This window comes from Astyanax mexicanus, chromosome 13, assembly GCF_023375975.1.
Source record: "Astyanax mexicanus isolate ESR-SI-001 chromosome 13, AstMex3_surface, whole genome shotgun sequence".
Classification (NCBI taxonomy): Eukaryota; Metazoa; Chordata; class Actinopteri; order Characiformes; family Acestrorhamphidae; genus Astyanax; species Astyanax mexicanus.
In genome coordinates, this window is record NC_064420.1 from 23139078 (window position 1) to 23687822 (window position 548745).

A 548745-nucleotide genomic window follows, 5' to 3' on the forward strand; every position below is an offset into this window, starting at 1 on the left:
CCATAGATAGATAGATAGATAGATAGATAGATAGATAGATAGATAGATAGATAGATAGATAGATAGATAGATAGATAGATAGATAGATAGATAGATAGATAGATAGATACACAAACTGTTAGCTAATTGATTAACAAAAACTGTTCGTCCTTATGACCACAAGGCGGGCACAATGCAAGAGCCCTACAGGTTAAAACCATATACAGGCTATAGATACTACTACCCCCACTCCCCTTAAAAAAGCTGTTTTTTATTGTGAAGATATAATTAAAAATACATTAAGAGTCAATAAAATGAAGGATTATTTATATTTATAATAAAACTACAGTATAATACGTTTAATGAAAATGTGTTAATTTTGATACAGAAATAACTGTGTCTTTACCCATGTAAAAATCCAGCTAATTGATTAACAAACGCTGTTCCTCCATATGACCACAAGACGGCAGTAATACCAGAGCCGGTTTATGGAGCGCCTACCCACTTTCTAATTCACCTGTAAGCGCTTTTATGGCCCAAAGCCATTAAAGAGTTAGTGGGTATTCTCGCTATTAAATTTTCTGTGGTAATGCCCTGCTCTCTACGCGGGTAATAGATAGATAGATAGATAGATAGATAGATAGATAGATAGATAGATAGATAGATAGATAGATAGATAGATAGATAGATAGATAGATAGATAGATTTTCCTGTCACTACAAACTGCTTCACACTCTTCTCCAGCAGAGGGCGCTAAAAGATTAAAAACCATATACAGTCTATGGCAAAAATCCCCCTTTTAAAAAGTTGTTGTGTTTTATTATGCAGATATAATTAAAAATACATCAATCGTCATTAAAATGAAGGATTGTTGATATTATAAAAAATCATTATAATGAATGAAATATAATTTAATTTATTTTGATACAGAAATAACTGTGTCTTTACCCATGTAAAAAACTTGCTAGTTAATTAACAAACGCTGTTCCTCCATATGACCACAAGGCGGCAGTAATTCCAGAACCGGTTTATGGAGAGTCTACCCACTTTTTAATTCACCCGTAAGCGCCCTCTTGTGGTCAAACAAAGCCATAAAAGAGTTAGTGGGTATTCTCGCTATTAAATTTTCTGTGGTAATGCCCTGCTCTCTAAGCGGGTAATAGATAGATAGATAGATAGATAGATAGATAGATAGATAGATAGATAGATAGATAGATAGATAGATAGATAGATAGATAGATAGATAGATAGATAGATAGATAGATAGATAGATAGATAGATAGATAGATAGATAGAGTTTATTTTAATACATAAACTATTGTGTCTTTACAGATGTAAAAATCTTGCTAGTTAATTAACAAACGCTGTTCCTACCCAAACGCTGAGTCTACCCACTTTTTAATTCACCCGTAAGCGCCCTCTTGTGGTCAAACAAAGCCATAAAAGAGTTAGTGGGTATTCTCGCTATTAAATTTTCTGTGGTAATGCCCTGCACTCTAAGCGGGTAATAGATAGATAGATAGATAGATAGATAGATAGATAGATAGATAGATAGATAGATAGATAGATAGATAGATAGATAGATAGATAGATAGATAGATAGATAGATTTTCCTGTCACTACAAACTGCTTCACACTCTTCTCCAGCAGAGGGCGCTAAAAGATTAAAAACCATATACAGTCTATGGCAAAAATCCCCCTTTTAAAAAGTTGTTGTGTTTTATTATGCAGATATAATTAAAAATACATCAATCGTCATTAAAATGAAGGATTGTTGATATTATAAAAAATCATTATAATGAATGAAATATAATTTAATTTATTTTGATACAGAAATAACTGTGTCTTTACCCATGTAAAAAACTTGCTAGTTAATTAACAAACGCTGTTCCTCCATATGACCACAAGGCGGCAGTAATTCCAGAACCGGTTTATGGAGAGTCTACCCACTTTTTAATTCACCCGTAAGCGCCCTCTTGTGGTCAAACAAAGCCATAAAAGAGTTAGTGGGTATTCTCGCTATTAAATTTTCTGTGGTAATGCCCTGCTCTCTAAGCGGGTAATAGATAGATAGATAGATAGATAGATAGATAGATAGATAGATAGATAGATAGATAGATAGATAGATAGATAGATAGATAGATTTAAATGACTTTTCCTCTGTCACTACAAACTGCTTCATACTATTCTCCAGCAGAGGACGCTAAAAGATTAAAAAGTATATATAGTCTATGGCAAAAATCCCCCTTTTAAAAAGTTGATGTGTTTTATTATGCAGATATAATTAAAAATACATCAAGCGTCATTAAAATGAAGGATTGTTGATGTTATAAAAAATCATTATAATGAATGAAATTAATATAATGTAATTTATTTTGATACATAAACTATTGTGTCATTACCCATGTAAAAAACTTGCTAGTTAATTAACAAACGCTGTTCCTCTATATGACCACAAGGCGGCAGTAATTCCAGAACCGGTTTATGGAGAGTCTACCCACTTTCTAATTCACCCGTAAGCGCCCTCTTGTGGTAAAAAAAAAAAAAAGCCATAAAATAGTGGGTATTCTCGCTATTAAATTTTCTGTGGTAATGCCCTGCTTTCTACGCGGGTAATAGATAGATAGATAGATAGATAGATAGATAGATAGATAGATAGATAGATAGATAGATAGATAGATAGATAGATAGATAGATAGATAGATAGATTTAAATGACTTTTTCTCTGTCACTACAAACTGCTTCACACTCTTCTCCAGCAAAGGGCGCTAAAAGATTAAAAACCATATACAGTCTATGGCAAAAATAACCCTTTTAAAAAGTTGATGTGTTTTATTATGCAGATATAATTAAAAATACATCAAGCGTCATTAAAATGAAGGATTGTTGATATTATAAAAAATCATTATAATGAATGAAATTAATATAATTTAATTTATATTGATTTACCCATGTAAAAAACTTGCTAGTTAATTAACAAACGCTGTTCCTCTATATGACCACAAGGCGGCAGTAATACCAGAACCGGTTTATGGAGAGTCTACCCACTTTTTAATTCAACCGTAAGCGCCCTCCTGTGGCCAAACAAAGCCATAAAAGAGTCAGTGGGTATTCTCGCAATAAAATGTTCTGTGGTAATGCCCTGCACTCTAAGCGGGTAATTAGATAGATAGATAGATAGATAGATAGATAGATAGATAGATAGATAGATAGATAGATAGATAGATAGATAGATAGATAGATAGATAGATAGATAGATAGATAGATAGAGTTTATTTTAATACATAAACTATTGTGTCTTTACAGATGTAAAAATCTTGCTAGTTAATTAACAAACGCTGTTCCTACCCAAACGCTGAGTCTACCCACTTTTTAATTCACCCGTAAGCGCCCTCTTGTGGTCAAACAAAGCCATAAAAGAGTTAGTGGGTATTCTCGCTATTAAATTTTCTGTGGTAATGCCCTGCTCTCTAAGCGGGTAATAGATAGATAGATAGATAGATAGATAGATAGATAGATAGATAGATAGATAGATAGATAGATAGATAGATAGATAGATAGATAGATAGATAGATAGATAGATAGATAGATAGAGTTTATTTTAATACATAAACTATTGTGTCTTTACAGATGTAAAAATCTTGCTAGTTAATTAACAAACGCTGTTCCTACCCAAACGCTGAGTCTACCCACTTTTTAATTCACCCGTAAGCGCCCTCTTGTGGTCAAACAAAGCCATAAAAGAGTTAGTGGGTATTCTCGCTATTAAATTTTCTGTGGTAATGCCCTGCTCTCTAAGCGGGTAATAGATAGATAGATAGATAGATAGATAGATAGATAGATAGATAGATAGATAGATAGATAGATAGATAGATAGATAGATATATTTAAATGACTTTTTCTCTGTCACTATAAACTGCTTCACACTCTTCTCCAGCAGAGGGCGCTAAAAGATTAAAAACCATATACAGTCTATGGCAAAAATCCCCCTTTTAAAAAGTTGATGTGTTTTATTATGCAGATATAATTAAAAATACATCAAGCGTCATTAAAATGAAAGATTGTTGATATTATAAAAAATAATTATAATGAATGAAATTAATATAATGTAATTTATTTTGATTCCAAAACTATTATAAAAATCTTGCTTATTAATTAACAAACGCTGTTCCTCCATATGACCACAAGGCGGCAATAATTCCAGAAACGGTTTATGGAGAGCCTACCTACTTTCTATTTTACTCGTGAGCGCCCTCTTGTGGTCAAATAAAACCAGAAAAATATTAAGTCGGTATTCTCGCTATTAGACATTCTGTGGTAATTCCATGCACTTCCTATATCCCCAATTATATCAGAAAATTATAAATAAAATAATAATAATCTCATAAGCCAGTTAACACACAGAAGCAGTAATGCTATAGCATTTTAATACATAAAATATCTTTATTAAAGAAAAACTGGAATATAAAGGCCTGTTTTATTTATTTATTTAACAAAATACATGACTTAACAATAATAATAATAATAATAATAATAATAATAATAATAATAATAATAATAGTAATAATAATAATAATAATAAGATTTCTTTTAGCATTTCTGCTTGTTTTGCTGGGTGGTGTTGGTTTAAGCTAGCTGGCTGGACTGTGGTTAGGTTAGCGTAGCTTGCTTAAGCTCAGCATTAGCTTAGCGTAGCTTAGCCTAGCCTGGCTAGCTAGCGTTCTGGCTGTCAGACGGCAGTAACCGAGCGATTTTCTTTCCCTTTTTCCACAAAGACGAGTCAGCACTGAGGGCTGCGGGCGAGCGTGCCGCGGCTGAGCACTAGCCTGTGCTAAGCTAACGCTGCTGCGGGTGTCCTGTGTGTATACGCCGTTACTCGGCAACGTGTCGGCGGAGTGATACAAGTTTAGTGTGAGAAGGCTGTGATGTTATCACATATATCAGCACGGCTAGAACACTTCTCAACCAATCAGATTGTGAGGTCGGAACTAACTATTGTATAATCGGTGGTAATTCCACGCACTTCTTATTTAATCAGTTATTTTAGAAAAATACTGCTGAGCGCTAGAGGAGCCTGCGAGTTAGTCTAAAATGAATGGAGCTAATTGGATTAAACCACAAATTAAAACTGGTAACTGATCGCTTGGTGTGGGTATTCCTTGAATTTTGGAAAATTATTATGTATTTAGTGTAGTATAGTTTACTTGTTTAAAGAACAATTTGATCTGATTTTCAATATTTGTGACTCTCAGATTAGGTGAAGTTTGCATTCATGTTAAATAAAAAAGTTACATCCACTGTTTTGAACGCTGTTTACCGCTAAACAGAAGTGTTCTAGGAACAGGTACGTCACTTCCTACGCTCATGAATATTCCTCTGAAACGGTTTATATAAAATCACTATTACTATGTATTAACTGGGTGATGAGTTGATGCTGCAATCACAGCCAGAGTGAGTTCAAAAGGTGTATAACCAGATTTTAAAAACAATTTATAAACTGTGATTTTGCTGAATTGCTCCGTGTGAACATATTAATTTTGGAATCACTCGGAAGCGCCTACACACTGTTCTCAAGCAGAGGGCTGCATAATACAGTTTATTTCGATTGCAGCTATAATTTAAAACCCTAGTGCTTTTTACTTAACGATGTTTGTCCTTTTGACCACAAGGCAAATTACCACAGTAATGCCCTGCTCTCTACGATGTCCAAGAAATGACACAAGGCGCCGGGAGGAGGAAAACGCTCTATTATATCAGCACAAATTTAAATTACCTAATTATTCATTTCAAATGTCATACATACATGTTTGTACAAAATACAGAATTGTGTACATACAGGTCTGTTGTGGTTGAGGTATTTTAGTTTCTTTCTAAATGGCGCCTTCTTGAGGGCAAAATGTAGAATAGCTATTGAGTAGCATAGAAAATGCATAAAGAACCAACAATTACACAGTGTTTATAAATAGTAATGACAAACTTAATACGTCTACAGTACCAAATAATACATTTTAATATTTAAGAAAAGAATCCATGACATTTTTGAGAGACTCAGCTTTCAGCTCAGCATTCCAGCACACAAGTTTAGTTTACAACAACTCGTGCTAATGTAATGTTTTTAAGAAATACTGGACTCTGGACAACATAATTAGGTAGAATGCAGGAGAACAAACTTATTTAAAAAAAAAGTCCAGAGTTTGTTAGCAACATTAGCCTAGCATCTTAGTGAAGAAACACACATTATATAGCAAACTGACTGATCATGTTAAATAGACTTCTTACTAAACTCTTGCTTTAAGCTCAAACACTAAAGACAAATGACATGACGTCTTACTTTAGACAGATGCAGTATTATTATAATGTTAGTATTATTTCTTACACATTTAGCTGCACCTCAAGCACGAAGACTCTACTATTCTTCATCTGGTCTTTCTTCCTCCTCCTCCTGATCTGAGCTGGAGTTAAAGTCTTTCCGTTGATCAGAAATCACAGCTGATGTCACAGCAACAACTCCTCTGTTTTCCCAGTTATTAAAATCACAGTGTCTGCTGCAGTGAAGGTCATAGCTGGGGTCGTACACCTCCTCTTTAACCTTTAGAAGAGGCTCACCTATTTCTTCTCTTCCGCTTTGTCCCTCACTCCTCATCCTCTTTTTCATCACCCCTTTGGTCTTCTCTGAGGCTGCTTTCTCCTTCATGTTGACAATGTTGAAGCAGGATGAGGTTCTGTGGGTTTTTTGAATAGTATTTTTACACACTTTATTATTGTCCATCACAGAAACCTCATGATTATCTCCTGCATGGGTCGGCATTCTGCTGCCTCTGAATATGTAGTCGTTGTGACTGTTGATATGGAATTTGTTGATATTGAATTCACTGGAAGGTTGTATTGAAGTCTGTGAGGACTGTTGCGTGGTCATTTGACCATTAATGTGGTAAGCATCTATCATACTGCCTTCATCACTGTCATCACTGTGATAATAATTATCATCATCACCATTATTACCATTGTCTAGGTATTTCTGGTGATCCTGCTCATTGAACATCTCCCTTTTAATCTTTACTGGCATGCTGGACTTGCGTGGTTTCTTCTTTGGCACTGTGTGGACCATGCTAAGCAGCTTGTTTGGATTGCCTGAACGTTGAACCACAGCTGTATTATTACCCTCGCAAATGGACATATGTTTTTGTTTTAGAGTCTGATCAATCACTGATGTTCTGTTGTTGGTCTTGGCATCACCAGAGCAATTTAATATGGATGAACGTCTAGAAGATAGCATGGTGCTGTAGAATGGGGGAACTGGCTGGACTGCCTTCATGGAGGGGAACATGAGTGGTGTGTGTGATGTCTCCAGAATGGACGATGATAATGAAGGGATACAGGGAGGAGCCACATCCGGAGGAGGTTTGATTCTGCTGGGCAGAACTGCGGCACAGGGCTGGGCTGAGGGCAGCTGGTGCTGAGGTGAGTGTGTGTTGCGCAGTGCCGGAGTGTGTAGCCGTGGGTTAGGGTTGGCACTGTGTCTGTTGCGGCTGCGGAGGGAGCTGAACACCATGTTGCAGCCTTCGATGGTGCAGCGGTGTTTGATCTTCAGGTGGACGGCGTTGTAGTGAATCTTTAGGGTTCCCTTGTCATAAAATGTTTTCCCACAGGCGCTGCAGCTTACACGCCCTTTACGCACCATTAATCCAAGGCCACGGTCTCTAACGCTCGAGGAAGAGCAAGAGAAGGAACCTGGACGCTCACCTTTCACGAACACAGCCCGAGGGTCAGTGACTGTAATGCTTGGCAGTTTGTTTGAAGGTTTTCCTAGCAATGAAACACTGTTGTCAAGTTTACAGTCAAGTTGCAGACCTCGGTTTATCTTCTCATCTGCATCACTTGTGGCTGTCATGGCTGTTTTGCTTCCTCTAAGAGGTTCTATACTATCTGTTCCATGGCCCTGTCCAGTTTGCTGTAGTCTGCAGGCCACAGCAGAGACCTCCTGTAGAATTGCGGATGAAGAGATTAGCGGAGATGATGTGGATTGACTTTGGTACTGAAATGGTTGCAGGAATGCCAGGTTACCCCCTGGAAGGTTTTCAAAATGGTGCAAGCTAGGTGGTGTTTGATCTCCAGCTGTGTCTCTCTGAAGGCCTAGGTGGTGGCTACTGCTCTCAATAAACAAACGGATGTCTGAATCACTTTTAGTTGTCTTGGAGTTTGTTGCCAGACGATCTTGATGTTCCTGGACAGCCATAAGTTCCACAATGGATTTAGTCTCACCAAATCGTAAGAACTGCTGTTGGGTCACAACCTCATCCTCCGGCGTCATGATCACCCAGCGATCCAGAACCTTTCCCATGGAGTCCTACACCAAAACACACACAAGCATGGAAAGAGCAGAAAATGTGAAAATATCATGAGTCAAAAAAGTTGAATATTGTTAGAGGTGTTCCACAGGGCTCTATATGTGTGTATATGTGTGAAGCCTAGTGGTGTAATTCTTGGGGTGGCATTTTAAAATGAAAATGTATTGATTCTAAATGTTTCATTAACTTATTGCTTGATTTGTATTTAGGTGTAATAGAGTTGTTCTGTACTTATTCCTTCCCCTCATAAGGTTTTGGATCATCTCCTCGCTGGTCTGAATAGGAGTGGGAATTTCTAATGAGAATTGGCTCAGTAAGCTCTCTCAGACTTCATATTCTACAGGTTTTTGCTCCCAGCAAACACATATCCCACTACCTGGCTTGTTTCTGCCTGACAGTGTAGGAGCTGAGTATTTGGTGAGGTTGGAAAGAAAATACAAGGACATGGAGACCACAATGGAGAGCCTGAGGCCAGCATCCACAGAATAAGGGAGAGAAGGAGAACTGATCCTGGACCAGTATCTGAGGTGGACTGCGAAAACGTTGGTCCAGATTTCCTAAACACAATGATAATTAACTACTTCAATAACGTGGTTTAATAGTAATAGGACCTAATCAGTTACTTATACAATTATTTTATATCAGCAGTTCCTGATCCTGTTGTCATGAACATTTCCACTTCAATTTTTAAATATTCCATTAAATATTTAAAATAATACTGAACTTTAAGGCAAAGGCAAAGACACAAAGCTGCTAGTTAGATCACAATCCTTGTATTTAAATATTAATATTAGAGTTCTCTTTGTCTTTAATTCTGTTGATTAATTAGATTAATGAAGGAGAAGTGCTGGTGGACACACTGCTAGTCTGTTTCTTTAGAGCAGTCAAATAAGATCATCAGCTCAATCTGATTTTAGATTAAAAAAAAAAAACAATCCAATCCAATCCAAGTTTTAACAAATGGGTATTGTTAAAACTGTGTACAAACATATGATATTGATACTTAGGGTTGCCAAGGAAATCCAAATTAACTGAATTGAATCTGACCCATTTTAAACTGGTATTTTCTCATATATGCTCAAATAACCAAAAAAGCCTGCAGACGATCTAAACCTGAAACATGTGTGTATGTGTGTATGAGCTGTGAAATGCTTAGATAAAGCTTATATGCATATGTGCATTAATGCGATGTTGTGGTGTCTGTCATGCACTGCTCCTTGTGTCAAATGAACCCTGAATATGTTTATTTTAAAAACAGATGTGCACAACTGTGTTTATGTGTGTATTTGAACTTCTAAAGCACCATATGTCCAAAGGTGTACCAAATATATATGCCCCATGTGAATTATATGTGTATATTAATGTCCCATATGCACCATATGGATACAATTATTGGGACACCTGCTCATTTATTGTTCCTTACTAAATCCATTTCCACAGATCCACAGCTCAATGCTGGTCTTTCTAATATTTATAATATGTTATTTCAATAATTCTCTATGAGGAGTAAACAAGCTGTTTGTGCATTTGAACATCTCTGAATCTGATGTATAAAATAACTTTTGGACATTTTGATGTACCTGACTTATAGTTACTCTACATTATTTTTAAATTATTTTATTGTTATTGATAATTACCACCGAACAGTAATGTTAATAATTGACCCTATGGATTACGGTATGTTTAGGACACAGGTTTAGGCTTTGAGAAGTAGTTTAGACGTATATTCTTATAAATGTATATGTGTGTGTTAATACTTATGGGGAGAATCTATGTGTGTATGCATGTAAATACCTGTAGTATATACCCTCTGATGTAGTCACGCAGTGTCCAGCCGAGTGTGTGTAGGATGGTGATGACTTGTGTGTGTGTGAGAACGCTGAAGAGCCGGTCCAGCAGGATCTTCATACGCACCGGCAGAGCCTGTGTCCCGTATAGCAGCAGAGTGCTGATATCAAACACTACCGAGCACTGCACTATTTCCACCTGCCCCGAACATTGCACGGCACCTGCACTCAGCTTACTCACTGCTACACACTCACACACAGACACAGACACACACAAAGAAAATCAACATCTGTTACTGACAGAAATTTCACCTATATATGACAATCTATCAGAAGTGTTGTACAGTGAGCTGAGACCCCAGATGGTTCTCTCTCTGCCCCTCGTTCTCTTAAACACACACCTACACCTGTGTGCTACACCTTTTCCCACAGTTAAGTCTAATAGCCTGTACACTCAAAACTGACATCCAATGGCCTGTATATAATAATCATAATCAAGAATCACTCAAATATTTAAAGAATATTGTGATTTAAATGTGTTACATTATTTCGCAGCAATACTGGATACCTATTATTATTACATATACTGTAGAGACAAGTAGAAAGACCCATGGTTCATATGGAATATATTATGATAACCTATAGATACATACACAATATGTTTTCAAGGTAGTCAAAAGTGTGACGATAAAACCTGAAAGAAACAGATATAAAAACTAAAGTTTTATGTATGTTTTTAGGAATAGCAAGAAACTCCTTTCATTATTACAGGCAGCTTTTATATTGAAAAAGGTGCAGAAATGACCTCCTAATATTTCAGTAAAGGAAAAGTGAAAGCCCAAGCCTATCTACCAGAATCCCTCTGCATGTTCTAGGTCTTTTAAAAAAATGCATTAAATTAGTAATTAAATAATTTTCCCAGCACTAAGATAAGATATACATCACACATCCTACACAATGCAATTTTTATATTTAGAACTCACCATGAGCAACCCATCCATGTTTACACCGATCACATGACCTAAGGTTGACTCGTCCAGGCCGGAAACACTCACAAGTGCAGTTAGGCTGTGTACAGCCAATCACCTATGAGAGAAAAAGGAGGATAAAGAGGATGATTACTTTACAAACACACACTCCAGCACACATGGAGCTGCTTAATACTTTTAAATAGAACACTTTAATGAAAGAACCATTCCTTAAGTGATTCGGCCACATGAGTGAATGCTTCAAAAGTGTTTTAATTGTCAGCACTTGTGACGTTCCCTACTCAAACACAACAAAAAATGGTCTCAGCAGCAGCTGCAGAGCTCCCTCTTTACTGAAGCTTGATAGAGGGACATAACTTGTAATGAGTACTAATTATGAACTCACATACATACACACACACACACACACACACACACACGCAGCCTTTTAGTTTTATATTTATCATCTAACAGCACAAACCCAGCCAGTGGTCAGTCAGTCAGTCAGTGATATCTGTAAACTCTTGGTGAAGGTGTGAGTTCTCCTTACCTCGTCCACGTCCTCTCTGATCACATGCTGCGATTCACTCTTCAGCTCCGGCTGCAGGTTCAGCAGGACGACAGAATAGAACAGTGTAATTAACCATTTAAACTTCAACTGTTTTATCATTTATCCTATAACATAAAGCAGGAAAGCACAGGACAGGAGGCAGCTGCAGACACATTCCATAAGGGTTCTTATTAATCAAACATGCTCAGATATGACTATAAAATAAAATAAAGACAAGCAGTTACTTAATTAGATAGATAAATATAATTATGGATTGATTTCAACTGATTAAATACAATAATTTACTAAATTGAGTAGAGAAATATGATCATAATATATTTACTTCAACTGTTTATTTACAGGTTACAATTATTATAATTCTAAAATTCCTGAAACCCTTATACTACATTTTTGTGTTTTTTTCCAACATCAAGTTTAAAATATCCAATTAGAACATGCCTTTATAATAAAAAAAAGAAAGGATTACAAGCCTAATAAAACAAATCTGTGAAATGTATTCAAATAAAATCTGTCATTAACGGAATAACACAAATATGAACAAAAATAAATATTTTCTTTTTAGTTCTTACATAAAAGTGTAACATATGCACAACATATTTATTTTAAATATTAATATTTAATAATATCATATATCAAATTAATTATGAATTATTATACAATGATAATAGTATCAAAGAAAAAGTCAGAATCAAGTATAACCAACCTCATGGCTGAGTGAGTGAGTGGTGTGGGTCCATGTCGCCACATCCCGTCCAGGGTCCGGATCTCTGGTCCCGAACAGCATGGGTCTCTGGTTGTCTTTCGGTCCAGCTCACAGTGTACCACCCTAGTCTTAAGACCTGGTTTCAGCCTTCTGATACTCCACTGGAGATCCTGAGTCAAACCTGAGAGACCCCCATGTGATTATGAGATTCCAACTTCACTCCCTGCTCTCTTTCTAAATCTAATCATCCCGCCCACTTAACGATAGGGCCAGCGGAGGAGGGTGTGATTGGGTGAGGTTTGGTCCTCTTTTGTGGAAGGTGGAGTTTGAGTGAGGAAGAAAGTGGGGAAGAGACAGATTGGGGAGCAGAAGGATAGAAGTATAGAAAGAGAGCATGATTTGGGGGAAGAGAAAAGTGAAGAGTATGAGGGAGATTATAAAGGGGAGCAGTGTTCTGAATCTCAGATATATCAATAACATTCAGAAACACAGAGGAAGCATTGGGCCTATAAGATATTTGGGATACTAATAACACATTTATAATATTTAGAGTTTGATTATGATTGTATGTTTATTGAATGAATTTGACCCATGCCATAGAACTGTGTCTTGTTTAGAGTTGCTGGCATGAACTTTAGGATTTCACCCAATATTTGTTCCTATTTTACCCCAAATGTTGTCAATCCGACATATATTTGGTGTTTCAGATGTGCTTATTAGTTTTACCATGTTGCTAACTACATGCCTATATTGTCACACACTCTCCTCAAACCATTTGGTGTTCAGTCATGTCTCATAGATTTGCTTATGAGGTTTCCAACATTGTATGACTATCCTGAACATGGTTAGAATACTAGAATTCAGACTAAAAAAATATTTTGCTGTATTTTAGTGTCATTTCAAGTGTCACAAACCATATTAGCAAGTGTGTTCAGGGTTCAGTGGTCAGATCTAACTTGGGTTTTGGGGGCTCTTTGGTGCCTTCACCAGTGCAGCTATGTTGTTGCTAGTTTTGGGGATTTGGGACCTCTGAGGTGTTATTTTTACCCAGAATCCCAAAGGAAAAGTGTGGTATCCTTCACTCCGGCCACACACCTGTCACCCTGAGCCACTGTGCTGCGACCCTCAGGGACTCTCAAGTGAGTGAGTGTGTATGTGTATCGTGCAGCATGTCTTATCATTACACCATTGGCACGACCGACACAGTCATCAGATTTTAAAATATTACCACATAACCACGCCCCCGTCCACTGGGAGGGTACAGTGACAGCAAATGACCTAAAGCACTCCAAACACTTAGCCTGTCCAAGCACAGGCTGTCCTAAAGAAAACACAAATACACAAACACATACATACACAAAGTGTCATTATGAAATAAACACATGCAAAACTATAAGAACAAACAAAATGACCTCAGAACAAGTATATGACAAGGAAAACACACACATACTGTATGTATGTGAGCATGGGATTAAAAGCTCAATGTTCATATAAAAGCATGCTTAGAGAAAGAGAGAAATTATGACAGGAAGAGAGAGAGAGAGAGAGAGAGAGAGAGAGAGAGAAAGATTACCTGAGGGTTTCCTCAGGACGAGATGAAGGGGTCCCAGCAGTGTAACACTCAGGAGGGACAGCCCACCAGCTCTGGGCTCTGCCTACAGGACTACCTGATGGAAAACACCCCAGCGTACTTTCAAATCTGTCCATATCAGCACTTTCTAATAGGAGAGTGAGAAAGAGAGGGAGAATGGGTTTTCAGTGGGGAATGCACAAGTGATATAATCAGAAGAGCACAGTGTTTTGATTAACAATGACTAGAAAACATTTCATGTCCTATACTGGCTGTTGTTTGTCACATTCAGAAACCTAACCAGACCTGATCCCTGATATGTAGACTGTTTGAACATGTCAACAAAGGTTTACACAAAACAAAGACTGCAACACATAATTTGTGATTCTTCTATGTAAATAATAGTATTTTATTGAAGAAGGTTTGTAGTGGCAAAAATTCTCTAACTTCAGCCTGTAGCAACAGTTTCTGTTCTTCGCCACTGCCGGAATTTAGTGATTACAGACTCATAGTTATGAAAATTTACTACATAACAGAACAGGAATTAATTTCTTACTTGGGCTAACTTGTGCTTCTACTATCAGGTTATCACACCCTTCCTCCAAAAAAAAGATAATCAGAGGATAATGCTAACTATCAATACATAAAAATATCAGATAAGTTTGTGCTTCTAATAATTATTTTTGATGAAACTGCCACTCACCTAATGCTTTTAGATTGCTCTTTGTTAGTTTGTTTTGTTTGCAGCAACTGTAAATGTACAAAAAAATTAAAAAGCATTTTACCAGGGTGTTTGTATTGCTTCCAATCAAACCCCCTGAAACAGAAATCATGTCCTACTTACAAGCTCCAAAATCTAAAGGCATAGTAAATTATGTTTCTGTTGTCTGACACTGAGATTAACCAACATTACTATGGTTAATTATTATTACACATCACTGATGATTAAAAGAAGGAAAAATAATGTTTTAAACTGCATTTGGACTCTGCTAAAAATCTAGCACAAGACCAGCTGGTAATCCACAAAAAAAAACATAATCTATGCTGACTAGCTTGTTAACTAGCTCTTGACCAGTATAGGGTATATTTTTTCTGGATGACAACGTGGTCTTGAGCTGGATTTTTTAGCAGGATTTGATAAGATCACTAATATCACGTGCAGCACATCTAATTACGGGCCATTCCACCAAATGGGTGCCATTTCAGTCCCCAGAAAATTGCATGTAGAAATGTGCACACAAAATAACTTTAAAATACATTTTAATATTAAGCATATTGTCTTGTACATTGACCTAATTACAAAAGTAAGATATGTTATTTAAATAAATTAATTAAAACTACCGAACACTGAAAAAATAGCTTTTGTTACCTGCCCCCACTCTCTAACTATAAACTTTACCATGAAATATAATTATTAAAATCTTAAATCTTAATTCTTTTTGCATTGTTTTTTTTTTAAATATCACGAGTTTTGTAACCATCTTCGGCTTAGAAACTTTGTAAAGAATTAAGTAAAGCTGCCTGAGTTTGACCAGTCTATATTTTGAATAGTTAAATATGTATTATTAGATTCAGAGTTGACAAAATATTTAATTAGCAAGAGTTAAAACAAGCGAATGGCACCCATTCGGTGGAATGGCCCCTACAGTTAGCTGGACGGCTAACAACTAATTAGCTATTGGCTATTTTACACTTACATCAACTTACTTGAAAATCTGCAGAGAACTTTGTACAGTGTACAATTAATCAGCCATTTGCCTGAAAACCCAGTTACAATTTAGATACTCACATTAACAGAAAGCTCTTGTAAATGTTGTGTTCCAGTCAAGGCTGTGAATTAATTCCTAAGTGTAACCCTACCCTCTTATCAATGCAAAAAAAAAAAATCTGAGAGAAAAAAATGCTGATATTAACACAAGGAAAATTAATTGATAGAAATAAACACTGGAAATGGAAAGACACTTTAAGGAATAAAAATTAGGTGGTAATAGACTGTTTTGTTTCATTAAAACATATAGAGCTAAAATCTGTTTTCCTTTAATCATGTAAATCTGTGTTTTAAAAGGCTAATTACACTAAAATATACAGCAGATTATACAGTCAATCAAAATCTCAAAACCCCAATTTAACCATGTATTAGTACATAATCCAGTCCCTGTTTCTTTCTTTCCATTTCTCCTCCTCTGTGCAGCTGTCTTTCTATTTTAATATTCATTATTCTTTCAACATAGTTGCTTTAAATGCAGAAACATAGAAGAAGAGTCTCATTCCAAAGAACTCCAGTTCTTTGTTTTATTTCTGTAACTGGACTGCAGAGCTCCACTATTAAACATTCCCATCTTTATTTACATTTAATGACCAAAATCAATAGCAGTGCTGTGATTTCAAGTGACTTTCTCTAGATAAAGGAACAAAAACAGAAACAAAAGGAACTATTATTTTTTGGATTGAGATTAAACCACAAAGTGAAATGACAGAACACACAGACTAGACAAACACAATAAATTAAATATTTATTGGCTCATCCAAAGCCCTTTGACAGAGACAACAATACAAGATCATAAAGTGTGAATAAAGATGATTGTACAGCTGCTTCTTTCAGTGTGTTCGCTGTGCTATTAAGTTTTCTAGCTGTTAAAATATTCACATCCATATTTGATAACATTAGCTTCAAAAATCAAAGCTTGTTAGGCCATTTTAAGCCTGTAACTAACTACTGCTCCAGACCAGTACAAACCATTTATCCCAGTGGAACATAAATACATTCAACTCATTACTACTCACTACTTTAAAACAGTTTTTGTGTATTTATATTGTTTTTACTGATAGTATTAATGCTACTGATAATACACTTTGTAAAATTAACAAGACATGCATTTTGTTTAGGCAATGTTCAGATTAATACACTCTAATGATGAGACTCTTAACTGTACAAATGCACAAAAATGTATAAATGAGTAAAATACCCTAACACGCCAAAAGTTATGGGACAGAAGTATGTAAATTGATCATTAGATATTATCTTAGTGGACAACTTGGGTATACCTTTACCTGTATAATTTGTAAGTGAGGTTGAACATAGGCCAGTGTGCTTTTTACAAGGTAACTTAAATAATTGTTTGAGTTTGAATGAGACCTGATAGTCGGTGCCAGATAAATAGAACATTTCTTACGTTTTGGGAGCATTCCGCTATCCACCTTGTGGTGTATACCAGAAATACATCATATAAGATATCCACCTATGTGGACAGTGCAGTAAGTGGTAAGGATTGTGACCAGTGGTGTCTGACTAGAACTGTCTGTGCGAACAAGAAACTCTAGCAGAAATTATGAACACATTAAGTGAGAGAGGCCACAGGTCAGTGTAGAATTTTGTTTCTATGGAACATTGCAAAAGTCTTGAAACAAGATACTAGTTCCTGTTCTATGAACTTTACGATTAACCAGCCATTTGCCTGAAAACCCAGCTACTAGATATTTAGATACTCACATCAACCCTTGTGTGGTGTTCGGGTCTGTGGGACCCGTTTACATTTTTTATCAAAGGAAAAATGATACAATTAAATATTATTTCTAACTCAAACTTATTGGCTTTGGGTCATTTTCTGTGAAGAACATATATCAGAACACATTTTTGACACACACTGTACACCCCCCCTACACATTTATATTACATACAGGATGTTCGGGTCTACAGGTGTGTACTCTGTTCTCCTCCTGTCTGGGTGTGTAGTTTGTGTGTGTTTTGTTTCTGCCCCTGTTGTTCCTGTACCAGGTTGTAATTTTGTGGTAGAATTCAATGGATACCTGTCAGAAATGTAATGCTCTTTTGCCCAAAAAATGAGCCACCATGCATAGCTGCCCAGTGTGATAAGAATGTGACTAGGGTTGGCGGATGGCAGTTTCTCCAGTACAGGACATCAAGTCTTTTTTTTTGAGCTTTTTATCCCAGATTCCATCCAAAACATTATTCTGAATTGCACCTATTTATTGGGAAGGCCTGTTTTTAGAGAAAAATGGAACGAAGTTGGACCTATTCCCTAATTTTGCAGAATTTAAAACATTAAAATGCAGCGGGTCCACCAGACCCATGAACACTGTCTGAGTAACAAAAATATGAACACCATACAAGGGTTAACAGAAAGCTCTTGTAAATGTTGTGTTCCAGTCAAGGCTGTCAATAAATTCCTTACTGTAACCCTACCATCTTATAAATATATATATATATATATATATATATATATATATATATATATATATTTCTTAAAGAAAATACAAATATGCCAATATTAACACAGGGAAAAGTAATTGACGGAAAAAGACACTGTAAATAGAAAGACAGTTAAAGTTAAATGAGATGGAAATAGACTGTTTTGTCTCATTAAAACATATGGAGCTACAAATGAGTTTTAAATATGTGTTGTAATGCCAGTAAAATATACAGCAGATTATACAGACAAGCACAATCTCACAACACTCACTTAACAATGCATTAGTACATAATCCAGTCCCTATTTCTTCCTTTCCATTTCTCCTCTTCTGTGCAGCTGTATTTTATTTTAATATTTATTATTCTTTCAACATAGTTGCTGTAAAAGCAGAAACACAGAAGAAGAGTCTCATTCCAAGATACTAGTTCCTGTTCCATGTTATTGGGAAGCTTGGAGCTATTGCAATAAAACACTAAATAATGTGTCCCCTTTTGGCGTCTTTATTTGTACGTATATATGTATAACAGATTATCTCTTAATTCCAAGTAAAGTAATCACATTCACATACACCCCTAACACACAAAGACACAGCACAGAATAAGAGGAAAGTAGTCAAAGGCATCCATAACAAAGATTATCCATATCAAAGATTCCACTTGAGATCCACAGAGACTCAAGAGGAATTCCTGCTCTCTTTAATTACATTACATGTGTGTGTGTTTGTTTTTTATACACAGCTCCCTTTTTTTCTGACACAGTTTTCTGACTGCATCCTCTGAGACCCCCTTTGTTCCCTTCAAACTCATTTCATTTAATTTTCCCCCTTCTTCTTTATTAAAAAAAAAAAAAAAAACTGAATAGCACTGAGCCAGTGTACACTGGTTTACTTTTAATACGATAATCCTTGTTCATTTAGCTTAATGTATAAATCACAGCATGGCATGCCAGCACAACACATCAACTTTTTATTGAAGTAAAAGTGTACAAGTGCTGGTTTTAAAACTACTTAAAGCATAAAATTAACAGTAATGTAAGAAAGAAAAAAAATCCACTAAGGACAAAAGTTTATGCCATGCCACAGGGTCCTATATTGCAGCCCTCCCTCCCTAAAACACATTTTTCCAAAAGCCATAAAAACTATAATGTTGAAAAATATGGGATGCACTAGGCTCCCTGTTTTACCTGCATATATGCCCATTGAAAATTTATTTATTTTAGTACTATGCAAATAAATTAAATGAGCTTAGTTGGGACATTTTGCTCAAGTTCACTTGAGTTTCTGTCACAGATGTACTAGGCTAAATACAGCTGCTATGTTCTTGCTGGAGTGAGACGTGACATGGAGGGGCGGACAAAACAACAGGGGGTTGGAATGGTATATGCTTATATTATGCTTCTCATTAAATCCCAATCAAATTCACTCTATCCTCATTGAAAGATTTATCTGGATATTTCTTTTTTAACAATGACAAGATGACAATGAAAAGAAGCAGAATTAAAATAGGAATAATACGGCTAATTTTAGTAGAAAGTACACTCAATTGAGTGAAAATGTAAGGAGTAGAATTAGAAAATCTAAAACATAATTACTCAGGTAAAACATAGATAATCAAAATTTCTACTTAAGTAAGGTAACAAAGTATTTGTACTTTATTACTTGACACCTCTGAATTTAATGGACCTCATCAGGTAGTGGTTTTATGTTATTTAAGTGATATTAGTAGCATTAGTAATATATGTGCTGACAGTCAATTCTGAAACTGTTCCTAGATCAGCACGTTGTCACATATCTCCTATAGCTATGCTTTAAAGGAACCCCAGAGGTTCTCAGCGAGAAACAGGGAAAACTGTCCCAAAGGAAGACTGAGAAGGTATGGCCTGTGGCACACACACAGCGACATTCACATACACCCACAAGCTGCTGGAGTAACTGCAATGTATGAGTGTGTGTGTGTGTGTGTGCTGGGCACAAAAACACAAATGTAAATCAGGCCCCTGGCAACGGAAGAGCCCGGAACCGACACCCAGAAACAGCAGAATTAATGCTTAATGACCGAGACGCGTGTGAGTTTTTCCCTGTTAATTAAAACCTGATGGGATGGTCGTTACTAATTGATGAAGGCAATGTCTTGGAGGATGCTGTGCCTTCACGGGAACCCTTAAGTAACTGGGGACAGCATCAAAGCAGGAGTGTGTGCGTGTGTCCTCGTTAGAGCCCTCTGTCTCGCATACCCGTCAGAGGCCCGCACACGCAGCTACCTGTGAGCTGTGGCCAATAGGAGGACTCAGGTGACCCAGCCAAAAACAGAGGAGCCCGGGAGACAAGAAGAGCGAGGGAGAGAGGAGGAGACAAGCCTGCTTCTGTCCTCTTTTTCCACTCCTTCCCTTTGTTGCCACCCTCCTCTGTCCCACATTGCGTTTCTGAGCGTGTGCAGAAGTGTGTGTGTGTGGTGTTGAGGCTGTGTATGGCGGTCTCTTTGTGGATGATCCAACTTGGCACATGGTGGATGTGAAAGGGGACGTGCACATGAAAGAGTTACAGAGTTTCTACACAACTTTTGACTTTGTCGTGTTCTTGTTCTATCATTTTGTTGTCATAATTAAAACTTTCTGAAAGAAAGTTCCCACTGGGTGTTTGATACATGATTAAGGATGATTAAATGTGTGTATGTGTGTCTGAGAGGGAATGAGAGAGCAAGTGAGAAAATAGAAGAGGCTGGAACTACTTTTTTTGTGGATAAAGCATGTGCTAGTCTTGACCCTTCTGGTGTGTTCAGGCATTACTAGTGATAGATGGAGTCCTAATGAGTGGGTTGGGTAATTGGGGAGAAAATGGGAAAAATTAGAAATAAAATAAAAATAATAATAATAATAAAGAATGGGTGCATTCCAGTTATCTCTGTCTCTGAAATGTACCCAAACGTCCAAATAGATGAAATTCTGAGACACAAAGGCTTCCACAGTCATGTCTGAATCAAAGTTTAGCAATCTAGCATTCTATTTTATTGGGCTTAAACAGCAGAGGTTTTGCACTCTCTTGCTGATAAAGGTATAAAGAAATGAGGTACAAATATTTTGTTACATTACTTAAGCAGAATTTTTTTTTATCTAACTTTCTGAAGTAATTCTTTTTTAGACGACTTTTTACTTCCACTCCTTTTTTTCATATTTTCACACAATTATCTGTACTTTCTACTCCTTACATTTTAAAAATAGCCTTGTTACTCTTATTTCATTTCAGCTTGTTTTCATGCTGGCTTGTCACTGTAAAAAAAAAAAAAAACTATCCAGATGAATGTCTTCCTTCAGATAGAGTGAATGTGATTGTGGTTGTAGGAGAAGTATAAACATATACCATTAAGACACCCTATACGTTTATACACAATCCATCACACCTGCATATCATGTCACACTCCAGAAATAACTTAGCAGGCATATGTAGCCTACTATGAATATGATCTGCGGCATAGACTCAAAAGAACTCGAGCAAAATTGAGATTGAGGAGTGGGCCAAAAACCCCCTGACATCTGTGCAAACCTGTTGTCCAGCTACAAAAAACATCAGACCTTTATGCTTGCCTGAGGATCAAATACTTATTTAATATAATTAGTTATTTTATTATTATTTATTATTATTTTGTTGTGAGTGCATAATTATCGATGGCAGACTGTATAAACTACCTAGACTTTATTTTCATTTTAGATGAAAATTATTTTGTGTTTTGTATAGTCAGACTGTAAAACTATTTAGTTGCACAACGTTCTGTGTAGAAAAGGGTTTTGACCTTAATTTCACCCTAACGATTACAAATCAGTAAAACACACAATTAAAGCAATGCAAACTAGAGGAGTTATACCTAGGTTAAACCAGCCGGGAAGAAACAAAACAAAAAAAAAACACTGGTGGTTCTGCTGAGTGTATGTACAAATGTCTACAAATGTCTTGTCCAATTCACTTCCACTATAAACAATTCTTATAGTCTGAAACAATGTAAGCACACTGCAGATTTATGTTGGATTAAAGTGGGTCCAAGCTTTAGTCAGGCTCTGAATGTCAGTCCCTGAAAAACCTCACTAATGCACATGGTTAAACAGTGATCTGGCATCCATAGTTTCTCAAAACTGTGCTATGGTGCCGTATGGTACTGCAAGACTGGGCTTGGCTGAGGTCAGAGGCTGCAGCCGGATCCCAGATATGAGAGCAGGTGTCTGGGCAGGAAGACAGCAGCCCAGTCCTGGAGTTCTGGAGCTCCAGAAACATACAGCAGTCTCAACAGCATATGTTCCCACTCAGCTAATTAGGATACTACAGACAGTGTTGGAAAAGTGTGTTTATGTGGGGATGGGCACCTGTGATAATGGAGAGATAGTTAAATCATCAGTGGCGGACTTAGCAATTTGGGGGCTCAAGGCGAATTTAGCTTGGGGGCCCATCAATAAAAAAAAATTGATCAATAAAATACAAAAAATATTTAAAATGAATAAAAACTAATTAATATAAAATAAAAACTAATTTAAAACACAATCAAAAGCTATCTAATAGTGCGCAGAATAATATCAGTTTCAGTTAGTTTCAGTTTCAAATAATTGAAACAGCTCCCCAAAACCTCAACCTATCCTTTATATTTGACAATATTTGATTAACTTTACAGGTCCTCACTCATCTTAATTTATTTAACTAAACTGAGTTTTCAAATTATTTGTAGCCTCGCGCTGAATTCAGTTCCGCGCTGCGGAAGAGAGAGAGAGAGCGAGAGAGAGAGCGCGCGCAGCGCAGCGCGGTGCATTTTGCCTGATTTCTCTTGTTTAAATATCAATAAATATGTGAATTTAATATTTTTTACTACCATTATATTTTACTTCACTTGATAAGATCTTATTTATTAATTTTTTTTAAATGCAATGCCGCGCGCGCTTTCCTTGTGACTGACGCTAAACTGTTTGATCCAGCTGTTATATTATATTATGTTATATTAATACCATTTTAACGTTTTTCGTTTCTATGTTTTGAAATTCGTTAGATTATATTTTTGTCAACATTTTGGGTTCTTTTCGTTTGTTATTTTTCAAATAAAAATAATAGAATTTACATAATTTAAAGTAAGTCAATTACTTTTACTAGTTACATTTATAGTGAGGTAACTCCATTAGTAACTAGTAAATATAACTGATTTTTCAAAGTAAGCCCAACACTGGTTGACAATGCGCAAGTTTCCCAACGCACAACGAGCAGGCTTATTCTATTTGCCTGAATAACATGAAATGTTTAAAATTAATACAGACATGTAGAAAAAACGAAGACAAGCTGTAACCTAGATATAAATAATAATAGAATAATAATAATAGAATAATAATAAATAATAAAATAATATGCCAATTAGGCATATTTATAGCAGTAGGGTATTTAAATTTTATTTAAAGTCATATACCTGATTTGATATATTTCCATACAATCCCTGCTAAAGTTTTAGGTGAAGGAGACCCAAAGAAGGTCAGTGCATGTTTCTGGAAAAACAAAAAAGTGGGCGTGGGTCATAAATGACGATATGGGTGCTGACACACTAAAAAAGCTTATCAGTTTTGGAAGAGCATCTGTTTTTAGTTTAGCCTCTTCCTTCTTTTTTCTTTTTTCGCTCACATCCCACTTGTACACTTAATTTCACCTTAATTCCGTCTTTCACAAGCAGTGCGTTCGCGGTTCACTGGCATGACCACATGGCATGGATGGAATATTCCATTTTAACGCGAAAGAGAGAGGGGGTGTGGACGGAATCTGTATTTCTTTGTAATTTATTGTGTTGTCTTTGTTTCCATTTTAAACATACAAGAATCACCATTTATGAACTCACTATCTGTGAATTACTGTCCAAAGGGCCCCAATTACCAGCTGTAGGCCTATGGGAATTTGCAGCTAAGTATGGGGCCCCTACAGTGGGCTGCAGTGGGAGGGGCCCAAGGCAGTTGCCTAGCAATGCCTCTATGCAAAGACCGCCTCTGTAAATCATAGAACAGGAGTTAAAGTCAACATGAGTAAAAGAAGGTGATTTGGTTGCAGTAGATCCACGTTTCGCAAAATCTGTAACTCACCACATTATTTAAAATCTAAGGAAATACAGCAAAGCTGTCTATGTTTTGAAATGCTGGAATTGCCTTAAGATCATTTGTTGTGAAAGACAATATATTTAAACATAATGAGAAATAAATTTGACTTACTGGTCAGGCATGCACAATACACTACAACAACTCTACTTTTTACTGCCTCAGTAACCTGATTTAACTCTGAACAAAAATATCAGCCAACTGCCATCAATGCCATAAATTAACACAAATTCCTTATAAACCTCTAAAGTCTGGAATTTAAAAGGATGCACTATAAAAAGATAGATTAGACATGTGGCTGGGTCAGTTTGTAGAGTCTTACAGCCACTGAGAAAACCATGCCTTATTAAGTGGACCATCCCTAAAATGATGAATATGCAACAATTATACAGTGACAGTCGTGTTTTACTGATCAACCCTGAAAGCTTAAGTGCTGTAAAGGGGAGCAGGGTGTTTAGCATGGATATGAGCGGAGGGCATAATGACTTTAAGCATTAAGGTCAGTCAGGAAGGCAGAGAAATATGCTCACTGCCCCCAACACCCCAAGCCTGCATGACAGAAAACTGTGATGCCAAAACAGCAGATCCGCTTTTCTTATTCATTCTTGCATTAAATTCAGACTGTGATGCTTAAAAGTCCTTTAAAGTGCTTAGATTACAAATTAGGATTTCTCAGCTTAATAAACAAAAAAGCCCAGTCTGTGGCTCAAATTTGCTGTAAAATATTATGGGAATTAAAATCATTTTAGAAAATTAAAAGTACCTGTATACATGCATTTAGCAAAGTTTATTCGTAAATGAACAAGGTCAGTATAAACAATTCAACAGAATTGTCCATCTTGACCTACAGATTGCCATGACAGTTTGTACATAGTATGACAGTAAATAAAAAGTAATTAAGCTGGAAAAATATTATTTCTGTGTAGTCTGTATATTTCTTATACTTGAAAGAATAAAAGAAGTAATTGTTTGAGGGCCATAAAAGCAAAGTATTCTGATAATGACCTCTATAAGAGGAGAGCTAAAATGATTACTACTGAACAATCTTCCACCACTGGTCTAACTTGGCAAAAAAAAAAAACTAATCTATCAAACTGCAGCCTGGTAAGGCTTAGAATAACTTTAGTTATCATTTTATTCTAAAATCTGTGCAGATCTCAGAGGGCTTGTGTTTCAACCGCTGGCCTCTTTTCACCACCATCATCATCTCCTGAGGGAACAGGATCTCCCCTGAGCAATAACACACAGAGCTACATTTGCTGACACTGCTAAAGTAGCTATAAGTGTGTGTATATGCGTGTGTACATTTTCCCCTGTGTTTCTGTCATTCCCCTCCGTACAGGGGTCCCTGATGAAGTAGATGTTTGATATGTTAATAGTTTAATGTGTGAGAGTGATTGTGGGTGTGATCATTTCTTGGTTAAACTGATGTTTCAGCATGTTTGGTTCAGAGTTGGAAAGTACACCCTGAGCTATAAGCAACTGCGACCCAAAACTTCTCATAGCCATTAATGTGCATCACTCGTGTCTTACAGGACAAAAAGCCTGCAGAGATATTTTTATGCAGCTATAAGCAAAAGCCAAGGACTAGCCAAGGAGTTAGTAATAATAAATTAATAAAATAAATTAAATGCATATCACACAGTGACAACAGTGCTCTCCTAACTAGTTGTCATTACAGTTAAAACAAAAGTGATGAGGCGGGTGAATATTTCTCAATGGTTCAATAACTTTAGTGCACCTCCTTCAGGCTATAGCTGTTAATTTTCAGCAGGCAAAATATAAAAGAGAGATGCAAGATGTGCATTTAACATTTGTTATCCAGGGAAACCGACACTGAACTATGTGATCATTTAAAAAAGAATGAAATTATTTTATTGATATTAAAATTAAGGGAAAAGGTGCTACAAGCACACTCCCTGCAGTGAAGCATGGTGGTGGGGGTATCTAATATGGGGATATTTTTCCTCAGCAGGGACTAAACCTCTATATTCTCAAAACAACCTGCTTCATGCCTTCATTTGCATGAAAGATAATTCACCTTTCAACAAGATGATGACCCCAAGCATACAGTCAAACAACACAAATGTGCTTGGACAACAAAAACATCACTGTTCAACAATAGCCACGTCCAAGTCCAGACTAGAAAAGTCTGAGAAACTTGCTTGAATTGTCTATCTTGTCTTATTTTTGTAGTATACGCCATCACTGAGGGCCTAGAATCCCTAAGCATCAGTTTATATAAGCTTAATTTATTTACACTGGTAGAAAAAGAACAGTGATGAATCTTCAGTGACGGCACAATGGTAGATTGTGTTGTGATTTACCAAGTTAAATTAATTATTTGTACTAATCTATGGAATTAGTTTAACTTACAAAGATAATTTTGTCCCTTTAATGGTTTTAAGACTAGGTACTGTATAAAAGACAATCAATGAAGTTTAAAACTAATTAAGAACCCTAGGGTCTTACATTTTCAAGCATGACTTTTTCTGTGACCTTTACCACAGCTTCCTGTGAGGTTAGCAGAGGTTGGGCGTGTATTACAAGTTTAGTTTTGTCTCTGGGCAGGAAGTACATTGCTCTGTCCCTGTTAAACAGCCTGTTTATCTTTTACTTCGCTACGCCAGTCTCGGCTCACGCTTACCAGCACAGCGCCAATGTTCTCCATATGCCACCCACCATGTGGAGGAGAGTGCCAGCTCCCACGTGGTGGCACTTACCAGAATTACAGCAGCTCTCGCTAATGGGCTAACTGCACCATGGGGAAACTCGCTGCCACATGAATGTTCTCTGCCAGCCACGCTGAATGAGCAGTGACACCAACTCAAACACCACACAAACCCTTACAAATATTCCTATTAGTGCCAACTGAGCTAATGAAGCAGAAACACAAGCAAAGATAACACTACCAGCAAAGCTGTGCTAACCATTCTAATCACACTCCCATTTAATATGAAGGTTAACTTCACCAGAATATTCAGAGTCCTTCAATTAGGGTGGATTAAGGTATTTTTGGACCTTTTAAGAAACTTGTTTTTCAATTTTTTTGGTGACAATTTTTAAGTTACATCAACATGGGAATATGTGTTGATCCCTCTCACTGCCTCCATGGTAAACTGCAACATGTTGAGTTTGTTCAAATGTTGCCATATCTGTATAGAACCCTCAGAGGGGATTGCCAGTTGAATACAGAACCTTCACAGGGGGGATTCTGACAAAAGTTCTAAGGTCTGTAGAGACTAATATAAGATCATACAGGAGAGAAGTTGTTTATGGTAAAAGTAGCTGCAGTAATTGCATACTGTTCTGTCATTTACAGCATATGATGAATCATACATAATTCATTATCAGATAAAAAAAATATATAAGAGGATTACTTACTAAAATATTAAACAATTTCACTTCAGTTATGCATTTTATAAGCTCAGTCAAATAAAATATTTATAATCTTCTATTTAAACTTAAATTGAAAAACTAAATATTGTGAAATGAGTGTCGCATCACACCCCTATAGTCTATATTTAGGACTAAACCCAGTCTTATTTAACAAGCCATTGTTTGCTCATGAAAGTGCTGCTCTATATAATCTGCTAGCTCCCATCAAACATTAGCTACTTTAAAACGATAGACTGCAGTCAGCTGCTTGTTACTATGACATTTATATAATTCTATTCACTGGATTTTGTGGTTTACAGAGTCTCCAGAACTGGTCAAACTATTACATTTGTATTATGTTTTAGATGTAATTAACACATACTGTCATTATTGTGATCAATTACACTGAAGCACTTGACAAATTAATAAAAGATCCATATAAGAAACAGGAACAAATGTGTAATATTGAGCATAATTTGGTATAGCTTGGCTTTAGCACCTATATGGATCCTGTATGCTTGATTGGTGCATCACCATTTCTCACATCAGACTTTTCTCTAAATCCGGGAGGTGTACTCTGAGTAGAAGAACGAAGTGGCTATTAAAGCTGAGGGATTCAATATAATCTGGGGCTTTATTGTGTCAGTTCCCATTCACACACAGTTATAAGCTCAGCATGGTTTGAATAGCTGTCATTAACACTGCCTTAATGATGCTTAATCTGGAAGGAGTCATTTTAATCCTGTTTAAAGTTCACAGAGTTGTGTCCCCCCTCTAAAGGCTGTGATATACAACTGAAACAGTCCTTATATTCCTGCAGCCACACATCAAATTAAACCAGACTACAGATTAGAAACAGCTCTCTTTTCAGAAAGACTTTGCATTAAGAATTTACCATACTCTTATTTTCTACCCCACACAAACAAAACTGCTGAGTGGGAATAAAAGTCACAGCCAGGCCAGTCAAATCAGAGCTAAATGCCACAAAACTCTCACTACATACATTAGGAAGAAATGAGAGGACAGATAAAGTGTCCCAATTACTGTCTAAGGATGCAGAGACAGATGGAGATGACACTAATTATCTGAAAGGGAGATGGGTAGTGACACAGAGTGAAAAATGTAGAATTAGTTTGACAGTTTTAGATGCAAATGAAATGTATAATGCAGAAACCTTGGTTTCTCAGTATTTTGCCATTTGCTGAGAAACGCTACATTCATGGGTAAACAACACATATTTAAAGGGCTCAGCAATTTAAACTTTTTCTGCATAAATAATTAAGTAAAGAAACTGCTCAGGGTGCTTTTATATCTACTTTGATTTGTCCAGACCTTCTATATTTTAAATGCATAGCAGGTGAGATGCCACAAACTACAGTCTGGACCAAAGGACAAAAAGATGGTAAGCCCGAAAGAGGTTGTCTCCGTCTAAATTAAGTACAATATGATTTGGTTTGTCTGCAGTGAGAAGTCACTGTTTTTTAAATAGTTTTGATTTTATGAGAAACCAAAACTAACCAGTTCAAATGTATGCGATGTAACAAAAACATGGTTTGGAAATAACTCAAAGTATTACACTAATTGATTGTGAATACACTGCTGATGCCTGAGGCACAGTTTTACCATCGTTTTGCAAAGCTTTTGGGTCTAAACATGCTCTAAAATCATTTTCCATAGAGGGAAAGATTCTTTCTGATATTTATTACTTGTTTACCATCATCAGCAATGCACATATAACTCTGAAGACACATGCAGGATCACTGATGGATTTGGATCTTAAGCTAAATTTATATTTGCGTTGTGGTCTTGGGAAAGCCTGGTTCCATTCACCATCTGAGTCTGCATTATTTTTAAATGTAGGGAAAGTTATTAGTTGGGTTGTTTCTGCATACTAAGAACATTCACAATTTACTGTCTCTCATGATTCCGTTCTGTTTATTTTCAAAACTCACCCACAGGATTTTCTTACAGTAGTTAGAATTGCAAATATGTAGAAAACACATCTCATGTTGGCTTTACAAAACACAAAAACTGCTCTAAATATTCTAAATCATATGTGGTTCTAGGTTTCTCATTTCACAGCACCTTTGAGGCTTTTAGAGTTTTTGGAGCCTTTTTTCACAGCTTTGCTTTTTTTCAGCGGAAGCAACACAGAAGGACGCATGTTTCCAGGCACTTCTTTCAGTGTGACTCCAACATCTAAAAGCAGGGGTGTCCCAGTATCCACTTCTGCTTCAAAACGTGGAACCGCATGGTCATCAGAGTCAATCACCTGACAAAAAGATTCAGCAAAATAATTACATTATGACAGCATTTGGTGAATTGTTTACACACGTTTTTGGTTGAAAAACACTAACCTGTGGAATGAAAAGATGAACATCAGGTAACACAAAATACAAAGCAATATGAGTTATAAAACATGTTTCGCAGGTGTTCATAATGTTGTGTGTTTCTTTGTATATACAGTATTTTACAGATGCTTTAACCCGAGGTTCAGCCAATTAGATTTTAGGAAGGAACTAATAATAACTGTTAGGCTGAACAAACAGCTGTATTAAAGTATGGCCTTTCCCACCTACTGTAGGACCAAATGTTTCTAAATCCTTGTACCATTCTGTGCATTCTGTATGGATCCGTCAGACCAGTTACAGTTTTCTTTTCCATTTGGAGTGTTGCTAAATCTGGTCCACAGCGTACACAGCATTTTGTTGTTATAACCGGATGTGCTCACACTACTGCCCTGATTTCACAGAGTGAGCAAGTTAGCATGCTAACTTAAAAAACTGAGCATACTAACTAACTATTTTTCTTTCATTTTATAATGTGCAAAGCAGCACAGTGTACACTCCTGTACTGGAAATATCTTGCAGCACAAAGGTGACCAGTGTAAGAGCCAATCAATAAATCCCTGCATCATTACAGTAAGCTTTTCCACCATTCAGTTCTGTGGCCTCAATTACGGTTAGATAATTTTTCTGGGAAAACTGAGTTCAGCCTGGTTTGTAGACATACTGGTGTGCTGAAACTATGTCAGTGGGGAAAAGCCACCAGAATGGTTACCCTACTCACTCAGAACTATTCCGCCCTACAGTGGAAAAGTGGCCCATGAGTAATTTAACCCTTCAGACAGAGGGCTGATGATGTGATCAGTGCAGTAGTGTGAAATGTGGACTCACTGGTACGTAAATCTGGTTCTCTCTTAAGCAGGCATCCTGTAGCTCAGCCTTTAGTGCGGTGATGTGACTCTGATAAGAGGAAATCTCTCTCTCCAGAGATGCTACCTTGGAGCATGCCAACTGATATACTTCCGTAAAACTTTCCACAAGAGCCTAAATACATGTACAAACAAAATATTAGGGCACATACATACATATATAGCAAGAAAATCAGCACAACCTTCGTTTTCCAGTAAAAAATTGTTTTAAATTAGAGGTTTGCACTATGGCCAATTTTTTAATCAGTCCCACATACATCACAATGAATTCAATTTTATTCCAAAATAATAAAGCTTGTGAATATCAGGCCACTTATTTTTTAAGAAATTTCAGACTAATTATTTTTATTAAACACAAAGGAAAATAAAAATCTTTTTCAAATAGACTATGATTTGCTGCATAAATTGAACAATGCTAAAATATACTAGACTTTTTCTCAAATAATCAAAATTAAGCAGTATTGTGAATGACTGAGAAACTTGTTGTAGTCAATTGTACAAATATTTATCCATCTGTCAACTGACCAGCACATATTAACTTTCCAAACTCACACACTGAACTTTAATTATTCAATTTTGTCAGAGACATTTTCAGCATTTTAAACATAAATAAAAAAATCTTTGTAGAATATGCATGATTAAAAATACTCAATATTTTAAAATTTGACATTTAATTGACAAAAACGTGAATAAAATGTTTTTTAAATAACTATCGAATAAATGATTAAATGTGACTAAAATTAATGTACATTTTAGTCAAAAAATGAAGACTAAAACTAAATCAAAATCATCTGTCAAAATTAACATTGCAGACAGCATAGCAAAGTAAACAGCCCCTATAAACATACACATACATACATAAAAAGATGACTGTCTACAGACACTGCACTGTAGTACAATAATGCACAATTTATGTGTTTTTCATAAGATTGGTTGCTCCGCAAATATACAGAATCTGTTTATTCATTTCTTATTAATTATTTAGCTGTTTTCCCTTTTGACTTTACATGGTAATTGTTTTGTAATTAATATCTTTTTATATGTTAATTTGTGAATTTCTTCTATATTTTGTTCTGCTCCCACATTCACTTGTAAAATTGCCTGCTCCCTTGTATGGCATTGAAATGTGCTAGACCAAGCCACAAGACCCATGTGGGAATACAGACTGTTTGCATCTAATCTCTTCATTAGAAAAAAAAATAATGAATGAAAATGTCACTTTACTTACCTGACAGGCAGCAATCTCATGACCTCCCATGTTCAGCTCTGGTCCTGAGACATCCAAGAGCATGCTGGGCATGTGTAGGTTGAAGTCCTCTCGAGAAGTTGAGGAACGTGAAAGAATTATGCGATCTTTCAGCTGAAATTATATGTATTATTTTGATAAAACAGTTCTATAAACAACAGAGAAATACACTGTCATGTTAAAAGTCCTTATAAAGCATTGTGCAAATTGATGATGAAGTTTTACCTCTGTGAACAGCTTGGGAAAGCCCACACTTGAATAAATTGTGAGTTATGTAGCAAGGTGATGCGTATTATCAGAGTTTAGCGAAGCTTTAAAGTGGGTGTCAGGTGGATGGCACATTCTATTTCTGAAGTCCAGAAGTGTGGGAATTTAGCATTCTTTAAACCACAGTGTCATGTGTTGTAATGTGTCGCAGAATGCATTACCACCCACAATGGACAGCTCAGTGGGTGGTAATGATTGTGCCCAGTAGAGTCTGTCTAGAATTGTCCATGCAAACAGAAAAGTGACTCTGTCAGAAATTAATTTCAATGCAGGAGACCCCAAACACATTTCTAACAGGTCAGTGCAGCATTCTTTAGCTTTCACAGGGAATTGCAAACTTCAAGGGACACAATACTAGTTCCTGTTTTATTACATGTGACTTTTCAGTGTATTTAGAGTTGTTAAGTCCTTACCTCTTTCAGACTGCTCTCTACAGACTTCATGTAGCTGGATAAAGAGTCTTTACTCCTAAAAAAACAAAGAGAGAATTTTAAAGCATTAAAGCCTGAAAGTAAATTTTTTTTTATTTATTTTCAGGAACAGTGCTGTGTATTGTTTTATAGCTGCTTGTTTGTACGTATGTTACTATGTAAATCTATGTAATTTTCTATTTCTAAACCTTTTAGCTTATTTTGCCTTTCTTCCATGTTAGGTTTTGTGTTTCTTTTTGTAGTGCATTGTATATGTAGGTTAAATTCATGTGTTTCAAATAGTAAAAAAGTAATAATAAAAAAAAAAAGATTTACTTTAAACTTACTCCTGTTTTGTTAAAAAGTGACAAATGGGTTTCTGCATGACTTAAACTACTGATATCTCTTTACTACTAATACTGCAATGCTTCCCTACAGGGACTAGATAAGCTGTGTGTGCGCACATTTGCACATCTGTGTCAGCAATGGGTGCTACTTAAAGTATCTAACTGTATTAATTAGAGAGGGGGTCCACAAACATTTGTTTATGTGATTGTGTGAGTGCATGTTTATGTATGTATTTATATATTACTTTGCTGCTGTACGTAGTGCATTCTCTGCACTGGTGATGCTCTGCTGTAGCTGTTGCTTCTCAAGCTGTGATTGGCTCAGTCGCTTCCCTAACAATCGCAGAGACTGCTCCTTTCTTTTAAGGTCTGCCTTCGTTTCTGACAGGCACTGAAACAGGCCGACAGATAGAGAGACAAACATTAGTGTAAGTCAAAGGAAGTATATTTTAAATAGACTAAGTGTTGTCCATTTTCATCCTTATCTAGGTCCAAGTTATTAACGTAACCACAGGTCTAGATATAGATTGATATTACTAGATATTAATAACACTATAAAACAGTAACTAAATAAATCAGCCTACTAAACTAAATAATAATGATACTCTACATCAAGAAATCAGGGACAAAATAACCTGATCAGGACATTCCTAACTACCTTAAATTTGAATTTTTACTGAATTTTCTGATGATGGAGTACACATAGACAAAATTGACCAATGTGTATGTGCGTGTACCTGCACAGCCTGTGCCAGGGTGCGGTCTTTCTCCAGCTGGTCTCCAGTGTGCAGCTCCATGGTGAGGCCCAGTTCCTGCAGCTGTGTGGCCTGCTGGTGCAGGAGAGCCTGAGCCTGCTGTTCCCTCTGCAGAGCAGAGCTCAGCTCTGTGCACACACTCTGGAACTGATCTACAGGAACGCATGCCTAAAGAACACACACACACTTATATATACACCCATACAATATAAACACAAACAAATAACCTCTCATATATTTACAGGGTTCATACATGTTTTAACCAATGCATTTCCATAATTTTTTTTTTTTTCGAATTTTCCATGCCTTCAAGGCAAATTTTCATGACCATCCTGACCAAATGTTCATAACCATCAGTGTAGACATGGTCAATAAAACCAAAAATCAACTAAAACTATAATCAAAATTGATTATAGTAGGCCTAAAATGAATCTGATAATATTGACACACAATCTTCAATAATAATATATGTGTCAGATCCTAAGAGCTATATTGTGTAGGGCTAAATTACTGAATTATGCTGACGCATTCGTTATATCAAAATAGATTTTCTCCATCGATAAACTAAAACAAAGATTTGTAGACCAAATTTCCATGACTTTTCCAAAACCTATCCAGGCCTGGAAATTGCTATTTTCAAAATAAAATGTCAAATTCCATGATTTTTCCAGGATTTTCATGACTGTACAAACCCTATATTTAAAAGCAAACAACTTTTTTCCTGAGCTGGCTCATATACTCAAAGGAGTATATATGTAATGCAGGAAGTTCAGGGTAGAGGAGGATGTGAGAAGGCGCTTACTGTGTGTGTGTTTTCTTTACGTTTGTTGCGTTCACTTGCTGTGCTACGTTTAAGGCGGGACAGCTCGAGCCTCAGCTCCCTCCGCTCTACTTCAGCAGAGTGTAGCCTCTGGGTGAACACTAGGAAGTGTTGCTGCAAAGAGGAGACCATGCCCTACACACACACAAACACACACAATGTAGACACAGTGTAGACACAGCGTAGACAAAGTGAGACACAAAGATCCAAACACACTCATCCTGTAAATTAAAACACAGACAAAACTGACGACTCTGGAAGTTTGTTAAATAATGTTAAATGTTTAAGTATAACAATGATAGATTTATCTGATCTGATAATGTTATTCTTCTTCCTCTTAGGAGATTAAAAATTTGCAATCATGCCAGTTCAACCAGCCATGCTTCAGAAATCCACATCTGCAATCAAAACCACATACTACTGCACTAAGTAAAATATGACAAATGTGCTACTAATGGTGATGTACCATTTAACACACTATTTAGCACTGGGAGTGTTCTTTGAAGAGTGCCTGGAGCTCTGCTCATGTGCATCACCTGCTGGTCAAATTGCATTAAGAAACCTGAAATCATTATAATATGCACCAATGCGGATTTTTTTTGCGTTTATCTAAACAAATTGGCCTAAAAGGCCTAATTCCAGGTATGAGCTAGGGGTATAAAGGTCCCAGCATTGAGCTGTGGATCACTGTGTTCTCTGGAATGATGGTTCTCCAATGATTTTGGGATGTTTTGGGGGGTTTGGGATGAGGAACAGTGGTCAATCTGACTTATTATCACCTATTACCTATTGTTTTTTTTTTGCTGAAACCAATCAAATTAGGGGCGGGCAATAGAGAAAAAAAATATTATATCACTATATTTAAAGACATTTTCATAATTGATTTATCACTGGTTTATTTAAAAATACTTTCTCTTACTAAATACAGTAATTTAATTCACAATTTTGCTGCTCATTAACAGGTCATTAAAAGAGACCTATGCACATGCAGGATTTTTATATTGTACTATTACATTAAAACCAAAAGGATGAAATAAAAATAAATAAATAATGTAAGAAATGTTTATATCACATTTTGCACACACGAACCTCACTTACTCAACAAACTAAACTTGCTAGATAATAATTCATTAAGAGACAAAGGCATACACATGCTTTACCTAAATGTCTCCAATATAAACAAAACATTAAGTATGTGCTTTTACTTCAGTGCTTCATTGCTCAGCATGTCTGGCATGCGATAGCATCTATAATCTCCGTAATAAAATGTGAAGATGGTCAGTGTTCTTAAAGCACAGATATTATTCATTATACCATCACCCCTAAATCAAATCATCACAGCAATGCTTTGAAAGCCTTTTCTAGGCACCAGTTGCTCCAACAAATACAGGATACTTAAATAACTCAGATTTTAGAGAAAATTATGAATGAACAGGCATGTACATCCTTTTTTAAAATTTATTCTTTTTACTTTCCTTTTGTTGTTTCGCATCTTTATTTCATTCAATTATTTTAAATAATCAAATATTTTTAACAGCTGGAATTTAAAAAACACTACCTGCATTCCAAAGTGTATACTGCCTCCTAGGTAAGCACTACTTCATTGAAGGCTCAAACTGATGAACCATTTGTATATAGTCAAGAAACACAGCCAGTGCTCAAAGAGACTATAAAGAGGCAAATTAAATATCATTTACAGAATCCACAATTCACTGCTTACATACATGTCAATGGGAAAAAAAGATAAAAGGCACCAGGAAAACTTGGCATGGTGTGAATGGTGGGAAAGGAAGCCTTTGGTTTAATTATTATTTTTTTGTATTATTTAAAATCTTTCCCATTTTATCCACAATTTTGCACAGCCAATTACCCAACCCACTCATTAGGCCTCCCCCTATCACTAGTAATGCCCCAACACACCAGGAGGGTGGAGACTAGCACATGCTTCCTCCGATACATGCCATCGCTTCTTTTCGAGCTGCAGAAGATGCACCATTGCCGAGTAGCCAGTGGGCTTGGAGGAAAGCGCAGCGTCTCGGTTCCGATACATCAGCTCACAGACGCCCTGTGCTGCAGACATCACCTCCTCGTTAACCTTGTTAAGACTGCTTCATCTGTGCTACCAGCAGGCTACTGAGAAGGACTTTTCATAGGATAGTTCTACCATCTCACTACCATCTCAACTTTAGAAAGTAGCTACTGTATACATCTATTTTGTGTGTGTGTGCATTTACCTGGCTGGTATCATTGTTCGATAGAGCACAGTGTTTCATGCGAAGCTTCTGAAGTCCACGAGCAAGTCGCTGCACCAACGACCCCACATATCCATAATGCCCCGAGCACCCTGAGTCTGTTTCAGACAGCAGTCTGTCCAGCAGTTTACTGAAGCTGATCTGAGCTGCATTCAACACACCTGAGCTGTGCACTAACACAGAAATAAACAGATATAAACATATTAAACCACTATTTACTTTTTCTCATACTGGTGGTCTTAAAAAACAACCAAAATAAAATATTTTATGCTTGTGTGTGCGTGTGTGTTTCATCAGTCACCTGTTTTGTCCAGCTCCTGCTGAACTCCTTGCATGCAGCTGTGTATGAGCACTGCAAGCTCAGACGAGGTGAGCATCTTCACCACTCTAAAGTTCCTCTCATCCTCCTCTTCTTCACCCTGTTGAGCTTTCTCTCTGAGCATAATCTCTCTCACACACAAACTGGGGGGCTCTCTAAATCCCCCAGTGACCCTAAAGAGTGTGTGCGAGTTCCGCCGAAGCTTCTGGAGGCGCAGAGTGGCCAGCACAGCAATCACACACCGCCGAAACACCCACACGCCCCCCCTCACCTTCACCTCTGCTTTGCCTGAGGTTTGCCCAGGGTCACTGAGCGCGTGCAGAAGAGCACCCACTTCTTTCTCCAGAGACTCTCCAACACACACTCGGTCCCACAGCAGTGTTTTCTGATGGGACAATACACACACTCTGCTGAACAGTTCACACACACACCCTGCGAGCAGAGCACAGGCTGCCAGCAGGGACGCATCATCACGGCGACACACACTCAAGAGGTCCTGCAGACGGGTGACTTCCTGTTCGAGGCCAGATCGAGCGCGTTCTGAAGCGCGGACTTTCTCCTCGCTCTTCTCTATCTGCCTTTTCAAATCCTGAATACAGAAAAAAGTTAAAATTATAATAAATTAAGATGAATTCTAATAATTTGAATATCCAGAAGAGTATGAATAACACTAATATACAGAAGCAACTTCATTAATATTGAGAATAAACCTTCAAATAATCATAGTATCCAGAAACAATAATGAATACACTTGATATTCGGAAAGAACTTAAACAATTTAAGAAGTGAATAAAAATATTTGAACTTTAGCATAATTGCTATGAGTGTATGTGTCTGTACTCTTGCCTGTAGTTTGCTAATTATTTGTCTGTGGGCGAGTGTGTGTGCACGTTAGTACTCGAGTCTGCAATCTATTGGTCATGTATGTGTGTGTACTTGTAATCTTGTCTGCAATTGTGTGTGTGTGTCTTTTTTTTTTTTTTACCTGTGCTCTAGTCTGCAGTTCATTAGTAATTTGCATGTGGTGTGTGTCCAGTTCTTTCCTCTGTTTGATCCAGCTCTCCTCCCTTTGCTTCAGCTGCTCACACACATTCGCCAATGACGTTGTCTTTCCTTCACACACACTCTCCAGACCAGCGATCTAACACACACACACATGCATGCAGACAAATGCAAAAACTTTAAGGGAGTACTATGAAGTGAAATTCTCTCACACCCACACACACATAAAATTCTTATCCATAAATACTTTTATCCTTCCTCACCCTCTGATTGGCTGAGCTAAGGTCAGAGGTAAGAGTATCCACATGCTCCTGCAGAACTGCACTTAGCTCCGCCCACGAAAAACTTCCCAGCATGCTCTGTGGCGGGGCCACAAGCACACAACCAGCAATAAGCTGCTGATACAAAGAGTGCAAGAAAGCCAGCTTCTCCTATCAACAGACACAGTTTGAAATCACAAACAGAAAAAGACAAGTGTTAATGCAACATCGTACACATTACCCACACACACACAAATTAGGTCTACGTACACTTTGTTTGAGTTCATGTGTGTGTTCTGAATCATACTTGCTGTTCTTTCTCGTGCTCCTGAGTAAGATTGTGCATCTGCATGCTGGTGTGTTTATGCTGCTCCCTCTCCTCCTCCCAGCGCTTTGTCACACTGCAGAGCTCCACCTGTGCTCGTTCTGCAGCAGCTGCAACTTCTGAGACACTCAGACGCAGACGCTCAACCTCCTCACCCAGACACATACACCGTGTCTCACACTCCTACACAGAAATGAGCTTTTCTTACACATCAGCACAATTATATGAAGTTTTACGTGGAAAAATAAAATCTACAATCAGAATTTTAAGAATCTGAGCCTCAAGCTACAGCCATCAAAAATCTGAGGACCTCAAAGACATATTTGCTTGACTTAATTAATGCATTTGGCTCCTTCTCTGGTTACAAAATAAACTGGGAAAAAAGCGAAATGATGCCCCTTGGTAAAAGATTGACATGCAGTTCTTTTCTAAAGTTCCATTGAAACTTGGGCATTGAGGTAACAGAAAAAAAGCTGAAATCCTGGGGCGCCTAATGGTCCAGCGGTCTAATGCGCTGCCACTATGAGCGGAAGTTTGCAGGTTTTCCATTAGCTGCCGGTGTTCAGAGGGAGCAAAATTGGCCTTGCTCCCTCCGGGTAGGTAGATGGAGCTCTCTCCCCATCACGCTTAAAGGTGGCGCCTGGCGGCACGAGGCGTCTGTGAGCTGATGAATCAGAACCTAGCCGCTGTGCTTTCCTCCGAGCCCGCTAGCTGCTCAGGCAAAGATTCATCAGCAGCAGCTCAAAAAAAGGAGATTGACGTCACACGTGTCGTAGGTGGCGTGTGCTTGTCCGCATCCTCCAAGGGTTGCAGGTGCCACTGGTGATGGGACGCACAAAGGGGTGGGACATTTGGATAACCAAATTGGGAGAAAATGGGGAAAAATCTAAAATAAGATTATTAAAAAAAAAAAAAAAAAAATCCTGAAATTCTAATTAAATTGAATTGGCAGCTGATTTTTTTTTACCTACTTCATATTGAAATTTTAATTGCGGATTTAATTTTTTTGCTTAAAACTTTTGACACTGATCACTGCGGTGCCTCTATCACATAAATGTAGTTTATCAGATTCTATAGAACACCTTCAAACTGAATATACAAACTCCACTAATTGCATGAAAAATGTTCCTGATTTTGATAAATCCGTAAAACTATAACTGATATATCAAACAGGCTCTAAAAAAATAAAATAAATAAATAAATAAATAAAAAAACACACCAGACCCCAAAACCACCCACTCACCTGAATGTTCTTCCTTTGTTCAGTGATGATCTTTTCCTTCTCTTTGTTCTCTATGGTCAGGGTCTCCACTACTTTTAGCAAATCCTTTAACTACATAAGACAGGCAGAAAAAGAAACACACACACTTATTAGCAGAGAGTCTGGAATCTGACTGTGGATTAGGCACTTGTCGCTATTTAGCTAGGGTTTGTAGGTCTGCGAGGGTAATTTTTTTTGTAAATGTGTATTGTGTGAATATGGGTATACAGTTTTTAGGGCAGTTTAATGCATTAGTGTGTGATATTGGGACTGCAATACAGCCCAGCATGTGAGTGATTAATTGTGTGTTTGTGTGTGTTAGTCACCTCTGCATGATAGTGGTGAAGTGTTCTTTTAAGAATACCCATCAGGGCAGATGGGTTTTTCTTCTCTCCCTCACCTATTAAACACACATACAAAACATTCTTTTTTTTATAATCTTAAAATAATGCATCAGTCTGAATGCATTAAAACTCCACTATCAGCTCAGAAATGGCAATGGCAAACATAGAAATGTACACAAACTCACACACCTGTATTGTTGATTTGTGAAGCACCCAGGTAGCGGTAGTGCTGTAATAATTGCTGCATGTCTTTTATAAGGTCCTCATGTGCCTCCTCCACACATACCAGCTTGTTTTGAACCTACAGATTGTATAGAGTATAGAGTATAGGGTGTACACATTTATAGAGTGAATCACATGAAGTATTTTACATATATTTTAAATTAAAAAATAAGAAACAGTTGGGAAATTAAATGAGATCCCGCTGATAGTATAACTAGATATGAAAATGATAAACTGAAGCCCTCAGATGAGTACCAGAAAAAAAGCTGTGTGTGTGTGTGTACCAGGCTGATTGTATGCAAGTTCTCAGTATGAACTCTCTCCTGCTCCTGCAGTCTGACGAACAAATTTGCTGACTCTGCTTTTTCCTGCTCCAACTGTCCCATAAGCTCAGCTGAAGCAACCTTCTCTTTATCCAGCTGACCAATCAGATCCGCCTTAGTGCTCAGGTATTCCTTCTCCAGCCTACAAACAAAAATATATTTTAAAAAATCACTTTTAATATTATACAGGGAAAAAGGAGCTGGAAAAGAAATACAGCTGGTAAAAATGAAAATATATATGACATAGTCCTAATATATTATTATTATTATTATTATTATTATTATTATTATTATTATTATTATTATTATTATCAGCAGTAGTAGTAGTAGTAGTAGTATTACTACTATTATTATTGTTATTATTTTTCCAAAGCATGTGCACCGGATTGTAGAAGTTTTTAAAGTAAAATAACAACCTTAAAAAATATAATAGTTTTAGAGTATAACAGTTGACAGTACTTCTCAATTCTTACGTTTGTTGCTGTTGCTCTTCATTTTAGTATTATTTTTAACTATACAGGAATGATAAATGGTATTATTTGGTTGAACAAAAGCTTTGATATAGTTAAAGCTAGAAACAGCATATTAATAAAAATACATAAATAAGAAAGCTGCATTTTTAAGGTAAAGCTCTTGAGGTGCAAGCTAGTAAATACTTTCTGCAGATGTGCTAGATGCAGAACTGATCTATGACTGTAAAAACTATATTAACAAAATTATTGTGACATCTGCTGAAATTAAAGGCATCAAAAAGAGAGTTCATCCAGTTCTCTCTACAGGGAAGGTGTTCAAATAAAACTTGGATAATTGATGTGAGGATCTGATTATATTCAGCACAAATCGCCAACATTCTAGAGAACAAAATTCCACTGTTCCACAGCTTAATGCTGGGAGACTTTACACCCCTGTAGCCCATGTCTGACACTCAAAATTTTTAAAGCATTATTTTTAACAGATGTGTACAAATTGAGAAGTGAGAACTGACACACTGACAATGAGTACTGTTCAGTTACCCGGCACATCATATTGTGCCACACAGAATTTCATAATGCATTAAATGAAAACAAAGCCACTACCACACAAATTGCCATATATACAACTCTGGAAAAAAATAAGAGACTTGATTTGAAAAATGTATGAGTTTTTTTTATTTGACCAAATTGAAAACCTCTGGAATATAATCAAGATGAAGATGGATGATCACAAGCCATCAAACCAAACTAACTTGCTTGAATGTTTGCACCAGGAGTGGCATGAAGTTATCCAAAAGCAGTGTGCAAGACTGGTGGAGGAGAGCATGCCGAGATGCATGAAAACTGTGGGTTATTCCACCAAATATTGATTTCTAAACTCTTAAAACTTTATGAATATTAACTTGTTTTCTTTGCATTATTTGAGGTCTGAAGGCTCTGGATCATTTTTGTTATTTCAGCCACTTCTCATTTTCTGCAAATAAATGCTCTAAATGCCAATATTTTTATTTGGAATTTGGGAGAAATGTTGTCTGTAGTTTAAATAAACCAACTAAGTTCATTTTACTCAAACATATACCTATAAATAGCAAAATCAGAGAAACTGATTTACAGCGCTGTATATTTGATTTGTGACTTTTCACTTTTACATTAAATGCAAGAATTCCAACATTTTTGCTTACAGGAAAATCCCTTGTGGGTGATGGATGAGGAGCAGCTGATCAGTAAGCTGAAATGTTGCTTTATCTTATCTTTATATCAATATAAACCAATAATCGGTTATGACACTCATTTTATTTCTACAGGGACTAAGCAAGCTGTGTGAAAGCATTTGCACTGTGTGACTGACAGACAAGCAAATCAGCTCTCGACTTTATGGTGTGTGTATAAACATGGTTTTACTGTAAAGCATATTGTGCAGTGTGTGTATGTAAACTCATTGTTAGGACTGTGGTTTGTTTGTGTGTGGTCAGTCTTACTGCTGGAATTTGTGGTGTGCATCCTTGGCTCTGTCTCTCTCATGTGTGTATGCTTTTTCCACATCTCCAAACTTCTGTCTGAGCAGCTCCAGGTTGGACACCGCCTCAGCTTGACTACTCTTCTCCACACACAGAGCAGCTTCCAAGTCCCTGAGTCGCAGCTACACAGAAACACACACATAAACATGATAGTGGTTTATAATATACATTTATGTATAAAAAAGGGTCACTCAAAGCACAACAATATCATATTTTTTAAATACTTTTTACGGAATGTTATGAAATATTTTTTTTATATGTTGTTGATGTTTTATTTAATCTCAGTCAACACTCACAATGAAATGAGTAATGACGGCACAGTATGTTTCTAATTGATTGACACGCAATACCTGAATGATTTCAGAGTTAAACTTGGACTCCAGGTGAGAAGCCCTTTCTGACTCCACAGTCTCATCCAGAGTCTTGATTCTCTTCATGGCAGACTACACACATACACACACACACACACACATCAAGTAAGATGTAGACTGTGAGAATGAAGGTTTAATTACATATTTGCCTATTTAAAAAACATTTTTCTGCCTCACCTCTGCCTCTTTTCTCAGCATCTCCTCTCTGACTGCACTTTGCTTCAGCTCAGATTTCTTCGCTTTCAGTTCCTCTGTGTCCTTCTCCCTCTCTCTCTGCACTCTGTCCAGCTTGACCTTGAGCTCCTGTAGTGTCTCATTCTGCTCCTGTGAGACAGAGACAGCACGTATTAACACAGAACTTCAGAAATTGTTTCAGATCTAACACGAACACTTGATTTGACTGTCTAATGTAAACAATCACAACAATTACATTTGAAGAGGAATACATATGCACACACACAGTACCTGCAGCAGTTTCTCCAGTCTACTCTTCTCTGACTGCAGCAGGTCATTTTCGGCATTACTGCTGAGAAGCAACCGGTCTCTCTCGAGCAGCTCTGCCTGGTGGCTCTGCTGGTCCTCATCTCGAGCCTGTCTAGTGATCTCTAGAGCTTTCTCCAAATCATATACCCTCTGATTCAGCTCTGCACTGACAGCTATCCATAAACAAACATATAAACGCATACAAACACATCAGAAGATTCTTTCTGCTGAGATTAAGGGTATTAAATAAAAGTTCACACAGCTTTTGTTGGATTAACTGTATGTACTGTTCCGGGAAGAGTTTCTACCAGATTTTGAATCATTGACATGAGATTTTATTTTATGCAGCAAATAATAAACTTTTATTTTATTCACCACACCACCTCATCCTCAACTCATCCCAAAAATATTTGATGGTGCACCATCATTTAAGAGGACACAGGTCCACTGTGCCAGAGCTCAGTGCTGGGGGGCTATTCTGTGCCATATCTGTAATTAGACATGGTGCAAATAGGGTCACATTTATTTGCTTTAGTGAGTCCTAATCTATTGGCAATATTTTTATCGAGAGACAAGATAAGTCCACAAGCATCTGAACTTCCAGAATTTCCAGAAACAACAATTACAAAAAAAATTAACATGTCAGGGCCATGGCAACTCATTTAACACAGACATTCATTTAAAAACATATACAACATTACCATTACTAGTTTCTATAATTGTACCTTATATAAATCAGTGATGTAATTTATAAAATGTTTGGTATCAACAGTTTTTTTTTGTTTTTGATTGTTGCTTTACCTGTTCTATGTTTCATGTTCCGGCGAAGTGTGATAAATAATTTTAAGACTACGGTGATCTAATCTGACCAAATCACAGTCACAGTGTCATTCACTGTAACACACTTTCTTTCAGATTCTATCGCTTAAATACAAAATACATATAATATCACATATAATCATCACAAAAACTCACCCTTGTGCTGCTGGTTGTGTTTGAGGAGTTCAGTCAGTTTATCTTCATAGGAGGTGTTTTGTGCAGCAGCATCTCTCTTTGCTAAGGCCACCTCATACTCCAGCTCCTGCCTGTGGGCTTCTCCCCTTTCTAGCAGGGCACGTAAGCGAGCAAGCTGAGCCTCATATCCCGACACCTGCATGATCACCCAGTAAAATAACAACATCGCTACAGACAATGCACCTGATTCCTGAGTACAGTACCTATTGTACACACAAATATTATCATTTTAGATTATAAAATATAAAGTAGGTAAACAAATGATGCACAATGATATTGGAATTATATCTGTTTCAACCAATAATTGCTTTTTTTTTAGAGTCATTGGCATCACATGATATGGCCAAAATTTCAGGCTTATACTTGCTGACATAAGTATTGTATGCAGGAAAAGGACCAAGTAATGGGGGCTGCACTACTACAATTGGCCAATGTTGGCCATGCTACTTAAAAAAATTGCTGTTTTAAGTTATTTTATTAGTTTTAAAGTTACATACCGGGGTGTCAAGTCTCTGTGTAAGTTATAAACGTGTATATCGGGATTAGCATCAGCATCAGCAGATATATACGTGTAATATTGGATATCTGCGTTGGCCCAGAACTGCCAGGACTTACCTGAAATTATAATGTATTTAATGTATTTGTCTTATTTCTTAATCAAATAACTGCAATAAAACTTTGTTTTCAACTTCAAACCCTATCCTTGGCTGTTTGATCTTAATCCCCTCATTGACTAGAGTGTGTAGTGTCTAATTCAAATGACATCTACTGGGTGGCAACATCATCTGAAATCTACAGTGTATTTATCATATGTATTTATCTCATGCAACAAATGTTACATTCTACACTGCTAATTTTAATATTCATGTTTATTGACACAAACATGGCAATATGTTTTTTTTTGTTAAACAGAAACGCATGTTTTGCCATTTAGTTGTCTTTTACCTCCGTTGCATTTTCCCTGAGATCCTTGAATGCATCTTTACATAATACAAAACAAGGAAGAATTATTTTGCCACAGCCATCATAGTTGAGATGTGAAAAAACAACCATATTAACCATACTTACACACTAGTGAGCACACATGCCTGCACTAGTCAGGGAGTAGTGAGGTCTGAGGGCCTTGCTCAAGGGCCTTAGAGTGTCAGCTTATATAACAATAGTCTCTAAATATGCAGAATAATAAAGGACAAATAGATAAACTCAGAGCACACCTCCTTGTTGTATTTTGAGCCGAGATTGAGTTTGTCCTTCTCCAGCTGGTTAATCTTCCATCTCAACTCTTCCTCTCGCTCACTGCCACAGCGTTCTCCGAGGAGATGGCCTTCTCTCAGCCTTTAAAAAAAAAAAAAAGCTGTGGTTCAATTACTGCTCAGAAAGAAAACACTCAGAAGAGCCTAAAGCACATAAATATGCAGACAGCAAACAATGTAAACACAAACATCACACTGACTTGCTGTTAACAATTGATCCTGGACTAGATTCCTTGACAGGTTGAGGATGGGATGCTCTTAAAGCTGTTTTACACTGTCTGTTGTTCCTGTGTTTGGTCCGGTCACAAACAGTGCCTTCATCCCGAGCAGCTACTGGTCCAGTGGGCATGATATCATGTGAATTAATTCATCTGAAAAAACAGGAACATAATGTACTGTTATTGAGGAGGCTCACGTTTCATCAAGGGATGTTTAAACATCCACCAGCCTAAATAATTACATTAAAAATATCAAAATAATTAAATATGGAACAGGTAATGATATAAAATACACAAATCAGTGAATGTCACAGCATATCCAAGATTTCACCATTAAATGAGACTATAGTAGTATAGATAAAAACACAGTAACTTAACGTGTCTGATGTTAAACATAACCAGTTACTTAACTAGCAAGATAGCGATCTGCAGATCAGCACAGTAGTATCCAGTAGAAACACACACACACCGTGTTGCTAGAGAACTAAACATCTACACAGTCCGCTAACGTTAGCTCCGTAGGTAACAAACAAATAGAGATTTAGTTAGCGATCTGTCGTTTTATATTAATATTTTAAGCAGCATCGAACCGAACACACCAACCACATGGGGACACGTTTAGGAGACACGTTGTTATATTTGAATGATGAGGAATAAAGGCTAATAAAAGAGAAATAAATGTTCAGACTGAACAAAAGTTCGGTAGCTTACCGTTTAAATCTGACGCCGCCTGCACTTCCTAAACATTAGCGGAGCGTCACTTCCGGTTGCTGAAAAGGTGACGTCACGCCTTTTATTTGACTTAAATACCAAAATTTGATTTCTTTTTACTGGACTTTACATCACTATTAAAATTCTTTAGAATTACAAAGAATAAGAAATGTCTAAAAAATGTAAGAATTTATGATGAGCTTTCACTGGCCTGTTGTTAATATTTCTTTATCTTTAGGGTATTTTTGTTTGGGTGTTTTTTTCTTTTTCTTGTCTTCTTAGTGTTTATTTTAATGCTGTCTTCTATTGTTTTTTCTTTGTATTAACTTGAAACTTGAAAAGAATAATAAAGAAAGAAAATCTCTGGTTTTCTCAAGGAACAGCTGTTATTCAAAACTCTAAAGTTAATTACCCCTCTATGCACTCTGACTCGTCGCATGGGCAGACACCTGTTACACAGATTTACAATCAGCAATCAGAGCTTTAGCATTAAAGAGAAGGTGAGCTCAGCCAAATTTGGGCGGGTACACTTTAGCACCATCATCTGGACTTTCAGAAATGAGAATAGTTAAGAAATCTACTCTCACTATAAAACTGCGGCGGTACTGCGTATCAATACAGTATTAATGAGTACAGTAGTACAGTATTGCCTGTGGAGTGTTCTGTAGGATTGTAACAATAAAATAATATTTCAGTTATTTGGAAAATGTATTCCTTCTTTGTGTTCTATGCAGCATTTACAGTATTTTACTCTTTGTACAGTTGATTCTTTTCATGACTAGATTCATCATGCTAGGGGATATTCCATGCTGCTTGTTCAGGAAAACAGTGCTTGAGATGTGGATGAGGTGCTATGGTCAGATTGAAACAGATACAGCATAGTTTTTTTACTGTAAGTGTATACAGTAAATTATTTTGTTGTTTTGTATGTAGATCACTTTACATGAAACTGTGTGTTGGTTGGGATGTAAATTATCTCTGTGGGAAAAGAATATTGCAAACAATATTGCGAATATTGTGCATATCAGTGTTAAACCGGTTCATATAAATGTCTATGATGTCTATGTTCATATGATGGATTGTGTGTGCCATCTGAACACAAAACACCATTTTAAGAAGAGATTACATTGATTTGAAAGTAAAGTCTCATTTTGCTGGAGAATTCAGCGGGTTTGCCCATTGTGTGTGTTTTTTATTTGTTTGTAGAGTTCTGAGAGTATGAGGCATGCTTTCAGAAAATGTGTGTAAACAATCCAGAGAAACTGTAATAAATCTATACTTTTAAATATCATCATTTTTGCCATTATTATTATTATTATTATTATTATTATTATTATTATTATTATTATTATTATTATTATTATTATTATCATTATTATTATTATTATTGTTGTTGTTGTTGAAAAAAATTATTAAGTTTTCTTTTCTTTTTTGCCAATACATTAAACCAGGGGTCACAAACTTGTGGCCCGTGGGTCAATTACGGCCCTTAGAATGATATTTTGTGGCCCGCTCATTAAAATCTAATTTTAGTGTAAGTGCAAGAAAGACGCACCCTCTTCCTGTCCACTAGCACAACACATCCTCATTTTAATGGAGAGAGCCGCTGCATGCTGCAGTGCATGCTGCAGTGGATGCTGGCTGGGTTGCATTGCATTGAGCGCAGCCCCGCCCTCTGGCAAAAAAGCTCAGCAGAGCTCATGACTACATCTGTTGCTTCATTTGAATTCGAAAACATTACGGATATGCCCACACAGCGAGCAGAGAGATCTGGCATGGCAGAATACGTTTAAGAAAAGTGTAACGTACAGTGAGTCCTTGTCCTGATGTGGCCCAGCCTCACCAAGACTCTACTTTCAGCGGCCCCCAGATAAGATGAGTTTGAGGCCACTGCATTAAACAATACATATTTTTATCCACATTTTTTATCCAATTATTTTTCAGCCACATTTATTTATATTCTGATATTCCGTTACTCATTCTTTCTTTCTTCTTTACTCTGCATATTTCTGTTTGCAACTGCTTTATATTCCAGATTCGACCACAAGAGTGCAAACTGTAATACTGTCTGGTTGTTGCCAGTTCAATAAGTGACATCATTTATAAATCAACAAATTATTGCCCTGGAAAATATATTAGGGGGAAAATTGAACTAAAACTACAAAACACTACTGACATAGGCAATGAATAAATTAATAAATAAAGAATACCAGTACAAAAAATAATACATTATAAGCCATGTCTGAAAAGAAGAAAACAAAAATAGGACATATAAACTAAAGCACATAAGGGTTTTTTTTCTTTTTAGAAGAACTCTTAAACAGGAATAAGATCCAGCTGTTACCTGAAAATTAAAACTTTTTCGCTTTTTGAAAAAAAAAGAAGAAACCTTATCTCACTGTAATATATTTTAATATTTTATTACATGTTTATAAGAATCTGAAAGGACCTTGTTCTTATAAAAAAGAACCTGTTAAAAGCCTCTGCGTTTTAATGCCTTCTCTAAATAAAAATGAGGTTCCATTAACTTTTCAAGTTAATTAAGAACGTTTTTCCTTATCTTGTAAATTTAGTCCTACTTTTCTTCCATCTTTTTTTTTTTCGCTCTTAGTTTTAAAGGGCGTTGAACCCTAGTTGTAGTACTGAAAGTCCAGTCTTTATTGTTAAAGAAAGAGTTTCCTATATACAATAATATGCAGTGTGTATAGTTGGTTTGTGTAGTGTGTGTAGTGTGAGTGTGTGTGGTTGTATGTAGTGTGTGTGTGTGGGGGGAGTTTCTTTCGTTGTTTGGACAGAAGTGAAGAACTTTGGTTCTGAATTTTTTAAAAGTCAGTTTAACTGTTATTCTCCGCTTTTCCGTTAAGAACAGTGCTGTGATTGGTTAAGCGTTGCACAGGTCCCGCCCCTCACTGTCTCTTCAGCAAAACGAAAGTAAATTTCTTCTCAGAGCTTCTCGCAGCTTCGCCATTTTGTGAGGGAGAGACACGCAGCGGTTCTGTGTTTTTTATGGGCAAAAACAACAGCTTTTCTACAGATTCTTGCAGTTCTGAGAGAAATAAATTCACTCTCTGACTGTAGAAATTGGTCTTCTGCTGAGGCAGAGCCACACCACAGTGAGCGGTGAGTAAACATTACAAACATGATATTATTAATAACAGATCTGTAAAGCAGAAGTTAGATAAGAACAGCACTAATTAACTTATGAAGGACTGTTTTAAAGAAAAAACGGTTAGCGGGACAGCTGGGCGTTAGTTAGTTAAAGTGAAGTTAGTTATTCAGAAGCGAGGAAAGTAACAGAATGAAGATATTCCTCTTATAACGGTTTCGAGGAAGTATTCTATATGGGTGCGGTCACACACTCGAAAGCTATTTTTCCCCCAACCGTTTTCAGACCATGTTCTTTAGCTGTTTTCCCCAACAGTTTTCAGACCATGTTCTTTTTTGTCAGTGCAATTTAAATAACTAATCTAAACCTAAATTATACTCCCAGGCTGCGTCTGAAATTAATTCTGCTCACCCGGTAAAGCAGTACTCTCGTTCAGTACGCCAGTACACAGTATGCTCGCAACTTAGAGCACACTAACATTACATCCGCCATTTGACCTCTGACACTCTTGCACTTTTTCACCGCCAACATTTACAGAGCTTTACCCAAACTAATCTCCTCACTCTCCTCACAGTTCTTATTAATAAATACAACCCCAACCAGTCAAATTTAACATTTAAAATGAATTATGTTTTAAGTGAGTAATAAAATGAATTATATTTTACTCAAAGATGTTATATGTTAAATTATAAATATAAATATAGCTTATCCAGTTTTACAAAAATATGAATTGTGATTAATAAATCATTTTTGTTTATGCAACAAAAAATCTCTAAAACTTTCAGGGATTTTTTGAGACATGCCGAGGCTTTTTAGGCTGAGGCAATTTTTCCCCTTAATTTCTGCTTTATCGTTTCACCTCAGCAATCCCTTCCTTACCTAACTCTTTTCCAGCAAATGGTGCATCTGCAGTGTTATCACATTATCCTTATTGGTATACATTATCTTTCACTGACAGTGTTACACATAAAAGCCAACATATGTGCTTTATTAATGTATAAAATGAATATGCTACGTTTAATCAATAGAAATGGGAAGCTTTGAAAGATATTTTTCAACTAAATCTAAATACATAAAATTATTCTTTTTATCTTATTTTAAAGGACCAACAAGTAATAATACAATGATCAGGATGTATCATCAGCTATTATAGATTATGTAAATTCAACTTTATTGTCATTGCTCAGTACAGGTTCACTGCAACAAAATGCAGTTAGCATCTACCAGAAGTGCAAAATAGTAGCAATAGTGCAAGGGCAATGGGCAATAAATAGTTCTATAATATATATGTACATAATATATATACTATCTGTGTACAAAAAGTTATTAACAAAATAATGAAGTAAATAATAATGATAATGACTGATAGTAGATAGTTGATAGTCCATTGAGTGTAATATGAGTGTTAATGTTATCAGTGACATGGGGAATTCAGCAGAGTGGCGGGAATGAAGCTGGACCTGAACCGACTGGGTCTGGCCCAAATGCTCCTGTATCTCTTGTTCAGGACTGTGCAGTGCATCACAGTGTCTGTGTTTGTTTGTTATGACAAACACCGATAACTTCACCCTCGAGGTGGCCAGTACGGTACACAACAGCGAGCGATCTGTATTATATCATGGAAGCTAGCAAGCAGAGGTGGATCAGTTAAACCTTAGCTGCTACACAATCTAAAAAGCCTCGGCATGTCTCAATAAAGCTCAGTGACCAAAGAAGGCATTAACCAAAAGTAAATAAGGTGGTAAGGACTTAAAAAGAGCTTAAAAAGACTTTAAGACTGATGCAGAGCTGCTACTTTTCTCCTGAACAGGTAAGCTAACTGGCTAGCTAATTCAGTCAGGTAATTTGTCACAACCACAAGGTTAACATACTATGGACTGGTGTTTAAATTAATTTAAAACATTAAGTGTTCGAATTTATATCACTGGACTGTGTGCAGCTGGGATAACAAGATAACAAGAGGGTGCCTGAGAGAGATAGATAGGCTAACAAAGTTAGCTAAAAGGTTAGCTAAAGTGATCTGGACTATGCTGGCTAAAGCAGTCATGCTACAAACGCTAACGTGAGCTACAATAAATCACAATGGAGGAGCAGGCGTGTCACATCTATTTACTACCTCGGCAGTGATGAGTATTCCAAAAATATATGCTAGAAACTGAAAGTCAGTCTCTATATTGATCGATTTCTTACGTCCAAAACGATTAACGTTGAACATAACTCATAATGACTATTCCTAGCAACTATCTAGCTATTTAGCTGTTTATTATCTGTCTGTCGTGAAATATACAGTCAATATAATGCTAGATACAGGTTTAGGAAGAGTTTCGAATTTCTCCTCCTCCACTTTTCACTCTCGCTCGTCCTCTTCATGCTCTGCCCTCTCCTACCAGTCTAAACTGGCTTTGCTTGACAGGAATAAGGGCAGGTCATCACTGAGATCTGGATCAGGCTGCAACAAAACAAATATAGATGTATATGTTATCTGCTAAACTAAGCAGTATATAACTAGAACCTGTAAGGTAGTGACTCCAGCTCTGGGGTGTGTATTTTTGGAGCAGTGGGATTTTTCTGGTATAACAGGCTTGGCTTAGGCTAACGCAGCTAGCAGTGCATGAAACTAGGTTAGCTAACTACGGGGAAAGTTCACATTAGCCAGTTTATAATATGACTTGTCGTTGCTTGTTATGCTAGAAGTTACTGAACTCATCTTGCACTGAATTGTATCTAGATTCAGCCTCCTTATTCTTGCAACCCGAGTTAGCTTCGTGTCTGGGGAGGGGTGGGCAGGGCAGACAACTCTCTGTGGGTGTTTGAAATTGGACTGCTGTAGCTATTTCACTCACTCGCTCTCATTTCATACTGAATGTATCTTTAAAGAACATTTAAAGACTTTCCTGGCTATTTGCATATTACATTTTTACCACAACATACAAGAATGATAAGTTGTTGAAGAGGTTTTATTTCATTTTATTAGTTAGTTGTATGCTGTCTTGTCTATTTTCTTAAATTCTTAAATCCTCTTTCTTAAATTCAGTATAACAGGAAAGATTAACCGCTTCACAGATCACTGAGCAGCGTTTGTCCCGTGTTACTGAGAGCCGTTAGCTATCCAGCTGGCCACCAACATCAATAGTTTCAGGTTGAATGTTGGTCATGACGTCAGATGACAAAAAGTTTACGTCAGGAAAATGTATAATGCTGTTACTTGCCTGCAGGGCAACTAGAGTTCTTAAATTTATCAGCTCTTAATAATGAACATTCAGACCTAAAACTCACTACTTTAACCCAAACTAACCCTCATAAATTACTCATTTACAGCCCGATATCACAAACAAACAACACAGTTTTCACCAGTGTTAATTTTGTTGATGAATAATTTTCGTCATAGTTTTCATTAACAAACCTTTTTTCAAGATGAAAATGAGACGATAACTAAATGAAAACAGCATAAAATGTTGATGATGAAATTAACTGACATTTTCGTCAATTAATAAAAACGAGATGAAAATGTTTGTCAGGGAGGACATCCAATCAGAACTGATTTAGTTTTGTGAAAGGTAGGGACCAGTTAAGAACAGATCCAATCACTACTACTTTACCGTAGGTGGAGAGGCAGGACAAGCAGGGTAGTCAGCCAATCAGTACCTGTCTTTTTTGCAGTAGCGTGGTCAGACACAAAACCCGGGAGGACAGGCTCGCCTGTGATCTGTCATTACTTATGGGGCTCGACTGGAAGTTAACTCGACAGTGTCAGCAGGGAGAAAGAGAAGAGACGATATATTTCTCCTTTGACTTCGCGAAAAAAAAGACAGTGTATAAACCATGTGAGGGGACCATCTCCGGTAAAAACACAACAAATCTTTCAGCTTCTGCAGACAAGAGTCACACAGATCTCCATGCAAAGATCAGCGTTTTATGCTAATGTTATTTCATGAGCTGATGGTGTGTTTAACTCGACTTTGGATTAAAAGACACCACTGATGTTCTGTAGTTAATATTGCTGATACAGAACTCACTAATTAAGATCAGATCATCTGTTTAGTCCCACAGTGGGAAAACATGTAGCTAGTGCTGACAGCAGAAACAGGTCAGAAAGGAACTCAATAGAAAAAAAAGATGTAGCTTAGCGAACATTTAACAATAAAATATGTGAATCTATAACCCAAACGTCTGTGTAAAGTTCCTTACAGCACTTTCTCATAAGTTTCTCACTTTAACTCATGAAGTCTCTCAGTACATTCTAAGAGCATCTCTACAGAACAGTGTGTGAATGTGTATTTTTGAGCTCATTTATAGAATGTAGCAACGTGTGCTGGGTTAGTGCTGGAGATAAAACTACCCCATCTCGAATACTGCTTTTGCATACTGTACTCTTTATAAACATGTACATATAAGCTTTGTTAAAGATATGTCACACACTGATGTTTTCCCAGAGATAAGGGGGAGTACAAACACACATCCCCACCCACACACCCCAACCACCCCAGTGTTAAGTGCCAAGATGAAAACCATTGCTGGGCAAAAAGAACATAAAGACTCGTCTCAATTTTGCCCAAAAAAAACATCTTGATGATCCCCAAGACTTTCGAGAAAATATTCTGTGGACTGACAAGACATTTTGGAAGGACAATGATCTAAAACATACCAGCATGTCCACCTCTAAATGGCTGAAGTAAAACAAAGTAAAGCCATTGGAGTGGCCTAGTCCTGACCTGAATTTTACTGAGATGCAGTAGTATGATTTTAAAAAGGCAGTTCATGCTGGAAAACCCTCCAATGTGGTGGAATTACAATAATTCTAGAAGAGTGAGCTAATGACAACTCATTGCAAGTTACCAAAAATGCTTGATTGCAGTTGTTCCTGCTAAGGGTGGCACAACTTTTTTTTTTCTTTTTTTTAATACCCTGAGTATTCCAGTAACCCAGGGCGCTATCTGCTAGCAGTTTGTCCCATGTAGCTTGTTAGCACGGTAAACACGCAGACTACAGTATATGGATATTCCTGATCTGATCACGTGATCAAAAATGGGGTCTAAGCACATAAATTTCGAAGGATCCGAGTCGGGTGGAAAAGATCCGGATCAATGATGTATCAAGCGTGTGTAGCGTTATGTTGTTTTTCCACAATTCACTATCAGGGTTTGTATGTCATGAAAAACCTGGAGACTTTATGGAATTTGAAAAAAAGCAATTTCCAGGCTTGGATAAGTTTTGGAAAAATAAAAATACCCAGAAAGTTTTGGAAAAGTCATGGAAATTTGCTCTAAAATAGTTAATGTTTCTTTACTTTATTGACTAAGAAAAGTTATTGTGATTTAAAAAACAAAAAACAATTTAATGTTTGGGCAAATCAGTCACTTCACTTTGCATTAGCAGGCTGCCTGCAAATTCTTAAAAATGCTCATACTGAGAAATGGGCCAAAGACCTGTTATATGATGTCAATTTTTATCCTACCATAAGATGAAATTCTAACATAAGTAAAGTAAGTTACTCTTACTTTAGATTTCTTAATTTAGATCTTATACATGTTTGGTGTCTGTGCCACCTCAAATGATGTACTGCAGAATTACAGGTCCCCTTTTTTTGGTATTATATTTATAATGTTCTTGAAATGGAAAGCATTTCTGTGGATACATACATCCTTTTATTGTTTTTTTTTGTTAGTTGTATGCAGTTGTTATAATAATTAAATAATTGTTTTTAAATAATTTAGAAAATAATATTTTAAAAGGGTCCAAAAATTACTTTTAGTATGTTTGGTGGGTTTTAGGTTACTCTCATTTATAGTTAAATCTACAATTAGTGTCACGCCTACCACAGACTCTGTAGTTCCTTTCTCTGACTCTACCGTTCCCGTCTATGGACAATACCCGGTCCGGAACTACAACTCCCAGCATGCACCTGACAACACTCGTTTAGTTTTTAGTGATGGGCGGATGAAGGCTCACTGAAGCTTTTGAAGCTCCTTCCTTATTGTGCCGAAAAAGATTCGAGGCATTGAAGCCTCAGAAAGAGTGACATCTGGTGGCTGAAATAAATTCTTACAGCCTGCACTTTACCACGAAGCAAATGAATCCTGTGAGATTTACTGCTCACTCAATATCTCTTCTGATCTGCTGCTCTCTTATTATTAAAGTGATGCAATAAATACTTGGTTGTTGTCATTATTAAAATCACAATTAATACAATGTTTTTTTAAAATATGATTAGAAGAAATATTATGCCAGTAAATGACCCTGGTATTTAAACGATTGTGAGGTGAAATGTGAACACAGCGTGAATGCTTTGAACTTTACACATAGATTTGTATATATTATGTTCCATAAAAAGACAAGGAAAAACATTTGAATGTAGATTTAAATTTCTAAAACAACTGCAGATGTATATTAGGCAATTTGTTTTTTCACAAAAAAATCATAAAGGTGACATGATTCACAAATGTTTGATAAAACTGTTGCCAATTTTTACATTGAATTCATGTCAAAATAAAGGAAAAAATTAACAATTATTAAATATGAAAATACCAATAAAGTCCCAAGATTGTCACTGGAGGAATGCGGTGCTGAGGTGCTCTCATCTCAGCATTGAGAAGTTGTTATTATTAAATGCCAACTCCTGGGAACAGAGCTGACATCGCTCCTTTAAAATATGAATAAATTCATTAGAATAACACACTATACAGTTAATGTTAATTAACATAAGATTTTTTAATATATTTAGCGTGTAATCTATTTCTCGCTATTTTCATAAAATGTTCCCAAGCAAAGAAACGCTTGGTTGAGGTAGAGGTGGTGGAAAATTCCATATTGTTTGCAAGATCAATAATGATAGTGTACAACACAGACGGGCCGTCAAGAGCTTTACTGCTTTATTAAGTAGTCAGTGAGGAATGGGATAGCGCCAAACCTTTGAACCAGTCCCGCCCATTTTCGGTGGTTCATTGACGCGTTCGAAGATTCAAATGCCATAGTCACGTGATAGTAGCGACATCAATACAAGCTCCGGTACACTGAGTCGAATCAGCACGTGTCGGAAAAGTGACACAAGCTTTGAAGCCTCGGTGTCAAACCGTCCATCCCTATTAGTTTTTACCGCGAGCGTCTGACTCCCGTCTGTGGCGTTACAATTAACACCCAGATTTTGTGTTAAAAAATTTAAATATATCTGCTGTGATGTAAATGACCAGTTTTTTGATCAGAGTGTATTGATTTCATTGTGCTGGTCTTTTTCAGAAATGCAGTATGTTTGGGTGATATTACTGTTCCTCCCCTGCGCTCTTTCACGTAAGTAAACTGCACTAATCTACAAACACTCCCTAAACACCCACAGAGAAACACATATCAGTCAAAATCCATCAGAAACAAAATGAAATATAAAGTCTTTTTTTCACTTATACTGTACAGAATGTAGCATCAGTTTATGATAAATACTGTCTGTTCTGGTAAATGAAGAGTTATGAAATATACAAAACTGAGAAAAAAGTTCCATATGATGGATGCATATGAAATATGTATCATAATTTTGTTTATCTAATAAGTATATGTTACCTGAACCATTAGATAATTATATATATAAAAAATAAATGTAATAAAAATCTAATGAAAGGTTTTAAGGTTTACTTTAAACTTTGCTTTACCTTACCTGAAAAAAAATGTGTTGCCAGCAGGGAGTCCATTATCAGTCAAATAAAAAAAAAAACACATAAATAAATATAATTTGTATAAAGGACTCTATGATTATACAGTGCCTTTCCACATTTTTTTCATTTTACAACCACAAATTTAATGTAATTTATTGGGATTTCATGTGATCGACACAAAGTAGCAATTAGGTAAAAATAATATGTTCCATCTGTAAAGTGTGGTGTGAATTTGTATTCAGTCCCCCTGAATCAGTGCTTTGTAGGACCACCTTTTGCTGCAATTACAGCTGCAGGTCTTTTTTGGGCTTGTCTCTATATATATAATAGGTCATGCTCAGCCAGGTTGGAGGAGTTTTCATGTCTTGCTACAGATGTTTAATGGGATTTAGGTCAGGACTTTGACTGGGCCGTTTTAACAAATGAATATTCTTTGATGAAAGAATATTCTTTGACAGTGGTTTTCAACCTGTGGGCCGCAGCACCCTAAACGGCTGCAGAAGTATTGTAAGGGGGCATGGGCCAAAATTATTATTTTTTTCTGTTTTGCAAAGTAAAAATTATTTTAAATATATAAATAGTTCAGCAAATGTAATTTAAGATGCAAAGTTAATTAATTAACTTTTGTAAAATAAACATGTTAAGGTCAAGCTACAGTTGATTGGTTTGGCATACAGTCACAGGCAGATATAGCTAGTAGATTAACATGCTAAATAAGTTATTAATGAGAGTCTGAATGAATGCATTTTACTCATCATGCATAAATGGAAACAAAAAACCCCGAAGCTTCAAGTGAAGCAGCCACTGTATATCTAACCAAAAGAACAGAGAAAATACAGCAGTGAGTACAGAGCACTAGGCTTCATATGTAGAGTTTAGATTGAACTCTGACCAGCTCTGTCCCTGCTGAAGAAAGCATCCCCACATCATGATGCTACCACCACCATGTTTCACAATGGGGATATTGTGTTTGGGGTGATGAACAGTGTTACTTTTTTTGCCATAATTAAACTTTTTAAGTTTGGTCTCATCTGACCACAGAACCTTCTTCCACACTATCAGGTTAGGTAGGCGGCCATGTCTTGGTAGGTTTTGATTTGTGTCATACTTTAGATGATGCCGTTCATAGCTTGAGATATTTTTTATACCCCAACCCTGCTTTGTACTTATCCACAACTTTATCCCTGCCCTGTCTGGTGTGACCAGGCAATTGGACACATTAGATTTCATTTGGGGGTAACAGAGAACAGAGGGGTGAATGCAAAAGCATTTCACTCTTTATATTTATTAAATATTTAGAAAACTCATTTTCTTTTCACTTCACAATAACTTGCTACTTTATGTTGATCCATCACATAAAATCCCAATAAAATATGTGTAAGTTTTTGTGGGTGTCACATAAAAAATGTGAAAAGATCATGGGGTATTAATGCTTTTCCAAGGTGCACTGTATAGTGTCATTGTTAGTCAAAGACCTTGTATTTCCAGGTATTTATATCGCAGATGTGTAAAAAAATAAAAATGGACAATACAAGTTTTTAAGCATATATTACAATATCAACATAATTAATCATATTGTAATAAATGCACACATTTCTGTTTAATAAGCTCACTGTGTATAGTCCCTTTACAAAGGGGTTTTTGTGTGTCTGTAAGAGAAGAGTTTGTGTTTGAGGGGTGTGTGTTAGAGTAGATTGTCTGTGTGTGTGTGTGTGTGTGTGAATGAGTATGTTGTAGATTGTCTGTTGTGTGTGTGTGTGTGTGTGTTAGTAGATTTTCTGTGGGGTGTGTGTGAGTAGATTGTCTGTAGTGTGTGTGTGTATGAGTAGATTATCTGTGGTGTGTGTGTGAGTAGATTGTCTATTGTGTGTGTGTTAGTAGATTTTCAGTGGGGTGTGTGTGAGTAGATTGTCTGGTGTGTGTGTGAGTAGATTGTCTGTGTGTTTGTGTGTGTGTATGTGAGTATGTTGTCTGGGTGTGTGTTAGTAGATTCTCTGGTGTGTGTGTGTGTGTGTGTGTGTGTGTGTGTGAGTAGATTGTCTGTGTGTTTGTGTGTGTGTATGTGAGTATGTTGTCTGGGTGTGTGTTAGTAGATTCTTTGTGGTGTGTGTGTGTGTGTGTGTGTGAGTAGATTGTCTGTGGTGTGTGAGTAGATTGTCTGTTGTGTGTGTGTGTGTGTGTGTGTGTGTGTGTGTGTGTGTGTGTGTGTGAGTAGATTGTCTGTGGTGTGTGTGTGAGTAGATTGTCTGTGTGTGTGTATGTGAGTATGTTGTCTGGGTGTGTGTTAGTAGATTCTCTGTGGTGTGCGTGTGTGAGTAGATTGTCTGTGGTGTGTGAGTAGATTGTCTGTTGTGTGTGTTAGTAGAGTTTCTTTGGTGTTTTGTTCTGTAAGTGTGTCACTGTGAATCCAAATGTTACTTCAGATTTGATATTGTGTTTTTGAAGCTGGGTAGCACCTTGTCACCAGCACAGAGTGACCAACCAACACTGATACTATTATCTTTAGCAATTACAAACTCAGAATAGTGTCTGTATCAGTATTTTTGTAGCAAATATGCAGTAATGTTCTGTGATTAGTGACCATTAAAAATGCACTGTTGTGTTTAGGGTATAAGACAAGCTTTTAAATTGGGGACAGCATAGCATGGGCTGCGTGTTTGTGTGTGTGTGTGTGTGTGTGTAACAGAAGAAGGAAGCCTCGCTGTGTGTGTGTTTGTGTAACGAGCAGAAAAAGTGGGGCTTGGTGTGTGAGTGTGTATGTGTGAGGTGAAGAGAGAGGGGAGCTCGCTGTGTTTGTGAGGTGTAGAGAGAGGGGGGTTCGCTGTGTGTGTGTGTATGTTTGGTAGAGGGAGAGGTGGCGTTTGCTGTTTGAGTGTGTGTGTATGTGACGTGGAGAGAATGGGGGGCTCGCTGTGTAGGTGTGTGTGTGTGTGTGTGTCTGTATGTGAGGTGGAGAGAGGGGGGCTCGCTATCTATTATCTAATTAAATTTTTTGTAACCCTACATCTAGTGCTGGACGATATGGCCAAAATTTACATCACGATATATTCCTTAAATTTCGGTCGATACGATATAATTTCGATATCGATATAAATACTTTGAAGGCCTCAGAAAACTGCTAAGAAGCCCCGCAATCCCTGCAGCACTGCAAATTTAAATTATTATATAACTGTGTATTTGCACTTTTTGTATGGCTGGCATCAGATACCCTCATTATATGCACATCTATCTATCTATCTATCTATCTATCTATCTATCTATCTATCTATCTATCTATCTATCTATCTATCTATCTAATGGAAATCTGTACCTACTACTGTCTGAAAATTTTATTTAAGTCTTTGAAACCTCCTTTCACAAAAACTTTACTGCTTTAGAAATAAAAGTAGTCAAAATAAATCAATGCTCAATATTATTTGCATATAGCAAAATAATAACATGACATCCCTGTCAAACATAAGCCTATATAACTATTACCAATAAAAATATAAATTACAACAGAGGCAGAACTTATTATTCTTTGTGAACAAATTTAACAGATTAAAACAAAAGTGTTTCAACTAGGATATAGAATACAAGAAGCCTTTATATACATAAAAGCAACAAGATTTTCCCGTCAAATAAACAAACCTACAGGCTTTATCAACTATGAATAACTTAGTTACAACATAAGCTATAAAAGTGCTTCAGTCAGTATAAGAAAAATATTGTATGTAGTGGAGTTGCTTGAAGTGGTGGAACAGATTAGATGTATTAACATTACCGCTGCTGGTCGGCTCCACTCTCCGGCACAATTTGCAACAAAGCGGCAAGGGAGCGGACCCGCGGCCGAGCGAGCGGACCCGCGGCCGGCCTCGAGGACCCGCGGCCGAGCGAGCGGACCCGCGGCCGGCCTCGAGGATCCGCGGCTGACCGAATCGAGTCTACCTTAGCCTTGGATCTGCTCGTCCCGGCTCCGTTTGGCTCCAGCGCGAGACATTTTTGCTGCGTAGCGAAGCGGACCCGAGCCTAGCCATTTTTATCTAGCCTTGCCTAGCCTAGCCTGTTTGGCTACGTGCCTGTGTGGTTACGTCATCACGCACTGACGTAGCCCAGCTACGGGGGCTGAATGTGTTGAGCTCTGCGGCGAGCTAACGCCAGTAAAAAACGCCTGTCCGTGATTCTGTAAATAATACATATCGATATACCACAAAACTGATATCACCGTTATTGAAACATTTCTTATCGCGATAAATACCGATATCGAAGTATTGTCCAGGCATCCTACATCCAACTCTAACCCTAACTTTGATAACATTTTAGCATTGGGTGTAGGTTTAGATTTAAAGTTTAGGTTAATGTTAGGGTTAAGTGTAGGGTTAGATTTTAGGGTTGATTAATGGTTAAGGTTAGGGTCAGGTGTAGGGTTAGATTTTAGGGTTGATTAATGGTTAAGGTTAGGGTTAAGTGTAGGGTTAGATTTTAGGGTTGATTAATGGTTAAGGTTAAGTGTAGGGTTAGATTTTAGGGTTGATTAATGGTTAAGGTTAGGGTCAGGTGTAGGGTTAGATTTTAGGGTTGATTAATGGATTAGGTTAGGGTTAAGTGTAGGGTTAGATTTTAGGGTTGATTAATGGTTAAGGTTAAGTGTAGGGTTAGATTTTAGGGTTGATTAATGGTTAAGGTTAGGGTCAGGTGTAGGGTTAGATTTTAGGGTTGATTAATGGTTAAGGTTAAGTGTAGGGTTAGATTTTAGGGTTGATAAATGGTTAAGGTTAGGGTCAGGTGTAGGGTTAGATTTTAGGGTTGATCAATGGTTAAGGTTAAGTGTAGGGTTAGATTTTAGGGTTGATTAATGGTTAAGGTTAGGGTCAGGTGTAGGGTAAGATTTTAGGGTTGATTAATGGTTAAGGTTAGGGTCAGGTGTAGGGTTAGATTTTAGGGTTGATTAATGGTTAGGGGTAGGTGTAGGGTTAGATTTTAGGGCTAAATTAGGGTTAAGGTTAGGGTTATGTGTAGGATTAGATTTTAGGGTTGGATAATTGTTAAGGTTAAGTGTAGGGTTAGATTTTAGGGTTGGTTTAGGGTTTGGTGTAGGGTTAGATTTTAGGGTTGATTGTTGGTTAAGGTTAGGGTTAGATTTTAGGGTTGAATAATGGTTAAGGTTATGGTTAGGTGTAGGGTTAGATTTTGGGGTTGATTAATGGTTAAGGGTAGGGGTAGGTTTAGGGTTAGATTTTAGGGTTGAATAATGGTTAAGGTTAGGGTTAGGTGTAGGGTTAGATTTTAGGGTTGATTAATAGATAAGTTAGGGTTAGGTGTAGAGTTAGATTTTACGGTTGATTTATAATGCTACATGTAATGCTTGTGTTTCATTCTATTCATTTTGTCATTGAGGATTTACTTGTTAACTCTTCCAGTTAACAAAAACATTTCATAACTGTCTATATTATACATGTTGCTAAGCACAGTAATTGTATTTGCCAATCATTAAAAAAAAAAAAAAAATTATATTATTATTAAGATTTTACTGAGGCCGGTTTGAAATGATCTTTTGAAAACCTGAGCGATTAACAACGAATGAAAACAGAATGCCCTGAAATCAGCTCGCACACACCCGACCTCTCTCTTCCTCTGTCACGTGACCCCGCGCGATCGCGCTCAAGGCACACTATGCGCTGCAGCAGCAGTTCAGTTCAGCGAGCCTTCAGCACAGCACGGACGGCAACAGATCTCCCCCGTGTCTCACCAGCCAGGTAACATACACATCAAGTAAAATCCCAAAAGCCCAACGTGAAAGCCTTTTGTTGTGCAGTAAAATGTCTCATACAGCACCAAACTGTATGGACCAATCACAGAGCCGGTTCAGGTATTAAGTCCCGTCTCTTAGTAGAAACAGCCAATCAGCTTGCTGGTTTTGCGGTGCGCGGAGGAGAGGCAGTGTGCTGGTGGGGGAAGCCCCTCCCTCGCTGTGAGATTTAGCAGCGGGATCGATTCGGGACACGCAGCAGCTTCAGCTGATTTTAAAATAGTTCTGGATGTACGGTGATTTTTCTAAAAGAAAGGTAACGGTAGGCTAACCACGTCAACTGTGATGATATGTTTCTGATAGCTGGTTAAAAATACACGTCTCTGAATCAGCACACAGATTAAACCCACTGTGATTAATAAACTGCAGCTGTGTTAGTGAGTTAGCTTAATTTTGGAATTAGCTAGATTGGGAGTCAAGGTTAAAAAAAAACTATATATGTAATGTTCAGCTTGCCCTGTACCTGATCAGCTAATCACTATTTCATTTTCAAACTGTGTTTATTAATTTAGGATTACAGGACAATTCATTTAGCTAACTAGTTATCTAGAAGCTGGATGTAGTGGATAGCCAGAATTTAGTACAGTACTTTATGTTTGTAGTTTAAAGCAGTTTCTTTACCCTGATCACTGCGCTAAAATTGTGTTTTTCACCTGATCCAGCTGATCAGCTTATAAAAGTCATTTACTGAGTTTACCTGTTAAAATCCTTTAGCCCCCTATGGAGCCTAAATTAATCATGTATATCCAGCAGTGTATTAAACACATCATACCACCACTTACTTTATTACGTGCATTTAAAGCAGAGGAAGCTCTGATATGCAGAACAGTGTTAATATGCAGTAGAATATGTAAGAACTGGGTTGAGAAACACTGCTGTAACGGGACTTCTGTTCATTTGTAGTTCACAGTAAGACCACATATCCTGATGTTTATAAAAATTTCTATGAAATGTAAAGTTACATTCTTTTACATAAAAGGACACCATCTTAAGAAGAGCTCTCAGTAGAAAAAAAATAAAAGCGCAGGACCCAAAGTTTGAGTGGAGAAAATGTAAACATACAACAGAATTGACATGCCAATACATAATAATAATATTAAAAAAAGAATAATAAATAAATAAATAATAATAATAACCAAATCTGTTATATTATTTTAAATATTAGGCGATAACTGATCAGTTTTGTCATATGTATATAATTCAAACATTGCATGCATAATTTTTTCTAACAACAGTAACTGTAACGTGAAGTAACATGTTTAGGTTGTAAAATCACCTTTACTTGGATGTAACTAATTATAAACAAAATACAGAAAAATAGATTATTTGTGATTAAAAGTAATTTCCACACATGTTGTTCTAGGAAACTATAGGGTGGGCTTGGGTTCATATTGGCAAATGTGTTCCTGTCATGGCTGGACAGGACTCAGACACGCGCTGATGCAGATAAAACGTGACTTTATTAAACAAAGTAGCAGACAAAGGGATAGTCAGACAGAAATGTATCAACAGGGGCAAACAACAGCAGAAGGGATACAACATACCAGAGTAGAAACAGTCCAGAGGTCAAACACAGGCAGGCAATATCAAAGGGCAGGCAAAAATCAGAGTCGGTGAACAAAGCAAGGTCAAAAAACAAGAGATACAAAAATAGGCAAAAGAAACGCGTCGTATGAGGAAAAATACCATCAATACTCGGCGGAGCACAGGTGCAAAATGAGCCCCTTTTATAGGCCATGAGGCCTAGTATTCTGGGGACCGACTTCCTGGTAGAAGCATGTGATGTGTCATGTGATCATGAGTCAGTGTAGTTTCAGTGTGAGGTGCATCCTGGGCAATGGAGTCCGGAGGCTGCAGATTGCAGGTAGAGCTGATTGTGGGAGAGACAGAAGCGCCTACAGCGCCAGGTGTGACAGTTCCCCCCCCCGAGGAGACCGGAGCGGGACGGGAGCGAGGACGTCCACGGCGACGCCCACCCGATGGACAGGGAGTACCAGCGGGAGCAGCAGAGGTGCCGGGCAGGCGTGGGCTGAGGGAACGAGAACCCCTGCACACTGGAGCAGAGCCAGACAAAGATCGCCGGGGACGACCTCGGGGCCTGGGAGCTGGCTTACCAGGATGGCGAGCGTGAAAGTTTGCCAGGAGAACCGGGTCCAGCACATCCTTGGCAGCCACCCAGCTACGTTCCTCAGGGCCGAAGCCCTCCCAATCGATAAGATACTGCAGCACCCCACCACGCCTGCGAGAGTCCAGCACCTCACGGATCGCGTAGGTCGTAGAATCCTCCCCCTCCACTGCCGTGGGTGGTACATCAGCCGGAGCCCCCTCCGCGAGCGGTCCAGGAACCAGTGGCTTGAGGAGAGAAACATGAAAGGCATTATTAACCTTATATTGAGCAGGAAGCTCCAACTTGTAGGTCACTTCATTAACCTGCGACAACACCCAAAAGGGACCAATAAACCTGGGTAGGAGCTTCCTGCAGCTCCCCTCAAACCTGAAGTCCCTGGTGGACAGCCACACCCGGTCCCCTAGTTGATAACGAGGGGTGTCTCCCCGGCGTCTGTCAGCCTGCTCCTTGTATCGGTTTAGTGCCGCTGAAACCTGCTGGTGGGTCTCTTCCCACACCTGCTCACTGCGAGTCATCCACTCATCTACAGCCGGGACGTCTGTGGACACCGCTGTCCACGGAGCCAGAGGGGGTTGGAAGCCCAGGATGCACTGAAAAGGAGTGAGACCAGATGTGGTGTTAGTAAGAGAATTCTGGGCAATTTCTGCCCAGATGAGATATTGGGACCAGTCTGAAGGATGAGCATGACAATATAATCTTAGAAATTTGCCAAGTTCCTGGTTTACACGCTCACACTGTCCATTGGAAGTCGGATGGAAGCCAGAGGTTAAGCTCACATTAACACCGAGGTGCTCGAAAAAAGCCCTCCATACTCTGGATGTGAACTGGGGACCTCTATCAGATAGGATGTCTACAGGTATACCATAGTGTCTGAATACGTGGGAGTAAATAGCCTGTGCTGTCTGAAAAGCAGTAGGTAGAGAGATTAACGGTATAAACTTAACACCTCTAGAAAATCTATCAACAACAGTGAGGATAGTGGTGAAACCGTCTGAAGGAGGCAAATCAGTGACAAAATCTACCGCAATATGTGACCACGGACGTTCAGGTACTGGTAAGGGCATGAGTTTGCCCGCAGGCAGAGACTTAGGTGTTTTACACTGAGCGCATACTGAACAGGAAGAAACTACAGAGTGAATATCAGCCCTCATACTTTCCCACCAATAGCGTGCAGATAGGAGCTGCAAGGTGCGAGTTTCACCAGGATGCCCTGACGACAAGGCGGAATGTGCCCACATGATTAGTTGGTCTCTGAAACGTAACGGGACATATGTTTTATCAGAGGGGCAATCCGCTGGAGGTGGATGACCTGAATTGACTTCAGCTATCTGGTCATCCAACTCCCAGCGGATTACAGCCACAGTGACAGACGGTGGAAGGATGCGTTTAGACCCATCATTACCAGCGATGTTCTCGGAGGTACTAAAAACACGAGACAAAGCATCAGCTTTAGTGTTGCGATCACCTGGTCTGAAAGAAATTGAAAAATCAAATCGTGAGAAGAAAAGTGACCAGCGAGCCTGACGGGAATTTAGTCTTTTAGCTGTCTTGAGATACTCAAGATTCTTGTGATCGGTGTACACGATAAATGGATGAACTGCCCCCTCCAACCAGTGACGCCACTCCTCAAGTGCCATCTTAACGGCCAACAGCTCCCTATCCCCAATGCCATAGTTACACTCAGCAGAAGATAGTTTGCGTGAAAAGAAAGCTATGGGAAACAACTTGGGAGGAGAACCACTGCGCTGTGACAGCACAGCCCCTACACCTGATTCAGATGCGTCTACTTCAACTACAAAGGGCAGTTCAGGGTTAGGATGTTTCAGGATGGGAGCGGAGCTAAAGGCAGTCTTTAGAGAGTCGAAAGCTTGTTGGGCAGATGGGGACCACGTGAGGGTTTTAGCAGCGTGCTTAGTCAATGCAGTTAACGGGGATGCTATGGTACTGAAGTTGCGGATGAATCGCCTGTAAAAATTCGCAAAGCCCAAAAACCGTTGGAGGTCTTTAATAGTTTGTGGTACAGGCCAACTTGTGACTGCACTAACTTTTTCGTCATTCATGGTGACGCCCGTGGAACTGATAATGTAGCCGAGAAATGCAATTCTCTGTTTATGGAACTCGCATTTCTCAGCTTTAGCAAACAATCGGTGTTCTAAAAGACGTTGGAGGACCAAGCGAACATGTTGGATGTGAGTAGGCATGTCAGGTGAGTATATTAGGATATCGTCTATAAAAATAATTACAAACTTGTCTAGCATGTCCCGAAAAATATCGTTCATGAATGATTGGAACACTGCTGGGGCGTTAGCGAGGCCATAGCTCATTACCAAATACTCGTAGTGCCCTCTAGTAGTAGAGAATGCTGTTTTCCACTCATCCCCCTCCCTTATGCGGATTAGGTTGTAAGCACTACGCAGATCAAGTTTTGAGAAATAGGACGCGCCCCGAAGTTGCTCAAGAGCAACCGGAATGAGAGGGAGCGGGTAGGCAAACTTTTTGGTAATGTCGTTCAACCCCCGGTAATCTATACATGGTCTCAACCCACCGTCTTTCTTTTTAACAAAAAAGAACCCAGAACCTACTGGTGACTTAGATGGCCTAATGAAACCCTGAGCGAGCGCTTCACTTACATACTCCTCCATAGCTTTCTCTTCGTCACGAGTAAGTGGGTACACTCTGGCTTTAGGTAGTGTGGCACCCTCTACTAGATCTATAGCACAGTCAGAAGGACGGTGCGGAGGCAGCTTAGTGGCATTAGTTTTACTAAATACCTCAGAGAAATCAGAGTATTCTACAGGGATGTTAGCACAAGGGACAGAATCAGGACTCTCCACAGAGGTGGAGTGTATGGCCAATTGATCTAGGGCGAGACAGTTATTGAAGCAATGGGAGGACCAGGCTACAATCTCTCCCTGACTCCAGGAGATGACAGGATCGTGTGATTTCAACCAGGGAAGTCCAAGGATGAGAGGATGCTCAGTGCGGGGTAGCACAAACAGGGGCAGTTCTTCAGAATGGAGTGCGCTGGCCTGGAGTGTGAGAGGTAGTGTCTGATGACAGATGGGCTTGGATCTGATGGAGTGTCCGTCAACAGCGTGGATAGAGATGGGGCGTTGGAGAGCTCGGATTGGAATGTTGTGTTCTTTAACCAGGTCAGCGCTGATGAAGTTCCCCTCAGAGCCAGAGTCTATTAGGGCTAGAGCAGAAAAGACAACAGATTGGCAAGTAATACTGACTGATAAAGAGAAGCTTTTAGGAGTTAACGCTAGGGAATGATTATGTAGTGGTTACAAGGGATACCGAACTATTTACCTGATATCAATATTAATTTTAATATTAATATTAAAGGTTAATAGGGCGCCAGTAGCGGCTAGCTACAAAATTTATATTTAACCTCAGGGTGAGTTCTTGTCGGTTTCAGAAAGTCTTTGAACCACGGGAGGAACACACTTAAGTCAAGAATTGGCTAAATCAGTAATGTTTATTTAGAATAAAAGTAATACATGGATATATGCAGAATTAGATAATGGGCATAATTCAAACAACAATTTGAGAGTGAAATTCAAGCACGCTGATGATAACAGTCTTACAACCAAACCTTCTCATCGCATATATGAATAACTCAAAACACTTTAGACCCAAACAACAGAAATGTATAAGTAGATAAAAATAAACAAATCAATACCCAGTTTAATATACCAAAGGGGAAGTAATTATGATAACCCACTAGGAGATAAACCTAAATATGAATAACTAAACCCACTATAAGAATATTAGGAGATTAAACAAGATTATAAGTGATTATATACTGCTATAAACGAACTAACTACTAAAGAAGCAAAACGCTCTAAATCCAAGCTAATTGAGTTAAACTAGATTACATTAGAACTATGGAGCTGACAGAGATCCCACCATCTCTCAACCGGGAATAACTATAACTGAAAACTTAGCAAGACTCAACCTAACCAGACCAACAGAACGCCACCAGAGAATTAGAGATTTAACCAGCGCCTCACTTTGCGTTGACCGGCCTCGGGCAACCGGTGTCGTCTCTGCCGCGAAGGGAACCGTTGGTGTCGACCGCCAGGAAGGGTAGCTCGATCCAAGTGGCCGAAGCGGGTTCTTCAGGTGGACTTCACGGTGCAAGCAGGGCTTCGGTTCCAACGGCAAGCGGGAGCGATCGCTCTGGACAGCTGATTGATTCAGGATTCTCTTCGCGTCTGGGTCTGGTGCGGCGAGCGATGTATAACGCTAAAGATGAGCGGTGAACTATAGGCAGCTCCGTAGCGCTAAGGTGGTTTCAATAGCTGGAAGCACCTAATTCTCTAATTCTGTTGATAATCGCTGGACTTGTGTTGGTCAGCGCGGATGCGCTGCAAGCGCAGCTCAAGCTAGATCTATGACTCAAAAACTTAAGAATCACTAAGCTGAATCTAAGAGAAAGTAAAACAAAAGAGAGAGTACAAAATTCTAACTAAAACTCTAAGTTAAAATTACTTCTAAGAAAAAAATTGAACTTAACTAAACCTAAAAAGCGCACGAACTCCGAACTGCGAACCACGAACTACGAAACACGAACTACTAACCGAATGAACTAACATCCCCCTTTATTGGAAAACACGTTCCCTTCGTGACGTATTGGCCCTAACTTGTGATAGGTTTCCTAACTGCAAGTATAATCTCTAAAAACCCAATCAGCTCCAGGTAGGTGGAGTCTTGCCTGGACGACTCCCCCTTTTTTTCTTTTATTAACTTAAACCTTAACATTCTTAAATGATCAGATTAAACAATTGCTTATTTAAAATATACTTTGACATAGAAAACCCCCAATTTCCCCACATTCACCCACTGTTGCATAGCATTTTAGTGATATGAATAAACATCTCAGAACTGAAATCCTAACCAGACAATTAGATAATCATAGTTGATTTTGAGGTGTAAGAATGGAAAGAAATATAACACATGACCAGGGAATACACTAACTTCCACGCATCGGACTCTTAGAAAGGAAAGAAAGAAACTCGTTATGAACTTTAAACTTATTAATTCAAGATTTGGTTATTAACCTGATTAAAGTATTGTGGAAACATGCCCTGATAGCTTTTAAGTAATTATTTTAACCAGACTGCTAGTTTGTTGCCATCCGTATTCTTTTTGTAGTTAATGTTCATTCACGTCTTAAGAACACATTTTGTTTTTAATGTTTTAACATTTTTCAGCCTTAAATTTCCTTTTTGAAAAGGCAGACTCTCTTGTGTATTTGAAGAGATAAGAACTCTGGCCGTCGTAATTCACACCTCTCCCCCACTAAGGAATGCGGGTCTCATTGCTCTGGTTAACATAATTTCAGACCTCTTTAAATCAGAAATTCACTATACCTTTATACTTTCATACTTTGTTCTTTACTAAACAGGAGAATGTATCTATATAACCAAAGCAAAGGTTAAAATTACGCTGACTAGTTGCAATAGTTCAACCAATGACAAACAAGACATAATTCTTCAGCCTGGAACCTGTAGAAGAAAATGAAGGTAAACCTCAAAATTGTTCTCTTGATTAGAAAGTGTTTCATCACATTGCTTGATACCCTGCTTCTCACAATATTAGAATTAACCAACAGTTATTTAAGTTATTGTAAAAACATATACATATGTAATTTTTCGATCATAGCCTCGTGCTCCAAGAAAAGTTCCTTTCTTCTCCTGCGGGTGGCAGTATTGTCTTGTTAAATGGTCCACGGGTCCTGGGCCAGTAAAAGGGTCATGCTGTGTGCGTGAGTGTGTAAATTAGATGTGACTGTTTAAGAGGTGTGCTCCGAAGATAGCGGATCAGCAGGTGACATGTTAATCCCCAAAGTTTATGGGTCTTTGTTCAGATGCTTTTAGCGAGACAGATGTTTTCAGCAAATGGTCGTAAAAGTCGTTAAAGTGTTATCATTCAAGGTTGGGGGGAATCACCCTCTGCTCTCCAGTGGAATTTCTTAAGTGGATCTAAGAGTGTGATTTCACAATGAGACATCAGGCTATCTGCTACATATCCCCCCCATCGGGTGATAATCAGCAGAGATCCAGGTTATCAGTCGATGAGATGACGTAGATAGCTGTGGACAAAAAGGTTACTGGGTATCTCAACTCTTACTGGTGGCATTTGCTGGTCAGTACACAACAGGCTGCATTAGCGTTATCCAAACCAGAGCTAAACCACTTCCCTTACTGCAGCTACCTGCATAGGTTCATCAGTTGCGTCCTCCTGAGTTTCCACTGACACTTCTTGACCCCCCCTTCTACGTCTCACAAATCTAACCACCTTACCCGACCATGAATCCATTTGTCTCTGTAGCTTCACGGTCTTCCTACGATAAAAACACGTTATACCAAAGGTTGCTACATACCCCAGACATACCAGCACAGCTAACAAGGTATCGGGCAATGACCAGGAGTATCTTACAGGTTGGACTGTCCATGTGGGACGTGCCTCGATCTCTTTTAAGACATTATTGATGGGGGTCAAATCGATAGACTGGGGACCCTCATACTGTATCCGACCAAGGGTGTCAGGGCTGAGTTCTAAGGAGTGGGTAGTAAAGAAATCAGACACCTCAATTTCACTCTCATATTGATCAGGTACTAAGTGGTACAGGGACCATTCCCCAACATGCAGAGTAGCCCCAGGTGGTACGTCTACCCAAAATGTTTGTTCCGGAAGGGGAATACGTTCATCGATATCATGCTGGTCATAGGACAACACCGCTTCCCGTGCCGCAGTATTTACCAACCACCGGCTCCCTACGATTTCAACCTGAGTCTCGACCTGTTGGTACCTATGAGTGACAGTGGCAGGACACTGGTCCTTAGTGAGCATGGGCTTAAGGCCACAAAGATTGCCGGCACCCTCTCGAGTGAACGGTTTACTGGGACAGAGATAGTGTATATCCTTGGACCGGGTACACATGCGCAAATTTGGGGCCAGATAAAGTCCAGGATTGATGTCTTGGTAAGCTACCAAGGTCGGAGTCTGAATTTTGATGTGTGCTTCTTTTTGCCAAAACCCAACATTTACCACTTCTTTTAAGCGATAAATGTTTTCCGCAGCTATTATAGGTAAGTTGACCAGAAAAGCTACTTCTCTATTTTCTGGATTGACATAAAGAGGTACTGCACTTCCGAGTGTATAGGCTAAATGTGCTTGGAGATCAGTAACTTCCTCTCGGGTAGCCCGACTGAGGATTTCCTGTACCAGGGTTAAAGGCACCAGATAAGCTGGTATCTTGCCCATAGCTAGACTGTCTACTGAGGATCCCACTTCCTGTAGCATGTCATTCAAAAGCATGTTAATCACTTGGATGTGAGCCATATCTGTCTGGATTGCCCGGGTCAGGGAGGTGATCGTTTGCAGAGTTTTGTTTAAAGCTACCGTGTGGGTATTGAGGACCACAATGGTACCCTGTAAAGTTTGTCCAATTGCTTGTAGCTGTCTCTGTTGGGTGTCTATTTGGTCCTTGATGTGTGGTAGTTCTGCCTGTAGTTCCCCTACATTACGGCGGACCGTGGCTAGGCCCACGGCATTAACAGCGGATGTGCCGACGCCAAGGAGTGAGCCTACAGCGGCGGCAGCAGTTAATAAACCTGCAAGAAACCGTTTGGATCTCTTTTGAGCCCCATTCAGTTCAGACTGTGTGACCGCAAATTTTTGCAGCTGTTGTAGCATGTGGGTGGTGTCTCGTTCGGCATGGCTTACTGCCTCTCGTACCCACCAATGCCCAGCCCACCCCACTTGGCGGGACCAATCAGGGAAGTTCTTTTTACATACTTCCTCCGGGTTCAGTCGTACAAACACCCTTTGGGTATGTAACCGGCAGTTTGTGATTAGTAGTCCCGAATTATCCCTAAGAACTACTCCTGAGGTAGGTCCGGGGGAGATCACATCAGGGGCCGCGACGATCGTCCCCAGCACGAGCGTCAGGAGCAGGAGAGTCCTCATCTTCCTAACGAGACAAATATACATGATTAACCTGGGTGTACTAGTGTGAACCACCAATGAAGTAGAATCTAACAGATAAGTGGCTAACAATCAGTGATATCCTATTCCCAGGCACAAAATGATGGTTCTGTTGGCTGGCTCGATCGGCAGATGTGTAATGGTACTTGGGTTGAAATTGCAAACAACAGACTACTGTATATGGATCAAAGATCAATGTATTCCTAAATTTTAAAAATGAAGTTATTAGTTTAGTTGCCAGTTGTACAGCTAGGAGTTGCTAAACACCTAGGGGTCTAGCAGGGGTTTTGTCCACCTGATTAGACTCTAATCAAGGCATTGGCGGCCCCGACTTGTCCCATAGGGCTTTGGTGTGGCTTAATTTGGTTGCGGTGTACCCACTTGCGGGTTGGCTCCTTAGAACCTTGGCTGATCTGGATCTGGTACACCACCGGGGACAATTTGTCCGTGATTGTGTGGGGTCCAGTCCAGCGAGGCATGAGTTTGCGAGCCAGCCTACCCGTATTCGATTGGGGTTTCTCGACAGGTTGAGCGAAAATGTAGTACCACACCTTATCTCCCACCTGAAGCTCGTCATAGGACGCCTTCTGATCATAGTAGGCCTTCCGACCCTGGGCACTTCGTGCCATGTGCTGTTGGGCAAAAGCAAAAGTGGATTTTAGGTGTTTCTGCAAATCGTCTATGTACTGCTGTGTTGTGTAGGCAACTGAGGTATCTGTTCCACCTGGCTGATATAACAGATGTAGCGGAAGTGTCATCTGTCTGCCTGTCATCACCTCGAATGGAGAGACGCCGGTGGAATCGTGAGGAGTTGCCCTAATGGCCATGAGTACCAACGGCAATTTCACATCCCAGTCGCGGTGATGCGTGGCCACAAATTTCTTGAGGATGCTGACCACTGTGCGGTTAGCCCGTTCGACCTGACCAGAGGACTGGGGGTGGTAGCTCACGTGCAACTTGGCTTTTACACCGAGGACGTGCCACATTTGTTGCATGACTTCTGCCGTGAAATGAGTACCTCGATCTGAGTCAACCCTACAAGGAAGACCAAACCGGGTGAAGATATGATTAACCAGGAGGCACGCTGTGGTTATAGCGGTGTCATTGGCGGCTGGAAGACACTCCACCCACTTGGTGAATGCACATGTGACTGTGAGGAAATATTTGTTCCCTCGAGCAGACTTTGTGAGCGGGCCCACCCAATCCATTTGCAGATCCGACCACGGGAAGGTTAACCCCTTTCTCTGTAAGGGAGCCCTGTGCAGAGGATTCGCCGGCTGGAACTGGCAGCACACCAAGCATCCTTTAATGTAACTAGCTACATGCTCCCGCATTCGTGGCCAAAAGGCCACCTGTTTGAGTGTCCTATAAGTTTCCTTGATCCCTTTGTGACCTGCTGATGGAGAGTCATGGGCGTGCCCCAACATTACCCCCCTGTGGCACGGAGGCACCACGAACGCAGGAGAAGTGTGGGTCTCAGTGACATGAACAAGCAAGCCCTTGACCACCTTCAAGAATGCACGGTTGTCCAAGAGTTGTTTAAGCGGAATTGATGCCTCCAGCATTTGGCTGGTTATGGGATTGTTGGTGGGATCAAGCAAGAAAGCCTTAATAGATTTGATGTCGGGGTCTGCGTCTTGTAGCGTGATCAAATCAGCATCTGTGATTTCTGGATCAATGGAGACCGCAGCGCAGGGTGGGATTTCTGTTGTTGAGGTTTGTTTAGCTTGTGCTCTAGTCACGGCTAAAACAGTGGGGTTGGGTTGGGTTGGGTATTTCAACGGGTCAAAGACCCATGAAACTCCTTCCAAGGCACCTCTTTTGGCCAGTGAATCAGCTTGGTCATTGTATGTCTTGTCTGTTCCTGGGACACGTGAGTGTCCCCTCACCTTTTTCCAGTAGACAAGCATGTCGTGTCGAACTACCAGGTAGTCCGCGGCTGTGAACAGCTCTGTGTGTTTGACTGCTTTCCTGCCAGATGTGAGAAAACCTTTGGTTTTCCAGATTGGCAAGTGACATGTGAAACTTAGACGTGCGTAGTTGGAATCTGTACAGATTAACAGGGTTTTTACCCCCTGGTCGATAGCAAGTTGAATTGTGATGAGTATGGCAGCGATTTCGGCATACTGAGAAGTTTGTGATCCTAGTTTGAACTGTTGTGGTTCGCAAGGGTTGTCATCAAGCCAGACGATTCCTGCACCGGCTTTGAGGCCTTCTTGGTCATGTCGGAAAGAGCATCCATCTACGTAGACCGTGGGAATGTTTTCACACTCCTTGGGGTCAAAGTAACGATGGTTTGTGGGTTTTTGGGAGGCGAGATTGGGAATGGGCGTTGATGTGGCCGGTATGTCAGTTTCACATCGCTGACATGCCGCCAGATCAGTGCCTAGAGGTAATCTCGAGTTTTGCGCATAGCGCACCTCAACCTCAAAACTTTGTAGTGCCATTAGCCAGGAGGCGACTCGTGCGTTGGTGACCACACCTTCTCGAATGCGCTGGCTGTTGAGAAAGACCACTGGCTGGTGGTTCGTTTCTACAATGATCTTTTGTCCCCCAAGGTAGTTGGAGAAGTGTTTCACTGCCCAGACCGTGGCCAGAAGTGCTTTCTCACAGTCAGAGTATTTGAGTTCCGGAGCCATCAAAGCTTTGCTTGCATAAGCCACCACTCTCTTGTCTCGATCGTGTACCTGGTATAGACCAGCACTCACACAGTGCTCTGAAAACCCAACTTGAAGGTAGAATTCTCTGCTGTGGTCCGGATAGGTTAAACAGGGTGCCGATGCCAGTTTGTCTTTGAGGGTTTGCATGGCTTGTGCCTGGGCCTCACCCCAAATGAAAGGTACATCCTGCTTTAACAGCTGGTACAGTGGCTTGGCCAGTTCCGCAAAGTTTTCAATGAACTGGCGGGAGTAGTTGCATACCCCCAAGAAGCTGCGAAGGGCGTGGATGGTTTTTGGTTCCGCGATATCCACGATGCCTTGGGCACGACATGGTTGCGGGAGAACACCATCTGGACCAACCAAAAGGCCCACATATTTGACCTTAGTTTTGCACCACTGACATTTGGCTAGGGATATTTTCGCACCTGCTTTTGTGAGCTGATCTAGCACATGATCAATCTCTTCCAAGTGAGCATCGAGAGAATTGTTCCGGATAAGAACATCGTCAACATAAATCAAGGTTCCTCGTTCTCTTGCATCAGGACAAGCTTTGTTGAGAAAGATGTTGAATTCAGCTGGTGAATTGGAATATCCGAATGGGCAGCGGGTGAATGTAAATTGACGGCCGGCGAATGTGAATGCCAGTTTGTGTTGGTCTTCCACATGGACCGGAATGGTCCAGAACCCCGATGCCACATCTAAGGTTGAAAAATATTTGGCATCTCTGACCCTAGGGAGTTCTTGCTCCAATTGGGTCATGGGCCATCTAGAAAGAGGGACCTGGTCATTTAGGCGGCGATAGTCAATAGTCAGACGCCATTTGCCATTGGGCTTCAACACCGGCCAAAGTGGCGCAGAGTAGGTGCTGTTGCATGGTCGGATTATTCCTTTGTCTAAGAGATCATCTATGATCTCTTGCACCGGCCCGTATGATGCAAGTGGAATCTTGTATTGGCGAACGTAAGCAGGAGCAGCGTCGGGATGCGTCGGAATACGAATCATATGGATGTGGGTCAATCCACAATCCATAGAATCTTGAGAGAAAGACGCACGATACTTAGTCAGCACTGTTCTGAGCTTTACACGCTCTTCGTCTGATTGCAAGGCATCCGCATCTAACAGCATTTGCTGTAGTTGCTTCTCAAACTCTGTTTGAGTTGAAGGAAAACTGTCGGCCTCCTCCTTCTGCTTCACCAGGACTGTGTTAGTGTCAGGTGATGGGACAGAATCGAGACTAAGGACAGTGACTGTATCCAAGACCATCTGGTCCCTGTGGGTCAGATCAATGCGGTACAACGCATCTTCATTGGTCTCCAAGACAGGAAAAATAGCAATTGCCCCAGACGGTCGGGTGTATAATGTCTTGGACTCTTGCTTTGGGAGCAGCTGCTGAGGAATCGGACCGATGACTGGAAGCCGCAGTTCAAAGTCATGAAATTTGGTGCTAACCAGCCAACCCAGTTCTGTGAGTTGGGGAATCACTATGTCCTGAGTTGTACAATTTTGAACGAACAAGTACACTGACCTAGCACGTAACTCCACAAGAGGTGTGGCTTCCACGGTCAGACCAAGATCAAAGAATCGATGTGAGGGTTGGAACAGTGCATGGGGGTGACATAGTTGTTGTCCAGGTAGGATGGTCAGGTAGAGGCCGATATTTTTGGTATTTGCCGGTAGGGTGATGGCTTGGTTGTTTGCCACCTGACAAACTTCAGGTATGGTCTGACCCGAGTGCAGATACTCTGGTTCAGGGTAAGAGCCATCTGCCTGAGTGTCTGTGAGGGACCAAAGGATGTTATTGATGGTGTCTACCTGAACATCCAACCTGACCAACACGTCACCGCCCACATAGATGGAATGAGGTAAGTCTGGGACCACAAGAAAAAGCTGGGTGAACTCTTTCTTGTTCCACCGGACGGTCAAAGAACAAGTGCCGACTGCCAGCAAGGTGGGTTGAGGAACGGGCCCAAGCGGAAAAGCTCCCTGGGATTGAATGAAATGAAAGCTAGCATGGGTTGCCGATAATGAGTTTACTAAGTCTTGGCTGACTGCGGATTTGTCCGACCACAGGGCGATGACCACGTCATCCACCTGGAAGTCGTCCAATGTGACCCCCTTCTCCACTCTGGGACAATATTCCCCAGGATTTTCAGATGGGACCATGGTACACAAGAAGGTGTCACGTTGTTCCAAGACTGAGCTTGGAGGCCAAGAAGGATTTGTAAACTGTGAAACGGCCGTAGGCTCTTCCTCAATCTCCATAGGAACCACGGGGTCGATCAGTCCCTTGCATGGTTGGAAATGTCCACAAAGACGGTAGCACTGGATCTCCTCCTCACGAGAGGGAAGAACAGGAAGGGGTTGCCGAACCTGCGCCCAGATCTTAAGACCTTGAAAGTCGATAAGGGGCTCGAACCGATTAAGAAGATCTTTCCCTGCGAGGAATGGGATGGACTCCAAGGGAGACACATGAATTGGATGAACAACAGTCACGGGCCCAATCGTAAGTTGAATTAGGGCCATCGAATGTATGGTGATGCCCGTGTGTGAGTAGGGCTGGATATTGAGAGAACAGTTACTCAGCTGTATCTCCCTATTCCGTCGCCGAGCGGATGCCCGCACTCGGTTAAAAAGGGACATGGACATCAGTGTGATGTCTGATGCCGTGTCAAGAAGAGCATCTTGCACAAATTCATCCTCCAAAGTAGTAGCAAGATAGAATTTTCTGGCCACCCCCCTTTCGCTCAGATGGCCCAAGAACTGTCGGAAAGGAAGCTCCCCCCGAATTAGAAATGGGTCTTCTTCCTTGAGAGAGTGGTCAGTGTCTAGTTCCACAACTAGGACTGCACTAGGTGCAGTGTCTTGGGCATGCTCCCAAGTAGCTCGTTTGGGGTCTTTTTCATGGGGAGCAGTACTCGACTGCTCCTGGATGTTGCGCCCTTGGTTGAGGTTACCCCTTTTCTCCTTGCGCATTTGGTTAACCCATTGCAGGATTAACTCAAGATCCCCTGCCTCCAGGCCGTTAAGGGTTTTGTCAAGTGATGATTTAGGGCTTTTTGCAGTCTGGTTTGGTCCAGAGTGCCTGTTATTCCCATGATGGTGTGGCCTGCCACCACGTTGATGGTGGGAGGTTCGACCTCGATGGGGTCTGCCCTGGCCGCGATTCACCTTATAAGTAGGTGAGCGGCGTCGCTGTGGATCGACCTGCTGACTTTGGGCTGGTTCTTGTCTATAGGGTCTGGACCCGTGAGTCTTATCTGTTCCCTGGAAGCTGTGCTTCCCCTCTAGTTCCATACAAGGGTTACTGGCTACTGCAAGGACCTCGGAATCGGTTTTTTTACCCAAACTTTGCTGAACTTTTGCAAAGCCTCTAAGAGCTAGATCTCTTAGCTGCCGACTAGTCAGGGTGCGGGGACAAGCCGAGACACCTAAATGGTGGCTGGTTGAAGGATGGAGGTTCTGGACAAACAGGACCTTGAAATTTTCGTCCTCCTCCATCTCTGGTTCATTCTTGAAGCCAAAGTAAGCGCGCCTGAGGCGATAGTAGTACTGTTCGGGACCCTCCTGCCTGTTCTGCCTCACCGTGAATGCAGCGGAGAGGCCTAACTGGGTTGAGAAGCTAGAGAATTCTGCCTCCAATGCTTGGCAGAGAGCCCTATAGTTCCCCCTTACGTGTGGTGGTTGGCGTTCAATGAAACTGCTAACGTCGCGGCTGGATGTTATTTTAATGAGATAGATTCTGTCGTCTATGGTGGCCAGAGGGAAGCGCCGTAGATAGTAATCAATGTCATTTAGATAAAGGTGGATATCATTAGGGCAGCCAGGCTTAGGTTCAAACCGGCTGATATTGCGGGCAACTTTATCCAAATCTCTATCTGAGGGTGTTATGGGCCTGGCCATATCTGCATTTGTTTGGGGTCGTCGGGTGTGTTCAGATTCGTCCCAGCCAAACAGGGTCCGGTTCACCTTTTTGGGGCCAGCCGGTTCCGGTTTGACTCTGATGGGTGATCGAGGAGCTTCAGCTTCTCCCTGGTAACCCATGGAAGTTACGGGCGTAGGAGTATGTACCTCCGTCTTAAAGAGATGTGGGGTCGCTGGTCTACCCTTTGTTGGGCTTACCTTTGACCCCCGGGAATATGTCTCATCCCGTTCTAATTTGAACTCTGCCAACTGCGTTTCTGCATCCCTTTTTTCTATACGAGCTAATCTTAAAGCACTCATAGCCTGTGTTAGTTCAGCCTCGAGTTCGGTCTGCTGCTCCTGGGCTTCCTCCAGCTTACCTCGTGACTGGATGGCAAGCTTTGTGGCTGTTGCGGCCTCTTCCTGCAGTGACTTTACTTTATGTTCAAGGGCTTCTTGTTGGGATTTTATCTCTGAACCAGTATTATGCCATTGCGCCAATTCGTCCCTGAGTTTTTGGTTAGTTTGCTGGAGAGCTGTACAGTGGTTAGTAGCATGTTGCTCTCTCTCTTGTGAGAGTTGGAGTTGTCTCCAGAGTATGAGGGACATTTTGTATACGGTGTCTATTTGTTCTTTTATTTTAAGGGATTTAGTTAGGTGGTCGTCCACACAGCTAGTCATCAAACTCTGAAGGTGGGCATCATCTGCCTGTTGCACGCCTTCAGCATAGTCTGGAATGCGGCAGCTTACTAAATCAAGAAGAGTGGCTTCTACTTGGTCCACCGACTCAGCCTCGCTGAGGAGCGGGGACCCTGCCTCTCTTGGAGAACTCATTTTGACTTGACGAGGGTCAAGCGATGCGAGCTGTATTGGAAGCCAGTCCCGGATGGGTGACTTAGCACTGCTGCTGAGATTGGAGAGATTGATGCTAGGGTAACAAACCTTGATGCGTAGTCCCTAGTGAATCTAATAAGCCCAAAAGTGTAGTTTTTTTTTTTTTTTTTTTTTTTTTTTTTTTTCCAATGGATAGTTATTATTTTAATTTTATTTGGGTGACCTTGGATAGGTATAAGTTTTAATAGTTTGCATGAAAATTGTCAAATACCTATTAGTAATTAATTAATTTATTAACTAGATGGTAACTGACAAGGTTTGAATGACTGTGGATGAATTAAAGATAGCACTGCTGTCACCAAACACCACAGTCAACTCCTGTCAAAAACCAGCATAGAGCGGATGTATGTATGTCTATGAGGCTTTGATTTATTTAGAAATTCAACAAAGTGACTCAGACAGAGTCTAAGCTACCTTCAGTATTAGCGAGCAGATTTTTTTTTTTATTTTTTATTTTTTTTATTTTTTTTATTTTTTTTTTTTTTTTTTTTATTTAATTAATTTATTTATTTATTTATTTATTTTTATTTTTTTTTTTATGGCCAAATAGGATAAGGATTATATGCCTGTATTTAGAATAACAAGAAGAAGTGGATAAAATGCTTGACAAAACAAAATAATGAATGGCTAATATGGATTACCTAAGTAACAGGTATTTATAGCAACAAATGATTATAACCTGAATGTTTAAAATACTGGATATTATGGTTATCTCAAATGATTATATTTAATGTAAGCAATGTGAGTAGAACAGCTGACAAGCAAGTTAGCTTTGAGGGTTGACACTATGTTTGAAGTAGGGTGGCTACATAGAACAAAATATTGAATTATTACAATTGAGTTATCTAACTGTATCTATTTGAAGTGAATTCTAATTTGAATATATACTTACTAGTAATTAAGAATGGAAATGGCACTTACTAGTATTAATAATAACTAGGACGATACAACATTTAAAATATAACAGTAACCAAGCAAAGAAAGCAGGGGAAGAGGGTATCTCGATTAAGGTATGCCAAAACTCATATGAAGCCAACACCAACCACACGTAAACACAGTTTACTACAAGAATTTCCCAAAATAGCGTATAAATGAACTGCAACCCCCTTTAACCTGAGTATTCACCCAAACGACCAGAAGAGGGCAGTGTAGATATAGCTTTACCCCTAGAGGCACGAAAAGGTAAGACAGCCTTGAGGCAAGATGTAGCTGATACAGTTGACCACGAGATGGCGACTAGAGGCCACTGGTGGGGAAGGCTCCGCCTACCGGTGACACAACTGAGTCCCGCCCCCTTGAGTGGGAGGACAAACCTCAGCTCCTGAGAGCTCAGTTGCTTTCAAGCTTTGTGGGGAACACAACGGTCTTGCTGACCTTAACACAGAGACACAGAGAGGAACACAGCACGCAGGAATTTACTTCACACAGTCTGAGTCAAGCGGGGCTTCCGCTGAGGGCGTGATCCTCGCCCGTCGCGTTTTCGCGACTGTAAACCTCTCTACCACCTAAAAGGATAGCGTTACGCCGCGGTTTGCAAAGCCGCGGGGCACACGAGAGGGTCCCAGTACGACCGGGGTGCGGAAATCCGCGCACACGGGCCGTTTAAACTGGGAAGCGGGTTTACTGCACTGGAAATCCGCAGCTACAGCAACCTCGCTGAGGCCTTTACAAATAGCGCTGATATAATTCACGTGATAATAGTTGTCGGCTGAGCCTGTTTAGATACCCCGGGTAAATGTAAAGCACCAATAACAGTGATAATGAAAGCAGACGCACAGCGGCGTCTACAATACACACACGCGCTCACACTGATCAGCTCTTTGGCGAGTAATATGAGGCGTTTCACAAGTGATTACCAATGCTCTTTAAAACACATACACATAAAGGAGTTGGATATATATAGATGTATATAGATGTGCGCGCACACAGACAGAGAAGTGACCCGGTTAGCTTTCGCCAGCCCGCTGGCGTTTTACTAACGCGGAACGTAAGGTTATAGATATTTAATAAACACAACACACCAATACGTTTCTTAACTCCGTGCTTTTCTCCCGTAGATCAGAGATGTGACGTTGGCCCCGCGTCGGCCGCGCCAAATATGTAGTGGTTACAAGGGATACCGAACTATTTACCTGATATCAATATTAATTTTAATATTAATATTAAAGGTTAATAGGGCGCCAGTAGCGGCTAGCTACAAAATTTATATTTAACCTCAGGGTGAGTTCTTGTCGGTTTCAGAAAGTCTTTGAACCACGGGAGGAACACACTTAAGTCAAGAATTGGCTAAATCAGTAATGTTTATTTAGAATAAAAGTAATACATGGATATATGCAGAATTAGATAATGGGCATAATTCAAACAACAATTTGAGAGTGAAATTCAAGCACGCTGATGATAACAGTCTTACAACCAAACCTTCTCATCGCATATATGAATAACTCAAAACACTTTAGACCCAAACAACAGAAATGTATAAGTAGATAAAAATAAACAAATCAATACCCAGTTTAATATACCAAAGGGGAAGTAATTATGATAACCCACTAGGAGATAAACCTAAATATGAATAACTAAACCCACTATAAGAATATTAGGAGATTAAACAAGATTATAAGTGATTATATACTGCTATAAACGAACTAACTACTAAAGAAGCAAAACGCTCTAAATCCAAGCTAATTGAGTTAAACTAGATTACATTAGAACTATGGAGCTGACAGAGATCCCACCATCTCTCAACCGGGAATAACTATAACTGAAAACTTAGCAAGACTCAACCTAACCAGACCAACAGAACGCCACCAGAGAATTAGAGATTTAACCAGCGCCTCACTTTGCGTTGACCGGCCTCGGGCAACCGGTGTCGTCTCTGCCGCGAAGGGAACCGTTGGTGTCGACCGCCAGGAAGGGTAGCTCGATCCAAGTGGCCGAAGCGGGTTCTTCAGGTGGACTTCACGGTGCAAGCAGGGCTTCGGTTCCAACGGCAAGCGGGAGCGATCGCTCTGGACAGCTGATTGATTCAGGATTCTCTTCGCGTCTGGGTCTGGTGCGGCGAGCGATGTATAACGCTAAAGATGAGCGGTGAACTATAGGCAGCTCCGTAGCGCTAAGGTGGTTTCAATAGCTGGAAGCACCTAATTCTCTAATTCTGTTGATAATCGCTGGACTTGTGTTGGTCAGCGCGGATGCGCTGCAAGCGCAGCTCAAGCTAGATCTATGACTCAAAAACTTAAGAATCACTAAGCTGAATCTAAGAGAAAGTAAAACAAAAGAGAGAGTACAAAATTCTAACTAAAACTCTAAGTTAAAATTACTTCTAAGAAAAAAATTGAACTTAACTAAACCTAAAAAGCGCACGAACTCCGAACTGCGAACCACGAACTACGAAACACGAACTACTAACCGAATGAACTAACATCCCCCTTTATTGGAAAACACGTTCCCTTCGTGACGTATTGGCCCTAACTTGTGATAGGTTTCCTAACTGCAAGTATAATCTCTAAAAACCCAATCAGCTCCAGGTAGGTGGAGTCTTGCCTGGACGACTCCCCCTTTTTTTCTTTTATTAACTTAAACCTTAACATTCTTAAATGATCAGATTAAACAATTGCTTATTTAAAATATACTTTGACATAGAAAACCCCCAATTTCCCCACATTCACCCACTGTTGCATAGCATTTTAGTGATATGAATAAACATCTCAGAACTGAAATCCTAACCAGACAATTAGATAATCATAGTTGATTTTGAGGTGTAAGAATGGAAAGAAATATAACACATGACCAGGGAATACACTAACTTCCACGCATCGGACTCTTAGAAAGGAAAGAAAGAAACTCGTTATGAACTTTAAACTTATTAATTCAAGATTTGGTTATTAACCTGATTAAAGTATTGTGGAAACATGCCCTGATAGCTTTTAAGTAATTATTTTAACCAGACTGCTAGTTTGTTGCCATCCGTATTCTTTTTGTAGTTAATGTTCATTCACGTCTTAAGAACACATTTTGTTTTTAATGTTTTAACATTTTTCAGCCTTAAATTTCCTTTTTGAAAAGGCAGACTCTCTTGTGTATTTGAAGAGATAAGAACTCTGGCCGTCGTAATTCACACCTCTCCCCCACTAAGGAATGCGGGTCTCATTGCTCTGATTAACATAATTTCAGACCTCTTTAAATCAGAAATTCACTATACCTTTATACTTTCATACTTTGTTCTTTACTAAACAGGAGAATGTATCTATATAACCAAAGCAAAGGTTAAAATTACGCTGACTAGTTGCAATAGTTCAACCAATGACAAACAAGACATAATTCTTCAGCCTGGAACCTGTAGAAGAAAATGAAGGTAAACCTCAAAATTGTTCTCTTGATTAGAAAGTGTTTCATCACATTGCTTGATACCCTGCTTCTCACAATATTAGAATTAACCAACAGTTATTTAAGTTATTGTAAAAACATATACATATGTAATTTTTCGATCATAGCCTCGTGCTCCAAGAAAAGTTCCTTTCTTCTCCTGCGGGTGGCAGTATTGTCTTGTTAAATGGTCCACGGGTCCTGGGCCAGTAAAAGGGTCATGCTGTGTGCGTGAGTGTGTAAATTAGATGTGACTGTTTAAGAGGTGTGCTCCGAAGATAGCGGATCAGCAGGTGACATGTTAATCCCCAAAGTTTATGGGTCTTTGTTCAGATGCTTTTAGCGAGACAGATGTTTTCAGCAAATGGTCGTAAAAGTCGTTAAAGTGTTATCATTCAAGGTTGGGGGGAATCACCCTCTGCTCTCCAGTGGAATTTCTTAAGTGGATCTAAGAGTGTGATTTCACAATGAGACATCAGGCTATCTGCTACAATTACGTACCACATTAGCGCGTGGAAGAGTATCCACGCGCTTTCCCCGGGTTGACGCCTTGTAAGAAGATGGACGGAGACCACACTCAGCTTTAACATGACCGGAGCCACCACAGTACAGGCATAAGTGGAGTTGGATCCGACGCTGACGCTCCGCCGTAGTAAGCCTGGTTCTCTGGACTTGCATGGGTTCTGGATCTGGGAGGACCGGAACACTAGGAGTATGAAGACTTGGAGTAGCAGGGCCAGTGGTGCGAGCTGGGGCAGGACAGGGAGCTCCTTGCAGACGACGAGACAACAGCTGGTCTATCCGGATGGCCAGGGAGATGAGCTGGTCTAGAGAGAGTGATTCATCTCTGCAGGAAAGTTCTTTTTGAACAATAGGGTTTAGTCCATTAAAAAAAACACACTGTAAAGCAGGGTTGTTCCAGCCACTACCAGCCGCCAGAGTACGAAACTCTAATGCATAGGCGGCTACCGACCTGTTGCCCTGTGTGGTGGTTAGTAGCTGTTCACCACTAGCATGTCCATATAACGAGTGATCAAAAACTCCACGAAAAGTTGCCAAAAAATCACTATAACTAATGTTAGCTATAGAGTCCCAAACAGCGGTGGCCCACTCCAGGGCTTTCCCAGACAATCGAGAGATCACAAAAGCAATACGGGCTTTATCAGTGGTTTCAGCGGAGTTGCTAAAAAACACAGAACACTGTAACAGAAACCCACTACATTTGTCTGGGTCGCCATCAAACAATTCAGGCTTACAGACAGGAAAAGTGTTAGTGGGTAGAGTTGGGGTATGAGTGGCAGTTACTACTGGGTTAGGAACTACTGGGATTAGCCCACGTAAGCTATCAAGAACCTGGGTTAGCTGCTGTTGTTGGCTACTTTGTTGGCGAGCTAGCTCGCTTATAGCCTGGGTCACATCAGCGAGCGTTTGTTGATGCTGACCAAGTAGCCGGCCCTGGTTAGCTAAACCAGACTTAAGTAGCTCTGCGTCAGCTATCTGATCAGTTGTTGCGGCCGAGTATTCTGTCATGGCTGGACAGGACTCAGACACGCGCTGATGCAGATAAAACGTGACTTTATTAAACAAAGTAGCAGACAAAGGGATAGTCAGACAGAAATGTATCAACAGGGGCAAACAACAGCAGAAGGGATACAACATACCAGAGTAGAAACAGTCCAGAGGTCAAACACAGGCAGGCAATATCAAAGGGCAGGCAAAAATCAGAGTCGGTGAACAAAGCAAGGTCAAAAAACAAGAGATACAAAAATAGGCAAAAGAAACGCGTCGTATGAGGAAAAATACCATCAATACTCGGCGGAGCACAGGTGCAAAATGAGCCCCTTTTATAGGCCATGAGGCCTAGTATTCTGGGGACCGACTTCCTGGTAGAAGCATGTGATGTGTCATGTGATCATGAGTCAGTGTAGTTTCAGTGTGAGGTGCATCCTGGGCAATGGAGTCCGGAGGCTGCAGATTGCAGGTAGAGCTGATTGTGGGAGAGACAGAAGCGCCTACAGCGCCAGGTGTGACAGTTCCCCCCAATATCAAGCCTGCTCCTACGCCCTTGACGACCACATCTGGACACCTGGACACATCTGATTTGCTTGGGGGGGCAGTAAAATTAAAAGTGCACTAAAAAGTACCCTTTTTCCCCCCTGAGCAAAAATATCGATTCAACACTGCCAATATGAGAAGAAGCATGATATTGACATATGTACAGCTACACAACTTCGCTTGTCTTTACGAGACTTTGTGGCAGCACAGAGAGATAACTTTGAGGTGTTTGAAGGGGCAGCTTTAAATGTCACCACTGCTGTCTCCCAAGAGTACAGGCATGACCTCCAGCGTACAAAGAAGCGCAAAATTATGTCTGATGATGTGCAGAGCCAGGTGTAGCATTTAACGGAAAGGACAAATTTCGGATTGAAACTTTCAATGTTGTCATTGACAAACTTGTGTCCTGTCTCAACCACCGCTTGAATGCATAAACACACTTAACTGAGCTATTTGATGTTCTTTTCATGCCTGACAATATGTCCAACAGTGAGCTCACTTTAAAGGCTAACTCACTCGCTGCAGCGTATCCTTCAGATCTGAACATGAGCCTGGCGGATAAATTGATACAATACAAATCATTCATAACAGAAAAAAAACATCCTAGTAAAATGCTCAAAACCATGATAAATTTGAATTTACAGTCAACCTTTCCAAATGTCTACATAGCACTTAGACTTTGTTTTGACTGTGCCTATCACAAATTGTGAAGGGGAGCATTCATTCTCCAAACTGGCTCGTATTAAGAATGAACTCAGGATTAGGATGCTTAATTTTGATGAATTAGTGGATGACTTTGCAAGAAAGAAGAGTAGAAAGAAACATATTTAAAATAGACTCTTGACTTAGGGTTAGTTAGTGACTGGTTGTTTAATGTATTACTTTATTTATGTTTTTTGGGGAGGGGAGGTGCGCATGGGGGCGGGGGGGCCCTGTGCAACTCTTTGCCCAGGGGCCCAGACTATCCTTAATCCGTCTTTGATTCCACAGTAACAGCCTGATTACAGAATCCACAGACTTTGCAGCTTTGCTTAAACCATGAGCATCAATTGCAAGAATTCATTGTTTGCATTTTTTGCAGCATTAATGTCAAGAACTCCATCGCTAATCTGGATTTTAAGGATTTATTCGTGGGGTTGATTGGTCAATTCCAATATGCCCAGTTAGACTACACGCCACAGACAATATAATATAATATAATATAATCACTCACTCTCTCACTCACTCATCGTCAACCGCTTTATCCTTTAATGGTCGCGGGGGGTGGCTGGAGTCTATCCCAGCTGGCATCGGGTGGAAGGCAGTATACACCCTGGACTATACACCCTGGACAGTCCATCCCAGGGCAGACAGGCACAGACAGACACACAGACACATTCACTCACACACTCACCCCTGGGGGCAATTTTTAACCGACATCCAATTAGCCTAAACGTGCCGTGTTTGGACTGTGGGAGGAAACTGGAGCACCCGGAGGAAACCCACGCAGAATAGTATAATATAATATAATATAATGTAAAATAATAATATAAATTTTTATGTAATAATATAATTGATTATAATTAATAGTAATATAATATAATTGAATATAATATAATTGCTTCAACCACGGAAATAATCATTTTTCTTCCTCAAAATTGGCGGTCCCTGGTGTTTAAGGTGCTGAACTGCAAGCCGAATGCCCTTCAAGTAGTTCTTTCTGATTAACGACTGGGTCAGGCTACTCGTTAATCTGCGAGCGAGTTTACGTGGTACTTTAGTTACGCACGGGTTTGGGAAACACTCTTTAATTAACGATCAATCTTAAGTACGAGTTAGCGAAGTTCTTAGCGTTACGAAGCTTTCGGGAAACCCACCCCAGATTAGTTGAGTTAAATTAGTCTGGAACCAAAGGCCATCACTTGTCTTTTTTGTTCCTCTCACTTGAGAGTTTGGTAGACACTGAAATAGAAATGGGAAAGCCACAGTATCTTGTGGAAGACACAGAAAAGTGCTTACAAAATGTGTTGTTATTTTAATCACTGTTAAATCTGCTCTCCCTCTCTCTCTCTGCCTATTTGCACTTCTGGCTTCTGCGTAAGTGGCACTAACTGCAGTTTTCTTCACTGAACAGTAGTGCTGCGCAGTATACCTGTTCATACCAGAGACTGTAAAAAAGATGGACGCCGTGTCGCTGTTCCATTCATTTAATAAAAATGAATTCCACCATGTTGGCGATCCTAAAACACGAGTCTGAGCAGTAGAGACCAGAGGAGGGAGAGAGACTGTGGAGAGACAGATTACGGTATTATGAAGGGGAATTTAGAACAGTATGCATTTTTCAAGTAACTGTAGCCCTTTTAAATATATTAATATTGTAGCTTAAAGGATAATAATAATGCACACTGAATTAAATATGTTTGTTAACTGGAGAAAGAAGGGATTTGTGGCATTTTAATACTGTAACTTGTAGATTAGTAGATTGTAAATTGATATTAAACTTGTATCTGACTTGTGCATTAGAGCTTTTGAAAAATATCTCTTTTAAATACTTAAACATTGAGTATTTTAGGTCCATTTATAGTGTTTATGGAAATAAAATATTTAGCTATTTTTTAAAGGAAGCTGTGTATCTTTTTTTAAAGTCTATTGTTTACATTCTTCAGCTGTTTTTACTGATAATGAAGTCTGATTTCTTCATATATTGTGTAATCAAAGCCTTAACGTAAATAATTATATAAGCCTTAGTAATCCAAGCCCTGGTGTTTTATATTATATGTACTACTAACAGTACAGTAACTCACAAACCTATATAAAAGCCCAGTCATGCAAAATAAATATGATGAAATAAAAATATAGTGAAACGGCCAGAATCTTGAAAAATACTGTGATATACAATTTTGGTCATACCGCCCAGCACTACAGAAAAGGGACCCCCAGACCTAAATCTTCTGGATCTTTTCCCAGCTCAATTCTTTTCTTATTTTAAAGAAGCATATTTAACAGTGTTTCCTAATTTTAACCAAACATTCAAAGACCCTTGTTAGAAAGACTTCACAATTTATTGTTCAATCTGTCAGTTTACCCCCTGACCCCCTTGACTTGCTGGTAGAGTCAGCTCTTGGGCTACTTACCCCCCTTCTAAGCTATTTACCCCCCTTTGCTGGACTATCAGGTCAACGAGCCTTGGAGAGGAGTAAATCTCATTTTTTAGATATAATTTTCTTCTTATGAAACATTAGAAGTGTAAGATTACTTATTTCAAAAATAGTGACCTTAGTCAGTTTCTGTAAATTCTATAAACTTAATTTCACTTCTCTATTATCACTGTGTTCCTCTGCTATATGATATATTTAACTAATAATCATGAAAATTGTCAGGGGTGCCCAAACATTTTCCTACCACTGTACAAATTGAATTACACTGAACAAGTATGCGCAGATATGAATTAGCAGTCTGTGCTGGGTCAACCCCTCAGTGCTTGATGCAGTCCTCCAGGTGGACGTTGTTCTGGTTGAGAGTATGCTGTGCGCAATTGGCTGCCTCTTCTCACCAGTGTGTTTTGAGTGTGTGTGGAATGTAATTGTAAGTGTTCTTAAGTGCCTTAAGTGGCAGAAATGCGCTATCTAAGTGTATTTGCAAGTAAGTACGTAAATTTGACAAAATTCTGACGACAAATGACACTGATATTTTGTTGTTTTTACAATGTTGTGTAACCAAATTCCAACATCTTCTAAACATCATATTCTGATGTCAAAGTGACATGAAATACAAACGTTAAGCTGTGAGTTATTTGAACCAAAACCCTGGTATATGTCTGAATCTTAAAGTCAGCTTGACATGATATTCTAACATCATTTGATATTTTAGCCATAGCGTTAAGCAACCAAAATCTAGTTACCTAAATATCACATCCTTACATCAAATTGAGGTAAAATACCAACATTTAGTTGTGAGTTATGTTAACCAAAACCCAACATCTGGTAAATTGGTGTGGTGGTCTGGAAATAAGATTCTAGCATAAATTTCTAGCATGTTGCTATCTTTGGCAACAGAAAACACAGGTGAGCCACTGACTGGTTTAAACCCTGACTACACTCAGTTTTCAGAAGACCATTCCTATCTTGGCTATGTAGGCAAGCTGTGCATGCTCAGCGTGCATACATCTCCACTAGGACCTTTAGAGTGGATTCATTACAGGTCTTTGTTGGACCCTGGCGCCACCCCAGTTTTTTGTTTGTACCTTTTGTACCATTCGTACCACTCACTGCTGCGGATAGTCATAATGAAACGCAGAAGGATAAAACTGCCCTTGCCTACTTACCTCATCTCCTCAGCTGGAACCCCATGGATCTTGCGTTAACCTGCTCCTTCCTGGAGCCGAACTAAGAAATACTTAAAGTTTGGTGTCCCAGAGCCCTAGCCATAAGGACCACAAACAACCGGGACATGTACAGAGACCCTGGATTGGCTCCACCAACTGTAGCAGGGGGCCACCTGCAGCAGCAGGCAAAACTGATCCTCAAACTAGCTCTCCATATTTTCCTTCTAATTCAGCAGGTCTCGCGTTGGGTGTTGTAGGTTAACTAAATTAAGTAAAGATAAGCTAAGTAAACAAAACTGTAATTCCTAAAACAAATTTTCTTTTAAAGGGTACTTATAAAGTTGTTTCATTCTGGTTTCCCCACACAGTACAGAAAAATAAACAGGATATTTGTGCAATTAGTGTAGGACATCTGCCATTCATGAAGTAGACAGGCGTCACCCAACTGATACACTATGACATGTGGTCTACAACATAATGTGAAGGAAATTTTGGTTACATACCTGTTCTCCAGGTTAAATGTCTGGATGACAGAGGTGACAGTAAAGTGTCTCAAGCTGGGCTGAATCCTCTGTCCAGCCTCTCTCATCCTCTGTCCCACGGTTACAGTTTTTTCCAATTGCTAAAAAAATATTGTAAACTAGGCTGGTTTCATCAAAAAAACATAACACAGTTCATAGAAGCCCAAACTCAAACACATGCTGCAGTAAATTTGTTTTCACCAAACAAGTCAGTGTAACATATGCACAGTAGATACAATTACAGTCTAAATTTTCGGATTACAGAGGTGACAGTGAAACAGCTGAAGTTGAGCTGCACTCTGCCCAGACTCTCGCATTGTCAGCTCATAGATGATCACACAATCACTTCAGGTTGCTTTCAATTAATTTGAAAGTTGTCTTCTTTGGCCATGAACTCTTTTACCAGCTCTACCCCTCCCACTCACTCTTCCTCCCCCTCTTATTCTTCCCATCTTCCTCTCTCACACTTTTCCTCCCCCTCTCACTGTTCTTCCACCTCTCCCTCTTCCTCCTTCTCTCATTTTCAACCTCTTCCTTTCTCTTATTCTTTATCCATCTCTCACTCTACCTCCCTCTTTTGGTCTCACCCTCTTCCTCTCTCCTATTCTTCCTCCCCCTCTCATTCTGACATTTTTCCTCTCTCTCACTCTTCCTCCACCTCTCACTATTTCTCCCCCTCTCATTCCCACCTTCTCCCTCTTTCTCACTCTTACTCCTCCTCTCATTTCCACACTCTTCCTCTGTCTCACTCGTCTTCCCCCTCTCACTCTTCCTCTCCTTCTCACTCTTCCAATTCCTCTCACTCTTCCTCTATCTCTCACTCTTCTTTTCACTCTTCCTCTCCTTCTCACTCTTCCAATTCCTCTCACTCTTCCTCTATCTCTCACTCTTCTTCTAACTCTTCCTATCCTTCTCACTCTTCCTTTATCTCTCACACTTCTTCTCACTCTTCCTATCCTTCTCACTCTTTCAATTCCTCTCACTCTTCCTCTATCTCTCACTCTTCTTCTCACTCTTCCTCTTCTTCTCACTCTTCCAATTCCTCTCACTCTTCCTTTATCTCTCACTCTTCTTCTCACTCTTCCTATCCTTCTCACTCTTCCAATTCCTCTCACTCTTCCTTTATCTCTCACACTTCTTCTCACTCTTCCTATCCTTCTCACTCTTTCAATTCCTCTCACTCTTCCTCTATCTCTCACTCTTCTTCTCACTCTTCCTATCCTTCTCACTCTTCCAATTCCTCTCACTCTTCCTCTATCTCTCACTCTTCTTCTAACTCTTCCTATCCTTCTCACTCTTCCTTTATCTCTCACACTTCTTCTCACTCTTCCTATCCTTCTCACTCTTTCAATTCCTCTCACTCTTCCTCTATCTCTCACTCTTCTTCTCACTCTTCCTCTTCTTCTCACTCTTCCAATTCCTCTCACTCTTCCTCTATCTCTCACTCTTCTTCTCACTCTTCCTATCCTTCTCACTCTTCCAATTCCTCTCACTCTTCCTTTATCTCTCACACTTCTTCTCACTCTTCCTATCCTTCTCACTCTTCCAATTCCTCTCACTCTTCCTTTATCTCTCACTCTTCCTCTCACTCTCCCTCTTTCACTTCCTCTCACTCTTCCTCCATCTCTAACTTTTTCCCCTCTTTCACTCTTCCTCACCCTCTCACTCTTACTTCGCTTCTTCCTCTCTTTACAGTTTTTCCCAAATGTTTAAACGCATTTCTAGAAACTTGGCTCAGTTTCTCAAAACTCTAAACACAAACTGAAAATTATTAACTTCCTTGTTGAAACTTCACAAATCTCTAGCAAAACTGATTCCTTCCACTAAAACAACACACACAGATGTTTATACGCTTTTCTCTGGCAGAGCATCAAATAAACACTGACAAGATAAATTCAAAGCACTATTATCAGAAGGATTTGGTTAAGTTTTTGACTTCATGGAGCCAAATTTAACTCCATGGGAATATGTTGGCTTTCTGCTCTTTATATATATTTGGTGCAGTGTAGGACCCCCACATATAGCATTACAGTACTACGTGTTTTTGTTACTGTATGTAGTATATAACTGTAATTTTCACCTATGTAGGTACAATGTGAAACATGATGAGGAAAATCAATTCTCATACAAAGAGGTGACAAAAATGTATATCATTTATGTATTTAAAGTTCAGTGATTCTTAGGTGACCAAGGTGTACTAAATAATACAATTTGTGTTTAGCATTTTGCAAAGTAGTGATTTAGAATGATATTTGAGTGAGAACATGTAGAATTGTTTAGCAGTTTGGAGTCACAATGTTGACACATGCGCTTCATGTTTTTGGATTGTGTGCATAGTTCCACATTTTGTGTGTATACAATGTGAAAAAATGTAAATATGTAATTGTTTACAGTATTTTACTATTTGTACAGTTATTTGTTTTCATGAGTTCATGATTTGCCATGCTAGGGGGTAGGGTGTGCCATATCATATCATATGCGATAATATCGCCAACATTTTTGAATATCGTGAACAATATTATACCCTGAAATATTGTACCATAACACTCACCCCTAATTATCACATCAGGGTACAAATTTTTGCTGTTTTAAGCTACAGAAAAATTCACACTGTTCTCATTTCCCATTAAATATACTAGTATATAATTTATTTTACTTTAATCCTGGATATATGGAGATATTTGGAGTGCATTATTAGTATCATGACATTTGGGATCATTGACGTCTGTTACAAATCTGCTTAAATTCTTGTATTTTTTTATATCTCAGTTAGGGGTGTGCTGTATCATATCGTATACAATAATAAAATGTAAGTTTTGTTTTGTTGCAGAATTTGTACTTTTTTGTCATATCGCCAAGAATACCTTTATCGCAATAATACCATGAAATATCGTGATATTATTTTAGGGCCAACCCTACTAGGGGATATTCCCTGCTGCTTGCTCAGGAAAACAGTGCTTGTGATGTGGATGAGATGCTGTGGTCAGATCGAAACAGATACAGCATAGTTTTTTTTTACTGTAACTGTATACAGTAAATTCTTCTGTTGTTTTATATGCAGAACACTTTACATACAACTGTGTGTTGATTGGGATGTACACTGTTTGTAGTGTTTTCGTGGGAATATAAAAACAATTATAAAATATTTTACAACACACTTATGAATGTACTGTCTGTAGTAAGTGTAACACTGAACATAAAAAGTCATTAACTATGGTGAATGGAGAAGAAGTGTTTTACATGAGCTCATCAGTGTTCAACTGGTTCTTATACTGTAAATGTTTATTAATATGATGCAATGTGTGTCATCTGAAAACAAAACATTTTGAGAAGAAATAACATTGATTTGAATGTAAAGAATTAATGAGTTTTGCCTATTGTGGGTGTGTTTTTTTATTTGTGCATGCAGTTCTGAGAGTATGAGGCATGCTGCAGAAAAACTATAAGCTCTATAAAAAACACAGGTGAACCTTTATTTTACAATGATGTTACAGTTTTTCCACATTGTTTACACAAAAAATGTGGAACTATGCACACAAATCCAAAAACATGAAGCTCATGTGTCAACATTGTGACTCTAAACTGCTAAACTCTAAACACAATTTTATATGTTCTCACTCAAATATCACTATAAATCACAGCTTTGCAAATCGCTAAACACAAATTTCATCATTTAGAACACCTTGTTCACCTGAGAATCACTGACCCTCAAATACAAAACTCTAATTACCAAGTAGTCTCACACAAGTTGCAGCTGTGTAAACTTCATTAGAAGAATGTTTCAATCATTTGTCAGAATATAAAAGACGCCTCAAGTGACTGATACAGCTCTCGTATGTTGTCATCTGGGATAATGTAAGTTTCCACTGGGCAGCTCTGGTCAATGATTGGTTCTCTAAATCCACAGTTTGTTGAGCTGCACCTTCCACCATATTCCCCATCTCTCAATCCAATAGAGGAATTCTTTTCTGCATGGAGGTGGAAAGCGTGTGGCTCTACTTCATGTAATGGGGGAGGGAGAATATTGCAGCTGATGTAGATGAGGGTCAGGGGAGATGAGATCAGAGATCAGGGGTCTGATGAACAGTGATCTGTTTCTTTTCATTTTGCAATAAATATATTATTGTGTCCTCTTTGTATGTGAATTTTCCTTATTATGTTTCTCTTTGTGAAAATAGGTGAAAATTACAGTTTTGCAACATATTACATACAGTAAATTTAGCTTACATTTGTGTAGTACTGTAGTCCAAATAAATATAAAGAACAGAAAGCCAACATATTTCCATGGACTTGTATGCATTTGAATTTGTACAGCGGCCTCATGAAGTCAAAAACATAACCAAACACTTCTGATAACAGTGCTTTAAATTTATCTTGTCAGTGTTTATTTGATGCTCTGTAAGAGATGAGCATTAAATAGCTGTGTGTGTTGTTTTGGTGGAAGGAATCAGTTTTGCTGGAGGTTTGTAGAGTTTCAACAAAGCAGTTAATAATTTTCAGTTTGTGTTTAGAGTTTTGAGAAACTGAGCCGAGTTTTTAGAAATGCGTTTAAACATTTGGGAAAAACTGTAACTATTTTATAGTTAGTATGAGTACATTTCCTAAATACTTTACAGTTTTTCCACATTGTATACACAAACAAAAGTGGAACTATGCACACAAATCCAAAAACATGAAGCTCATGTGTCAACATTGTGACTCCAGACTGCTAAACTCTAAACACAATTTTATATGTTCTCACTAAAATATAATTCTAAATCACAGCTTTGCAAATCACTAAACACAAATTTCATCATTTAGTACAGCTTGGTCACTTTTGAATTTGTACAGCGGCCTCATGAAGTCAAAAACATAACCAAACTCTTCTGATAATGGTGCTCTGAATTTATCTTGTCAGTGTTTATTTGATGCTCTGCAAGAGTTTAGTATATAAATAGCTGTGTGTGTTGTTTTGGTGGAAGGAATCAGTTTTGCTGGAGATTTATAGAGTTTCAACAAAGGAGTTAATAATTTTCTGTTTGTGTTTAGAGTTTTGAGAAACTGAGCCAAGTTTTTTTAGAAATGCATTTAACATTTGGGAAAAACTGTAAATATATTTTATTTTTACAGTCCTGCAGAACAGTCCACAGGCAATAATGTACTACTGTACGCATTGTTTAAACAGTGCTGTTTTGAGTTTTGGAGACTTCAGAAGAGGTTATATCATCTGCATGTCAGTTTACAGTTTTTCCCAAATGTTTAAACGCATTTCTATTAAACTTGGCTCAATTTCTCAAAACTCTACAAATCTCCAGCAAAACTGATTCCTTCCACCTAAACAACACACACAGCTATTTTATGCTCATCTCTTACAGAGCATCAAATAAACACTGACAAGATCAATTCAAAGCACTGTTATCAGAAGTATTTGGTTGTGTTTTTGACTTCATGAGGCCGCTGTACAAATTAAAGTGCATACAAGTCCATGGAAATATGTTGTCTTTCTGTTGTTTTTATTTATTTGGTGTGGTGTAGGACCCCCCCATTTACAGTACGACACAAATATAAGCTATATGTACTGTATGCAATATGTTGCAAAACTGTAATTTTCACCTATTTTCACAATGAGAAACATGATAAGGAAAATTCACATATAAAGAGGAAACAAAAATATATTTATTGCAAAATGCAAAAAAACAGATCACTGTTCATCAGACCCCTGATCTCGGTCAGGCAAGAAGACCTCATCTACATCAGCTGCAATATTCTCCCTCGCCAAGCTGTGTGGGAAAATGCCTTGCATGGCAAATCCATCTTTGGCAATCATCTGCGTGGATGTCATCACATGCCTCCCCCATTACATGAAATAGCACCACACACTCGTGGGGTCTGAGTTTGTACACTTTCCACCTCCATGCAGAAAAGAATTCCTCTATTGGATTGAGAGATGGGGAATATGGTGGAAGGTGCAGCACAACAAACTGTGGATTTAGAGAACCAATCACTGACCAGAGCTGCCCAGTGGAAACTTACATTATCCCAGATGACAACATACGAGAGCTGTATCAGTCACTTGAGGCGTCTTTTATACTCTGACAAATGATTGAAACATTCTTCTAATGAAGTTTACACAGCTGCAACTTGTGTGAGACTACTTGGTAATTTGGGTGAATCCCATTTCTCCCCTTGGCCCTACCCCTTACCCCTACCCCTTCTTTTCGAGTGTAATCCTTCCCCTTGGAACGGAGTTACAAGGGGAAGGGGTAAAATCCTACCCCTAGGAATTGGGACAACCCTTCAAGCACCCGGTGAAAGGTGAATCTTATTGAAAATAGCCTCCATAATATACTAGAAATTGTATATCACACTGGTTCCCAACACTGGTCCTGGAGCAGGTAATGTGTTACAAAAACAATATAATGTGCAAGAATATGGGTCCTCAGTGACAGAGGAATCACTGATATATCACAATGACGTTTGTCAATGAACAATAAATACATAAATAAATAGCACTGATTTATGACCAGGCTACTAGCGGTGGTGTGTAGGTGACCCTGCTGGGCTGATGTGATGATAGCAGTGGAGCGCTAAAGTTCAGTAGCCTAGCTGCTGGTTAACTAGTTAACTTTAGGGCATTGTATGTGTACAGAAAGGGGGCAGGAGGTGCAGAAATTAATTAATATTGTCCATTCCTTAATTCCTCTGTGATGGGGAGCTGCAATTTGCTCTGATTATTTTTTATTTGATTTATTTTTTCCGTTCCGCCTTAAATGCGGTAGCGCCTGCCGTCTGTTGCACCATTTAAGGTGGAACGGGAAAGTTAGCTAGCTAGCTAGCTACCGAAACGAACTTTTTATGCTTGTTACGAAGAATTCAGCCATAAAACATCAAAACTACACAATAAACTAAGGTAATACAGTGCTAATCGTAATTTTTAACATGGAAAATACTTTCTTTGATCGCTTGTTCCGCCATCTTGCCAGTCATTCTCATACCCCTCGGTACGAAGTGTGGGTCTGGAAAATCTCCGTTTGAAGGGCTAACTAGCCCTACCCCTTACCCCTACCACTTCATCCTAACAGGAATCGGGACACCCCTACCCCTTGACGTGCACGCGCAAAACAGAGGGGTAGGGGTAAGGGGTAGGGCCAAGGGGAGAAATGGGATTCACCCTTAGAGTTTTGTATTTGAGGGTCAGTGATTCTCAGGTGAACAAGGTGTTCTAAATGATGAAATTTGTGTTTAGCGATTTGCAAAGCTGTGATTTATAGTGATATTTGAGTGAGAACATATAAAATTGTGTTTAGAGTTTAGCAGTTTAGAGTCACAATGTTGACACATGAGCTTCATGTTTTTGGATTTGTGTGCATAGTTCCACATTTTTTGTGTAAACATTTGGGAAAAACTGTAAATCATTGTGCTATGCATGTCATTTTAATGTGTTAGCAATTATTATAAAACTGTGATGACATGGTCAACTAAGGATGCTCGGATTTTATTTAAAAGTTGCCGTCTTCGTTGTCAGCCAACATATTTCCATGGACTTGTATGCATTTGAATTTGTACAGCAGCCTCATGAAGTCAAAAACATAACCAAACACTTCTGATAATAGTGTTTTAAATTTATCTTGTCAGTGACTGTGTTTTGTCCTTATAAAGTATCAGTGCAGTGTGTTGTCTAGGTGGAGTTCAAGAACCTTACATCTAGTACAGATTATATGTGGTACTATTTGTGTGTGTGTGTAGTTTATATGTGGTGTGTGTGTAGTTTATATGTGGTGTGTGTAGATTATATGTGGTGTGTGTAGATTATATGTGGTGTGTGTGTGGATTATATGTGGTCTGTGTGTAGATTATATGTGGTGTGTGTGTAGATTATATGTGGTGTGTGTGTAGATTATATGTGGTGTGTGTGTGGATTATATGTGGTGTGTGTAGATTATATATGGTGTGTATTGTGTAGATTATATGTAGTGTGTGTGTAGATTATATGTGGTGTGTGTGTAGATTAGATTATATGTGGTGTGTGTGTGTGTAGATTATATATGGTGTGTATTGTGTAGATTATATGTAGTGTGTGTGTAGATTATATGTGGTGTGTGTGTAGATTATATGTGGTGTGTGTGTAGATTATATGTAGTGTGTGTGTGTAGATTATATGTGGTGTGTGTGTGTAGATTATATATGGTGTGTATTGTGTAGATTATATGTGTTGAGTGTGTAGATTATATGTGGTGTGTGTGTAGATTATATGTAGATTATATGTGGTGTGTGTGTAGATTATATGTGGTGTGTGTGTGGATTATATGTTGTCTGTGTGTAGATTATATGTGGTGTGTGTGTGTGCAGATTATATGTGGTGTGTGTGTGTGTAGATTATATATGGTGTGTATTGTGTAGATTATATGTAGTGTGTGTGTAGATTATATGTGGTGTGTGTGTAGATTATATATGGTGTGTATTGTGTAGATTATATGTGTTGAGTGTGTAGATTATATGTAGTGTGTGTGTAGATTATATGTGGTGTGTGTAGATTATATGTAGTGTGTGTAGATTATATGTGGTGTGTGTGTAGATTATATGTGGTGTGTGAGCAAATTATATGTAGTGTGTGTGTGTAGATTATATGTGGTGTGTGTGTGTAGATTATATATGGTGTGTATTGTGTAGATTATATGTGTTGAGTGTGTAGATTATATGTAGTGTGTGTGTAGATTATATGTGGTGTGTGTGGATTATATGTGGTGTGTGTGTGTAGATTATATGTAGTGTGTGTAGATTATATGTGGTGTGTGTGTAGATAATATGTGGTGTGTGTGTAGATTATATGTGGTGTGTGTGTAGATTATATGTGGTGTGTGTGTGTGTGTGTAGATTATATATGGTGTGTATTGTGTAGATTATATGTAGTGTGTGTGTAGATTATATGTGATGTGTGTGTAGATTATATTTGGTGTGTGTGTAGATTATATGTGTTGTGTGTGTAGATTATATGTAGTGTGTGTAGATTATATGTGGGGTGTGTAGATTATATGTGGTGTGTATATGTAGATTATATGTGGTGTGTGTGTAGATTATGTGGTGTGTTTGAGTAGATTATATGTGGTGTGTGTAGATTACATGTGGTGTGTGTGTGTAGATTATGTGGTGGGTGTGAGTAGATTATATGTGGTGTGTGTGTAGATTATATGTGGTGTGTGAGTAGATTATATGTGGTGTGTGTGTAGATTATATGTGGTGTGTGTGTGTAGATTATATGTGGTGAGTGTGTAGATTATATGTAGTGTGTGTGATTAGATTATATGTGGTGTGTGTGAGGAGATTATATGTGGTATGTGTGTGTAGATTATATGTAGTGTGTGTAAATTATATGTAGTGTGTGTAAATTATATCTGGTGTGTGTAGATTATATGTGGTGTGTGTGTAGATTATATATGGTGTGTATTAGGGGTGTCACGATTCTCTAAATCCTCGATTCGATTTCATTTTCGATTTGAGGGTCACGATTCGATTCGATTCTCGATTTTCTTGTTTTTTTTTCTTGTTATTATTTTATGCCTCATAAAATTTAAATAATATATTTATTATTATTATTATTATTATAAATATTATAAATATTATTATTATTATTTATTAAGATATATATGGTAATGCCATCTAGTGACTTTTTTTGGTAGCAACAGTGTGCACTATTAAAACAAGCAGTTTATCAGAGCTGTGTGTGGATGGAGCTGCAGTTCTTCATCCAACCACTAGCAGCAGCAGCACAAGCCCCACTCTCTTCACTCAGTCACTACTTCAGTACAGCCCAGCCACGGGCTACAGAGCTCAGCCAGTCCGTTTTTACTGTTTCTGTAAACAAATAAAGGTTTTAACCCCACTAACCGGATAATACAGCTCACTACAGTTCATCTTTCAGCCCAAGCAGCTAACAGCAGCAGGTTAGAACAGCCGACACGGAGGCACTGCTCGGATTACATTATAAACAGGTCAGTTAGCGCGCTGCTAACCTCAGGATGTTTATAACTACGGAGTTTAGTGGACACACCACGGCCGCCAGGTAAGTCTTTTAAAGGCTACTGAAGACTATTAAAGGCTATTAGAGGTTATTGAAAGCATTATTGGGGGCAGAAATCAGTACAGGCTGGTTAGATAAGTGATGTGGTGAAACTGTGACTAGCGCTGTCACAGTGATGTTTATTAACGTCATTAAAACAGATTTTGTCAGGTATTGTCTTATAAATATTTACACATAACTTATATCTCTCATGAAAAGCTTTTATTTTAGTCAGAAACACGCTTGTGTTTACTTTATCTGAGAGAAAGATGTTTTTTTAATTCAATGGAAAGCAACAGGTGTAGTCAATTATAAGTTTAAGATTTTTAATCCACCTCACTGTGATCTATAGTCAGTGTTCTCAAGTCACACTGACACACGCATTTCAGCGAGTTCACACGCTCTCACCTGCGCGCACCCACCCCTCCGTTAGATACAGATACAAAACCTGCGCGCCCAACCCCCGCCCCCCCTCCCCCGTTGGACAGATAAAAAACAGTGATCACACTCCCGCCGACTGCGCTCATGCAGTGGCTCTCTCTATTTAAATGAATAGGATGCGCTGTGTTGGTGCCGCGCCATTTGCGTAGCGCGCTGCGGGAGGGATCGTCGATCCTCTTTTTGACTTCGATACTCAGACCGTGACCTCATTTCGATTCGATTTCGATAAAATATCGAGATCGTGACACCCCTAGTGTGTATTGTGTAGATTATATGTGTTGAGTGTGTAGATTATATGTAGTGTGTGTGTAGATTATATGTGGTGTGTGTGTAGATTATATGTGGTGTGTGTGTAGATTATATGTGGTGTGTGTGTGGATTATATGTGGTGTGTGTGTAGATTATATGTGGTGTGTGTGTAGATTATATGTGGTGTGTGTGTAGATTATATGAGTTGTGTTTGTGTAGATTATATGTGGTGTGTGTGTGTAGATTATATGTGGTGAGTGTGTAGATTATATGTGGTGTGTGTGAGTAAATTATATGTGTTATGTGTGTTTATATTATATGTGGTGTGTGTGTAGATTATATGTGGTGTGTGGATTATAGGTGGTGCGTGTAGATTATATGTTGTGTGTGTGAGGAGATTATATATGGTATGTGTGTGTAGATTATATGTAGTGTGTGTGTAGATTATATGTGTTGTGTGTGTAGATTATATGTGGTGTGTGTGTGTGTAGATTATATGTGGTGTGTGTAGATTATATGTGGTGTGTGTGTGTTTATTATATGTGGTGTGTGTAGATTATATATGGTGTGTTTGTGTGTAGATTATATGTGGTGTGTGGATTATAGGTGGTGCGTGTAGATTATATGTTGTGTGTGTGAGGAGATTATATATGGTATGTGTGTGTAGATTATATGTAGCGTGTGTGTAGATTATATGTGGTGTGTGTAGATTATATGTGGTGTGTGTAGATTATATGTGGTATGTGTGTGTAGATTATATGTAGTGTGTGTAAATTATATGTAGTGTGTGTAGATTATATATGGTGTGTATTGTGTAGATTATATGTGTTGAGTGTGTAGATTATATGTAGTGTGTGTGTAGATTATATGTGGTGTGTGTGTAGATTATATGTGGTGTGTGTGGATTATATGTGGTGTGTGTGTAGATATGTGATGTGTGTGTAGATTATATGTGGTGTGTGTGTAGATTATTTGTGGTGTGTGTAGATTATATGTAGTGTGTGTGTAGATTATATGTGGTGTGTGTGTAGATTATATGTGGTGTGTGTGGATTATATGTGGTGTGTGTGTAGATATATGTGATGTGTGTGTAGATTATATGTGGTGTGTGTGTAGATTATTTGTGGTGTGTGTAGATTATATGTGGTGAGTGTGTAGATTATATGTAGTGTGTGTGTGTAGATTATATGTAGTGTGTGTGTGTAGATTATATGTGGTGTGTGTGGATTATATATGGTGTTTCAGGAGATTATATGTGGTATGTGTGTGTAGGTTATATGTGGAATGTGTGTAGATTATATGTAGTGTGTGTGAGTAGATTATCTGTGGTGTGTGTGAGGAGATTATATGTGGTGTGTGTGTGTAGATTATATATGGTGTGTGTGTGAGTAGATGATGTGGTTTGTGTGAGGAGATTATATGTAGTGTGTGTGAGTAGATTATCTGTGGTGTGTGTGAGGAGATTATATGTAGTGTGTGTGAGTAGATTATCTGTGGTGTGTGTGTGTAGATTATATGTGGTGTGTGTGTAGATTATATGTGGTGAGTGTGTAGATTATATGTAGTGAGTGTGAGTAGATTATCTGTGGTGTGTGTGAGGAGATTATATGTGGTATGTGTGTGTAGATTACATGTGGTATGTGTGTGTAGATTATATGTAGTGTGTGTAGATTATATGTGGTGTGTCTGAGTAGATTATCTGTGGTGTGTGTGAGGAGATTATATGTGGTGTGTGTGTGTAGATTATATGTGGTGTGTGCAGGGGCGTAGCAGCAAATTCTGGGCCCTGTACACCCTCTATGTTAATGGGCCCCTATCCATGCCAGTAAACAAAGGAAAGTGAGCGAAAAAAAAAATCAGGATTTTCATGGGCCCCTCTCCCTACTCGGGCCCTGGGTAGTCAGGTCCACTTTTCCCCCCACTACCACGCCCATGGGTGTGTGTGTGAGTAGATGATGTGGTTTTTGTGAGGAGATTATATGTGGTATGTGTGTAGATTATATGTAGTGTGTGTGTAGATTATATGTGGTGAGTGTGTAGATTATATGTAGTGAGTGTGAGTAGATTATATGTGGTATGTGTGTGTAGATTATATGTGGTATGTGTGTGTAGATTATATGTAGTGTGTGTGTAGATTATCTGTGGTGTGTGTGAGGAGATTATATGTGGTATGTGTGTGTAGATTATATGTAGTGTGTGTGTAGATTATATGTGGTATGTGTGTGTAGATTATATGTAGTGTGTGTGTAGATTATATGTGGTGTGTGTGTGTAGATTATCTGTGGTGTGTGTGAGGAGATTATATGTGGTATGTGTGTGTAGATTATATGTAGTGTGTGTAGATTATATGTGGTGTGTGTGAGTAGATTATCTGTGGTGTGTGTGAGGAGATTATATGTGGTGTGTGTGTGTAGATTATATGTGGTGTGTGTGAGTAGATGATGTGTTTTTTGTGAGGAGATTATATGTGGTATGTGTGTAGATTATATGTAGTGTGTGTGTAGATTATATGTGGTGAGTGTGTAGATTATATGTAGTGAGTGTGAGTAGATTATCTGTGGTGTGTGTGAGGAGATTATATGTGGTATGTGTGTGTAGATTACATGTGGTATGTGTGTGTAGATTATATGTAGTGTGTGTGTAGATTATCTGTGGTGTGTGTGAGGAGATTATATGTGGTATGTGTGTGTAGATTATATGTAGTGTGTGTGTAGATTATATGTGGTGTGTGTGTGTGTGTGTATTATTACATTACATTACATTACATTTGGCAGACACTTTTGTCCAAAGCGACTTACAATAGTCAAGTACAATGTAAAATAAGTTTAAAGGTAAAACATCTTTGGATAGGGCCTAAAGGAGGTCAAAGGGGAATAATAGGATAGGGGAGTGAAGGAGGGAAAAAGGAAATGAGGTTAGAAGTAGTTAGTGTGTTAGAGGTGTTAAGAGAGTAAGTGCTCTTTGAAGAGCTCTGTCTTCAGGAGTTTATTAAAGATAGCGAGAGATTCTCCTGATCTGGTAGTGGAAGGTAGTTTGTTCCACCATTGGGGAACTCTGTATGAGAACAGTCTGGATTGCTTTGTGTGAGTGTTTGGCAAAGCGAGGCGACGTTCATTGGAGGAGCGCAGCGGCCGGGAGGTAGCGTAAGTCTTCAGGAGCGAGTGCAGGTAGGAAGGAGCCTGTTCTGTCATCACCTTGTAGGCGATTGTAAGAGCTTTGAATTTGATGCGAGCATCAACTGGTAGCCAATGGAGCTCAATGAGCAGCGGGGTGACATGTGCCCGTTTTGGCTGGTTGAAGACCAGACGTGCTGCTGCGTTCTGGATCATCTGGAGTGGTTTTACTACACAGGCCGGGAGGCCAGTTAGCAGGGCATTGCAGTAGTCGAGGCGTGAGATGACGACTGCTTGCACCAGGAGTTGGGTGGCCTGTTGCGTCAAGAACGGTCTAATTTTTCGGATGTTATAGAGCGCAAAGCGGCAGGACCGAGCAACTGAGGCCACATGGTGCGTGAAGGAGAGTTGGTCATCAACCAGAACACCCAGGTTCCTAGCAACCTTTGTTGGTGAGAGAGAGAGAGAGTCGATGTTTATAGAGAGGTTGTGTTGAAAAGATGGTTTTGCTGGTATAACCAGAAGTTCAGTCTTTGAGAGATTTAATTGAAGGTGATGCGTGTGTGTGATGTGTGTGTGTGTAGATTATATGTGGTGTGTGTAGATTATATGTGGTGTGTGTGTAGATTATATGTGGTGTGTGTGGATTATATGTGGTGTGTGTGTAGATTGTATGTGGTGTGTGTGTAGATTATATGTGGTGGGTGTGTGTAGATTATATGTGGTGGGTGTGTGTAGATTATATGAGGTGTGTGTGTGTAGATTATATGTGGTGTGTGTGTGTAGATTATATGTGGTGAGTGTGTAGATTATATGTGGTGTGTGTGTGTAGATTATATGAGGTGTGTGTGTGTAGATTATATGTGGTGTGTGTGTGTAGATTATATGTGGTGAGTGTGTAGATTATATGTGGTGTGTGTGGATTATAGGTGGTGCGTGTAGATTATATGTTGTGTGTGAGGAGATTATATATGGTATGTGTGTGTAGATTATATGTAGTGTGTGTGTAGATTATATGTGGTGTGTGTAGATTATATGTGGTGTGTGTGTGTGTGTGTGTGTGTGTAGATTATATGTGGTGTGTGTAGATTATATGTGGTGTGTGTGAGTTTATTATATGTGGTGTGTGTGTAGATTATATATGGTGTGTGTGTAGATTATATGTGGTGTGTGTGTGTGTGTGTGTGTAGATTATATGTGGTGTGTGTGTGTGTGTGTGCGTGGATTATATGTGGTGTGTGTAGATTATATATGGTGTGTGTGTGTGGATTATATGTGGTATGTGTTTGTGTGTGTGTAGATTATATGTGGTGTGTGTGGATTATATGTGGTGTGTGTAGATTATATATGGTGTGTGTGTGTGGATTATATGTGGTGTGTGTGTAGATTATTGGTGGTGTGTGTGTGTGGATTATATGTGGTATGTGTGTGTGTGGATTATATGTGGTGTGTGTGTGTGGATTATATGTGTTGTGTGTGTAGATTATATGTGGTGAGTGTGTAGATTATATGTGGTGTGTGTGTGTGTGTGTATGTAGATTATATGTGGTCTGTGTGTGTGTGTGTTTGTGTAGATTATATGTGGTGTGTATGTTGTGTGTGTAGATTATATGTGGTGTTTGTGTGTGTGTGTGTATGTAGATTATATGTGGTGTGTGTGTGTGTGTGTTTGTGTAGATTATATGTGGTGAGTGTGTGTGTAGATTACATGTGGTGTGTGTGTGTGTGTTTGTGTAGATTATATGTGGTGTGTGTGTGTGTGTGTATGTAGATTATATGTGGTGTGTGTGTGTGTGTGTTTGTGTAGATTATATGTGGTGAGTGTGTGTGTAGATTATATGTGGTATGTGTGTGTGTGTGTTTGTGTAGATTATATGTGGTGTGTATGTTGTGTGTGTAGATTATATGTGGTGTTTGTGTGTGTGTGTGTATGTAGATTATATGTGGTGTGTGTGTGTGTGTGTTTGTGTAGATTATATGTGGTGAGTGTGTGTGTAGATTACATGTGGTGTGTGTGTGTGTGTTTGTGTAGATTATATGTGGTGTGTGTGTGTGTGTATGTAGATTATATGTGGTGTGTGTGTGTGTGTTTGTGTAGATTATATGTGGTGAGTGTGTGTGTAGATTATATGTGGTGTGTGTGTGTGTGTGTGTTTGTGTATGTAGATTATATGTGGTGTGTGTGTGTGTGTAGATGTGGTGAGTGTGTGTGTAGATTATATGTGGTGTGTGTGTGTGTGTGTTTGTGTAGATTATATGTGGTGTGTGTGTGTATGTAGATTATATGTGGTGTGTATGTGTGTGTTTGTGTAGATTATATGTGGTGAGTGTGTGTGTAGATTACATGTGGTGTGTGTGTGTGTTTGTGTAGATTATATGTGGTGTGTGTGTGTGTGTATGTAGATTATATGTGGTGTGTGTGTGTGTGTTTGTGTAGATTATATGTGGTGAGTGTGTGTGTGTTTGTGTAGATTATATGTGGTGAGTGTGTGTGTAGATTATATGTGGTGTGTGTGTGTGTATGTAGATTATATGTGGTGTGTGTGTGTGTGTGTTTGTGTAGATTATATGTGGTGAGTGTGTGTGTAGATTATATGTGGTGTGTGTGTGTGTTTGTGTAGATTATATGTGGTGTGTGTGTATGTAGATTATATGTGGTGTGTGTGTGTGTGTTTGTGTAGATTATATGTGGTGAGTGTGTGTGTAGATTACATGTGGTGTGTGTGTGTGTTTGTGTAGATTATATGTGGTGTGTGTGTGTGTATGTAGATTATATGTGGTGTGTGTGTGTGTGTTTGTGTAGATTATATGTGGTGAGTGTGTGTGTGTGTAGATTATATGTGGTGAGTGTGTGTGTAGATTATATGTGGTGTGTGTGTGTGTGTATGTAGATTATATGTGGTGTGTGTGTGTGTTTGTGTAGATTATATGTGGTGAGTGTGTGTGTAGATTATATGTGGTGTGTGTGTGTGTGTGTTTGTGTAGATTATATGTGGTGTGTGTGTATGTAGATTATATGTGGTGTGTGTGTGTGTGTGTTTGTGTAGATTATATGTGGTGAGTGTGTGTGTAGATTACATGTGGTGTGTGTGTGTGTTTGTGTAGATTATATGTGGTGTGTGTGTGTATGTAGATTATATGTGGTGTGTGTGTGTGTGTGTGTGTGTTTGTGTAGATTATATGTGGTGAGTGTGTGTGTAGATTACATGTGGTGTGTGTGTGTTTGTGTAGATTATATGTGGTGTGTGTGTGTTTTAATTAAAGGTTCTGTTGGTTTTGTTTACAGAGTTTACAGGGAAGTTTGAGGTGGTGGGTCCAGAAGCTCCTGTTTTCAGTGTTTCTGGTTCTGATGTCGTTCTGTCGTGTTCTGTACGAGAGCTACATAGTCAAAACATCATGGTGAACACTGTGGATATGAACGTTACTTGGTCCAGATCAGACCTGAGAGATTCACTGGTTCATCTCTACGGGAATCATAAAAATCTAAACACAGATCAGAATCCTTCTTACAGAGGAAGAACCGCTGTGTTTAAAGAGCAGCTGAAGAATGGAAACGCCTCACTGAAACTCTCCAACATTCGGGTTTCTGATGAAGGAGAATACACATGCAGAGTTGACTCTAAGATCTGGGAGGATTCTAAAACTTTTAAACTCTCAGTTGAAGGTAAACATTTCAGTTGAGATGTGTTTCAGGTCGTGTTCACACATATCTGAAAGTCTTTCTCTGTGTTTCAGCTTCCTGATTACACAAATACGAAGTTATAAGTCACTGAAAATGTGGGGAGAGCATGATTCTCATGTGAACGTGCAAAACACAGCTTTTAAAAACACACTGAATGTTACATGTGCAAGCTTTGAGATGTAATGCAATAATTGTTTTCAGCACAAATAGAAAACACTGAATTTTCTAGCATAATTCCACTTTTCTGTGTAATCAGCAGTGTCTAGTCGATGCAGACACTCTGGTGTTTTAAACAGTAACATAGCAAAAGTCTATATATCTACGTGTGAGATTGAGGTGTCCAGATTAGTTGTTTAAACACAGCAAGAAAAACTATTCAGAAATATACAGATATGTGTGAACAAGGCTTGAAGTACTAATTACAGTTTTAATAAATATTTATATAAAAGTAATTAATACCACACTCTTGGATGTTTTGATTATTTTCTTCACAGCTGTGGGAAGTGAACCAGTGATCACTATGGAGAAATATGAATCAGGAAAGTTCAGTTTACTGTGTGAATCTAAAGGCTGGCGTCCTGAACCTGAGCTTCAGTGGAGGAACAGTAAAGGAGTTAATCTGACTGCAGAAACAGAAACTCAGGCAGTCGCTGATCTCTTTAATGTGAAAAGCAGAATCACAGTAGAGAAAATTGACTCATACTACTGCTCAGTGACACAGAGAGTTCATGTGAAGGAGGGATGGATCGATGCTCAATCCCTGTTTGGTGAGTTACTCCACACTTCTACACACTCATTGATATAGTGTAAGTAGATGTATAAGCACATTTTGATAAATGACAAATGTTTGTTTTTGTATCTTTGTGAATTTGTTTGAAAGTTTATTATTTTTATACAATCTAGTAGTGTAGTTTTACCACAACCAAACTGTATAATTTCTAATATATAATACAATATTTGATATCATATCTTATATCATATATATACACATCCTGATGTAGAATCACACATGTGCATCTCCATTGCTCCTTGACCTCCTGTCAAAGAACTGGTCACACACACACACACACACACACACTCACACACACACACACACACACACACACAATCAAAATAGCCTCACAAATACTACATTTACAGAAAAGTTCTGGGCATTACTGCAGATGAAGACGACAGTGGCTACTTGTAGGTGACATATAATTAAATTCAACCTCAAACATGAAACTAACTTTACTCCAGAACTGCACTCCCTATGTTATTTGCACTCTGTGGGCTGCAGAGCTTTTGTGGGTTTTGTGGGGCGTTTGTGGTTTATGTGGAAATTGAAGTGTTAAAGAAGAGTTTGCGATAGTTTGGCTTATTTTAAATCATAAATGATGTGAATAAGAGAAAGCTAGAACATGACATTTAATTTATTTTATTAATAAAGCAATAATGCTGCACACACTTGCTTAAAAAAAAGTTGTGAACTTTGTTTTTCATCTTTGCATGACATTCTAAGCACATCCGTGGAATGTTGATGTTTGAACCATATTTATAGCTGAGTAACTTTTGCCATGAGTCAACAATGTTGACAAGACTTTGGAAGGCCTCATTTTCCACTGTATTAGAAGGAACCATATGATTTACCAGGTAAAGAGTTATTGCTTCTGTTACTTCTCTCCATCGTTTACTCGTTTTTTCATATGGAGTGCCTCTCTCAAATGCTCGTGTTAGCTTTATTTGTTTTGGTCCAGTTGTAGTGTTAGCTTCTGCTAGCTGTGGTTTAGCTTATCTTTTGGTTACGTACTTAACTTTTAGCGTATTGTTTGAGACCATCGCCTCAACTGGTTATACAGCTTTGTTGTGTTGCCGTCCAACACTTCTGTGCAAATCCTTTAAATCACCAATGTTTGTAGGGATGCCACATTTCAGAAATAAAAATAAGGGACACCCACCAGAGATCCAATTCTGTGAAATCAAAACCTAATTATATAATTATAAATTTGATATATATTTAAGTAAAATAAATAATTAACATTTTTTGTATTTTATTTTATATTTTTATTAATCGGTATATATTTATATACAAAAATATAAACATTTTGACACAAAATACACAGAAGGCTCTAGAAACAGTTTTAATCTAAAAAATGTATATATAATAAATAATAAAAAATTACAAATGTATTAATTTATTCATTATCTGTTAATACTTTAGTATAATTTGTTTTTTAAATGGCCATATTGGTTAAACACAGGATGCAAAATTTAGTTGCCAAATAAAGGATGATTCAGTAATATACGGGACGTGTGGCAACTGTACTTGTTTCTGTTGCTTGGGAAGCTTGGGAAAATACAAACCAGGTCAACATTACTGATGTCGACATTTGTTTTGGGACCAACTCTTCCCCTGTGCGATTGTAAAAAAGGGGAGGGGAAGTAAAGAATGGTGTGTTATGATTGGTTTATGTGCATGCCACAGTGTGACCAAAGATGCCGTTTTTGAAGATAAAGCTTTCACACTTCAAACACACTCAGACAGGGCCATTCTACTCAGTGTCTTAGGTTTTTGCATTTGGAATTCCAATGATTTATTAAACATATTCAATAAAATAAATGGATGCTAATTAATCAAAAAATAAAATTATATGTATATATATATATATATATATATATATATATATATATATATATATATATATATATATATATATATATATATATATACATATATTCCACTGGGTATCCATCTAGGCCAGGGTATTTGCTGATTTGCATATAACTCGTATCTTAATATATATCCTCTAAAGTTTTTTAGCTAATATGAGTCTCTCAAGATATTAAAGTTTATCTTTAGATTTAGTTGTGTACAGAAAGCTATATTATTATTTAAATGTAATATTTGTTTTTACAGGATTATTTAATTGTTATTTCACCAATTTTAGTATTTTCGTTCGGTAGAGCAGTGTGTGGGGAAGAACAACTGGATTTCAGCTCTTACTCATAAATATATTAATGACATGCAAACTTCTCGCCCCTGATTGGCTAACAGCATTGTGATGGGATCTGCAGTGGGTGGTTGCAAGCCAAGCTGGGCGAAGCCTTGAATCCTAATTTACGGGTTGACGTCAGTCCGGGGCTTTTCCTGATTCACTTGATTTAGTTTGTTTTTGTTTTTTAGTTGGCTAATGCAGGCAGTGTAGGTAGAAGAACAATTTCACATGCAGCAGCTCATACAACTTAAACTGACCTATTGTACTTTAAAAAGAGCAAGTACTAAATTGTTTCTAGAGAAATGACACTTTTAAATAGTAACTCAGTTGCTTGGTCAAACATCAGGATATCAAAATGTGCTGGTGTAATCAAATGATGTTTATGAATATTTTCAGAATGGGACACTGTATAATCTTTGTCTAATTTAGCAATGCTGTTTATTAAATCAATAAATCAATATGTTTGTCAAGTTTATTTTAAATTTTAAAATGAAATGATAACTCCTCTAATAAACATTTTTAAAGTTACGTAAACAACTTAGATGCAGAGATCTCAGGGGGAGAATGGGTGCTATAATGATACTATGGGACATGACCAGCATCTTCTCCTGTGAAACAAAGGGTCATAATTATAGAAGCTAAAGAACAGTGTTATATGCACTGGAGGTTACAGAGTAAATTATTCTATTGTCAACAAGATAATAGTCTGTGTGTGTAAAGGTATGGTGTACTTGAGAATACAAAGAAGCAGGCTCTGGCTTTAGACCAAAAAGTCTATGTCCTTTATAAATGTTCTAAGCACATTGGCAGATGTAGACAGAACAGTAGTTCTACTGAATTCTTGATTCAGCACAGGCTCAAATCACAAATGTAGGTCTTCACCCAACACAAGAGAATGTAAAGACAGATCTTGACTACTGATAAAAAACTCAGCAGTATTCCAGTAGTAATATTTTAATGTAGAGTCTATCAACTAACAAGAGCTACAGATTAAGCAAATACACAAGCAAAGGTTGTAGGTCCTAAACATGAAATTCACAAAGTACAAAGAATATAGATGGGTGCAGTTAAATAAGCATTTGCTCTGTAGTTGCATTCCTGTTTAACACTCTAGATGACTAATTTTTGGGACAACTTGACATTTGACGTTTTTACAGAAGAAATAAGTTTTCCTATTTAATATGTATTTATAGTATTGTATTTATTTATTTTCCTATTATTTTAACCCAAAGAAATATTAACAACTTAATTTAGGTCAATCTCATATTTTTCTGCCTTAAGTAACAGGTAACTAGCTATATTAATAGCCAGAGTGGATCTGAGCATTCCCACTAGTTCTGTCAGGGACTATCAGGGATCACTGTTGTGATAAATGAAAATTAGGGAAAATTTCAGCTGTTTTCGTTCACAGAAAGAGTAAACTCCAGCCCAGGAGCTGTGCAAAAAAGCATCAACTGTACAGTCAGTACAGTTAATAAGTTTTACTGGTCTCTAGGGACGCAACGGTTACAGTGTGCCCACGGTTCGGTTCGTATCGCGGTTCTTGGGCCACGATATCGGCTGGTTTTGATACATCAATATTAGAGCTTAGATTCTCTGCCTGAACATATGGCATATGTTTTTAATGCTATTTTTTTTTATATAAAGCTCTGACATGATAATCACAATTTATGTGTTTCTCAGATTGATCTCTCTGATGTGATGTGTAAAAACTAATAAAACTTAGCAAACTCACTCTAAAACCAATTAAAACTAACTGAATTGGACGTCAAAAAGGTGTAAACAAAATAAAATGAAACTATAATGAAACATTCAAAATTATTATAACCTGAAGTAACAAATCACACTGTTTAAAAAAATCACTAGTTGTTATAGTCAGGCAGCGCTGTGTTTAGCTGTTCTTACACATTTTTATTAAATAATAGGTCTGCACTCCATCAGTGTTGTAGTGTTCATTAACATCATTCTAAACAGATTTCGCTCATTTAAACAGCCCAAAAACAGCCAGTTTATGATGGTGTGGAGAAGGAGGAACACTCACTGCAACCATAAACCTGCAACCCTGGCCATTCAGTACCAGAGCGTTCATTCTGCACTTCTCTTCGTTCTCTCTCTCGTCCCCCTTACCTTATATATATAACTAATCTGTAGTTCAGTTGTTGGTTTGAACAGATAACAATGATGCATAACATTTATAACTGATCATAGATATAAAAGCATCTACAGCTGAAATTTCCTGATTTCTTTACGTTCATTGTTCACATCATGTAGAATGTATTTCTATTTTTTGCAATAATTTGTAAAATATTCTAACTTAAAATATACAAAACAGTTACACAAAAAATGAAATACTGTGTGAAAACATCAGGGGGTATCGTATTATAATTATTGTACACTGCTCAAAAACAAAATTACTGGAACACTTATTAATCACATGTGAACAAGACCCTGATATACTTGGGGCCCTATTTTAGTGATCAATAGGCGAGCCGTAAACCGTGCACCATGCAGCTTGATTTAGGGTGTCTGTGTGTCTTTGCTATAGTAAAGACGCAAAAAATACAAACGCAATTGTTTTTGCTGTGTTAACAAGACAGGTTCAAGGCATGAAAATAGACTGCTGATGATGTGTAAAATAGCAATAAGCTTGTGTCCTGTGCAGGGTGTAAGATAGGACCCTGCCATGAGAAGTAGGTCCTAATGTATTAAATAGCACAAATGCCAAAAAAAAGGATTTGGTAAGGAAGTATATGGCTCACAAACTAGACATACACTCAGCGGCTATCTTTATTAACACTACCATGAAGAAGTGAGACCAAGGAGAGGTAGTGTACAATGCGAAACAGAATAAACCCACTCTTCATCATGATTTCACCATGATAACCCACACCCGCTCTGATTTCAATGTATCAATGCAATTATTTAATTACTTTAATAAACCCTTTCAATATAGTCTGCTTGTGTTTCAGTTTATTCCACCGTTAATTACCTCTGTTCAGTAAAAAAAAACATGTTCTCAGAGCAGGGATTATCCATTTTATAAACAAATAAAAAATGGTGATGATGGTAACCCTCACAGCCCTACTTGTTGAGTGTTTTTGTATTTATGTTTGCTTAATGCATGCATTAGCATAAGCAATGTGTATCTGTTAATCTTGTCTTTATAAAGCCATTTTGGTTTTAGCAGATCAGGTGTTTTGATTGAAAGAATAAGTATAAGGTCATTTTGTTATTTTTTTGATTATATACATAATAAATGTAATATTATTAATATTGACAGCTATAGATGCATTTTTTTCTACCAGATTATCCATTAATCAGAAATTGATTAATCAGAAATTGAACAAATTGATTAAAGAAATATTCAGTTTAAACTGTTTTTCAGTCAGTCCATAAGCAGTTTAAACTGTTTTAACTTATTCTAGAACTGATAAGCAGTATCAGTATTGGTGAGGAAAAACACGCTTTAGGTCTTGTAGAAATCCGTGACTGGAAGCAGAATTGTAACTGAATGTTTTGATTGTGTTTCAGAGCATGTACCCAGTGAAGCTGGGAAAATTGTTGGAATTACCATTGGTGTACTTTTACTTGTGGGTGTCCTGCCTGGAGTCGTTTTTTACATCTGTAACGGTAAGCTATCTCTCTCTGTTAGTGGATGCCTGCAACACATTTTACAACATCTCTCTTTTCCTTGAATAGATTTACATGTCTTAAAATGCACACTGCTGAGATCACTTCTTGTGTACAACTCTGTCACATGATCTGTTTCTGTAAAATTTCCACACCTGAATATCTGTTCCTTTATTTCATTAGGACCTTTTTATTCTCCTGGAGTAATATAGTAAAATACACATTTAGTAAACCACGGTGAAAGGGTAACAGTTCAGATGGGAGTCAGATGCTTGTGATACTTAATACAAAGGTCAAAAACAGAGAGTGCAGTCTTAATACAGCGGAGGGTCAAAACCAAATAGAGACATGCAAAATATCAGAACCAAATTACGAGCCAAAATAGTGTCGAACAATAGAGTACCAAAAAAAAGATAAACACAGACCAAACAGAGCAAAGAGAAAAAAATTGGTCATACAGAGGAATAAAAACAGAATGAGAATGCTCAGTATGTCAGTGGTAAAATGGGAAAAGCAGATGTTATGGCCTGGAAAAACAGACCAGTAACAGAAGCTAAGACGAGACTCGCTCACTCATTTCATGTCCAGACCAAAAAAGTACTGACCACAGAAATTAATTTTGAATCAATTTTGAATTCAAAGTAGCATTTTCTTCAGGTATAAGAAGCCTAACATAAAAAGCAACCCAAACTAACTAAATTTTTAAAACTAAACTAACAATAATAAACAGAACAAAATACATAAATCTTCCCTCCCTCCCTAACTAACAAAACACAGGAGAAAATAAGTCATTTAATGATTCATAATGTCAGATGCATGTTGGAAAGTGAAGTGAAGTTTGCCCATAACGGGAAGGGTAAAGTCAGAGTTTTGGACTTCATATTAAGTATCAGGTTTGACAAAAAAAAGCCCATGTAGGCTGACGGACTACACATGATGACCCTCAACATCTCCAGGTGCCCCACTAACTGGACTTCTTGGGGCAGCCCCTTGGACGGCTGCCACAATAAGCTCTGGACAAACTGGGAGATCAGCTCAAAGGATAACCCCTAGGATGTGGAGCTGACTTATTAGGATGATGTTGATGAATGTCAACGACCAAGCCAAGATCCAGCAAGTGTGAAGCAGGAATAAAACTCCTCTGGTTAGATCCTCTGGCTCATACCCTCCCAGATCCCAGTCGATCAAGTTCTGAAGAACATTCCACACCGAGTCCAGCGAACAGCATAATCAGACGTCCTATCAAAACTCACCAGATGTGAAGGGGTCAAATCAAGTTTAGCCTTGACTGACTTTATTGACTGGGCAAATCCAATCGATTGTAAGAGCTCACCCAGAAAGGGAATTGAACCCAGGTCTTCTGGTTCACAGCACAGCCTCCTAACTGGGTGAGCAACCTAGAAAATGTTGGTCAAAAAAATTAAGGGAATACTAAAATAACACATCATAGATTACAATGAATAAAATATTCCAGTATTTATTACATAGTGGAATGCGTTGAGAAAAAAAATTATATTAACATTAATAACATGTAATTCATGTAAATCAATTTTATAATCCCATGGATGTCTGGATTTGGAATCATCCTCAAAATTAAAGTGGAAAATCAAATGACAGACTGATCCAACTTCAGTGGAAATTCCTCAAGACAAGTTAAAATGAGGCTCAGTAGTGTGTATGACCTCCCTACAACTCCTGGGCATGCTCCTGATGAGGAGGTGCATGTTCTCCTGAGGAATCTCCTCCCAGACCTGGATTAAAGCATCAGTAACTCCTGGACAGTCTGTGGTGCAGTGTGGTGTTGGAGGATGGAGCGAGACATGCTGTTCCAGCTGAATTAGATTCAGGCCTTGCACTGCTCCTCCTGTTCCTTCTTGCACAAAGGAGTAGGTAGCGGTCCTGCTGCTGGGTTGTTGCCCTCCTACGGCCTCCTCCATAAGAAAAGCCCACAAAGAACAAAGGATGCCAGGGAGAAGCTGGCTTTATCAGGAGAAAGGGAAAAAGGACAAACAAAAATTTGTTCCTCCAACAAAGAAAAATACTGAAAAACTGAACAGGGAAAACACAGACACAGCCTTCCTTCCACATTTAAATGAGGCTTTTTAATCTTATAGTTTTTTTTGAGAGAGAGAGTAAAAAGGTTCATAGTTACTTTTAATTATCTCTCTTGCTGCAGATGGTGTCACTGTGCAAAAGCACACCTCAGGCACCTCTGTTTGTGGCATGCTTGCAGAAATGGCTTCTTTCGCATCACTCTCCCATACAGCTTCTCCTTGTGCAAAGTGCGCTGTATTGTTGACCGATGCACAGTGACACCATCTGCAGCAAGATGGAGTGACACCATCTGCAGCTCTTTGGAGGTGGTCTGTGAATTGTCCTTGACTGTTCTCACCATTCTTCTTCTCTGCCTTTCTGATATTTTTCTTGTCCTGCCACTTCTGAGCTTAACAAGAACTGTCCCTGTGGTCTTCCATTTCCTTACTATGTTCCTCACAGTGGAAACTGACAGGTTAAATCTCTGAGACAACTTTTTGTATCCTTCCCCTGAACAACTATGTTGAACAATCTTTGTTTTTAGATCATTTGAGAGTTGTTTTGATGAGCCCATGATGCCACTCTTCAGAGGAGATTCAAATAGCAGAACAACTTGCAATTGGCCACCTTAAATACCTTTTCTCATGATTGGATACACCTGGCTATGAAGTTCAAAGCCCAATGAGGTTACCAAACCAATTTTGTGCTTCAGTAAGTCAGTAAAAAGTAGTTAGGAGTATTCAAATCAATAAAATGATAAGGGTGCCCATACTTTTGCACCGGTCAAATTTTGGTTTAATGCATATTGCACATTTTCTGTACAATAAACCTCATTTCAATCCTGAAATATTACTGTGTCCATCAGTTAGATATATCAAACTGAAATGGCTGTTGCAAACACCCAAATATGTAGTACTAAAAATGATTAAGATTAATAGGAGTGCAAAAACTTTTTTATATGACTGTAGTTGTTTAAAAAAACATGTTGATATAATTGCTGTAATAACTAATTATTTACATTTCATTTATTCTTTCAGACCATTAAATATTTAAAAATTTAGTTTTTACTCATTATTCACAGTTAAATACGATCACTGTACGATCACTCATCTTTTACTCTGGACATTAGTTGGCAGTAAATAATTATGAAGAAGTTACAAAAAGAATATGAACAGCTGTTAAAACAATAAGAAAGTTTTTTTTAAGGTAATCCACTGCTGACCAGCCCCTGCCCCTCTGCCCTGGTCTGCCCTGACTTGTGTTTGTTGTGTTTGTGAACTTGACAGCAAAAAAAGTTTCCATCACTCTGTTTTTGCGTTTGGCTTTAGCAACTTTTCATCCATAAAAATTATTTGAATTTTCAAATTTGTTATGTTTTTTTTAAGGTTTTTATGCACATTTTCACAGTTTAAAAAAACCTGATTGTTACTCACTTGTTCTAATGATGTGTTTTTTTTAGGACTTAAATTCCTTTTTTGTACACAAAATATGCAATGTCCAATTCATACATCACACACACACCCACACATTAAGAATATAACAAGTAAGTATAATGGAGTAAACTAGCGAATGCCTGTGTATAAACACTGGTTTCCATGCTCATATTTTTATTGTTACATTTCTGTTTACAGAAAGAAGGAAAAGACAGGAAGAAATCAGGAAAGGTAAACAGAACTTGTTTTTTTCTTACATTTTCTTAACTGTTTTCTAAATTAGCCAGATCATTATTAGTTTGCTGAAATTGTTGTGGTTAATATCAGCATAATGAAATCTTGTAACACACCAGTTAGTACTGGAGCTCTCTTTATTTAAATGATGCACACAGTGATATACACAATCCATCAGACACTCCTCCTGTGGTGTCATTCTCTTTATCAGATTACTTGTGGTGCTCATGAAAACCAAATTTTAACAATTAATTTTCCCACAACCAAATCGGGGCTTCATATTAATGACTTTTTCACACTTTTAAATAATAAAGTAAATATATTCTAATCAAATCTACCTCTTTCTTCTCTGCTGACTCCAGGCTGAACTCTTTATGTCCAGTAAACCTCTCACATAAAAACAAATACTACAGTTTAGAGGTGATAAATCTGTTGAGCACAACAAAATGCACACTGCTTAGTTTTAAATCTTAGCATGGTGCCATATTATAGTTCAATGTTTGTTATTTATAATTTATTAAATCAATTCAAATTTATTTATACTGTGTCCTAAATGAATGGGAGTGAATGGAGCTAATGACTGAACAGGTTTTATGCAGTAGAGACACAAAACATTCTGTTACAGTGAGCTCAGTTTGATGAGCTGATGCTCATACTGTCAGAGCATGTTTAATATTTTTTTAAAATGGAGTTTAAAAGCTTTAAAAATATGTGTGTAGTGCTGAAACATGTGGTAATGATTTTTTGTTGGTGAAATACGAATTATTTTCAGTATAAAACTGTTCAAAGATTTATAAACTCTCCATCAGGCTTCAGTGTGCACGGTTGATGGCTTGCCCTTAGAGCGCTAAAATACAGCCCAGAGTGTTTTATTTTAAAACCTTTTGTAACAAAACCATATAGGCTGTTTTGTTTTTGCTGGTGTTTTTCTTTGCATTTCAGCAGTTTGTGCTGGTCTGTTGGCCTTGTGTTTTTCAGTATAAAAATAATAAACGTTTATAAACTCTCCATTTGAAATATAACTTGTAACTGCAAAAATATACGTTTCTTTTTTTTTTTATATGTTTCCTGTCCATCAAGGGTGTGGTAGTAGGGGGAAAAGTGGACCTGACTACCCAGGGCCCGAGTAGGGAGAGGGGCCCATGAGAATCCAGATTTTTTTTTTTGTGATTTTTTTATTTCGAATGAATTCGGCCCTCCAATTTAATAATATTATAATTAATATTTTTATTTATTTATTTATTTATTAATATTTCAAATATATTGATAATATCAGCTGAGGGAATGAACTTTAGTCATAGTCCTCTCAACATATTGGACATTCTGGGGGCCCCCTCCTGGAGGCATCATGATGTTCAAAATGCAGAAATCAGGTTATCAAAAGAAGAAAGAAAGGAAGGAAAAAGAAAGAAGGCAGAATAAAGAGAAGCAGCTGTTGACTGCTTTCTTTCCCAAAGTTGATCCGAGTTTGCTCGTTATTCAACGTCCAATTAAAGTTAGCGTAGCCCACTCCAGACAGCTGCTGCTGATGTTTGAATGCTCACGTGAAGTCGTCAGCTCAGCTAGTTGGCAAACAGGCTGTTTTGGCTGTAAGTATAAAGACCATTATGAGCCGCTAATGTTAGTTATCGACATTAACCAGTTTCAAACAGTGGCACAGCAGCAGCAGCCAGTCCTGACGGCTCTTCTGAAGATGAGCCTGAGGTTAGAGATGAGCAAAGACAAGGTGAGATCGTTGTTCAGGTATTTAAGGGTGAGCTCCCCCCTCCGATTCCCCTTACATTGGTATGTTGGTGAGAGAGAGAGCTCTATTGATAAGATGACATAGGCCTTTGATGTAAAAAGTAGAAACCAGTCACACCTTATTTTTTTCACATTGAAACAATATTTTTCTGTTCATTTGTGCTGTTCCTTCTCATTACAAAAGTAATGTAGCTTATTTGATTCGATTCTGAGTGTACAGTTGTCTCCTGTTCTCTTGTTCAAGAGTAAATGTTTTTAAATCAAAATTTGCATGAGTGTCATGGATCAGAACGTTAGTACACAAACTAGATGTAGCCAAATGTTTTAGGTATTTGAGCACAAGTAGGCCAAATCCATTAATGCATGTGGTGAATAAAAGAAACACTCATCAATATAACCTTTTTTATTTTAAATAAATGCCCCTATTTTTCCTTTTTTTTTTGCTCACGGTCCTCGTGTACTGGCATGGCTAGGGGCCTACTGACATAGAGATTGTATACAGGGCCCAGACTTTGCTGCTACGCCCCTGCTGTCCATCAAAAACTAAGCTGAGACAAATTGTTAGGGGCATGTCAGCATGAATTATCTCTATTTTATTCTTTATTTATGTTCTTTTTTTGAGGGTTGTTCATATCCACTACCAGATCAGGAGAATCTCTCACTATCTTTAAGAAACTCCTGAAGACAGAGCTCTTCAAAGAGCACTTACTCTCTTAATACCTCTAACACACTAACTACTTCTAACCTCATTTCCTTCTTCCCCTCCTTCACTCCTCTATACCATTATTTCCCTTTGACCTCCTTTTATCCCTATCCAAAGATGTTTTACCTTTAAACTTATTTTACATTGTACTTGACTATTGTAAGTCGCTTTGGACAAAAGCGTCTGCCAAATGTAATGTAATGTAATATCTTTGCTGTTAAAACCAGTTTTGGTTAAGAAGAGTGTCGTTATGAAATAAATAAATTTGGGAGGAGGAGAACCTCCCCTTTCTAATCCAACATCATATAAATAACCTGCACTCCACGTATATATCATGAGAAGTTTTCACAACCCTCCTCCACCCTTCTCCTCTGCCCTGTTATCTGTTCCTCCTGAAACATTAGAGAAGAGGACCACCTTCTTATGACAAGCAAATACTTTTTGAACTTCAGCCCAAAGTTCTCAGAGTTCTCTCCAATCTCATCTTCTCTTCCCAAATAGCCAATTATTTTATCTTTTATCTTTATTTTATACTAAGTATTACAGTATCCCTTGTTCAATATTTTATTCAGTGTGTTTTTGTGGTTTATAGTTAATAAACAAACAATACAATTTCATAAATGTATGTTTTTTACATGTGGTGAAAGTAAATATTTTTATTTTAACAGATAAATCATGTTTTTTAACACTACTGAACATTATTTTTCACTTTAACAGTCCTTTTCTGCTTTTTGAATAAAAAAGCTATTATTAAAACAGACTTTGCTAACCTCAGTATATAAAAAAATACAGAAAATAAACCAGATCTTAAAATGTAAAACAGCTCAAATTTTTCAGTGACAAATTTTAGCTACATGGCTGTAAAGAATACATTGACTTGAAAAATATTGTGGCTTTGTTTTTTGCTCTTTTGTTACATGGATATTTTTCCTATAAAAAACTTAATCAGACAAAAGTAAGAGTAAATATAAAATTTAAATTATTATTTTATGTATTACAGGAAAAACAATCCAAACCAATCTAGCCCTGTGTGAACGTGTTTGCCCCCTAAAACTAATAACTTGGTTGTGCCACGCTTGGCGTGAACAACTGCATTGAAGCTTTACCGTTAAATGATAATGAATCTTTCACATCTCTGTTGAGGAATATTGGCCCACTCTTCTTTGCAAAATTGTTTTACTTCAGCCACATTGGAGGGTTTCTGAACATGAACAGCCTTTTAAGATCACCCACAGCATCTCAATCAGACTTGGACTAAGAGGTGGACTTGTTTGTGTGCTTTGGGTCATTGTCCTTCTGCGGAACCCAAGTACACCTGAGCTTGAGGTCACAAACAGATGGCAGGTCATTCTCCTACAGGATTGCCTGGTAAACTGCAGAATTCCTGATTCCACTTATTATAACAAGTTGTCCAGGCCCTGAAGCAGCAAAGCAGCCCCAGGCCATCACACTACCACCACCATGTTTTACATTCAGTATGATGCTCTTTTTCTGAAATTATGTGTTAATATTACACCAGATGTAATGGGACACACACCTTCAAGACCTGAAAATCAAGATTTTTTTGGCAAATGTGAGAAAGGCTGTTGTGTCAGCAGTGTTTTTTGCCTTGGAACTCTCCCATGGAGACCATTTTTCACCAGTCTCTTTCCTATTATTGAATCATTAACACTGACCTTAACTGAGGCGAGTGAGACCGGCAGTCCTTTAAGTGGTGTTCTGGGTTCTTTTGTGACCTCCTGGATGAGTTGTCCATGCCCTTTTGGAATTCTTTTTTACTTTTTATCTTTGTCTTAAGGATTACTAATATGTAATCCAGAGTAACAAAGGTTACACATCTAATTCTCTTTTCTTGTCATTTTTCTCCCTCTCTTCCTCAACCATGTACCTCTTCTTACTTTCTGCTACCTTTCCTAGGATGGTTAAATCTGACATGCTTGCAAATTTTACAATACCTTGATAATAATATTAATTGTGATGGTCACTATAATTGTGATTTAAAAAAATCTCTATTTAGTTTATAATGTTTGTTTTCTTCATAACAGTTATTTTGTATGTTCTCCATGTAACAATTATTAATAAAGCCAACAGGATGTATAAATGTAGAAAACATTATATTTATTTTGAATAGGTTCATCTGTGTCTGTTCCATAAATAACTGGATTATCATTCTGTTGTGTTTGTAGTCAAATCATTACTGAACTCAGACGGAGACGATCGTCTCAAACACCAGGACCTCTCTCCACGTCAGTGGAATTATGTGGAGTTTACTTTACTGAAGTCTGAAGAGGATCTGAAAGAGTTTAATCTGAGGAAGTTTGACCCGTCAGATAGAGGAGTTCAGAAGCTGAAGAAAGTGATCGCATCATCCAAAAAAGCTCTGTGAGTATTTTATTTTCAGAATATGCTGCAGTGTGTGTGTTTGTGTGTGTGTGTGTGTGTGTGTGTGCGTGTGTGTGTGTGTGTGTGTGTGTGTGTGTGTGTGTGTGTGTGTGTGTGTGTGTGTGTCTGTGTGTGTGTGTGTGTGTGTTTGTGTGTGTGTGTTAAAGGCAATCAGCACTACTATGTACATCATGGCTGGACTGTTCAAGTCTGCACTCCTCCCACCTCCCAACCCATCGCAACAGCATGGAAACAGTCATCATTTTTCTTTATTATATTTTTGTACATTATGAGAATATCAAATCAAATCATGAACCCAGTTTTGTAAATTGAATAATATATTTTGCACTTGGGCTCCCCTACATTTGGGGAGTTTAATTCACTTTTATGCCCCAATCAAAAATACAAATAGTGGGCTTGCTGGAGATGAACTGCACCCTGCTGGTCAGTATGAGTAGCCGCAACTCATGGGATTTTCACACATATTGATAATTCCACCATGATGTCCGCTAGTCATCTGCAATATCCTCCACATCAGGACATTGTATACCAGGCATATATATGCAATTTTCATTCTGATTGTGCTCAACAGACCTATCAGAGTTCTCGATGTGCGAAATTAACTCACAACCTCTGTCTTTTGCTGCCTTCAAATCGTATTTACAAGATGAGAGCACATGAACGCCACAACAAGCTCGGATTTACCAGTGGAAAACTCTGATTTTCAGATAAACCTCAAGTTTTCCAGTTGGGGGCCTGCCAGTAACAAGAGGTCAATAAATGGATGCAGTCAGTTCGTATTGTAAACTGCTTACATTTCTGTTATTGCTACAACACTTCAACACATCACTCACTTAATGCGTGTTTTATTAGCTTCATTCTTGTGGAGTAAGGTAAAATAAACCTCCTGTTTTTTATGATAACAGACCAAAAGTATAAACAAAAGGTTTTTCCTAATGGCGTCAATTTCCACCCGACCAAAATACACTCAAACAACATCAAAACAGAAAGCGTTTTGGTTTCTGGTCCCCTATTAATTTAAATTACCTTTATCCTCGGAGGCGATATAGGTGAAAGGTTTAAAGTCGCTTCTTGTGGATCTGTTAACATGACTGTGCAGTCCCACTAAATCAGCTCTGGCACATAACTGCTATAGGTATGGACAGTCTGTGCAAGTTTTTATAGTGGATATTTAAATGTAAATAAAAAAATAAATGTAAGAAATGAAAAAAGCAATCATGTTTATATTATTGATGTCAAAATACTAGTTTATATTTGTATGTTTAAGAGGAAATAAAGTCAACGTAGGGCGCTGGAATAAAGAATGCATGATAAATTGAATAGAGAACTTTTTTTTTTACTTTATTGTAAACATATCAGCTTGGTTGTAAGCAAAGGCGTAGGAGTGGGTTTGACATGGGGGGGGACACATGGGGGGATTACAGTTAATTACAAAAAAACAAAATATTTTTTTCTGTACTTCTGTTTATTATTAGTTAAATCCAACCAAAGGTGACTTTATAACCTAAATGTTACTCCACATTATATTTTCTGAGAAAAAACTGAATTATATACGTATGACGAAAACTGATCAGTTATCACCTAATATCTAAAATAATATAACAGATTTGGTTATTTATATTATTATTACTGGCATGTCAATACTGTTTACTTTTTAAAAACTCAGTAGCGTTGAGTCCTGTGTGTTTTTTTTACTGAAATCATTTCTTATCATGGTGTCCTTTTATTAAAAGAATATAACTTTACGTTTCATAGAGATTTTTGGCAGCTGTTAATATAAAAGTTAGGTAACCCAAACCTTTCTAGTCTGTTAGCAGAACAAGACATTAACCAGAAGTCGTTTTTATTGCAGGATATTGTTATTGTTGTGATTCATTGCTCTCATCACTGACCTCGCATGTAAAGCGGGTGTTGTGCCGAATTCAGCACCCCCACCAGGGAAAGCACCCCCCGGAGATAATTGCTTTAGCTAACTTTACTTAGAAATGTGTTCACGAGACGAGGTGCTTTTCATTGTGGGGGTGCAGATTTTCAAAATAAAAGTTTACTTTAAAAACTATTTCTACTTTTTCTGCAGTCAGATTTTTTTGGGGGACAAATCCACCTATTTCTGATATTGGGTGGGACATGTCCAGTGTTAATTTCGTTGATGAAAAATTTTCATCATAGTTTTCGTCAACAAAGCTTTTGTTCAAGACGAAAACGAGACGATAACTAAATATAAACAGCATAAAAAGATAAAAACGAGACGAAATTAACTGACATTTTGACTAATAAAAACGAGACGAAAATGTTTGGCAGGGATGAAATCCAATTAGAACTGATTTAGTTTTGTAAAAAGTAGGGACCAGTTAGGAAGAGATCCAATCACTACTACTTTAGCGAAGGTGGAGAGGCGGGACAAGCGGAGTAGTCAACCAATCAGTACCCATCTCCCCTGCAGCAGCGCTCAGATTCAAAACTGGGAGGAGAGACTCGCCTGTGATCTATTGTTACTTATGGGGCTCGACTCGGAGTTAACTCGACAGTGTCGGCAGCAGAGAGAAATAGGAGAGATTAAGTATTTCCTTTTTGACGTCGCGAAAAACAAGATAACGTAGAGCTAGTGCAGACAGCAGGAACAGGTCAGAAAGAAACTCAATAGAAAAAAAATAAAACAACAAAATAAGTGAATCTATGAACCCAAAAGTTCCTTACAGCACTTTCTCATAAGTTTCTCACTTTAACTCATGAAGTCTCTCAGTACATCCTGAGAGCATCTCTACAGGTCTGTGTGTGTGTGTGTGTGTGTGTGTGTGTGTGTGTGTGTGTGTGTGTGTGTGTGTGTGTTTTACCTCATTTACAGAATGTTACAGATGTTTTATGACCTGATTTCTAGAATAGAAAATATTTATAGTCACGTACCTACAATAATAATATACATGAAATCATATATAAATATATTTCACATTCAAACATTAATAATATTACACAACGGGTTAATAAATTAATTGACTGAAATTTTAGTTGACTATATTCTTATGATAATTCTTATAATAAATAGACTAAAACTAAAACATTTCAGATGACTAAATTATGACTAAAACTAAATACTATTTTCGTCACAAGACTATGACTAAGACTAAATCAAAATTTGTTGTTAAAATTAACCCATCTGTCATGTCTTAGCCCTGTCTCATGTCTCTGTGTGTCTTCCCCACGTGACCTGTGCCTCTCTGTGTCTCCTGTCAGTAGATTTCCACCATGTGTTTCTCATTTGTAGCTCCGCCCCTTCCCCAGGTGTTTCCAATTCTAGTGTGTTTTATGTTACTATAAATAGCCCTCCTCTGCCACCTTGTCCTCCGTCGGTCTTTGCACCTTCCTCTGTTGTTTTGTCACTCCTAGTTATTCTTGTTTCATTCCTCGCTTCCTAGCTCCTTGCTCTGTGTTTTTCTTTGAGTTTTTTTGTTAGCTCCGTGTTCCCTAGCTCCCTGTTTATAGCCTTAGTCATTTGTTTCTCGTTTATTTCTTGTTTTCACGTTTATAGTTTATTTCCTTGTTTATTTTCTAGTTTATTTCCCTTGTATATATATTCCCTGTTTGTTTATTATTATCATCGCTTGTTTGTTATTGGTTATTTGTGTTTCTTTGTTTTGTGTTTCTCATTCCTTGTTTCCTTGTTTATTTGTTATTTATTTAATAAATTATTTATTTCGCCCTTACCTGCACTTGCGTCCGCCTCCTCGTCTCCCTGCCTGGGTCATCCCTGACACCATCCCCCCCAGTTCCTACATCACTGGTTGTTAGGATTTCTAAACTTAATATGCTGAGTATAAAAGGGCGTTGTTGTTCATTTCTATGATCTGGTACCAATGCACACCAGGCCCGGAGTGGGCCCATTTTTCTGCCCGGGAGTTTCATGCCCATATCCGGGCCACTTTTTCCATGGAGGAGGAATAAAAAATAAAAAAGGGACATCAGCTAGCTCTTACAATGCCTTTTTATTGTGTGTAAATTCAAGTATATCTTGGTAAGTTAACAGAACACCCTTCACTTAAACATGTTTAATTCAAATTTAAATCAGATAAAGATTTAAAAGGTAAAACATGTGATAAAGATGAAAACGTATTTACATTTGTACAGGATCAATAAGTTGAAATTAAAATAATTTAAAAATAAAATTGCATTTTTTTCCCAACAGAGAGGGAAATGCTCTATTGTTAGGTTTAGGCTAAACTCTTAAGTAGCTTCACTACACGTGTACCCTACAGCATCAAAAGCCTCCTAAGCAGTGCACTGGTTTCTGCAGCTTTATTAATAATTGTGTCATTGTCTATAATATAGACATATAGACCGATAATTTCTTTATCTGTGTACATTAATATGAAGGCCTCCAAGAGTTCCTGAGACAGTGAGCTTCCTAGCCTATTTTTCACACATTTTAATGGAGAGAAGCTACTCGCATGCAACCTGAGTGCTTGAAATGGTCAACAGAAATGTATATGCCAGCCCAATTACACAGTAAGCATCTGAGTTTGCTGCTCTGACGCTACAAAAACATTCCATTAATGAGTTTGGCTATTAATATATTATACACGTCTAAAATATGTTTATTATTTTCAGCTTGAAACTGGACATTGGTGATTAATGGTGTGTATTAGGTTCTACAAAATAAACTATGCAAATGTTGCAAGTCAAGATTATTTTCATTTTATTTCTGTTTACCGGCTGCAGATGGAGTCTGTCCTCTGGAAAACAAGTTTGTTAATTTTGCACATTTGGCAGATTCTTCCTTTTCTTCTTTCTTTTTTTTAATCTGATCTTTTTTCGGCTCCACCTTGCCTCTTTTTACCCTCCATCCCAGCCGAGTGACGCTTTGTGCTATTCTGTTGCTATATTTAATTTTATCGCTTCAGAAAAGAACACTCGTGGGCGCAGCCAACTAAGACATTTGGGAGGGGAGAATTCCCTCAGATGGTTAAACCCATCTAATCTACTGCAAAGTAAGGGCTGTACTGTCAGATGAATAGAGAATGCAGACGTAGTTGAATGGAGAATGCAAGAATAAGATTAGATAAGGGACAGATAAGTGTTAAAATAATTCTTCCCGTCTAACTGGCCCAAACTCGAGATTGACATGAGCCGGCCCATCGGGAATCCTCCCAAATCTCCCGATTAGCCACTCTGGGCCTGATGCGCACCAATAAACCACGTGAGCACGTTCTCTCCTCTGATTGTTCAGCTGGAGCGGTAGCAAAATATTTCTTGTATGTGTAACATTCTTTGAGGAATAAAATGATTCTGATTCTGAAGTAAATGTATTGAGAAGTTTCTGTGCAGTGTGAAGCTGTAATACAGTATGAAGCTTTCAAACAGTGTTTTCAATGGGACATGCAGTGCAGGTGTCCGTGTCGTAAACAGAGTTGCGCAGCTGGGAGCAGTGAACGCTGCACATACTGCGCTCAGTGTGTAAACAGCATAAAGCAGGAGAGAGCATTTTTTCATAGCAGTATATTATCTGGCTAAAATATCAGATTAAACTATGCCTTATCAGCAGTTTAGCTCAATTAAAATGAAGTATATTTGATGGCTGGGTTGGATTGAGATCAGATCACGTTCTCACCACAAGCGAACTGCTCCTAAAAAAAATCACTTGTCTAACAGAAACACCAAGCACATGGTTTTGGCCACCAGATGCTGCAGATGTGCCTTAAGTAATAAAGGTTAATGTAATTAATCTAGTTTGATAGAGATGGGACGTGTAAACCATTGTAAATGTTTATACAGAAAGACTGATTCATATTCTTAGCTTCCTAACATTATCACTACCCTTCATTACTGAGTACATACTGCGCTCACATAAGATCAAATGTGATTTATTATTTTAACAGATAAAAGGGGGTGAATAAGCAGGTAGCAAACATGGAAAATATATTCTTCACAGCAGCAACTCTGTGTGTGTGTGTGTGTGTGTGTGTGTGTGTGTGTGTGTGTGTGAGAAAGAGGGAGGGTTAGCCATAAGATTTCATTTATATTTCTTGCCAACCACACGAATGTGGTGACAGTGTGTTTAAACTACTAAATCAAACCACAAATATTCCACTAGTCTCTGTATAATTAGTAAATTATGAGAGGATGGTTTAGAAAGAACTTTCAAAAACTTTTCCATGTAACCCCAGACCTCTAAATGACCCAAAAGGCTTAAACTCTACTGAAGTCTGTGTATCTGCAGTGTGTTAACTCTGTTTCTGAATGATCTGTCTTAGCATATACAAGCGGAAAGTGTCTATAATTGAATGATGTCAATAAAAGGAGATGGACCATTTAGAATTAAGACATATTTAGTTTGACATTGCAGATTTTTCTGTAGTGTTTTCAAAATAAATGTCCTTACACCAATTACTGATGGATTAAATTTTGATGGATGCTCAGGATCCACATACTCATTGCACTCCTCAGAATAGTGTTACAGCAGAACAAATATTTGTTTATAATAATTATAAATGTCTGAATAGTCAATTTCCATTCCGCCAGCGAATTGGCCACTAGAGAACCTGTGGAAAGAGGTAAAATCGACTTTGAGTGAAATGAAATGTAAAGACAGCACAATGTGTCCCTAAAGGAAGGAAACATTAATGTAAAATGAAATGTTTGGCAGATTCAGTTTTAGACTAAAGGAAATATGACAAGTTTCCCCTTTTAACCCTAAAAAATTTAATCTCTTCCAAACCATTTACATTCGATTGATCCAGACACATGGTGGAGACAGATGCATGCGGGGGTTGTAGTCCTGAGGTGGAGATTGTCCATTGACAGAAAAGACTTGGGGTCCTATTTTAGTGATCAATAGGGCACTAGGTAATTGCGCTTTGCGCCTTAGGATTTAGGGGCGTGTCCTGTGTCTTTGGTATCGTGAGGGCGGAAAAATACGCCTTGTGCAGCTCCAACAGCGCAAAGGGCGTGTTCTAATTCTCTTCATTAATGGGTGTGTTTTGGGCGTAACGTGAAATAAACCAAACAGTGTGTCTGTAGTCATTACCTTCAAGATGCAGGTGCACTCTGATTTCTGTGCCTTCCTATCTTAAGAGCGCATAGGAAACACGAGACTGCGCCGTCATGCTGTGAAGATACACCAGCAGCTCATATAAGAAAATGATAATGTTATTTTATTCTCTATTGTGTTTTTTGTAAATGTAAAACTGGGTTTCCAACACTGAATATTAATCAAGCAATCAACCATTATTCACACTAAAGGGAGACCCTTATTTACAATGCCGTTGAGCATTTACAGTTTAAAAGGGATTACAAATATAAAAAAACAAAAAAATATATACATTTAAAAATAAAAAATAGGACATTTTAAAATAAATACAATTAATAATTATATAATTTATAAATAACATAAAATATAAACTCTTAAAAAAAACTAATTTATTAATTAAGTGTGCAGAATAATAAAAGTTTTAGTTTCAGTTAGTTCAAATCATTGAAGCTCATCAAAACCTCAACCCATCCTTTATATTTGACAATATTTGAATAACTTACAGGTCCTTACTCATCTTTATTTAACTAAACTGAGTTTTATATTATTTATAGCCGGGGGGGCGATAGAGAGCGGCGCCATGTGAGGACGCGTTTTTGCTGGGCTCCCCACTGGAACTGTCATTTTACATTTAATGTAGCTACTTAAGCTTTCAAGCTTTTTAAAATACTTGCACATAAAGTGAAGTGCTTGTGCCAAGTCGGATATTTTGAGTGAAGCAAGCGTGGGACACACGGAAAAGCCTGGAAAATTATCGGGATAAAGGAGAGACGGGAAGAAGGCAAGAGCACGACTGAGTTTGTTTCACTATGCTTGAAGGAAACACTCGGTCTGGAGCGGCTCCCTTTGCTTGACCGTGCACACCGGACTCTGCGCGAGAGGCCAGCCGACGACGGCCCACCGAGAGCCTTCGTCATCAGATGCCATCAATTTCCATGAGAGAGAAGAAATTCTAAGGAAAGCTGGCCAGATGAAACAGTTGACTACCAGAGAAGGTGATAGAATCCGCATTCATCCGGACTATACCCAATCAGTCGCTAAACTGAGGGCAGGCTTCGGTGAGGTGAGGAACATGCTACGAGGCTGTGAGGGAGTACGGTATGGGCTGTGGTACCCTGCAGAGCTGAGGATAACGCTGGGGAATGGCGAGTGTTCACGTTTCAAGGATCCGAAACTGGCTAAGGACTTCATTCAGAATAACCTGAAACTCAAACCTTGACTAGGCGTGCGCGTCATTAGGGTCTAACTTACATCTGAATCACAGCGATATGTTGGATTAGTGCCACGTAGATTTACACCCGTGACAGCGTTTAAACTGGAGTCAATGTTTCAGGTACCTGACTTCTGTACAATTTTAGTTTTGTTTTTCAGGTTTCATTCAATAAGGGTGGATTTACCAAAGATGACTACTCCTCCATTATTAAGATGGGCGAATCCAGGAGTGGCACTAAATATAATCCATGTTATCACGCAAAGAATGTCCGAGTCACCGACCGGAAAGAGCAGTTTCTGGACTGTACAATCATATAGACCTAGTCAAATGTGATATACAAGTTGAGTTTAGCTGCGTTATCTTCACCCTGTTATTTACATAGTTCCAGTGTGGCTCAGTTTCACAGGGTAAGCTTTGAAGGTTACGAGTATGTGTTGGGGGGGATACGCAGCCTCTTATTTGGGGTGAGGCCAGCGGGGTGGGTTTTTGAATTGTGTGTGTGTGTATATCTGTGTTTTTTTTTTTTTTTTTGGTGTGTTCTTTTCGCAACCCGACAGAGATCTGTCAACGTCCAATATATACTACAGTTATGGTATTAACGAATTGGAACGTTAAAGGACTTAATCACCCAGTTAAAAGGAACAAGGTGTTCTCACAATTAGCAAAACTGCAAACTGACATAGCATTTCTGACCGAAACTCACTTGCTCAATAAAGACCACAGTAGACTCAAGAGAGTGGGCTTTCTCCAAATTTTTCATTCTGGACTAAACGCTAAATTTCGGGGCACAGCCATCCTTATTCGTAGAGAGATACAGTTTGTGCAATCTAAGGCCATCTCTGATAAAGATGGTCGTTATATTATTGTTCAAGGACGTCTTCTTAATTTGCCAGTGGTACTTGCGTGTGTTTATGGTCCTAATTGGGATAATTCCATTTTTTTTAGCACCCTTTTTTCTTTGTTTCCTGATTTGAATACTCATCAACTGATTTTAGGGGGGGACCTGAACTGTGTTTTAGACCCTATTTTGGATCGCTCTAGTAGCTCAACCCGGTCACCAAGTAAGTCAGTCGAGATCATAAATACCTTTCTTCAGGCGTATGGAGTGGTAGATGCATGGAGATATAGAAATCCAAAATCTAGACAATATTCTTTCTTCTCTGCTGCACACCAGTCATACTCTAGAATAGACTATTTTTTGCTAGACAGAAGGCTCCTCCCTCTTCTGAGGGCTAGCACTTACGAGGGCATCACAATTTCTGATCATAGCCCAATAACCATGACCCTTACTTCTCAGAATATTGAATTTCCACACCACACCTGGCGACTCAATCCACACCTTCTATCTGAAAAGGACTTTGTTAACTTCATTTCAGCTCAGATCGATTTCTTCCTAGAAATGAATCAGTCACCTGAAACTAGTTTTGGCAACCTCTGGGAAGCAATGAAAGCGTATATACGTGGGCAGATTATATCTTATAATGCCAACGCAAACAAATTACGGCAGGCCCGTCTTAAAGAACTGACAGCTTTGATTAATGATGTAGATAGCAGAAACTCAGTAGCCCCCTCTGCTGACTTGCATAGGGAAAGAGTGGCATTATTAACAGAGTTTGACATTCTTTCCACTGGTGAAGCTGAAGATCTATATCTCAGATCTCGTCAAGAATTTTATGAGTGTGGGGAGCGGGCTGGTAAATTGCTTTGCCACCAGTTAAGGCAGTCTGCACAGTCGGGTCTTATATCAGAGATTGGCGCACCAGAAGGGATAATTACGGACCAGTTGGGCATTAATAATCAATTTAAGAAATTCTACAAAGACCTGTACACCTCTGAAAATAGCGATGAGGTACAGTTGGCTGCATTTTTTGATAATCTTGAAATTCCAACCATAGAATCACAAGATAAAGAACATCTCGATCACAACATATCAATTGAGGACATCGATCAGGCCATTAAAAAGATGAAGACCGGGAAAGCCCCTGGACCGGACGGCTTCCCAATTGAGTTTTTTAAAAAATTCTCAACTAAATTAGCCCCTCTGTTACAAGAGGTATATACGGAAGCACTAGAGCGAAAATCTTTGCCACCTACAATGACTCAGGCCACAATCTCAGTCATTCTTAAAAAAGGAAAAGACCCTTTAAAATGTGAGTCATATCGACCGGTGAGCCTGCTCTGTTGCGATTATAAGATCCTAACCAAAGTTTTAGCTAACAGATTGGAATCAGTAATACATACAGTGATACACCCAGACCAGACCGGTTTTATTTTAGGGCGGCAACTCTTTAGTAATTTGCGTAGACTGTTTAATGTATTATACCCATCAAAACCTATACCTACAGCATAGGTTCTCCTATCTTTGGATGCACACAAAGCTTTTGATCGGATAGAGTATAAATACCTCTTTACAACTTTGGAAAGGTTTGGATTTGGCCCTAGTTTTTGTTCCTGGATAAAAATATTATATTCTACACCCCAGGCCTCGGTCCGCACAAATAATTATATTTCTCAATACTCCAAGAAGATGGAGGCCTAGCACTTCCAAATTTTATACAATACTACTGGGCAGCTAACATTCATAAAATAATATATTGGGTCTCCGATATCTCTGATAGTGATAGACCAGTTTGGGTGGAGATGGAACAATGGTCTGCGTATCCGGTGTCCTTATCATCTTTAGTTTGTGCTCCACTGCCTCTTATTAAAAAGCACCAAACAAATAATCCTCTGGTGTGTAGTCTCCTTAAAATCTGGTCCCAATTTAGATCCACTTTTAGACTCCGACAAACTTTGCCATCTCTTCCAATCACAGCCAATGTACTCTTTCCCCCCTCACTTATAGATTCATCATTTAAGCTCTGGGCCAACAAGGGCTTGACACAGATAAAGGATCTATTTAAAGATGGTGTGTTTAAGTCCTTTGAACAGTTAGCTGGAGAGCACAACATCCCTAGATCACATTTCTTTCGATATTTGCAGATTCGCGATTTTGTTCGAAAGAAATTTCCCTCTTTCCCATTACTTACACATAAAAGTGTGATAGTTGAATGGTTAGAACGGGATGCAAGTCAAAAGGGAGTGGTGAGTAGACTGTATTATGACATTCAGATGATTGCATCCCCAACACTTGACCACATCAGGGCAGCTTGGAACAAGGATTTTGGTTATGAGCTCTCAGAGGAATTTTGCCAATCGGCTGTGATGAGTATACATTCAACCTCTATATGCATAAGGCACGGATTGCTTCAATTTAAAACATTTCATAGGCTCCACCTCTGTAGGAGCAAACTTGCGAAAATATACCCGGATGTAAATCCAAGCTGTCCTTGATGCAATCAGGCCCCAGCTAACTTGTTTCATATGTTTTGGAAATGCCCAAAGTTGCTAAAATTTTGGTTTTCTATCTTTGAGACATTTTCATATATCTGCAATAGAGAAGTTGACTCTTGCCCAGAAATTGCTATCTTTGGTGTGGCCCCGGATGAGGTGACAGGGTCTTCTGCTCAAGCAGATGCAATAGCATTTACATCTCTACTGGCCAGACGCCTCATTCTATTAAATTGGAAATCAGCATGCCCTCCCACACACGGTCAGTGGGTAAGGGACACAATGTCCTTCTTAAAACTGGAGAAACTTAAATATTCGACCAGAGGATCTGTTCAGAGATTTTATAAGGTGTGGCAGCCATTTTTGAATTATTTCCATCTAGAATTTCCTGCCAAAAGCATGTGAGTACACCTAGATATGATATGGAATTACAATTTAATTATTTGGTTGTGTTACAATAATAGCAATAATGAAAATAACATTAAGTATGACCTTACTGTAAGGGTTGTGTTTTTTTTTTGTTTTGTTTACACTGTTTGTTTTCTGTGAGTATGTCTTGATGAATGTTTAATGTTTGCATTTAATATAAAAAGCCAATAAAAAATATTTGAATAATAATATATTATTTATAGCCTCACTCTGAATTCAGCTCTGTACTGTGAAAGAGAGAGAGAGAGAGAGGTGCATTTTGTCTGATTTCTCTTGATTAAATAACAGTAAATATGGTGGTTATAGTGAGTTTTTTTAAGAAAACAGATATAATTTTAGTATTAGAATAATATACTTAACACTTTCATAAATTTGCCCTGTTGATAAGAAACGAATGCTAAAATTTATACTTTATATTTCTGTGTATTTCAAATGTTTTAAGTTTTATATAATTGATGTTCAGCACCAGATGCCAGGGTGACAATGTGCTTTATTTTTTATATATATAGAAATTCAGTTAAATAATAGCGAAGTGAAATAAACTAAATTTATAATCAGTCAAAGTGCTTTATTTCTAAAACTCCAGCATTTACTCCAGCTACATTTATTAAGTCAGTGTACTGAACATAAATATAAATCCTCATAACTGTCAGAAATAAATATAACTAATAATAATTCATAGTTACTCTGCAGATTTTTAAGTATATTTATTTTTTATAGTTGATTGCTGAAGGCTCTGGGTGAGGTGTTTTTTGCTACAGGTAAAGGTGGTAAAGAAGTGATGGTGTGTGGTATAATGGGGTGAATGGGGAGCGTAGTGCTCATTGTGATCGTGATTCAGTTCTGGGTGCGAGACTGAATGTTGTCTTTTTTTGCCGCCAAAATAGAAACACGCCAGAAATTTACCTGAACACACGTCATTTTCTGACCACCACGCCCATCAGCGTTAATATATTTCAAAAGTCCAACGTGTGAAAATAGACTGATGACGGGGTGTACAATGGCAAAGAGCCATGCTACACACCTTGCACACACCTGGGACCCTACACAATTGCTTGGTTTGCCTGTCCTGTTGCAACAGACCTGTGTAGTGTAAATATACAGTAGTGTGCAAAGGTTTTAGGCACCAAAGCAAATTACACTAATCTATTTATCTCAGCAATAAGAGTGTTTTTACTAGGGCTGGCCCGAATAGCGTTTTTTGAGCTCCGGATATTCGGCACTGATTCGAAGCGAATATTCGAATATTCGTTTTTAAAAAAAGAGGTAAAAAAAAAAAAAAAAAGCAAATCACGGCCCCTTTAATCCACTGAAAAATGTTCAATTTGCTCTGACCGACGAGACATATTCACCCCGGATTTTTGGTGTTTTTATCCCGGATTTTTGTGTTTTCACCCCATATTTTTTCTGTGTTTTTAGCCCAGATTTCTTTGTGTTTTCATCCCGGAATTTCTGCTGCCCCACACCGAGGCTGCTGCTGCACGGTTTCTCCGCTGCGCAAGCCAGCCCAGTAAATTGCTGTTTGTGTTTTCACACTTAGGCTATTTGCTTAAAAAAACAAACCAAAAAAACGTTTGTTCAGGAAGTATTTTATATTCTTAAACATTGGTAATTATATTAGAGGACAGTCATTGTAAACTGTACTTGGTCTATTTCGGTTAAAGGATTGTGCAGGGCATATTACTGATTTTGTATTTTTGCACTTGGGCTATAAGCTCAATATTAAATATTTCGTTTGTTTAGAAATTATTTTATATTTTAAACCATGTTAAATTATATTAGAGTAGAGGAAAGTCATTGTTAATGACGTTATTGTACTTGGTCTATTTCGGTTTAAGGATTGTGCAGGGCATAGCCGTATTACTGATTTTGTATTTTTGCACTTGGGCTATAAGCTCAATATTAAATATTTCGTTTGCTTAGAAATTATTTTATATTTTTAAACCATTTTAAATTATATTAGATAAGAGGAAATTCGTTCAGACATCATTTTTGTAGGCCAGGCTTTTGTAACCGATTTAGCCCCTACTGTTGCCACATTACCCCTTACGTTTTATTATATAAATCAGTTTCGAAGAGCCTGCATTTTTTTTATCATGTATAATAGAGGTCTGCGCGAGACTGATTTTTAAACCCACTCTTCCACGCTCCCGCGTTTCTGTCTCGTTACCGCGCCGCAAAAAAATAGCTTCTTTTAATCCCGCGCCCGCCCGCCACATACACATTTCTGCCGCTCCCGCCCCACGTTCCTAATATAAATTAAATAAACTTCATTTAATGCTTCAAATTTACTTATATATTTATTAAAACAGCAGCGCTGAATAGTGTGGTCCCGTTCCTTACCCCAGTCCAAACACCATCGGTGTGTGCGTGTGTCGGTCCATCCTGCGCGTTGAGAGTTTTCTTTAGGTTTTTTTTTTTTTTACAATTATTACAGTTTTCTTAACTATTTATTAATTTGCTCCTGCATCGTCTGGATTAAACTCCCGCTCCAGCCAATAACAGTTCAGTTCTGTCCCGCGCGCAAGATATTCTGACGGGACCCGCGAGAACAGAAGTGGTTAGAGTGAGGTGGAACTCTGGAAAGGAGAAAAAAAACGAATATCCGAATACCAAAATTAAAAACCGAATACCTACTCAACGAACGAATATCCGAATACCCGAATATTCGGGTCCAGCCCTAGTTTTTACCTGAAAAAAGCACACATATGATTTGAACAGATCTAAATAAACATATATACAGTAATATATAACAAAGAATTCTAATTTTTAACTAAGTATGTAATATCCTGTGAGCTGAGCTGAAGAACAAAGTGTAGAGATTCCAGATTTCTCCTGGATGCTCCTCAGCCAGCATGTGTATATGTCCAGTTCCATCAGCAGCTCACCTGATTTACCAAATTTACCTCTTTATCAAACCAGCTTTTTAAATGATGAGAACTAGAAATAACTATTAAACTCAGACATGGAGGAGAGATTAGGAGCTGTTTTAAGGAAAACAGGGCAGTAAAAGCTCTGCTTTTTGTCAAATGGATGTTTGTATTTATTGTAATGCTAGTGTTTTAATAAGCTAATTCAAGGAGTCAAGGAGATTTTATTGTCATTCGCATCACATGTGGTACATGAGGTGGAACGAAATTGTGATCTCACGATCCAGTTTACACCCAAGAGCTGTTGTTAAAATAGATAAATATAGATAAAATAGATATGAAATAAAGAACTCAATAAAATGAGAATAGAACAAAATAGATAAAGATAAATACACACAAAAAAAAAAAAATACACAACTTCTGGAATGAAGCTGTTTCTGAGTCTGGTTTAGGTGGAGTTTAAGGGTCTTACAGCTTCTGGAATGAAGCTGTTTCTGAGTCTGGTTTAGGTGGAGTTTAAGGGTCTTACAGCTTCTGGAATGAAGTAAAAGCTCTGCTTTTTGTCAAATGGATGTTTGTATTTATTGTAATGCTAGTGTTTTAATTAGCTAATTCAAGGAGTCAAGGAGATTTTATTGTCATTCGCATCACATGTGGTACATGAGGTGGAACGAAATTGTGATCTCACGATCCAGTTTACACCCAAGAGCTGTTGTTAAAATAGATAAATATAGATAAAATAGATATGAAATAAAGAACTCAATAAAATGAGTATAGAACAAAATAGATAAAGATGAATACACAAAAAATAAATAGGGAGAGTAGGCAGGTAGCAGCATCATGAAGTCCAGAGTGCAAGTTTTGCTATAGCAGCTTGATAATGTGAATTAATAGCAGTACAAGATAAAGTGTCTCAGTGCGGTGTAAAGTGACAGTGTTTATAAACTTACAGAGTCTTACAACTTCTGGAATGAAGCTTTTTCTGAGTCTGGTTTAGGTGGAGTTTAAGAGTCTTACAACTTCTGGAATGAAGCTGTTTCTGAGTCTGGTTTAGGTGGAGTTTAAGGGTCTTACAGCTTCTGGAATGAAGCTGTTTCTGAGTCTGGTTTGGTGGAGTTTAAGAGTCTTACAGCTTCTAGAATGAAGCTGTTTCTGAGTCTGGTTTAGGTGGCATTTAAGAGTCTTACAGCTTCTGGAATGAAGCTGTTTCTGAGTCTGGTTTAGGTGCAGTTTAAGAGTCTTACAGCTTCTAGAATGAAGCTGTTTCTGAGTCTGGTTTAGGTGGAGTTTAAGAGTCTTACAACTTCTGGAATGAAGCTGTTTCTGAGTCTGGTTTAGGTGGAGTTTAAGAGTCTTACAGCTTCTGGAATGAAGCTGTTTCTGAGTCTGGTTTAGGTGGCATTTAAGAGTCTTACAGCTTCTGGAATGAAGCTGTTTCTGAGTCTGGTTTAGGTGGCGTTTAAGAGTCTTACAGTTTCTGGAATAAAGCTGTTTCTGAGTCTGGTTTGGTGGAGTTTAAGAGTCTTACAGTTTCTGGAATAAAGCGTTTTTTCATTCTGGTTGTTTTGCACTTGATGCTCCACAGCCTCCTGCCTGAGGGGAGTGGGACCAAAAAGTGCATGTGCTGGTTAGGAGGGATCCTTCATGATGCAGGTGGCCCTTTTCCTGCATCTGGAGGTGTAGATATCCGTGGTGCTGGGGAGGCAAACTCCAGCAATCCACTGTGCAGCCTTCACCACCCTCTGCAGAGCTTTCCACACGTTGATGCTGGATGCTAAAAGTATTGGCACCCCTGCAATTCGGTCAGATAATGCTCCATTTCTCCCAGAAGATGATTGCAATTACAAATGCTTTGATATTAAAATGTCATTGTCTTCAATGGAAAACCACAAAAAGAATTGTCAAAAAGCCAAATTGGATATAATTCCACACCAAACATAAAAAAGGGGGTGGACAAAAGTATTGGCACCCTTTGAAAAATCTCTGTGTAATTAACAGCACCTGTTACTTACCTGTAGCACATAACAGGTGGTGGCCATAACTAAATCACACTTGCAGCCAGTTAAAATGGATTAAAGTTGACTCAACCTCTGTCCTGTGTACTTGTGTGTACCACACTGAGCATGGAGAAAAGAAAGAAGATCAAAGAACTGTCTGAGGACTTGAGAAGCAAAATTGTGAGGAAGCATGGACAATCTCAAGACTACAAGTCCATCTCCAAAGACCTGAATGTTCCTGTGTCTACCGTGCGCAGAGTCATCAAGAAGTTTAAAGCCCATGGCACTGTGGCTAACCTCCCTAGATGTGGACGGAAAAGAAAAATTGATGAGAGATTTCAATGAAAGATGTGCGGATGGTGGATTAAGAACCTCGACTAACATCCAAACAAGTTCAAGCTGCCCTGCAGTCCGAGGGCACAACAGTGTCAGCCCGTACTATCCGTCAGCGTCTGAATGAAAAGGGACTCCCCACTTCTGACCAAGAGACATAAAAAGCCTCACCTGAGAAAGCCAAAAACGTTTTGGAAGAATATTCTCTGGTCAGATGAGACAAAAGTAGAGCTTTTTGTGCAAAGGCATCAACATAGAGTTTACAAGAAAAAACGAGGCCTTCAAAGAAAAGAACACGGTCCCTACAGTCAAACATGGCGGAGGTTCCCTGATGTTTTGGGGTTGCTTTGCTGCCTCTGGCACTGGACTGATTGACCGTGTGCATGGCATTATAAAGTCTGAAGACTACCAACAAATTTTGCAGCATAATGTAGGGCCCAGTGTGAGAAAGCTGGGTCTCCCTCAGAGGTCATGGGTCTTCCAGCAGGACAATGACCCAAAACACATTTCAAAAAGCACTAGAAAATGGTTTGAGAGAAAGCACTGGAGACTTCTAATATGGCCAGCAATGAGTCCAGACCTGAATCCCATAGAGATCTCAAACTGGTAGTTTGGAGAAGGCACCCTTCAAATCTCAGGTACCTGGAGCAGTTTGCCAAAGCCTAAAATTCCAGCAGAGCACTGTAAGAAACTCATTGATGGTTACCGGAAGCCGTTGTTCACAGTTATTTTGTCTAAATGTTGTGCTACCAAGTATTAGGCTGAGGGTGCCAATACTTTTGTCCGGCCCATTTTTGGAGTTTTGTGTAAACGAGAACTTTTGTGTTTTTTCATTGCAAGCAAAATAATGAAGATATTAATACCAAAGCATTTGTGATTGCAATCATTTTCTGTTAGAAATTGAGTATTATCTGACAGATTTACAGGGGTGCTGAAACTGGAGGCTACCTAGCTGCCTATCTTTACCATACTTCAAGTTCTCTCTAGATACAGAGCAAGCTAAACCTGTGTTCATGATTTACTTTGTGAGAGAAAAAAATGTAGGTGTAAGAGAGAGAGAGAGAGAGAGAGAGAGACTTTTACAATTATGTTATTAGTGAAGAACTATGTACAAAAACATTTCACAAAAGAGGGACAAAACCCACTCACCCCCCCCCCCCAAAAGGAAACGTTAAAAGTTAATCGGAAGAGGATTTAAAAAGAAATACTCATATACATATCAGACGCTCCCCTTCTTCAACACAACACAGAGCCTCATTTGCACACCACAAATTTTCAAGTGTGCTAAAATCATTGATTGTACTAAAGTGTGCAAAGTCCACTTTAATGTGTGCACTTTAATGTCTGGGTCAGTGAGCCCATGTTCTCTCATTTTGTTTCTTCTGGTAAGCCATATTGCCAGTTTAGCCTGGCTGAACACAAAGTTTACCAGACACCATTTAATACGCTGTGAAAAAGAGTATCTTGGCCCCAGTATAACCAAACCAAAAGTAAAGGTCACTCCAAATCTTAAACAAAGTCTGTGTAAAAGTGTGTTAAGGCGTGAACAGTCTGTAAAAAGGTGCTGAACAGTCTCTGGCTGAGAGCAGAAAGGACAGCCTACTTTCACCCCCTGGACAAAGTGGGCAATGTGCTTGTTTGTGGCGACGGCCCCGTGAATAATACGCCACTGTAAGTCCCCAGTCCTCTTAGGGATTGGCATACCTCCACTTTCCTGACACCCCTCATCAGTAGCAGTAACAAACAACAAGGGAAACGATGGAGTAGCATTTTCATTTGGTATATTCAGGAACTCTTGGACACCCTGGGGTAGAGCTGTCTTCACTTCACCCAGTATCAGTCCTAAAAGTCTCTGCATTGTAATCCCTGTTCATTGGGCTATAAGCTGCACAGGTTTCCAGTCAGCCCCGTCTGACACACGTAAGTGTCCCAGTATCTATGGTTACGGAATGCAGAGAACGAACAGGTATCAGTTTGTTATAAAAGATAGGCTCTTCCCATATCCATGGTGAAGGCTCAAGCCCCCCTTCACGGGTGTGCTGTAACAAGCACCATGCTTTTAGCATAGACACATAGAAAACGTCCAAGCCAAAAAAAAAAAAAAAAATTGGTTCTTTGACTTTCAGGAGGAAAATATTTATTTATTTATTTATTTATACATTTTATTTAAAGGCGCCTTTCAGGACTCTCAAGGTCACCGTACATAATACAATGAAAACAAAGCAGAAAACATATACAAACATCATTAAAACAACAGTAAAAATAGGGAAGCAATTTAAAAATATCATAAAATGAGGGAGCAGACTAAAGATTGTATGCTATCCTAAACAGGTGCGTTTTGAGGCGTGATTTGAAAATGTGGAGAGAGTCAATATTACGGATGTCTGATGGGAGAGAGTTCCAAAGACGGGGGGCAGACCGGCTGAAAGCTCTTAACCCCATGGTGGTCAATCGGGCTGGGAAAACAGTGAGACTAACAGATGAGGAAGATCTGAGAGTGCGACTAGGTCTGTTTATGTGAAGGAGGTCGGTGAGATATGGAGGGGCGAGATGATGGATAGCCTTAAATGTGAGAAGTATAAGTTTATAGTCAATACGGGATTTAACTGGGAGCCAGTGGAGCTGCTGTAAAACGGGACTGATGTGGTGAAAGGATGGGGTTCTAGAGATGACACGGGCAGCAGCATTCTGCACCAGCTTATGAAGGGACTTGAGGGGGAGACCAAACAGAAGAGAATTACAATAGTCCAGGCGGGAAGTGACCAGAGAGTGAACCAAAATGGAAGTATTGTCCGAAGTGAGAGAGGAACGGAGGCGGTTTATATGACGAAGATAAAAGTATGCCGACCGAGTGATGTTATTTATATGGGTTTGAAAAGACAAAGTACTATCAAGGACGACACCAAGACTTTTTACCTGGGGGGAGGGAGAAACCAAAACATTATCAATGGGGATGGAAAAACTATTTGCTTTTGCAAGAACAGATTTAGAACCAATGAGGAGAACCTCTGATTTATCACTGTTCAGTTTGAGAAAATTAGAGGAGAACCAAGACTTGACTTCCTGTAGGCAATCACAAAGGGAAGGGGGAGGAAAGTTGGAAGTGGGTTTGCTAGAAATGTACAGCTGGGTGTCGTCCGCATAACAGTGAAACTGAATATTATATTTGTGAAAGATGTGACCCAAAGGAAGAAGGTAAATGATGAAAAGAATAGGACCCAGGACGGAACCTTGGGGAACACCAGAAGTGAGGGGCGATGGCTTAGACGTGAAAGTTTTTAGTTGGATAAACTGAGTGCGTTCAGAGAGATATGAGCTAAACCAGGCCATAGGTGTACAGGAAAAACCAATGGCTGATAGTCTTTGAAGGAGGACAGAATGAGAAATGGTGTCGAATGCTGCACTTAGATCAAGGAGGATGAGTATGGATAAGAGACCTGAGTCAGCTGCAGTCAAAAGGTCGTTAATTATTTTGAGGAGAGCCGTTTCTGTACTATGATGGGGACGGAAACCAGATTGAAACTGCTCATAGAGGTAGTTATTTGAGAGGTGGGAGTGAACCTGGGTAGCAACTGTCTTCTCTAGGATTTTGGAAAGAAAAGGCAGATTAGAGATGGGACAAAGGTTGTTAAAATTGTTAGGATCAAGACCAGGTTTCTTTAAGGTAGGGGTTACTGCAGCAGACTTTAATGACAAAGGGACAGATCCAGAGGTGAGGGAAGAGTGAATAATGGCAGTTATCATAGGCAAAATAGAAGAAAGACAAGCTTTAACCAGAGTTGTTGGGAGAGGGTCAAGTTGAGAAGTGGAAGGTTTAGATTTATGAATAAAGTTTGATATATCGGAGGCAGTGGGAAGGAGAAAAGTAGTAAATGGACGAATAAGATGGGACGATGCTGGAGATGATAAGGTAGAGGAAGTAACAGGAAGCAGTTGCTGATGAATCATATCTATTTTAGTGTTGAAAAATGACATTAATAAGTTGCAGTGGTCAACAGAGTAGAAATGTGAAGGTAAAGAATCTGGTGGGCGAAGAGTGGTGGTGACCAGAGAGAACAGGGCCCGTGTGTTTCCATCACCAGCTCTAATTAATTGGGAATAATACTGGGATTTGGCTTTTTGAAGATTATCTTTATAGAGAAGAAGATGATTATGATATAAATCTTTGTGTATTGTGAGGCCAGTTTTCCTGAAGAGACGCTCCAGCTGGCGTCCTGAAGCTTTGAGCTGACGTAAGTGAGATGTGAACCAAGGGGCTGAATAATTGAAATACACAGTCCGAGTTTTTAATGGAGCCAGCGAGTCCAGGAGAGAATGAAGCCCAGTATTATAATGATAAACCAAATCGTCAGTAGTGGCTGAAGGGCAAATGTTAGGAAGATTGTCAATACCTGATACAAAAGAAGTTATGTCCAAATTTTTTATATTACGATATGTGATGTCACGTGATACTCTACTTTTAGACAGAGTAATATTGATACTGAATGAGATTAACAAATGATCAGAAACAGGAAGACTTGTGGCTGTACAGTTGTGAGGAGTTACACCTGAACAGCAAACTAAATCCAGGGTATGTCCTTTAGAATGTGTTGGGAAATTGATATGTTGATGTAATCCAAAACTGTCCAAGCAAGATGAGAAATCCTTAGTAGTGGAGTGATGCATATTGTCCATATGTATGTTAAAATCACTGAGCAGAATAATATTAGGAAAACGTGAACAGAGGAATGTCAGAAATGCTGTGAAGTCATTTATAAAATCCGAATTGGGCTTAGGAGCACGGTAAATAGTAGCTATAACAGTGGGTTTTGGGCCATGTAACTGTATGGCTACTACTTCAAACGTATGGTAAACAGGCAAAGTAAGAGTGGAGGCTTTTAGCTGTTCGCGGTATAGTATCGCGAGACCTCCTCCACGACCAGTAACACGCGGCTGACAGATGTAAACAAACCCGGCCGGTGTTAGCTCGTTCAGCTGGGAGAAGTCGCCAGGTTGTTGCCAAGTCTCTGTGAGACAAAGAAAATCAAACTTACGGTCGAGGAGGATGTGCCGGAGGAGGAGGCTTTTACCCGTGAGAGACCGAGTATTGAAAAGCCCGACATTAACTTGGCTATAGTCCGTAGATGCAATGGAGTTAGCCGACCTAGCTATCCTAGCTAGGACGGCATGATCTGCTTTCCTACCAGAGTTTCTCCGAGGTCGGCGAGTTTTAGACCAGATGGTGTTTATAGCTGTCACGTCGTCAAAGTGGAAATTCCGTCGGGACCCGCGGTGGATGTATCTGCGTTGAAAGGGCCGCACAATGTCTGGGAGAGTGTGGAGTACCGGTGGCATATGGGGCAGATGGAACCGCAGCTTAAGAAGTTCAGCAGCCGAATACTGGTGTAGGGTTGCCGCTGATCGAAACACTATAGACATTACAGCCCAGACAAGGACAACTCTTACAACCAGGTCATTATTCCACATGATGAAGGTGGCAGCAGGCAGCGTCAGGGAGCAGAGCGGTTCACGTTCAGGTAATCCCGTCAAAACACACAGTTTACTTGTTCTGGTAGAAGACTAGTTGGGAGACCAGGCATTACCACTAGCCAGATCTCTAAAAACACCAAACTCATAGAGAAACATAAGATAAAAATAAAAATAAAAACAGTCCAGAGAGCAGCGGCAGCTACACGCGCCAGCGTTCACTCAACCGGAAGCATGATGAAAATATGTCGATCGAGGCCCATATTACTAACTTTATGAAGTAGTATGTGTGCCGTGTCCCTCCAGGGCAGCTCTTTGTGGTAGAGCAGCTTTGTACAGCCTTAAGCCTGAAAGCAACCACTCTGCTCTCTAAGTCAATCAGGCCTTCAGCCAATGCTGGCCTGACCAAAAAAAGTCTTTCAAAGGGTTCAAAACAGCCAGTCTATGCCACAAAGTGGAGGCCACAAGATTGTTTATTACGAGCACTCTTCCCCTATATGACATTAGTGGCGAGAAATTTCCATCGTGTCAGTCTCTTCGAAACAGAAGATAAAACTTCAGACCAGTTGTTCCGGATAGCGTCTGTCGAGCCCAGATGTATTCCCAGTACTTTAAGACCAGACCTGCTCCACTGTAGACCCCCAGGCAGCTGTGGTGGTGCGCTGTCCACCCAAGGCCCACAGAGCAAGGCTCCGCTCTTACGCCAGTTCACTTTGGCAGACGATGCTGCACTGTACATGTGCAGACACTCTTCCAGCTTCTGTATATCCATTCCATCTCGCACAAACACAGACACATCGTCTGCATAAGCTGAGACAGAGATACTTGATGAACCATTAATTCGATAATACTTTAAAAAGATAGTTATGATCGACTCTATCAAAGGCTTTTTACTGATCTAAAGAAATGAGGCCAAGATCAAAAGGAATACTGTTCGACAATTCTAACACATCCCTTATTAAAAACAAATTATCAGTTATAGAGCGACCAGGAATACAATAAGCTTGATCAAGATGTACAGTAGTGTTTAATGTATTCTTCAGCCTATTTGCCAAAGTTTTAGTAAGGATTTTGTAGTCAGTGCACCAAAGTTGTTGTAAGTCGCTTTGGACAAAAGCGTCTGCCAAATGTAATGTAATGTAATGTAATGTAAAAGTGCCAGTGGGTGCCAGTTTTCTAGTGTGCACAAATCCCCTTTCTTAGGCAATAGAGTCAAAACTGCCCTCCTACAACTATTCCATTCCATTAACATTAAAAATAAATTATGACCATTTCATTCCAAAAAGACTTATAAAATTCTACTGGCAGTCCGTCAATACCAGGGGCACGGCCTAGTGCCATCTGGAAGGCAGCAGTTTTAAACTCCTCTACAGCTAGAGGGAGCTCTAGTGAATTCTTGTCTTCTAAATTCAGTTTAGGTAAGTCACTCAATAGTGTGTCCATACAAACATCTTCACATGCCTGAGCTTTATATAAATCAGTATAAAACTCGACAGTTATTTCTCGTATTTCCTTTATATCAAAGGACAAACGACCGTCAGACATATACAGAGCATGTATTTGTTTTCTTTCTTTGCATTGCTTTTCAAGATTAAAAAAGAAAGAACTAGGGGTATCCATCTCTTTGAACATTTGGAATCTAGCCCTTACAAGAGCACCTTTTGCTCTGTCCAGCAGAAAGGCACCCATATCAGCTGCTCTAGCTCTGCCTGTAAAGCCTCATTTACGTTACCCACAATTTGTTGTTGTAACTGAGCAAAATTTAGTTCCAGAGCTATCAGCACCCATTTATTTTCAGAGGTTATGTACGATGTATATTGTTGGCAAAACAGCCTGATTTGTGTTTTCCCCACTTACCGCCACTGCCTCAAAGAATTAAAATCTGTTTTCCTTTCTGACCACCTTATCCTAAAAGCTTTAAATCCAGAGCAAAAGGCTGCATCTTGCAACAGCTTCACATTAAAATTCCAATACGCTGTTTTCCTGCAGGTGACTGGAAAAGCCAGATCAACAATAATTACTCTATGATTATGTATGTGAAATACATATTTTGTCATATATGTCACATATATGCCTTGTCCATAGATTATGTATGGTTATGTATGTGAGATACATATTTTGTCACATATGTCACATATATGTCTGACCCATAAATTATGTATAGTTATGTACGTGAAATACATATTTTGTCCTATATGTCACATATATGTCTGACCCATAAAGGATGTATGGTTATGTATGTAAAATACTTATTTTACCATTTATGTCATATAAATGTCTGACCCATAAATGATGCATGGTCATTTATGTGAAATACATATTTTATCCTATATGTCATTCATATATCTGGACCATAAATTAGTGTATGATTATGTATGTGAAATACGTCACAAGAAACGCGTAGTTATGTGTAACCCATTTTCTCCCCATATATGTGCTGCTTCTTTATATACATTTGTCTATTTATATTACAAATGTTAATTGCAATTCCAAATTTCTTATTTAAACACTTTATTTAAAAGAGAAAAATACTGTACTGAGCTTTATGCAGATATTAAACCACAGCACTGTTTAAACTAATCCTCTACTGGATCACATACTTAAACAATCACAATTTTGGTATTAATGGAGGTAAGTTTTTCAGGGTTTTTTGTTGTTGACTGAAAACAAGGAACAAACATAATGAATTTACAGTTTCTATTAGAGGTGGAAATGCTTTTCAGTCAGGAGAAAAACAGACAAAAAAGGAAAGAAGCTCTTTCTCAGTGATTTTACAAATGGTGGAGCGGTGGAGGACAAGCAGGTTTTTTGTCACAGAACTTGAAACAATAATATATTTTTTTAAATCCACCGATGGTCAATTTTTTCTCTTTGATGCCTGCAGCTCAGTCAGTTTTTGATTTAATGCAGTCCCCAGTTGGCCCCTGGTTGTGCCAGAGAATTTGTGGATCACAGCATCTGTAATGTAAGAAATACTGCATTTTAGTTTTTATAAATACATTTAACCCATAGTGACATGCTACAATACAACATCACCACTCCAAAAATGACTTAAATTTAGTACTAGTCCACACTTTACACAGTTTACCCAGTGCTTTGAATTATCATACACACAGAAATGGCTATTTATGTCACTGAATTATTTATTATTATTTACATCAGCTTATGATTATTCAGGAAGAAAATGGTGAGAGGAGAGAGAACTCATAACTTTAGATTAGAGTTCAGATAGCCTTCTTCTTGTTGTAGGTAGCAAATCTTGTTGTAGGGTTGCAAAGATTCATCATGACACATAAGTGAAGTGCAAGGTATTTATGGAATGTTGAATTGGAAGGAGGAGGAGCTTCAGTCATGTTCCTTCTCCCAAAGCTTAGTTGTTTCATAAAGATAAAAAAAACACCATTTTACCCTAGCCCATTTTTTGATAAGCTGGTAGTTGATGTCTCTGTAATGTCTACACATGTATTTTGTGTAAGACTGAGAGGAGCAAATAGTCACCATAGTCTACAACTAGCCTGTGAAAAAGTAGATTCACATTAATTTACAGCAAATTAATTACTTTTTTTTATCAATTACAGCCCTAGTCATGATAAATAATCTAGTGCAGTGCCTCTTTGACCTCACCAGAGCCTCACTTTTTAGATTTTCCACCTAAATAAAAAAGAGAAGTTCAGAACAAAATCAAAATGAATGAATTTTCATCCTATGCAATTAAACCTCCATGCACTTCCCTTTTGGAACACAAGTCTGGAGATAACTGTGTCAAGATTTGTTCTGACCAAAAGAGATGGTCTTAGATCTACTGAACCGTGGTCAGGTTCATTTGCAGTGTGAAAACACTTTCTAGTCAGACTATAGGAAATTAAGGCAGGCCATCATCAGCCTTTAAACAATAGAAGAAGAAAAAGAAGTGCTGTTGTGCTGAAATCTGACTCCGCTTAGCATTCAGGCGCGTCACGCAGCAGTATGAATAAAACACACCCAATTACATACATTGAAGATTACTCTTCTAAGCAGCCCCTGTGCCATGGTTGTGGGGCTTTTTGAGTGACTTGCTGACCACCACACGGTGGGACATGCACCCCTGAGCCTGGGTGAATTTTAAGCTATAGTGGAAAGCAAAGATGCAGTGAGTCAGGGGTTAGATGGTTATCATACTCGCAGTTTCCTGTGTGGTGGATGGCGATGCCTGTAGCAGTTCTCCAGCCTTTTTATAGTGGTGATTGTTATGTTTCTCATTTGAATCAGGAAACACTATTGATCAAAATATTCTTCCTCAGCCTTTGTCAGGGCTTCATTTTCTGTCTTTAGATGCTGTAACATGACTGAAGCAGATCAGTCAGGTAAAGGTACAGCAGCCAGGGGTGTTGCAGAAGTTTAGGCAGGTGAAGGTGGAGAAGTGGAGGGTGTGGCACAAGGTGAGGCAGGTGGTGATGTTTATAGATAATGATTTGGGATGTTTGAAGTATTAATACATTGTAATTTATGTAAAGCCAGATCTCATTTTGATTAAATTTAAGGGCAACAGTTAGAAGCCTAACACCTGGAAATGCACGTATACAGTTATATTTTATTAACTTAACATCAAAACACTGTGGGAATGACAAAGTTGTAAACGACTGACTTTGCAAAAAAAAAAAAGCAGAAATATTCTGTTATTTGCGTACATGCTCGTTACAACAAACCCTAAAAAACAGCAGTCTGCCTTAGCTAATCTAGCTAGGTTAGCTACATTAATGTTACCTGAGATTTTGTGGGCCGAAGCCTCAGATAAGGGCCATCCGCCTCTGGTTTTCTTCAGGCCAGTCCTCCACTCGATTATGAATATGCTTCGGTCATCCAGTCCCTCCATAAAATCCTTCACGTTAAAGTTTCTAATGTGGGAAGTTGGAACAATGCTGCAGCTCCTCTTTCTCATCTTTCCATCAGAGTAAACATGTTGAATGTTGACCAGCAGCAGGTTAGATCCAGCAGCAGCGTGTCTCTGACTATGATGCTTCAATCGTGCACGCGTTTCATTAGGTTTAGAATATTATTGGCGCACACTCCACGCTCAAACAAATAAATAAATATAACTTCTCTTCGATATTTAAAGCATTTTTTCATGTTTTCATGTTTTCATAATTGACACATATATTATATGCTGTCTGTCACCACACTGGATTTGAATTTGAATCAAAGTGTTTAGGAATTGCAATTACCTTTTTACAAAGCCAACATTGCCGTGAAGGGAAGAAGAAAGTATGGAGAAGGCTTGGTACGGCTCAACACAAAGTCACATCATATCCTCTGTAAAACATGATAGCACAGACATGCATGGCTTCCAATGGCACTGTGGCACTGGTGTTTCTTGATGATGAGACAGGAGGTGTACTGGGATTTACATTTTGCTCAGAATCAACCAAATGCAGCAAGGTTGATTGGTCTGTGCTTCACAGTACAGATCGCCAATGCCCAAAACACACTGCGAATAAAACCCAGGAGTTTTTTTTACGCAAATAAGTGGAATATTCTGAAGTGGCCTAGATCAACCAGATAAAGCAGAATTTTACTTGCTTGAGACAAAACTAAATGCAGAAAGACATCAGAGCCCAAATCTTGAAAATCCAAATATGTTTAAGCTGCATAACTGTATATAATGTGTACAAATGTATCGATCCCAAAAGCCATTAATATGTGTTGATATTACAGACATTCATGTTTGAAATGAATAAGAAAAAAAAAAAACATTTTAAATGTATGTTGTTTAAATTAACTTGCATATAAAAAATTAAATATATATGTCTAACATATGGATGCAACATATAATAGCATATTAAAATGAATTATATATATATATATATAATACATGTAAATATACAAAATTTATATGAGTATTTCATATATGTTCTAAACTTATATCTACATAGATCCAGAGGATAGATGTATGTGAGAATAATATATCACCTATATGAATCATATATGGAAACACCATTATTGATATAGGGACATATATGTCATATATTACATTTCCGTATGGGGCTCTCCGGAACACACCTGACACCATGACGGAGAGACAGCGTCTCCACGCCGGCCCCAGAGGCCATGACGGCGCACTCTCCTCCACCGGCCACAAACAGTTCAAAACCAACTACACTGCTCTCAAACTAATAAAGAAAAGAATACAGAAAGTAAAAAGAAACGAACATTTGAAAAGTTTGAAAATTGGGCAAGACCCTTGAAAACTCTGCACGCCGACGTGGGATATACGTGCGTGCGGAGAGAGAGAGAGATTCTGATGTGTTTTTCTCTTTTCCAGGCTGGAAGACTGTAATCTCTCAGACTACAGCTGTGCAGATCTGGCCAAAGTTCTGAAATCAGAGAATTCACTGGAAGAGCTGAACCTGAGTGATAATAAACTACGAGATTCAGGAGTGGAGAAACTCTGTGACGGGCTGAAGGATACAAAATGTAAACTGAAGATACTGAGGTAAGATTATCATTTTATCAGTCAGTGTTGATCCCCCCCATCCCCCGATCATCATTATTCTCACAGTACATATACACTACCGTTCAGAAGTTTGGGGTCACATTGAAACGTCCTTATTTTTGAAGGAAAAGCACTGTACTTTTCAATGAAGATAACTTTAAACTAGTCCTAACTTTAAACAAATACACTCTGTACATTGCTAATGTGGTAAATGACTATTCTAGCTGCAAATGTCTGGTTTTGGTGCAATATCTACATAAGTGTACAGAGGCCCATTTCCAGCAACTAAAACTCCAGTGTTCTAATGGTACAATGTGTTTGCTCATTGGCTCAGAAGGCTAATTGATGATTAGAAAACCCTTGTGCAATCATGTTCACACACCTGAAAACAGTCTAGCTCATTACAGAAGCTACAAAACTGACCTTCCTTTGAGCAGATTGAGTTTCTGGAGCATCACATTTGTGGGGTCAATTAAACGCTCAAAATGGCTATTCCATGCGAGAAATTGCTAAGAAATTGAAGATTTCCTACAACGGTGTGTACTACTCCCTTCAGAGGACAGTACAAACAGGCTCTAACCAGAGTAGAAAAAGAAGTGGGAGGCCGCGTTGCACAACTAAGCAAGAAGATAAGTACATTAGAGTCTCTAGTTTGAGAAACAGACGCCTCACAGGTCCCCAACTGGCATCTTCATTAAATAGTACCCGCAAAACACCAGTGTCAACATCTACAGTGAAGAGGCGGCTGCGGGATTTTGGGCTTCAGGGCAGAGTGGCAAAGAAAAAGCCATATCTGAGACTGGCTAATAAAAGAAAAAGATTAAGATGGGCAAAAGAACACAGACATTGGACAGAGGAAGACTGGAAAAAAGTGTTGTGGACGGATGAATCCAAGTTTGAGGTGTTTGGATCACAAAGAAGAACGTTTGTGAGACGAAGAACAAATGAAAAGATGCTGGAAGAATGCCTGACGCCATCTGTTAAGCATGGTGGAGGTAATGTGATGGTCTGGGGTTGCTTTGGTGCTGGTAAGGTGGGAGATTTGTACAGGGTAAAAGGGATTCTGAATAAGGAAGGCTATCACTCCATTTTGCAACGCCATGCCATACCCAGTGGACAGCGCCTGATCTGAGCCAATTTCGTCCTACAACAGGACAATGACCCTAAACACACCTCCAAATTGCGCAAGAACTATTTACAGCAGAAGCAGGCAGCTGGTATTCTATTGGTAATGGAGTGGCCAGCGCAGTCACCAGATCTGAACCCCATTGAGCTGTTGTGGGAGCAGCTTGACCGTATGGTACGCCAGAAGTGCCCATCCAACCAATCCAACTTGTGGGAGCTGCTTCTAGAAGCGTGGGGTGCAATTTCTCCAGCTTACCTCAACAAATTAACAGCTAGAATGCCAAAGGTGTGCAATGCTGTAATTGCTGCAAATGGAGGATTCTTTGATGAAAGCAAAGTTTGATGTAAAAACAATGTTATTTCAAATACAAATCATTATTTCTAACCTTGTCAATGTCTTGACTCTATTTTCTATTCATTTCACAACGTATGGTGGTGAATAAGTGTGACTTTTCATGGAAAACACAAAATTGTTTGAGTGACCCCAAACTTTTGAACGGTAGTGTAATTATATATAGTATATCGTTTTATCTTAGTTTTGTCTTAGTTTTGTTTGCTGTCTAGTCTTGTTTGTTACTTTATTTGTTTTCTATATGGATAATAATAAAACTACCTATCACTTGCATTGTGCCTTGAATTTGGATCTTTACAAACATCTTCAAAAATAATCTTTGCTTTTCAAAGAGCAAACAAATTACCACAGTATAATTTCCTCGTAACATCACGATAAATGTAATGGTGTGTTTCATAAATCTGTCCCTAATATCAATGAAAACTCCTTTTAAAATGTATTTGTAGGGCTGCTGTTTATAAATAAATAGGACATAAAATCTAAATAATAAGTAGATTACATTAATTATAATTTAGAATATTATAATTCATAAATATGATTTAGGGAAATTAAGACTATTCGTAAGGGCCTATTATTCCTTTGTACGATTAGTCTTTCTAGTCTTAACTATTTCCAGAACTCACCTGATGATTATTCATTTTTTTTATATTTGTTAAATCATTTGAATTAAATATTTTTTTTGCTGGTGGAATTTCACACTCAGTTACCAGTAATGAATGATCTTTCTTCAGTAACTCCAGTTTACAGTTTTTACAGCTTATGTCATGAAGATATAACATTAAAGGATCTGTTTTTTTAGGACACTGCCTCTCCTCTTTTTATCTTTTTCTCTCTTTATACGATATGTCATTTGTCATAATAGCAAGTGAAAGTCTCTCCCTAATGTTTTTTATTTTGCTATTTACTCCCAGTGTCTACCAGCCATGTACTTTAATTTAGCTCTGTCTCGGCTCTGTACAAAACAATCATGCTAAAACGAGATCCTGAAAAAAACAAAACCCTTAATGTTATATCTTCATGACATGAGCTGTAAAAACTGTAAACTGGAGTTACTGAAGAAAGATCATTCATTACTGGTGGATGCTGATCACACAAACACAGTGCACAGACACACACATCCCCCATACACACATCACATTTTAAATTTTACTCGCAGGTAAAAAAAAAAGACCTTGTTCAAATAGAAAGGTTTTTCTCTTACCACAACCATGACACTCAAAGATCTTATTTTTGTAATATTTGCCATTTCTTGTCACCCTTAAAAGCTCCAGTATACTTGACTCCATAAACTTTGTACTACTGATTTTTAGATGTGCAGTAAATTATTATGTGTAACGCTGATCACCCAGCCTTTAACAGATTCATCAGATTTAGCAGTTAGTGGCAGGGTGTGTTATCCTGCTAAACGAGAACACAGCCATTGAGAATGGCATTTCCATCTTCCCTTCTTTCACTCCTCTATCCCATTATCTCCCTTTGACCTCCTTTAGGCCCTGTCTAAAGATGTTTTTACCTTTAACTTCTATTACTTGTGTACTTCACTATTGTAAGTCGCTTTGGACAAAAGCATCTGCCAAATGTAATGTAATGTAATGTAATGTAATGTAATGTAAAATAACTGTAGAAGCCTTGCTGTTTCAGAAATACTCTGAACCAGTAGTCTGAACAGTGTTTCTTTTTTTTATTCTTTTTTTTATGAGACAATCATATCTAAGCATATATACATCATCCAAATTTAGTCTCTTAGAACATTTTTTATACATTTTTAGAAACAATTATACTGTCAATTAAAATAAGAAAACAACATCAAAAAGAGAGAAAAGAGAAGAAGAAAAAACAAACTAAAAAACAAAACAAAAAGGGGGGGGGGGGTCACATGTCTGACAATTTTACAATAGAATTGGAGCCGAGCGTGGGAAAACAAATATATAAACAACCATTTTTTATTCACTGGGTATTTCCATGAAATGTGGTCGTAAGGGTTTTACATAAGTTACCCATTTTGACCATGTCTTAACAAATCTTTTAATTTGTAAACGGAGTGAAAAGGTGATTTTTTTTCCATAATATATTTATATATATCATTCACTAGATCAATCCAATTGTCTATTAGAGGAGGTTTAGCAGTACACCAACACCTTGTTATATTTTTTTACATGCAGATATCAAAACCCCAAACAAATATTTATCTGGACTTTCCCACATCCAGTTCCCCAGATACAAAACCTCAAATTGAAAAGGTATTTATATGCAGAATATTTCCTTCAATGCTTTATGAACCTCTAGCCAATAATCCTGTTTTACTGCACATTCCCAGAAAATATGCCAATGATTAGCCATCTGATTCCCACATAGTCTCCAGCACACTGCTGCATTTCCACTGCTGTGGAGTAATAAAAAAACGAACCATCAAAATCCATCCAAATTCATATTCATATATTCATATGTAGGAATTAGTGTATCTCCACTGAGAATCACATACTTTGTTCCAGTCCCTTTCTGAAATAACAAAGTTGCCCTCTTTCTCCCATTTATTTTTAATATATTGTGGGATTTTTCCATTATAAAACCCTTGTACAATCTAGAGTTCATGCCTTTACTTAGTTTAGATGAATATGTTTCAACCACTATTGGTAGTATTGGCTCATTTATATCTAAAGTTTTCAGATTTTTTTTTATCAAAATAATGGCGTATCTTGAGATATCTGAAAAAATCTTGTTTTTCTAATCCATATTTTTCTACCAAAGTCTGGAAATCATGCAATTGGCCCTTTCCTGTTAACGAATAATATGTTATTATCCCCTTAGTTAACCATTTTTAAATCTATTATCCATCTTAATAGACTTGAAATCTGGATCATACGCACACCATCTAAATATTCTCCATTTTTCACTTAATTTGTATTCCTCCTTAACTGTACTCCAAATTTTAATGCAGATTTTATCCAGGGCTTTTGAATTCTATCCTCAAATCTTCTCCAATCATTTTCTGCTAATATTGCTTGCACTGGGGCGTCTTTAATTATTGATAATTCAATATTTTCCATCTTTCAAATCTGGGTTACACAAACAAATAAAAAAAAAAAAAATTGAGCTGTATACAAATAGTCTGTAAGATTGGGGAGAGCCATTCCCCCTTTCTCCTTCAAAAGTTGTAATGTTTTACATCTGATCCTGGGTCTCTTCCCCTGCCATATGAATCTGGATAACATTTTATTCCATTCTGAAAATTGTTTTGAAGTCATTTTGAGCCTGGAACATAAAGAGAAATCTTGGAAGAATGTTCATTTTTACAGAATCTACTCTATGATTAAGATTTAGAAAAGAGATGGAATTCCATCTCTGTATATCTGCTTTCATTTTCATTAGAAGGGGTTCATAATTAATCTCTGCCAATGTGGAAATGTCTCTTGGTATATTTACGCTGAGATATTTTAGTGAATTCTGGTTCCATTTCAGTTTGAATCTATCTAGAATGTTCTTTTGGGGTGTGTAATTAAAAACCAGTATTTGTTTTTTGTACATTTAGTTTGTATCCAGCACATCTCCCAAAGCTATCCATTAAGTCCATTAATTCAGGGAATTCATTTGACGGTTCTTCCAAGTACATCAAAACATCATCTGCATATAGTGCGATCTTGTGTTGCTCCCCTTGTATACACACACTTTTAATCTTTTCAGTTTGACGTATCCATTGAGCGAAAGGTTCTATATATAGAGCAAAAAGTAGAGGTGAAATTAAACATCCCTGTCTTGTACCATGTTGTAATATGATTGTATCTGAGAGATAACCATTTATCTTTATTCTTGCTTTTGGATTATCATATAAAGTCTGAATTCCCTTAATAAATTGTTCATGAAATCCAAATCTTTTTAGAACTCTGTATAAAAAAGACCAATTTACAGAGTCGAAGGCCTTTTCAGCATCCAAACTGACCAAGCAGGCTTCTATTTTACATTGTTGAATATGGTTCACTATATGCAGCATGCGTTTAATATTATCATGGGTTTGTCTTTGTGGAATAAACCCTGTTTGATCATTATGTATAAGCTGTGGAATAATTTTTTTCTACTCTTCTGGCTAGGATTGCTGTATATAGCTTATAGTCCATGTTAAGAACCAAAATCTGTCTATAGGATGCACAATCTGTTTATCCTTTCCTTCCTTGGGAATGACAGAAATTATAGCCTCCCTCCCTGAAGGGGGTATGCTACCCTCCAACAGTGCTGTGTTACATGCTTGAATGAGAATCTGTGTTAATTCAGTTCTTAAAGTCCTATACCATTCTGAAGAAAAGCCATCCGGGCCCGGGGACTTATTTGGCCTTTGGCCTCGAAATGGCCTTCTGCAGTTCTTCTTCTGTTATTTCCACCGTCAATTCCATATTTTGTTCTTCCGTCAGGGTAGGTAAACGGAGCGATCCCAAAAAATGATCAATTTGTAAATCGTTCTGGACGAGTGGCTGCGAGTACAACTGTAGTAATTTTAAAAGCCTTTTGTTTTCTATCCCTATCATATAATAACGTTTTAGAGTTTGTATCCCTAATTTTGTAGATCATGTTGTCTGATTGTTGTTTTTGTAATCGTCTTGCCAATAATTTTGTAGCCTTAGACTCTGACTAAAAAAACCCTGATGTTCTTGTTTTGTGAAAAGCATTTTTTCCATTTCTTTTGTATATATTACATTTATTTCATTCCTAATCATCTTTATTTTGTAGATTAAATTTGGGTTTTGTTTTTTGTAGTTCTATTAATTTGGATAATTAATAAAATTGGTGCATGATCTCACAAGTCAATTGTATCTATATCATTATGACATATTCTATGTCAGTCCCTTTTAAATATAAAGAAGTGACTTGGGTGATGTAAAGTACACCCTTCTTTATCCGGTGCGTCTTCGCATATCCTACGTAGATACACATCGGATCTTCATTTCTGTTGACGAGGCGAAGAAGTTTGTTGTCTCTATTTCTAAGTAATTCTAGTATTGGAATCCAAAGTGAGTTTAGTATTTTCTTTACTACTTTCCTCAAGACAGCGCTAGAGGCTATACATCTGATTAGAGGTGTGTAGAATCACCTGTATCAAACTCCTCTGTTTGCTGGATTGAACTCTTTCTTTGAAGATGGGACTTCCTATGGTTTGAGTGTGGTTCACCTTTTTTCTCTTGTTACCCACAGGAGTAACAAGACATAATTGCTCTGATTAGGGTGGGAACTACTGTGGAACCTTATTTATAATTATTTTTTATTGTTTCCCTTTAACATTGCAGCAATATATTCTTGTATTTGCCATTATGGTTTATTTGCTCATACGTTGTTAGTTTATCAGAGATTGACCTGATGTCATGTTGACGGAGCGCTAGATGTTATCTGTGTCGTTGTTTGCTTATTTGTAATTTCAGGTTATATGTTCCTTTTAGTATTTGTGCATGCGTATCCACGTATACTTGAGATGGTTGATGATCCCCAATTCAGTGCAGAACATGATCTTTGAGTTCAATTTAGAAAAGGGGATAAATTGTTCATGTGATTTCACACGCTCTTGTTTTCATTTGTTTATGTGTGCTTGCTCCTGGGGGCTCCTCGGCTGATCATGTGGTGCTTCTGGGAGCGTTTTCTGTGTGTTTGGGCTGTTGAAGGTTCTTGGGTGGGTACTCTGTGCGTGGGTGTGTTTCAGTCTATCTTTGTGTTGTTTTTTTTATTATTACTCCCCCTTTCTGTTACAGGCACTGTTTTTATTTTTTCATGTTGTCCTAATAATCTAAATGATCTTAATCAGAATGGCTTCATTAAGAGACGACACCTTTTTTTAATATTCGTACACTTTTGAATACTATTTATAGTGGTCATTCAACCTTTACTGCAGAGGTTGTTATTTTATTAGACGCTGAAAAGGTTTTTGACTGAGTTGAGTGGCATTACCTCTTTTCTGTTTTACAAAAATTTGGATTTGGAGACAACTTTATATCCTGGATAAGATTGTTATACTCCTTCCCCAGGCCAGTGTTCACACCAATAACACATACTCTGATTACTGTTCTTTGTTAGTGGGACAAGACAAGGCTGTTCTTTATCTCTTTTATTGTTTGTCCTTTCCATAGAGCCTTTTTTCATTGCAATTAAATCCATTAAAACATTTCAGGGTATGTTTCGTTCTGGTATCAAATTGAAGCTGTCCTTATATGCAGATGACTTATTATTATATGTGACTGATTTTATCTGTAGTCTTCCTTCAGTTTTGTCATTTTTGAATTCGATGGTGGGCTTGCTTTTCCCAATTTTTTATATTATTATTGGTCAGCTCATATTCATAAGATGCTTTACTGGCTCCACTCTCCTGAACTACTGTGGTGTAAATTGGAGAATCTCTCTTGTTCTCCAGCCTCTAAATTTACATTAGGTTACATAAATCCTCCTACATTTACATTAGGTTCTACAAAGATGCCAATTTTAAATAATTTATTTCTTCCCGGTCTAAACAATACAGATTTAAATTATGGCATGAGAAAGGCATTAGGTCCTTTGCTGACCTTTATGAGGAAGTTTCCTTCTGTAGTTTCACCCAATTATCTGAAACCTTTAGCTTACCTTCCTCACATTTGTTTTGTTATTTCCAAATCAGGCACTGTACATCTTCAAATGTTACCCATATCCCACTGAATCAGACTTGGGGAGATTTAGATCCCTTTCAGAGGTCAGAGGTTCAGAGGCTGAACTGAGTTTCCATTTATCTGAGAAATGTTGGGACAGGGCAGTTAAGGGGGTGTGATTTGTTGCACCTTGTGCCAGATTACAGTTAATTCAGTTTAAAGTACTCTATTTAATTCATCGTTCTAGGTCTCAATTATCTAAATTCTATCCTGGATCAGTTACTGACGAATGTGAGAGGCGCTCCACTTCTCCATGTGATCTAACACATATGTTTGTTTTTTGTCCCAGTATTCATACATTTTGGTCAGATTGCTCTGAGATAATGTCTGAAGTTATTGGTGCCAGTGTCACTATCTGTCCACTCATAGCAATATTTGGTCTTTCCTCAGGGTAGCCTACAATTTCACTGGCTCAGTCGGAGGTTCTAGTAGAGGGGGGAGGGGGGGGGGGTTGAGGTTGTTTCTTTTCAGTGATTATTAATTTCTTATTTGCATTGTGTCTTATGGCAAAGCATGTATACATTTTCTTTTTGTCTTTCTTCTGTAAGAAACTCCTCAGCAAAAATATATATTAAAAAAAGGAAAAGAGAACTTTTTATTCTCATTTCTTTCTTTCAGCATATGCGAGTAGGTGTGAAATATATATAATATATTAATATATAAATGCATTTTATATATATATATATATATATATATATATATATATATATATATATATATATATATATATATATATATACACATCACCATCACCATTATTGCCAATGAAATCTCTATGCACTGTTTTTTTATTTTGCTATAAACTCTCAGTTACTGCCAGTCAGTGTGTTTCAGTTTGGCTCTGCCTCAAAGCCAAAACAGCGAAACTACAAACACGCTCCTGTTACTACCTGGTCTAAATCAGACGCACAACAAAATAATAAATAATAGTTTGCATAGTGTTTTTTTGCTTATTTAAAAAAAGTGAACTGGATAGAGAACCCAAGCAAAATGTCAGCAGCTCCGCTCTAAATCAAGTTGTGTGCAGTTACGGATCGCCTTTAGATTGCTAAAGATTCCAAAGTCTGGAGAGGAAAACTGGGGAAGGTGAAGCTGGCTCCTCTTTTATAGTGGGAGGGTGGAGATAAATCATAGACCTGGATTACAGAGAGGAACAGGCAGAATCTAAAGAACACAAACACAGAACAATACATGCTCAAAGATACAATACCCCATACTTATAAAAACCTGAAATTTAGCAACACTGCAGCTTTACAATGCATTACAGCAGCAGAGATCCACTGTTTATTTGCCAGTTGTTTGTCAGTTTTCATTTAAATCCTTATAATATAAATGCCATACAGACAGTAGCAGTATGGCAGGAATTCTGTATCTTTGTTTGTAAGTTTTAACACTAAAAAAGAGTTCTTTACATACTAGAACTAAACTTCCTTTTTTATAATATAATATATGTTTTTATTAGATGTTATATAAAGTTACAGTAATAACACATAACAAAAACTACATTCACATAAATTTTCCCATAAACAACGTTTTCTACAAACATTTTAAATAAAGAAATGACATGTAAACCATACAAATGTGAATGAAAAAGAATACCAAAAATAAATAAATAATAAGAATAAAAGTAAAAGTAACAATGAGCTTGGTAGGCACACAATTTGATCAACTAGTTACTAGCTACAATTAAAGATAAAGGTCCCTTAAGAATTAGTCAGTTTATGGACAAGTGGATCATTCTTCTTTACAAAACATCTCCAGTTCAGTCAGGTTTGATGGTTTCTGATCATGAACAGCTCACTTTAAATCACACCACAGATTATCAGTAATATTCAGGTCTGGGGACTGAGATGATCATTCCAGAGCATTGTATTTGTTCCTCTGCATGAATGCTTTAGTAGATTATGAGCAGTGTTTATGTTTAGGGTCGTTGTCTTGTTGAAGTATCCAACTTCAATTTTCTCACTGATTCTTGAACTTTGCTCAAGAACATGCTGATACTGACTGGAATCCATACGACCCTCAACTTTACCAAGATTCCCAGTACCTGCACTGGTCCCACTGCCCCAGAGCATGATAAACCATCACCAAATTTTACTGTGGGCAGCAAGTGTTTGTCTTGGAATGCTGTGTTCATTTTCCACCATGCATACCTCCCTCCAAATAACTCAATTTTAGTTTCATCAGTCCACAGCACCTTATCCCAAAATGAAGCTGACTTGTCTAAATGTGCTTTAGCATATGTAAGAAAAAGGATGTCTCTTCGTACTTGATGAAAAATGGTCAGTCTTTATTACAGGAAGCAGTTGTGAGATACATGGATGTAACTCGGTTTCAGCGGAGCTGGACTGAACAACCAGCAGCTCAAGAACACACCATATATACATTTGAAAATACCCCTTTCTATCTAAGCTCCTCCTGTTAAGGATGTGGTACCAAATGTGTATTACTGAGAGGAGAGCAGCTGACTCTTGATTAAATTATGAAACCTTCATGTCTAGGCCAGATCCCTCTGATTGTGATGGTTGTTGATTACACATCTTCACAGAAGAACTTTTGAAGCCCTTCTTGGTTTACCTTATTTGTATGCTAATGAAAGTAACGAATTACATTTACTCACGTTACTGTAATTGAGTAGATTTTATGAGTAATTTGTCATTTTTAAAGTAGTTTTTAAAATAGGTAATTTTACTTTTACTCAAGTTCATTTTGACACAAGTAATTTACTTCGCTACAGTGGAAAATTCCCCGTTACTGAGTAAAAAAATATCTGGGAAAAAAAAGCAATTGTCTGAATAAAAAAAATAAATTGGCATGGATGCACCGGCGCACAGATGCTCGCATGTGGAATAACGAGACAGTGATGTCCTCATAAAAAATTATCTACATTTATAACCTAAAGCATATTAATACTGTACTGTTATAGTTAAATAGTACAGTGTTTAGATTTTGTGAGGCGTCTCTACACACAGCCTCGCCTATATTGTGTGAAAGCGTGCATTGGTCCGCGGAGGTCTTCAGTTTTTTTTTGTTAGTTTTTTAGTTATTGTGATCAAAGGAACGTAAATACAATCAGTTCCAGTCATGAATAAAGGAAATAAAGCTTTTACTGTCTCTGCGTTATCAAATATACTGTAAAGCATTACATGCTTGTCAACCTAGAGTTTTGTTTACTGACTTAAAAAATGAGGAAAGAAAATAACATAAAAAATGTATATAATGGAATTTGGGACAGTTGTATAAATGGCTCACATGAGACCTTCTTTAAATCTGTAAACACTATATTAAATTAAAATGGCTGGCCTAAAATAAAAATAATACAAATGTTTTAAGATGTTTATTTGAGTGGGGAATTTATATTGTAATTTTTATAAATCCGATAATTTATTCCAATATTTTAAATGTGTTTTAGATGTGACCAAATGTAATTGTAAGAAATAGGACAAATTATATCATCATATTACATTAAAAAACTATTATCCTTTTTATAGAATTAATTTGTGAGCCTAATATAAATTAATGGGAGAGTAAAAACAGGTGTTGTTGAAAGTAATTTCTTTAAAACCAGTTATAAAGAAAATATAAGGTAACTGCTGAGCACTGTGTGCTCTCCCGGCTGGACGCGTTTTGCAGCGGGGGAGCCCAAGGCTAGGCTGTGCCGGTAGCCACGCCTCCACGGCAAAATCTGGACACTGTGTAATTTAACTGTAACACTGGAGCACTAGAGCAAGTTAAAAATGTAAATAACTGATAATAATCCCAGCAGCCCTGTAACAGATCATCTTAACAGAGCTTCTTAAACTGGCCACCCAGTTAGCCTTGTTTTCCTATTTAATATTATAAATATAATCTCGAAGTCGGCTATTTTTTTTTTACAGTGTTTTGGCGTACCTTCAGTGTCACTTTCACAGTGTTGTCTCCTGGCAAACTCTCATTTGAGATTGTGCTGCTCTTCATCAGGAAGGGTGCTGAGATCAGAGAAGTATCATTTCGCCAGATTTGAACTTGGTTATCTTTGCAGATTTTACGATTAAGCTGTGTTTAACATGTTCTCCTAATAATGATCATTATGGATAAACGTGTTAAGTCCTTCGAGTTATTTAGTTCTACAATACCTGTCTTTCTTTCGTTATATAACTGAACTAGCATTGTCTAACAAGAGTCTTTGTTTGGCTTTATATCTTGCTGTGTTCTGAGTGAAATATGAATATAAAGCGTTATTTACACACAAAAAATAACGGACCGCGCGAGAGAAACCTCTAGCACCCACATGTTTACCAGATGCTCGCGCACGCAAAGGAGAGTCAGATTCTAACGGGGAGTCAAAATTCGGCACACCTGTTATTTAAATTATGATTTAATTACATTTACTTAAATTATATCTTGCGCTTTTCATCCAAACTGTCCACTCAGCTCAAAGCGCCACTTTAAATGCGCGATTTATGCTGATATACAGCTGCTCCAAATACTTTGTGAAAAGCACGTGAAAAGTATTTATAAAAAAACATTTATATACAGTAGTTCTGAAATGAAGACATATCGCGTGAACAGCCCCGGAGATCGGCTCGTTCCACAGCGCTGACACAGGGCAAACAGCCCCGGAGATCGGCTCGTTCCACAGTGCTGACGCCGGGCAAACAGCCCCGGAGATCGGCTCGTTCCACAGCGCTGATCCCAGGGGCCCCAAGCAATTGCGTGGTTTGTGTGGTGGTAAAATCCGCCCCTGTCCACCAGCACCAACCCCCCCTTGTCACCTCAAATACTCCGCCAGCACCAATCACCCCCTGCCCCGTACTATACGTACTATTTAACAAGTTTCAACTACTTTAGAAACTTACACCCGTTTCTGTTACTTTAGGAACATACTATACAACAAGTTTTAACTCCTGGCATTCTTTCAATGAGCTTCAAGAAGTGGTCACCTGAAATGGTTTTCCAACAGTCTTGAAGGAGTTCCCAGAGGTGTTTAGCACTTGTTGGCCCCTTTGCCTTCACTCTGTGGTCCAGCTCACCCCAAACCTTTTCGATTGGGTTCAGGTCCGGTGACTGTGGGGGCCAGGCTATCTGCTGTTCTTGGTCTTCCTTTCCTGGTTCAGTCCTCATGTGTGCCAGTTTCGTTGTAGCGCTTAATGGTTTTTGTGACTGCTCTTGGGGACACATTTAAAGTTTTTGCAATTTCCCGTACTGACTGACCTTCATTTCTTAAAGTAATGATGGTCATTCGTTTTCTTTAGTTAGCTGATTGGTTCTTGCCATAATATGAATTTTAACAGCTGTCCAATAAGATTTTTGCTGTGTAGTAACCTGACTTCTGCACAACACAACTGATGGTCCCAACCCCATTGATAAAGCAAGAAATTCCACTAATTAACCCTGATAAGCCACACCTGTAAACCATTTCAGATGACTACCTCTTGAAGCTCATTAACAGAAAACAAGAGTGTGCAAAGCAGTAATCAGAGCAAAGGGTAGTTTGAAGAAACTAGAATATAAAACATGTTTTTTAAATATATTTATAATTCATAAGACATAATTCCTTCTTCAGCAGAACAGACCAGTTCTCAAGACTGTGGTTTTCTGCACCCTGAGGGAGAAATGACCCTGGGCTCCAGATAACAGATAGAACTGACGCGCATACCTCGGCACACACACACACTGTTACTCAGACTGTCTCAGGCAGACTGAGAGATGGAAAACAGTTTAGTCACTGAGAACACGTTATCATTGTATGGAACAAAAAGACATGAATAATAACCGTCATTAATAGCCGTCATTGATTATGAATAATTTCAATAAACACATTCCATCACAGGTTCTAGAAATTTTTTAGTGTTTTATAAAACGTGGGTTCCCAAACCGTCTTAAAATATTTACCGCTGGTCCATTTAACACAAACAAAAATCGACGGTGTCAATAGTAAAAATATTGTGCTTTTTATCCAGGAAGAAAACAGTTTATTATTTATACACTAGTTTTGACTGGACTAATATGGCGGTGGCGATGCGTTTCACTTTAGCAGGCCAAAAAAACAATGCGGCCTTGAGTTGAACGAATTTGAATTTGACTGGATGTCGAAATAACTAAAACAAAATTTGTTTACACAATATATCAGTTCAGAAAAGAATGACATTTCTGAATAGCATATACATAATTACATCAAGTAAATCCAAAAATAGTAGTATTTATTGATTTTTTAAATGATGGATTATTGCAGGGGTGGGCAATTAATTTTCCCAAGGGGCCACATAAGAAATTGGAACAGTTTTAGAGGACCAAACTAACATACTTAACTTGGTTCTGCCGAATATATACAGTCATATGAAAAAGTTTGGGCACCCCTATTAATCTTAATAATTTTTAGTTCTAAATATTTGGGTGTTTGCAACAGCCATTTCAGTTTGATATATCTAATAGGTTTATTGTACTAACAGAAAATGTGCAATATGCATTAAACCAAAATTTGACCGGTGCAAAAGTATGGGCACCCTAATCATTTTTTTGATTTGAATACTCCTAACTACTTTTTACTGACTTACTGAAGCACAAAATTGGTTTGGTAACCTCATTGAGCTTTGAACTTCAGGAACATAGTAAGGAAACTTAGTCTGTTAACAGATTTTTCCAGTGGTTGATGTTGATATTATGTTTGGTTTTCCAGTTCATGAGGATAACTTTCTTGGCGATGGTTAGCGACACCAGGAGGATTTTATTGTTTTCGGTAGTTGTGTTAGTAGTTGATGTGTCTCCTAATAGGCAGAGTGATGGTGATGGGTGGATATGGATGGTTAGAGCATGGGATAGGAGCGTGATGACTTCTTTCCAGAATTGGTTGACGGGTGTGCAGAGCCATAAAGCATGAATGTAATTATCACTTGTGTTTTGAGTGCAGTTTGTACAGATAGTTGTGAATCCCATTTTGAACATTTTGTGAGTGGTATAGTGGACTCTATGGGTGGTCTTATACTGAATGAGTTGTAAGTTTGTGCTTCTAATCATGTGGTGATTATTATTGCATACTTGAACCCAGAAGTCGGCATCAGGAGTTAGTAACAAGTCTTCTTCCCATTGTTTGATGGGCAGGGTAATTGTGAGGTTTAATTGAGATAATATTTTATATATTTTAGATAATGTTTTTTTAGTAGTATTAATGTTTATAAACTCAGAGATTGGAGGAGGTAGGTCTAATGTACTTTGATTGATTTTTGAATTTATAAGTGATCGTATCTGGTGGTACTGTAAGAATTGAGTTCTCCCGATGTCGTATTTCTGGGTTAGTTGTGGGAGTGACATTAAGGTGTTATTGTGATAGATGTGCTTGAGGTGTGTTATGCCTTTCTCAATCCAAGGTGAGTAGTTTAATGTTTTTTTTTTATTGATGATGAAGTCTGGGTTGTTCCATATGGGGGAATGTGTGGTTGGTGCGATTACAGAATCTTGTGAAATCTTGTGAAATTTCCACCAAGCTGTCAGAGTTGCTGCCACTGTTAGACTGTTAGAAAAATGTCAGTTTATAACTTCCATGCAGATAAACTTACATAAAACATCCCCCAAAAAACACAATGAAAATAGCAGGACTACACTGCTGAAATAAATAAAGGGAACACTTAAACAACACAATGTAACTCCATGTTAACCACACTTCTGTGAAATCAGCCTGTCCAGTTAGGAAGCAACACTGATTGTGAATCAATTTCACCTGCTGTTGTGCAAACGGAACAGACAACAGGTAGAAATGAGAGGCAATTAGCATAACAACCCCTACAAAGGAGTGGTCCCGCAGGTGGTGCCTACTGACCCTTTCTCTGTTCTCATCCTTCTGCGTGATGTTTTGGTCACTTTTGGATTTTGTCAGTTCTCTCACCATAAAGGTAGCATGAGGCAGTGTCTACAACCCACAGAAGTGGCTCAGGTAGTGCAGCTCATCCAGGAGAGCACATCAATGTGAGTTGTGGCAAGAAGGTTTGCTGTGTCTGTCAGCACAGTGTCCAAAGCATGGAGCAGATACCAGGAAATAGGCCAGTACACCAGAAGACATGGAGGGGGGTGTAGGAGGGCAGTGTATATCCAAAGCAGCATTGAAAGCTGCACCAAACCCCACAAGAAAAAAAAAAACCTATCAAACAAAAACCTATACTCGTCACAACGAAAGGTCACAACGAAATGTGCTTGTGTGGTGTCTTCTCTTGAATGATGGTTCTTGAAGAAATGAGACTTAACACACTGTCTTCTATTTTATCAATCAGGTTACGTTTTATTATAACAGAGTTTCAGAAATGACAGTGGAGAGAGACCAAGTTTTCCCGATCCTGAAGGTGTCTCAAAATCTCTCTGCCTCCTCTTTGTTCCAGCAGAGTATTTATACGTTCAGATCAACGCGTATCACATTTCTTTACCATAAACGGACATGTATGTTTTCCAGGCGTGAGTCCAACAATATACAGTAAAACAGATGTGATGGTGTTTTTTCTGCTCTTGGCCCACATTCCACCATCTCTCAGAGGACCCTCACTCCAGACAGACAGACTCCTTATACAATTTCATATGAATACATTTTTACCATTTTAATACACCACACTTGCAATTAAACTAAATAAACCGGCCTTGATCCTTTTGAAAGTTGCACACCTCAGAGCCAGACTGGAGCTCATATCAGTAAAGAACACAATCTTTTTGCCCTGATACATGGTGCTCGGGTGCTCTCTTGACCAACAGAAGCGCTCCTTCTCCTGATATCAGTGAACAATCACAGCCCAAGGTCGCTCTCCTTGCGCCGGCTTGGTGATCAATGTTTGGTGCACTCTTTCCAGCTTCTGTGGTTAAGGGAAGATCTCCTCTCCCATAATCTCTACAAGTAGCTGAGAGATGAAGGTAGATGGTGACTGACCTTTGGACCCTTCTGGAAGTGGACAGCCCTACTGAAAAAAACAGCTCATACCAGCTTAAGCTGTGTTTTGGAACATGGTAGCTGGTTTCTAGCTGGTAACTGGTGTTTAGCTGGTCAGAACATCAAAAACAAGCTTGTAGTTGGTCTGTACCTGGTAACTGGTGTTTAGCTGGTCAGAACATCAAAAACCAGCTTGCAGCTGGTCTGTACCTGGTAACTGGTGTAAAGTTAATCAGAACATCAAAAACAAGCTTGTAGTTGGTCTGTACCTGGTAACTGGTGTAAAGTTGATCAGAACATCAAAAACAAGCTTGTAGTTGGTCTGTACCTGGTAACTGGTGTTTAGCTGGTCAGAACATCAAAAACCAGCTTGCAGCTGGTCTGTACCTGGTAACTGGTGTAAAGTTGATCAGAACATCAAAAACAAGCTTGTAGCTGGTCTGTACCTGGTAACTGGTGTATAGCTGGTCAGAACATCAAAAACCAGCTTGTAGCTGGTCTGTACCTGATAACTGGTGTATAGCTGGTCAGAACATCAAAAACCAGCTTGTAGCTGGTCTGTACCTGGTAACTGGTGTGTAGCTGGTCAGAACATCAAAAACCAGCTTGTAGCTGGTCTGTACCTGGTAACTGGTGTAAAGTTGATCAGAACATCAAAAACCAGCTTGTAGCTGGTCTGTACCTGGTAACTGGTGTAAAGTTGGTCAGAACATCAAAAACCAGCTTGTAGCTGGTCTGTACCTGGTAACTGGTGTATAGCTGGTCAGAACATCTAAAACCAGCTTGTAGCTGGTCTGTACCTGATAACTGGTTCATAGCTGGTCAGAATATCAAGAACAAGCTTGTAGCTGGTCTGTACCTGTTTTAGATGTTCTGACCAGCTAATAACCAGTTACCAGCTAGAAACCAGTTACCAGGTTCCAAAACACAGCTTAAGCTGGTTAAACTGGTCAACCAGCTTGACGAGCTTTAGCTGGTATGAGTTGGTTTTTCCAGTAGGGTAATGACAAGAAGGGTGGGATCTGTTATAAAAACTGGATGAATTACATCAATTATTTCTGATAAGCTAATCTCCTCACACTATAGCTAACCACTACTCAGTCAGAACACCTAAAACCAGCTTGTAGCTGGTTTGCACCTGGTAACTGGTTTCTAACTGGTAACTGGTGAATAGCTGGTCAGAACATCTAATTTAATATAATGTTAAGAATAAAGAAATGGTAAAATTGCTCCTTTATCCTTTTTCCTGTAGCAAGTACCTCTTCTATTTCTTCAGAGGTGTCTATGAACATAACACTTAGTTAAAGAGTTTAAAAGTGTGTACAGTAACATTTACAACACAAATCTAAAACTAAATAATTAATAATCAACTACAATTCATAGTAGTTACTGAATTAAAAGTGGGACTGGACCAGAGTTAAGAATTAATATACTATATATATATATATATATATATATATATATATATATATATATATATATATAGTTTTAATATAATTTAATGTAATTTGTTTTACAAATATACAGTACACTGGTATGTACTACATAAATAGTGGAAAATCCACCTGCATGAAAGCTACCTTTTCCATCAGAAAGTAAAAAGCACATTAAAATAATTACAACCATCATCATCGTCTCTTTTAGCATGAAATGTTTACTTTATTGTAATCACGACTGAAACAAGACATTTCTTCTGTGTCTACAACTGATAAAACTGCGTGTTTACAGAGTAGCACTGTTAGCCCTCACCACCAAACAAGCACAGCATGAACTAATAGTAAAACCAAAACACAGTATCAGTAAAATCAGCTTTTACAAGCCCCAGACTAAAATGTATATTTCAGTTTGGGGCAATTTACTGTTATCTAAGCCTACAAACAGCCATATTTTACACTTAACATGAAATATTTACACATTTAACCTGATCGCTAATGCTAATCGCAAATGCTAATCGCTGCTAGCTTCCGCCTGCTAGCCTACAGCTTTAGCAGTTAAAACAAACACTTTAATTCAACTTATACATCACATATTTACACTTTGGTTGTTTTAATAACCTTTTAACTCTCTTATTAACATTTTAAGCTTCTTACAAAATATAAATACCCACTGATTTACCTGTAATCTGTCTTTTCCGGTGTTACACCATTTTCTGTGACCGTCGGATTCTGTGACCACAGAGAGCGCTATTGCACAGTTTCTGTTCACGGGCACGAGCGCGCTACGTAGACTGCGTAAGCTACACGGACTCGCTTTATTTTCTCCTTCTGCTGCTGTCGGTCCGCCCGACGATGAGAAACGGTGTTTACAGTTTATTTTGTCTATAAATAAAATAAACGATCTTAAACATGAACGTTTCATTATTAATTCTCTACATTTTCACCTTGTATGAAGAAGGCAGGGAGGGAGTAAAAGATTAGATAAAACCTGAGTAACACTGAGTAACTGAGTAACAGAAAACTGAGTAACACTAAGAAAATGTTTACTTTTATCCCATTACTTTTATGTTGGTAGTATTGCAAAACAGAAGAAAATGGATTGATTATCTCATACTTTACACCTGTGCTATCATGCTAAACATACATTAGATAATGTGTATCATATTTAAACTGATATATAATTAATTCAAATGGTAGTTATAATGGCCTTTGGGATGTTAAAAGATAATTACATTTATAAAAGGTTTAGGTTATTTTCATTGTTTTCTGATATTTTGGAGACAAAATGGGCTGAAACATGATGCAACTGTAAATATGTGCCTTTGCCAGGTCCTATCTTAAGCATGAGTTATAAAGTTGTTGTTTTTTTTTTTGTGAAAGTGATGCAATCACTGGGCTTTACTCATACTGACAGCTGGCATCAGAATATGTGACCCTATTCCACCTACATTTAAAACAGTGTAAAACTAACCAAATCTTCTCAGATTACTCACCATCCCTTCACCTTTTCAGCTACACACAACACTTATTACTGGACTTTACCATAATGCTTTATATTAAGGGTCACAGATTCTGACAGCTGGTATCAGAATATGTGACCCTATTCCATCTCCATTTAAAATAGTATAAAACTAACCAAATCTTCTCAGATTACTCACTGTTCCTTCACTTTTTTCAGCTACACACAGCATTTATTACTGGACTTGACCATAATGCTTTAGAATAGGGGTCACATATTCTGATACCAGCTGTCATAATCCGTGACCCCTATTCTAAAGCATTATGGTAAAGTCCAGTAATACATATTTTGTGTAGCTGAAAAGGTAAAGGAATGGTGAGTAATCTGAGAAGATTTGGTTGGTTTTACACTATTTTAAATGGAGATGGAATAGAGTCACATATTCTGATACCAGCTGTCAGAATCTGTGACCCCTGTTCCAAAGCATTATGGTCAAGTCCAGTAATAAATGCTGTGTGTAGCTGAAAAAAGTGAAGGACTAGTGAGTAATATGAGAAGATTTGGTTAGTTTTATAGCTACACACAGCATTTATTACTGGACTTGACCATAATGCTTTGGAACAGGGGTCACAGATTCTGACAGCTGGTATCAGAATATGTGACTCTATTCCATCTCCATTTAAAATAGTGTAAAACCAACCAAATCTTCTCAGATTACTCACCATTCCTTTACCTTTTCAGCTACACAAAATATGTATTACTGGACTTTACCATAATGCTTTAGAATAGGGGTCACGGATTATGACAGCTGGTATCAGAATATGTGACCCCTATTCTAAAGCATTATGGTCAAGTCCAGTAATAAATGCTGTGTGTAGCTGAAAAAAGTGAAGGAACAGTGAGTAATCTGAGAAGATTTGGTTAGTTTTATACTATTTTAAATGGAGATGGAATAGGGTCACATATTCTGATACCAGCTGTCAGAATCTGTGACCCTTAATATAAAGCATTATGGTAAAGTCCAGTAATAAGTGTTGTGTGTAGCTGAAAAGGTGAAGGGATGGTGAGTAATCTGAGAAGATTTGGTTAGTTTTACACTGTTTTAAATGTAGGTGGAATAGGGTCACATATTCTGATGCCAGCTGTCAGTATGAGTAAAACCCAGTGATTGCATCACTTTCACAAAAAAAACAACAACTTTATAACTCATGCTTAAGATAGGACCTGGCAAAGGCACATATTTACAGTTGCATCATGTTTCAGCCCATTTTGTCTCCAAAATATCAGAAAACAATGAAAATAACCTAAACCTTTTATAAATGTAATTATCTTTGAACATCCCAACGGCCATTATAACTACCATTTGAATTAATTATATATCAGTTTAAATATGATACACATTATCTATTGTATGTTTAGCATGATAGCACAGGTGTAAAGTATGAGATAATCAATCCATTTTCTTCTGTTTTGCAATACTACCAACATAAAAGTAATGGGATAAAAGTAAACATTTTCTTAGTGTTACTCAGTTTTCTGTTACTCAGTTACTCAGTGTTACTCAGGTTTTATCTAATCTTTTACTCGCCCCCTGCCTTCTTCATACAAGGTGAAAATGTAGAGAATTAATAATGAAACGTTCATGTTTAAGATCGTTTATTTTATTTATAGACAAAATAAACTGTAAACACCGTTTCTCATCGTCGGGCGGACCGACAGCAGCAGAAGGAGAAAATAAAGCGAGTCCGCGTAACTTACGCAGTCTACGTAGCGCGCTCGTGCCCGTGAACAGAAACTGTGCAATAGCGCTCTCTGTGGTCACAGAATCCGACGGTCACAGAAAATGGTGTAACACCGGTACTATCTGAACTCACTGGAGTTCACTGGAGCTTTTAAACGAATCTTTTTTAGTGAACGGATTCTAATGATTCAGTTCATCTAAAAGTGCTGTGCCCATCACTACTAGTAAGCACAGTGACAGGAGATAGCCAAAAGTGTTATTATTTTAATAATAAGTATTTATGTAAATAGTACTTTTAGTGATAATAACTGTTCCTTAAAAAACCCTAACATATACAGCTCCCGAAACAAACGTTTTTTTTCAGATTTTACTATTCATAGCTAAATGTATACATGTTTGAATAAAATGAACATTTTTATTTTATTCTATAAACTACTGACAACATTTATCCCTAGTTCCAAATAAAAATATTGTCATTTAAATAATTTATTTACAGAACAATGTAGTTAAATAAATGCATGAAAACTATGCAACTAATAATAAATATCATATAAATATCAGGTTTATTCCACCAAATATTGAATTCTTAACTTGTTGAGTTAAAACTTTAGTGTTGTTGTTTCTAAATAAATATGAACTTTCTGATTCTTCTGATCTGAAAGCTCTACATGTTTTTTTTTGGTATTTTGGTAATTTCTCATTTTTTTAAAATAAATGCTGTTCATGACAATATTTTTATTTGGAATTTGGGAGAAATGTTATCAGTATCAGTTATCAGTTTATAGAATAAAATAGCAATGTTCATTTTACTCAAACATATTCAAACATATAGCTATAAATAGTAAAATAAGAAAAACTGATCATTTTGACGTAGCCTTTTTTTCCAGAGCTGTGTATATATTAGGGTTAGTAATAATAACTGTTCCTTAAAAAACCCTAATAAATATGTATATAAGGGTTTGAAGGAACAGTTATTATTACTTATAGTATTAAAATAAATCATTATTTTTATGTGTGACATTAAACATCTTCCAGCCACTGACCAACTGCTCTAACTGATCAACCAGCTGACCTAACTGGTCTTCCAGCCTCGACCAGCTGCTCTAACTGGTCTACCATCTAAACTAGCTGGTCTTCCAGCCTTGACCAGCTGCTCTAACTGGTCTACCATCTAACCTAGCTGGTCTTCCACCCACTGACCAGCTGACCTAACTGGTCTACCCACTGATCTAACTGGTCTTCCAGCCTCGACCAGTTGCTCTAACTGGTCTACCCACTGATCTAGCTGGTCTTCCAGCCTCGACCAGCTGCTCTAACTGGTCTACCATCTAACCTAGCTGGTCTTCCAGCCTCGACCAGCTCCTCTAACTGGTCAACCAGCTGACCTAACTGGTCATCCAGTTGACCTAGCAGGTCTTCCAGCCACTGACCAGCTGACCTAACTGGTCTACCATCTAACCTAGCTGGTCTTCCACCCACTGACCAGCTGACCTAACTGGTCTACCCACTGATCTAACTGGTCTTCCAGCCTTGACCAGCTGCTCTAACTGGTGTACCATCTAACATAGCTGGTCTTCCAGCCTCGACCAGCTGCTCTAACTGGTCTACCATCTAACCTAGCTGGTGTTCCACCCACTGACCAGCTGACCTAACTGGTCTACCAGCTCTAACCAGCTTGTCCAAGATGGTCAACCAGCTAAACCAGCTACATACCAGCTTGACCATCTTAGAATCCAAGCTGGTATGAGCTGGTTTTTCCAGCAGGGAGATCTGGTGCTGTACAACAAGGTGCCTGGCAACAAATTCCATGGTCAACAATAGAAAAAAACAGCAGCACTTGTTGACTGGAGAATTTCCGATTTATTAGAGATACACGCGTTTCGGCCTTTATCAGAGTTAATAATAATAGAATAATAACCTGACACATGATTACAAAACAACCAATGAGAACACTGCAAGCACTGAAGTTCACAGCCAATGAGAGGCTGATTTCACAGGGGAACCACTTCCACCTAAAACTTCTTAAAAGTCCTTCTGAAATTCACAAACACTGTTAGTCATCAATTTTATTAAGAAAAGACTTTTGAGCAAGAACTCACACAGAGGACAAAACACAGCCAAACTGACAATACAGACACATTTCCCCAAAGAATCTCTTTTATCATAAAACCCTCTTTTATTCCTTTAGGACATACACTTTTAAGATTAAAAATCCAAAAGGCTTCCCTCTTTTTTGCTTTGTATTACACCCTCTTTGTGTATTTTATATTTGTTCAATACCCAAAAATGAAAAAGAAAAAATAGAAAGGCCCTTTCCTTTAAAATGTCTTGCCATATGGTTAGATAAACAATTGAGCAATTGTTCTTTAATTCTGTCTTTTAATAGATGTGTATCCCACATATACTTTTCCAAATTGAATTATATAGATTACATTCTTAGTTTTACATGTAATAAAATATTTTATAATAACCAAACCTGTGTGTATTGGAAGATGAAAATGTTTAACTTTCTTAGCATACTGACAATTTATACAATAGCCACACTTAAAGAGTCCAACTGGATTTGTTATTTATATCTATATATCTATCTATCTATCTATATATATATATATATATATATATATATATATATATATATATATATAATGTTTTATCTCCTTATCTGCTGAAAAGATGTTTAAAAAGGTAACACACCTGCCCCCTGTACATAAAGCTTGTGTGTCTGATTTGATTAAACATGTGCTCAACACCCCTAAACCTCTGATTATAGAATCCCCCTTCTCATTAAAATGATAATGTTATGAATTATTCCAAACCCACATCACTAAAGCCAGAGCGGTAGATGCTCTGCTCTGTCACAGGTTTGATGAAGCTGCTCAAATCTCTTGGCTTTTTACAGCTTTAGTTGATTTTACAATAGTGATAGACCAGTTAGTGACCTTTTATGTTGAATTTGTTTAGAGAGTTAATTTAATACTTTATGTAAATGTACTCTGTCCTGTTCTCATGCTGTTGCTACAGACAAAGGAATTGAGTGTCCTTTATCCTAAATATCTAAAATAATATAAACAACATGATATTCACACTTTTGACTTTACACAACACAAGAGAGAGAGAGAGAGAGAGAGAGAGAGAGTGTGTTCCTGATGTGTTTTTCTCTTTTCCAGGTTGGAAGACTGTAATGTCACAGAGGAAAGCTGTGCAGTTCTGGCTGACGTTCTCACATCAGAGAACTCTAAACTGATAGAGCTGAACCTGAGTCTGAATAAACTACAAGATTCAGGAGTGTATTCTCTCTGTTGGAGGCTGAATAGTGATAACTGTAAACTGGAGAAACTGAGGTAAGATTATCATTTATCGGTTGATGACGATCACGCACGCACACACAAACACAAACACACGCATACACATACACTTTTAATAACTTACGCTGTTCTTTGGTGATTTAAAATACATTTAATATTAATAAAATAATAATATTAATGGCACAATCTTTATTAACAATTCAGTCATTTTAATTTATTTTCATGTCGGTGCTCCGATCTCTTGCATGTGGTTAAAGTGATTTCAAGTGCATGCTCAGTTGAATCTATATCAATATTACCTCAGAAAACAATAGTATAAATAGAACAAATCTCAGAATCTATTGATTTGTATTTAGATAAGCACTTAGAACTAAAGTTCGGAAAGCAGATCGCAGTTCTCGAAAGTGGCGCAGTTCTCGCGAGCGTTGGTCACGGCCGCCTAGGAAAACTTAAAGAGTCTGGATTGAGCTCAGAGGAGCTCCGGCACAGACACGAGAGCACCGCTGTTCCTCCTATTACACCTCAATGGAGCCCTGCAGTGAGTTTCAAGCTGTAATTTTACTTCTTTAAAAAGATTAAAAAAATCAAGGAAATCCTACCTAGTGGTGCTTTAAGGGAGAAAATCTATCCAAACCAACCTGGCCCATTGTGTGAAAGTAATTCTGTGGGATAAAGAGACAAAAGTGGAACTTTTTGGAAGGTGTGCATCCTGTTAAATCTTGGGTAAAACTAACACAAATTCAGCAGAAGAACATTATACGTGTCAGACATGATGATGGTGGTAGTATGATGGTCTGCTTTACTGCTTCAGGACCTGTACAATTTTCTGTATTGTTCAATGTTCAAGATCAGGTGTACTTGGATTCTGCAGCAGGACAATGATCCAAACACCAGCAAGTCCACCTCAGAATAACTTGAAATACAAAATAAAGGCTTTGGAGTGGCTTAGTGAAAATCTGAGTGAGATGCTGTGGCTGATCTGAAACAGGCTGTTCATGCTCAAAAACCCTCCATTATGGCTGAATTTAAACAATTCTGCAAAGAAGAGTGGACCAAAATTCCTCCACAGAGATTGTAAGGGCCAGACAGGAACCAGACTTGTGCGGATACAATAAAATAGCTTTATTGAAAATTAGCAGGCAAACAGGAGTAGTCAACGAAACCAGGGTCAATACCAGTAGGACACAGCGTAGAGAAACCATACCATAAACGGGAGACAGTGCAGAGTTCATACACAGGCAGGCAGTATCACAGGGCAAGCAATAATCCAAAATAGTATACATAGTCCAGGTCATGCACGGAAATCCAACACAAGGGAACAGGCAGAAATCGTAGTCGGTAGAAAAGAAAAACAGGATCATACACGGAAATAGACAAGGGCTAGAGAAACGCTTTGTATTGCAGGATAAACCAAACAGATACTCGGCGAGGTGTGAGCGTGAGCATGGTCCTTTTATACTGAGGGAAATAAGAATTTGGGACTTCCTGGTGGTGTCATGTGATGTGTCATGTGATTGGGAGTGAGCGTGGTGTCATGGTGTGGTGCGTTCTGGGTATTGTAGTTAGAGGCTTGGAAAGACAATTGGGTCATGTGATTGGGTGTGGGAGACATAGGAACGCTTTCAGCACTAGACACGACAGTAACCCCCCACCCCCCACCCCCACCCCCAACGGAGCCGGAGCGGAGACGGAACAGGGCCAACCCCGGCGACGACCACCCGGTGGACAGGGAGCACAGGCGGGAGGAACAGGTGGTGTAGCGGAGGTGCCAGACAGACGGGGCCCCCCGGAGCGAGGAACCCGGCGAGTTGGAGCAGAGGCGGTCGGAGGGTGCTTGGGATGTCCACGGGGCCTAGGAGCAGGCTTACCAGGAAAACATGCATGACACTCCGCGAGCAAGGCAGGGTCTAGCACATCCTTGGCAGCCAGCCAACAACGCTCCTCCGGACCATACCCCTCCCAATCGATGAGGTATTGGAGTACACCCCCACATCTGCGTGAGTCCAGCACCTCCCGGAGAGCATATGTAGACAAACCCTCCCCCTTCACAGCCGCGGGTGGAACGTCAGCCAGTGCAGTGTCAGCAAGCGGACCCGGGACCATAGGCTTGAGGAGAGACACATGGAAAGAGTTATTAATACGGTACTGAGGGGGTAACTCCACCTTATACGTGACGTCATTAACTTGAGACAAAATTTTAAGAGGACCAATAAACTTAGGCAGAAGTTTCCTGCAACTACCCTCAAACCTAAAGTCCCGGGTCGATAGCCACACCAATCTCCAGGTTGGTAGTTGGGGCTGTCCCCACGGTGTCTGTCAGCACGCTCCTTGTACACTTGCAGTACCTCAGAGACCTTACGATGCGTGTCCTCCCACACCTGCTCACTGTGCTTCATCCATTCATCCACAGCCGGAACGTCAGTGGACACCACTGTCCATGGAGCTAGAGGAGGCTGAAAACCCAGAACACACTGAAAGGGAGTGAGACCAGAAGTAGCGCTAACCAATGAGTTTTGTGCTATTTCAGCCCAAATAAGGTACTGAGACCAGTCAGTAGGATGTTTGAAGCAGTATGTACGGAGGGATTTCCCGAGTTCCTGATTCACCTTCTTACACTGACCATTACAAGTAGGGTGAAAACCAGAAGTGAGACTGACGTGTACACCCAGATGTTCAAAAAATGCTTTCCAAACTCAGGAAGTGAATTGAGGACCACGATCAGACAAAATATCCTCAGGAATACCAAAATGTCTAAACACGTGTATATATAGCCTGAGCAGTTTGGAAAGCAGTAGGCAGAGCTGGAAACGGAATAAACTTAACCCCTCTAGAGAAACGATCTACAACAGTGAGGACAGTAGTATAACCTTCAGATACAGGCAGATCAGTCACAAAATCGACATCAATATGCGACCATGGATGCTCAGGTACTGGGATAGGGAGTAGCTTACCGGCTGGAAGGGTTTTGGGCGTTTTACATCGTGCACAGACGGAGCAGGAGGTAACGAAAGAATGAACATCAGCACGCAAAGAATCCCACCAGTAGCAGGCAGAGAGAAGCTGTAAAGTGCGTGTGACACCGGGATGGCCGGAGGTTAGAGCAGAATGAGCCCAGGTGATCAGCCTGTCTCGAAACTGGACGGGCACGAACGTTTTACCCTGAGGCCAATCCTCAGAATTGGGTTGACTAACGTTATATTGACGAATTTGTTTGTCTAACTCCCATTGAATAGCTGCGATCTGAACTGAGGGAGAAAGAATGTGTTCAGCCTCCTGAGACTGGGATGTGCTGTCCACAGTGTACAGTAAACCCTGGACATCGCATTAGTATTACGATGACCAGGACGAAACGAAATCGAGAAGTTAAAGCGCGAGAAAAAGAGAGACCAACGAGCTTGTTGAGAATTGAGTCGTTTAGTAGTAAGGAGGTATTCCAAATTCTTGTGATCAGTATACACAGATCAGAGCAGTAAGGGGAGCAGCGATAACACTGAAATTACAGATAAACCGCCTATAGAAATTCGCGAAACCGAGGAGCCGCTGAAGTTCCTTAATAGTCTGGGGAACTGGCCAGCTAGTAAAGGCAGATACCTTATCGTCGTCCGTAAGGACGCCATGGGAACTGATAACGTAGCCGAGAAATGTGACTCTCTGAGTGTGGAACTCACATTTCTCAGCTTTGGCAAAGAGATTGTGTTTACGCAGGCATTGGAGAACCTGGCAGACTTGCTGAACATGCATGGGCAGATCGGGGCAGTAAATCAAAATGTCGTCTATAAAATTGACTACAGAGTGGCCAATTAAATCGCGGAATATATCGTTCATGAACGACTGAAAAACAGCAGGGGCGTTAGCTAGACCGTAACTTATTACGAGATACTCTTAGTGGCCATTGCTCTAGGGCAGCCAGAATAAGTGGAAGCGGGTAAGCAATTTTTTTGGTTATGTTGTTTAAACCACGATAGTCGATGCTGGGTCTCAAACCCCCATCCCTCTTCTTTACAAAGAAGAAACCGGACCCTACAGGGGATTTGGATGGGCGAATGAAACCCTGCGCGAGAGCCTCGCTAACATACTCTTCCATAACCTTCTCTTCGTCACGGGTGAGTGGGTAAACACGAGCTTTATGCAAAATAGCACCCTCCACTAAATCTATAGTGCAGGAGCGAAGCGGAGGTAACTGGGCATTGTTATATTTGCTATAAACATCAGCAAAATCAGAGTACTCAGAGGGAATAACAGGGGAATCTACCTTGTTAGGGCTCTCAACAGTAATGGATTGCAGAGCGATAGAATCTAGAGATAAACAGTTCTCATAACAGAAGGATGACCAGGCAGTGATGTCTCTCAGGCTCCACGAGATGATGGGGACATTTGTCTTAAGCCACGGTGCTCCCAAAACCAGTGGATGTTCAGTGCGTGGGAGCACGAAGGGATAGAGTTCTTCCACATGAAGCGCGCTGGTCTGAAGAGTGAGGGGATGAGTCTGCTGGGTCACAGGTTTGGAACGCACAGTCTTCCCATCAATGGCGTAGATGGAGATGGGTTGAGGGAGTTCTTGCGTGGGAATCGCGTGCTCCTCCACCAGGTCCGTGCTGATAAAGTTCCCCTCCGACCCAGAATCTACAAGTGCTGAGACACAGAACACATCTGTTGGAGTGGTGATAATAACAGGCAACGTGAAACATTTAACTCTATGCTCAGTAACAAGTGTACGTACCACGTTACCTGTCCCAGAGCTGGCGCTTTAGTAGAGTTGGGTCGGAGTTCACAGCCAGCTTTAAGATGACCTGGATCACCAGAGTAGAGGCAGAGGTGAAGGCGAATTCGGCGTTGCCTTTCAGCAGGAGACAGTCTGGCCCTTTTGATGTCCGTGGGTTCAGAGACGGGTGAAGAAGTATTTTCCGGCACTGGATTACCGGACTGGAGTGGATCAGAAGAAACCACAGCAGTATGGCTAACAGCTTTGGGTCTAAGGGACAGGATGTGATCCAGACGGATAGACAAGGAGATAAGCTGATCCAGGGTGAGTGAGTCGTCCTTGCATGCCAGCTCCTTTTAAATCTCAGAGTGCAGACCGTGCGCGAAAAACATTAATTAGAGCAGGGTTATTCCAACCACTGCTAGCTGCTAGCGTTCTAAATTCCAACGCATAAGTTGCTACAGAACTTTTACCTTGCTTGAGGTTCAGTAATAGCTCACCACTTGATTGCCCACATCGTGTATGATCAAAAACACTGCGGAAAATTGACAAAAAGGAGTCGTAGCTAGACTCGGAGATGTTTTCCCAAATGGCAGTGGCCCATTCCAAAGCCCTTACGGAGAATCGAGAGACAATGAACCCGATCTCCGCCCGATCAGATGCAAGTGGAGAGTTACTGAAAAACACAGAGCATTGGAGTAGGAATCCATTGCATTTTTCAGGATCACCTTTGTAGAATTCGAGTTTGCATACAGAGAAATGGGATCCTGCAGACACGTTTAAGGTGGTAACAGGATTAACCACCAGGCTGGGAGCTTGGGTAGATAAACCCTGGAGATGACCAATGATTTCAGCCAGCTGCTGTTGTTGGTTAGCTTGCTGGTGTGCTAGCTCGTCAGCGGCCTGGGTCACATCAGTGAATGTTTGCTGGTGCTGACCGAGAAGCCGACCCTGGTTAGCCAAACCAGACTTAATGGACTCCGTATCCACAGTCTCTGTCATTTTGGCCGAGTATCTTGTCAGGGCCAGACAGGAACCAGACTTGTGCGGATACAATAAAATAGCTTTATTGAAAATTAGCCAACGAAACCAGGGTCAATACCAGTAGGACACAGCGTAGAGAAACCATACCATAAACGGGAGACAGTCCAGAGTTCATACACAGGCAGGCAGTATCACAGGGCAGGCAATAATCCAAAATAGTATACACAGTCCAGGTCATGCACGGAAATCCAACACAAGGGAACAGGCAGAAATCGTAGTCGGTAGAAAAGAAAAACAGGATCATACACGGAAATAGACAAGGGCTAGAGAAACGCTTTGTATTGCAGGATAAACCAAACAGATACTCGGCGAGGTGTGAGCGTGAGCGTGGTCCTTTTATACTGAGGGAAATCAGTACTCGGGACTTCCTGGTGGTGTCATGTGATGTGTCATGTGATTGGGAGTGAGCGTGGTGTCATGGTGTGGTGCGTTCTGGGTATTGTATTTAGAGGCTTGGAAATCGCAGATAGAGCACGGTGTGGGAGACACAGGAGCGCTTTCAGCACCAGACATGACAGAGAATATATACAGAGAATATAGAATAGAATAGAATAGATTCTTGCTCTTAATAAATTAAATTATCATTTAAAACATGTTTTATATTTACTCAGGTAATATTTGTCTGATATAAAAATGTTTGTTAAGCTGAAAAAAGTATAATAAAAAAAAGCAAAAAAGAAATCTGTAGGGGGCAAATACTTTTTTACAGCACTGTATTTTACTGAATTTCACTTTATTTTCTGTTCATCCAAACAGCCCTGTGATTGCCCACAAACTAGGTTTTCATTATCTCAGGTTTATTACAAAATGATCTGTATGATATTTGCTGTTTCACATTTTTTATATTTAGGACATAATCTTCTAGTTGTATAAATATAGTTTGTTGTTTAAAACAAAGAAGTTACAAAACAGTTACAATTTTAGCAAGGAAAAAGAAATAGCATGTTAAAAGTTAAAGATATAAAATACAAAAGGAATTTTAGTGCTTTACATAAATTAAATAATAAGTGGCACAAAGAACATCACAAGGTCATCAGTGTTGGGAAGGTTACTTTTAAAATGTAATCCCTTACAGATTACTGATTACATCACTCAAAATGTAATTTGTAACGTAATCAGTTACATTACTTCAAGTGAGTAACGTAATCTGATTACTTTGGATTACTTTAAATATTGTCATTTTTTAAGCCTGAATGAATGTAGCAACCACATATCGCATATTATTATTTTCTTTTTCTTTCCAGTTAACAAATAGATAAACAAATAAAACAGCCTTTTCAATCACTCTATAAAAGTACTTATGAAACCATTTCATCAAACAATTTTATGAAACACTTCTACAAATTGATGATAAAACCATTAAAAACCAAACAATGTAGCAACAACTGTAAGCTATCTACTTGCAGGTTTGCCACCAGTGTTCATTTTGACAACAAATTTTGATTTAGTCTTAGTCATAGTGACGAAAATAGTATTTAGTTTTAGTCACAATTTAGTCATCTGAAATGTTTTTAGTTTTAGTCGACTTAATGTCATAAGAATATAGTCGACTAAAATTACAGTAAATTTAGTCGACTAAAATGTAAAGGTTGTAAATGTAAATGCTTTTTTCATCAGTTTCCTTGAATTATTAACTATACACTTATACGAAATGAAACGTTTAATAACCACTTGAGTAATATTGTTAATGTTTGAAAGTGAAATATATTTATATATGATTTAATGTATATTATTATTATTATTGTAGGTGTGTGACTATACATATGTTACAATTAAAATTTTGCTCTAGAAATCAGGTCATAAAACATCTGAATAGTTAAATTAAAGTTTAAACAGAGCTGTAGATGCAAAAACAACTTTTAAAGGATCTAGTTTTATCTCCAGCACATCTACTGGAGCTACAGTCTATAAATGAGATCAGAAACACACATTCACACACTGTCCTGTAGAGATGCTCTCAGGATGTACTGAGAGACTTCATGAGTTAAAGTGAGAAACTTATGAGAAAGTGCTGTAAGGAATTTACACAGACTTTTAGGTTCATAGATTCACTTATTTTATTGTTTTATTTTGGTTATATTATTGAGTTCCTTTCTGACCTGTTCCTGCTTTAACACTAGCTATATCTTTCCCAGTGTGAGACTAAACAGATGATCTGATCTTAATGAGTTAGGGTTCTGTATCAGTTCTGTGTTTTAGTGCACTGCTGAGTTAAACACATCAGCTCATGAAATAACATCAGCATTAAAACGCGGATCTCTGCATGGAGATCTGTGTGACTCTGCTCTGCAGAAGCTGAAAGATTAGTGGTGTTTTTACCGGAGATGGAGTCGCTCCACGCGGTTTACACGTTATCTTGTTTTTCGCGACGTCAAAGGAGAAATATATCGCCTCTCCCCTCTCTCTCTCTTCCTGCTGAACACTGTCGAGTTAACTTCCAGTCGAGCTCCGTAACGACAGTTTAATTCCCGGGTTTGTAATTGAGCGTGTTGGATCAGTGTTGGATTGGAAGAGCAAAAATAGGAACGTACCGCAATGTAACCCTTTTATTTTAGCAGAGTAACTGTAATCTGATTACCACTTACTGAAGCAGTAACTGTAACGGATTACAGTTACTCATAATTTGTAATCTGATTACGTAACGCCGTTACATGTAATCCGTTACTTCCCAACACTGAAGGTCATTATAATATACATTATTTGTAGAAGAGAGAGAGGTGTCCCAGGTGTGTTTATCCAGAACAGAGGAGATACTAATGTTCACGTTAGTTCAACTATTTAATCTCCACTGTATCTTAAGAAACAAAATGGAATGTTATAGCCATTTTGCATTTTTTTTTATTCTTTAATTTGTGGCAAAGTTACGGACATTTAATATTTTGTTTTGAACTTAAGAAATTAATTAATATTTTTGTAATGAATTATGGTTTTTGTAATGTTACATTTTTTTTGTGCAATGATACACCTGTGATCTCATCATAAGGGTAAAGGGTATATGACGTGGGGTGGTTTGGTGGAGGTGGTTGGAAACGGGAGCTTGGTGAAACACACTTTTTGATCACGCTTTTACTCATTAATTTCATTAAATGCAGTTGTATAGGGTCATGGACTAAATCAGTTAACTTTTCATGCATCACTGTGGCTGTGGATAAAAAATAAATAATTTCAAATGCAACGGAATCGAAGTGTGCGTTAATCAAGCCAGGCCTCAGCGCTTTTACGTCGGAGAAGAAATGGACAGAACATAAAGTCAAAAAGTGTGCTAGGAACCGGAGAAAAATGGAAAAAGGATCCTTACGTTTGGAAAGCCCAGCCGCTGTGGCGAGTCGTGAGTAACCCGGTGTTTGAATAAGCCTGGGTCGCTGCGCTAAGGAACACTTTATGTACTGAAAAGATTAATTAAAGAAATCGGAATAATGCAGGAACAAGTAGAAGTGAAAGAGGCGGTCCTTTAGAACAACTGTTTAAATTAATTTTATCACATAGAGGAAAGCTGGGTGTCTTACGCGAAAGCGCAATGAAATAAATGCATTAATAGAAGCTGGAGACATGGAGGATAAAGTGCGACAGCAGCTTATGGCTTTTCATGATTATATGGCCGAGTTTACAGAGTTACATGGACTTCCAGTCTTTATTGTCTGATGAAGAAAAGGAGCATGATCATAATGACTGGTATGAACCAAAATTGGCACATTATAAGGAGTTTTGTGATGGTGTTGAATTTTGGCTGCAAGCTAATGAGGCGGAGTACAAGCAGCCGCTAATACTGTAACTCCACAAGACAGCGTTTCCCAAGCCGCCAAAAAGGCTGTCAGTAACGCCTCTAGCCGGGCCAGCGGAGCGTCCAGCGCTCTGTCCGAAGAGCGAGTGCAACGCGCTGTACTGGATGCGCAATCTGAATTAATGGATAAGCAAATTGATTTAGACATGGAAGAAGCACTGATAAAAGCAAAGAAAGAAAAAACTTAAATTGCAGACTAAAATAGCCGAAGCTGAAGCTAAAAGTAAAAATAAAAGTTCTTTAAGAATCCCAAAATGAAGACGCAGAGATTAGTTAGCATGTTGGTAAAGCAACATGCATTTTCTCAGTTACCTCAAAGAGAGATTCCTGTTTTTTATGGCGACCCAATTCAGTTTAGCTCTTTTATTAAAGCTTTTTAGCAAACTATTGAAGCCAAAACAGATAATATGCAATAAAGGCTGTAGTACCTAGAACAATACACTTCAGGAGAACCAAGGAATCTTGTGCATAGTTGCTTTCATATGTCACCAGGTAAAGGAAACAAGGAAAAGCTAAAGAACAACTTGAATGGCATTATGAAAATAAAATCAAAATCACGTCTGCTTTTATGAACAAGGCAGTGAAGTGACCTGCTATTAGGGCAGAGGATGCAGGAAACACATGTCTTGCCGTGTGTGTAAACAAAGTCACTGAACTATGCTCAAAAGGCTGCTTCCATTTAAATAAGTGGAACAGTAATGACTGTGCTATGCTATCTGTCATTCCTGAAACGGACAGAGCCTCCAATGATTTAACTTAGACAGAGAATGCATAATGGAGACTTGATTTGTATGAGGCTTTTCTTGATCCTGGGAGCTCCTGGTAAGAAAACAAAAATCCTTCTAAAAAAATGGGCCAGCTGTAGAATTTCAACATTAGACTGTGGCCTGATGTATTTACATAGAATTTGATTCCAGTTACACGTGACAACATTCCAAAAGAGACCGATAGAAAAACATGGCCTTACCTTCAGAATGTTGATTTAACTCCAATTGATGTCAGCATTGGACTGCTTATAGGTGTCAATGCACCAAAAGCTTTGGAACCTTGGCAGATAATAAACAGTGAGGGTGGTGGACCTTACACTCTTCTTGGCTGGGTTATCAATGGCCCACGTGGCTTCGGAGTAGCTGGAAAAGACAGTTCTTCTGTTCAAGTCAACAGAATATCCACTGTAAATTTGGAGAACTTGTTGATAGAACATTACAATCATGAATTTAGGGAAGAGCATCATGGAGAAAAGTATGAATTATCACAAGAAGATCAACAGTTTGTGACGATAGCATCAGAGTCAGCTGACTTTCAAAATGGTCACTACTACTTGAAACTTACTTTTCATAACCCCAATGTGACGATGCCCAACAACAAGCAAATAGCTCAACAAAGAGCTCAGCATCTGTTGAAAAAGTTCGCAAAGAATCCAGCATTCTATGATGAATATAAAACCTTTATGAACGACATCATGACAAAATAGTATGCTGAAGCCGTTCCCAAGATTTCTTTGGTGGTCAAATGGAGACCTAAGGAACTTGTAGAGCACAGAATGATTGTGCATGTTTTTGGGGCAGTATACTCACCGAGCTGTGCAACTTTTACTTTGCTTAAAACAGCAGATGATCATCAAAAAGAATATTCAGAAGAAGTCACAAACACCATTCGACAAAATTATAATATTATGTTGATGATTGCTTGAAAGCTGTTAACAGTACTGAGCAGGCTGTGTTTTTGTATCAATCACTGAACTATGCTCAAAAGGCAGTTTCCATTTAAATAAGTGGTGTCGTTCGTTATTTGACGACTCTTAGGCCTCCCATAAAAGGGAAGCCTGGGCTAGCTAAAATGAGCTCTTTAAAAATTATCTAGTCATGCATCTATGTAAAAGTTCTAAGTTCAAAAGAAAGAAGATAAAAACAGACGAGTGCCTCAGGTTTAAAGAAAGGAGAAGTTCGAGCCGTTCTGCAGTTCTAAGTTGATCTTTTATTTTTCTTGAAGTCAGTCAGGAAGCTTCGATCTTCTGATGAAACAAAGAATTACACACATTTTTATACAGTATTTGGGTGAACAAAGGTGGGGGCTTTAGGCTCCACCTTTTAGTGTTATATAACTATACATCGGTTGAACATAATCGTTACCAAACATGGTCAGTTTAGGGAGGATACTTCCAGCCACATCTTTTGGCATCATGCCTTGTTCCCATGATTTGGAGCTAATCGTGGACAAATCAATATGGTATGTTTTTTTTTAAAAACCCTGTCCTTCATCTGCTCAGCTTTCTCGTGGGAGAGAAGACTGAGCCTTGGCTTGTTAAGACATCTGGCCTGATTAATGAAGTTAGAGATATCGTCCCCAGCAGTTGTAAAGAGTTTCTTGGGTACTTTCCAGACTGGCCAGTCATTATCACATATCATAACTCATCTCCCCCTCATTTTCTCAGGACCTGACTGGTACAGCTGGGCCTTGTTTGAGAAAGAGCAGACAGAGTTTAAGCAGAACTCTGTGAACTTGTTCATGTATGGCCGAATGTACTAATATAGTAGTATTCCACATATTGATCTCCAATATTCTAATTTAGGGCCCCACAGTGGATCAGTTATGACCGTGCTATGCTGTCATTCCTGAAAAGTACAGAGCCTCCACTGATTTACCTTACACAGAGAATGGATAATAGAGACTTGATTTGTATGAGGCAATATATCTCTTCAAATGAGAACCCAGCTGATGCAGCTTCACGTGGCCTATCAGCCAAAGCTTTACTTCGGTGTAAAACCTGGATCAATGGACCAGAGTTTCAACATAAACCCTCTCATTGGCCAAGAACAATCGAAGTGGACATTGTCCAATAGAATGACCCTGATATCAAGCAGATAAGGCTGTTAATACTGTGGCTGTTCAGCCAGTGGAAGCTAGCAAGCTACTTTCACATTTTACAAAATGGACAAACCTAAAATGAGCGGTGGCATGTTTAAAGACACACTAAAGTATAGATGTGATGAAAGAAAAATAATAAATAATGTGCATTCTAAAATCAATCTTAAAATCAACAAAAAAGGGCTGACTAACCAACTTTCACTGGAGGATCTTGACAAAGCTGAGAAATCCATTGTTTTACTGGTGCAAAGACAACACTTTTCCGAAGAAATCTCAGATTTTGTTGGAAACAGGTTACATACATTAGCAATCTGTTTTGGAAAAGGTGGGCTTAAGAATATCTTCCTTTAATGCAGCTTTTTAAAAAAATGGCACAAAAATGGCCCGCTGAAGTTTCTCATTAGGGGATCTAGTCCTCCTAATACAGTGCTGGCCAAAAGTATTGGCACCCCTGCAATTCTGTCAGATAATGCTCCATTTCTCCCAGAAAATGATTGCAATTACAAATGCTTTAATATTAAAATGTTCATTTAATTTGTCTTCAATGGAAAACCACAAAAAATAATTGTCAAAAAGCCAAGTTGGATATAATTCCACACCAAACATAAAAAGGGGGTGGACAAAAGTATTGGCACCCTTTGAAAAATCATGTGATGTTTCACTAATTTGTGTAATTAACAGCACCTGTTACTTACCTGTGGCACATAACAGGTGGTGGCAATAACTAAATCACACTTGCAGCCAGTTAAAATGGATTAAAGTTGACTCAACCTCTGTGCTGTGTCCTTGTGTGTACCACACTGAGCATGGAGAAAAAAAAGAAGACCAAAGAACTGTCTGAGGAGTTGAGAAGCAAAATTGTGAGGAAGCATGGACAATCTCAAGACTACAAGTCCACCTCCAAAGACCTGAATGTTCCTGTGTCTACCGTGCGCAGAGTCATCAAGAAGTTTAAAGCCCATGGTACTGTGGATAACCTCCCTAGACGTGGACGGAAAAGAAAAATTGACGAGAGATTTCAATGAAAGATGTGCGGATGGTGGATAAAGAACCTCGACTAACATCCAAAAAAGTTCAAGCTGCCCTGCAGTCCGAGGGTACAACAGTGTCAACCCGTACTAACCGTCGGCGTCTGAATGAAAAGGGACTCCATGGTAGGATACCCAGGAAAACCCCACTTCTGACCCAGAGACATAAAAAAGCCAGGCTGGAATTTGCCAAAACTTACCTGAGAAAGCCAAAAACGTTTTGGAAGAATGTTCTCTGGTCAGATGAGACAAAAGTAGAGCTTTTTGGGAAAAGGCATCAACATAGAGTTTACAGGGAAAAAACGAGGCCTTCAAAGAAAAGAACACAGTCCCTACAGTCAAACATGGCGGAGGTTCCCTGATGTTTTGGGGTTGCTTTGCTGCCTCTGGCACTGGACTGCTTGACCGTGTGCATGGCATTATAAAGTCTGAAGACTACCAACAAATTTTGCAGCATAATGTAGGGCCCAGTGTGAGAAAGCTGGAGACTTCTAAAGTGGCCAGCAATGAGTCCAGACCTGAATCCCATAGAACACCTGTGGAGAGATCTCAAAATGGCAGTTTGGAGAAGGCACCCTTCAAATCTCAGGGACCTGGAGCAGTTTGTAAGAAACTCATTGATGGTTACCGGAAGCGGTTATTTTATCTAAAGATTGTGCTACCAAGTATTAGGCTGAGGGTGCCAATACTTTTGTCCGGCCCATTTTTGGAGTTTTGTGTCAAAGGATAATTGATTTTACTTTTTTTTATTCTCTTTTGTGTTTTTTCATTGCAAGCAAAATAAGTGAAGATACCAAAGCATTTGTGATTGCAATCATTTTCTGGAAGAAATTGAGTATTATCTGACAGAATTGCAGGGGTGCCAATACTTTTGGCCAGCACTGTAGATGACTCAGCCCCTAGAAATTCATGGTGTATAGGATGGATTGTGGAAACTATAAACGATGATAAAGGGTTTGTGCGGAACAGTATGTGTTAAGACACAAACCAATGAACTGGAAATGTCTTTTCTCAACATTTGACATTTGATGGGACAATGATGGTGTATATATGTTTGTAATTGATATTTGATTGTGTATATTGGTAACTGTTGGTAATTTTTGTTGTACAAATGTTGAATTAATAGCTATGTTCCAGATCTGATCCACACACTGTAAATTGAGTAGAATGAATAGATATGATCCAGATCTGATCCACACACTGTAAAGAGATTAGAATTAATATATATGATCCAGATCTGATCCACACACTTTAAAGTGAGTAGAATTAATAGATATGATTGAGATCTGATCCACACACTGTAAAGACAGTAGAATGAATGACCATGAAGAATGGTATCTGCTCCACTCTTTCCCAGAGCATTACAGTCAAACACCTTTCTTAGCTGTTTTCCTGATGCATCAGTGAATCCTGGGTAGTCTGAACAGTCTGTTTCAGGTGTTTATACTGATCATTTCTACACATCCAACATGCTGACGAGAACCCAATGATTAGTTACTGTCTAACAGATCCCAGATTTTCACATGCAGCACTACATCATCATCCTTCATCGGGAGTGCTCAGCAGCTAAACATCCGATTTATTTATGCAAATGGTGTTTTTTGTTTTTATGTTTTGGAAACATTAGTGTTTTTAATAATCATCAGTTTGTCAGTAGTTCCTAAATGAACTTTAGTTAACTGTAAAGCTGCAGAATAATTTTACTATGCACACCTGATTTAATGCTTATTTAGAGCTACAGAGAAAACTAAACCTGTGTTCAAGTTTAACAAAACAAAACTACAGACAGTTTGTCAGAAATGGGGGTGTAGCATAATGCCTCTTTTAAAGAGACAACACAAACCACCGCTGCTATCACAATAAGTCATGTTTAATCATATCACTTACTGTCAAGAGCTCCTCCACTGTCTTCTCTCCCCTTGTCATATTGCTCACCTCCATATCATTAATTTTTTATGTATTTGATTGTAATGTTCACTGTAAAGGAAGAACTTGTTTTGTTTCAGTCTGAAATAATGACTCAGATATCCAGCATTATTTTAGGAAAAAAATGACTTTTTATTCCTATCCTTCAATCTCTTTATTCCTGTATATGAGAGTAGATGTGAAATGTGTCTTTATATATACATTTTCATTGCCATGCAGGTATTTTACAGTCACATCTAAAATGAAAAAGCTAATTGTGAAAAGAAAAATAAAAGCTTCACTTTGGCCTTTCCTTTTCTTGATGAACTGCATAGTAAATGTCAAAACTAAAATCAAAATGCAATGGTTAAGTTTTTATTCACTAGTCCTTGGGCTGCATGTCTGACAATAAAAACACTTCATGGGACACGGAAGCCCGCACTCAATGAGAAGCAAGAGTTTTGCTGCTTAAATCTCTTTATTTTAAGGCGGACATGTTTCACCAGTGCAAGTCTGGGCAAATGTCTCTTTTTTCTTGTACTTTTATAAATCCATGCCCATCACTGTGGCGTGTGGCGTTCATAGTTGTTTGAGTATCAGTAAGTGTTTCTGGGTTTGGTGGGCCCGCTGTTCTTCTTAGAAAATTGGTCATTATTCTATACAGTTAAGTGTATATATTTTTGTTTGATACAACATGAAACAGACCCACAGACCCAAACAAAAAAAAAGTTAAAAGGAAAGTTCTCATGATTTTCCCATAATGCCACAACAGGTCAGAACACAGGTTTAAAGTAAAAGGAAATATGCTCTGCAGGAAAATTGGGATAAGATTCATCCTATGGAAAACTTTCACATTTTGTTTCAAGGACATTAATTGAAGTACATTTACGAAAGGTCCAGTTAAAAATATCTGACCAGACTTTATCTTCAAACGTCAATCCTAGATCCTTCTCCCAAGTTAATTTTAGAGTATCATAGTAAGAGTCCATGTTGAATAGAGTCGTTTAAAGATTCAAGATTCTACTTTCTGAGCTGTTCAAAGTAATCTGTTTCTCCAATTCATTAAGTTGAAATCTAAACTTGCCACTTTTTTGGCAGAACTGGATAAAGTGTTTGATTTGAAAGAACTATAGAGCTCAGTGTTAGGGAGTCCGAACAGTGTTTTGATTTGTTCAAATGAGTTTAAAACTACTGCTGGGAATAATATAGAAAAATCCTCTATGCCCCTTAATTTCCAATTATTAAGCCTGATGTCCCAAACTGAGATGATAGATCTGGATTCAGGGTGCTGAGCATAACGAGATATAATTATGGATTTTAATATATTTTCTAACATCTCTCTAAGTAAGCAATGTGTTGTACACCACAAAGTTATCCGACAGAGATGGTATTTTATTAAAATTATAATTAAAAGGTCGGGAAGCTAGGGATCTTGGACGACAAATGGACGTTTCTATACTGACCCATAATGAATCCAGTCTGTAAGCAAACCAACTACACATCTGTTTGACCTGAGCTGCCCAAAAATATAGACTTAATTTTGTCAGGAAAACACCCCCTAAATGTTTAGGTTTTAGAAGTACAGATAATTTCTATCTGGGAATTTTATTATTCCAAATAAATCTACTTATTAGATTGTTTACCTTTTTGAAAAAAGTGGGGTTTAAATGGCAAGGCAGGTTTTGAAACAAATAAAGCAATCTAGGTAAAACGTTCATCTTGATTATGTTTATTCTGCCTAAAAATGTAAAGGTAAATATGAACAGTCCATTAGATTTTTCTTTATGGTTTCCAAAATAGGAGAGTAATTAGATCTATACAAATGGTTCAGGCCAGGAGTAATTGTTATGCCAAGATATTGAAATCCAGAATGTGTCAGCTGAAATGGCATATTTAGATTAATATGATCTGGGACATTCAGCTGAATTGCCGTAGATTTGCCCAAATTAATTTTATAACCAGATAACTTTGTAGATAATATAGTTATAGGTCAACTTAATAATTTCAGGAACAAATGTTTCTAGACTCTTAAATATAGAAGTAAATCATCAGCAAATAATGAGATTCTGTGATCTATTTCTCCTACTGAAACTCCTGAGATAACAGAACTAGATCTAATGTATTCAGAAATATTCTATGTATATAATATATTCTATAACTAGGGCAAAAAGCAAAGGTGAGAAAGAATAGCCCTGTCAGCAAACTTTTCTAATGGGAAAACTATCAGATAAAATATTGTTTGTGTTAACAGAGGCCGTAAAGTCTGAACACAACAATTTAACTATATTAATACAATTATTCCCTAACCCAATTTTCAGATCAGTGCAAAAAGAAAGTTCCACCCAACCATGTCAAATGCTTTCTCAGGATCGAGGGAAACAATTAAAACAGGGTCTTTTCTTTTGGTAAAAACATGTATTATATTAAGAACATGGTGAACATCATCAGATCCATGTCTAGATTTAATGAATCCCGTTTGATCTGATTTAATGATGTATGGAATTAACTTTTCCAGTCGGCGAGACTAATCGGTGGATAGTAAGCACATTTTAACAGTAGTGTATATGGGCCATTTTCCAAGAGCCAGGAATTAAATTTTCTTGAAAAATATTACTAACCATGGGCATAAAGATTGGGCATAAATCTGGCCAAAACTTTTTGTAAAATTTGATTGGATAGTCGTCAGGGCCAGGTGCTTTTCCCGAGGGCATGGCACTGATAGCATCCCAGATCTCTTCTGGTGTAAAGGGGGTATTTAAAAAGGTCTGATCTTCTTCTGAAACTCCAGGAAGTGATATGATATCTAAGTAATTTGAAATATCCGAATACGAGCTGCATTCAACTTAGTAATATGATGAGTGTATTGAAGGTTAAGTTTTAATCTAGCATTAACAAGACTGAGGGGTTTTTGATTAAGTTAAACTTAACGTGACATCTAAATATACTGGACTGTGGTCAGATAATAAGATAGGGCCAATTTGACAATCCTTCACCAAACTTCAAAAGTTTAAAGTGAGAAAATGTATCAATTTAATGGAAAAAATATGTTTTTTCAAAAGTTCATGATAGATAGATAGATAGATAGATAGATAGATAGACAGACAGACAGACAGACAGACAGACAGATAGATAGATAGATACTTTATTTATTTAAATAAAATTATGCCTAAATTAAGGAAATTTAGGCATCCAGCAGCAACAACACAATACAATAAGAAACATGCTCAGACAAATCAAAACACAGAAGAAGAGAAAATATATAAGGCTATAAAAAAAATACTAACTATACAATGTAAGGATCTATCTGTAAACAGAGCAGTGCAGTAGATGTTGCTAATGGTCATAAATAATTAAATAATTAACAGAGTAAAGTGCAATGACATCGATTACGAAAGTGACTGATGTGACATATAAATATAATATAATATAAATATACATACCTTAGAAGACAGTTCTAAAAAGAGAATGTGAAAATGTGAATACTCAATCATGAGTAAAGTGTACTTGAATGTAAGTGAGGTTGGGGAAGTGTTTGAATAATGTCCATGTGGTGTGACTGGATAAAACTCAGTCGTCAGCAGCATCCCGTCCCCGATGGGAGGAGTTAAAGAGTCTGATGGCTCTCGGAATGAAGGATCTTCTGAGTCTGTCTGTTGTGCAGCTCTGTGACAGCAGTCTGCCGCTGAACACACTCCTCTGCTTCATTATGGTGGTGTGAAGTGGGTGACGATCATTGTTCATGATAGAAAGCAGTTTATCCAAAGTCCTTCTCTCAGCTATTGTAACGAGAGAGTCCAGCTCCATTCCAACCACTGCCCCGGCCCTCCTGACCAGCTTGTCCAACCGTGATGCATCTCTCCTCTTCATGTTGCCTCCCCAGCACACCACAGTGTAGAAGAGAATGCTGGCCACAATTGATTGGTAGAACATCTGCAGAAGCTTCTTACAGATGTTAAAGGACCGCAGTCTCCTCAGGAAATAGAGCCGGCTCTGTCCATTCCTGTACAGGGTGTCTGTATTTGTTGACCAATCCAGTTTGTTGTCCAGCTGCTGACCAACAAATCCCAAAAAAGTTGGGACAAGGCCATTTTCACCACTGTGTGGCATCCCCCCTTCTTCTTACAACACTCAACAGACGTCTGTCACAGCTTAGCCCATGTCTGTCTTGCCCCACCCTGTCATCAGTTATTTGTAACCCCGCCCCCTCTTGATTGATCCTCAGGTGTTTCCAGTTTCCTGTTCCATCCTCGTGTATAGAAGCCCCTTTGTTTCAAGTCTTTCTTGTCTAGTCTTTTGTTGGTTTGTTTGCTGTCCGTAGTCTTGTCAGGTTTGTTTCTTGTCTCATGCTGCTTGTTAGGTTCCTGTTTTCTAGTTTAAGTCTTCTGTAGTTTTGTATTCAGTGTAACTTTGGTTTAACATTGTTTGTTTGTTGGTTTATTAGTTTGTTTTAGTTTGTTTATTTTAATAAATATAAATATTCTGCACTTACGTCCATCCCTCCCTCCTATGTAACAACGTCTGGAGACAGAGGAGAGCAGTTTCTCAAGTTTAGAAATAGGAATGCTCTCCCATTCATGTCTAATACAGGCCTTCCTCTTTATGATGCTCCAAATGTTCTCTATAGGTCCTCTATAGATCTGGACTGCAGGCTGGCCGTTTCAGTACCCGGATCCTTCTCCTACGTAGCCATGATGTTGTGATTGCTGCAGAATGTGGTCTGGCATTATCTTGTTGAAAAATGCAGGGTCTTCTCTGAAAGAGATGACGTCTAGATGGGAGCATGTGTTGTTCTAGAACCTGAATATAGTTCTCTGCATTAATGGTGCCTTTCCAGACATGCAAGCTGCCCAAGCCACAAGCAACCCCATACCATCAGTGATGCAGCTTCTGAACGGAGCGTTGATAACAACTTGGGTTATTCTTATCCTCTCTGGTCCGGATGACATGGCGTCCCAGTGTTCCATAAAGAACTTCAAATCATGACTCATCTGACAACAGAACAGTCTTCATTTTGCCACACTCCATTTTAAATGACCCCTGGCCAGCGCAAACATCTGAGCTTGTGGAGCTTGCTTAGAAATGGCTTCCTCTTTGCACTGTAGAGTTTCAGCTGGAAACGGCAGATGGCATGGTGGATTGTGTTCACTGACAGTGCTTTCCTGAGCCCATTCTGTTATTTCCTTGACAGTGGCATTCCTGTTTGAGGTGCAGTGACGTTTAAGATCACGAGCATCCAGTAGAGTTTTACGGCCTTGACCCTTACGCACAGCGATTGTTCCAGATTCTCTGAATCTTTTGATGATGTTATGCACGGTTGATGATGATAACTTAAAAGCCTTTGCTATTTTACGCTGGGTAACACCATTCTGGTATTGCTGCATCTTTCTGCACAACAATGGTGGAATTGGTGACCCTCTTACCATCTTGGCTTCTGAGAGACACTGACACTCTGAGAAGCACTTTTTATACCCAATCATGTCGTCAGTTGATCTAATTAGTGTTTATTGTTTTTTTGGGATTTGTTGACACTGTGAAATTTTTGTTCAGCTTATTTTTCCTTTAAAATGTTACATTTAGTCAGATTAAACTTTTGATCTGTCATCTATATTCTATTACGAATAAAATATTGACATTTGCCATCCCAAAGAGTCTAACAGCGGTGAGAATGTTCAGCTGTAGCGCAGAAAACAGGCCAAAGAGTCTAACAGCGGCAAGAGTGTTCTGCTGTAGCGTAGAAAATGGGCCAAAGAGTCTAAAAGCGCCGAGAGTGTTCAGTTGTAGCGCAGAAAACGGGCCAAAGAGTGTAACAACGGTGATAATGTTCAGCTGTAGCACAGAAAACGGGCCAGAGTCTAAAATCGGCGAGAGTGTTCAGCTGTAGCACAGAAAACGGGCCAAAGAATCTAAAAGTGGCGAGAGAGTTCAGTTGTAGCACAGACAACGGGCCAAAGAGTCTTAACAGTGGCGAGAGTGTTCAGCAGTAGTGAGGAAAACAGGCCAAAGAGTCCAACAGCGGCAAGTGTTCAGCTGTAGTGAGGAAAACAGGCCAGAGAGTCTAAAAGCGGCGAGAATGTTCAGCTGTAGCGCAGAAAACGTGCCAAAGAGTCTAACAGCGGCGAGAATGTTCAGCTGTAGCGCAGAAAACGGGCCAAAGAGTCTAACAGCGGTGAGAATGTTCAGCTGTAGCGCAGAAAACGGGCCAAAGAGTCTAATAGCGACGAAAATGTTCAGCTGTAGCACAGAAAACAGGCCAAAGAGTCTAACAGCGGCGAGAATGTTCAGCTGTAGCGCAGAAAACGGGCCAAAGAGTCTAACAGCGGCGAGAATGTTCAGCTGTAGCGCAGAAAACGGGCCAAAGAGTCTAACAGCGGCGAGAATGTTCAGCTGTAGCACAGAAAACGGGCAAGCTAAAATAAATAAATGAATGAATTTAGACTAGACTAGTAAAAAATTCGGGGTCGTGCAACCCCTAATATGTATCTATGTCTATGATTATAGAGAGGAGCAGGGAGGATCTAAAGGACCCAAAGGGCCCAAAGACACAATACCTCATACCCATGAAAACCTGAAATTCAGCAACACTGCAGCATTGTAATGCATTACAGCAGCAGAGATCCACTGACTGTTTCTAGATTTTTCAGTTTTCATTTAAATCTTCATGATATAAATGCATGCAGACAGTAGCAGTATAGCAGGATTTAGCTTGTCTATTCTTGTTGTATCTCTGATTCAGGAATTCTATATCTTTGTTTGTGAGTTTCAACACTAAAGAGTTCTTTATAAACTAGAACTAGACTTCCTGTTAAAATGCAAAGTATGTGAGAGAGAGAGAGAGAGAGATTTTCAGTTTAATTTATTTGCATGTCTTTGCTCCCTATTGCAGAACTCTTGCATGTGTCTTGAAGTGATCTATAAACCCATTGTTGACTATTTACTCTGGAGATGCTTTATCTAGCCTTGACATTAAAATATTTTTATATTGGGCGCCCAGTGTCTGCTCTTAATAATAAAAAGTTAGTTTAACTGTAAAATGGTGTAATAGTATTATGCTAGTATATTATTAGTGTGGTACATTGTCTTAAAGCTCCTTTGGGAGTCCAGAAGCAGGAAAAAGCATTTTTTTTATAATTCCCCTTTAAAATGACAATATTTATATTCAGATTAGCGCTCTCAGCCCTTACAGCACACTCTGCTGCTCTGCTCATTATGGTTGTAATCTAGCACTGTTTAAGGGAAATCATAATAACTATAAAAATATTGCTTATTATGACATTTGAAAAATTGTATGTAAAATGTAAATGGATTCTGAACTGTTTAGGTGAGAATCTTGACTTTTTTTCTACTAGGCAGGGATTTGTAACTGTTTTCTAGTCTTCTAGTGTTTTTTCTTAATTCATTTGTTTTCTATATGGCTAATATTAAAACCACCTGGCACTTGCATCCTGCCTCCAACTCTGGATCCTTACAAAAACCTTCAAAAATAAGCAGTGGTCTAGGCCTGTCACAATAACAAACTTTTCAAGACGATATATTTTCCCAGAAATTATTTTGATAAACGATAATATTGTCATTTTAAAGGGGCACTATAGAAAAAGCTTTTTCTGCTTCTGGGATCCCAAAGGAGCTTTAAGACAGTGTGCCACACTAATAAAATACTAGCATAATACTATTACACCATTTTACAGTTAAACTAACGTTTTATTATTAAGAACAGACACTGGGCTTCTAATATAAAAATATTTAATGTCCAAAATAACTAAAACAATAAAATACAACCACCCTGGGACTCTGTGGGTTCTGAGAAAACAGTACTAAATATTAAACAGGCCTTTAAACAAAAAATAAAGTAACAACAACTGGATTAAAGTAACATTTCCTTTAATTCATTTTCTCTCAAACTCTGGACACAAAGGCACTTGCACATTCCTTTTACTGATCATATATGTATATATTTGCTGTAAAACACACATTAGCTCAAAAATACAAGTGTCCATATAATCGAAGACACAGATAGCTCAGCAGGCCAGAGCTCTTGCTATAAATGTATTTTTTAATGTAACTATCAGAAACATTCCGAGCAAGAAACACCATGTGTACTGTGAGGGGTTTGAGGCAGGGTCTCTCTGGGGGAACAATTTTTATATTCAGTTTTCAGCTGGATGAATTGAGCTGGATGGTTGTGATTTAAATAAGATCTCAGGTTAGTAGTATTAGCAGCTTTTGTTTCCACTGTTGTGAAACCTGTAAACATTCCGGCTCATTCGCGCTGATGGTTCTCCTCGCTCATTTGGCTTAAAGCCAAAATACTCCCACACCGGAACCGTGAAATGCGGTTTTAACAAAGCCCATCCCGGACTGGAATTACTCAAACTCCAAACTTTCTCTAAAGCTGTTTAGTTTTGAGAAAGTCCAATTAGCCTCAAACACGTTCTCTATCTATAACATCACACACACACAAACACACACACACACACACTCTCCGCTGTGTGCGCATGTCACACTTTACAGATTTTTATTTGATTGAAATTTTGAAACTTCACAATCATGTGCTACTTTGTGTTGGTCTATCACTTATAATCTCAACCAAATATATTTAAGTTTGTGGTTGCTAAGTGACAAAATGTGGAAAAGTTCAAGGGGTGTGAATACTTTTGCAAGCCACTGTAGATGCTTGAGCAACCTTATCACTGAGCGCACTCTCTCTCCATGTTAAGATGTTCTTAATGCTAAGGTGTTATTGGTGACATAACATGGAGACAGAGTGCCCAGTCTGAAGCTTTCTGAACCATCTAAGAATTGTTTCAGTGTTAAGAACCTTTTGGGGAAACCCAGCACTGCTCCCTTGCATTTTGTCTCCACTGCTATAATGCCGTCGTAGGTAGCATATACTGTGCACCACTGTGAAAGTGTAGAACTCTTTCATGGTTGCAGGAATTGATCCATTTCAGTCATTGTTTTGTAAAACGTACAGTGAATGTGCAGCTATTGTGTTGTTGAGGGTGATGTTTTAGTAATTTTGGGGAGAAGTGGTGCATTTCCTGAAAAAGTGCAAGAGTGTCGATGTTTATTTAAAATTGACTATAGGGTTTCGCTGCAGCAACATATTTTTCCACTATACAAATGAATGGGTAATTAAGGGACAGGTTGGGTCTGTTTCAGTTATTGATTTTTTTGTATATGAATTAAGTAAAATCTAAAACGTTAAACAGTCTGGTCTACGTGTTTCTGTCTGAAGTAGAATGAAACAAACCACATGGATTTTGTTGAATGTCCGGTTCAAGTCCCATTCTATTTTTTTCTATATTGAATAAAAACTTCAATACAGGAGACAGCCTATTTTCTAAATCTGATGAATATAGAACCTGATTGGGTGGTCGGTCGGCGAATATAACGAACATTGCTTGGAATTCTCTTCATATTCAGTCAACAAAAATGGGAAAACAATTCTATCTCGGATTTTGCACTTTTAGTGTTAGAATGAAAAACGTGAAATCAGACCCATTTAAAAGCAATCCTGCTAACTAAAAGTTCTGCAAATAACTGAAGAATTTTTGTTGGTTGTAATTGAATATTGTATGGGTAAAATAGGTTTATTTTCGTATTTGTGTCAGATAACGTTTGCTAGGATGGCTTTGGAATCTTACTAAAGTAATTTTACACATGACGAATGGAAACCGCGGTAACGCCATCTGCACACATGCTCGTTCTCGCTATCTACACCGAATAAATCCCACAGAGGACCTGCAGGAGCAGTGGCTCGCGCTTCTTGTACAGAGACTGAAAATGGAAACTAGATTTACAGTTAAATAAACATAATTTAACCAGGTCTAATCAACTAATATACACCAGAAAGACATCTCCCTGTAGAAAAGTGTACAATTTTGGAAATGTTTGGAGTCCTATGAAATAAGCAAATCAAAGGGTTATCATATAACACCACTAAATTCTTAAAGATCTCATTCTCATGTATTCAAGATATGTTTCAAGTGATATTACTGTATAATTTTGGAGTAATAGGATAACAAACTTTGGAGTCCTATAAAACCAGCAAATTGGTTTCATAGCCAATAACACTGGTTAAATACCCAAACTGTTATCCAAAAACACCATGTACCCAAACCCATAAAACAACTTTAAGAACAACAATTATTTATATTAATATATATAGCCTTCTTCTAAAAAGTGCTTTATATTATTATAATCACAATGTTAAGCTGAAAGTAACACATCTACTCACACAGGTGGTTTATTGTGTCAATAAAAAATGACCATCTCTGCCGTTCAGGAGAACTGAAATAAGGACCTTCAAAGAGTCACAAACGCAATGTATGCTGTAGATTTTATTTTTGTTAGCACTGGATGTAGTTTATGTGATTTGATGAGTTTTTCTAAAAATGAGCAAAAATTAAAAAAGATCAAATGTTTCTGTACATTTCTTTTTTTTTTTTGATACCTTTATTTATACGATTTTCACATTACAAAGTTTTCCACAATATTAACATCAAAATGAAACTGCAATTCAATCAGAAATAAAAAATAAAACAAAAACAAAACACAACAAAAAATATATATCCATATCCTAATCGTAACATTAGAGGGCACATTACAAGTTCACTTGCATACAGCAGTCCAACAGGGTGGTGAAAAAAGAGAAGAAAAAAGTATGAGACTAAAATAAGCTACAGTTTTCAACCTAGTGTGTATTATCTAGGTATTCCAAAAAGGGGTTCCATATTCCAATGTATGTTCCAATAATCATCCCATATGTAACAGCAGTTTGTATACAGCAATCAAAACAATCAAAAGCCATTGAGAAACCAAACAGAGCCATTTCAGAGTCAGGAGAAATTCTTACATTATACACCTCTGAGTAACAATCAAATATATCACCCAGTAATTGTCCAGCTTAGAACACATCCAAAATAGATGAGCATCTGTCACATAATGGTGATTGGGAAGGAAAAATATGATGAAGCTTTGTTTTAGAGTAGTGAAGTCTATGTATAACTTTGGATTGTAGCAGCTGATGTCTAGCATTTATTGAGCAAGAGTTTACTCTTGTAAGACTTTCCTTCCAAACATCGCTTTCTATCTTAATAAACAATTCTTTCTCCCATGCAACCCTCAGGTGATCTGTGGTAAAATTTAAAAGATTTGAAAAAACACAGACAAGGTCTGAGACTAATTTTCTTGCTTTTGTGTTTCCTAATAAAATCTGTGACACCAGATTCTCAGATGGGAGAGACTGAAAGAGTGGTATATTCTGACGGATGTATTTTCTTATCTGTAAGAACCTGAAAAAATCAGAGTTGGGGATAGAGAATTTTGTTTGTAATTGTTGAAATGAGGCCAGATTACCATCAATGTATAAATCTTTCAGCATTACGATACCTTTTTTTGCCCAACTACCAAATGTGCCATCAGATAAAGAAGGAGGGAAGGCATGATTATACCATACTGGAGCATATATAAGAGTATCAGGAAGACTACAAGCTTTCCTAATCTGGTGCCAGATTTTTTGAGAATTGAATAATATGAAATGATTTTTCCTTGAAATTGAGGAGGTCCTAGGTGAGGCAAAAAGAAGGGCAGGGAGGCAGGAGTCTTCTACCAGATCCCTTTCAACAGCTAACCATGAGGGCGCATTTGAGGAGGTCCTGTCCTTGTAACCATACTGCCAGTAAGTCAAGGCCCTGACATTAGCTGCCCAATAATAATGCAAAAAGCAGGGTAACCCTAAACCACCCAATGCCCTAGGTTTTTGTAGGTGTGCTTTGGAAATTCTGTGAGCTTTAAACCCCCAAACGAAGGGCATAATGATCGAATCTAACAATTTAAAAAAGGATTTGGAGATAAAGACAGGGATGTTTTGAAACAAGTATAAAAATCTAGGAAGAGATACCATTTTAATCGCATTCACACGCCCAATAAGCGAAAGAGGTAGTACCCTCCACTTCTCTACATCATGTTTAAGCTGATTTGTTTTTTCAACAAAATTATATTTGAACAATGCATTGGGGTTCTTTGTGACTTCAATACCAAGATATTTTATTTTAACTGTGGAAATTTTAAATGGGAGAGAATTTACAAACCCAGAATTTATATTAGAGAGCGCCATGAATTCACTCTTTTGCCAATTTATGGTATAACCAGATATAGCACTGAAAGAGTTAATGAGGTTGAGCAAGGATGGAACAGACTGATAAAAACAAAATTATATCGTCCGCATACAGTGATATTTTATGTGCCTCACCACCTTTCTCTTATGCCAGTCGCTAATGGTTCAATGGCTATAGCAAATAGAAGCGGTGAAAGGGGACAGCCTTGACGTGTCCCTCTGTACAGGGGAAATTGTGAAGATTGCTCCTGATTAGTAAGACTCGAAGCAGTAGGGCAAGCGTACAACATCTGTATCCATGAAATGAAATTTTGTCCAAATCCAAACTTTTTAAGAGTAGCAATAATATAACCCCACTCAACTTGATCGAATGCCTTTTCCGCATCTAGACTGAGAACAGCCTGCGTGGAGGTGCTATGGAATTTATGATATATGATATCCATAAGTCGTCTCACGTTAAAAAAGGAAAACCTATTTGGTATAAAGCCAGTCTGGTCGGGGTGGATGATAGAAGTAATATGCTTCTTTAATCTATTTGCTAACATTTTACTGAAAATTTTAAAATCAGAATTCAGCAGTGAGATTGGCCTGTATGAAGAAAGCTCTGTTTTATCTCTCCCAGGTTTTAACAGAAGTGAAATATGAGCTCCATATAGTGACTGTGGGAGCACTCCAGTTTTTGTAGCGTGAGTAAACATTCTCAACAAAAGTGGGGTAATCTGTTTGGCAAATTTCTTATAAAATTCAATTCCAAAACCATCTGGGCCTGGGGCTTTTGCACTAGCAAAGGATTTAATTGATTCAAGTACTTCTTCAGAGGTCAGTTCAGAGTCCAAGTCTTCTTGTGCTATTTCATCTAATTTAGGTAACTCAGTGTTTTTGACCCAAGCGTCAATATCTCCTTTTGCTTTTGATTGGTGTAGTTTTTCATAGTATTTTCTAAAACAATCATTTACTTCTCTTGGGTCTGTAACTAACTTTCCCGAAGGCGAGTTTATATGGTGAATGGCTCTGCTTTCATGCAAACCTCTCAGCTGTCTAGCTAACAGCCTCTGAGGTTTATCTCCAAATTCGAAGTATTTTTGCCTAACTTTTAGGATCTGATCACACGCATATCTTGAAGTAATTGTATTATATTCGTATTTCAAATTAAGTATTTTTTGTAGAGTTTGAGTACTCTCTGTTTCTCTATATGAGATGTCCAATTTTGATATTTCAGATTCAATTTCTTGCAGCCGGCATTGTTGCTGCTTCTTTAAAGATGCCTCATATGAAATAATATGGCCTCGTAGAACTACCTTAAATGATTCCCACAGAGTAGAGTCTGAGACATCAGACGTATCATTGACTCCAGAAATTCAGATATTTTGTTAGATATGAACTGGCAAAATGTGCCATCTGAAAGAAGGCTTTGGTGTAATCGCCAAGTGTATCTTCGTTTTGGAATTTCAAAATCTATTGTTAATGAGACTGGGGAGTGATCTGAAATTAAAATATTGTTATATTTGCTGTTAGTAACATATGGTAATAACTTTGCATCCAACAGGAAAAAATCAATACGGGAATAAGTTTTGTGCACCTGTGAAAAAAAGGAATAATCTCTGTCCGATGGATGCTGAATTCTCCAAATATCCACAAGGTTGTTAGAAGTAATCAAGTTATGTAAGACAACTGAAGAGTTAACTGAAGAGATAAATTACACATTTTTGTTGAGGATCTATCCAAATGTTTATCTAAAATAGTATTTAAGTCCCCACCAACAATTAAATGCGTGTCAGTGAGGTCAGGTAAAGAATCAAAAACTTTACGAAAAAAGGCTGCATCATCAAAATTAGGTCCATAGATATTTAACAGGGTTACATGGGTTTTACAAATGCGTCCAGTTACTACTATGTATCGTCCGTTAGGATCTGATATAGTGGAAATGTGTTCAAATTGCAAGCTTTTTTTAATTATAATAGCAACTCCACATGCTTTACTTGAAAACGTAGACTGGAAAATCTGACCCGCCCAGCTGCTACGCAGCCTGTTACATTCAGATGGCCTGATATGAGTCTCTTGTAAATACGCGATGTCTGCAGAAAGGGCTTTCAGGTGAGAAAACACCTTAGCACGTTTAATTGAATGGCCCAAGCCGCGTACGTTCCAACTCACAAAATTAACCCCGTAACTGCCGGATTGTGGTAGCCTAGTTGTTTTTGCCAGTTATAATGGAGAGGAAGAATTTGAAAACGACGGATATCATACGTAGTGCCCGAATACTACAAACAATAAACAAAAAATGAACACTTGAAAACATAAACAACAAACCCTCCCCACCCCTCCCATAAAGCCACTTTCCCAAACAAAGTGGGCAAAGATATTCCCACATAAACACTGGGGATACTGCGTCCAAGACATTGACTAAACTTAGTCTCACCAGTCCCATCTGCAGTAATTTAAGTCAACCCCTCCATATTAAAGTATAGAATGTCACAAACTAAATAAACAGCGGTATGAAGTGTCCGGGGATAAGAGGACAATCAACAAAGAATTCCCTACCCGCGTTGGTCCATCTTTTTTATCATGTCACTGTGGCAGTTCAGGGATCTACCTCAGTGTTTTTTGGTAACAAACTACTCAGGAACACTTCAGCCTCCTGTGGGTTGGTGCACAACTTTGTAGCGTTGTTGCAGGTAACACGTAGACGCGCAGGGTACAAAAAACCGCACACCGCACCGGCCTCCTCCGAACTCCGTCAAACAGCTGGCGCTGCCTCACCACCTCCGTCGGCAGATCTGGGAAGAAAAGGATCCTTTTCCCTTCGAATGTCAGAGGATGCTTTTGCCGTGCGAGCTGCAGGATCTTCTCTTTAATGGGATAGTGATGGATCCTAGCAATCAGCAGCCGCGGACGGCCCGAATTCACTGCTGCCTGCCCGCCCAGCCGGTGCGCGCGGTCGATTTGCAGGGGCTTATCAAAGTTCTCAACCCCCAGCAGATTGGAGATGAATCCGGAAAGGAACTCCGCTGGTTGACCCTTTTCAATATTTTCAGGTAAGCCTAAGATTTTGATATTTTGATATCGAACGCCCTTCCAGATCAACTACCTTGCTGCGGAGCTCCTTGTTCTCAGCGTCCATTCTCTGCAGGCTCTGCTCCAGCTTGACTAGACTGCTTTCGTGGTCAGATTTGGCCAACTCCACTTCAGCAATCCGACTGCCATGGTCACTGAGAGTAGCCTGTGTAGCTTGTAAAGTAGACTCCAAGCTGTTGAAGCGGTCATTCATCTTGCCACTCATTTCGTGGATGGCCGAGAGAATGTCTGATATTCCTGGATTAGCCGCTGATGTTAAAGAGGTAGCCTCGCCATCTTTAGTCCCCTGCACGTCCTCGCATGCTCCATCAGTCTCGTTACCTGGTTTCTCCAACTTTTTCGGCAACTTTGGCTTGGTCATTTTGTGAACAAGTGCCTTAAAAATAACAACTGAAGTGTATAACTGCAAACCGCACGTAAAAACTCGATTTTTAACCAAGAATTTTAACCGCTGGAGGGGAGCTCACGGAAAAGACGTCTACTCCATAGAGTGCTCACTTCCGCCCCCCCCCCCCCCCCCCGTGTCTGTACATTTCTAAAGCAAAATTGGTGGCACCTGTCATTTTCTAAGTGGAAGGATGCAAAAAGACGTTCATACTCAATGATGAGTGCGTCAGAATTCTTTTAGATGAAGAATGACCTGAAGAACTATGTAACTGTCGAATGTTTTCGGGAAACTTACATAAAATGTTTTATCTTGCCAATACAACATGAATCTTATTTTTCTATATTCTCTAATACAATTTACACAGCCTTAAAAGCAGATTTTCCTTAATTGGTGTATATTTGAATTACAGAGCCCCAAACTGATGTTACGAGGTACTCATCACATACTTTCCTATATTCAAAATTACCTAAAATGTTTTCTCTTTCCAATAAAATTAAATTCTTCATTTTTTAGAATGTCTCATACTATTTAAACAGCCGTAAAGGCAGATTTTCCTTATTGGTGTATAATTGAATTACAGTGCCCCAAACTGATAGCATATGTTTAAATAATGTCTAATATTATTTACACAGCCTTAAACAGCAGATTTTCATAAGTATTGTGAATTAAACTGTATGGAGTGTGTGCTAACAAAAATACTGTAGAGCTAGGGTTCATATTCATGTTCAACTATTATTTCCAAGACTTCCAGCATTTTTATTAAACACTCAAACAATACCTCAGATCAAACACCTTTATGCGATACATCTGCGTAAATAAATCTCTTCAGTGTTTTTTATTATTTGTTCGGAGGGTGAAGAACCACCTTTATGTAACTGTATGAATAAACAAACCAGACTGAATTAAACCTGTTTCAGCTCGTTCGGTGCCTCGTGCAGAGAGGGCTCTAGTAAAGAAGGTAGACCCACCGCGGCCGGTTCTTCACGGGTATGCGATTGTATACCAGCAAACCCCGGATTAAAATTACGGCGGTGTTTTGTTGCGGACTGTAATGCCAAGTGAACTCTAGTACAGAACTGATCAGAATTATCAGCCTCCAGAGGAAGTGGAAGAGCTGCTGCTGAACCAAGTGAGGGATTTAGACGCTCCAGGTTTATTAATAATAACCACAGTTACATTAGGAGCATCTAATCAAACGCGTAGATAGTTACAGTTGCTCATTGTCCCAGTGATTTATTTGGTAGTCATGAAATCACTGGAAGGGGTTGATTTTACATGTTTTTTTAACTGGTATCACTGAACTATTGTTGAATTCCGCGTTTTACCCGTCCCAATTGTGGATAGGCCGAGTAAACAGTGTGTTTACCCAGAATTGTTGTTGGAACTTAACATTTGTTAGTTGTCTGTTTTTAGTACGTTCGCTCTGAGTTTTGTTTTCTTTTGACACATTATAATTTGAGCCATTATTTATTTTTTCTCTTATATTTCCGGCGGAAATCCGCTGAATTCCCTGTTTTACCTGGACCCTTTTTTAACAAAGCCTATCCAGGACAGGAATCACTCTAAGACTTCAAATTTCTCTAAAGCTGTTTAGTTTTGAGGAAGTCCAATTAGTCTAGATTTGCTAGCTATAACTTCACACACACACACTCTCCGCTGTGTGTGTGCGTGTGTATGTAGCGGCACCATCACTGCTCACTCTACCTGCTGCATAAACTCTGTGTGCTTCATTTCCTAACCAATAGATGTGGCTGTCTGACAGATCGGCCGAGAGCAGGTGAGAGAGCAGTCCAGGGGGACTCAGGGGATCATGTAAACAAATCCGTGCAGCTGTTAGCAATGTCGACAAAAATGATTGCGATTAAAAAAATGATCGTACGTTAAGTCAATAACAGTTATCGCGACAGGCCTACTGCGGTCTAATCTGAAGGAAGCTGCATAGATAATCATTGCCTTCAAAGACAGCTCTCTCATTCAGCAGCAATTTAACCGATAAGGAATCTTATGTGGCAGCGCATTCGGGACACGCTCTGCAGTCAGCATGCATCATCACGTCTAGCGTGTTGTACTCATGGGCTCTGTTTACAAACTCAAGTTAACCACTTACCTCAGAATGAATCTCAAAACAGCAGCAGCTATTTCTCTTTCCTTTGCACTTCAGCAGCAATTTACTTACCCAAATATCTGTAACGCCACAGACGGGAGTCAGACGCTCGCGGTAAAAACAAAACGAGGCTTTATTATAAAGCAGGTAAGCAGATAGCGTAGTCAGATAACAGGCGTGGGTCAAAGCCAGAAAAACAACCAACCAAAACATCAGAGCCGAATCACATACCGAAAACGAAACCATAAACCAGAAGCAGAGTTCAAATAACCAGAAAATCACAATACAAACAGAACAAAAGGATAAGGCAAAAACACCTGAACACAGTCTAGAATTCCGGTGACGTAGACCACACGAATGAGCCGCGGTTGGCTGAGTCCGAACACGTGGTGTTGTCAGGTGCATGCTGGGAGGTGTAGTTCCGGACCGGGGATTGTCCATAGACGGGAACGGCAGAGTCAGAAAAAGGAACTACAGAGTCTGTGGTAGGCGTCACAGTACCCCCCCCAAAGAGTCCGGGCAGGCCGAGGAGCGAGGCTGCCCGTGACGACTCGCAACCAACTCCCCGGTGACGTCTCCGGGTGACCTACTGATGCCACATCGTTGCTGGACAGAACTGGATTTCCTTGGGCGACATCTCGGACGGCTACCAGGACGGGCACCTGATGAGCTCAAAGATCTGTATGCAGGGTGGCCCCTGGGACGAGCGCTGGATGAACTGGGAGATCTGAGTCGTGGCCGACCTCTAGGACGAGGAGCAGGTTTCTCGGGGTGACGCTGATGGAAGTCAGCAATCAAGCCAGGATCTGCTACATACGATGCAGGGATCCAGCTCCTCTCCTCTGGACCATACCCCTCCCAGTCGACCAGATACTGCAGAGTGCCCCCACGCCGCCGCGAGTCCAGCAACTGCCGAACAGCATAAACAGTCGACCCATCAACAGTCACCAGAGGTGGAGGAGTCTCCCCAGGCGTAGCCTCATCCAATGGACCTGAAATAACGGGTTTGAGCAAAGAAACATGGAATGAGTTTGACAAACGTGAATGAGCGGGTAAATCTAAACGATAAGTAACTTCATTAATCTGTTTAAAAATTTTATAAGGACCAATATACTTGGCGAAAAGTTTTTTACTTCCCTCTGAAGGACGAAGATCACGGGTTGACAACCAGACTCTATCTCCAGCTTGATAGGAGGGGGTCTCTCCTCGATGGCGGTCCGCTTTGGCTTTTTGTCGACGAAGAGCAGCATCAATACGCTGATGAGTAAGTTCCCACACCTCCTCGCTTCTCCTCATCCAATCATCGACGGCAGGTATGTCAGAAGTGGCACCAGACCAAGGCATTATGGGGGGTTGATATCCTAATATGCACTGGAAAGGGGTCAGACCTGTGGTAGAGCTAGTGAGGGAGTTTTGAGCCATTTCCGCCCAGGGAAGAAAACGAAACCAGTCTCTTGGATTCTCAAAACAATACAGCCTAGCTCCTGGTTCATCCTTTCACATTGACCATTAGTTTCTGGGTGATAACCAGAGGACAGACTTTCAGAGACACCTAAAAGTTCGAAAAAGGCTGACCAGACCTGAGAGGTAAATTGAGGGCCCCTATCAGATACAATATTCTCAGGAATACCAAAAATGCAAAATACACAGTTAAACAGGACCTCAGCTGTCTGAAACGCTGTGGGAAGTGATGGAAAGGGAATAAATCTAACTCCACGGGAGAATCTATCAATGACTGTAAGAATGGTAGTGTAAGACTGAGACAGGGGAAGATCTGTGACAAAATCTACAGCCAAATGAGACCAGGGATGACTGGGAACAGGTAAGGGGACTAGTTTGCCAGCGGGCAGAGTATGTGTTTAGTTTATAATTTAAATCTGAACCTAAATAAAACCTCTTTGTAGTCGTGCACAAGCCGGCAAAAGCGCTGAGTTATCCGAAATTTGGGCACGCAGGTACAGGCGTGAAGTGCGTGCTACGATGGATTCACGTGTCCGTGTAAAGGTCCTGGCCGGACTGGATGTGAAAGACGCCATTCATTTACATGCGTTCATTTTCAAATTCTGACGTGCCTGTTTTTCATATGTTAAAACCAGACTCGGTGTGAAAGCCTTAAAATAGAAATCTCTATTGTGAGGATCATGTCAGAAATAAATCCCCGCTTTCTGCAGTATCTGGTTATATACCAACTTGGCAGTAAAACGGACGTTTACAACAGTTGTTGATCAGACACTGACCCAGGCTCAGTTTATCAGATATTAAATAATTTAAACATAAATAATTGTACTGAATATTTTAAATACAGGATCTTTACTTTTTAGAGGACATGTAATGTGTGTAACATGTGTTTGTATGTGTGTGTATATACATATATATATATATATATATATATATATTTTTTTTTTTTATATATATACACTCTTAATGCCCTTAAGAGTAGTGCAAAAACCTGGTTTTCTTCACCTAATGGTGTACACCTTATTTTTTTTTTTAAGGAGACATTATCTATATAATTGTTCCAGGTTTCTTCAATAAAAAGTTAATTGAACAAAAAACCTTTGTTGAAATTTCTTTAGGGTCAGTTTAATAATTTATGTAACAAACTGTGATACCGTGATAACCGTGATACCGCGTTATTTTCTGAGACGGTTATCATACCGTGAAAATCTCATACCGTTGCAACCCTACTTGGGGGTTTTGCACTGAGAACAGAGAGAACATGAGGACACAAATTTGTGTACATCACTAGACATGCTCTCCCACCAGTATCTATTAAGCAAAAGTTGCTGAGTACGGGTCTCACCAGAATGCCCAGAAGTAATAGATGAATGGGCCCACGTAATCAAACGATCTCGAAAGTTAACAGGTACATATAACTTATCTGAAGGGCACTGAGAAGGTATTTCAATATCCTGTAAAGCCCTCTCGATCTCATCATCGACCTCCCATCTGATACTGGACACGACCACACCGGGTTGCAGGATGGTCTCAGAGGAAGTGTCTTGAGGTGCCTCATCAGTATACATACGAGACATGGCATCAGCTTTACCATTACGAGAACCAGGCCGATAAGTGATAGAAAAATCAAAACGAGAGAAAAACAGGGACCAACGGGCTTGACGAGGGTTTAACCTCTTGGCTGAATTCAAATATTCTAAATTCTTGTGGTCAGTTAACACCATAAACGGATGATTAGCCCCCTCTAACCAATGTCTCCACTCCTCAAATGCAAGTTTAATGGCCAGTAGTTCTCTATCACCAATGCCATAATTTCGTTCAGTGGGTGTGAGTTTGTGGGAGAAAAAAGCTACAGGATGAAGTTTCTGAGGATCCCCTAATCTTTGTGATAAGATTGCACCTACACCGGTTTCTGAAGCATCAACTTCTACTACAAAGGGCTGACTAGGATCAGGGTGTTTAAGGATAGGAGCTGAAGTGAATGAATCCTTAAGAGTCTGAAAAGCCTGCTCAGCCTGACTAGACCATGTCAAAGTTTTGGTAGCTCCTTTCAAAAGAGCCGTGAGGGGAGCAGCAATACTGCTGAAATTTCCAATAAACCTCCGATAAAAGTTGGCAAACCCTAAAAAATTTTGAAGATCTTTAACTGATCTGGGTCGGGGCCAACTGACAACAGCCTCCACCTTGTGGTCATCCATGGTGATACCCGTGGGGCTAATGATGTAACCGAGGAACGTGGTGGAAGGGAGATGGAACTCGCATTTTTCACCTTTGACGTATAACTGGTGCTCAAGCAGTCTAGTGAGTACCTGACAGACCTGATGAACGTGATTTTCGAATGAATCTGAATAGATCAAGATATCGTCTATGTATACAATGACAAACTGGCCAATCATATCACGAAAAACATCATTGACAAAAGCCTGGAAGACGGAAGGGGCATTACGTAAACCAAAAGGCATAACAAGGTACTCATAGTGCCCCCTAGTGGTAACAAAAGCAGTCTTCCATTCATCACCTTCTTTAATTCGAACTAGATTATAGGCACTTCTAAGATCAAGTTTAGTAAAAATGGTGGCTCCACTTAACTGTTCTAAAGCTACTGGGATAAGAGGTAGAGGATAGGGATATGGTTTAGTAATCTGATTTAAACCTCTATAATCTATACAGGGACGTAATCCTCCATCTTTTTTTTGAACAAAAAAGAACCCAGAAGCTGCTGGAGATTTGGACGGTCGGATGAAACCCTGAGCTAGGAACTCCTCTATGTATTCTTCCATAACTTTCTCCTCAGCCTGAGTAAGGGGATAAACTCTGGACTTTGGTAGAGTAGCTCCATCAAGGAGCTCAATAGCGCAATCATATTCTCTATGAGGAGGCAATTTGGTGGCATTTACTTTGTTAAATACTTCTTGGAGATCCTGATATTCAGGAGGGATCTGTAACTTAGCATTAATAGCAGGGTTCTCAACAGAAGTGGCACCAACAGACAAAACAGGGGTAGTTAAACAGTTCTCCAAACAGAAGGGGGACCAAGACCAAGCAGCTCTTGGTCTGACCACGAGATCAGAGGGTCATGCTGTTTTAACCAGGGCAGACCTAAAATTATGGGAAATTCTGAAGTGTCAAGGATGAGAAAACTAATAAATTCCACATGTAGAAAACTGGTAGCTAACTTAACTGGCTCAGTCTTGTGTGTAATAGTTCCAGTACCTACAGGACCCCCATCCAGTGCAGAAACTTTCAGTGATGCTTCCAACGGAGTTGTAGCAATCTTCAGCTGGTCCACGATGGTCTTGTTTATGAAGTTTCCCTCTGCACCGGAGTCAATCAGGGCTGAGAAAACAGAAACAGATGGACGGCAGGGGAGAGTAACAGGTAACAAGAAAGACTGTGAAACTAACCCCTGAGTGGGAAGACTCACCACTTTAGCGCGTGGAGTAGGATCCACACGCTTTCCAGGGGTCAGCGCCTGACGTCTATGCGGACGGGACTGACAATCACGTAAAACGTGACCAGCCCCGCCACAGTACATACATAGACCACCATGTAAACGAATTTCCTCAGGAGACAAACGAGATGAGTCACACTGCATGGGTTCCGGGATCCTGTCTTCATCATGGTGGTGCAGAGGTGTTTGAAGGGGATGAGGAAGAGTGGAAGTAGTGGAAGGTCTATGAGTAACTGGACCAGCGTTTTGAAAAAATTTACGGGGTCTACGTTCACGCAATAACTGATCTAACCTAATAGCTAACTTGATCAAATCATCCAGAGAAAGATTATCATCTTTGCAAGCTAGCTCTGTTAGTACATCAGCATTTAGACCATTACGAAACATCACCACCAGGGCTGGCTCATTCCACCCACTACTAGCAGCCAGTGTCTGAAACTCCAAAGCAAACTCAGCCACAGACCGATTACCCTGCTTAATTTTAGCCAGTAATTCTCCACTAGATTTTCCCTCGTGAGGGTGGTCAAAAACAGTACTGATCTGATCAATGAACTGTTCATAAGTGCATAATTGTAAGTTAGACCATACTGCTGTAGCCCAATCTAGTGCTTTACCAGTCATACGGGAAACTACGAACGCAATACGTGAGCTGTCGGGGCTAGGAGGAGAATTACTAAAATAGATAGAACACTGCAACAGAAATCCCTTGCACAAATTAGGGGAGCCATCAAACTTATCAGGTTTACTCACAGAAAAAACGTGACTAGTAGGCTCCTGAGCGGGGCTGGGAGCAGACTGAACAGCAGCAGAAGCACCCAAAGTTTGTAACTGAGTAGATAATTGCTTCATACCTTCAATAACCTGGGCCAGCTGGTCCTGCTGATCTCCCTGACGCTGAGCCATAGCAGTAACAGACTGAGAAAATCCTCCAAAAAGCTGCTGGTGTTGTTGTAGCATCTTATTCTGATCACTAACCGCGTTTTTAAGAGCCTCGAAGTCCGCCGTCTGCATAAAGGCGAGGTATTCTGTAACGCCACAGACGGGAGTCAGACGCTCGCGGTAAAAACAAAACGAGGCTTTATTATAAAGCACGTAAGCAGATAGCGTAGTCGGATAACAGGCGTGGGTCAAAGCCAGAAAAACAACCAACCAAAACATCAGAGCCGAATCACAAACCGAAAACGAAACCATAAACCAGAAGCAGAGTTCAAATAACCAGAAAATCACAATACAAACAGAACAAAAGGATAAGGCAAAAGCGTAGTCGAAAAGAACAAGTAAGGGTCATACACGGGTAATACAGACAGGAAAATAACGCTCAGTATATCGCTGGTGAACAGGGAAAATACCTCTCGAAAAACGAGACAAACAGACAGGTATTTATACCTAAACTAAATTACTAACACCTGAACACAGTCTAGAATTCCGGTGACGTAGACCGCACGAATGAGCCGCGGTTGGCTGAGTCCGAACACGTGGTGTTGTCAGGTGCATGCTGGGAGGTGTAGTTCCGGACCGGGGATTGTCCATAGACGGGAACGGCAGAAAAAGGAACTACAGAGTCTGTGGTAGGCGTCACAATATCAACTTAAATATGATTTACTTTAATTTATACACTTTGTTATTTCATACTCTATATGGTCAGTTTCATTTATTTATTTATTTCTGATTAGATGCTTTGTAGAAATGTATGAGTAATGTAACCATAAAATAATAAATAGTTTATGTAAGTCAACAAAGATAAATGATCAAACTAAGCTACATTTCACACAATAGTACATTCATACAGTCAGCTAATCTATTTTTATATTTTAGTTGTATAAAACCAAAACATAACATGCTTCATATATTTCTTATTTATTTTCAAATGAAATGTACCCATTCCCACTGGTTCAGATGTTAATTCCAAACTATTGGCTTATTCACACACTGCTATGAACATGCCACTCATTTATTAGACTGACCACTCTTCACACTCTACACTAAAATAAACTTGTCTGTGTGTGGCTTCTATGAACAGAAATCAGCAGGACATAAACAATCATTAAATAAGTGAAATACACAAATATGTGAAAATAATATTGTGCACATTACACTAATGTAGTACTGAAATAAAATAAAGCCTGATTATGCTATGCATGCCATAAATACAGTGACAAGAAAAAAACGGTAAAGTTCTACTACAACCCTCCAATAACGTAAATGATAACGTAAATATATCTGACATCTATTTTAATAAAATGATGACAATAAAACACAGACAAGGTAACGTTCTATTACTAGACTTTCCATTTTACAGACTGTCTATTTAGCAGCACACAAAGCAATATGTGGTAATGTAGCAAATGTGTTGCGTAGGTAACAGTTACCACCTATCCTAAATTAAAAGAGCCTTTCTCTTCAAGTAACTAAAGCATTATTATTAATGCTAAACTGAGCAAACATTGTGTACTGAACTGAACATGCAACCAAAATTAAAACTCCAAGCCAATGCATAGTCACACCCAATAATTGTAAAGCAAACACCACCAGTGCTCTATGAAGTACTAAACAGAAGCAATCGCAAACGTATAAATGTCTCATGGACGCACAATAAAATTAATTACATGGTGTGCATTCCTTAACACACAACAGGAGCTGTGCAGCCGGGAACAGTGAGTTATAACGACAGTGAATGCTGCCTCTGTATGATCACTGTTTGGCCATTGAATCAATCAGAAACCAGGGCTGCTTTCCTCTCTGTTTATTCTGAAACAGATTTTAGGACACATACATCTTTAAATCTTGCAATGAAAGGCTGCAGGCATAACACACTGAGGTTGTAAAAAATCTAATGAGAATAAATTAGTTTAGTTATTTTTCTGCTATCAAGAGCGTGAATTATATAACACGGCTCTGATACGTGAAGTACGTGTCTGGACAATAACCCCTTAAAAGTTAGCATTTCTTATCAAATCTATACACTGATATTTTTATAAGGTTATAGAACAATGTTTTGAAGTTTTTTAAACTATATAGATTAAAATTAGTGCTGGACAATATGGCAAAATTTATATTGCGATAAATTCCTTAATTTTGGTTGATACCATATAATTTTGATTTCAATATAAATACTTTGAAGGCCTCAGAAAAACTGCTAAGAATCCTTGCAATGGAAATCTGTACACTACTGTCTGAAATGTTAAGTCTTTGTAGCCTCCTCTCACAAAATCTAACTTTAAATTACAACAGAGGCAGAGCTTCTTATTCTTTTGTACACAGATTTAACAGATCAAAACAAAAGTGCTTCAACCAGGATAAAGAATAAAAAAAACTTCATATACATAAAAGGAACATGACATCCCTGTCAAATAAAAACCTATAGGCTCTATCAACTATAAATAACTTAGTTCCAGCATAAGCTACAAAAGTGCTTCAGCCAGAATAAGGAAAATATTGTGTGTAGTGGAATTGTTTGAAGTGGTGGAATAGATTAGATGTAATTAGAAAAATGCTAGCTTTAAGCTAATGCTTAACTGACGTCACAGCACAGCAGCAGGGAATGGCAGAGGACTTGATTCTGTGCAACACCAGCAAACTCCGGCCAGATCATGTTTGGGATTCTTCTTCTTTTTTTTTTTTTTTACAGAGGATCATTAAAGTAAAGAGGTGAAAACTCTATCAGTATGGTGATGTTGAGCAGTGTAGACTGTGTTAGAGATTTAAAATGCAGATAGTAACAGAAAGTGAGCTTTAGCTGCTCAGTGGTTCTCAGTTCAGAAGCCGTGCTTCCCTGTGGGTGGAATATTTATTTACGGTCATTGGTTCATACTAATTACAGCACAGCTGATCCAAATAATCAACTAACAACTAACTAATCAACCAACTAACTGCCCTTGATGAGGAGAGCTGTGTGATGCAGCAGGAAAACTAGCAGGACAGTGTTACTCCAGAACCACTAACTACCATAGAGCTAACTAACTGAAGAACCAGAGAATCTAAAACACTTAATGGCTTAATGTGTTTTTTCCCACTGAAACATATTATACGGACAAATCTTAACATGGCTTAATGTACTAAAGCAACGAGCCAGAAACACCAAACTTCTCTAATTTATTTCACTGCATAATAAACTTAATCAGAACCTTAATAAGATAAACAAACCCCTGCACTGTTACCCATATTACTGACCCGCTGTAAAATCCAGAGAGTCTGGGGAGTTAGTATAATTAGTATAATACAGATAGAGTAGCGTGTAGAACAGACAAGCACGCCTCTATCACTCGTCTAAGCTACACTGGTAAAACATTCTACAGCGTTTAAAGCTGGTTCTGGGGTAACTCTGTGCTGCTGGGTTAGAGCTTCCTTGCTGGGATGCTCTCCGCTCTCCTCAGAGAAGAGGGCAGTTAGTTCATTAGTTGGATAACCTGGGTTTAATACGCTGTATAGTTACGGCCGGAGTTTGCTGGTGTTGCGCCGAAAAGAGTCCCCTGCTGATTCCAGCTGCGCTGATACGTCAGTTCACTCCACTGTAGCATTAGCTTAAAGCTAGCATTTTTCTCATTACAGCTCTTAAACGATCTCATAATTCATAATCCAGTGATGTTCAGGAGTAAAATGACGGAATTGACGGCAGTAAAAATGAAAGGCTGTAAAAACTAAATATCAATATAATCACAAAAATGATATCACTGTTATTGATACGGTTTTATAATACCTATATCAAATTATTGTCCAGGCCTAATTGAAATTATTATATATATTAAAGGTACATTCTGTAGGAAATGAGAGCAAGTGTGTGAAATAGCTACAGCAGTCCAATTTCAAAACATCACAGAGAGTTGTCTGCCCTGCCCACCCCTCCCCAGATGCGAAGCTAGCTGGGGTTGCCAAATTCAGCAGACTGAATCTACACAAAGTTTAGACTAGTAGGAAAGGCAGAGAACTTAGAGTATGATCGAGAGGGGAGAGGAAAAATACAGCAATTCTGAACTCTTCTATCACCCATATTTAGCTTTATATTGACTGTATGTTACACAAGGGAGCTATTGGCCGGGCTGTGCGCTGCGTGAGATACAGCTCTGCGCTAACCTTGCTAAGCTATCTAGCTCACTCAGGTACCCTCTGACTTTTTATCCCAGCTGCACACAGATCACTGATATGAATGCTCTTCACCACCTTTCAGACTGCCAACATTTACTTTTGTTATATTCCTTATTTGGTCACTCTCTGCTTGTCTCCCAGTTACACAACCTCCTTAGTTTATTATTCCATATTTAGTTCTGGGAAGTTCATACTATCTCCCTGTTTTTATAAGAGACAGCCACACTTCCCTGGTGAGCTTGTGTTCACTTCCTCCTCTTCCTCTCTGTCGCGCTCGGCACAATTTCTTTTCGCACCCGCTTTTGTTTTCCCGCCCGTTTTCGGTACTTGCAGCCGCATCCCAATCTGAGGCAGCGGTAGAGCATTGTGCCGTTACCGCAACGGCTTGGGCTTGATCCCACTTGGGGCTTATTTTATTATTATTTTTTCCTCTTTTTCCTGGGTTTACCTGCTTTGAGATCTACTGTTCTGCAATTGGGTTCAACAATCCTCTGGGCTGTAGAGCTGCTTCTCTGTAGCACTCCAACCCATCATAGTACGACTGCCTGACATTGCTAGCACACCAGCGGGTTTAGCTCAGCGCACAGGCTGGTACTCGAAAATCCGTCTAGTGCATTAAGCTTAACTGGTAAACAATAACTTCACCCGGTCAGGTCTTACTGTCAATTAAGTAAGCCATAGACTGTATAATAAGTAGGGACAGGACGTCCCCATTCACTCTCATTACGGCTTTTTGAACCCAAAATATGTCAGAAATGGAAGCTGCCATCTTGCGTGCGCTTGAGCAGTAGAGGCAAATTGGAGCCAGAACTGGCATGGCAGAGGTTGGAGGCAGGGCCATGTGACTGCCCAAACCCCGCCACCCCCCTCGTGAAATTATCGTGCAATATTTTTTAGAGAACGTTTCCCTGAGGCTCTGTTACAACAGTTAACTGCTGAACAAGGCATTGCTTTACTTAAGAAATGTCATTTTTAACAGTAAAATCCGAATGTCAGAAAGATCTGACTGTGAGCTCCGCAACTGTCAATTAACTTTATTTATAACAGAATAACTGTACAGAACGACACTGGGGGTTATTAACACAGGAGGGGGGCTTGCAGAATGTACAGAACCCAACTTCCAAAAAAAATCCTCGATGTGTAATTTTAGATTAAAGATTCCACCATCTCTCATTCAGCTGACCAACAGTCCAGAACCAGCTGACCAATGGAGATTCACTCCATGAGAATAGCAAAAACAAAAAAACAAATGAAGGTTTTGGAGTAGCCTAGTCAAAGTCTGATTGAGGTGCTGTGACATGATCTTAAATAGGATGTCTATGCTCGGAAACCCTCAAATTTGGCTGAATTAAAACAATTCTGCCAAGAAGAGTGGACCACAATTCCTCCACACAAATGTGAAAGACTCTTTACAAAGATTAATTCAATGAAATGAAATTATCGTTTAATTATAATTTAATTATATTTAATCTGGTTATATTTATCTGATATTAATATATGTTTGTTAATCTGAAATCTGAAAAATTTTAGTATGATAAAACAGCAAAAACAAAAGAAATCTGTAGGGTGAAAGATTTTTCAAAGCACTGAATTTTACGTGATGTTAATCCTGATAACACATGACCTCAAGTGTTCTATTGCTTTTATACAACACTTTTTTTACAAAATGAATAAAGAAAATATATCAAAGAACTTTAAGAAATTCAGTTTGAATATGCTTTAATATGGGCTGTGCCTTCCGCCAAAAAGTAGTTCCACAACAACTGTAACAGAACTGAAACTTAACTACAAAACGGTGTATGGTTCATTCAGACTAACACCACGAAATTAGCTTGAAATCAAAAGTGGGAATTAGCAAAGATGGTATTGTTAGGACCATGAAATAACGCTGAAACTCTCCTCTCCTGCTTTGTGGAGTCGTCTTCAGGTGAAAGCTGCGCATTTTTTGAGCATTTCTGTTTGTTTTGCTGGGTGGTGTTGGTTTTAGCTAGCCGGCTGTACTGTGGTTAGGTTAGCGTAGCTTGCTTTAGCTCAGCATTAACTTAGCCTAGCCTGGCTGGTTAGCGTTCTGGCTGTCAAACGGCATTAGCCGATTTTCTTTCCATTTTTTCCACAAAAGACGAGCCAGCGCTGCGGGAGAGTGTACCGTGGTTGAGCGCTAGCCTGTGCTAAGCTAACGCTGCTGCTGGTGCCATTGATGATTCAAAGCTGTCCTGTGTGTATACGCCGTTACTCGGCAACGCGTCGGCGGAGTGATACAAGTTTAGTGTGAGAAGCCCATGATGTTATCACAAATAACAGCACGGCTAGAACACTTCTCAACCAGATTGTGAGGTTGGAACTAACTGTTGTATAATGTAAAATGATAAACATTTGTATCTTGAAGTTTTATTGTAAGTTTTTAAAACAATAAAGCAACAGTTACAGTTTTAGAAAGAAAATTAACTCGTGTGTTAAAACAGTTAAATATATAAAATACAAAAGGAATTTTACTGCTTAACATTAATAAAATGACAAGTAACACAAACACCATCACAAGATCATTATAATGTAAATTATCTTGTCAAAGAGAGATAACAGACATTTTAGAATGATATAAAACTAACCAGCAAGCACCGAAGTGCCACCCACTGCACAGTCCCAGGCCTTTTCTAATGTACTCCTGGTACACGCATGACTCTGTAATTCAAGTTCATCTGGCTCACACTATTAGGCTTCATTTAAACTCAGATACATCATCATCAATGAACTCACAAGATAACACCTCACTTCTTATAGAGGTGTGGATGTCCTCTAGGTATCCCCTGAAGACGCATGATCATCATCAATTTATATACTGCTGTTTTTTTTTGGCATGTCGCAGCGGGTATCACAATGTTAATGTCCAGTTTATCTAGGCCAAATTCTTCATTTTGTTCTGGCCCGGTTCTAGGTAAGGTCTTGGCCCAGATATAGATCACATACTGGCAAACGACTACAACTAATGAATGTGATCCAGATCTGACCCACACACTGTAAAGAGTGTAGAATGAAGAGCTATGTTCCAGATCTGATCCACACACTGTAAAGAGAGTAGAATGAATAGATATGATCCAGATCTGATCCACACACTGTAAAGAGATTAGAATGAATATATATGATCCAGATCTGATCCACACACTGTAAAGAGAGTAGAATTAATATATATGATCCAGATCTGATCCACACACTGAAAAGAGAGTAGAATGAATAGATATGATCCAGATCTGATCCACACACTGTAAAGAGAGTAGAATTAATAGATATGATCCAGATCTGATCCACACACTGTAAAGAGAGTAGAATTAATAGATATGATCCAGATCTGACCCACACACTGTAAAGAGAGTAGAATGAATAGATATGATCCAGATCTGATCCACACACTGTAAAGAGAGTAGAATGAATAGATATGATCCAGATCCAACCCACACACTGTAAAGAGAGAAGAATGAATAGATATGATCCAGATCTGATCCACACACTGTAAAGACAGTAGAATGAATAGATATGATCCAGATCTGACCCCACACACTGTAAAGAGAGAAGAATGAATAGATATGATCCAGATCTGATCCACACACTGTAAAGAGAGTAGAATGAATAGATATGATCCAGATCTGATCCACACACTGTAAAGAGAGTAGAATAAATATATATGATCCAGATCTGATCCACACACTGGAAAGAGATTAGAATTAATATATATGATCCAGATCTGACCCACACACTGTAAAGAGATTAGAATGAATAGCTATGATCCATATCTGATCCACACACTGTAAAGAGAGAAGAATGAATAGATATGATCCAGATCTGATCCACACACTGTAAAGTGAGTAGAATTAATAGATATGATCCAGATCTGATCCACACACTGTAAAGAGTGTAGAATTAATAGATACGATCCAGATCTGACCCCACACACTGTAAAGAGAGTAGAATTAATAGATATGATCCAGATCTGACCCCACACACTATAAAGAGAGTAGAATTAATAGATATGATCCAGATCTGATCCACACACTGTAAAGAGAGTAGAATGAATAAATATGATAATTTAGCGCCAGAAATACTCAACAAACAGTAAAAAATTAAGACACACAATAACATAACTACTAACAAAAGACATGTTTAGCTACCCTCCTAAGAGGGCGATAGTTCATATGTTCCCAAAATATAAGCATTTTAGATCGCTAAAATATAGCTAACAGTCAATATAAATCAATTGGATTTCCCATAGCGATTAGCATTTTAGCTAGTAAGCTTAGGACTGATTATATATATTGCTGTATCTGTAATGACTTGGTACAGTTATGTTTTCTTTGTGTTGGTTAACTTAGCAAATGGCATCAGCTTATAGTTTTCTGGTCCTGCCATTAATTCAAATTACCTTCATCCTCAGAGATGGCGAGATGGGTGAAAGGTTAACTGCTTTAAAGTCACTTCGTGTGAATCTGTTAACATGACTGCTTTAGGCATGAACAGTCTGTGCTGTGTAAGTGACCAGCATGTGCAAAACAGCACTGCTTCACAATAAGTTTTACTTTTATTCTTGCTAGAATCACAAGAGCAATGAATGAGTTTAGGCTGACAGCAGAGCTTATCAGCATGAAGGCGTTTGAGCTCACTGCAAAAGTGCACATTATTCAGACAGGTTTTTTTTATTCTTTTGACACTGCAGCCACAATCTGTAGCCACATTTTCCAATTCATTAGAAACACTAAGTGGCTGGGGCTGGGGCAAGTCTTCTACGTAATGTTATTAGAACAGAAACATCAGTCCAAATATTTATGAGCTCTGTTTTCTACTTTTTTCTTACCACTGAAATCTTCATCTCACTACTGCTGTCGTGTGTTTTACTGTCTACTTACAGTCTTTTCATTGTATTTATTTTATGTTTCTATTTCCTAGTTCACTTACTGCTGAGAGTTACGCCATTAAATAAAATGATCACTGCCCACTATACAGTTTCTCACAAAAGTGAATACACACTGAGGATATGACTTTGATAAAATGTAAAGTAGTCAGTGTACAGGTTGTATAATAATGGTGTCTCTTACTTACAGTCAGATATGGTGGTGGTAGCATCATGGTCTGGGGTTGTATGAACGCCTTTGTCACTGTGGAGCTGAGTTTTAACATGGACTGTGACTTTCTAAAGCAGAGCACGATCCCCTCCCTCCTGGACTACATATCAGTTTTCCAACATAATTACAACCAAATACACCACCATGACAACTTACTTGCAGAGGAAGCTAAAAGTAAAGGTCTCGGACTTGTGAAGCATATCTCCAGACCTAAACCCTATTGAGAATCTGTGAGGAAGAGTGGGATTCAAGAGGCAACCTGTGAAGATCTAGTGAACTCCATACCCAAGAGAGTTAAAGCTGTGCTGGAAAATAATTGTGGCCACACAATATATTTACGCTTTGGGCACAATTTGTCCATTTTCACTCAGGGGTGAACTCACTTTGGTTGTTTTTGTAAACTGTTACACAATCTGTTCACTGATAACTTTACAGTGTATCAATGTGTTATATCTTCAGTGCTGTTCTATGAAAAGATATAAAATATTAGCAAAAATGTGAAACTTACACTGCCCTGTCCACAAAACTCTTTCACTTCCATCAGCACACAATTCTCTCACATTGTAAATACCTCATACAACAAGCACACATGAGCCTTTCTTATTAAATTTAGGCAGTAGACTACTAATTACATGATGAAAAGTGTTTACCAGAGAGAGTGTGATTGTAATAAATAAAATTGCATAGTTTTGAATGAAAAAAAAAAAAAGTGGTGTCAATCGATTAAAAAAAAAAGATATATTATGTACGGATGAAGTTGGGGTCAAACATATATTCTCCATATATATATATATATATATATATATATATATATATATATACATACATACATACACACTCACATTTTTATAAATAATTTATATGAACACATATATGATCTAGAATATTTAGGATGTTTATTTAATTATATTGTTTTAAATTTGAACAGAGTTTTTCCTTTGTGATCTTTGCTTAAGTACCAGTCGAATTAAAAGTCTCATCACTGTAGTAATGGGTTCATCCTACCGGTTTATTTTACTGGTAGAAGCTTTAAAGGAAGAAATAAACGCTATAACAGCTCTCAGCTCACACGTGTTTTATTAAACATGGTAAAACTTAATTTGCAGACTAAACAAATGTGTTAACATTTCTGGAATTTGTTATTTTTTGGGTTATTTATGAATTTTAGAGAACTACACTTCAGTGTAGTGTGTCCTTGATGACACACTTCAATACCCAAACACACCCTAACCACCCCTCCCTCACCACCCTGGGTGTTGCCCATATTTATTAGCATTATTCTGATGTATCTTCATTTCTGTTCCAGGGTGAAACAGTGTTATCTCAAGGAGGAAAGCTGTTTCTCAGCTCAGAGAACTTTAAGAACACACTGTACCCTGGTGTTAAATACCTCATTTCAAAGTAGATACTTGGGCCCCAAAAATGGAATCATTGTTTTACGCAATGTGGTAATTTATATAACCTCTTAATGAAAATATATATTTAGGTCATATTTCAATTAAACTGAAAATTGCCTATTTTTCCCCAAAAAACTTCATATCTTCAAATCCATAATGATATCAATTTATTTAACTACCTTACACAGCCAATATTTTATTGAGCTACCTATAATGCTTTGAGTTCTATTATTGATTTACCAAAGAGCGCCAGAACGTCTCCAAGTGTCCCAAAACGTAATCAAATGGCACAAAATCCTCCTATTGTCCAAAAACCTCTCCACAAAGCCCCAAACCTCTCTAAATAACCCAAAAGACTAAAATCCACATGTGTCATATTACTTTCTGACTTACTGCAGATTTGACTATACCCTCTGATTGACAGCCTCTAACCAATAAGAGCATGGGTAGTGTCGCTGCGTAAATGGGAGGTTCTCTGGTTGTGCACAAAAAACATAAGTCTGCATATCAGCAGTGTTTTAACTCTGTCTCAGAATGATCTATCTTAACACAGAATGACTCACATGAAAGCAGAAAGTGAAAAAAATGGATCACTGCCAAACCATTTCCATTTTACATCAGTGTTTTTTTTCTGGGTGAGAGAGACACCCCGTGTTCATTCAAGAATAACATTTTTATAAAGTTATATTATCACAGCATTATTTTCTCACTCTATATTGCAGTTCAAGTAGAAAACAGATCATACAGTCATGTAACAGTCATTACAGAAAATACTATAGTTTATACAAATGTGCATAAATATAAAACCACAAACTAAAAAATCTACATTCTCTTTTCCCTCAAACACATGTACTCTGTAAATTCATCCAGCAGAAATGACATTGTTACTGTTCTGTGATTGACTCTGTGATGTAATTTGTATATTATATATCAGTGTTTTATGATCTCAGTTGTTTATTCTTCCTCTGAAGAGTCTGTTCTCAGCAACACAATTATATATATTTGTTATTTTTAGACAGAAGTGATTAAATGAATGCTTAAATGTATCACTTGAAAAAAAGTTATGCTAAAATTATAATATATACACAGGTGACCCAGAACAGTCCATGTCAAATATAATTGGTCCTCCTAGTGCTGCAAAACAGCTGCAGACCACCAAGACATGGACTCTTTAGGCCCTCTACAGGTGCTTGATTGGGTTCAAATCTGGTGAACTGTAACACCTGGAACACTAATTTGTGTTCCTCAAACCAACAGGATGTAGCACGGTGTGTTATCCTGCTTAAAGAGCGCACTGCAATCAGAGAATACCATTACCATGATGAATGGTACCTGCTGCACCCTTTCCCAGAGCATTACACTGTATCATATTTTTAATAGCTGTTTTCCTCATGTATCAGTGAGTCCTGGGTGTTCTTGTCTGCAGTGTGATTTGTCTCAGTTTAAATATCTGTATAAACCTTGCTGTTTCAGAAATACTCTGATCCAGTAGTCTGAACAGTGTTTCAGATCTTTATACTGATCATTTCTCCACATCCAACATGCTGACGAGAACCAAATGATTAGTTACTGTCTAACAGAGATTCCCAGATCAGCACCACATCACTTCAGAAGGCCAGCATAATCTTAGGAAAATATGACTTTCTTCCTGTATATGATAGTATATGTGAAATAGTCTGCATTATACAGTGGTATAAAAAGTTTGGGCACCACTGATAATTTTCATGATTTTCATTTATAAAGGATGAAAATTAGGCAGCTGCATGAATTTGGAATCATGCTCAGAAAAATTACATCAATATTTAGTAAATCCTCCTTTTGCAGAAATAACAGCCTCTAAACCCTTCCTATAGCTTCCAATGAGTCAGGCTTCTGGTTGAACAAATCATCTCCAGTTAAGTCCGGTTAGATGATTTCCGAGCATGGACAGCCCGTTTTGAATTTTACTGTGGGTAGCAAGTGTTTGTCCTGGAATGCTGTGTTCTTTTTCCGCCATGTGTACCACCCTCTGAAAAATTAAAATTTAGATACATAAGTCCACAGCACCTTATTCCTAAAATGAAGCTGGCTTGTCCAAATGTGCTTTAGCATACCTCAAGCAACTCTGTTTGTGGCGTGTGCGCAGAAAAGGCTTCTTTTTCATTACTCTCCCATATAGCCTCTCCTTGTGCAAAGTGCGCTGAATAATTGAACGATGCACAAGGTACTGGAAACATTCCTCAGAGAGTCTGGTCCATATTGACATGATAGCATCACGCAGTTGCTGCAGATTTGTCAGCTGCACAACCATGATGCGAATCTCCCGTTCCACCACATCCCAAAGGTGCTGGATTGGATTGAGATCATGTGACCGGAGGCCATTCGAGTACAGAGAGCTCATTGTCTTGTTCAAGAAACCAGTCTGAGATGATTTGCGCTTTATGACATGGCGTATTATCCTGCTGGAAGTAGCCATCAGAAGATGGGTAGGTACACTGTGGTCATAAATATCACTGGATATTTTCTCTTTTTCTGATCATTCTCTGTAAACGCTAGAGATGGTTGTGCGTGAAAATCCCAGTAGATCAGCAGTTTCTGAAATACTCAGCCCGTCTGGCACCAACAACCACGCCACGTTCAAACTCATTTAAATCACCTTTCTTCCCCATTCTGATGCTCGCTTTGAACTGCAGCAGATCACCTTGGCCATGTGTACATGCTCCCATGTGATTGACTGATTCGAAATTTGCGTAAATGAGCAGTTGGAAATGTGTACCTTATAAAGTGTCTGGTGATTGTATATATATTTTTTTCAGCGTTATAGTCAAGAAAATCTCTATTTACTGTTTTATTTTGCTATAAACTCTGTCACTGCTAGTCAGTGTGTGTAAGGGCTGGTGCCCGATCGAGGCAACTTCCGGGGCATCGGAGGGCGCGCCAGGCCAGCGCCGAGGGTTGATTTGGCTAATTACCAACACCTGCTTTGAACACTTTAAAAGCAACGCCAACCAGCCACTCGGAGCTGGATCTTTGACACTCATGGGAGCGAATCTATGCCGATTTTTCTCTGAGCTCTGGCTCTCTTTTTCCTCCCTGCTCTGTCTACGGCAAGTGCCGTTTCCTGCCTGTTGTTTGGAGCGAGTTCGGGACAGCGTGGCTGTAGTTATGCTCCCTTTTGAGTTTCGCCTTATCCCTTTCTCTCTCGAGTCTGTGGGAGTTAGACACAAACACCCCCAGTTACCTCCTCATAAGGGGTGAGCCGCGCTTCCCGGAAAGTCTTGGTTAACCCTTTTAAATTAGTCTTTTATAAAATAAATGAACAATATCATCTTTGTGAGAGAAAATAATTTAGGTGTGGAAAAGAGTAAAAGCATGGGTGAGAGGCCCAGTGTTATTAATGTGTTTTTCTCTTTTTCAGGCTGGAAGACTGTGGTCTCACAGAGAACAGCTGTGCATTTCTGGCCGGCTTTCTCAAACCAGTGAACTGTAAACTGACAGAGCTGCACCTGAGTAAGAATAAACTACAAGATTCAGGAGTGAAGAATCTCTGTGACGGACTGAAGGATAAAAAGTCTAAACTGCAGATACTGAGGTAAGATTATCACTTTATCAGTCACACTTTATCAGTGTGCTAATCACACACACTGTGAAGGACAAAAAATTACAAGTTAAAAAAAAATTGCACATATAAATAAATACATATGTAATAATAAATGTAATAATAAATGCATGCATAAATAATTGTATATATAATTTTTTTATTTATATATTTATTAATTGATGTACATAGTATTTATATATTTCTGCATTTATTTATTTCTTTATGTATTTATTTCAACATTTCTAGATTTTTTTTCCACATTTCTTTTTGTATTTAAGTATTTATTTCCACATTTCTTCACTTATTTATTTCTGTATTTCTGCATTTGTATTTTAATAAGGTAGGTGGGCCTATCCTTGCACTAAAGCAGGATTTGCAGCGCTGTGTGTAGCTGTTCTTAATAAACATTTTTTTTAATAATAGTTCTATGCTTCTTCGGTGTTGCATCATAATTATCATCATTCTGAACATATTTTGTTCATTCAAACAGACTAAAAATGTTTTTAAAAAGCTCAGTTTTAACGCTTGACTTACAAACAAAAATGTCTGGTCAAAACTGGCTCATAATGACATTTTATGGGGAGGGTAGGGTCGGGCTTGGGCAGAACATGCACGGGCTCAGACCGGGTCGAGCTGAGTTTTTTCCTCAATCTATGCTGTACCTCATACTAACGCATGCTCTCCCACACGGGAGGCTTCTCGCAGCAGGGAGGCCGAAGGCTAGGCTACCGGGACCCCACCCCGGCTAAATCTGGACACTGTATTATCTAACTAACAACAGAGCATTAATAATCAGCAGGTTATGAATGTAGATAACTGATGGTGATCACAGCAGCCCTGTAACCGATCATGAGTGGAAAATGCTCCTTTCCCTTTCTCCGTGCTCCACATTTAAGCTGCAGCCCAAGCAGATAGAACTACATTTCCCACAAAATAGTCTGATTTCACTCTCTTAATATTACAATTTTAATCTCATAATATTAGGACTTTATTCTCGTAATATTATGACTTTATTCTCAAACTGTTTTTAATTTATTTTGAAAGTGGTCCAAAACAGTTCACTTCAAGAATAAAATCATATTACGAGATTAAAGACCGAATATTACAAGTTTAAGGTCATAATATTACGAGGTGAAAGTCGTAACAGTATGAGCCCTGTAATTAATTTATTAATGAATTAGTAGCCCTGTAACAGTAATATCTCAATATAATGTGCTGGTGGAGAACAAGCTGGTGGAGAACAAGAAAAAAAATAATGTGTTGAATTTATTTCCTTTAATTAGATTCATTCTAATAATTTCTGGAATGATGCAATGAAGGACTTTGGCCAAAAATCTAATTCTGTATTATTGATAAATATCTTTGATCCCAGCTGGCCACCAACGTCAATAGACGTTAATTTCAGGTTGAATGTTGGTCAGCTCAACCCCACTCATCCGGTAAATCCCAACCTTCCCAAACACGGATTGGAGAGTTGTTAAACTTAAGGACCGCAGAGTTGCTTTCTCTTGTTCTGCTCCTTAAGCAGAACTTTTTCTCTTCACCTCGCCTCGCTGGGAGGTAAACAGCGCCCCAGAACTACACCAGCAGTGCACCCTGATGACGTCACTCGACGCAACGCCGCAGAAGCTCCCGCACTACTGCCACCTGCTGTCGCTTCAATGCAAGCTCATCCAAACCCTGCACTTGAACCGAATCGCTACTCAACTGCCACAACTTCTCATTCTCTCTTACCCATTCCAAATGTGTTTTCTCGCGTCTCACCCTCCCCAATCGTCCCACTCCAACCCTCAATCGTCCAATCGCTCCAAACTTATTCAGCCTCTCCCTAGCTCTTCCCTTACACATCCTCCTCAAACACCTCTCATTCTCCCTTACCCATTGCAAATGTGTTTTCTCACCTCTCTCCCTCCCATACCCTCCCCAATCGTCCCACTCTAACCCCTCAATTTTCCAACCCCCCCTTCCCTCAACCATCCAACCTCCCTTTTCCCCAATCGTCCAATCCCCAATCGTCCTCTTTCCCTCAATATTTTACCTTCCTTATGCTGTTCCTCAAACCGTCCCTTCCAACCAACCAATCTCCGTTCCCTGCTCCAAATTTATTCAGCCTCTCCCTACCTCTTCCGTTACACGTCCTCCTGAAACCACAATGCTCACCCCACCTCAAACCGGAGCAATCAGCTCTCCATTTACTTTAAATACAGCACCTCCAGCAGACACTCCAGCCAATGCACACATGTTCAACCCCCTCTGGTCTCCTCTTCTCTACAAAACCACATTCTCCACGGTGCAGACATGGATCTCTCCTCGCTTCTTCTGCCTACTAGTTCATTCACTCCTTGCACCATCGAAACTGATGGAAACTCATAAACCTCCCCACAACTGAATTCGCTTTCACCTTTTCAATCTTTAGTAATGTCATCCGTTCTGTTTTTCCTTCAATTTGCCATGAACTAGATGATTACTTATCCTTAATCTTGCCTCCACCACCTTTCCCACTCCTTTTCCAATTGCACACATAAATCTACCATACGCCTGTCCTCCTCCAGCACCCACCACAGCTCCGGCTGACCCATTGTCTTCTAGAAGGATGGTTGGTCTTCAACAAATTCACCAGTCTTGGTTGTTTCTCCTCCAGCTACAAATGGCTTCACGTTTGCTCCCACCATGGCCTAGCACATGCTCGTTCTCTCTGCCCCACACGACCCCCTAAGTTGGCAGCAGCTGCCTGCTACAATTCCTCTCTACCCCTATCAACATCCCTGCTCTCGCCGCTTACCTTCCTCACACCCCAACACCGCCTTTGTTTGACGCCTCCTAGATGGTTTATCCCCGGTCTCGTAACCTCACCAAGCTCTTCCCTCACTTGCCACAACCTCCTTTCTGCACTGGCCGGGCCTGACATGGTAACCCTTGGAGAATGAAATCTTAAGCAGTTTCATGATCGGTCCCTTCTCGTCACCCCCCTTGTTCTGTGTTTCCAGTTAATCCCATAGGCACAGCCACATTCATACTTGCGCAAAACAAAATGTAATCAATTTTTCAGCTCCCCATGAGTCTTCTGAACCATCCATCAACAGCCTTATCCCCTGTCCACATTTAAAACCAGGCTAAAGACTCATTTTTATTCCTTGGCTTTTAACCAAATATAAGACTTTGTTCTTGTTTTATTTATTTTATTTATTTTTTATTTATTTTATTTCTGTTTTTATTATTTTATTTTGTTTAACTTTTACTTTACTTAGCTCATAGATTTATCTAAAACTATTTTTATTTATACCTATATTTTAATTTAATTTTTTTATCCTATAATTTGCTATGTACAGCACTTTGTTGCAGCTGTTGTTGTTTTTAAAGTTCTCCATAAATAAACTACTCCTTTCGCATTGGTGCAGCATCCTTTGCCTCCAGACAAGGAATCCCCGAGCACACGATCAAGCTCCTCGGCCGGTGGTCTTCCCAGGCATACCAATGTACATACCAATTGTACATTCATTCCCAACCAGATGATTTGAGACAGGCTCATTCCAAACTCGCTTCCATAAGCTCCAAATTTTGAGGATATAACTGCACGCTTCTTCAGCAAGCAGTTCAGAACTCCAGCCTTCAGCGCATGTGCTGTTTTTTCTCCGTCTCCCCTGCTGCAAGAAGCCTCCCATGAGGAAAGACCACATGCTACTTTTTTGCTGCATTTTAGTTTGTTTTTTGCGACCAAAGTGATGAAGTATGGCTGCCTTTGTGTTACTGCAGGAAGCATATAAGGTGGAATGGAAATTTGTAGAAGACGCTAGGTGTTACGCCCTCGCTATGTTTTCCTGTGTTTTCCCCGTTTCCTAGTGTGTTTCTCTTGTACTTTTCCATTAAGTGTGTGTAATTTGTAGCTCCGCCCCTTCCCCAGGTGTTTCTAATTATAGTGTGTTTTATGTTACTATATATAGCCCTCCTCTGCCACCTTGTCCTCCGTCGGTCTTTGCACCTTCCTCTGTCGTTTGTCTTGCCACGTTTCTAGTAGTTATCGCCACGTTCCACAGTTCTTTGTTTAGTAGTTATTCTCTGTTTATTTCTCTGGTTTGTTTTCTTGTTTATTTCTTGTTTATATTTACGTTTACTTTCCTAGTTACGTTTTTTCCTTGTTTTGTACATATTCACGTATTTATCCCTGTATATATCCCTAGCCCTGTTTTGTTATTATCTGTTTCACGTTTTTCCTAGTTTGTTTGTTTATGTACATATTTATATTCGTTATTCCCCTGTTTGTTTATTTGTTTATTTATTATTCATTAAAGTCTTATGTCTTACCCGCTTAAACGTCCGCCTCCCTTCTGCTCACGCGTTACACTAGGGAAAAATCTAAATCAAGTTCGTCTCCTGGTCCGTTTTTTTTACTTCCCTTTTTTGTTTGGATCATCAAATAAAAAACAGAGAATACAAGCGGTTATTTGTTTTTTGGTATTATATTCAAACACTATTGTTTTCCGATTTTGATTCTGAATTGTGTCAAATGAAATAAATAAATATACGAAGAAATGTGGAAATAAATAAATAAATGTAGAAATGTTGAAATAGATAAACAAATAAATAAATTCAGACATAAATCTACACAATTCTATATGCATGTATTTATTTATTTATTTATTTATTTATATGTGCATTTACATATTTCAGGGCCTTGTTCCTGCAAGTTTTATATTCATATTGAATGCATGTTCAGTTAAATCTAAATTAAATTAAATCCTAATTAATATGAACTCAGGAAACAATAATGCAAATAGAACAAATTATAGAATCTATTGTTTTGTATTGAGATTAGCACTCTCAGCTTTTACAGCACACTCTGCTGCTCTGCTCATTATGGTTGGTGTCTAACACTGTTTAAGGGAATCTATAAAAAATATTACTAATGGCATTTGAAAAATGTAAATGGATTCTGACCTGTTTAGGTGAGAATCTTGACTTTTTTTCTTTTATACATGAATTTTTCTAGTCTTCTAGTGTTTTTAATTAGTTTTCTATGTGGCCATTAATAAAACCACCTTGCACTGCATCTTGTCTCCAACTCTGGACTCAAAAATACTCTTTGCTTTTGAGTCAGCAAACAAGTTACTATAGTATAATTTCCTAGTCATTATAACTGTGATGGTGCGTTTCATTAATCTGGCACTAATGTAAGGAAAATCTCTCCTTTTAAATAAATGTATATGTAGAGCTGCTGATCTACTGTTTTAAACAGACTGGTGATAGTGAGATATAGTTTATAAAACTCAAAAATAGTGAAATGGAAAAATGATATGAATGATTTTTGGTTGTGGTTAATTACATAAAATCCGGTTTTGTGAAGATTGTTTCAGAACAGATTTACATTTCTATCCAGGTACAGTGCTGTGAAAAGTATTTGTTCCCTTACAGTTGTAAAGGAGAGTATGTTGTTGTTCCCTACTTCCCTAGGCGGTTCACCCAAAAAGGCAATCACTATTGCTGTCTAGTCAGAGACAGGGATAGATGCACAACAATGCCAGTAAAAACAGGTGTTTATTGAAGTACCCAAACAGTCTTCAAATGTGGTTCCGGAACAACATACACATAAAACAATGAAATATAATAAATGGTTATCAGTATACTTAACAACAAAGCTAAAATAACAGCATTTAGCATCAAGAACAGAACAACTTGTTGCATGACAACAGTACCTGAAATTGGCATATCTTAGCATTAGCTTAGCCTTAGCTGCTAACTGTTGCTAAGGCTACATAAGTAAAGAAAGAGCCACCATTTTGAAATGTAGTCCATTATGATTGGAATTGTAGTTCTTCTGCAACTGATTATAATGCGCATTAAGAGACACTAGTAAGGATGCCTGCATTGAAGTGAGCAAGGGTGTCGCCATGTTTCCTTTTTAAGTCAGCAGGTCTTGCCAATGGGGGGCGCCAAAGTAAACAAAACGAATAAAAAAAACATTTTCTTTAAAAGTCAAACAAGCGCTGGATGTTAATCTGCACAGATTTCTCTGCTGAAAACTGTTTATTTTGGTGAGTAAAGCGCTTCAGATTATTTACAGTAAGCTTAGAATTCCAGTATTTTGTGCAAGGGTGAGGGCTAGCCCCGGTTAGCAGCATAGCCAGCCCAGATTAGCAGTCCTAGCAACTGCCTAGAAACACCTTAGCAATTACTTCTAAAATCATAGCAACTGCCTAGCAACACCATATAAACCACTTGGGATATGTTGGCAACTACCTAGCAACACCTTAGCAACAACCACATATATGATAGCAACCACCAAGCAACCACTTATCAAAACCTTAGCAACCACCTGGAACACCTTAGTAACTGCCTAGCAGCCTTAGAAACCACTTCAGAAATGATAGCATCTGCTTAACAACCAGTTTGTCACAGCTTAGCAACCACCTTGAACACATTAACAACCTCATGGAAATGCTAATCACTTTAGATATTATGGTAAATGCCTAGTAACCAATTACCATATTTTTCAGACTATAAGACTATAAAATCCTTTAATTTTCTCAAAAATAGACAGTGCATCTTATAATGTGGTGAGACCTGTGTATGGATTTCGGTTTAGCTTACCTCGATTTTATATGCTACACGGTGCTCTGTTGTGCCGAATATCCTGATTACTGCCACTCGGCCGTGGTCGCAGAACTCAGAGATAGCCCACCGTAGCTCAGTGAGCCAGAACGAGCTAAACATTCTCTTCCGCCCGCTCTGGGGTAATACCCAAACATTGCTGGAAATTGAGCATAAACTGTGTTAAAGTGAAGTACTGGGCATTTATTGTAGCCTGATGGTCATGACACGAAAAAAAGAATATCCGTGCTAAAACAACAAAAGTGAGCGAGAGAAAGAACTTAAGGAGTTTTCTCAGCATTACACAGACATGTATAAAGTACTAGAGATCCAGACTTAAGTAAAAGAACAAGTAGTCTCAATAAAGTCACTTGAGTAGAAGTTGAAGTTTTCTTTAAGCATCATACTTTTATTAAAGTATTCAAATGTTTGTACTTAAGTGTTGCAAGTAGTTTATTCTAAAATTTCAACTCAAGTACTAAAAGTAAAAGTAGACGTATTGTGTTGTGTAGTTTATACACAAATAAGTCAAAGGTTTAAATATCATATTGTTTAAATTATTTCAGATGCTTAGGCTAAACAATGCTCACAATTTCTTTGTCTGTAGCAACAGCACAAGAACAGGAAAGTGTACATTTATATAAAGTCTTAAATTACCCTCTCTAAACAAATTTACCAAAAGACAAGCTAAACAGCAAGCCGCTAGAATATTTTAACAAATTCAGCATTAAAGGTCACTAGCTGGTCTATCACTATTGTCGAAGGCCAAGAGATTTGATCACCTTCATCAAACCCGGTGACAGAGCAGAGCATCAACCGCTCTGGCTTTAGTGATAATGTGGATTTGTAATCATTCCTAACATTTTTATAATTTTAAGGAAGGGGGGAACTATTACAGTACAGGAGGCAAGTGTGCTACTTTCTAAACATCTTTTCAGTATTTTTATTTTCAGTATTTTATAATACTTCTATAAAAAATACATACTAAAGCTTCGTTATCTGATCTAATTTAAACAGTGGTGTGCAGTGAGGCCCTTCTAACCCTTCAGAGAGGGGTGACAATAAATGCATATAAATAATCACATCATTTTTAATTAGGTAATATATATCATAGCTATTGTAAGTGTAAGAATTTATTTTATAAATTAACTAAAAAAAACAAACAGCAAATTTAAACCAATCAAAGCTTTATAAAATGGCTTCTGCCCCCGCCCTTGTGTCTGCGTGTCCCTTCTCCTGATTTTGAGAAGGGTATAGTAATAAATCTATTAGCAAAGCTGAACCAATCAGATTTATGATTTTCACTACGGGGGGCGGGGCCACGGCTGTCTAACCCCTTCTCAGCACTTTGCTGAAGGTGTTACGCGTTGCTGAGTCATAAACAGCGCTCATGCTGGATTAATTCAATAGTTAGCTAACTATCATGGAATTGCGGCTGCAAATCAGACAGATATTGTGTCATATTATATTAAAAAGCCTTTTTAAAGGCTGTCTTTCAGTGTGAAACTAATTCACAATAAAAGGCTGCCTGACTGGTGAGTTTTTGTGTGTACCTATTGTTTTGGCTGCTCTGGCTGTAGACATACAAATGAGTAATCTTTGTTGAACGGTTGTACTTGTAGGCAAATTAAGCATTTATTGTTGGGTCTATTGTACACTTTTGTAGTTTGTATCTGTATTTGTGGGCTGATGATGTGTATTAAGTTAATGTAAGTCAAGACAGAGAATATGGAGTTATTGTAATATTTATCTGTGTGTCGGTCGTCGGCTGTGGGGTGGGGGGTATGGGGGGGTGATTACAGAAGGGGTACTCACTATATTTACTGCACGCCACTGACTTTAAATAGATAAAAATGGAAAGCTACTAAAAACTCAGTATGGCTTTTCAGGGCATCTACTCACACTGAACAATGAAGTACCATTTATTTATTTTTTACTTTTTACCTTATTTTTTACTTGAATTTGAATATGGCCCTTTATTTTGAATACCAATGCAATATCCACAACTGACTGACTGGCCAGACACTCGTGAGCACACACACACACATGCGAGCACACACGAGCACACACACACACACACACACATATGTACAAACACACTCACACACATGCAGACACTAGCACTCTGTTAGAAATTCGGCCTTCAGGAGTCAGATTCAGGAGTCAGATTCAGGAGTCAGATTCAGGAGTCAGATTCAGGAGTCAGGGGATAGCTTGAGAGATGACTTGAGTTTATTCTTGTGCAGACAGAAAATTTACACGGGCACAGCTAAAGGTAGAGATATACTTGCTGTTAACAGCGCGTTCGCATACGCATCATGGCTGCTTAACGTATCCTGTGCATTATCCACCTCTACTCTTACTGTCCCTAGATCTCAGTTCTAGGATGAAAGCAGAAACTAACAAAACTTGATGAGACATTCTCATCTAAATGTATTGTTTCATGTTTCCTCACCATGACCAGAAATAACAAGATATTTGCTCTAATCAAGTCAAGTCAAGAGTCAAGAGGCTTTTATTGTCATTACAATAAGTACAGGTACACAGTGTAGTGAAATTACATTCCTCCGGAACCATGGTGCAACATAGAACAATAAGCAATCGACAACATAAAGTGCAGGAGTGACAGTGCAACATAACTATAACACCAAATAACAATAAATATGATAAATACAAAAGACGAGACAATTTAAAAGACAGGACAGTGCAGTACCAAAACGGTATAATAAAGTGTAAAGTGTATCACAGCAGTTACTGAGGTAGATAGTTTAGTTTTGAGAGTGGCAGCAAATATTGCTGATAGGAATAAAGACATTTCAGTCTCTGTGTGCTGAGTGTGTGTGTGTGGGTGAAGTTCAGTCTTTGTGTGTGTAAGCAGGGGGGGGGGGGAATTCAGTTCTGTTTGTGTGAGTGTGTTGGGGGGGGGAGATCAGCTCTGTCTCTGTGTGTTGAGGAGTCTGACTGCCTGGTGGATGAAGCTGTTGCAGAGTCTAGTAGTGGCGGCTCGGATGCTCCTGTATTTTCTGCCGGCATCAGAGCGAAGAGTCTGTGTGAGGGATGGGTGGGGTCATCCACAATGCTGGTGGCTTTGCGGATGCAGCGTGTGGTGTAGATCTCGGTGATGGATGGAAGAGAGACTCCAATGATCTTCTCAGCCGTCCTCACTATCCGCTGTAGGGTCTTGCGGTCTGAGGTGTTGCAGTTTCCAAACCAGACGGTAATGCAGGTGCTCAGGATGCTTTCTACAGTCCCTCTGTAGAACATGGTGAGGATGGGAGGTGGGAGATGTGCTTTCCTCAGTCTCCATAGGAAATAGAGGCGCTGCTGGGCTTTTTTTGTTATGGAGCTGGTGTTGAGGGACCAGGTGAGGTTCTCTGCAATGTGAACACAGAGGAATTAGGTGGTTTCACAATTTCCACAGCAGAGCCGTTGATGTTCAGCGGGTGGTGGACACCTGGAGCTCTCCTGAAGTCAACAACCATCTCTTTGGTTTTATCCACATTCAGAGATAGGTTGTTGGTTCTGCACCAGTCCGTCAGCCACTGCACCTCCTCTCTGTATGCTGACTCGTCGTTCTTGCTGATAAGGCCAACTACAGTTGTGTCATCAGCGAACTTGATGATGTGGTTTGAGCTGTACTTTGCAGTACAGTCATGAGTCAGCAGAGTGAACAGCAGTGGGCTGAGCACACAGCCCTGGGGGCGCAGGTGCTCAGTATGGTGGTGCTGGAGGTGTTGTTTCCAATCCTGACTGATTGTGGTCTCTCAGTCAATAAGTCCAAGACCCAGTTACAGAGGGAGGAGTTCAGACCCAGCAAGCTCAGTTTTCCAATCAGATGCTGAGGGATGATGGTGTTGAATGCTGAACTGACTGTCTTTGTTGATCAGGTGGGTGAGAGCCAGGTGGAGCGCAGTAGAGATGGCATCGTCTGTTGATCTGTTTGGACGATACGCAAACTGCAGTGGGTCCAGTGAGGAGGGGAGCTGGTTTTTGATGTGCTTCATGACCAGTTTCTCAAAGCACTTCATGATGATGGGAGTAAGTGCAATGGGATAGTAGTCATTGAGGCAGGACACTTGAGACTTCTTCGGCACAGGGACGATGGTGGTCGCCTTGAAGCACGTCGGCACGACCGCAGTGCTCAGAGAAATGTTGAAAATGTCCGTGAGAACATCTGCACATCCTCTGAGCACTCTGCCAGGTATGCTGTCTGGTCCTGGGGCTTTCCGTCGGTTGACTCTGAGTAGAGTTCTCCGCACATCAGCTGACGACAGGCACAGTACCTGGTCGTTTGGAGGAGATGTGGTTTTCCTTGCTGTCGTGGAGTTCTGTGCTTCGAACCTTGTGTAGAAGGAGTTCAGTGCATCTGGAAGGGAGGCATCACCGTTACAAGCAGGTGGAGGTGACTTGTAGTTGGTGATGGTCTGCCACATGCGCCGAGTGTCAGCAGTGTCCTGGAAGTGGGCGTGGATTTCCTTTGCGTAGGTGCGCTTTGCCTCTCTGATCCCCTGGGAGAGCTTGGCTCTAGCTGTTCTGAGGTCAGCCTTGTCCCCCGACTTAAAGGCCTTGTCTCATGGTTCTCAGCAGCACACGCACCTCTGCAGTCATCCACGGCTTCTGGTTGGGGCAGGTTGTGATGGTTTTGGAGACAGTAACATCCTCAATGCACTTGCTGATGTAGCCAGTCACTGAATCTGTGTACTCCTCCAGGTTGATGGAGTCATAAGAAGTAGCAGCTTCTCTAAACATGTCCCAGTCAGTGTGCTCAAAACAGTCCTGAAGAGCAGAGATGGCTCCTGGAGGCCAGGTTGTTACTTGCTTCTTCTCTGATTTGGCACGTCTGATGAGCTGTCTGTATGCTGGAATGAGCATTACAGAGATATGGTCCGAGTAGCCATAGTGGGGGCGGGGCTCTGCTCTGTACACACCGGGAAGGTTGGTGTAAACACAATCCAGCACGTTAGCTCCACGCATTGGAAAATCCACATGCTGGTGAAAGCTGGGCAGCAGAGCCTTCAGATTACTGTGATTGAAATCACCAGCAACAATAAACAGTCCGTCGGGGTGTGAGTTCTGGAGTTTGGAGATAACAGTGTGCAGTTCTTGCAGAGCGTAAGCATTAGCACCGTTAGCATTAGCATTAGCACTGGGTGCTACATACACTGCTATTATGTACACGTTGCTAAGCTCTCTGGGCAGGTAGAATGGCCTGGCTCTGACTACAGCAAACTCCACCAGCGGTGAGCAGTAGCTGGAGATCAGCGCAGCGTTGTTACACCATGCTGTGTTGATGTAAACACACACTCCACCTCCACGGATCTTGCCGGAGAGGCCGGCGTCGCGATCGGCGCAGAAGCATAGCATGCCACTCACCTCAGTGGCGGAGTCTAGCGTGGAGCAGAGGCTCCAGCTGATGACGCGTTCCTCCATAGCCACGCCCCTCTCCTCTCCCCACGCCCCCACGTCAAAAAGGGGTCAAAATAGACTCACAAACAAAACGGAGGAACGCAAAGGAGGGAAAGTATTGCAAAGAGAAAAAAGGAACGCAAAGTGCAAAACGCAAAGAAAAAGTGTTTTTGCAAAAGATTAATTCTAAAAAAAATATTACAATTGAAAAAAGGTAACTTATGTTCTCTTCTTTGTTTGCAAAATTAGATTTTTTTTGCAATTCGTGGACATTTTTTTCGTGACAGTTTTATTTTCTCGTCAGCATTAAAGACCCCAATTTGACTCCATAGAGTCCGGGATGGAGTCCGTTAACCACGTCTCCGTGAAAACAAACACACAGCAGTTCCTGAACTCGCGCTGGGTTGTCCGCTGGAGTCGGAGATAGTCTATTTTGTTCTGCAGGGAGCAGACGTTAGAGAGCAGGAGGGATGGCACCGCTGGCCGGGTGGAGTTAGCCATTAGCTTAGCGCGGACTCCGGCTCTCTTACCGCGCTTCCGGCTTCTCGCGCACCGCTTGCAGGGAGCTCTCTTCCAGCTAGCAGGCTCAGGAAACGCCACGGATCTTAGCAGACCTAGCGCATGTAGCTCTGCTCGTAGACCATCTGTAATTCCAGTTTTGGGTTGATTTTGCGGGTCTAGGAGAGTCTGTCGGTCATAAATGTGGGTGCCAGTTGTTCTCATAGTGAACTCTTGCATGGTTGCGAATTCAGACCGCATTATTTACAACAAAAAAACAAACAAAAAAGCACCGTGTTTTGCTTCCGGAGTGGCCGCCGTGACTGCTCGCAGTGTTTTATTCAGAGATAAAACAGTTACTAATGCTAATCTTCTAACAGTAACAAACAAACATCTCTCAGTTCAGTGAGAATAACGGTTACTAATTCTTCATTTTTAGCAGTAACAAACAAACATCTCTCAGTTCAGAGAGAATAACGGTTACTAATGCTAAGCTTCTAGCAGTAACAAACAAACATCTTTCATTTCAGAGATAAAACAGTTACTAATGCTAAACTTCTAGCAGTGACAAACAAAACATCTCTCAGTTCAGAGAGAATGTATATTATCATTGGCGGTTCCTGAACCCATAAAAAGGACTGGCGATGCTCCTGGTAACGAGTAACGATGTAGCACGTTAAAAATGTAGTAAAAGTATTAAAGTCAGGGAAAATATGTAGTGAAGTAAAAGTGGAAGTAGGAGAAAATACTAATTCCCCATTAAAACACAGATACAGCTTTTTATTGCTTAAGTACAGTAGTGAAGTAGTTCTACTTCCTTACTATACATCTCTGGCATTGCTGGGTGCTTTTCATGGCAGGGTGCTGCTTTTGGCACAACCCCTCTCTTACGAGTCAGCGTACCTTAGAACATATCTTGGGTATTCCATTTTGGTGCCTATATGTAAGTAAAGTTAAAGCCAATAAGCGTGTTCCCGAGAGTGGTGCAGGTGAGGAATTTGGCACAACAGGATACAGTAGTCGTGAGCCTCGCAGAATAATACTTACTGAGCTTCAACATTATATTGAAATCTGTGTATAATGATCACATAATAAGTTACTGTGAATGAGTTATTGCTCAGAGTTTTAGTGAATGAGTTGAATTAAGTTTGATTTATCTGACTTTTGATTCAGTTTATGGTTTTATGTGGTACACGGCTGCTGTGGTTCTATCCGCTGGTATGTGTAACGCCACAGACGCGAGTCAGACGCTCGTGGTAAAAACAAAACGAGGCTTTATTACAAGGCACATAAACAGAGAGCGATGTCGAATAACAGGCGTGGGTCAAAATCAGAGAAAAAACAAACCAATTAATCGGAGCCAAATCACAAACCGAAAACGCCAGAAGCAGTGTTCAATAAACCAGGAAATCACAAACATAAACAGAGCAAAAAGATTAGGCAGAAACGTAGCCGAAAAGAACAAAACAAGGGTCATACACAGATAATACAGACAGAAGAATAACGCTCGGTATATCGCTGGTGAAACAGGGAAAATACCTCGCGAAAAACAAGACAAACAGACAGGTATTTATATCCTAACTACATTACTAACACCTGAACACAATCTAGAGTTCCGGTGACGTAGAACGCCCCAGTGAGTCTGAACACGTTGTGTTGTCAGGAGCATTCTGGGAGTTGGGAGTCTGTAGTTCCGGACTGGGGATTGTCCATAGATGGGAACGGCAGAGTTAGAGATGGGAACTACAGAGTCTGTGGTAGGCGTGACAGTATGTCTTTGTGAAGCTGCATATTCTGGCTGTAAAGCTGCTGCTTTGAAATTAGTTACCACTTTAATGGCTGTTAATTTTTTTTGTAACATTATTTTATTGTTTATCTTCTGTTATGTCCATTTTTTTTATATTTTGAAATTTGTTAGATTATATTTTTGTAACTATTTTAGGTTTAGATTAGTTGGTTATTTTCCAACTTCATGATAATATTTCTGTTATTATAAAATGTTGTTATTATTTATTCATTAATTTAAAGATCAGGCTATATTTGTCTTGGCTCTCCTTCATATTTGCTTTACTCCTGGTGTTTATTCTTTTAGGTTTGGATTGTTTAAGTGTTTTTGTTTGTTATTGGTTTGTTTATTTAATATATATTTTTTAGGTTTGGCTCGGCTTGGTTTAGCAGAACGAAATGTTGAAGAAACTTGTGCTCTGTTGTGCACTAAAATTCCGCTAAAAAGAGAAGACACATACACAGTAAATTCGCCAGTGTTAAATCAACACTGTTATAACACCCCCTGCAAGGTGTGTTGCGATGCTAATAGCTATCTTACAGCAAGTCAACAGTCTATTGTCATGCCTTGCCTAAGCATTAGACTTTAGGAATATATCTACACTGATGGGTGTGATGGTCTGGAAGTAAGGTGTGTTCAGGTAAATTTCTGGCTTGTTGCTAATTTGACAGCAGAAAACACAGGTGCTCCACTGACTGTGGGGAGTCCATTTCTATATGTGCGTCCAGCACATGCACTTCCCTGCTTGTTAAACACACACAGATACAATTTATAAAGTAAATAGAATTAATATATGATCCAGATCTGATCCACACACTGTAAAGAGAGTAGAATGAATAGATATGATCCAGATCTGATCCACACTCTGTAAAGAGAGTAGAATTAATAGATATGATCCATATCTGATCCACACACTGTAAAGAGAGTAGAATGAATAGATATGATCCAGATCTGACCCACACACTGTAAAGAGAGTAGAATTAATAGATATGATCCAGATCTGACCCACACACTGTAAAGAGAGTAGAATGAATAACTGGAATGGAATGAATGGATGACCATATAAAAAAAGCTGAAAAAATCAGGTAATGCTTAACAGGTAACGTCCTAACAAAAAAGTAATGCTGCTGGGAACCTAGTCTTTAATCCATCCATTACTGGAACATGTGAGCACCTGATTTAAACACACAAACACTAACATCAGGTAAATTACACCCATAAAATGTGGTACTCTCTATCACTAACATTGAATGAAAATCACCTGAATGCATGCCTCTTGAAAATAAACGTAGATAGGAGGAGGAAATTATCCATAACATTAATTACATCAGTGCACGCCCTGAGTCTACTAAGTCCCATGTTACTCAGACAGCAGCAACACAATGAAAATCACATGAAAAATTGTGGGTGAAAATCACCCGCGTTAGTGTTCTAGGGTTAAAATGCTGATCTCTACATGGAGATCTGTGTGACTTTTCTGCAGAAGCCTGAAAGATTTGTCACCCCTCGTGGTTTACATGTCTTGTTTTTTGCAATGGCAAAGAAGAAATATATGATCTCTCCTGTTTCTCCCTGCTGAACACTGGAGTTAACTTCCAGTCGAGCCCCGTAAGTAACCACAGATCACAGGCGAATACGGTCTTCCAGGGTTCTGTGTAAATATGTATCTGACCGTGCTACTGGAAAAGAGACTGATTGGATGACTACCTTGCTTGTCCCGCCTCTCCACCTACGCTAAAGTAGTAGTGATTGGAACTCTTCTTAACTGGTCGCTTCCTTTCACAAAACTAAATCAGTTCAGATTGGATGTCCTCCCTGCCCAACATTTTTGTCTTATTTTTATTTTTTGATGAAAATTTGAGTTCATTTCGTCATCCTTTTTATTTTATGCTGTTTTTATTTAGGTAGTGTCTCGTTTTCATCTTGAAAAAAAGGTTTGCTGACAAAAATTATTTGTCAAAAACATTAAGACTGCATCACAGATGGTAGATAGCTTGCTAAAAAGGTGTCGAATGCTTTGGGTTAGAACCAGAACCTTGAAAAAGGGTGGGAAGCTTTTGATGACTGAATTACTTTTAAATGCCATAAAACCACTGATTGGGTGCAGGTTACCCAATCTAGACACAGAAAGGGAGAGTCTGCAGCAGACTTCTGTGAGAGGTTTGAAAGAGTATTCCTGTGTCTTTCAGGTATCAGCCAATAAATGCTGATAACAGCAACAATACAACTAATGGTCCCCATTTTAGACAGCTGGTTGAGTCACTACAAACTGATCTTAGACAAGCTCTGGTGACTGCTGTTCCAAACAGGAGAAAAACTAAATGGGTTGATCTTAAGAATGAACTGGACCGTTTGGATGTGGATCTTGAACCAAACCATGTTCCTGCTTCCATACACATCCTCACAGACAATGAAACTTGGGTTCCAATCAAACATTCTGTAATGAGAAAAAACAGTGCCACTACTGCCAAAGAATTGGTCACTTTTCTTGAGTTTGTCATAAAAAGCAGGCAAACAGATGCAAGATTGATGCCAGTTCTAGAGACAGCACAATGGGAAATTCTTTTGGCAGCTGGGATTTCACAGGATCAGTTATCTCTGCTAATCAAGACCTTGCAGGGAGACACAGGGCAGTTGTCTTTGATATTTTGTGCTCTACATGGAACTACAGGCATAGCAACAGTTTTTCCTGCTTTGGTTTAAACACATTTGTCCTGCTACTGTTTTTAAGAACTGGGTTTTTAAGATTTCAGATGACAAAACAGAATATTAAATTTGTTATGAGCACAAGTTGAACCATATGTTTAGTAGCATGTTAATAACACCAACATTGGGGGGCGCTAGTGAGCAGGATATGGAGTGAGATGCATGTTTTGGTGCTCCTGCAGAACTTCGAATTTTAATGGCTTTACCAACATTAAAACTGACCTAATATCCAGTTAAACCAACACTAAGGCGTCCAAGACCTGATTTAGGGTGAAAAATTCACATGAATGGTGGCAAAACTTCGGAAATACAGCTACACTCCGTCGAGGCCTACACCTCCTGCGACGCGCAGCACTCAAGGTAGTTCAAGCCCAGCCTCGCCCTCACAGACTGAAACTGAAGCCACAGGTATGATGGCCGAAGCCATCAAGTTTGATATCCTGTCCTCTTTGAGAGAAGATATCTCTAAGATAATAAAAGAAGAACTAAAGCGAGCATTTGCTGAGGATTTTAACTCTCTGAAAAGTGAGCTACAAGCTGTGAGATTGGAAAGCAGCAGCAGCGCGGCCGCAATCCATTCTGAAGTGGATTGCATGAAGATGGACTTTACGGATATGGCGGGAGGACTATCCACATGGTCGGACGAGGTAACCTGCCTTCAGAGTCAAGTTGAAAAACTCAAAGAAAAGAATGAAGATTTGGAGGGCAGGATGAGAAGGGGCAATATTGGGATAGTCGTCGTGGATGAACAACCGGAGTCAAGCTCTCCCGCGGCCGTCTCCAAACTTCTTAAAGAAGCGCTGCGGATGGACCGAGACGTAAAAGTGGACCGGTCACATCGCAGTTTAACCCAGTGGAAACCAGGGGACCGACCGCGGGTTATCATCGAAAAACTACACTATGATGGAGACGCTGCAGAGATCCTGAGGAGAGCGAGGAACTAGGCCCACTCAGTTAAAACGGGAAATGTTTAGCGATATACCCCGACTACACTGCCACCGTCGCCAAAGCCAGGGCTTCATTCACCAGCGTGAGGAAGATGTTGCGGGGAAAGCAGGGGATCCTCTACGGTCTCCACTTTCCCGCCAGACTCCGCATTACATACAGAAATGAGGAAAAGGAATTCCTGGATGCTACAGAAGCCTTGGAATATGTGCAGAAGAACATCATCCCTGAGACGGAAAAGTAACATTTTAATATTTTTGCCGGTTTCGGTAAGAGTAAACATACATGCACAGAAACTCTGACATATAATAATTCCACCTGGAAGGCAGTTGTATTCCAGCTGTCGGCATGACTTTTAAATCTTGTGCACGTACGTTTATATTTATGGACGCTATTTCAACTGTGGGTAAGCTTAATACTATGCGCCATCCATTCATTTTATCGTACTTATATTATTTTCCCAACCTTATAATTGGACGCATAAAGCCTTATACATTAATAACTGGATATATTTTCTGAGCAGTGTTTAATGCTATATGCCATTGTGTCTATTTGTTTAAAAATGCGAAGGTTCTGTGGAGACCTGAATAGTGCTGAATCTTTGTATCTTAGCACACACCAATACAGTCAAATAATATCTAGATTGTATTCTTTGCCGCGTGTTACTTTTGTGGCCTGGGACTAGGTCCCAACCTCTTGTTCAGTGTGACCGTGAGCTCAGGCTTACACTGTTTTCTTGTTATAGTTTTGCTGATCCTAATGTTCCCCCAGGATCCTGCGTTAATAATAAGGACAATAAGGTTAACATATAATTCCTTTATCCAAGTACTTAAGTTGAAGCCAAGAGTATACAGTATATTCATGTTGAGCAGATTTTGTATTTTATCATCCCATGCATAAGTTCAGCTACAAAAACATACTAACAGTTATATATTCCCATCAAATACAGACTGTAAACTATAGTTAATGGAGTCAATTAAAATTATAACCTATAATGTTAAAGGTCTTCATAGTCCTATAAAAAGGAAGAAAATTCAGTTAAAACAAGCAAACTGCCAAATAGCATTTTTACAGGAAACTCACCTATCTGATAGTGAACATGATAAGCTTAAAATAATCCTGGGCAGACAAAGTATATTATTCATCACATAAGTCTGGGAGAAAAGGGGTGTATCTATTCTAATTCATAGGCAAGTTATTTTTACACTATCATCATTACATAAAGATACAGAGGGGCGATATATTTTGATAAATGGATGGATTGATGGCACTGAAATATCTCTTATGAATGTATATGCACCAAATGAGGATGACCCTGAATTTATTAAGGTAACTTTCAGTAATAGGATAAAGTATAGCTCTGGGCTTTTAATGATGGGAGGGGATCTAAACTGTGTTATGTCACAGCATATGGATAAACAACCTAAATCGGAAGGTCATCTTCAAAAACGAGTAAAATGCTTAGACGTCAATCTCTTGAATTAGGTCTTGTGGATGTGTGGAGAAGTAAATATCCACGAAATAGAGACTTTACATACTACTCTTGTAGACATTCATCCTATTCCAGAATTGATTATTTCTTCACCCCAAAAGTAGAATTGCATAGAGTAGTGGACATAGAAATATTACCTATTACTATTTCTGATCGTTCACCCATGGCACTTAAGTGGGAACTAGGCCAAAGACCAACCTCTAAACAGTGGAGACTTAATGCTTCTCTGCTCAATGATAAGGAGTTTACCACTTTCATTACTGCAGAGCTTAATTTGTACCTAAATACTAATAACACACCAGGAACATCACCTCTTATACTGTGGGACTGTGCTAAGGTATACATAAGGGGCCGTATTATTTCATATACTTCTGCAAAGAAACGAAATATGAGTGCCAAGCAGCAGGTCTTAGAAGAAAAAATAAGGGAATTGGAGAAACATCATAAACGAAATGCTTATCCTGATCTCATTAAAACTCTTAAAGATGCACGCAGAGAACTTAATAGTTTATTATCAGAGAGGATTGAGGGAAATTTAAGATTTACTAATCAGCGATACTATGAATATGGTAACAGAGCAAGTAAATTATTGGCATTTACATTGAAAAAACAGCAATCATCTAATATAGTACAAAAAATAAAATCTAGTAACTCTGAATTCCACACAAAGCCGGATAAGATTGCAGATTGCTTTGCAGAGTTTTATGAATCTCTTTACAAAAATTTGGAAACTTGCTCTGATGATATGCAAATCGAAACATTTTTAAAAGACATAGAACTGACAGAATTAACAGACTCAATGTCTGAGGAATTGGATGAACCAACAGAGTAATGGGAAATCAAGGAACAATTTCTACTCTAAAAAATAACAAAAGCCCTGGGCCTGATGGATTTATTAATGAGTTTTATAAAACTTTTAAAGATATCTTGTCCCCCTTATTATTAAAGGCATATCATTGTCATGGCGAGCACAGAATTGCAGACACGTGCAGATACTGATAAAACAATATGTTTATTATAAATAGAGAAAAATGGGTAATCACCAATAACCCGAGAAATGAAGACAAAACCATACCATAAACGAGAGACAGTCCAGAGTTCATACACGAGAGATCCAATGTCAGAGGTAATCCAAGAGGCAGTAGTGAAAACACAGTCCAGGTAATACACAAGCAATCCAGTATCAGAGGCAAAGGCAATAATCGGCGTTGAGAAAACAAAGGCAAGGTCATACACGAGATAAACTGAGACAAGAGAAATAGAAACGCTTTGTAATGAGGAGAACCTACAATACGCGGCCTGGGGGTGTGTGTGGAGTGCTCTTTTATAGTGCCAGTAATCAGAATTCAGGACTTCCTGGAGGAAGCAGGTGAGGTGTCATGTGATCAGGTGAGTGCGTGATGTCAGCGGGTGGTGCATTCTGGGTAGTGTAGTTGTTGACTTGAGAACCTCCGTTAGAGCTGGGTGTGGAAGGGACAGAGGAGCTAACAGCACCAGACGTGACAATCATCAGTCGCTAGAGTTAAGACAATGGCCCCTTCCTGGAAGGAAGCAACAATAGTGGTAATACATAAAGAGGGCAAAGATCCTACTGAATGCCAGTCCTATAGGCCAATATCGTTATTAAATGCAGATTTGCGCATCTTGACAGGAATTTTGGCAAGACGGGTCAGTAAAATAATTCCCAAAATTATCCACCCAGATCAGACTGGTTTTATTACTGGAAGATACTATGGAGATAATATTAGACGACTACTCAATATAATGTCCCATCAAAAAAATCTAGGAGAAGAAGCAATAATTTTATCATTAGATGCCCAAAAGGCTTTTGATAGAGTATCGTGGCAATATCTATTCCAAACTTAAAGCGTTTTAATTTCGGCACTAACTTTACAAATTGGATACAAACACTCTACTGGGATCCACAGGCTGCTGTCAAAGTTAACGGATACAGGTCAGATAAATTTACACTGGAGCGTGGATGCAGACAAGGCTGTCCTCTCTCGCCCCTTCTGTTTGCTATAAGTATTGAGCCACTGGCACAGCTTGTCAGGGATAGCAATAATATTAAGGGAATAACAATAAATAAAGAAGAGCATAAATTATCTCTATATGCGGATGACGTACTACTTTATTTGACAGAACTAACTACAACAATACCAAATTTAAAAAGTCTTATTCTTCAGTATGGATATTATTCAGGATACAAAATTAATGTGGAAAAAAACAGAAGCAATGGACATTAGTCGTAGAATACCACAAAGTGTAAAACTCCAAAGTGGATTTAAATGGCCTAAAGAGGGTATTAAGTATTTAGGTATATATATCCCTATGTCCACTCAAAATTTATATGATGCCAATTATAAGAAAATAACCCGGAGAATTAAAAATGACCTGAATCGATGGTCTACACTTCCTCTCTCTTTGCTAGGTCATATTGGTCGTATGCTCTTAAAGAAGTGTTCCAACAGGATATCCCACAAGATCCTACAGTGGCATTACTGGGAGTTATTCCCGATGGTGTGGTCGGGAGGTCCAAAAAATATTTACTTGGAATATTATTTACAGTAGCTTTGAAATGCATTACAATTAAATGGATGAACCCAGACCCCCCAACATTCAATCTATGGAGACAAAAGCTATGGGAGGTCAATCAGATGGAACAAATAACATATACACTAAGGCTTCAAAAACGGATCTTTACCAAGCGGTGGGGCCCTGTTGAGCATCTAATTATACAATAAGAAATTTTACTATGTGTATTAGCGGTACCATTGATGTTCTTTGCAGTCCATTTGTACATTTCTTTATGAATGCTCAGTGTGTATGTGGCTGTGAACTATTCAGGAGTGGATTTTTATTTATTTATTTATTTATTTTTTTTTTTTTTCTTTTTATTGCTTTTATCTTGTACTTTTTATATACTGCCTAAAATTGATGTGAATAATGCAAAATACTGGAAAAATGAATGTATAGAATTGTATTTGTATTACATTATATTGTACTATGTAAAAAAAATAATAAGTTCAAAAAAAAAAATAATAACACCAACATTGATAAGGAAGTTTTTTGCGTGTTTTTGTTTTTTTATACTAGCAAGGGACATGAGGTCAGTCCTGATTACGTTATGTTGTGCTGGTTTGTGCTGGTTAATTTGGGATAATGTGCTAAACACAGTTTTGCAGACTTATGCCAATGTAGGTCTTAGTCAGACTTATTCAGTCACATGGACACAGAGAGAAAGAGAGAGAGAGAGAGAGAGAGAGAGAGAGAGAGAGAGAGAGAGAGAGAGAGAGAGAAAGAGAAAGAGAGAGAGAGAGAAAGAGAGAGAGAGAGAAAGAGAGAGAGAGAGAGGACTAACTAGTCTCTGCACAAAGTACACCCAAGTCAACTCTGGAGCTGTCTCCTGACTCCTGAACTCTGAAGGCTGAATTTCTAACAAATTGGTGCTGTGACCTGGATTTCTAATAACTTGGTTCTGTCACTCAGATTTCTAACACCAGAATCACAAGAGCAATGGATCATTTTCGGTTGACAGCTGGGCTTATTACTGTGAAGGCAGTGATTTTATAATATTTGGTGTTTTTGTTTAAATATATTTTTTTACATTTGAACGCAGAGAGTCCTTTGTGAACTATGGTTAAGTATTAGTTGAATTAAATAACATTTTAATTCAACTAATTATTTGGGGGGGGGGATTAATTGAGGGGGAGATGCAAGGAGGAGGGGTTAGATAGAGGTTTAGCAATGAGATTTAATCAATAATTCAAAATGGTTAAAAAGTAAACTACTTTCTGATTGCTCTGATAAAACAAATGAGTTTACTCATTTACAGCACTATTGTTCATAACATTTCCAGAATTTGTTATTTTTTGGGTTCTTGATGACACACTTCAATACCCAAACACACCCTAACCACCCCTCCCTCACCACCCTGGGTGTTTCCCATATTTATTAGCATTATTCTGATGTATCTTCATTTCTGTTCCAGGGTGAAACAGTGTTATCTCAAGGAGGAAACTGTTTCTCAGCTCAGAGAACTTTAAGAACACACTGTACACTGGTGTTTAATGACTCATCTGAAAGCAGATACTTGGGCCCCAAAATGGAATCATTGTTTTACACAATGTGATAATTTATATAACCTCTTAATGATAAAATATATTTAGGTCATTTTTCAATTAAACTGAAAATTGCCTTTTTTCCCCAACAAATCTTCAAATCTTCAAATCCATAATGATATAAATTTATTTCTGCTCAGAGAGATGCACTAACTACCATACACAGCCAATATTTTATTGAGCTACCTATAATGCTTTGAGTTCTATTATTGATTTACCAAAGAGCGCCAGAACGTCTCCAAGTGTCCCAAAACGTAATCAAATGGCACAAAATCCTCCTATTGTCCAAAAACCTCTCCACAAAGCCCCAAACCTCTCTAAATAACCCAAAAGACTAAAATCCACATGTGTCAGATTACTTTCTGACTTACTGCAGATTTGACTATACCCTCTGATTGACAGCCTCTAGCCAATAAGAGCATGGGTAGTGTCGCTGCGTAAATGGGAGATTCTCTGGTTGTGCACAAAAAAACATAAGTCTGCATATCAGCAGTGTTTTAACTCTGTCTCAGAATGATCTATCTTAACACAGAATGACTCACATGAAAGCAGAAAGTGAGTACAATTGAACAATGTGGATGTCAATAAAAATAGATGGGCCGTTTTAGAATTCATACATATTTTGTTTGAAATTGCAGATTCTTCTCTTGTATTTTCAGTAAAACGTGAAAAGTCTTCACAATCTTTGCCTAATTCCTAAAAAAACAAAGCGTGCTATTAAAAAAAACTCTGATTTCTAAATGAGAAACTGTATATATATATTTTTTTTTTATTTCATAAGACTGATTAAATTTTGATGGGGATGTTCAGGATATACATACTCAATGCAATACAGAACGGTGTTACAGCAAAAAAAAAAACTTATTTCTTCACAACAATTAAAAATGTTTGAATTGTCGATTTGGCCACTAGGGGGCCTGCAGAAAGCGTTTAAATCACCTGTGAGTAAAATGAAACGTAAAGACAGCACAATGTTTCAGAAGAAAGGAAACATTTATGCAAAATGAAACGTTTTGCAGATTTGTATCCAGTTTTAGACTCAATGAAATGTGGCAAGTTACCCCCTTCAGCCACAAAAAAACTGGATCACTGCCAAACCATTTCCATTTTACATCAGTGTTTTTTTTCTGGGTGAGAAAGGTATTCATTCAAGAACACCATTATATATTGTGTTGTACTATCACAACAACATTATTTTATCTTTCTCTTTTACAGTTCAAGTTGAAAACAATTATTTTACCCAGTCAATAATACAGTCATATAACTCATTTTAGAAAATACTATAATAAATGAGTTTATACAAATGTGCAGAAACATAAAAACACAAACTAAACAATCTACATTCTCTTTACCCTCAAACAGATGTACTCTGTACATTCCTCACTGTTCTGTCATTGACTATTTAATATAGTTAATATATTTTGCAGTTATATTATCTAAATTGTTTATTTTTAGCTGTAAAGCTGCAGTACAATCATAATAATGTAAATTTTACTATGCACACATGCATTACTGTTTTATTTTGCTATAAACTCTCAGTTACTGCCAGTCATGTGTATCAGTTTGATACATATGAGTATCTGAAGTGTTTTTTCTCTTTTCCAGACTGGAAAAATGTGATCTCACAGAGGGAAGCTGTGCAGGTCTGGCCTCAGTTCTGACATCAGAGAATTCACTGATAGAGCTGAACCTGAGTAAGAATCGGCTACGAGATGGAGTGGAGAGTCTCTGTGACGGACTGAAGGATAACAACTGTAAACTACAGATACTGAGGTAAGATTATTATTTTATCAGTCACACACACACACACACAACACACACACACACACACACACACAGAACAGATTTCCATTTCTATCCAGGTACAGTGCTGTGAAAAAGTATTTGTCCCCTTACAGGTTAATTTAGTTTTTGCTTTTGGGTCATACTTTCAGGTCTATTGCACTATGGGACTAATCCCATCTGACATTTACATTTTTATTCTTCTTATTATTATTTAAATCATTAATATAGTATGCCTTTAATGGGAACAATTTTTATGGACACACTGCACATGTGTATCTAGCCTTTTCTCACAGTCTCTCTCTTCTTTATTGCATAATATCATATTCTGGTATGAGTAATTTTTTTCCTTTGTTTTTTGTTATTATTCTATTTGTGTGTACTTGTGTGTATCTGTAAAAAGTTCCTGGAACAGTCTAACTCCCCCAGGGAGAGTAATAAATGATTTTTTTGCCTACACTATTCTGATGTATCTTCATTTCTGTTCCAGGGTGAAACAGTGTTATCTTAAGGAGGAAAGCTGTTTCTCAGCTCAGAGAACTTTAAGAACACACTGTACCCTGGTGTTTAATGACTCATTTGAAAGCAGATACTTGGGCCCCAAAATGGAATCATTGTTTTACACAATGTGATAATTTATATAACCTCTTAATGAAAATATATTTAGGTCATTTTTCAATTAAACTGAAAATTGCCTTTTTCCCCAACAAATCTTCAAATCTTCAAATCCATAATGATATCAATTTATTTCTGCTCAGAGAGATGCACTAACTACCATACACAGCCAATATTTTATTGAGCTACCTATAATGCTTTGAGTTCTATTATTGATTTACCAAAGAGCGCCAGAACGTCTCCAAGTGTCCCAAAACATAATCAAATGGCACAAAATCCTCCTATTGTCCAAAAACCTCTCCACAAAGCCCCAAACCTCTCTAAATAACCCAAAAGACTAAAATCCACATGTGTCAGATTACTTTCTGACTTACTGCAGATTTGACTATACCCTCTGATTGACAGTCTCTAGCCATAAGGAGCATGGGTAGTGTCGCTGCGTAAATGGGAGGTTCTCTGGTTGTGCACAAAAAAACATAAGTCTGCATATCAGCAGTGTTTTAACTCTGTCTCAGAATGATCTATCTTAACACAGAATGACTCACATGAAAGCAGAAAGTGAGTACAATTGAACAATGTGGATGTCAATAAAAATAGATGGGTGTTTTAGAATTCATACATATTTTGTTTGAAATTGCAGATTCTTCTCTTGTATTTTCAGTAAAACGTGAAAAGTCTTCACAATCTTTGCCTAATTCCTAAAAAACAAAGCGTGCTATTAAAAAAAACTCTGATTTCTAAATGAGAAACTGTATATATATATATTTTTTTATTTCATAAGACTGATTAAATTTTGATGGGGATGTTCAGGATATACATACTCAATGCAATACAGAACGGTGTTACAGCAAAAAAAAAAACTTATTTCTTCACAACAATTAAAAATGTTTGAATTGTCGATTTGGCCACTAGGGGGCCTGCAGAAAGCGTTTAAATCACCTGTGAGTAAAATGAAACGTAAAGACAGCACAATGTGTTTCAGAAGAAAGGAAACATTTATGCAAAATGAAACGTTTTGCAGATTTGTATCCAGTTTTAGACTCAATGAAATGTGGCAAGTTACCCCCTTCAGCCACAAAAAACTGGATCACTGCCAAACCATTTCCATTTTACATCAGTGTTTTTTTCTGGGTGAGAAAGGTATTCATTCAAGAACACCATTATATATTGTGTTGTACTATCATAACAACATTATTTTATCTTTCTCTTTTACAGTTCAAGTAGAAAACAATTATTTTACCCAGTCAATAATACAGTCATATAACTCATTTTAGAAAATACTATAATAAATGAGTTTATACAAATGTGCAGAAACATAAAAACACAAACTAAACAATCTACATTCTCTTTACCCTCAAACAGATGTACTCTGTACATTCCTCACTGTTCTGTCATTGACTATTTAATATAGTTAATATATTTTGCAGTTATATTATCTAAATTGTTTATTTTTAGCTGTAAAGCTGCTGTACAATCATAATAATGTAAATTTTACTATGCACACATGCATTACTGTTTTATTTTGCTATAAACTCTCAGTTACTGCCAGTCATGTGTATCAGTTTGATACATATCAGTATCTGAAGTGTTTTTTCTCTTTTCCAGACTGGAAGAATGTGGTCTCAATGAGGGAAGCTGTGCAGGTCTGGCCTCAGTTCTGACATCAGAGAATTCACTGATAGAGCTGAACCTGAGTAAGAATTGGCTACGAGATTTAGGAGTGGAGAGACTCTGTGAAGGACTGAAGCATAACAACTGTAAACTACAGATACTGAGGTAAGATTATTATTTTATCAGTCACACACACACACACAACACACACACAACACACAGAACAGATTTCCATTTCTATCCAGGTACAGTGCTGTGAAAAAGTATTTGTCCCCTTACAGGTTAATTTAGTTTTTGCTTTTGGGTCATACTTTCAGGTCTATTGCACTATGGGACTAATCCCATCTGACATTTACATTTTTATTCTTCTTCTTATTATTTTAATCATTAATATAGTATGCCTTTAATGGGAACAATTTTTATGGACACACTGCACATGTGTATCTAGCCTTTTCTCACAGTCTCTCTCTTCTTTATTGCATAATATCATATTCTGGTATGAGTAATTTTTTTCCTTTGTTTTTTGTTATTATTCTATTTGTGTGTACTTGTGTGTATCTGTAAAAAGTTCCTGGAACAGTCTAACTCCCCCAGGGAGAGTAATAAATGATTTTTTATATGTAAGTTTGTTTTAATATATATATATATATATATATATTATCCGCATTTTCTTAAGGGCCACATTCAGCCAACAACATAAGTGCATTAGTCACATAATATTTTCTAATTAGACAGATAGTACAATAGCTATTTGTTTGCTATTTTATCGGATGTCTTTAATTAGGTAAATGAACTGCAGCTGCATTATTTTACTCACCAATCAATGAGAGAAGTGACAGCGGAGGGTTGAAACAAGAGACCTGAAGTTGGGGTGCGAAGACACCGCTCCAGGTGTGCACTGGAAGGGCTGTTTCTGTCCTGACTTTTGAAAATGTTCATTGAAGAAAATGATGACTCAGATATAGGTGGAGGGAAATATTGTGAAAACGTGCAATTGCAATTTGTCTTTATAAATAAATAAATGCAGAAAACCAGAAACAACCCGAAATAAAGCTTCATGCATGGACATATGGAATTCCTGATATAATTTTAAGTGTACTTTTTTATTTATGTATTATATTTATTTATTTATTCATTTATATGTGCATTTATTTACACTTATTTTTGTCCCCCATACTTTTGAAGGGACAACACAACCACCCCTGCTATCACAATAAGAGTCATGTATAATCACAGCACTTACTGTTAAGCATAGGCGTAGGAACCGGGGGGGATGGGTGGGACATGTCCCACCCAATATTAGAAACAGGTGGATTTGTCCCCCCCAAAAATGATATCAGTTCGCTCAGGTCAGCTGTACTATTAATGAGGAGACAGACCGGACCAATCACGGAGCCGGTTCAGGTATTAAGTCACGCCTCTCAGTAGAAACAGCCAATCAGCTTGCTGGTTTTGCGGCGCGCGGAGCAGAGGCAGTTTGCTGTTGGGGAAGCCCCGCCCCCTCGCTGTGAGATTTAGCAGCGGGATCGGGAAGCAGCAGCTTCAGCTGATTTTAAAACAGAGATGAATATACGGAGATTTTTCTAAAAGAAAGGTAACGATAGGCTAACCACTTCAACTGTGATGATATGTTTCTGATAGCTGGTTAAAAACCCACGTCTCTGAATCAGCACACACATCAAACTCACTGTGATTAATAAACTGCAGCTGTTAGTGAGTTAGCTTATCTTTGGAATTAGCTAGATTGGGAGTCAGGGTTAAAGGAAAAAAATAAAATATATATGTAATGTTTCCCTGTACCTGATCAGCTAATCACTTTAATTTTCAAACTGTTTATTCATTTAGGATTACAGGACTTACTGTGAGCTATAATGAACGAAAATTGATTTAACTAACTAGTTATCTAGAAGCTGGATGTAGATGATCGCCAGAATTTCGTACAGTACTTTAAGTTGGTAGTTTAAAGCAGTTACTTAACCCCGATCACTGCCCTAAACTAGTGTTTTCCACCTGATCAGCTAATAAACAGTCATTTACTGAGTTTACCTGTTAAAATCCTTTAGCCCCCTATGGAGCCTAAATTAATCATGTATATCCACCAGAGGAAGCTGTAGAATATGCAGAACAGTTTTAATATGCAGTAGAATATATAAGAACTGGGTTGAGAAACACTGCTGTAACGTGACTTCTGTTCATTTGTATTTCACAGTAAGACCACATATCCTGACGTTTATAAAAGTCTCTATGAAACGTAAAGTTACATTCTTTTACATAAAAGGACACCATCTTAAGAAGAGCTCTCAGTAGAAAAAAATAAAAGTGCAGGAGAAAATGTAAATATACAACAGAATTGACATGCCAATACATAATAATAATAATAATAATAATAATAATAATAATAATAATAATAATAATAATAATAATCTGTTATATTATTTTAAATATTAGGTGATAACTCAGACATTGCTTGCATAATTTTTCTAACAACAGTAACTGTAATGTGGAGTAACATGTTTAGGTTGTAAAATCACCTTATAATAATAATTTACTTTTAATTAAAAGTAATTTCCACAAATGTTGTTCTAGGAAACTATTGGGTGGGCTTGGGTTCATATTGGCAAACGTGTCCCCCCCCAATATCAAGCCCGCTCCTACGCCCTTGCTGTTAAGAGTTCCTCCATCTCTAAAATCTCTATTTACTGTTTTATTTTGCTATAAACTCTCAGTTACTGCCAGTCAGTGTGTATCAGTTTAGCTCTGCCTCAAAGCCACAATGTTCCCACAGCCAAACTAAAACAAGGTCCTGTTATGACTAGGTCTAGGTCAGACCACAACACAACATATAAAAATAATTAAAAATAATAATTAAAAATTAAAATAAAGTGTATACTTAAAAAAGGAACACAAGCAGACAGACATCTAAAGGACACATGACACAAACACACAAAAATACATGCCCAACACACAATACCTCTTACCCATGAAAATCTGAAATTCAGCAGCACTAGACGTCCTTTTAATTAAAATGCAAATGTGCCTGACTTTTTATTAAATAAATGAACAATATTATTTTTGTGAGAGAAAATAATTCAGGTGTGTAAAAGAGAAAATGTATGAGAGAGAGAGAGTAAGAGAGTAAGAGAGAGAGAGAGAGAGAGAGAGAGTAAGAGAGAGAGAGAGAGAGAGAGAGAGACTTTTGACACCCTTTATTTTACTGTTATAAACCTACATTACGCACAAAAAAAAAAAAAAAAAAAAAACATACATATATATTATATCTATTTTTTCTCTCTTTTTTTCCCTTCTTTCCTTTTTTTTTAAAAAGTAAAGACTAAATCATCGTCATAAACAGAGCATAATATATCCCCTCGGGCCCACACATGACAAAATTCCTCAATTCTATGAGTCATCTTAAAAAAAACAAAATCAATTTTTAATCTAATCTTTATCAGAGTTTTAAGCATGTCTCCACACCCACACCCCTTCAATTTGTTCTTCCTAGACAGCCACACAGCCAGCATGGCCTGACCCAGTATAAAATTCAATAAAACAAGTATTCTTCTCTGTGAAACTTTATATCTCGGCCCAAACAAATACATTGGCTCATTAAAATCTACACCATATGCGCCAAACCAATCTCTGAGCAATATGAACATAGCAGCCAACCTTGTGCATCGTAAAAAAAGATGCTCAAGTGTTTCTTCTCTGCCACAGAACATACACAAACTGCTAACAGTGGGGTCGATGTGTGCTACGTGTCTGTTTGTGGCCACGGCCCCATGTACTATCCACCACTGTAGATCAGCCGTTCGCTTCTCTATAGGGGGTTTGCACAGGGACCTCCAGCAGCCTCGTGGGGAAGAACCCGGGTCCAAAACCCCCGACCATCTAGTCTCCTTCAACCCAGTCAGGGACCGTTGATGTTGTACCTTGACACACGTCTCGTACAGAGCCTTCTTTGAGGCTGCCACCAAAGACGACAGCTGTGGTCTCTGAAAGGTCAGAATAGATCCTTCCACCTCCTGAAAATCCACTGCCGCTGCAGAGATGGATACCGATAGAGGAGGTGACACATCTTCAACAGCGTTTCGACCCAACTCCTCCCTGAAGCGTGAGGGGAGAGCAGCGATCACCTCACCCAGAAGCCTCTCCATCAGACGGTTTGACTGGACACCAGTCTCTGCACACGGGTCATCTGCAGTTTTCCAGATTCCACCAGATCTCAGTCCATCAACAGTGGTAATCCCTGCTTGTTGGAGGCGCTGTCGTAAATATCTGGAGTCTAAAATCCGTGATTTTATGAGAGGGTTATAAAACAATGGCTCGTCCTTAATGGTAGTAAAAGGTTCATCCACTCTGTCAATGTTCAGCATTGTTAACCACGCTCTTAAAACAGACTGATAAAAAGGAGATGTTGCTAACAAATTCATTTCGTTTACACGTAGAATAAAAAGATGCTTATCATAAGCCATGCTCTCCACGCGCTGCAATAAAGCACAGGCAGTGCCAGCCCAAGCCAGTCCATTTCCATATAAAAGTCTTTGCACAGTCTGTAAGCGAAAAGTTTTAATTCGGCTCGACAGATCGATCAGGCCCTGCCCCCCCTCCTGCAGCGGCAGGTAGAGTACAGCAGCCGGGATCCAGTGCTGGATGACCAGAAGAAATTCACAATCCTCCTCTGTATGTCCTTAATGAGGGCATCAGGAGGTTCTAGAACTGTCACTCGGTGCCACAGCATAGAAGCTATAAGGTTATTGGCCACCAGTACCCTCCCCCTATAGGACAGCTGTGGCAGGACCCAGGTCCACTTAGACAACTTAGCACACACCTTTTCCACAATACCATCCCAGTTCTTCTGCAGAAAATGTGACGTCCCCATAAAAACTCCTAGATACTTCAGGCCTTCTCTGCCCCAATGCAGATTACCTGGTAATATAGGGGGTGCAGCCCTCTGCCACTGCCCTGCTAAAAAAGTCTCACATTTATCCCAGTTTACTTTCGCTGAGGAGGCACTTGCATAAATATCTAAAGCTCTAAGAAGAGCTTGAACATCAGCCTGATGCTTCAGGAAGACAGTAACATCATCTGCATATGCAGATAAAACCACTCGTTCCTCCAAACCTCTAAAATTAAATCCCTGCATATCTGCTCTTAGTCTACTCAACAAAGGTTCAATGGCCAAACTATATAACTGGCCACTAAGTGGACACCCTTGTCTAATCCCTCTTCTCATCATTAAGGGTTCACTAAGACCACCCCCAACCTTTAAAATGAAAGAGGCCTCAGAGTACAGCACATTCAACCATGATAAAAAAACATTTTGCACACCAAAAGCTTCAAGAGTTTTAAACAAATACAAGTGGTCAACTCTATCAAAAGCTTTCTCCTGATCAATGGTTAAAAGACCTATCTCACATACATCCATATTACTCAAGTCAATGACATCTCTGACTAAAAACAGATTGTCCATTATAGTGCGACTGGGTATGCAGTATGACTGATTTGGGTGTATTATAGTGTGCAAGCAAAGTTTCAGTCTATTTGCAAGACATTTTGCTAAAATCTTGTAGTCCGTGCATAAAAGCGACACTGGCCTCCAGTTCTTTAGAAGTCCCAGATCCCCTTTCTTAGGCAGCAGTGAGAGTACAGCCCGTGAAGAAGACACCGGTAACCTGCCTTCAATAAAAACAGCTCTAAAAACCTCAAGCAGGTCTTCTCCAAAAAAATCCCAAAAAGATTTAAAAAATTCAGCAGGAATGCCGTCAATCCCAGGAGCACGTCCAGAAGTTAATTCCTGTACAGCAGTGGCCAGTTCCTGCAGCTGTAGATCTGCCTCCAGAAGATCAGCCTGCTCCCCAGTGATCTTGGGCAGATCACGCAAGAGTTCCTCTCTGCATGAAGAATTACAGTCAGCAGCTCCATACAAATCCATAAAAAAGTCTGTAGCAATTTTCCTCATTTCAGTCGGAAGAGAAGTCACACGTCCATCTGGAGACTGGAGATACAGCATTTTGTTCTGACGTTGAACCTTTTTTGTTAAATTAAAAAAGAAGGCACTTGGAGAATCCATTTCATTAACACTAGAAAACCGATGTCTAGCCAGTGCCTTCTTTGCTTGTTTATGTAAAAAAGAACTCAAAACCTTCTTTCTGCCATCCAACCTCCTTCTCATATCAGCAGTATTGGCACCAACTATCTCACTCTCCAGCAGACTGATTTCTGTCTCTAAAGCACATAAAGTGTCATTTACAATACCACTTGTGTGGGCAGTATACTGCTGACAAAAAATCCTAATCTGAGTTTTTCCCACCTCCCACCAGGATACCAAACTCTCAAACTCTTCTTTCCGCAGCCTCCATTCCTCCCAAATTGTTTTAAAATGTTTAATAAAACCTTCATCCTGAAGTAGTCTAACATTAAAACGCCAATAAGAACTTTCTTTCTGTGTATCTGACATCATAAAATCCAAAACAATCAGATAATGATCTGAGAAACCTGAGGGAAACATGCCTGTATCAATAAACCTATTTCTGTGAGCCATTGAAATATAGAACCTGTCCAGCCTCGCTGCACTGATACAGTTATCCGATGCCTTAAACCACGTATACTGTGTCACTTTCTGATTTTTTTCTCTCCAGACATCTACCAGAGCACACTGATTTAGCACCTCTCCCAACATCACAGCAGACTGTGGGTGTGGCTCCTCCCCTGTCCTATCTATTGTAAAGTCCAGAGTGCAGTTCCAGTCTCCTCCCATTACCACTACTGGACTGCCAGTGACCTGCCGCAAAGCATCTTTTAACCTGGAGAGCAAACGCACTCTCTCACCACCACTATTTGGAGCATAAACATTAACAAAAAGGAACTCTGTTAGTCTAATTTCTACCTGAATAATTAAGATTCTACCCTGCTCTAATTCTGTGACCTTTGGATTATCTAAAAACAATCTACTATTAAAAAGCACTCCCACCCCTGCCGAAATATTTGACCCGTGACTAAAATAAAAATCTCCTTTCCACCACATCTTCCACTCTGCCTCATTATCATGATCACTATGCGTTTCTTGCAAAAAAAGGATGTCTATATTCTTTTGTGTAATGCATTCAGAAATCATAGCCCTTTTCATCTTGTCCCTGCCACCATTAATGTTTAAAGAGCCTATCCTAAGCCTCTCCATGGAAAGAGAAATTAGAAGGAATAAGCAGACAAGGACAGCAACAGAAAAAGAAATAAACACCCTGTGCACTGTGATCATTGTTTTTCTTTTTTGAGACGCTCCTTTTGTCTTAGTTTAGTCAGATGATTCTTTAGACGAAATCTCTTTTTTCTGTCTAATTCCACAAAACTGGCTACTGAACGCAAGTGCACTACAGATGCTATAAATTTTTCAACATCTGGAAAAAAATCTACAACATTAACCGATTTACCAAACGTAGTATCCAGGAAATCATTAATTTCCTTCAGAGTATACAACGGACTGTCTCCCCCAAACTGAGAGACACCAATGTCAGATATATCTGAGAAACTATCATCATCCTGTGACCCACGCAGCTCCATTTCCTCATCCAGCTCCATAGAACTTTCTGCTACCTCCGTGTTTATCCCAGCCCCACTGTGAGCCAAACCACTACTCCCAGCACTCTCCGCCTGTGCCTGTACCATTACTGCTGCACCAGGCTGCGGGTCCGACACCTGACCTGCATCACTCAGCCTTACCTGCTCAGCACTTAGCCCCTCCCCCTGATCACTACTGTCCCTCCCCTGCACCCCGCTGATCCCTACAGCAGCACCACCAACCTGAGCACTGGCAACCTGATCAACACCACTACCCCCAGGAAACTGAACAGATCCGTCCCCGTCACTACTCTCTCGCTCACCATCCACCTGCTTACTCTGACCTACACCACCACCACCCTGCTCACACTCACCACCACACTCTCGCACAATATTTACAGCTGCAACACCACGCTCCTGCTCACTCTCACCTGCACCAACACGCTCCTGCTCACTCTCACCTGCACCACCACGCTCCTGCTCAGTGTTTACAGCTGCACCGTTATCTACAGGCTCACCTGTGAGCAGCGCTGACTGTACACTGTAGCTCCCCTCAGCCTGACCCCCTGTCCCAGCTCCACTCGGCCCAGCTATCTGACTATCCCTCCCTCTGTGCGGACAGACAGACTGCTTGTGGCCAATATCCCCGCAATCAAAGCACCTCTGACTTCCAGTACTAGCGTACAGCATGTAGGATTTTCCTTCATATAAAACTCTGAAGGAAACATCTAACGTCGGCTCGTTCAAGAACATTAGAACTGCGCGCCTGAACGAGAGGACGTGCTTGAGCGCGGGGTTCTTACAGTTCAGTGGAAGCATTCTCACATCACTCACTATCCTCCCAAAGCGGGAGAGTTCCCGCTCTATATCCGCGTCGGGAATAAACGGGGGGGTGTTAGAGATGGTAACTCTTGTTGTAGTTGCACCCAGCGGAGTAACGGAATAAAGTTCTCCACTTACCCGTATTCCGTGCTCAATCAGCTGGTATGCGAGATCCCTCTCTGTCAAGAAAACAACCACGGCCTTATTCATCCGGGACGCAGATACAATGTTCTCGCATCGCACGCGCTCTCCTACTGCCAACAGGACCTGCTCCACTGAAACCTCGGATCTCACCTCGCAGCGCACCTCGTGGCGAAGCGAGAGAGAGCGGCCTCCCCCATTCAGGTGAGCCGCCATCCCCACGCTCCGCCACGAGGCCCAAAAGAAAACCGAAAAAAGTTAGTAAACAATTATAGTAAAGAAAAAAGAACGGCGCTACTTATGATATTGTAGCAAGGTACGGTTGTGATACAATAAAGCCCCGAAAATTAATCCAGAAGAACAATGTAGAAGTAAAGAAACATCCGCTCTCAGCTCCTCACACCCGCTCACCCGGCATTCTCACCCCCACTCCCAGCATGCAACAGAGAGAGAGAGAGAGAGAGAGAGAGAAATAGAGAGAGAGAGAGAGAGAGAGAGAGAGAGAGAGAGACCTTTAAAAATGCATTTATTAAAATAAATTAAACATTAAACAGCTCTTTTTCAAACCACAAAAAAGAAAAAAACACAGAACATGAGAAAAACTATACGTTTAACATTAGAAACTCATCCTCAGAAATAAAACACAACACCTCCCCCTTTCCCCAAACCTCAGAAAACTCCATCAGTCTGTGAGTCAATTTAAAAAAAACAAACTCGACACGGATCCTGGTCCGTACCAGCGCTTTAACCAACAGGACAGGATCTAATGTCCCTCTACCACCAATTTTGTTTTTTCTTGTGAGCCAGACAGCAAGCTTGGCCTGACCCACCAAAAAATTCACGAGACAGAGCGTGCCTCTCCGAGCAGCCACATATTTAGGACCAAAAATATAGAGGCTTTCAGTCCAACCCACCCCGAGCCCCCTACACCATTCTTCTACTAGTGCAAACAGACCTGCCAATCTTTCACACTGCAGGAAGAGGTGACCCAGCGTTTCGTCTCTGCCACAAAACGGGCACCCCCTACCTACACTCGGATCAATATGTGCCACATATCTGTTCGTGGCCACGGCCCCATGCACAATCCTCCACTGAAGGTCTGCCGTTCGCTTCTCTATGGGAGGCTTGTACAGGGACCTCCAGCACCCTCGTGGAGAAGAGCCTGGTGCCAACAACCCAGACCACTTGGACTCCGGTAGACCAAAGAGAGCATTTCCAAAGGCCATCTTTACGCTTGCTCCATATAAGGCTTTCCTAGAGGCATCTGCCAGAGTCGTCATCTCAGGAACCGCATATGACAGTAGCCATCCCCTCTCATCCAGGGTGTCCCCCGCAGCCATCCCTACAGACAGAGAGGGGAAAGGCAGGAGATCCACCCCATCGCCACGCTCCAGGGCCTCTCTAAACTGAGCAGGCATCGCTGACATCACTTCCTCGAGAAACCTCTGCACCAGACGATCAGACTGAAATCTCATCTCAGCCTTCAGAACACTCACAGTCTTCCAAGTTCCCGTGACCCTTAGGCCCCCAAGAGTGGTTATGTTTGCTCGTACCAAACAGCGCCGAATACTCCTTGATACAAGACTCCGGGTTTGGATCAGGGGGTTATAAAACAATGGCTCATCTTCCACACAGGTACAGGGTTCCGTTGCTCTTTCAATCACCAGCACAGAAGACCACGCCTTCAGGACAGACTGGTAGAAAGGAGTGGTCGCAGAAAAGTCCATGTCCTTGAGTTGCAAGACAAAAAGATGCTTGCCATAGCCCAAGTTCTCCACACGCTGTAGAAGTACACAGGCTGTAGCAGCCCACGCCATTCCTTCCTGGTACAGTAATCTCTGCACACTCTGTAACCGAAACGTCCGTATGCGACAGTTCAAGTCAATCAAACCCTGACCCCCTTCATGTAATGGCAGATAGAGAACCGGGGCACGTGTCCAGTGTTGTCCAGACCAAAAAAAGTCCACAAGTCTCTTCTGGATCTCCTGGACTAGGGAGGCAGGTGGTTCCAACACAATAAACCGGTGCCACAACATGGAAGCAATCAGGTTGTTGGCCACCAAAACCCTCCCCCTATAGGACAGCCGCGGCAGGACCCAGGTCCATTTAGATAACCTGGCACACACTTTTTCCACTAGCCCCTCCCAGTTTTTGTTTTGAAATTCTAGAGGACCCAAGTATACTCCTAAATACTTTAGCCCGGTGGTCCCCCACTGCAAACCTGCTGGCAACACTGGGAAACCTCTGTCCTGCCACTGCCCTGTAATGAAACTCTCACACTTAGCCCAGTTAACCCTGGCTGAGGAAGCTCTTCCATATAGAGATAAGCTTTGTGTGAGATGTTGCACATCCTCTTCCCCTCTAATAACAACAGAAATATCATCCGCATAGGCCGAGAGCACAACGTTCTGTTGCAGCCCCTGCACCGACAGTCCTTTAAGCTTAGCTCTGAGTCTACACAACAAAGGCTCAGCAGCCAAGCTATACAAAAGACCAGAAATTGGGCAGCCTTGACGAATCCCTCGTGACATTGTAATAGGACGACTGAGTCCTCCTCCAACCTTAAGCAGCACTGTGGCATCAGTGTACAAGAGTTTCATCCAGGCCATAAAAACATCCCCTACACCAAATGCCTCAAGTGTATCAAACAGGTAGGAGTGGTCTACCCTATCAAAGGCTTTTTCTTGATCTATGGACAATAAACCAAGATCACAAGAGGTAGTAGTACACAGATCAAGAACATCCCGAACAAGAAACAAATTATCCATAATTGTGCGACCAGGCACACAATATGTCTGGTCATGATGGACTATTGAACCTATGTGTTCCTTCAGTCTGTTAGCCAGTGATTTAGACAAGATTTTATAGTCTGTACAAAGCAGTGCTACAGGTCTCCAGTTCTTCAAGAGTCCCAAATCACCTTTTTTAGGCAGCAGAGACAGTACTGCCCTAGTACAGCTGACTGGTAAAATCCCAGTGTCCAAAGATGACTTAAAAACAGCATACAAGTCAGTCCCAATTAAAGACCAGAAGGTTTTATAAAACTCAGCTGGAAGGCCGTCTATGCCTGGTGCTCGCCCATTCGAGAGCTGTTGGACAGCTGCTGTGAGCTCCTGCAGTTCAATTTCAGAGTCCAACTTTTCAGAACGAGCAGCCTCCAGCTTTGGTAAATCCTGCAAGAAGTCCTTCCTGCAGGTTAGGTCACATGGGTCAGTGCTGTAAAGATCCGTGTAGAAATTTGCAGCCATTCTTCTCATGGCAGCAGGTGCAGTGATGAGAGACCCGTCAGAATCACGAAGATACAGCATCTGGTTCTGATGCCTAACATTACGCTCCAGATTGAAAAAGAAGCTAGTAGGAGCATCCATGTCCTTAATGCTGGACATTCGAGCTCTAATCAGCGCCCCCTTGGCTTTCTCTTGGAGCAATGAGCTCAAAGTTTTCTTCTTTCTCACCCAAACATTCCTTCTACTCATATCACCACATCCAGTGATATCAGCCTCCAGTACCTCAATCTCCCTCTCAAGCCCCTGAACTGTGCTATTATAAGTGGCTGCTGAATGCGCAGAATACTGCTGAGAGAAAATCTTAATTTGTGTTTTGCCCACCTCCCACCATGAAACTAAACTATTAAAATCCCCTTTATACGACCTCCACCCTTCCCAGAAAACCACAAAGTTTTTAAGAAAAAACTCATCCTGGAGTAACTTCAAATTAAAACGCCAGTAACAACTGTATTTCCTAGTCCTGGATAACATTAAATCCATCATGATCAGATGGTGATCAGAGAAGCCAGAAGGGGTAATGTGAACATTAAAAACCATATTATTATTCATATCTAAGCAGTAGAACCTATCCAGCCTAGCTGCACTTATCCGCTCCTCAGTAATCTTTACCCAGGTGTACTGCTTTACTCCCTCATTCCTGTTTCTCCACACATCCACCAGCCCACACTCCCTGATTAACCCCTTCAACACTAAAGCAGACTGTGGATAAGGCTCCTCTCCAGTTCTGTCCAAGGTGAAATCAACAGTGCAATTCCAATCACCCCCCATAACTACAATTGAGTTAGTACCATGCTGTTGAAGAGCTCTCTTTAGCCTGTGAAACAGTTTTACTCTGTCACTTCCATTAGTAGACGCATACACATTTACAAAAATAAAAGTAAAATCTTCTATATCCGCCTTTACCATTAAAATCCTCCCAGGTTCTACCTCAATACAATGAACATTAGACAAGTTTAGACTTTTTACAAAACATATGGCAAGGCCAGCACTAAGATTTGAACCAAAACTATTATACAAGCTACCCTGCCACCACATTCTCCACTCTGTCTCATCATCCTTATCACTATGTGTTTCCTGTAAAAACACTACATCCAAACACTTATGCCCAATTATTTCAGCAACAAGAGCTCTCTTATTTGCATCTCTGCCCCCATTAATGTTTAAAGATCCCACCCTAAGCCTATTCATGCGGAAAAACAGAGAGAGAGAGAGCAGAAAAAACAAGAGAAAAGATACACAAAAAAAAGAAAGAAACACCCTTTGTGACCGATCCATCCACACTAACTTTTCACAGAAGCCTTACCCTTTCGTATACTTGTCACAAATTTTTTCAACCTATATCTCTTTTTCTTACTCAGTACATCATAGCTCACCGCCACTTGGATGTGTGCTACAGATGCCAAGAATTTGTCTAAATCTGGGAAATAATCACGGACCTCCACATGCTTTCCAAAAGTCACATCCAGAAATGTATTAATGTCTTGCACCGAGTACAGATCATCATCAGCTTGAAAAGCTACATCAGAAACATCTGAAAACATATCAACACTGAGGTCACCTGACATATCTGCCAGCTCCTCACCTGACACCAAACTACCCTCAGTCCCCCCAGAGCTAGCCATGACCTGAGAATCACCCTGCTCCACCATCTCCGCCCCATCACTCATAGACAGCAATTCAGCCACACCACACAGTGCACCACTGTCCTCACCTGGATTACCTAAACTCACCTCACCACCAAACCCCGCCTCAACCAATCCAGCACCAGCAACCTCACCTTCTCCATCTATAACATTCTCAACTTCATCTACACCCAGTACACCACCATCACCCTCCTCCAGTCTAGCTTTCTTACCTACAGTCTCCCCCTCACCTGTACCAACCTCTACATCGCTCTCCCCCTCCTCCACCTCCTCCTGCCTAGCTCTCTTTCCCACAATCTCACCCTTACCTGTATCGACTGTACCAGCTTCCCCTTCCTCCTGCCCAACTCCTCCACCTACCACCTCACTGATACCAGACTCATCCCTGTTCATTTCTCCGTCAGGTGCACCTGTCTGTGCACTACCTAAACCGCTGCCACTAGGCCCCGCCTCTCCGCCGCCACTAGGCCCCGCCTCCTCGCTGCTACAGGACCCCGCCTCCTCGCTGCTACAGGACCCCGCCTCCCTGCCAGCAGCGCTCCGGTCTGGGACCGTCCCCGCTGCACCCTGACTCCCCCCCCTGCTCCCCCCTCTCGGCCCCGCTGCCCCAGCGCTGTGTGGACACGCCAGTCTCTTGTGACCAATGTCTCCACACTCGAAACATCCCATGTTTCCAGTGCTCGCAAAAAGCATGAAAGACTTCCCCTCATGAATAACTCTGAACGAAACATCCAGAGTAGGACCCCGGACTTTTGCAGTTTAACGGGATAGGTGAAATACTACTTACAATTTTTCCAAAGCGCGCGAGTTCCCGCTGGATCAGCTCGTCGGGGATGACCGGCGGCACGTTAGAGATAATAACTCTGTGATGCGCAGTGAAGAGCGGAGTAACAGTATAAAACTGATCACTTACCGTGATTCCCCGTTCAACCAGCCCGTGAACCAGCGCTCTGTCCTTCACAAACACCACCACCGCCCGGTACATCCGCGATGCAGACGCTATATTCTCACAGCTCACCTGCTCACCTACAGCGAGCAGCACGCTCTCCACAGACACCTCGGGCCCCACCTCACACCTCACGCCGTGGCGGAGCGTCAGGTGCTGGGCGTCCCCAAACGGGGCAGACGCCATCCCCGCGCCCCGCCACCGGGCCTAGTCGGTCTACTCAGAAAAGAAACAATATCCGTAAGAAAGAAGAAAAAACGCTAAAAAAACAAAAACTACTTTCACTTTCACTATACACTAAAAAATACCCATGGATGGAACGGAAAAAAAGAAAAAAAAAGGAAAAGAAACGGAAAAGAAACGACCCAAACTTTCCCCCAGTCCCGCTCCCACAGCACCCTCTACCCACAATCCCCCAGAGAGAGAGAGAGAGAGAGAGAGAGAGAGAGAGAGAGAGAGAGAGAGAGAGAGAGACTTCAACACACCTTTAATTAAACACTGTCCATATAAAAAACAATGTTTAAAACTGAAAACAGAAAATAATTAAAAATAATTAAAAATAAACCAGAACAAAATAGAGAAAAACAAAATACAAAAAAGAAAACCAAATCAGGGTCAATCAGTTCACAGAGAAATCAGCTCACACATTTAGCACAAACCCTCCAAACTCCTCAGGTTCACAAAGCAAACCCCCAGCCCCCCACACAGCAAAGAACAAGTCCACATTATCAATGAGACTGTGATAGGCAAACTCAATACGAAGCCTCTTCATAATCAGCCCCCTAACCATCAAGACCGGGTCAGTACCCCCACGCCCTTTAATTTTGTTCTTTCTAGTACACCATATGGCCAGTTTGGCAACACCATATAAAAAATTCAAAATCACCATTCTGTCTTTTTTTGCCACAGAGTACTTAGGGCCAAAAATAAAAAGACTCTCATTAAAAGAGCCCAAAAATTTCAACCCCCAATCCTTGATTAAAACCAGAAGGGGACCCAGCCGCACACACTGGAGAAACACATGGAAAACTGTCTCTGAAGTCCCACAAAAAGGACAACCATCACCAAGTGAGGGACCAATCCGTGCCGCATGTCTGTTTGTAGCTATAATACCATGCACAATCCTCCACTGGAGGTCACCCACCCTCTTCTCAGTGGGTCTTTTGTACAGGGACCGCCAGCTACCTTTAGGGGAAGAGTCAGTCTCAACAACCTCTGTCCACTTAGTCTCTCGCAGATCTCTCAGACTATGAAAGTTCAGTGCTTTAACACAGCCAACATACAATGCCCCCTTCTTCAGCGTGCTAAAAAGGCCTAGAGGCAGGGTGCCCAGCGACAAAAGCATCCCCCGACCCTCCTGCCAGCCCTCCCAGCCCAGGTCCATCACCAGCTCAGGGAACACACACTCTTCATTCTGGCACTGGTCAACAGGAGTGACATCCAAGTAGGTCTGTAAAGGGGCAGACAGGTCAGACTTCAGCTTGTTCAGTACCTGTGAAGCCAGGCGTACTGACCTAGGACCGACCATCTCTGCCAACTGTTCCTCTGATACCCAGTCCACACTCCTCCGTAAGTGGCAGACCTTAGAGATCCCTTGTTCCAGCAGCCCAATCCTCACAGCCCCTGAAACCTGGTTGAGCGATGAAAAAAACGAGTTAAGAAACAGCGGCTCCTCAAAAATCCATCCAGATGGAGCAGCATCACTCTCCCTGGAAAAAGAGAAAAGCTGCCATGCCTCCACAGCCGCTAAATAGAAAGGAGTCAGGCCACCCAAATCCACTGTTCCCAAACGAATAGAGAACAGGTGTCTGTCCAACCCCAATCTACCCGCCGCCCTCAGGAGAGCACAAGCAACATCCATCCAGCTGTGGGGATAATGATACAGCAGCTTTTGTACAGCCTGCAGCCGCAGTGCAGCAACTCTGGATCGAATATCAATTAACCCCTGTCCACCCTCCTGCACAGGGAGGTACAGGACTGCAGCTCTCAGCCAGTGTTGTCCACTCCAGAAGAAGTTCACCAGTGCCTTCTGAACAGCATCAATCAGATACCTTGGCGGATTAAGCACAGTGAATTTATGCCATAAAGCAGAAGCAATGAGGTTGTTGGCGACAAGAACTCGACCCCTATATGATAACTGGGGAAGCAACCAAGACCATTTAGACAACCTGGCACGAACCTTTTCAACTACACCTTCCCAGTTCCTGGCCTTAGCATCATCATTTCCCAACCACACCCCTAAAAACTTCAGCCCGGTCCGACTCCACTTAATACCACCTGGAAGTGCTGGTAAAGAGTACTCTCTACTAACAGAACCACACCAAAGTGCTTCTGTTTTATCCCAATTTAGCTTTGCAGAAGAGGCTGAACCATAAACCTGCAATGCTGTTTCTAGGGACACCACATCTTGCTCATGTCGTATTACTGCAGTAATGTCATCGGCATAGGCAGAAACCTTAATTAAACACTTCTCAATCTGTAAACCAGACAGTCTCTTCCTAAGCAGACAGAGAAGAGGTTCTACTACAAGTGAATACAATTGTCCAGACAGGGGGCAACCTTGCCTTATCCCCCTGCCAACAGGAACAGGAACACTCAGACCACCCCTTACCTTGAGTAAACACACAGCACCCGAATATAACAGCTTAACCCAAGCAAAAAAAACATCTCCAAAACCGAAAGCTCTCATGGTAGAAAAAAGATAATCATGATCTACACGATCAAAAGCTTTCTCCTGGTCAAGGGATAAAAAACCAAACTCCGATTTACACACTTTTGCATAGTCAACCATATCACGAAGTAAAAACAAATTATCATAAATAGATCTTTTCGGTACACAGTAAGTCTGATCTTCATGTATTACCCTTTGCAGGACCCCTTTTAACCTGTTTGCTATACAGCGTGATAAAATCTTATAATCAGAACATAGAAGTGATACAGGCCTCCAATTTTTTAAAAAACAGAGATCCCCCTTCTTTGGTAAAAGAGATAAAACAGCCCTCTGACAGCTCATTGGAAGTACACCAGCTTCAAAACTAGCCAGCAAAACTTCAAACAAGTCCTTCCCAATAATTCCCCAAAAAGTCTTATAAAAGTCAATTGGTAAACCATCAACACCAGGAGCTCGCCCAGAAGAGAGCTGGTAAACAGCCTTAGTAACCTCCTCAAAAGATAAAGCAGTGTCCAGTTCCTGTTGCTGCTGTCCATCCAGGTGAGGTAGATCCTCATGAAGAGTCTCAATGCACTGCTGATCCGGAGGGCGGGCCGTAAACAACTCAGCATAAAAACCCACAGCCAGCCTCTTCACCTCTACCAAGTCTGTCGTAACTGTCCCATCCTCCTTACGAACAGAGACCAGTGTCTTGTGCTGGGAAGTAGACTTTTCAAGATTAAAAAAGAATGCAGTAGGGGCATCCATATCCTGCACAGGCACAAACCTGGACTGAACCAAAGCTCCCTTCGCCTTTTTATGTAAAATGTCACTCAGTTCCTGCAGCTTCACAGTAAGTTCTGCCCGTAAATCCACCACATTTTGTTGTATCATTACATTGTGGATTCTGGTAATGTCCTGCTCCAGCACACCAACTGCACGTCTAAGATTGAAGGTAGAGAAAGCAGTAAACTCCTGGCAAAAGACCCGTATCTGGGCCTTTCCCACTTCCCACCATTGCATAAGACTGTCAAACATATACTTTTTTCCAACCCACTCTGCCCAAAAATGTTTAAAATTTTCACAAAAAAATTTATTTTGCAAAAGTGTCCTGTTAAAATACCACATACAGCTTGTAGGGGACTGAAAAACAAAAGAAAACTCCACAGTACATAAGTGGTGATCAGAAAAAGAAGTGGGCTGAATCATAGACCGGCCTACCATGTTCCTTACACTATTTGAAACATATAATCTGTCTAAGCGTGCCGCAGCTACTCTCTGATCCGTAACTTTAATCCAAGAATACTGTCTGGTCGTGGGATGTTTCTCCCTCCATATATCTATTAAATCAAAAGTTGATATGATGTTTGCCAGAGTACGAGCAGACTGAGGATGAGGCTCCTCACCGTTCCTGTCATGTACAAAATCCAAAGTACAGTTCCAATCCCCACCCAACACAACAGTGTCTTCCGAGGAGAGTGACTGTAACAACTGACACAGTCTATCAAACAGCTCACTTCTATCTGGTCCCCTATTTGGTGCATACACATTAATAAAAACAAAAACATGATCATAAACCATCGCTTTCAGCATAAGCAAACGCCCAGCCACAACTTCATCAACAGAAAGAACAGACACTATAGAGGACTGGGAGAAAAAAAAACCTACCCCAGCACTAACATTTGAACCATGACTAAGATAAAAATCCCCTTTCCACCATAACCCCCAATCAGACACAGAGTTCTCATCACTATGTGTTTCTTGTAGAAAGCACACATTAAGTTTCTTAAGATTAAAAAATTCAGAAAACACAGCCTGTTTACCCCGGTCTCTAAAACCGTTCACATTTAAAGAGCCTACTCTAAAAACTCCCATACAAATAGAAGTAAAAAATAGAGAGAGAAAGTAAAACCAGAAACAGAGAAAGAGAACAGGAGAAGACTTTTCCCCACGTGATCTGTGCTTAAACATTATGACGAGCTGGAACAAGCCGTGAACCAGTCAGAACGTTTTGTTTTTTTGCTTTTCTTATAGCAGTAACATGTTTCTTTAGCCGGTAACGATTCCTTCTCGGGAGAATGTCCAGACCCACACTCTTCTGCACCATCAACACTGAACACACAAACTTGTCCAGATCAGGAAAATAATCACTCACCTCCACAGTTTTTCCTTTAGTCTCATCCAGGAAAGAGTTTATCTGTTCCACAGAGTACAGCTGCTCATAACTGGACTGACTAGCTCCAAAATCAGTGACCTCAGACATACTGTCCTCCTCCATGTCCTCCTCCAGGGACACAACCGAACCAGACAGAGACTCACTCCGAGCACCCAGCTCACCACTCTCCTGAGCACCCAGCTCACCACTCTCCTGAGCACCCTGCTCACCACTCTCCTGAGCACCCTGCTCACCACTCTCCTGAGCACCCTGCTCACCACTCTCTTGAGCACCCTGCTCACCACTCTCCTGAGCACCCAGCGCACCACTCTCCTGAGCACCCAGCGCACCACTCTCCTGAGCACCCACCTCGCCGCTCACCTGAGCACCCACCTCACCACTCACCTGAGCGCACACCTCACCACTCACCTGAACACACACCTCACCATTCACCTGAGCACCAACCTCACTACTAGCCTGAGCACTCACCTCAGTACTCACGGGAGCACCCGCCTCACCACAATCAGCCTCATTAATACCCTGGCTAACCTGCTGCTGATCAACCCCACTATCTGAAACACCTCTTCCCAAACGCTCACTTACCTTAACTCCACGACCGACCTCCGAAACTAGAGCTGTGGATGAACCCTCCCCTGGATCCTCTGGAGCGGCGTCCGCAGCGTCCCGTTCAGGGGCGCTACCGGGTCCGGCTGCAGTAGAATCCCGCCTCTGCTCATTAACCGGGCACTCGAAACGTTTATGCCCGACAGTCCCACACTGAAAACACCGCAGACTGTCCGTGCTGGCGTAAACCAGGTATGAGCCTGCACCATCAGAAACGCGGAAAGAGGCCACGAGCGTCTTATCCGCGCTATTAAGGAACATAAGCACCTGGCGCCTGAAAGACAGGACGTGTTTCAGTCCTGACTTCTTGCAGCCCAGCGGTATGTGGCTGATCTCGCCCGCAAACTTGCCAAAGCGACTCAGCTCCTTTACTATGGGTTCATTGGGCAGGTACGGAGGAACATTTGAAATAGTAACCTTCGTGGCGGGAGTGGACAGAGGAGATACCGACACATAGCTCTCCTTCACCCAAATCCCGCTCTCAACCAGCCCGTTAACCAGTTGTTTATCGGTCAGAAACACCACCACGGCTTTGTTCATGCGCGACGCGGAGTGAATCTGTTCGCAGCCTATTTTTTCACCCACCGCGATCAGTACATCCTCCACTACAGCTTCAACAGGTGGAACACACCTGAAACCATGCGAACGGGAGAGAGCCGGCGTCCCCACCACGCGGCGAGACGCCATCTCTCACCCGCCGCCAATATCCCGTTATATGTAGTGAACAGTGAAACCAGTGAAACTTTAGAGATAAGTTAAATCCTGATAAACAGGGGGAAAATAAAGAAAAACAAACAAAATAAATAAATAAACAAAGAAAAGCACACGCTCACCTCCAACACTCAGCCACCCTCACCCACATTCACTCCGCCCACTCCCAGCATGCAGAGAGAGAGAGAGAGAGAGAGAGAGAGAGAGACTTTTTTTTACTTTTAACGTTCTTTATTAGAACCAAGTCAAACCAAGTCAATATGACAAGTTAGACAATCCTAAAAGTGGACTGAAACAGATTTTTTACAATAAAATAAATTAAAACATGAAATAAAAAGAACAGCTTACTCTAATTCTGGGGCAAAAAAAAGTTCACCCTCCTCAACCAGGCAAACTGCCTCCCCAAAGCACCATATTAACATAAAAGCATCCAGGTCGTTCATGCCTTTATAATAGTTAAAGTCAATTTTTATTCTAGCCTTAACCATCCTCAGGAAGATTGGCACAGCATCACAGTCTATATTTTGCTCAATTTTGTTCTTCCTGCTCATATAAATAGCCATCTTTGCTTTTCCAAGGATAAAATTGATCAGTTGGCACTTGTACCTTTGGCTCCTGGCATATTTAAAACCAAGTATAAAACTCCGGGGTGTAAAATTCACATTAAAATTAATAAGAACAGTCTGTAAAAGCACAAAAAGAGGCTGGAGTCTAAAACAGTGTTCCTGTTCAGCACTCTCACACAGCCTCTGTACAACATCTTACCACTGACAGTCCCCAAGTCCATGTCAGCCTCCCCCACCCCCTCCAACAGCACGCCTGTACTGTCTTGCAGGTTTGGGATGATGGAACACTTAGGGAACGGATCACCCGGCTCAGGCTCAACAACTCCCGCAGCATGATCTTTCAGGAGAGTCAGCTCTTCAGCTGAAAGCGCTGATCTCCAGCTCTGCAGGAGTTGGAGCATCACCCGCAGTGACCACATCCCCAGTAGCTCCGCCAGGCGTTCAGCACCTGTAAAATCAGACCCAATAAGACCAACAAGCTGACCGAGTCTCATGACTCCAGCGCCCTGGCCAAGGTATGAAAGCGTTGGCCAAAAATATCCAAGCGAGCACCACAGATTAATGGTTCTTCTTATAACCAAAAAAGGGACATACTGCTCTGTCTATACACCGTAGAAAGACTCCAAATTTTAAAAAGGCCTCTATAAAACGCTGGTAAATCAGAAAGATCCAATTTCTTAAAATCCAATAAAAACAATGTTTTATCCAGTCCTAAACGACAAACAGTTTGCAAAATTTACTCACAACTTTTATCCAAACTGTGTTACTGAAACCAGTGAGGAATCTCTGAATAAAATTATCGACCTGCCAGGTACACTGTACGTCTGGTCAATATGAATGACCTGCCCCATCACCTCCCTCAGTCGAGCAGCTAATGCTTTTGAGAGCAGTTTGCAGTCAATGCACAGTAAGGACACAGGACGCCAGTTCTTCAACATGGTGAGGTCGCCAGTCTTAGGCAGCAGAGTGAGGACGGCTCTTCGGCAGCTCAACGGAAGCCTCCCCTCCGTCAAGCTGCTCTTCAGCACATCCAACACATCCTGACCCAGAACTGGCCAGAAAGCCTTATAAAACTCCATTGGTAGACCATCGATGCCTGGAGCTCTGCCATTCTCCATTCCCATGAGAGCTGCATGCAGTTCCTCCAGGGACAGCTCCCTGTCCAGCTGTCCTGCAGACTGCTGTGTCACTTGAGGCAGGTGGCAAAGAAACCTCTCCACCACCTCCGGTGCATCTGCTTGCTCACTTTTAAACAGCTTTGAAAAAAAGCTGACTGTTTGCTCACGAATATCAGCAGGCTCTGAGAGAAGATCCCCTGATTCTGTTCGCACAGCATGCATTAACCTTTTCTGTCCTAAACCGTTCTGCTCTAAACCAAAGAAAAACTTAGACGGGGCGTCCATTTCAGCCACACTTTTAAAGCGTGAGCGGACCAGCACCCCCTGTACTGTAGCCCCCAGCAGGTCAGTTAAAATGGCTTTTTTCTTTTTGAGAGCTCTAATAATAAGATCTAGCGATGTCTCGAGTGACATTTAGAGTGTACTGTTGGCAAAATACCTTTATCTGAATCTTAGCAAAGTCCCACCACTGCTGTAAAGAGCTAAAATCAGATTTTTGCATCCTAAAAAAATTCCAAAAGTATAAAAAGGATTCTCTAAAATGAGTGTCATCTAAAAGCGTGGCGTTAAAATGCCAATAAGCACTCCTGGGTTTCACACTGCTGTTCTTAACGGTGCACTGAACCATAAAATGATCAGTAAAACCAACAGGATTTATACAACACGGAGTAAAAACATTCAACTGGTGCTTAAAACCATAAAAATGATCCAGTCTAGCCAGTGAGAGCATGTTATCTTTAACGTGGGTCCATATATACTGCTTAAGTCCTTTGTGATGGAATCTCCAGATAACACACAGTTCATGAGTCTCTATAATCTCGCACCAGTGCTTGCGAGAAGCAACATGCGGTTCTGCATGATTCCTGTCCATATCACTTGCAGTACAATTAAAAACTCATTCGAGTCACATTGCTGAAGCACCTGACTTGAAACATCTAAAAAACCCATCCTCTCCACCCCCACAGTCGGTGCATAAACACAAATGAGATTAAAAACATCATTCTCAAAACATGCCCTCACTTTTAAAAGCCTCTCACTCACTACTTCTTCCACATCATAGGAGCAGGGAGCGAACGACTTTGAGAATAAGATAGTGACTGCAGCACTAAGAGAACTTTTAGAACTCAGCACAGCAACGCCGCCCCACTCTTTTATCCAGTCTGCCGTATTACTGGCGTCATTGTGCATTTCTTGGAGAAAACTTACGTCAAGTCTTTTTTGCTTAATTAATTCAAATAGCTTAGCTCTTTTCTCAGTCTCTCACTCCGTTTACATTTAGCATGGCAATCTTAAAGCCATTCATAAAATGATAGTTAAAAGAAGACCAGTAAGTAAACAAAGCTAAAACAATAAAAAATAAATTAACCCACGGCATTAAAATCCTCATTGTTCAGCTCTTTTTTCAGGTCGGTCAGCATTTTTCTCAGTCTATACAATTCTTTTACAGTAAAACATTTTTCCCTCTTGAAATACTGTACGTCATGAATAAACTGTCGTTTATCGGCAAAGTGATCAGTGACCACGACATTCCACTGGCCTTTAGTACGCTTTAGAAATGATTTAATATCATCAGCTGAGTACACTGGAGGGGAAAATCCTCCTGAGAACTTACTGACCAACCTGAATCAGACTGAGCATCATCATTATCAATCACATCAGAGTCAGCGACCGGTTCATCTTTTTTTTACCTGTTTACTGACCTTACTCTGAGTTTTGATTTTTCTTTTTACTGGCGCTTTAAAGACGGGGTCAGCAAGCATATCAGACCCGTGCTCCAGCTCCACAACACACCCCACCACCCCAGGGTTATCGCACTGTACCTCAGTCTCATGTCCATCATCCCCGGGGGTACCTGAAACCGGTCATTCTGCTCCTCCGTGCCAGCTACCTCAGCCAGCGCCGAACTGTCCATGTCCTCCACAGCAACGGGATCCTCCCGGTCCGTCACCCCCTCAGCACCGGCATCCTCCCGGCCCGACTCCTCCGCAGTTGGCCGAGCCTCTACAGGCTCAACCTCCAATGCCTCAGTGTCCTCCGTGGCTAAATCCTTTCCCGGAGCAGGTGCCCCGGTCACCGCCGCACCCACCACAGCCGCAGGGGAGCTGCTTGCAGCGGTCAGATCGCGCCGGCTCCCGGTTCCCCCGCTCCGCCGCTCGCAGTGGCCTCGGGCCTTCTCTCGGGGCAGCACTTCAGTGTCCGATGAAACAAAGATAGCGTAGTCGAACCCATCCACTTTCAGTTTCATCACCAAGTTCAGTTCCTCAGCTCCATCTTTTAGTACCATATGTACTATCCTGCGGAACGACACCAGGTGTTTCATTCGGTGAGAACGACACCCGAGATGAATCTTTTTCACGCCCGAGACCACTTTCCCGAACCTCCCGAGCTCTTTAGCCAGCAGATCATCCTTTATGAAGGGGGGGGGGGGGGGGGCGTTGGAGAGGATGACCCGCTTAGATGGGGTGCTGAGTGGATATACGGGGGTGAACTGACCCTGCAGCAGTTCAGCCGCTTTCTCCACAGTTTTTATGAACATGACAATGCTACTGTTCATCCGCGAGGCAGACACAAGAAACTCGTCCCCGATCACGTCTCCTGCGGCGAGACAGCAGTCCTCCACACTGGCTCTGGCGATCACTTTCACTCCATGGCGGCGAGAAAGTGATTCGAAAAGTCTGCTGTTGTGTGGGTCTGCCATGACTCCAGCAGATCCGCACCCCCACAGAACCGCACTCACACTCGAGCTAAAGGTGTTTTTCAGCCGTGTTAAAACAGACTTAAATAAACAAAAAATAAACGAGAAAATAAAGTTTTGGCAAGACGCCAAAAAACGCTCTCACACGCGTTCCCTTGCTCACGCTCATGCATGCGCAGAGAAAGAGAGAGAGAGAGAGAGAGAGAGAGAGTGAGAGTAAGAGAGAGAGAGAGAGAGAGAGAGAGAGAGAGAGAGAGAGAGAGATCCTGATGTGTTTTTCTCATTTCCAGGTTGGAAGAATGTGCTCTCACAGAGGGAAGCTGTAAACATCTGGCCACAGTTCTCCAATCAGTGAACTCTAAACTGATAGAGCTGAACCTGAGTAAGAATTGGCCACAATATTCAGGAGTGAATAAACTCTGTGACGGACTGAAGGATGAAAAATGTAAACTGGAGAAACTGAGGTAAGATTATCACTTTATCAGTCAACACCGATCTCACGCACACACACACACACACACACACACAACACACACACACAGCACACACACACACACACACACACACACACACACATACACACAAAAACACACACACACACATACAAAACATACATATACAAAACACACACACACAAAACACACACACAGCACACACACACACACACACGCACACACACACACACACACACACACACATACACACACACATACACACAAAAACACACACACACACACACACACACATACAAAACATACACACACAAAACACACACACACATACAAAACACACACACACACATACGCACACACACACATACACACACACAGCACACACACACACATACAAAGCACACATTTTAATTACCTTTCCTGTATAAAAATATCTCTTGCTCACTGTTTGTTTTTTCTTGGTTGATTTAAAATACATTTGATTTATTAAATTTATTTTCATTCCAGTGCCTCCCTATTGCAGATAGTATGAAAAGATTACCTCAGGAAACAATAATACAAATATTAGAATCTATTGATTTGTATTGAGATTAGCACTCTCAGTTCTTACAGCACACTCTGCTGCTCTGCTCATTATAGTTGTAATCAAACACTGTTTAAGGGAATGTAAATGGATTCTGAACTGTTTATGAGAGAATCTTTTAACTGCTTTCTTGTGTTTTTTTTATATTTTTTTTCTATTTGGCTACTTATAAAACCACCTTGCACTTTTATCCTGCCTCCAACTCTGGATCCTTACAAAAACCTTCAAAAATAACTTTTGTTTTTGAATCAGCAAACAAGTTACAATGTATAAATCTGGGTGACATCTAGTGATGTTAGAATGTCATGTCAAGCTGACATTAAGATTCAGATGTGTATCAGACGTTTGGTTTTGTTTACCATACCTTACAATGAAATGTTGGTATTTTACGTTAAGTTGACCTAAGGATATGATGTTTGGGTGACGTTGGATTTTGGTTACTTAATATTATGATCCAAAACAACTAAATATCAACGTCTAATGATGTCAGAACGTCACGTCAACTGGCGTTAAAATTCCGATGTTTACCAGACGTTGGGTTTTGGTTATCATACCTTTCAACAAATGTTGGTATTTTACGTCTATTTGACGTAAGGGATGAGATGTTTGGGTGACGTTGGATTTTGTTTACTTAACATTACGACACAAAAACAACCAAATATCAGTGTCATATGTCGTCCGTATTCTACGTCAATTTGATGTTAGTATTAGACGTTATCTTGAAGCTGAATTTTTGTCACCTGACATCATGACCAACCAGAAATTCATGTCTATTGACGTTGGTGGCCAGCTGGGCTAGCTTGTAGAATGACCTGTACTAAACAGTTTAATATTTTTTTATTTAGTATTTAATCTTCTAGCTGTATAAATGTAGTTTGTTGTAAATGTTTGTATGTTGAAGTTTCAATGTGAACTTTTAAAACAACAAAGCAACAGTTAAAATTTTTGACAGAAAAATAAATAGTAAGCGTGTTAAAACAGTTAAAGATGTAAACTACAAAAAAAGTTTACATAAATAAAATGACGAGTGACACAAAAACCTTCACAAGATCATTATAATGTATATTTTGTTGAAGTGGGATAGCGGAGATCTAAATTTTAGAATGAACAGAATCAGCGTCACAGGTGTAAGGGGAGTTTCTAGCTAATGGGGATTAAGCTCTGTCGTCGTATATCTGTCTCTCGACTCATGCAGTTAGAGGAGGGCCGCGCCGAACGCCTAGTACTTATTTCATATGAAAAACTTATATTATGTTTTATATAACTTATGTATTATATTCAATTTTGACACAAATTCAGAGTTTGGTTTTAAAAATGTAAATTCTTGTGCATTCATTTTCAATCAGTGAAATGTAATGTAATAGTGGTTTTGCATTTTATTTTGTTGTGTATTGGGCATGTCAGTGAGAAAAAGCAATGCATCTTGTGGATTACATTTACATTTTTCCATGGTAGTGTTTTCTTTTCAATTTGGCACTAATTCCTCTCCATAAAGATGCTTGTAATGACATGTTTCCTTTGAATTAGTTAACTTAGCGAACAGCTTCAAAACAGAAGACTTTTTGGCTTCCAGTCCCCCCATTCATTTAAATTACCTTCATCCTGAAAGGCAAAATAGGTGAAAGGTGAACTGCTTAAATTCCTGTGGATCTGTTATCATGATTGTGTATCATCACACTCCCTCCAAATCAGCTCTGTCACATAACTGCTTTAGGTATAGTCAGTCTGCGCTATGTAAGTGATGAGCATGTGCAGAACAGAACTGCTTCACTTTAAGTTTTACTTTTATTCTTACCAGAATCAGGCTTGCCAGTTTAGACTGACAGCAGGGCTTATCAGTGTGAAGGCACTGCAAAAAAGTGCACATTATTCAGACAGGTTTTATTTTATTTTTCTTTAACAATGCAGCCACGATCTGTAGTCGCATTCTGGCATTCTTTAGAAACAATGATCCGCTTGGACCATAGCATTGTAGTTAATGTTGTTAGAACAGAAAAATCAGTCATCAATATTTATGAGCTCTGTTATCTCCTTTTACACCACAAGTCTTTATTTGTTTGTATAGCCTGCATTTATTTATGTTTCTAAATTTGAGGGAAATATTTTGTCTCAGAAGAAATACCTAGTTCACTTATTGCTGAGAGTTAAGCCAATAAATAAAATGATCACTGTCCACTATACAGTATCTCACAAAATAAGTATACCCCTCAAATTTTGTAAATACAGTGGGGCAAAACAAGTATTTAGTCAGTTCTCATTCTTAGTATCAAATCAAATCAAATTGATTTGTATAGCGCTTTTTACAACAGTTGTTGGCACAAAGCAGCTTTACAGAAACATGATTACAGGACAAAGAATCAGGCAAAACATTAAACATAGAAAATACAGAATACAGAACCCCCAGTGAGCGCGGAGGCAAGGAAAAACTCCCTCAGAGCTGCAGGAGGAGGAAGAAACCTTGGGAGGACCAAGACTCACATTTGAGGGGGGACCATCCTACCACTGGTCAAACGGCTTTTAAATTAAAATTTAATAAAGTCTTTTATACATCCACATAGGTTTTATATATTCAGGAGTATAATAGCGCCACTAATGGCTTGGATGTAATCTGTAGTGGAGAGTGAGATGGATGATGAGCAGCTGATCTGTGGTGGTGGTGGATGGAGAAGAGCTGACTTCAGAAACTTCCATCAGTCTGGCCGGACAGGAGACACAAGAGCCTGAGGGTCCAACATCCATCGGTATCGGGTCAGACAGGTGGGCAGTCAGTAACTCGGAGGAAGGCAGAGAGATGGAATTAGTTTTGACTGGATTTATGTAAAACAGGGAATATAAAATATTATAGTGTGGCTAATGACTCCGGCAGATCTAAATAAAACAGCCTAAATAAAGGCAGAGAGCCAGAAGGTAACATAGACATGGAGGCTCCCTGAAACACCGGCATTCACCCACTCCACCGTCCACAAACCGTGCGCAGTGGGAGAACAGCAGCACCAGCATCTCAGTTTTTCCACAATTCCCTCTGTCCATGAACCCCTGGCTCTGCAGCCTTATCTAAAGGAAAAAACATTAATTACCAAAAGCTAAACTAAACAAGTAAGTTTTCAGTCTAGACTTAAAGATTGAGACTGTGTCTGAGTCCCGAACAAATTGGGGGAGATTATTCCAGAGTTGAGGTGCTTTATAAGAGTAAGCTCTTCCTCCTGCAGAGCTCCTCTGAATTTTAGGAACTACTAAGAAACCAGCACCCTGAGATCTAAGTTATCACGGTGGTTCATAATAGGAGATGAGGTCTCGCAAATACTCAGGAGCGAGCCCGTGTAGGGCTTTATACGTTAACAGGAGAATTTTATAGTCTATGCGGAATTTGACTGGAAGCCAGTGCAGTGCTGACAGGACCTGGACTAATATGGTCAAATTTTCTAGTTTTAGTAAGGACCCTGGCTGCAGCATTTTGAACTAGCTGAAGTTTATTTAAGTTACGGCAGGAACATCCAGACAGTAGCGCATTACAATAATCTAGCCTTAATAATAATGACAGCATTGACTAATTTTTCTGCGTCATGCAGTGATAGGGCATTTCTAAGTTTGGCAATATTACGGAGTTGTAGAAAAGCTGTTCTAGTAACATTAGATATGTGTTTATCGAATGCTAGATCTGAATCTATAATAACTCCAAGGTTTTTAGCTGCTGAACCAGGTGTGACTGAGAAGTCGGCCAGATTTAGCATTAAGTTTATTTCTAGCAGCTTTGGGGCCTAATAGGAGAACTTCTGTTTTATTACTATTTAATAGGAGGAAGTTGTGCGACATCCACAATTTCACATCTTTTACACAATCCTCAATTTTCTTTAATCTCACTCTGTCGTCAGGTTTGGCTGATATGAAGAGCTGCGTGTCATCCGCATAACAATGAAAATTTACGTCATGTTTTCTAATAACTTTGCCCAGTGGGAGCATATATAATGTAAATAATAACGGTCCTAATATAGAGCCTTGTGGAATTCCATATCTTACCTTGGTATAACTGGAAGACATATCATTTATCCTCACAAACTGGTAGCAATCGGTTAAGTATGATTTAAACCACGGCTCTGGATTGTCAGCAGCTTCTAACACTACTCTGCCGACTAGCTAAAAGACTATGAGCTATGCTGCATGAAAGTAAGGCAGCACCATCCCTACCTAAAAGACCAGGCTTGCCCTCGAACTTTAGCCAGTTATCTATAAAGCCCATATGATTTTCTGCACACCACTTGGACATCCAGCAGTTCAGCGAAGAAAGCCTGCTGTAAGCTTCATCACCACACCTCATTGGGATGGGACCAGAGCAGATTACTTCCTCGGACAGCGTCTGGGCCTGTTTAATCACCTTTTTAACATTAGCCTTAGTTAATTCAGACTGCCGCAGACGAATATCATTGGCCCCTACATGAATTACTACCCTTGAATATCTCCTATTCCCTAACAGCCTGAAGTTGCCACGAATGTCCGGTGCTCTGGCTGCCGGTAAACAAGTAACTGTTGCCGGTTGTTGTAAGAAAAAAAAAACACATTGTAGGATTTTTAAAGAATTCATTTAGTAAATTATGGTGGAAATAAGTATTTGGTCAATAACAAAGGTTTAACTCAATACTTTACAAAATAACATTCTTGGTAGTGACCAATGTCAAACATTACCTTTAAGCAGTGGCGTGCAGTGAATATAAGGGGTGCACCTTCTGCAAACACCCCATACCCAACCAACCGGCACGCAGCACCACCCCCCCGGGGCCGCCCATCAAGCGACATCGATAAACATTACAATAACTACATATTCTTTGTCTTGACTGAGTTATATGAACTTAATACACAGAAACAGCCCACAAATACAGCTACAAACCACAAAAATATACAATATACCCAGCAATCAATGCTAAATGTTCCTACAAGTACAACCCATAGACTGTATATAAAGATGGACGCAGTGTCGCCGTTCCCATTCATTCAATGAAAATGAAGCCAAAATCTTCCGCCATTTTGGCGATTCTGAGACCAGAGTCTGCGCAGTAGAGACCAGAGGAGGGAGAAAGGCTGTGGAGAGCTCCTACTCATTTAAATAACTCCGCCCCTGAGGGCTGCCTCGCGGTCACAGACTGCAGAGCGGGGCGGAGCGGAGCTGACGGTCTGTTATTGGTCCCGCCCATAACCAGCCCTTTTACCATAACCACACCTTTTTTGAATAGAGCTGAATAACGTTTTAAAAAACGAACTCTGTGAGAATATAAAAATTTGACAATATAAGCAGAGGTTATACTAGCTGCTGCATTTAAATAATGGAGGTAGAATTACATTATATTAGAAAAAAACGTGATTAAAAGTTGTCTGTTTTGCCATTGAAACCTATGGGGACGGGTGGAGTTACACAGCTTTCTGCAGCCGAACAGCAGGGGGCGCCCGACCTGTGGTGGCTTCACTTTTGAGAGACGATGCTCTGTCCAGCTATATACAGTCTATGGTACAACCATTCAACAAAGTATGCCAGAGCAGCCAAAACATTAAGTACACACAAAAAATCACCAGTCAGGCAGCTGAGAAGGGGTTAGACAGCCATGGCCCCGCCCCTGGAGTGAAAATCATGCTTTGAATTAGTTGCTGTTTTTTATTTATATTTAAATTTATAACTTACACTTACAATAACTATAATATATATTTCTCATTAAAATGTAATTATTTAAATGGACTTATTGTCACCCCTTCTCTGAAGCGTTAGAAGGAACTCACTGCACACCACTGCCATTAAGTCTTCACCAGGTTTGCACACACTGTAGCTGGTATTTTGGCCCATTCCTCTATGCAGATCTCCTCTAGAGTCGTGATGTTTTGGGGCTGTTGCTGGGGAACACAGATTTCAACTCCCTCCATACATTTTCTATGGGCTTAAAGTCTGGAGACTCCAGGACCTTGGAATGCTTTTAAATGAGCCACTCCTTTGCTGCCCGAGTGGAGTGTTTAGGATCATTGTCATGCTTGTCATCCATTTGGTCTCTAACTTCAGCCTGGGCTGGACATGTATTTCCTGACTTTCTTTCTCTTTTTGTGTCTCATAGTTGAAGTGTATCTATGATGAAAATTACAGACTTCTTTCATCTTTCTAAGAAAGAGAACTAGCGCAATCAGTGGTGGACTAAATACTTTTTTGACCCAATTTTATTATATCTTTTCTAAAAATATGAGACTTTGATACAGTGTAAAGTAGTCAGTGTACAGCTTGTATAATAATGGTGTCCAGCATGTGTGCCAGGAACTGGTCTGCATAGCAGTTTTTCAACATAATAACAACCCCAAACACAGTTTCAAGATGACATTTTCACTTTGGGGTGTACCCTACAAGCTGTACACTGACTCATTTACATTTTCCCTGGGGATAGGGATGTGACCACCATGACCCGGCAGTCAGTAAGCACACAGAGACACAAAACTAGTTTAATTCAGAAATGAATTAGAAAATAAATCCATGGGGTGCAGGTTTATCAGCTGTATGTACCTGTATGTAATTTGTACCTGTATTTCAGACAAAACATTAATAATTATCTTTAATTTGTTTAATACACTTAAACTGTAAATTTCTGTTGACCAATATGATGACCCCTTGCTTTTTTCTAGACTCCTGACTTCAAAATACATGACTAAACATGCTCAAACAGAGTTTTTTGGAATCTACTAATGAAATATGCATTTCTTGTAGAAACACCACATCATAGTTATTACTCCGAAAGATATAAAAAAAATTCCTTTTCTTAATCGAATTCCCCAAACCATTAACATTCCAACCGGAGAGACGCAGAGAACTAAAATCAGACGACGTATGTTAAGTATTTACAACCTGTAACCAGACTCAAAATATCAGTTAAACAAATAACAGTGATTAACTTAAGGGTGGACTTAAGTGCAGATATATTTTCAAATATATTTAATAAACAAGATAAATAAAAACAAAACAGAAAACAAACACGGGTATCGCAAAAGCAAACACAAAACTGGGACATAAACAAAGACAAGAACAAAACTATGCTTAACAAAAACAAGAAACTGAAAAACAAGAAAAACACAAAGAATACAAAATGAACAAACACAGCACACTTACTAAACAAAACAACAGACCTGGGGGCTGTTCCACCAAGCGAGCTAACTCAGTAAGTCAGGCTTTTTAAGACAATTCTGGCTCATTTTGCTCAAATTTCGGTTCCACGAAAGAGGCTAGACCTAAGGCTCCATCAGTTACTACAGCAACATATACGTTTGTACAAACCTGCTCTGTCCCAGGACGTCATAGCCTTGCGGGTGGGAAACAAAATCAAGGAACAAGGTTCCGCCACGGTTTTATCCCATAAATTGCAGTGGATGCAGCAGATCATATAATATTTGTATATATTTAATTAAGTATTGCACTGTATTGGAAATGTGTCTGCACATTGCAATTTATTGGTTTAATCTTAAATAATTCGGGCCAGTGTAAAATGAAATTGTCACGTCCTGGTCTTGTCTCATGTCTCTGTGTGTGTCCCACGTGACCTGTGCCCCTGTGTTCTGTTTCAGTACTTTTCCACCTGTGTTAATTGTAGCTCCGCCCCCTAGCCCCAGGTGTTTCCGCTTCCCTTGTGTGCTATAAAGCCTTCCTTTGTCTCTTGTCCTTCGTCGGTCTTTGCACTTACCCCTGTTGTTCGTCTCTCTCTGTGTTCCATAGTTATCTCTGTATTTCATAGCTTTAGCCCTTGTCCTTTGTTTATCTTCTTGTTTATTTCTAGTTCCCTGTTTAGTTCCATTGTTTTCTCCCTTGCCCTGCTCAGTTTAGTTTTCCTAGTCTTGTTTAGCTTCTTGTTTATTTCCTTGTATATATTTATCCCTGCCCAGTTTAGTTTTGTATTTATTCAGTCCCTCGTTTGTTTCTTTGTTTATTTACTCCCTGTTTGTTTATCATTAGTACTTCTTGTTTTGTTTAATTTATGTTCTCTAGTTTCACTGGTTTGTTTTGGTTTTTGGTTATTCGTTTATCTTTGTTACTTGTTATTTATTTATTAAATTATTATTTATTTCACCCTACCTGCACTTGCGTCCGTCTCCTCGTCTCCCTGCCTGGGTCATCCGTGACAGAAATCCTGTATTTAATTGCAGTTATTTTCCACAAATATATATTTGCATAAACTCTATATATCAAAACACATTTATTAGTATTAATGTTGGCCTGGTACTTTAGATGAAGTTACTTTTAAGTATATTTGTAATCCAATAATTTATGTTCCGATTAATTCAAGTGTTTATACAAATTGTATCAATTCACATATGTGATCATATTTGTTTAATATAAATCATATAGATATTGGTTAACTTAATGATGCAAAAAGTGAATGGATATAGAAAACTACCTTACCAGCAGTGTTGGGAAGTAACGGATTACATGTAACGGCGTTACGTAATCAGATTACAAATTATGAGTAACTGTAATCCGTTACAGTTACTGCTTCAGTAAGTGGTAATCAGATTACGGTTACGCTGCTAAAATTAAAGGATTACATTGCGGTACTTTCCTATTTTTGCTCTTCCAATCCAACACTGACAAAACGCAAATAACCTTTTGCGGTGAATCGCTCTGATATGACAGGGAACTGTCTGCCCCTCCTCCCGTCTCGCTGCACACACACACACAGGGAGGAGGGGCAGACAGCGGCTCCGCACACACAACGAGAGGAAATTAACTGACATTTTGGTCAACGAATAAAAACGAGACGAAAATGTTTGGCAGGGACGAAATCCAATCAGACTGAATTAATTCTGTGAAAGGTAGTGACCAGTTAGGAAGAGATCCAATCACTGCTACTTTAGCGAAGGTGGAGAGGCGGGACAAGCGGGGTACTCATCCAATCAGTACCCGCCTCTCCTGCAGTAGCGCCGCGCGCTCAGTTACAAACCCGGGAATTAACCTGTCGTTACGGAGCTCGCCTGGAAGTTAACTCGACAGTGTTCAGCAGGGAGAGAGAGAGAGAGGGGAGAGGCGATATATTTCTCCTTTGACGTCGCGAAAAACAAGATAACGTGTAAACCGCGTGGAGCGACTCCATCTCCGGTAAAAACACCACAAATCTTTCAGCTTCTGCAGACCAGAGTCACACAGATCTCCATGCAGAGATCCGCGTTTTAATGCTGATGTTATTTCATGAGCTGATGGGGTGTTTAACTCGGCAGTGCACTAAAACACAGAACTGATACAGAACCCCAACTCATTAAGATCAGATCATCTGTTTAGTCTCACAGTGGGAAAGATATAGCTAGTGTTAAAGCAGGAACAGGTCAGAAAGGAAATCAACAATATAACCAAAATAAAACAATAAAATAAGTGAATCTATGAACCCAAAAGTCTGTGTAAATTCCTTACAGCACTTTCTCATAAGTTTCTCACTTTAACTCATGAAGTCTCTCAGTACATCCTGAGAGCATCTCTACAGCACAGTGTGTGAAGGTGTGTTTTTGATCTCATTTATAGACTGTAGCTCCAGTAGGTGTGCTGGGTTACTGCTGGAGATAAAACTAGATCATTTAAAAGTTGTTTTTGCATCTACAACGCTGTTCAAACTATAATTTAACTATTCAGATGTTTAATGACCTGATTTCTAGAGCAAAATTTTAAATGTAAAATATGTATAGTCACACACCTACAATAATAACTAGATTGCAGTTCCTACAGAAACTGCGAGTGTGATTGCAGTGCTGGCTGGTATCTGCTATGGTGTTGCTAAGGTGTTGCTAAGTGGTTGCTAGGTGGTTGCTAAGGTGTTGCTAGGTGGTTGCTAAGCTGTTGCAATGGTATCCGGGGTGGTTGCTAAGGTGTTGCTAGGTGGTTGCTAGGCGGTTGCTAAGGTGTTGCTATGGTTTCCGGGGTGGTTGCTAAGGTGTTGCTAGGTGGTTGCTAAGGTGTTGCTATGGTATATAGAATGGTTGGTAAGGTGTTGCTAGGCGGTTGCTAAGGTGTTGCTATGGTATCCGGGGTGGTTGCTAAGGTGTTGGTAGGTGGTTGCTAGGTGGTGGCTAAGGTGTTGCTAGGCGGTTGCTAAGGTGTTGCTATGGTATCCGGGGTGGTTGCTAAGGTGTTGCTAGGTGGTTGCTAAGGTGTTGCTAGGTGGTTGCTAAGGTGTTGCTATGGTATCTGGGGTGGTTGCTAAGGTGTTGCTAGGTGGTTGCTAAGGTGTTGCTAGGCGGTTGCTAAGGTGTTGCTATGGTATCCGGAGTGGTTGCTAAGGTGTTGCTAGGTGGTTGCTAAGGTGTTGCTAGGCGGTTGCTAAGGTGTTGCTATGGTATCCGGGGTGGTTGCTAAGGTGTTGCTAGGTGGTTTCTAGGTGGTTGCTAAGGTGTTGCTAGGCGGTTGCTAAGGTGTTGCTATGGTATCCGGGGTGGTTGCTAAGGTGTTGCTAGGTGGTTGCTAGGGTGTTGCTAGGCGGTTGCTAAGGTGTTGCTATGGTATCCGGGGTGGTTGCTAAGGTGTTGCTAAGTGGTTGCTAGGTGGTTGCTAAGGTGTTGCTAGGCGGTTGCTAAGGTGTTGCTATGGTATCCGGGGTGGTTGCTAAGGTGTTGCTAGGTGGTTGCTAGGTGGTGGCTAAGGTGTTGCTAGGCGGTTGCTAAGGTGTTGCTATGGTATCCGGGGTGGTTGCTAAGGTGTTGCTAGGTGGTTGCTAGGTGGTTGCTAAGGTGTTGCTAGGCGGTTGCTAAGGTGTTGCTATGGTATCCGAGGTGGTTGCTAAGGTGTTGCTAGGTGGTTGCTAAGGTGTTGCTAGGCGGTTGCTAAGGTGTTGCTATGGTATCCGGAGTGGTTGCTAAGGTGTTGCTAGGTGGTTGCTAAGGTGTTGCTAGGCGGTTGCTAAGGTGTTGCTATGGTATCCGGGGTGGTTGCTAAGGTGTTGCTATGGTATCCGGGGTGGTTGCTAAGGTGTTGCTAGGTGGTTGCTAGGTGGTTGCTAAGGTGTTGCTAGGCGGTTGCTAAGGTGTTGCTATGGTATCCGGGGTGGTTGCTAAGGTGTTGCTAGGTGGTTGCTACGGTGTTGCTAGGCGGTTGCTAAGGTGTTGCTATGGTATCCGTGGTGGTTGCTAAGGTGTTGCTAAGTGGTTGCTAGGTGGTTGCTAAGGTGTTGCTAGGCGGTTGCTAAGGTGTTGCTATGGTATCCGGGGTGGTTGCTAAGGTGTTGCTAGGTGGTTGCTAGGTGATGTATATGCATAAATTAGATTAAATGGTGTTTGCACGTTGCTACGCAACGTGCAAATACATCAATCAGCTATGCACGCTAGGTTGCTCTGGCCGTTCGGGGGTGTCCAAACTTTTGACCCGTGGCTCCATTACACACAGTACTGGGGGGCCGGGGTGTCCAAACTTTTGACCCATGGCTGCTAGGGTGTTGCTAGGCGGTTGCTAAGGTGTTGCTATGGTATCCGGGGTGGTTGCTAAGGTGATGCTAGGTGGTTGCTAGGGTGTTGCTAGGCGGTTGCTAAGGTGTTGCTATGGTATCCGGGGTGGTTGCTAAGGTGTTGCTAGGTGGTTGCTAAGGTGTTGCTAGGCGGTTGCTAAGGTGTTGCTATGGTATCCGGGGTGGTTGCTAAGGTGTTGCTAGGTGGTTGCTAGGCGGTTGCTAAGGTGTTGCTATGGTATCCGGGGTGGTTGCTAAGGTGTTGCTAAGTGGTTGCTAAGGTGTTGCTAGGCGGTTGCTAAGGTGTTGCTATGGTATCCGGGGAGGTTGCTAAGGTGTTGCTAGGTGGTTGCTATGTGGTTGCTAAGGTGTTGCTAGGCGGTTGCTAAGGTGTTGCTATGGTATCTGTGGTGGTTGCTATGGTGTTTCTAGGTGGTTGCTAGGTGATTTATATGCATAAATTAGATTAGGTGTCCAAACTTTTGACCTAATGCTGTTTTATCCCATAGCTGCTCCATTACACACAGTACTGGAGTTCTAGCTACCTGTCCTTCGATCTAGCTGCCGTCCTCCGATGGGCCCCATTCATTCCAATGGGGCCACTTTGTACGACAATCGTACGAAATCCGTACGTCGTAACTTTTCTTAACGCATATTTTCGGAAAGAGCTCAATAAGTTCTACAGGTCCTCAATTGGTTTCATCTTCGTATTTCAAAAATTGCGACGTCCACGGGCGTGCAAAGTTCTGCCCATTCATTTTCAATGGGCAAAAAAACGCGTACTTACGAAGTTTTTACGAAAAACGTAAGTCCGATCGGAAAGCTGTATACAAGCCCACCATTCCCGATATGGACGCACGTTTTCTCTTTTGAACGAAGTCGATATTTCGAAAACTGCGGCACTAGTTAACCGGACAAAAAACAGGTGGAATAATAATAATAACTAGATTGCAGTTCCTACAGAAACTGCGAGTGTGATTGCAGTGCTGGCTGGTATCTGCTATGGTGTTGCTAAGGTGTTGCTATGGTATCCGGGGTGGTTGCTAAGGTGTTGCTAGGTGGTTGCTAAGGTGTTGCTAGGCGGTTGCTAAGGTGTTGCTATGGTATCCGGGGTGGTTGCTAAGGTGTTGCTAGGTGGTTGCTAGGTGGTTGCTAGGGTGTTGCTAGGCGGTTGCTAAGGTGTTGCTATGGTATCCGGGGTGGTTGCTAAGGTGTTGCTAGGTGGTTGCTAAGGTGTTGCTAGGCGGTTGCTAAGGTGTTGCTATGGTATCCGGGGTGGTTGCTAAGGTGTTGCTAGGTGGTTGCTAGGTGGTTGCTAGGGTGTTGCTAGGCGGTTGCTAAGGTGTTGCTATGGTATCCGGGTGGTTGCTAAGGTGTTGCTAGGTGGTTGCTAGGTGGTTGCTAGGGTGTTGCTAGGCGGTTGCTAAGGTGTTGCTATGGTATCCAGGGTGGTTGCTATGGTGTTGCTAAGTGGTTGGTAGGTCACTCCTAAGCAGTTGCTAGGTGGTTGCTAAGGTGTTGCTATGGTATCCGGGGTGGTTGCTAAGGTGTTGCTAGGCGGTTGCTAAGGTGTTGCTATGGTATCCGGGGTGGTTGCTAAGGTGTTGCTAGGTGGTTGCTAGGTGGTTGCTAGGGTGTTGCTAGGCGGTTGCTAAGGTGTTGCTATGGTATCCGGGGTGGTTGCTAAGGTGTTGCTAGGTGGTTGCAAGGTGGTTGCTAAGGTGTTGCTAGGCGGTTGCTAAGGTGTTGCTATGGTATCCGGGGTGGTTGCTAAGGTGTTGCTAGGTGGTTGCTAGGTGGTTGCTAAGGTGTTGCTAGGCGGTTGCTAAGGTGTTGCTATGGTATCCGGGGTGGTTGCTAAGGTGTTGCTAGGTGGTTGCTAAGGTGTTGCTAGGCGGTTGCTAAGGTGTTGCTATGGTATCCGGGGTGGTTGCTAAGGTGTTGCTAGGTGGTTGCTAGGGTGTTGCTAGGCGGTTGCTAAGGTGTTGCTATGGTATCCGGGGTGGTTGCTAAGGTGTTGCTAAGTGGTTGCTAGGTGGTTGCTAAGGTGTTGCTAGGCGGTTGCTAAGGTGTTGCTATGGTATCCGGGGTGGTTGCTAAGGTGTTGCTAGGTGGTTGCTAGGTGATGTATATGCATAAATTAGATTAAATGGTGTTTGCACGTTGCTACGCAACGTGCAAATACATCAATCAGCTATGCACGCTAGGTTGCTCTGGCCGTTCGGGGGTGTCCAAACTTTTGACCCATGGCTCCATTACACACAGTGCTGGGGCTCTGGGGTGTCCAAACTTTTGACCCGTGGCTCCATTACACACAGTACTGGGGGGCCGGGGTGTCCAAACTTTTGACCTAATGCTGTTTTATCCCATAGCTGCTCCATACACTCACAGTGCTGGAGTTCTAGCTACCTGTCCTTCGATCTAGCTGCCGTCCTCCGATTGGCCCCATTCATTCCAATGGGGCCACTTCGTACGACAATCGTACGAAATCCGTACGTCGTAACTTTTCGTAACGCATATTTTCGGAAAGAGCTCAATAAGTTCTACAGGTCCTCAATTGGTTTCATCTTAGTATTTAAAAAATTGCGACGTCCACGGGCGTGCAAAGTTCTGCCCATTCATTTTCAATGGGCAAAAAAACGCGTACTTACGAAGTTTTTACGAAAAACTTAAGTCCGATCGGAAAGCTGTATACAAGCCCACCATTCCCGATATGGACGAACGTTTTCTCTTTTGAACGAAGTCGATATTTCGAAAACTGCGGCACTAGTTAACCGGACAAAAAACAGGTGGAATAATAAGAAGAAGAAGAAGAAGAAGAATAAGACTTAAGAAGAACAATACTGTGATTGCATTACTGCAATCACACTAATAAGAATAAGACTTAAGAAGAACAATACTGTGATTGCATTACTGCAATCACACTAATAATAATAAGAAGAAGAAGAATAAGACTTAAGAAGAACAATACTGTGATTGCATTACTGCAATCACACTAATAATAATAATAAGAAGAAGAAGAAGAAGAATAAGACTTAAGAAGAACAATACTGTGATTGCATTACTGCAATCACACTAATAATAATAATAATAATAAGAAGAAGAAGAAGAAGAATAAGACTTAAGAAGAACAATACTGTGATTGCATTACTGCAATCACACTAATAATAATAAGAAGAATAAGACTTAAGAAGAACAATACTGTGATTGCATTACTGCAATCACACTAATAATAATAATAATAAGAAGAATAAGACTTAAGAAGAACAATACTGTGATTGCATTACTGCAATCACACTAATAATAATAATAAGAAGAAGAAGAAGAATAAGACTTAAGAAGAACAATACTGTGATTGCATTACTGCAATCACACTAACTAGATTGCAGTTCCTGCAGAAACTGCGAGTGTGATTGCAGTGCTGGCTGGTATCTGCTAAGGTGTTGCTAAGGTGTTGCTATGGTATCCGGGGTGGTTGCTAAGATGTTGCTAGGTGGTTGCTAAGGTGTTGCTAGGCGGTTGCTAAGGTGTTGCTATGGTATCTGGGGTGGTTGCTAAGGTGTTGCTAGGTGGTTACTAGGTGGTTGCTAAGGTGTTGCTAGGCGGTTGCTAAGGTGTTGCTATGGTATTTGGGGTGATTGCTAAAGTGTTGCTACGTGGTTGCTAGGTGGTTGCTAGGTGGTTGCTAAGGTGTTGCTAGGCGGTTGCTAAGGTGTTGCTATGGTATCCGGGGTGGTTGCTAAGGTGTTGCTAGGTGGTTGCTAGGTGGTTGCTAGGGTGTTGCTAGGCGGTTGCTAAGGTGTTGCTATGGTATCTTGGGTGGTTGCTAAGGTGTTGCTAGGTGGTTGCTAGGTGGTTGCTAGGGTGTTGCTAGGCGGTTGCTAAGGTGTTGCTATGGTATCTTGGGTGGTTGCTAAGGTGTTGCTAGGTGGTTGCTAGGTGGTTGCTAGGGTGTTGCTAGGCGGTTGCTAAGGTGTTGCTATGGTATCCGGGGTGGTTGCTAAGGTGTTGCTAGGTGGTTGCTAGGTGGTTGCTAGGGTGTTGCTAGGTGGTTGCTAGGTGGTTGCTAGGGTGTTGCTAGGCGGTTGCTAAGGTGTTGCTATGGTATCCGGGGTGGTTGCTAAGGTGTTGCTAGGTGGTTGCTAGGTGGTTGCTAAGGTGTTGCTAGGCGGTTGCTAAGGTGTTGCTAGGCGGTTGCTAAGGTGTTGCTATGGTATCCGGGGTGGTTGCTAAGGTGTTGCTAGGTGGTTGCTAGGTGGTTGCTAGGGTGTTGCTAGGCGGTTGCTAAGGTGTTGCTATGGTATCCGGGGAGGTTGCTAAGCTGTTGCTAGGTGGTTGCTAGGGTGTTGCTAGGCGGTTGCTAGGGTGTTGCTATGGTATCCGGGGTGGTTGCTAAGGTGTTGCTAGGTGGTTGCTAGGTGGTTGCTAAGGTGTTGCTAGGCGGTTGCTAAGGTGTTGCTATGGTATCCGGGGTGGTTGCTAAGGTGTTGCTAGGTGGTTGCTAGGTGGTTGCTAAGGTGTTGCTAGGCGGTTGCTAAGGTGTTGCTATGGTATCCGGGGTGGTTGCTAAGGTGTTGCTAGGTGTTTGCTAGGTGGTTGCTAAGGTGTTGCTAGGCGGTTGCTAAGGTGTTGCCATGGTATCCGGGGTGGTTGCTAAGGTGTTGCTAGGTGGTTGCTAGGTGGTTGCTAAGGTGTTGCTAGGTGGTTGCTAGGTGGTTGCTAAGGTGTTGCTAGGTGGTTGCTAGGTGGTTGCTAAGGTGTTGCTAGGTGGGTGCTAGGTGATGTATATGCATAAATTAGATTAAATGGTGTTTGCAAATACATCAATCAGCTATGCACGCTAGGTTGCTCTGGCCGTTCGGGGGTGTCCAAACTTTTGACCCGTGGCTCCATTACACACAGTACTGGGGGGCCGGGGTGTCCAAATTTTGACCCATGGCTCCATTACACACAGTGCTGGGGCTCTGGGGTGTCCAAACTTTTGACCCGTGGCTCCATTACACACAGTACTGTGGGGCCGGGGTGTCCAAACTTTTGACCTAATGCTGTTTTATCCCATAGCTGCTCCATTACACACAGTACTGGAGTTCTAGCTACCTGTCCTTCGATCTAGCTGCCGTCCTCCGATTGGCCCCATTCATTCCAATGGGGCCACTTCGTACGACAATCGTACGAAATCCGTACGTCGTAACTTTTCGTAACGCATATTTTCGGAAAGAGCTCAATAAGTTCTACAGGTCCTCAATTGGTTTCATCTTCGTATTTCAAAAATTGCGACGTCCACGGGCGTGCAAAGTTCTGCCCATTCATTTTCAATGGGCAAAAAAACGCGTACTTACGAAGTTTTTACGAAAAACGTAAGTCCGATCGGAAAGCTGTATACAAGCCCACCATTCCCGATATGGACGCACGTTTTCTCTTTTGAACGAAGTCGATATTTCGAAAACTGCGGCACTAGTTAACCGGACAAAAAACAGGTGGAATAATAATAAGAAACAGACTTAAGAAGATCAATACTGTGATTGCATTACTGCAATCACACTAATAATAGATTGCAGTTCCTGCAGAAACTGCGAGTGTGATTGCAGTGCTGGCTGGTATCTGCTAAGGTGTTGCTAGGTGGTTGCTAAGGTGTTGCTAGGTTGTTGCTAAGGTGTTGCTATGGTATCCGGGGTGGTTGCTAAGATGTTGCTAGGTGGTTGCTAGGTGGTTGCTAAGGTATTGCTAGGCGGTTGCTAAGGTGTTGCTATGGTATCCGGGATGGTTGCTAAGGTGTTGCTAGGTGGTTGCTAGGGTGTTGCTAGGCAGTTGCTAAGGTGTTGCTATGGTATCCGGGGTGGTTGCTAAGGTGTTGCTAGGTGGTTGCTAGGTGGTTGCTAGGCGGTTGCTAAGGTGTTGCTATGGTATCCGGGGTGGTTGCTACGGTGTTGCTAAGTGGTTGCTAGGTGGTTGCTAAGGTGTTGCTAGGCGGTTGCTAAGGTCTTGCTATGGTATCCAGGGTGGTTGCTAAGGTGTTGCTAGGTGGTTGCTAGGGTGTTGCTAGGCGGTTGCTAAGGTGTTGCTATGGTATCCGGGGTGGTTGCTAAGGTGTTGCTAAGTGGTTGCTAGGTGGTTGCTAAGGTGTTGCTAGGCGGTTGCTAAGGTGTTGCTATGGTATCCGGGGTGGTTGCTAAGGTGTTGCTAGGTGGTTGCTAGGTGGTTGCTAAGGTGTTGCTAGGCGGTTGCTAAGGTGTTGCTATGGTATCCGGGGTGGTTGCTAAGGTGTTGCTAGGTGGTTGCTAGGTGGTTGCTAGAGTGTTGCTAGGCGGTTGCTAAGGTGTTGCTACGGTATCCGGGGTGGTTGCTAAGGTGTTGCTAGGTGGTTGCTAGGTGGTTGCTAGGGTGTTGCTAGGCGGTTGCTAAGGTGTTGCTATGGTATCCAGGGTGGTTGCTAAGGTGTTGCTAGGTGGTTGCTAGGTTGTTGCTAGGGTGTTGCTAGGCGGTTGCTAAGGTGTTGCTATGGTATCCGGGGTGGTTGCTAAGGTGTTGCTAGGTGGTTGCTAGGTGGTTGCTAAGGTGTTGCTAGGCGGTTGCTAAGGTGTTGCTATGGTATCCGGGGTGGTTGCTAAGGTGTTGCTAGGTGGTTGCTAGGTGGTTGCTAGGTGGTTGCTAGGCGGTTGCTAAGGTGTTGCTATGGTATCCGGGGTGGTTGCTAAGGTGTTGCTAAGTGGTTGCTATGCGGTTGCTAAGGTGTTGCTAGGCGGTTGCTAAGGTGTTGCTATGGTATCCGGGGAGGTTGCTAAGGTGTTGCTAGGTGGTTGCTAGGTGGTTGCTAAGGTGTTGCTAGGCGGTTGCTAAGGTGTTGCTATGGTATCTGTGGTGGTTGCTATGGTGTTTCTAGGTGGTTGCTAGGTGATTTATATGCATAAATTAGATTAAATGGTGTTTGCACGTTGCTACACAACGTGCAAATACATCAATTAGCTATGCACGCTAGGTTGCTCTGGCCGTTCGGGGGTGTCCAAACTTTTGACCCGTGGCTCCATTACACACAGTACTGGGGGGCCGGGGTGTCCAAACTTTTGACCCATGGCTCCATTACACACAGTACTGGGGGGCCGGGGTGTCCAAACTTTTGACCTAATGCTGTTTTATCCCATAGCTGCTCCATACACTCACAGTACTGGAGTTCTAGCTACCTGTCCTTCGATCTAGCTGCCGTCCTCCGATTGGCCCCATTCATTCCAATGGGGCCACTTCGTACGACAATCGTACGAAATCCGTACGACGTAACTTTTCGTAACGCATATTTTCGGAAAGAGCTCAATAAGTTCTACAGGTCCTCAATTGGTTTCATCTTCGTATCTCAAAAATTGCGACGTCCACGGGCGTGCAAAGTTCTGCCCATTCATTTTCAATGCGCGAAAAAACGCGTACTTACGAAGTTTTTACGAAAAACGTAATTCCGATCGGAAAGCTGTATACAAGCCCACCATTCCCGATAAGGACGCACGTTTTCTCTTTTGAACGAAGTCGATATTTCGAAAACTGCGGCACTAGTTAACCGGACAAAAAACAGGTGGAATAATAAGAAGAAGAAGAAGAAGAACTAGATTGCAGTTCCTGCAGAAACTGCGAGTGTGATTGCAGTGCTGGCTGGTATCTGCTAAGGTGTTGCTAGGTGGTTGCTAAGGTGTTGCTAGGTGGTTGCTAAGGTGTTGCTGTGGTATCCGGGGTGGTTGCTAAGATGTTGCTAGGTGGTTGCTAAGGTATTGCTAGGCGGTTGCTAAGGTGTTGCTATGGTATCCAGGATGGTTGCTAAGGTGTTGCTAGGTGGTTGCTAGGGTGTTGCTAGGCGGTTGCTAAGGTGTTGCTATGGTATCCGGGGTGGTTGCTAAGGTGTTGCTAGGTGGTTGCTAGGGTGTTGCTAGGCGGTTGCTAAGGTGTTGCTATGGTATCCGGGGTGGTTGCTAAGGTGTTGCTAGGTGGTTGCTAGGGTGTTGCTAGGCGGTTGCTAAGGTGTTGCTATGGTGTCCGGGGTGGTTGCTAAGGTGTTGCTATGGTATCCGGGGTGGTTGCTAAGGTGTTGCTAGGTGGTTGCTAAGGTGTTGCTAGGCGGTTGCTAAGGTGTTGCTATGGTATCTGGGGTGGTTGCTAAGGTGTTGCTAGGTGGTTGCTAGGTGGTTGCTAGGGTGTTGCTAGGCGGTTGCTAAGGTGTTGCTATGGTATCCGGGGTGGTTGCTAAGGTGTTGCTAGGTGGTTGCTAGGTGGTTGCTAGGGTGTTGCTAGGCGGTTACTAAGGTGTTGCTATGGTATCCGGGGTGGTTGCTAAGGTGTTGCTAGGTGGTTGCTAGGTGGTTGCTAGGGTGTTGCTAGGCGGTTGCTAGGTGGTTGCTAAGGTGTTGCTATGGTATCCGGGGTGGTTGCTAAGGTGTTGCTAGGTGGTTGCTAGGTGGTTGCTAGGGTGTTGCTAGGCGGTTGCTAAGGTGTTGCTATGGTATCCGGGGTGGTTGCTAAGGTGTTGCTAAGTGGTTGGTAGGTGGTTGCTAAGGTGTTGCTAGGCGGTTGCTAAGGTGTTGCTATGGTATCCGGGGTGGTTGCTAAGGTGTTGCTAGGTGGTTGCTAGGGTGTTGCTAGGCGGTTGCTAAGGTGTTGCTATGGTATCCGGGGTGGTTGCTAAGGTGTTGCTATGGTATCCGGGGTGGTTGCTAAGGTGTTGCTAGGTGGTTGCTAAGGTGTTGCTAGGCGGTTGCTAAGGTGTTGCTATGGTATCTGGGGTGGTTGCTAAGGTGTTGCTAGGTGGTTGCTAGGGTGTTGCTAGGCGGTTGCTAAGGTGTTGCTATGGTATCCGGGGTGGTTGCTAAGGTGTTGCTAGGTGGTTGCTAGGTGGTTGCTAGGGTGTTGCTAGGCGGTTACTAAGGTGTTGCTATGGTATCCGGGGTGGTTTCTAAGGTGTTGCTAGGGTGTTGCTAGGCGGTTGCTAGGTGGTTGCTAAGGTGTTGCTATGGTATCCGGGGTGGTTGCTAAGGTGTTGCTAGGTGGTTGCTAGGGTGTTGCTAGGCGGTTGCTAAGGTGTTGCTATGGTATCCGGGGTGGTTGCTAAGGTGTTGCTAGGTGGTTGCTAGGTGGTTGCTAGGGTGTTGCTAGGCGGTTGCTAAGGTGTTGCTATGGTATCTGGGGTGGTTACTAAGGTGTTGCTAGGTGGTTGCTAGGTGGTTGCTAGGGTGTTGCTAGGCGGTTGCTAAGGTGTTGCTATGGTATCTGGGGTGGTTGCTAAGGTGTTGCTAGGTGGTTGCTAGGGTGTTGCTAGGCGGTTGCTAAGGTGTTGCTATGGTATCCGGGGTGGTTGCTAAGGTGTTGCTAGGTGGTTGCTAGGTGGTTGCTAGGGTGTTGCTAGGCGGTTGCTAAGGTGTTGCTATGGTATCCGGGGTGGTTGCTAAGGTGTTGCTAGGTGGTTGCTAGGTGGTTGCTAGGGTGTTGCTAGGCGGTTGCTAAGGTGTTGCTATGGTATCTGGGGTGGTTGCTAAGGTGTTGCTAGATGGTTGCTAGGTGGTTGCTATGGTGTTGCTAGGCGGTTGCTAAGGTGTTGCTATGGTATCCGGGGTGGTTGCTAAGGTGTTGCTAGGTGGTTGCTAGGTGGTTGCTAGGGTGTTGCTAGGCGGTTGCTAAGGTGTTGCTATGGTATCCGGGGTGGTTGCTAAGGTGTTGCTAGGTGGTTGCTAGGTGGTTGCTAGGGTGTTGCTAGGCGGTTGCTAAGGTGTTGCTATGGTATCTGGGGTGGTTACTAAGGTGTTGCTAGGTGGTTGCTAGGTGGTTGCTAGGGTGTTGCTAGGCGGTTGCTAAGGTGTTGCTATGGTATCTGGGGTGGTTGCTAAGGTGTTGCTAGGTGGTTGCTAGGGTGTTGCTAGGCGGTTGCTAAGGTGTTGCTATGGTATCCGGGGTGGTTGCTAAGGTGTTGCTAGGTGGTTGCTAGGTGGTTGCTAGGGTGTTGCTAGGCGGTTGCTAAGGTGTTGCTATGGTATCCGGGGTGGTTGCTAAGGTGTTGCTAGGTGGTTGCTAGGTGGTTGCTAGGGTGTTGCTAGGCGGTTGCTAAGGTGTTGCTATGGTATCTGGGGTGGTTGCTAAGGTGTTGCTAGATGGTTGCTAGGTGGTTGCTATGGTGTTGCTAGGCGGTTGCTAAGGTGTTGCTATGGTATCCAGGGTGGTTGCTATGGTGTTTCTAGGTGGTTGCTAGGTGATGTATATGCATAAATTTGATTAAATGGTGTTTGCACGTTGCTACGCAACGTGCAAATACATCAATCAGCTATGCACGCTAGGTTGCTCTGGCCGTTCGGGGGTGTCCAAACTTTTGACCCGTGGCTCCATTACACACAGTACTGGGGGGCCGGGGTGTCCAAACTTTTGACCCGTGGCTCCATTACACACAGTACTGGGGGGCCGGGGTGTCCAAACTTTTGACCTAATGCTGTTTTATCCCATAGCTGCTCCATACACTCACAGTACTGGAGTTCTAGCTGTCCTTCGATCTAGCTGCCGTCCTCCGATTGGCCCCATTCATTCCAATGGGGCCACTTCGTACGACATTCGTACGAAATCCGTACGTCGTAACTTTTCGTAACGCATATTTTCGGAAAGAGCTCAATAAGTTCTACAGGTCCTCAATTGGTTTCATCTTAGTATTTCAAAAATTGCGACGTCCACGGACGTGCAAAGTTCTGCCCATTCATTTTCTATGGGCAAAAAAACGCGTACTTACGAAGTTTTTACGAAAAACGTAAGTCCGATCGGAAAGCTGTATACAAGCCCACCATTCCCGATATGGACGCACGTTTTCTCTTTTGAACGAAGTCGATATTTCGAAAACTGCGGCACTAGTTAACCGGACAAAAAACAGGTGGAATAATAATAAGAAGAAGAAGAAGAAGAAGAAGAAGAAGAATAAGACTTAAGAAGATCAGTACTGTGATTGCATTACTGCAATCACACTAATAAGACTTAAGAAGATCAGTACTGTGATTGCATTACTGCAATCACACTAATAATAATAAGAAGAAGAAGAAGAACTAGATTGCAGTTCCTACAGAAACTGCGAGTGTGATTGCAGTGCTGGCTGGTATCTGCTATGGTGTTGCTAGGTGGTTGCTAAGGTGTTGCTAGGTGGTTGCTAAGGTGTTGCTATTGTATCCGGGGTGGTTGCTAAGGTGTTGCTAGGTGGTTGCTAGGTAGTTGCTAGGCGGTTGCTAAGGTGTTGCTATGGTATCCGGGGTGGTTGCTAAGGTGTTGCTAGGTGGTTGCTAGGTGGTTGCTAAGGTGTTGCTAGGCGGTTGCTAAGGTGTTCCTAGGCGGTTGCTAAGGTGTTGCTATGGTATTTCGGGTGGTTGCTAAGGTGTTGCTAGGTGGTTGCTAAGTGGTTGCTAAGGTGTTGCTAGGCGGTTGCTAAGGTGTTGCTATGGTATCCGGGGTGGTTGCTAAGGTGTTGCTAGGTGGTTGCTAGGTGGTTGCTAGGGTGTTGCTAGGCGGTTGCTAAGGTGTTGCTAGGTGGTTGCTAGGCGGTTGCTAAGGTGTTGCTATGGTATCCGGGGTGGTTGCTAAGGTGTTGCTAGGTGGTTGCTAGGTGGTTGCTAAGGTGTTGCTAGGCGGTTGCTAAGGTGTTGCTATGGTATTTGGGGTGGTTGCTAAGGTGTTGCTAGGTGGTTGCTAGGTGGTTGCTAAGGTGTTGCTAGGCGGTTGCTAAGGTGTTGCTATGGTATCCGGGGTGGTTGCTAAGGTGTTGCTAGGTGGTTGCTAGGTGGTTGCTAGGGTGTTGCTAGGTGGTTGCTAAGGTGTTGCTATGGTATCCGGGGTGGTTGCTAAGGTGTTGCTAGGTGGTTGCTAGGGTGTTGCTAGGCGGTTGCTAAGGTGTTGCTATGGTATCTGGGGTGGTTGCTAAGGTGTTGCTAGGTGGTTGCTAGGTGGTTGCTAGGGTGTTGCTAGGCGGTTGCTAAGGTGTTGCTATGGTATCCGGGGTGGTTGCTAAGGTGTTGCTAGGTGGTTGCTAGGTGGTTGCTAAGGTGTTGCTAGGTGGTTGCTAAGGTGTTGCTAGGCGGTTGCTAAGGTGTTGCTATGGTATCCGGGGTGGTTGCTAAGGTGTTGCTAGGTGGTTGCTAGGTGGTTGCTAAGGTGTTGCTAGGCGGTTGCTAAGGTGTTGCTATGGTATCCGGGGTGGTTGCTAAGGTGTTGCTAGGTGGTTGCTAGGTGGTTGCTAGGGTGTTGCTAGGTGGTTGCTAAGGTGTTGCTATGGTATCCGGGGTGGTTGCTAAGGTGTTGCTAGGTGGTTGCTAAGGTGTTGCTAGGCGGTTGCTAAGGTGTTGCTATGGTATCCGGGGTGGTTGCTAAGGTGTTGCTAGGTGGTTGCTAGGTGGTTGCTAGGCGGTTGCTAAGGTGTTGCTATGGTATCCGGGGTGGTTGCTAAGGTGTTGCTAAGTGGTTGCTAGGTGGTTGCTAAGGTGTTGCTAGGCGGTTGCTAAGGTGTTGCTATGGTATCCAGGGTGGTTGCTAAGGTGTTGCTAGGTGGTTGCTAGGGTGTTGCTAGGCGGTTGCTAAGGTGTTGCTATGGTATCCGGGGTGGTTGCTAAGGTGTTGCTAGGTGGTTGCTAGGGTGTTGCTAGGCGGTTGCTAAGGTGTTCCTATGGTATCCGGGGTGGTTGCTAAGGTGTTGCTAGGTGGTTACTAGGTGGTTGCTAAGGTGTTGCTAGGCGGTTGCTAAGGTGTTGCTAGGCGGTTGCTAAGGTGTTGCTATGGTATTTGGGGTGGTTGCTAAGGTGTTGCTAGGTGGTTGCTAGGGTGTTGCTAGGCCGTTGCTAAGGTGTTGCTATGGTATCCGGGGTGGTTGCTAAGGTGTTGCTAGGTGGTTGCTAGGGTGTTGCTAGGCGGTTGCTAAGGTGTTGCTATGGTATCCGGGGTGGTTGCTAAGGTGTTGCTAGGTGGTTGCTAGGTGGTTGCTAAGGTGTTGCTAGGCGGTTGCTAAGGTGTTGCTATGGTATCCGGGGTGGTTGCTAAGGTGTTGCTAGGTGTTTGCTAGGTGGTTGCTAAGGTGTTGCTAGGCGGTTGCTAAGGTGTTGCTATGGTATCCGGGGTGGTTGCTAAGGTGTTGCTAGGTGGTTGCTAGGTGGTTGCTAAGGTGTTGCTAGGTGGTTGCTAGGTGATGTATATGCATAAATTAGATTAAATGGTGTTTGCACGTTGCTACGCAACGTGCAAATACATCAATCAGCTATGCACGCTAGGTTGCTTTGGCCGTTCGGGGGTGTCCAAACTTTTGACCCGTGGCTCCATTACACACAGTACTGGGGGGCCGGGGTGTCCAAACTTTTGACCTAATGCTGTTTTATCCCATAGCTGCTCCATACACTCACAGTACTGGAGTTCTAGCTACCTGTCCTTCGATCTAGCTGCCGTCCTCCGATGGCCCCATTCATTCCTATGGGGCCACTTCGTACGACATTCGTACGAAATCCGTACGTCGTAACTTTTCGTAACGCATATTTTCGGAAAGAGCTCAATAAGTTCTACAGGTCCTCAATTGGTTTCATCTTCGTATCTCGAAAATTGCGACGTCCACGGGCGTGCAAAGTTCTGCCCATTCATTTTCAATGGGCAAAAAAACGCGTACTTACGAAGTTTTTACGAAAAACGTAAGTCCGATCGGAAAGCTGTATACAAGCCCACCATTCCCGATAAGGACGCACGTTTTCTCTTTTGAACGAAGTCGATATTTCGAAAACTGCGGCACTAGTTAACCGGACAAAAAACAGGTGGAATAATAAGAAGAAGAAGAAGAAGAAGAAGAAGAAGAAGAAGAACTAGATTGCAGTTCCTACAGAAACTGCGAGTGTGATTGCAGAGCTGACCGGGGTACCCAAACTTTTGACCAGTTGCTCCATTACACACAGTACTGGGGCTCTGGGGTGTCCAAACTTTTGACCCGTGGGTCCATTACACACAGTACTGGGGCTCTGGGGTGTCCAAACTTTTGACCCGTGGCTCCATTACACACAGTACTGGGGCTCTGGGGTGTCCAAACTTTTGACCGATAGCTCCATTACACACAGTACTGGGGGGCCGAGGTGTCCAAACTTTTGACCCGTGGCTCCATTACACACAGTACTGGGGGGCCGGGGTGTCCAAACTTTTGACCTATTGCTGTTTTATCCCATAGCTGCTCCATTACACACAGTACTGGAGTTCTAGCTACCTGTCCTTCGATCTAGCTGCCGTCCTCCGATTGGCCCCATTCATTCCAATGGGGCCACTTCGTACGACATTCGTACGAAATCCGTACGTCGTAACTTTTCGTAACGCATATTTTCGGAAAGAGCTCAATAAGTTCTACAGGTCCTCAATTGGTTTCATATTTGTATTTCAAAAATTGCGACGTCCACGGGCGTGCAAAGTTCTGCCCATTCATTTTCAATGGGCAAAAAAACGCGTACTTACGAAGTTTTTACGAAAAACGTAAGTCCGATCGGAAAGCTGTATACAAGCCCACCATTCCCGATATGGACGCACATTTTCTCTTTTGAACGAAGTCGATATTTCGAAAACTGCGGCACTAGTTAACCGGACAAAAAACAGGTGGAATAATAATAATAATAATAATAATAAGAATAAGACTTAAGAAGATCAATACTGTGATTGCATTACTGCAATCACACTAATAAGACTTAAGAAGATCAGTACTGTGATTGCATTACTGCAATCACACTAATAAGACTTAAGAAGATCAGTACTGTGATTGCATTACTGCAATCACACTAATAATAATAAGAATAAGACTTAAGAAGAACAATACTGTGATTGCATTACTGCAATCACACTAATAAGAACTAGATTGCAGTTCCTACAGAAACTGCGAGTGTGATTGCAGTGCTGGCTGGTATCTGCTGTGGTGTTGCTAAGGTGTTGCTAAGTGGTTGCTAAGGTGTGGCTATGGTATCCGGGGTGGTTGCTAAGGTGTTGCTAAGTGGTTGCTAGGTGGTTGCTAAGGTGTTGCTAGGCGGTTGCTAAGGTGTTGCTATGGTATCTGGGGTGGTTGCTAAGGTGTTGCTAGGTGGTTGCTAAGGTGTTGCTAGGCGGTTGCTAAGGTGTTGCTATGGTATCCGGGGTGGTTGCTAAGGTGTTGCTAGCTGGTTGCTAGGTGGTTGCTAAGGTGTTGCTAGGCGGTTGCTAAGGTGTTGCTATGGTATCCGGGGTGGTTGCTAAGGTGTTGCTAGGTGGTTGCTAGGTGGTTGCTAAGTTGTTGCTAGGCGGTTGCTAAGGTGTTGCTATGGTATCCGGGGTGGTTGCTAAGGTGTTGCTAGGTGGTTGCTAGGGTGTTGCTAGGCGGTTGCTAAGGTGTTGCTATGGTATCCGGGGTGGTTGCTAAGGTGTTGCTAGGTGGTTGCTAGGTGGTTGCTAGGGTGTTGCTAGGCGGTTGCTAAGGTGTTGCTATGGTATCCGGGGTGGTTGCTAAGGTGTTGCTAGGTGGTTGCTAGGTGGTTGCTAGGGTGTTGCTAGGCGGTTGCTAAGGTGTTGCTATGGTATCCAGGGTGGTTGCTAAGGTGTTGCTAGGTGGTTGCTAGGGTGTTGCTAGGCGGTTGCTAAGGTGTTGCTATGGTATCCGGGGTGGTTGCTAAGGTGTTGCTAGGTGGTTGCTAGGTGGTTGCTAGGGTGTTGCTAGGCGGTTGCTAAGGTGTTGCTATGGTATCCGGGGTGGTTGCTAAGGTGTTGCTAGGTGGTTGCTAGGTGGTTGCTAGGGTGTTGCTAGGCGGTTGCTAAGGTGTTGCTATGGTATCCGGGGTGGTTGCTAAGGTGTTGCTAGGTGGTTGCTAGGTGGTTGCTAGGGTGTTGCTAGGCGGTTGCTAAGGTGTTGCTATGGTATCCGGGGTGGTTGCTAAGGTGTTGCTAGGTGGTTGCTAGGGTGTTGCTAGGCGGTTGCTAAGGTGTTGCTATGGTATCTGGGGTGGTTGCTAAGGTGTTGCTAGGTGGTTGCTAGGGTGTTGCTAGGCGGTTGCTAAGGTGTTGCTATGGTATCTGGGGTGGTTGCTAAGGTGTTGCTAGGTGGTTGCTAGGTGGTTGCTAGGGTGTTGCTAGGCGGTTGCTAAGGTGTTGCTATGGTATCCGGGGTGGTTGCTAAGGTGTTGCTAGGTGGTTGCTAGGTGGTTGCTAGGGTGTTGCTAGGCGGTTGCTAAGGTGTTGCTATGGTATCTGGGGTGGTTGCTAAGGTGTTGCTAGATGGTTGCTAGGTGGTTGCTATGGTGTTGCTAGGCGGTTGCTAAGGTGTTGCTATGGTATCCAGGGTGGTTGCTATGGTGTTTCTAGGTGGTTGCTAGGTGATGTATATGCATAAATTTGATTAAATGGTGTTTGCACGTTGCTACGCAACGTGCAAATACATCAATCAGCTATGCACGCTAGGTTGCTCTGGCCGTTCGGGGGTGTCCAAACTTTTGACCCGTGGCTCCATTACACACAGTACTGGGGGGCCGGGGTGTCCAAACTTTTGACCCGTGGCTCCATTACACACAGTATTGGGGGGCCGGGGTGTCCAAACTTTTGACCTAATGCTGTTTTATCCCATAGCTGCTCCATACACTCACAGTACTGGAGTTCTAGCTACCTGTCCTTCGATCTAGCTGCCGTCCTCCGATTGGCCCCATTCATTCCAATGGGGCCACTTCGTACGACATTCGTACGAAATCCGTACGTCGTAACTTTTCGTAACGCATATTTTCGGAAAGAGCTCAATAAGTTCTACAGGTCCTCAATTGGTTTCATATTCGTATTTCAAAAATTGCGACGTCCACGGGCGTGCAAAGTTCTGCCCATTCATTTTCAATGGTCAAAAAAACGCGTACTTACGAAGTTTTTACGAAAAACGTAAGTCCGATCGGAAAGCTGTATACAAGCCCACCATTCCCGATATGGACGCACGTTTTCTCTTTTGAACGAAGTCGATATTTCGAAAACTGCGGCACTAGTTAACCGGACAAAAAACAGGTGGAATAATAATAATAACTAGATTGCAGTTCCTACAGAAACTGCGAGTGTGATTGCAGTGCTGGCTGGTATCTGCTATGGTGTTGCTAAGGTGTTGCTAAGTGGTTGCTAAGGTGTGGCTATGGTATCCGGGGTGGTTGCTAAGGTGTTGCTAAGTGGTTGCTAGGTGGTTGCTAAGGTGTTGCTAGGCGGTTGCTTAGGTGTTGCTATGGTATCTGGGGTGGTTGCTAAGGTGTTGCTAGGTGGTTGCTAAGGTGTTGCTAGGCGGTTGCTAAGGTGTTGCTATGGTATCCAGGGTGGTTGCTAAGGTGTTGCTAGGTGGTTGCTAGGTGGTTGCTAAGGTGTTGCTAGGCGGTTGCTAAGGTGTTGCTATGGTATCCGGGGTGGTTGCTAAGGTGTTGCTAGGTGGTTGCTAGGTGGTTGCTAAGGTGTTGCTAGGCGGTTGCTAAGGTGTTGCTATGGTATCCGGGGTGGTTGCTAAGGTGTTGCTAGGTGGTTGCTAGGGTGTTGCTATGGTATCCGGGGTGGTTGCTAAGGTGTTGCTAGGTGGTTGCTAGGTGGTTGCTAGGGTGTTGCTAGGCGGTTGCTAAGGTGTTGCTATGGTATCCGGGGTGGTTGCTAAGGTGTTGCTAGGTGGTTGCTAAGGTGTTGCTAGGTGGTTGCTAAGGTGTTGCTATGGTATCCGGGGTGGTTGCTAAGGTGTTGCTAGGTGGTTGCTAAGGTGTTGCTAGGCGGTTGCTAAGGTGTTGCTATGGTATCCGGGGTGGTTGCTAAGGTGTTGCTAGGTGGTTGCTAGGGTGTTGCTAGGCGGTTGCTAAGGTGTTGCTATGGTATCCGGGGTGGTTGCTAAGGTGTTGCTAGGTGGTTGCTAGGGTGTTGCTAGGCGGTTGCTAAGGTGTTGCTATGGTATCCGGGGTGGTTGCTAAGGTGTTGCTAGGTGGTTGCTAGGTGGTTGCTAGGGTGTTGCTAGGCGGTTGCTAAGGTGTTGCTATGGTATCCGGGGTGGTTGCTAAGGTGTTGCTAGGTGGTTGCTAGGGTGTTGCTAGGCGGTTGCTAAGGTGTTGCTATGGTATCCGGGGTGGTTGCTAAGGTGTTGCTAGGTGGTTGCTAGGTGGTTGCTAGGGTGTTGCTAGGCGGTTGCTAAGGTGTTGCTATGGTATCCGGGGTGGTTGCTAAGGTGTTGCTAGGTGGTTGCTAGGTGGTTGCTAGGGTGTTGCTAGGCGGTTGCTAAGGTGTTGCTATGGTATCCGGGGTGTTTGCTAAGGTGTTGCTAGGTGGTTGCTAGGTGGTTGCTAGGGTGTTGCTAGGCGGTTGCTAAGGTGTTGCTATGGTATCCGGGGTGGTTGCTAAGGTGTTGCTAGGTGGTTGCTAGGTGGTTGCTAGGGTGTTGCTAGGGGGTTGCTAAGGTGTTGCTATGGTATCTGGGGTGGTTGCTAAGGTGTTGCTAGATGGTTGCTATGGTGTTGCTAGGCGGTTGCTAAGGTGTTGCTATGGTATCCGGGGTGGTTGCTATGGTGTTTCTAGGTGGTTGCTAGGTGATTTATATGCATAAATTTGATTAAATGGTGTTTGCACGTTGCTACGCAACGTGCAAATACATCAATCAGCTATGCACGCTAGGTTGCTCTGGCCGTTCGGGGGTGTCCAAACTTTTGACCCGTGGCTCCATTACACACAGTACTGGGGGGCCGGGGTGTCCAAACTTTTGACCCGTGGCTCCATTACACACAGTACTGGGGGGCCGGGGTGTCCAAACTTTTGACCTAACGCTGATTTATCCCATAGCTGCTCCATTACACACAGTACTGGAGTTCTAGCTACCTGTCCTTCGATCTAGCTGCCGTCCTCCGATTGGCCCCATTCATTCCAATGGGGCCACTTCGTACGACATTCGTACGAAATCCGTACGTCGTAACTTTTCGTAACGCATATTTTCGGAAAGAGCTCAATAAGTTCTACAGGTCCTCAATTGGTTTCATCTTAGTATTTCAAAAATTGCGACGTCCACGGGCGTGCAAAGTTCTGCCCATTCATTTTCAATGGGCAAAAAAACGCGTACTTACGAAGTTTTTACGAAAAACGTAAGTCCGATCGGAAAGCTGTATACAAGCCCACCATTCCCGATATGGACGCACGTTTTCTCTTTTGAACGAAGTCGATATTTCGAAAACTGCGGCACTAGTTAACCGGACAAAAAACAGGTGGAATAATAATAATAATAATAATAATAATAATAATAATAACTAGATTGCAGTTCCTGCAGAAACTGCGAGTGTGATTGCAGTGCTGGCTGGTATCTGCTAAGGTGTTGCTAAGGTGTTGCTATGGTATCCGGGGTGGTTGCTAAGATGTTGCTAGGTGGTTGCTAAGCTGTTGCTAGGCGGTTGCTAAGGTGTTGCTATGGTATCTGGGGTGGTTGCTAAGGTGTTGCTAGGTGGTTACTAGGTGGTTGCGAAGGTGTTGCTAGGTGGTTGCTAAGGTGTTGCTAGGCGGTTGCTAAGGTGTTGCTATGGTATTTGGGGTGGTTGCTAAGGTGTTGCTAGGTGGTTGCTAGGTGGTTGCTAAGGTGTTGCTAGGCGGTTGCTAAGGTGTTGCTATGGTATCCGGGGTGGTTGCTAAGGTGTTGCTAGGTGGTTGCTAGGTGGTTGCTAGGGTGTTGCTAGGCGGTTGCTAAGGTGTTGCTATGGTATCCGGGGTGGTTGCTAAGGTGTTGCTAGGTGGTTGCTAGGTGGTTGCTAGGGTGTTGCTAGGCGGTTGCTAAGGTGTTGCTATGGTATCCGGGGTGGTTGCTAAGGTGTTGCTAGTTGGTTGCTAGGTGGTTGCTAAGGTGTTGCTAGGCGGTTGCTAAGGTGTTGCTATGGTATCCGGGTGGTTGCTAAGGTGTTGCTAGGTGGTTGCTAGGTGGTTGCTAAGGTGTTGCTAGGCGGTTGCTAAGGTGTTGCTATGGTATCCGGGGTGGTTGCTAGGGTGTTGCTAGGTGGTTGCTAGGTGGTTGCTAAGGTGTTGCTAGGCGGTTGCTAAGGTGTTGCTATGGTATCCGGGGTGGTTGCTAAGGTGTTGCTAGGTGGTTGCTAGGTGGTTGCTAGGGTGTTGCTAGGCGGTTGCTAAGGTGTTGCTATGGTATCCGGGGTGGTTGCTAAGGTGTTGCTAGGTGGTTGCTAGGTGGTTGCTAGGGTGTTGCTAGGTGGTTGCTAAGGTGTTGCTATGGTATCCGGGGTGGTTGCTAAGGTGTTGCTAGGTGGTTGCTAGGTGGTTGCTAAGGTGTTGCTAGGCGGTTGCTAAGGTGTTGCTATGGTATCCGGGGTGGTTGCTAAGGTGTTGCTAGGTGGTTGCTAGGTGGTTGCTAAGGTGTTGCTAGGCGGTTGCTAAGGTGTTGCTATGGTATCCAGGGTGGTTGCTAAGGTGTTGCTAGGTGTTTGCTAGGTGGTTGCTAAGGTGTTGCTAGGCGGTTGCTAAGGTGTTGCTATGGTATCCTGGGTGGTTGCTAAGGTGTTGCTAGGTGGTTGCTAAGGTGTTGCTAGGTGGTTGCTAGGTGATGTATATGCATAAATTAGATTAAATGGTGTTTGCACGTTGCTACGCAACGTGCAAATACATCAATCAGCTATGCACGCTAGGTTGCTTTGGCCGTTCGGGGGTGTCCAAACTTTTGACCCGTGGCTCCATTACACACAGTACTGGGGGGGCCGGGGTGTCCAAACTTTTGACCCGTGGCTCCATTACACACAGTACTGGGGGGCCGGGGTGTCCAAACTTTTGACCTAATGCTGTTTTATCCCATAGCTGCTCCATACACTCACAGTACTGGAGTTCTAGCTACCTGTCCTTCGATCTAGCAGCCGTCCTCCGATTGGCCCCATTCATTCCAATGGGGCCACTTCGTACGACAATCGTACGAAATCCGTACGTCGTAACTTTTCGTAACGCATATTTTCGGAAAGAGCTCAATAAGTTCTACAGGTCCTCAATTGGTTTCATCTTCGTATTTCAAAAGTTGCGACGTCCACGGGCGTGCAAAGTTCTGGCCATTCATTTTCAATGGGCAAAAAAACGCGTACTTACGAAGTTTTTACGAAAAACGTAAGTCCGATCGGAAAGCTGTATACAAGCCCACCATTCCCGATAAGGACGCACGTTTTCTCTTTTGGACGAAGTCGATATTTCGAAAACTGCGGCACTAGTTAACCGGACAAAAAACAGGTGGAATAATAATAATAATAATAAGAAGAAGAAGAAGAAGAATAAGACTTAAGAAGAACAATACTGTGATTGCATTACTGCAATCACACTAACTAGATTGCAGTTCCTACAGAAACTGCGAGTGTGATTGCAGTGCTGGCTGGTATCTGCTATGGTGTTGCTAAGGTGTTGCTAAGTGGTTGCTAAGGTGTGGCTATGGTATCCGGGGTGGTTGCTAAGGTGTTGCTAAGTGGTTGCTAGGTGGTTGCTAAGGTGTTGCTAGGCGGTTGCTAAGGTGTTGCTATGGTATCTGGGGTGGTTGCTAAGGTGTTGCTAGGTGGTTGCTAAGGTGTTGCTAGGCGGTTGCTAAGGTGTTGCTATGGTATCCAGGGTGGTTGCTAAAGTGTTGCTAGGTGGTTGCTAGGTGGTTGCTAAGGTGTTGCTAGGCGGTTGCTAAGGTGTTGCTATGGTATCCGGGGTGGTTGCTAAGGTGTTGCTAGGTGGTTGCTAGGTGGTTGCTAAGGTGTTGCTAGGCGGTTGCTAAGGTGTTGCTATGGTATCCGGGGTGGTTGCTAAGGTGTTGCTAGGTGGTTGCTAGGGTGTTGCTATGGTATCCGGGGTGGTTGCTAAGGTGTTGCTAGGTGGTTGCTAGGTGGTTGCTAGGGTGTTGCTAGGCGGTTGCTAAGGTGTTGCTATGGTATCCGGGGTGGTTGCTAAGGTGTTGCTAGGTGGTTGCTAAGGTGTTGCTAGGCGGTTGCTAAGGTGTTGCTATGGTATCCGGGGTGGTTGCTAAGGTGTTGCTAGGTGGTTGCTAAGGTGTTGCTAGGCGGTTGCTAAGGTGTTGCTATGGTATCCGGGGTGGTTGCTAAGGTGTTGCTAGGTGGTTGCTAGGGTGTTGCTAGGCGGTTGCTAAGGTGTTGCTATGGTATCCGGGGTGGTTGCTAAGGTGTTGCTAGGTGGTTGCTAGGGTGTTGCTAGGCGGTTGCTAAGGTGTTGCTATGGTATCCGGGGTGGTTGCTAAGGTGTTGCTAGGTGGTTGCTAGGTGGTTGCTAGGGTGTTGCTAGGCGGTTGCTAAGGTGTTGCTATGGTATCCGTGGTGGTTGCTAAGGTGTTGCTAAGTGGTTGCTAGGTGGTTGCTAAGGTGTTGCTAGGCGGTTGCTAAGGTGTTGCTATGGTATCCGGGGTGGTTGCTAAGGTGTTGCTAGGTGGTTGCTAGGTGGTTGCTAGAGTGTTGCTAGGCGGTTGCTAAGGTGTTGCTATGGTATCCAGGGTGGTTGCTAAGGTGTTGCTAGGTGGTTGCTAGGTGGTTGCTAGGGTGTTGCTAGGCGGTTGCTAAGGTGTTGCTACGGTATCCGGGGTGGTTGCTAAGGTGTTGCTAGGTGGTTGCTAGGTGGTTGCTAGGGTGTTGCTAGGCGGTTGCTAAGGTGTTGCTATGGTATCCAGGGTGGTTGCTAAGGTGTTGCTAGGTGGTTGCTAGGTTGTTGCTAGGGTGTTGCTAGGCGGTTGCTAAGGTGTTGCTATGGTATCCGGGGTGGTTGCTAAGGTGTTGCTAGGTGGTTGCTAGGTGGTTGCTAAGGTGTTGCTAGGCGGTTGCTAAGGTGTTGCTATGGTATCCGGGGTGGTTGCTAAGGTGTTGCTAGGTGGTTGCTAGGTGGTTGCTAGGTGGTTGCTAGGCGGTTGCTAAGGTGTTGCTATGGTATCCGGGGTGGTTGCTAAGGTGTTGCTAAGTGGTTGCTATGCGGTTGCTAAGGTGTTGCTAGGCGGTTGCTAAGGTGTTGCTATGGTATCCGGGGAGGTTGCTAAGGTGTTGCTAGGTGGTTGCTAGGTGGTTGCTAAGGTGTTGCTAGGCGGTTGCTAAGGTGTTGCTATGGTATCTGTGGTGGTTGCTATGGTGTTTCTAGGTGGTTGCTAGGTGATTTATATGCATAAATTAGATTAAATGGTGTTTGCACGTTGCTACGCAACGTGCAAATACATCAATTAGCTATGCACGCTAGGTTGCTCTGGCCGTTCGGGGGTGTCCAAACTTTTGACCCGTGGCTCCATTACACACAGTACTGGGGGGCCGGGGTGTCCAAACTTTTGACCCATGGCTCCATTACACACAGTACTGGGGGGCCGGGGTGTCCAAACTTTTGACCTAATGCTGTTTTATCCCATAGCTGCTCCATACACTCACAGTACTGGAGTTCTAGCTACCTGTCCTTCGATCTAGCTGCCGTCCTCCGATTGGCCCCATTCATTCCAATGGGGCCACTTCGTACGACATTCGTACGAAATCCGTACGTCGTAACTTTTCGTAACGCATATTTTCGGAAAGAGCTCAATAAGTTCTACAGGTCCTCAATTGGTTTCATCTTCGTATTTCAAAAATTGCGACGTCCACGGGCGTGCAAAGTTCTGCCCATTCATTGTCAATGGGCAAAAAAACGCGTACTTACGAAGTTTTTACGAAAAACGTAAGTCCGATCGGAAAGCTGTATACAAGCCCACCATTCCCGATATAGACGCACGTTTTCTCTTTTGAACGAAGTCGATATTTCGAAAACTGCGGCACTAGTTAACCGGACAAAAAACAGGTGGAATAATAATAATAACTAGATTGCAGTTCCTACAGAAACTGCGAGTGTGATTGCAGTGCTGGCTGGTATCTGCTATGGTGTTGCTAAGGTGTTGCTATGGTATCCGGGGTGGTTGCTAAGGTGTTGCTAGGTGGTTGCTAGGGTGTTGCTATGGTATCCGGGGTGGTTGCTAAGGTGTTGCTAGGTGGTTGCTAGGAGGTTGCTAGGCGGTTGCTAAGGTGTTGCTATGGTATCCGGGGTGGTTCCTAAGGTGTTGCTAAGTGGTTGGTAGGTGGTTGCTAAGGTGTTGCTAGGCGGTTGCTAAGGTGTTGCTATGGTATCCGGGGTGGTTGCTAAGGTGTTGCTAGGTGGTTGCTAGGTGGTTGCTAGGGTGTTGCTAGGCGGTTGCTAAGGTGTTGCTATGGTATCCGGGGTGGTTGCTAAGGTGTTGCTAGGTGGTTGCTAGGTGGTTGCTAAGGTGTTGCTATCCGGTTGCTAAGGTGTTGCTATGGTATCCGGGGTGGTTGCTAAGGTGTTGCTAGGTGGTTGCTAGGGTGTTGCTAGGCGGTTGCAAAGGTTTTGCTATGGTATCCGGGGTGGTTGCTAAGGTTTTGCTAGGTGGTTGCTAGGTGGTTGCTAGGGTGTTGCTAGGCGGTTGCTAAGGTGTTGCTATGGTATCCGGGGTGGTTGCTATAGTGTTGCTAGGTGGTTGCTAGGTGGTTGCTAGGGTGTTGCTAGGCGGTTGCTAAGGTGTTGCTATGGTATCCGGGGTGGTTGCTAAGGTGTTGCTAGGTGGTTGCTAGGTGGTTGCTAGGGTGTTGCTAGGCGGTTGCTAAGGTGTTGCTATGATATCCGGGGTGGTTGCTAAGGTGTTGCTAGGTGGTTGCTAGGGTGTTGCTAGGCGGTTGCTAAGGTGTTGCTATGGTATCCAGGGTGGTTGCTAAGGTGTTGCTAGGTGGTTGCTAGGTGGTTGCTAGGGTGTTGCTAGGCGGTTGCTAAGGTGTTGCTATGGTATCTGGGTGGTTGCTAAGGTGTTGCTAGGTGGTTGCTAGGTGGTTGCTAAGGTGTTGCTATCCGGTTGCTATGGTATCCGGGGTGGTTGCTATGGTGTTGCTAGGTGGTTGCTAGGGTGTTGCTAGGCGGTTGCTAAGGTGTTGCTATGGTATCCAGGGTGGTTGCTAAGGTGTTGCTAGGTGGTTGCTAGGGTGTTGCTAGGCGGTTGCTAAGGTGTTGCTATGGTATCCGGGGTGGTTGCTAAGGTGTTGCTAGGTGGTTGCTAGGTGGTTGCTAGGGTGTTGCTAGGCGGTTGCTAAGGTGTTGCTATGGTATCCGGGGTAGTTGCTAAGCTGTTGCTAGGTGGTTGCTAGGTGGTTGCTAGGGTGTTGCTAGGCGGTTGCTAAGGTGTTGCTATGGTATCCGGGGTGGTTGCTAAGGTGTTGCTAGGTGGTTGCTAGGTGGTTGCTAAGGTGTTGCTAGCCGGTTGCTAAGGTGTTGCTATGGTATCCGGGGTGGTTGCTAAGGTGTTGCTAGGTGGTTGCTAGGGTGTTGCTAGGCGGTTGCTAAGGTGTTGCTACGGTATCCGGGGTGGTTGCTAAGGTGTTGCTAGGTGGTTGCTAGGTGGTTGCTAGGTGGTTGCTAGGCGGTTGCTAAGGTGTTGCTATGGTATCCGGGGTGGTTGCTAAGGTGTTGCTAAGTGGTTGCTATGCGGTTGCTAAGGTGTTGCTAGGCGGTTGCTAAGGTGTTGCTATGGTATCCGGGGAGGTTGCTAAGGTGTTGCTAGGTGGTTGCTAGGTGGTTGCTAAGGTGTTGCTAGGCGGTTGCTAAGGTGTTGCTATGGTATCTGTGGTGGTTGCTATGGTGTTTCTAGGTGGTTGCTAGGTGATGTATATGCATAAATTTGATTAAATGGTGTTTGCACGTTGCTACGCAACGTGCAAATACATCAATCAGCTATGCACGCTAGGTTGCTCTGGCCGTTCGGGGGTGTCCAAACTTTTGACCCGTGGCTCCATTACACACAGTACTGGGGGGCCGGGGTGTCCAAACTTTTGACCCGTGGCTCCATTACACACAGTACTGGGGGGCCGGGGTGTCCAAACTTTTGACCTAACGCTGATTTATCCCATAGCTGCTCCATACACTCACAGTACTGGAGTTCTAGCTACCTGTCCTTCGATCTAGCTGCCGTCCTCCGATTGGCCCCATTCATTCCAATGGGGCCACTTCGTACGACAATCGTACGAAATCCGTACGTCGTAACTTTTCGTAACGCATATTTTCGGAAAGAGCTCAATAAGTTCTACAGGTCCTCAATTGGTTTCATCTTCGTATTTCAAAAATTGCGACGTCCACGGGCGTGCAAAGTTCTGCCCATTCATTTTCAATGGGCAAAAAAACGCGTACTTACGAAGTTTTTACGAAAAACGTAAGTCCGATCGGAAAGCTGTATACAAGCCCACCATTCCCGATATGGACGCACATTTTCTCTTTTGAACGAAGTCGATATTTCGAAAACTGCGGCACTAGTTAACCGGACAAAAAACAGGTGGAATAATAATAATAACTAGATTGCAGTTCCTGCAGAAACTGCGAGTGTGATTGCAGTGCTGGCTGGTATCTGCTAAGGTGTTGCTAGGTGGTTGCTAAGGTATTGCTAGGCGGTTGCTAAGGTGTTGCTATGGTATCTGGGGTGGTTGCTAAGGTGTTGCTAGGTGGTTGCTAGGCGGTTGCTAAGGTGTTGCTATGGTATCCGGGGTGGTTGCTAAGGTGTTGCTAGGTGGTTGCTAGGCGGTTGCTAAGGTGTTGCTATGGTATCCGGGGTGGTTGCTAAGGTGTTGCTAAGTGGTTGCTAGGTGGTTGCTAAGGTGTTGCTAGGCGGTTGCTAAGGTGTTGCTATGGTATCCAGGGTGGTTGCTAAGGTGTTGCTAGGTGGTTGCTAGGGTGTTGCTAGGCGGTTGCTAAGGTGTTGCTATGGTATCCGGGGTGGTTGCTAAGGTGTTGCTAGGTGGTTGCTAGGTGGTTGCTAGGGTGTTGCTAGGCGGTTGCTAAGGTGTTGCTATGGTATCCGGGGTGATTGCTAAGGTGTTGCTAAGTGGTTGCTAGGTGGTTGCTAAGGTGTTGCTAGGCGGTTGCTAAGGTGTTGCTATGGTATCCGGGGTGGTTGCTAAGGTGTTGCTAGGTGGTTGCTAGGTGGTTGCTAGAGTGTTGCTAGGCGGTTGCTAAGGTGTTGCTATGGTATCCGGGGTGGTTGCTAAGGTGTTGCTAGGTGGTTGCTAGGTGGTTGCTAGGGTGTTGCTAGGCGGTTGCTAAGGTGTTGCTATGGTATCCGGTGTGGTTGCTAAGGTGTTGCTAGGTGGTTGCTAGGTGGTTGCTAGGGTGTTGCTAGGCGGTTGCTAAGGTGTTGCTATGGTATCCGGGGTGGTTGCTAAGGTGTTGCTAGGTGGTTGCTAGGTTGTTGCTAGGGTGTTGCTAGGCAGTTGCTAAGGTGTTGCTATGGTATCCGGTGTGGTTGCTAAGGTGTTGCTAGGTGGTTGCTAGGTGGTTGCTAAGGTGTTGCTAGGCGGTTGCTAAGGTGTTGCTATGGTATCTGGGGTGGCTGCTAAGGTGTTGCTAGGTGGTTGCTAGGTGGTTGCTAGGGTGTTGTTAGGCGGTTGCTAAGGTGTTGCTATGGTATCCGGGGTGGTTGCTAAGGTGTTGCTAGGTGGTTGCTAGGGTGTTGCTAGGCGGTTGCTAAGGTGTTGCTATGGTATCCGGGGTGGTTGCTAAGGTGTTGCTAGGTGGTTGCTAGGTGGTTGCTAGGGTGTTGCTAGGCGGTTGCTAAGGTGTTGCTATGGTATCCAGGGTGGTTGCTATGGTGTTGCTAAGTGGTTGGTAGGTCACTCCTAAGCAGTTGCTAGGCGGTTGCTAAGGTGTTGCTATGGTATCCAGGGTGGTTGCTAAGGTGTTGCTAGGTGGTTGCTAGGCAGTTGCTAAGGTGTTGCTATGGTATCCGGGGTGGTTGCTAAGGTGTTGCTAGGTGGTTGCTATGTGGTTGCTAGGGTGTTGCTAGGCGGTTGCTAAGGTGTTGCTATGGTATCCGGGGTGGTTGCTAAGGTGTTGCTAAGTGGTTGCTAGGTGGTTGCTAGGTGTTGCTAGGCGGTTGCTAAGGTGTTGCTATGGTATCCGGGGTGGTTGCTAAGGTGTTGCTAGGTGGTTGCTAAGGTGTTGCTAGGCGGTTGCTAAGGTGTTGCTATGGTATCTGTGGTGGTTGCTAAGGTGTTGCTAGGTGGTTGCTAGGCGGTTGCTAAGGTGTTGCTATGGTATCCGGGGTGGTTGCTAAGGTGTTGCTAGGTGGTTGCTAGGTGGTTGCTAGGGTGTTGCTAGGCGGTTGCTAAGGTGTTGCTATGGTATCCGGGGTGGTTGCTAAGGTGTTGCTAGGTGGTTGCTAGGTGGTGGCTAGGCGGTTGCTAAGGTGTTGCTATGGTATCCGGGGTGGTTGCTAAGGTGTTGCTAGGTGGTTGCTAGGTGGTTGCTAGGGTGTTGCTAGGCGGTTGCTAAGGTGTTGCTATGGTATCCGTGGTGGTTGCTAAGGTGTTGCTAGGTGGTTGCTAGGTCGTTGCTAGGGTGTTGCTAGGCGGTTGCTAAGGTGTTGCTATGGTATCTTTGGTGGTTGCTAAGGTGTTGCTAGGTGGTTGCTAGGGTGTTGCTAAGCGGTTGCTAAGGTGTTGCTATGGTATCCGGGGTGGTTGCTAAGGTGTTGCTAGGTGGTTGCTAGGTGGTTGCTAGGGTGTTGCTAGGCGGTTGCTAAGGTGTTGCTATGGTATCCGGGGTGGTTGCTAAGGTGTTGCTAGGGTGTTGCTAGGTGGTTGCTAGGGTGTTGCTAGGCGGTTGCTAAGGTGTTGCTATGGTATCCGGGGTGGTTGCTAAGGTGTTGCTAGGTGGTTGCTAGGGTGTTGCTAGGCGGTTGCTAAGGTGTTGCTATGGTATCCGGGGTGGTTGCTAAGGCGTTGCTAGGTGGTTGCTAGGTGGTTGCTAGGGTGTTGCTAGGCGGTTGCTAAGGTGTTGCTATGGTATCCGGGGTGGTTGCTAAGGTGTTGCTAGGTGGTTGCTAGGTGGTTGCTAGGGTGTTGCTAGGCGGTTGCTAAGGTGTTGCTATGGTATCTGGGGTGGTTGCTAAGGTGTTGCTAGATGGTTGCTAGGTGGTTGCTATGGTGTTGCTAGGCGGTTGCTAAGGTGTTGCTATGGTATCCAGGGTGGTTGCTATGGTGTTTCTAGGTGGTTGCTAGGTGATGTATATGCATAAATTTGATTAAATGGTGTTTGCACGTTGCTACGCAACGTGCAAATACATCAATCAGCTATGCACGCTAGGTTGCTCTGGCCGTTCGGGGGTGTCCAAACTTTTGACCCGTGGCTCCATTACACACAGTACTGGGGGGCCGGGGTGTCCAAACTTTTGACCCGTGGCTCCATTACACACAGTACTGGGGGGCCGGGGTGTCCAAACTTTTGACCTAATGCTGTTTTATCCCATAGCTGCTCCATACACTCACAGTACTGGAGTTCTAGCTACCTGTCCTTCGATCTAGCTGCCGTCCTCCGATTGGCCCCATTCATTCCAATGGGGCCACTTCGTACGACATTCGTACGAAATCCGTACGTCGTAACTTTTCGTAACGCATATTTTCGGAAAGAGCTCAATAAGTTCTACAGGTCCTCAATTGGTTTCATCTTAGTATTTCAAAAATTGCGACGTCCACGGACGTGCAAAGTTCTGCCCATTCATTTTCTATGGGCAAAAAAACGCGTACTTACGAAGTTTTTACGAAAAACGTAAGTCCGATCGGAAAGCTGTATACAAGCCCACCATTCCCGATATGGACGCACGTTTTCTCTTTTGAACGAAGTCGATATTTCGAAAACTGCGGCACTAGTTAACCGGACAAAAAACAGGTGGAATAATAATAATAACTAGATTGCAGTTCCTGCAGAAACTGCGAGTGTGATTGCAGTGCTGGCTGGTATCTGCTAAGGTGTTGCTAGGTGGTTGCTAAGGTGTTGCTAGGTGGTTGCTAAGGTGTTGCTGTGGTATCCGGGGTGGTTGCTAAGATGTTGCTAGGTGGTTGCTAAGGTATTGCTAGGCGGTTGCTAAGGTGTTGCTATGGTATCCAGGATGGTTGCTAAGGTGTTGCTAGGTGGTTGCTAGGGTGTTGCTAGGCGGTTGCTAAGGTGTTGCTATGGTATCCGGGGTGGTTGCTAAGGTGTTGCTAGGTGGTTGCTAGGGTGTTGCTAGGCGGTTGCTAAGGTGTTGCTATGGTATCCGGGGTGGTTGCTAAGGTGTTGCTAGGTGGTTGCTAGGGTGTTGCTAGGCGGTTGCTAAGGTGTTGCTATGGTGTCCGGGGTGGTTGCTAAGGTGTTGCTATGGTATCCGGGGTGGTTGCTAAGGTGTTGCTAGGTGGTTGCTAAGGTGTTGCTAGGCGGTTGCTAAGGTGTTGCTATGGTATCTGGGGTGGTTGCTAAGGTGTTGCTAGGTGGTTGCTAGGTGGTTGCTAGGGTGTTGCTAGGCGGTTGCTAAGGTGTTGCTATGGTATCCGGGGTGGTTGCTAAGGTGTTGCTAGGTGGTTGCTAGGTGGTTGCTAGGGTGTTGCTAGGCGGTTACTAAGGTGTTGCTATGGTATCCGGGGTGGTTGCTAAGGTGTTGCTAGGTGGTTGCTAGGTGGTTGCTAGGGTGTTGCTAGGCGGTTGCTAGGTGGTTGCTAAGGTGTTGCTATGGTATCCGGGGTGGTTGCTAAGGTGTTGCTAGGTGGTTGCTAGGTGGTTGCTAGGGTGTTGCTAGGCGGTTGCTAAGGTGTTGCTATGGTATCCGGGGTGGTTGCTAAGGTGTTGCTAAGTGGTTGGTAGGTGGTTGCTAAGGTGTTGCTAGGCGGTTGCTAAGGTGTTGCTATGGTATCCGGGGTGGTTGCTAAGGTGTTGCTAGGTGGTTGCTAGGGTGTTGCTAGGCGGTTGCTAAGGTGTTGCTATGGTATCCGGGGTGGTTGCTAAGGTGTTGCTATGGTATCCGGGGTGGTTGCTAAGGTGTTGCTAGGTGGTTGCTAAGGTGTTGCTAGGCGGTTGCTAAGGTGTTGCTATGGTATCTGGGGTGGTTGCTAAGGTGTTGCTAGGTGGTTGCTAGGGTGTTGCTAGGCGGTTGCTAAGGTGTTGCTATGGTATCCGGGGTGGTTGCTAAGGTGTTGCTAGGTGGTTGCTAGGTGGTTGCTAGGGTGTTGCTAGGCGGTTACTAAGGTGTTGCTATGGTATCCGGGGTGGTTTCTAAGGTGTTGCTAGGGTGTTGCTAGGCGGTTGCTAGGTGGTTGCTAAGGTGTTGCTATGGTATCCGGGGTGGTTGCTAAGGTGTTGCTAGGTGGTTGCTAGGGTGTTGCTAGGCGGTTGCTAAGGTGTTGCTATGGTATCCGGGGTGGTTGCTAAGGTGTTGCTAGGTGGTTGCTAGGTGGTTGCTAGGGTGTTGCTAGGCGGTTGCTAAGGTGTTGCTATGGTATCTGGGGTGGTTACTAAGGTGTTGCTAGGTGGTTGCTAGGTGGTTGCTAGGGTGTTGCTAGGCGGTTGCTAAGGTGTTGCTATGGTATCTGGGGTGGTTGCTAAGGTGTTGCTAGGTGGTTGCTAGGGTGTTGCTAGGCGGTTGCTAAGGTGTTGCTATGGTATCCGGGGTGGTTGCTAAGGTGTTGCTAGGTGGTTGCTAGGTGGTTGCTAGGGTGTTGCTAGGCGGTTGCTAAGGTGTTGCTATGGTATCCGGGGTGGTTGCTAAGGTGTTGCTAGGTGGTTGCTAGGTGGTTGCTAGGGTGTTGCTAGGCGGTTGCTAAGGTGTTGCTATGGTATCTGGGGTGGTTGCTAAGGTGTTGCTAGATGGTTGCTAGGTGGTTGCTATGGTGTTGCTAGGCGGTTGCTAAGGTGTTGCTATGGTATCCGGGGTGGTTGCTAAGGTGTTGCTAGGTGGTTGCTAGGTGGTTGCTAGGGTGTTGCTAGGCGGTTGCTAAGGTGTTGCTATGGTATCCGGGGTGGTTGCTAAGGTGTTGCTAGGTGGTTGCTAGGTGGTTGCTAGGGTGTTGCTAGGCGGTTGCTAAGGTGTTGCTATGGTATCTGGGGTGGTTACTAAGGTGTTGCTAGGTGGTTGCTAGGTGGTTGCTAGGGTGTTGCTAGGCGGTTGCTAAGGTGTTGCTATGGTATCTGGGGTGGTTGCTAAGGTGTTGCTAGGTGGTTGCTAGGGTGTTGCTAGGCGGTTGCTAAGGTGTTGCTATGGTATCCGGGGTGGTTGCTAAGGTGTTGCTAGGTGGTTGCTAGGTGGTTGCTAGGGTGTTGCTAGGCGGTTGCTAAGGTGTTGCTATGGTATCCGGGGTGGTTGCTAAGGTGTTGCTAGGTGGTTGCTAGGTGGTTGCTAGGGTGTTGCTAGGCGGTTGCTAAGGTGTTGCTATGGTATCTGGGGTGGTTGCTAAGGTGTTGCTAGATGGTTGCTAGGTGGTTGCTATGGTGTTGCTAGGCGGTTGCTAAGGTGTTGCTATGGTATCCAGGGTGGTTGCTATGGTGTTTCTAGGTGGTTGCTAGGTGATGTATATGCATAAATTTGATTAAATGGTGTTTGCACGTTGCTACGCAACGTGCAAATACATCAATCAGCTATGCACGCTAGGTTGCTCTGGCCGTTCGGGGGTGTCCAAACTTTTGACCCGTGGCTCCATTACACACAGTACTGGGGGGCCGGGGTGTCCAAACTTTTGACCCGTGGCTCCATTACACACAGTACTGGGGGGCCGGGGTGTCCAAACTTTTGACCTAATGCTGTTTTATCCCATAGCTGCTCCATACACTCACAGTACTGGAGTTCTAGCTGTCCTTCGATCTAGCTGCCGTCCTCCGATTGGCCCCATTCATTCCAATGGGGCCACTTCGTACGACATTCGTACGAAATCCGTACGTCGTAACTTTTCGTAACGCATATTTTCGGAAAGAGCTCAATAAGTTCTACAGGTCCTCAATTGGTTTCATCTTAGTATTTCAAAAATTGCGACGTCCACGGACGTGCAAAGTTCTGCCCATTCATTTTCTATGGGCAAAAAAACGCGTACTTACGAAGTTTTTACGAAAAACGTAAGTCCGATCGGAAAGCTGTATACAAGCCCACCATTCCCGATATGGACGCACGTTTTCTCTTTTGAACGAAGTCGATATTTCGAAAACTGCGGCACTAGTTAACCGGACAAAAAACAGGTGGAATAATAATAAGAAGAAGAAGAAGAAGAAGAAGAAGAAGAATAAGACTTAAGAAGATCAGTACTGTGATTGCATTACTGCAATCACACTAATAAGAATAAGACTTAAGAAGAACAATACTGTGATTGCATTACTGCAATCACACTAATAATAATAATAAGAAGAAGAAGAAGAATAAGACTTAAGAAGAACAATACTGTGATTGCATTACTGCAATCACACTAATAATAATAACTAGATTGCAGTTCCTGCAGAAACTGCGAGTGTGATTGCAGTGCTGGCTGGTATCTGCTAAGGTGTTGCTAGGTGGTTGCTAAGGTGTTGCTAGGCGGTTGCTAAGGTGTTGCTATGGTATCCGGGGTGGTTGCTAAGGTGTTGCTAGGTGGTTGCTAGGTGGTTGCTAGGGTGTTGCTAGGCGGTTGCTAAGGTGTTGCTATGGTATCCGGGGTGGTTGCTAAGGTGTTGCTAGGTGGTTGCTAGGGTGTTGCTAGGCGGTTGCTAAGGTGTTGCTATGGTATCCGGGGTGGTTGCTAAGGTGTTGCTAGGTGGTTGCTAGGTGGTTGCTAGGGTGTTGCTAGGCGGTTGCTAAGGTGTTGCTAAGGTATCCGGGGTGGTTGCTAAGGTGTTGCTAGGTGGTTGCTAGGGTGTTGCTAGGCGGTTACTAAGGTGTTGCTATGGTATCCGGGGTGGTTGCTAAGGTGTTGCTAGGTGGTTGCTAAGGTGTTGCTAGGCGGTTGCTAAGGTGTTGCTATGGTATCCGGGGTGGTTGCTAAGGTGTTGGTAGGTGGTTGCTAGGTGGTTGCTAGGGTGTTGCTAGGCGGTTGCTAAGGTGTTGCTATGGTATCCAGGGTGGTTGCTAAGGTGTTGCTAGGTGGTTGCTAGGTGGTTGCTAGGGTGTTGCTAGGCGGTTGCTAAGGTGTTGCTATGGTATCCGGGGTGGTTGCTAAGGTGTTGCTAAGTGGTTGCTATGGTGTTGCTAGGCGGTTGCTAAGGTGTTGCTATGGTATCCGGGGTGGTTGCTAAGGTGTTGCTAGATGGTTGCTAGGTGGTTGCTATGGTGTTGCTAGGCGGTTGCTAAGGTGTTGCTATGGTATCCAGGGTGGTTGCTTTGGTGTTGCTAAGTGGTTGGTAGGTCACTACTAAGCAGTTGCTAGGTGGTTGCTAAGGTGTTGCTATGGTATCCTGGGTGGTTGCTATGGTGTTTCTAGGTGGTTGCTAGGTGATGTATATGCATAAATTTGATTAAATGGTGTTTGCACGTTGCTACGCAACGTGCAAATACATCAATCAGCTATGCACGCTAGGTTGCTCTGGCCGTTCGGGGGTGTCCAAACTTTTGACCCGTGGCTCTATTACACACAGTACTGGGGGGCCGGGGTGTCCAAACTTTTGACCCGTGGCTCCATTACACACAGTACTGGGGGGCCGGGGTGTCCAAACTTTTGACCTAATGCTGTTTTATCCCATAGCTGCTCCATTACACACAGTACTGGAGTTCTAGCTACCTGTCCTTCGATCTAGCTGCCGTCCTCCGATTGGCCCCATTCATTCCAATGGGGCCACTTCGTACGACAATCGTACGAAATCCGTACGACGTAACTTTTCGTAACGCATATTTTCGGAAAGAGCTCAATAAGTTCTACAGGTCCTCAATTGGTTTCATCTTCGTATTTCAAAAATTGCGACGTCCACGGGCGTGCAAAGTTTTGCCCATTCATTTTCAATGGTCAAAAAAACGCGTACTTACGAAGTTTTTACGAAAAACGTAAGTCCGATCGGAAAGCTGTATACAAGCCCACCATTCCCGATATGGACGCACGTTTTCTCTTTTGAACGAAGTCGATATTTCGAAAACTGCGGCACTAGTTAACCGGACAAAAAACAGGTGGAATAATAATAATAAGAATAAGACTTAAGAAGAACAGTACTGTGATTGCATACTGCAATCACACTAATAAGACTTAAGAAGAACAATACTGTGATTGCATTACTGCAATCACACTAATAATAAGAAGAAGAAGAATAAGACTTAAGAAGAACAATACTTTGATTGCATTACTGCAATCACACTAATAAGAAGAATAAGACTTAAGAAGAACAATACTGTGATTGCATTACTGCAATCACACTAATAAGAAGAATAAGACTTAAGAAGAACAATACTGTGATTGCATTACTGCAATCACACTAATAATAATAATAATAAGAAACAGACTTAAGAAGATCAATAGTGTGATCTGCAATCACACTAATAAGAAGAAGAAGAAGAAGAAGAATAAGACTTAAGAAGAACAATACTGTGATTGCATTACTGCAATCACACTAATAATAAGAAGAAGAAGAATAAGACTTAAGAAGAACAATACTGTGATTGCATTACTGCAATCACACTAATAATAATAATAAGAATAAGACTTAAGAAGAACAATACTGTGATTGCATTACTGCAATCACACTAATAAGAATAAGACTTAAGAAGAACAATACTGTGATTGCATTACTGCAATCACACTAATAATAATAATAATAAGAAGAAGAATAAGACTTAAGAAGAACAATACTGTGATTGCATTACTGCAATCACACTAATAAGACTTAAGAAGATCAGTACTGTGATTGCATTACTGCAATCACACTAATAATAAGAAGAAGAATAAGACTTAAGAAGAACAATACTGTGATTGCATTACTGCAATCACACTAATAATAATAATAAGAAACAGACTTAAGAAGATCAATACTGTGATTGCATACTGCAATCACACTAATAATAATAATAATAATAATAATATACATTAAATCATATATAAATATATTTCACTTTCAAACATTAACAATATTACTCAAGTGGTTATTAAACGTTTCATGTCGTATACATGTAGAGTTAATAATTCAAGGGAACTGATGAAAAATCATTTACATTTACACCCTTTACATTTTAGTCGACTAAATTTACTGTAATTTTATATTACAGACTATATTCTTATGACATTAAGTCGACTAAACCTAAAAACATTTCAGATGACTAAATTGTGACTAAAACTAAATACTATTTTCGTCACAAGACTATGACTAAGACTAAATCAAAATTTGTTGTCAAAATTAACACTGGTGGCAAACCTGCAAGTAGATAGCTTACAGTTGTTGTTACATTGTTTGGTGTTAAATGGTTTTATCATCAATTTATAGAAGTGTTTCATGAAATTGTTTGATGAAATGGTTTCATAAGTATTTTTATAGGGTGATTGAAAAGGCTGTTTTATTTGTTTATCTATTTGTTAACTGGGAAGAAAAATAAAAGGATAATATGCAATATGTGGTTGCTACATTCATTCAGGCTTAAAAAAATGTAAAAATTTAAAGTAATCCAAAGTAATCAGATTACGTTACTCACTTGAAGTAATGTAACTGATTACGTTACAAATTACATTTTGAGTGATGTAATCAGTAATCTGTAAGGGATTACATTTTAAAAGTAACCTTCCCAACACTGCTTACCAGTATTTGCATACAGGTGATATAAATTGGCTGAAATTGTTGGCTATAAAAAGAGCAGCCAACATTGAAGGCTGTAGGCCAGGGGTGTCCAAACTATGGACCGAAGGGCCATTTGCGGCCCGTTTTTCTTTTTTGGAGTGGCCCGAGAGGTATTTAAACTCAAGTAAAATGATGTGTAAATGATCGTAATCAAGAAAATAAATGTACTATTATAAATAGTATATGTCATTATTTGTTTTATTACAGAATCTCTGGTCCACAACAAGAAAAGTTTGGACACTCCTGCTGTAGGCAGTGATTGATAATGGCGCTCATATGAAGACAATCCAGTAGATGAGGGAGCGTAGGTAGTGCACAGAGCTTTCAGGCTACCAGCTCCAAGGTCATTCCGGGACAGAACAGATCCACTGTGAAATATAAATTCATCAGATACAATAAAGATTCTAATAAATTCTATAATAATAAAATGTAAAATCTGAGAAACAACTGAACCTATCCTGTACATAAGGATCTGTTGCATAGAGACAGACAGGATCAGATGATGTTCCTCCCTCAATTCCTGCAATGATGGGACGTCTGAGGTTTTGGTCTAAAGCTAGGTCTTCTGCAGGAGTGAGGGCTGCTAGAGGAGGCCCACCACCAGTAGCAGCTATAGCTCTTTTCCTTCTGGATGCTACAATATTTCATGCAGTTAATTTATATCATAATACACACTAAAATATGTAATTTAACATTTCCCTGCACATTAGACTAACCAATTGGAATTGCACTTACCATTCTGGTATATGTTTATATTTAACCTTGACCTGCTGCCATGTTCTTTTTACTCCCCCCATGTTGCTTCTAAATCAGGATATAATTATGAATTTTCTTAATTTACTACATTTTGAATTGCCAATAAAATTGATTAATTTCTGCCAGGCAGCTTTCTCTGGCTTTATTAATACAAGAAGTGTTCACTTTCCTATAATATGTAATATGTATATAATTATGTTTTTATATACGTATTAGGAACTCCTGCTCAGCAGGAGAGAGAAAAAAGCAGCACATTCCTTCACCTCTTTAAACATTTTTCTCAGCTTTTCAGGGCTCGATTACTGAGGCTGTGTTAATACCGTGTGCACGTGCGTGAGCCTTGATTACAAAAGTCTGGCTTGAATTAGTGGGAACAGGTTAAGTTTGGATTGCGTTAGTGGAACGGAACTAACTGGAAGTAAATTGTGTGGCTAACTCAAGCGAGGCTTACTCAAATAAGCGCCGCTTTTTTAAACTCTCGGTCCTTCTCAACCAACTCGAGGTATTCCACCCCTTTCTCAAACCTCCTCGAACCATGTAAATAGATCTGAAAGCTTTGATTCTACCAGGGTAGTGGTGCAGCGTATTTCTTCCAGATCTTCCAGGTCACTAGAAATCTTGGTTAAGGCTGCAAAAATGTTTCCAATATCTTGCCCCATGTCGTGCAATTGTGGCGCCCCTAGCAGTTCAGATGTGTCCCTCCCATCTTGGTCTCTTAGATCTTAGATCTTTCGACATCTTTAGGCTTTTGCAGATATTATTCACCAAACCAAGTACAAAACTTAAAGTATAAAATAAAAGGATAAATAAGAGCAGTGGAGTGTGGAGCTCACTTCTCAGTGAAATTCACCCTTATTGCGTTACGTGACACCCCAATAGCCAATAATAATAAATAATAATAAATAAATATTAAAATGACGTGTATAGTAAAAAAAATGGACACAAACTGACAGGAACTGAAGGACACAAACACAGACAAATACATGCTCAATGACACAATACCCCAAACCCATGAAAACCTGAAATCCAGCAGCACTGCAGCTTTACAATGCATTACATCCACTGACTGTTTATAGATTTTCAGTTTTCATTTAAATCTTCATTTTATAAAGGTCATGCAGACAGTAGCAGTATAGCAGGATTTAGCTTGTTTAGTCTTGTTGTATCTCTGATTCAGAAATTCTGTATCTTTGTTTGTAAGAAAGAGAGAGAGAGAGAGAGAGAGAGAGAGAGAGACAAAGAGAGAGAGACAGACAGAGTTCCTGATGTGTTTTTCTCTTTTCCAGGTTGGAAGAATGTGATCTCACAGGAAGAAGCTGTAAAGATCTGGCTGAAGTTCTCAAATCAGGGAACTCTAAACTGAAAGAGCTGCACCTGAGTATAAATCCAAATGTGGAAGATTCAGGAGTGGAGAAACTCTGTGTCGGGCTGAAGAATGAACACTGTAAACTGGAGATACTGAGGTAAGATTATTACTTTATCAGTTGATGCCAGTCTTACACACACACACACACACACACACACACACCAACATTTTTTATTAGCTTTTCCTGTATAAAAAATAACTCTTGCTCTCCGTCTTTTCTATGTTTATTTGAAGTACATTTAATTTATTAATGGAACAACCTTTATTAACAATTCATTTAATTAATTTTTATTTATTTCCATGTTGATGCTCCCTATTGCATGTGATCTCTTGCATGTGTCTTGAAGTGATTTATAGAGTATTTTCTCTGGTAATGCGTTATATATACGTATATATATATATATATATATATATATATATATATATATATATATATATATATATATATATATATATATATATATATATATATATATTATGGCAAGCCAAACAGGAAATATATAATAAAAGCTGATATATATATAATGAAAGCCTATATATATATAATGAAAGCCGATATATATAATGAAAGCGATATATATATAATGAAAGCCGATATATATATAATGAAAGCCGATATATATATAATGAAAACCGATATATATATAATGAAAGCGATATATATATATAATGAAAGCCGATATATATATATAAAATGAAAGCTGATATATATATATAATGAAAGCTGATATATATATATAATGAAAGCGATATATATATATAATGAAAGCCGATATATATATAATGAAAGCCGATATATATAATGAAAGCGATATATATATAATGAAAGCCGATATATATATAATGAAAGCGATATATATATAATGAAAGCCGATATATATATAATGAAAGCCGATATATATATAAAATGAAAGCCGATATATATATAAAATGAAAGCGATATATATATATATAATGAAAGCCGATATATATATAAAATGAAAGCTGATATATATATAATAAAAGCGATATATATATATAATGAAAGCCGATATATATATAATGAAAGCCGATATATATATAATGAAAGCTGATATATATATAATAAAAGCGATATATATATAATGAACTCTGATATATATATATATATAATGAAAGCTGATATATATATAATAAAAGTGATATATATATAATGAACTCTGATATATATATATATATATATAATGAACTCTGATATATATATATATATATAATGAAAGTGATATATATATATAATGAAAGTGATATATATATATAATGAAAGCGATATATATATAATAAAAGCGATATATATATATATATATAATGAACTCTGATATATATATATAATGAAAGTGATATATATATAATGAAAGCGATATATATATAATGAACTCTGATATATATATAATAAAAGCTGATATATATATAATGAAAGCTGATATATATATAATGAACGCTGATATATATATATAATAAAAGCGATATATATATAATGAACTCTGATATATATATATATATATATATATATAATGAAAGTGATATATATATAATGAAAGTGATATATATATAATGAAAGCGATATATATATAATGATCTCTGATATATATATATATATATATATATATATATATATATATATATATAAAATGAAAGCTGATATATATATAATAAAAGCTGATATATATATAATGAAAGCTGTTAAGACCCTTTAAGAGGTAAACGGGTGGTCCGCACAGTCAGCCTGAGAGACTGAAGGTGGCGTTGTGGTTCAGCCGGCCGCAGCTCCTCGCGCAGGGGATGCCGACCACCGGCAGGCAGCGCGGCGCATTCTCTCCACGGAGGTGCGGCGCGACCGGCCTCGGACTGGCTTTAAAGTGTCAGGGGGCGAAGGTGGCAAAAAAGCTCCGGCCCGCGAGCTGCTTTCCCCGAGCCGGGGACGGTCTCCCAGCGTTCATTATTTATATATCAGCTTTCATTATATATATATCAGCTTTCATTATATCACTTTATATATATATATATATATATATATATCAGCTTTCATCATATATATATCAGAGTTTATTATATATATATCAGAGTTCATTATATATATATATATATATATATATATATATATATATATATATATATATATATATCAGCTTTCATTATATATATATCAAAGTTCATTATATATATATCAGCTTTCATTATATATATATATATATATATATATATATATATATATATCAGAGTTCATTATATATATATCAGTGTTATCCTTACTTCCTTTTCCTGATGATTTAATTTCCTGTTCCTATTTTTCCCCCCAAGCTAGCTGCTGTTGTTAAAAAAACTTATGGAGTGTTATTTGTAACAATATCATATAAATAAATGAATAAAGAAATAATTGCTTAAAATGTTAAATAAATATTTAAAATGAGATTTAATTAATTAAAAAATAATTAATAATTAGTTTCCCAAATCCCTATATTTCCCTATAAGGGAAATGCCTGCCGGTGGTCGGCATCCCCTACGCGAGGAGCTGCGGCCGGCTGAACCACAACGCCACCTTCAGTCTCTCAGGCTGACTGTGCGGACCACCCGTTTACCTCTTAAAGGGTCTTAACAGCTTTCATTATATATCAGCTTTTATTATATATATATATATATATATATATATATATATATATATATATATATATATATATATATATCAGCTTTCATTATATATATATATATATATATATATATATATATATATATATATATATATATATATCAGAGTTCATTATATATATATCGCTTTCATTATATATATATATATATCACTTTCATTATATATATATCACTTTCATTATATATATATCTATATCAGAGTTCATTATATATATCGCTTTTATTATATATATATCACTTTCATTATATATATATATCAGCTTTCATTATATATATCAGCTTTCATTATATATATATATATCAGAGTTCATTATATATATCGGCTTTCATTATATATATATCAGAGTTCATTATATATATCGGCTTTCATTATATATATATCGGCTTTTATTATATATATATCGGCTTTCATTATATATATATCGCTTTCATTATATATATATATCGCTTTCATTATATATATATCGACTTTCATTATATATATATATCAGCTTTTATTATATGTTTCCTGATTGGCTTGCCATAATATATATACATATATATATATATATATATATATATATATATATATATATATACATAGCCTTCTTAATTTCTTACATATTTCAAGGCCGTGTTCCTTTAAGTTTTTAATCATATTGAATTTATGCTCAGTTGGATCTTAATAAATATTACCACAGAAACGATAATATAAATAGAACAAATTCTTATAATCTATTGTCTTTTTTTTGTTTGCTCATAACGTTGCTTATTATGACTGTTTAGGTAAGAATCTTGTTTTTTTTCTACTAAACATGAATTATTAGTATTAGTATATTAGATTTTTTCTTGATTTGATGCACTGTCAAGTTTCAATACATGTGATCTCAGTAACAGCCAGTCCTAATCAACAAGGTAATGAGCTTGTGCACCTAAATTACAGGCAACTCTCAGAATTACAGAATCTCAGAAAGGCACTGAAGCTGAAAAAAGCTAAAGTAAAATTCTGAAATGGGCAAATCTACTTTAAATTGCATTAATGGTTCAATAGATATGATGAGTGGGATGGTGCTCTATCCAAACATCTATAAATATGCTTTTAAATAGGTACTTTAATCAGATGTATGTTTACATGCAACAAGACTGAACTGAGTGACCAAATATGTTTGTAAAGTAAAAAAATTATTCTAGTAAGCATTCTTCTTTCACTTCTCATCATAAGATCTACAATTTATATGAAGGGCAGAACTGTCACACCTTAGCTTACGGTACTTTTTTTTTACTTTCCTGATGTGTTTTTCTCTTTTCCAGGTTGGAATACTGTGATCTCACAGGAAGAAGCTGTAAAGATCTGGCTGAAGTTCTCCAATCAGGGAACTCTAAACTGAAAGAGCTGCACCTGAGTATAAATCCAATTGTGGAAGATTCAGGAGTGGAGAAACTCTGTGTCGGGCTGAAGAATGAACACTGTAAACTGGAGATACTGAGGTAAGATTATTACTTTATCAGTTGATGCCAGTCTTACACACACACACACACACACTCACACACACACACACACACACACCAACATTTTTTATTAGCTTTTCCTGTATAAAAAATAACTCTTGCTCTCCGTCTTTTCTATGTTTATTTGAAGTACATTTAATTTATTAATGGAACAACCTTTATTAACAATTCATTTAATTAATTTTTATTTATTTCCATGTTGATGCTCCCTATTGCATGTGATCTCTTGCATGTGTCTTGAAGTGATTTATAGAGTATTTTCTCTGGTAATGCGTTAGCTAGCCATATATATATATATATATATATGTATATATATAGCCTTCTTAATTTCTTACATATTTCAAGGCCATGTTCCTTAAAGTTTTTAATCATATTGAATTTATGCTCAGTTGGATCTTAATAAATATTACCACAGAAACGATAATATAAATAGAACAAATTCTTAGAATCTATTGTCCCTTCTTCTTTCACTTCTCATCATAAGATCTACAATTTATATGAAGGGCAGAACTGTCACACCTTAGCTTCCTTTTTTTTACTTTCTTTGTCCTTCCTGATCTTGTCTTACCTTTCTGCCTACCTTATTATGTCTTTTCCTGCCTGTTTCCTTCCCCCATGTGCCCTTTAAGCACATGACCCTGTATCGTTGTTGTCTTTGTCCTATCCTCGCCCTGTCATCAGTGTTCTCAAATATCTGACACTCCACCCCCTCGTTATCTGACCCAGGTGTTCCTTGTTTCCTCAGCTCTACATAGACCCCATGTTCTCTATTGTGCTTTGATTGATCCACTGTTGTTCTTTGTTTAATCTGTTGTTGTTTGTTCTCTGAATCTGAATTTTTATTAGTATATAGTGTTGTCTATCTTGTCTTAGTTCTGTTTATTTTCAAGTCTTTCAAGTTTTTTTTTACTTTATTTGTTTTCTATATGGCTTCTCTTGCATCCTGCGTCCAAATTATACTATAGTATAATTTTAAATGTGGTGATGTTGGTGTGGTGTTTCCTGAATCTGGCTCTAATATCAAGAAAACTGTCAAAAATGATTTGCCTGCTTACAGGTTTCTTTTGTTTTTGCTGAAGATTTTGAAGTGGCAAGTCTGATGGAGATGCTGTGGCATTATCTTAAACAGGTCATTACTGCTCGAAAACCCTTCAATGTTGCTAAATAACTACAATTCTGCAAATAAGAGTTACACAAAACTTCTCCAGAAATGTGAAAGAATAATTGCCAGTTATCAGAATAGCTTGATTGCATTTGTTGTTTCCAAGGGTGGCACAATATTTTTTGCACTATATGGCGCACCGTATTATAAAGCGCATTATCAATGAACGCCTTTTTCTGGTCTATTTTCATATATAAGGCACACTGGATTAAAAGATGCATTAAGAAACGCTTATAAGGAGGCCTACATCAAAAGATCAAGGGTGTCGCCTTGTTTCCTTTCTAATTAAGCATGTCTCAGTGCTGGGGGGGCGCCTACCAAAACACAACTACTAAAAAAATAAAATTCTTTCAAAGTCAAATGAGCACCGTTGGGTGCTGGATTTTAATTAAACAGATTTCTCTCCTATAGAGTGCATAGCCAGCCCCGGTTAGCAAGCTCTTAACCAGGTCAGGTTAGCAGCATATCAAGCCGCGCTTAGCATCATACCCAGCTCCAATTAGCATCATAGCCAGCGGCGATTAGCATCATAGCCTGCCGCGCTTAGCATCATACCCAGCCACGATTAGCATCATAGCCAGACACGACTAGCATCATAGCCAGCCGCAGTTAGCAGCATAGCCAGCTTCGATTAGCAGCATAGCCAGGCACAGTTAGCAGGGCTACTCAGCTTTGTTTAGCCTCATAGCCAGTGCAGTTAGCATGGCTACTTAGCTGCGGTTAGCAGCATTGCCAGCACAGTTAGCAGCATAACCATCCACGATTAGCATCATAGCCAGCCATGGCTAGCAGCGTAGCTAGCCCCAGGTAGCAGCATAGCCAGCTGTGATTAGCATCATAGCCAGCCGTGGGTAGCAGCTTAGCCCGCGCAGTTAGCAGGGCTACTCAGATTTATATTGCAATATAGTCCATAATTTCGATCAATATGATATAATTTTGATATTGATATAAATACTCTGAAGGCCTCCCTGACAAACATAAACCCAGGCATTATCAATATAAAATAGTTTACTTTTAATTACAACAGAGGCACATCTTCTTATTCTTTTGTAAACAAATTTAACAGGTTAAAACAAAAGTGCCTTAACCAGGAAAACGCATATAAAAAACCCTTATTTATAAAAGGAAGGAAATATCCTCGTCAAATAAACAAACCTATAGGCTTTATCAACTAGAAATAACTTATAGCTTAAGTGACAACATAAGCTAATGTGACTGGGACCATCAGAGGGCAGAACACACAGAGGCCAGGAAACCAAATTGGGCAAACCACAGTACTTTTATTTTCAAAATTATAAACAAAAACAATTCAGTTAGGCCTGAAAATTCAATGAAAATTCACTGAGCCTGAAAATTGGTGCAAAAAATATGACAACAAAAAAACAACATAAAGAATATGCCAGGGCACGCCTTTTACTTGGCTCTCCATTGAAGGCATGCAGGTCCAATCCTCTTAGCTTTGGAGGCAGTGGTGAGCAGAGGGGAGGAGGTGTGAGTGGAGAAGCACAGAGGGAGCAGCTCCAGCCAGAGGGACGTTTCTTATGGCTCCGAGTCCGTTGCTGAACCTATGTGGAAATATGACGAGAGAAAGCCGTCAGTAGGTGCTGTCTCCTTGAGAACTCTCCCCCGAATGCGACTCCTCTGGCCTCCTCTCACGACGAGGACATTGAGGGGGTAGCAGACTGCACAACTGACTATCTGAACTTTTGCATGGACATTGTGGTTCCTGTAATAACTGTTCACTGCTTTGCCAACAACAAGCCCTGGATTACAAGTGATGTAAAGGACCTCTTAAACAAAAAGAAGAGGGCCTTTAAAGACAAGAAACAGGAGGAGTTGAAGAATATTCAGCGTGAACTCAAGTCCTGCTTAAAGGAGGCTAAGGAGACCTACAGGAAGAAGGTTGAGCAGAAGTTACAAGTTAACAACATGAAGAAAGTCTGGTACAAGGACAATCACGGGGTGCAAGCCAAAGAGTGATAGTGCAACAGCTGGTGGTGTGGAGAGAGCGAACGAACTCAATCCCTTCTATAACCGCTGCAACCTCAGCCTCTGCCCCACTGGACATCTCCCTACCTCTTCTGAGTGCTGCTCAGGTCTCCCTTCCACAGACTGTCAGCACTGTCAGCGCCTTTGAACTTGGGTTAACTCTGTCGAACATCTTCAACATGAGCCTGCAGTTGGGGAGGGATCCTACGCTGTAGAAAACTTCATGCCTGGTCCCTGTTCCCAAGAAACCTCACCCCAGTGAGCTCAATGACTTCAGGCCAGTAGCTTTGACCTCCCACATTATGAAGACCATGGAACGACTGCTTCTCCCACTCCTCAGACCCCAGGTAAAGCATGCACTGGACCTTCTTCAGTTTGCATATCAGAAGAAGATTGGTGTTGAGGATGCCATCATCTACCTCCTCCACCGAACCTATTCTTATCTGGACAAGGGGAGTAGTGCTGTGAGAATCATGTTTTTTTTTATTTCTCCAGTGTTTTTAACATCATCCAGCCTCCACTTCTCAGAGACAAGCTGGTGAAGATGAATGTGGATCCTCACCTGGTGTCCTGGATCACTGACTACCTCACCTGCAGACCACAGTACGTGAGGCTCACTGACGGTACATCGGAGACTGTAGTCAGTAGCACTGGAGCACCACAGGGGACTGTGCTCTCCCCCTTCTTCTATACTCTCTACACATCTGACTTCCAGTACAACTCTGAGATGTGCCATCTGCAGAAATTCTCGGATGACACTGCCATCGTTGGGTGTGTCAAGGGTGGTCAGGAGGAGGAGTACAGGAGAAAGGTGGATGACTTTGTTGCTTGGTGCCGACTGAACCAACTGCAGTTGAACATATCCAAGACCAAGGAGATGGTGGTGGACTTCCGTAGGTCTGGACCACCCTTGTAGCCAGTCTCCATCGAGGGGGTTGATGTGGAGACAGTGAAGACCTACAAGTACCTTGGTCTGCAGCTGGACGACAAACTGGACTGGTCAACAAATACAGACACCCTGTACAGGAAGGAACAGAGCCGGCTCTATTTCCTGAGGAGACTGCGGTCCTTTAACATCTGTAAGAAGCTTCTGCAGATGTTCTACCAATCAAACGTGGCCAGCATTCTCTTCTACACTGTGGTGTGCTGGGGAGGCAACATGAAGAGGAGAGATCCATCACGGTTGGACAAGCTGGTCAGGAGGGCCGGGGCAGTGGTTGGAATGGAGCTGGACTCTCTGGTTACAATAGCTGAGAGAAGGACTTTGGATAAACTGCTTTCTATCATGAACAATGATAGTCACCCACTTCACACCACCGTCATGAAGCAGAGGAGTGTGTTCAGTGGCAGACTGCTGTCACAGAGCTGCACAACAGACAGACTCAGAAAATCCTTCATTCCGAGAGCCATCAGACTCTTTAACTCCTCCCATCGGGGACGGGATGCTGCTGCTGACTGAGTTTAACCCAGTCACACCATATGGACATTATTCAACCACTTAATTATTTACACTAACACTTCCCCAACCTCACTTACATTCAAGTACACTTTACTCATGATTGCATATTCACATTTTCACATTCTCCTTTTAGAACTATATTTGTTACAGATGCATATTTATATTATATTTCTATGTCACATCAGTCACTTTCATAATCAATGTCATTGCACATTGTACTTTGCTCTGTTAATTATTTAATTATTTAATGACCGTTAGCAACATCTACTGCACCGCTCCGTTTACCTTGTGTAGTAAGTTTTTTATAGCCTTATATATTTTCTATTCTTCTTTGTTTTAATTTATGTTTGAATATGTTTCTTATTGTATTGTGTTGTTGCTGCTGGATGCCTAAATTTCCTTCAGGATAAATAAAGTATCTATCTATCCATCTATCAATCTTTTTATGCTTCCCGCCCTGCATTGCAGCTGGTCTCGTTATTGCACACCAGCCGAGTCTAGTTCCAGTCTCCGCCTTCCGCCTCCATGTGCTGTTTGGTTTGTTTGACTTCAGCACAGGGGTTAACAGGGGGCTGTTCCACGAAGCAAGCTTAAAAAAGCAGTGCTTATTTGAGTAAGCCTCGCTTGAGTTAGCCAAACAAGTCACTTCCAGCTCAACCTGTTCCCACTAATTCAAGCCAGGCTTTTGTAATCAAGGCTTGTGCACGTGCACACGGTATTTACACAGCCTCAGTAATCGAGCCCTGAAAAGCCGAGAAAAATGTTGAAAGAGTTGAAGAAATGCACTGTTTTTTTCTCTCCTGCTGAACAGGAGTTATTTATACGTCTGTTTGATGAATATAAACACATAATTATAAGGAAAGGAAACATTTCTTGTGTTATTAAAATTAATTATGAAAATTGCAGACCGATTAAATGCTTAAGCAAATTGAATCCATTCATTGGCATTCCAAAATGTTATAGTAAATTAAGAAATTTGATATTCATATCCTGATTTAGAAGCAACATGGGGGATTAAAATGAACATGGCAGCAGGTCAAGGTTAAATATTAAAATATACCAGAATGGTAAATGCAATTAGAATAGGTTAGTCTAAAGTGCAGGAAAATGTTAAATTACATATTTTAGTATGTATTATGATATTAATTAACTGCATGAAATATTTTAGAAACCAGAAAGAAAACAGCTGTTGCTGATACTGGTAGGCAAATATTGGTAGGGTAGTTGTCTATATCCATTCACTTTTTGAATCATTAAATTAACCTAACATTTATATTATTTACATTGAACTAATATGATCACATATGTGAATTGAAATAATTATGGGATTACAGATATACTTCAAAGTAACTTCATCTAAAGTACCCGGGCATCATTAATACTAATAAATGTGTTTTTGTGATATAGAGTTTATGCAAATAAATCTTTGTGGACAATAACTGCGATTAAATACTGGATTTCATTTTACACTGGCCTGAATTTGTTAAGATTGACCCAATAAATTGCAATGTGCAGACACATTTCCAATACAGTACAATACTTAATTAAATGTATAAAAATATTATATGATCTGCTGCATCCACTGCTATTTATTGGATAAAACCGTGGCAGAACCTTGTTCCTTGATTTTGTTTCTCACCCGCAAGGCTATGGCGTCACACGGCTCATCCAATAGAAGAGCTGCAGCTAAGCTAAGCGTCAACTCTAGCCTGGGACAGAGCAGGTTTGGACAAACGTATATGTATATAGTAACTGGACAAGGCTTAAGTCTAGTCTCTTTTGTGAAACCAAAATTTGAGCAAAATGAGCCAGACTCGTCTTAAAAAGCCTGACTTACTGAGTTAGCTCGCTTTGTGGAACAGCCCCCAGGTTGGACTGCTGTCGTGGCTCAGCTTTGTTTTGTTGTTGAGGAGGTATGCCTTCCCGGTCACACTAACAAAAGTGCTTCAGCCACAATAAAGAACATAAAAAGTGTTCAGTGCAAAATACAGAAAAAAAGTCTGCAACAATTAAAACACATTTTGCTGCAGGAACATATTTGAGGTTTGATGATGCCCTTTGGCAATCCTAGAATTTTCTGGCAAGAAATACAAGGTGGTGTACATTATCTGGCTTCAGAGCTGCTCTTTTAAATGTGATAATGTTTCCACATGTACTAAATACTCTCTCTGAGGCAGAGCTTGTGGACTAAATGCACATGTTCCGTTTTACCAGTTGGCTTACTCTGGGGAAGTTTATTTGAGAGACTATTTCACAAATCCAGAGGATTTGTGACATTTTCAGCATCTGGAGACAAAAGATGGTTGCCAAACCCCCTCTCAACTGCCTGCTGTGAACTCAGGCCCTCTGTGTCGGTAGTGGTGGACCTGGGGTTGCCACCTTTTAGAATTAAAAATAAGAGACGCCCACCACCTCTCCCCTGGGCCGTGTTCACCCCAGGCCTAACACCCAACACAGCAGTGGTATATTTTAATTTGTGCTGTTTTTTTTTTGAAGGGGTAAACAAAAAGGCAATTAATCATGCTTGAAATGCTTTATTATCAATGAACACTTTCACTGTGTCTGTACAAACATTTTTAATCTGAGAAATAAATGTGTCTGCAGCAGCACACAGAGAAGCAGGGCGGAGGGATTTAGTGTTGATCTGTGTGTGGATTGGACATTTCTGGAAATACGGGACAAATCACTTCCCTTATTGGTTCAATACGGGACGCAACATTTCGTTGCCAAATAAGGGATGATTCTGTATACAGCTTCATTTTCTTGGGTGGTGGCCCTGCTGCAGAAGCTTCTCCCACAGCTTCTCTGGACTTGTTTTTCCTTAGAATAACATCTTTCTCTCTCAGCATCTGCAACACAGCTTTCTCTTTCATTTGTTCTCTCTTCTCCTCCCGATTGTACTGAAGCTTGAATCTTGGGGTAAAAAAGTAAAATAACTGAAAATATGTTTTATATTCTTGTTTCTTCAAAATAGCCACCCTTTGCTCTGATTACTGCTTTGCACACTCTTGGCATTCTCTTAATGAGTTTCAGTGTTGGGCACGTTACTTTGAAACAGTAATTAGTTATAGTTACTAGTTACTTCTCCAAAAAAGTAACTGAGTTACTAACGGAGTTACTCCACTATAAAAGTAACTAGTTACCAGTAAAAGTAACTATTGTGTTACTCACCCCCGTAACCCCCACCCCCCGGCCCCCACCTTCTCAGTGCGTGTTTCATAAGACAGATGAATAGAGTGCACGACAGCAAAGGACCTCAGTGAGTTTGAAAAAGTGTCAGTATTTCCATCTGGAAAAGGCTGTTTTGCCATTGGAGTCCTCCTCACTCTCCATCTCTCACTATGCACTGTAAACACCCGTCACTATGCATGCGCTCTAAACACCCACCCACCTATTTTCTCTGATTGGCTGAAGATGTAATCTTACTATACCTACTATACCAATCATTGCTTAGGCGGTTATCTCATCCTCCCCTCCCTTGTGACACACACACACTTTAACCTTTGTCTGTCTGCGCGAAGTTGAGCGGCTAAAGTAACGTGCAGTAACGGGGTGTCGGAAATGGTAACGGCGTTATAGTAAGAGTCAGAGTAATTAGTTAATTACTCGTTACTGAAAAAAGTAACAGCGTTAGTAACACCTTTTATTTCAACGCCTTTATTCCCATCACTGATGAGCTTCAAGATGTAGTCACCTGAAACGGTCTTGAAGGAGTTCCCAGAGGTGTTTAGCACTTGTTGGCCCCTTTGCCTTCACTCTGTGGTCCAGCTCACCCCAAACCATCTGGATTGGGTTCAGGTCCGGTGACTGTGGAGGCCAGGTCATTTTTTATTAAGTACATTAAACTCCACATGTGTTCATTCATAGTTTTGATGCCTTCAGTGAGAATCTACAATCTAAATAGTCATGAAAATAAAGAAAACACATTGAATGAGAAGGTGTGTCCAAACTTCTGGCCTGTACTGTATATAAAAATAGCTACAAAAATATACAAGCACTACTGTCATAGGCTAAGTTTGTATGTGTATGGATGGTTGGGCTGTAAGTTTACTATTGATATCTGTTACTGCAGTTATTTTAGCAACAAAAATATACAATATACAAAATAACTTGGCATAGGTCTAGCACTCATATGTAGATTAACTGTTCAGCCGATGCCCGAAGCATTGTAGTCTTGTCCATCTGTTCAACTCAGCTTTGATGACATTGGTCCTGCTGTCTGTGGTAATACAGACCTAGTGGTCCTCGCTGAGTGTCCAGGATGCGAGTGCTTCCGCTGATCCCTCTGCAATTGGTTTGCCCATGTGGTCCTCTGGAAAGTATGTTGTCAGGAGGATTAAACTGACAAGCTTCGATTCTCTGTCTGTAAAGTGTCAGGGTCATGTAAGATTCGGAGGTTCTGCTTGACCACTGGTCAGTTGTGGTTGCAAAATAAGATGCTGACTTTAGCTGCTCCTCCACCCTTTCCCTAACTTCACCATAAAGCTGTGTATAGCTGTGCGTGTAAAATACTTCTGGCCAGGGAGCTCATATTGGGGGTCGGCGACTAACATCTTTTTCCTAAAGCCTTCGTTTTCCACTGTACTAAATGGCATCATGTCCTTATACAAGAAGTGTGTTACAGCTTTAGTGATGTCTGTGTGATGCTTTGACTGTTTGTCATACAGCATTAATGCAGCCACTGCTGACTGCTGTATGGTCTCTCTTTGGTTGATGCAGATGCTGGCAGTGCTGTTTCAGGGACGTTTTTGGTGCCTAATTTTTTGACCCTGAATACTTTATGTAGTGAAATTGCTTGAGGTGGTGGAACAGATTATATGTATTACCGCTGCTAGTCCGCACCACTCTCCGGCACAATTTGCAGCAAACTGAAGTCTAAAGTTTGACAGACATTTGAAAGCCAAACCACTTCCACACCACTGAATTAGTCCTCTCTCTCGTATCAACTGTGTCTTTATCACTTGTGGAACCTGACATTTTGCATTCAAAATGTCCCGCCCTGGAGTGGAGCTGTGCAGAGACAAGACAAACCAAGCTTAGCCTAGCCTGTCTGGCTACGTGCCTGTGTGATTATGTCATCACGCACTGACGTAGCCCGTCTATGGAGGCTGATTATGCTCAGCTCTGTGAACTGGCGGCAGTAAAAACTGATTCTGTAAATAATTCATATTGAAATACCACAAAAATTATATCACCACTATTGAAACATTTTTAATTGCGATAAATACAGATATCGGTTAGCAGCATAGCCAGCCACAATTTTTAAGATACGAAGACCAACTTATATGGCTTAAGCAACACCTTAGCAACCACCTAGCAACACCTTACCAACTACCAAGCAAATGCTTAGCAACACCGTATCAACCACCACGGACACCACAGTAATACCTTAACCACCTAGTAACACTTTAGCAACCACTTAGAAACTACCTAGCAACCAACATGGATACCATAGCAACACCTTAGCAACCACTTAGCAACTGCCTAGAAACACCTTCGTAACCTTTTCTGAAATCATAGCAACTGCCTAGCAACACCTTAGCAACCAGTTGGAATATGTTAGCAACTGCCTAGCAATACCTTAGCAACCACCATTATATTATAGCAACAACCAAGCAACCACCTGGAACACCTTAGCAACCACCTTGAACATCTTAGCAAACACCTGGAACATCTTAGCAACTAATTAGCTACGCCTTAGCAACCACTTGGAATACATTTGCAACTGCCTAGCAACACCTTAGCAACCTCCTGGAATACCTTAGAGAATGCCTTGCAACACATTTGCAACCACCACAGATAGGATAGAAACCCCTTAACAAAACATTAGCAACCACTTTAGATATGATGGAAACTGCTTAGTAATAAATTAGCAACACCTTAGCGTCCACTTGACATTTACTTAGCAAATGCTTATCCACACCTTAGCAACCACTTGGAATATGGTAGCAACAATCTAGCAAAACATTAGCAATCACCATAGATGTGATAACAACCACCTTAACAACATGTCAACCATCTGAAACATCTTACCAACTGCCTAGCAAAACCTTTTCAAACACCTTAGCAACTACTTTGAATACTTAGCAACTGCCTAGGTATTCCTTAGCAACCACCTGTAATACCTTAGCAACATTATCTGGCTTCAGAGCTGCTCTTTTAAATGTGATAATGTTTCCACATGTACTAAATACTCTCTCTGAGGCAGAGCTTGTGGACTAAATGCAGGGTGCAGGGGTGTCCAAACTACTGCCCACGGGCCATTTGGGGCCCGTTTCCTTTTTAGGAGCGGCCCGTGAGGTATTTTAGAAATAGAATGAAAGTTGGCCCGCTGTTAAGCAGGTTTTTATAATGTGAGATTCAAAGTTTGAACGCTAGGTGTCAGAAACTGGCCAAAGAGTCTAAAAGCGGAGAGATTAAAGTTGTAGCCCAGGCCAAACAGTCTGAAAGGGGACAGAGTGCGCAGTTGTAGCACAGAAAAACGGGCCACAGAGTCTAAAAGCCGAGAGAGTGCGCAGTTATATCGCAGGAAAACGGGCCAAAGAGAAGCAGAGAGGGTGCACTGAAAGTAATCAGGAAAATGTATTATTTAAAGTGATATATTTCATTATTTGTTTCATTACAGAGTCTGTGGCCCCTGACTTTAAATATATTTCTCCTTCTGGCCCCCAACAAAAAAAAGGTTTGGACACCCCTGGCCTAGTGTAAGAAAAAAGGACGTCTCTTCGAACTTGATGAAAAATATAGATACATGGATGTAACTCGGGTTTGGCGGAGCTGAACTGAACCACCAGCAGCTCAAGAACACACCATATATACATTTGAAAATACCCCTTTCTATCTAAGCTCCTCCTGTTAAGGATGTGGTACCAAATGTGTATTACTGAGAGGAGAGCAGCTGACTCTTGATTAAATTATGAAACCTTCATGTCTATGCCAGATCCCTCTGATTGTGATGGTTGTTGATTACACATCTTCACAGAAGAAGTGTTAAAGCCCTTCTTGGTTTGCCTTATTTGTTTGCTAATTATGCCAAATGGTTTTCCCTCCACACATTTGAGGAAAGTTTTCTCCACATGTCTGGAGAGAGACACCCTGGTTTGTAAGTTACTTATGATAATCATGCCATTGAGTGAAGGGAGGTAAGCCAGTCACCTAATTCTTACAGTCCCCCCTTTGATGCTTTTGGAGCTGAAGCATCACATTACACATACACTTGCTTTGAGTGGTCGACACCTTTCTGCCTCAGGTTGCCCCTCACTGGCCCTGAGAAGTCTTACCCGTCTTTGAACAAGTGCCTCCAAACCTACCGGTACTCACTCATTTAACTGGCAAAGTCATCATAACAATTAAAAAAAAGTTAATTCCCAAATATATAAATAAACACACACACACACACTCTCACACACACACACACACACACACTAACACACAAACACTCACACACACACATACACTCACACTCTCTCTCACACACACACACACACTCACACACACTCACACACACAAACACACTCACACACACACACACTCACACTCTCTCTCACACACACTCACACACACACACTCACACACACACACACACTCACACACAAACACACTCACACACACATACACTCACACTCTCTCTCACACACACACACACTCACACACTCTCTCACACACACACACACTCACACACACTCACACACACAAACACACTCACACACACACACACTCACACTCTCTCTCACACACACTCACACACACAAACACTCACACTCTCTCTCACACTCACACACACAAACACACACACACACAAACACACTCACACACACACACACTCACACTCTCTCTCACACACACACACACTCACACACAAACACACACACACACACACTCTCACACACACACACTCTCACACACACACTCACACACACACACTCACACACACACACACACACATACACACACACACACACACACACACACACTCACACACACACACACACTCACACACACTCTCACACACACACACTCTCACACACACACACACTCACACACACCCACACACACAGCAAAGTCTCCAAGTCTGTGCATTCTGTAATCAGGCTGTTAGTGTGCCATACACACACTTATACCCAATTCCCACCAGAGAGGGCTTTACTGCACAACACAATATATTTCCCTGCTATTGGGAAAATCCCTGGTACTGAAGATGCAGTGCACGGGACGCCTGCGGTGTCTTTAATCACACCTACATGTATTGTAAAGGGGACTCTGCAGTGAATGTGCAGGTAATATTTAATAATCAGGGACTTTTAACCAATCATTATGGTCGTTCATCTGGGGAAATTCTGGGGTTTGTCAACTTGCAAATAGATTACCAGTCAAAATTTTGGACACGTCTCATTCAATGTTTTTCTTTACTTTTCCATTTAATTTATTTTCTACATTGTAGATTAATATTAAAACATGAATACTATTAATTGACGCATATAGGGTTGGGCGGTATTGAAGTTTTTCTAAGTTAGGTATCCAATTACTCCAAAATGATACAGTAATCACTTCAAACATATATCTGGGATACATGAAATAAGATCTCTAAGAATTTATAGCTGTGATATGATAACCATTTGATTTGCTTATTTAATAGCTCTCCAAACATCTCCAAAACGTTACACTGTTCTACAGATAAGAAGTGGTCTTTCTGGTGTATATTTGTGGATTAGATCTCGTTAAATCATATTTATTTAGGTGTAAAACTAGTTTCTTTTCCATTTTAAGTCTCTGCACGAGAAGCACGAGTCTCTGCTACTCCGGGTGCGCTGTGCACGCGGCTACCGTAAAACACGGTTTAGACGCGCACTGGAGTTTTCGGTGTAGATAGCGCGACCGAGCGTTTTCCAAATGCAGATGGTGTGACCGTGGTTGACTTTAACCTAACGTTAGGAAAACGTTTCTTTGTACTGAATATCTAAGTATTTTTCTCTCCATAACTGGACTACGATCACGTAAAGTATATGCTTAGTCCACCTTATTTCGGTTTGGATCCAGGCCGGAGTTCGAGTACCCCTGCGCTAGCATAACGCTAATTCAGGTCACTTTTACATGTATTTGCCTAGCGCTCAAGAACTTGGTCTGAACATGGTCGTTTAGTGAATGAGATTTATAAAGATTATTTAATAAAGATCACTTAGTAATATATAATCTGATCCATTTCATCAAGGCGAGCAGCTGCCTCTCTAAGCAGATCCGATACCGACCTTCACCCCGACATTTCAGCTCCTAGACTCTTCTAACTTCCTCACATCAGCTCCTCTTTCTCTGGGCTTGATTGCCGAGCCGGTATGTGAAAAACACGCCCCTTCATTATAATATAAGCACAAGGAAATACAGAAATAAATAAATCAGGAAATAAATGAATACAGAAATAAATAGTCATGTAAATAAATATTCAAATAAATCAAAAGAAAAATTAAATAATGTTAATAAAGAAATCCATAAATAACAATTTATTAAGACATTTCTGTTTAAGTATATATATATTTTTTTACATTGCTTAAATTTTGTACCGTTTTTATCCACCATATTTCTTTTATTGAGTGATTTACTAGTTTTTATTTATTTTTCTTATATAAAGTCAGCCAGCTCACTTTATCACACACAACAGCTGAAAATACCTGTTACTTTTCCCCACCTTTTGAGCATTTGATCTGCCCTGCTGTTTAACTCTTTAGTTTTTCTTCATAAGGAAGACTATCAAATGACTTCGCCAAAATCTGGTCCATAACATTTAAACTGTCTGCAGCTTGCTACATGGCTGGGACTGGCTTGAGGCTAGTGTGAAGTGTGTCCGTCTATGTGTGTTTTGTGACGGTGGAGGGGCTCAGCAGCACCCACTGGACAGAAACTGCGATACAAGTCAGAAAAAGAGGTAGAAGTCAGAAAGAGTGATAGAAGTCAGAAAGAGTGATAGAAGTCAGAAAGAGAGATAGAAGTCAGAAAGAGAGATAGAAGTCAGAAAGAGTGAAAAAAAAAACACCACAAATAGAAGCTGGATTTGTCGCTAGTCATTTTTATTAAAGAGGATTTGGAAAGTCTCCGGTTTAACTCAGAACAGAATGAAAGTTAAATGCTCCCAGCACGGACGTTTACACCAAAAGATCACTGATTTGCTCATTTCGCTCTCAATCAAAAAAGGATTCAGCTTCAGACAGATCATCCAATCATCATGCAGAAGCTGAGTGTCCGGGCCAGCTGAGCGTCCGATGGGCGGGACAAAGCCCAGCGTTTATCCAATGACTCTCGTCTCGTTTCACTGCACGGTATTATATTAGTGTATATTAGTTTATATTTGTACCTGTGTTCACTATTTTGATATTTTAGAATTCGTTAGATTATATTTCTTTCAGCATTTTGAACTTAGTTTAGTTGGTTATTGTCCGATTTCATATCTATTTTTCTGGTTTTATTAAATGCTCTTATTAGCTTCTAGCTTGTTGCTGCAGTCTTTGTTATTTAGCATACAGAACTTCTTACTGGTCTTTTCAATGAATGTTGATTTATTCATTTAATAGCTGTATCTAACTATTTTAAGCCAGACAGACACTGTGTGATTTTTTACGGAGAGGTCAGCAGCATGTTTGATGGGTTTGTCCTTTAGGAAAACGCAGGTGATTTATCTGCTGACACTGTTGTCTGACTGGCAGGCTGAGAGACCGCACGTCATGCAGCCCATAAGCAGTAGAAGAAGCACCAAATCCCCGCGAGCCGCGCACCCATTAATCCACCTGCGGAGCTTTAAACGCGCAGATGCCCTCGCGTTCAGGCTCGAGTTCAGGCAGACAGTCTAAACTCTAGTATGCAGAACTATATTATTATTGTTATTAATTTCCCATTCTTTTAAATAGCAGGATACTTTGATTTCTCTGCCCGGACCCGACACGGCCCGAGGAAAGGCTCCAGAAAATAGTCTGTGATGTTATCATCTGTTTTTTAATACTATTTTTATTTTATATAAAGCTATGGCCTGATAATCACCATATAGCTAAGTAACAAAGTATTATTGTTAACGGAAGCGAATGAAATAACGAAAACTGAAAGTGAAAGTTCTCCTTAACTGAAATTAATAAAAACAATAATTAAAAGAAAAAAATAAAATGAACTGAAATTACAGATTGAATACCCTCATTTTCGTGTTTGTTAATTTATTTATAAGCGCTGTTTCCACTACAGCAGTGGTCCGCAGAATTACTTATATTTACAGCGCTCGAGCTAGCCACAAAATAACGACAGAAAACCCTGAGGAAACTGCAGAATTCTGTATGGGATTAGAATATGAGCGCGAGAGAGATAAAAAAAAACAGGAGATGAGGAATATTTGAGAAGCAGCTGTAACTTTACCTGTGAGTAACTCATACACCAGAACCCCCCACGCTGCAGGATAAACTGATAAATCTGATCATTTCAGTGGTTGGTTGGTTGTTGGGGTTTTATTGCCACTCCAGCACAAATTGGGTTATTTGTGGTGATAATTTTGGTGAAAATTAGTGAAACCTGTAGAGTTTATTGAGTTTTTGCTGTATGATCACCTCAGTGAGAAGCCCCACCCCATAACCAATCAGTGAGCACCAACTGCTTACCCCTCTCACTGCTCTTTCATTGTGGATGTGCAGAATGTTTTAAATGTCCCGTTTTTCAAAGTACAGGTTTGGCACATCAGGTGGTTAATATACCGTCACCATTTTACAATACCGTCACCATATTTAAATACCGTGGTAGACCGAAATATTGTCAGACCGCGCAACCCTAGACGCATATGGAATTATCTAGTAAACAAAAAAGTGCATGGCCTACACAATTCCCTGACCTAAACCCAACAGAGATGGTGATTTGGGATGAGCTGGAGCAGAACTAGCTCGTTCTTTACTCACGTCATTCTTTAGTTCGTTCCTTATTCGCTAGGCCTGATCGTTTTGGGGAAACCCACCGCTGCTCATTATAGTTGTAATCTAACACTGTTTAAGGGAATCCACAATAACTATAGAAATATTACTTATTATGACATTTGAAAAAGGTAAATGGATTCTGAACTTTTAAGGTAAGAATCTTTTTTTTCTACTAGACAGGAATTATTAACTGTTTTCTAGTTTTCTAGTGTCAATTTGCTTTATTGATCTTAAGATCAGGCTTACTTGGGATCTGCAGCAGGACAATGATCTGAATCACAGCGGCTAGTCCACCTTAGAATAGCTGAAAAATAAATAAATAAATGAAGGTTTTGAAGTAGTTTAGTGAAAATCTAATTGAGGGTTGCTGTGGTTTGATCTTAAACAGGACATTCATGCTCAAAAACCCTCCAATGTGTCTGAATTACAGTGTTTTACAGACGCTAACATGCTTTTGTCTAATCTGTATTCACATTTTTAAATCTGATGAGGACTACACTGTTCATATAATTCATGTTGCTATCACACAATATGCATTTAATAATCGTGTTTCAAACGTGTTTACATTTTATTAACAAACAAGATTATCCACTATCACAATTCTGCATCTTTTTATTTTATTTACAATGTCTTGAATACAGCATGCCTCATGTTCCAAACTTAAAATAGTACCAGAAAAGATGTAGTTAAAAAAGGAAAAGGGAGAGGAGGAGTTGGGTAGGGATAAGAGAGAGAGAAAAAAGTATTTGTGGAACAAAAGTATTTACATTCATTACTCTGTAGGGAGAAGTACAGATACTAGGGTTATAAATACTTCTGTAGAAGTTAAAGGATCAACTCAAGCTTTTTACTCAAGAAAAAAGTCAAAGTACTGATTTCAAAACTACTTAAAATATAATAGTAAAAGTTGCTCAAGTTCTCTATCAAGGGTTTTATATGTATATTCTTTTATCCTTTAATGAGCTGTTACGACTGAAAATAACTTTCCCCTTAGGATGCAGCATCCCAGTGTACAGTAGAGCTAACCTCTCCTTTATCATTGATTTAGAAAAACTGTTTACTTTCATCCTTCATCTGTTTAATGATAATAAGGTTATTTAAAATTCTATATTCAGTCACCAAACTAAAGTTCTGGAAAGTGTATTCAGTTGTAGTTTAAGATGTAGAGCTGGTATATCTGGTGGTCTGAAACATTTGGATCTTTTATACTGCAGTCGTCTTTTACATGCATAAAGAAGTAATTCAATTTTAAATAGGCTTAATGAGGAACTGAGTAATATAGTCCCTGATCTCTCCATATGTCCAATAGACCCAAATCTACTGAGATGTTGTTCATTAATCTTATCTTCCTGGATTGGATCCTCTTAGTAACAGTAGTGTCCAGTCTATGGTGGAGGACTAAGTTAAAGTCACCTCTGCAAATTAATGTTCTTTGGCTCTCGGAAGCAAGCAAATCAAAGAATTGAAAAAAAGGCATTATTACTATTAGGAGGAACATAAACATTGAACAACTTTATTGGCATTTGTTCAAACATTGTATCAATTTACAAATACAAATCATTTTTTTCTCTAGTTAATTTCTAAACATAATTACAACCCCGCTTCTGTTCTTCATGCGTTTAAACGAAGAATTATGTGTTTATTTATAGCCAAACCTTTTCCATTTTTTATGTTTGATTGGGGATAAATGTGATTCCTGCAGGAAAATTATTTGTACTTTATCCCTTTTTAACCTGTTCAACACCCTGTCTCTTTTTATAGAATTATTATTAATTAATTACTTTTAGATCATAAGACATATCCACTTCCAGTAACAGTGCAAATTCTACCCTGGCAGCTTCACCAACATAAAAAATATAAAATACATTTCCTGAACAAAGAGAAATGAACACTGACCTCCAGCTTCAGGGTATCCTAACGCCCGTTTGGACCCAAATGTAAATAAATTCTGAAGTGTTTAGATTAAAATCTTGACACTTTTTTTCTACTAGACAGGAATTATTAACTGTTTTCTAGTCTTCTAGTGTCAATTTGCTTTATTGACCTTAACATCAGGCCTACTTCAGTTTTGTAGCAGGACAATGATCCAAATCACACCGGCAAGTCCACCACGTTTTGGAGTGTCTTAGTGAAAGTCTGATTGAAATGCTGTGGCTGATCTTAAACAGGACATTTATGCTCAAAAACCCTCCAATGTGTCTGAATTACAGTATTTGCAGTTGATTACATGCTTTTTACAATCTGTATTCACATTTACAAATCTCTAAGTACGCTTAACACAACCGCTGTCTGATGTGGACTACACTGTTCATACAGTTCATGTTACTATCATACAATATGCATTTAATGGGCCTGTTTTAAACATGCTTACTGTCACAGCTTAGCCCATGTCTGTCTTGTTTCTCCCTCATTTGGTCTCTTGTGCTCCTCTCCTCTGTTTACCTGTCATGTGTTTCCCAGTCATGTGCTTACTGTTGTGTTTTGGTCCTGTCTCCGCCCTAGCCCCACCCTGTCATCAGTTATTTGTAACCACGCCCCCTCTTGATTGATCCTCAGGTGTTTCCAGTTTCCTGTTCCCTCCTCGTGTATATAAGCCCCTTTGTTTTAAGTCTTCTTTGTCTAGTCTTTTGTTGGTTTGTTTGCCGTTCGTAGTCTTGTCAGGTTTGTTTTGTCTCATGCTGCTTGCTGTTAGGTTCCTGTTTTCTAGTTAAGTCTTTTTGAGTTTTGTATTCTTTGTCTAGTTTTTATAGTTTAGTTATCCTTGTATTGTTTATTTTTGTTTTACGTTTCCCTACACGTGTTTTCTTTCAGTTTGTTTTCAGTAATACTTTTGTTTATCATGTTTGTTTGTTAGTTTATTAGTTTGTTTATTTTATTAAATATATATTTCTGCACTTACGTCCAACCCTGGAAAGGAATAGTTGTGCCAGAATAAGGGAGAGAGAGGAGTAAGAATTGGTGGTGGTGTTCAAAGAAGAGTAAGGATTATTTTTGTGTTTGTGTATTTAATTTTTGTACATTATTTTAAATGATATGTTACACACATTTGACACTCAAGTAACATTTTTAATAAAAAGTTATACAAAAAGTTTCTGTAATGTCTCTAGCTTTTATTATTTTAACAGTGGTAGAGAGGTAGTTGTGTTGCTGTATTTAGAGTTTAGAAAAAGTACCTCAAGTACTGGTAAATGCTTCTTAGCAGTTGTAAAACATTCTGTAAAGAAGAGTGGACCAAAATTCCTCCACAGAGATGTAAAAGACTCAGTGCCAGTTATCGTTAAAGCTTGATTGCAGTTGTTGCTGCCAAGAGTGGAACAACTTACTAACAACAAGTTATTAGATTTAGGGGGCAAACACTTTTTTTTCACACAGAGCCAGATCGGATTGAATAGATTTGTCTCTTAATAAATGAACTTTTTTATATTTACTCAGGTTATATTCTAATATGAAAATGTATTTATTAATCTTAAAAATGGAAGTATGGTGCAAAAGCAAAAACAAAAGAAATCTGTAGGGGCAAATATTTTTCTCAGCACTGTAACTAGAATTTCGCTTCATTTGCTGATCTGTTCTGGTTCTATGTGATCTAATTCACCCTGTGATTACAGACAAACTAGGTTTTCCATGATCTCAGTTTTACTGTGTGTTAATGTAAGTTTTTCTCTGCAGGCTGGCTGGATGCAGTATTAAGAATGAAGGCTTTGCTGATCTGGCTTCAGCTCTAAAAGAAAACCCCTCATCACCTTTAAAAGAGCTGGATCTGAGCGGTAATGAAATAAAAGAGTCAGAACTGAAGCTGTTACCTGAGCTAAGGACTAAATTTCCTAAACTGAAAGTAAAGTAAGTTGCTGAATTTCTGTTTCTTTACTGAAAATAAAACTATAAATTATATTTAAATTGTATTATTTGCTTTTCACACCACATGACTGAACACACACTGAAAAGCTCTGTGTCATTCAGACAAATTACATTTACTAATATGGTAAAGAATTTTGTTTTTAATGATTTATGAAAATAAGTTTTCTGGAACATTAAAACGTTGATGTGAGCCAATGAACCATGATATGAGACAGTCAGACACTGATGGAAATGATCAATTGATTTAAATGGTAATCAGATTTTTTTAAATTATGTTTTCAAAAAAAATCACAATGATTTTGTGGCACTTATTGTTCTCCAACATTATGGAAGCCAACAAAAGAAGAACTAATGAACATGCAAATTCAGAGTAAAATTGTAAAAATGTCTCATTTATTGTAATTTTCTAAACCTAAAACTGGAGGGATTTCTTTTCTTTTTATTTATTCTCCTGTCATTTACGGTTAATTAGTTAATCAGTTTTGCATAATCTGAATCTTACTGAGTATATTTTACATGGAAAAGAAGAGAAGATTAATTACACACACACACACACACACACACACTAACAGACAAATACACACACAATGTAATTCATTGACACATGGTGGATTCTTCTTGGTCAAAATGGAAACACCTGCAGTGGCATGTTCATCAATCCCCACATGTTAAAAGATGAACCAACATTGATGGGGACTGAATGGCATCAGGGTTAGTCAGCAATAATGACCCCCTACTCAAGTCTTTCCACTAATGTTTCTATTTGTCATATTAATCACCTGATATGATGGAGTGTAGATACTGTATTGAAGACAGTTTGCTGAAGACACGTCAGCAAAACACATGGATTACTGGAACCATGTCCTATGGTCTGATGAGACCAAGATTAATTTGTTTGGTTCAGATGGTCTCCAGCATGTGTGTCAGCAATCAGGTGAGGAGTACAAAGACAAGTGTGTCACGCCTACAGTCATGCATGGTGGTGGGAATGCCATGGTCTGTGGTAGTGTAGATGAATTACAACAATTCTGTAAAGAAGAGTGGAACAACATTCATCTACAGAGATGAGAAAGACTCATTATCAGTATCAGTAAAGTCTGATTGCAGTTGTTGCCGCCAAGAGTGGTACGACCAAGTTATTAGGTTTAGGGGCAAACACTTTTTCACACAGGCCTAGAGTGGTTTGAATTGGTTTGATTTTTCTCTTAATAAACAAAATTGTTTAAAATGTACTCAAGTGATATTAAAATGTATTTATTAATCTTAAAAATGTAATTATGATACAAAAACAAAAGTAATCTGTAGGGGACAAATATATTTTCACAGCACTGTAACTGGAATTTCGCTTCATTTGCTGATCTGTTCTGGTTCTATGTGACCCAATTCACCCTGTGATTACAGACAAACTAGGTTTTCTATGATCTCAGTTTTACTGTTTGTTAATGTAAGTTTTTCTCTGCAGGCTGGACAAATGCAGGATTAAAGTTGAAAGCTTCACTGCTCCGGCTTCAGAAAACCCCTCATCACCTTTAAAAGAGCAGGATCCGAGTGGTAATGAACTAGAAGAGTCAGAACAGAAGCTGTTACCCGATGATGATACATTAGTCTAATCTGAAAGTGAAGTAAGTTGCTGAATTTCTGTTTGTTTACAGAAAATAAAACTATGGTTTATATTTAAACTGTACTATTTGCTTTTCACACCACATGACTGAACACACACTGAAAAGCTCTGTGTCATTTCAGACAAATAACATTTACTAATATGGTAAAGAATTTAGTTTTTAATGATTTATAAAAAATTGTTTTCTGGAACATTGAAATGTTGATGTGAGCCAGTGAACCGTGATATGAGACAGTCAGACACTAATGGAAATGATTTTAAAAATGAATGTTCACAAAAAGAATCACAAGAACTCTGTGGCACTTATTGTTCTCCGCCATTAAAGAAGCCAACAAAAGAAGAGCTCATTAACATGCAAATTCAGAGTAAAACTGGACAAATGTCTCATTTATTTTAATTTTCTAAACTTTAAACTGGAGGGATTTCTTCTAAATGTATTTATTAGCCTGTAATTTACAGTTAATTACTGATTTTCATAAGAATCAGTATAATATGGTGTTTTACAGTTCAGTAGAGTTAAGAGTGAATTTACTGTGTTAATAACAGGAGACTGTGATTAATGTGAGCTTAACAATGTCTTTTTTTCTGTTTTGCAGAATCTGAATCTCAATGAGGATATTTTACATGGAAAAGAAGAGAAGATGAATATGAAGCGTACACACACACACACACACACACACTCACACACACACTCACACACACACACTCACACACACACACACACACACACACACTCACGCACACACACACTCACACACACACACACACACACACACACACACACACACACACACACACAATGTGATTCTTGTATTGTGTTCTTGGTCAAAAGTTAAACACCTGGAGTGACATGGTTTGTAAACCAACCCCACATGTTTGAAGATGAACCAACATTGATGGGGACTGAATGGCATCAGGGTTAGTCAGCAATAATGACCCCCTACTGAAGTCATTCTGCTAATGTTTCTATTTGTTATATTAATCACCTGATATGATGAAGTGTAGATACTGTAGATATGTTCAAACTGTTCGGTTCCAGTTGTATCTGTCTTGGATAAGATTAGGATTAGGCAGGAAGTGAAGAGTCAGTTGTAAGATAGCTAGCTAACTGTGATGGCTAGAGAAGTGGGACAGAACATCTTCAAAACATCAGGCCGGTCTTGTGAGGTGTTTCCAGTGTCGCAGTGGTGTGAACAGCAGTTCAGTATTAATCCGCTTTAGTTTAGAGAAGTGTGTTTAAGTTCAGGTGAGCTTTATCAGGTGTCATTTTTAACTTCACCACTAGAGAGTGAGGAGCAGTGAGAGGTTAGGGGCTCTATCTTACACCCTGTGCAAGGCGTGTCGTGCTCATTGCTATCTTACACCTTGTCAACAGTCTATTTTCATGCCTGCCACCTGCGTTGTTTAAATAGTGAAGCTGTTTATTAATATATCTACACTAAAGGGCATGATCTGGAAGTGAGGTGTGTTTATGTAAATTTCTTGCGTACTACTATCTTGACAATGGAAAACACAGATGTGCCACAAGATTAAATAACATGATTGTCTATGGTTTGTATATCTTTAGTTAATTCATTAATTTTCTATTTCTAATCCTGCAGTAGAAAAACAGAGAACAACCCTTTTTTTTTATTTTTTCTTGTTTTTTTTTTTTTTTTTTTTTTGTTTATTATTGTGGCTAATTAGGGCCTGAGCTGCAGATTTTAGCACAAACTGAAAGTTTTAATACAGGGGTATTTATTCTGCTGGTAGATATAGCGTAGACCTGTAAAGTTAGGATAAGTATTGAACAATTTTGTGATTTAATTAAAACTCTGGTGCTGAGATGTTTATGCGCATTGGGATCCTGTGTGTTCAGAGAGGGAATTCTGAGGTTAATGTGAGGAAGTTTTTCACAGATTATGGCTTGAGGAAAAAAAAGTACAATGTATAGAAATTTGGAGCTTCCTGTGGCAAATGCAGCATGCCAGCCAAAATCAACCAGCTTAAAGGATATTATATATCAAGTCTTATATTTTCAGTAGTAAATGATAAAATGATCAGGATGTATCATCAGATTAGGGAAACATGCTGAGTTAAAGCACTGGCAGCTCTTGTCAGCAGCGCTTCAGACAGTATGTGCCTATTTGGACTGTTCAGTGCATCACGTATCTGTGTTTGTTTTGGCCCCTGACTCCACCTGCTACTCATTCCCCAACTAACTCCACCCCTGAGGTTGCCAGTACACAACAGCCAGCAAGTGGTGCTGCAGCATGGAAGCTCTAGCAAGCAGGGCTGGTTCAGTTAAACCTCAGCTGCTACACAGCCTAAAAAGCCTCAGCATATCTCAAAAAAGCTCAGTGACCAAAAAAGGAATAAAACAAGAGTCAATATTGGCAGGGAGTTTCACATTTTCTTGCTCGCAGGGCAGACAACTCTCTGTAGTGTTTTGAAATTGGACTGCTGTAGCTATTTTACACGCTCATGCTCATTTCCTACTGAATGCTCCTTTAATAAAAAATGTGTTTCTGTTATGTTTATATAATGTTTACAGTTTAACATGATTTAGCTCTTCATTTTTTGCTCTTCCTTTCATTAATCTCAAAATACCCCCTCTGGACACTCAGGTTCCCAATGCGCATAAAGATCTCAGCATATGTTTCCCTGTTCTTCACCATAGATTTAATTCAATCACAAAATGCTACAATACACTCATTCTAGTTCTACTGTTTATGCTATCTACCAGCAATATAACTACCCTTGTTTCAGACTAAGACTTTTGCCAATAAGTTTCACTTCAATTTATTTTTGTTCATATTATGTTTTTGTATTTTGATGTTTTAAGTTTAATTACAGTCTAGTAAACTGCTTGCTTTCCTTGAACCAAAATATTTAAATATATTTAAAATAGGAAAAGGAGTTGTTCTTCTTTTTCTATGGAAGGATTAAGAATGGAAACCCAGTTACTGAAAGGTATACAGACCCTAAATGCACACAAAATATAGGTCACTGTTATATTACTTAAATTACCTTAAATAACCTTTACAGCATGAACCAGCAGGTCAGTTTCCTCTGATGAGAAGCGAGGACAAATCGTTGAGCTACGCCGTTAAGATAGCAATCCGCTATATTAGTCGGAGCACACCTGGCTCTTAAAAGGAATGGCAAGAAAACACACGGATTGGTTTATTTCACATTACACCCAAAACACACCCATGATAAATTAAGATAATTAGTACATGCGTTTTGCATGTTTCGAGTTGCGCAAGGCATACTTTTTCTGTAGTTACGATAGCAAAGACACACTGACACGACTTAAATTAAGCTGCATAGGGCACCGTCGATTGGTCAGCTATAGATGGCTAAAAAAGGGCCTTATATAGCTGTGGGAATTCCTCACTGCAGTGAAAGAACACCGTCTTATTCTTCATGTTTGTTTTCTATATATATAAAGGTAAAACTAACAGGAAGCTGTGCAGCAGTAGTGTTTTAATGTAAATAACCTCTGTGTGTTCTACTTTGTGTTGTTTTTTGTTGACATTGACTGATGTCATTGTGTTACATATGCATTTAATCATGTTACATATTCAATACATATAGTATGTAAAATATCATTTAGGGGTTTAATGTCAGGCAGAAAATGTAGAAATTCTGGCCTGTTAAGGGGTTTAATGCCGTATTCTCTGGTTTACTCTGCCTTTCAGTGATCATTTTCAGTAAATCATAAATAATGAAAAGTGAATCGGTTCTTTTCTTGAACTTCTTGATTCTTAATTCCAAATGGGAGCATGCACGGGGGCGGGGCTGATGTCATCACTGATATTTTTTTATATATATTTTTATAGAGATTCTCTCCTGTCAGACAGCTTACTGCTCACAAAGCATAAATTCCATAAATCTATTATGTTTTTATTTGAAATTAAGAATAACTAACACGTTGTTAATCTTTTCAGTTTTTTTTCTTTTATTATTAATAAAAAATACCATGTTTCTTCTTGTATTATTCCATTAATACTTTCCTAATGTTTGAGGTTTTTGCTGTGATATTATTTCAGCATTGAGATATTTAGGCATGTATTGTATTAAAAGTCATAACTTTTTTTTGTATTGTGACAACACTTTGTTACAGTTTGTTACTATATGCACAGTGTGAACTTAAGAAATAAAACTTATCTAAAAAAAGGAAACAGATTGGTAGTTCATTATTAAGTGAAATGTCTTATTTTTTCTTGTGTATTTATAATTGTTCTTAATCCAGGCAGAAATATATTTTATCCGATTAATCAAAGAATGTTTTAGTTGAATACTCAATAAGTAAAATGGTTGATAGCTGCAGCCCAAATATCAACACAGACCGACCAATTGCAGCACAGATAGCCTCTTTCACTCCAGTTTAAACAGTTGTTTGTATATATTGTATACAGTCTATGCTTCACACAGACGCATCGCTCTCGACTCGTCTCAACATCAGTTTCTAATAAAATAATAAAATACAGGTAACCCAACCACAAGTACTGCGTTCATTAATGAACCTATCTGTCAGAGGTTTAGGAGTTCTTAAAGCTTTTTCTGTTCCATCTTATTTAACTTCTGTTTCATTTTATTTTATCTTATTCTAATAATCTGGGATTATCAGATAGATAAGCGATAATGATCAAAAGTAAAGCAAAAAAGTGTGAAATATTATATAATCAGTAGATTATATGTGACAGTTCACTATTCTGAATTTGAAAAATAAAAAATTCTACTAATTTACCACAGTAAAGTGTGATTGTACACTCTAAAAAGTAAAACAGTGTTATACTTAATTTTTTTGGTGAAACATTTTTACACTTAAAAATATTGAGTAGATTTTAAATCTGTGAAATCAGTTACATAAATCTTCCGAGTTGAGTAAAGGTGAGCAAAAAAATTGAGTAGATACGAGTAATCATATTTAGCTCTACAAAATAAAAATATTGAGTAAATAAAACAAAATTTTTAAGCCAGCAGAATTTTAAAAATTGAGTAGATACGAGTAATCACATTTAGCTCTACAAAATAAAAATGTTGAGTAAATAAAACAAAATTTGTAAGCCAGCAGAATTTAAAAAATTGAGTAGATACGAGTAATCACATTTAGCTCTACAAAATAAAAATATTGAGTAAATAAAACAAAAATTCTAAGCCAACAGAATTAAGAAATTTGAGTAGATATAATTGAAATGTCAGGTAAAGAGGACTACATAAAACTATACTATATGCACTAATTGTTTTTAAATTTATGCTACTCATACTGAACTTATCAGTTATCAAATTTTACTCATTTTTTTTAACTGTATTTACCTATTCCTTAAGGAGGACTTTACTTGACATAAAATTATCTAATGAAATCAAATGTAAATAAAGCAACTGTAGACATATTAATATTTTAAAGATTTATTCCAAAAGTGGAACACGAAATTCAACCTCTCAAATATGAAATACACCAACAAAAACAGGTCCTTCATTCTATTTAAGACTCAATACAACAGCAAAAAATGAACAGAGGCTGCCTAGGATTAAGGAAAACCGGAAATTCGATCAGACAATAATACAATTTATTGCATTTAAGGTGAAACAGGCCAAGTTATGGCATCAATGTTTTCTACAGTCACTGGGTGAAACACACCTAAACTCCATGGAACCACAGGTTGTTCCAGCACCTTATGCATTTAGACTAATAAATCTTCAAATAAATGAATATTCCAATAACATAACTAACAAGGGAAGTGACATGAAAGCGAATACCCTCTTCATTATCTTAAAGTACAATTCCGGTGTAAAATTGACTTAGGCTGTAGTAAAAAGCATGATAAGGGTACTAACCTTTGCTGACTAGCCAACCTACGTTCTCCCGCAGCTTTCCAAAATACAGAATATTTTCCACTTTTCAGAATTGGCTATATGGGGTTATATGGGGCATACGTAAGCTTTTATACATCCATTTGTTGGATTTTTACATGTAAAATCACCAAAAAAAAAAAAAAAAAAAATTGAGCTCTTATCTTAAAATATGAAATTGCTAATTGAGGACAAATGCTACATTTCACATTTTGTATTAGTCTCTTGTCAAATCACAGGCTGTGATTCAAAAACTCAAAATGGCATAGAAGATTGGTTTTAAACAAGCAATCAATTCCAGTACAAATAGTATTTTACCACTGGAAATATCCACCTGCATTTAAAGAGAACAGTGGACTCTTCCCTCAGATATACATTGACAATGGAAAATTCCAACAGCAAGATCTCTCTGATCAGTACTTTGAAACTACACATGCAGGTAGTTTTTGAGTCTTTGAACCTTAGTGGAAAGGTTTCCAGAATCCAGCTCCAGCAGTACTTTTTGGAAAAACTCAAAACTGTATTTGAGATTCTTGGGGTATCTCAGATCCAAGGCATAGGTCAGTCCCAACAAATAGCAACAGGCTCTGCTAAGATCCTCGAGACCGCTGAGGACAGTGGTGCCCTCAATCACAATCCCTACATCAGGAGATTCTTCACTTGACTCTTCTTGATTCCGCAGCAGGTAAATCTTCATCACTTCCTCTGCCAGCTCTTCTTGAACATTGACAGGAGCATCAGCAGGGTCCTGCAGACATTGAAAAGACAGTCTTTCGGAGCTCACCCTTAGACAAGACAGGCACCCATCAAACACTCAGATATTTAAAGTCTAAATGTATGCCATAAAAAGGTACATTGCATATCAGTAAACAGATTATCTGTGTACCTTTATCAATACATTATAGACGTTATATGAAATAGAAAAATAAAATGGATGCATTCAAAAAGGCATAAGAAAAAATGTAGGTACTACATTTTATTTCCCCCGGTAAAGTTAAGATTAAGTTAATAGTTTTGGGTTTCAGATATTTAGATTTGTGCTGAATGCAGGCTTGCTTTAAAATACATTGCCAGTACATTTTAGTACTATAATCTTTATTATAATAATCTTAATGAATTTCACTGTTAAAACATGGAACAATATATAATCTCAGATGTCTTAGAATGTCCCTCAGCCAATCACACTGTGTGTAACTGGTATAACCCACATTATAGCACTCCCTCACATATTATTTTTTAAATTAAGTAAGTTTTGAGTTTCTACAGAACCTATTTGAGCAGCTAAACAGCATTACACACACGGAGCCCTATTTTGGCCATTTACTGCGAGCCGTCCATCACACTGCTTGATTTAGGGTGTATCAGTGTGTTGTTAGTATTATGAGAGCGGAAAAAATATGCCTTGTGCGGCTCGAAACACATAAAAGATTTTAACTAATTATCTTAATTAATCATGCTCTGTTTATTGTTGATGTATAAGTTGGGTTTGCTCACTGCTGCACATTCTTCTGCACTTAATCAGGAAGTGGTGTATGCATGCATGGTGCAAATCAATTTTTATATGCACGGAGATGTGTACGTGGACAACTATGAAACGGTAATTACGTACATAGTTTGTAGTGTGGACATGAGTAAACTCTTAACTGTACCAACCTGAAAGTCCTTTATCAAAGCACCAGCATCTTCTCCCAGATGGTCTATGAGGCATCGGATGACTACTTCACGTCTTCGCTGAATGGGGATTCCACTCTGAAAAAAGTTTTCAGCATCAAAATACTTTATTACTCAATACATTTAAGCATACAGTTTTTGTTTATTAAAACATATTTACTTTACTCAACATAATTTACTTGCACATGGACATTTGCAGGAAACCAAACACAAAAAGTACATTTGGCACTGAATCAATGTAAATGGATGAATATAAACTAATGTGGTGGTGGGGTGTGTTAATGTGAGATTAAATGACAGGAAATTAATAAAAAGCAGGATGAGAAGTCAGAAGGGATAGAAAATAGCCATTTAGGGAACCAATGAAATCATAAGTTTACATATGCCACATTTATTCTTATTTTCACAACTCTGATATACAGTCCTAGTACACATTTTCTCTCTTAGATCATTTAGCCTCATCATTAAATTTTAGGATTGTAAAATGGCAGAATAATATATTATTTATTTCAGCCTTTATATTCTTAAATTACATCCTACGTGATATTTATTTGGTATATATAATTGGATAATTATGTGGATATTGAAGTAAAATCTCAAAAAAAGGTATTGAAAGGAGGATTTGAACCAGCACAGACCACAGTCTCTTCTTTTGTTTTTAGAGAGGGCTCAGCAGGTGTTATAGATTAAAAGCTTCAGTTTCAAGGCATGCAAGTTAATTATTCAGCCTATGTAATTCAGCCTTTATTTTGAGTTTTACACTTTGACTTACATCTGAACCTCTTTCCTAACTTTATACAAATGATAGTCGTAAGAAAAAATAGGACACCCCATTTAAACAAATTACCATTCACCTTCACAAAGGAGAACTCCCATGTGAAATGGACATCAGATGTAGTGAAGTAATTACGAGGACTAACCTTTTTTGAATTACCAACCAACGTTTGCAGACAGCATTCCAGAATTCAGAACTTTTTTCAAGTTTTTCCAAAAAGGCTTTAGAATGGACGGTATAAGGACATATTTTTGCCCCTGCAGAGAAATTACTTTTGCCACCGCTAACAAGCTCAAAATAGCTCCATACTTCATTAGTAGAATTCAGAGAGCCTTGGCATCTAAAATGAGGCATTAAGTAATTTGAAAGTGCACAAGAGGTTTATTAAAATAGACTGTTTACGTCTAGTAGCACTAAGCTAGTTCTCCAGGTACCGCCATCTTAAAGTTAAAAGTCACGGCAAGTCGCCAGTCGAGCACGAATGGTAAAACATTCTGAACTACGTTTATTTGTTATTGGAACTTTTCCATCTCATATCGCCAGTAACCAGATATTTTCAGCAACAGCTGGAATTCATGCATTTCCACTGAATTAATTTTGAAAATGGTTCCCCTATCCTACCTATTCATTCATGCTCGTGACTCGACTTGCTGTGAATTAACTTTAAGATGGCGGCGTCTGAAGAATTAGCTCAGTGCTACGCGATGTAATACACTTCTTGTGCACTTTCAAAGTTTAGTACACGAAATCATGTTTCACTACACCCAATGTCCATTTTACATCGGAGTTCTCCTTTAACTAGTGAAAGCAGGATGCAACAAACAAAAATGTCTTACAATCATTTGTTTAAATGTAAAAGTAATTCAAATCAAATGCATAAGCAGACAAAAATACTACAAATGACAGTTTTAATTATTTTAAAAATACATTTTAGTTACACTACCCAAAACTTTATTGTTAAAACAGTCAAATTCCTGTATGTATAAATACTGTATGTTAAAAGGACAAAGCTTCTCTTGGGCTGTCCTTATTTTTTTATATGCATTACATATGAATATCTGTAATAATTACTGATGATTAACTTACACAAAGGGAAGAAATGGCAATGATGAAATTATGTTTAAGGCAGTTAATGAATCAACAGAATAGGTGGGGGTCAAATTATAATACCTGAAGAAGAGTACTCATTTGAGCTCGATGTCTTTCTCCTGCAGCACCCTTCTTCGCTTGGAACAGGGTAGGGCTGGCCCGAATAGCGTTTTTTGAGCTCCGGATATTCGGCACTGATTCGAAGCGAATATTCGAATATTCGTTTTTAAAAAAAGAGGTAAAAAAAAATAATAAAAAAAAGCAAATCACTGCCCCTTTAATCCACTGAAAAATGTTCAAATTGCTCTGACCGACGAGACATATTCACCCCGGATTTTTGGTGTTTTTATCCCGGATTTTTGTGTTTTCACCCCATATTTTTTTCTGTGTTTTTAGCCCAGATTTCTTTGTGTTTTCATCCCGGAATTTCTGCTGCCCCACACCGGCTTATCCGCTGCGTAAGCAGGCTAGGAGGCTGCTGCACGGTTTCTCCGCTGCGCAAGCCAGCCCAGTAAATTGCTGTTTGTGTTTTCACACTTAGGCTATTTGCTTAAAAAAACAAACAAAAAAAACGTTTGTTCAGGAAGTATTTTATATTCTTAAACATTGTTAATTATATTAGAGGACAGTCATTGTAAACTGTACTTGGTCTATTTCGGTTAAAGGATTGTGCAGGGCATATTACTGATTTTGTATTTTTGCACTTGGGCTATAAGCTCAATATTAAATATTTCGTTTGTTTAGAAATTATTTTATATTTTTAAACCATGTTAAATTATATTAGAGTAGAGGAAAGTCATTGTTAATGACGTTATTGTACTTGGTCTATTTCGGTTTAAGCATTGTGCAGGGCATAGCCGTATTACTGATTTTGTATTTTTGCACTTGGGCTATAAGCTCAATATTAAATATTTCGTTTGCTTAGAAATTATTTTATATTTTTAAACCATTTTAAATTATATTAGATAAGAGGAAATTCGTTCAGACATCATTTTTGTAGGCCAGGCTTTTGTAACCGATTTAGCCCCTACTGTTGCCACATTACCCCTTACGTTTTATTATAAGTTTCGAAGAGCCTGCATTTTTTTTTATCATGTATAATAGAGGTCTGCGCGAGACTGATTTTTAAACCCACTCTTCCACGCTCCCGCGTTTCTGTCTCGTTACCGCTCCGCAAAAAAATTGCTTCTTTTAATCCCGCGCCCGCCCGCCACATACACATTTCTGCCGCTCCCGCCCCACGTTCCTAATATAAATTAAATAAACTACATTTAATGCTTCAAATTTACTTATATATTTATTAAAACAGCAGCGCTGAATAGTGCGGTCCCGTTCCTTACCCCAGTCCAAACACCATCGGTGTGTGCGTGTGTGTGTCGGTCCATCCTGCGCGTTGAGAGTTTTCTTTAGGTTTTTTTAATTTTAATTTTTTTACAATTATTACAGTTTTCTTATTAATTTGCTCCCGCATCGTCTGGATTAAACTCCTGCTCCAGCCAATAACAGTTCAGTTCTGTCCCGCGCGCAAGATATTCTGACGGGACCCGCGAGAACAGAAGTGGTTAGAGTGAGGTGGAACTCTGGAAAGGAGAAAAAAAACGAATATCCGAATACCAAAATTAAAAACCGAATACCTACTCAACGAACGAATATCCGAATACCCGAATATTCGGGTCCAGCCCTAGAACAGGGACAGCAATTTAGGAGAATAGCGATCCAACATTGAAAAGAACTTTGGCTCGAGAGTCAGTGTGGTGATTCTCTGAAACTCTGCACTGACCTGAGAAAGACATAAAAAGAAAAAACAAAACAAAAAACTTGTAACAAAATCTATTTAATTCAATGAAGTAAAACCTTTAGTCCATATAACTTTGGGTAGGAAGTCAAACTATTACACATGCAAGTTTTAGCTCTATGTTTGTAATGAATACATTTTTTCTATTTACTTACTTGCGAGACATTAAACAAGGCAGGCCATCTGTTCTTGAGGTCTTTGATGCTCATCTGTAGGGTAACGACATCATGTCTTCTATGTGCGAATGTTCTACACATCAAGTCCTTGATGGCTGTGCTGTCTTTCTTCTTTGATTCGGCAATTAATTGACATCGGTCCAGCTCTTGCTGTTCCTTGTTGTCTCCTACTGGATAGTGTGGAAGAAACAGCACCTCTCCTTTCCTTGCTTTCTTTATATTTTTTGCAGGAGACTGATCATCAGGGTGCTTGTTCTTAAGTGAGTTGCAGGTAACCTCAGGGAATCCAAAACTTCTGAGCTTTGATCTGTAATTTCCCATCTTGTACTTGAGACTATACATCCATCCTATCCATCCATTACGACTGGCTGGTTCTGTCAGACATGGGTGCTTTTTTACTAAAGCCTCTGCTACCTGACCAATCTGAAGGCCTGTGGGGTAGGCTGTGTAGCTGTACATATAGTCTGCTAATTTTTCCATTATTTCAGACTTTACCCGAGTATGGTTCAGCAAAGCACCATTTCGGAGAAATTCTTCATTGGCGTTCCTCAGAATTGCCTCGGTTGCCCCAGAGAAAAGAGGAATGAAGATTTCATCTGGCCATAATGTTCTATGGGTGCTTTCACAAGGGTATAGCAGAATAGTGTCTTGTGTAGACACTGATGTATTATCCATCTGGCATTCTCCCCTTGCATCAGTAACAGAGTTTGTAATGTTATTTAGATCACTAACATCACTCTGGTTTTCAGTCAAACCAGTGAGTGCAAGCACTACTGATGGAATTACCACAACTTTAATTGTCCCCTTGTGTTTAATCTGGCTAGTAGAATGGAGAGTGAAGTAATCACCAAAGTCCTCATCCAAGTAATGCAGGACAAAATCCTCAATGAGTCCAAATGTCCCTTTCACAGTTTCATGTAATTGCTCAACAGTACTTGGTATTCCAGATGACAGTATAAGCTTCTCACTTCTGTGTTCTATAATAACTTTCAAAACAACTGAATTCATCTGCATGAGAGAGAATAGGGAGAAAAAAAAAGAGATAAACCAAAAACCTTGAATTACGCAAGTGCTGAGTAATTTTACCTAGCACTGACAAACAATGTGACGTTTCAATGTCACCATGCGCTTGCATCCCACAAAATATGCTGTCAAGGGATAGGTGTCAGCAAGCTCACTATGCTGTAACAGGGTCACTTTCCCAGTGTTGTCCAACATGAATGCCCTAAAATGTTCATCATACCAGCTATTAAGTAATTTCACAATGAAACAGAGATTGCTGCCAACAAGAGTAAGTATACATTTTTAACAATTACACATTTAATAATTCAGAAACACAATAATAAATTGACAACATTTACCTCCTCTGTTTTACCCTTGTTCAGCTTCTCTCCTTAATGGTACTGGTGCTGTAAAACAAATGTAGGACATATTAAACATGATTGACAAGTGGGGGATGAAATGAAATTTTTTAGGCACCAAGTGTTTTATTGAAAATATGACAGGTTGGGCAAGTATGGCTCTCTCTTCTTAAAATATTTAAAATTCCCTATTAAACTTTGACAAAACAATTCTGCATTACATGTGATATTAGCATTTTTAGAAAGATCATCACCAAGCTCAATTTAAGTTTCTCAGTAAATTACACACAGCAGAGATAGTTGAGAGTTAACTTAATACTTTATAAAAAAAAAAAAAAAACATTAGAGGTCACTGTTTTAATACTAAAGTTTAAAACAATACTGTGAACTAGTGTTGTAGTCCAGACCGCTATACCAAGACAGGGACATGTCAAGTCCGAGTGAAGACAGAGAAAAGTAAAGACTGATAATTTCTGCCTGAAATTACATATTCAAATTTTAAGGCTTTTCAGACTAATATTAAATAATTCAGAATCAATTTTATGAATTAATAATACTTAGAAGCCTTTACAAAAGGAATTGAAAATACTTTAAAATTATTCAATTATTTAAATTATTCAATTGAATATAAAATGCTCAAAATATATTAAAATCCAGGAACAATTTTAGGTGCTTTTCAGATTTTATTTTCAGATCCATAAAATGAAATATTTATATGGATGAAGTGTTTTTGCAGCTCTATATTTTGCTATAAAGTGTTCAGATTCAGTAACCCCGGGCGCTTAGAGATCTATAAAAAATGCTGCGGTAAAACAGTGTAACGCACACTTTAGTAACTTGGTTGCATAATCCAGTCAGACGGTTTGAATGATCTATAACGACCGTATTGGATCAAACACGGACGTTGGAAAAACGCAAATATGTAAATTAATCATATTTCTAATAAAAAGGCATATTTTGCCCTAAATGTGCATTTTCTTATAGGAAATTCAGCTAAATAGGCAAGATAACTGAAAATAAGAGATTCTAAGCTTTAACATTGCATATTGGATGTCAATACTGAGCTTATACTTATTCATAAACACAGTTAGATATTAATTATGACATTGTTTTGGCCCACGGGCGGGCCAGGGCATCTTAAGAGGTTAATTTTTACCTTCCAGTTAGCTAACTCACAGCAAATATTAGTTATATAACCGCTAACGCCAAGTTCTCTCCCCAGTAACATTAGTATGCTAGCTTGCTAACCGCTAACGCTAAGTTCTCTCCCAGGCAACTTTAGTATGCTAGCTTGATAACCTTTAGAGTTCTCTCCCCAGTAACATTAGTATGCTAGCCTGCTGACAGCTAACGTTAGTTCTCTCAACAGTAACACTAGTATGCTAGCTTGCTAATCGCTAAAGTTAGTTCTCTACCCAGTAACATTAATATGCTAGCTAGCTAACCGCTAACGTTAGCTAGGTTGGTTATCCTAGCCCCTCTCCTTCTCCTCTACCTCCATCTCCTCCTTCGGCTCTCTTAAACTTGAACCCCACGCTCGCCCGCGCTCAGTAACCTACCTCTAGAGATCTTAAACCTTGTGAATCCACAAATACAGGGTCACAATTAACTGTAAAGCCAAAAATATTAGTTGCTAGGCTAGGTGTCGCTAGTTACGAATGTAACTGTGGTTCTATGAATGCTGGATGACCGCCAGAGGGCGGCTGAGCCTAGTGGATATTCCCTTGGGCACAGCAATGGACCGAGCAATTATACCAAAAAAAGCATGTGACCCACCCCTACAAGGGGCCGTCACACCCACCTATCTTCCTCGGAACAACTTCTCGCGCAACCCGCGGACTGACCGAGTGACGACAGACTCTGGCGGTCATCCAGCATTCATAGAACCACAGTTACATTCGTAACTAGCGTTCTATTTCATGCCTCCTGACCGCCAGAGGGCGGCTTAGCCTAGTGGATGACGCATACCAACTTTGTCACGAGGGCAGCACATCCAATGGCAGATTCTTGGCTGAGAGCACGGATGAGGCCAGATCCATTTGCGCAGCCACATTCAGCCGGTAGAACCTCGAAAAAGTGACGACCAGGTCGCGGCTGAGCACACCTCTGACAGGGGAACACCCCGAAGTACCGCCCAGGATGTGGAAACTGCACGAGTGGAGTGGCATGTCACAGATGCAGGTAATGTGATACCAGCTGCATCATACGCCATCCTGATGACTCTTACCACCCAGTGTGAGAGACCCTGTTTAGAGAGCGGCCCACCCACTGTGCGGCCACCAAAACACACAAAAAGTTGATCAGTGGAACGAAGAGGTTCCGTCACTGAAACATATTGCCTGAGTGCACGAACAGGGCACAGAACTGAAGGCTGATCCACAAGCTCGCCCTGAAACGCAGACAGAGCAATAGACTGGTTAACAAAAGATGATTCCAGAACCTTTGGCAGAAACACAGGATTAGGCCACAATGTGACACCGGAACAATCAGGCCACCAACGTAAACAAGCAGCACTAACTGAAAGTGCATGCAGCTCACTGACACGTCTTGCTGAGGCAACAGCTAAGAGAAAGGCAGTTTTGAGTGAAATCCATTTAACACCCGCTTGTGATAGAGGTTCAAAGGGAGCACACTTTAAGAGGCTTAAAACACAAAGTAAATCCCACTGAGGGCAGCGCGGGGTCCTGACAGGCCTGAGGCGCCTAGCACCCTTAAGAAAGCCACAGATCAGTTTGTGAGAACCTAAGGATGATCCATTAATGTCCACATGACGGGCCGATATGGCAGCGACATAAACTTTCAATGTGGAAGGTGCCCTACCCGCATCAAACAGATGCTGGAGGAAATCCAGCACTACAGGAATATCACAGTGCACAGGAGAAACCCTGAACTTAGTGCACCAATCAGAAAACAGCTTCCAACGGTTACCATATAAGAGACGGGTAGACTGAGCTCTGGCATTCTCCACAGTGTATTTCACAGAGGCAGAACAAGCCATTAAAACATCAGGGGGCCCAGAGGCCACACCCAGAGCTGGAGGCGTTCCGGACACGGGTGCCACAGTCGCCCCCCCATCTGTGAGAGAAGGTCCCTCCTCACAGGAAGTGGCCAGGGCTCGCTGCTGAGTAGGCAGTGAAGCAGAGGAAACCAGGGTCTGGCAGGCCACTGTGGAGCTACCAGCAGGACACTGTGTCTGCACTGTTGAATTCGGAGCAGGACGCTCAAAAGAAGCGGAATTGGGGGAAAGGCATATAAAAGGCAGCGTGGCCATTCGTGTGCCAACGCGTCTGTCCCCATCGCTCTCTCTTTGTCCATGCGAGAGAACCATCGCGGGCAGTGTGTGGTGGTCGCACTCGCAAAAAGATCGACCGCAGCCATGGCATAACGATCCCATATTTGACGCACCACATCCGGGTGTAAGCACCACTCGCCCGGGTCCAACCTCTGCCTTGAGAGAAAATCCGCAGTCAGATTGAGGGTCCCAGCAAGATGAATCGCCCGCAGCGATGCCAGCCTGTGATTTGCCCAGGTGAGGATGCTGCGTGCCAGACGCAGAGCAGGCAGGGAACGAGTACAACCTTGGTGGTTTATGTTGTAAACAACTGTCATATTGTCTGAACGAACAAGAACATGACGACCCTGGAGTTGTGGCAGAAAATGCTGGAGTGCCAAATAAACCGCTCTCAGCTCGAGGAGGTTTATGTGGTCCTGGGCTCGGTGAAAACTCCAAGAACCCTGCACAGCGCTGCGTTGCCATACAGCACCCCAACCCGTGAGAGATGCGTCGGTGGTGATTATCTCCCGACGTGATGCCACGACCCCCAGCGGTACCCCCGCCATGAGAAAAGAGCGGCGCCTCCACGGGGCGAGAGCCTCCTCGCACCCCTGATCGATCAGCACCAGCCTGTGTTTGTGACGGATCGGATTGAGCCCCAAATGATTCATCCAGATCTGAAACGGTCGCAGTTCCAGCAAACCGAGCGGCAAAATGCACACAGCCGCTGTGAACATTCCCAGCAGACGTAACAGGTGACTGTAGCGGACGCAGCGGCCCACGTGAACTCTGGAGAGTAATCCCAGAATACTCACCACACGCTGTGTCGTCAGAGATGCTTTCATTGCTCGCGAGTCTAAGTTCATGCCTATGAACTGAACCGACTGACTCGGGCAGAGGGAGCTTTTCTCCAGGTTGATGGAAAGCCCCAGCCCTGCTACGTGAGATCGCAACACTTTGAGATCTGCCATCGCTCGCTCCCGCGAGAGTGAACAGATCAGCCAGTCGTCCAGGTACGGCAAGATCTTCATTCCAGCGCGAGTCAGCGGAGATAACGCCGCCGCCATGCATCTGGTAAAGACCCTCGGAGCTAGCGAAAGCCCGAACGGAAGAACCCGGTACTGATAAGTTCGGTTCTGAAAGGCAAAGCGGAGAAAACGCCTGTGTACAGCTGCTATGGGAATGTGGAAATATGCGTCCTTTAAATCCAGAGTGGTGAACCACTCGTTTGGCTGAATCACCTGGAGCACATCCACGGGACGAATCATTTTGAAAGTGAATCGTTTGAGGTGTCGGTTCAGCCCCCTCAAATCCAGAATCGGGCGGAAGCCGCCGTCTTTTTTCGGCACTAGAAAATATTTGGAGCAGTGTCCCTGAAAAAACACGGGACATTTCACCTCCTCTATGGCACGTTTTGCAATAAGAGCACATATTTCCTCCTGAAGAGTGTTTACATGAACTGAACTTTTTACACGTGTCTGAATCAAACGTGCGACTCGCGGGGGTCGACTCCTGAACTGGAGCCGATACCCGTAACTCAGGGTCGAAAGAACCCAGCGATCCGTGGAAGCTACGGACCACGCAGCCAGCTGAGAGTCCGTGAAAACACCCACTGGCTGCCCCTGCTTGTCAGCGCGAAGCGCGCGGTCCTTTCGTTCCAGGGGGGGGGCGCCGAGGGGGAGCTGGAGGGCGGCGAAAGTGTCCAGAGATCCGAGGGGAAGATCGCCTATACTAGTTGGCATACGCCTGATCTGATCAGAGCGAGCCTGTGGAAGAACTGAACGCGGGCGTGTAAACACACGCTCAGAGCGGTGTGATTTCGGCTGCTGCTGTCGCGTCTCGGTCATACGAGCTCGGCGCTCCAAAGCCTCTGTGGCCGCCGGTCCGAATAACTGGCCGGGCATTAACGGGAGATCCCGGAGCGCGGTTCTGCACGCATCAGACAACGGCGCTTGAGAAAGCCACAAATGACGGCGTAATCTCACAAGGCTAGCCATAAGACTGCCTAACTCCTGTGTCAGGAATCCCATTCCATGTAGAACAGTCTGCAGAGCACCTCTAAAGGCAGAAGGCATATCTACCAGCTGAGGTGAAGACTCCATTTCCAAAAGGAGATGAGAAATAGTATTATCCAGCCGGCCAATGCGCGCTGCGTGATTGTATGCTTTAGCGATACCTTCATCAGTGCGTCTGCATGCCTTGCTTGGGCATCGGACATCAGAACGCAGCGCTTCGTCAGGAGAAACAACCAGGGAGGCGACCGAAGGCTCCACTGGAGGGATACGATCCAGTCCGTACTGAGCCGCGTCGGACATGTTCCAAAACGACCGAGCCAGGGAAGAAGGTCGAGATCGCGAAGCTGTAGCCAAAAAGGCTGACTGGAGCTCTCCCACAAATGCGCTGCAAGGAGGAATGAGAGCGGGGCTATCCGCCGCGGTTAGCTTAAAGTAAGCACTGGAGCTGGGATTAGGCTGTGCTGGAGCGGAGCCAAGCCGAGCCAGAGTAGCGCGAACCATAGTTGGGAGGGGAGAAGTGTCCTCCAACGCACTTCCATCATCCACAACCGAGCCGGAGCCGAGAGGAGAGCCCGCTGCAGAGAGGGGCGATCGTGGGAGGGAAACAGCCCGTACAGTGTAGTCAGCAGCATTGCCTGAAGTAAAGAGGCTATCCGTGGCTGCAGTGGAGAGTAAATCATCATCATCCTCCACGGGCTCGGAGTCGGCGGTCTCAGCGCCGAGCTGGAGGGCAGCGGGCAGCTGGTGACTCTGAAGCTGAGTAACAAGAGCTTCCAAGCGGTCCAGGCGTGAACGTAGAGCACCTGCCTTCCTTTTTGGTGCTGGCTCGTTCGCAGGTCGCGAAGAAGAGCGCTTAGTTCCTGCTTTCACCATCGAGGAACCCGCGGAGGAGAGCATGGCGTCGTCGTTAATAAGGACGGACGCAAGCCGGTGTTGGCGTGAGGCGAAGGGAATTGTCGCACAATGCACGCAAGGGTCAGACAGAGCTTCACGGAGGTGAGAGACCCCGAGGCAGGAGGGGCACAGGGTGTGCGGGTCGTCTGGCTGCAGCGGCGCGAAGCACGCTCGACAGGCAATAGGCTCCATAGCAGGCGGTGCACACAGAGGATCCACGGCGGACGGGAGTAATACGCACGCGGTTATTGGACCAGCGATGCAGTAGGCCGTGGCGAGCGAGTGCAGGTAAGGTGCACTAACACTCAGCGAACCCGGGCAAGCGGGGTCACCGCAATACTCACCGCCCGGGCCACGCTAGTTCTCAGGAGTGAAAACGAGTAAATCCGAAATCCAGTAGAATCCAGTAAATCCAATAACGAAACAGCTCGTGAGGGCAGAAATTCTGCAGCTCCGTGAGCTGTGAACGGTCCAAGCGCGAGAGGAAAAAGAGGAAGATAGGTGGGTGTGACGGCCCCTTGTAGGGGTGGGTCACATGCTTTTTTTGGTATAATTGCTCGGTCCATTGCTGTGCCCAAGGGAATATCCACTAGGCTAAGCCGCCCTCTGGCGGTCAGGAGGCATGAAATAGAACTACTTACCAATATCTGCAAGTAGAGTTTAAGGTGGCATTCTCCAGTACTGCGGGATAGAGGTGTGCGGATCGATCCAAATATCGATAATATCGATACCAACGCTGGTATTGGTATTGAGCAATACTCGTGTAAAAATATCGATATTCAAGCTTTTTTCACTGCCGCACGCACTGACTGCTTCGCACGAGATTCACCACAGTCTACTCTCTGGTCTCTTGTTGTTGCACATGCGTCACATGGCTCAGCAAAGCCAGCCAAACCGCCATGCAGGTAGGCTCAGCCTGGCCCCGCCCACTCAGCGCTCTCCTCGAGTCGACACGCCTCTACCTCAGGAGAAAAACTTGCATTTGAATTGCACTGAAAGGAAGACAATTCCTTATTTTTTATTGTTTTTCCAAATGACAATTCTATTAAAAAAAAAGAAACAAAGAACTAGAAAAGATGTCTAGTGAGGGGAGAATTTTTATTTTATTTTTTTATATATTTTTATTTTATATTTAAACTTTGTTTTGTTACTGTTCCATTGTTTCTAAACAAAAAATGTTGATTGTGATACTAAAGTATTTTGTTATCACTTACAATGTTTGGTGAAATTATATCCTAGGTTTTTGGATCATTTGGATCTATAAAGCTTAAATATTAAAAAGTATTGGTATCAGTATCGATATCGGCAATACTGGCCCTGCGTTTACTTGGTATCGGATCGATACCAAAATTCCCGGTATCGCCCACCTCTACTGCGGGACTCCTCAGCAGATTTCCCAGAAGGCTGCGGTCTCTTCGCGCACTTTTTGTTAATGGCGTAATTAACTTAACTAACTCAATTTCTTCAGTTGGTTTAGAAGAAAATGAAATATTGATTCGAAGTAAATAATAAATGTTGTAACTGAAACTGACCAGTTAAACTTCTCCCATCTTAAATATTATATTTGGAATTTACCAAAAATATTAAGCTTATTTTAAAAATTAAGTTAGTTAGTCAACTACTAATTAATTTTCTTAAAGAAAACTTAAATAGAAGATGTAAATTCAGGACAAATGTATCTGTTGGTTATTTAGGTATTTTTTTTTATATCTCCAACTCAAACAATTCATTAAATGATTTTCAGATATTTTTTTAATGCAGTATAGCTGTTTATTATTGTTATATTTACAAAGCCACTGAAATATTTTTTAGAGTGTAGTACCTACTGCTGGAAACTACATTAATTAATAAAAAAATCATAATGTTTTTGATGAAACACATTTATTCATAATAATATTACTAATAAAAATAACACTGCTATTATAATTAAGCAATAATACACAAGAGGGATTGCTTTAGATTGATGTTGTGGAGTAATACATGGAGAGCTTCGGTTACAGTGCATTACCAGCTGATAACGGCCCTCATAAAACGCCTCTCAGCCAATCACATTGCAGGGTTAGTACTAACTGTGGTATACGTAGTAGTAGTAGTAACAATGCCTACATTATTGCTAATACTATTATTTTTATTAAGTAATACAAAAAATGATAATTTTAATTCAAGTTCACGTAGTTTTATTGTCAATACTGTATATGTACAGTAGAGCTGTCCCTCAGTCCCCTCGCCCCGAGACTCCTCAGTCTCCTCCGTGATGGCAGCAGGCTGAAGAAGCTGTGTAGTGGGTGGGAGGGATCTCCTGCCAGACGGAGGGCTTTCTGTGTGAGGCGGGAGCTGTACAAGTCCTGAAGGGAGGGGAGAGAGGTGCCAACGATGATCTCAGCTGCTCTCACGATGCGCTGGAGGGTCCTGCGGCAGGATGCTGTGCAGCCCCCATACCACGTGGTGAAACAGCTGGTCAGGATGCTCTCGATGGCCCCTCTGTAGAAGGTGGTCATGATGGGGGTGGGGGGGCTCCAGCTCTTCTCAGCTTGCGGAGAAAGTAGAGACGCTGATTTGCCTTCCTGGCCAGCGATGCTGAGTTGGTGCTCCAGGAGAAATCCTCTGTGACATGAACACCCAGAGGGGCTGCTCACCCTCTCCACAGCAGTTCCGTTGATGGACAGAGGAGTGTGCTGTGTGTGAGTTCTCCTGAAGTCCACAAAAATCTCCTTAGTCTTCTATGAGTTCAGAGACTGATTGTTTTGTTATTGTTGTTGCTATTAGGAGTTATCGATATTAACAGAAACACCCTGTGACGATGCTCGCCGAAATCCCATACAGGGAGTAAGTGTAACTTAGTAGTGGATGGAGGTGCCACACTGACGCAAAAAGTCCATTTGAACAGTGAGATTTAATACACACAGTGAAAAAGTGCAAACAAAAAGAAAATAAAAGATTAAAAGAATACTAAAGAATACTAAAAGCAGTAATAGGTCTTAGAATTCACTTAGTAGCTCTGACTCTATACATGCACCATCTCCACACAAACAGGTCTGTCCTATAGAGCCCCCCTTGGTCACCAACACTCCCCCAACACTTCTTGTGGGCCTAGCCCCACCCCCTTAACACGGGTCAAACCATTTGCTCCAGAGTTGTGCTGACCCACTTTAATATAGTTTAAAATCAGCAGAATCAAAGGCCTTGTGGCAAAACAGGTTGACATAAACATAGTTTATACAATTAACACATTTCTCTCTACAAGACTGGGGGGGGGGGGGGTAATTATTGATTAACTGATTTGCATATAGTGAGTGTCTGCATACCAAAGAACACGGACACATTATCCACGCTTACAGCACAGTTGAACCTATGAGGTGTAAATGATCGGATAGGAAATGTTTATAAAATAATTAAGCAGGACTGTTTCATTACTTTAAAGTAACACATTTCAGCGGTTAATGAAAAAACATAAGGGTTAGTGTTAAGTGCCTCTTTAATACTTTATTTAAAGCAGCAGTCTGTATTATTTTCTTTCTGAACTGAAAGCAGAAGCATTTCTAAGTGGAGAACGGATAAAATATTGCCTTTAATGGTACCAGTCTGTTGGAACGACCGTTTCTGCTAAGCCCAATATATTCATTCTAAAAACTGGGGTCGGGTCACTTTTCACGGGAGTTCATCTGCTACGTTACGCGTCTTCACGCACTTACGTCACACGTACAGCCTCTAAAAGAGGATCCGGCTCAGTTTTACTGCGAGCACACTCTCAGCCTTTATCAACTGTTTGGCTCATTTTCCGCAGTACAACTGTACACTCTTGCAGCTTATGAACTCTTTGACCTGTTTTCTGCTCTACACATGCACACTGTCGCTGCTTTTATACTCTTTGGCCCATTTTCCGTGCTACAAGTGCTCGCTCTCGCCTCGTTAGATCTCTCTCTCACACACACACACACACACACACACACACACACACACACACACACACACACACACACACAGACCTGTCCTTTCCTGCCCTGCTCCTCATCCCTGATATTTATATACTCATCAAATTAAGTTCGAATTCAGAAATCCTCACAACCAAGCTGAGACATACAGTCCAATTTATCATGCCTTCTTTATTCCAGCACCCTATGCAGATTTTATCTTCCCTCAAACATACAAGTATATACCATTATTTTAACTGACAATTTTTTTATCAATTAGAAATGCCTGAAATAACAAAAAAATGCAGAGCTTTTAGACCTCAAATAATGCAAAGAATTATAACTTATATTCCAGAGGTTTTCAATTTGATAAATTCAAAGAAACTCTGTAATTTGTAAGTGCTCTCTCTTTGTCTGTCTATCTATATGTGTCTGTGTGTGTGTGTGTGTGTATATATATGTATATGTATGTACATATTAATGCAAAATGTTTTAATTTGTACACTTAATAATATGCTAAACCATATGTCTGTCTTTGTTAAAGTTCATAATACAACGTATTTCAGCATGAAAGCACATATTTGTAATGTGTGACAGTGTCCTGTATCATTACTACATCTCTGCTGTTTGTAACAAACAAAACCGTGTGTAAATCAGGTATAAATTGGTAGAGTTATGATTATTATAGGTGTATTTTACACCTTGCTCAGGGTAAATTAATGCGCTGGGGGCGCAGGGTTGCCTCCTCTAATATAAGCGGCCACGCTGACACACCAGCTCCAACTTTGAACTTTAGTCACAGTCTTCTCAACATATTGGACATTCTGGGATGACAAGTGTAACGTCAGTGAGTCCAGATTGAATGACCTGGGGCCTGGAGACATCATGCTGCCCAAAAAGAAATCAGGTTATCAAAAGAAGAAAGAAGGGAAGGAAAAAGAAAGAAGGCAGAAAAGGTGAACCGAGTTTGCTTGTTATGCAAAGTCCAATTAAAGTTAACGTAGTCCACTCCAGACAGCTGCTGCTGATGTTTGTATGCTCATGTGAAGTAAATATAAAGACAGTTATGGGTCAGCTAACATTAGTGGTCAACATTAACCAGTTTCAGAAACAAACAGTGGCGCTGGTGCAGCAGATGGAGCAGCAGGAACAGCAGTGGCCAATCCTGGCGGCTGTTATGAAGATGAGCCCGAGTTTGGAGATGAACAAAAATACAAGTATTTAAGGGCAAGTTCCCCCTCCAACCCCCCCTTATGTTGGTATGTTGGTTCGAGAGAGAGAGAGAGACGGGCAGACACAAGAAGTCCTGGCTGCCCAAAGAGCAGAGTGTGTGCCCACACTGCCCACTGAACAGACCAGAGACAGAGCTGCACCAATGTCCCAAATATACCCAGATTAGATCCCAATTCTACACCAAATTCACCCAAAAATTTCCTGCATTTATAAACATCCCTGATCCAGATAAACTCCCCTCCCCTACAGCGAGTGCTGCACACTGGCAGCGCAGTACGTCCACGAATGCCACAGCCTGAGGGACAGTGAGTGACCACAGATACACAGCTGTTTTACTGTTTATTAATTCAAATCTTTAATACAATTTGTGTCCAAATTCACCTGTACAGTTATCTTATGTTCTATTTTGTTAGGAAAATGTTGATCACAGCTTTGGCAACACAAATGTGAATATTTGCCATGCTAATAAAGCAAATTTGAATTTGAGAGAAAGAGAGAGAGATGATCTTTGCTCTCTTTTTAACTGTCACAATGACACAAGGCTTTGGAGGTTGTTTTTACTTTTTCAGGAATCAGGAAGGTCAGAGTGTTTTCATCAACAGTGAGAGCTGTGAGGAGAACGTGACCCTGAGTGGCAGAGAAGCTTCACTGCTGTTCTGCGACCAGTGCATATGAACTAGGAGACAACAAGCTCTCTGAGTGAAGTGCTGGAAACCTCTCCTCAGATAGCCAGCGCATGCCTGTTCTACACGCCGTAAAGTCACACACAGGCCAGAAGATCTTTCCATCCACTCTTTTCCTCTGTTTCATCTTCTCACAGACTTTAGGACACTTAAGGACTGTCTGCTGTGTTCATGAAGGACACAGTGCTGAACAACATCATGATAAGAACTTGTTGCTCAGACAGGCTGGAGCGGATCACGTCATTGGAACTGGACAACATGCTGTTAACTAGACTCTGCTGACGTAATCATAGTGATAAGTTCTGTCCAATCACATGTCATTTGCATAAATGTATAACTGCTTGGATGAAGTCTGAGGGGTGCTCTCTGGCCCTCGACTGGCTTTAGTTTCTCTCTCTCTTTCTTTCTCTCTCTCTCTCTCTCTCTCTCTCTCTGGGTTGTGAATGTGTTGATCTATCGAGATTTTATTACACTATGTGTTGACTTGTTGATGTACTTTCACTCTTTTCTAATATACATCTATTAATATTTGTTCCTTTTATATATATATATATATGTGTAATGCTGAAACTATTTTTCAAGTAAACTTTAATATATTTTAAATTCTAAGCTCTGACTCATTGGTCACCATTTCATCTTCTGAGATTTCTCACATCCGAGTTTTATCTAAGTCATGCTGTGGTAAATTACCCTACAGCTTTTGGTGTTTCCGCCCGTTTGTGATAAAAAAATGCTGCTTTGGGGCTGTAATTTATGGACCTTCTATACTGTCATGACCAACTGCTGTGTAAGGTAGGTTACATTTAATTAAGTAATATCAAAAGGGCTGGCACTGGGGGTTAAGGTGACTTGCGAGACGATGCCCTGGTCCTGGAACAGTACCGGACCAGGGGGGGGGGGCTTTTTGGCCTGTTTGCCTTCAGCATTACAGAAGAACTGTTGATCTGAGCAAGAGAGTCTGTGTGTGTCCTGTCTGTATGGAGGCTGTGTGTGTATGGGTTTAATTCTGGAACTGAGGTACATTGCAATCATTATTAAATCAGTTTTGGACCCGACACCATCTCTTCTGTCCGGAAACCTTTGGGAGGTGGTGAGTTGCCTCAGTAATTTCTATAAAATGTTTGAAAAATTATATACATCTTAATATTTTATCATCCTACATATCCTAAAGGTGGTGATGGAATTTTAATTTTTGGCTAGATTTATTTATGTAATGATGGCTAAACTTCTTTACACAATTTTGAAACACATATTTTGAGAAATTCAGCTCAGTTTTGCCAACTTTAGGACCACATCACTAGATTTCTTTTAGACCAATCTAGTGAATTATTTAAAATATACACATGTATTAAAAGAAATGAAAATAAGTTGGCAGCACGGATTCTGGTTTCAGACGTGCCTAAGTTGATAGGCAGAAATAGCACAAAATGGTTCAAAAGGTTAACTCTGTTAATGGTTTAACCCCTTAACATGTCTTGTTCCATATATGGGCTACAGGGTTTTGTACCACCTACATGTTACTTGGAGAAACTGGCTGTTTTCTCTCTACTTCACGAAATAATTCCAGATCAGTAACAGTAATCAACCCAAATTTTGCATGTTTGAAAATAGACGTAAAAACTAAAGCTTTGGAGGACATTAACTGTTTGATTTTTATTCAGGAAAATATTTTAAAATGAAGTTCAAGAAAGAGCCATTTTTATGATTTTATTCATTATATTTTGACATTATCAGATTTACTTAAACATTTTTTAAAATATTTTCTATTACAATTGCAATTATGCTTTTCAGTAATGTTCCTCATAAAACATGAAAGCTTATGTAATTCTTATATAGAAATCCTCAAGATTTAGTGGTGTAATGTCAAAAATCCTGGCCTGTTATGGAGTTAAACAGGTAAACAATAACAGAGTTGACCATAAATGAAACCTTGCTTTACCTTGAGATGTTGTGATGAACCTGCAGTTCTAGAATGGAACATGTATGTGTGTGTGTGTGTGTTTATGTAGTGCTGTTCAAAAGTTTGAAATCTTTAGCATATAAACGCTATATATATATATATATATATATTAAAATATCAGCAGCTGAAGGCAGAATATTGAGCCATGCTGGCAATGTAACATGCTTCATTATGCTGTAGAATTCTGAGGATGGCAGTTTAGTGAATATATGAGACTGCTTCATGTTTGAGTAGTAGTGATGAGTTATGTACAAATGTCCACATTGTGAAAGTCATCCCTGATTGAAACAGGTAAATAGATGAGGATTCCAGGCTTTTGAGACAGTGTGTGTGTGTGTGTGTGTGGGTTTCTGTGTGTTGGATGAAGCAGTGAGAGAGATAGACAAAACATCTCTTCTCTACTATCTTCTATCACATTTGGTGTGTGTGTGTGTGTGTGCGTGTGTGTGTAAGTGTGTATGTTTCATGTTTCAACATTTGTCTAACTCTGATATTCTATAAGCGAATCTAATGATGAATATAATGTGTGTGTAGCTGTGTCAGAATCGCTCCCTATTCCAGAAATAGTGCACTATATAGTGTGTAAACCATTTTTGCAGTACTGTTTAAAACCCCAGCAGTACATTACATTCCCTATATAGTTCACTATGAAACAACCTAATGCATCACAACATTTACAAATTCCAAAATATACTATAATGCAATGCAGTGCTGTTGTATCAGATGTCCTCAGAGCAGGACAAACATTTTTGTTTATTTTTTGGTTGTTCCATAATCAGTTCAGTAAATAGAAAATGCTACATAGTGAAAGAGTTAATGAGTGAGCCATTCTGAACACAGCTTCTGTCTTCATGTGGTTTAGGCCTTTTCTATTCTTATTCTTTTCTTATTGAGACTGATTTAAGCTCAGTCTCAGCTGAATGAGATTTAAAGAATACACATATCTAATTTCTCTAGTGGTTCTTGTGTATCTCAGTCTAAGCTGATCTTTTGATTCTCTTAATGAGGATAGTAGATTTTAGAAACCAGTAAGGAAAGATCTTACTTACTTTGGAAAGCTTTAATTTGACAAACGTAGTATTGGATCTATTACGAGCTGCAGTGAATTGGGTCTCTCTTTCTGACTTTTAAACAAGGAGACATCAGATGTCTTTTTAAAAAAAAAATAATGGAGCTTTTTGTTTTGCTTTCCATATGTTTTCTATTTCTCGCAATGAAGAACTTGCTTGCATATTCTTGGCTATATTTTGAGTCCCCATCAGAGCACAACAATATAATGTTAATGTTTATACAGTTTAGGAATATCAAGCATCGTTTGGCTGGAAATAATTTTTGTTTTAGTTATTTCATGAGGCTAAATAATTTTTAAACAAATTATAAAATTCCTTTCAGGATTTCTTTTTTATTATTATTTTTTCTTTTAAGGTTTTTTTTTTTTTGGGGGGGGGGGGGGGGATTTTATCTTTTTGATTTAATGTTGCTCAGTGCTGTTTTTCTGGGTGTTTGAGAAGGCGGGGGTGGTGCTCATCACAGGAGTTTTGACCCTCAGAGACAGGGTCCTCTGCAACAGTACTGTGAACATCATCTGAACCAGAGCACTTCATGAGGAGAGTCTCAGATGAGAGACTGTGTTTGGTCCAGCTGTCGGTCGACGGCTGGACCTGTGGATCCACCCCTCAGCCTGAGCCAGCAACAGAGACGTGAGACCAGATTTTTTATTTTTATTTTTATTCCTGTTTACTTTTTTTTTTTATTAAAAGGAGTGATTTTATTTAATTTTTGATGATTATGCCTCATGTAGAAAATGTTTGGTTCAACTTTAAATCTGGTGGTGACTCAAATTATGACTGTTTTACCTTTCTTTTTAAGAAAAAAGGGAGGTTTTAGCTATTTTTTTGTTTCTCTTTTAAATAGTGTTTCTCATCAAAAACTTTGATGAATTAAAAATAATATCTAGTTCAGGAAAAAAAAAATCTTTAATTTCATTGTAAACAGTAGCCAAACATGGTTGCTGGGCAGATTAATACATTAGAGGCCTATCACATATTGGCCCTCAATTTTTACTGAAAGGTTCTTTTAGGTTTAAATTACGTAATTTATGTTGTCTAATGACTATGATTTGTATAAAACATTTTCAACAACAATCATCTCCGCTAAGGCTTATGTAAGGGAAGTTGTTTACTGGCTTTTGACAAAATTAATACATATAAGCTTAAAGATGTAGCTGTAACTAGCTAAAGTAACCAAGCATGCTGGCAACCATTTAAAATCTTATTAATACATCAATGTAGACCAGGGGTTCTCAACTGGTCTCAGCCCGGGACCCACATTTTCTCATGGTCATTAAGTCGCGACCCACTTTTGTATAATGCAAACCAACAAATTTATTTTTGAAAAGTGAACTTCAAAAATATGTAAACATACATATGCATTCAAAGTGAATTTAAAAGTAATAAAAACGTGCGGTACCATGCAAACTGTATGTATACAAGTAACTACAATAAAATTAAACATCAAAACTGCATAAAATAAATAAGGCCACAAAATTAGATATATCACTTCTCTGCATTCATCATCCTTTAGTAAAAAAATAGAAGGACCATGCCAACTGCATGTGTAAAAGTTACTGCAAAAAAATAAATATCAAAACTGCATAAAATAAATAAATCTACAAAACCAGATGTTTTCACCCAACCTGTCTGTGAAAATCAGTGAGACAATTGGGCATGTACTTTACTTTTGATCAGAGTTTCAAAGTCTGGGGTGACAGTAGACAGAGTTACTCTCAGATCATGCTCAGTGTTCAACCTGTTTCTCTGCTTTGATTTTAGCTGGACCAAGGTGGAAAAGCCACTTTCACAAAGGTAGGTTGTGCTGAATGGTAGGATCGTTTTGATTGCAAGAGAGGCGAGAGATGAATACTCAGCCATCACATCGCTGCACCAGAATTGGGAAAGACTTACGTCGCCGAATCTCTTTTTCAGTGTCTGGTCACATGACAGCTCCACCAGCTGATGTTCTTCGTTGCTTGGTAACATGACGCTTTCCATGTTGACGCTGAAAGGGTCGCGTATCCAGGCATTACTATTATCTCCGTGCCTCTCAGGGAAGTAGTCGTCTAACCGAGCTTGAAGTTTACTGAGATGCTCCTTGATCGTTTTTTTCAGGTAATTTTTGGCCGTGGTGTCCAGCTGCTGTACTTCCTGGCGAACGTTTGGAAACATGTCCAGTCTGTCTTTGGATAAATGATTTACCCACAGTGTGATTTTTTTCTTGAACGCAACAACTTTGTCTGACTGTTCAAAAATGTTGTGTCCTTTTCCCTGCATAGACACGTTTAACGCGTTGAGGTGCTCAAAAATATCAGCAAGATATGCAACAAGTGCGAGCCAGGTGTTATTGTCAAACAGTTCAGCATATACGGAGTTGTTCTCTGAGAGGAAGGTGGCGATTTCTGTTTTTAGTTCGTAAAAGCGTGACAAGACCTTACCCCTCGACAGCCAGCGCACTTCGGAGTGATACAACACCTGCATGTGCTCAGAGCCCAAATCTTTGCATAGATTTGAAAAGCAGCGGCTGCTCTTAGCACTCCGTTTTATGTGGTTCACCACTTTGATGACATCTTGCAAAGCTTCATTAAGATCAGGAACCATATTCTTAGCCGCCAGTGCCTCTCGGTGCAAAAAGCAGTGGTTCCAAGTCGCATTAGGTGCCCTCGTCAGAATTTGTTTCACCACACCTGAGTGTTTCCCGGTCATGGAGGCAGCGCCGTCAGTTGTGATTCCAACGCAGTATTCCCAGCTTAAACCCACTGAGCTCAAGTACAAGTCCACGGAGTTGAAAATGTCCTCTGCTTTGGTAGTGGTGGGGAGTTCTCTGCTGCAGAGAAATTGCTCCTGCAAATCACCATCCCACACGTCTCACATAAACCAGTAAAATAGCATGGTTATCTATGTCCGTGGATTCATCCATCTGTAATGCGAAGTATGGGCTTGTCTGGTCGCGAGCTGTAGTCTGCTGTTTTATGTTATCAGACATGTCTTTAATACGCCGCGCTATAGTATCGTTGGACAGGGGTATTGGGTTTAAGTTTGTCTGCCGCTGCACCATCCAGCACCTCTCTTACCATGTCCATTGCAGCAGGTAAAATCAGCTCTTCGGCTATTGTGTGGGGTTTCTTTGCCTTCGCAATACGGAAAGCTACGTGGTAAGACGCCCGGAGCGCTTGCTCTTGTTTGGAGCACGATGCTGTCAGACACTTCTTTGATGCCTTTAGCTCATGAAGTCGTCTTTGAAAAAACTCCACCGGCTTGTCCTTATATGCGGGATGTTTCGTTTGTAGATGTCTCATTAGTTTGGAGGGTTTCATGCTCGCATGTGCCAGCACTTCATTGCAAATGACACACTGGGGTTTCTGACCCTGTTTGTCCTCAATGAACGAAAACCCACATTTCAGATACTCCGGGCTGTATTTGCGTTTCGCCATCTTCTCACCGAACGTCATCACAAACTAACGCGTGTCTCTCTGTCTCATTTCAAGATTTTCAAGATAAAAGACCGTTAAAAAATCAGACGAGCATAATCTTTTTTTTTTTTTTTGCAAAGCTGTCCGCGACCCACCCAGAACGTGTCCGCGACCCACTTTTGGGTCGAGAGAAACGCTGATGTAGACTATCAACTACAAAAAGAGCTTTGTTTGCTCCAAAATATGGTAAGATAGAAATCTTTCTTATATGTGCATTAATATTAATGCTAAATTAATTCAATATATATAATAATAACTAGCTTGCTAAACCACCAGCTAACTTTGTCAGTCTTGCAACTATGCCAAACAAGTGAAACTTAATTATGTTTTTATTTTTGCAATTAATTTACAGATAGCACAGTTCGCAAAAATATATATTGGAACTGAACATGAAAAATAAATATTAGGCCAATAACTTCTAACTTCTAATTACTCCCGGGGCTTCTTAGGCGTTATGTAGACCATCATGGAATCTTGGATGATTTGGTCTAGAAGGGGGGAGTGAAGGGTGTGATTGGAGATAACCACACCTTCACACTCTTATTCTTAAATGTTTTATACATGTATATATACAGTTATTATTTTTACTGTTCACTTTATAATTCACTTAATAACCTTATGATCTTTGCGCTCTTTTTAACTGTCACAATGGCACAAGGCTTTGGAGGTTGTTTTTACTTTTTCAGGAATCAGGAAGGTCAGAGTGTTTTTATCAACAGTGAGAGCTGTGAGCAGAACGTGACCCTGAGTGGCAGAGAAGCTTCACTGCTGTTCTGCTGTTCTGGGACCAGTGCATATGAACTAAGAGACAACAAGCTCTCTGAGTGAAGTGCTGGGAACCTCTCCTCAGATAGCCAGCGCTTGCCTGTTCTACACGCCGTAAAGTCACACACAGGCCAGAAGATCTTTCCATCCACTCTTTTCCTCCATTTGATCTTCTCACAGACTTTAGGACACTTAAGGACTGTCTGCTGTGTTCATGAAAGACACAGTGCTGAACAACATCATGATAAGAACTTGTTGCTCAGACAGGCTGGAGCGGATCACGTCATTAAAACTGGACAACATGCTGTTAACTGGACTCTGCTGACGGTATCATAGTGATAAGTTCTGTCCAATCAGATCATTTGCATAAATGTATAACTGCTTGGATGAAGTCTGAGGGGTTCTCTCTGGCCCTCGACTGGCTTTAGTTTCTCTCTCTCTGGGTTGTGAATGTGTTGATCTATCGAGATTTTATTACACTCTGTTGACTCGTTGATGTACTTTTACTCTTTTCTAATATATATCTATTAATTTTTGTTCCTTTTATATATCTGTAACGCTGAAACTATTTTTCAAGTAAACTTTAGTATATTTTAAATTCTAAGCTCTGACTCACTGGTCATCATTTCATGTTCTGGGATTTCTCACATCCGAGTTTTTAAGTCATGCTGTGGTAAATTACCCTACAAAATCAATACAACAAGGGTGCCCAAATGTATCCACCTGCACTTTCTGTAAAAAATAAACCTAATTTCACTTCTCAAATATCACAGTGTTCCTCTGCTATATGATATATTTAACTGAAGTTGCTGATCCAAACAACCAATGATTTATAAAGAAAAATCATGAAAAATATCAGGGGTGCCCAAAAGTTTTCATACCACTGTATTTGATTTTTTATTTCATTCGTTATTTCAAATATTACTTGATCATTCAGATTGCCTGTGATGGATGCGACAAGTGCTTCCATCATTCCTGTGCAGGAAACCCACCTGAAGAAGAGGAGTTCCTTTGCCCATTATGGAAACATTAAATTGCATAAATATTGACCTCCTATAAAGTGACTGAGCTAATTCAGGCCCAGGTAGTTGGTCCCAGTAATCTCAATAAATTAAATGGAGTTCAGCGATGAGAGCTTTCAGACAGGTGTCTTTATACTGCACTCAGCTGATCCCCATTTCACTAACTGAGAGACTAGTAACACCAACTACCTGAAATTGGATAATTAATAAATTTATACAATTGACTTTTTATATATTTATACACTGACATTTTGTGTATTTGACTGTTTAAGCCAAATGTGATCGACATTGTACTTTTATTTTATGTAAATAAATGTGTAAACCCTTCAACAAACCTTGTTCAATTGTTTTTTTCATTGTTTCTGTTTTAAACTACAAAGTTCTATGTTTAGACCACATGATTATTTCTATCTTTGTCATTATCAATCACAGCACATAAAAACAGATGGAAACTGTCCTGCAAAGAATGAGTATATCAGGTCAATAAATGTGTTTCCTTTTTGTATTTTGATTACTTTGCTTTAGAAATGTAATACATATTGCAAACAATTAGTCTTTGGCTACTCAAGGATTTTGACATGCTCTAAAATAAGCTTTTTTTACTTGTTAATGAAAGTAGAACCTGTTGCCATGCAGTAGATCTTGATAATTGTGTTACATCCCCTACAGCTGTGACATTCAGGGGTAAAACTCTGTTTTCTTGACCTAAGATAAGTAGTCTAGATAACTAAAATAACTAGACGTAAGCACAAGTCTTTTTTAGGAAACATGTTTATTCTATAAAGTGTAGGTTTCTAGACATTTACAAAAACATCACGGGAAATTAGCTAGTGGAATAAAATCATAAAATAAAACATTCTCCATACAAAAACATTCTACATGTTGGATCTCAAACAAAAATACTGTGTAGAAAGAGGATCACACCTTAAAGTAGCCATAGAGTGGCTTACATACATGTATGTGTATATATATATATATATATATATATATATATATATATATATATATATATTAGGGTTGTCACGATACCAGAATTTGACTTCGATACCGATACCAACTGTAGTATCGCGATTCTCGATACCAAAACGATACTTGGAAGAAAAAAAAACAATAAAAATATCTGAACATAAAATGTTTATTTTTGACTGAACTGGATTGAACACTGAACAATCTGTGCAAACGTTTTTATTCTAAAATGAAACATTTGAACAAAAAACTATTTTGTTATTATAACCTTAACTATAACATAATTATCTAAACACTTCCTAAAAACTAAAACCTCTTCTTTTCTGAAACTACACTGTGGGAAGTTTCTTTGCCTGTTTAAGGTTCTTAGCCAGGAAAACAAGTGTGTCCACATGGTCTTCTGTCAACCTTGTTCTCCTTGGACTGCAGATTAACCACACGTGCGTTATCACGTGCAGCCTCGAAAATTACGCTTTTAATAAGGAGATAAAGTGGATATTATTTTTTTTTCTGCCTCAGTTTATTTCATGCGCTGTTTGTATATAATTGGGGATTGCAGGAGACTGGATTGATGGATTCTCTTAAGTCTGGTTTTGAAGGTAAGAGCGTGGGGGAGCCGCTGGTGGGGGTTGAGGGGGTGGAGGGAGTGACCCGAGGTAACCCTGCAGCGAAAAACAAGCAGCTTTTAACTCTGAACACGCGCTGTGACGCGCTCTTTCAGCTCTTATTCAGGAACCGTACATCCTACAGTAAAACGGAACGAATCCGGAGAGACAGACGGTTCGAATGGTGTATAACATGTCCGCATTCGATCAAATATGGACGTACGAGAAACGGAAATATGAAAATTATGATTTCATATTTTCAGAAGCAAGGCATATTTCGCCCTAAATGTTTATTTTCTGAAAGGAGATCCAGCTAAATAGGCTAGATAACTGAAAAGCAGAGAGTCTAAGCTTTAAAATGGCATATTGGGTGTCTATATTGAACCTATAACTATTCATAAACACAGCCAGATATTAAATATTATAAATTTCGGGCTAGTAAATCTTAGTAACGCTACAGACAGAGTGTATCTTGACTAACTCCACTAACCTGTCGACTTCTCAGCTCTTTGTAGAGATCAGGGTGCTTGTCTGCTAAATGCTTAGCCAGGTTGCTGGTGTTCCCTCCTCTGCACTGGATAGACTTATAACACCGTTTATAAACTGGGTTTGTGGTGTTGGTCGGATTCCCTTCTTCATCAGCGATGTAAGCAAAATTTGCCCACACTTCACTCCTCGCGCCCGTTTTGTCCACAAGTCGCGGACGAGAGACATCTGTTATTTTAGACGTCGCCATTCTACACTCGCCGCTGCTCTCTCTCGCTGCTGCTCTGCTGGCTTGCGCGTGCGTGTGTCGCTCAAGCGAGTCAAATGAATCGATTCACACGTGAATCGATTCATTTGTTCAGAACACTAAGTTTATCTGAATCCTGCCACACCGACTGCTGCGGTGTGAATCAGTTTTCTTATGAACTGAATCAAATCGCGCCTACTAATTTGACTCATTTGAAGCTAGTGACTGGGCTATATACAGTATCGAAAGCATCGAACGCTAAAGAACCGAATCGTTTGTGATGACGTAGTATCGAAAAAGAATCGAACCTTCGGTACACCGTGCAACTCATTAACACATTTTAAACAGCACATTTCCCCTAGTTTTGGTAATGGGCAGTCCTTCGCACAGTCACAACCTAAAAAACAAGACACAACAGAATGTATATTAGACAAAGTAAAGCAAAAAAATAAATCACCATGAATGATAATAATGTAACATTAAATGTTGGTAATCAACATGTATTTGGATGCCAAACACATCTAAACTGATTAAACTGCACTGACATGAATTAACAGCCACACTGTCCAGGAAAGGTAATTATTTATATACACATATAAATATAACAGCTAGCCAACTAGTGGGTAAAATGGGGAATCTGGCAATAGCATGGTGTACTAACCTTGAACTAGTATAAAACAGAACTAAACTTCATCAGTAAATAATAAACCACTGAGATAACAGGACGCTCTACATATCCATGAAATAGCTCTTTTACCCATTGTTTATTTTTCATCCAGTCACCCAGTCTCAATGCCAGCTACCTAACCTCACATAAGATAAGCTAAGATAACAATCTTCCCTTTCCTGACCTAAACTAAGCTAAACTAGACTCAGATAACGTAACCTCACCTTGCCTCACAGCACTTCACCTAAACAAACCCAAACTAAGCTAAACTAGGCTTAACTAGGCTAAGCTAGGCTAAACTTACCTTACGTAATTTCATGCTCTGAGCCACTTCCATTCATGAACAAGCAACCATTTCAACAATAAACACTAGTTTTAAGAGTTTTTACAAACAAAAGGAAGAGTAAATAAGTCATAGGTTGCCTACGACTGTAGGAGCTGTGTTCTCCCATCAGCTGCCACGGAGCTTCTCCACAGGTAAAAAAAAAAAAAAAAGACGCTGCTCCAACAGGTTTCAGAGCTGTGTTGTGATTGGCCAGCTGTGAGCTCGAATAGATCTGCGCTTGATTGGTCAGTGTGTGTGCCCCGGATGTTTCCCTGAATTTTTACAACCTGAATTGTTTCGACCTGAATTATTTTTTGCTACATTATTTTTTTTTTACTTAAATGTTTTGTACCTGAATTATTTTTTTTATCTGAAATGTGTGTTTTCTATCATTTTAAAACTGTTCTAAACTAAAATTTCAATACCTGAATTTTAAATATTTTAATATTTGAAGGTAAATTTTTCAAGAACACCAGATTACACACCCTTTTTTTTTCAAGAATCATGTTTTTTTGTTTCAGGTTCTGGTGACACTGATTTAACTCCATAAGCCCTCAGCAAGCTGCTGAACATCATGGACAGTGTTCACCACCCTCTGCACAGCACCATCACCAGGCAGAGGAGCTCATTCAGTTGCAGACTGCTGTCCCAGTCCTGCTCCACAGACAGACTGCGAAAGTCTTTTGTCCCTCAGGCCATAAGACTGTTCAACTCCTCTCAGCACAGCAAACTGAAAACTCTGTGACTCTTTTTCACTCCGGCAATTCTGGCCACACCAATGACACACCCTCATCTATGGACACACTCTCAGTCTTGCTGATGCCTATAACACTATTTTTATAGTTCTACCCTATTTTGCACTAGTAGTTCACTCACTAGTTCATTCATCTACTGTTTACGTATCTTTTGCACTGCTGAATTTAAATTATTATATAACTGTGTATTTGCACTTTCTGTATGGCTGACATCAGTTATCCTCACTTTATGCACATCAACTGGTGTTCATTGTCTATTGTTCAACTGCACTACCTAGAGCTGGGCGATATGGCCCAAAAAAAATCTTCGATTTAAAAAAAAAAAATGTGATTTCCGATTTAAATCGATTTTTTCCCCCCTACTAAAATCTCCTAAAAGTCGCTAGAAGTCGATAAATGACGTCATCGCCTAATTTACATAATAGATGTTTTTGGAGCTGTAAACGATTAACATTGTGAGAGAGAAAAAAGTGAGTAAAAAAACACTCTAAATATGTTAGAAATTATACAAATAAACTTCAACAAATGAACAACTTCTGTTGCTTTTTAAATAGGCAGTCACTTTTTAAAATAACTTTACTTTTACGTAAATTACATAAATAAGTCGGGGGGGGGGGTTGTGCGGGAGAGAGAGGGGGGGGGCTATACGGCACTTTTATACTTTACTTTTTGTTTTTTTTTATTGTATTTATATGTATATTTTATCATTTTGTAACTTTGTGTACATGCCTGCTGCTGGATGTGTAGAATTTCCCCATCGGGGATCAATAAAGTATCTATCTATCTATCTATCTATCTATCTATCTATCTATCTATCTATCTATCTATCTATCTATCGGTTTATTACAGCCAGGGACATAGGTATTGTTACAGGCTGTGGTCTAGGAGACACAAATACAGATAAATCTGTGAATAACAATACAGGTACTAATGCACTGAAATAAAGAAACTATATTAACTACAAACTGAAAATTCTACAGGAGTATCTAAAGTAAATCTATGGCACTACAGTTCTCTGGTGGTACTTAGGCGCCATCTAGTGGTCATCCTCAGTAACTGACGCAGTAAGAGTATCCAAAATGAAGTGACTGTTTCTAGTTTCACTCAAGCCACATATTCAATGAAACACAGTAAAATTAATAACACAGCAAAAAGCATATAAATGTCTTCAAACTATCAGGATACAAAGAACTAACAAAGCTAATTACCAAATACAACTGGGTAGAGGTGAAGCTAAACATGAGTTTAGCTGAAACAAGCCTGCTTGCTTATACAACATAATACATAACTCTAAACACACACTACAGGAATAAATTGGCTTGACTCATCTCAATAATGCAAAGCAGCTGAACAGAGTTGAACAGTCAGAGCAAAACTGAGGTAGCTGGCCATGAGGCAGCAAAATCTACACTGCTTCCTACAGGAAATGTGACTAGCTTCAGCCAATGGCATTAGGTTTCCACAGATATTCACATTAAACAGAACAAATAATATACTAATAAATTATTAAACTCTACAGTCAGTTCTGGGCCTTTTGAACATTTTAGCCTTGATCCCCTTGAAAGCTGCACGTCTCTGAGCCAGACTGGAGCTCATATCAGGAAAAAACAATCTTCTTGCCCTGATACATGGTGCTTGGGTGCTCTCTTGCCCAGCAGAGAGTGCGCTCCTTCTCCTGATATCAGGGAAACCGGACAATCACAGCCCGAGGTCACTCTCCTTGCGCCGGCTTGGGGACCAATGCTCGGTGCGCTCTGTCCAGCTCCGGTGGTTGTGGGAAGATCTCCTCTCCCATAATCTCAACAAGTAGCTGAGAGATGAAAGTAGATGGTGACTGACCTTCGGATCCTTCAAGCAAGCCGACAATTCTCAGGTTCTGACGTCTGGAGCGGTTCTCGAGGTCATCTACATTGAAAGTCAGTGTGACATTATCCCTCAGGAGCTCCGTTGGCTTCGACTCCATTCTTGCTAGCTCGTCACTGTGTTCCGAGAGTGTGCTCTCTATAACAGAGAATTTCTGACTGTGAGATTCCACTGCAGCCTTAACAATCTCCAATGACACTTGAATAGTGCTTAGAGAGTTTTCCAACGACCTCTCCATTGAAGCGGCGAGGTCCGTAGTCAGGCTGCTGCGGTAGAGATAGAGATAGATAGATAGATATTATTGATCCCCGAGGGGAAATTCTAGACATCCAGCAGCAGGTATGTATAATACACAAAGTTACAAAAAGATAAAATATGACCATACATATAAATACAATAAAATAAAAAATAAAATGAAATGTATAAAAGTACAGTCTTTATTGTGTGTGTAATGAAGAATGGAGGTAGTGCAGTTGAACAATAGACAGTGAACACCAGTTGATGTGCATAAAGTGAGGATAACTGATGTCAGCCAAACAGAAAATGCAAACACAGTTTTATAATAATTTAAATTTAGCAGTGCAAAAGATACGTAAACAGTAGATGAATGAACTAGTGAATGAACTACTAGTGCAAAATAGGGTAGAACTATAAAAATAGTGTTATAGGCATCAGCAAGACTGGCGCGTTGCCATCGTACACCCCGTCAACAGTCTGTTTTTACGCCATGCGCACACGTCCTTAAAATAGCAATGAACTTCTGGAATATATTAACGCTGATGGGCGTGGTGGACTGGAAATTACGTGTGTTCAGGAAATTTTCTGGCATGTTTCTATCTTGGCGGCGGAAAAACGCGTTGCACGATTGATCCTGTGAAAGGACGTCGAAATTATATTAAATATATTAATTCATTAATGAAAATCTGGTTCAGCGCTCAAAAAAGACCGCATGTGCGCGTATAGCGGATTTGGCAGCGTGCGCAGCGCGGGATTACCCCTGTTTTCTTAAAAAAAAGTCTTTTAATAAACAAGGTCGTATCAAGTGTACTAATTCATGGTATAAACTCACTATATTTACGTATAATTAATCAAAAGAAATCAGGCAAAATGTGCTGCACCTCTCTCTTTTTTTCTCTCTCTCTCTCTCTCTCTCTCCCAGCGCGGAGAAACTAATTGAAACTGAAACTTTCATTATTCTGCGCACTATCAGAAAGCCTGTGATTGTTTTAAATTAGTTTTTAATACTTTATACTTTATATTATTTATTGTTTAATTCATTTTAATGATTTTAATTATTTTATTTAATTATTTAATTATATATAAAAAAAACATTAAACATTTATATATTTTTCCCATGTTCTTTGTTTACTCATATAAATTTTAAAATTTTGTATCATTCTTATAATTTTACTTTATAGTCACTACTATTATTTTTTCTTTATAAGATATTCATTCTTTATTTTTTATGTATACATTTTTATGATATTTTAAAAATCTTCATGCTGAAAAATGTCCTATTTTTTCTTTTTTACGTATATATTTTAATTGTCTATAGTAAATGTCCGTTTTTTTTCTAATTTTTAAAAAATATAAACAATAAACAGAATAAAGAATAAAATAACATTACACTTCCCTTATTTCAGCTGCTTCCCTTATTTGAACAGCATGAAGCACAGTCAGTTTATGCGCTCTTAAAAGAGGAATGAACAGAAGAAGGGGATGGATACAGACACTTGGGCTGTATTCGGAATGGCATACTACTATACTGCGTACTGCATACTGCACTAGTATGTACTGCATACTACACACTGCCCAGTATGTAGTATTCGGTACTGTAACACTTTTGATTGTAGTACCCTACGCGGTCCTGCTGTGACACACCAGTCAGTGCTCTGTAGTGCTCTGAATTCCTCAGAGTGAGTTGTAAACAGAAACAACATGAAAAATGTCCTACCTTTTCATTATTAAGACTAATGAGATTTGCATACTGTCCAGAACAGCAATTGCTGCTTTTATTTTAGAGTTTAATGTAAGTGCAGTTAACCCAATTCTAACAACCATTTAGCAGCAGCCCCCACAACCCAAGTATGTTCCAGTTAAATATGTTTTCCTATTTATTTTAGTAGATTACTATTTTCATCTATGTAAATACCAACAAGAAGAAAACATTTAAACAAACTCTCATTCATATTTACACAATCTCAACAATAAAAGAAATGAGACATGTTGCACAAGTGAAACAATTTTATTAATTTGTATTCAAATCATTCCCTTATTTAAAAGAAAAATATGTATTAAAACTGAGGGAATTATTTATTAAATCAACAGAACGATTGATTAAGAAGGGAATTATTTATTAAATTAACAGGACGATTTATTGGAATTATTTATTAAAGTAACAAAATAATTTATTAAAACTGAGGGAATTATTTATTAAAGTAACAAAATAATTTATTAAAACTGAGCGAATTATTTATTAAAAGAACAGAACAATCTATTGGAATTATTTATTAAATAAAGAGAACGATTTATTAAAACTAAGGGAATTATTTATTAAATAAATAAGAACGATTTATTAAAACTGAGGGAATTATTTACTAAAATAACAAAATAATGTATTAAAACTGAGGGAATTATTTATTAAAATAACAGAATAATTTATTAAAACTGAGGGAATTATTTACTACATCAAGGCAGCACACAGCGGAGGGTCCCGGCCGCGGAGAACGCTCGGCCGAGGCAGCGGAGGGACACGGCCGCGGCAGCGGCGGGTCTCGACAGCGGTGAGCCAATACTTTCCAAAATAATTCCCTTAATTTAAAAATATATATATTTCTATAATTCTCTCGCACTCGCCTCCATCTTGTTTTTTTCTGAAGCGAGCTGGAGAAGCCAGTTGCAATGCATGTTGGGATGCAGTACACCGCGAAGATAGCTCTCCATGCACACTGCGGAATCGGAGCGGAGTAGTACACCATCCGGGTACCTGTAGTGCACTACAGATCCTCAGTTTGGTCGCATACTGCGTACTGCATACTAGCTTTAGGCAGATTTAGTACGCGAGTAGTATGTAGTATGCCATTCCGAATACAGCCACTGATTGGTTTATTTCACGTTATGCCCAAAACACACCCATGAATAATTAAGGGAATTAAAACACGCCCTTTGCGCCATTGGAGCTGCGCAAGCTATATTTTTCACGCCCTTACAATAGCAAAGACACAGGACACGCCCCTAAATCCAGCTGGCAAAGCGCAATTAACTAGTGCGCTGTAGATCGTTAAATTAGGGCCCTGAGAGTGTGTCCATAGATGGGGGTGTGTCCATGGTGTGACCAGAGTTGCTGGAATGAAAAAGTGTCACAGAGTTTTCAGTTCCGCCAGTGGTGTTAAGGCTCCAGCTCTAATCTCAGCACAGAACCAGCTTTCCTCACCAGCCTGTCCTGTCCAGCCTGTCCAGGTCCAGCCTGTGGTATTTCTCCAGCTCAGCGACCAGGGTTGCAATAGTAATGGAAGTGTTAGCGTCCGCCATGCTAATCGAGGTTGTTTTAGCTGTCGCTGCTGCTGTGGACGTCGGAGGTAGAAAGTTTCTCCCTTTCCCTGCAGGGTTTGCCATAACATTTGTACCAAATTGTAGTCAGAGTTTAGAAGAAACGATGACGGTCAAATAAAAATTGGCCAGACACGGTAAAACAGCATAAATAAAATATTAAAATTAAAATAAATAAAACGGAGCAGATCCTCAAACAAACTTCCCCCTACATTGCCTAAACTATAATAATAATAATAATAATAATAATAATAATATGAAACTAATAATAAAAAAGTTTAATAAACTAATATAAGTTAATATTATTATTATTATTAGTAGTAGCAGTATTAGTAGTATTAATGTAATTCAATATACTTTTAAAATACTTATTTCCAAATATACTTTTATACGTTTTTTGCAAAGTGTGTTAAGATTACTGTTGCAGTAGTTCACTTAAAGTACAATGTATCATGTAACTTTTTTGAAGGTAAATTAAATTGCTACTACTTATTTAAAAAACTTAAAGTAAATTTGTAACACGCAAAACATTGTAGTACAGTATATTAAAATATATTTTTTATATCCAACAAAATATACTAGAAGTGTGTTACTTACAAAAGACAGGAACAAGAAGCATATTTGTACTCTAATGTAAATAGATCACATATATTTTACATCAATTCTTAATACATTCCTAATATACTCAGTGTATAACAGGGATACATTTGTAAAACTCATTAAATTCTTTTTTTCTGTAAGCATATTTAAAGTATGGGGTTTGTTTAAATGTTACTTATTTATATTTTAAATAGTTCAATTTTAGTACATTTAAGTACACTTTAACTTTTAAGTAAGACTTTTCTACTATTTTTATACAATTAAATTATAATAAATAGAAAAAAAAGTTGTTCCATTTTAGCACTTTTTAAATAAACTAATTAATAATAAGACTACAAGTACACTTTAGTGCACTATAGCATAATAATGCTTAGTATATTTTAATCTCCTGCTGCTACGGGATTTGGAAGGACAGGCCACTCCAGAAACCTACACGGAGCTATGCAAAGCGACTGATTTTTCTTTACACATGCTAGGGTGCACAGTGCAGGATGCAGGCAGAATAATGGGGTTCTCCGTCTTCACACAACGACACACTAACTCAGATGAATGAGAGGGAGAAGAACCTGCTGCTTAATGCGCCTGTCACTGTATCCGGTTGCGCAACGAGTCTAGGTGTCCCTTTGGAGGGAGTATTTGTATGTGTCAGCAAGTCAGAGTGTTTCACTCCACTCTGGACACAGGTGCTAAAAAGAAACGCAGAAGGACAGAATTCTGCAAACGTTGTGCATACACAAAACATAGTAATGTCACAGAGCCCTTTGCCAGTGAAAAGTTGGAAAGGTTTTTATTATTATTCAGTAGTGCTGCCTGAAGAAAGCAGTTTAGCACAGTAAGAACTCTCGTTCTTCAATTCGTTGTAGGACAACCCTTCCGTTTTTGCCTCTTTTATAAAAGGTACGCATCCACTGGCACTTTTCTTCAACTCATGTTGCTGTGCAGGATCTCTCGGCACGTGTGGGCGTGTCCGTGATGTTTTTTCATTCTAAAGACCCAACAGAAGAAGCCAATTATAAGTATAGTATTTGTACATTTTAATCAACCATACTGTAATCTGGTGTTCTATAAATACATATTCCGCCATCTTCAGCTTCTCTTCACTGGTTAAAAGGCGCCTGTTCTCTGTGTGTGACGCTTGCCTATGTGTAGCCTGATTGGCGGCATGCAGCGCGGCCGCCGGATTCATTTGAAGTTGCAGCTGTCTGTGGGGCGTGGCTATGTTAATTAGATGTTCAGGTCAGAGGGCTCACCATAATGTAGTTTCATAGCAGTTTTATCCACCTGGCTGGGTTTCACGCTGTAATTGTAAGTAAGGTTTGCTCTACAAGCACTTGTTAAGGCTGTAAGTGAGTAATAAACCTGTTGAATAAGAACTGCTGAAAATATTGCAGTCTATCATTGCTTTTTCTTGATGATTGCCAAGCTGAGTGTGGACTAATGAACTCATGTTTTTTTCTGTAACAGATTTCTTTACATATATGCAGTTCAGATGATCAGAATTTCACACCTGTTTGGTGTGTATGATGGATATGACATATTATGACAAACAACATCAGTAATGCTAGTAGAAATATTAATTATAATAGTCATAATAAATACCTTATTATTATACTACTGATTTTTATCATTTAAGACCCATTTTATGCCACTGAGAGAATGATAATATAATAGTGCAATTCCACTATTTTAAGTGCAGTGAACATTTAATTATTAAGACCTTATGTCACTGGTATTGGAAATGGTTTACAATTATAAGTAAATTACTAAACATAACTTAAATAAAAACAGAGCTGACAAAGATTTGAACAGAGTTGACATACAGTCTTGTTCACAATAATGGGCTTTCCTTGTAAAGTAAACACACTGGGTAATATTTATGTCAGCAAAAATGATTTATGGCTGTATTTTTGAGTTGAGTTGTAAGTTAAGCCTCACAATATTGATGATTGTAATAGTGTGGTGTATTAAAATGGTAAAACTGTATTCATATGAAAATGTGTAAGGAGTCTGTCTGTCTGTACGAGGGGGTCATTGAGTTTGCCTGGAGTGAAGGGGCTCGTTGGGATCTGGGCTAAGAGCCGAGAACACCCCACATCTGTTTCTACTTAAAATTTCTGGAATTTTGCCTGAAACATATATATATGTCCTTTTATGGTAAAGAGATGTGATGCTGTGGTCTGAGGTATAAAAGCCCTTGAACACAAAGGGAAAGCAGAGAGCTACGGATCAGATTTGGGAAAAGAGCTCTCTCCCTGCAAAACCGGTTTGCTTGTTAATGATGCTGTTATCTTTTGTACTAATTATTCTTTTTTCTGTAATAAATTTTCTTATATACAAAGAACAGTATCAGCGAAGACTTATTTCATGCATCTACATGGCATCACAGCTCAAGATACCACAGAATGGCACCCCAGATGGGACTCTCGTTGTGGCCTGTGATTTCATACTGCTTCAGTGCTTCCACCACTGCTACAGCCGGCAAAGGAAGGTGAGCATTTTTCACATGTGCTCTGGTGGAAGTGGTGAAGTGTGTGTGTGGCTGTTTGGGTCGCAGAGAAAAACCTGCTCCATGTGTGTCTGTCATGCTGTGTAGATGTATGGGATGATGCTTTGTTCTAAATTGGGGTAAAAAAGTATTTTAACTAGAAGGGGTATAACTGCAGTAAGGAAAATGAGAAAGAGTTAAAGAAAAAAAAATGAAGAATAAACAGAAGTGAAATAAAATAGTTATCTGTAGGAAGTTTAGGGGATGAAGCTTGATAAATGGTCAGTTACTGCATGCTAACTTCTTATACTGGGCCCGGTTTTGAAAGTTGTAAGACATGAGTATTTTTGGGATTTGTTAAGCGGACATGGGCTTTCTCTGTAACTAGAGTTAAGGTAACAAGGGATAAATGTAAAGGGATAAATGACCCTGGCCAGGGAGCCAGGGGAGAGTAAAGGGATAAATAAAGCAACTACTGCTGTGGGTATCGTACGGCGTGAGTAGTGTGACATTACTTTAAGATGCGTCCGATTGCGGCTGAGCGTGCGCTATCCATGTGACAGAGTTGGCTGAGAAACAGAGAAAAACTCTAGAGTGTATCAAAGGAATTGGAAAAGCATGCTAGGAAAAAAGAAGAGAGGGAAAAATGTCGACTAAAATGAAGGAGTTAATTCTGAAAAGTCCGGAATGCGCAAAATACATGGAAGTGTGTGTGGTTTGTGTATGGTATGTTTTTGTCTTTGTCTTTGTTTTTTATTTTATTTTTTCTGTCCTGTGAGAAGCAATGATGCTGGTTGTCATTGTAGAAACTTAGAACTAGAAAATCATGAGGTAATTTAAGTAAACCACTAAATGAGCCACAGACAAGATGCAAAGACGGATGATACAGTACTTGAATACTGGTAAATGAGCTTTGCATTTTTGTTCTAGATAGATGAAGCATTAAACTATATACATATATGCATATATATATATATATGCATAGATAGATAACGGTGGACAATAGAGTGGTGTTTTTAGGGCATCCACAATATGGTATTGAGAAGTTAATTATATCTGTGAATGTTGAGAAAAGCATGTGCGATGTGTGATTTTTTGTCTGTGAGTCTGTGTTCGCTGCTGAGCTCTGCAGGGAAAAAATGTGTGTGCGGAGATTTTGGCTGAGCGCCTGGATTGTGAGCTGTGTGAGCTTTTTGTGTGTGTGCGCTCTGTTTAAAACTTACTGTTAAACTGCTGGAATTTGTTAGACTCACTGACGAATTCTGGAATTTCACTGTAACTATTGTTAGAATAGGTCTATATGATTATTGTTAAAGAATTTGATTTGATATTTGCTGAAGGTAGATTATAATTTATTAATAGGAGAGGAAAATTAGGTTATGGAGATAGTGTGAGATGGAGAGTTTTTGTAACATAGAATGTTAAGTGCTTTATATCTGTGTCAACACAGACTAATAGTTAAACTGTATTGAGGAGGTGTAGATGGAGAATTTTAGGTAGAGGACCTGTGGGTTGTCCAGGTATGAGTGGGGAGGACGTATGACGTCACAGTTGGCTTTGGGTCCTGAAGGAGTGCAAGGCTTTCTCTTTCTCTCTGATAAAGTGGTCAGAGAGCATTAGTTTTAGTCTAATAAAATGTGTGTTGGTAAAATCATTTGCATGAGGGGATTATAGTGACATGTAGAAGAAAAAAGATAGATATGTATATATTTTATGTTTCCTAAAAAGAAATAAACTAACTTACCAAGTTTAGTAAGAATAAAATAAATATTAATGTATAAATAATGCATGTTCCTGCCACAAAACTAGGAAAACTAAAAAGTAGTATGATAAAAGAATGAGTACTTTAAATGTGCCGTTTTTTCTCTCTCTCTGTCTGTGTGCGTGTGTAGTTATGTGTTATATGTTGTATGTTGTATGTTTTGTGTCTAATGGCCGATAATAAATAATTAATAGATAGGGTAATTAAATGAGTATATGAAGTAATACAAATAAGTGGTACTCTTGAAATGAGGAGAAAAAGCTTATGAGTTTATGAATAAGTGTTTAGAAAGCATTATATATGGATTGGACAATTATTATATTAGTATTATTAGGAGTTATTATCTATGAACCAGTAGGCAAGAGCCAACTGATCAGAACAGAGGCACGTAAACCTGAAAGTTGGTCATAATAGCTGAATTTGGGAATTATAACAGTGGATTTTAGTGGTGCGTTCTTCCTCCTGCTAGCCCCTCCTTTCTCGCTTTTTCTTTTTCTCTCTTTCTCTATGGGTCTTTTGAGGGACCTCTTTCTCTCTATATATCTATGTGCTAGGGATGTCTTTCAAAGAAACAAATAACAAATAGTAAAAAATGTGGAGTAAATACGTATTGTTAGAAAACTATGTTTGTATAAGTACATTGTAAGGGTTCCAGATGTCTCAATGTTCAGAATCAAGAGAATGTGCGGCCGCCAAACAATTGAACATGAGAGATTCTGAAAATATTCAGTCACTCTACTGACATGTGAGATCTCTGGAATTATAGTAGTGAAGAAACAAATACAATTGAGGAAAGAATTCTCAGTAAAATAAAGGAGGAAGATAAAGAGCCAAAATCATAAAAAGAGAAAAAAAAAAAAAATTGGATTAGGAGGAATAATGTCAGGAAAAGAAGGAAAATATAAAGTCAGGAAACATAAGCTGTAACATATGTAAGATTGATCGAAACAAACTAAAATGAAGCTAAGATTCAGCAATAACAAAAAAAGAGAGCTATGTGTGATAAGAGGATCATGGGTATTATAAACAAAAGAGGAGAATATTAACAGTCTGTCAGAAGGTGTTTAAAAAACTAACTGAAAAAAAAAAAATAAATAAATAAATAAATAAAAGTTTAAAAGGATTGGATGAAAACAGAGAGCTGTTTCTGTAGGGGAATTTGAGTTCGCTAACTGAAAGATTAAAGGGTGGTGAAGATCTCTGGGGGGTATATAGCATGAGTATCCGTCTAGTAAATTGAACACAGATGTTCTTAGTATGTAATGTTCTCATACTGAGTGAGCTGGCTATTGTTTACATAGTTGGGGTAACATATACTGGCTGCAAGCCAACAGCAGTTTGCTGGAGCTTGTTTCTTAAACATAAGACCAAAAGAGAAGAACAAGAAGGAAAAAGATAATAGTTAAGGGGAAAAGTCATTTAATGCATGATGAGTTATTCTTTGTCACAATTTTTAAAGTATAGTAAAGCTTATCAACTTAGATTTACTGTTAGTTGTTTTGTTGATTTTACTCTTTTTAGACTTTAGTTTAATGTAAGGTGCATGCACTCATTATGTATTCAGTTATATTTTACCTTAAGTGAAGCAGATTTGATACTCTCATAGAAAAGAGAATGCTATAGTGTTTGTAAACAGCAGGAAATAAAAGAAGTATTGGGAAAAAAACTGTGTAAAAAATTATAACTTAATATTTGGACATGTGGGAAAAAATATAATTACTTGGTTGCATCACAATTGCAAATAACGGTGAAGCATGTTTTGTTTTAAGTGTGTTTTTGCAGGACATGGGACAAAGTTACTCAGAAGTATCTGAAACACCTGCAACTCAAGCACTATGTTGACCCTGATCCAATAGTGGCTGTCCTGTTCCAGCTTTTGAAAACACCAGACAACATGGTTTGCTTCTGATGTTCCACAAAGAATAAGTCTTCAACTGGATAAACACAAACAACCGCACCAGTAAAGTTCTACTTGCCAAGTGAACTGAGCTCAATTATTTTTGTGTAATTTTGTGATGTTTAAATTAGGACGATATAGACTAGCTTTCTTCTGCACTCACATGTATTTCTTACTCAGTTTGTGAATAAATACTAGGGTAGTATAGTCAGCATGACCATTCTCACTAGAGTAATAACAGTAAATTGGAAGCAATTTTGCTATGCACTGTGGGGGACAATGCCTTAGAGAACATTGGTGCAATCAGAGGACATGGGTGACTCAACTTCAGATTCTGAGGGAATCCGGCTTCTGAGGGAAGCTGTCCGTACTGAGTCCATGTGTAAATTTGGGTGTGATACATGTGAAACTGTCTCCGATACCATTACTCTGTGGTCTGAGAGGGAACTCCTGGGTCCTGGGGAAAGGTGAGACCTTTGACACCTGTTATACTGGCCTGCATCATTTGAGTCAAGGAAAAGGTCTGCTGGCTCTCTGAGGTATTGACACCTGTCTATAATTTGGATTGAATGTAGATGGTTTAGATAAGCTCTGTCTGATTGGTACTGCTGACTAACCTTTTAAACTAAAGTTTGAGTTCATTTTTGTCTGTGGGATTATGGGGCCATTCGTTCTCTTAGCACTGACATGAGGTGATTAGATTATGTTAGCTACAGCACTAACGTGGAGCATTAATAAGGTTCATCAGGCTACTATATTAACTACGACTTTGAAATAAGCTAAGATAAGGTTAAATATGACTTGCTTAAAGGAGTGTTCACATACTCTAGTGCAACTTGCGTGGAACTTTCATGGTGCAACACGATCTGTTTTTGGGGTTTACGAGGACTTTACATGGATGTAGACCTACTGTGAAAGCATAATACTTTCGATGTTTTGTTTGTTTTTGCACAAGATACTGTTTGGTGTTTTCTGTTTTTCCATTCAGACTACTATTGGGACAGACCACTGCGAGGGTGGTTAAGTGTTCAAGGACCCAATGGGGCTGATGGGATGTCATTGCTCAACCAAGGACAATAAATGCAACAACACAATTTATGAGGACTGTGACCCAGGACACTGTGAGACCATGCCCATACTCAGCTCATCATCGTTCATATGAAGACTCATTGCTGCTAAGGAGTTGCAGTGTGACACATCATAATGCTTTGCATGAAGTTTTATTAAGTTGGATTCTGTTATTGTGCTTTGCAATGTGGTTAATGTCTGTTGTTAGTGATAATCTGTATAGGCTGCAGTTTCTTTGACTTAGTCTGTACTTACGTCACATTTGAATCATTTGGCGAATGTTGTGTGCCGCTCTTGAGTATGTCTCTTGGGACCCCAGTTGTTTTGTTCTTTTTCTCGCATTAGGGCCAGTGATGTTAGGCAGGGAGAGGTGTACTGGATGGTCCGATGGGTTGACTAGCCTGAAGGTACACATTTTGTTTGTTTCATGAGGTTTCATCTGTATGTTACTCACACATAGCTCGTCCACAAGTAATGGTATTTTGACAAACCCATTCCTTATCCTTTGATTGGGCTGGAGTACTGTTTTGGTGGTCGCCTAGGGCAGAGGGATCGTGAGTGAGTTTTATCCTACCTTGAGTGATTGAAGGAATTTTCAGAAGTGTTAGCTGCCTGGTAGGTTTTCGCTCTCACACTCCACAAATTTGGTGTTGCAACCAACGCCGCTAGAAGGAATGGTAGGTTGTTTTCTATGCTCCATGGCATATGTTCTTTCTCTTTGGTCCGAGCCTCTTAGGAGTCTCGTCAGGGGGGAATATGTGGTGTATTAAAATGGTAAAACTGTATTCATATGAAAATGTGTAAGGAGTCTGTCTGTCTGTACGAGGGGGTCATTGAGTTTGCCTGGAGTGAAGGGGCTCGTTGGGATCTGGGCTAAGAGCCGAGAACACCCCACATCTGTTTCTACTTAAAATTTCTGGAATTTTGCCTGAAACATATATATATGTCCTTTTATGGTAAAGAGATGTGATGCTGTGGTCTGAGGTATAAAAGCCCTTGAACACAAAGGGAAAGCAGAGAGCTACGGATCAGATTTGGGAAAAGAGCTCTCTCCCTGCAAAACCGGTTTGCTTGTTAATGATGCTGTTATCTTTTGTACTAATTATTCTTTTTTCTGTAATAAATTTTCTTATATACAAAGAACAGTATCAGCGAAGACTTATTTCATGCATCTACATGGCATCACAGCTCAAGATACCACAATAGCAATAACATTATTTATAACAATAATACTCCATACTATGCTAAGAATAATATTGACAATATCACCACTACTACTACTACTACTAATAATAATAATAGAAGAACTACTCAGAACTACTTTTCAAAGGACAGCTCTACAAAAGACCCGTGCAGTCCTGTATCAACTTCGGAAAGTGGCTACTGAATGCATCTATTTTATGTGTATGTTTGTGTGTTTATGTGTGTGTGTGCATTTACCTGGCTGGTGCCATGGTTCAGTAGAGCACAGTGTTTCATGCGAAGCTTCTGAAGTCCACGACCAAGTCGCTGCACCAACGACCCCACATATCCATAATGCCCCGGGCACCCTGAGTCTGTTTCAGACAGCAGTCTGTCCAGCAGTTTACTGAAGCTGATCTGAGCTGCATTCAACACACATGAGCTGTGCACTAACACAGAAATAAACAGATATAAACATATTAAACCACTATTTACTGTTTCTCATACTTATTCTTAAAAAAAAAATCAATAAAATATTTTATGCTTGTGTGTGTGTTTCATCAGTCACCTGTTTTGTGCAGCTCCTGCTGAACTGCATGCAGCTGTGTATGAGCACTGCAAGCTCAGACGAAGTGAGCATCTTAATCAGTCTGATGTTCCCCTCATCCTCCTCTTCCTCTCGCAGATGTGTACCCTCTCTGAGCATAACCTCTCTCACACACAAACTGGGGGGCTCTCTACACCCCCCAGTGACCCTGAAGAGTGTGTGTGAGTTCCACCGAAGCTTCTGGAGGCGCAGAGTGGCCAGCACAGCAATCACACACCGCCGAAACACCCACACACCTCCCCTTACCTTCTGAGTGTGCGTGCAGAAGAGCTTTTGGGGGAATTTACCATAGCATGATTTGGATAAAACTGGGTTGTGAGAACTCCTAGTGCTACTGAATGATTCAGCTCAGGTTCAATCTCAGAACAAGGAAAATGACCATTGAGTAAGTTTAGAATTAAAAATATATAAAAGTTTACTGAAAAAATAGAGAGAGAGAGAGAGAAAGAGAGAAAGAGACAGACAGGTGAGGGAGTGAGGACCCTTGGGTGTCTCCTCCCCAAACCCGACACAGACTTCGTCCAAGCAGTTATATTTAGTATGCAAATTATATGTAAATAAGATCCAATACATTGGATAAAAGCCATTAATATGACTATGTGTCCAGTGTCCAGTTAACAATTTGTTGTTCAGCTCAGATGACGTGTTCAGCTCCATCCTCTTATCATGATGTTGTTAAGCTCGGTGTCCTTCCTGAACACAGCAAACAGTCCTTGTGTATCACATAAGGATCAAACAGTCCTTCATACAGTCCTTTAGGGTCCTAAAGTCTCTGAGAAGATGGAACAGAAGATAAGATTAGGAAAGGTCTTCTGGCCTGTGTACGACACTGTGTAGAACAGGCTGTCTGAGGAGAGGTTCCTTGTCTATGTGTTTACCTGTAATCTAGTCTACAGTTCATTGGTTATTTTCTGTGTGTGTTTATGTGTTTACCAGGGGCGTCATCTGGTGAACGAGCTCCGAACGTAATGTTAGTAAAGCTCTTTTCTGTAACGTTTAGTTCATCAGCTTGTTTTAACAAACATAGTTTCTCTAGCAATGCTGCTCCCTCCCTGCTCTTCTCTACGTGCACAGTAGCGTTTACAGGCCCCGTCCCAAATCACACCCTGCTGTCTCTAGTGTTGCCAACTCCTCAGTAAGGAAAGTAGCTATTGGCTGTCCTAAAAGTCGCTAGAAGTCGCTAAATGACGTAATCGCCTAATTTGCATAATATATGTTTTTGAAGCTGTAAAGGGGAGATAAAAAAGTGAGTAAAAATATGTTAGCATTTTTTTGCATTTTTTTGCCGTGTTGTTAAATGAGCAGCAGTTAGCCGGAACTGTTCTATTTCTTTTTTTTTTTTTAGTTTTTATTTATTTATTAAGTTTTCTTTATTTTCAAACCTATTTTAGACAAATTGTTTAATGATGAGCTGGCTATCTAGATGTTAAGTTTTTTACAGAGAGGCAGACACTGTGGACGAGGTGTGGTTTTCATGTCACACTGAAGACACAGTTATATTTATATCCTGCTCTGTAAATACAGGGCGGGGTCAGTCAGCGGCGGCTTTAGGCATGCGCAGTTTATTTGCAGTGTGTTCTGCTAAGTTGGCAACACTGGCTGTCTCCTCAAACTGTAATCTCTGGTGACATCAACAACATGCAGCGCTATAGGGTGGGAGCCTACAGGCCCCGTCCCAAATCACACCCTGCTGTCTCCTCAAACGGTACTCTCTGGTAACATCAGCAACATGCAGCGCTATAGGGTGAGAGCCTACAGGCCCCGTCCCAAATCACACCCTGCTGTCTCCTCAAACTGTAATCTCTGGTAACATCAGCAACATGCAGCGCTATAGGGTGAGAGCCTACAGGCCCCGTCCCAAATAACACCCTGCTGTCTCCTCAAACTCTACTCTCTGGTGACATCAGCAATATGCAGCGCTATAGGGTGAGAGCCTACAGGGCGCGAGGGTTGAAACAGGCACAGTTTTTGAGACACTTTTACTCCACCTAAAGCCCCTCCGCCCGTGCACTGCATGCTGCCCCCTGCCGGGTAACCTGGGCCTGTGTGATGTTCAGAGGAGATCAGAGACCTCTAATACCTCAGATCAGAGGTCCTTTTACTAATTTGTTTAAGTGAGCAAAAGTAAAAGGTAACTAGAATTTTGCTATTAGAAATTAGGAATTAATTATATTGTTAAATAAAATGCTGAGGAAACTCTATGCCGTGAAAGTTAATGATGTTTTTTTTAATCATTTTAGAGTTTGTTATTTTCATTTTCTGTCACATGCAGTTTTTTTCCACTTGTTTTTAAATTATTTTTAATAAGACAGCAACAATCAACCATGCTGAATTACAGCATACTTTTAAATCCATCCAATATAAAAACTACATATTATGCAGGATGCGTAAAAATATATGTAAAAGAAAATCTTATAATTGGCTGGGCTGAGCCCCGGAGCTTTAGATACCCAGGCAATGCCCCTGGTGTTTACATGTACTCTTGTCTAAAGTTCATTGGTTATTTGTTTGTGTGTTTACCTGTACTACTGATGGGTCTGACGACACTAAAATCTAGGCACATGCGCCAAGCAAACAATATTAAACCTGTCTGTGCGCGTATATCTTTAATAAAAAACATTTCCTGTATCATTTGGTTGTGAGCGCACCAAATTGTATTTATAAGGGAGAAACATTTGTGGGTTTGGTTGGATGGAGATAATTTGTGTTCTTTGCTTTGCATTGGTTTTTGGCTTGTCACTAAATACCATGGATCAATCAAGTAAGAGGAAGTTTTCTCTCATGTGGAATTATTTTGATCTCATCACTGAGAATAAGGCAAATTATCATTCCCTTCTCTTTTTCACTATAAATCTTTTTTTTCTTTCTGGTTATTTCAAATTCTTTCTAAAAGATATTTTAATTAGTTTACATTGTATAAATTTTGTTTCTATTGTAGGTGAAATACAGGATTTGCTCCCAGGTGCTGTCTTACTGTAACCGGAGTACTTTCTAAAAGCTGAGGCATTATTGTGCCCAGCATGACATGGAAGACACGATTAACACTTCCGTGATCAACCCTGGTGTTTTCAGAAAGCAGACAATCGATGAGGCTGTAGTGAAATATGATCATTACAGACTGTCAGCCCCTTAGCTTTGTGGAGGATGAGGGGTTTCGAGAGATGCTCCAACTGCTTGAGCCCTCATGTGTTCTGACAAGCAGAAAGGTATGTGAATCAATCTGACCAATGGGTATTATACATGTTAACAAAATATATGCATGTTATATGCTTTCATCCATTAATCTACTCCACTTGCATATATTTTAGGTTATCATGACCATAATTAGAAGCAGGTAAAAAAAGAAAAAAATGCTGGAAAAAAACTGTCTGAACTAAAAAAAAAAAAAAAAACGGTCCACGGATAAAACAGCCTGGTTACTCATATTTCATTCCGGCAACATATAAATCGCGCCATCCGGAAAGCTTGTGGTTGGATAACAAGTATAAACATATACCATTGGTTTGTATTTGATGAGTGACCTGCACGTCACAAAAACTGTTTTCGGATGCGATGCAGCTTAGCAGCACGAGATTTCAGAAATTCACCATCTAATTTGAAAAGGCATATTGAGGTAAACTGAAAGTTTCCTACTGTTATATGTTGATAAGATATTGTAGTAACCTAGTGATGCACTAATAGTGAATTTGTAATGTTTGCCATGGCTTGGTACATGCCAAAACATGCCGAGGTTTGCTTGCCAGTTGTAGGCTATAAATTCAGGGTTGTAAGTTTTATGAGTTTAGGTGTAGAGGGGGGTAATCTAGGTTCAAAAAGTAAAAATCCATCCCAGGATTTCGCACCCTGGCCCTATGGAGAGGAATTAGTGCCAAATTGAAAAGCAAACACTAGGGTGGAAAAATGTAAAAACAATCAACAGAATGCATTGCTTTTCCTCACTAACATGCAGAATAAGTGCCAAAATGAAATGCTAAACTACTACTACATTACATTTCATTGCACTTGATCTCTTTATTGAAAAACTATAAACACTTATTTGTATTTTCAAAACCAAATGCTGAATTAGTGCCAGAATTTATAAAATACACCTTGAAATGTAATCAAGGCACAGCTGTATTGCTTTTCACCATAAGGTACTTTAAACATGAACTCCTTCTTTAAAGGGGACATGAAACACTTCAAGTATTTAGTTTAATTCACAAGATGTATTTTCACTCTAACAAATCTGATAAGTTTAACAGTTGTCAGTGAAGCGGAATTAAAATAATGAGCAATCTAAATGTCATTTTTTAAGTAAGGGCAGCGCCATCTTGTCCCAGCGCTGAAAGTGACGTCACGAGGTTGGTTCCAGAACGCCTCACTACTACAATCTATGAGTCTACCGTAAATTAATTCCTCAATAGATAATAAAATCCAAACCAAAACTCGATGCAGAGCAGGGGGGCACTTTTGTATTGCCCCTGTGTGTAGTAATACTGGGAGTAGTGAAATTTAATATGGTGAGGAATATTTGCTTTCACTTTCATACCTCACCTCGGTCAGCTATTCTTCAGCGGGGGCTCGCAGCGCTGACGCGTGAGAATCCTCCGGTTAGCTGCAATGCTAGGGGTTAGTGGCGAGCACTCTCTAGACCAGGACTATATGAAGGAGAGGGGTTTAAGTCAGGAGCATTAGCGCTGGATAAATAAGCTGCAGTCCGAGGCTTCAGTAAGGGTTCGATCCTCAAACGGCAACTGGCAACAGGAAGTGACACCCACTGGCACCTGCCATTCAACTGTGGCAACAGGAAGTGACACCTACTGGCACCTGCCTTTGAGGAGTGGCACTGGCCACGAACGCTACTGGCCAGCGGCGCTCGCTAGCGGCATCTGCCATTCAGAAACGGATACATGCCGCTTAGCAAAGACACTTGCCACAGCTCCTGTGGCTTTGCACACAGCCATACGCGATCGGGCATATTAATTTGAGGACTTTCAGGAATGTTTCGTTCACAGCTTAGTTGGTAGTTGGATTTATTATTTTTTAACGAGCAGATTATGCGTTTGTTTTGGACTTCCATGGACAGCTAATGGGCTATTTTGGACGTGTTTGTGGTAACTTGATTTAATAGAGCTATTGTGGTAAAGGTAATTTAAATGCTTATTAAAAACAGGAGAAAGTCGGGCTTGTGTCCATGTTTTATTTATTTTTTGGTTCGCGGGCAAAGATCCATTTTTTTATATGCACGTATTATGTAACAATACTACTGTCTCCCTCATAGGCACCTGCCTTTCAGTACAGGCCACAGCAAGCTCCCGTGGCACATGCCATTAGATCTATAGGCACCTGCCTTTCAGTAGAGGCCACAGGGAGCTACCGTGGCACATGCCATTAGATCCATAGGCACCTGCCTTTCAGTAGAGGCCACAGCGAGCTCCCGTGGCACATGCCATTAGATCTATAGGCACCTGCCTTTCAGTAGAGGCTACAGCAAACTCCCGTGGCACATGCCATTAGATCTATAGGCACCTGCCTTTCAGTAGAGGCTATAGCGAGCTCCCGTGGCACATGCCATTAGATCTATAGGCACCTGCCTTTCAATAGAGGCTATTGCGAGCTCTCGTGGCACATGCCATTAGATCTATAGGCACCTGCCTTTCAGTAGAGGCCACAGCGAGCTCCCGTGGCACATGCCATTAGATCTATAGGCACCTGCCTTTCAGTAGAGGCTACAGCAAACTCCCGTGGCACATGCCATTAGATCTATAGGCACCTGCCTTTCAGTAGAGGCTATAGCGAGCTCCCGTGGCACATGCCATTAGATCTATAGGCACCTGCCTTTCAATAGAGGCTATTGCGAGCTCTCGTGGCACATGCCATTAGATCTATAGGCACCTGCCTTTCAGTAGAGGCCACAGCGATACGCATCATATCAGTAAATATTATAGTACTTTAAAGCACTTTACTATCTGACCACGGTCACGTAATCTGCACTTAAAAAAGCTCATCTACATCGATAAATGGTATGCGCGTCTAATGCGTGTTTTACAGTAGCCGAGTGCACAGCGCACTCTAAAGAGCGGAGGCTCGCGCTTCTCGTGCAGAGACTGAAAATTGAATCTAAATAAACATAGTTTAACCAGGTCTAATCAACAAATATACACCAGAAAGACTGCTGCCTGTCTGTACAACAGTGTAACGCTTTGGAAATGTTTGGAGTGCTATTAACAAAGCAAATCAAATGATTATTATATTACTGCACTTAATTCTTAAAGATCTCATTCTCATGTATGCCAGATATGTGTTTGAAGTGATGATACTACTGTATGATTTTGGAGCAATTGGATATCAAAAATGTGGAATTTTGGAGTGCTATAAAACCAAAAAATATAATTGTTATCAAATCAGACAATGTAATTCTTGAAGAAGAAATTCCATACTATTATTGTCATGCATATCAAGTAATATTACTGCATCATTTTGGAGTAATTGGACACCAAACCTAAAAAATATATAAAAAAAAAAAAAAGATTTCGGAGTGTTATAAAACCAAACAACCTAATTGTTATCAATCAGACCATGAAAACCTTGAAGAACCGTCCCATACTATTACACATACTAGTACATAAATGATTTGCGCTAAGTGCTTGAAAGTACTTAAATATTTATAAATATGATGCATATACAAATTGCCTTACTGAAAGGCAGGTGCCTAAGAATCTAATGGCATGTGCCGCAGGAGCTCACTGTGGCCTCTACCTAAAGGCAGGTGCCTAAGGATCTAATGGCATGTGCCACGAGAGCTCGCTATAGCCTCTACTGAAAGGCAGGTGTCTATGGATCTAATGACATGTGCCACGGGAGCTCGCTATAGCCTCTACTGAAAGGCAGGTGCCTATAGATCTAATGGCATGTGCCACAGGAGCTCGCTGTGGCCTGTACTGAAAGGCAGGTGCCTATGAGGGAGACAGTAGTATTGTTACATAATACGTGCACATAAAAAAATGGATCTTTGCCCGCGAACCAAAAAATAAATAAAACATGGACACAAGCCCGACTTTCTCCTGTTTTTAATAAGCATTTAAATTACCTTTACCACAATAGCTCTATTAAATCAAGTTACCACAAACACGTCCAAAATAGCCCATTAGCTGTCCATGGAAGTCCAAAACAAACGCGTAATCTGCTCATTAAAAAATAATAAATCCAACTACCAACTAAGCTGTGAACGAAACATTCCTGAAAATCCTCAAATGAATATGCCCGATCGCGTATGGCTGTGTGCAAAGCCACAGGAGCTGTGGCAAGTGTCTTTGCTAAGCGGCATGTATCCGTTTCTGAATGGCAGATGCCGCTAGCGAGCACCGCTGGCCAGTAGCGTTCGTGGCCAGTGCCACTCCTGAAAGGCAGGTGCCAGTAGGTGTCACTTCCTGTTGCCAGTTGCCGTTTGAGGATCAAACCCCCTCTCCTTTTTTCCTCCGTTTTTTATTTTTCCTCTGATCAGCTGGAATGTACAGACCGTCCGACTGAGGGTACCGTTACTATGAGAGCAGCAGCTGTGAGCCGCACGGAACGAGAACAACGCGCTCACCCAGCAGAGCAGCGAGGGGTACCGTTACCGAAAGTCTAGATAAACTGACAATTTAAAGAGAACATAGCTAGCGTTAGCTACTTTTCTAGCTATCTTACCATAGCTAGCCAACGCTAGCTAACTAACTAACGCTAACTAGATGAAGCTACCCAGTAAGCTTTCTAACTTCTAAACTGAACGGTTTATCAACCAAACAGCGCCTGGGTGTTTCAATATTCACTTAAATCATGTACGTTTCATTCAGTCTTAATGAACTCTGGACTTTACATGTTAAATAGCTAAATGTATATAAACTAGCTGGTTAACTGAATGGCAGTAGGTTACCTGCTGTGGACGGGCTGCAGGGTTCCGCACGGCTCCACGTAGAGAGAGAATAAACACTCCCAGAACGTCTCTCTCTCAGAAAAGCATCTGAAAAGTTCTGCTCAGGTTTATACAGGAAAGATCTCTGAGTAAATGCGTCATGTTAGCCTAGTTTAGCTTCGTCTTCATCCATAATCTCCACAAACAATAAGCTCTTTTCCTCTAGCTAAATGCCTGGGATCTTAAACCAACCAACCTCGTGACGTCACCAGCGCTGCACGGGCAACATGGCGGCGCCCTAGCCCAAACGTAACAAACATGAATATATTATAATTTAGTGTGTAAACATTTTATATAAAAAATTCACCCCCAAATAAATTCCATTATATTTAATCCCTTAGAAAACTTGTACAAACTGAAATGTTTCATGTCCCCTTTAAATGTAATACTTACGAGATTGCTTTTAAACACGGATGTGAGGAAAATGTGCCAGAATGAAAAGCAATAGCTCCAGTGCACTGCTTTAATGTCACCCAATCTCTGAACAGAAAAACATGCCCAGCGATTGCATTCTCTCTAACCACAGCGCTGTAATCGTGCCAAAATAAAATCCAATCACTGTCCAATCAGAACGCTCTCCTGAATTTGGGGCGGGGCTGAGACGCCAGGCTATAAGGTATGGGGAGCACTTCTTTCCCCTCCCATGCATTGAGTCAGACTAACTTATGTATGTGCGCTATAGGAGTGTATGTTAAGTGTTTGCAGCTGTGAGATGTTTCAAACATAAAAGGTGGGACTTCAGGAATTCAAGTAGGAACAGATCAGGGAAACAACTCTCTCACAAGCCAACCCGGGTGCTTGTTATGATGCTGTTTTTTTGTACTAATTATTCTTTTTTCTGTAATAAATTTTCTTATATACAAAGAACAGTGTCAGCAAAGACTTATTTCATGCATCTACATGACATCACAGCTCAAGATACTACAGCATATTAAAAAAAGGATGTATAAATTAATTATTTGTATATACTGATATGTACATATGTACATACATGTACATATATGTACATATACCCCCATATATATAAATACATACATACATACATACATACAGAGAGAGACCACCTGAAACTGTGTATTTCTTTGATTTTACCAAATTGAAAACCTCTAGAGTGGATGACCACAAGCCATCAAACCAAGCTGAAGTGCTTGAATTTTGTGCACAAGGAGTGGCATAAAGTTATCCAAAAGCAGTGTTTAAGACTGGTGGAGGAGGTCGTTATATTACCCGATAAAAGTCGAATACCAGATTAAAGTCATACTATTACCAGGTTAAAGTCGTTATAAAATGAAAGTCTTAATATTAACAGATTAAAGTCTTTATGTAAGCAGATTAAACTCGTCATATCTGGCTATATTAGGGTTACATAATAATAATAATATAATAATAATAATAATAATAATAATAAGAAGAAGAAGAAGAAGAAGAATGCATATATTTATTTAATTATATATATATATATATATATATATATATATATATATATATATATATATATACACAAAGTGCCTTGCAAAAGTATTCACCCCCTTGGATTATTTCCATATTTTACTACATTACAACCTGTATGTATTTTTTTTATCTAAATTGAATGTGATGCATCTGCACAAAATAGTCTACGTTTTAGAAGTGAAATGAGAAACAAAATATATGTATATAAAGAAAATATGAAAATAAAAAACTGAAAGTGCATATGTATTCACCCCCTTTGTTATGAAGCCCCAAAAAAGTTCTGGTGCAACCAATTACCTTCAGAAGTCACATGCTTAGTGAAATGAAGGCCACCTGTGTGCAGTCTAAGTGTCACATGATCTGTCAGTATATACACACCTTTTCTGAAAGGCCCCAGAGGCTGCAACACCATTAAGCTAACCAAACAACACCATGAAGACCAAGGAGCTCTCCAAGCAAGTCAGGGATAAAGTTGTAGAAAGTATAAGTAAAAAATATCCAAATCTCTGATGATCCCCCAGAGCACCATCAAATCCATCATCATCAAATGGAAAGAACATGGTACCACAACAAACCTGCCAAGAGAGGGCCGCCCACCAAAACTCTCAGCCCGGTCAAGGAGGGCATTAATCAGAGAGGCAGCACAGAGACCAAAGGTAACCCTGAAGGAGCTGCAGAGTTCCCAAGCAGAGACTGGAGTATCTGTTCATATGACCACAATAAGCTGTACACTCCATAGAGTTGGGCTTTATGGAAGAGTGGCCAGAAAAAAAACTTTACTTACAGGCAAAAATAGGAAGGCTCGTTTCGAGTTTGCAAAAAGGCATGTGGGAGACTCCCAAACTGTATGGAGGAAGGTACTGTGGTCAGATGAGACCAAAATTGAACGCTATGTCTGGCGCAAACCCAACACATCTCATCACCCCAAGAACACCATCCCCACAGTGAAACATGTTGGTGGAAGCATCATGCTGTGGGGATGTTTTTCAGCAGCAGGGACTGGAAAACTGGTCCGAGTCGAGGGGAAGATGAATAGTGCTAAATACAGGGATATTCTTGAGCAAAACCTGTTTACGTCTGTCAGTGATTTGAGACTAGGGCGGAGATTTACCTTCCAACAGGACAATGACCCAAAGCATACTGCTAAAGCAACACTTGAGTGGTTCTCGAATGGCCTAGTCAAAGCCCAGACCTTAATCCAATTGAGAATCTGTGGTCAGACTTGAAGATTGCTGTTCACCAACGGAAACCATCTAACTTGAAGGAGCTGGAGCAGTTTTGCCATGACGAATGGGCAAAAATTCCAGTGGCAAGATGTGACAAGCTCATAGAGACTTATCCAAAGCAACTTGCAGCTGTAATTGCTGCAAAAGGTGGCTCTACAAAGTACTGACTTACGGGGGTGAATAGTTATGCACACTGATGTTTTCAGTTATTTTGTCCTATTTGTTGTTTGCTTCACAATAAAAAAAAAAAAGTTAAATGTTGAAAGTTGTATGCATGGTCTGTAAATTAAATTATGAAGACCCTCAAATATTCCCTTTGAATTCCAGGTTGTGAGGTAACAAAATGTGAATGTGGATTCCTGAATCAATCCCTTCATCCAGTTTACAGGCCTAAATCCACATCCACTACAACATTCTTGATCTGGCTGCAATCAATGCTTATATCTTGATTAATGTATTCAGGACTGACAACAATTTAAAGAAATGTCATTTTAAAACGAACTTCATAAGTATAACAGACCCACGATTGGCACTCAAGGAAAGCTGCAAAGAGAAAATGAGGCAGTTTTTAAGTTAATATCAGATTCAAGAAACGAAAAAAGATATTACTGATAAATATCAAAGCGGAGGATAATGGACCGACAGACGCACACGCATATACACACACCGATGGGAATATGTCAGCATCTCCTATTCACCTAACGGCATGTGGTTGTACTGGAGTTTGGATTATCTGCCCGATGCCCGACCTGAACTCGGGCAGAGATGTCCCACCATGTACCATATTTTTCTTAAATAATAGGTCTATGCTTCTTTAGGCTTGCAATGTTAAATAGTATAATTCTGAACAGATTTTGCTCATTCAAACTCCCTGAAAATGTGTTTTAAAAGTTCAATTTTAACGCACTACTAAAAAATTAATGTTCAAATAGGACAGGTTATGGGTCTGGTCGTGCTTGGGCAGAACGCGCGCAGGCTCGGCCAGGTCGGGCTGGATTTTTTAGGGCAGCTAATTCAGCGCTACATTACTCTTTTAATAAATACATAAGTAAATTCCAAGCACTAAATTTAATTAATTCAATTCCTATAGGATTGCGGTTGGGAGCGGCAGAAATGTGTATGTGGCAGACAGCCAGATTTTTTAAAGAATGACCCAAAAACGCCATCATAGAGAAAAGAGGCTTGTAAAATAAGAATAATTTATATTACAAACATAACACACGTGCAAGTGTCAGTTTTTTTTATTATATTACATTTTTTGTTTGATTTTGTTCTTATTTTTATTATGTTTATTTTAATCTATATTATATTTTAATTCTTGATGTCTATACTTATTCTATTTAATATTTATTTATTACTTTTAAAAAAATATTTGAAAATAAAAATATTTACTTTTTAGTTGGTTTTATTTGCTATATTTTACTTATTGTTTTATTTTTTTATTTAAGTTTATTTTGAAGCATTGTGCTGCATTTTTATGTATGAATGGTGTTATAAAAATAATGTTATTATTATTATTGTAACTGTCAGAGTGACATGTTAATTATAGGATATTTATGTTTATTTATCATTATAAATTCATTGTTGTTTTATTTCATATGGTTGTTAAAAAGGGCTAAAAGTCTATATGAGAAGGTCTAAAAATGAGGGTAAAATGTGTTTATAAATATGCGTCTCTAAAATAATATTTGGTTAAAAAGAGGACTTTTAGTTTAGAGCTGCTTTACTGTAGAGCTTAATGAGTCACGTGACGCGAGTTAACGCGGGTAACTGGAGGTCAGAACTGACTTGGCGGCAGAGAGAGAAGACAGGGGCTGCGTCCAGAAACCCCAAAAGTGTCTCCTTTTTCCTACCGATCCTCCTCCTCTCCTCCGTGACCCGGAAACTGATTTCGTGACGCCATCTTGTCACCTGTCCGAATACCGTAGACGAAAGAAGCCGCTTAAAATCCACCTGTAGTAGGCTTCCAACGGAGGTTACATCAGTGTATCCTACTCCGGAAGACCTTTAAGGATTTTCCAATGACATCACTGCATCCACGCCCACAGAGCACGCGAAAATGGGGAAGGCAACGCCCAAATATACGTCATAAACATATTAATTAACTAGGTTCCTTATCTAATTAAACAGCCAGTAAAGCAGTAATATAATTTATAGTTTAGATAAACTGTATGCTCAGTAAAACTATATTTATGACCCTATGTGTATCATGTTATACATATAAAAACATATATTATTTATAATATATATATATAATTTTAATAAATTCATTTATTTACTTATTTATTTTAACTTAGGGACTGATGAGGAAACTGAATCCCTCATAAGGCTGAGGTCAGACAGGGCTGCCAGAGTCACTTGCCAGAGATGCGGCTGGGAGTAAACAGGATTTTATTGGAATATCTGAATTTTTAGCTGTGTGTGATAGTAATGTTCTGAAACGTGCTGAAAGTGAGCGTTGTGATTGGCTCAGTTCATTGGTAGTCAACATCCTATCTAAAAGGGATCAGCTGTAAAAAAAAAAGAAAAAAAAAAAGGATCAGCTGTTCCATTTCCCCAATTACAGCTCCTTCCCTCCATTCCTCCACCTTCTTCCGGGGTAGGAGAGGAGGAGTAGGAAAGGAGGAGTAGGAGAGGAGGAGTAGCAAAAGTTTCTGGACGCAGCCAACGTCCGAATGCGCAGTAAGTTCCCGGATGACGGGAGACATTTTTAAGTATACAAGCCCAGCACACTTCACCCGCTAATAGAGGAGTTCCGGGTCAATGGCGCGTTGAACGGACGCGTTGCTCAGAGCTCCTCCATGAGTCCTGATATTTAGAAAACAAAACTAACTCCACTAAATATATAACCGCTTATTTTTTGGTTTGAAGAATGAACCAAGGAAAGGACGCACAAGAAATGAAGAAAAGACTATCTAAACCAGAGCCGAGCCGTCATTCAGCAGAGGCCGAACACAGCTACACTATGCCAATGGAGGTGGCTAACGCCAGTAGCAAACGAGACAGAAGAGCTACCACGCCAGTAAGTACTCCTGAAAAAGAACAAACGGAAAGAAAGTAAAAGGCATCAGTGGCGGGGATGTTCCTGAAGAAACACTCGGATCCATACTTGGTGCATTAGAGGCGCTTGGAACACGGGTTGATAATCGTCTGGATGACATTAGCAGCATGCTACAGCAGCACAGTGCCATGCTAGCCACAATCGCCAAAACGGTACAGATCAACTCTGAAAATATTGAAGAGTGCAAGAACAAAGTTAAAACCTTGGAAACGCAAGTAGAACTTATTAAGGCCGACCGCTTATTAAGTCAAGAAAGATACAAACGAAGATGGTGCCTGTGCATTAAAGGCAAAAAAGAAAAAGTCAGAGAAAACAGAGCTGAAGTTGTGGAATTGTTAAGCAGAATCTTACCGAATCAGGCTGATAAAATGGAAGATGCCATTGATGTTGTTCACAGAGTGGGGAGACCAGCAGAAGTCGTCACAGGCAAGTTATAATCCTCTTTGCCAAAAGGAATATGAGAGATAAAGTGTGGAAACAAACAACAAAGTCATCACAGATCTGCAAAGAGGAAGGAATTCAGTTTGCAGAGGACCTGACCAAGGAAGACTGGCAAGCTAGACAGGCACTGTGGCCAAGGATTGAGAAGGCAAGGAAGGAAGGCAAAGCTGCCGGATTCAGAGGACCGTTCGCCTACATCGAAGGAAAGCGTATTACAGGATGAAGAGTTAGCGGTGTTATAGGGTTGTTTGATAATTAATAGAGGAGAAACTTTAATCATTGGACTGTTAAGGGGACTCCTCAAAGTTCTTCTACTCTACCTCCCAGAACCTACGCTTCATTTTTTTTGTTCTACTGTTACTGTTTTATATGTTCTCAAATTTGAATTTAAAGACTGACTTTCTTTTTTCTTCTTTAAATGTGAGAGGGCTCAAAGACTCTATCAAACGTAAAGCAATTTTTCTGTTTTGCAAAGGTCAAAAGGCCAAATGTTTTTTTCTTCAAGAGACACATTCAGAACCAGCAGATGTGAAATGTTGGACTCAACAATGGGGTGACAAGATCATTTTCAGCCATGGTACCAACCGCTCTGCAGGTGTAGCAATCTGTCTTAATAGATGTCCAGGTAAAGTTATAACTCAGGAAACTGATAAAGATGGACACTGGGCAGCATGTGTATTAGATATTGAAAACAATTTAATCAGTATTGTCAATATTTACGGATATAATGATAATCAAAAAAACAAACACCTACTACATAAGGTTACAACTGTTATAGAGAAACTACAGCAGAATTATTCCACTGAACATTTTGTGATCTGAGGTGACTTTAATTTAACACCAGATGAATGGATGGACAGATACCCATCAAAATGCTCACAGGTGTCTTTGAATCCGTTAATGGGAGACTTTATGAATGCAAATAAACTTACTGATGTTTGGAGATATCTTAATGTTAACAGCAGACAGTATACTTGGTTTAAACCAAATGGGCAGTCAAGGTCAAGAATAGATTATTGGTTAGTTACAGATTCCATTCTCAGACACGTCACTGAAGCCAATATTTTATGTAGCCCTTTAAGTGATTACTGTGCTATAACTCTCCAAATATTAAATAATTACCCGAGAAACAGAGTCAAAGGTTACTGGAAATTCAACTCCAATCTACTTAAAAATGCTGAATACTGCAAAAACATTAAGGTAATAATTGAAGATATTAAAAAGGATGAAAGTTTAGTTACAGCTAATAATAAATGGGAATTGTTTAAATTCAATGTAAGGAAATTCTCTATCTCTTACAGCAACAAAAAATTACAAAAAGAGAGACAATTGGAAGAAACCAAGCTAATTACAGAATTAGTTTAATATTATCATAAATCAGATTGGAACGAGGAAGACAAAACTAATATTAACTCTTTACATTCTAGACTGGACGAATATTACCAAGTCAAAGCTCGTGGTGCATACATACGCTCAAGAGCCAAATGGTTGGAAGAAGGAGAAAAAATACTTCATACTTCTTTAGATAAGAAAAACAAAGACAGGAAAAAAATAAAATTAATAGCCTGATAATTGGTGGTGCAGAATGTACTGACATAAAACAAATATCTGAAGAAGTTAAGGAATTTTACTGCACTCTGTTTACCTCCTCATACTCAAAACAAGACAAAAAAATTCACAATAATATCCCTAAAATTAATGACATGTTCAGAAACAGGTGTGAAGAAGATTTCCGTATTGAGGAATTTGACTGTGTTATTAAAAAGATAGCATCAGATAGAGCCCCTGGCTCAGACGGTATAACTGCCAATTTTTATAAATTCTTTTGGGAAGACATAAGACTGCTGTTTTTTGAGGCAGTTATGGAAAGTGTCCAGCAAAAAGAACTTATGACAACAATGAAACAGGGTGTCATCACATTAATTCCTAAACCAGGAAAAGATAAAAGACACCTAAAAAATTTAAGACCAATCACACTCCTCAATACGGATTATAAAATTATTATAAAATTACAAAAGTCATAGCAGCTCGATTAAAAATAGGGTTGTCAAATATAATCAGCTCCACTCAATCTGGTTTTCTAAAGGGTAGGTCAATTCATAATAATATTCGCCTGGTTCTAGAATTATTTGAGTATGCCCATTTTATTGAAGAGCAGGGCTTTATGCTATTTCTGGATTTCCAGAAAGCCTTTGACACAGTGGAACACACAATTATTTTGGAGACATTTAAACATTTTGGCTTTGGGGAGAAGTTTTTAAATGTAATCAAAATGTTGCATAAAGACATCAATAGCTGTGTATCATTAGGAGAAGGAACATGCCCACAATTTACTATAAATAGAGGGATTAGGCAAGGATTTAGTGTATCACCTCTCCTGTTTATCACTGTTACAGAGCTCTTAGCCATCCTTATAAGAACCTCCAGTATTCAGGGTTTGCAAATCATGAATCAAAATATTATCATAAGTCAGTTTGCAGACAATACCACTATGTTTTTAAAAAATAAAGACCAGATTCCATTAGCTATCCATACAGTAGAGGTATTTTCCAAAGCCTCAGGCCTAAATCTAAATTTAGAGAAATGTGAATTGATGTGTCTCCATGATTGCTCCCAAACTATGATATATAATATAAAGGTCAAATTGGAGGTTAAATACCTGGGAATATGGATAACAAAAAAATGAAGGTAGTAGTGTCAAATTAAATATTGAAAATAACTTAAACAAATGCAAATTGATTTTAAACAATTGGTTACAGAGAGATTTAACTATTTTTGGTAGAACCTTACTCAACAAAATGGAGACTTTATCAAGATTTATTTACCCTGCATATTCTTTATCCATACCCCCCAAAATTATCAAGGAAATCAATAAAGTTAACTTAAACTTCATCTGGAGAAACAAACATCACTATATCAAAAAAGGAAGTGTAGTTAAAGGTTATGAAGATGGAGGTATAAAAGTAATAGCTTTTGAAATAATGAATGGTGTATTAAAACTTAAATGGCTACAATCATTTTTGAAAAGTAGTCATGAAATTTGGTTTGCTGTCCCCTTTTTATTGTTTAGCAAATTTGGTAGTATTGAATTCCTATTAAGATGTGACTTTGATATTTGTAAGTTACCTGTGAAATTATCTGATTTTCACCAACAGGTATTACTAAATTGGAAACTGGCATATAAACACAATTTTAGTCCTCATAATGTCCCTTTCTGGAATAACAGGGTTGTTCTTCACAGAAGGAAGTCTATGTTCATGGAAAATTGGATGGAGAAAAATATTTTGTCTGTAAGTCACTTGTTGGACGATAATGGTAACATGTATAAATATGATGTTTTTATAAGGAAATATAATGTTAATTGCACAAAAAGTGACCATGACAAGATACTAAAAAGGATACCAAAGGAATTTGTTCAGCTCGTGAAAAACTATAATGAAACCAAAATAACAGCTAAACTACACGATATCAAGATTAATGGTTTGGATTTATTGCATCAAAAATGTAACAACAGCTTCTTAAGACAATACTTAACAAAACAAATGCATCCGGGTATAATAATAAGAAAATTCATGGAAAATTATGAAAAGAAAGACCATGGTAAATTACTAACAAAATTTCTAAAATTTGCTCTCCCACCAAAATTGAAAGAAATTCATTTTAAAACTCTACATGATATTTATCCATCAAACGAGTTTATAAAACAGAGATTTAAAATTGATTGCAATAATTGTTATATATGTAATGAACCCGAAACAACAGAACACCTGTTCTTTCTTTGTCAACCTATAAAAACGTTATGGTAATCGCTGCACAGCCTCCTGAAAATTAAGGCCATGAACATAGACCCCTTATCCTCTCATTTTATTTTATATGGATACATTTCTAAGAACAGAAAAATTGAATATCTTGTAAATAATATGATTATATTGGTAAAATACTATATACATAAATGTAAATATGGAAAGTCTAAACCTTTATGGTCAATATTTATAAAGGAATTAGAGCTTTTGAGGCACTCCTTGAAGAAAATCGATAGGCCCCATGCAAGGAAGCTTTACTATCACCTCTCTCTGTTAGATTAGCTCTCTCTCTCCTTATTTGTTTATTTTATTTATTTATTTATTATTATTATTATTATTATTATTATTATTATTATTATTATTATTTATTTATATATATATATTATTGAACATACATGGAACTGTTTTGGTTTAATTCCTAGTTGTTTAACATGCCAATATTAATGTGACATATTGATGTGTGATGTTTGGGGAGGTAAGATTGAAAGATATATTTTTGTACGTGTTGATGTTAGTTTTGAATATTGTCGTTTGTTAATAAATAAAAAAAAAAACACAATTTCCCACAATCCACCTGGAGCCGCGCTGAGCTGAGAGACCCGGCAGTGAGTGGTGGAGCCATGGGCGTGGTAGTGGGGGGAAAAGTGGACCTGGCTACCCAGGGCCCGAGTAAGAAGAGGGGCCCATGAAAATCCTGACGTTTTTAATTTGAATGAACTGGACTCTCCAATAATAATAAAAAATATATATATTATTTATTAATTAACATTTAAAATATATTGATAACATCAACTGAGGAAATGAACTTTAGTCACAGTCCTCTCAACAAATTGGACATTCTGGGGGTTTAGTGGTTTAGTCTGCCCTGCAGCGACTGGCTGCAAGTGTTACGTCAGTCAGCCCAGACTGAAAGACTGGCCAAAAAGACAAAAAAGCATAAACCAGATTATCAAAAAGAAGAAAAAAGACAGAATGAGGGAAGGCGAACTTGCTTGTTATGCAAAACCAATTAAATTGAACGTAGTCCACTCCAGACAGCTGCTGCTGGTGTTTGTATGCTCACGTGAGAGAGAGAGAGAACGAGCTGCTGACTGGTAGAATTGCTGCTTAAATGTGAGTGGTTAAGGTGTTAAAGTAAGTTAGCATTTGGTGCAGTGCATGTGCTATAGCCAATTGTTTAATAACACAGCAGAGCTGAAAGTGTTGAGACTTAATAACGTTAAATAATCCACCTAGTAATATTTCTGCTGCATATATTAACATGTAAATAGCCCACCAATATCACTGTAGCTCTCTAGTGCACACTAGTAATATAATAAGCAAAAAAGCAATTCATGATTTTTGTCTGGTAAAAAGAATTAGCCTTGCAGTGCTGTGCTTAAAAGCTACTGTCTGCAATAGTGCTGGGCGATGTGGGAAAAATCATACATGACGAAATGGATTTTTTTATAACACGATAAGGATATATATCATGATATACCACATTTGAGTATGTTTTCAGTTATTCTTCGAAAAATACGGCAAAATAATATCATTGCTTACTTACTTATTATATTTACTTATAAATAAATTAACAAACATGAAAATGAGGATTATGATTTTTGCCGTACATTTTTGCCAGGGAAAGAGAGAAAGAGAGATGTAGGTGGTGAGAACATATGCTTGTAGATGTGTTTGAGAATAAGTTAGTGAGGAGGCTGGGGAGAGAGAAAAGGAGGGAAATGCAGAGGAGTTGTTGTCAGAAGACTTTGCAAACAAAAAGACCTGTCAGTGGGCATTTACTGGGATGTAAATTACATCTTTACAGATTTATTTCTTTTTTCTGCAAGTTGAAGAACAATTTGACAGTGCACATGTTTTACTATCGCAGGTTAAGATGTCCTAGGCCTTTGATGTAAAAAAGCAGAAACCAATCACAACTTATTTTTTTCACGTTGAAACAATTTTTTTTTATGTTGATTTCTACTGTACCTTTTCATTACAAAAGTAATGTAGCTTATTTGATTTGAGTTGTACCTTTCTCGTGTTTAAGAGTAAATGTTTTTTAAATCAAAATTTGCATGTGTCATGAATCAAAACGTTAGTACATAAACCAGATGTACACTAATGCTTTAGGTATTTGAGCACAAGTAGGCCAAATGCATCAATACAGGTGGTGAATGAAAGAACCGTTAATCAAGAGACCCCCCTTTTTTTTTTGCTCATGTTACTGTGCACGTACTGGAATCGATACGGCCCCACTGACATAGAGAGTGTAGAGGGCCCAGACTTTGCTGCTACGCCCCTGGGTGGAGCGGCAGGAGAGGAGTGGAGAGAGAGAGAGAGGTTTATGAGGTGAGGAGATTCAGATCTAAACTGTTTTGGTTGTTTGTGATATCAGGCTGTAAATGAGAGATTTATGAGGGTTAGTTTAAGTTAAAGTAGCGAGTTATAGGGGTGTGGGTTTATTAATAATGCTGTTGCAGACAGAATCACAATAATTTCGTATCTGAACTGCTTTACTGAGCAGCGTTAGCCCTGTGCAACTGAGATCAGTTAGCTTAGATAAGAGTTATCAAACTTATCACAACTCTTTAATAATCTTCTGTTCTGCAGCACCAGCGTTTACTGACGCACTACAGCCCTGTATGCTGCTGCAGTGCTGAGGAGCTGGGGCAGGTTTAATTTAATACCGATCAATCTGTATAAACTCATCTGAGGAAAAAGGCTGCTGATAGAGGCTTTTCAACAGACAGACAGACTGGTTGCCAAAAATCACATTAATAAATTATAACCAAAATCTGACCATTTTATTTAGTTTTATTAAATAGCTAGCTAACCAGCCAGGATGGTTAGACTTTTATGTTGTTCAGAATTTATATTATATTTGTTTAATGCCCAAGCTAAACTGTTTTAATCTGTGTGTGTTTCAGATTCAACTATCCTTCCTACTGGAGAGGATGAAGATGAAGAGAGGGAGAAAAATGAACAATAACGAATAAAAAAAATAAATAAAACTACTTAAAAGACTTGACATTCTTGTGTTTTGTGGGAAATGTATTTGTGTAAATATACAAGTGAGGGAAAAATTATATTTAATAAAATAACTAAAATATATATATTTTTAAATTTACATTTTATAGCCAAATCTCATCCCCAGTTTCCCCAAAACTGACTGGTTCTAGCCTATTTTATTTACATCAGTAATGCATGTTGTATGTTGGCCTTTATGTTTAATGCAGTCAGTAAAAGATAATGTATAACAATAAGGATCATGTGTTTAAATATTTATGCTATAAGGGAATTTTGAGGTGAAATGGAAAGGCAGGAATTAACTAACATTTTGGTATTTATCTTTGAAACTTTTTGATAATTGTTTTGTTGCATAAGCAAGTATTATTAATATACTTCATGAATATTAAACAGTCCGTTCATATTTATTATTAAATATTTCATATTTGAGGAAATATTAATTTTAAGTTTTATTTACAGTCAGTGTTTATTAAATAGGAAAGTTTGGGGGTTTATTTATTAATAAGAGATGATTAATGAGGGGATTTTAATTAAATTAATTAGGGTAAAGCTCTGTAAACTGTGCCGCTGGTAGAGAGGGGTGAGAGGTGAAAGGGCGTCAGAGGTAAGATGGTGGATGTAGTGCGTGCGTACTTTACAGAAGTTAAATTGATGAGCAGCAAAGATTAGGGTCTCAGTTTAGAATTTACTGGTTTCGAAGACAACAGGTTCGGGAAATGTGCAAAGATTAAGTCCCCAGATTAGAATTTACGGGTTTCTGAAACAACAGGTTCGAGAAATGCTAAATCATGCCATAGCAACGAATTTAGGTCATTTCGAATATTAAAGTAGGGTCAGATGAACACGAGGTCAGAAAGATTTGGGTAGTCAATACATTTAGTTTTTGCATGCATGTACAATCTTTCTCCAGAACTTCTGTAATAAATGTATAAGCTCACTGTTCATCCTGATTCTCTGTGTCTGCATTTCTTTGAATCAATGAAGAACACGCAGGACAGCAGAAGAGATTGTCCACAATGTTTATCTGTTTAATATTGCTTATTAATGTGTTTAATATGCTTTTTGTAATTAAGCTTGTGTTCTGAGTTGTACACAGTATTGTTATGCTAGCTAGCATATGCTGAACGGTTGCTTTGTTTTGTGTAGTTTTCATGGTTTCCGATGAACGACCTGAGAGAGTAAGAGAGAAAAGGAGAAATAAACCATCAAAAGACTCGTGGCCATTATTCCATTAGACCGGTGTAGCTACAATTATAATAATAATAATAATAATAATAATAATAATAATAATAATAATAATAATAATAATAATAATTATTATTATTATTATTATTATTATTTTCTCATTTTCTCACTGTGGAGTGAATCATTGACAGTATATATTAACTGGACCAAGCCATCCCTCTGATTTCAACGGAGCCAGGTGAGGCCAATCGTGTCACTTCCTGATGGGCTTCTCGTGGGGCGTTAACTGGGAAAGTGAGAGATTGCGCGGGCGCCAGCATGACGCGAATCTTCCACGTGCCGTGCAAACAACCGTACTGTTAATAGGAGCTGCTATTCAGTCTACAGTGAGAAAAGCTCAATTCCGTCCCAGAATGGGGCTTTTATTGAAAACAGAGCAGATAAAAACTAGAATTACTGATCCAATATTAGTCCACGGATTTACTGAAGAATATTCATAGTTTGTCTATATAACAAGCATTTAGAAACTCAGTAATAAGAATAATAAATGTGTAATATAAATTATGGTTATATCTATACATTATAATTCTTATAGTTTATCTTACTTCTATTTACTACTATCTTACTATCTACAATGTATTATAACTGATAGTAGTAGTATTATATTTGCATAATAAGAGGTAACTTTGACCCTGCTCTAATTCAATCAATTCTGTACTTTTAAATTAAGAGGAGCAACTTCTCCAAACATTACAATGGCATGTAATGGCAGAAAATCCGTTCTTTGTAAAAAAGAACACGGGTCGTGTTAATCGAAAACGGCTTGGAAATACATTTATTATTGGTTCAAAGACACCCCGAACTGAATGGAATTGAATGGATAGCTTTGCTCAAATGCTCCCAAGTTTTGGAAGGGAAAAGCTGGGGGCCTAGAGTGAATAGTTCAGTGCAGCTCCTATTAACAGTACGGTTGTTTGCACGGCACGCGGAAGATTCACGTCATGCTGGCGCCTGCGCAATCTTTCACTTTCCCAGTTAACGCCCCACGAGAAGCCGATCAGGAAGTGACACGATTGGCCTCACCTGGCTCCGTTGAAATCAGTGGGATGGCTTGGTCCAGTTAATATATACTGTCAATGGGTTAGAGGGAATGCAATCTGTGCATTGTGATCAGAGCTTAGATTCTCTGCAGAACCCGACCTGACCCGAGGACCGACCCGAAATCGGTCGGGTCGGGCCGAGATTTCCCACCTCATTCGTCGGGTCGGATCGGGCTGGGCTCCAGAAAATAGTCAGAGATTTTGGCATCTGTTTTCTAAACTGAAAGTGAAAAAACATTTGTGTTTACTGAATCTAATAAAAACGGTAATTAAAAGGAAAAACATAACTAACTGGAACTGTATTGTGTGTTTATAAAACTAACTAAAATGAACTGAAATTACTGATAGAATACCCTCATTTTCGTGTTTAATTCATTTATAAGCGCTGTTGTACAGCGGAGTTGAACAACGGGCGGTGTTGTGCCGATTCTGTTTGCGAAGCGGAGTCGGATTCAGCAGAGTGTCGGATACGGCACAGCAGCGGCAGCGCCTGGCACCTCATAGTCCATGGCGTTTGTTCTTGTGTAAAGCGCTCACGCTAGCTGCAAAATACGACAGAAAACACTGAGAAACTGCAGAATTATGTATGGGATTACAATATGAGTGCGAGGGAGATAAAAGAGAAACAGGAGATACAGTGTGTGAGACCCTTTACCTGTGAGTAGCTCATACCAGAAATCTCTCTTTCTCTCTCTCTCTCTCTCTCTCTCTCTCTCTCTCATTTATTAGATCGATCTCTCTGATGAGATGTGTGAAAACTAATAAAAACTAGCAAGCCCACCCTAAAACAATTTAAAACTTACCGAACAGAAAAAATAAAAACAAAATAAAATTAAACTATTATAAAAATGAAAAATGTTATAATCACGTAGCTCTGGGCGCACGTGAATGCCTCCGCGTTTGACTTGCAGCATTGTGTGTAGCCAGCTGTTCTAAAAAAAACTTTTTAATTAAATAATAGTTCTATGCTTCTATGTTACAGTGTTAATTAACATAATTCTGATTATATTTCGCTCATTCAATCAGCCCGAAAACAGCCAGTTAATGGGGCGGATCGGGTCAAGCTCAGGCTCATAATGACAGTTTATGGTTCGGGTTGGGTCGGGCTCAGGCAGAACGTGCACGGGCTCGGGCTGGGTCGGGTCGGATTTTTTGGGCCCGATCTAAGCTCTAATTGTGATTGCTTTACACATTCGCAGCGCCACACAGTGGAATACAATGCAGTTGAGGTGATTGCATTTTGAGTGCAATTCTGACACGAATTCAGCGTTTCTTTCTTTAAATACAAATCCACACACACTGTTTTTCTGTTCAGAGATTGGGTGACATTAAATCAGTGCACTGGAGCTAAAACTTTTCATTCTGGCACATTTTCCTCACATCCGTGTTTAAAAGCAATCTCGTGAGTATTACATTTAAAGGAGGAGTTCATGTTTAAAGCACCTTATGGTGAATAGCAATACAGCTGTGCCTTGATTACATTTCAAGGTGTATTTTATAAATTCTGGCACTAATTCAGCTATTTCATTTTGGTTTTGAAAATGCAAATAAGTGTTTATTGTTTTTCAATAAAGAGATCAAGTGCAATGAAATGTAATGTAGTAGTAGTTTTGCATTTCATTTTGGCACTTATTCTGCTTGTTAGTGAGGAAAAACAATGCATTCTGTTGATTGTTTTTACATTTTTCCACCCTAGTGTTTGCTTTTCAATTTGGCACTAATTCCTCTCCATATGGCCCACCATGGGCCATGCCAGAAAAATGTCATAATTAATATCTGGCTGTGTTTATGAATAATTATAGGCTCAATACACACAATATGCCATATATTGAAGCTTAGAATCTCTGTTTTTCAGTTGTCTAGCCTATTTAGCTGTATTTCCTTTTAGAAAATAAACATTTACGGCGAAATATGCCTATTTATTAAAATATTACTTATAATTTGCATATTTGCTTTTTAGGTATGTCCTTATTTGATCCAATGCAATCCAATTTTATACACCATTTCCACTGTCTAACTCTCAGGGTTACGGAACAGCAAACTATTTCACTGTACAGTTCCTGAAGAGTGCGTTAGACTGTTTTATACAGTTTTACAGCAACTTGTATAATTAATCCCCCTGGGTTACTTACTAGTGGTCAACGTACACACACCCAGCCCCCTCCAGCGCTTACCTCTACCTGCTGCTTTAAAATCACTCCAAATAAGTAAATCCATCAGTCCATTCTACAGTAATCATCATTTTTGTCAAAGTAGTGTTTATTATATTGAATTTAATGCCTTATTTAAAGGTTTGGCTGGGTTTACAGCTTACTAATGCACATGCGCAGAATCAACAGAGTTTTCTCTGAAGAAAGACATGTGAATCTCTGTCGGCCAATCAGGTGCCGCGTTAGGCGGAGACAGAGCTGGGGAGGGGTCTGTAACCCGACACTATCACTGAGCAGATATATAGAATACAGAAACGCATTCTTTACTGCAAAATAAGTTATACAATTAGTAGTTTTTGTTCTTATAAAGTTTCCAGTCCTTTGGAGGAAGAAAGGAATATCCCAGGAGCAGATCACTATAATATCTAACCAGTGAAAGAGAGCAGTTTATATTTTTACATGGTGAATGTAAACACCTTGTAGCTAAATAAAGAACTGTAAAACACTTATATTAACACACATATAAATATTTCATCTTAACAATAAAAATGAGAAAATCTTAAAAGCACTGAAAATCTTGTTTTTACCATATTTTGAATATTACATGTTCAATTGTATATTTTTAAGTGGCAGAAATTAGGCTTGGAGCTTAAGAAGTTATAAATAAGGTTTGTTGACTATTTTTATGTTTTGTTTACTGAATAACTCTGTAAATTAATATGCCATAGATTTGATAGCTTTAATATTAATCTGCAACAAATATAGAAAAAAAAATAAGAATTGAATGTGTCCAAACTTTTGACTGGTACTTTATATGATTGCTATATGCAATATTTGTAAGTTCATTGTGCAAAGCTACAGTCTACAGCTGGTTGGTAAAGCATGTAGTAAGGACAGGTATGATGCTGTCTGTCTGTAAAATATTTTAGTAACATCCCTCTGAATCTCTGAAGACATTTTTTTAGCACTATTTCAGTTCTTATAGTCATCTAATCATCGGGGGTGGTGCACTAAAAGCCCCTGTAGTGCGGCCTAGGCTTCTGTTTATATGGTCATTTTCCCCTTTCATTACTTTTACTTTTATACTTTAAGTCGTTTAAGTTGATACTTCAACTTCTACAAAAGTATTTTTAAACCCCAGTATCTATACTTCTACTTGAGTAATGAATGTGAATACTTTTGACACCCTTGCTACTAAATTATTAGTACAGCTATATGACAGCTGTCAGCGCGATGTTAACAGGTGATTGAGGCAAATATAACCTAAATACCTTAGCTAATGATCATGGATTACATAATCCCCTTTTAGACATTAAACAACGCTGAACTAAACTGGAGACATATCAAAGCTGCGCTACGTTACGTGCTTAAGCTATGTCCACAAATTTAGTTTCTGACCTTTCTGAAAGTCTTGGTGGTGAGAGAAATGCCTCACGATGTTCCCTGTGTTTGTTATGCTGATTTTATCACACACAGCTTGCGCTGAGTTTTGTTCTCCATGGCAGCGCAGCTGAACTTTTTCCAGTAATGTTTATTACAGTTAGCGGGAGAGACGCTGTGTAAATCAGTGTTGCCTGGGGTCTGTGAGTGCGGCTCTGGGGAACCGATGTTCTGTCGAGTTATGCTACCCATCGATATGTGCTGCTCTCACTGAGGCGTCTCAGGGATTATGTCACACGCAGCGCCGTGCTCAGTGCCCTAGTGCCTGTAAATTTAATGGTCCAATGAAGGTAATTTAAAATCCAGGACATTTCCTCACTTTAAAAAAAAAAAACCCTGGACGCCCGGGACAGGACTTGAAATACGGACATGTCCCGGGAAATACGGACGTTTGGTCACCCTATTTTAATGATAATACCTTATGTTTTTATTGGGAACATTAAACAATATGCTTGAATGGTAAAAAACATGTAAATAGCAGCATAGCAAAGGCAAGTTAAAAAAAAATAATAATGAACTGTAAAAATATTAAAATACGATTTATAGTCATCTATACATAATTTATTGTACTTCTTTACATCAATAATTAAAATTAACTAGTAACTTTTACTCAAAGTACATTTTAAATTGAGTACTTTTTACTTTTACTCGAGTAGATTTTTAGATGGGTACTTTTACGTTTACTTGAGTAGAATCTTAGCAAAGTAAAGGTACAAATTTTCTGTACTTTTTCCACTTCTGCTGGTCACAGATGCGGCTGCAAACATGATTGCATGTGTCAGAAAGCTCCAAATCAGGCACATGATTTGCATTGTGCATTCTTTAAATTTAACAGTTTGAAAATCGTGTGACCAAATTAAAACAGTCACAGATATCCGAAATTAAACAAAGCAGATCGTAAAAGAACCAGTACTACTGGCAAAGAGAAGCTGCACAAGTCCAGATGGGAGGACCAGTTAAGAAATGAATGAATGAAGTGTCATCTAGATGGAACAGCACGTATTAAATGCTGGAACGCAGAGTCAGTGTTGGTATCCCTGGCCTCTTTAAAAAGCAATATACCTCAGCTAACTGCAGATGATTACAAAATCATAGAGGAGACACTTCTGTGTTAGGAGTGTGACGAGATCTCGTGACACAATAATTCTCGTCAAGCTTAAACCTGTCTCGCGGGGGAAAAAAAGTTTAGCGTGGATTTTTTTAAAAGGGGTCTGGCAACACAGTAGCGATAGCAGCGAGTATGGTGGCTGAGCAGTGAGAGCAGCTCTCAGCAGAAAAGGGAAAATTCGTGCATTTGCATAGAAGATGCTTCTGCTACATTTTGGCTTTCCAGTGGAAACAATAAAGGGTAACAGAGATTTAGGAGAAAAAAAACACAAACCCTAGTCTTAATATGACTGGTTATGGTTTGCATTTATTATTTGCACTGTATAAATTTCTTATTCTTATTTCTATTTCTTATAGAATCAATGTGTGAGAGAAACCAGTCTGTTAAGTTTGCGTTATATGATTTTGTTAAATAAAACTCTAGTTTTTTAAGCCATTTTTCATTTTTGACATATTCTTTAAAATTTAATTTTTTAATCTCGTCTCGTCTCGTTCTCATGCACCCTGTATCGTGTCTCATCTCGTCTCGTGATATTAGTGTCTCGTCACACCCCTATTCTGTGTGCTTGCTCAAGCCACAGTGGAGCTGTCTAAGAAAAAAAAAAGAGTGTCTGGATCAAAAGTAATGCTAATGCTTTAAATGTTGCATCACTTACTGCAACGTAATGCATTAAATGTAACCAGGGAAATCGAAAATAACCTTGTGGAAAACCTTGAAAGAAGAAACATTGTGCCACCTGGAGTTATTAAGTGTAACAACAATACCAACATCGCTGGACCCCTGGTTTATGACTATGGCATTCTTAAGTGCGTCAAAAGCCATGATGCAGCGAAAAGACTACAATCAGAGTGCGGCAGAAATGATTTGTACACAGCAAATTTCTGGAGTTCAAGAATCTGGAGTTAAACAAAAATGTATTAAGTGTTAAATTAAGTGAGTTTATGCTCCAACTTAGACTGCAAGTTAAGGGGACTCTTTGGTGGTGTAGTATTTCAGAGTTTATTCCAAGGTGTTGAGGGGTGTGACTGAATTATCTATTGGGCGTGTCCCCCAATCCTAGCGTACCATCAGTGTGAAGTCTTGCCCACCAGGGCTCCTTCCATGGAGGGATTCATGATCATTTATATGATGGTTGTTTGTCTATCTGACATGTTGTTGTCTATAAGAGCAAGTTATCATCTTCTGCACTGTTAAGTGTGATAAAGTGCTGGTAATGCACCAGTCCAGTCTCCCGTTTTGGCCGGGAAACTACCGTATTTTAATCATCTTTCCCGCTGTCCTCCCATGTTAGTATTTTCCCGTAAATTCCCGTATAATATTAAAATTTAAAAAGCTTTATTAGGCAACAGACCACTGACCGCTGTGTGTCTCTCAACCAATCGTAGTGCTGGCGCAAGGAGAAGGTCCCGCCTTTCAGGAGAAACAGCCAATCAATCGGAGTGCAAAGGAGGATCAGTGTTTAATTTTAAATCCATTAAATAAAGCAAATATATATCATTTAAAAGAGTGCATTCCTGCCAAAAAAAAAGTGAAGATTTCATTTCAAATATCTAAAAAATGATTTTATTTGGGCTGTATTATAAGAATTACATATGTAGGAATTTTCCACAACATTTCAGTGTTAACAAATGTAGATCTATCAGATTCTAAACATCTAATTGTAGTTTGTAAGTGGTTCACAGGTGGTTATTTTAAATTTCTTGTAAACCTGACTTAAATTGTAAGGGATACTGAACCTCGGTTGGGGTAGTGGGACGGCTCGAAGTGGGCAACAGAAAATTCCCTTATTTTTAAGTCCAAAAGCTGACAGGTATGGCTTACACGTATTTGAGTATAAAATTGTTATTGTAATCAGTAATTTCATATAATTGTAATTTCAATAATGTCATTTTTACTCTTTAATGTTCCAGGGTTTTAAAATATTACAATGTATTTTAATAATATTAGTTTAATAACACAAATTTGCATTAATTGTTAACACTGTGAAGGAGTTTATGGTAAAATTACCTCCAGCTGAGAGAAGTATTTTACTCTAAATGTGATAAATATTTTAACTCCCACAACAGTTCAGATTTAACTCTTGAACAGAGTTAAAAGGCCAACTCCCAGAAAAGAGTTACTTTTTATTTGTCATAGAGTGTATTCGATGGTCATGTATATACATTTACTCTCAGGGAGTTTTTTTCCAAAAAACAGAATTTGTTGTGTACCTTCAACTTAACCATCTGCTCCCAGTTCAGAAATGCAATGATTGTTAATTGTGTTTATTTGTATCTTAATGTTCTTGAAAATGTGATTACTAACACAGATTTGTTTTTTTTTTCTTCAGATGATAACCTGTGGCAGCAGCTGTACATGAAAGTCAAGGAGAGCAAGGCCAATTTAAATGTCACCACCGATGCCATTATGGAGGTACAAAGATACATCTCTGAGGCAAACACACCAAGATCACAGGATCCACTACAATACTGGAAAAAGCAAAGACTAAATTACACTACCTACCCTAACTTGCTATGAAATATATCTATGCAGGCCTTCATCATCAGTGCCCTGTGAAAGAGTGTTCTCAAAAGCAGGAGAAATGGTGTGTAAACTGTACAATTGCCTCGGCCCAAAGATGTGAAAGCAGCTGATGTTTCTAAATAAAAAACGTGTTCATGAACCTTGTTCACTCTGTTTCCAGTCTTTATTGAAGTTGCCTGCAATGACTTTTTAAATCCAGTAGATGTCGCCTTTAAGTGATACACCAAAAACAGTTTCAACACAGTGTCGATACAGTGTGGAAAATGTGCCAAACACCCAACGAGGCCTCATCTGCCCATCATTAGTTCAGACTAAACCTAAATTCAGTAGCTTACCGGGAATACTGGGAATACTTAAACAGGATTAAGATCCAGCTGTTACTTGAAAAATTAAAAACATTACTTTTTTGCTTTTTGGAAAAGAAAAATAAGAATAAGAAGCTTCATCTCACTGTAATTTTTTATTTATATATTTTTAGTACGTTTATAAGAACTATGAACTATAAAAATGTGGTTCCATTAAACTTTTTTACATTTTAATAATGTGTTTCCTTATCTAGTAAATTTAGTCCTGCTTTTCTGGGAATAGACAACAACAATGCAATACAGTTTTTTACAGTCACTAACATGCTTTTGTCCAATCTGTAGTCACATTTTCAAAGCTCTAAATACGCTTAACACAACATCTGTCTGTTGTGGATTACACTGTTCATACAATTCATGTTGCTGTCACACAAAATACATTAAATTAACATGTTTTAAACATGCTTACAATTTATTAACAAACAAGATTCCCCACTCACACAATTCTGCTACTTTCTTATCTTATTTACAATTGCATAAATACAGCATGCCAAAATGAAATACCTCACATTCAAAACCTTAAATACAGTATATAACTACTGCTTCTGTCAGGGAGCCAGGCAGGAAGACAAGGAGATGGACGTAAATGCAGGTAAGGGTATTTATTAAATAAATAAACAAAGAAACAAACAAGGGGTAATGATAACATAAACAAACAGGAAGTCTTAACAAAAGAAACAAAGAACTTAAACAAGACAGAATAAACTAAAATGGGCAAGGAAAAATAAACAAGAAATAAACAGAGATAACAAGGAGCAAGAAAAACTAGAGCTATAAACAAGATAAATGTGGAACGACAAAACAACATGGGAAGGTGCAAAGATTGCTGAGCGCAAACTGACACAGGATGTCTAAATTTGCAAACAGGAAACACACACTAAACACGAACAGCGGGGTTAGGGCAGAGCTACAAATAGGACAGACGTGACGGAAAATTACTCGGAAAGAAGCACAGAGGAGCACGGGTCACGTGGGGAACATACACAGAAACATGAGAACAGACAGCAAACAGGGCAAAGGCGTGACAGCTTCTGCAACAATAGCAGATGTAAAGATATTATAACTAATACACGATTTTGAATTTAGACACATTACACTTAACCAGGTGCTGTCAGAAACACATATAAACAGAGGTGTCAGAATGGTGCATGTTTATACTTCTCATCCAATCACAATCAGATTCACTCTATCTGGATGAAAAGATTTATCTGGATAGAGGTTTTATTGGAAGATAAGAAGCTGGAATGAAAACAAGCTGAAATGAATTAGGTGTAACAAGGCTATTTTTAAAATGTAAGGAGTAGAAAGTTCAGATAATTGTGTGAAAATGCAAAAAAATAATTATTCCTGTAAAGTATAGATAACCAACATTTTTACACTTAAGTAACATATCAAAGTATTTGTTCTTCGTTATTTGACGCCTCTAGAAATAAATGGTTGTTCCAGGATCAGAGAGAGGGAGAGGAGTAAGAATGTGTGGTGGTGTTCAAATAAAAGTAAGGATTATTTTTGTTTTTGTGTATTTTACAGTTTTTTACAGTCACTAACATGCTTTTGTCCAATCTGTAGTGACATTTTCAAAACTCTAAATATGCTTAATACAACATCTGTCTGTTGTGGATTGTACTGTTCAAACAATTCATGTTACATGTCACAGAAAACACATTAAATTAACATGTTTTAAACATGCTTACAATTTATTAACAAACAAGATTCCCCACTCACACCATTTTGCTCCTTTCTTATCTTATTTACAATTGCATAAATACAGCATGCCAAAATGAAATACCTCATGTTCCAGACCTTAAACACAGTATATAACTACTGCTTCTGCAACAATAGCAGATGTAAAGATATTATAACTAATATGATAAGAGGCTATCTTATCATAGAGGCTACGATAAGGAACCACTGCTGGTTCTGGATCTTAGCTTTAGACTTAACCAGGTGCTGTCAGTGACATGGACACATAAAAAAAAGATCTGTGTGGACTGAGGCCAGTGTAGCACATGGAGAGAAAATATGTTCGGATGGGGGTAAAGTAACAGTTAATCCAGGAAAAAGTTTTGGTTAAACCAGGACAGGGGGGAGGAAGAGTTGGGTCAGGATAAAGGAGAGAAACAAAAGTGTGAAAAGTATCTCTATTCATTACTCTGTAGGTAGAAGTATAGATACTAGTGTTTAAAATACTTCTGTAGACGTTAAAGTATTAAATTAAAGGCACACTAGGTAGGATTTCCTTGATTACTGAACTTTTTAAAGAAGTGAAATTACAGCTTCAAACTCACTGCAGCGCTGCACTGAAGTGTAATAGGAGGAATAGTGGTGCTCTCGTGTCTGTGCCTGAGCTCCTCTGAGCTTAAACCAGACTCTGTAAGTTTTCCTAGGCGGCCGCGACCAACGCTCTCTCTTTCTCTTTCGAGAACTGCGACCTGCTTTCTGACCTGTTTGTAGTTCTAACAGTTCTACAAGGACTACAAAAACCCGCTATTTAGAGTTGGTTAATTCTTTACAGAAGCTAACTGGTAGTGATGGGCACATCAGCTCTTTTAGATGAACTGAATCATTAGAATCAGTTCACTTAAAAAATTCGTTCAAAAGATTCGTTCATTTAAACAAATCTTTTGTGCTGTTCATCTGTGCTGTACCAGAGAAGCATCAGTGAGATCAGATAGGACCAGATAAAGACAGATTATAAGTAAATCAGTGGGTATTTCTGTTTTGTAAGGAGCTTAAAATGTTAATAAGAGAATTAAAAGGTTATTAGAAAAATCCGGAGTGTAAATATGTGATGTATAAGTTGAGTTAAAGTGTTTGTTTTCACTGCTAAAGCTGTAGGCTAGCAGGTGGAAGCTAGCAGAGATTAGCATTTGCGATTAGCATTAGCGAGCGGGTTAAATGTGTAAATATATCATGTTAAGTGTGAAATATGGCTGTTTGTAAGCTTAGCTTGCAGTAAATTGCCCCAAACTGAGATATACATTTTAGTCTGAGGCTTGTAAAATCTGATTTTACTGATACTGTGTTTTAGTTTTAATATTATTTCATGCTGTGCTTGTTTGGTGGTGAGGGCTAACAGCTACTCTGTAAACACGCTGTTTTATCAGTTGTAGACACAGAAGAAATGTCTTGTTTCAGTAGTGATTACAATAAAGTAAACATTTCATGGTAATTGAGACGAATTGAAGATGGTTGTAATTATTTTCATGTGCTTTTTACTTTCTGATGGAAAAAGTAGTTTACATTGTCGTGGAAATCGACGAATGACAGTCAAAGACCCGGGATGCCAAAAGAGAAGTTTTTTATTTTAAAGTTGCAAAAGGAAAAATACAGCAAGCAAGCAATAGCAGATGAGGTAGTCAGAAAAATCGGAGAGCCCCAAGTCTGTCTCGATCGGCATTTTTATACAATCCCCGTTCATGCATGAGGTAATCTTCCCCGTGACTTGTTTTGGAACAAAAGATTGGGACACAGAGGAGGAAGGATGCTGAACAGATGTTCTCTTGAAAAGAGGAACCGAAAACGCACGTATAAGCAAAAGTCAAGAATAATTCATAAATCAGAAAACTCCATTTGCTATGACCCGCTTGTCTCCAGGCAGACCCCTGAACGAATGGCCTTATCACAGAAGCAGAGAATACAAGTTCACATAACACTCAATGATAAAATACAAGAATATAGTGTACTACATGAAGTAAATGTTGATTTTCCCTCACAACATGCAGGTGGATTTTCCACTATTAATGTAGTACATTTTAGTAGTAATGACAGTGTACTAAAATTGTAAATGTACTGGTTTCAAGACTGAATAAATAAAAAAAAGTATAAAAGTAAAAGTAATGGCAGGAAAAAGCTTAGTGTGAAGGTGTGATAGTATAAACCAATAGGGTGTTGGGGTGGTAAATGTTTATACTTCTCTACATCCAATCACAGTCAGATTCACTCTAACTGGATGGAGAGATTTATCTGGATAGGGGTTTTATTAAACGTTGAGAAGTCGGAATGAAAACAAGCTGAAATGAAATAGGTGTAACAACTATTTTTAATATGTAAGGCGTAGAAAGATCAGAAAATTGTGGGAAAATGTTAAAATAATTATTCCTGTAAAATATAGATATCCTACATTTATAATTAAGTAAAGTAACAAAGTATTTGTTCTTTGTTATTTGACACCTCTGGAAAGAAACAGTATAAGAGAGAGGGAGAGGAGGAAGAATACAGTGCCTTGCGAAAGTATTCACCCCCCTTTACATTTTTCACATTTTGTTACCTCACAACCTGGAATTCAAAGGGAATATTTGAGGGTCTGCATTATTTAATTTACAGACCATGCATACAACTTTCAACATTTAACTTTTTTTTATTGTGAAGCAAACAACCAGTGTTGGGAAGTAACGGATTACATGTAACGGCGTTACGTAATCAGATTACAAATTATAAGTAACTGTAATCCGTTACAGTTACTGCTTCAGTAAGTGGTAATCAGATTACAGTTACTCTGCTAAAATAAATGGATTACATTGCGGTACTTTCCTATTTTTGGTCTTCCAATTCAACACTGACAAAACGCAATCACATTCACATAAATCACGACATCAGAATATTCTGTGATTCACAACCTTCGATCAGAATGTTTTCACTGCAGAAGCGCCCTCTAGCGGGCCCGTCGGCGGGCCCATTCTGACTATGTAAAGTAGAATGCTTAAAAGCGTCAAATATTCTAAAAACACCGACAAACTAACCGACTCATATTCTTTAGTACTACTTTAACTACCTGCATGCAAAATTACAGCCATCTACATGAAACCAGTCGCCAGAAATCTCCAACTGAAAATAGCCTGTTTTTTCACATTGTTTACATGGGGAACACGCCTCCCCAACAAAATAGCCTTATAAAATAATATTAGTATGTAAAATAACATCAGATTACACTATAGAAAATTCACTTACTATCACAGCATCCACAGTACAGCACTGACCCGCAGATATAATATCCATAAAGTCCTTTATTCGCCTGCTTAAGTTACTTCTCCTTACAAACATGCGTTTATTTTCAGCGCAGCCGCAACGTAATATTCTCAGGCTCCTAGCGACCACGCAATGTAATAGTTGTACGTGAATACAAAGCTAAGGATGTCCTCTTCTAGATTCTGTGGTTTTCATTGGTCCACAAACCACTGAGTGATCGTCTTTTGAACCAATAACGTGAGCGCTGGATCAATCCAATCCAATCAAATTCTCCAGGGTCACAAAAGTGATTGACACCTATTTCAACCAATAGTCCACCCTTAGATGAAAACACTGGTACGTACTTTGCCCTGATTGGTCTCCTAATGGCTGGGGGCGGGGCATGCCTAAGCGCTGTCATCAAAATCCCTCTGCTGAACAAAGGTGCTCCCACAGCGCGGATACGTGTGATTTTGTGTCATTTCATCAAAAAAATGTTAATATTACTCTGAAGTAGACTTACATTCATTTATTTTATCACAAACAAACAAAAAATATTACAAACTCTGGTTGTATAGAGACAGATTTACTTGTGTATCTTTGTATTAGATTAAAGGCACTCTGGAGAGGTTTTGAACACTTTGGAGACGCCTGGTGGACACCTAATATAATGCAGTGTAACTCTTCAATGCTTTGTTCTATAAATTACAAATTTTGTAATTTGTTTGTCAATATCCTACTGAATCAGGAAATGTAGAGAATGATTCACTATTTATCACCAACATCCATACACACATTGTAAACTTTAAATATAACTGGCGCTTTTTTTTTTTTACATTTTCTTCTGCATTTGATGTTTTCAAATGGAACCTAAATAATGGAAATGAAAGTGTTGAAGTGAATTATTGTTTACTGTTTATGATTACACTGCATTTGACATTTAATAATAAAACATTAAAATTATATTTTGTTTGCATTTGTGAGTTCTTACAAAAAGGAACAGATTGTAATCACATTAAATCGTATTGAACCGAATCGAATTGTATCGTGACATAATATGAGGTATCAAACATTTTCGTATAGCTGACTAAAATAATCGTATCGTAACGTATCGTAATGAATCTTGTGATTTACACCCCTAGATAATCCTGGCAAAAAATCCACCTGCAGAAAGTGGCAAACCTGCAAAGAGATATCTTACAGTTGTTGTTACATTGTTTGTTTTTAATGATTTTATCATCAATTTACAGAAGTGTTTCATAAAATTGTTTGATGAAATGGTTTCATAAGTATTTTTATAGGGTGATTGAAAAGGCTGTTTTATTTTAACAATATTAACATATTAACAATAATATGCAATATGTGGTTGCTACATTAATTCAGGCTTAAAAAAAACAACAATATTGTAAGTAATCCAAAGTAATCAGATTACGTTACTCACTTGAAGTAATGTAACTGATTACGTTACAAATTACATTTTGAGTGATGTAATCAGTAATCTGTAAGGGATTACATTTTAAAAGTAACCTTCCCAACACTGCAAACAACAAATAGGACAAAATAACTGAAAACATCAGTGTGCATAACTATTCACCCCCGTAAGTCAGTACTTTGTAGAGCCACCTTTTGCAGCAATTACAGCTGCAAGTTGCTTTGGATAAGTCTCTATGAGCTTGTCACATCTTGCCACTGGAATTTTTGCCCATTCCTCATGGCAAAACTGCTCCAGCTCCTTTTCCGTTGGTGAACAGCAATCTTCAAGTCTGACCATAGATTCTCAATTGGATTAAGGTCTGGGCTTTGACTATGCCATTCCAATATGTTTACACGTTTCCTCTTGAACCGCTCAGGTGTTGCTTTAGCAGTATGCTTTGGGTCATTGTCCTGTTGGAAGGTAAATCTCCGCCCTAGTCTCAAATCACTGACAGACGTAAACCGGTTTTGCTCAAGAATATCCATGTATTTAGCACCATCCATCTTCCCCTCTACTCTGACCAGTTTTCCAGTCCCTGCTGCTGAAAAACATCCCCACAGCATGATGCTTCCACCACCATGTTTCACTGTGGGGATGGTGTTCTTGGGGTGATGAGATGTGTTTGGTTTGCGCCAGACATAGCGTTTCCCTTGGTGGCCAAAAAGTTCAATTTTGGTCTCATCTGACCACAGTACCTTCCTCCATACAGTTTGGGAGTCTCCCACATGCCTTTTTGCAAACTCGAAACGAGCCTTCCTATTTTTGCCTGTAAGTAAAGGTTTTTTTCTGGCCACTCTTCCATAAAGCCCAACTCTATGGAGTGTACGGCTTATTGTGGTCATATGAACAGATACTCCAGTCTCTGCTTGGGAACTGCAGTTCCTTCAGGGTTACCTTTGGTCTCTGTGCTGCCTCTCTGATTAATGCCCTCCTTGACCGGGCTGAGAGTTTTGGTGGGCGGCCCTCTCTTGGCAGGTTTGTTGTGGTACCATGTTCTTTCCATTTGATGATGATGGATTTGATGGTGCTCCGGGGGATCATCAGAGATTTGGATATTTTTTTATAACCCAACCCTGACTTATACTTCTCTACAACTTTATCCCTGACTTGCTTGGAGAGCTCCTTGGTCTTCATGGTGTTGTTTGGTTAGCTTAATGGTGTTGCAGCCTCTGGGGCCTTTCAGAAAAGGTGTGTATATACTGACAGATCATGTGACACTTAGATTGCACACAGGTGGCCTTCATTTCATTTCAAGTCACAAAGCATGTGACTTCTGAAGGTAATTGGTTGCACCAGAACTTTTTTGGGGCTTCATAACAAAGGGGGTGAATACATATGCACATGCCAATTTTCAGTTTTTTATTTTCATATTTTCTTTATATACATATATATTTTTTCTCATTTCACTTCTAAAACGTAGACTATTTTGTGCAGATGCATCACATTCAATTCAGATAAAAAAAATACATACAGGTTGTAATGTAGTAAAATAGGGAAATAATCCAAGGGGGTGAATAGTTTTGCAAGGCACTGTATGTGGTAGTGTTCAAATAAAAGTAAGGATTATTTTTGTATTTGTGTATTTTAATTTTGCACATATGGAACTAAAGCTAATGATGTTTATAATAATATTTTTGTGCTGTGATTGGCTAAGCGCTGTACAGGCCCCGCCCCTCACTGTTTCATCAGCAAAACGAAAGTTCTTCTCAGAGCTTCTCGCAGCTTCACCATTTTGTGAGGGAGAGACACGTAGCGGTTTTGTGGTTTTTATGGGCAAAAACACCAGCAGATAAAACAACAGCTTTTCTACAGATTCTTGCAGTTCTGAGAGAAATAGATTCACTCTCTGACTGTAGAAACTGGTCTTCTGCTGAGGCAGAGCCACACCACAGTGAGCGGTGAGTAAACATTACAAACATGATATTATTAATAACGGATCTGTAAAGCAGAAGTTAGATAAGAACAGCACTAATTAACTTATGAAGGACTGTTTTAAAGAAAAACGGTTAGCGGGACAGCTGGACGTTACTTAGTTAAAGTGAAGTTAGTTATTTAGAAGCGAGGAAAGTAACAGAATGAAGATATTCCTCATATAACGGTTTCGGGGAAATTCTATAAGGGTGCGGTCACACCCTGAAAAGCTATTTTCCCCCCAATCGTTTTCAGACCATGTTCTTTAGCTGTTTTTCCCCACCAGGTTTCAGACCATGTTCTTTTTTGCCAATGCTATTTAGATAACTGCCTAAATTATACTCCCAGGCTGCGTCTGAAATGAATTCTGCTCACCCGGTAAAGCAGTACTCTCTTTCAATAAGTCAGTTTACAGAATTCACGCAACTTTAACACGGACGGTTGACATATTTGGCTGAAAAAACGTTTTTTAAAAAATCTTAAAATTAAGTCACTGGGTTATATTCTACCAACTCTTATCTTTCCAAATATGGAATATGTAGAATTTTCTTGAAATTTACATTTACACTAAATTAAAATAAAATTTACACTAGTTTATGGTCTTAGTGACTAAAATTGTCACGTGGTGTGACATGAATGTTATTGTGTATTAAATGAAAAAATAGTATAATGTTATAATGTAAGTCAATTTATCCTGATTCTTTGATTTCATGACTGTATAAAAGTATAACATTGTTCACGTGCAAACATACCTTTTGCATTATTGTTTATTGAATTATTGTATTGCATTATTGTATTATTATCTACACATAGGAAGATGTTTAATCAATTCATTTCCATATACTTTAAATTATTTTGAGAATACCTTTTTATAAAAGTACCAAAATTCTTGCAATCTTTGCTGGCACTATTCCCCATATGTCACAATGAAGGGTTGATGGTAAATAACCCAAATTATTATTATTTTTTAAGAACATGTGAATTCTTCTCAACAAAGTGAAGAATTTTTATAAGACATTAACTAATCCACTTACTGCATTCATTAGATGTTACACTTTGTATTTTAATTTGTCGAATGTTAGCTACAGGAATTCTAATATTCTTTAGTAAATAATTGAACTTTTTTATATTTAATATTTAAATGTCTTCAATCAATTGCCCATTTTAAAGGAGTATGGTGTCACACCATATGATATTTAAATGTCATATTTTTAGGACAAAATGTTTTAGTTAATGGTGGCTTCAAAATATTATGCCCAAACTTTTAGCCAACCAGACTCACAAGTAGATATCTGGGTTGTTAATCTATGATTGATTAAACAGAAAACACATTAATTCACTTTGTGAAATGTGATTGGGACAATCACGCCATACAAGCCTTTTCTGGTTTGACTGAAAAATTTAAAACAATTAAATTTGAATCCCATGAATGCTCTGTAAATTCCTATAAAACAGCACTTTCTGAACAATATCATCACAGTTTTAGACATATTCTTCTATAATTTACATATATTTATTGATCCCCAAGGGGAAATTCTAGATATCCAGCTGCAGGTAGGCATAGTGCACAAAGTTACAAAAGGATAAGGTATAACGATACATATAAAATACAATAAAATAAAAAATAAAGTATACAATTATACTGTCTTTAGTGTGTGTGTGATGGAGAATGGAGGTAGTGCAGTCAATAGACAGTGAACTCCAGTTGATGTGAATGAACTGAGGATAACTGATGTCAGCCTTGCAGAAAGTGCAAATACACAGTTATATAATAATTAAAATTTAACAGTGCAAACTTGTACATATGTAAACAATAGATAGTGAATGAACTACTAGTGTAAAATAGGGTAGAACTATAAAAATAATGTAATAGGCATCAGCAAGACTGAGAGTGTGTCCATTGATGGGGTGTGTCTTCAGTTTGCTGTGCTGAGAGGAGTTGAACAGTCTTATGGCCTGAGGGACAAAAGACTTTTGGAGTCTGTCTGTGGAGCAGGACTGGGACAGCAGTCAGCCACTGAATGAGCTCCTCTGAATGATATTGTGTGGACAATGCCCCCACGTCCCATGCGTCGGAGGGCCAGCAGTTCTTCACGGGAATAAACACGATATACCTCGCTGCCCCACATATTTACGATAAAAATATTCTTAGGATATAAATAGTCTGTTGAATTCGACACTCTATTATGAAAATATACCTATTAGACTGTGTATTGCCTAAATAACTTCAAATATTACTGTACAGTTTTTTTTCCAACTCTCTGAACTTGGCATTTGAAAAGATTAAAGGAGAATAAATTACCTGTTCTGCATATTTCCAGTTGCCCTAACTCCAGATTATCAAATAGTCTGTTGAATTTGACACGACATTACGACAATATACCCATTAGACTGTGAACAGCCTAAATGAAATTGTAATATTTTTGTTACGAATCAACAACAAGTGGGACACAATTGTAAAGTGGAATGAAATTTACTGGATGTTTTAAACTTTTTTTTTAAATAAATAACTGAAAAGAGGGGCAATATTATTCGGCCCATAGTATCAGACCACTGTAAATCTATGAAGACCCGGCCCTCCCTCTAAACTTTCAGCTCAAACAAGAAGAAGACTGATCAGAAATGCAGCCAAGAGGTCCATGATCACTCTGAATGAACTGCAGAGATCTACAGCTGAGGTGGGAGACTCTTTCTGTAGGACAACAATCATACGTACGCTGCACAAATCTGGCCTTAATGGAAGAGTGGCAAGAAGAAAGCCATATGTCAAAGATATCTATAAAAAGTCTGTAAATGAATCGCGTGTGCCCGCAGCCACCGCTGACTGACCCCGCCCCGTATTTACAGAGCAGAAGTATAAATATAACTGTGTCTTCAGTGTGACACGAAAAGAAATCCCTTAATTTAATTCTCACAGTCTCAGTCACTCACCTCATTCACCACATAGCCTGTCACTCACCTCCTCCACAGTGTCTGCCTCTTTATAAAAAAGCTAAATATCTATTGAACTATTGAACAATTTGTCTATGATAAGTTTAAAAATAAAGAAAACTTAAGAAAACGTAAAAAAATTAAAATAAAATAAAACAAACAAACTAAAAAAAAACTAAAAAAAAAAAAAAACGTAGAATAACAGTTCTGGCTAACTGCTGCTCTTATAATAACATTTAAGAACACGCCAAAAAAACAATTTATTATTGTAAAAAAAAGTGACGTCCTATTTAAAAAACAACAGAAGTTGTTCATTTGTAACATTTTTAACATATTTATGGTGTTTTTTACTCACTTTTTTCTCTCCCACAACCCTAATCCTTTACAGCTTCAAAAACATGTATTATGCAAATTAGGTGATGACGTCATTTAGCGACTTCTAGCGACTTTTAGGACAGCCAATAGCTACTTTCCTTACTGAGGAGTTGGCAACACTGGACACACCAAACATGTGTTAAAAAGGTGCTCGGTCAGATGAAACCAAAATGGAACTTTTTGGCCAAAATGCAAAATGTTATGTTTGGCGTAAAAGCGACACAGCTCATAACCCTGAACACACCATCTCCACTGTCAAACATGGTGGTGGCAGCATCATGGTTTGGGCCTGCTTTTCTTCAGCAGGGACAGGGAAGATGGTTAAAATTTATGGGAAGGTGGGTGGAGCCAAATACAGGACCATTCTGGAAGAAAACCTGTTGGAGTCTGCAAAAGAACTGAGACTGGTATGGAGACTGTACAGTAATATTTTTAGCTCTTTAGGTTATTTACAGTCTAAAAGTTCTATTTTCATAATGTGGTGTCGAATTCAAAAGACTATTTGATAATCTGGAGTTAGAACATCTGGAAATACCCAGAACAGGCAATGTATTCTCAGTGCATATGTCCTAAATACCAAACTCGTTTTGCTCGGCTCAACCCTGCTCTCTACTGGCGAATCATTGGTATTTCGACTTTTTAAGGTGGACTGGATAAGATAAATCCGAATAAGAAGCTTCAGCCTCGTACTTGTTTGCCTCTTCATAAACATGGAAATACATAAAAAAAGACAGATTATAGATAATGATTTGGGATGTGTAAAGTATTAATATATTAAAATTTATGTAAAACTAAGCCAGATCCCACTTTGATTAACTTTAAGGGCAACAGCCTAACACCTGGAAATGCACATATAAACAGTTATATTTAGGGTTTACAATAAACCCTAAAAAACATCAATCTTTAAAGTCTGCATAAAGCCGTGTTAGGCGCGTAAATTGGTAGGAAAAGGCACTGGCTTCGTTGAGTATCTATTTCTAGCTGAGAACCTGACTAAACCTAACTAGCTAACCTAGCCAGTGTTATACATCACCTATATGAATTATACATGGAAACACCATTATTGATATAGGGACATATATGTCAAATATTACCTTTCCATATAGGAGGGGTCTCAAACTCGCGTCCGCCTCTCAGGAGAAACAGCCAATCAGCTCCCTGGTTTTTCGGAGAGCGGAGGAGAGTGGGGGGGAAACATCAAACAGATCAAACCCACTGTGAGCTTAATAAAATACAGTTTGTGATAGTCATTTTGACTTTTAGCCTAGGATTGCAGGATTGCTGTCAGCTATAACAACGGAACATTCTTTTAGCTAGCCTAACTAGATAGCCAGAACCTGGATGTAGTGGATAGCCAGAATTTAGTACAATACTTTATGTAGGTAGTTTAAAGCAGTTTCTTAATCCTGGTCTATGCCCTAAAAATGTGTGTTTTTCACCGGATCCATCTGATTAGCTAATAAACAATCATTTATTGAATTAACCTGTTAAAATCTCTTAGCCCCTTAGATTTAATAATGGAATACATCTGGTCCTTTAGTAAAAGCTCATGATACTAACAGACTAGGAGGGTTTAGGTTATCTAAAGTTTATATTAACTTCTGCCAAAAAGTCTCTATGAAACATAAGGTTACATTCTTTTCCGTAAAAGACCAACAATCATAAGAAGTACTTTAAGTCGAATTTTTTTTTTAACAACAGTAAATGTAAAGTGGAGTAACATGTTTTGGTTGTAAAGTCACCTTTACTTGGATGTAACTAATAATAAACAGAAGTACAGAAAAAATTGTTTATTTGTGATTAAAAGTAATTCCACAAATGTTGTTCTAAGAAACTATAAGGTGGGGTTTGATTTGTATTAGCAGATGTGCCCCCCCCCCCCCCCAATATCAAACCCGCTCCTACGCCCTTGATCAGGTGTTCTGTCGAGCTGTGCTACCCTGTCAAACCGTGCTACTCTTAAGTGTATATTGAAAGGAAAAAATACAAAAGAAGCACAATAGTAGAGCATGTTTCCAGTAAGAATCTCATGTACTTACTATATTTGGAAAGCCTAAATCACTGTTTCAGGGTAAAGTTATGGTAGTAAAAGTTTATTATACTCTATTTATTTAGATATGTTATCATTATTATTATTATTATTAGGGGGGCCTTGACGCTTTCAAGTTGTAAACAGGTGAGCCGTAAGGTAGTAAAGGTGCTTACACACTGAACGCGGTATGCCGCGCGGCATTCCGCTGTGCTGCCGCTCTGCTCTACGCTGGTCAGTTGCGGGTGCGTTGCGCTGCTGCTGACGCCAAGCGTCTCCTGCTGATAATAGGCGGAGTTTTCTAAAACCTATCACCTCTGCGAGCGGTGTTTTGTAGTTTTGAGTCTCTACAGCCTCTGTGGATCTGTATCTGTTTCTCAGCCTCAGAACAAAGCTCTGATTCTTCTCTTCCTCCTGTTATCTCTATATGAGTGTAGGGAAGTGATGTACAGCTGAGGGGATTCACTAATCGCTATTATTAGTCTCTCGCGCACGTTTATTGTTGTTTGGACTACAGTTTCTCTCTAGTCGCGTGAGTTCACGTCATGCGTTTTCTGCCGAGGTACCGCTTGCCGCGAGGTCAAAGTTGAACCATGTTGAACTTTGCCCGCGGTAAGCGGTAGCGCGGTGGAGGCGTGGTTATGGGCGGGGAAACGCGCCGCTTTCCGCTCTGCTCCGCGGCAGCGACGCACCGCTCTACCGCTCTAGACACTATTGAATCCTATGGGGGTCAGCGTACCGCGCCGCACCTACCGCGTGCAGTGTGTAAGCACCTTAAGGACGCTGAGCGTCCACATAGTTCAATAGCGAAGTAAAGAGTGCGGCGAAACGAGACGAGTCATTGGATAAATGCTGGGCTTTGTCCCGCCCATCGGACGCTCAGCGTCTCTGGGGGTCTATGAGGCAGTGTGCTGGCCTCGGCTGGCCCGGACCAGAGACTGTAAAAAAAGATGAAAATTCAATGAAAATGAAGCCAAAATCTTCCGCCATGTTGGCGATCCTGACACCCGAGTCTGTGCAGTAGAGACCAGAGGAGGGAGAAAGACTGTGGAGAGACAGCCTACTCATTTAAATAACCCCGCCCCTGAGGGCTGCCTCGCGGTCACAAACTGCAGAGCGGGGCGGAGCGGAGCTGACGGTCTGTTATTGTTCCCGCCCATAACCAGCCCTTTTACAATAACCACACCTTTTTTGAATAGAGCTGAATAAAGTTTTAAAAAACCGAATTCTGTAGGGATATAAAAATTTGACAATATAAGCAGAGGTTACACTAGCTGTTGCATTTAAATAAAGGATGTAGAATTACAGTATATTAGAAAAAATGTGATTGAAAGTTGTCTGTTTTGCCATTGAAACCTATGGGGATGGGTGGAGTTACACAGCTTTCTGCAGCTGAAGAGCAGGGGGCGCCCGACCTGTGTTGGCTTCACTTTTGAGAGACCATGCTCTGTCCAGCTATATACAGTCTATGGCTCGGACGCTCAGCTTCTGTATGATAATGGGAAGATCTGTCTGTCCCTTGATTGACAGCGAATTGAGCGAATCAGCGATATTTTGGTGTAAACATCCGCGCTGGGAGTATTTAACTTTCATTCTGTTCTGAGTTGAACTAGAGACTTTCCTAATCCTCTTAGCGGCATTTTCTTTAGTAAAAACGATTAGCGACAAATCCAGCTTTAATTTCTGGAGTTTTCTTGCTTGAGTTTGGAGACTGACTTCTATCACTCTTTCTGACCTCGATCACTCTTTCTGACTTCTATCTCTCTTTCTGACCTCTATCACTCTTTCTGACTTCTATCTCTCTTTCTGACTTCTATCGCCAGTTCCTAGCTAGGTAGCAAGCTGCACATAATGGCAGTTTTATTGTTGTGGACCGGATTTTGGCAATACCATTTGATAGTCTTCCTTACGAAGAAAAACAGAGTTATACGGCAGGGCAGATCAACCCCTTGGTTTAATTTGGTGCAAAAGGTGGGGAAAAGTAACAGGTATTTTCAGCTGTTCTGGTATGATAAAGTGAGCTGGTGTACTGGAAGTGCTGTAACAAATAAAATGTACTGTTGGCCACACCTCTTGATGATACTGTCTCAGGGAGGGTAGAATTTACGTAGAAATAAACCGACACATTTTAAGATGTAGGCCGAAATTGAGCTTCCCCTCCTTGAAAGATCAGCATCCGCCACTGATGTTGATTTATTATAAATAAAAAAAGTATATATTCTTTAATAATTTCAGTTTCCTGCACCTCCCTTAGACATCCCCATGACGTCCAAAAAAGTCAGACCTTCAAATGTTTAACTGCATATTGACATCCAAGTGGTCAAGGTTAGACATTTGAAATAGCAGACCTATAGTTTACACGTTGTTACACGTGTTGAAGTGCAGAATTGGTCCTGGACTGACTGATTCAATATACATGATCATAAGTCCATAAGACGTCTAATGTTTAATGGGTTAAAATGTTCATACTGAGAAATGGGCCACACACCTGTAATATGATGTTAATTTTGTACATGCTGTAAGTTAACATTCTAACATGAGTAAAATAAGTAACTCTTACTTTAATTTTATCTTCTAATACATGTTTGGTGTCTGTGCCACATCAAATGAGGTGCTGAAGAATTACAGGTTTTTGTTATTATATTTATAATGTTCTTGAAATGGAAAGCATTTCTTCGGATACATACATCCTTTTATTGTTTTTTTTTATTAATTGTATGGAATTGTTATAATAATTATTTTAAATATTTTGGGTCAAAAAAATCACTTTTTAGTCTGAAATGTTTGGTGGGTTTTAGGTTACTCTCATATACACCTAAATCTACAATTAACACCCAGATTTTGTGTGAAAATATTAAAATATGTCAGCTGTGATGTAAATGCTGTTTTGTGATCAGTTATGCTGAGTGTATTGATTTCATTGTGCTGGTCTCTTTCAGAAATGCAGTATGTTTGGGTGATATTACTGTTCCTCCCCAGCGCTCTTTCACGTAAGTAAACTGCACTAATCTACAAACACTCCCTAAACACCCACAGAGAAACACATATCAGTCAAAATCCCTTCAATAATAAAATGAAATATAAAGTCTTTACTTCACTTTTACTGTTCAGAATGTATGTTTAGGGTCAGTTTATAATAAAGATATCTGTTCTGGTAAGTGAAGAGTTATTACATACACAGTGTGTAGTCTGAAACTGAGAAAAAAAAAGAGTGTCAGATTATGGAAGCATATTAAACAATTAATGTATCATTTTTTGTTTTTAGTCTAATAAGTATATCTTACCTAAATCGTGAGATAATTATATTTAAACAAAATGAAAATTAATAAAAATGAAATGAAAGGTTTTAAGGTTCACTTTAAACTAAAATAAATATTATTTAATAAAAATATTCACATTACCTTTCCTAAAAACAAATGTTTACTTTAAATTAATGAAGTGTTGTCAGCAGGGAGTCCATTATCAATCAAATAAAAAGAAACATATAAATAAATATAATTTTTTAAAAGGAATCTATGATTATACAGTGCCTTTCCACATTTGTTCATGTTACACCCACAAATGTAATGTAATTTATTGAGATTTTATGTAATAAAGTACCAATTAGGTAAAAATAATATGTTACATAGTTTTTAAAAAAAATAGTTCGAATAAAATTCTGTGGTGTGAATTGAAGCGTTTTTTTTTATAACCTGTGGGCCGGGGTCCCCCCCCAGGCGGCTGCAGAAGTACTGCAAGGGGCCATTTTTTAAATGATTATTATTTTGCAATGTATTTTTTATATAAATAGTTCAGTAGATGTTATTTAGTGATGAATATTTGCAAAATAAACATGTTTAGTTCGAGCTATAGTTGATTGGTTTGGCATACAGTCACAGGCAGATATAGCTAGTAGATTAACATGTTAACTCTGTTATTAATGAGAGTCTGAATGAAGCGGTATGCATTTTACTCATCATGGATAAATGAAAACTAAAGACCCTGAAGCTTCAAGTGAAGCAGCCACTGTATATCTAACCAAAAGAACAGAGAAAATACAGCAGTGAGTACAGAGCACTAGGCTTCATATGTAGAGTTTACATTGTCTGCCCGATCCCGACCCGAATTCCCACTGCTTTCAAGCAAATGTTCTACAAATTTTTGCTAATATTAAAGCTGCTCCACACGGCGTGGCGTTCATAGCTTGAGATATTTTTTATAACCTAACCCTGCTTTATACTTATCTACAACTTTATCCCCTACCATTTCTGATGTGACCAGGCAATTGGACACACTGGATTTTATTTTGGGGTAACAGAGAATAGGGGGTTGAATAAAAAAGCATTCCACTCTTAATATTTATTAAATATTTAGAAAAACAACTTATTTGCCATCACATAAAATCTCAATAAAATACAAATAAGATTTTGAGGTGTCACATAAAAAAATGCAGAAAAGATCATGGGGTATTAATATTTTTCCAAGATACACTGTTTAATTTCATTGTAAGGCAAAGACCTTGTATTAAGTTCACATGATAATTAATGTCCGTGTAAAATTATTTTATTTCAGGTAATGTTCAATCATTTCTATTGGCCTATTTATCAAAAATTCAGACAGAGTGTAAAAAGCAACTGCCAGGTTAAACATGTCACACAGTGATGTTATGTAATAACAAAAGATTGGGAGAAGGACCACGCCCGAACTGTACATTCTAACTCCACCCCATATCAATCAACCGTCCTATAAATACCTGCCCTAACTAACTACCTCTCGTGACGAAAGTTTGTACAGTCGAATCTACGGCACCCACCTGCTCGCATCTCGCTTGCTCTCCGACCGTGGACCTCTAACTCACTGCCTCCGACAAGGACCTCTTCCCTCCTGGCCAGCCTGTCTCTGCTCCTGCTCCCCCTCGTCGGGCTCATCGTCTGAAGTCAGTTATCTCCTTTCCGGCTACTCCTGGGGCTTCATGTACTAAGACTTGCGTGGACTTCCTACTAAAATGTTCCGTACGCTCAGACCTGAAAAGTTCCGTACGCACAAAAAAATCTGGATTTATCAAAATCAAATTCCAAGTACTTTCTCTTTGTACATCCCAATTAACTTGAAATCAAGCGCAAGTGCACGAAAACATCACACCTGCCACGACTCACGTTCAACACGTTGAACAATTATTTCTGTAAGCCAATAAAATTGTCTGATTAATTGAGTATATTTTACCCAATAATGCTTACTATAATGTGTGCGTAAAGGATATCTTATTAGTTGTCATTTCAATGCATCGCCTCTAAGTGTCGCCAAATCACAAAAAACAATATATACGCACAAAAAAAAGGCATACGCCCGAAAAGAAACTGCCGCAGGGGAACGCACTTTCTCACGTTCAAGTCAAATTTAGTACATCTGACCGTGAGCGTGAAATATGGCGTACGCTATGTTTTTGTGCGTATGCACCTTTAGTACATGAGGCCCCTGGTTCTACTCCAGCTTACTCATTCTTCCTCCCCGGTCGGTCTTCCCACCAGCGCACCCCCGGATCATCGCGCTCCCGCCGCTCTTCTTCCTTCACAATCAGATGTTCAGTAGGCTGACTAATAGCAGGAATTGGGTAAAGTGGAGCAGGTTTCAATGCCTGACTGGGCTTACCAGTTAACTGGCAAGTGTGGCACGTCTTAATGTATGAAGATGCATCCCTTTTTAACTTTGGCCAAAATGAATGCTGAAGTATCCTTTTGTAGGTCTTTTTAACTCCCAAATGTCCTGACACATCATGCGCAGTTTGCAACACCAGACAACATACCTTTTGGGAACTACAATTTGCAGAATGGAGTCACCCACAAAATGAACGCCATGAGGAACCCATTTCCTCAGCAACAGTTCAACCTCCAGGAAGAAACCTGAAGATACATCCTCAATAACATCAGCAAGTACAACCTTGTCAAACAACTCACTAAGAGAAGGATCAGCCAACTGCTCCCTTACCAGCTCATCATGGGAAACACAGAGGGAAGAGGGAATTTCAACTGTTTTACCCTGACTGTTTGGTGTTGAAGTTACAACCAAAGATGGAGAACCATTTCCCCAGACACGTTCACCAGCAAGATTGTTTCCTAGAATCAAATGCACCCCCTCTACTGGCAAACAAGAACATACACCCAATTCTACCTCTCCATGGACAAGATCAGATGGCCGAACAACTCTATGTAGAGGAACAGTCAGAACATTCAATCCAATTCCTCTAATTAAAACACCACTGCCTGTATATGAATCAGAAGAAAAATGCAACACAGACTCTAATATAAAATATTCTGATGCCCCAGTATCCCAAAAAAATGAATGGGAACTTCTTTTGAAGAGCCAACTAAGTGGACAGAACCCTCTGTAACAAATGGAACATACATGGGATCGCAAGTCTTTCCATCTACAGGTTTAAAAACAGGAGGGACAGTTGCAACCAAGCTGACAGGTTTTACAGGAGCTGGAGCACTTCTAAAATGTGTTTTAGAGGAAGAAGAGCCCTCTGTTTTTGCCTTCAAAACAGGACATTCCTTTTTCCAATAACCACTGGCACGACAGTAATGGCACATATTTTCAAGATTTCTAACCTTAGGTGAATGACTCACTTGCTCCCCTACAGCATAAACCCCAGAATTAGAAGAAGGATACCAAGAAGAGTCCCTCTTAAAAGACTCTCTACGAAACCGACGACCAAATGAAGCATTATTAATCAAGACAAATTCATCTACCAAAACAGCAGCCTCTTGACTTTGTGTTCAGTCACGTGTGTATCAGAAACAAAATATTTATATTGTTCCAGCACAATTAAATCCTTTAGATCTTCTAAAGACTTAACTTCTGATGCTGTACACCACAGATTAAAATGCATTAAAATATCCCTTGCAAATTCTACATGTTTGTTTCTCCCCTTTTCTCCACAACCTAAACTTTTGCCTGTAAGACTCTGGAACCAACTCATAGGCCTGTAAAACAGCAGAGATGCATCTTCTACACTGAGAGCAGTATAAGCCTCCTGAGCCTTACCAGTAAACACACACTGCAACAATAGAGTATATTCTCCATCCTCCCAGGCCTTGGCATCAGACACACGTTTAAATAGTGAGAAAAAACGATCAACATCTCTTTCATCAAATCTTCAGGAGTAGCTGAAGATACTTCACTACATCAAAACTGGTTTGATGGTTCACTACATCAAAACATTACCAACTGCAAATCCAGTCCCTGAAAGTCTCCCTGCTTTAACTAAATCCAAACAATAATGTTCAATCTGCTTTTCCACCTCTAGCTGTGTATGAATCAGGTGCAAGTGCAATTCCCACTAACTAATAAACAAAACTACCTAAACTCAACCTAGTCTTCGTACAACTTCCAAGACTCAAGTCTCTTTAAGCACCCAAACACCAATAGTGTTGAAGTCCCCTGGCCAAGGCCACAAAACTCAACCACCATGGCGGTGCCCTCCACACAGAAGTACAAAAATAAAAAATAAAACAAAATCCCTCAAAATCCACCCCCAAAGAAAAATGGTATGCCCAAACACAGATACCCTACTAAACCTACCAAAAGGGAACTGCAACACAAACCCACCCCACCCTGCAGAGCTGTACTCCAAACTGTACAGACCAAACAAATCCAAAAGACTCAGCATGCAATCCAGCAGAGCAAAGTAGGCCTAGCCCAACAATCCTACATGAACTCAAACCTAATCAAACAAAACCATATACAACCAAAACAAAAAACACTGTATGTCCCCATTTAATAAAAAAAAAAAAGAGAAAAAATAGGTAGGACGAGCCCTACATTTGTCACGACTGGCTCTAAACAGTAACAAATAAATGGAGGACACACAGTTTTTAAATGGCAAAATATAAATTTAATGAAGAAATTAGAAAAAAAAGGTGGCCAAAGCACATCTAAGGATCAATAATAACAACTAAAGCATAATGCCAAACAGAACTAAATCAAGCAGTCCCAGAAACTGAGCTGCCTGCAGCAAACAACAGAACAAAAGAAAGGCCCCCACAGCACACCTACACAGGTGCATATTTTGAGTAGGTCTGTAGACCCACCACCTAACACCCAATCAGGGGACAGGCACGTCACAGTAGATTATATGTGGTGAGTGTGTGTGGATTATATGTGGTGTGTGTGTGTGTAGATTATATGTGGTGTGTGTGTATAGATTATATGTTGTGTGTGTGTGTGTGTGTGTGTCTGTGTGTGAGTGTAGATTATATATGTTGTGTGTGTGTGTAGATTATATGGGTGTGTGTGTAGATTATATGTGGTGTGTGTGTAGATTACATGTGATGTGTGTGTAGATTACATGTGATGTGTGTGTGTGTAGATTACATGTGATGTGTGTGTGTAGATATGTGGTGTGTGTGTGTAGATTACATGTGATGTGTGTGTGTAGATTATATGTGGTGTGTGTGTGTGTAGATTATTTGAGGTGTGTGCAGAGGTGGAGTACTGAAAAATTGTAATTGCATAAAAGTACCTTTACTTTGCTAAAATTCCACTCAAGTAAAAGTAAAAGTACCCATCTAAAAATCTACTCGATTAAAAGTTAAAAAGTACTCAATTTAAAATGTACTTTGAGTAAAAGTAACATAGTTACTGTTAATTCTTTGATATAAAAAAGTATAACAAATCATAAATTAAATCATTTTAAATTAACTATTTTTCCACATAATAACTTGGATCTTTCAGGCAGTATTTGTTCAGACCACCCCATAAAACATTTTCAAGAAGAAGTGGCACAGGTTTCTATGATCCATTTTTTTAAAAGGTATTTTAAAAAGGTATGGTCATAGGTAAGTAGGTCGGTAGGTAGGTAGGTACTTTATTTATTCCGAAGGAAATTTAGGCATCCAGCAGCAACAACACAATACAATAAGAAACATACTCAGACAAATCAAAACACGGAAAAATACAAAATATATAAGGCTATAAAAACCTAACTATACAAGGTTAGGATCTATCTGTAAACACAGCAGTGCAGTAGATGTTGCTAATGGTCATTAAATAATTAAGTAATTAACAGAGTAAAGTGCAATGTGCAATGACATTGATTACAAAAGTGACTGATGTGACATAGAAATATAATATAAATATGCATACTTTAGAAGACAGTTCTAAAAAGAGAATGTGAATACACAGTCATGAGTAAAGTGTACTTGAATGTAAGTGAGGTTGGGGAAGTGTTTGAACATTATTAAGCGGTTGAATAATGTCCATGTGGTGTGACTGAGTTAAACTCAGTCAGCAGCAGCATCCCGTCCCCGATGGGAGGAGTTAAAGATGGCTCTCGGAATAAAAGATTTTCTGAGTCTGTCTGTTGTGCAGCTTTGTGACAGCAGTCTGCCACTGAACACACTCCTCTGCTTCATGATGGTGGTGTGAAGTGGGTGACTATCATTGTTCATGATAGAAAGCTGTTTATCCAAAGTCCTTCTCTCAGCTATTGCAACCAGAGAGTCCAGCTCCATTCCAACCACTGCCCTGGCCCTCCTGACCAGCTTGTCCAGCCGTGATGCGTCTCTCCTCTTCATGTTGCCTCCCCAGCACACCACAGCGTAGAAGAGAATGCAGGCCACGATTGACTGGTAGAATCTGCAGAAGCTTGCAGAAAATAGAGCCGGCTCTGTCCCTTCCTGTACAGGGTGTCTGTATTTGTTGACCAGTCCAGTTTGTCGTCCAGCTGCAGACCAAGGTACTTGTAGGTCTTCACTGTCTCCACATCAACCCCCCCGATGGAGACTGGCTGCAAGGGTAGTCCAGACCTACGGAAGTCCACCACCATCTCCTTGGTTTTGGATATATTCAACTGCAATTGGTTCAGTCGGCACCAAGCCACAAAGTCATCCACCTTTCTCCTGTATTCCTCCTCCTGACCACCCTTGACACACCCAACGATGGCATCCGGTGTCATCCGAGAATTTCTGCAGATGGCACATCTCAGAGTTGTACTGGAAGTCAGATGTGTAGAGAGTATAGAAGAAGGGGGAGAGCACAGTCTCCTGTGGTGCTCCAGTGCTACTGACCACAGTCTCCGATGTACCGTCAGTGAGCCTCACATACTGTGGCCTGCAGGTGAGATAGTCTGTGATCCAGGACACCAGGTGAGGATCCACATTCATCTTCACCAGCTTGTCTCTGAGAAGTGGAGGCTGGATGATGTTAAAAGCACTTGAGAAATAAAAAAACATGATTCTCACAGCACTACTCCCCTTGTCCAGATGAGAATAGGTTCAGTGGAGGAGGTAGATGATGGCATCCTCAACACCAATCTTCTCCCGATATGCAAACTGAAGAGGGTCCAGTGCAAGCTGTACTTGGGGTCTGAGAAGGGGGAGAAGTAGTCGTTCCATGGTCTTCATAATGTGCGAGGTCAAAGCTACTGGCCTGAAGTTGTTGAGCTCACTGGGGCGAGGTTTCTTGTGAACAGGGCCCAGGCATGAAGTTTTCCACAGCATTGGAACCCTCCCCAACTGCAGGCTCATGTTGAAGACATTTGACAAGGGTAACCCAAGTTCAAAGCAGCGAACAGTTCTTACAGGAACCACAATGTCCATGCAAAAGTTCAGATAGTCGGTTGTGCAGTCTGATACCCCCTCAATGTCCTCACCAGGAGGGTCCTGCAGCACACTCCAGTCTGTGGATGCAAAGCAGTCCCTTAGGGTCTCCTCAGCCTCCTGAGACCACTTCCTGAAGGAGTGTGTTGTGGTTGGTTGCCTCATCACAGAGGGTTTGTACTGAGGCTTCAGAAAAAACAGGTTGTTGTCAGATTTTCCAAGTGGGGGCAGTGGGATGGCGGTATACGCATCACTGATGTTAGCATACAGAAGGTCCATTGTCCTGTTTTTTCTGGTGGGACAGTCCACATACTGGGTAAAAGAAGTCAGCGTGGAGTCCAGCGTGACGTGGTTGAAGTCGCCAGACAGAGCAACAAAAGCATCCGGGTGTTGTGTCTACAGCCTAGCGATGGTCGCGTGTATGACGTCACATGCAGCCTCCGTGTCTGCTCAGGGGGGCACGTACACACAAACAACAATGGCATTTGAGAACTCCTGTGGGATGTAAAATGGTCTTAAACTCACCGTGAGCAGTTCAACATCCCGGCAGCAGATAGTCTCTTTAACAGTCACATGCCCAGGATTACACCATCTGTTGTTAATGAGGATAGCGAGCCCACCTCCCTTAGCTTTGCCGCTCTCTTTCTCTGTCCGCTCTCACCGTGACGAATCCGGGGATGTTTACATTAGCGTCGGGAATGTTAGTGGTTAGCCAAGTCTCTGAAGATACTGCACTCCCGGCAGATCCTCTGGTTCCTCACTAATGCTGCAAGCTTGTCCGTCTTGTTAACCAGCGAGTTCACGTTCCCCATCACCACTGCCGGAATACAGGGCTTGTATCTCCAGCGGTTCTCCCGTTGTTTAGCCTTTAGCTTAGCTCCGGCTTTACAGCCCCTGGAGCGTCGCATAAGCTCAGCCGGAATGGGGTGCCGTGCGCCGGCACAGCTCTTTGTTCTCAGCGCGAGAAGTTCTTCCCTCGAGTAAACAAAGTTTCTGCAGCCCATGTGCAGAATTTGGCGATCCGTATCCATGGGAAACAAAAATAACACACACTACAGCGTATTAAGAGATTAAAAAAGAAAGTAAACAGTGAAAAAAGTTCCCTTGTGGTGAAATGCTACACGGAGCTGCTGGAAGGCTGCCGCTCTGGTCATCGCCAGAAACAGTGTTGACAGAATCACCGGTTCTGTCAACAAAACCTTTTTTATAAACTCTTAAGCTCCAAGCCTAATATTACCAATTTCCACCTGAAAATACATTCCCAAATTTTAAACCTGTTTACACTAATATTAAATTATTCATAGAATTTTAATTGTATCAATTAATATTACAAAATTAACTGAAAACACTTAAAAATGTACAATTGAAAATGTAATATTTAAAATATGGTAAAAACAAGAAAAAATACAGGTGCTTTTCAGATTTTCAAATTTTTGATTTTAAAATGAAAAATTCATACGTGTGTTTATATAAGTGTTTTACAGTTCTTTATTTAGCTAAAAGGTGTTTACATTCACCATGTAAAATTATAAACTGATCTCTTTTACTGGTTAGATATTATATTGATCTGCTCCTGCGACATTCCTTTCTTTCTCCAAATGACTGGAAACTTTACAAGAACAAAAACTTATTTTGCAGTAAAGAATGCGTTTCTGTATTCTATATGTCTGCTCAGCCGCGTTTCATATCGTATTCTTTACACTATGCGTGATGTAACTGGTGCAAAAAAACGCCCGTTGTTCGCATGGTAATGATCTCCTCCTACTGATTTTCACAGTCAATGAATTTAAAGTGCTGTCAGCCAACCACTGGCCAGCACAAAAAGTTCAGAATAGCCCAGCACCTATCTCCCTCAGCACCGATCTGCTCCTCTGCGAGCAAAGCGCAACAGTAGCCTGCCGTGGGCATACGAGATTCTGATATCTGTCAGCATTGGTAGCAAGCTCATTTGTGCCCTGCAGATACAGCTAGCAAATCAGCACATTCAGGCAGGAAAGTGTACCAAGATGTTGATAAAATGTTCTTTGTGACATCAAATCCTTTCAGCTCCCCCAGACACATTCGTTGTTGTTCTTTCTTACAAACTCCATGATATTCCATGACCACAGACTGTATGCACTAATTGGATAGAGTGTAGGAATGGAGAAAGCTGGAAGGCTTTAGGCAGGATTTTAAGGTTCGGAAAAAGTTGAATTCCGTTTCGTTTCTTGAGAAAACGAAAAACAAATGTGGAGTGAGTGAAATTGTCCACATTGGCTTTTACAGTGCAATACCGCCAAAAAAGAACTGTAGGATTAAACTGAATGGCTATCCATCCCTTGACTCACTGTGCCATCTAGTGGGCGAAACATGCAACGTAGATGCAGCCTACTCGATGATACATTTATGGGCAAGGCAAGTTTCTTTGTATAACGCATTTTATTTACGCATTTTATACACAGATGTAATTCAATGTGCTTCACAAAAAATAAAATAAATTATAATTCAAACATCAAGCAAAACAGTGGAAAGATGGGGTACAGTGTTAAATTAATTGAAAGAGGTAAGAAAATTATAGGTTGACATTAAAATAATTGTCCTTTGGGCTTTGTGGCTGTTCATCCTTCAAGAGATTTTCAGTCAAATTTGATCTCATTTTTAAAAGCAGCAAATGAGGGTTTCCTTCTCCCCCATTTACATTTATGTACGTGGTATTTCCACAAAACAATAAGAAGATTAAACATAAAGACAAATAGTTCACATAAATCATCCATTTCAAAGAACAACTCAACATTGGCATAAAAAGAGAAAATATTGCGCCACAGGGAATTCAAACCGGCAAGCACATTATTTTGCCAGGAGTCAACAGTTCTTACCACTGGTCCATCGGTCCTACATACAAGACATGCAGAATGTATTGATAGTCAAAGCAATTTTTTCTCAGGCAGGATTTCAAGGATGAAACGGAAATGTTGATGTCCGCTTTGTTTTCTTTTTCAAGAAAATCTAAAGCAAAGTTCAGGGAGTGAGCGAGGTTTTATTCGTGCTCAAGCTGACAGATATCAGAATCTTGTAGGCCCACGGCAGGCTACTGTTTTTTTTCCCTCTGATTTAAAATGCTTCCCAGATGTGATCACTACCTTGTTTAAACGAAGGCAGTGAAAGCCCACCGCAGTTTGGGCACATATAATTATATTTGTTCCTGTAGTAGAGAAGGCATCACTATAGTGTATGATGTGGTTGTAGCGAGTCAGACGCTATCCAGCACGTACTCTGCATGGTTTATAGATAAGAAGGTGGGAGAAGTTGTGAGCAGACACTGTAACTGCATGGCAGGTTAGCAGTGTGAAAAACGAAAGCAGGCGTGTTTACTATGGAGGACCAAAAATGACATATAAATAAATAAATGTTTAAATAAATAAAGGAATAAATAAATAAATGTTGACATAAATAAACGCACATATAAATGAATAAATATAAAAATAAGAAATTTATTTATTAATTAATTTATTTACCTATACAATTATTTGTGCACATATATATATATATATATATATATATATACATATATATATTTATACATTTATATGTGCATTTATATATTTATTAATTTCAACATTAATTTATTTATTCATTTATTCGTTTACATATTTATACATTTATATGTGTATTTATTTATACTTATGTAATTTTTGGTCCTCCATAGTTTACTTGTTTAAAGAACAATTTGACCTAATTTTCAATGTTTGTGACTCTCAGATTAGGTAAAGTTTGCATTCATGTTAAATTAAAAAGTTAAGTCCACTGTTTTGAACGCTGTTTACCGCTAAACGGAAGTGTTCTAGGAACAGCAACGTCACTTCCTACGCTCATGAATATTCCTCTGAAACGGTCTATACGACGCGTGCTGTAAGGTCCACTTTTGACAAGTATCCTTATCGAACGCGTCGCAAAACAGTAGCACGTGTGGTCTAGGCTTATCCTACGCGCGAGGACAACGCGTGGATGTGACTAGTTTGGCTTGCCACAAACTCAATTCCTAATGCCACTTGCTCTGCATTCTCATTGGTTGAAAAAAACTGCAATGAAATCCCCCGCCATCCTACCCCCTGTAATTTCTACTGTAACTTGATTTTTAAATAATTTTAAGCAAGGATATTATAGTATTATTTCTGAGCAACATATTTCAGCTATTAATGTAAAATGTGTCGTAGTTTATATATGTGCAGTCTAAGATCTCCTAAAAATCAAGTCAAGTCAAGAGGCTTTTATTGTCATTACATCTGAGTACAGGTACACAGTGTGATGAAATTACATTCCTCCGGAACCATGGTGCAACATAGAACAACAAGCAATCGACAACATAAAGTGCAGGAGTGATGACAGTGCAACATAAAATTATAAAATTATAACACTAAATAACAATAAATACAATAAATACAAAAGATGAGACAATTTAAAGACAGGACAGTGCAGTACCGATACGGTATAATAAATTGTATAGTGGGGATAAGGTGCAGAGATGTGTGACATACTGTAACATATAGAACATATATAATCACAGCAGTTACTGAGGTAGAGTTTATAGTTTTTAAGAGTGCAGCAAATAAGTCATTTCAGCCTCTGTGTGCTGACTGGGTGTGTGTGTGTGGGTGAAGTTCAGTTCTTTGTGAGTGTAAAGGGGGGGGGGTGTACAGTTTAGTTTTGTGCGAGTGTGTTGGCTGAGTGGTGGGTGGGGTGGGGGTTCAGTTCTGTCTCTGTGCGTTGAGAAGTCTGACTGCCTGGTGGATGAAGCTGTTGCAGAGTCTAGTAGTGGAGGCTCGGATGCTCCTGTATCTTCTGCCGGACGGCATCAGAGCGAAGAGTCCGTGTGAGGGATGGGTGGGGTCGTCCACAATGCTGGTGGCTTTGCGGATGCAGCGTGTGGTGTAGTTCTCAGTGATGGAGGGAAGAGAGACTCCAATGATTTTCTCAGCTGTCCGCACTATCCGCTGTAGGGTCTTGCGGTCTGAGGTGTTGCAATTCCCAAACCAGACGGTAATGCAGGTGCTCAGGATGCTTTCTACAGTCCCTCTGTAGAACATGGTGAGGATGGGGGTGGGAGATGTGCTTTCCTCAGTCTCCGCAGGAAGTAGAGGCGCTGCTGGGCTTTCTTGGTTATGGAGCTGGTGTTGAGGGACCAGGTGAGGTTCTCTGCAATGTGAACACCGAGGAACTTGGTGTTATCCACAATTTCCACAGCAGAGAGTTTGATGTTCAGCGGGTGGTGGACACCTGGAGCTCTCCTGAAGTCAACAACCATCTCCTTGGTTTTATCCACGTTAAGAGATAGGTTGTTGTTTCTGCACCAGTCCGTCAGCCACTGCACCTCCTCTCTGTATGCTGACTCGTCGTTCTTGCTGATGAGGCCAACTACAGTTGTGTCATCAGCGAACTTGATGATATGGTTTGAGCTGTACTTTGCAGTACAGTCATGAGTCAGCAGAGTGAACAGCAGTGGGCTGAGCACACAGCCCTGGGGGGCGCCGGTGCTCAGTATGGTGGTGCTGGAGGTGTTGTTTCCAATCCTGACCGATTGTGGTCTCTCAGTCAGGAAGTCTAAAACCCAGTTGCAGAGGGAGGAGTTCAGGCCCAGCAAGCTCAGTTTTCTGATCAGATGCTGAGGGATGATTGTGTTGAATGCTGAACTGAAGTCGATGAACAGCATTCGAACATAGCAGTCTTTGTTGTCCAGGTGGGTGAGAGCCAGGTGGAGCGCAGTAGAGATGGCATCGTCTGTTGATCTGTTTAGACGATACGCAAACTGCAGAGGGTCCAGTGAGGAGGGGAGCTGGTTTTTGATGTGCCTCATGACCAGCTTCTCAAAGCACTTCATGATGATGGGAGTAAGTGCAATGGGACGGTAGTCATTAAGGCAGGACACTTGAGACTTCTTCGGCACAGGGACGATGGTGGTCGTCTTGAAGCACGTCGGCACGATTGCAGTACTCAGAGAGATGTTGAAAATGTCCGTGAGAACATCTGTGAGTTGTTCTGCACATCCTCTGAGCACTCTGCCAGGTATGCTGTCTGGTCCTGGGGCTTTCCGTGGGTTGACTCTGAGTAGAGTTTTCCGCACATCAGCTGACGACAGGCACAGTACCTGGTCGTTTGGAGGAGGTGTAGTCTTCCTTGCTGTCGTGTAGTTCTGTGCTTCGAACCTTGCGTAGAAGGAGTTCAGTGCATCTGGAAGGGAGGCATCACTGTTACAAGCAGGGGAGGGTGACTTGTAGTTGGTGATGGTCTGGATGCCCTCCCACATGCGCCGAGTGTCAGTAATGTCCTGGAAGTGGGCGTGGATTTTCTTTGCGTAGGTGCGCTTTGCCTCTCTGATCCCCCGGGAGAGCTTGGCTCTAGTTGTTCGGAGGCCAGCCCTGTCCCCTGACTTAAAGGCCTTGTCTCGGGATCTCAGCAGCACACGCACCTCTGCAGTCATCCACGGCTTCTGGTTGGGGCGGGATGTGATGGTTTTGGAGACAGTAACATCCTCAATGCACTTGCTGATGTAGCCAGTCACTGAGTCTGTGTACTCCTCCAGGTTGATGGAGTCATCAGAAGTAGCAGCTTCTCTGAACATGTCCCAGTCAGTGTGCTCAAAACAGTCCTGAAGAGCAGAGATGGCTCCTGGAGGCCAGGTTGTAACTTGCTTCTTCTCTGATTTGGCACGTCTGATGAGCTGTCTGTATGCTGGGATGAGCATGACAGTGATATGATCAGAGTAGCCGTAGTGGGGGCGGGGCTCTGCTCTGTACGAACCGGGAATGTTAGTATACACACAATCGAGCAGGTTAGCTCCACGGGTTGGAAAATCCACATGTTGGTGAAAGCTGGGCAGCAGAGCCTTCAGATTACTGTGATTGAAATCACCAGCAACAATAAACAGTCCGTCGGGGTGTGAGTTCTGGAGTTTGGAGATAACAGTGTACAGTTCTTGCAGAGCGTTAGCATTAGCACCATTAGCATTAGCACTGGGTGCTACATACACTGCTATTATGTAGACGCTGCTAAGCTCTCTGGGCAGGTAGAATGGCCTGGCTCTGACTACAGCAAACTCCACCAGCGGCGAGCAGTAGCTGGAGATCAGCGCAGCGTTGTTACACCATGCTGTGTTGATGTAAACACACACCCCACCTCCACGTACTTTGCCCGAGAGGCCGGCGTCGCGGTCCGCGCGGTAGCATAGCATGCCGCTCACCTCAATCGCGGAGTCCGGGATGGAGTCCGTTAACCACGTCTCCGTGAAAACGAACACACAGCAGTCTCTGAACTCGCGCTGGGATGTCCACTGGAGCCGGAGATAGTCAATCTTGTTCGGCAGGGAGCAAACGTTGGAGAGAAGGAGAGATGGAACCGCTGGCCGGCTGGAGTTAGCCATTAGCTTAACGCGGACTCCGGCTCTCTTACCGCGCTTTCGGCTCCTCGCGCAACGCTTGCGGAGAGACCTCTTCCGGCTAGCAGACTCAGGAAACGCCACGGATCTTAGCAGGCCTAGCGCGCGTAGCTCCGCTCGTAGACCGTCTGTAAGTACAGATTTTTGTTGATTTTGCAGGTCTAGCAGGGTCTGTCGGTCGTAAGTTGTTCCCATAGCGAACTTTTGCATGATTGAGAGTTCAGATCGGATTATTTACACAGAAAAACAAACAAAAGCACCGTGTTTTGCTTCCGGAGTGGCCGCTGCGACTGCTCGCGCCGCCGACAGGAAGGTAGTCCTAATAATAATACAAACTACTATTAATAAGCTTGCTAAAAATTATTGAAAAATCAACGTTTACTTAATAAATTCCAAATGAAATAATAAATAAAATGTTTTCTGTATATATATATATATATATATATATATATATATATATATATATATATATATATATATATATATTTTTTTTTTTTTTTTTTTTTAATGTTATTATATATCATGGTATTCCGAAATTCATCTGTTATCTAGCTCTGAGCTGATAATGTAATAGTAAAAACTATTTTAAACCAATGAGAATGCAGAGCAAGTGGCATTACGAATTTAATTGGTCAAATCCTGTTGCCACGTCTGATTGGATGGAGACTTTTGGCAGCTTTGTTGCAGTGAAAAGCTCCGCGCTCGAGTAGGGACTGCTCCGCGAGCACACAGCGGGAAGTTGAGCGTGCACGCACGCTCTTGAAACATTAAGAACAGCCAGATAGCACACAAACATGATATATCAGAGAGCGCACGCAGATTCGTATAAGAGGAGATTTAATTTGAGAGAGAGCATGATAAATTTGTGTGAGCACACCTATATTTTACACGTGAGAAAATAAAATCTGTGAGTGTTGCATGAAATAGGCTCTTGCATTCAAAAACTTTGCTCTCGACTTTTGGTAGTAAAATGATGCCGTGCATTACTATCGCACATGCGCACATCCCAATTTCGATGCTTAAACGATATACTGTGCAGCCCTAAGTGTGTGTGTAGATCATATGTGGTGTGTGTGTAGATTATATCTGGTGTGTGTGTAGATTATATGTGGTGTGTGTGTAGATCATATGTTGTGTGTGTAGATCATATGTGGTGTGTGTGTGTAGATTATGTCTGGTGTGTGTGTAGATTATATGTGGTGTGTGTGTGGATTATGTGTGGTGTGTGTAGATTATATGTGGTGTGTGTGTAGATTATATGTGGTGTGTGTGTAGATCATATGTGGTGTGTGTGTAGATTATATGTGGTGTGTGTGTAGATCATATGTGGTGTGTGTGTAGATTATATCTGGTGTGTGTGTAGATTATATGTGGTGTGTGTGTAGATCATATGTTGTGCGTGTAGATCATATGTGGTGTGTGTGTGTAGATTATGTCTGGTGTGTGTGTAGATTATATGTGGTGTGTGTGGATTATGTGTGGTGTGTGTAGATTATATGTGGTGTGTGTGTAGATCATATGTGGTGTGTGTGTAGATTATATGTGGTGTGTGTGTAGATTATATGTGGTGTGTGTGTAGATTATATGTGGTGTGTGTAGATCATATGTGGTGTGTGTGTAGATTATATGTGGTGTGTGTAGATTATATGTGGTGTGTGTGGATTATGTCTGGTGTGTGTGTAGATTATATCTGGTGTGTGTGTAGATTATATGTGGTGTGTGTGTAGATTATATGTGGTGTGTGTGTAGATTATATGTGGTGTGTGTGTAGATTATATGTGGTGTGTGTAGATCATATATGTGGTGTGTGTGTGGACTATATGTGGTGTGTGTGTAGATTATTTGTGGTGTGTGTGTAGATTATATGTGGTGTGTGTGTAGATTATATGTGGTGTGCGTGTAGATTATATGTGGTGTGTGTGTAGATTATATGTGGTGTGTGTGTAGATTATATGTGGTGTGTGTAGATCATATATGTGGTGTGTGTGTAGATTATTTGTGGTGTGTGTGTAGATCATATGTGGTGTGTATGTAGATATATGTGGTGTGTGTGTAGATCATATATGTGGTGTGTATGTAGATTATATGTGGTGTGTGTAGATCATATATGTGGTGTGTGTGTAGAATATATTTTGTGTGTGTGTGTGTGGATTATATGTGGTGTGTGTAGAATATATGTGGTGTGTGTGTTTGTGTGTGTAGATTATATGTGGTGTGTGTGTGTTTGTGTGTGTAGATTATATGTGGTGTGTGTGTGTTTGTGTGTGTAGATAATATGTGGTGTGTGTGTGTGTTTGTGTGTGTAGATTATATGTGGTGTGTGTAGATTATATGTGGTGTGTGTAGATTATATGTGGTGTGTGTGGATTATGTGTGGTGTGTGTAGATTATATGTGGTGTGTGTGTAGATTATATGTGGTGTGTGTGTAGATTATATGTGGTGTGTGTGTAGATTATATGTGGAGTGTGTGTAGATTATATGTGGTGTGTGTGGATTATGTGTGGTGTGTGTAGATTATATGTGGTGTGTGTGTAGATCATATGTGGTGTGTGTGTGTAGATTATATGTGGAGTGTGTGTAGATTATATGTGGTGTGTGTGTAGATTATATGTGGTGTGTGTGTAGATTATATGTGGTGTGTGTAGATCATATATGTGGTGTGTGTGTGGACTATATGTGGTGTGTGTGTAGATTATTTGTGGTGTGTGTGTAGATTATATGTGGTGTGTGTGTAGATCATATGTGGTGTGTGTGTAGATCATATGTGGTGTGTGTGTAGATTATATGTGGTGTGTGTAGATCATATGTGGTGTGTGTGTAGATTATATGTGGTGTGTGTAGATCATATATGTGGTGTGTGTGTGGACTATATGTGGTGTGTGTAGATTATATGTGGTGTGTGTGTAGATCATATATGTGGTGTGTGTGTGGACTATATGTGGTGTGTGTGTAGATTATTTGTGGTGTGTGTGTAGATTATATGTGGTGTGTGTGTAGATTATATGTGGTGTGTGTAGATCATATATGTGGTGTGTGTGTAGAATATATTTTGTGTGTGTGTGTAGATTATATGTGGTGTGTGTGTGTGTGTGTTTGTGTGTGTAGATTATATGTGGTGTGTGTAGATTATATGTGGTGTGTATGTGTGTGTAGATTATGTGGTGTGTGTGTAGATTATATGTGGTGAGTGTGTGTGTGTGTGTGTGTGTGTGTATAGACTGTGTGTGTGTGTGTAGATTATATGTGGTGTGTATGTGTGTGTAGATTATGTGGTGTGTGTGTAGATTATATGTGGTGAGTGTGTGTGTGTGTGTGTGTGTTTTAATTAAAGGTTCTGTTGGTTTTGTTTACAGAGTCTGATGGCAGGTTCAGGGTGGTGGTTCCAGAAGCTCCTGTTTCCAGTGTTTCTGGTTCTGATGTTGTTCTGTCGTGTTCTGTACGAGAGTTTGATCGTCAGAACATCATGAAGAACGCTGTGGATCTGACCGTTACTTGGTCCAGACCAGACCTGAAAGATTCACTGGTTCATCTCTATGAGAATCATAAAAATCTAAACACAGATCAGAATCCTTCTTACAGAGGAAGAACCGCTGTGTTTAAAGAGGAGCTGAAGAATGGAGACGTCTCACTGAAACTCTCCAACGTTCGGATTACTGATGAAGGAGAATACACATGCAGAGTTGACTCTAAGTTCTGGGAGGATTCTAAAACTATTAAACTCTCAGTTGAAGGTAAACGTTTCAGTTAAAATGTTTTTCAGGTCGTGTTCACACATATCTGAATATCAGTCTTTCTCTGTGTTTCAGCTTCCTGATTACACAAACATGATGTTATATTTCACTGAAAAAGAGTGGAGAGCATGATTCTCATGTGAACGTGCAAAAAGAGCTTTTTCAAAACGTTTGTCTGTGTGTGGGATTGAGGTCTCAAGATCAGCTGTTTAAACCATAGACTGTATATAGCTGGACAGAGCATCGTCTCTTAAAAGTGAAGCCACCACAGGTCGGGCGCCCCCTGCTGTTCAGCTGCAGAAAGCTGTGTAACTCCTCCCATTCCCATAGGTTTCAATGGCAAAACAGACAACATTCAATCACGTTTTTTTCTAATATACTGTAATTCTACCTCCATTATTTAAATGCAGCAGCTAGTGTAACCTCTGCTTATATTGTCACATTTTTATTTCCCCACAGAATTCGTTTTTTTAAACTTTATTCAGCTCTATTCAAAAAAGATGTGGTTATTGTAAAAGGGCTGCTTATGGGCGGGACCAATAACAGACCGTCAGCTCCGCTCCGCTCTGCAGTCTGTGACCATGAGGCAGCCCTCAGGGGCGGGGTTATTTAAATGAGTAGGCTTCTCTCCACAGTCTTTCTCCCTCCTCTGGTCTCTACTGCGCAGAATCAGGTGGCAGGATCGCCAACATGGCGGAAGATTTTGGCTTCATTTTCATTGAATGAATGGGAACGGAGACACAGCGTCCATCTTTTTTTACAGTCTCTGGTTTAAACACATAGCCAGAAAATCTTTGATGTAAAGAAACTAAATATTTGTACTTTTTTAGTTCTGTTTTTTGGGTTGTATGATTTTATTTGATAAATTTGAAATTAAACTGTAAGAATTGTAATCTTGTGGATAAAGGAAATTTATTTGAAATCTGGCAAAATCCTACATTTACAGAAATATACAGATATGTGTGAACAAGGCTTGAAGTAATGATATAATTTGTACATTTCTATAAAAATATATATTTTTTATATTTTAATAAATATTTATATAAATGTAATACCACACTGTTGAATGTTTTGATGATTTTCTCCACAGCTGTGGGAAGTGAACCAGTGATCACTATGGAGAAATATGAATCAGGAAAGTTCAGTTTACTGTGTGAATCTAAAGGCTGGTATCCTGAACCTGAGCTTCAGTGGAAAAACAGTAAAGGAGTTAATGTGACTGCAGAAACAGAAACTCAGGCAGTCGCTGATCTCTTTAATGTGAAAAGCAGAATCACAGTAGAGGAAATCGACTCATACTACTGCTCAGTGACACAGAGAGTTCATGAGAAGGAGGAACGGATTGATGCTCAATCCCTGCACGGTGAGTTACTCCACACTCCTACACACTCATTCAAATAGTGTAAGTAAATGTACATTTTGACTAATTACAAATGTTAGTTTTTGTCTGTTTGTAAATGTATTAGAAAGTTCATTATTTTTATACAATCTATTAGTGTAGTGTTACCATAACAATCACAGAAGTGATGCTGTAATTTGAGTTACAGTAACTGCATAATATCTAATATAATATAACAATATATGCCATTACATACTGCATATATATGGAATTTGTTTGTTATTATTCTGTGTATATTTGCGGAGGAATGGTATTGTGGTATGTTTCATCTGGATATACAGCTCTGGAAACAAATTAAGAGTTTGTTTCCAGATTTTGTTTCTCTGATTTTGTTATTTATAGGTATATGTTTGAGTAAACTGAACATTGTTGTTTAATTATATACATTACAGAAACCATTTCTCACAAATTCCAAATAAAAATATTGTCCTTAAGAGCATTTATTTGCAGAAAATGAGAAATGGCTGAAATAAAAAGATCCAGACCTATCTGGATGCATCTTGGCATGATTTCCTCCACCAGTCTTACACACTGCTTTTGGACAGGGCTGGACTGGGACAAAAAAACGGCCCGGCATTTTTGGTTTAGACGGGCCACTCATAATTAGTGGAGCACAACCGACTTGTAATTTATGTATGTGGGGTTACATAGAAGCATAATGTACCATCAACATACTAAATATAAGAAGTTTATTGTCTATTGTTAACTCCACCATTTTTGTCTGCTCTGTGTAGCTGAATTGTTTTTTTTTATCCTTTTCATTGAAATCATCTCTATTATGTATTTTTCTGAATTTCTCTGATATACCAGCTCAATTCTTATTTTTCAGGTTAAATATACTTCCTCTATTAAACAGCTATAACATGTATTTGTATCAGGCGACAAACAGAATTTTAGTTCAGTGACCAGGGTTAAGAAACTGCTCTAAACTACCAACATTACCCAATTCTAGCTATCCTCTACATCCGGCTTCTAGCAAACTAGTTAGCTAAATGATTTTTCATTCATTATAGCTTACAAGTTCTGCAATCCTAAATTAATAAACACAACTTTCAGAAAAAGGAAAACAATGTGAGCACAATTTACAGTTTTTTTAATCCGCTGTTTATCCATATTAGTTGTATTTCCATAAATCCATATTATCCACAAATTGCAGATAGAATAGAACCAATCCAGGCGCTGTCCCTGTGTCAGGCTTTACGGTCACGTAAATTACAGTCACTGGTTTATAACGTTACTGATTACAACACTCCCTGATCCAACTAATAAACTAACAACTAGCTTATCAACAAACTCTGCTCTCACTGAGGCGAGCTGAGTGTTACAGCAGGAGAAATAGCATTACAGTTACTCCAGACCCACATAGCTAACCCAGCTAACTGAAGAACCACATAGCTAACCCAGCTAACTGAAGAACCACATAGCTAACCCAGCTAACTGAAGAACCACAGAGCTAACCCAGCTAACTGAAGAACCACAGAGCTAACCCAGCTAACTGAAGAACTACATAGCTAACCCAGCTTACTGAAGAACCACAGAGCTAACCCAGCTTACTGAATAACCACAGAGCTAACCCAGCTAACTGAAGCACTACAGAGCTAACCCAGCTAACTGAAAAACCACAGAACTAACCCAGCAAACTGAAGAACCACAGAGCTAACCCAGCTAACTGAAGCACTACAGAGCTAACCCAGCTAACTGAAGAACCACATAGCTAACCCAGCTAACTGAAGAACCACAGAGCTAACCCAGCTAACTGAAGAACCACAGAGCTAACCCAGCTAACTGAAGAACCACAAAGCTAACCCAGCTAACTGAAGAACCACATAGCTAACCCAGTATCTGAAGAACCACAGAGCTAACCCAGCAAACTGAAGAACCACAGAGCTAACCCAGCTAACTGAAGAACCACATAGCTAACCCAGCAAACTGAAGAACCACAGAGCTAACCCAGCTAACTGAATAACCACAGAGCTAACCCAGTATTTGAAGAACCACAGAGCTAACCCAGCTAACTGAAGATCCACAGAGCTAACCCAGCTAACTGAAGAACCCATAGACTGTATATTGCTGGACAGAGCATCGTCTCTCAAAAGTGAAGCCACCACAGGTCAGGCGCCCCCTGCTGTTCGGTTTCAGAAAGCCGTGTAACCCCACCCATTCCCATAGGTTTCAATGGCAAAACAGACAACTTTCAGTCACGTTTTTTCAGTGATGTCAGTAACGCGTTACTCTAATCTGACCCTTTTTTCAGTAACGAGTAATCTAACGCGTTACTATTTCCAATCCAGTAATCAGATTAAAGTTACTTATTTGAGTCACTGTGCGTTACTCCCTCTCTCTCTCCACCTCATCTCCTCCACACACACACACCCTTACCCATTCCCCCTCCGCTCTTCCCCAATCACACGCGTCTCGCTTTCTCCCCTGTCTCTCTCTCTCTCGCGCTCGGCGTGTCTTTAGTTTCCGCCCGTTTTCGTTTTTCGCCAGTTCTCGGCTCCCTATCTCTTTATAAAGGCGTTTTTTTGCAGCCGCGTCCCAATTCACTAGCCAGGGCAGCGGTCTGCCACAAATTTGATTGGCAGAGGAGAGCATTTAAAGATTTTACACCACACGTGATTGGAAGTTCACTGTGGCGCAGAGCGCACATACCGTAAAGACAAGAAAAGTTCCGCTGTTTTAAATGAACACTGTCAGAATTAAATCCTTCTCAGTAGTTGGGTCCGGTATGGGTCTGTATTGGACAACGTCTGGGTCCGGACCCGGACCGCAGTCTGCAAATATGTGATCCCTGGTCTAGACCATATACACAGTTCTGTTTTATAAAACCACTCCTTGCTGCCCTGCAGACCACTCCTTGCTGCCCTGCAAGTTAAATGTTCAGTTTTATAGTGTTAAATATGTCAGGTCAAGAAAGACTTTCTTTATTTTATATATTTTTTATAAAAACAAGTATTTATGTTTAGTAAAATCAAGAAAGACCATATTTAATTTTTTATTAAAAAATATTTATGTGAAGTTATTTTTTATTTTTTATTTTTTTTATGAAATAGTTCAACTTAATAGAGATAAATTGTTGCTGATAAAAATGCATTTTCAATAAAGGGAGTATTGGCAAAACTGGTTATAATGTTTATGTTAAGGCGGCGGGAGGTGGTGTCTGCAGATGCTGAAAGTAACTAATAAAGTAACTTGTAAAGTAACTTAGTTACTTTTAAAATCAAGTAATCCATAAAGTAACTAAGTTACTTTTTAAAGGAGTAATCAGTAATCAGTAATCGGATTACTTTTTCAAAGTAACTATACCATCACTGCGTTTTTTTTTCTAATATACTGTAATTCTACCTGCTTTATTTAAATCAGAGACTGTAACAAAAGATTGACGCAGTGTCTCCGTTCCCATTCATTCAATGAAAATGAAGCCAAAATCTTCCGCCATGTTGGCGATCCTGACACCCGATTCTGCGCAGTAGAGACCAGAAGAGGGAGAAAAACGGTGGATAGCAGCCTACTCATTTAAATAACCCCGCCCCTGAGGGCTGCCTCGCGGTCACAGACTGCAGAGCAGGGCGGAGCGGAGCTGACGGTCTGTTATTGGTCCCGCCCATAAGCAGCCCTTTTACAATAACCACACCTTTTTTGAATAGAGCTGAGTAACCTTCTTAAAAACTAGTTCTGTGGGGATATAAAAATGTGACGATATAGGCAGAGGTTACACTAGCTGCTGCATTTAAATAATGGAGGTAAAATTACAGTATATTGGAAAAAACGTGATTGAAAGTTGTCTGTTTTGCCATTGAAACCTATGGGAATGGGTGGAGTTACACCGCTTTCTGAAACCGAACAGCAGGGGGCACCCAACCTGTGATGGCTTCACTTTTGAGAGACGACGCTCTGTCCAGCTATATACAGTCTATGATTTAAATGCTACAGCTAGTGTAACCTCTGCTTATATTGTCAAATGTTTATATCCCCACAGAATTCGTTTTTTAAAACAAAATTCAGCTCTATTCAAAAAAGGTGTGGTTATGGTAAAAGGGCTGCTTATGGGCATGACCAATAACAGACCGTCAGCTCCGCCCTGGTCTGCAGCCTGTGACCACGAGGCAGCCCTCAGGGGCGGGGTTATTTAAATGAGTAGGCTGATATCCACAGTCTTTCTCTCTCCTCTGGTCTCTACTGCGCAGAATCAGGTGTCAGGATCACCAACATGGCGGAAGATTTTGACGCGTATATTACGGCGTGAACTCCCAGAACGGTGTATTTTACGCCGTTCTTTTCGATAAAAGGTGTCTCGTTCAGACTTATTTTTGGGCCTTTTGGCGTTTCATATCGTATTCTTTACACTACGCGTGATGTAACTGGCGCAAAAAAACGCCCGTTGTTCGTATGGTAATGATCTCCTCCTACTGATTTTCACAGTCAATGAATTTAAAGTGCTGTCATCCAACCACTGGCCAGCACAAAAAGTTCAGAATAGCCCAGCACCTATCTCCCTCAGCACCGATCTGCTCCTCTGCGAGCAAAGCGCAACAGTAGCCTGCCGTGGGCATACGAGATTCTGATATCTGTCAGCATAGGTAGCAAGCTCATTTGTGCCCTGCAGATACAGCTAGCAAATCAGCAAATTCAGGCAGGAAAGTGTACCAAGATGTTGATAAAATGTTCTTTGTGACATCAAATCCTTTCAGCTCCCCCAGACACATTCGTTGTTGTTCTTTCTTACAAACTCCATGATGTTCCATGACCACAGACTGTATGCACTAATTGGATAGAGTGTAGGAATGGAGAAAGCTGGAAGGCTTTAGGCAGGATTTTAAGGTTGGGAAAACAAATGTGGAGTGAGTGAAATTGTCCACATTGGCTTTTACAGTGCAATACAGCCAAAAAAGAACTGTAGGATTAAACTGAATGGTTAACCATCCCTTGACTCACTGTGCCATCTAGTGGGCGAAACATGCAACGTAGATGCAGCCTACTCGATGATACATTTATGGGCAAGGCAAGTTTCTTTGTATAACGCATTTTATACACAGATGTAATTCAATTATAATTCAAACATCAAGCAAAACAGTGGAAAGATGGGGTACAGTGTTAAATTAATTGAAAGAGGTAAGAAACGACGCGTGCTGTACTAACACAACGCATCGTGTAAAACAATAGACCGTTTCAATGAGCAAAACAATAACAAAGCTACTGCGCATGTCTGTTCCTTCGACGCTTCCGGTGGCGCTATTTTCAACTATACAGCTGTTAAAATGAGAGCGCATATTTCGCAAATCTCCCGAAAACAGAGCAAACATATGGTCAGAAATTAGTAAAAAGTGATCAAACCTCTTTTCCTGATCCTTTTGAAAAGGATTTAAGAGGGAAGTTTTTTTTCCTCTGATTTAAAATGCTTCCCAGATGTGATCACTACCTTGTTTAAACGAAGGCAGTGAAAGCCCACCGCAGTTTGGGCGCATATAATTATATTTGTTCCTTGTGATAAAGCGCGTTCCTATCCAGCAAGGACAGAACGAAACTTTATGGGTAGTGTAGGGCGAGCGCTCAGAAGCAGGGCCAGTAACCATGGCAACAAGGGGGTACAGTTTATCAGACACCGTTTATTTACACACCAACACTAATATTTACAAATTTACAGGCGTACGTACTTGACGAGAAAAGAAAACGAAAAAGTAAACAAACACAAAATAATCTCTTCACGCAGAGAATAAGGTCTATCTCCTATACAGTCGTATAGAGCTATCTTTTCATGGCCGATATCCCAAACTATCTGCCCCCCTTACTCATAGATCCAGTACACCTTTTATACCATTAACCCCTCCCATGAACATACCATTTTTCACACAGGTAGAACCGGGTAATGATACACCAAGTACATGGTACTATGATATAATAAGAATAACAATATTAGTAATAATAATAATAATAGTAGCAAACTCTAATCAGTTTGTAAGTGCTGAAATCTGTACGAATTTCAATGTACATATAAAATACACATTCACATTTCTTCCCTTTCTTTTACAGGTACACACTCCCCCTCTCTTCTGCAAGGATGGACTCACCCAGGTATGTAAAAGGCTTTGAGTTACGTGTAGTACCCTTTTGTCTCAACAGGCTGAGCATGAGTGTACACAGGTAAGTATATAGTCTTTATGGTGATGAAGAGGGGTATAGCCTACTTCATCACATTCCTTTAGTAGAGAAGGCATCACTATGGTGTATGGTGAGGTTGGAGCAAGTCAAACGCTATCCAACACGTACTCTGCATGATTTATAGATAAGAAGGAGGGAGAAGTTGTGAGCGGACACTGTAACTGCATTTAAATGAATAAATATAAAAATAAGAAATGTATTTATTAATTAATTTATTTACCTATACAATTATTTGTGCACGTGTATATATATATATATATATATATATATATATATATATATATATATATATATATAAATATTTATTTATACATTTATATGTGCATTTATATATTTATTAATTTCAACATTAATTTATTTATTCATTTATTTGTTTACATATTTATACATTTATATGTGTATTTATTTATACGTATGTAATTTCTGGTCCTCCATAGTTTACTTGTTTAAAGAACAATTTGACCTAATTTTCAATGTTTGTGACTCTCAGAGTAGGTAAAGTTTGCATTCATGTTAAATTAAAAAGTTAAGTCCACTGTTTTGAACGCTGTTTACCGCTAAACGGAAGTGTTCTAGGAACAGCAACGTCACTTCCTACGCTCATGAATATTCCTCTGGGTAGAGATGATCAGGGAGGAGACGGGCGGTGGCAGCACTGAGCTGTGACTGAAGTGAGGATGGACGGAAGTGGCAGTGAGCCAGACTCGTTTGGTTGTAGGAGCGGGAATAGGGCCGGTGAGGGAGGAGAATGGCAGGTTGTGCGGTCTAAGAAGAGCAGACGTTTGTCTGAGGATAGAGATTCTAGCGGCAGTGGAGTGCGTGGAGAAACTGTGAAGCGTCGTAAGGAGGAATACCTCATTTTGATCCAGTTTGAATCTGAATCTGCTGGCGTGCTGAATCCGGTCAGGTTGACATCTGAAATCAAATCAGCTCTAGGGGATGTGGCCGGAGCTAAGGTGTTGAGAGGAGGTAAGCTTCTGATAACATGTAAGGATGAGCGTCAACTGGATAAAGCACTTAAAATGAAGTTTCTAGGGGGTAAGAAAGTGATACCGAGATTGTTTAAGGATAAGCAGAGGCTGCGAGGGGTTGTCACAGGGGTGTCATTGGATGTATCTATGGATCAGCTCAAACATAATCTGTCCGGAGGTACTGTGATTGAGGCCGTCAGGCTTAAAGGCTTCAGGAATGGAGTTAAAGGAGATAGCCTTTCTGTGATGATTCTGTTTGATGGTGACATTTTACCGGATAGGGTTTACCTGGGATATATTAGCTTTCCAGTACAGGCTTACATCCCTCCACCTATTAGATGTTTTAACTGCCAGAGGTATGGACATGTAGCTGCAGCGTGTAGAGGAAAGAAGCGGTGTGGTGTATGTGGGGGAGATCATGAGTACGGGCACTGTGCAGAGGGGTTAAACCCAAATGTTGCAATTGTGGGGGAGATCATAAGGCTGCATATGGCGGATGTGAAGTGCGGAAAAGAGCTGCTAAAGTCCAGGAAGTTCGAGTTACGCAGGGGCTAACCTATGCTGCAGCTCTAAAGGAGGTTCATACGGTTGCTCCTCCTGAAGGCAGTGCTGTAAGATCAGCGCGCACAGTTACTGATGTTCCTTGAACCGCCCTGAGCCACCAAACGCACTGTCCTATCACTCGAGATACTCTGGTAGTTGATAAGATAAAGTTTGTTATGTTTATGGCCGATGTGACCAACTGTACTGCCCAGACTAATAGTAGGACCGAAAGAATTAAAATCATTGTTAGATCTGCAGAAAAGTTTCTGGATATTAAAAGTTTGACTTGGGAAGTGATTAGCTCGAGTCTTGCTGGGAGGGTTCAACCTTCGCAGTCTAGTGATGGCCCGTAATGGGAATTTTAATATTACAGTGGAATGCAAGGAGTTTGATTGCTAATGGACAAGATTTTAAGAAATTTGTGATTAGTAGAAAACGTGTACCTGATATTGTGTGTGTGCAAGAGACCTGGCTTAAACCCCATTTAAGTTTTACTTTGTCAGGTTATGTAGTCGTTGAAAGGGATAGGGATAAGGGTAATGGTGGAGGTGTAGCTACTTTTATTAGGGAAGGAATTGGGTTTAAAGTTAAGCAAGGCAGTGTCTGTAGCCCTATTTTATTTAACATTATGATCAATGATATCTTTTCTGGGGTTAGTCCTGACATAGCCAGTGTTGGGAGTAACGGCGTTACTAACGCCGTTACTTTTTTCAGTAACGAGTAATCTAACTAATTACTCTGACTGTAACTATAACGCCATTACCATTTCCGACACCACGTTACTGCACGTTACTTTAGCCACTCTATGAACTTTTTTTTGTTGTAACTTTGGTTTGCCCTGGTTAACCCCTCCTCTTTCCGGTGAACTTGAGCTTCTGGCCGCTGTGCATTGGCGTGGTGAAGTTAGGCACAATTGTGACGATTTGCTGCTCTAATCAATTCAGTGATTGCCGTGGACAGGCCAAGTTCCGATTTAAGGAAGTTAAGCTCTTTTTAGCTGCTCCGGTTTTTGTGGTGCTGCTGCTTTCTCTTTTAGAGCTTAGATTCTCTGCCCGAACCCGACCTGACCCAAAGACCGTCCCAAAATCGGGCTCCTATTTTTATTTTATATAAAGCTCTGGTGTGATAATCACAATGTTGCTAAGTAACCAATTATTATTGTTCACTAAAGCGAACGAAATAGCGAAAACTGAAAGTGAAAAAACATTTGTGTTAACTGAAACTAATAAAAACGGTAATTAAAAGGAAAAAACATAACTATCTCGAACTGTATTTTGTGTTTATAAAACTAACTAAAACGAACTAAAATTACTGAATTTTCGTGTTTAATTTATTTATAAGAGCTGTTGTACAGCGGGCGGTGTTGCCGAGCGCGCAACACCTCGTGGTCCGCGGCGTTAGTTCTTGTGTAAAGCGCTCACGCTAGCCGCAAAATACGACAGAAAACATGGGATTACAATATGAGTGCAAGGCAGATGAAAGAGAAACAGGAGATTCAGTATGTGAGAACATTTACCTGTGAGTAGCTCATTCCAGAACAAGCAAATATTTCTCTCTCTCTCTCTCACGTTTATTAGATTGATCTCTCTGATGAGATGTGTGAAAACTAATAAAAACTAGCAAGCCCACCCTAAAAACAAATTAAAACTTACTGAATCAAACTATAATAAAATGAATGTGTAGCTGTTCTTAAAAATCATTTTAATTAAATAATAGTTTTATGCTATGTTTCAGTGTTAATTAACATAATTCTGATTATATTTCACTCATTCAATCAGCCCGAAAACAGAAAGTTTATGGTTTGGGTTGGCTCGGGCTCATAATGACAGTTCATGGTTCGGGCTTGGGCAGAACGTGCACAGGCTCCGGCTGGGTCGGGTCGGATTTTTGGGCCGATCTAAGCTCTATTCTCTTTTGGTGAAACTGTTATATTAATACCATTTTAACGGTCATTAGATTGTTGTTTTTGTCCAATTTTTTGTTTTGTTTATATACATATTTCCTTTGAGTGTGGCTTGGTTTGTTTAACTCCATCCCCAGACGCGTTTTTCCGTTTTTTCCGTTTTTTTCAGTATTACATGTTTTAGTAATTTTCTTTGGTTCTGTGAAGAATTTCGTTTTTATTTTTTGTAATTCGTTAGACTATATTTTTGTCAACATTTTGGGTTTATTATCGTTTGGTATTTTTCTAATAATAATAGTAAATAATTAATTTCCTTTTTTTTGACAAAAGTAACGTGATAGTTACTTTTACTGGTAACTAGTTACTTTTATAGTGGAGTAACTCCGTTAGTAACTCAGTTACTTTTTTGGAGAAGTAACGAGTAACTATAACTAATTACTTTTTCAAAGTAACGTGCCCAACACTGGACATAGCAAAATCTTTGTATGCAGATGATGAGGCTCTGTGGAAGAGAGGGAGGAATCTATCTTTTGTTAAGCGAAAGATGCAGGAGGCAATTGTTGGGGTTGAACACTGGGCAAATGAATGGGGATTCAAGTTATCTGTGGCTAAATCCCAGGTCATCTATTTTTCTAAGAGATCAAAAACAAATGAACTTGGGCTTAAATTGTATGGTCAGACTCTTGAACAGGTGAAGGTAGTCAAGTTTCTTGGTTTGTGGATGGACTCGAAATTGACCTGGAAGCATCACATTATGAAGATCATAGACAAATGCAAAAAAGGATTAAATGTCCTTAAATGCTTGGCGGGAAGTGACTGGGGGGCTGACCGTTCCTCTCTCCTGTGCATTTATGATGCTCTAATTAGATCGTTTTTTGACTATGGCTGCATGGCCTATAGATCAGCTGCTGAGTCAAACCTAAAATTACTTGATGTAATTCAAGCACAAGCACTGAGATTGTGTTGTGGTGCAGTTAGATCCTCCCCAGTGGCTTCTCTACAGGTTGAAACAGGAGAAATGCCTTTGCATTTAAGAAGACTTGCATTGTCTACAGTATATTGGTCCAACCTGAAGGGGCACATAGAGAGCCATCCAGCTGTGTCTGTTCTACATGATTGCAGCGCTCCTCTTCATGGTCCCTCAAGGAGTTTTGGGTGTCTGAGCAACTCAGAAGCAGGCGAAATGGGATTGCAGGCTCGTGCTTTCAGCAGTACTGTTCCTATATCAGTGGTACCACCTTGGATGTTCCCATTGCCTAGTGTTGATTTTTCCCTCCTTAATAAAAAATGGAGTGATGCAGGAAGTACAGCTGTTATGGTAGAACAACATCTGGCACTTAATTATTATGGTACTCTGCAGGTGTATACTGATGGGTCAAAGGATCCTACTGTGGGTTCCACATCAGCAGCGGTCTTTGTGCCAGAATTTCATGTGGTTGTTAGTAGGCGACTGTCTGATAACCTATCTGTATTTTCCTCCGAGCTTGTCGCCATTCTTTTAGGATTGCAGTGGGCTGAGGATGTTTGCCCAATGAGGATGGTGATTTGTTCAGATTCTTTGTCTGCTTTACAAAGCATCCAGTCTGGCAAATCTAAATGTAGACAAGACCTAATGTTAGAAATATCTCAGCCATTATTTCGTTTACACATGCAGACTATTTTAGTTCAGTTTTTATGGGTTCCAGCACATGTAGGGGTGGACGGTAATGAGACTGCTGACAAAGCTGCTAAACAATGCCTGAAGCAAAATAGATGTGACCTCGATATCCCACATGTTAGAACATTATGGCAGACTAATTGGGAACATGAACCGAAGGGGAGGCATTTGTTTGCAATACAACCGAGAGTTGGTTTTGGAGGGAGTGGAGGGTACTGTCGGAGGCAGGAAATTGTACTAACAAGGCTCCGAGTAGGTCACAGTATGCTGAATGCCTCTTTGCAAATAATACAGAAACACTCCACAGGGCTTTGTCGCCACTGTCCGCAGAGGGAAACCGTGGACCATGTTCTTTTTGTTGCAATAAATATGCTGTACAAAGGAAAATTTTGTTTTCTTCTCTTAAAGACAAGGGTCACAAAGAATTTTCTTTGACAGGATTGCTTTCTTATGGGGCAGGGATGGGTTCGGTTCATAAACTGGTTTTTCAATATTTGAAAGCTATAGATATATTTTGCTTTATTTAGTTTTTTTTTTTGTTTCCTCTCTCGTTTACTTTCTTTTATTTTTATGTACTTATTTATGAATTTCCTTTCACCTACATTTTGTTTATTATTGGCCATGTCACTTCCCGAAATCACACTTCACACTCCTGCTCAGTAGGTGGCGGTAATGCACCTTCAGTTGGTCTGCCATCCGCCATAAACCTGAAAGAAGAAGAAGAAGAATATTCCTCTGAAACGGTCTATACGACGCGTGCTGTAAGGTCCGCTTTTGACAAGTATCCTTATCGAACGCGTCGCAAAACAGTAGCACGTGTGGTCTAGGCTTATCCTACGCGCGAGGACAACGCGTGGATGTGACTAGTTTGGCTTGCCACAAACTCAATTCCTAATGCCACTTGCTCTGCATTCTCATTGGTTGAAAAAAACTGAAATGAAATCCCCCGCCATCCCACCCCCTGTAATTTCTACTGTAACTTGATTTTTAAATAATTTTAAGCAAGGATATTATAGTATTATTTCTGAGCAACATATTTCAGCTATTAATGTAAAATGTGTCGTAGTTTATATTTAAGACATATATGTGCAGTCTAAGATCTCCTAAAAATAATAATAATAATACAAAATACTATTAATATGCTTGCTACAAATTATTGAAAAAACAACGTTTACTTAATAAATTCCAAATGAAATAATAAATAAAATGTTTTCTTGTATTGTTTTTACTATTACATTATGAGCTCAGAGCTAGATAACAGATGAATTTCGGAATACCATAATATATAATAATAATAATAATAATAACAATAATATATATATATATATATATATATATATATATATATATATATATATATATATTTTTTTTTTTTTTTTTTTATGTTATTATATATTATGGTATTCCGAAATTCATCTGTTATCTAGCTCTGAGCTCATAATGTAATAGTAAAAACAATTTTAAACCAATGAGAATGCAGAGCAAGTGGCATTACGAATTTAATTGGTCAAATCCTGTTGCCACGTCTGATTGGATGGAGAGTTGGCAGCTTTGTTGCAGTGAAAAGCTCCGCGCTCGAGTAGGGACTGCTCCGCGAGCACACAGCGGGAAGTTGAGCGTGCACGCACGCTCTTGAAACATTAAGAACAGCCAGATAGCACACAAACATGATATATCAGAGAGCGCACGCAGATTCGTATAAGAGGAGATTTAATTTGAGAGAGAGCATGATAAATTTGTGTGAGCACACCTATATTTTACACGTGAGAAACTAAAAAATTCGTGAGAGCACACCTATATTTTACACGTGAGAAAATAAAATGTGATGAGTGTTGCATGAAATAGGCTCTTGCATTCAAAAACTTTGCTCTCGACTTTTGGTAGTAAAATGATGGTGTGCAACAACGTGTTTGTTTTTATTGCCACGTGACATCGCAGGGTCCGCGAAATGACTATCGCACACACATGCGCACATCCCAATTTCGATGCTTAAACGATATACTGTGCAGCCCTAAGTGTGTGTGTAGATCATATGTGGTGTGTGTGTGTAGATTATATCTGGTGTGTGTGTAGATTATATGTGGTGTGTGTGTAGATTATATGTGGTGTGTGTGTAGATTATATCTGGTGTGTGTAGATTATATGTGGTGTATTTGTAGATTATATGTGGTGTGTAGATTATATGTGGTGTGTGTGTAGATTATATCTGGTGTGTGTAGATTATATGTGGTGTGTGTGTGTAGATCATATGTGGTGTGTGTGTGTAGATTATATGTGGTGTGTGTGTAGATTATATGTGGTGTGTGTGTAGATTATATGTGGTGTGTGTGTAGATTATATGTGGTGTGTGTAGATCATATGTGGTGTGTGTGTTTAGATTATATGTGGTGTGTGTAGATCATATGTGGTGTGTGTGTGTAGATCATATGTGGTGTGTGTGTGTAGATTATATGTGGTGTGTGTGTGTAGATCATATATGTGGTGTGTGTGTGGATTATATGTGGTGTGTGTGTAGATCATATGTGGTGTGTGTGTTTAGATTATATGTGGTGTGTGTGTAGATTATATCTGGTGTGTGTAGATCATATGTGGTGTGTGTGTGTAGATTATATGTGGTGTGTGTGTAGATTATATGTGGTGTGTGTGTAGATTATATGTGGTGTGTGTGTAGATTATATGTGGTGTGTGTGTAGATTATATGTGGTGTGTGTGTAGATCATATATGTGGTGTGTGTGTGTAGATTATATGTGGTGTGTGTGTAGATTATATGTGGTGTGTGTGTAGATCATATATGTGGTGTGTGTGTGTAGATTATATGTGGTGTGTGTGTAGATTATATGTGGTGTGTGTAGATCATATGTGGTGTGTGTGTAGATTATATCTGGTGTATGTGTAGATTATGTGGTGTGTGTGTAGATTATATGTGGTGTGTGTGTGTAGATCATATATGTGGTGTGTGTGTGGATTATATGTAGTGTGTATGTAGATTATATGTGGTGTGTGTGTGTGTGTAGATTATATGTTGTGTGTATGTGTGTGTAGATTATGTGGTGTGTATGTAGATTATATGTGGTGTGTGTGTGTGTAAAATATATGTGGTGTGTGTGTGTGTTTGTGTGTGTAGATTATATGTGGTGAGTGTGTGTGTGTAGATTATATGTGGTGAGTGTGTGTGTGTGTAGAATATATGTGGTGTGTGTGTAGATCACATGTGTCAAACACAAGGCCCGCGGGCCAAATGTGGCCCGCCACGTCCTTTTATGTGGCCCGCGAGAGCTTGTAAGATCTTAGTGTCTATAATAAATACGTCAAAAGCGTTCTTTGATCAAAAACTACATTTCCCACAATGCTTGTCGATTGTATATTTGTAACTCTCAAATATATTGAGAGTTATTTAACATTAAGGAGTAATTACATTCATTTTATATTACATTTGATTACATTTTATTACATTTATAAGTTACATCTGGCCCTCAGAGGACAGCCAATATGCCAATGTGGCCCTCGGCCAAAATGAGTGTGACACCCCTGGTGTAGATTATATGTGGTGTGTGTGTGTAAATTATATGTGGTGTGTGTAGATTATATGTGTTGTGTGTAGATTATATGTGGTGAGTGTGTGTGTGTAGATTATATGTGGTGAGTGTGTGTGTGTAGATTATATGTGGTGTGTATGTGTGTGTAGATTATGTGGTGTGTGTGTAGATTATATGTGGTGAGTGTGTGTGTGTGTGTGTGTGTGTATAGACTATGTGTGTGTGTGTGTGTGTGTGTGTTTTAATTAAAGGTTCTGTTGGTTTTGTTTACAGAGTATACAGGGAAGTTTGAGGTGGTGGGTCCAGAAGCTCCTGTTTTCAGTGTTTCTGGTTCTGATGTTGTTCTGCCGTGTTCTGTACGAGAGTTGGGTAATCCAAACATCATGGTGAACGCTGTGAATATGAACGTTACTTGGTCCAGATCAGACCTGAATGATTCACTGGTTCATCTCTACGGGAATCATAAAGATCTAAACACAGATCAGAATCCTTTTTACAGAGGAAGAACCGCTGTGTTTAAAGAGGAGCTGAAGAATGGAGACGTCTCACTGAAACTCTCCAACGTTCGGATTACTGATGAAGGAGAATACACATGCAGAGTTGACTCTAAGTTCTGGGAGGATTCTAAAACTACTAAACTCTCAGTTGAAGGTAAACGTTTCAGTTAATATGTTTTTCAGGTCGTGTTCACACATATCTGAATATCAGTCTTTCTCTGTGTTTCAGCTTCCTGATTACACAAACATGATGTTATATTTCACTGAAAAAGAGTGGAGAGCATGATTCTCATGTGAACGTGCAAAAAGAGCTTTTTCAAAACATTTGTCTGTGTGTGGAATTGAGGTCTCAAGATCAGCTGTTTAAACCATAGACTGTATATAGCTGGACAGAGCATCGTCTCTTAAAAGTGAAGCCACCACAGGTCGGGCGCCCCCTGCTGTTCAGCTGCAGAAAGCTATGTAACTCCACCCATAGGTTTCAATGGCAAAACAGACAACTCTCAATCGTTTTTTTCTAATATACTGTAATTCTACCTCCATTATTTAAATGCAGCAGCTAGTGTAACCTCTGCTTATATTGTCAATTTTTTATTTCCCCACAGAATTCGGTTTTTAAAACTTTATTCAGCTCTATTCAAAAAAGGTGTGGTTATGGTAAAAGGGCTGGTTATGGGCGGGACCAATAACAGACCGTCAGCTCCGCTCCGCCCCGCTCTGCAGTCTGTGACCATGAGGCAGCCCTCAGGGGCGGGGTTATTTAAATGAGTAGGCTGCTCTCCACAGTCTTTCTCCCTCCTCTGGTCTCTACTGCACAGAATCAGGTGGCAGGATCGCCAACATGGCGGAAGATTTTGGCTTCATTTTCATTGAATGAATGGGAACGGAGACACAGCGTTCATCTTTTTTTACAGTCTCTGGTTTAAACACATAGCCAGAAAATCTTTGATGTAAAGAAACTAAATATTTGTACTTTTTTAGTTCTGTTTTTGGGTTGTATGATTTTATTTGATAAATTTGAAATTAAACTGTAAGAATTGTAATCTTGTGGATAAAGGAAATTTATTTGAAATCTGGCAAAATCCTACATTTACAGAAATATACAGATGGGTGATTCTCACGAAATCAGACTAATGAGGTGGCATTAAGGAGTGTGATGAACAGGTAAATGCTATCAATTTGGGAAACACTGGTTTATAAACATCTCATCATAGGCTGTATTGGAAGTGATTAAAAGAAGACATTGTGATATTTTAAATTATGTATTTTTTATAATTTAGTGTGAAATTCTCAGTACCGCAACGCGTCCATTGCTGAATCTCGGCTCTTCAATTATAAGATTTTAATATTTAAAATAAATAAATTATAAAAAAACTTCAATGTATCTTATAAAGTAAATTGTTACAGTCAATAAAAATGTATTACTTGGAATTCGTTGGTAAAAGAAAAGAAAATATTTAGAAAAATAACTTTGGTCAGAACCAATGTTCTCAGCCTCCGCAACAATTTTCAAGCACCATTTAAGACCACAAGGAACAGAAAAAAACAGCCATTTAGAGAGGGGGGGACACCTTTTACTATGACACCCAAGATGGCTACCAGGTAAGCACCTAATTTTATACCTCTCCAGATAAATGTTAAAAACTTGGTTGTCAGCGAGCATACACAACTTTTTGTTTCTCATTACCGAAACAGCTAGTTTTTAATGTTTAAAAAAATGAAAATTTTATTGTGTTTTGGGAATTTTTAAGGTTTTTAAAGTCTAAATACAAAAAGCTAGCAAAAGTTTAGCCAGGCATCATGGTGTCCCCACAGAGATCAAAGAAGGTTAAGGTCCCTCATACTCCGCAACAGCCTTCTCATACACCGCAACAATTTAAGGCCTGTTGCGGTAGAGAGAAATTAATGTTTTAAGTGACATGAATATATATATTGTTTCATAAAAAAGCCTTTATTTACTTATAATAAACAATATATAAAACAATACATGATGCAATTTCAGATAAAAAACAGATTTATGTAGCAGGGCAGTGACACCCATATAACTTCCGAATAAGATATATATATATATATAAAAAAAAAATATATATATATATATATATATATGTATATATACATATATATATATATATATATATATATATGTATATATACATTTTATGAAACAACCTTTATTAACAGTTTATAACTAAAGTTGTTTCATGAAATTTATGTATTATATATATATATATATAGACACACACACACACACATATATATATATATATATATATATATATATATATATATATACAGTGAGTCCAAGAAGTATTTGATCCCTTGCTGATTTTCTTTGTTTGCCCACTAATAAAGACACTATCCTTCTGCACTTTTAATGGTAGATATATTCTAACATGGAGAGACAGAATATCAAGACAAAAATCCAGAATATAATTTTAAAGAATATATTTTAATTAATTTGTATTTCAATGAGGAAAATAAGTATTTGATCCCTCTTGCCAAACACACTCAATACTTAGTGGCAAAGCCTTTGTTTGCAAGCACAGCGGTGAGACGTTTGTTGTAGTTAACCACAAGTTTAGCACACACACCAGGGGGAATTTTGGCCCACTCTTCTTTGCAGATCCTCTCTAAATCATGAAGGTTGGTGGGCTGTCGCTTGGCAACTCTGACCTTCAGCTCCCTCCATAGATTTTCGATCGGATTGAGGTCTGTCGACTGGCTGGGCCACTCCATGACCTTAATGTGATTTTTCTTGAGCCAATCCTTTGTTGCCTTTGCTGTATGTTTAGGGTCGTTATCATGTTGGAAGGCCCAACCACGGCCCATTTTCAGATCCCTGGCAGAGGGGAGGAGGTTGTCCCTCAGGATTGTGCGGTACATGGCTCCATCCATCTTCCCAGTGATGCGGTGAAGTAGCCCTGTACCCTTGGCAGAGAAACACCCCCAAAACATTATGCTTCCACCTCCATGCTTGACGGTGGGCACAGTGTTCTTGGGGTCATAGGCAGCATTTTTCTTTCTCCACACATGGCGGGTGGAGTTGAGGCCAAAAAGTTCAATTTTGGTCTCGTCTGACCACAAAACCTTCTCCCAATAACTTGGTTCATCTTTCAAATGATCATTGGCATACTTGAGGTGCGCCTCCACATGTGCTCTCTTCAGCAGGGGTACCTTTCGGGCACTGCAGGATGTGAATCCGTTGTTGCGCAAAGTGTTGCCAATTGTTTCCTTGCAAACTGTGGTCCCAGCTGCCTTCAGGTCATTTGCTAACTCCTGCCGAGTGGTTGCAGGACGATTTCTGACCGTTCTCAGCATCATTGCCACCCCACGAGGCGAAATCTTCTTTGGAGCACCGGGCCGAGGTCTGTTGATTGTCATGTTATACTCTTTAAACTTTCTGATAATTGCACCAATAGTTGTTACTTTCACATCCAACACCTTACTAATCTTTTTGTAGCCCATTCCAGCTTTGTGAAGGTCAACAATTCTGACTCTGAGGTCCTGTGACAGCTCTTTGGTTTTACCCATGTTGGAGACTTGAAATCTGTGTGATCTGTCTGATTCTGTGGACAGGTGTTTTTCACACAAGTGATTAGTGAGAACAGGTGGCTTCAGGTCAGGTAACAAGTTGATTGGGAGTGTCTAACTGGTCTGTAAAAGCCAGAACTGCTAATGAATACTAAGGGATCAAATACTTATTCCACTCCATGACATACAAATCAATTAATATATATTCCTTAGATTTATTTTCTGGATTTTCTTTTTAATATTCTGTCTCTCCATGTAAGAATACATCTACCATTAAAAGTATAGAATGATCATGTCTTTATTAGTGGGCCAACGAAGAAAATCAGCAAGGGATCAAATACTTCTTGGACTCACTGTATATATATATATATATACATTTCATTAAACAACTTTCTTTAATTTTATCTTTAATTTTAATTTAGTTGCACATTGATGTTTACATTTTCATGAGATTAATGCTTCATACAAAGATGTTTGATGAGATGTTGAATTGCTTGTTTCATACTTAAATATTTAATTTCAATTCAGTTGTACATTGATGTTTATATCTGTCATGAAATTTATACTTAATAAAAAAGTTGTTTTATGAGATGTTGAATTACTTATTTTGTATTTAAACATTCCATTTCAATTTAGTTATACAGTGATGTTTAAAGTTTTAAGGAATTTATGTCTAATGAGGTATGTTAAAATTTGTTTCATTAAAATACACAGTTCAAAATAGGATATTTTCACAGCTTGAGTCTTACTGAGAATAATTTTCAACAGTAAATACCACATTTTGTTCAATATTACTACTCTATACAAAACTCAAGAAGTACATCATTAGAATTTGTTATTTATTCACAGCATTCACACTCTGTGTTTGTTGTGTAAAGTGTTATTGTTAATTAAGTAGGAATCCTTGTAATGACTCTCATTACCGAAACATTGACTCTCATTACCGAAACACCATTCTCTTTACCGCAACACATATTTATTAACTAATTATTTTATTATTATTATTTGTTATAAAACAAATTCTAGTTTATAATGGTATTTGGATAAATTGTATTTCTTCATAGATCATCTGTACTAAATAAGTAATTGTACATGTAATTTTTCCGTTAAATATCCTGAAAAGACAGGACATGAATCATGAAATCTGTTGCGGTAATGAGACAAATCATAAAATAAAAAAAAATGGGAAACTTATAAATATAATATTTTCTGGGTTATATACACATATGAGCACAACTGTTAATAATATCTATTTAAAAAGTAACAAATGTGTAACTTTTAAACCATATCTGTTCTGTGTTATCATGTTGCGGTACTGAGAATGTGTGTGCTCTGACCGACTAAAATGGTGCAAAATATACAGAAAAAAATAATAAAATAAAAAAAAAAAAGTATTTCTAAGAAGTTCAGACCCTAATCTTGCATAACAAAAAGAAATTTTATATTCAAATGCCTTTTGAAATTTTTTCGTGAGAATCACCCAGATATGTGTGAACAAGGCTTGAAGTAATGATATAATTTGTACATTTCTATAAAAATATATATTTTTTATATTTTAATAAATATTTATATAAATGTAATACCACACTGTTGAATGTTTTGATGATTTTTTCCACAGCTGTGGGAAGTGAACCAGTGATCACTGTGGAGAAATATGAATCAGGAAAGTTCACTTTACTGTGTGAATCTAAAGGCTGGTATCCTGAACCTGAGCTTCAGTGGAAAAACAGTAAAGGAGTTAATGTGACTGCAGAAACAGAAACTCAGGAAGTCGCTGATCTCTTTAATGTGAAAAGCAGAATCACAGTAGAGGAAATCGACTCATACTACTGCTCAGTGACACAGAGAGTTCATGAGAAGGAGGAACGGATTGATGCTCAATCCCTGCACGGTGAGTTACTCCACACTCCTACACACTCATTCAAATAGTGTAAGTAAATGTACATTTTGACTAATTACAAATGTTTGTTTTTGTCTGTTTGTAAATTTATTAGAAAGTTCATTATTTTTATACAATCTATTAGTGTAGTGTTACCATAACAATCACAGAAGTGATGCTGTAATTTGAGTTACAGTAACTGCATAATATCTAATATAATATAACAATATATGCCATTACATACTGCATATATATGGAATTTGTTTGTTATTATTCTGTGTATATTTGCGGAGGAATGGTATTGTGGTATGTTTCATCTGGATATACAGCTCTGGAAACAAATTAAGAGTTTGTTTCCAGATTTTGTTTCTCTGATTTTGTTATTTATAGGTATATGTTTGAGTAAACTGAACATTGTTGTTTAATTATATACATTACAGACACCATTTCTCCCAAATTACAAATAAAAATATTGTCCTTAAGAGCATTTATTTGCAGAAAATGAGAAATGGCTGAAATAAAAAGATCCAGACCTATCTGGATGCATCTTGGCATGATTTCCTCCACCAGTCTTACACACTGCTTTTGGACAGGGCTGGACTGGGACAAAAAAAACGGCCCCGGCATTTTTGGTTTAGACGGGCCACTCATAATTAGTGGAGCACAACCGACTTGTAATTTATGTATGTGGGGTTACATAGAAGCATAATGTACCATCAACATACTAAATATAAGAAGTTTATTGTCTATTGTTAACTCCACCATTTTTGTCTGCTCTGTGTAGCTAAATTGTTTTTTTTATCCTTTTCATTGAAATCATCTCTATTATGTATTTTTCTGAATTTCTCTGATATACCAGCTCAATTCTTATTTTTCAGGTTAAAGATACTTCCTCTATTAAACAGCTATAACATGTATTTGTATCAGGCGACAAACAGAATTTTAGTTCAGTGACCAGGGTTAAGAAACTGCTCTAAACTACCAACATTACCCAATTCTAGCTATCCTCTACATCCGGCTTCTAGCAAACTAGTTAGCTAAATGAATTTTAATTCATTATAGCTTACAAGTTCTGCAATCCTAAATTAATAAACACAACTTTCAGAAAAAGGAAAACAATGTGAGCACAATTTACAGTTTTTTAAATCCGCTGTTTATCCATATTAGTTGTATTTCCATAAATCCATATTATCCACAAATTGCAGATAGAATAGAACCAATCCAGGCGCTGTCCCTGTGTCAGGCTTTACGGTCACGTAAATTACAGTCACTGGTTTATAACGTTACTGATTACAACACTCCCTGATCCAACTAATAAACTAACAACTAGCTTATCAACGAACTCTGCTCTCACTGAGGCGAGCTGAGTGTTACAGCAGGAGAAATAGCATTACAGTTACTCCAGACCCACATAGCTAACCCAGCTAACTGAAGAACCACATAGCTAACCCAGCTAACTGAAGAACCACATAGCTAACCCAGCTAACTGAAGCACTACAGATCTAACCCAGCTAACTGAAAAACCACAGAACTAACCCAGCTAACTGAAGAACCACAGAGCTAACCCAGCTAACTGAAGAACCACATAGCCAACCCAGCAAACTGAAGAACCACAGAGCTAACCCAGCTAACTGAAGAACTACATAGCTAACCCAGCTTACTGAAGAACCACAGAGCTAACCCAGCTTACTGAATAACCACAGAGCTAACCCAGCTAACTGAAGCACTACAGAGCTAACCCAGCTAACTGAAAAACCACAGAACTAACCCAGCTAACTGAAAAACCACAGAACTAACCCAGCTAACTGAAGAACCACAGAACTAACCCAGCTAACTGAAGAACCACAGAGCTTGTTAGATCCAAGATGACGGATTGTTAGTTTGTTAGATCCAAGATGGCGGTGCATGCACATGCAGCGGCTACTCTCTCTTCCGAGGAAACAGCGTTTTCGTGTTTTTTGTCTCGTAAGTCGCAGTGTTTTTGTTCGTCTTTGTCGTGCGTTCACGTCCTGAAACGCACCTACAGCCATGAGTTTCTGCTTGGAGTCGGCAGAAACTCACTTTTGGAGTTAAACCGCGGACTCCGAGAAGAACTGTGAGTCTGCGGCGTGCTCCGGACACCCGCACCCCCACCGACCCCCACCGCTGCAGCTCGCTCACAATGGAAGCTCCACAGGCGGCAGGCGAGAAGGCAGAAGCGGGGTAAGTGCGGGGGTATCCGAGCGAGGCTAGCGGCTAACCCACACAAGCCAGCTATCCCCACCATGCTTTTGGCCAATGTACGCTCTCTGGACAATAAACTGGATTACATCTGCTTAATTCAGTAAACTCAGAAGACCCCACATGCTTCAAAGCCACCACCATCATCCCTATCCCAAAGAAGGCATAGCCATCCTGTTGCAATGACTATCGTCCAGTTGCACTCACCCCCATCCTCATGAAGTGCTTCGAACGACTAGTCATGCATCACATCAAGTCTTCACCCCCCCCCCTCCCTGGACCCCTACCAGTTTGCATATCGGTCAAATCGCTCGACCGATGATGCCATCTCCACTGTTCTCCACTCAGCCCTCACACACCTGGACAAGAAGAACACCTACGTCAGAATGCTGTTAGTTGACTTCAGCTCGGCATTCAACACAATCGTCCCCCAACAGCTCATACTCAAACTGGACAGTCTGGGGCTGAGCACTTCACTGTGCAACTGGCTGTTAGACTTCCTGACTGGAAGACCACAGGCAGTACGGGTTGGCAGCAGCACATCCAGCATCATCACACTGAACACAGGGGCTCCCCAAGGATGTGTGCTGAGCCCCCTTCTGTTTACTCTGCTGACCCATGACTGCACACCAGCACACACCTCCAACCTCTTCGTCAAGTTTGCGGATGACACGACGGTGGTGGGTCTCATCAGCAACAACGATGAGTCACACTACAGGAGCGAGGTGAGCCGCCTGGCCTCCTGGTGCAAACACAACAATCTCTCTCTGAACACAGAGAAGACCAAGGAGATTGTTGTGGACTTCAGGAGAACTCACACACAACACACACTTCTGTTCATCAACGGAACTGCTGTGGAGAGGGTGAACAGCACCAAGTTCCTGGGTGTGCACGTCACAGAGGACCTCTCCTGGAGCACCAACTCAGCATCACTGGCCAGGAAGGCAAATCAGCATCTCTACTTTCTCCGCAAGCTGAGAAGAGCTGGAGCCCCCACCCCAATCATGACCACCTTCTACAGAGGGGCCATCGAGAGCATACTGACCAGCTGTTTCACCGTGTGGTACGGGGCCTGCACAGCATCCGGCCGCAGGACCCTCCAGCGCATCGTGAGAGCAGCTGAGAAGATTGTTGGCACCTCTCTCCCCTCCCTTCAGGACTTGTACAGCTCCCGCCTCACACGGAAAGCCCTCCGTCTGGCAGGAGATCCCTCCCACCCACTACACAGCTTCTTCAGCCTGCTGCCATCAGGGAGGAGACTGAGGAGTCTCGGGGCGAGGACCAGCAGACTGCGAGACAGTCCCATCCATCAGGCTGTGAGGATGCTGAACTTTCTTCCTGCTCTACCCCCCATCCCAATCCTGCCCCCAGCACACACTCACTCAGCATCCTGACCCCCCCACTAATACAGTACTGAAACTCTGCACTACAATGCACAAAGTACTGGTCCCTTCCAAACTGACTTGCACTACACACCCAATATCTGCACTGCTGATATACTTGCACTGTCATTTCGCACTTTAATTCCCCATAAACTGTGAACTTTAAGAACTTACGCACTCATTCACTTTACCTGTCTTAAGATATATACCACATACCATATTTGCACTGCTGATATATACTATTTATACTGTCATTCCATCTCAATCACCATCAATATTGCACTATTGTCTTACGTATGTTTATTGTGTCTTGTTGTTTTGTACATATCGTGTCTCCCACTCTTTTATATTATATCTATTTCTTTTTTTTTTTTACTTATATTTATATATCTATTTCTCCCCACACTACTGCACCTTGTTTCTGTCTCATGTATGTCTATTGTGTCCCTGCTGTATTGTACTCATAGTGTCTCCCATTCTCTTTTATTATATCTATTATCTGTACTTGCTGTAAAATTGGGAAGGAGAGTAACGTAATTTCAATTCTCTGTATGTCCTGTACATATGCAGTATTGACAATAAAACTACTTGACTTGACTTGACTTACCCAGCTAACTGAAGATCCACAGAGCTAGCCCAGGTAACTGAATAGCCACAGAGCTAACCCAGCTAAATGAAAACCACAGAGCTAACCCAGTTAACTGAAGAACCACAGAGCTAAACCAGCAAACTGAAGAACCACAGAGCTAACCCAGCTAACTGAATAACCACAGAGCTAACCCAGCTAACTGAAGCACTACAGAGCTAACCCAGCAAACTGAAGAACCAGAGAGCCTACCCAGCAAACTGAATAGCCACAGCGCTAACCCAGTTAACTGAAAACCACAGAGCTAACCCAGCTAACTGAAGAAAAACAGAGCTAACCCATCTAACTGAAGAGCCACAGAGCTAACCCATCTAGCTGAAGAACCACAGAGCTAACCCAGCTAAGTGAAAACCACAGAGCTAACCAAGCTAACTGAAGAACCACAGAGCTAACCAAGCTAACTGAAGAGCCACAGAGCTAACCCAAGAGCCACAGAGCTAACCCATCTAACTGAAGAGCCAAAGAGCTAACCCATCTAACTGAAGAGCAACAGAGCTAACCCAGCTAACTGAAGAGCCACAGAGCTAACCCATCAAACTGAAGAACCACAGAGCTAACCCAGCTAACTGAAGAACCACAGAGCTAACCCAGCTAACTGAAGAGCCACAGAGCTAACCCAGCTAACTGAAGAGCCAAAGAGCTAACCCAGCTAACTGAAGAGCCACAGAGCTTGCCCAGCTAACTGAAGAGCCACAGAGCTAACCCATCGAACTGAAGAACCAAGGAGCTAACCCAGCTAACTGAAGAACCACAGAGCTAACCCAGCTAACTGAAGAGCCACAGAGCTAACCCATCGAACTGAAGAACCACACAGCTAACCCATCAAACTGAAGAACCACAGAGCTAACCCAGCTAACTGAAGAGCCACAGAGCTAACCCAGCTAACTAAAGAGCCAAAGAGCTAACCCAGCTAACTAAAGAGCCAAAGAGCTAACCCATCTAACTGAAGAGCCACAGAGCTAACCCAGCTAACTGAATAGCCACAGAGCTTACCCAGCTAACTGAAGAGCCACAGAGCTAACCCATCAAACTGAAGAACCACAGAGCTAACCCAGCTAACTGAAGAACCACAGAGCTAACCCAGCTAATTGAAGAACCACAGAGCTAACCCAGCTAACTGAAGAACCACAGAGCTAACCAAGCTAACTGAAGAGCCACAGAGCTAACCCAGCTAACTGAAGCACTACAGAGCTAACCCAGCTAACTGAAGAACCACAGAGCTAACCCAGCTAACTGAAGAACCACAGAGCTTACCCAGCTAATTGAAGGTCCACAGAGCTAGCCCAGCTAACTGAATAGCCACAGAGCTAACCCAGCTAAATGAAAACCACAGAGCTAACCCAGCTAACTGAAGAACCACAGAGCTTACCCAGCAAACTGAATAGCCACAGCGCTAACCCAGCTAAATGAAGAACCACAGAGCTAACCCAGCTAACTGAAGAACCACAAAGCTAACCCAGCTAACTGAAGAGCCACAGAGCTAACCCAGCTAACTGAAGAACCATAGAGCTAACCCAGCTGACTGAAGAGCTACAGAGCTAACCCAGCTAATAGAAGATCCACAGAGCTTACCCAGCTAACTGAATAGCCACAGAGCTAACCCAGCTAACTGAAAACCACAGAGCTAACCCAGCTAACTGAAGGACCACAGAGCTAACGCCGCTAACTGAAAACCACAGAGCTAACCCAGCTAACTGAAGAGCCACAGAGCTAACCCAGCTAACTGAAGCACTACAGAGCTAACCCAGCTAACTGAAAACCACAGAGCTAACCCAGCTAACTGAAGAAGCACAGAGCTAACCCAGCTAACTGAAGAACCACAGAGCTAACCCAGCTAACTAAAGAGCCAAAGAGCTAACCCATCTAACTGAAGAGCCACAGAGCTAACCCAGCTAACTGAAGGACCACAGAGCTAGCCCAGCTAACTGAAAACCACAGAGCTAACCCAGCTAACTGAAGAGCCACAGAGCTAACCCAGCTAACTGAAGAGCCAAAGAGCTAACCCATCTAACTGAAGAGCAACAGAGCTAACCCAGCTAACTGAAGAGCCACAGAGCTAACCCATCAAACTGAAGAACCACAGAGCTAACCCAGCTAACTGAAGAACCACAGAGCTAACCCAGCTAACTGAAGAGCCACAGAGGTAACCCAGCTAACTAAAGAGCCAAAGAGCTAACCCAGCTAACTGAAGAGCCACAGAGCTGGCCCAGCTAACTGAAGAGCCACAGAGCTAACCCATCGAACTGAAGAACCAAGGAGCTAACCCAGCTAACTGAAGAACCACAGAGCTAACCCAGCTAACTGAAGAGCCACAGAGCTAACCCAGCTAACTAAAGAGCCAAAGAGCTAACCCAGCTAACTAAAGAGCCAAAGAGCTAACCCATCTAACTGAAGAGCCACAGAGCTAACCCAGCTAACTGAATAGCCACAGAGCTTACCCAGCTAACTGAATAGCCACAGAGCTTACCCAGCTAACTGAAGAACCACAGAGCTAAACCAGCTAACTGAAGAACCACAGAGCTAACCCACCTAACTGAATAACCACAGAGCTAACCCAGCTAACTGAAGCACTACAGAGCTAACCCAGCTAACTGAAGAACCACGGAGCTAACCCAGCTAACTGAAGAACCACAGAGCTTACCCAGCTAATTGAAGGTCCACAGAGCTAGCCCAGCTAACTGAATAGCCACAGAGCTAACCCAGCTAAATGAAAACCACAGAGCTAACCCAGCTAACTGAAGAACCACAGAGCTTACCCAGCAAACTGAATAGCCACAGCGCTAACCCAGCTAAATGAAGAACCACAGAGCTAACCCAGCTAACTGAAGAACCACAAAGCTAACCCAGCTAACTGAAGAGCCACAGAGCTAACCCAGCTAACTGAAGAACCATAGAGCTAACCCAGCTGACTGAAGAGCTACAGAGCTAACAGCTAATAGAAGATCCACAGAGCTTACCCAGCTAACTGAATAGCCACAGAGCTAACCCAGCTAACTGAAAACCACAGAGCTAACCCAGCTAACTGAAGAGCCACAGAGCTAACCCAGCTAACTGAAGCACTACAGAGCTAACCCAGCTAACTGAAAACCACAGAGCTAACCCAGCTAACTGAAGAGCCACAGAGCTAACCCAGCTAACTGAAGAACCATAGAGCTAACCCAGCTGACTGAAGAGCTACAGAGCTAACCCAGCTAACTGAAGAGCCACAGAGCTTTCCCAGCTAATTGAAGATCCACAGAGCTTACCCAGCTAACTGAATAGCCACAGAGCTAACCCAGCTAACTGAAAACCACAGAGCTAACCCAGCTAACTGAAGGACCACAGAGCTAACCCAGCTAACCGAAAACCACAGAGCTAACCCAGCTAACTGAAGAGCCACAGAGCTAACCCAGCTAACTGAAGCACTACAGAGCTAACCCAGCTAACTGAAAACCACAGAGCTAACCCAGCTAACTGAAGAGCCACAGAGCTAACCCAGCTAACTGAAGCACTACAGAGCTAACCCAGCTAACTGAAGCACTACAGAGCTAACCCAGCTAACTGAAGAGCCACAGAGCTAACCCAGCTAACTGAAGAGCCACAGAGATACCCCAGCTAACTGAAGAGCCACACAGCTAACCCAGCTAATTGAAGAGCCACAGAGCTTTCCCAGCTAGTTGAAGAGCTTACAGAGCCACAGAGCTTACCCAGCTAACTGAAAACCACAGAGCTAACCCAACTAACTGAAAACCACAGAGCTAACCCAGCTAACTGAAGAACCACAGAACTAACCCAGCTAACTGAAGAACCACAGAGCTAACCCAGCTAACTGAAGAACCACATAGCTAACCCAGCTTACTGAAGAACCACAGAGCTAACCCAGCAGAATCACTGTAACCCACATTACTGACCCGCTGTAAAATCCAGAGGTTGGGGAGGAAACAGACTGTATGTGGAGCTCCAGTAACAGTAAATAATGTATTTTGAGTTTGCTGGTGTAGCTGGTCTGTCAGTGTATCCAGGGTGGTGTTGGATCAGTATAATTAGAGCTCATACTGATAGAGCAGCTTGTAGAACCGTAAACACTACTATCACTGGTCTCATTTACACTGGTAAATTGTGTTACAGCGTTTAAGCTGGTTCTGGGTAATTCTGTGCTATTGGGTCAGTGAGGGCAGTTCAGAGACGGTAAAAAAGATTGACGCCGTGTCGCCATTCCCATTCATTCAATGAAAATGAGGACAAAATCTTCCGCCATGTTGGCGATCCTGCCACCCAATTCTGCGCAGTAGAGTCCAGAGGAGGGAGAAAAACTGTGGAGAGCAACCTACTCATTTAAATAACCCCGCCCCTGAGGGCTGCATCGCGGTCACAGACTGCAGAGCGGGGCGGAGCGGAGCTGACGGTCTGTTATTGGTCCCGCCCATAAGCAGCCCTTTTACCATAACCACACCTTTTTTGAATACAGCTGAATAATGTTTTAAAAATTCTGTGGGGATATAAAAATTTGACAATATAAGCAGAGGTTACACTAGCTGCTGCATTTAAATAATGGAGGTAGAATTACAGTATATTAGAAAAAAACGTTTTGCCATTGAAACCTATGGGAATGGGTGGAGTTACACAGCTTTCTGCAGCCGGACAGCAGGGGGCGCCCGACCTGAGAGACGATGCTCTGTCCAGCTATATACAGTCTATGGGGCAGTTAGTTCATTAGTTGGATCAGCTGTGTGTAAATATATGGGTACACAGTGTGTTGCACCGAAAAGAGTCCCCTCCAGATATCTGAACTAATGCAAAACAAAAAGCAGACATGCGCAGACTGGGCTGGTCTCTTAGGAAAAAAAGGGGAAGAAAAAATCCAACAGCATCAGCCCCTGAGGACTGTCGGCCCACCGGACAAATGCCCACCAGATTACTAGTCTAGCCCTGCTGTTGAATAACTTTATGCCACTCCTGGTGCAAAAAAATAAGCAGTTCAGCTTGGTTTAATGGCTTGTGATCATCCATCTTCCTCTTGATTATATTCCAGATGTTTTCAATATGGTAAAATCAAAGAAACACATAATTTTTAAATCAAATCAAATCAAATTTATTTGTATAGCGCTTTTTACAACAGTTGCTGGCACAAAGCAGCTTTACAGAAACATGATTACAGGACAAAGAATCAGGCAAAACATTAAACATAGAAAATACAGAATACAGAACCCCCAGTGAGCGCTGAGGCAAGGAAAAACTCCCTCAGAGCTGCAGGAGGAGGAAGAAACCTTGGGAGGACCAAGACTCACATTTAAGGGTGGACCATCCTACCACTGGTCAAACAACTTTTAAATTAAAATTTAAAAAGTCTTTTATACATCCACATAGGTTTTATATATTCAGGAGTATAATAGCGCCACTAATGGCTTGGATGTAATCTGTAGTTGAGAGTGAGATGGATGATGAGCAGCTGATCTGTGGTGGGTCATGGATGGAGAAGAGCTGACTTCAGAAACTCCATCAGTCTGGCCGGGCAGGAGATGCGAGAGCCAGAGGGTCCAACATCAATCGGTATCGGGTCAGACAGGTGGGCAGTCAGTAACTCAGAGGAAGGCAGAGAGATGGAATTAGTTTTGACTGGATTTATGTAAAATAGAGAATATAAAACATCATCAGAGTGTAGCTAATGACTCCGGCAGATCTGAATAAAACAGCCTAACTAAAGGCAGAGAGCCAGAAGGTAACATAGACACGGAGGCTCCCTGAAACACTGGCATCCACCCACTCCACCGTCCACAAACCTGAGTGACCGTGTGCAGTGGGAGAACAACAGCACCAGCATCTAAGTTTACCACAATTTCCTCTGTCCATGAACCCCTGAATCTGCAGCCTTATCTAAAGGAAAAAAAAAACATTAATTATCAAAAGCTAAACTAAACAAGTAAGTTTTCAGTCTAGACTTAAAGATTGAGACTGTGTCTGAGTCCCGAACAAATTGGGGGAGATTATTCCAGAGTTGAGGCGCTTTATAAGAGAAAGCTCTGCCTCCTGCAGAGCTCCTCTGAATTTTAGGAACTTCTAAGAAACCAGCACCCTGAGATCTAAGTAATCGTGGTGGTTCATAATAGGAGATGAGGTCTCGCAAATACTCAGGAGCGAGCCCGTGTAGGGCTTTATACGTTAACAGGAGAATTTTATAGTCTATGTGGAATTTGACTGGAAGCCAGTGCAGTGCTGACAGGACTGGACTAATATGGTCAAATTTTCTAGTTTTAGTAAGGACCCTGGCTGCAGCATTTTGAACTAGCTGAAGTTTATTTAAGTTACTGCCGGAACATCCAGACAGTAGCGCATTACAATAATCTAGCCTTGAGGTAATGAAGGCATGTACTAATTTTTCTGCGTCATGCAGTGATAGGGCATTTCTTAGCTTGGAAATGTTACGTAGGTGTAGAAAAGCTGTTCTAGTAACATCAAATATGTGTTTATCGAATGCTAGATCTGAATCTATAATAACTCCAAGATTTTTAGCTGTTGAACCAGGTGTGACTGAGAAGTCGGCCAGATTTAGCATTAAGTCTGATAATTTATTTCTAGCAGCTTTGGGGCCTAATAGGAGAACTGTTTTTTCGCTATTTAATAGGAGGAAGTTGTGCGACATCCACAATTTCACATCTTCTACACAATCCCCGATTTTCTTTATTCTCACTCTGTCATCAGGTTTGGCTGATATGAAGAGCTGTGTGTCATCTGCATAACAATGAAAATTTATGTCATGTTTTCTAATAACTTTGCCCAGTGGGAGCATATACAATGTAAATAATAATGGTCCTAATATAGAGCCTTGTGGAATTCCATATCTTACCTTGGTATAACTGGAAGACATATCATTTATCCTCACAAACTGATAGCGATCGGTTAAGTACGATTTAAACCATGATAATGCAGTTCCAGTTACACCAACCATGTTCTCTAATCTTTCTAAAAGGATAGTATGATCTATTGTATCAAAGGCTGCGCTCAGATCGAGAAGTACGAGTAGGGAAGCACAGCCTTGGTCGGCAGCTGTAAGTAGATCGTTTGTTATTTTAACTAAAGCTGTCTCAGTGCTATGATGAGGCCTAAATCCAGATTGAAATTTTTCATAGATTTGGTTTCTTCGCAGGTAAGAGCAAAGTTGTTGGGCTACAGCTTTTTCTAAAATCTTAGAAATAAACTGTAAGTTTGAATTAGGTCTATAGTTAGACAGTACACTAGGATCAAAATTTGGTTTCTTGATCAGAGGTTTAATTACAGCTGTTTTAAAGGCTTTGGGTACATGGCCTAGGGTATGTGATGAGTTTAATATCATTAAAAGAGGTTTAATTATATCTGGTAGTACCTGTTTTAATAATTTTGTGGGGACTGCATCAAGTGTGCAGGTTGTGCTGTTTGAAGAAGAGATAATTTTCTCTAGTTCTAGCTGTGGAAGTGGGTTAAAGACTTCCAACCTAACTTCGGTGACAGGGTTTTGTTCTAGATCAGCCACACCAGATGACAGAGAGGATGTGCTATTTATCTGTTTAATTTTATCCCGAATGTTTTTTATTTTACTATCGAAGAAGTTGCTGGTGTGAATGGCTGGAATCTGAGGTTCAGTACCTGCCTGGTTTTTAGTTAATTTGGAAATAACACTAAAGAGAACTCTAGGATTATTTTTATTTATCTCGATCTGTGAGGCCAGATACGCTGAGCGGGCTTTATTAAGTTATTTTCTATATTTAACAAGACTGTCTTTCCACGCAGAGTGAAACACTTCCAGTTTGGTTGATCGATATTTACGCTCTAAATTTCGTACTAACTGCTTTAAGTTACGAGTTTGATCATTGTACCACGGTGCAAGCTTTTTCTGTCTCTCTATTTTGTGTTTAAGGGGTGCTACAACATCTAAGGTAGAGCGAAAGGTATTTTCTAAACCTTCGGTTAGTTTGTCTAGTTCTACTGGGTCTACAGGAGAATATATTAGAGTTGATAAGTCGGGTAGCTTATCTGTAAATTGTTGGGCTGTAAAAGGCATAATTGAATGTTTTACAGAGTAGCTAGGGGATGTACATATATTATGACTAAGATGTAATTTAAATGAAAGAAGGTAATGATCTGTCCTGTTATATTTTGAACAATACCAACTGAGTGTAAAATTGATGTGAATGCCTTTTTAATGGATCATCCAACTTTTTGAAATGAATGTCACCAACTATAATCACTTTATCATTACTTACTGCTAATTCTGTGACAAAATCACTAAATTCTTTTAAAAATTCTAAATAGGGCCCTGGTGGTCTGTAGATGTTAATTAAGGAAAATGCATTCTTTTTTGTAACTGGATTAATTATACTGGTGTAAAGAAGCTCAAAACAAGTAAAATTATCATAGTGTCTCTGATTGCTAACTAAGGTACTTTGGAAAAGTATGCAGACCCCACCTCCTCTACCGGACAATCTCGGATTGTGTATATAATTATAGCCTGCAGGGGTGGCTTCATTTAATGCTACATATTCATTTCGCCTAACCCAACGCCTTTCTGTCAGACACAGAATATCGAATTTCTATCCCCACGAAAGTGCGAAAAAACGCTAACAAACTCCCTCCCCCAAACGTGTCTCCTTTTTCCTACCGATTCTCCTCCTCTCCTCTGTGACCCAGAAACTGATTTCATGATGCCATCTTGGCGAATGTCCGAATACCGTAGGAGACAAAAGAAGCCGCTTAAAATTCTCCTCAAAGAGGCGTCCAACGGAGGATACATGAGAGCATCCTACTCCGGAAGACTTTTAGGGATTTTCGGATGACATCCATGCCCACAGAGTACATGGAAATGGAGAAGGCAGCGCCCAAATATACCATAAACGTACAGTGCATCCGGAAAGTATTCACAGCGCTTCACTTTTTCCACATTTTGTTACGTTACAGCCTTATTTCAAATTGTATTATATTAATCTCTTTCCTCAAAATTTTACACAAAATACCCCATTATGACCATGTGAAAAAAGTTTTCTTGAGAGTTCTGAAAATGTATTAAAAATAAAAAACTAAGAAATCACTTTGCGTAAGTATTCACAGCCTTCACCATGAAGCTCAAAATTGAGCTCAGGTGCATCCTGTTTCCACTGATCATCCTTGAGATGTTTCTACAGTTTAAATGGAGTCCAGCTGTGGTAAATCCAGTTGATTGTACATGATTTGGAAAGGCACACACCTGTCTATATAAGATCCCACAGTTGACTGCATGTCAGTGCGCAAACACCAAGCATGAAGGAAAGGAACAAAACTGTCTCAAGGCACAAATCTGGGGAAGGATACAGAAACATTTCTGCTGCTTTGAAGGTCCCAATGAGCACAGTGGCCTCCATCATTCGTAAATGGAAGAAGTTTGGAACCATCAGGACTCTTCCTAGAGCTGGCCGGCCGTCTAAATTGAGCGATCGGGGGAGAAGGGCCTTGGTCAGGGAGGTGACCAAGAACCCGATGGCGTTCTCCGTGGAGAGAGAAGAACCTTGCAGAACGACAACCTTCCCTGCAGCAATCCACCAATCAGGCCTGTATGACTGAGTGGCCAGGCGAAAGCCACTCCTTAGTAAAAGGCACAAGGCAGCCCGTCTGGAATTTACCAAAAGGCACCTGAAGGACTCTCAGACCATGAGAAACAAAAGTCTCTGATATGATGAGACAATGATTGAAGTCTTTGGTGTGAATGCCAGGCGTCATGTTTGGAGGAAATCAGGCACTGCTCGTCACAAGGCCAATACCATCCCTACAGTCAAGCATGGTGGTGGCAGCATCATGCTACAGGGATGTTCTTCAGCAGCAGGAACTGGCAGACTAGTCAGGATAGAGGGAAAGATGAATGCAGCAATGTACAGAGACATCCTGGATGAAAATCTGCTCCAGAGAGCTCTTGACCTCAGACTGGGGCGACAATTCATTTTTCAGCAGTTGATCGGACTGCACAGCGCCAGGTTAAGTTGAACATGCCTATTAACTAGGTTCCTTATCTAATTAAACAGCCAGTAAAGCAGTAATATAATGCATAGTTTAGAAAAGCTAATACACTCTTCCTTTGCCACCTGGCTTTATATACTGGAACTGAGATTTAATGTTCTTTATGCAGTTAACACAACTGACCACATATATATTATTTAAAGTAATATTTTCTCACTTCTCAGTTCATCGGTAGTCAACATTCTATCTAAAAGTGATCAGCTGTCCCATTTCCCCAGTTACAGATCCTTCCCTCCACCTTCATCCAGGGTAGGAGAGGAGGAGTAGGAAAGTAAGAGTAGTAGAGAATGCCTTCTCCATTTTCACGTGCTCTGTGGGCGTGGATGCAGTGATTTCATTTGAAAATACTTAAAAGTCTTCCGGAGTAGGATGCTCTCATGTATACTCTGTTGGAAGCTTCTTCGAGGAGGTCACAGAGGAGAGGAGGAGGATCGGTAGGAAAAAGGAAACACTTTTGGGGTTTCTGGACACAGCCTTGGTGATTCGGTGCTTGGGCAGTTTCACCACGTCGAAGCCCCAGAGTACGCTCTACATCATAAAATCTGATGCGAACATCACCCACTTTGACCGGTGTTCTGTCGAGTTGTGATTCCTTGTCAAACCGTGCTTCCCTAGTGTATATATAAGGTCTTGGTAAAACACGGAATCAACCAGAGATACGATGTTGAAGCTGTAAATAGAGCTGTAAGCTCCATCTTAGCTGTAGCTCCTTCTGTTATAGCCTGGGTTCAGCTCTGTTTGTGGGTGGTCCTGAGCCAAGGTGGGCAAGGCCATGAACTCACTGGTTGACGTAGACACCCTAACGTCTCTCTGATCAACTCGTATTTCAGAGGATTTTCTTTTACTAGCTACTAAAACTAAACAAATTGTGAATAAAAACTGAATACAATGATGTGGAGATGGCAAACGTCAATATTTTATTCAGAATAGAACATAGATGACAGAAGTTTAATCTGAGTAAATGTAACATTTTAAAGGAAAAATATGTTGAATCAAAATTTCATAGTATCAACAAATCCCAAAAAAGTTAGGACAAGTAGCAATAAGTGGCTGGAAAAAGGAAATTGAGCATATAACGAACAGCTGGAAGACCAATTAACATAAATTAGGTCAATTGACAACAAGATGGTAAGAGGGTCACCAATTCCCCCATTGTTGCACAGAAAGATGCAGCAATACCAGAATGGTGTTACCCAGCGTAAAATAGCAAAGACTTTTAAGTTATCATCATCAACCGTGCATAACAACCAGATGTCTGTTGAGTGTTGTAAGAAGAAGGGAGATGCCACACAGTGGTGAAAATGGCCTGGTCCCAACTTTTTTGGGATTTGATGACGCCATGAACTTTTCCCTTAAATTAATACATTCTCTCAGTTAAAACTGATCTGTGATTTGTGTTCTATTCTGAATAAAATATTGACATTTGCCATCTCCACATCATTGCATTCAGTTTTTATTCACAATTTGTTTAGTGTCCCAACGTTTTGCAATCCGGTTTGTACAACTCAGAGAGACCTATAGTATTTCACAAAGAACAAGAAAATGTGGATTATAGTGGAATGTGACCTTTAATTTGATGTAAGATCTGATAAAAAAAAGCCAAAAACAAAAGAAATCTGTAGGGAGAAATACTTTGTCCCAGTACTGTACTGCTTCATTTTCTGTTGATGCAAACAGCTCTGTTCTGAGGCTATGTGACCAAATTCACTCTGTGATTATAAAACAAATTAGCTTTTCATTATCTCAGGTTTATTGTGGAATAACCTGTATGGTATTTGCTTTTTAAACAGTTAAATATCTTTTTATATACTGAAAAGTGTCAGGTCTTAGCCCTGTCTCGTGTCTCTGTGTGTCTTTCCCACGTGACCTGTGCTCCCCTGTGTCTCCCGTCTTAGTAGATTTCCACCTGTGTCTCATTTGTAGCTCCGCCCCTTCCCCAGGTGTTTCCAATTCTAGAGTGTTTCTTGTTTCCTTATATAGATCCCTTGTGCCACTTTGTCTCTGTCGGTCTTTGCACCTTCCCCTGTCGTTTGTCTCTCTGTGTTTCCTAGCCTCTGTTCCTCGCGCCCTTAGTCTCTGTGTTTATCTATAGTTTTATGTTTCTAGTCTCTTGTTTATTTCAGTTAGTTCCTTGTAGATACCCCTGCTTAGTGTTTATTTTTCTAGTTTATTTCCATTGTATATATTCCCTGTTTATTTATTGTCTTTTTCTCTAGTTGGTTTAGTTTATGTTCTCTGATTTGTTTTGGTTTTTGGTTATCAGTGTATCTTTGTTTCGTGTTCCTCTTTCAGTGTTTCTTTGTTATTTATTTATTAAATTATTTATATATCGCCCTACCTGCACTTGTGTCCGCCTCCTCGTCTCCCTGCCTGGGTCATTACGTGACAGAAAGACCGACCAAACATGGACACAGCAGGTTCTGTGTGGACAGGCTCCAGGATGGCGATTCGCCGTACTCCAGGCGGGATCCCGGCGCAGGAAACCTCGAGGCCTCATGGACGCCGCAGGCCTCGGGGTAGGCGCTCTAAGGGGTCCCGCCAGCCGGAAGAAGACCCCTTTTCCGGGGAGGATTTTCTTGGGGGGGGCGATGAGGGTTGGTGCTTTGAGCCTCGGTACCTCCGTGTACCCGAGGCTCAAGGAGCGGGACCCGTGGGACTTTCTCGGGTGCGCTCCCAGCAGCTCCGAGGACGAAGAGGAGCTCTACCCCGCACCGGCCCGTGCTCCGTTACCGTTTCCCCCAGGGGCGGTGCTCTACCCAGCTCTCGGCCGCACAGCTCCAGAGGCCGTCCCGACTCCCCTCCGTTCCCCTGCAGCCAAGGTGCGCTCCTCACCGGCGGTTCCAGAGCTAGCTTCCCCGGTGGCTAAGGCGTTAGCTTCCCCAGCGCCTCCTAAGCTAGCTCCTCCCGCGGCCAAGACACTCTCCTCTCCCGCGGCAAAGCCGCACTCTGTGACTCTCGCGGCTGCAAAGCCGCACTCCGTGACTCTCGCGGCTGAGACGGCGCACTCCGTGAAGCCCGCGGATGAGACGCCACGCTCTGGGACTGCTGCGGTGGATGAGCCGCTCTTCAGGAGTAAAAATCTGGTCCGGGTTTTTGCGGCAACCGCAGCCTTGAGCCCCACAGCTGCAGCGCCAGCACCTCAGGCTGAGGAGCCGGCTTTCATGGCGGCTGCAGAGCTGGATTCCGCCGCAGCAAATCAGCCGCGCTCTGGAACTCTCTCCGCGCCGGACTTTACCGGCGGCCCCGCGCTTTCTGCCTCTACAGTCTCTGCCGGCGAAGCTGCAGCTCCGGTCCGGGTTTTTATTTCAACCGCAGTCTCAAGCCCTGCTGCTGCTCCGCTGGATCTGCACACACCCAGCTCCGAAATTCTCTCGGCGGCCACGCCCATCTCCGAGGTGTCTTCGGCTGCTGAGCCACGCCCCCGGACTCCTGCCGTGTCTGCAGAAGCTGCTCCAGCCTCCGTCTCTGCAGAAGCTGCTTCAGCCTCAGTCTCTGCTGAAGCTGCTCAAGCCTCCGTGTCTGCTGAAGCTGCTCCAGCCTCCGTGTCTGCTGAAGCTGCTCAAGCCTCCGTGTCTGCTGAAGCTGCTGAAGCCTCCGTGTCTGCTGAAGCTGCTGAAGCCTCCGTGTCTGCTGAAAATGCTCAAGCCTCCGTGTTTGCTCCAGCTGTTCAAGCCTTCAAGTCTGCTCCAGCCGTTCAAGCCTTCAAGTCTGCTCCAGCTGTTCTAGTCTCAGTGTCTGCTCCAGCAGTTCCAGTCTCCGTACCAGAGCCAGCTGCCCAAGTCTCCGTGCCAGAGCCAGCTGCCCAAGTCTCCGTGCCAGAGCCAGCTGCCCAAGTCTCCGTGCCAGAGCCAGCTGCCCGAGTCTCCGTGCCAGCTCCCGCTGCCAGAGTCGCCGCGCCGCCAGCACCAGCTCCCGCTGCCAGAGTCGTTTTTACGCGCCTCGGGAGCTGCGCGTTTAGGGGGAGGCTTCTGTCAGGTCTTAGCCCTGTCTCGTGTCTCTGTGTGTCTTTCCCACGTGACCTGTGCTCCCCTGTGTCTCCCGTCTTAGTAGATTTCCACCTGTGTCTCATTTGTAGCTCCGCCCCTTCCCCAGGTGTTTCCAATTCTAGAGTGTTTCTTGTTTCCTTATATAGATCCCTTGTGCCACTTTGTCTCTGTCGGTCTTTGCACCTTCCCCTGTCGTTTGTCTCTCTGTGTTTCCTAGCCTCTGTTCCTCGCGCCCTTAGTCTCTGTGTTTATCTATAGTTTTATGTTTCTAGTCTCTTGTTTATTTCAGTTAGTTCCTTGTAGATACCCCTGCTTAGTGTTTATTTTTCTAGTTTATTTCCATTGTATATATTCCCTGTTTATTTATTGTCTTTTTCTCTAGTTGGTTTAGTTTATGTTCTCTGATTTGTTTTGGTTTTTGGTTATCAGTGTATCTTTGTTTCGTGTTCCTCTTTCAGTGTTTCTTTGTTATTTATTTATTAAATTATTTATATATCGCCCTACCTGCACTTGTGTCCGCCTCCTCGTCTCCCTGCCTGGGTCATTACGTGACAAAAAGCTCTGTGTCATTCAGACAAAATACATTTAGTAATATGGTAAAAAATTGTTTTAAATGATTTCTTCAGCCACTAATGGAAATGATCAAATGATTTTAACAGGAATCAGAGTAATGTAAAATGAATGTTTACAAAGAGAATCACAAGAATTAGGTGGCACTTATTGTTTTCCACCATTAAGGAAACCAACGAAAGAAGAGCTCATTAACATGCAAATTCAGAGTAAAATTATAACAGTGTCCCCTTTATTGTAATTTTCTATACTGTTAAAACTGAATAGATTTCTTCTAAATGTATTTATTATCCTGTTATTTACATTTAACTATTGATTTTCATAAGAATCAGTATAATACTGGGTTAAGCGTGAATTTACTGTGTTAATAACAGGAGACTGTGATTGATGTGAGCTTAACAATGTCTTTTTTTCTGTTTTGCAGAATCTGAATCTCACTGAGGATATTTTACATAGAAAAAAAGAGAAGATGAATATAAAGCATACACACACACACACACACACACACACACACACAATAAGATTCTATATTGTCACATGTTGGATTGTTCTTGGTCAATATTTGGTTTGTATTTGTTCTATTAATCACCTGATATTATGGACTGTAAATACGTTCATACTGTATGGTTCCAGTTGGACCTGTATTGGGGTAGATCTTCAAGACATCAGGCAGGTCTTAGGTCTCAGTAAGATGTTCCCAGTATTTCAGTGGTGTGAACAGTAGTTCAGTATTAATCTGCTTTAGTTTAGAGAAGTGTGTTTAAAGATTGACTAAACCCTGAACCATATTTTTTCATTAATAGCTGAAATGTGTTCCTTTGAAATAAAGAAATATATCTGTCCTACTTAGAATTCAAAACATTTTCTAACCTTTAAAAAACGCTTTTATTGCTTTAATTTCCGCCTCTGCAGCGCCCTCACAGATTTAACTGTGCCATAGGTGATGAGGATATTTTTGTGTACTTTGTTATGTGGACACTCACAATCTGGTGATGTTCAACAATCACCGTGTCATCCCTTATCAGAGACACACTGCTCAGCCCAATCAGCTCTCCCTTACATTCTGCCCCTAAACCCATACATCACTCAGTGCCCCTCCCAAACACTGAGGGCTGAGGGTGGAGTCAGCTGAAACCAGGGGTTCAGTTCCCTTTAAGTTTAGGTGAGCTTCATCAGGTGTAATTTCCCACTTCACCACTAGAGGGTGAGGAACAGTGAGAGATTATGGGCTCTATAATACACCCTGTGCAAGACGCGTCATAATTCACATTGCTATCTTACATCCCACCAACAGCCCCACCTGCATCATTTAAATGTTGAAGACGCTTACGAATTCACGTCCAGCTGCGCCGTTAAGATAGCAAATCCACTTTCTTACTCAGAGCGCACCTTGCTCTTAAAGGGAATAGCAAGTAATACTCTGATTGGTTTATTTTCTAGCTGCGCAAGGCATACTTTTCCTGTCTTTATGATAGCAAAGACACACTGCCACACCCTAAATCAAGCTGTGTAGTGCACAGTTGATGACTCGCCTATAGATGGTTAAAATAGGGCCTTTTATATCTGTGAGAAGCAGGGGAAGAACACCGTCTCATTCTATAAGTATTTTCTTTATATATATAAATAAACGTGAAGCTAACAGGAAGCTGTGCAGCAGTAGTTTTAATGTGAATAACATCTGTGTGTTCTACTTTGTATTGTTTTATTGTTACATTGACTTATGTCATTCTGTTACATATGCGAATAACCATGTTACATATTTAGTACCTATAATACATAAAATATAATTGCTAACCTTGTATGTAATCATTACTTTGCTAATCTTTTTTTCTTTATTATCAATAAAAAAAACTACAAAATTTTAATTCTATGTTTTATGTGCCATTATTCCATTATTCTATCATTTCAGTCTCGTGTTGTTATAGAAACAGGAAACAAATTGGTAGTTAATTATTAAATGAAATATCTTATTTTCTCTTGTGTATTTATAATTGTTCTTTAAACAGGCAAAAACAAGTTTTATCCGATTATTCAATGGAATTTTTAGTAGAATACTCAATTAGTAAAATATTTTTTCCTGATTACTGAAGTTTAGTTTCAGTTTGTAATAAACTTTTCCTCACAACATCAGTTTCTGAGTCCATCTCTGACTCCCCGAATCAAGACTGATTCCAAATCAGGTCCAGCCCACTTGTTTATGATCTCGAGACTGGTTTCCAATACTGCAACACTAGTGATTAATTTTGATTAAATAACCACAGTGCATTTAATTAATTCAGTTATTTTTTTTAATTGCCTGACAGCACTATTAAAAACTAAAAATCTGAAATGTGACAAAAAACATGATCAAACAGAAAAGAATAAAACTGAATTTGCCAAAAAAATATACAGATTTTAAAGGGCCTTCACACACTGATGCAATAATTTCACCTAACTCAACCACGGGTATTGCATGCCTTAATTAACATACTTGTCAGAGGTTTAGGAGTTTAAAATATTTTTTCTGTTTCTTATTTAACTTCTGTTCATTTTAGTTTTTCTTATTCTAATTATCTGGGATAGTACAAATTCTAGTGAATTTTAATCAGCTAGATAATGATAATGACCAAAAGTAAAACAAAAAGGGGTGAAATATGTCATTTTATGCTGTAATAAATATAGATTATATGACAGTTTACCTTTTTGTGGTCCTTTTTATTTGGAGATGTATTGTGAGCGTTTTTGTACTACAAATTCACTACAGTGTAGTGTGATTGTAATGCCGCAGAATTATTTTATTAACTATTGCTGTTATTTACATAAATTAAAACAAGTCCCTACTAACAGTACTGCAACAGTGAGGCCAGTCCCTCTATTTCTGTTGTAGACAAAAAAAATAGTTTGATATTAAAAAAGCTTAAATTTCCACACTGTAAACCCAGAAGTTGTTTGAACTCAGTCTAAACAAGTCTGTTTTACATAAAATTGGAGATTTCTAAACAATACTCAACTATTTTGAGTTAGTTGAACATTCGTGGGCACATATACACTTAAACTGAGATCTTTGATTTTAACCAACTTATAATAACTGAGTTTAGTCTGTTGCCATTAACAGCTTCTTTTCCATTGGCTTCTGTCTCAATCTATTTGCATACTGGGTGTATCCAACAGGTTCTGACTAACACTCACCATCAGTGTGTAGTGATTCACCCGGGGCTACCTTAGGTAAACTTGTAGATCATATATTATGATTAAATGCTTGGCCTCTGTGTTGTCGGCTGTAGAACAAGCATCATTTACTGAACTGCAGTAACTCTGTGTTCTCGCTGTGCTCTCAGTTGTTTTAAATTTTTACTGTTTTCTTTGATCTACTTTTCTATGAGTATTTAAAAAAATACCAGAAAGAAGACTAAATACAAGTTCAGGAACATATTGATTTTAAATATATATGTTTATGTATTTGTTAAGTTCTTTGTACTTAAAAATTATATTATATGAACTTCAAATTTATTAGGTAATCTGTTACAACAAAAGTTTTGAGTTTAGTCAACGTATTGGGTTTTACAGTGCAGGTATTTACATCTGGATCTGATACACAGTTCAGAAGATAGCACCTTCTGTCTGTCTTTTCTTATGAGCAAGTATTGGCACATGTGACTGTCAGGTGTGTTTTGTTGACCAGCTGTGTCCTGATACATTCATTATTCAAACAATAAATAGCGCTGAATGCTCAGTTTTAGATTTAAGTTTTTCTTGTGCATTAATCTGAGCCATTGAACAAATACTGTTCATAGCCAGTACAACCGTTTATAATGTCCTGAAGAAGAAAGTCGTCACTGGTGTTCTAAATAACAGATGATGGACAGGTAGACCTCAGCAGTTGATGACACGAACACTGTAAGTGCTGTAAAAAAAGACCCTACAATAACTGTGAGTGCCCTCCAGAGGGCAGGAGTAAAGGTATCGCAGTCTACTGTTCACAGAAGACTTCATGAGCAACAATAGAGAAGCTTTACAAGAAGATGAAAACCACTAATTAACCCAAAAAAATGATAGAAAAGCCAGGCGGGAATTATCCATGAAGTAAAAGCCTTTGGATTGATTATGGATTGATGAGACAAAGATGAACGTTCACCAATGTGATGGAATAGCTAACGTATTCAGAAAGAACGGATCTGCTCATGATCCCTAACATACCAACTCATCTGTGAAACACAGTGGAGGTAGTATCATGGCTTTGGCCTGCATGGCTTCTTCTGGGATTAACTAATTATCTTATTATCTCATTATCTCAACAATTATCTTATTGATGTATAATGAACTCAGCAGTCTACCGAAACACTTTGTCAAATTAAAACAAAGAGAGTTAAAACTAAACTGATTGGCCTATTGATGTCAGTGGGCTGACATGTTGATATTTTGTCTCATATTTATCTTTTAATGACAAATTCAAATGTTTTCAGTCTACAGCAGAAATAAAGTGATAATCTTAAGTGAAGAACTCTTTGTAAAGATGAGTTTTCAGTCTGCGTTTGAAGGCTGCGAGTGACTCTGCTGATCTGACATCCATTGGAAGTTTGTTCCACCGCCTTGGTCTTGGAGCACAGAGAAGAGTCAGGAGGTTTGTTTTCTGTGGGTCTTGAGGGATAGTGGTTCAAGCCGAGCCGTACTGGAAGCTCTGAGAGCTCTTGGTGCAGATCTGGCTTTGTTCATTGCCATCAAGTAGTAAAAAGCTGTTTCATATTTGGCTTTGTAGGCCAGCGTCAGGGTTTTGAATTTGATGTGGGCGGCAACAGGAAGCCAGTGGAGGGAGCGCAGCGAAGAAGTCACATGACTGAACTTCTGAAGATTCGTCCTGATGGATTCTGAACTAGTTGCAGGGTTTTGGTGGCTCGCAGCAGAAGTCCAGCCAGTAGAGAGTTGCAGTAGTCAAGTCTTGAGATATCCCTGTTAACCAGCCATATACTGAGTGTTTTTGCCCTTTTTTTTCCTGAGTTTCTCTCTAGCCCTTCTGTCCTGTTAGTATTTGTGATTTTTTGAATGCTGCTTCTGGATTATGGTTTAGTTTTTGGTTTTGTGTCTTGGCTCTGAAGTTTTGGCTCATTTTCTCTCTTGTTATACGACTATGCTTTTTGTTTACGTGCTCTGTAATAAAGCCTCGTTTTGTTTCTACTGTGAGCGTCTAAATCACATCTGTAGCGTTACACTAGTATTATTTTTTACAAAAGTAATGTTCATTTTAATTAATTAATAATTGGGTTACCTTTGTAATTACAACGTGGTACTAATACAAGCATTCCTACTACCATTAGTATATAGTAATAATAATAATAATAATAATAATAATAATAATAATAATAATAAAAAAGAATAATAAAGCATATGTATAATAAAGTAATAGAATATTATTATTATTATTAGTAGTAGTAGTAGTAGTAGTAGTTGTAATGTAATTTAGTATACTTTTAAAATACTTATTTCCAAATATACTTTTGTACATTTTTAGCAAAGTGTGTTAAACAACAGTTACAGTAGTTCACTTAAAATACAATGTATTATGTAACTTTTTTGAAAGTAAACTAAATTACTACTACTGATTTAAAAAAACTTAAAGTAAATTTGTAACTCGCTAAACATTGTAGTACAGTATATTAAATTGTATTTTTATATCCAACGAAGTATACTAGAAGTGTATTACTTACAAGAGACAGGAAAAAGAAGCATATATATACTCTAATGTAAAGAGATCACATATATTTAACATCAATTCTTAATACATTCCTAATATACCTGGTGTATACTCATTAAATGTATTATAATTTTACTGTATGCATATTTAAAATATGGGGTTACATAGATGAAGTATGTTTAAATGTTACTGAAGTATATTTAAAATAGTTCCATTTTAGTACAGTTAAGTATACTTAAATAGGGCTGCCACGATTTCGATATTTTATGCTCTCGAGCCTCGAAGTCAAAAATATGATCAACAATCCCTCCCTCTAAGCTACGCAAGCACGTGCTACGCAAATGGCGCAGCACAATGTAGCCCAGGGTTTGTCAACTGGGGGGCTGCGAAGCACCCTCTAGGGGTCCACAGGCTCATCCTCCATCAGTACCGTATTTTTCGGGCTATAAGGCGCACTTAAAATACTTATTTTTTCCCAAAAATCGTCATTGCGCCTTATAATGCAGTGCGCCTTGTGTATGGATTTTGCTTGTGTTTACTGACCTCGATTTTTATGTGGTACACGGCGCTCTGTTGTGCAGAATTCCTCACCCACGCCAGAAAAAGATCCCCCTCTTGGGCTAGCGCGCGGTTACCTTTGACTGCCGTACTGCCTCTCGGCTGTGGCTCAGGGTAGCTAGTTTCCACTGTAGCTCCGTGGCCAGAACAAGGTGCCGGTAAACTTTCCTTTCCACCCGTTCTGGGGTAATAGCACAAACTGTTTCTTTTTAGCGCCCACTTCTAAGTAAAGTTAACCTCTTAACACGCGCTGGCCCACCGGCGGGCCAGAAATATTTAATATTTCATAACTGGCTGTGTTTCTGAATAGTTATGAACAGTTACAGGTTCAATATAGACATCCAATATACAATTTTAAAGCTTAGAATCTCTGCTTTTGAGCTATTTAGCCTTTTTAGCGGAATATCCTTTCAGAAAATAAACATTTAGGGCGAAATATGCCTTGGTTATGATTTTAATAATTCATAACTCTCATATTACTCTCATATCACTGCCGCCACCCCCCGAACACACACCCGCGCTCAGCCACAGGTCCTACCTTCAAAACGCGTCCAGACTAAAGAGAATCCATCAATCCAGTCTCCTGTAATCCACAGTTATATCCAAACAGCGCTGGAAATCACTTCATCCAGAAATGAAACTTATCCAATCTTTATCTCTGTTTTAAAACCGTTTTATTCACCGAATTCGGCACAACACGCTATTATAGTCAGAAGCCTCGCGGAGTAATGCGGTACTTGCTGTGCTTCAACATAATATTATGGTCTGTCGGAGCGTTGCGGCTACCGTTGTCAGGAGCGTCGCGGAGTAATACGTACTTGCTGTGCTTGTTGATTTATTGCTCAGAGATGTTGTTATTTTTCACAGATATTGTGAAGGATTTATTGCTCAGAGTTATTGTTACTGATATAAATAAAGTTTAATTTAGTGCGCCTTATAATCCAGTGCGCCTTGTGTATGGACTAACACTAAAAATAGACCGTTCACTCATCGTGCGCCTTATAATACGGTGCGCCTTATAGTCCGAAAAATACGGTACTCTGTAGTGGGTTTCAGAACAATATTTTGTGGCCGCGACTTTAAATCTAATTTTAGTGTTAGTGCAGCGTGCACGCATCCTCTCCCCGTCCACCAGCACAGCGCATCCTAGTTATTTCAATAGACCACTGAAGTCATGCGTCATTTTGTAGTCCTCATACGGCTTCTGTGTCTAAGCGTTTTTTCCCTATGAAGAAAATGAATAGGCTTTTCAAAAACACGTCTCTGTCACATTCTGTGGAGAAAAAAAATCTGTTCAGACCCCTGTATGTTTTATTCTGTGTACATTTTACACCTGAACATCACTGGATCCTCTGAATCACAAGATCATTTAGGGGTCATAATGAGAAAAATATTAACTTTAGGCTAATGCTACACCGGAGTGCCCTTACTGAGGAGAGCTGAGAGAGTCACAGCATAAAATCACTAAAACAGGACAGTGATACTCCAGAACCAAAATCGTGACACCTCTACTAAATACCATGGATGCATCAAGGAAGAGGAAGTTTTCTTCCATGTGGGATTATTTTGATCTCATCACTGAGAATAAGGCAAATTATTATCCCCTTCTCCTTTTTACAATTAATCATTTTTCTTTCTGGTTATTTCAAATTCATTCTAAATGATATTTTAATTAGTTTACATTGTATAACTTTTGTTTCTATTGTAGGTGAAATATAGGATTTGCTCCCAGGTGCTGTCTTACTGTAACCAGAGTACTTCCTAAAAGCTGAGGCATTATTGTGCCCAGCATGGGTAGGAAGAACCGATTAACACTCCCGTGATCAACCCTGTTGTTTTCAGAAAGCAGACAATCGATGAGGCTGTAGTGAAATATGATCATTACAGACTGTCAGCCCCTTAGCTTTGTGGAAGATGAGGGGTTTCGAGAGATGCTCCAACTGCTTGAGCCCTCATGTGTTCTGACAAGCAGAAAGGTATGTGAATCAAACTGATCAATGGGTAATTTACGTGTTAAAAAATATATGCGTATATTTTAGGTTATCAAGACCATAATTAGGAGCAGGTAAAAAAGAACTGCAGTTGCAGAAAGTCTAACAGCTGACATGTGGACATCCATCAACATGGAGGCTTACCTGGCTGTGACCTGTGACTATGTCGACAGTAAGAACCATACATTGTGTACATCAATGTTAGTAGTGGAACACTTGCCTCAGCAGCACACTGAAAATATAGCAGGGCTGTATCAGAGGAAGTGACATGTCCACATGACCAAAGAAAATGACTAAGACTTGTAATACTGAAAAAAAAAAACCAGAAAAACCAAATACGTGTCTGGGGATGAAATTAAACAAAACAAGCCACACTCAAACGAAAAATGTATATATAAACAAAACAAAAGAATGGACAAAAACAACAATCTAATGACTGTTTAAATGGTATTAATATAACAGTTTAACAGCTGGATCAAACAGCTTCACCAAGGAGGAAAAGAGAAACTGGAGCATCTAAAGAGAGCTTAACGTCCTTAAAACGGAATTTGGCCTACCCACGTCTGAAAGAATACAACAATTCTCTCGTTAACCTCTACAAATTCTACAAATATCTAATAATTAAAAAAACAAAAGAGAGTAATATTCCTACCTGCAGTAAAGCCGTGGAACAGTGAAATGGAAGAGATAAAGCAACAGAGATGCGCAGCAGAAACCGAATGAAGGCCTCAGACCCCGACACAACACGACCACGCCAATCACTGAATTGATTAGAGCACGCAAACCGTCGCAATTGTGCCTCACTTCACCACAACAAACCACAGGCAAACCCACAGACCCAGCGGCCAGAAGCTCAAGTTCTCAGAAAGAGGAGGGGTTAACCAGGGCAAACGACTTCCAAAACCCTGCCACTACCCCTTTTTATAGGGTTAGAGTGACCATCTCACTATCAATCCATCTTTCTGTCCCTTGTGAATCACACACACACTTTTGCCTTTGTCTGTATGCGTGAAGTTAAAAAAAGTACATTGAGCGACTAGTAACGTGAAGTAACGTGCAGTATCGGGGTGTCGGAAATGGTAAAAGCGTTATAGTTACACTCAGAGTAAGTTAGATTACTCGTTACTGAAAAAGGCGTAGTAACGTTGTTTATTTCAACGCCGTTCATCCCATCACTGCTGGTCACAGATGCGGCTGCAAACATGATTGCATGTGTCAGGAATTCTTTAAATTTAACAGTTTGAAAATCGTGTGACCAAATTAAAACAGTCACTGATATCCGAAATTAAACAAAGCAGATCATAAAATACTTTAGAACCAGTACTACTGGCAAAGAGAAGCTCCACAAGTCCAGCTTCAGATGAGAGGACAGTTAAGAAATGAATGAAGTGTCATCTAGATGGAACAGCACGTATTAAATGCTGGAACGCAGAGTCTGTGTTGGTATCCCTGGCCTCTTTAAATACTAATATACCTCAGCTAACTGCAGATGATTACAAAATCATAGAGGAGACACTTCTGTGTTAGGAGTGTGACGAGATCTTGTGACGATATTTCTCACAATATTTCTCATCAAGCTTGTCTTGTCTCGCAGAGAAAAAAAAAAGTATAGTGTGGATTTTTAAAAAGGGGTCTGGCAACACAGTAGTGATAGCAGTGAGTGTGGTGGCTGAGCAGTGAGAGCAGCTCTCAGCAGAAGAGGAAAATTCGGGCATTTGTATAGAAGATGCTTCTGCTACTTTTAAGTTGTATATCTGGCTGCATTTTGGCTCCAGTGGAAACAATAAACAGTAACAGAGTGACCAACAAGACACAAAGCATTTTTTAGCCATTTTTCATTTTTGACGTATTATTTAAAATTTAATTTTTTAATCTCGTCTCGTCTCGTTCTCATGCACCCTGTATCAAGTCTCTTCTCGTCTCGTGATATTAGTGTATCGTCACACCCCTATTCTGTGTGCTTGCTCAAGCCACAGTGGAGCTGTCTAAGAAAAAAAAAGAGTGTCTGGATCAAAAGTAATGCTAATGCTTAAAATGTTGCATCACTTACTGCAACGTAATGCATTAAATGTAACCAGGGAAATCGAAAATAATCTTGTGGAAAACCTTGAAAGAAGAAACATTGTGCCACCTGCTCCGTGGCATCAACGCACATGGTCGCACTGCCCCCCTCCAACGGGTCGCATGTGGGCGTGACAAAAGCATTCCCTGCGTCGTCCAATTGTTTTAATAAATTTAAATGCTTTTATACAAGCTATTATTATTTTCTATAAATTAAAAATATGTAAAAAAAAAATGTGTATTAATAAATATAAATGTTCGATTGAGCTTTATTACACTGTCTAGTGAGCAGAATATAGGCTAACAAAAGCCAACTTATCCAATTAAATTATATATTAATATTTTAAAAACCCACTAGAGACCCCAACAATCTCTGCAGCCTTTCTCCTCGCTGTATTTCTGTGATCAGAGTCCCTGTCAATCAGCAGGGTTTAATATATGAGGCAGGAAAGCCTGAAACTTCTCTTCCAGGCTTCTCTGGACGCTTGAAAGCGGAACTAAATGTTTTCAGACACTGCGCTGCAGACATGTATCAGGCGAACACCTGCTCCCTGATTGGACAGACGCATCGCGTTGGATGGATTCATTTGCATAAAGTTCAGCTCGGCTCAACTTTTCATCGCCGACACACTGCGTGCTTCGGATCCGAATTTCAGTATCGCGAGCGACAAAGATCAGTGTAGTGTGACACAGTCAAAGATCGGTAATTTGATGTGAGCGACGCCGTCGGAGCGTCCGACGGAAAGACTAGCATGTTAGAATTTTTTTAATTTTATCGCCTAGTTTGACAATTCATCCATTAAATATTCTGTTTACATTCACTGAAACCTAAGTAGCTACATCTTTACCATACCTTAAGTTCACTCTGGAGTACAAAAAGCATGTAATGTCCATTTGGGTCACCCAGGAATGAGGCTTTTCCCCCTTTTTTAGTTTTTTTTTTTCAGCACAAAAGCGCTTCCATCACGCACAGGGCATCTGTAGACGCGGACAATGATTGGTCGGTGACTGTAGGGTTGCCAGTCCCCCGAGACTGACGCTAAATGAAAATAACTGCTTAGTCTGACATTAATCTAACAAAAATGTTGTGTAGTTTGAGCTTGGCATAATGGGTGTGTCCCCCAATCCTAGCGTACCATCAGTGTGAAGTCTTGCCCACCAGGGCTCCTTCCATGGAGTGATTCATGATATTTTATATGATGGTTGTTTGCCTGGCTGATGTGTTGTTGTCTTTAAGAGCAAGTTATCATCTTCTGTTCTGTTAAGTGTGATAAAGTGCTGGTAATGCACTTAAAGAAATGCAATGCAGGATTACATTTGCCATGCAATGAAAAAATATACACTGGCTTACACCATACCTGTCCAGTCTCCCGTTTTGGCCGGGAAACTACAGTATTTTAATCATCTTTCCCGCCGTCCTCCCGTATTAGTATTTCCTCGTAAATTTCCTGTATAATATTAAAATTTAAAAAGCTTTATTATTGAGGCAACAGACCACTGACCGCTGTGTGTCTCTCAACCAATCGTGGTGCTGGCTCAAGTAGAAGGTCCCACCTTTCAGGAGAAACAGCCAATCAATCGGAGCGCAAAGGAGTTTTCAGTGTGGGGAAGCCCCTCCCCTTTGTTAAATTTTAAATCCTATACATAAAACAAATATATATCATTTAAAAGAGTGCATTCCTGCCAAAAAAGTGAGGATTTCATGTAAATATCTAAAAAATTATTTTATTTGGGCTGTATTATAAGAATTACATATGTAGGAATTTTCCACAACATTTCAGTGTTAACAAATGTAGATCTATCAGATTCTAAACATCTAATTGTAGTGTGTAAGTGGTTGACAGGTGGTTATTTTAGATTTCTTGTAAACCTGACTTAAATTGTAAGGGATACTGAACCTCGGTTGGGGTAGTGGGACGGCTCGAAGTGGGCAGCAGAAAAATTCCCTTATTTTTAAGTCCAAAAGCTGACAGGTATGGCTTACACTTATTGAGTATAAAATTGTTATTGTAATCAGTAATTTGCTGTCATTTTTACTCCTTAATGTTCCAGGCTTTTAAAATATTACAATGTATTTGAATAATATTAGTTTAATAACACAAATTTGCATTAATTGTTAACACTGTGAAGGAGTTTATGTGAATTTACCTCCAGCTAAGAGAAGTATTTTACTCTAGATGGGATAAATATTTTAACTCCCACAACAGTTAAAAGGCCAACTCCCACAAAGAAGTAACTTTTTATTTCTGTCATAGAGTGTATTCGATGGTCATGTATATACGCCTACTCTCAGGGTGTTTATTCCAAAAAACAGAATTTGCTGTGTACCATTGTCACGTCTGGGGTTGTAGGCGCTCCTTGTCCTTCCACACTTAGCTCCAACGGAGGTTCTCAGTTAGACAACTACAACACCCAGAATGCACCACCTACTGACATCACACACACTGCCGATCACGTGACACCTCACCTGCCCCGGCCAGGAAGTCCTGAGTATTGATTATTACCTGCAGTATAAAAGGACTGCTCACACACACACACATCTACGCCCCGTATTGCTTGGTTTCGTCCACATTACAAAGCATTTATTTCTGTACTTGACTGTTTATCGTTTCCGTTTTGGATCACCTCTGATACTGCTTGCCTCGTGTATGACCACCTCTGGGGAGTAGATCAGAATGTCGTCTATAAATAAGACTAAGTATGAGTTTTGGTCTTGCTAACGCTCCGGCAGTCTTCCAGTCATTAAGGAATGACATTTTCCGCGACATGATCAACAAATACTTAGTCTTATTTATAGACGACATTCTGATCTACTCCCCTGATCTTGAGTCTCATGTCCGTCATGTCCGTTCTGTGCTCCAGCGTCTCTTAGAACACAGTCTCTATGCTAAAGCCGAGAAATGTGAATTCCACCTCCAACGGGTCACATTTCTCGGCTATGTCATTAGTCCCCAGGGTGTCCTTATGGACGACACTAAGGTTTCCGCCGTTACCAATTGGCCCGTTCCTCAGTCCGTTAAAGACTTACAGCGTTTTTTGGGTTTTGCCAATTTTTACAGGGTGTAAACAACAACAGTAGCAGAGAGTAAACCGGTAACACCGGCAAACAGATATCTGGAGGTAAAGACCATTACCGGATAGTGAAGCAGTCCAATGGTCATATACGAGGCAGGCAGTATCAGAGGTGATCCAAAAACAAAACCAATACACAGTCCAGGGGTGGTCATACACAAGGCAAGCAGTATCAGAGGTGACCCAAAATGGAAACGATAGACAGTCCAGGTAATACACGAAAATCCACAGAGTAGGCAAGGCAAAAATCAGATTCGAGAAAACAAAAGGCCTAAAACACCAGAAGTGACAACCATCAACTCAACCATCTGCTCCCAGTTCAGAAATGCCATGATTGTTAACTGTGTTTATTTGTATCTTAATGTTTTTGAAAATGTGATTACAATGAATTACTAACACAGATTTGTTTTTTTTTCTTCAGATGATAACCTGTGGCAGCAGCTGTACATGGAAGTCAAGGAGAGCAAGGCCAATTTAAATGTCACCACCGATGCCATTATGGAGGTACAAAGATACATCTCTGAGGCATGAACAAGTTCATTGAACACGCTCATTTTTTCGTTAAAGTTGAACTGAACGCAACACATTTTTTAATAAAGAACTTGAACGTGAATTAGTTCACATTATGTGTCATGAACGGCAGACATCACTGTAAATGAACGTTGGCTAGAGAGCGCGGAGCGCGAGGGCGAGAGAGAGAGAGAGAGAGAGCAATGAAGGGAGTGAGAGAAAGCGCTGCAATTAAAAAAAATTGCTAGTGGAAGTGATGGCACGGAGACAGACACCGATTCTCCTTATGAACATTTTCATCACCTGGTAAAAAACCCACAATTGCAGTGTCATGAGCAAATGTCTATAATGAGCAGTTTTAAAGAACGTATAGTGATTTCTAGCTTGTAGTGTGAAAGTATTTATTTGAATATCTCGCAAAAAAAAGTAAAATGAACTGAACTTTGAACTAGTTCAGAATAAAAAATTGTGAACCTTGAACGTGATCTGTTCACTTTGAGCATGTATAAACTGAAATTGAACTAGTTCAGAAAAGCTGTGAACTGGCACAACACTGCTCTGAGGCAAACACACCAAGATCACAGGATCCACTACAATACTGGAAAAAGCAAAGACTAATTTACACTACCTACCCTAACTTACAGTGAAATATCTATGCATGTCGTCATCATCAGTGCCCTGTGAAAGGGTGTTCTCAAAACACTTCTTTAGTACATGTTTATAAGAATCTGAAAGGAACTTGTTTTTATAAAGAAGAACCTGTTAAAAGCCCCTGTGTTTTAATTCCTCCTCCAAATAAAAATGTGGTTCTATTAAACTGTTTTACATTTTAAGAACGTTTTTCCTTATCTTGTAAATTTAGTTCTACTTTTCTGGAGACAACGATGCAATACAGATTTTTACAGTCACTAACATGCGTTTGTCCAATCTGTAATCACATTTTCAAACCTCTAAATAGGCTTAACACAACATCTGTCTGTTGTGGACTATACTGTTCATACAATTCATGTTGCTATCACACAATTTACATTAAATTAACATGTTTTACACATGCTTACAATTTATTAATAAACAACATTCCCCACTCACACAATTCTGGATCTTTCTTATCTTGTTTACAATTGCTTAAATACAGCATGCCAAAATGAAATACCTCACGTTCCAAACCTTAAATTTAGACACATTAGACTTAACCAGGTGCTGTCAGGAACATATAAAAAGAGGTATTTTTGGACTAAGTGTAAAAAATCAATACGGTATGCAGAGGCGGTCTTTTTGCTAGGCAACTGCCTTGGGCCCCTCCCACTGCAGCCCACTGTAGGGGCCCCCTGACTAGCTGCAAACTTTCCATAGGCCTACAGCTGGTAATTGGGGCCCTTTGGACAGTAATTCACAGATAATTCACAGTGCGTTCATAAATGGTGATTCTTGTATGTTTAAAATGGAAACAAAGACAACACAATAAATTACAAAGAAATACAGATTCCGTCCACACCCCCTCTCTTTCACATTAAAATGGAATATTCCATCCATGCAGGTGAACCGCGAACGCGCTGCTTGTGAAAGAAGGGAATTAAGGTGAAATTAAGTGTACAAGTGGGTCGTGAGTGAAGCCATGAAGCGCCACTACCCAAGTGGCACTACAAAAAGAAAAAAGAAGGAAGAGGCTAAACTAAAAACAGATGCTCTTCCAAACTGATAAGCTTTTTTAGTGTGTCAACACCACCGGACCGAATGTTTTGGTGGAGGAGGAGGACGAGGAGGTGCTGTACTAGGGTTGTGTAGGTAGGGTAAATTCTATTATTTTTAGAAAAATAACAAACGAAAATAAACCCAAAATGTTGACAAAAATATAATCTAACGAATTCAAAAACATAGAAACGAAAAACGTTGAAATGGTATTGATATAATATAATATAATATAATATAATATAACAGCTGGATCAAAGTTTAGCGTCAGTCATTAGGAAAGCGCGGGCTCTCTCTCCAACCCAGTATCACGCCCCTGTGTGAAATACACACGTTGGTCCACTAGGGGCAGCGTATCAGTGTCACGTTTTTGTGTGCCTGAAGCGTGAAATACACACGCTGCTCAAAGCCATATATATGGCAATACATATAAGTATGAAACGCCAAAAGGCCCAAAAAACGCCTGGAGCAGACGCCTTTTATCGAAAAGAACGGCGTAAAATACGTCGTTCTGTGTGGGTTTTATAAATTTATAAATATACGTTATATATAATATACGCCGTATGATTTCAAGACGTCGTAATATACGCCGTATGATTTCACGACGGCGTTAAAAACGCCGCTAAAAGCACAGAAGACGCCGTTTCCCACGGCGTTTTTCGACCCTTTTGGCGCGTCGTACAGAGCGCCGTCTCAGTGCAATGAGACGGCGTAAAAAGCGGCGTTTTAGTGTCTCTCTTGACGCCGTAAAAAGCGGCGTAAAAAGCGGCGTTTAATAATAAGATAATGAGCTCCACCTTCCAGTTTTGAAAGCCAATACATTTAAACTCTGTTCAGCCAATGCTCTTACAGAGAGACTCAGTCTAAAGCAATTCACTGCAGATCCGAGCTCCTGAACCAGAGCTCTTCAGTTTTTAAATACAAATTTACAATATACCTTCTTCAGACATTCCCGCTGGTGCTCATGCCTTTTATTAGTCTAATATTTATGCTGTTCAATGTATTTTAAATAAAATTAATAGTAGTAGGGACGCCCCTTGTGCATGAATTTTATTAATTAATAGTGTGTTTCTTTTTAGGCTACGTTTGGTAAATGATAGCGAATAGGGTCATTCTGCTATATTACAAGAGTTTCTTGGTTTATTAGCTCTTAAATATTTGACCAGGTACTGTATCAGTATTTATATTATTTGAAGGATCTAAATAACAGGAGTGTTAGTAATCATAAAATGTAAGGAAACGTAAGTGTTTATAAGATATACAGTGATAAACCAAAAAACATTAAAAAAAACACCCCGACAGCTGAATATTCAAGGACACGGAGGTGTTGGTAGAGAGAAGGAAGACGGCTAAATTTATACTCCACGAAGAACACTCTCAATCACTGGATAGCTCAACTTACCGATCATTCAATCAATAAACCTTTTTTTCCTCTCGGGAGTACATCATTTCCAGTGTAGCCGAGCATTTACAATTTAAAAGGGACTGACAACATTGAGTAAGAAAATAGAATTAATAAGAATAAAAAAATATATATATATATATATATATATATATATATATATATATATACGTATATATATATATATATACATATATATACGTATATATATATATATATACGTATATATATATATATATATATATATATATATATATATATATATATATATATATATACGTATATATATATATATACGTATATATATATATATATATATATATATTTTTTTTTAGGGCAAATAAATGACAAGACTTGATAAGACATCCGCAAACCGTGAATAGGTGTCTATACACAGGAACGTCGCTATAGCCCCTTTTTAGGGATGTTTTAATTGTTTTTACAGAAGTGTCTCTCTAATATGTTAAAAATATTCAAATCTCACTACAATTAAAGAATTTTAGTAACAAAATCAATCTCCCCACGCAGCGCGAAAGATCCACTTTGTCTCGGAGCCGCGTCAAGAAAAATGCATACACGCACGCAAAATTAAACAGCGCTTTTTTAAGCTAATGATCCAGGCTGTCCAGCATTTAGACTGGAGTGAGTTAGGCTAGCTGTGGTGCTGTTGGTCAGTTTGTGTGTTTATAATAAATACTGTGTATTGTACTGCCTGTATGTGTATCAGCTAATTGATGTTACATAATAATAGAATATGATGAGATAAGTTGACACTCATAATGTGCGTGGGGCTTGCCAATGAGTTTGGATATTGAATAGATTTTCCAAAGTAAAGAGCCAGATTAATAATTTAATGAAGGTTTCTAAGCGACTGAAGTAAATATAATATAATAATAAATATAAATATAATAAATATGTAACTTGTAAGTCTATGTCTGTAAATGACATTACTTGTTTCCTTATGGAAATAGAAAAATTACCGGATCTGCTGAAGCATAAAAACTAATATTAATTATATTATGCTTAAACAACAACAAAACAATAATATTCATAGTAAATTAAGAATAATTTCCATCTTATAATAATAATAATAATAATAATAATATTATATAATTATAATATATAATTTTATATAATATTATATATATATATATATATATATATATATATATATATATATATATATATATATGTAACAGTGTTAAAAGTATATATAAATAGTTAATAATATAGAAATTACTGCAAATGAGTTCAGCACCACCTGCTGGTCAAAGGCTGCCAGTTTTTAGTATAAAATGAGTGCATGCTGGGAGACCCCCAGCAGTCTGAGATATCCCTGCTGTGGGCTGGCTAAGCTGACCAGAAACTGATCTGATGTGTTATGTGAATGCTGAACTCGTTGCAGAATAAAAATACCCATCATCCAAACCATGTGGTGTCCATCCTTGGGGCGGGACGGAATCTGAGAGGTCACATTGGTGCCGTGACTCCGTCGTCGATGGTCTTCAACACAAAGGTCGGCTGGTGCTGCAAGCTCATCCTTGAAGATCTTCATGCCGAACCGGGACGTGTTCCGTTGCCCTCTGTCTGTGTGGAGCCAGGTGCACAGTGTTGAGAACTGTTACAACCAGTCCTTTCATGATTAGTGATTCAGAGTGTAGAATTCAGAGCCTAATCTTTATTTTCTTTATCTTACTCTGGGAATTCATTTTACTTTACTTGTTTGTAGTGTAATGATGAGTTTTGCTCAGGAAAATATGCACACTCCCATAAGCACAAGTGTGGGGAGAGGTAGAGGTGTTTTGGGGATCCCTATGATGCTACCGTTTGAAAGTCCTGTTCAGGGTGGTGGCACAGATGTGGGAGGTGGTCAGGTACCAGTTGGGCTTCCTTTAGTCAGTGAGAACAGGAACCCTCCTCAGCACTTTAACACTGCAGCTGCACCTAGCCCTCAGGTCGATAGCAGTCCTTCTCTAAACCCTCTCGTACAGTCTAGCGATCTGGTCAGTCAAATGAGTGATGTGAATAAGCGTATTGGTCAAGAACTCGCAGGCAGCATTATTACTCACCTTAGCCCACCACATGCTGGTCACATTGCTTCCCATAGCACACCCAATGTCAGTCATACACAGAGTCTTGACAACTCACAAGTCCAACTTGTATCCCACAGAAAAGTGAAAGACCCACCTAACTTCAAGGGGGATAGCTCAGATTCTGTAACAGTGCGTGAGTGGGAAGATCTTATGAGGAACTACATAAAAAAAGTGGACATTGCAAAAGAGCAACAAGCTGAAGAGATACTCATACGTCTCAGGGGTAGAGCAAAGGACATTGTCAAGTTTGGAACAAGAAACAGTGGCATCGATATAATAAAGAATCCAGAGTCCATTTACAGTCTTTTGCGCAAGCACTTTGATTCTGTCCCATGCTCTCCACTTCCACTGGCAGACTTTTACTCCACGCTGCCCAAGGCTGACGAAGATGCGTATGATTACTGGCTCAGGCTCAACCAGGCAGTTGACATAGCTGTCGACCGACTGAAGGAACAGGGTAAGTCTTTTGACTGCCCCACTGCTGAGGTGACGCGAATGTTCATTAGAAACTGTCCCTCTAAAGAACTTGCTGTGACATTTAGATCAAAGACAATTGACAAGTGGTCTGCTGAAGAAGTTCAAGATGTTCTAGATGAGTACCATTCTGAGATGAGTTTGAGAACAAAGGTAGCCAAAACACCTAATGAAAGAGTGTCTATGAACAAAGTGGAACTTTCTCAAGCAGTGATGTCACCAGTAGAGACCCAAGACTGCCAGCCACCTAAGAACGCAGAATCCACTGCTCTTGAACGTGTCATTGGCATGTTAGAAAAGATTCTGTTGGAGAAGTCAGCTCCAGCGCAGACCAACCCAAGCTACAGAGGTAAACCACGACTGCCCAGAATTGGTGGCTTAAACAGCATGCCATGCACAGTCTGTGGCGATGCTTCACATTCTGGCCTCACTCACTGTCGAAACCATAAACTGTGCTTTCAGTGTTACTCACCTGCTCACTCACGGAGCTCCTGTCCAGAGAAGAGAAAGCCTGCTCCTTCTCAGCCATTGGAAAACTAGTGGATCTGCATCTAGGGGAGGACGGTGCAGATCCTAATTCTGACCCTCCCAGTAGCACTTCAGATGATTTTCAGTCAGTGTACAAGTCATTTGCATCTGATGCACCTTCAGATAAAACAGTTATACTTCAAAATCTGCACAAGATTCAGAAATCAGACAGCTTGTTCTATACTACAGTTACTACAGCAGGAGGAGTTGTGTTAAAAGCCATGATTGATAGTGGCTCCATGGCATGCACATTGAGTGAGTCTGCTGAGTCAAGCCTTCTGCAGCAAAATCCTGATATGGTGAAATACTCTGCTGATGACATCATAATATTCGGATGTGGTGGACAAAGTGTCACTCCAAAAGCTCTTTATAATGTGGAAATGACTGTGTATGATTGCAGGATGCTCATCCCAGTGCTTGTGGTCCCTGGTCAGACTGATGACGTGATACTGGGCAGCAATGCCATTAAAGCACTCATACAGTGGATGCGCAAGACAGATAGCTACTGGCGGATAATGTCAGAGTCCAGTGTTGTCGGGGATGATGACTTACACCAATTCCTTTCTCTCATTTCTAACACTGAAAGGTGGAGAGGCGAGTCTGTACCTGAAAGAGTTGGTACATTAAGGCTAAAGCAATGCATCTCATTACAGCCGCGATGTGAGCATCTTGTTTGGGGCAAATTGCCTGAGTCTGCAGCCATATCAGTGGGGAGCACTGTTATTGTTGAGCCAACTCAATCAAGGTGTAGGCCAAAAAATGTCTTGGTTGGCAGGGTCATCACACCAATGTGGGGAGATCGATGGCTGCCTATGAAACTTATCAACCCCTCTAGTGAAGTCGTTGTGCTGAAAAGAAATGCTAAACTTGCAGATGTGTTTCCATGCATTGCTGTAGAGGATCTTTCTCAACCCGATAGCATCCAATCTTACTCTCAGTGTGTTCTTGACACTCCTCTGACAAGGTCTGGTGAAGAGGTGAAGATGGTCTTGGAGAAGCTTGGACTACAGGAGCTGGATCTGGATGCCTGTGAAGTGTCTGACGTGTGGAGAGACCGACTTTTGCAAATCATCGAAAGGTATGAGTCAATCTTCTCCCGGGGCAAGATGGACTGTGGTGAAGCTACTGGCTTTGTGCACAAGATACATCTCATAGATGACAAACCGTTCCGCCTTCCCTACCGCCGCGTGCCACCAAGCCAGTATGAGAAGTTAAGAACAGCTCTCAATGAAATGGAAGAAAAAGGTATCATTAGAAAGTCACATAGTGAGTATGCTTCACCCTTAGTCCTTGTATGGAAGAAGAATGGTGATTTGCGCATCTGTACTGACTTCAGATGGCTGAATGCTAAGACAGTGAAGGACGCTCACCCACTGCCCCACCAGGCAGATGCCCTTGCTGCCCTTGGAGGCAATGTTTTCTTTTCCACCATGGACTTAACATCTGGCTTTTATAATGTGCCACTGCACGAGCAACACAAAAAATACACTGCTTTCTCGTCTCCCTTTGGACTCCACGAATATAATCGTATGGCTCAAGGTCTCTCGAATAGTCCGGCGACATTCATGAGAATGATGCTAGCTATATTTGGAGATGAGAACTTCACGAGTGTTCTGTGCTATCTAGACGACCTTATGACCTTCGCACCGACGGAACAGCTGGCTTTAGAACGTTTAGAGATGATCCTCTCTCGCCTCAAGAACCACAATCTCAAGCTAGCACCAAAAAAGTGCAATTTTTTAAGACGGTCTGTGAAGTTTCTTGGTCATGTCATTTGTGAAACAGGTGTGCAGACTGATCCTAGTAAAGTGGAAGCCATTAGCCAGATTCGGAAATCTGATCTGATGGAAAGTGATGGTGTCACACCTTCACAGAAGAAGATTAGGTCCTTTTTGGGCATGGTCCTTTACTACCAGCATTTTATTGAAGATTGCTCAGCCAAAGCTAGACCACTCTTCAAGTTAACATCTGAACAGAGAAATCAGGGCAAAGCTCAAAGAGGAAGAAAACCTTACAAGAGGAAGCCTGTTTCTGTGAAACTTTCGGCAGATGACTGGTCTTCTGAGTGTCAGAATGCTTTTGATACCCTGAAGCATGATCTCACCCACAGTGTAACCTTAGCCCATCCTGATTTTAATGAGCCTTTCATTCTCGCTGTTGATGCATCCTTTGATGGAATTGGAGCCGTCCTTTCCCAGATTCCACCTGGTGAAACAGTTGCAAGACCAGTAGCTTTTGCTAGCAAAACTTTGTCCCGCTCACAACTGAATTATCCTGCTCATAGACTAGAATTTTTGGCCTTGAAGTGGGCTATTACTGACAAATTCAGCCACTGGCTAAAAGGGAGACATTTCACTGCATGGTCTGACAATAACCCTCTGACCTATATCCTAACTAAACCCAAGTTGGATGCATGCGAACAAAGATGGGTGGCCAAGCTTGCTGCGTATGATTTTGATTTGAAGTATGTCCCAGGGACCAAGAACACTGTTGCTGATGCTCTCAGCCGTGAACCATTTGTTCAGTCCTGCATAAGCCATCGTCTTGTGAAAGAGCCCTACACATCTCTCTTGGATGAAGTCAATGGAGTCGTCACAGGTACTGTGCAAGATGCATTCCGTCTTACCACTAATTGCTTGATTGTCGACAGCCAAAATGAGTCTGAGGATGATCCAGTTTTGATGCAGGACCCCCTCCATTCTGCTGGCTTCTCTGTCAGTGCTGAAGAAGTGTCTGCTGTTCTGGATGCTCATCGAAATGGTGGTATTTCCCAGCTTCCTTGTGTGAGTCCAGCCTCACTTCAGCTTCCCCAAGAAGACCCGTCTATTGTCATTCCACACAGTCAACTGTTAAGTCTACAAGAACAGGATGCTACAGTCAGCAGAGTGTTGTACTATGTACAGCGAGGCAAGAAACCAACAAGACATGAGAAAGAGACAGAATCCACCTGTGTAACAAGACTTCTAAAGCACTGGAAAAAACTTAAAGTCAGAAATGGCATACTGTACAGAGTAAAGAGACACCGTCACCTGAACAGAAAAGTCTTCCAATTCATCATCCCAGAATCACTGAAAAAACAAGTCCTCCATGGTGTGCATGATGCTGCTGGTCATCAGGGATGTGCAAGAACTCTTTCCCTGGCTTGCGAGAGATTTTTCTGGACAGGTATGAACAGAGATGTTGCATATTATGTGAAACACTGTCAAAGATGCATAGTTGGGAAGACTCCTGAGCCTGATGCACGTGCTCCTCTGAAAAATATTCGCACCTCTGAGCCAATGGAACTGGTTTGCATAGATTTCTGGACTGCAGAGTTGAGTGACAGGAAGACTGTTGATGTCCTCGTGGTCACTGACCATTTTACAAAAATGGCTCATGCCTTCCATTGTAGAAACCAATCTGCCAGGCAAGTTGCCCGCCGCTTGTGGAACGACTTCTTCTGTGTTTATGGATTTCCTAAAAGGATCCATTCAGATCAAGGAGCTAACTTTGAGAGCAGGCTCATCAAAGATCTACTTGAGATGGCAGGTGTACAAAAATCCCACACCACGCCCTACCACCCAATGGGCAACGGGATCTCTGAGCGATTCAACAGAACTCTCGGGAACATGATAAGAGCTCTTCCTCCTAAATGCAAGTCAAGATGGCCCCAGATGCTGCAAACACTCACTTTCAGCTATAACTGCACTGTACATGAGACTACCGGCTTTGCTCCCTTTTACCTGATGTTCGGGCGAGTTCCCCGTCTGCCTATTGACGTCATGTTTCAAAACATCCTTGAGAATGATCGTGTTGTCAGCCATCACGAGTTCGTACAGCATCTGAAAAGAGACCTGTCTGAAGCAGCACAAATCGCCCAGAAAAATGCTATTTGTGAGCAAGACCGTCATGCCAAATTGTACAACCGCAAAGTCAAGGGCTCACCACTGACTGTGGGTGACAGGGTGCTGTTGGCTAACCGAGGTGAAAAAGGGAAGCGAAAGATTGCTGACAAGTGGGAGTCAACCCCTTATGAAGTTGTTTCTGTGAGGCCAGCCATAAATGTCTACAGAGTCAAGGATTCTCTGACAGGCAGAGAGAAAGTCATTCACAGGAATCTTATGCTGCCTGTGAACTTCTTTCCTCTGGATAGTGGCATGGATGAGACTTCAACGCATCTAGACGAGGGTGACCTCACTTACGAACACAATGCTGTTGTGCCTGATGAAGTAGAAGGAAGTGACAAACGTACTATGTCCTGGCTATTGCAGTGTGATGATGCTGGCGAATCACATGTTAATGTGAACACAGTGCCACAAAACTCTACTGAACATCTTGATGAAAGGCCTGACATGATCTCTTCGCTTGAATACTCAGATAGTATTTCTAGACAGTCAGCCCTAGATCATATCAGTGACAGTTCCTCAGTCAGCAGCACTGATAGTTCACCTCAGCCACCACTTACGTCCCATGATCACATTCAGCCAGACATAGACACACTAGAATCACCCACTCAGGATCCTGTAATATGCACACAGCCCACTACAGCTCACACTAGGGTTGGTAGAGTCATTAGGCCTCCCACACGTCTTATTTGTGAGATGAATGACCAAGTCTTGCATGGTCCCAGACCTACTGTTAGTTCCCTGTTTGATTTTGTGAGAGATCTGCTTTCAGTATAAACAGTATAATGTTGTGCATTATTGATGGTTAAAAGCTTCTTATAACAGTTGTGCTTTTTGTTTGATTGGAACTATGTGTTAGTTTATAAGGTGTAGAAGGGCACCTTTTATGTCTATGTTGATCAAAGGAGCTTGGTACCTCTCTTTTTTTCCACATACTCTTCAAGGAGAATTTTCTAATTGACGTGTACACAGAAATGTTCCATAGTATGTCCCCCCCCCCCCCCCTCTTTTTTTTTTTTTTTCTTTTCTTTCTATTTTATTATTATCAAGTTCATGCTTCACCCATTTGACAGAATTTCAGGGGGGTATATGTAACAGTGTTAAAAGTATATATAAATAGTTAATAATATAGAAATTACTGCAAATGAGTTCAGCACCACCTGCTGGTCAAAGGCTGCCAGTTTTTAGTATAAAATGAGTGCATGCTGGGAGACCCCCAGCAGTCTGAGATATCCCTGCTGTGGGCTGGCTAAGCTGACCAGAAACTGATCTGATGTGTTATGTGAATGCTGAACTCGTTGCAGAATAAAAATACCCATCATCCAAACCATGTGGTGTCCATCCTTGGGGCGGGACGGAATCTGAGAGGTCACATATATATATATATATATATACAGTGCCCTCCATAATTATTGGCACCCCTGGTTAAGATGTGTTCTTTAGCTTCTCATAAATTGAGTTTTGTTCAGAATAATATAGGACCACGATGGAAAAAAAGAGTAAAATACAACCTTTAACTCAAGTACATTTTAAGGGGGAAATAAAATCCCTGACTAAGAAATAATTATTCTTCATAAAATCACCTGTTCCACAATTATTGGCACCCCTAACAATTCTTAGGAAATAAATTTAATAAAAGTATTTCTGTCACTTCTACAGTAGTTTACGAAGTTGATCAGAGTATGTAGGAACATTTAATTAGTAATTCACAACTTCCTGTTTCCCTGGGGTATAAATATGACGTGACACAGAGGCCATTTATCTTCAACATGGGAAAGACAAAGGAACATACCATTCAAGTGAGGCAGATGTGTGTTGACCTTCACAAGTCAGGCAATGGCTACAAGAAAATCGCTACTCGCCTACACCTGTCCATATCTACTGTCAGAGGAATTATTAAGAAGTTTAAAACAACTGGAACAGTGGTAAACAAGCCTGGACGAGGACGCAAGTTTATTTTGCCACCACGCACAGTGAGGAGGATGATAAGAGAAATAAAAAGTTCTCCAAAGCTCACTGTTACAGAATTGCAACAAATGGTAGCTTCTTGGGGTCACAAAGTCTCCAAAACAACCATCAGGCGCTATCTACATGCCAACAAGCTGTTTGGGAGGCATGCACGGAAGAAACCATTTCTCACTCACAATCATAAACGCAAACGTTTGGAGTTTGCTAAGCGGTACTGGGACTTCAACTGGGACCGTGTGCTTTGGTCAGATGAAACAAAGATAGAGCTTTTTGGCAACAAATGCTCTAAGTGGGTCTGGCGTAACACAAGAGCTGAGTATGCAGAAAAGCACCTCATGCCCACTGTGAAATACGGCGGGGGATCAGTGATGCTGTGGGCCTGTTTCTCTTCTAAAGGCCCTGGGAACCTTGTTAGGGTGCATGGCATCATGAATGCTCTAAAATACCAGGACATTTTAAAACAAAATCTGGTGCTTCTGCCCGAAAGCTGAAGATGAGTCGTCACTGGGTCTTTCAGCAAGATAATGACCCTAAACATGTGGCCAAATCTACACAGAAATGGTTCACCGCACACAGAATCAAGCTCCTCCCATGGCCATCTCAGTCCCCAGACCTCAACCCCATTGAAAACCTGTGGGGTGAGCTGAAGAGGAGAGTGCAGAGGAGAGGACCCAGGTCGTTGGATGATTTAGAGAGAATGTGCAAAGAGGAATGGTCAAAGATCCCTCTTTCTGTATTCTCCCATCTTGTGAAACATTACAGGAGAAGATTAGGTGCTGTTTTGTTGGCAAAAGGGGGTTGTACAAAGTATTAACATCAGGGGTGCTAATAATTGTGGCACACATGATTTGATGTTAAATAATTATTTCTTAATGTGGGATTTTTTTTCCTACTGAATAAATTCACTTGAGTTAAAGGTTGTATTTTACTCTTTTTTTCCATCGTGGTCCTATATTATTTTGAACAAAACTCAATTTATGAGAAGCTAAAGAACACATCTTAACCAGGGGTGCCAATAATTATGGAGGGCACTGTATATATATATATATATATATATATATAATATATTATAATTATACTGTATAATTATAATATTTTAATAAGAATAAAAATAAGAAGAATCAGCTTCCTAATATAATTTGTAACTAATTTAATAAATTAATAAATTCATTTATTGAAACCCTGATGTTTTTGCAACAATAGGGTTCTTCATGTGTGATATACTGACAAGGTGATGTGATTTCCGTCTGGATAAAAAAAAGTGGGGAGCTGCACAGCATTTTGCTTTCACCTAAACCTAGAGTTTACTTTTACATTGATACAGCATAAATATTAGACTAATAAAAGGCATGAGCACCAGCGGGAATGTCTATAGATGGTATATTGTTAAATGTGTCTAAAAAACTGTGTCTGAAGAGCTCAGGAGCTCCGATCTGCAGTGAATTGCTTTAGACTGAGTCTCTCTGTAAGAGCATTGGCTGAACAGAGTTTAAATGTATTGGCTTTCAAAACTGGAAGGTGGAGCTCATTATCTTATTATTAAACGCCGCTTTTTACGCCGTCTCATTGCACTGAGACGGCGCTCTGTACGACGCGCCAAAAGGGTCGAAAAACGCCGTGGGAAACGGCGTCTTCTGTGCTTTTAGCGGCGTTTTTAACGCCGTCGTGAAATCATACGGCGTATATTACGGCGTCTTGAAATCATACGGCGTATATTACGGCGTAAAACCCACACAGAACGGCGTATTTTACGCCGTTCTTTTCGATAAAAGACGTCTGGTCCA

At 39.9% G+C, this 548745-nt stretch overlaps 6 protein-coding genes and 1 long non-coding RNA gene across 11 annotated transcripts; 2 read left to right on the forward strand and 5 right to left on the reverse strand.

Moving 5' to 3' along the window:
- Window positions 1–5960: 5960 nt before the first annotated feature.
- Window positions 5961–14700, reverse strand: LOC103021462 (zinc finger protein basonuclin-2). 2 transcript variants are annotated; one of them, XM_049463102.1, is made up of 7 exons: window positions 14630–14700; window positions 13930–14074; window positions 12357–13677; window positions 11633–11683; window positions 11098–11200; window positions 10122–10357; window positions 5961–8326 (listed from the first exon to the last, which is right to left on the reverse strand). In XM_049463102.1, the coding sequence occupies exons 3-7, from the start codon at window positions 12435–12437 to the stop codon at window positions 6389–6391; spliced, it is 2409 nt and encodes an 802-aa protein (XP_049319059.1). In that variant the 5' UTR covers window positions 12438–13677; window positions 13930–14074; window positions 14630–14700; the 3' UTR covers window positions 5961–6388. The 2 variants fall into 2 exon arrangements, with proteins under 2 accessions (XP_049319059.1, XP_007237442.3); XM_007237380.3 differs by lacking the exon at window positions 14630–14700 and having other exon boundaries at window positions 13930–14623.
- Window positions 14701–29532: 14832 nt separating this feature from the next.
- LOC103046014 (coiled-coil domain-containing protein 171) lies at window positions 29533–47073 on the reverse strand. 2 transcript variants are annotated; one of them, XM_049462897.1, is made up of 24 exons: window positions 47022–47073; window positions 46293–46463; window positions 46054–46174; window positions 44801–44975; window positions 43808–43998; window positions 43520–43666; window positions 43322–43414; window positions 42933–43093; window positions 40943–41123; window positions 40626–40737; window positions 40419–40492; window positions 40075–40164; window positions 38814–39014; window positions 38510–38677; window positions 38230–38385; window positions 37227–37833; window positions 36908–37098; window positions 34656–34808; window positions 33836–34021; window positions 33344–33489; window positions 32755–32809; window positions 32057–32188; window positions 30791–30943; window positions 29533–29886 (listed from the first exon to the last, which is right to left on the reverse strand). In XM_049462897.1, exons 2-24 carry the CDS (start codon window positions 46439–46441, stop codon window positions 29686–29688), a joined length of 3843 nt encoding a protein of 1280 aa, XP_049318854.1. In that variant the 5' UTR covers window positions 46442–46463; window positions 47022–47073; the 3' UTR covers window positions 29533–29685. The 2 variants fall into 2 exon arrangements, with proteins under 2 accessions (XP_049318854.1, XP_022517838.2); XM_022662117.2 differs by lacking the exon at window positions 30791–30943.
- A 2864-nt stretch (window positions 47074–49937) lies between these two features.
- Window positions 49938–366119, forward strand: LOC103038098 (ribonuclease inhibitor-like). 2 transcript variants are annotated; one of them, XM_049463187.1, is made up of 18 exons: window positions 49938–50141; window positions 57361–57411; window positions 109502–109879; window positions 110392–110664; window positions 116404–116502; window positions 120168–120200; window positions 124836–125031; window positions 154010–154180; window positions 178998–179171; window positions 232042–232215; window positions 257369–257536; window positions 259766–259936; window positions 284974–285147; window positions 335706–335882; window positions 339737–339913; window positions 360144–360314; window positions 361795–361954; window positions 362550–366119. In XM_049463187.1, exons 2-17 carry the CDS (start codon window positions 57363–57365, stop codon window positions 361940–361942), a joined length of 2733 nt encoding a protein of 910 aa, XP_049319144.1. In that variant the 5' UTR covers window positions 49938–50141; window positions 57361–57362; the 3' UTR covers window positions 361943–361954; window positions 362550–366119. The 2 variants fall into 2 exon arrangements, with proteins under 2 accessions (XP_049319144.1, XP_049319145.1); XM_049463188.1 differs by lacking the exon at window positions 339737–339913 and having other exon boundaries at window positions 49939–50141.
- Window positions 71364–84130, reverse strand: LOC125780659 (uncharacterized). Its single transcript, XM_049463198.1, has 2 exons — window positions 83972–84130; window positions 71364–73667 (listed from the first exon to the last, which is right to left on the reverse strand). Exon 2 carries the CDS (start codon window positions 73661–73663, stop codon window positions 71879–71881), a length of 1785 nt encoding a protein of 594 aa, XP_049319155.1. The 5' UTR covers window positions 73664–73667; window positions 83972–84130; the 3' UTR covers window positions 71364–71878.
- Window positions 311069–321930, reverse strand: LOC125780671 (uncharacterized). The gene is made up of 3 exons (XR_007423943.1): window positions 320466–321930; window positions 313707–315908; window positions 311069–311304 (listed from the first exon to the last, which is right to left on the reverse strand). It is a non-coding gene; the product is annotated as an uncharacterized LOC125780671 (long non-coding RNA).
- Window positions 366120–372530: 6411 nt separating the features above from the next.
- Window positions 372531–374496, reverse strand: LOC125780661 (uncharacterized). The gene is made up of 2 exons (XM_049463205.1): window positions 373280–374496; window positions 372531–373109 (listed from the first exon to the last, which is right to left on the reverse strand). Exons 1-2 carry the CDS (start codon window positions 374312–374314, stop codon window positions 373011–373013), a joined length of 1134 nt encoding a protein of 377 aa, XP_049319162.1. The 5' UTR covers window positions 374315–374496; the 3' UTR covers window positions 372531–373010.
- Window positions 374497–452937: 78441 nt separating this feature from the next.
- LOC111197517 (butyrophilin-like protein 2) lies at window positions 452938–522265 on the forward strand. Of its 2 annotated transcripts, XM_049463199.1 has the most exons (8): window positions 452938–453122; window positions 461410–461460; window positions 479810–480187; window positions 481278–481550; window positions 487617–487658; window positions 496630–497007; window positions 502003–502275; window positions 521488–522265. In XM_049463199.1, the coding sequence occupies exons 2-8, from the start codon at window positions 461412–461414 to the stop codon at window positions 521502–521504; spliced, it is 1410 nt and encodes a 469-aa protein (XP_049319156.1). In that variant the 5' UTR covers window positions 452938–453122; window positions 461410–461411; the 3' UTR covers window positions 521505–522265. The 2 variants fall into 2 exon arrangements, with proteins under 2 accessions (XP_049319156.1, XP_049319157.1); XM_049463200.1 differs by lacking the exon at window positions 481278–481550.
- The last annotated feature ends 26480 nt before the right edge of the window (window positions 522266–548745 follow it).

Coding starts and splice junctions, on each gene's coding strand:
- LOC103038098 (XM_049463187.1), top strand. CDS start 57,363: ATGCAGTATGTTTGGGTGATATTACTGTTCCTCCCCTGCGCTCTTTCA. Junction 116,503..120,167: donor CGTTTTTTACATCTGTAACG/GTAAGCTATCTC, acceptor TTCTGTTTACAG/AAAGAAGGAAAAGACAGGAA. Junction 259,937..284,973: donor TGTAAACTACAGATACTGAG/GTAAGATTATTA, acceptor TCTCATTTCCAG/GTTGGAAGAATGTGCTCTCA.
- LOC125780659 (XM_049463198.1), bottom strand. CDS start 73,663: ATGAGGACTCTCCTGCTCCTGACGCTCGTGCTGGGGACGATCGTCGCG.
- LOC103046014 (XM_049462897.1), bottom strand. CDS start 46,441: ATGCCCACTGGACCAGTAGCTGCTCGGGATGAAGGCACTGTTTGTGAC. Junction 46,175..46,292: donor GGATCAATTGTTAACAGCAA/GTCAGTGTGATG, acceptor TTTTTTTTAAAG/GCTGAGAGAAGGCCATCTCC. Junction 32,810..33,343: donor GCACTACGTACAGCAGCAAA/GTAATATATAAA, acceptor TTGTTTTTTTAG/GAGTAAAGACTCTTTATCCA.
- LOC103021462 (XM_049463102.1), bottom strand. CDS start 12,437: ATGCTGTTCGGGACCAGAGATCCGGACCCTGGACGGGATGTGGCGACA. Junction 11,684..12,356: donor CTCACTCACTCAGCCATGAG/GTTGGTTATACT, acceptor CTGAACCTGCAG/CCGGAGCTGAAGAGTGAATC. Junction 8,327..10,121: donor TCAGAGGGTATATACTACAG/GTATTTACATGC, acceptor GTTTTGGTGTAG/GACTCCATGGGAAAGGTTCT.
- LOC125780661 (XM_049463205.1), bottom strand. CDS start 374,314: ATGCAGATGAATTCAGTTGTTTTGAAAGTTATTATAGAACACAGAAGT. Junction 373,110..373,279: donor CCTTGTTTAATGTCTCGCAA/GTAAGTAAATAG, acceptor TGTCTTTCTCAG/GTCAGTGCAGAGTTTCAGAG.
- LOC111197517 (XM_049463199.1), top strand. CDS start 461,412: ATGCAGTATGTTTGGGTGATATTACTGTTCCTCCCCAGCGCTCTTTCA. Junction 461,461..479,809: donor CCTCCCCAGCGCTCTTTCAC/GTAAGTAAACTG, acceptor TTTTGTTTACAG/AGTCTGATGGCAGGTTCAGG. Junction 497,008..502,002: donor TACTAAACTCTCAGTTGAAG/GTAAACGTTTCA, acceptor TTTTTTCCACAG/CTGTGGGAAGTGAACCAGTG.